General features: G+C 50.5%; 12 protein-coding genes across 22 annotated transcripts; 5 read left to right on the top strand and 7 right to left on the bottom strand.

Moving 5' to 3' along the window:
- Positions 1–10015: 10015 nt before the first annotated feature.
- NUDT2 (nudix hydrolase 2) lies at positions 10016–15646 on the top strand. Of its 2 annotated transcripts, none has more exons than XM_067316208.1 (3): positions 10016–10067; positions 11249–11406; positions 14695–15646. In XM_067316208.1, the coding sequence occupies exons 2-3, from the start codon at positions 11274–11276 to the stop codon at positions 15006–15008; spliced, it is 447 nt and encodes a 148-aa protein (XP_067172309.1). In that variant the 5' UTR covers positions 10016–10067; positions 11249–11273; the 3' UTR covers positions 15009–15646. The 2 variants fall into 2 exon arrangements, with proteins under 2 accessions (XP_067172309.1, XP_013809248.1); XM_013953794.2 differs by lacking the exon at positions 10016–10067 and adding an exon at positions 10504–10632.
- A 29014-nt stretch (positions 15647–44660) lies between these two features.
- Positions 44661–47741, top strand: LOC106496336 (myogenesis-regulating glycosidase-like). Its single transcript, XM_067315734.1, has one exon. The coding sequence runs from the start codon at positions 45372–45374 to the stop codon at positions 47466–47468; it is 2097 nt and encodes a 698-aa protein (XP_067171835.1). The 5' UTR covers positions 44661–45371; the 3' UTR covers positions 47469–47741.
- A 7151-nt stretch (positions 47742–54892) lies between these two features.
- Positions 54893–61106, bottom strand: MYORG (myogenesis regulating glycosidase). Its single transcript, XM_067315743.1, has 2 exons — positions 61031–61106; positions 54893–57596 (listed from the first exon to the last, which is right to left on the bottom strand). Exon 2 carries the CDS (start codon positions 57407–57409, stop codon positions 55373–55375), a length of 2037 nt encoding a protein of 678 aa, XP_067171844.1. The 5' UTR covers positions 57410–57596; positions 61031–61106; the 3' UTR covers positions 54893–55372.
- Positions 61107–67505: 6399 nt separating this feature from the next.
- SPMIP6 (sperm microtubule inner protein 6) lies at positions 67506–70955 on the bottom strand. Its single transcript, XM_067316458.1, has 6 exons — positions 70728–70955; positions 69523–69668; positions 69005–69151; positions 68836–68879; positions 68703–68769; positions 67506–67632 (listed from the first exon to the last, which is right to left on the bottom strand). Exons 1-6 carry the CDS (start codon positions 70950–70952, stop codon positions 67506–67508), a joined length of 756 nt encoding a protein of 251 aa, XP_067172559.1. The 5' UTR covers positions 70953–70955.
- A 3956-nt stretch (positions 70956–74911) lies between these two features.
- Positions 74912–177420, bottom strand: FAM219A (family with sequence similarity 219 member A). Of its 4 annotated transcripts, XR_010886823.1 has the most exons (7): positions 177312–177420; positions 122694–122793; positions 90601–90703; positions 86043–86123; positions 85616–85670; positions 82648–84390; positions 74912–80075 (listed from the first exon to the last, which is right to left on the bottom strand). XR_010886823.1 is itself a non-coding variant. In XM_067315251.1 (6 exons), exons 1-6 carry the CDS (start codon positions 177369–177371, stop codon positions 84232–84234), a joined length of 558 nt encoding a protein of 185 aa, XP_067171352.1. In that variant the 5' UTR covers positions 177372–177420; the 3' UTR covers positions 74912–84231. The 4 variants fall into 4 exon arrangements, 3 of the variants coding, with proteins under 3 accessions (XP_067171352.1, XP_067171353.1, XP_067171354.1); XM_067315251.1 differs by having other exon boundaries at positions 74912–84390; XM_067315252.1 differs by having other exon boundaries at positions 74912–84387.
- A 9917-nt stretch (positions 177421–187337) lies between these two features.
- DNAI1 (dynein axonemal intermediate chain 1) lies at positions 187338–335205 on the top strand. The gene is made up of 21 exons (XM_067316457.1): positions 187338–187405; positions 190151–190219; positions 191803–191818; positions 192237–192335; positions 193236–193316; positions 194887–195013; positions 196431–196510; positions 197082–197240; positions 199013–199072; positions 200848–200982; positions 209302–209386; positions 210534–210651; positions 212762–212805; positions 245392–245639; positions 273300–273389; positions 277976–278063; positions 280884–280963; positions 287523–287671; positions 288590–288689; positions 304216–304401; positions 334903–335205. Exons 1-21 carry the CDS (start codon positions 187338–187340, stop codon positions 335005–335007), a joined length of 2187 nt encoding a protein of 728 aa, XP_067172558.1. The 3' UTR covers positions 335008–335205.
- A 9118-nt stretch (positions 335206–344323) lies between these two features.
- On the bottom strand, positions 344324–347537 carry RPP25L (ribonuclease P/MRP subunit p25 like). Of its 4 annotated transcripts, XM_067316271.1 has the most exons (3): positions 347494–347529; positions 346814–346950; positions 344324–345713 (listed from the first exon to the last, which is right to left on the bottom strand). In XM_067316271.1, exon 3 carries the CDS (start codon positions 345702–345704, stop codon positions 345147–345149), a length of 558 nt encoding a protein of 185 aa, XP_067172372.1. In that variant the 5' UTR covers positions 345705–345713; positions 346814–346950; positions 347494–347529; the 3' UTR covers positions 344324–345146. The 4 variants fall into 4 exon arrangements, with proteins under 4 accessions (XP_067172372.1, XP_067172371.1, XP_013809232.1 ...); XM_067316270.1 differs by lacking the exon at positions 346814–346950 and having other exon boundaries at positions 347494–347537; XM_013953778.2 differs by lacking the exons at positions 346814–346950; positions 347494–347529 and adding an exon at positions 346481–346786.
- A 410-nt stretch (positions 347538–347947) lies between these two features.
- LOC136995435 (collagen alpha-1(I) chain-like) lies at positions 347948–354202 on the top strand. The gene is made up of 3 exons (XM_067316456.1): positions 347948–348082; positions 348678–350948; positions 354140–354202. Exons 1-3 carry the CDS (start codon positions 347948–347950, stop codon positions 354200–354202), a joined length of 2469 nt encoding a protein of 822 aa, XP_067172557.1.
- A 682-nt stretch (positions 354203–354884) lies between these two features.
- Positions 354885–359944, bottom strand: DCTN3 (dynactin subunit 3). The gene is made up of 7 exons (XM_067316059.1): positions 359841–359944; positions 359609–359693; positions 358470–358556; positions 357575–357658; positions 356743–356801; positions 355920–355979; positions 354885–355325 (listed from the first exon to the last, which is right to left on the bottom strand). The coding sequence occupies exons 1-7, from the start codon at positions 359937–359939 to the stop codon at positions 355236–355238; spliced, it is 564 nt and encodes a 187-aa protein (XP_067172160.1). The 5' UTR covers positions 359940–359944; the 3' UTR covers positions 354885–355235.
- A 5861-nt stretch (positions 359945–365805) lies between these two features.
- On the bottom strand, positions 365806–386054 carry ARID3C (AT-rich interaction domain 3C). The gene is made up of 7 exons (XM_067316210.1): positions 385725–386054; positions 374989–375061; positions 369816–369999; positions 369267–369511; positions 368595–368864; positions 368110–368199; positions 365806–367007 (listed from the first exon to the last, which is right to left on the bottom strand). Exons 1-7 carry the CDS (start codon positions 386037–386039, stop codon positions 366856–366858), a joined length of 1329 nt encoding a protein of 442 aa, XP_067172311.1. The 5' UTR covers positions 386040–386054; the 3' UTR covers positions 365806–366855.
- Positions 386055–394866: 8812 nt separating this feature from the next.
- Positions 394867–398068, bottom strand: SIGMAR1 (sigma non-opioid intracellular receptor 1). Its single transcript, XM_067316207.1, has 4 exons — positions 397912–398068; positions 396815–397015; positions 395562–395654; positions 394867–395180 (listed from the first exon to the last, which is right to left on the bottom strand). The coding sequence occupies exons 1-4, from the start codon at positions 398057–398059 to the stop codon at positions 394954–394956; spliced, it is 669 nt and encodes a 222-aa protein (XP_067172308.1). The 5' UTR covers positions 398060–398068; the 3' UTR covers positions 394867–394953.
- A 520-nt stretch (positions 398069–398588) lies between these two features.
- On the top strand, positions 398589–404870 carry GALT (galactose-1-phosphate uridylyltransferase). 4 transcript variants are annotated; one of them, XR_010886953.1, is made up of 12 exons: positions 398589–398631; positions 398934–399103; positions 399180–399255; positions 399366–399414; positions 399531–399660; positions 399889–399945; positions 400673–400795; positions 400989–401121; positions 401530–401613; positions 402136–402290; positions 402413–402542; positions 403182–404870. XR_010886953.1 is itself a non-coding variant. In XM_067316085.1 (11 exons), the coding sequence occupies exons 1-11, from the start codon at positions 398601–398603 to the stop codon at positions 402476–402478; spliced, it is 1074 nt and encodes a 357-aa protein (XP_067172186.1). In that variant the 5' UTR covers positions 398589–398600; the 3' UTR covers positions 402479–404869. The 4 variants fall into 4 exon arrangements, 1 of the variants encoding a protein (XP_067172186.1); XR_010886955.1 differs by having other exon boundaries at positions 404361–404866; XR_010886954.1 differs by having other exon boundaries at positions 404356–404866.
- The last annotated feature ends 89133 nt before the right edge of the window (positions 404871–494003 follow it).

Raw genomic sequence — 494003 nt, 5'->3', positions numbered from 1 at the left:
ACGTTTACCTATAACAATTTGGTGCCGTGACTCGGATGCAGGCTTCCCTGGTTTCGGGACTCTGACTCGGGGGGGGCGCCCCATCCCGTTTTCGGATGGCCCCTGAGTGGGTGGTTCCCCTACCATAACCTGTATTTCCGAACCCTAAATCAGGACAAGTAAGCAAAAGAACTGCAGTATCCCGTAAACTTTGTGCACGAAGATCCGAACGAAGACTCAGGACTGAGTGAGTATATGTATGCGGTTCCGTTCGGTTGGGGTGGGATACCCGGAGCACGTGAGACGTCCCCAGGGAACGGAGTGAGTGCGGACCCTCCAGGAGAGGGGGTCCTTAGTGCGGACCCTCCAGGAGAGGGGGTCCTTAGTGCGGACCCTCCAGGAGAGGGGGTCCTTGTGTAACTGGGGACGGTGTGAGTGCGGACCCTCCAGGAGAGGGGGTCCTTGGTGCGGACCCTCCAGGAGAGGGGGTCCTTGGTGCGGATCCTCCAGGAGAGGGGATCCTTATGTAGCGGGGGACCGAAAAGGGGCACCCGACGGCCGACTAGGCGGCCCTCCGCGAAGGGACAACCGTCCTAGCAGTAGAGACTCGGGTGGTGTGAGTGCGGTCCCCTGCGGAGAGAAAGAGAGTTGTAAAAGAGAGTGACTGAGGTGGGTGCTCCGGAAGATGGGACAGAAAAAGAGCAAGTCTTCTGATCCCATAGAGGGCTTTACGGTACGGTTACCGGATATACCACCCGATAGCCCTTTAGGATTAATGATTAAATATTGGAACGATTGGCCCTCCCGAGAAGGCAAAAGCCGAGAAAAAATGGTATATTACTGCATGCAAGTATGGGGTGGGAAGCAGATTAGAAGAGACCACCTTTATTGGCCAGTATACGGGTCTTTTGAAAATTGGATATGTCAGACTCTAAATATATATGTGAATTCAAAGGAGCCCTTTAGTCCAGAAGAAAGTGAGTATGCTAGTTTATGGATAAGACCAGATACTCGGACCATGATATTTACCCTGAAAGAGAAAGGTCCGAGGAAGAAAAGCAAAATACTGGAGGAACTTCTCGTTTCTCCTCCCCCCTGTATTCCCTCAGCTCCGGCTCAAAACCCAACACCAGCCCCTCCTCGTAGCCCCTCTCCAACGACCCCAGACCGGGATCTAGACCCTCCTAGTTCCCCAGAAGAAACCCGAAGGGTCACGAGGAGTCAAACGAGGGGAGGTGGGCGATCTGATCAGCTGTACCCCTTGCGAGAACTCCCCATGGGAGGACCGCAGCCGGGGATGGGATTTGTGTCTATGCCCCTGAGTTCAGGGGACGTACGGGATTTTAAGAAAGAAATGGGGAATTTATTAGAAGATCCTTTAGGGGTGGCTGAAAAATTAGATCAGTTTTTAGGTCCTAGCCTTTACACATGGGAGGAATTACAATCCATCTTAAGCATATTATTTACAGTGGAAGAAAGGGAAATGATCCGTAGGGCTGGGATGCGGATTTGGGATCAACAACACCAACAAGGTCCCGCGGCAGATATTAAATGGCCCACCCAACGGCCGGACTGGGACAATCAAAATGCTGAGCATCGGACACATATGTCCGATTTGAGAACCATAATAGTTCAGGGAATCAGGGAATCTGTTCCCAGGGGGCAAAATATTAATAAGGCCTTCATGGAACAACAAAAGAAGGATGAGACACCAACAGAATGGCTCGAAAGACTTAGAAAAAATCTGCAACTTTATTCCGGGGTAGACCCCAGTACCCCTGTGGGACAGGCTCTATTGAAAACACAGTTTGTAGCAAAGGCCTTTCCAGATATCAGAAAAAAGCTAGAGAAATTAGATAATTGGCAGGATAGGGGGCTGGACGAGTTGCTGAGGGAAGCTCAGAAAGTGCATGTGCGGAGGGAAGAGGAAACCCATCGGCGGCAGGCAAAGATTCTGGTGGCAGCAGTCCGAGAAGGGCAGAGAGGAATTCAGGCGCAACCCCCTAGGTCGTATAACAGACCTAAGAGAAAGTCACTTCACCAAGAAGGACAACCCAGAGAAGTTGTGACGGGGGACTTGAGGCAGGTTGAGTGTTTTTATTGCCAGAAAAAAGGGCATCTGAAGAGGAATTGTAAGAAGCGAATGCAGGATGAGCAAATGTTCCAAGAAGAGTAGGGGGGGGGTCAGGGGCTCTATCTGCTGGGGACTCATAAAGGAACCGAGCCCTTGATAAAACTGAAATTGGGTCCCCAGCGACAAGAAGTAGAATTCCTTGTGGATTCTGGGGCAGAAAGATCTACTGTCCAAACGGTACCCTGGGGGTGTAAACCATCCCCAGAGAAATTACAAGTGATAGGAGCTAAGGGAGAACCCTTTAAGGTCCCAGTAATTAAAAATGTGGAAATAGAATCAGACTCTCGACTAAGTGTTGGATCCTTTTTATTAGTTCCCGAAGCTGAATATAATTTACTGGGCCGAGATATGATGGTTGAATTAGGAGTCAATTTAGAAGTAGAGAATCAAGAATTAGTTATAAAATTATGCACCCTTACTATTGAAGATGAGGCCAAAATTAACCCTGAAGTTTGGTATACCCCAGAATCAGTAGGAAGACTAGATATTGCTCCCTTTGAAGTGAGTATACGAAATCCAGAAATCCCTGTTAGAGTCAAACAATATCCAATGTCACAGGAAGGGAGGCAAGGACTCCGACCAGTAATTCAGAGGCTAATAAATCAAAGGTTACTGGAGCCTTGTATGTCTCCCCATAATACCCCCATACTACCCATAAAGAAATCAGACGGGACTTATAGGTTGGTACAAGATTTAAGAGAAATAAACAAAAGAACAATTACCAGGTTCCCAATTGTAGCTAACCCCTATACCATACTTAGTCAGCTATCACCTGAGGCTAAATGGTATACGGTTATAGACCTGAAAGATGCATTCTGGGCATGCCCCCTTAAGGAAGAATGTAGAGACTTTTTTGCCTTCGAGTGGGAAGACCCAGATACCCATAGGAAACAGCAACTCCGATGGACTGTTTTGCCACAAGGGTTTACAGAATCCCCTAATTTGTTTGGGCAAGCCCTGGAGCAGGTTTTAAGTACTTACGAAACTAATCCGCAAATTACTTTAACACAATATGTGGATGATTTGCTTTTAGCAGGAAAAACCCAGGAGGAAGTTAGATGTGAGAGTATTAAGTTGTTAAATTTCTTAAGTTTAAAGGGATTGAAAGTATCGAAATCAAAGTTACAATTTACAGAAGAAGAGGTGAAGTATTTGGGACATTGGCTTAGCAAGGGCACAAAAAAATTGGACCCTGAAAGGGTAAATGGTATACTGTCAATAAGACCCCCGAAGAGCAAAAGACAGGTCCGACAATTGCTGGGGCTATTAGGGTATTGTAGACAATGGATTGAAAATTATAGCAATAAAGTAAAATTTTTATATCAAAAACTAACTGCAGACGGGCTAATAAAATGGACTAAAACCGATGATCAAAGCCTCGAAGATTTGAAGGCTGACTTGGTGAATGCGCCTGTTTTGAGTTTACCAGATATTAAGAGACCGTTCTACATGTTTATCAATGCACAGGAAGGGACAGCCTTTGGAGTTCTAACACAGGAATGGGCAGGGAAAAAGAAACCTATAGGGTATTTGTCAAAATTGTTAGACCCCGTTAGTCGGGGATGGCCCACTTGCCTACAAGCCATTGTAGCTACAGCCTTATTAGTAGAAGAGGCTAAAAAGATAACCTTTGGAGGAGAATTAAAAGTATATACACCTCATAATATACGAGGAGTACTACAACAAAAAGCTGAAAAATGGATAACCGATGCCAGGCTATTAAAATATGAGGGCATTTTAATCCATTCTCCAAAGTTGGAAATTGAGACTACAAGCTTGCAGAATCCAGCCCAGTTCCTGTATGGGGAACCCAGTGGTCAATTAAGACATGATTGTATACGTCTAATAGAATACCAAACTAAAATAAGGGAAGATTTAGAAGAAGAAGAGTTGCCAGAGGGGACTAAATTCTTTGTGGACGGATCCTCTCGCGTAGTTGAAGGAAAACGCAGATCAGGGTATGCTATTGTAGATGGGAAGTCTCTAGAGTTAATAGAATCAGGGCCCCTAGACAAAACTTGGTCGGCCCAGGCTTGTGAATTGTATGCGGTTTTTAGAGCCTTAGAAATTTTAAAAGGCAAAATAGGGACTATATATACTGACTCTAAATACGCTTATGGAGTGGTACATACATTTGGGAAAATATGGGAAGAAAGAGGACTGGTTAATTCACAAGGGAAGAATTTAGTGCACGAAAAATTAATTAGAAAAACTTTAGAAGCTCTGAGGGGACCTCGGAAAATCGCGGTAGTACACGTTAGGGGCCATCAAAAGGGCACATCTTACCACATAAGGGGAAATAATCTGGCAGATGAAGAAGCAAGAAAGGCAGCTTTACACCTGTTGTCTGAAGGAAAAGAGGGCCACGATAAGCTAGATACCAGGATGAGTTTTACTAAACAGGAAATAGATAAATTACGACAGATAGGAGCCATAGAAAAAGAAGGTAAATGGGTGCTGCCCGATGATAGAGAAATTGTATCCAAAGGCGTAGCTTGGAGAATCATGAAAGAATTCCACCGACAGACTCATTGGGGAGTGCAAGCATTAGTAGATCAGTTTGGGACCAAGTATATGTGCATTGGAATATATGACATAGCAAAAAAACTAGTAGAAGAATGTTTGACCTGTCAGAAGGTTAACAAGCAGCACCTCAGAGAAAAGGTCCCAGGGGGACGATCAATAGCCAGGAGGCCGTTTGAGAAAATACAGGTTGACTTTACAGAACTCCCGAAAGTGGGCAGGTATAAATACCTATTAGTTATAGTAGATCATTTAACTCACTTTGTAGAAGCCTTCCCCGTAGCCCGAGCAACTGCGAAATCGGTAGCCAAGATATTGTTAGAAAATATCATACCCCGGTATGGGAATGTGTTGGTCATAGACTCAGACAGGGGGCCACATTTTACATCCAAAGTCATTAAAGAAACATTAGATCCTTTAGGAATCAGGTGGGAGTATCACACTCCTTGGCATCCTCAAAGTTCGGGAAAGGTAGAAAGGATGAATGGGGAAATAAAAAAACAGTTAACGAAGCTAATGATGGAAACCCAGATGAATTGGATCAAGTGTTTACCCTTAGCTTTATTGAATATACGAACTCAGCCCAGAACTGACACAGGAGTCTCCCCTTTTGAAATGTTATATGGGATGCCATACGATTTAGAAATACCGAAAGAACATCCTAAAGTAGAAGAGAGATTATTACAGAAATATATTACAGAGCTTATGAAGAGAAGACAAGAATTGATAAAGAAAGGACTAATAGTACAGAGACCTCCACTAGATGTAGCTATTCACCGAGTTAACCCTGGAGACAAGGTTTTAATTAAAACCTGGAAAGACTCGTCCTTGACTCCCCGCTGGGAGGGACCTTTCCTTGTTTTGCTTACCACAGACACTGCTATTCGCACCGCAGAGCGAGGATGGACACACGCTAGCAGAATTAAAGGACCGATTTCGGAATCATCGTGGGAAGCCTTTGGAAACCCGGACAATTTAAAAGTAACCTTTAAGAAGAAACCTGGAATCCTCGATAAGTGAGACCACCTTTTGTAAAACCTAACATAGTATTTGTTATAACCCCACATTGTATTTGTTATCCATTTGTGTGTTATGCATGTAGGGTTTGTGAAGGGAAGTAGTGGACTCATTGTTAGTACGGGTATCTCCCTAGCGGCATCTGCCGCCTTTGTTACGACAAAATTGACTTATTGGACATTAAAAGATCATAAGAAAAGATTGGTAGAATGGTGGGAAGCCTTTGTTAAAAGGCCAATATTAAAAACACCAATTGTAGGTGGACCGTGCCGTATGTTGGGTGTCTCTCTTGAAAAAAACTGGGAAGCCTTTCAAATCAGAAAGGCACATAAAGGAGGTTCCCCTGAAGAATACGGCTGCTGTCGAGAAGACGGTACACCCTGCTGCTCTGAGCAAAAGAGTAGGCAGAGGAGACAGAGACGTACAGAAACTGTGGGGATCGAGGCCGACAAGCCACCTCCTAAGCAGGAATACCTAAAATTATAAGACCCAGACTTTTTAAAGTCCCAGAGACACCTGGCATCACGGATCGCCCCTCCAAGGCATTAAGAGTTTGTAAAGTATCCGTTAAACCAAGCCATGGGTCCACTACTCCTCTGGAAGATGATTGTGCTGGGCTTATTAGGAAGACGAATCAAAGGGGAACATAACGTACACCAACCCTTTAAATGGTCATTAATAAGGTGGGAAGATCAAAAAGTGATCCAAGTGCGAAGTGTACCCGGGAGCCCTACATTCACACCTACCTTGTGTGAATTGGTACCCACTGAGCCATGTTTGAGTCGAAGAGAGTTCGGGAAACCGTTTTACTTTTGTCCTAGTTCTAATCCTGGGCGAGGATACTGTAACTACCCAAACTCTTATTATTGTGCTTATTGGGGATGTGAAACTATAGCCTCTGATTGGGCCCCAGGAGCAGGGTCAGATAAGTTTTTATCAGTAAAATGGGGGCCTTCTGGGTGTACCCCCCCCAAAGAGGATTTCCAGCTGGGGTATCGGGGAAATCCCCACTATACCCCCCCGGGAACTTGTAAACATTTAGTGATAAATATCACCCGTCCAGAGGATCCGGGATGGTTTTTGGGAAAGACCTGGGGAGTCCGGTTCTGGGAGTCCGGGACCGATAGAGGTGGATTAATTTTCATAAAGAAAGAAAGTGTGCGACCCACTCCTCAAGCAATAGGGCCGAATCTAGTTGTTAAAGGGGTGGAATCAAGAATCAAACCCACGAGTATGATCATGAATTCGACAAGTATTCCTATGAACCACCCCACCCTGAAAGATACTGTTGTAATCTCGGAAAGTAAAGCCACAGAGAGGGTAGACAATCCTCTGTGGAAGGTTGTGCAAGCAACCTACAAAGTATTAAATGCTACAACCCCTAGTATAACTACCCATTGCTGGTTATGCTACGATATAAGACCCCCTTTTTATGAAGCAATAGGAGTAAATATGACATATACTTTAAGCAGGGATTCCGACTCACATTGTCAATGGGAAGATAAGAAGAAGGGGTTAACCATGGAACAGGTTACGGGAATGGGAATGTGTATTGGCAAGGTACCAAAATCAAAAAGAAAGTTGTGTGGATCTATAACATTGCAAACCTACACCTCCGAAATTGGATGGATTATTCCCACCAAAGGAACTAGATGGATATGCTCAAAAACGGGCCTAACTCCCTGTGTCTCCCTAAAGGTACTCAGTAGGTCCCCAGAATATTGTATACAAGTGGAAGTAGTTCCAAGGATCTTGTACCATCCAGAAAATGTGATGTACGATCATTGGGACGCCCCTCACCCAGTCCGAGTAAAGAGGGAACCATTCACCGCAATTACTATAGCCACCTTACTGGGTCTTGGGGCAGTGGGAGCGGGAACCGGAATTTCCTCCTTAGTGATGCAACAGCAGAGCCTTAGCACTCTACGGGCAGCTGTGGATGAGGACTTAGAACGAATAGAAAAATCCATTACAGCTTTAGAAAAGTCGTTGACATCGCTATCAGAAGTAGTGTTACAGAACAGAAGAGGGATGGACCTCTTATTTTTGCAACAGGGAGGATTGTGTGCAGCCTTAGGAGAAGAATGTTGTTTTTACGCGGATCATACAGGAGTTGTCAGGGATACTATGGCAAAATTGAGAGAAGGCCTTGAAAAACGTAAAAAGGAAAGAGAAGCCCAGCAAGGGTGGTATGAATCATGGTTCAGTCGTTCTCCTTGGCTAACAACCTTATTGTCTGCAATAGCGGGTCCATTAACTTTACTAGTACTCGTGTTGACCTTTGGGCCGTGTATAGTAAATAAAATAATTAACTTAGCAAAAAGCAGACTCGAAGCTGCCCACCTACTGTTGATAAAAAGTCAATATGAACAACTTAATGAAGATGAGAGTAAGCATAACCCTATGCTCTCCCTGGCACAGGAGGCTGTTGCTCGATTTGATGAACAAATTAGAGGGGACCAAAACAAAAAGGGGGGATTGTGATATGTGCTAATTTGTTGCATCAAAGTGAGAAACAGCCTTGGGAACATCTTGTATTGTGGTATGTACTAATTCGTTACATCAGTGAGAAACAGCCTTGGGAACATCTGTGGGAACATCCTACAGCCTGTGGTGGGGGGGCATGTACTCCGCCTGAGAAAATTGAGCTGAGCTAGCGAAGTAGCAATGTTAGTTTAGATAGCCTAATATGGCACACAATGCAGAGGAAGACTCCAGCCTTCATCCCCACGACCACCAGAGGGCTGAAGAAGACCCCCTAGCAACAGCCGGCGCAACCGCAGAAGTTACAGGAGGTACCCCGTATACCCGGAACTGGAATCGCATATAAGGAGACTGTGAGGGGGGGTTGTGCGCGCCGTTGCTGGTGGAGCAGGAGACTCCCCCCCGGCCGCCCAGCGCTGTTTTGCTTACTTGTGACTTGCTCAATTATTAAATTGGAATTTATGCAACCCGGCCCGAGTGGTTGTCAATTTGTCACGTTTACCTATAACAATCTCATACTAATTATAGTCTGATGACCTCAGCAGAAGAGACTCCATCCTACAGCTGATACCCGACAACTGCTTAAAACAACAGCTGCATGGAAATGGAAGTGTCTAATATTCAACCACAGCTAAGAAAATAATCTGTGAGTTATATTAGGATGCTGATTATTTGAAAATTGTGCCTGAGCGCCTCTTGCAAGTAACATTTACCGAATGGCTTTCAGTATTTATTTAGTTTTGTAACTACATCAAGGCAAACTGCTGCGCATCTGCAAGTATACTTTCAGGCTCAGAAGGGACATGCTTACGGAATTTAGCCCCATAATGAGCAATGTATTTATAATTTCCCCAGCTTGAATTTAGTCCCAGAGTGATGAACATTGTATTTATAGTTTCCCCCACTGGAAGAAGCCCCCACATTTCACCAACTGTTTAGATATTCCAGTTCGGGGAGGGGGGGGGGGATCAGAATCACTCTGAGCTGTGGTGCTGCGTTGCTCGTGGTTACACAACTACAAACAAGCCGTCTGTTGTACGATGCATCTGCATCGGGAACGGAAAAAAATAAAAATAAAAGAGGCACATAGTTTCCAGACCGACACACGAGCGGTATCACATAACTACCGCGGCTGCGACCACAGGGCCACGCAGGTAGGCAGCGGCTGTGCCGGCAAACTTCCCGGTGACACGGAAGAACGAGCCGGTCGGTCGCAAACGCCCAGCCCGAGCCGGGGCGTCCCCGCGCCAGCTGCTCGGCCGCTCCCGGGCCGCCCGCATTGCGGCGATGCCTGGGAGCGCCCCGCCGCCGCCGTCGCCGCGCCTTGCCGCCTCCGACCCCTTCCCCCCCCCCCAGTTCCGCCCCAGGTTTGTTTTATTTATTTTTTTCCCTCTCTCCTGCACGTATCGCGGCACACAGGCGACCGGAGGCAGCTCCGGGTCCCCAGCGGACCGGACCGGGCCGGGCCGGGTGAGGGCAGCCGCCGCCCGGAGGAGGCTGCCGCGGCCTGCGGGGCCCCCGAGCCCGCCCGCCCCCTCCCTCCCGCCCCGCGCCGCCCCGCGCCGGCCCCGGCGCCACTCACCGGCTGCGGCGCCGCTGGAGCGGAGGGCGCCGGCCCCTCGCGCAGGCTGCGGCAGCGGCGCCTAGGCCGCGTCCCCATGGCAACGGCGCCTTTCCCGCTTCAAACGCTCGCGCCCGCAGCCAGCGAATGGGGCGAGGGAGAGGCGGGGAGGGGGCACGGCCACGTGGGGCGGAACCAATCGGAGGGCTCCGAGGAGGCAGAGGGGGGCGGGGGCGGGGAGAGAGCCGGGAATAGGAGGACGGAAGGAGGGGGTGGTGCAGCCCGCGGGTCGCTCTGCCCGCTGTGATTGGCCGAGGCTGCTGCCAGTCGGGCGCCGAGCACCGCCTACTGCCGGTCCCGGAAGTGAAGGTGAGGGTCGGGGGTTACAACGGTGGGTGGATGGGTGGGTTTGTCCGTGTTGGGGTCTCGTTATTCCGCGTCGCGGCGGCCTCGTGGCGCCGCTGGTGCCTCCCCGCGGTTCCGCTGGGGCCGGCCCGCGGGGCCTCGCTCCCTGGTGCTGGCGGGGGTGAGCGGCCCCGGGGGCCGGGCCGGGCCCTGCTGGCGGCGCTGCCTCCCCGCGTGTCCCGGGGCCGCGCCCGGCTTCGGGCTCCGCGGCTCCCGGTGCGGGAGGGAGGGAGGGAGGGGGTGCTGGTGCCCTGCGCTGTTTCGGCGTGGTCGCCCTGGGCTTTGGGGCTGGAGGGAGGCACGGTCCGTGCTCCGGTTCCCCGAGTGGGAAAATGGATCGTCACCGTGTCCCGTGGAACAGCCACGTGGAAAAAAAATAGTTTTATAAAAATGTTTTATTTATTTAAATGTGCAGCGCTATCAAAATACGAAGCTTGGCTCACAACTGGCAATTGCTATATTCTTTAAATAGTTTTCTGATCTCCATTGCTTTTTAATATATGCATACAGAGCCACTTGTCCTGCCTAGGTAGGTTATTAATTACAATACTTGTTGTTTAAGAGGTGCGCTCTTTACTGCTCACAAGCTAGAGCTTCATCTGCTTGCGTGCCAGGGATCTCTTAGTTTTGCGTTGCGGCCTCCCGTCTAGCCCGGGAAGCAGAGCGCCTGCCCCTCTGGCGTGAAGGAGCTCTCTGTGCAGCAGGAGCGCTGTGCTGGGCAGTCGTTTCTGTGTGCCAGTTCCCAGGGATGCCGAGGCGTTATCTTTGCACGGGGCCTTTGGATTTTTGCGGTGAAAGACTTTAGAGTCCTGATCACAGCCTTTTCTTCTGCTTTATCCTTTCCCATCCCTACAGCGTACTTGTTAATACATCAACTGCAAAGAAACGTTGTGCAAATTGTATTTCAAGCTTCTTGAGAACGCTTTTGCATCAGGGCTTTTATGAATGCTCTTGCTTTCTCTTAAGAGGAAAAGGCTCTATTTTTACCTTCTTAGGGTGGTTGTTAAGATGTAGTTTAATTATGCAATAATTGCAAGAGAATGGATGATTTTTAATCCATACTGAAAAACATTTTCTGGATAAATGTGGCTTGTCTGTTTGAGCTCCCCTGTTGTTCACGCTTGATCCTCTGCGCTCTTCCACAGTTTTTGTTGCAGTTAACAGAGGGGCATGGCTGTGAGAGCATGTGGCTTGATAATCTACAGGAGGCTGCAGTCAGCACCCCCTTCTAAGGTCACTGACAATATTGAATACCTCCTTCTTCAGACATCCTATGGGACCCATCACTGGACCCCACCCAAAGGTGATGTTTGTTCTGATAATATGCTTCAGTGTTGTTTGTGTTAGAGAGATTACAGACTGACCTTTGGCTGAACGCTGCTGTGGTCAGCTTCGTAGGGCAGTTTAATCAGTTAACTATAGCGGGTCTAGACTTTTTCAGCAGCAGAGTGGGGAGTTTTGTGGCCCAAATTCCTTACAAATAGTAGTTGTATAAACTATTGGGCATGACAGTTTGAGAGGGGGAGGTCACTCAGTCCTGCTCCTTCAGATGTCTGAAGTTTTTGGCAGCCATTCAGCAGCTAACCAGAAGTGGGTAGCTAGACAAGTTATTGCCTTCCCTCTCAGATTTGACCCTCTGGCAGATATCGCTGTTGTTGATGCAGGGGTGTTTGATCCACTTATGATTAGAATGGTCACGGCTTGAAGCGCAACATTAGAAGACAAACTGAAATCGGTGACCCTGTGAGATTTCTTCCTGCTTTTTGACTAGTTTTTACTTCTTGTTTTGTAAAATGGAGTGCCGTTAAAGCATGGCACATGGACAGTGTTTCAGCAGGAATTTGAAAATTGGCAAAAAAGCTAGTAATAGTATCAACTATGCTCTGCTATTAAAGGAAAGAACAAAGTTTTCCAAACCTCTCCCTCTGTCCTCTTCACCAAAAGGCTAAAGGAGTAGTTTGCAGGCTACTGGAAAGCCAAAAAAACCTTGGACTGGGACATGATTATTTGTTGTGAGAGGAGAGTTCCATATGGAAAGATTTACTGGGAATACTGTAGTTGTGGACAAGCCATCGCACTTGTGAGCAAAATGGCTCATAGACTTACATCTCAGGCAGTCACAATTGTATCTTTTAAGGTTTTTAGGTCAAAAATAATACAAAAGCCATAATCTGATGACGGATGTAATAGTTGCTTGATACATGTGTTGGGGTAGTAAATGAATGAGCCATTGCATTTCTATATTCGGTGTAGTATGAGTGGCCTTCAAAGGCAGCCCCAGCAAAAATATAATTTCTACGTGATGTAGACACGGTTTTTAGTGTGTCAGGAGCCAGAATGATAAGAAGTTATCACATCTGTGAGATCACACAGGAGATGAGTCCACTTATAGCTACAGCTCTTTGATACTTTAAAAGTCCCTTAAGCAGCTGCAACTCTTATAGGATTAAACTGTACCTGCTTGCATCCCCCTAAATGAATTTCATCAGCCTCATCTCAGCTCCTAAAACAGTGACCTTGCACTAATTGAGCCTGATGGGAAGGGGATGTAGGGTTCATTTTCTTCCTCAGCATATTGGAAGTTCATCAGTGCAAATTAGTGCTTTGAGGATCTGGAAGGTGCCGTGTGATGTGCTGTCAGCAGTTCTTTTCTCCCACGAAGTAGGGCATGTTGCACAAAGCTGGAAACTTACTGACCTTAGGCTTGTGGTTAGCAAGGGTGGGATGAAGTGCTTGCCTTTCCCTCTGCTAGTGGGCAGGAGGATGCGTTTGTATCCTTTGAGTTGGAGCAGAATCTCGGCCCTTCAGCTTTTTTGCTATCTCAGCTCATCAGATGCTTGATGACTATGGGTCATAGTTATCATTAAAAAGTGGTCATTTACTGTTCATGAATGTTCTGTGGGTGTTTCCTATCAATGCTGTAAAAGTAATCCAGCTGGGCAAGGCTGAGTGGATTCCGTTTCTCAACTGTTAGTAAAAATCCCATCTATGGAAATACTGACCTTGTTAAAAAGAAGGTGACAGCTTGACTTGCAGTATTGAGAATCAGGGAAAAATGTTTTTACTTAAAGCCTCAGTGTATTTGATCCCATATCTGAGGCATCAGTATGCAACATCAGATGCTGTTTTCTGTACAGCTGCCTTTTGGAATAGAGCTGTATTTTACATTTGAGATGATGTCACGTTGTTGAGGTCCTGATACACAGGCAAACAAGTGAGTGGGACCTGTTGGCAATGGAATATGGGGTTCCCATGTACCCCAGTTCTAGTACTAAAGGGTGGCTTTGGATACCTGGGACCTGAGGAAAGATTCATCTCTATGCTGAAATCGGGGTCATTTGCAGACACCTACATAGAAAACGGAGTTAAAACCAGGAAAAAGTGAAGCCTAACTTTTTTTTTTCTTCTTTTGAAACTTCCCAACTCCGTGTACGTTGCTTTTTTGAGATCTTTCCTGGCTTGTTCTATTTCTGTTTGTCTGAAGCTTTCATGAGAAAACCAAATCTGGCTTTTCTCAACAAAAGTATGAACAGCTGGGGATATGTTATATTTATCCATTGTTTGTAATGGCACCTCTCACTAAGTAATACAAGAGAAAAGGAGAGCCCTGAAGAATTACACAGCTGGTGGAAGGACTGGATTTTAGGCTTGCTGTATTTCAGAGGGGATTATGGGAGAAAAATGAAAGTACCAGTCTGCTATGTACCCCAACGCAGGAGAAAGTATTGGTGGTTTTGGTCTCTTTAATGTCATAATTTTGTATCCAAAGGTTTCTAAGATGGCTCAGAGCACATAACTGTTTGATCTACCATTGAAATACAGCCACGTCAGAGACAGTTCCTCCTTCCACTTACATGAGTGATTCAATTTGCCTCTCCAGTTGAAGTTATTCCCTCTCCATGATTAACTTCTTATTAGCTTAGGATGTGTTGAAATAAGGCAGGCATGTGGGAAGCCTAGTTTTGTTCTCTGACAACGTTCACTTTTTGGTTATAAAGCAGTGTTCAAACTGTTGCTCTAGGGCTCATGTCCTCTGGTGTGAATCCAGTGGTTGAAGGCTTTTTTATGAGATCTGCTTTTTAAATGGCATTTGTCTGTGTTGGGACTCATTGTTTCTGGGCTGTCGATGTAAGAGTTTTGCAGGACTGGGTCTTAAGCTTCTGTGGGAGGGAAGGGTTGAGAGAGGACTAGGACTTTTGTAGGTCAGCAGTATCCCCTTTAGCTGGCTAAAGAAAAGCATTCATGAGGCTCACAGTCCTTGGCCTGAAATGGGATCTCTAAGGTGGAGCATTATGGGTGCAGAGTACTCCAGAAAAGAAGAGGAGGACTGGGAAAATAAGTTTTCTACTGCTGACAGGCCACTGGTAATTTCAGATGATGCAGGATAAACAGAGATCCTAAAAGCCACAAGAGAGAGGAAATCAAGATGTAAAATTGCTTGAAATGCAATCTCTGTTCTTCAGTTTCAGTTTGGGGGACAGAGATGAGCGGGCACAGTAGTTAATACAAAACCAATATTTCCTCATTGCCAACTGAAAGAAAAAAAAAAATGCTTCCGACGTGGAGACTTATTTTTTCACCTTCTTGGCAGGCCATGTGGATCCAGGAGAGGATGACCTTCAGACAGCCTTGCGGGAAACGCAGGAAGAGGCTGGCCTCCAGGCCACTCAGCTCACCCTCATAGAGGGGTATAAGAAAGAACTGCACTACCCTGTCAATGGCAAACCCAAGACCGTCGTTTACTGGCTGGCAGAAATGAAGGACTACAACACAGAAATCAAGCTTTCAGAGGAGCATCAGGCTTTCCAGTGGCTGAAGCTGGAGGATGCCTGCAAATTTGCAGAATATGAGGACATGCAAGCAACGCTGAAAGATGTGCATCAGTTTCTTTGCTCCAGAAAATAAATGCTTTGTGAAGGATAAGGGAAATTTTAAAAGAAACACGGCCTGACTTTTTTTTTTTTTAACAAATAGAATTGGATGGCTGCAGAAATGTAGATTCCTTTTTTTTTTTTTTTTTTTTTTTTAATCTATACAAATTCAGTGAAAATACTTGGAGCTTTCAGAGAACTTGTGCTTTTGTGTCCCCTAGCTTCTTCTAGCTCATGCGGAAAAGCGTGATCTAATTCAACGTTAAGCCAGAGATGTCTGATTTGAAACCACAGCTAACAAAGACTTCTTGTGTCCTTTATTTTTTTCAAAGTGCTGAGCAACGATGGGTCTCTTTTGAAAATCAAACACTTGACATCTCCTGAGCTGCTGCTGTTAGATCTACAGAGTTGTGAAAATGAGCATATGGAGATAATTAATAACAAAATGTTTACTGCAAAAGTTGCACGTTGCATTTCAAATAGGGCAGCAGTAGTTCTGTTCCCAGTTCCTCCACTGATTTGCTGTGATAACTTGTCCTGTCATTTCAGGTCTTGTTTGTTTGTATCATGAATGTATGTACATCACTAATCTACTGTTATAAAAGCAGTTTCCATCCAAAGAAACTCAGTAAACAGTTGACATACAGTATTTAAAAGGTAAATTTGAAGTTATCTTCTTTCTTTGCTTTTTATTTTTGCCTCTTTGCTCTCTAACAGTAATGTTGGCCATACATTATTCTGTCAGGAGAGTGAACTCTCTTGCTGCCTAGAGCCCAGCTTCTGCACAGAATACGTAAGCTAACGTGCAATCTTGCATCAGTTTGATAGTATCAGGGTTTCAGTGGCTGCAGGCTGTACCCGCATGTGAGCAGCATGGTCATGTGCAGCGCTGTAGATGATCACGCTGGATGATTACAGCAGCCCGTGATGGTACCAGTGAGCTCGCCTGCATCTGATCCCCTCTGAATATCTTAATTTCCTTGATATCAGATGTTATTACATTTTTGGATGAGCAATCAGGTTTTTTGAGTTTGGGGAAATTTTCTGGGGAAAAGAAGTGTCCCCTCTCCCCCCGGTCTCCATGAGCCATTGCTGCCTAGGCACTTGGACCTTTCAAGGGAACTAAATATATGAGAAAGTGGGTTCCCCGTCTGTCTTCCTCCTTACTGCTGGAGTGAAGAGACAGGGTCATCAGCATCACACCAGCTCTGGAAAAGAACCCAGGGCAGCGGGATGCCAGAGATGCAGCAGAACTGGGCTGAGAAATGTAGGTTGCAGTTCAGCATTGTGTAACTCTCTGGATGTGCAGCACCGATCGTTTGATGCAGCATGTGGTGTTAATGTCAGTGCCGCTGTGGCAGTGGTGTCTTGCGCGGTACTGTGTTATCCTCCTATAGAGTAACTTATAAAAGCCCACTTGTGCATCCTGTTTTGTATTAAAAAAAAAAAAATTATTCCAGTGCTCCTCCACTTTAAAGACAGGTTTTATTGTGATTTATGAACACTGTTTAAAAACATTGCATTCAGGTGATGGCAGACAGTGAAGAGCACGCAGGCTGTGTGAGTGCAGTGAACATTTCTCAACTGGTTGTTAGTAGAGGATGAAAGGCGCCTCCCACTGTCATCTGGTCCATCCACTGCCCCAAGGGAGAATCGGCTGTTCCAGGGTCTTTCCTGATGGGCACTTGGCTAATGTGCTCTTTAAGACCTCTAGTGATGAAGAGTCACACCCTCACCTCCTCTATCCATGCCCTGGTGAGTTTTGTCTCTAGTATCTAATCTAAATAAACCAGTGAGAATTTATTAAAAAATAACAACCAGTTAAAAGAGGGGGAGAAAATAGTTAAAAACCCATGCTGCTTCACAGTCTTATTTTCTATTATTATTTAACCTATCATTTAACCAATGCTTTGTAAACAGTGGTGTTACTGGCTTTGTGTTTGAGCAAGATTTGCAAATTAAGTATGAATTAGAGTTATTATCAAGTCATCTGTTCTGCCTATTCAGCAGTAATGAACATAAGCACTTGCTGTTTTCACAGCATTAGCTGAACTCCAAGTGAGTATTTGCATTTTAATGGCACTGCATAAATAGTGTTCCCAAAATGCATCAAGATTTGGGAGGGTAATGTGCTCCATGGACAAAATTTCAAGGTTGGGCGTCTAAACTGTGATAGAAGAAGGTAAGAGGGATGTAACTGTGATGGCTGGTGAGGCACGGCGTGTGCATTTTGAGGGATTTATGTACAGAATGTATTTCCACCAATTTTGTGGGCAAAGTGATGCTTAGACTTTTGGAGACTTGACCTGACAGTATACACAAAGTCTTCAGATTTGTTTTAAAGGTGGAAACATTGGAAAGTCAGAATTCAATTCTGAATGATATTTGTGTGTCAGTCACTGGTGAAGGAGTTCTTCCTCTGCCTATGTCTAGTGCTAAAATATGTTCCCAAGGAAGGTCTGTGGGGAAACCCTCCAGTGAATAATTATGGAATAATCTGCCTGGGGAAGACATTTATATGTAACTTCTATGAATTTGTCCTGAACCAGTAAGGTTTGTATTTTCTTTCCTGAGACCTACTAAGTTCTTGGTCATAGTGGCAGTTAACTTTTTACTAGGCTGTGGATCTACATTTAAAAAAAATCAGAGTTTAAATTCCCTATACATCTTACTTTTGTCTTAGGTTAAATAAAATCAAACTGTAGAGAAGTCCAACCTTCACTGAAACTGCATAACAGGTTCATTTAGGTAAAATGAAAAGTGTCGTCCAAGTTTGAGCTAAGAGACAAGTCAGGATATAGTTTCCCTTGCAGTTTTGAACATATATATTGATGTAGCTCATACTAGTAATTTCCTGATATTAGTGTTGCTTTCTCCAAGTAATTCTTGATTTATAGCCCAGCTTATGGTTTATAGTGTCACAAGATCAGAGAGAAGGAAAGCATAAATTCATGAATATTAGGAAGGAACTAAGATGTTGCTAATTTCACTGAGAAAAGATCAGGACTGAGTGTGATGGGTGGTAGATAATTATGCTCATACAAGAGGAAGTGTAAAGGCTGAAAATAGCGCGTTACTCCTTTCCAGAAATAACGATCCTATCTTGCTGCTCTAGATGCAGGGCAGTATATCTGTTCACTGAATATTGCATATGGCCATAGGAAATATGAATCTGGTGTAAAATGGCCAGATAATGTCACTGCCAGGTATCACTGACATAAGGGGGGTGGGGACTATGATAAGGTTTAGTACACCCTAAATATAAAAATATTTTGTGAAACAGATACTCTCAGCAGCAGTCTTGCTGTGTTGCAGAGAGGAAAGAGTGCAACTTCTTAATGTAGAAAAATGACCTTTCTATTTCTTAACTGATAACTTGGGGGGGGGGGTTGCAGATATCTAGAGGAGACTCCCCCACCTTTGAGTCCTGAAGGCAGTGCTTATTAGTTACATTCTCTCATGGACGAAGTAACTGACGGCTTTCTGTGTCTGTTGGCAGCTAGTTTCAAGCTTAAAAAGGATTTAAGATTCAGCAGGATTTGTGCTTTCACCTTATTCCTTGTCTCGGAGGAATTGCTTTCTTGCATGCTCAGTAAAACTAGAATTTCAGGCCAGCAGACAGTTGCAGCTGACAAGATACTCAGCTTCATTTAGCTAAATCTGGGTCTTGTCATGGGTTAAACTAGCTCTGGAAGAGCTAAGCAGTGTATGCCTATGCAAGCAAAACAATCTGTTCTGCTTGCTTCAGCTTTTGTGCTGCACAAGGAGATTGTTCTCGAGTGTTAAAAAAACAAACGGCCCTTGCAACTCCCTGTCAAAAATGGTAGGGCAAGGGAGAAAATCCTCTAAGGAGGCACTTTTCCTGTTGATAAGAATGGCGGGTAACACAGTATGAAACAACAGCTCAGAGCTAGTCCATTTGATAATTGGCATTGTCAAAAAGAGGAGTGACAGTCCCGTCTTTCCACTCGATAAGGATCTCCCCATGCCTCAAGGAAGGGGAGCGAGACGGTGGAGTGTATGGCTGGGGGCCTCTTGGTAATGGGGACTGCTTCTGTAAGTCAGCTCTGCTGCTGCTCTCTGGGGAGCTCTTCAAAGCAGAGAGGATTTTCTTCTTCCTAGGAGAGCAGAGAAGAGACTATGTAACTGCATCTGCTTGATGCTTCTGCACGTGAACTGGGTCAGCAGCCATAGTGCCCAAATTCCCTTAACCAAATTACGAGAGTGGTGTAGAGCAGAAGGAGCCAACATTAGCAGCTGCTTTTGGATGGGGTGGTAAGTGGGAGGGAGAAACAGGATGACAGAGAGGAGAAATTAAGGGGAGAGATGACCAGAGCCATCTGGTCAGAATCAAACATTTCAGGTGTGGGAGGGAGGAGGATACCCAGATCAGGATTTTATTCTGGGATGCCAGACAGGGAGGTGACAAATCAAAAGAACCTTCATCTTCACTTACTTGTTGTAATGAACATTCAGCGTCAGTATTATTAATCCCAGTATGAATGCCAAGGGGCTGAGGACTAGCATGGCTGTCTTCCAGTTGGTGCCTGAAAGGATATCTCATAAAACAATCATGCGTTTGCCATACCCGTTCTAATTCAGTACCTACTACTGTCGCAAAAAGCACCTCTAATATCGCCGCAGAGCAGCGGTAACAGCCCCGTCAGTAGAGCAGGAAAATTGCTTTGTTTAAATTCAACACATTACAGTTGCTCTATTCCACCCGGCATCCATCTATTGAAAATGGCCATGTGAGGGTTTTCTTTCTTGCTCAGAAGACAACTGTTCATACTTCTCCACTCTGCCACTCTTTGATAGGCAATGGAAAGGCAGGGGGAAGGCACCGGTGATAGGTGATATCACTGTTTCTCCTGGTGAACTGGGATAAAGCATTTGCATGTTCTCGCTCACTTCTGTACCCCAGGCCCAGGGAGATCTGTTTGATCGTTAAAAGGAATTTCTCAGGTAATTTGGCGCCCTTGTTCCCTGTTGAGCACTATGCATCCTCAGCTGGACCCGCGGGAATGTAACCCTGCAGTTGGTGTGTTAGGGATGCTGATGAACCTTCATCCACCTGGTCTCTTCCTCCTCTGGTTAATCTTTAGACCTACCTGCAAGCTTGGCCCCAGAGCTTTTCCCTCGATTTCCATGGTGCTTTTTAGAATGAATATGGGATGGATCTGGGGGAAAGACAGAGACACTCAGATTAGCGGGTTCCACTGTCAAACTGGAGGAAAATCTAGCTTCCTCTTGGATGCACAGTAACCACAGAGCCCCTTGGTATCGAGGTGGAAGGAGAAGGGGAACCTCCTTGTTCCTCAGTGTCATCCAGCCACAAAAATTTTTTATTCCTAGAATTTCTGGCAGCTGCGCCTCCAGGCTAAGACTATTGCCATATAACCAAATTGCTTCCCAGGGCAAATATCTCAACTAGTTATGTGAGAGTGGCCTCCAAGCACCCAGAAGTGGGTGTGGAAGTACTTCAGAAGTACTTGGGTACTTACCACCACTGGAAAAGAATTGAGTAATCCTTAAATGTTCCCCACACTTTCCCTCTTGCTGCTGTTACATATGTGTTCAGAAAAGTGCTCACCCTCGTTTGCTGGGAGGTGTGCCTGTTTAGTCTTCACTGGAGATGCTGTGCTGTTCAATTCGTTAGTCAGAGGTGGGTCAGTCAAGCCCATGGAAGGCTCCCTGTCCACAGCATGGGTCTTTGATGAATCGATGGTTTTAGCTTGGAAGGGAACAAAGCGAAGATGTGTGTGATTATCATCTACTTTTTGTACAGAATCCTGGGTACGCAAGGGATGGGAACCCAGCCCTGCCGTGTTAGTCCTGTACCCTGCAAGGCAAACAGGACTTAGTGTAGTACCAGTCACCTCCTGCATGCCAAGGGCCTTGCATTCTCACCGATTTCAAAGATGATAAAGTGAACCTCTCAAGACTGAACCCACAGCCAGACAAGAGCTTGTTTTTCGTGGTAGGTAAGGTCAATTATGGTCTAAAAAATATGAATGCAATATCAGCTGTTAAAGGATGAGGTATGAGGAAGAGGCAAGCAGAACTATAGCTAAGCATCACAGATGTTACCAATACAGTAGATAAAGAAATGTGATCAAATGGGTGGTAAATAGTTCAGATCTCTTGCAAGTGAGTGAGGTAAATATGGTTTAATGTAACAGCTGTTGTTGATGGAGTATCTGAGAAATTTAGATTTCAAACAGTCATTTATGCTGGTTGAGAAGGTCATGGCTGGCACGGTGTCATTAGTCTTCAGAAGACGTTCACTCCAGTAGACTCTGAACCGTGGGGCTGATAGGAAAGCTATCGGTGTGCACAACACACGGTAACTGGCAGAACCTGGTTCGAAGCCTGCTCTGTGTTTTTACACTTGCAGCCCTATTTGTGGAGCCTGGCTCCAAGGGAGCACTGGCATGCCAGGAACATTGCCTTGGGGAATGCAAATGCCCTTTTCACATGCCTTTTCCCCGTATCTTAAAAGTTCCAAGTATTTCCTAGTCTATATTTAACTAGCCTATTACAGTATCTAATTTTTATTGGCTTTATTTACCTTTATGTTAAACAAACACTAACATTTGTGACTACTGGTCTGTGATAATTACATGTTAACCTTCTAGTTGACTAATTAAAAACCTGAGTAAAAAGGCCATCTTGTCTGCACATTGCAGCCAAAAAAGCTATTGTAGCTCTTTCTATTTCCAGTTAGGTATAACCTCTTTGTGTCAAAAGGTTATACTCATAATCCATCTGCTTATGCCAACCAGATTCATCACATTTTCTCTTTACTCATTTCTGCAACGCTTAAAATCTCATTGGGGCCGTCAGGCCTTAATGTAAGGAGTAGCGTCATGTAAAGGAAATAATTTCCCTTCAGGAAGGCTGGGAACCTCGTCACCTACAGAATGTGCAAACAGAGAAAAATCATTACAAATGCCAGCTCTTTTCTGATCCCTGGAGTGGAAGAAGGGAGGAGAGGGGAGGATGGGGGTAGGAATTGAATGTGATCTTTCAGGTCTTAGTTCTGCACACAACTTCATGAGAAAAGTCCTGAAACCACCTCCCAGTTTGTAAGTCATAAGGGAGCAAATGAAAGAAGGAATCAGACTGGATCATGAATTATCAGTTATCTGCAGGGGGCTTCAGTGGCTGTCTTACAAATGATGACAGTCTCATCTTGGTGCAGTGACTATGCCTGATGTCTGTTGTTAGGAGTTAGCCTGGTGTCAAATGCCTAAGTCTATGATAGGGCCAGGATTTCTGCCTCTCTTTGCATTCAGTTTAGGCAGAGGATAGGGAACATTCACAAAGGCAGAGCTTTGATTATTTTTAGCAGATGAGGCCATAATGTTGATGAAATAAGCCCCACAATTTATGAACTTTCGATGTCATGTTTTGGGCTTTCTCAATGTGAAGAGAGGGCAACACTTAAACCACCTCCCACCACTTGCTGCAGTCACTTGTCTCTTTGCAGTTACATCAGGGATCAGGAACAACACTCACTTTTGAGGATCATGAGAACATGGGGTGAAGGTTAGAACTGCGGTTTAGTTAGTGATGAGAGCACTGTTTGGATCTGGTAGGAGATAACTCTAATATGTTGCTCAAACTGAAGCAAGAATTTCTCATTTCAATATGGCAGCTCCTCAATAATTCATATTAATTTTAAAAAGGTTCTCAGCTGCCTGTAGTTTTCTTGTTTCTTTGAATAACATCCAGAGGCACAAAGTATGAAAAGGCCCCTTCAAAGTCTAGATGCCTAACCATGAGACTTCCACCTTGGCTGTTTTGGAGTTAGGACTCTCAAGCAATTCAAACAATTCTTAGCTTTGGGCACTGATTCAGACCAGCTTTCCAAAATATGTGAGTTTTGCCTATCATCAGACTCGCGGCTGAGTTTTAGAAGCCTGACCCAGTAAGATGCTGCATGCTTTCTGCAAAACACTGAACAGCAACTACCGGAAACTGGTGGTACAGAAGTGTAGTCAGGCTGGCTTTGAGCCATTCAGTATCTCTCCAGACTTGGCCAAAGTGATCATGAGTTAGGATGATGAAAGCAAGCCTGGTGTTAGGTGGCTTCTAGATGATGATGACACCTAAGGTTAGATGTTATCAGTTGCTAAATCTACCTCATCTTACTTTCATATATCCAGACCAGTCTGTCTACAGCTTCTTGCGTTGGTTCACCAGGCCTCAGAGCTGCTGTCCGGGCAGCAGCACAGATGGTTTCATCCGCTAAAGTCTCCCACTTACTGAACTTGTCCTTCTCCTTTGAGACAAAGACCTTGTGGCCTCCTTCCTTGGTGCTGAGATGGAAGCCCAGGCTTTGTAAAGTCAAATGTCCCTTCTTGCTGCAGGCCCACGCTTGGCGTTCCCAGTCCCCACAGGGCTCCAGCTTGGCCAGCGCATACTCGCGTGTCTTGTGGGCTGACAAGCACTGCTTTGTTTTAAGGCTGACGATGGTCCTGGTGGCGGGGTCCCAGCTCCACTGCTGCTGCTGGGAGTGCATCTTGCAGTCGGTCAGGCCAATGCCGTCAGTCTCGTGGTGGAAGACGTGAATGCACTTTTCCAGCCGGGTGTTCTTTATGAGGAAGCCTTGTCCCTCTGATACTACGGTGCAATCAGAGCACAGTTTAGTACTGTACATGTCTAAGGCAAACACATCTTCTGAGCCCAAGATATTGTAAATGCCCAGGGGAAGGGGAGACTTATCCCACCAGTCCTTTGTGGGATCATGCCTAGGCAGCATTTCCCACATCCTCCCAATTTCCCAGAATTGCATCTTTTTATAATACATAGTGTACAAATACCAGGAACAATACTAGAGAGAAATAGCTATGACTAACTAACTCATATGACTAATGGGGAAAAATTCACTGTCTGTGGAAGACTGTACTTTCGTGATATTTCTGTCTATAGTATTTAATACAATATTTCAACTAGCTAAAGCTTTAAATAAGTACTCATCCTTCCCTCCCTCCAAAATAATTGGATGGTTTGTTCCCCCCCAACCGCAATCTGGATCAAATCTTTCTTATGAAAAATAATTGAAATTCTTGAAATCCCCAAATGCTTATCTAGGTCACCAAGTAGGCCACCTTAGGCTACTGTTTACATTAGGTGTCTTCTTGTGATGTTACAGCAACATTAGGGATAAAACCATACTCCTTCAAAAGTCTGGAAGTACTTGACTGATTTGACTTGCATAACTATTGAAGTAAACTTGGATTTAGTACATCTGACCGTGGTCTGTACCCTGTAGACATGAAGGTATCATATTTAAGGAATCCCTTGTGAGAGAGACCCTATACTCATCCCACAACGGACGCACAGTTTGAAGCAATTTCTTAATTGCTTGTTGCTTTGGATAGCAATGGGGCCCATCTGAGCCTTTGAGGACTTGGGATGGATATCATCCTGTTAGCTGGAAAACTGCATCCATTTTCTTTGCAAAATCAACGGGTGTGGCCTGTGAACATCCTGAACAAAATATTAAATGCTAAACCATATGTCATTGACAGAGACGTAGCATCTGTTGTATATTTTGTGCCTAATTTAAACACAGAGGAATGGAAATAAATGATTCAAGTTTCTACCATATTCTGAGAAACCTTCCAGTTTTAATTACGGTTAAAACATGACAATTTTCATCTGTTGTAGTGAAATTCTTTCCTCTTTTCCTCAAGAGTCACATTTTGAAGATCACCATCAGCATACCATGTCGAGTGCAGTGAGTAAGAGAAGCCTGAAAAACGACGTTAGACAAGAACAGTGATGCTTATCTAAACATCTATTTCTGCAGAATTTCCCCTCCCAAAGCAAAGAACAATACTTTCCCCTGGCAGCGTATATTTGGCTCGGTACCCGAAGAAACTAATGATAGTGTAAACAGAAGCCAGGATACGAACAATAGCTTAAAAGAGCTCCCATGTTTTCTCTCAGGAAATCCTAGGGGTCTGCTAGACTAATAGTGCCTGGTGGCTGTTAGATGAGAATTCACGGTGCAACTCCTATGCTGGATGGAGATGAGGTGAGGATGGATGTGTCAGTGCAGGGATACTGTGCTACGTGGACCTGTGGATCTGATGGCCCAGGCAATTGCTGCCAAGCCTGTGTGCCAGAAACAAAATTTCTGCGGGATCTGTGAGCAGCTTGTGAGTCCAGTCCTCTTTACCACGTAGTAAAAGCTGTATGAATTGATGCTTAATGCACTTTAGGACAGAGTTTCTGTCCCAAAGCTGTGTTACTGCCCAGTTCCACAAACAGGAAAATTGTCTCTTCTCCTACATAATCTCACATAATCTCTAAATAATCCAAAGGCACAAATACAATTTCGTAGCCCTCCTGCCTAATTTTTTCTTTTTTAGGACCCAGAATCCAGGATTTGCAGAAACACTTTGCTTCATCTTAATTGGGTGACATACATTTCAGAAGTAATTAATTGAGCACTGCATAAAAACATAAGAAACATAAGGAACAGGAGAACTATACTGAGTCAGACAAAATACCTGCTGAGCCCAATATCCTATCTCCAGTACTGGACATTAGCAAATATGTAAGGGAAGAAGATAAAAATCAGGCAAGGAAAGAGCTCACTCAAGACAGTTATCCACAAGGACTCCCAGACCTCCTTCCTAAGCAGTATGAGTTGGTTAAGAGAGCATCCCTGGGTATTTATGGTTAGAAGTGTTTTTCCTATGTACATTACATTGTATTTTTCACCACAGAAGTTCATTAACCATTTTAGTGCTCAATTAGTGTCATGAGCTCCTTCTGCAGCTCTGCACAGTCAACTTTTGTTTTGATTGTTCTGAATGATTTTGTGCCATGAGCAAGCTTTCATACTTCATTGTTCACACCTTTTTTCAAGATCACTGTCAAGTAGCACCGATCTTCATAGGCACCTGCTGATACCTTTCTGCTGTTTTGACCGTTGTCTATTTATTCCATCTCTTTGTTTTTCATCTTTAACCACTTATCTGCCCACAGGAGAAATCTCTCTCTTATTCCATGAGAACTGATATTAAGGGCTGTGGTGGATGAATCTTATCAAAAGCCTTCTGCAAATCCAAGCACAAGATCCAGATCAGCTCACCACATATATGAACTGATTTATGCCATTACAGATGAGTCTGGTGTTCCCTCTACAAAAGCTGTACATCTGCTAATTTTGTTTTCTGTTGTAGTTTCTATTGACTTGCTTGATGCCAAAATCAAATTTAGTGACCTGTATTTCCCCAGATTTTGCAAGGATCCCTTTGAAAGATTGACATAGTTGCCATAATCCTTCTTTTCTTTTTTTTTTTTTTTTTTTGGTGCTGAAACCACTTTAAGCAATAGCTTACATTTCTCTTAGAAGTTCAAAAAATGTCATATTTAATTTCCTTTAACTTTAAAATATTTCTATTAGTATGTTTTTATGCTTCCTCTAACTTGCTTCTCCACAATTGTTTTTTCGGATGCTTTAATTTGGGTCAACATTAAACATGTCAGAATTTATGCTGCTTTTTCTTTTCTGTGCTTGGACATGACTGTTCATTTTGGAATTTTTTTTTTTTTAATTTTGAAGAGCTCTACTCTTTAATGCAGTGGCCAAGCTTGTGTTTTGCTCTCTGTGTATAGTCTGTGGTGTTACATGTTCCTCCTTAAAGAGTCCCTATATCGCCTGCGTGTTACCTGCAATCATTGCACATCCACATGTTACCTGCGAGCATTTTACCCTTTCGGGCTGCCCCTTTCTACTAGGCTTCTTGGTTTTATGCAGGTCTCAGTTTTTAGAGATTCATCCCACCGAAAATCCAAAGCAGCCTCTCTGTGATGGAAATCCCTGTGAGCTGAGGAAGCTCAACACTGCAACACAAGTGCTTTTCTTTGAGATTTGTATCACTCCTCAGTAGCATGTGACACCAAATTATTAATAGAATTTTATCTTCACACCGTGTGGCAGGTCCGGAAGTATAACCACCGTTTTAAGGATTGGAAGCAGAGGTCTAGCTAAACTTTGCTTGGTTCAACGTTACGCGGGAGGCTGGCAGCAAAGCTGGGGCTATAACCCTCCACCTCTGAGCTTTTAGCCCAGTCTCTTCCCTACTGACTGCTCTTGTGACGTTGATCTGTGCGTAAGGCCTGCTGTCAACGGGGGGAATTTCCCGGTGATGCCGTTGTCTTGTGCGCCACTTGCCAAGACGCGAGCCTGTGTCTGTGATACGAATTCACCATCCCCGACCCGTACATTATTGCTCTCTCGAGATTGAGAGGTTACTATCTAAATGGGTCAGTTAGGCGTAGATACAGATAACTGACAGCAACCACTGTGCATGCCCCACGCAGCCATAGGTGGGTACAGCCACAAAGAAAGCCGAGGCAGAGGTACCTTGGGATACACATCAGGCACCGAGAATCCATATTCATGAAGCTAAAGGACCTTTCTTCCCAGCACTGCCAAGCATCCCCGGTGCCAACGCTCAGTACCCCTGCAAATATGGCCGTCAGCCCTAACATTTGGGAAATATTAACCTGGAGCAAGCAGAGCATGGTATCCAACTTCGTATAAGAGAGTGAGGTGGAAAGAAAACCCACTGTAGGCTTGTGGATGTGGGCTCAGCGTCTCTGAAAAATGCCAGCCTTACCCTCAGAGCCTGAATAGATGACTGCTTTTAGCTGCACATGCTGAACAGTTTGGCCTCCTCGTATTTTTAGGAACAAAATAAATAATTTCTAGCAAAGGCCCTTGATGCCAGCTGGCTTGTCCTATGATGCTGCCACTCTGTCTGGTTATGAGAAAGGAAAACAAGCAAATATAGTCCCCTGCCTGTCTGTGGCATGAGCACCCCTGGGACATGCTGTTCCTTGCAGGATTAGGAGCAGAACTCATGCAACGTTCCTAATTAAGGTAATGTCACCAGGAAAGCCTTGGTTACCAGTAAGCCCAGTCCGGCTGGGAATGTTTCTGCCGTTTCTAAGCAGTGCCTGTGATGACTTGGTCAAGGCCATTTGGCGAGCTGTTTGGGGTTGGGTCGCTCCCTTTAAAGGCTCTGCAGAAGGAAGGGGTAAGTCAGAGCTGAGCGAGTACAGGTTCCCAAAACACGTCACCCAGGAACCTCACTGTTGGCTTTGGCATCTTTTGCCCTCCCCCCAGGTCTTCACAAAATAATTAGCTCAATGTCTCTTGCCAAGTGGCTTTTTTTTCTGCAGAGTGAACATGACTGCTGAGTCACAGTCAGGGATTTACCCTTTCCTGCCTCTACCTGTGCTCAAAGGCAGGTGCCCATCCGGGGCAGCTAGGGCACCTCCCAGACAGATTGCTTCGTGGGGGATCTCCTGAACCCAGGAGAGCTCCCAAAGGTGGTTCTTGGATGCCATTGTCCTGGCAGCTTCTTGCTCTGCGTTCCTCTGCCTCGACTCTCCCTTCTTTCTAAATCCTCCCACCAACCGCTTACATGCCCTTGCCTGCCTCCACCCTTGTCTTGCACATTGCCTGCAGGGAGGCCATGGTCCATATAACCTGACCTTCCTACCCTGCACTCCAAGCCTGGGGCTCTCCGCCATGCCCCTTTTACACTCCCTGTTCTTCCATTTTTCCCTTCCCCACTGGATTCCCAATCCCATCCCCTCACTTGCCCAGAGCACGTGCCTCAGCAGCAGCCCCCTTCTCGGTACCATCTTGCCTTGGCCCTGCTCATGCTTCTGGAGGCAGATGTGCAGGGGCTGATTTCCCACTGCTGTGGAGCTGGGAGCAGGTGTCAGAGCCAGGATCTCCAGCAGATCCTCATGAGCTCCTGGGCAGCAATAAGAGCAGCTCAGAGAAATGTCTCCAAGCTGTCTCTGCTGCTTCCACCCCAAATGAGAATAGCACTAGTGATACATGCACCACAGCAGGGAAACCTCTGAACCAGCAATATCATACCCTGGGTTATCAAGACAAGCTGAAGAGCTGCTTGTTCAGGTTAATCCAGATTCGCTGTCTGCAGCTGCAGTAGACTCATAGCTTCTCTATGGAGGAGAATGACCCACACCATTCTGGTAAACATTACATATGTTTGCCTCCTTGCAAAGCTCACCCTTGGATATCAGATCTCCCAGGCTATAGGTGTCTCCTGTCAGGTTGGGCTACAGCTGCAGTTCAAGGAGCATCGGGTGGGAAGAGGGTTTGGAAGGCTCCTGTCCTTTTAAGTGACCCTGCCAGCAATTTTGATCTCTGTCCTGGCTCTAACAGCAGCCATGAGAGAGTCCAACTCATATCAGAAATGGCCCCAGCCCGAAAGAAGTAAACTGGAGAATCTGGGGAATGCCATCTCCAGCTGCTTGGACATTAGGGCGATGTGGAAGACACTGCTACCTATTTTGCTATGGATGATCTGACCCTCTTCCTTTCAGGCAAACACAGCATTTAACCGCATCCACCCTCCTGTTCTCATTACTAGTATTGCAGAGCTACCACCCTTTTCTTTCCAAATCCCTCAGCAGGATTCACATTCAGGACTAAATTTAGAGTGGGGCTTTCCTAGTGATTTACATGCACATCTACAACATCAGGCAGTCTAGAAAGATGTTGGATGAAGCAGAAGGGAATTTTATGTGACTAACTGTAGCAGCAGGAGCAATTTTCTGCAATGGCTTGAAGTTACCATATCCCTCTATGAGCAAAAATGCAGCCAAATGTTTCTTCTGAACAGGAGGAAGTCGTTTCTGTGCACCCAGGGGTCTGGCAGGGTGTTTTCACCTCCTGCAGAGGGTCAGGACCAGATAGAAACTAGGAGATGTTGGGGCAGAAGGAGAGAAGCTGTCCAATTAAAGTAGGAGGATTCCCTGTGCAGAGGGAACTCGGTGCAATATGTTGCTCCAGTAAGATCACTCATAGGACATTGCATTTAATTTAACTCAAGTGAGCAGTCTGAGACCCTGTCAGTTATGGACAAACAAAGCCTTAAGTTAGAGAGCAGGAGCAACTCTGAATGCTGTCCAGCAATAACTGCTTCTTAGGAAGGCAATCTGTGCTCGTTGGACTAAAAAGATCTCCTTCCATCCAGTGGCCATTGCAACAAGCAGGCAGCAAGCCCCTCTCTGCACAGGGGACCAGCCCAGGGCCATGGGATAAGGAATTTAAAAGCAGATGGAAAGACACTTGCTGTCATGAGAGGTTTGTGCCAAGCAGATGCTTTTGGTCGAATGCAGGAAGTCCAGATGTGCACAGTGAAGCAACACTCCTTTGAATCTGGCACTCTTTTTGTTTAGCATTTCTAGTTTATGAGGAAGCCTGCTTAGGACTGTGATTAAGTTGCAGTGGTAGTCAGAACAGTGGACACATGCCAAACATGATTTCTTCCTCAGCAGTTTCCTCGTCAAACTGGATCCTTCCACAATGTCAGTGGAAGGTTTACTAAGGCCGTCTCCTAAATTTTGCAAACTGACTTGGTTTGATTTATTGTCACCCTAGCAACAACCACGTGAGCTTAGCTGGGGCAAAGGGGAGCTAAGGTGGGTATAATTCTCCCATCTCTCCTTTTCCAGCCACTGAGCTGGCCTTGTACCACCTTTGCAGCAAAACAGGGTGCAGAAGCAATCCCACCGCAGAGATAGATGGGAGGAAGGGGGAAGAGGGACAGCCACAGTGGTGGCCATCACGCGAAGTGCAGACATCTGCAAAGCCTCCATCATTCCAGGTGTGAGCTGTGGAGCCATGTGAGGGTCCCTGAAGTCCCAAAGGTGGCTACAAACTCCCTGTGTCCTAACACAAGAGTGACTTTACCCTTTTGTCCTCTTTGCCTCTTACATTTCCCCTGCTCCCACGCCAATAAAAGTATCACGGCTGAACGTCCATGGTGGCACCAGGCATGATGCATGAGGCACAATGAGCCCAGCCCCCTTTTCTAGAAATGCCTCCTTTTCTTGCTATAGTATTGGGGTGTAGAAAAAACTGTGAGTAATTACTGTCTAAGTCTGGAGGTTGTTCAAATCATCATAGGTCCATTGAAATCCTGCATGTTTACGCAGGTGGAGGTCTGACTCATAGCAGTCAGCAAAGCATGAATTAAGAACTCAACTCAAGAAGAGCTTGGTAAGTTGATAGTTTTACAGTATGGCTCGTTGTTCTCGTAACTACTTTTGGGAACTTCCTGAAATTCGGGCATAAAGAGAGGTCTGAACAGTCGAAGGCTGTTTGCCAAGTAAGCAGAGCAGGGTCAGGCATCCCAAAAGGAGAGTTTGTTTTGCTTTTAAAGTATTTTGTCTGAGAAAATTGTCCTATCGGATAGAATTATAATTTGGGCCTTCAGCAAACAAGCTGCACTGTGATGTGGTAAAGAGGGGAAAGTAACAGAACCTCCTTTCTCCTTTTGTATGGCAATTTGAAAATCAACCTTGCAGATTAGTTTCCAGATTTGTCCTCCGCTTTATGACTTCCACTAACAAAGGACAAATCAGGACTGTTCCTCTTTAGGGGACTCTCAGAAATCTCTGCAAATTGCGGGATGTTTCATGATGTGGATTTCTTCTCCAGAGCTGCAGATTGACCTATCTTTCATTATCTATTTGAGTAGTAGGCCACTGCAATTTCCACATAGGATTCAGACGTTGTTTGTGTTTTCCCTGTTTTATCTGAACTTGCCAAACCAGATAGTTAATTTGTAGAGCTGGTGATTAGATGTTCATTTCCACCATTGATTTTTCACCCACAGTCCCTCCTGTTTGTCTTATGGTGACAACCCCAAAGTTTTGAGAACTTTTGGCCTCTGAGTAATAGGAAGTTTCCTGGTGGAAATCAGCAATTTGGGAAGTTCTGGAAACCTCTGTCATTAGTTAAGTCTGGGATCATTACTGTGCAGACATACTCTTATATTCACCTTTTCATGAGATGGAGGTAAAATATGTCAAAGAATGGAAAATACACAGCCACCATGACTGTGGTCCTCCTGGGATGGCTTGCATTGCAATACTGCATACGAGCACGCCTGTTGCCTATCAACTTTCACTTGCAACATTTGATCAATAAAACCTGAGGATAAACATATGCTTCTATTGCACCAACCCTATGCAAGGATAAAGAAGGCAGTTGCCTAAGGCAGTGGACTGCTGGGGATGCCAGCATGGCCAAGAAAATATCTATTTTGCCTGATTTTTTGCCCAAGACCAGCATGGCAGGAGGTGATAATAGGTATTTCTTTGCACAACAGGATGTTGAACGGAATCAACTTTAGTTTTATTTTGCCCCAATCCTCCTTGAGGCTATGACCATGCTTACTTGGATGTTACATATGTGGACACATATTTCCATGTCAGGTCAGTAGATGTGGCCAATCTACATATGGTGTTAGATGGAGCCTGGTGAGTTCCTGTTGTTTAGCAAACAAGCATCTACCAATCTGGTCCATCAGAATAAGCAGAACTAGAGTTGGGTGAGCAGCTATCTGGCAACTGGCTGCTGCTGTTTTATGGTCCACTATTTCCATCACTTTGGACAGAAGATTGGCTCTCAGCAAGCTGTGTCATTTGTTGCAGAGAAGTCAACAAAACCTACTGGTAACTGCCAGTAACTACTTTGTGAAAGGCTTGTCAGTGCAAGTACTTGATTGCAAATACTTTTTGGTCTGCACTCAGATTACTTTTCAGTAACATGGCTCTGTGAGAGGAATTGTTCCCAGATGTTGCTTCTGGCAACCACATTGGCCTTTGTTTTTTTCTGGTCATTGCTGTTTCCTTGAGGCATATCTTGCTTTCAGTTGACCAGCAAGACTTCATAGCTTTCCCTGTTACTGTGAGACATGCTCTCGTTGGCAGGGAGTCCACTTTTGACCAGGTCTCTCAGCAAAGGCCTTGAAGGGAGCAGAGCAACCATAGGAAAAGAAGGAAGATTTTGGCATGGGTAAACACCTTGGTAATTGATGAAAAGCAGAAGGGGAGAGGGGCCAGTCAGCTCTTGCAGTGCGGGAGGTCCAAGGGATGGCCCTGCTCTGCAGCTGCCTCATTAGTGACTGGGGCAAGGGCTGCGCGGTCGCATGGGGGAGCGGCCGACACTGTGGTGCTCTGTGGGGTGGCAGGGATGGGGAAGAGTTGCAGAAGTGCCTCATAAGCCTGAGCGATGGGGCGATAAATGTGCAGAGGAGGTCAGTGCAGATCACCACAAACCTGATGCACATGGGGAAAACCAGTCCCAGGCTCTCATAGCAAACACCTGGCTCTGAGCTGCCCATCACATCTCAGGAAGGGGAACTGGGGGCTGTCAGAGACTATCCCGGAAAAACAGTGGCTCAGGGCTCAGCAGTCGTCGAAAAGCAACTCAGTCGCTAGGAGAAGAGCAAAGCAGAAAGCATCGCTCTGCCTCGGATGCGCTGGCGTGGGAAAAAGATAACTGGGGGATGCAGGTCTACAAAAGCCGGAGAGGATGAGCAGGGACTGACTGCTCAGAGGCTTCCCAGAGAGGACACGAGGCACCAAGGAGAGGCTCACAACAAGCAGGAGGAGGTGGCTCTGCACCCAACAGGCAGTCCTGGAAGTCCTTGCCACCGGCTGCCGCAGATGCTCCCACCTGCATGCGTGCAGGGGAGCCTACACAAGGAGAGCAAGCAGATCTGCTGAGACACTGAAGAGTTAAACATGCCAACACCAGGAAATCCCCGGAGCTGAAAATCGTTGGAGGCTGGGAGTGTGTACAGGGGAAGGGGAAGTATCAGCTGTGCTTGGCATTTCTGCCTCTTCCACGCGTGATGCTTTGGGTGACCTCTGAAGTGTGGGGACCAAGGGGTCGGGAAGGGGGAGAGCAGCTCGCCTGGGGTATGGGGTCCAGGCTGGGCAGCCAAGCAGAGCCGGCGCCAGCCTTGTGCTCAGTGCGTGAGGATCAAGAGGTCCTTTCTGTGTGTCCGCTGCATTCGGCTTCCTTGGCGGGTCGTCTCATACACTAAGCTTACATGTGGTATTATTTCAGCGGTCTCCTATCTGCTTGACCATGCACAGATCCTGCTCATGCCTGAAGCTTGGTTCCCAGAGCACATTATACCTTACTGCTTCTTTAGAAGGCACCTCAGTCCCCTCCCTGCTGGCTGGGGATTTCCAAAGAAACCACTGTCAGAATCGGCTTAGGCAATTCCAGGATTTTATGCCAGCAGGAAACTGAACCCTCCAAGGCCTGGGAAGAGCAAACACTTCTGTCCTGCCTGCAGCAGGGCAGCCCCCCGCAGGACGGGACAGGGGAGAGGGGGCTGGGGAGGGGGCGTCAGCCGTGGGGCAAAGCGTGTGTTTGCTCTCTGCCCTTCCAGCTTGTCTGGAGCATCGCCAGATATTGGGGAGATGATAAATTATTTTCTGGCAAAACAGCTGTGGTTTTATCACTGTCCTAGCTGAAACGCAGTGGCTGATTGTGCGATTGCTCCAAGGCCGTTTCATTGTGAAGGAAAAGAAGTTTGCTGGGGAATGGTCCTTGGCACTACTTAATTTACTAGTGTGGTAACAGTGAAGAGCCACTTTTTTCTAACACTGGACAAAGATCTTTATTAGAGCAAAAAGAAAGAGCACGATCTCCATGGCTGTCCTGCTCTTGTGGCATCCCACCACGGTGCCATCATCTCCAGTTCCTAACCTGGCCAACGGGGTCTTTTACAAGATGTGCACCTATCCTCACCTCCCACCAGCACAGGGAAATACATACACTGAGTCCGGAGCTTTTAGGAAGAGAGATCTAATTCACTGCATTTATTTTAATCAATCAGTGAGATCTGGGGCACAGAAAAACAACACTAGAAGGAGCAGAAGTGAAATCTATGTGAGTGCAAACCTCTCCTTTGACCTGGCTGCAGAGCAAACTGTGGGCTAGTTGAACAGGGAACAAGCACTTAGTGGCTGCTGGGAGCAGGGAACGGAAAGTAAAAGGCTTTACAGTCAGAGCTGCCAGTCTGCGCTTTATCTTTAGGGAATAAACATCCCAGCTGTGTAGCCAAAATAGGTATAGTCCTTTGGTCTAGGGAGCTTGCTGAAAACCTCCGAGCTGCTAACCTGCAAAACTGCAGATCTGCTGTCCTTGCAGCTTCAGGGACTGGATGAGCCTTGAAGCACTTCAGGGGGCTGTTTCAGCGAGTCCCTTTCATGAACCGGTAATCTCAGCTATTGCAACAAAATAAAAAAGGGAATTGTTTATTATCTTGGGGGCTTTGCTCTTTTTTAAAGCAGAGATACTGCCCGCTGTCTGTGATGGGACGGGTGGGACCACGGGGCTGGTGCTAGGACCATGGTGCTAGGCAGGACTTCTGCTTTCCACCCATGGGTATTAAACACAGGGCTGCTTGCACTCAAAATCCTCCTGTGTACGGCCAGAGTATAGGAGTTGATCTGTCTCAGCACACAGCGCTGCAATGTACTCAAAGATTAAAATGAGCCACTTGGAAGTTTGCTCCGCCACGACGGATAGGGCAGGCTTACACCTCCCCAGCGCATCCCGCTTCTACCGATAACGTTTTCCGCACTGGAAGTCCGAAGCACGCGGGGAAGCCATCCGCCAGGCGCAGGATTAAAGCAAGGGGTCCAGTCCTCCATTTCCCACCGCCCTCCCTCGGCAGAAACCCCTCTTCCAGCATCTGCTGGTGGGGTCGCACCACCATCGGCAGGCTGGGCGCCCATGCACCTCTGCCCGCGACCGCCTGGGAAGGAGCCGCTGGGAAGCTGCTTTGCACATGCCTCTCCCACAGAGCAGATTTATTTACCCGCTGCTGGTTTTTTAAAACCAGCTGTGAGGACACCACTGTTTCCCTGGATAAGCTCCTCCGGTGCCCCGCTAGCCTGTCCCTCACTCCTCTATTAAATGCTGCCTTGAAATGCACCTGCAGGCTTGGTTCACAGTGAGCGGGTGCAGAGCTTTGCGGTCAGACAACCGCTTCAGCAGGAAAACGGGTTAAAATCCAGGAGGCAGATAGCTGCCCACTTTTTGGCTGCCACAAAGGAAGAAAAACTTACCCTCAAGCCAAGGAAGGAGGCAAATGCAACTCAGACTCAACTTGAAAAGCTCCATTGTGTCCCAGCACACGGCGGGGGGAAAGGAGCCTCCGAAACGTCTCGCTGGCAAGGAGTGCCGGGCGGTTTGCTTTTCCCCCTTTCTCTGTCATTCAAAGCAGAAAATCCTGCTGGGAAGGGAAAACTCTTTTGTCTTCACGCTGGAGACTCGGCACCAGGCGTATCAGCAAAGGACCCACTTGGAGACCCAGTCCCAGCCAGCGGTTATCCCTTAGGAGAAATCAGATGACGGTCCGGGATGAGGGGGAACGCTGGACCAACATACTCGCAGCCACCGCGTTTGGCTCCTCGGCAGCTGCAATTGCTCCCGAGCAATGAGTGCCGAATGCTAAAAAGGCTGGCCGGCTGCCTCCGCGAGCGCCGGGGGTGGAGGAGGATGTCGGGCTTGCCTGGGAGGGAAAGGAAAAGTGCAGCGGGAGCGCCGGGAGGGGCGTGGGATGAGTGCTAAAACCGTGCCCCGCGCGATGGCTGGAGCTGGCGTGGATGCGTTTTCTCCTTAGGGAGAACTATCCCTGCGGAGCTGAGTTTAAGTCACGCTACGTGCGGGGATGAAACCCCGCAGAGCGGCTGCTTGGGGCATTTTTTCCAAGCAGAGCATGTCCCGTGGTCGGAGCCGGAGAAGGGGCAAGAAGGGGGAGCATCGCACCCGGCCCGGGAGCAGCCTGGTGCAGGGGACCTGCCTGCGGGGCCCCTCCGACACTTGAGTCGCTCGGGGCAAGTTTGTCTTTTCACGTAGCAGTTTGTGCTCTGCATGGTGGGAAAACCACGCTTCCCTCCCTGAGGGACAGCGGCAAAGGCTGCCGAGCGAAACAGCAGCAGGGGAGGCCAGAGAAATGATTTTACCAGAGAGGTGCTCTCATTCAGCCACGTGGTTGCGTGCATTTGGCTGTCCCACCTGCTTGCTGGGATCATCCTCACCTGGATAGATCCTTAATCCAGGAGATGCCTTTTGCATAAAAACACATAAAAATGATGGGTTTCCTTTTACTTGTGGGATGCAATCCTGGATGGCACCAATATCATCTTTCCTGTGTTGTGCTGGAGCTATGTTCATGGGACCAGGAGTCACTCAAAGAGTTGGGAGCTGCTTCATTTAGGGTCTGAGCTGTCAAATTAAAACAGCACGGCATTAGCATCAGCGTAATGTCGCAGCAGCATAGGAATGGCTCTGACCAGACACTTGTAGAGGTGCAGTTCCCCAAAGCCCCTTATCCTCCATGCCCAGCCCTGGGCTGACAGCTCACAACTTTCCTACTCTCAGGTGGGGTATCCGGCTTCAACCCAAAACTGTTTCTTCCCAGCTGGATGCAGAGGTGGTAGGGATATCCTACACCCAAACAAAAGGGAAACTTGGGGTAAGTTCTGGCCCTGGCAAGGTTGCTCCTGCCTGGCTGCAGCGCTGCCTTTATTATTGGTTTCTTTTCCACATGGGAATATGTCAAGTCACACTAAATACCAGGCATTTTTAATTAAAAAGTGCACATATCTTAAGGTAAGCTCTCCTCCGCATTATTGCTTTGCTTCTAGGGCTGAAAATTCTTTCCACCACGTTTGCTGAGCAAGCAAGTCTCCCCCATAGGAGAGGAGGACAGTGAAGAAGACCTTGGTTTCCTTCCTGGGGATGGAGGTGTGTCCCAGGCAAACGAAGGGTGTTACAGCAAATATCCCACTGGAAAGGTCACTGTGCTCTTCTACCACGGATGCTGCTACTGTCCTACCCCTTTACTGCCATTTTCAGCTCAGGATGTTCCAGTTCTGGTGTGTTTTATTCAGTGTCTTGACAGATCTCCTCCCCTTGAGTGATGGGCAGCCCAGAGCCTGTGACCTCCTCCACTGTAAGAACGGACCATTTCCCCATCCTCTCCACTTCCCATCATTTAACCAGGTATGTAACCTTGCCAGGACCTGCTCTCTTATTCTGAGTCTGCTCTGCTCCCTTCAGGGCCTCTTTGACTCTGTCAGAAGCCTTTAGGAAATCAAAGTGGACTATTTCAGCTGGACCATCCTTATTCCCACGCTCACTGACTCTTTCAAAGAAGTCCAAGAGGTTTTTAAGGCAAGGCCTGCTGACTCTTCCTAAAGAGCTCATATTCATCCAAACACCCACTAATCCTGGTTTTTGTTACGTTGTCTACTAATTTGCAGGTTCACAGGCCTGTGTTCCCCACCTCTCCCCTGCAATCTATCGGCCTCCCTTGTTGAGCATTTGCAGTTGGTCTGCCAGCGTAGGTGGGCCTTTCTGTTTTCTTCACCAGGGTGTGATTTCAGCTTTTTGAAGGGTGTTTTCTTGCTTCTAATAATCTCTCCCACCTGCTGTTTGGTCACTGTCACTTCCTTTGCCCTTTCTCTAACTTTTCTTATAGATGGTGTTTATTGGCCCTGTGCTTCCAACGTGGTGTCCTTGAACAGCCTCTGGGAAGGCCTTAATTTCCTGAGCTTCCCCTTTTACCTTCCTTTGAACAAGCTTCCTCTTTTTTGTACAATTCTTCTTTCTGAATTTGAGTGCAAATGTAGTAGTTTTTTGGTGTTTGTTGCTCCTGTAGGGAATTACGCTGTCGTGTCGTACAGTGGTCATTCAGCTGTAAGAGCACGTAAGTCCTTTGCCTTCACTGATGTCGCTGTCACAGTTTGTCCTTGTCCAAAAGTGCAGCCCAAACCTTTGCAAATGAGGTTGTGCACAGAGAAACGTTAGTGTCATAGGGAAAAAAGGGACTCAGTCTTTAAAATTTTGCTCCCTCTGGCTCTGCAGCAGTTACTGATGCTCAAAGCAGTTTTGCAGCTCAGCTCAGCTTATCCGTTGGGTAAGGTGAGCCGCCTCCTCCACCAGTGTCAAGGGTGCCGATGGCTGCGAAGCGCCGAGCCCCGCTTCCCTCCTTGCTGCCTGCCATGCCATGCTCCCTCCAGTTCCGGACCACGCATCGGCTCCAGCTGGATGTGCAACGTAACGCAACGTCCAGAGCCTCAAGGGCAGATCGTTCTGGTGGCATTTGGGCAACTGCAAGCTGGAGTTACTGATTAAAGGTGTTGTTTCAGGAAACCAAGGCCAGGGCAGCTCTGCAGGGCTGGATCTGGATGTTTTCCCAGCTACACACCCACACCAGGCACATTCATCGCAGTGCTGATTTTAGGGCACTGTAAGAAAAGGCTTTGCCCTTTGAGTGCAAATCCCATTTTTTTCTGGCTTTGGCAATTCCTAATGAGCTATAAGACATTCAGGCTGACACTGAACTCACCCACACTAGCACTGGATTGAGGAGAGCCTGAACCAGCGACTGATGACATTTTTAAGCCCCGCAGAAAAGTGGTCGGTCTGAAAGTGCAAGTGTCAGCAAAACCAAAAGAAACCAGCTTAACATCAGCTACTGATATTTTTAGTTTTCAAGAATGCGTATCATTCTGCTCCCTGTCCGACAGGCTCACGTGGAGAACAGCATCATTCTGCTCCACTGCGTTTTAAAAGCCAGCGTACTTTTACAAAGCCCAGACACAACTGCTGTCTTATTTCTTACACATGCAGGACAGTATTTGCATATAAAATTGTTCTGTAGCCATTAGAGCCCATTTTTTTGCAGTACATTCACTTGTTTGTGGCATGGCTTAGCCTGGTACGTAGGGATACTTTTGCCGAATCCTTTGCGCAGCTTTTCCTGGGCTGCCCATAGGCGAGGGCAAGCTGCTCTCCAGCCGTGGTATCTCCCATGCTGAGCAGGATAGTCCCATAACTGCTGGTTAGTCCTTGGCTAGTCCTTGCCCACCCCAGGCCCCTGAAACAGCCTTGGTTTTGGCTGTATCAGCAGTTTGATGGTGACTTTGCTTTTTCTCTTCATTTTGCAGCTCGTGGTGAATATGCTCAGACTGAAATTATACGAAAGTGAAAATATTAGGGTACCAGGTCTCATGACTAGTAGGTGGTATTGTCAGCCCAGCTCTTAAACTACTGGGACCGTTCACTAATCACCAAAATGCAGCCTCAGCCGGTGTGGGACAGGCATTGCTTGCCAGCACGCAGCAGCATTGCATGGGAGCTTGGGAGAGCGAGCAGAGGTCGGTGTTACGTCAGTCTAAAACCAGAGGGAAATTCAGGGAAAGGAAAACAAAAGCAATCAAAGTTAGGGTTTCACCCCAGCCTAGGGACTAGCAATGCTGTGTATGACCCTGCGGGTGTCAGTGAGCTAAGTCGCAGTTTAAAATCTGGGCGCAGCTCTGCAGCCCCTGGCGTTGTCCCAGGGGAGGGATGGCAAATTGCCCCATGGCCGGATGGGGGGGACTTGTCCCAGCAAACAAGGACAGCCTGGCCCAAGCAGGCATAGACCTTCTCCCCTTTCTGCCTGGCCTCCCAGCAGGAATATCTGCATCTCTCCTCTTGTTCAGAAGGATAACATTCCAGAGATGAAATCTTTCTCCATGGGCAAGCCCCTTTGGGCAGAGACGCAAGTATTCATTAGCTTTCTTTCCAGCCATCAGACCTTCTGCAGTTTTTCTGTTTCCTCTCTGGGTGCCTGGCTCCAAGTGCTTTTGCAAGGATCAGATTCAGCCATGCTGGGAAATTTCTGATAAACTCAGGGAAGTTGCTCTTACTTATGAGCGGGCTGAATTTAGGTAGCAATGCCCCTAGCATGTCCCTTCTTCTGCTGGCTGACACTGAACGTGAGTCATTCCTCCATCCGCATCCACTTCAAAGACAGGTTGTCATTGCCCTGCTCCAAGCTGGGTAAATAGATATCAAGGCAAGCCAAGGTGCCTGGCCATCTCTGCAGTCAAACCTTTGATCACTTACAAGCCTTTGGCATCAAATGTGTTGGAAAACCACCACGACAAAGATCCTGTATCTCCAAAAAGAGATGCAGGGAACAAAATATTTTTACATCTCAAAACTCTCTCATTCCCGGGAAGCTGACTCAGTTTGGGATGAAGCAGCATCTCCAGAGGTATGGTCCCTCCATCCCTGGGGTCACCCAGGAGCAGCAGGCTGAGGCTGGAGCCAACCCCCCCCAGCCTTCCCGAGAGCCTCGTCCCTGTGCTGGCTGCCTCGGTGCCCACGAGAAGTCCCACGGGAGGAGGATGTGAGACAACCTGCCCCGGGAGCTTTCACCCTGATGCTAGCGGTTGGCTTAAACCATGGAGTAAGAGAGTCTGAAGCATCCCCGAGGACCTCACCTGCAGCGCTTCATGCTCACATTACATCTCTGGCTCATCCTCACAAGATAATAGCAAATGAGAGCGGTTTTCCCCTCCTCTGTGAAGGTTTTTGAGCTGTTGAGCCTCTTTCTCTCGCTGTTGCGGCAGGCGGCTCCCAAGGGCTCCCCCTGCAAGCAGAGCCTCTGACTGAGCCTGTGTCCAAGTGGCCGAAAGCTCACGTCGGACCACGTCACCCCCAGCCCTTATTTCTTCACCCAGCACAGGACGAGGTCACTGACTTGAATTCGGGGCAGCCTGAAACGAGAGCACCTTTCCCCCCTCCCTCTTCTCCCAGCCCGTTCAGCACGAGTCCGGCTGCGGCACAAAGCAGCCCGTCCTCCCCACCCCGGCTGCGCTTTGCTCGTCGCTCTCTGCTCATCTGGGCTCGTCATCAGCTTAGGGCATCTCCAAAGCCCAAGTTCGCTCACGGGGGCCTCTCGCGACGGCAGAGCTGGACACGGCGGGACCCGACGGGCTCCGCACCCACCCGGCAGGTGCCCGAGCGGCAGCGACGGAGGCGGCAGCGGCTCTCGGCGGTGCTGCCTGAGTTTCCAGCCTGTGCCGTCGGCTCGGCAGATGGAGCTGCTTCCCCAGGCCGTGGCCGCGGGCTGCGGAGCTGGTGGAAAGAGCAGTTTCTCTTCTGTCCGCTTGGGAAGAAGGAGTTTGTTCATATACGAGGACGCGAGCGGGACTTTCTGCTCCCAGCTCCTACAGCAGTTAGGACCAAAAGACCTATGGAGGAAACTGCTTTACTCACAGCAGGGAGGGTGTGGGATTCTCTGGGTAAGGAAAACCCCAGGCACCTGCTGTAATAAGATCCCCTGCAGCCGAGGATGGAGGCCAGCAATAGCCTGCTCCAGGCCTTTCTCCTCGCTGGAGGCACCGGGAGTCACCCCAAACTCGGTGCCGGGAGCACACAGCGCGGCGGCCAATATCATCCCTGCTTCAGGACACCATATTCAATATTTTCCCAGTTTACCCTGAGATGGGATGTGGACTGAGACCTAACAAACTCGTGCCATGTGTGCCAGGTGATCGGCAGAGCTGCTAGGGACGGCTCTGACCTGGGGGGGGGGCTCTTGGGGGAGGCTCGCCAAAGGGCATGGGTGCACAGCGCGCCCTTCCCGCTGGCTGCCTCCTTCCTGCCTTTCAAGCCTTGCAAAGCCGTTTAAGGGAGTCTAAAGTCCTGGCCCCGTTTTCTGCACGCGAAGGTCAATGTTTAATCTGCGCGTGCCGAAGGCTGCTTGGCTCCCCGGGGCGAGGAACGCCGGCTCTGCTCGGAGCCAGGCCTGCTCATCTCCTGGGGGACGGATGGGGCAGGAATACGCGCGGGGCCGGCACCAGAGCTGCCCCCCCCTTGTAAATAGGTAAAACACATAAGCACAGCGGTGGATGAAGCCCAGCAGCGCCCGCGTCGCTGGGGGACCTCGCGGTGCTGCCGGGGCACCCGGGGCGCATCCAGCCCCCCCTCGCTTTGCAGCAGATGCGCTCTGCGGGGGTTCAGGCAATATGCGCCGGAGCAGAGAGCCTTCGCAAGGACCCGTTAAATATTCATGGGAAAGAGACACCGAGACGCCATCTGCCAGGGGACGGAGCGTGAGGCTCGGGGACGAGGAAAAGGGCTGGAGCCAGTCGTTGGGTCCCCAACGCAGCCCCCCGCGCGCGCGCCCCATGGGCAGGGATCCCTCTCCGTGGCTGGGCTCACGCTCCCTCTGGCTCCGTCTCCCGCCGTCCCTCCCTGCCCAGGACCTTCCTCTCGCAGAGGTTCAGGCTGGGAGGAGGAGGAGGAGGAGGAGGAGGCAGGGCCGACGTGGGCATGTGCGGGGTGGGGGTGGGGGGTGCATAGAAAGCAGGGAAACTTTCCACAGAGCCTTTATTCTGCAGGTATTTTGGAGTTCTGATTTCCCAGTGGGTTTTTTGTTTAATAATAATAATAATAATAATAAAAGAAAATGGTGACATTTTGTACTGAAAGCCTCTTTCCTATGGCTTTTCTCCTCCTTTTTTTTCCACTCCTGAAAACGGTGAGGTTCATCTCAAAGGACGTTCGTGCTTTCGGTTCGGCTGGGCAGGCGAGAGAAGGCAGGCGGCCGAAGCAGGAAAGCTGCGAGCCGCGGACAAACCCAGCGCACCGAAACCTCTTCCACCCGGAGAGGCTGTTTTTCGAAAACACCAGGGTTTCGCTGGGAACAGCGCGAGCGGCTGGAGCCGCAGCGGCACGTCAGGAGCCCGGCCAGCACCGGCGAGGCTGCCAGCTCCCGGCACATCCCCGCTGGCAGGCGGCCCGGAGAGCGTGTGTGACCCAGCCGGCTCCCCAGCGCTTCCCCCGTCCGACACCTACGAGCAATCCCCGGCTCACCGGCTCTTCGGGGATGCAGCGGCGGCTTTTCTCCTCCCTAAGCCTGGCATCCGGCACGCCGAGTCCCCCGTCCAGGGCTCCCCACCGCCCAACCGGATGCTGCAAAACAGCTGAAACAAGGTTCGCCCGGGAATGCTTTTATCCATTCCAGCTCTTTTTTTTGCAGCAAAGCCTTGCTCACCCTGAGAGCTCCTTAAAAAACACGAGCGGGCGGCTCATTTTGGTCATTGGGAAGCCGTTGCGATCGATGCCAATCGCCGTGACCTCTGGTATTTTTAGTGGCTCCCTGGGCAGCTTATCATTCCATATACTTAGCTCCTGATGTCACGGCGGCTCGGGTACGTACCGCGAGGCATGCACTGCCCGGCAGGGCTCGGCGGGACGCGCCGCCTTGTTTGCGTCCTCTCTCCGCGCACGCTATTCCTGCAAGCTGCCGCCCCGTCAGCTCACGCAGAAGCTGCCCGCGGGGGAGCCTGGGGGTTCCCGCCGCCGCCTACGTTTGACAAGAGAGCGATAACATTGATTTCTTTTTTTTTTTTTTTTTTTTCTTTTTTAACCCAGAGGAAGCGCAAGGCTCGGTTGAAGACGCCCGCGGTCCGGTGAGGGCGAGGAGGAGGAGGGCTTAACCGTGCCGCCTGCCCCGGTTTCCCGCGCCAGCCTTCGTCCGTCGTTGCTGCTGGTGCTCGAAGCTCGCAGGCTGCACGGGGCCGGCTGCCTGGGCGCCCCTTGACGCCGCCGCCATGAGGATCGCGTCGTCGCACCTTTGTCAGGAGTATCAGGTTTTTCGTTTTAATATGGTCCCTGCTGGGCGGCAATCGCAGTTTAACCTCCCCCCCAGCCCCAGCCCGTCGCCCAGCCCCATGGGGTCGCGGCTCTGTAGCCTCTCGACTCCGACGTTAGCCAGACGTGGGGCCTGCGCGTTACGGGAACTGAATTAGCGCATCAAATGCAGAACGGCAGCCAGATCGGATGCAGAGCAACAGCCTCTTCCTCCGTAGCCGGGATAGGATGGGCTGTCCCAAGCCGACCGGCTCCGGACACGCAGCTGACAGGCAGCCGAAGGGCTCTGCCGAGCCTCCCCGAAGCGGAGCGGCCGCAGACGGCTGCCTGCCCCGGCGCGCGCGTGTCCCTGCGTCACCGCTGCGGCTCGATGAAGGAGCAAAGTGCAGGGAGATAAAACCTCGGCTCCCCTTGCTGCAGCACCGAGGGAGGGTGGTGGGGAACCGGCCAGTGCGAGCCAAACAGCTCAACACAGCGTTTCCCTGTCTGGATACGATGCAGAGAAGTGGAGGACAAGTCGGAAAAATCTGGCAGGGCATACACTTAACATAAAAAACATTTAAATCCAGAGCAGCTCTCGGCTTGCAGACCGAATGCTCCGGTGCCAGCCCCTCTCCCTGCTTAGAAACCCCCGTTCTCCTCCGAACTCTGGCCTGACTTTCATCCCCTTGCCCTTGCTCAGTGGGACACAGCGAGGCTGCGGCCAGGAGAAGCTCACGGGAATCCTGGCATAGCCCAGCTCCAAAACAGCTCAGCTCAGCTCAGCTTCCAGTGACCAGGCTGTAATAGCACATAGCAAACAGCAAAGCAAGCCAGAGCTGCAGAGCCAGGGAGGTTTCAGGGCTCCAAAAAAGACGTGAGGAGGAAAGACTGTTAAGAAGATTAAATTTTTATTTCAGTGCATATAATTCTCCGTTTCATAAACCAACACCGCAGGTGTGAGAGGCTGGGCTTTGGAGAAGAGGCCGTGACTGCCTTCCTACAGGATTTTGGTTTTTCTTTTCACCATTTGGAGAAAAAAATTAAGCAGCGAAGTTTCTAACCACCAGGTGACACTTCCTGGGTGTCATGGAAAATCAGATTACTCACCGTGTAGGAAAATGGGGAGCTGCTCAAAGGGGGAATGTCAAGGAAACCCGTCTGCCCGAAAACTTCACCCCGGTGAAGCAGAAGCCCTCCAAGGAGCTGAAGCCCATGCTCGGGGCCATCGTGCTCGGCCTCATCCTCCTCATTGCCGCCGTGGTGGCCTGGTGCTACTACATGGTGTCCCTGCGGAAGGCGGAGCGGCTGAAGACAGAGCTGATGGACCTGCGGCCGGACGGGTTTGTCATCAAGAACCAGAACGGGGAGGTGGTTTTCCGTCTGGCCTTCCGGTCGGGGAGCCTCGACCTGGAGTCGTGCTCCAAGGAGGGAGAGATTTTGAGCTGCACGCGGTCGGACTGGGGGCCGCTGAACTTCTTCATCCAGACGGTGAAGCCCAAGGACACGGTGATGTGCTACCGCGTGCGCTGGGAGGAGTTTGCGGCCGGCCCGGCGGTGGAGCACACCATGTTCTGGGAGGACGCCCACTGGTACGGGGGCTCGGAGATGAGCACGCAGCACTGGCCCATCCGCCTCGCGGGCTACCAGGAGCCCGTGCCCTACGTGACGAGCGACGTCTACTCCTTCCGGGACAGCTTTGGGGGCATCCTGGAGCGCTACTGGCTCTCGTCCAAAGCGGCAGCCATCAAGATCAACGACTCCGTGCCCTTCCACCTGGGCTTCAACGCCACGGAGCGCACCCTCTTCTTCCAGGCCCGCTACAAGGATTCTCCCTACAAGCCCCCGCCGGGGCAGCAGCCCTTCCCCGAGCTGAGCTACCGGGTGTGCGTGGGCTCGGACGTCACCTCCATCCACAAGTACATGGTGCGCCGGTACTTCAACAAGCCCTCCAAGATCCCCTCCGAAAATGCCTTCCGCTACCCCATCTGGTCCACCTGGGCCCTGTACAAAAATGATGTTGACCAAGATAAAGTTCTGGATTTTGCACAAAAGATTAAGAAGTACCGTTTTAACTGCAGTCATATTGAAATCGATGACACGTACACACAAGCGTACGGGGACTTTGACTTCGACCCAATCAAGTTCCCCAACGTGACAGAGATGTTCACAAAACTGAGAGAGGATGGGTTTAAGGTGACTCTGTGGATTCATCCCTTCATACACACAGATTCCTCCAATTTTGGGGTGGGGATCGAGCGCCAGCTGTTCATCAAGGAGGCATCAGGGCAGTTGCCAGCCATGGTGGAGTGGTGGAACGGCATCGGGGCCATCCTGGACTTCACCAACCCGGCAGCCCGGGACTGGTTCCAGAGCCACCTGCGACAGCTCCGCCACAAGTACGGCATCTCGTCCTTCAAGTTTGATGCCGGTGAGACCAGCTACCTGCCCAAGCAGTTCAGCACCTTCCGGCCACTGTCGGACCCCAGCATCTGGTCCAGGCGCTACACGGAGATGGCCATCCCCTTCTACGAGCTGGCCGAGGTACGGGTGGGCTACCAGTCCCAGAACATCTCCTGCTTCTTCCGCATCATTGACCGTGACTCCGTGTGGGGCTATGAGCTTGGCCTCAAGTCCCTCATCCCCACCGTGCTCACCATCAGCATGCTGGGTTACCCTTTCGTACTGCCGGATATGATCGGGGGAAACTTCCTCCCCAACAAGACGGAGGGTGCAGTGGAGATCCCAGACCGGGAGCTCTATGTCCGGTGGCTGGAGCTGTCGGCCTTCATGCCCTCCATGCAGTTCTCCATCCCACCCTGGCTCTACGACAAGGAGGTGGTGGAGATTGCGCAGAAGTTCACGGAGCTGCACGAGTCACTGGTGGCCCCGCTGCTGCTGGAGCTGGCCGGGGAAGTGACAGACACGGGTGACCCCATCATCCGGCCCATCTGGTGGATCTCTCCCCGCGATGAGGCTGCTCACAAAATCGACTCCCAGTTCCTCATTGGGGACACCCTCATGGTGGCCCCCGTGCTGGAGATGGGCAAGCAGGAGCGCGACGTCTACCTGCCGGCGGGCAAATGGCGCAGCTACAAGGGGGAGCTGTTTGAGAAGACCCCGGTGCTGCTCACAGACTATCCCGTTGACCTGGACGAAGTTGCCTATTTCCTCTGGGTTTCATAACAGACTCCTCCATCAGCTTTGCAATAGGCTCAAGGATTTATGAACCAAAATATTTAATGAACTGTGAGTTTTGATAGTTTTGAAAATAAAAATACTGTAGTATCAAATTAGAAGTAGTCATTGTGACCTCTATTTTGTGTGACAATGGCTGCAGAATAACTTAGTCACTAAAATATATTGGATGGACGTCTTGGCCATGGCAGTATGATAAATACAACATATAGAAACATAGTCTCTGCCTGTAATTGTTTCCCGGCAAGAAATGGCATGTACATTTTTGTTTTGTAAAGGCAATTGAATGGGCTCTATTGTTATCCAGTTGTACAGCTGATCCCCTGAGATATTTATAACTTTTCATTTATTTAGCAAAGGAAGTACTTGGAGCAGGGTACTTAAAAAAGAAAAAAAAAGAAAAAAAAAACAGTCTGTGATTAACCTAAAGCGAGAGGGACCAAATTTTCAGACCGCACTTCTGATGCATGCTGATGCAGTAGCAAAGGGAGTCTGCATTTCCCATGGACTGAGCAAGCAGAAATAAGCTTTAGTGCTCAGTAACAGTGTGACAACCATTTTTCCTCCTTCACTGGGAGAAATTATGGAGAAACATGTCTCTGGTGTAGATTCACTAAAGCCTGTAAGTATATGCTGAAATAAATATTACTGGCATCTGAGCTTAATCCAGAGTGAGCCCACCCTGCTGAGCCACTGACTCATGAAACCTCTCTGCTTATTACTTCTCACCTCCCAGTAGCATCACTGCCACTGCTGCGGGGAAAAGAAAAATTCCCTTGACAAAAAAAATAAATCTTGATGTGACTGAGTGTCCTATGAGAGGCCTGGTGTCTCCGGGCAGTGATGGCCCTTCCCAAAATGAGAGACCCATTCCTTCTCCAGTCCCAGCCACCCCACAGACACGGCTGCTTTCTCCTTCACTTACTCAGCTCCTTTGGCCGTGCACAGCCTCGCTGCCAGCGTTGGAAATGGCTCATGAGGTCCGACAGATAAATAAGCCTGTGTGGAGAAAAACCCCACGGCATAGAAGGGAGTGGGCGATGCTGGCCACAGCCTGACCCCCCCCTCCCGCTGCTGGGTGCTGGCGGCGCTGGGGAGGGGGTCGGCAGCTGTGGGGTAGAGCTGTGCACGGCCCCAGGGCAGGAGAGAGCCCCTTTCCTTAGGGGCACCTCGTGCACCCGTCCCCTCCCTGTCCCTGCCCTGCACCCCCTCGGGGCTCGGAGGCACGGGGTGCGTAGCCGGCACACCGGCTGCTCCCGGCCCCCCGCACAGCGATGATGCCCCGTCCCTGTCCCTCCCTAATGCCAGGCTCGGATGTCCCCAGCAGCGTGGACCCATCAGAGCATCCGTCCAGTTCGGTGCTTGGGCTAGGCAGTCCCAAAACTGGCTTGGATCCAGGTGCCAATCGATGGCTCCGTTATGCTGCAAGGACCCGGCATGGTTGTCGCTGCAAAAAGACGTTGTCAAGTGACCGGCTGGGGATGAGCCAAAATATTTTCTAGATGTCCCTAGGGGCAAGGTGAAAAATTAACCCGCACCACCGTAACGCTGTTGCAGGCATGGCTATGGGGAGGGAAAACCCACCAAACCCTCCCATCTGGGAACGTGAAAGGCAAAGCAGTGCTGTATCTGACAGCGGTGTGCGGGGCTAAACAGACTTGCTTTGGGTCATTACCGTGGGCTTCCTCCCACCCCAGCAAAGTGGTTTCCACCAGCGTCTCCTCGCCCCGAGGATGACACCCACTTTCCCGAGCGCTTCCACTCTCGGCTGCTGGTTTGGGCATCGGCAGCTGGGCTCCAGGAACCAGAGGGTCCCGGCAGGCGTCAGCCCTCCTCCCAGACCCCAACCCTTTCTGTTTTTCTGCCTTTGCTCGCTGCCGTGTACGCGGTGCGGCGGGGGCTGAGCGGGGGCGCGGGCTCCCGGGGACCTGCAGCCCTGTGCCGGGGCTCGCGCTGCCAGGAGACCGGTGCGTTTGCATTGCTGAGCCTCAGCCCCGGCTCGCTTTTTTGCGCTCGTTTTTTGTGCTCCTAGCTCCAAACAAGCTCTGCGGTTGCCAGCCCGTCTCCCCCAGCGCACCGCTAGCCCCCGGCTGCCTGTTTCCTTATTGCCCTTAATCTTTGGCAATCACTTAGCTAAAAATCACCCAACCCCCCACTGGCTAAAACAACAACAACAACAACAACAAAATCACTGCCTTTCTCTAGCTGGCCTCTGGGTTTTTGCATCAGCTGAGACCATCTTCAAGGCTCTCCCGGGGAGCGAGGGACCTGCAAGCTGGCAGCTCTCGCGTGGTTCAAGCCTAGCTGCGACTGAAGAAGATTTTTTTTTTCCTAAGGTTGCCAGCCTGGCTGGGCGCCCGGAGGGAATCTGTTGTTGTCAGCTTGTCCTTTTACCGTGTTTCTCCCCAGATTTGGTCTGTGTCTATACGCCTGCTTTTTTTTCTTACTTTTTAATAAAAGCTGTGATTTCCAGTGGGAATGGACACATCCCTGGTGGTGCTCTTGCAGGTTGGCAGTTGCCGCCCTGCTCTAACCCCCAGGAACCTCTCTGAAATCGGGTTTAAAATGAATTGGTTTTACGCTGTAGCTTCCTGTACTTTGCCAATAACACGTCTCCCTGCGCCAGATGCAGCTGCGGAGCGCGTTTTGCAGCACTGCATAACGCACGATTTGGCATCTCCCCGTGGGCGGCAGGAGCCCCCTCTGAGCTAGCCGGACCCAGTGCAGAGCGGAGCCCTGTTCCCGGAGGGACTTGCGCGCCCTCCCTGGGCACAGCCCCAGTTTTTAGGGGACGCAAAATAAAAAGGCAGGCTCTCAGATGAGTTTTGTGAGCTCTGTTTCCTCCTCCCGTGTAGCTCCAAGGCGTCACTTTAGTGCAAACCCCGACTTGGTGTCTGGCTCCTGTAACTGCAAATATCCAAACTGGCCTCCTCCCGGCATCCTGATTTTCTGGGGTATCATCAGAGAGGTGCCTCCTCTTCATCAGTGCTTGCAAGCAGTCTCAAACCGTACGTCCCCAGTGAGTAACGTGGAGAGGCATCCCCAGGACCCACCCAGTGTCAATGCCAACAGGCCCTTTTGGGCTGCGATGCCCTGGGGTGGGAGCAGGTACCTCCGAGGCGTTAGCCTCCGTTTCCCAGCAGAAATAGGAGCAGAGCTGCCTGGTCCTTCCCAGGGGCTGATGCAGCAGCAGGATCCGCCTGGGCAAGGTCTTTTCCAGGCCAGCCCCAAGACACAGCTATTCCCTTTGCTTTAGGGATCCATGGGAGGGTGATTCCTGATGCAAAGCAGTCTGTGCTGGAGGATGGGGAATTTTTATCCCAGTCCCCTGCTACTTCTGCAAGCAGGGGCTGGGGAGCAGCCAGTTCCCCTCTTTAAAACACCTATCATCAAAGCTTCAAAATGCAAGCTTTAAATAAACCAACAACGTCAACTCTAATTTCAGTGAAGGCTGGGGCGACAACAGTCCCAAATGTGTTACTCACTGCCTGAACAACTGGCCCCCCTCACTTGGCATAGATGGACATAGTTAAACTTCCTTTTGTTTTTCCAAGTTTTATATCAATCAAGGCAATTAATGTTACAGTTTGTTTTCATAACAATTATGAATTAGAAAAGTGGTTAAAAACAAATGCAGCAACATTACAGTCTGACTTAAGAAGGCAAGTGCAAACACAAGCATCCATTAAACCCAACATGACAGTGCAAGCTTCAAAATTCAATCACATCAACACGTTGACCTGCTGCTCAGCCATGATCAGACACGGGCAGGGGTATGAGCTGTATGGACTGGAAAAGGTTGAACCAATCCACCAAACCTGTCCCTGGGCATTTCCTTGGCTGAGTTGAACAAACCCTGTTTTGGATGGTGACCCATGGTGCAAACTGGGGAAATGATCTGAGGCTAGCAGTTCCCAAAGCTTTTGTGCACAGACCACTTGTGGTCTGTAAGGCCCCATGGATATTATAGCTGGGCTGCAGAACTACAGTAAAGTAGTGTTTTAAATAGTGTTTTTAATAAAAAGTTTAATGGAAAGGGTACCTAGAGGCCTGCAAAACATCTCGAGGCAGCATTTCTGAGCTATCACCCTCAGCAAAACCCCTGCTGAAGACAGGCTGCCAAAGAATATGTCCCCAAAATGTGCGAAAGCCTTGGTTCCACAGACCCTTGGTCAGCCATCCACTCTTCAGCTTCATCCCTTATGTCCTTGTAACAGCAAGTTTACTTTGTCTCCTAGCTGGAGCTTTGAACAGCCATAGGCACTTACGCCCTAACTACAGCACCTAGAAAAGGACAGTCTATAATTGTACCGATTTATGAAGATAGTTAAAAAAAAACCCAACAACCCTTTGAGAATACAATTCTTTCTTTTGAGAGGAGGGGAAAGAGGACAGAGTGTCTATGGGGAATTTCCTCCTGCACCTTCCTGACAGAGCTCAGTTGAACTTCAGTGCTTCCATGGCACAGCTTCTAGGATCCAGCTGCCTTAGACAGACTATAATCTCATAACTCACACGAAATGTCCTAGCTTGCCACCACAACCAAAGGGAAACTGGAAAGCACAGCTGGAATTCCAGTTTCTTGTTCATCCGGGATGGTATACATTTTGGAGTAACTCACAGCAATTCAGAGACCCAGAGATATGAGGAACATCTGTCTACTCCAAATGGTCAGTGTGTTGGTTCAGTCAGGCTGTGCGAATGGAGAGCCAAGTTGATCTTTGTCTTTTGACCTCTCTGTGGTATGTTCACACTTTCCAGGTTCCCTTGAAGTCCTGAAAGTCTTTGCCGTAGAGAGGGACCAACATCTCTAAGAACACACTGGAAAATTTATTTCTGTGATGCCTTTTCTTGACCTTACTTGTGATGTCCTTGTCCTCCCTTTCTGCACTGGTGACAGCAGGGCTGTAGTGACACGGCCATTTCAGTCACAGACAGGGCCAGGCAAGTGTCTGCGAGCCATGTTAAATGGTGTGAGAAGTTATCTCCTGCAAAGAGAGATAGAAGCAGCACGTGCGAGCTCTCCTCACCTGCTTCAACGCAAAGCACAACAGGTTTTCTTAACCCTTGAAACCACTGTGGGGAGATCTAAGGCACTCATCCCATTACTCCCAGTATTTTGATACAAAAGGATGCTAAAGGGAACGCTGGTTTGCTCTTCACCAGCTGACATAGCCTGACCCCCTACTAGTGAGGCGTGCAGCAAGTGACACAGTGGAGGAGGGGAGGAGGAGATGTGCAACATCCACGGGTTGTGGTGGGCTCCTTTACATGCAGTCCAGTGTTTGGGGCCATAGAGTGTCACTAGCAGCCTGACTGTGCAGCAAAGCACAGAGCCGCTCCCAAGCCAAGGGAGAACAAGCTATTTCGCAAGGCAAGGTCGAAAGTGAAGAACTGGATCTACAGCCTTTATGTTTTTCTGGGGCTGGAAACGGATTAGTGAGGACTACTCCTCTACTGACTACGTCAGGAGGAAATTGTGCAATGGACAGGGCTCAAGACCTCTGTCTACCCTAACGCAGCACATGAAGCTGGGGAAGAGCGGAAGGCCTTCTCCACGCCTCACCTTCCCAGAGGCGGCAGTTAGACTCATGTCCATGAGCTCCTCACCTTCATCTCCTTCCTCCAGCCCGAGGGCGAAACCCTGCCAGTGCCCTGGTCACCTATGTCAGGGTCCAGAATTAACTCCCTGCCAGAGGGGGTCTGTAAGTGGTACAAGGAGTAATGTCAGGGAGCAAACTCAAGACCTTCATATCTAAAACCAGAAAAAGCAGACTTTGGAGCTGAGCCTAGGACACTTTTGTGTTCCTGGAAGACAGGGACCCATAGGGCTCTCCTACATCTGGTTTTGAGGCCAAAACACCAAGTTTTGCAGGGCAGATCCATTCAGACCTCAGAAGCTGCTCCAAACAGTCCTTCAAATTATGCATCTCCAAAACGTTCCTCAGTTCCCCCCCTAATTATACAAGCACTTTAGATTTTTCCCTCAGACATCTACACTTCTGTTCCTGGATGCCACCACGATCCACAAATTTGGCATATCACCTTTTCTGCCCCCTGCAAAGCCCAGTGCAAGAGACGGATTTTGAGAAAGACCATCACTGGTATTGAGTGGTGTGCAGCACACTCATGCCGGACCCATGCTCAGCTCACAGGCAATCACCTGCAAAGCCCTGCATGTGCTAAGCTCTCCTCAGCTGGCCGCAGTCTGGGCAGGGTACTCCGAACCTTCCCAGTGAGAGCAGTTCAGTTCTGCACAGATTCATTAAAAATTCATGGGCCATTTCCATCCAGGGCAGAGCAGGGAAAGTCCTGCCCTGGGGAGGAGGGCTGCCAGACTTTGATACTATTAGCTGTTTCTCAGAGCAGAGATTGCCAATGTCTCTCTGTAAATATATCTTCCCGTACAAAACCGAATGGCTTTAATGGGAAAGACTGAGAGAGAGAGAGAGAGAGAGAGAGAGAGAGAGGGACGTCTGCAGGCTCACACTGCAGCATCCAGAGAGAGAGGGGAAAGAAGTGCAAGGGTAAATCCCTCCTAGAGCAGGGGAGGGACCTGAACCAGGATCTCGCCAGTCCTGGCTGCAGAAGATTTGGGCGGAAGTACACGTCACCCCATGTGCCCCCCAGAAGGCTCTTACACCAGCCCCAACTCCAGGGCTGCAAATGCTGCCTGAAGGAGATCCCTAAATCTCCAACAGAGCAAAGGGCTGCTTCAGAAAAACCCTGAACAAAATCATCATCTAACTCCAACCTGAGATGGAGACGGATATTAGCTTAATTTTTATGGCACATGAGAACATTTCCTCGGATGCAGTATGAACACCCACTGGCGCAAAACCATCAGTGCAAAAGCTAGTATTTTCCACCCACCGGCAAGCCGGCTAGCAGCAAATGTTACCATCAGGGCTCATCAATCCAAGACACGTGCGACTTGTGAGAACCTGCTGTTCCCCGGGAAAAGTCACACATACCTTTTGAGAACTGCTTTGCTTCAGGCAGTTCTTCTGCCAGGAACAAACCTGAAAGCCTATCTTTCCTTAAAAACAAAAGGATGCTATCTGCAGGATAATCATGTCATAAAGCAGGATGCTAAACGCTTTAAAAAGACTATTTGGACACACCAATATGAATGGCACTGCTCTAGGAAAGGCAACGTTGACTCTGAAGGCAAACCACAAAAGCAAGAGCCCTACAGCAGGCATTAGGTGGGCGAGGAGGTGGGACGCAGGTGCCCCAGGAAGCAATACGCAGCGTGTACAGTCAAAATACCTGCATGTTGATTGAGTAACCTGGCCCGCCTGGTACCCGAGAAAGCAGGAGTATAGGGCAAGTGTTAGTCCAGTCCCACACTAGACTAAAGGAAAAAATATATATATATGTGTATATATATATATGCATATATCTCTAGATAGTTTTTTCCACTTAAAAAAGTCCTTTTAAATATGTTTGCCATATTATAAAACTTAAGGCAGGTTGTGCTACAGCAACCCTCCCAAGTCAAATGTCCCCTTTCCCACCGCTGGGCACTCCCAGAGGAGAAAAAACATTCCCACTGGGCAGTAATCAACCTTCACTTCTCAAAATCCTTGGGAACTGAAAAGGTATTAGGTTCAACTATGTGTTTACAGACAGCTTCACAATTCTTTCCTCACATACACACAGTAAATTCTGGCTATTGTAACTGATCTCACATCTCCTACCTGCCCCAAATTAAAAAAAAAAATCACCCCATTCCAAATAAGAAAGGAACCCCAAAGACAATGAAGTCTATTTAATTCCCCTCCTCAATCCCAGTCCCAAATGAAATGTGCAATTAGAATTATTATTTGTCATAAAGTCCTAGTATAAGGCATGGTTATTCCCAAGCTTAAATCTGGTGGAGGAGTCTGTTATGAAACCCAGAGGAAATAGGCAACTTCGTCCAGGTCAACGGGATAGTCTGTGAGCAGCACCGGGGTCTTCTCAAACAGCTCCCCCTTGTAGCTGCGCCATTTGCCCGCCGGCAGGTAGACGTCGCGCTCCTGCTTGCCCATCTCCAGCACGGGGGCCACCATGAGGGTGTCCCCAATGAGGAACTGGGAGTCGATTTTGTGAGCAGCCTCGTCGCGGGGAGAGATCCACCAGATGGGCCGGATGATGGGGTCACCCGTGTCCGTCACTTCCCCGGCCAGCTCCAGCAGCAGCGGGGCCACCAGCGACTCGTGCAGCTCCGTGAACTTCTGCGCAATCTCCACCACCTCCTTGTCGTAGAGCCAGGGTGGGATGGAGAACTGCATGGAGGGCATGAAGGCCGACAGCTCCAGCCACCGGACATAGAGCTCCCGGTCTGGGATCTCCACTGCACCCTCCGTCTTGTTGGGGAAAAAATTCCCACCGATCATGTCAGCAGAAATGAATGGGTAACCCAGCATGCTGATGGTGAGCACGGTGGGGATGAGGGACTTGAGGCCAAGCTCATAGCCCCACACGGAGTCACGGTCAATGATGCGGAAGAAGCAGGAGATGTTCTGGGACTGGTAGCCCACCCGTACCTCGGCCAGCTCGTAGAAGGGGATGGCCATCTCCGTGTAGCGCCTGGACCAGATGCTGGGGTCCGACAGTGGCCGGAAGGTGCTGAACTGCTTGGGCAGGTAGCTAGTCTCACCGGCATCAAACTTGAAGGACGAGATGCCGTACTTGTGGCGGAGCTGTCGCAGGTGGCTCTGGAACCAGTCCCGGGCTGCCGGGTTGGTGAAGTCCAGGATGGCCCCGATGCCGTTCCACCACTCCACCATGGCTGGCAGCCGTCCCGATGGCTCCTTGATGAATAGCTGGCGCTCAATCCCCACCCCAAAATTTGAAGAATTGTAGTTTATGAAGGGATGAGTCCACAGGGTCACCTTAAACCCATCCTCTCTCAGTTTTGTGAACATCTCTGTCACATTGGGGAACTTGATTGGGTCGAAGTCAAAGTCCCCGTACGCTTGTGTGTACGTGTCATCGATTTCAATATGACTGCAGTTAAAACGGTACTTCTTAATCTTTTCTGCAAATCTCAAGAGTTTATCCTGGTCGATATCATTTTTGTACAGGGCCCAGGTGGACCAGATGGGGTAGCGGAAGGCATTTTCGGAGGGGATCTTGGAGGGCTTGTTGAAGTACCGGCGCACCATGTACTTGTGGATGGAGGTGACGTCCGAGCCCACGCACACCCGGTAGCTCAGCTCGGGGAAGGGCTGCTGCCCCGGCGGGGGCTTGTAGGGAGAATCCTTGTAGCGGGCCTGGAAGAAGAGGGTGCGCTCCGTGGCGTTGAAGCCCAGGTGGAAGGGCACGGAGTCGTTGATCTTGATGGCTGCCGCTTTGGACGAGAGCCAGTAGCGCTCCAGGATGCCCCCAAAGCTGTCCCGGAAGGAGTAGACGTCGCTCGTCACGTAGGGCACGGGCTCCTGGTAGCCCGCGAGGCGGATGGGCCAGTGCTGCGTGCTCATCTCCGAGCCCCCGTACCAGTGGGCCTCCTCCCAGAACATGGTGTGCTCCACCGCCGGGCCGGCCGCAAACTCCTCCCAGCGCACGCGGTAGCACATCACCGTGTCCTTGGGCTTCACCGTCTGGATGAAGAAGTTCAGCGGCCCCCGGTCCGACCGCGTGCAGCTCAAAATCTCTCCCTCCTTGGAGCACGACTCCAGGTCGAGGCTCCCCGACCGGAAGGCCAGACGGAAAACCACCTCCCCGTTCTGGTTCTTGATGACAAACCCGTCCGGCCGCAGGTCCATCAGCTCTGTCTTCAGCCGCTCCGCCTTCCGCAGGGACACCGTGTAGTAGCACCAGGCCACCACGGCGGCAATGAGGAGGATGAGGCCGAGCACGATGGCCCCGAGCATGGGCTTCAGCTCCTTGGAGGGCTTCTGCTTCACCGGGGTGAAGTTTTCGGGCAGGAAGGTGTACATGATGCTGTTTTCCTCTAGCACTTAGTGCAAAGGAGCAGGAAGAAAGACGTCTTTGCAGGAAGTCCTGTAGTTCAGAGACTGGCAGTTGTCTACTCTGTCTATGGAGTTGATGTTACTAGGCTCTCAAGAGAAGAAAATGGGCCATAAAGAGTGTTCCCACCTCCACTGTGTCCCAGAGCACCAGTCTCTGAAAAAGAAGAAGGATATATATAGTCTCTGAAGAGTCTCAGAATCAAAGGATCACTTGTCATCTCCTTCCTACCTCAATTTCAGTAGCTCTGCAAGGCTCCCAACCATCGGGACGCAACGTGCCAGGTGCTGTACACATAACAGCAAACACTGCCTCAACATACTCCCAGGGAGACAACTTGTGTGGACAACAGCCAGGGAGACAACTCGTGTGGACAACAGCCTGACCCCCCCATGCACAGAAGAACCCTAAGGCCGTAAATGCCAAATCATTGCCTTAACTATTTGGGGGGAGGAGGAACGAGATCCAGCAAGGCGGGAATCATTAGTGGATGGACAGAGAGGGGAGACAGGGCAGGGGCAGGAGGTGGGAGGTGGCAAGGCGAAGGGGCTGGTGCACAGACAAGTGTCTTTTAACAGACAGGGCTAGTTAACAGCCATAAGAGATACTGTGTAATGAAATCCAGCAGCTGATCCTAATTTTAATCAATTTGTCTCCTTGGCAGATTTAACTCAGATCATCTACTGTGCTGTTCCCTCCCTGTCCCCCGCCTGCTCCAGCTCAGACTTGCACCCCAGGACATTTTGCACCAAAGGTGAATGAATCCCAGTTTCTCCACATCCCCCGATTGCCAAACAGAGCTGGGACGTACAGGCAACTTGTGGCCGGCCCCGGGGCATGCAGGGGTGGTGTCGTGCAGCAAAGCGGGGACGCGGGAAGTATCTCAGCCCCGGCACCAACAGCCCCGCACTGCAGGAGAGCAGCTCGCTCCTGCCACGCATGCAAATCCCTGCGACGGCTCCCTGCGGGCAGGCGATAGAGTAATTTTGTTGGGGAGGGGGGGGCCTCCAAAGGGCTTTTCCTACAGGACAGCCGAGCCCCAGCCGGCTGCGGTTTGGCTCCAGCCCGCGCCCTCCCGCACGGACCCCGGGAACAAGGATGCTTACAAAGCCAGCGCGCATACGCCAAGACCCTAATGGATTTCTCTTGGCTGCGGGCTCGCTCGGCCCGGCCAAGCGCAGCGCTGGGATGGAGAGAGGCGAAAAGTAACGTAAGGACACGGGAGAGCGAGAAGCAAAACCCCGCGGAGGAGGAGCAGAGGGAAGGCGAGACGCTGCAGAGGAGCGGGCGGCCCAGCCGCGGGCCGCGGGAGGAGCAGGCCCCCGTCACCTGCGTCACGCCAGGCAAACCGGAGGGAAAAACCCTCTTTTCAGGCAAAAGCAAAGCTGGTCGCGGTGACTTCCTCTAAGGGGTCAGCTTGTTTTCAGAAGAAGAAAAAAGCATCCTAGAGCAAAAACAGGATTTCTCCCTGTGCCTCGTCAAAACCGAACGCTCCCCCCGCTGCACTCATTGCGAGAGCACATCTCCCTCTGCCCCTTGAACAGATCTTTTCCCCCAAGAAAACAAACAAACAACAAAAAAAAAGGTGGGCAAAGTCCAAATCTGTTCCTTCCACCGCCTTCGGGGAAACCTATTTATTTCCTCCCTCAGCTCGACGGAGCGTACGAGCACGACGCGCAGCAGCCGCGATGCGCCGGGGTAGGGAGCGAGCGAGCGAGCGAGCCCCCGTTATGCCGGGGGGCGGCAGCCCGCTAGCGAACGGCGCCGCGGAGGCTGCGCAACGCGGGGGGGTGCTCGCCCCCCTTCAGCGCCGCCGTCGGAGCCAGCCCCCCCCCCCCCCCCTCCCTGGGAGCCTCCAGCCGGGTCGTAGGTGAAACAACCGCGCGGGCGCCAGCGGCATCCCGAGGATGCGCGGGCGGAAAGCCCAACGGCTGGGCTGCGGCGCCTGGGCACAGACTCGGGAGAGTAACGCTGCCTTTTGCCTTCGTCCGGAAGCGGATACGGGGCCAGACGTTGCAGCTGGAGGGACCTTCTCATCGCCAGGAGCCGACCTGGTGGGAAAAGCCCGGGAGCAGGCGAGGCTGCCTGCATCCCGTCGGCACGAGAGCCGCTGCCAGGCCTGGGGCTCTGCCCTCGGCAGGATAGTCGTCCCCGGCCCCCGCCTGTCTCTTTTTAAGCCTTTCGCAGCGTTTCCAACCAGAAGTTAAACCAGGCATCGGAGCAGCCCCCACGGCCAAGCCTGGCCGCCCCACTGCAAGAGGGGAGGGACCAGCTGGAGCATCCCCAAGCCCCGCTCCCCGGGGACCGACGCAGCTCCTCGGGCAGGACCGAAGCTCCCTGCGGCTCTTCCTTCCTCACTTAGGAGAGCGCTGCCTGCAGGGAGGGGGGCACCGCGGCCGCCTCCCTCGGACGCAGCCCCGTTCCCCGGCTGAGCGGGCGCCGGGAGCTCGGCAACGCGCGGCACCGGCCGGACGCCGGCAGCCAGCAGGGATGGAGCGAGCCGAGCAGCGACGGGAGGGAAATTTGGGCTGTAGGGAAGCGGAGGTGGGGCAGGGATGCAGCCGGGGACCGGGCGAGACGAAGGCACCAGCTCGGCCTGGGCTGGTCATTTTGACTGTCTGCCGGGGGCTGCAACCTCGCAGCCTGCCAGCTGCTTTAAATGGGATTAGGGGGGAATTAGGATGCGATTAGCCTGAACAAGGCCACCGGCACGGAAACGACGCGCTCGGGTTTGGCGCCTGCTTCCAGGAATAGAAATACGTATACGTTTAAGCAAAACGAGGTGCCTCCCTCGCTGCGCTGCAAATTCCTGGGATGCCGGCGGGAGCGAGGGGCGAATAGCCGCGGCCGTCGGAGACAGGGCGCCAGCGCCGGCTATCTTGGCCCCGGGTAGAAGAAAATATAGCGCAACCGTCTACCCCGCCGATCTTTCCGCTTGGGAAAAGACTTTTTACAAGCTCCCTCCCCTTCTGAGGAAAAGGAGAGGAACGGGGCTCTCTCCCTGCGCTCTCGTTTGGGGATTGAAGCCCGGAGCCGGCCACCTCCTCGCCTCCATGCGATGCCAAGAGCCGCAGAGCGATTCTCCGGGGCGCCAGGGCCTTCCTGGGTTTGGCGCTCCCTTCCCGGAGACTGGTTTATTATTTATGAGCGACTTTGAAGCTGATCTATTTTTAGGCTGCTGCTTCGCTCTCCCCCCCCCCGCCACGGGCTGGCATCGGTGACGCAGGAGAAAGGGCTGCGCCCGTCGCTGCCGTTCGGCAGGGAAATAACACGTTTTGTGGGAACGGTTTTCCCGGCGCTGCCGGGGACGCAAATGGGGGGGGGGCAGAGCGCCCGGATTTAGCTCCGGAGCCGGCGTCCTTAGGTCGGGATGCATCCGCGAGCTGATGCATCCTTTGCCCGTGGGGTTCCCTCTTCCCGACGGATGGGGGAAGGCTCCAGCAGTGCAAGGGGATCGCCCGGCTCCGCAGCCCACGGGCCGCCTCTGCCCCTGCGATAACGCCCCTCGCCGCCGAGCCAGGGCCCGGGGAGGGATCCGTTCCCGCAGAGCCGGGGAGGGCCTCTTTCGGCATTTTTTTTGGCAGGCAAACCTGTTATTTCGCTCCGAGGTGACTTTGCGGTGACCTCTCGCTCATCCCAAAGCAGAAAATCGGAAGCGGCGGGCGTCACAGCCGAAGAGCGCGCTCGCGGCTCGCCGCGGGGCCGCTTCCCAGCTGTCCCCAAAGGAAGCTTTTTCTGCCCGTTCCGCGGAAGAGGCCGGTCTGTCTGTCTTAAAGCAAAACAGAGTTGGGATGCGCTTTAGGGAGTAAAAATAAAAATCCCGTTTCGGGCCCGCTCTATTTTTACCAGGACCGCTGCTAAGCGCGGGCTGCGAGACCCACAGCACCACTAACCCCAGCACCTTCGAAACCAGGTCATTCGTTTAAAGAGGGTCGGTAACGTTGGGCTGGTCTTTCTTGCCCGGGCCGGCTCAGCTCTGAACCGCTCCGGCATCCGAGCTCTCGCCCAGACCCTGGGGAAGCTCACGAGCTTCCACGCCACGATGCTGAGAAACCGTCCCCCGCGGCGCCAGGCGCGGCCGCCTCCTCCCGAATATTTTGGCAGGAGTCGAGCTAACGAAACACCGCGGCCTTCGCTGCCGGGCATCGCCAAGCCCGTAAAAGAGCAAGGAATTAGGCCGGCAAATTGAGGGGGAAACGGCAACTCCGCCAAAGCCCTGCAGGAAGGAAACCCTCCGAGCCGGGCTCGCGCTGTCCCCCGTGCGGAGGCAGCGCCTCCGGCAGAGTCCCTCCGCGGACGGGCTCCGGTCGGGATGCCGCCTTCGCGCCCCCAACACGGCAGCACATTCCTCCTAACGCCCCGCTGCCGGCTGCCCCGCGCGGCCGGTCGGGACCTGCCTCCCGTCGCCTCCCAGGGATCCCTCCCGAATTCAGCAGGGAGGTATTTTAAGCATCGGAAAAATAATCCCGCACCCTGGGCAGGCAGCCTCGTCTTTCCCGCCGGCGGCAAGCGGGGGCGTACGAGCGCTAGGAGCTGGCACCGTCCCCAGCGCGGCTCCGCCAGCCGCCCGCGCCGCCCGGCGGGTTTTCTCGGCGCCGGGACGGAAAGCCGGCAGAGGCAGAGCAACCCGGCTGCCCGGCGCAGCGAGCGACCCCCTCGCTGCCGGCCCCTTCAGGAAGTCAGGATTACACAGCAGCGCTGGGCACGCGGGGGCTAAAATCCCAAACTCCCTGGGGGTCCCGGCCGAATATACGGCTCCTGGGGAAAACGCAGAAACGCTGCCGGGACCTCATTTGGCCTGCAAGGATCGAGAAGAGATGTGAAACTGCAGCATTGCCTCCGCTGCATCTTAAATACGCCGGCTATACTCTAGAAATCGGCACTTTTTCACAGGCCAATTACGTTCCTTGGAGTCAGCTAGTGTCAAGAGATGCCCCAAACGCATTTAAATACCTGATCGAGTGGTCAACCATGTCTGTGATACAAAAAAAAATAAAGCCGTGAGTCGATTCTGGCAGCTGATGACTGAATATCCAACGCAGCCGACAATTCCCCCTTTAAAGCACGGGCTTTCTTTGCTCTCCGCAGCGGGCTAATCAGTGAAACGAAGTTTTGATACGCTGGTTTTTCGCTTTAACCGGGCACGCCGCTGCTCTCACAGCTCAGCCGCGAGGTGAGCTCTGCTGCTACGGCGCTACACCAGGCGTGTGAACAGGAGGGAGAGCAAGCTCCGGTCGCCTGCCTTCGGGCTCCCGGCAGGGATGCCCACGGCTTCTGCTCGCCGGTTCAGCCCAGTGTCACCCCACGCAGAGCTTCCCCAAACACCGTAGCTCCCGGTCGCCTGAACCTCAGCTACTGCCGCGCCGGCGACTCTTGTAGAGCCCTTCCCTAAAAGCACTCAGCTTATGCCCGACAGGAGCGGAGGCTAAACGTCAAATAAAACTGGCAGTCGGGTACCCGTGCCACGACCCCTGGACTAGGGAAATCTCTGCTAGCAAAGCAAACGGCAGCGATATCCGGCACCTCGTTCCTCTCTCCCGCTGACAGACGCGGCACCTGGCCAGGGCCGTGTCCTCGTTCAGCTGGTACGGCCTGGAGCTGTGCTAAACCCCACTAAAAGCTTATTGCATTTGCTGCGTCCATGCAATATAACATATATAGTTAGCCAGCAAAGATTACGGCGTCTTTGCTGCTGTGACAAGGTTTGCTTCCCGGCCTCGCTTTCCCTTCTTCTTTTTTTTTTTTCAATTTGTTATTGTGTCGCTTTATAAACGTGCCGCCACCCGCCCAAGAAGCGGCTGCGCTTGGAGAGCGCCCCTTTCCCCCCCCCGTGCCAAGCGGCGACTCTTTCCCGCGGGAGAGCAAGGACAAAACCCCATCCCCGCACCCCCCCACCTCCCCATCACCCGGCCTCTCCCTGCCAGCCCTCCCGCGGGCTCTTACCCTTTCTCCTGCTCCTCATCTTCTCCGTCTTCCAAGACAAACTGCCCCACGGCCGGGGCCCTGCAGGACGCCAGATCCAACCCACGTCCCGCAGTCTTGACCCCACGGCTCCTGGCCCAAATTCTCCCTCTGGCGTTTCACTTGCTGGGAGGCGTTTTGCTCCCCGCCGCCTGCGAGCGTGTCGGAAGCCTCAGGAGGGCTCAGCCCACCAAGCAGCGCTCAGCTCGCCAGCACGGCCGAGTCCCCGTCCAAGCATGTAAGTAAAAAGCCCTGATTCAGGTTTTTGCAGAGCTCAGCGCTGTGGGCGCTGAGGCTCTCTGAAACCTGAGCCCATCTGAACACCAGAGCACGATAACGTGATACAGGAAGAAAAAGAAACCTAAGCACGGCCCGTCGGTGCTGCAGTTTGCAATTTTCCAGCCACTGAGTCACCAAAAAATTCCAGGTCCTTCTAGCTCCAGAGAGCAGCCGGTGCCTCGAGGAGCCAGGCTGGCGGCTCGGTACCCCGAGTTTCCACCTGCACCCACTGGTGCCCGGGACGCGAGACACCTTGGGGCCAAATACAATAATCGGCCTGTTAAAATCCTCCCTGGCAGCTATTCCTCACGCAGACCCGACTCCCTGACTCCCACCCTCTGCGGGGCCACGGATGCCCGCGGGGCTGTGCGCTCGCCCTGCGGATCCCCGGGGATCGCAAGCCACCTCCGAGCAGCGCAACAGGCAGCGGGAAGAGGGGATCTGGGCTCTCCCGGACAGCGCTAGCCGCTCTCCACCGCTGGCAACGCTTGCTGGCACAGGGGCTGTCCCGAAAACCGCGGCGAGCCCAGAGCAGCACATTGCACGACCTGCCGCGCAGCCCCATCCGTGGGTGAAGTTTTCACCACCAAACCTCTGCCCAGCGGCCCGAGCCGCCGCCCCCCGTCGCAGCGGGGCCAGGGGCTCTCGCCGGGCGCCGTTAATCCTCTTGGGACGGTCAAGCTCCTACGGGCCACGGCCGCAGGGGCGAGCGAGCGCGGCGCCCGCCTCCGGGAGCGCGGCCGGGCTGCACCCCAAGGTCACGGCGCGGCCACGCACAGACACCCGCGGCTCCCCGATCCCGCGCCCCCCGGGCTGGACACCCCCCCCCCCCGCTCCCCTTCGGCTTCTGCCCGCCGGGAGCTGCCCAGCGCCGTGACACCGGGGCCCCCGAAAGCCGCCGCGCACCGCAGCGGGCGCCCAGACCGCCGGGCCCGGGGGCACCCCGCGCCCCCCCCCCCCCCCGGGCAGGGGCGGCTCCATCCCGCCCCCCGCCAGCAGCCGGCAAAACCGCGACTTACCGGCGGCGCCGGGACCCGGCGGGGCTGCCCGCGGCTGCGGGCCCCGGGTGCGGGCATGGGGCGGGCGGCGGCGGCGCCCCCGGCACCGGCACCGGGCTGCGCGCACCGGGCTCCGCGCTCCGGCACCGGGCTGCGCGCAGCGGCCCAGCCCCAGCCCGGCCCCGGCCCCGGCCCGGCCCCCCGGCCCGCCCCGGCCCGCCCCGGCGCGGCGCTCCCCGCTGGGAGATGTAGTCCGGGCCGGGCCGCCGCCGCCACAGCGGCCGGGGGGGCCGAGCCAGCCCGGCCAGGCTGCCCGGGGGCACCGGGGGCTGGTGCTCATGGGGCTGTGCTGGGGGCACCGGGGGCTGGCACCGATGGGGCTGTGCTGGGGGCACCGGGGGCTGGCACCGATGGGGCTGTGCTGGGGGCACCGGGGCTGGCACCGATGGGGCTGTGCTGGGGACACTGGGGCTGGCACCGATGGGGCTGTGCTGGGGGCACCAGGACTGGCACCGATGGGGCTGTGCTGGGGACACTGGGGCTGGCACCGATGGGGCTGTGCTGGGGACACTGGGGCTGTGCTGGGGGCACGGGGGGCTGGTACCCATGGGGCTGTGCTGGGGTCACTGGGGCATTGGCATCGATGGGGCTGTGCTGGGGGCACTGGGGCATTGGCATCGATGGGGCTGTGCTGGGGGCAGTGGGGGGCTGTCATCGATGGGGCTGTGCTGGGGGCACTGGGGCTGGCACTGATGGGGCTGTGCTGGGGACACTGGGGCTGGCACCAATGGGGCTGTGCTGGGGACACTGGGGCATTGGCACCGATGGGGCTGTGCTGGGGGCACCAGGGCTGGCATCGATGGGGCTGTGCTGGGGGCACCGGGGCTGGCACCGATGGGGCTGTGCTGGGGACACTGGGGCTGGCACCAATGGGGCTGTGCTGGGGACACTGGGGCATTGGCACCGATGGGGCTGTGCTGGGGGCACCAGGGCTGGCATCGATGGGGCTGTGCTGGGGGCACTGGGGCTGGCACCGATGGGGCTGTGCTGGGGGCACTGGGGCTGGCATCGATGGGGCTGTGCTGGGGGCACCAGGGCTGGCATCGATGGGGCTGTGCCGGGGGCACCGGGGCTGGCACCGATGGGGCTGTGCTGGGGACACTGGGGCTGGCACCAATGGGGCTGTGCTGGGGACACTGGGGCATTGGCACCGATGGGGCTGTGCTGGGGGCACCAGGGCTGGCATCGATGGGGCTGTGCTGGGGGCACTGGGGCTGGCACCGATGGGGCTGTGCTGGGGGCACCAGGACTGGCACCGATGGGGCTGTGCTGGGGGCACTGGGGCTGGCACTGATGGGGCTGTGCTGGGGGCACTGGGGCTGGCACCGATGGGGCTGTGCTGGGGGCACTGGGGCATTGGCACCGATGGGGCTGTGCTGGGGGCACTGGGGCTGGCACCGATGGGGCTGTGCTGGGGGCACTGGGGCATTGGCACCGATGGGGCTGGCCAGGGCCACGGCAAGGTTTCATACTGCTGTGGCTGCCTGGGGCCGTTTGGGGGGTTGGCACTGATGGGGCGCTGCGGGGATGCTCTGGGCCCCGGCCACAGTCAGCAGACGGGGCTTTTCCCTGCCCCCCGCTCCCCACCGTCCCGGCAGGCGCAGCCCCTGGAGCGGGGTCAGGTGCCCCCGGGATGAGCGTCCCACCGGCTGAGGCCATCGCGGCGTGGTGGTGCTGCCCCGCGGGGACACGCAGCCCCGGGCGGCTCTGTGCTGGGGTCTCCCCCCTCGGGGACTGCGGTCCTGCCCACCCGGCTGAGCTGGAAAACCCCCCTTTGCCGCAGGCACCGGGCAGGTTCCCTGCACCCTGGCTCTCCAGTGAAAGGATCATCTAAATCTTCCCATGGGGTTTTGCCTTGGGCCATGCCAGGGCTGGTGGGTCGGGGGCACCTGCATCGCACCCGGTGCGGGAGCCGGCCGCGCGAGTTCCCTCCGCGGCACTTCTGCCTTAGCCGAGCCTTTGGGGGGGATTTACCCTCCCCAGCATGGGCAGAAAGCCCTTTGCTGCCTTGCTCGCCGAGGCTGGGCTTCCGGATCTTAGTTTTAGAAGAGCATTTCATGCTGTTCATTAATTACATGCTGCTTTCACCCCCCTCCTTATTTAGGCTGTTTCAGCGCTCGCCATCCCAGATGGGCGGCAGTTCTTCCTGGGTAACTTGGCAAAAGAAAGCTCGCCGTAAACAGCCCAGAGCAAAGCGGACGGCTTGGGCATCGCTGAGTCCTGCTATTTCTGGCTGTACTATTAGGCTCTGAAAGCTTTTTCTCGCGTGCTTTCATGGTCCCTGGCTTGCAGATGGTGGCAGGGTACCAACCCCCCGGATCTGCTACAGATGCAGACTGAGCCAGCGGTTGCTGAATTTTACCGCCTCCTCCCCCGGGGCTTTGCAGGCCAGTGGGAAAGGATCTGCTGGGTTTTCTTGCCGTGGGGAAGAGGCGTTTGCTCGGTCAAACCAGCCCCTGCAAGCAGCATCCTCTCAGCAGGCAAAGCACCGTGCTGAGCTTATGCCTAGCTTGGGTGATGCCGCAGGCGGGTCTCCTCGCCTGGCCCAAAGCGGCACCGTGAGGGTGTTGGGAGCTTTGGGAAGACACCGTGGGAGGGTGCTGCCGAGCTGCAGGTGTCAGGGTGACTGGCGGCTCCCCATCCCTCCCTGTTCGCGCGTCAGCCCCTGCCCAGCCGGGCGAGGAGGGGACGTTTCGCAGCCGTGGCGCGGCGAGCCCAGGAAGGGTTGCCCTGAGCGGTTTTACTGAAAGCCGGTCTCTGCTCTTCGCTAGCACAACGGAGCAGAGCAGGACTCGGACACGAATTCGGGGTGGATGGTGTAGCTGCCTCTCCGGGCTCCTCCAGCCTTCCTGAAGTGGCTCGTGTCCCACCTAGGAGAGGAGATAAATATGGTGCTTTCGGCATGCGGAGGAAGAAACTCCAGTGAGGAAGAAGAGTGGAAAATCTGTTCCTGGCTGCCGGCACCCAGGGGCAGGCAGCGAACGCTGCCTCCCACGGCCGCTTTGGCGTGTGCCTTTCTCGGGCGCAGAGGCCACCGCGAAGCCCGGGCAGGTGACCTGGCGCTTGGTCTCCCCAGCACTGCAGTGTCACCTAGCAGGTCTCTCACCCTGCGAACGCCCACCTCCCTGTCTGTCACCGTCGTTCGGTTTCAGTTCCCGGTCTCGTGAATGTAAAGCCAATCGCGTGTTTTCTGCAAACTCCTAATTTCGGACCGCGCGGGGCTGACGCTACAGCAAAGCTGCTGGCGACGGAGCCGAGGAGCCTGCCCTCCGCCCTTGCGGCCTCCCGCGGCGCGGGGCAGGGAAGAGCTGCCTCTGCGGCGGAGACATCCCGAGGGTAAACACGCCGGGATTAAAAAGCGCCGCCGGGCCGGCGGGTGAAGGACGGGCCTGACGGCCGGGTAAAGAGCAGCGTGGCGAGGAGACGGGGTCCTTGGGCGAGAGGAGCAGGCGACGCCGCCCGGAGCTGCCGCAGGGAATGCGAGAGCAGCCCAGGAGCCGCCGCTGTGGCCCCGAGAGCGGGCAGCTGCTCGCCGGGCTTCGGAGGAGGAACGAGCACGGCTTTTCTCCCCGCCAGGCGCCCTGCTGTCGCCCAGAGCGGGCTCAGTCCCCGCCGGAGCGGCGCGTACTTAGGGCTCGTGTACAGGCAGGATGGCTGCGGGCTGCCCCAAAGCGCACAGCACGGCGCTCCGGGGCTGGACCTGCAGTAGGGGATAGTCCTGGAAGAGAGAGCCGGAGGCAGGGTGAGCGCGAGACGCGGGCCGCGCTCTGCCCCACGGGGCGGCCCCGAGGAGGAGGAGGAGGGTTGTGTTGTTCCCGGCACCCCCCCCCCAACCTTACAGCGGGGGGTGCCGGCGGGTGGCGAGGCCCCCGTGGGCGCAGCAGTCCCTCGCGCGCAGGCGGTCGCGGCGCCCGGAGCAGGGGCCGCGGTAGCCCTGGAGGGGGGGGGGGGGTCTCCTCCCCGCCGCGGCTGCAGCGAGGGCAGCTGGCGCCCCGAGACGCTGTCGAGCACGGCGGCGACCACGTCCCTCTCTGCAAGCGGGGCGAGGGTGAGGGGCGAGGGGCGGCGGGCATGGCCGGGCCGCGGGGGCTGCTCACCGCGGCGGTCGAGCTGCTCGGGCTTCGGCGGGCACTGGCAGCATCTCCATCTTCGCCTCCTGCCCGGGGGGAGCGTTGCGGCCCCTTCGCCGCGGCCTCCGGAGCCACCGGCGCCGGCGGATGGCACGCTTTGGGCGGCTTTGGGGACGGGTGCGCCCGGGGGCCCGGCGCGGGGAGGCCGTGGGGGGCGGCGGGTCCCACCTGGGGCAGGCGGGGGAGGCGGGTGGTGCATTTATTCCCGGCTGCGCTGTCGTAGGGGGCAGTTCGCCAGGTGACGTGTCTGTCCTCGGTGACGAAAAGCGGGTTGTACCTCTCTGCAAGGCAGAGGGCACGGGCAGGGCACGCTGCGGGGCGGCCGGGGCATCCCTGTGCCGCCGCTGCGAGAGCCGGCACCGCAGTTTTGGGCCCTTCCCCGCCGTTTTCGCGGCAGCTCGGCAGGAAGGCGCGGGCCGGGAGGCTGAAATTCGGGGCCTCGGCCATCCCGACCGCCCTCCGGCTCCTGCGCTCTCCGGTTTCCTCGCTGTACCAGGGGCGCGAGGAAGGTCTTCCTCCAGCATCATCCACCACCTCGGCTCTGCCTGGTGTTATTTAGGGGCCACCAGCGGCGGAGGGAGCCCAGGGCACCCGGAGAGGCCCCGGGATGGGGAGGGGGATGGGGATGTGCATGGGACCCCTCAGCTGCTCCCTTCCTGCCTGGTCACCCAGTACTTCTGGGGCGGGTAGGCGGTGGGGTCGATGGCGTTCCTGTAGGTGTACTCCCGCACCGCGGCCTTCATCAGCTTCTCCTGCTGACCTTGGCTCGCCGGGTTTTGCGCTGGCGGCATCGCTAATCCCTGGAGGCAGCAGAGAGCGGGGAGAGGAGCCAGGCGTGCGGCAGCGCCCGCCCGTGCGGCCGGCCCGGTAAAGCCGATTACCGGCCAGGCTCCGACCCGGGAGGTGCCTCGAGCTGCCCTTCTCCGCGTCCGGGTCGCCGCAGCACCGCGATTCACCCCCCCGACCTTCCCGTCCGCCCGCACCGCCAGCGGGACCCCCGTCCCCCCGTTAAAATGCACGTGCTAACGGGTCCGCGAAGGCTGCGGTGGGCTTCGCTGCCTGCTCGGCAGTGTGCGTGGGAAGAGCCGCGCTCTTGCAGCACGCACGTGACGGCCGGGGACCCGCCGCGGCTCCGGGGACTGCCGGGCCCGGGGAGGGGACGAAGCGGGCGGACGTTTGTCCTGAGGGCACCCGCGTGCGTTTTTGCGAGCCGACAGATGTTTCTGAGCAAACGGCCCCGGCTGCTGCGTCGCCCCGCTCTGCCCCGCCGCCGGCCATGTCGGGGCATCGGGGGATTTCCGCGCGTGCGGCTCCCAGGCCTGCCCTGCCGGCTCGGCTCGCAGGCTGGGTCTGGGGGAGGTTTCACAGTGCTCAGACCCCGTCCAGGCCCTCCGCGGGGTCCCACCGGCACATAGGGCCCCCCCAGCAGAGCCCGGCCTCGGGGCAGCACGTTGGAGCAGCTCTCGGGGCAGCCAGGTCTGTCACCATCCTGCCACCCAGCGAGCCCGGGCTGAGCTTCAGCACTGCCTCAGTTTCCCCTTCCTTTGTGGCTATGCCCTCTCAGTACTCTGAAACCTACTGATGGACGGGGCTGACGTGCAAGAGCTCACACTGGTGACTGGCTGCCCCACAAGCCCCAAGCGACACCACTCTGCTGCCGCGGGCGCAGCCAGAGGAGATGCCAAACCCGGAGGGAAGAGAGATATGGGAGTACCAAAGCGCTGCGAAAGCCGAAATCAGGCACGACCGGGAGGCAGCAGATGAGCCACGCACAGCGACATGGCACCGCGTGCCGGGTCAGGGGGGAAAGCCCCGGGGCCGCGGCGGGCTGAGGACGCTGCCTCCTCCCGGGCATTTACCTTGGTCACAAACTTGTTTTCTTTCCAGAGCAGCGATGGAGGCTCTTGGAAAGTCTTCTTCACGGAGCCGGGTGGCCGGTAGGAGTCCGTGCAGGTGCTGATGGGGGTCTGGGTCCCTTGGGCGAAGAGGAACATGGTGCCGCGGCCGCTGGGGCGGGATGCGGGGCGGGAGTCCCGGCGGGGACCGGGCACGCGGCGCCTGCCGAGGTGCTGCCTCAGCCGCATGGGGCCGGGATCGCCCGTCGGGGGGGCTCCGGGGGGGGTGGTGGTGCTTACGTCACCGGTGATGTCATAGTGCGGGAGCCGGGGGATTTGGTCACTTCCTGCCCTGCTGCCGGTCGGAGCCACGGCTGCATTTTGGGGGACAGACCGCCGCGTGGTCTCGCGGCAACAACCACGCACCCGAGTTTCGGGCGCTGCTGCATCCTCCCCGGCCGGGTCCTGCCTCCGGGCTTCCTCCCGTCCTGCAGGACAATTAGGTTGACAGTGACGCAAGGCAGTTTCAGCCCGTCCTGGTAAAAGATGGCTTTATTTGGGGAGGTGCTGCCTTGCTGGGAACTGGTTTCCCCCTTCCCAGGGCTTGGTGCCTCGCTGGACGGAGGGATGCTGCCTCCTGGGGTTCGGCACGGCACAGGGCACCGCCGGCCCGTCTCGCTGCCCCCGATCTGCAGCCAGGATGTGGCACTGCTCTGTGATTTTGGGGTATCCGGGGCAGCTGCTCTGGGAAGCCGTCTCCCCTTCTTATGCAGGCAAAGCTGGATTTTGGTGCTCCTGCTCAGCTCGTGTGCTCTCCACTCCGAGCGTGTGCTGAGCCGGGCGCGGCAGGACTGGTCAGAGCGAGCGATCCTCATCTGTCTCAGGGCAAAGTCAGCCAGCTTCTGCCTTGGGAGGGCTTTATGTGGACGGGGTTTGCTTTGCTCGGCTGGCAATGAGTCCTGTGGCTGTGGGTACGGTGACAGCGGTGCCGGGGTGCTGATGCCGCTGGGGCAGGGCTCTTTAAGTCCCTCCAGCTGGATCTACGGGAGCATCCCTGCCTGCGTCTGCGTCATCTCACCTACCTTAGTCCCATCAGGATGTCCAGGCAGTGAAATCAGGGCCAGGGCAAAAACAAGGAACCGAATGGTGGCCAAAGGCTGGGAACCAGAGCTGCGATGCGCCACTAGAGGGGTGTCTGGGATTCTTTCGGATTCCAGGGTTAGTTGCACCGAACTTGAGAGATCATCATTTGTCAAGTGTGAGAATTTATTAAAGATAAGAGGTTATAACAAAGCTAAAAGTATAGTATAGCTAGAAACATAACAGAACTGAAAATATCATCAGCAGGTGACCTCGTGCTCAGCCCACAGCCCCGCTTGGTGGTAGCAGTGCGCCCAGTAACGGGTCGTTCTGTGGGGAACGGCTCCACAGCCCCGAGATGTCTACGGCGTGGGTCTGCGGTGCCACTTCTCCTTTGTCTGGACTTGTCAATCATGGGGTCGTTGGAGAGCGTGCCCCTAGGCTACAGCAACCCCACAGCGTGGTGGTCCTGGCCATGATGCACCTGGGGTTTGTTAACTCTTGGGGAGCAGCCCCAGAGCAAACCCCTCTTCGATGGGCTGCACCATCCGGAGTCCCACGCTTGCCTGTGTGGCGCCTGTCATGAGCCAGGACACAGAATATGGGCTGGGGGACAGCAGCAGGCATGGGTCACCCCCCAGCCGAGATCCTGCTGCACGCATTGGCTTGGATGAGGCTACTGCCCCAGGAGCCACAGTAGCTGCAGTCGGCCGGGGAGCACAAGCTCGCCTGAGCTGGGGAGCCGAGCAGAACCCCCACGCCTGGACGATGGGGACGCTTGGTGATGGAGGGCAGGGCCCAGCTGGCCCCAAGGGTTTATGTTCTGATGCTTTGTGTTTCCTGAGGTTTGGATTTGTAACCAGTGGGGCCACCATTACACTGTGCTATCTCAGAGCCCCCTTCTGCTCCTGGGCTCTGGCCCCATGAGGGCTCTCAGCAGCTCAACCCGGCTGTTGTCACGTTTTTGGGGAAGGCTGAGGTGGACCCATGTCCATCTCCGGGGGGTGGATGCCAAACTGCCCCCCAAATGAGCTGCTGAGCCCTGCCTGTTTGCTAGGGACACCAGGCTGCCACCGGCACTGGGCTCCCTTGGGGTGACAGCTGGGCTGGGCAGCCCGGGACACCCAGATGCCTCCAGCCAAATGTGACTAATGTGCCATTAGAGAAGAAATGAAGAAAACAAGCTGCTATTGATTTTCACACCCTGCTGGCCTCTAGCAATGCAGGCTCAGATCTCTGTCAGCCCAGTCTGCTCTTGGAAGCCTTTCCCAGCCTGCGGCAGTCATTCCTACCGCCTGCACCCCCATGTCCTCGGCAGCGTGATGACAGCACCTTGGGGCACAGGAAAGGGGGGTCTGAGCAGGTACTGCCCCGCTCTCCCTCCTTCACCCCCCAGCCAGCTGCAGCAGCACCTCCGCATCGCATGGCCCCATTGGGACATCTCCAGTACCAGCAGTCCCCACTGCCACCTTCCCCTTCAGGCAGTGCGAGAGCGGTAGAGAGACCCAGTGATTTGCCCTTACGCAGGGGTTTGCTTTAGTTAACTAGAAAGCAAGCAGAAGTTGAGGGTATTGAGACATTCATGGCACTGCTGCAGCTCCCTCTGGGGTCCTGGGACCACTGCCCAACTCCTCCATTTGCCACTGGTGGCCCTAAGTCATCCATGGATGAGCTGAAGGAAATGTAGCAAAGCAACAGTGTGGGAGGAGAGCCGAGGGGAGATGCAGCAGTACTGACCCTTTTCCGTGCTACTCTCCCCAGCTGTCAGGCAAATCCATGCAAAGGTAGCTCACGCTCACTAATGCAGATGGATGACATTTTTCACACATGCTTGGGCTGAGTTTTATCCTAAAAATGTTTTTGCTTGAGGAAAGCACCCAGCAGGAGAGATCCGCTGATCCTGCCCAGCTGAGACACTGTCTGGCCTCTCCCTCCAGGCTGCTGCACTGCAGGGAGAGCTGTTCGCCTGCGCTGGGGGTGCCAGCAGTCCTGAGCCTCAACTGAAGCTGCTTACGGGGGGCTGCCACTGGCCTCCAAAAGGGACTGACATCTCCCGGTTTGTTTTCACAGAAGGCTCCCAAACCAGCCAGGGCTGGCAGGAGCCCCAAACCAGGGCTTTCCGGCTGTGTTCCCTTGCTAAAACTCATCCTCTGCTTCAGACACAGGGCTTAACACAGTACAGTCTTGATTTAGTTAAACAGTAAGGGATTGGATTGCAGAATCAGCGCTCAGTTCTTGTACCAATGGCTTTGAGGGTCAGAAATGGCTGCAAAGCAGAACAGGTTAATTTACCTGTTAGCATCATATAGATCTATCGCTTCTTGCTGCCGCTGTTACTCTTTGGAGGAAAGATGCAGCCCAGTTCAAGGACCGAGTCCAATACCATGTGCATTCCCACTGCCTTGGGGAGGATTTGTTCCCTAATGCCAGGGGTAGCCACGGCAGCTTTAACTGTGCCACATGGAGCAGGTCCACACGAGTTGCTTTTACTGGGCCCAGATAGGCTGGTTTTGACCACGGCGTGAAGATTGGCCAAGCCGAGCCCTGTTTCTTCCCCATATAATAAGAGAGCCCCCTCCCAGCTTTAGCATATGTAACCTGCCACTTCATTGCTTAAGTGCAGGCAGCAGACCGTGACTGCCCCTGCAAACACACCACATCAGCCAAGGGTGTCGCTGGGAAAGCATTTTTCTTCTGCAATATTTCCCCATGCAGAGAGGTCCTGCCCGTGTGAGGGCAGGGCTCGGTCTCTAAGTCCCCTCTTCCTCCAAGAGGGCTCCAGGGATCACCCCACTGACAGACCATCCCTCTGCTCCCCATCGGCCCCAGGACCTCCTCCAGGAGAGGTCTTGTCTTCCTTGAGTTGGAGCTGGGGGTCAAGTGAAGGACATCGGTGGAAAACCTTGTGCTTACGTGTCTCCTTGGATTCTGCTCTTGCTGTTTGCTCTGCCAGGGCTTCCCAGGGTGGGGACAGCCACAGCAGTGTCTGATCCGCAGCTCTCCCCGTCTCTTCTTCCACTCCCTGATTTCAGTATCAGCGACTGCTGGGGCCTCACATGAAAAGCTGCAGTTTGTATCCTCTCATCCCTCCTTTCGGTCCGCTCCAATGACAAAGGCTGGCAGGCCAGTTTTCATATGTATGCTTTTTAATATCATTAGTTCTGTTACACTACACACAACCAGTAACAATGATAAATACTGCAATGGAAATGTTAAAAAAAATATTATACATGTTTCATGTTTTTCAAAAAAACACATTTTTAAATAAATTAATGCATAAAACTGATGGTAGAAAAAAAACAACCCAAAACAAACCACAACACAACTGATCTGTTTAAGGCAATACTCTACGCGGACGGGAACAGAAGTACAACAGTGTGCTACATGTTCTGAATGGGAAAGAAAAACTAAAACCTTTACCAGATGCAAATTGATGCTTCAGGAGTGAAAAAACACCCCCAAACCAGATAATAAAACCAATGGCCAAGTTAAGTGCGGCATTAATACACTCTGCATGTCAAATGATTAGCAGGTTCCTAACATGGACTAAGGTCAAGCTACAACAAATTTATCTTCCTAATTAAAAGGTTATTCAGGTCAAATCCTATGTTTAACTCTACTTTGCATTTGGCTGTTTCAGCTATGTTTCACTATATGCAAGGACAGCCAAAAACACATCTCCTGCTCTGAGATTTACGCAAAGGTTGGGAGGTCTCTCCACCTGAAAGGCATTTTCATTAAATACAACCAAAAAGGATCTCGCTTCCAGTGACCCACAAATGCCTCCTGCCATCCCCTCCCCTGAGGCACCACATACCGCATGGTGAAAGGAGACCTTGGAAACATTTACTTGGGTTTCGTTTTCTTCAAGCTGAGGACACAAAACGGAAGTTCAAATTTGATCCAGACCTGTCTGCCAGTAATTGTGAACTGGGGCCAGTGACACTGCTGAAAGCACAGCCAGCTCTTTGCAGTAAGGGAGAAACCCAATCTGCATCCAGGCTCTGGATACAGCCATGGCATTAGCTGTGAAAGTTAGTGTGAAGCTCCATGACTGCCTGGACAGCCAGTCAACCCCAAATATTAATGCAGCCCATAACTTGGCCACTGGGAGGTGGACAATAATCGTAATGCTAAAAAAAATCCTCCTCTCCCTCCAAAAAGAAAAGAAAAGGGATAGTAACCACTTCCTGCCAGTTTCCCCTGGTGGATTCCCATCAGCTGCCACATACGCAAGACGGGCAGTGCCAGATCTCACCAACATTGACCCAGTACATTCCCAGTAAGGTGCATGTCTGCAAGGTGCTGCCAGGGGGCAAAGAAGCTTCTTGGGACACGACAAAAGCCTCCCGTACTGCCCTGCTAGAGTATTCGTGGAGGAAGCTATGGTACACAAGGAAAGAAATCCAAGTGGAGTTACTAAAAATTACGACTTGCGATGGCCAACAATTGTCCGTACTGGCTTGGGTTTGGGTGGGAGAGAGGGATGCAGAACTGGGCTGAGAGCCATTTTGGTGCAACTGCCTCTGCTGCTCATCCTTAGTTCACGGGGGAAAAAAGACAGACAATGGCTGCTTTGAGAAAAGAGGAGTGAAAGGAGGACGTGTGCAATATAACAAGGCTTGCGATTCTAGAACTAACCACTGGACACGGATACCGAAGTTTACCTGTGACAACTAGTTATACTTTTATTGTTGCTGCTGCTGCTTTCCCCCCTTCTCTGTCTGATTCTTCTTTTGGTTTTGCTTGGAAAGCTGTAGCTGTTTGGCATGATGGTCAGCGTTGATTCTCCCACCCCAGTCCCCGCACAGCACACAAGGTGACTCATCTATGGGATGCAAAATGAGGTCTGGAAGTAGCGTGTTAGACACAGACCGTCTCTGCATGCAAGTGGCGCCTGCTTTCAGAAACCTTTAGAAAGCTATTTAATGGTGATTCATTTCCTTCTTTATTAAACTGAGGCTTCAATAACCCCAGTGAAAGGAGTAAAAATGGTTAAAAATGTGCAAAAAGGGGAAAAAAATCTTTCTGAATTTTCTCTCCTGCAAAGACTTCATCATCGGCAAGATTCTTTCTGCAGAACTACAGTCCTACCAATGCTTCTGCTTGCCTTACAGTGTGCTGCCCTGTGCAGCAAAGGGACGGCCGACAGACCTCCCACCCCACCTCTGCCACGGGTCTCGGACCCATGAAGGTAGCACCTGGACTACTGAGAGGCAGGCCTTGGATCCCTGAGCATGGATCTGGATTCAGACCTCCTGCAATGTTGACCCTGGAAAGGTGAAGCTGGTCAGCTCGGCTTGCTGGATCAGAGACAGAGGTTTTATACTAGTCTGGCTAACCTCCAACCACACAACCTTCCCCAGCACCCTTGGGCCACTGAGGTGTTTGAAGAGAAATCCAGGTCTGCTCTGTAGCTAACCCACTGTCATGTTTGTTGGATCTCCTGCTGGTCTGATGTTTGCCTTTGATTTGTTTCTGGACAGAGGTGGCTAGAAGCCGGACATATCTGCTGTCACTGGCAGCTTTTCCATGCAGGAAACTGAGCAGAGAAATCTATGAGCTCGGGAAGGAGAGCAAGATGATAGAAACCAGAAGGGCTGTTGTGAAGACAGCTTGCCCAATTTTTCCAGCTCTGTCTGTGGATCTGTATTACATCTCTCAACAAACTTTGTGCCTCCCAAATCACGCGGGTTTCAGGAGGACAGGTAACAAATGGAGTCCCAGCTTTTTTGGAAGCTGCCCAACCCAGATGTGAGAGGGTAGCCAGGGTGGATAGCTGTGTTTCCAGGTGAACTCACTCCGGGCAGCTGAGTGGGCAACTAGGGGAGAAATGCTGCTCCAGGGGGCAAACATTTCCACAGGTATTGGGACTTATCTCAGCATGGCTTTTTTGTGGCCTTTTCTTTTCCTGGTACCTACTGGGCTGGCATCCAGTTATGCGTTTGAGGCAGTCACATTCTAATGAGGCCTTCTTTGTATCTTCCCCTCCCTGATGTAATCCCACTGCTTATATCACAACTTGCTACTATGGAAATAGCTGCTTCCTGGACCAGGCACAATCAGCGAGACACACTTCTACCAATGGCAAAGTCATCTTTTGCTGAAGCAGCTTTTTTGAGGGAAAGAAAGGCTCAGACCCATCACCAGTTTCTGCTGGCAGTTGGGTCTGGGAAGCAGTGGGAAGAGCTGCTCTCTGTGGCTGCAGGGGAAAGCTGCAAGCAGTGCTGCCAGTGTCAGTGCAGCTCCGCGATGTGGTTTCCCACGCGATTTCTGAGCTCACTGCTTGCATGGGCCACTGTGCTCTGCTCTGGGTAACCTCAATTAGCCCTTGGCCTTTGCCTTCCCAGCAAACTGTCAGAGGAGCACTCAGCCAGACTGCATTTAGCTGCTGTGATCTTAGCACTGCTACCGGTGCCAAGGGGGCCGAAGGAGGGGATGTGGCTGTAATTTTTTGGAGGCTTCCCTCAATGCAACAGCTCAGCTGTACAAGATAGGGAGTTAAAATGCGGGTGCCAGCTCCCGTGAGAATCCTGCACCCTATCAGTCTGGCATTAATCTCTTGTAGCTGATCCCAGGTCACAACTCTTCCTTTATGCTAAGCTGCTGGGCCTTCTGCTTCAGGGTGTGTGTGGCTCTGTAACACAGGCAGGTTTGTCTGAGAAGATGCAGTTCAAAGTTTGGAGCAATCCCTTGCACAGGAAAGCCTTAAAAGGAAGTGACAAGGATGCCACTTTCTCCTAGAAGCTGAAAAGCACCTTAAAATGAACATCTTCCCATGCCTTCCCAGTAGCCTCAGTACTGCAATCCAGCTGCGCTTCTGCTGTGTGCTTTCCCATCTATGCAGATGTTTCTTTTAAGACATGAAAGTCGACAGGAAGGGTGCTGTGAAGAGTCAGCTCTAAAGGGCAATCAAGGTCAAGGCCAGGGTAAATTCATGATGGCTTGTGCTTGCTGAGCCAAGCAGCGATCAGATCACAAAGCCTATCTCATTCTAGGTAAGAGTGGCCATATCCCAGGTGCGCTTGAAGGAAGAAAGGAAAGTAAAAGAAGAGCCCAGGGAAAACTGCTTGTTTATACTATCAAATCACTACATAGATGTTAAAAAATAAGAGCGTGAAACTGCCCTGGAAATATCACAAATGAGTCCTTTAATGCTCTCCTCCTTCCCATTAGTACCGACTATCCCAATTGTAAATCCACTTGCACTCTTAAGTTCCTTAACTCTGCTAGCAGGGGATGGTGCTATTGGGCCACCAAATCTTCTTTACATGTTCCTTCTGGCAGCGTGCAGATTGGGAAGCCAGCTGTGCAAAAGCCAGCTGCCAAATAATTGGGAAACAAATCCTTGCCAAACATCTGCCCCCAAAGCTGTTAAATCTCTTTATCAACCTCCACCCTGCAGCCTTCTGGCACATGCAAGAAACATCAGAAGTGAGTAAACAGAGGGAGGGAGGGCTGTGTTGCTGTTCTTTGTAGTACTTTGAAAATATCTGTCACACTTTTACAGGATCCTTTTTGCATCTTGCTTGCAGAGCTATCTTACCAATGGTGCCTGCCACACACTTAGCAACATCCATGCAGGGTGGTGTTAGCATTCTGGGAAGGCAGGTTTCTCCCTCACGCTGCAGAAGGGAATGGATATGGAGCAGGGATGTGACTTGCCTGAGGTTACAGCAAATGTACCATGTACCAATAGCAGAAAGGGACCCCAGATCGCATTTCTGTGCTCTAACAGTCCAGCAGACTCTGCAGTAGTATTCTGGCTGTGGTGCAAGCTTGGGAACACTGTTTCTGGTGTGTCCATCTGAAAGCGAGCTTTGCTCTCTGCTGGTATCAGCATTGTACTGAGATAGATTAACTTGGACAACTGGGATCTGCCCTAGGCCAAGGCAGCACTTGGCAGCCTTTCCAGTTACTGCTTGTTTTTCTCTTTCTGTCATCCCATCTGGTGCCCAGCTGGGTCCTTCCTTTCTTTAAAAGCATCTTCTTGTTTCTGTTCAGTCACAAACAGGGTGCTGTACTTTCCAAGCCTCCTGCACTCCTTTGTACAGCTTGCAGGCCAGTCTAAGGACAGTCTGTATGGAGAGGGAAGGATTCTGCTCAGGATTTCACACAAATGTGTCAGCCAACACAACTGAGCAGAGCAGGCGCCTCTTTCCGGGAAAGGAGCTGGAGAGCCAAACTAGAAGCAGCCCAGTCCATCCTGTCCGTGGGGGAGCACAGCTTCCTGAAGTCCCTTCTGAAGTCCAGCAGCAGGCTTGGCCACCTGCTTTTGCAGCTGCAAAGCATCTGCAGGCAAGACAACCAAACAAGCATAGCTGACCCAACGGCCAAACATACACGTTGGGTGCAGGCATGCAGAAATGTCAGAAACGATCCAGTGCTCTTCCAAAGATTGGCATCAAGATACATTTGATAAGATATCTTATCGGATGAGCCTTTAGGATAGCTGTCTGGACATCAGCCTTCTTCCAGACAAATCCTATAATAAAACCATCAGAAAAGCAGACTAGACCATGCTACCTAGAGACCTCCCTCAACACCAAGATATTCACCCTCAGCCTTCTTTGAGTACAGGTATCTGGAAATGGGGAGTTTACAGACTGACAGGAGAGGCAAGAGTTGAGTGCTGAGACCTTGCAGTCCAAAGCCAGCTCACGTTCAAGGGCAGAATTAACATGTGATAAAAGGAAAGGATTTGCTTACACTCAGGCAATTTGGTGACTAAAATTATACACGTCTTAACAAAAACACAGCCTGGCTTTAGGGGGCATCAAATGCAAATTCTTTTGTGGAGGTGCTGGTGTCAATATAAGAAGTTATCCTATTTGCACTGTAATTTAGATGGATGGTGATGCAGCCTTTCATGCTCTGTTGTGCTCCTCCCCTTGGTATTCTGCAGGGCTTTGAACTGAAAATGGGGTCTGAGAAGATCATCTGGTTTAGTGCAAAGACTGGAACAAGGAATGATTTGATTTCTTGCAAGCAATCTGCAGCCAGAAGAATGCCCAGAAGCTCTGCAGACTTCAGGGCTTTATAATACTAAGACAGACAGACAGGGCTGCGCTCTTCACTCTTGCCTTCTCTGGGCCATGGCAGCACAGACTGGTCTAAGGAGAGCAGTGACAGAATGGCGACGTATCTAGACACCTTCCCAGGGAGAGTCACCACAGCTTAACCTCCACTGAGGGCACAAGAAAAACTTTCCAGCTGAAGTAAAGGTCTGAACATGAGACCAGACAGGGAAAGTCAACCCAATTTGCAGTTAATACGTCCTGCCGGGTTGTCCATCGTATTCCACAGTGAGCCAACAAACATCCCCCATGGTCACAACCTGCTTAAGGGGCTACAGTTCAGAAGGGTTAGTGGTCAATTTTCTGTGATAGCCACATGTGCATTGCCTTAATTCATTCAGCCTTCCTGATAACAACCCTACACAGGTAACTACTTTTCCCCACCCTTTCTACTTTATTCCCCTAGTAAAATATATGAACACAAAGCATAGAGAGGAGAAGCCAAAAAATTGCCATTTTATGGTCCTGTACTATCATGCCAAACCAGCTATTTGTGCAACCAACTCCTTCTGTGAGCAGGAAAAAACACTTGGCTTGTGCTTCTGTCTGTATTTGGGGGAAGCACTGGGTGTAGCTAATACTTAAACTCATCTCTTTCAGTCCTATAAGCAAAAGCATAGTTTTCTCCCAGGGACCCTAAAGGGTTATGCTGAAAGCAGGTGCTTATCACACAGTGCAAAGGGTTGGGGGCAACTGCAGGGTTGTAGGGTTGCTTCAGGGCACGTGGCAGGCAAAAACCAGAACCAGCAATAGGGGCAATAAAAGGACTTCGTAGTGCTGCACTGGGCAAAGGTTATTAGGGGAGGTCTGTCCTTCAAAGGGGAGATGTAGCCTTGGAAGACTCAGTCTCAGCATGTCTCGCTCCATCTTTGCCTGAACACAGAGATAGTGTGACGGAGACCTGTGGGACCTGCAATCTGCCAAGGTTCACCCTTGTAAGCAAGATGCCTCATTGCTCTAGCAGGTACGCCAAAATGCTCTAAGCTCTGGGGCAAAGGCTCTGGGGAAGGTCGAGTTTGTGCAGCCTGGCTGGAAGGGACAAACACTGACCCAGGAGGATAAATATGACAAGAAAGTTGCGTGATACCAATGCTGAATTGCACAACCCTGCTTTAGGACAATGAACATTTAAAGAGACTTGGCCATGTCCTGTAGGATTTGATTTGACCATGGGATTTCTGTTAAGTTTTGACCAGATTCCACACTTAAGAAAAAGACTCCTTAAGGAAGGTTTTTTCCCCTTTTATCTTTTCTCCCTAGCCTGTGTTGCGAGACCTCTTCTCCTCCCTCCAGTCAACTTGCTAATCTCACACCTGAGCCAGCATTGGAGAGAAAAGCAGGCACACAAAGGAAGAAGCAAAGAATTGGGAACCTGATGGTTTGTGCTGCTTAAGAAACATTTTGGAAATATTCCCTCTCAGCGTTACCATGTGATTACGAAGGGGGAGAAATTCAGCTAAGGAGCATTCTCTTCCTACAGGAGTTGGCAAATTAACTAGCCCTCTTGCATGGGGAGGCAGATATGCTTAGTAAACAACACTGCCCAATCCTCTCTGTTCCCTGGGAGACAGCAAGGCCCCCGTTTTATGGAGGGGGGCAAACGCAGCTTTAGCAGTTGGCCACAGCCAACTACTGAGTAATAAAGCCCACGGGTTCCTGTATGCCTGATCTTTTAATCATGCCATGGACAATACCATGCCTTGCATTGCACAGAATTAAAAACCCATGATGTTTAAAAATAAGTGTTCTCCTAATCACTAAGAGGACTTCTTAAAGACTCAACTCACTATGTGCAAATTTCAAATAGAGGAGCTGCACTTCAGGGGTGGAATTCAGGCTCTTTCTTGTGATGCAGAGGAATTTTGAGAGGAAATTTGCATGGGAAACTTAGAATTGTCCTCACTTCTTGCCTTCAACAGGATCTAAAGCAAGCACAGAAGCAAGGTGGGCAGTCCTTCTTCCTGAAAGAGCAAGAAAACACACAGTTGTGTCTGTGTCAAAGGATTTCATGTCAGGGAAAAATGCCAGCCCAACCATAACCTGAGTCCTAGGTATTCTGAAGCCAACAGTTAAAGACTGACCAGAGAGAGAACACATTTCCTAATTCCAGAAATGAATTTGCATTAAAAGCAAATGGTTGATGAACTGGCAATTCAGTCCAGCAACCTATTTTACCACCAGGTTTCTTGATTATTCCAGCACCAAATAAACACAATCGTTCCCTACATAGGACAGTTCTAACACAAACAAAACTTGGTTCAGAAGAGGGCAGAGGTGGGATAAACAGCAGTTTCCTCTCATGGCTTTTTTTGAGCTGAATCTGTTCATAATCCCTTTGTTGCTGAAAACTCTGCTAATGTCTGACACCACCACACAGATGCCTTCAGTGTTAACGAATCTCTTCTGTAGGCACGAAAAGACTCAGTGTCAAGAGAATATCAACGGCTGAGTCCCATAAAAATGTGCTTTCTTCAACTAGCTTTTTCCATATTGACCTTCAGAGTATACAGGTCTTGTCCTGTTTCGGTGCAGGGCTCATTTTTTCTTATTTGAACAAAGTTTAACATTTTTGGAAGCATATGGGTTTCACAGGAATTAAGTATAGGCTGAAATCAGTAAATGTGACTGGACTGAACTCATGAGTATGGTATTCTCAGGCAAGGACTGAATCCCAGAAGAGCATGGATGGATTGCAGATTGAATCTGATCTGATTGATGATAATTTAACATGGAACTAAGGGTAGATTGCATTGGTATGCAACATGACAGCTCTAGCTAGTACTGACTCGGAGTGAAATGCCACCTACTTGTTCTCTTTGCAAGTGAAAGAATTGTGTTATGTTAGTCCTGGCTAGACCTGCCATAATATTGGATGCCCTGCTCCGTTCCCATTCCTGTGCCTTGATTATGGAATAATTTTGGTTGACACAAACTGATCAGGTTTAGTGAATGAATTAAGAACTGACCTCCTCCCATGGTTAAAAATCCCTGGAATCTCAGATTCAACCCTGATCTTGCAAACGGTTTGGTTTTTTTGGGTAGGATTAACTGGAGCCCCATCTGATCCTTCCCATTCTGGAACAGACACCTTACAAACCATCTCCAGTGCCTACCAAGGAGGTATCTTTGGGCCCTTCTGCATTCATTCTCCAGACCAGTCAGTTCTGCTAGGCACTGCCTGTCACTTTGAGCAACTTCTGCTTTGTTCAACCATAGCTTAAAATAACTTATCAACCAATCATAAAATGGATTTTTTGGTTTCTCCTGGCTCCATGAACACAAAGAGGTGCACGTCCTACCATAGGAGGAAGCAATGGCTGTTAAGTTTTACAGTTATAGTGGAAAGCACTGATCACAGCCTGCCGGCCTCACTACTGGATGTGACAGGCGGTGGAGGAGGTGGCTTGGCAACACATGCAGGTAGGGTTGACCGATTTAGGGGGGATTAGGTCGAGGTCCTCATCGTCTGGGATCTCATCTAACCGGTACCCATCCTTTAGCAGCTGGATGTTCAAGTCTTGGTTGATCTGCTACAGACAAAGAGACAAACAGTCAAATACTTGAGACTTCTTCCTTCTGACAGGTCAGAAGTGCAGGGAGCTCACTTATTCTGGAATACTTTTCCCTATCATTAGCAACTGTCCCACTGACAAGAAAGTCCCAGGTTTTGAACACAGATGAGGACTGCCTTCTGTTGTTCTCACTTCTTCCAGAATAGGAACATCTACAGAGTGAGACATTCCAGAGCAGCTGCAGTTCTTGAAGTTAATATGCTATTTTATTTTGGAACACTGTTTCCATGAAGATGAGTCCTCATTTAAAGTAATGTAATAGTACTGATAATAAACAGACTTGCAGCAGGACAGCCCCTCCCACCAGTCTAGGGCACTGTAGTAGCTGAAAGGGGGTAAAGTCACTGCTGGTAGTACTTGGTTCTTTGTAGATTCAGATTCAAGTGCTGTTTAGCACAACGCTTTGTGTGAGGGCCCAGAGATGGCCAGATCATTTGATCTGGTCTCTGCTCTTGGCTGTTTCTCAAAGTTTCAAAGGTGTTTTGCCCAAAGAAGGGATGCAAGGGGGAAGAGTTCCCAGTGGCTTGTGTGCAGAATGGCTGCTCAGCATCCTGGATGTAAAATCAGATCCTGTAGAAACAGCAGCCAGAGGCTGAGCAACTAATTCGCTAAAGGGCTTGGGAATATATTCAGAGACAATACAGAGGGATTAACAAGCCTTAACTTCCTGCCTTTTCTCCTTGAAAGGGTAAGAGGTCATGATCGCAAGTCCTCTCTGAAATTTCTGTCTGCTCCAAGTAAACATACATTGGGTGACCCTGATCCCCACAGGAACTGGAAACAACAGCATGCCCACAGAGCCCCTGTTTGTGTCCTTGGCAGGTAGACGGTTGCTGAGCTGCCATGACAGGCAAGTTGATGCTTTTGCACATCATGGGCCAACACTGCAGGCCTGAGCAGAATTGGGAAAAGCTCGAGCAAAGCTAAAGGTAGCCGTGAAAACAGACAGCGGGCAAACTTGTGCCTGTGCTACAGCAGTGAGGGAAGGGAGCCAACTAGATCACTGAGGAAGAAAGAAACATGACACAGTTTCTGCCACAACCCCTTCCAGATTCACATAGTTTACACCACTGCCAAATTGCCTGTGCAGCCATTTCTGGCTGCACAAGGCTACTCTAAGCCATTTCTGTCTGCTCTAATATTAGCATCCGTGGCAAGCATGGCAGGAGAGAGTATAACTCACCTCAGCTGATGAGTATCCCGAAGAGGAATATCTGGACATGTCAAAGTCATCATCACTGCAGGGAAGAACAACATACAGCGAAGAAGGAAACAATTAAAGAGATTTGTATTCCTTGGTTAGTCCTATCTTGTGCCATGAAGCTGTCCTTCAGGCACAGATAAGTTATACCAAGGCGGTTTGGATAGCAACTTTCATCTGTGAACCTCACACCTTTTCATAAAAGTGCTCTTAACTTACATCTCTTCCTCCTTGTTACACACAGAGACCAGTTAGAGTGTATGCCCAAGGGCACAGCAAGGAAGAGTGCGAGTGGTCTGCAAGAATGGTTTCAGCAGAAGTCCGAGGAGGAGTTAGCTTCAATGTTACACTCTAGCACAAAAACCTGCTTGCACTGTAACATATATCATCTTATTAACACTTTACATACCTGTCCGTATCCAGGGCTACCAGTGGCTTTTCATCTGGACTTTGATCTAATGATGAATAGCCTTTATTGGGAACGACGAGCCTGAAATAATTAAATGTTGCCCATTAACCACACAATAAAGCTCAGTACCATACATAGTCTAGGGCAGAGTCACATGAGAGTGAGGCTTTCCCTGTTTCATTTTTTCACAAGTCCACCCTCACTGGTGAAGACTTTAAATTGGTACAATTCAGAGGAAGTAAGTTGTGTCTCTGGCTAGCTCAGGGCAACTTCACAAGAATGAATGCTGAACATGCCTTGGGAACACATTCTTTTCTGGAAGACAAAACAGTTGGGACACTGTGCTTCATTCTTGTGAACCTGCTCAGCTAGCATTGCTTGTCATACCAGATTGCTCATTTTTGTTTTGTGTTTTCTAGCAATGAGTAAGTGACACTAGTCAATAAGTAAATGGGAGAGGGAGGCTAGGGGAAGGTAGTGGCTTGGTACTCCTGCTATTCAAAATCAGGGATTTGGCCATTTGGTCTGAGATCCTACCCAGCCCCCACAACAGAACACTTCTGAGCTGTTACTCCTAAATTTAGTAATATGAGAAATATGAGCTGGCGGGTGCAGCATAAGAGCCCAGTCAGATTAGCACTTTTTAAATCCCATTATTTTATAATGACTTTCAGTTCATCAGAAGCATTACAAAGGCTAACTATAAGTTTGCACCTTTAATTGCCTGAGAGAGTAATGTAATGGAATATAGACCTGAGAGCTTCTAGGAAAAGAAAAATACATTAATACAATGGTATCCAGTTCACAACACAGAACTCTTCTTTCATGTACAAAACTGCACAAGGACTTTGGTTCATATTTAAAATAAGATCAAACAAAATGGGAAAATGGAGCAAGAGTCTGTGTTCAGGGGGTGGGAACAATAAGAGTAGGATGAATATCTCCTTGTTCAGTGGATTAACTCAGATTTTCTTCTAAATGAAGAACTGGTCTTTAATGACACACAACAGTGCAGAAGGGCTTCACTAAGAGTTTGGGAAATATAAGCCTGAAGATGTTAATTCATCCCATCCATGCTCCAACCACTCTCTAATCAGCTGCAATGCTCTTCAGCTTCTGCCCAGAAAATTTTAGGAAGCTGTTTGTTACAATTTATATAAAGGCATGCCAGGCACTGAAGACTGGCAAAGCTCAAGGAGAGTAGAATATACCAAAAGTTACATCAAAGCAGGCATACAGGCTCATGCCTGGTTGCATTTTCTTACTGTGCTCATTGAAACTGAAGATTAAAAGTTTAATTTTAAAGCTGATACATAATTTCCAACCTCCAGCACCAGAGAACTGTAGAAAATGGGATCCCCTTACAAAATTCAATACCATTCCCACCGCATTCAGAGAATCCTTCTAAGCCTAAAGCAATTAGGAAGGAAGTCAAGAAGCAAAGATGTCTGGAACCAGCAATTGAAGCTGCGATCTGGCAGAGGCAGCCTGCCTGGAGAGATGTCAGAGGTACTGACTTCCATGCTCACTCTCTGGTTTTTAAGTCACACCTCCAAATATGTTCACTGGCAGTTGTTACTGTGTCTTGAATAAACAAATCAGTATCAGGAAATCTGGGAGAGGAGCCCTTTTTGGTGCAATTCACTTGATTAAAAAAATCACTGTATCTTTTTGTTGAGAAATGACTTTTTTCTTAACCATGCAGAACTCTAATTTTTCTGCAACAGACAGAAAGTGTGATACTATCTTTGTCCCTGATCCAAGTCTTTCCCTTACATCCTAACTGTCCTTATTTTTGCTTCCCACTGTCCTTACAACAAAGCTGGGTTTCAGTCATACCTGCTTTCATCTGCAGGTGATTTAGTATGAGCTTCTTGTCTTGATGTTTTCAGTTACCTAACATGAAATATGTTATGACAAAATCCGAGTTTAGCTTATGCTCAGAGTGAACTACAGAGAGAAGATGACAGTCAATCAATTGTAATAGAAAAACATGGGTCAGAGTCCGGAACGTGATCTGATAGAGGCAAAGGGATGAACGCTACCAGTTAGCTACAGGAGAGACTGTTGATCACTTAACAACATCCCGTTGCTGGTCTACATGAAATGAGCTGTTCTCCCAGATCAGTTCCTAGTGGGCAGATGCCAAGCTTGCAAAGGGCTATACCGATGCTAGTATTTCTGTCAGCAGTCTAATATCTGGCTGCGTGGAAGTGGTGCGGATGGTGTCGTGGGCTCTGCCTGGGCTCGTAGTGAGTGTGCCAGCATCACACCAGTCTTGTTCACATTTAATTCGGTCTTAGGAGGGCTGGGCACATTATGCATCCAGATCCTTTCAACCTTGAGGCTGGCTGTGCCCTCACACCAGGAGGAGACAGAATGGTGAAGGCAACCTGGTACTAGAGGCCAGATGTCAGGAGTTCAGACAGATAATACAGAGGAACCAAAACTCAGGAAAGGAGGAGGGGGTGGAGTGGGGGCAAGGAGAGGCAATGCGGATTGCCTGAATAAAAGAAAAGATACTTGATGAGAAAGACAGACCATTAAAAAGTTAAAAATGGTTTTGGCTTTTTTTCCTCCTGCAGAGACTAGAGGAAGCCAACAGATCAGACTTAAAAAGCAACTACAAGCCTGGACATGTTGCACTTCCATTGGAGTATTTCCCATTGGACTGTAACCTTTGTGTTGTGAAAACAAGCTATTTGAACAAGTTTGTAGGCATTTCTGTCTTCCTGGGGTTGGGGTGTCCATGGCAAGTCAGACCAAACCATTCTGTGGTACTGCTAGGGCTCTGCCCATGGTGCTGCTTGGCTCACAGAAAGCCAAGGGAGCTGGGGGGTGAAGAGACAGACCAGCGAGGCACTGTGCCAGACATCTCCCAGCCGCATGGGAACAACGGAGCTTGGCTACATCTGCTACTAAAGCAACGCCTGCAAACATCTGCTTTGGGATCCCAAGGGACGCTTCTAAAAGCTCTGTGAAGAGTAACTAAGAAAAACAAGTCTATTGACAGCAGACTTAACTCAGTTGTGGAGGGGTCCACAAGTCCCTTCAACAGTGTTCAGGTATTCACAAATGCAATAAAATTGAACTGGCTGTTCTAAAGCTTTTGTCTGTGGGCGTCACTGCTTTGCCTCTCCCCATCCAAATCACTCTTCTTTCTATCTGCAGCTCTTAAACAGCAGCCTCTCCTGAGAGAAGTCATGAATTTTACAGGTAGGCCCTGTATTCATCTCACCTTCTTCCCCTTACCACCTCTGTCTGCTAATTTCAGTGTTTCTAAATCTCTCAAGCAGCAAATCTGCCATCATTCCTCTTGGGAAGCTAGTGTGCAGCCTACAGCCAAAAGAATCCAAGTCTTTGTCCTGTATCCAGCTTGTATTTGGAAGACAATGAGGAGCAGTGGGCATGGAAAACCCAGCTGTGAGTTGCTTGCATTTGCTGAATTTCTTACTGCCAGTAAGGGCCTGGCTCCTTTATATGGCCTCAACTTCCAAACACAGAGCAGTGTGCAATGTGGCATATTCCACCAACATCACAGGGACTTACAAATAAAACTTGACAAAGTCTTGGCATGATTTATAACTGCTACTGTGGGTTTTGGGAATTATTTTGAACAAGGAACCTCATCTGTTGGATGTGTTGCATACAGAGAGGCTCTGACCTGCAGCTCCAGTTCTACTTAATGTATGGTAAACCATGCAACTTTCTCATTCATCAATAAACATCCAGCTTTCACGCAGATTCTGCTGTCATTTTAAGTGAGGACCTCTATCAAAAATTGCCACCTTTCCTATAGCGTGCAAAGTGTGCCCTCCTGTGGACTCAGGGGGGTTCCTGCCTCTTGAATGCAGGTAAGTGATATGCTGTTGTACTGAAGCTTGCTTGGAAAAAAATCGAAACAGGCTAATTTCAGCCAAGAACTTTTTTGTTTCCAGTGGTTTGTAGCACAGTCTGATACTGTCAAACAGAGATGTGCCAAAGCAGCTCCAGCAAAGTATGACCACGCTGTTCAAAGTGCAGGGGAGGGAGATGTACAGCAAAGCACACAGAGATGTATTATTCACAAGCCTTCGTTAAGTCAGTCAGTATGGGGAAGGGGTCATTTTCAAAACAGAACAGAAGAACTACTGGGATAAAAGCAGCCAAGTCAGAACTAAGCTCTAAAGCAGTTTGCTGTTACATGAAGAAGTACTGCACATTCTCCTGCTGGTAGGATTATGTGGGATGTGAGACTACTCAAAACATGCAAGACAACCAGATCGAACCCCTGCCTAGGTCCTGGCTGGGCTGCCTCTGTCTCCCTGCAGGCTGTATTGTCACTGGTCCTTTATTTATCCTTGGACTGGTCCTGAGCCCAGCTGTCCCTGCCTCTTCCTGGGGACGACATGCAGCACAGCACAGAGCATTTGGGCCCGCCAGCTCTGGGAAGGGCCATCGCTGCACTTGCAGTGTGTTTGGCGACTGGCGAATGGCAGTGAACATCGTCCTTGCCTCATCGTAAGGCCACTAGGGATGGCAGCGTAGAGCACAGCGGAGTGCTCTTCCAGTTCTTTACCTTGTTCGTGCCATCACGTTGTTCTTCTTGGGCTGCTGATTAACTGGGCTTCCCATGTTGCCGTTCTTCAGAGAGCCTTTCCGAGCCAACTCCCTCTGTTTCTCTGCATACGGGATACAAAGGGGAAAAGCAGAATTAGGGCAACAGCCTGACTGGCCACCATACAGCTGCAGAAACCCCGATTTGACAGAGCTGAAAGGCATGGCAGAATTAATAGCCAGGGACCAGAGCTTTCCATCTCCCAGGCAGGGACACCGCAAAGGCTGGCTGAGCTGTGCCCCATTCCCTCCAAGGTGACTAGGGGCATGTGAACATGGGTGGATGCACACAGACCCGAGAGCTCTCTGTCTAGCTGGACACGAGCCATGATGGGTCCAGAAGTCCTGCAGCAACATAAGCCTGGCACCAGGCTCAGGCTAACATACCCTGACCCTGTACCCTATAGCAGAAAATGTTGTTGCCTTCCCTGTTTCTCCTCCTGGCAGCCTGTGATGTCCCCAGCATATCTTCCTTTTTTATCTCACATTGAATCTTGGGGGCTTTATTTCTTACTTTAAAAAAAAGGAGTGAAACATTTTGCAGCTGTATTTTCAAACAGCGTATAATTTGTTTAATTTTCAGAGCATGTTCTAGTTGCCAGTGAGATGTACCCTTAAAACTGACAGTATGTGGAGGTTTTTTTGGTGTTCACTGCAAGAAGGGATTTAAATTAGCTTTTCATTGAGGAGAGACTATTTCTTCTTAATAACTTCTCGTCCCAGGAACACAACTAGAATTCAGGTCTGAGAGCCCCAAAGCCTATGCCTTTTGTGGATTTGCAGTCTTTGTGTTGTACTAACACAACCCTGCCTCCAGCAGGGATGGGAGCCCATGTACGATGGGCTACCATTAAAAAGCCCTGCGCCCGGGAAATCTTACACAATAGAGACCGAATGATGTACAGGGTGTTTTTTCTCCTGCGGTTTACAGAGCTTACCCTGAGTGCAAGACAGCTGCATGGGAGATGGGTAGAATATGAAGGATGACCTCCTTGTATCTTCACCTTTTTTTCTGTCTGTTTTGATATTCAATTTTCTTGTTCAATTTCCTTCCTTATTTCTTTGGGGAAATTAGTTGGGTTGAGTTAGCAGCTAGCCACAGAAGCTGAGCTAATTGCCCCAGCCTCATCCTGCAATGCCAGGTGAGGCCTGCAGGGCAAAGCAGTGTGAGACCAATGAGGAAGGAAAGGGCCCAGTTAAATACAGTTCTCCAGAGTGTGACAAAATGTTGGAAACTATTCTTGTGCCATGCCTGAATAACAGGGATTTACCAGACTGCTGCCTGGGGAACCTGAATAGTGAATTTGTTTTGATTCTGCTTCCCCTGTGGTGTGTGAAATGTGTTTATATATATATATATATATATATTTTTTTTTTTCCTCCTGCAGAATTTTTTATTTCCCTTTGAGGGAAAAGCACTTGTTACTTGTCTTAGGAAAGCTGCAAGCTTGCAAGACCAAGGTGGGCAAACTCTGTCCTTTCCACAAAGATAAGGGCAGGGGGACACATGTTCAAAGCCTTCTTTTTTTTGAGAGACAAATAACCAGCGGAGATGCTTAGATGCTGTGGTGATGAGCATGGCTGAGGAACCTGCAGAGAAGAGTACATACTCATACGAGCCATGCCCAGTCCTGCTTCTGCTGACAGCAGGGGCGAATAAATGCTCATTGACATTGGCAGGAAAAGGATCAGGCTAATAATTCTCTCTGGCATGAGCTACAAAGAGACTGATACAGGTCAAAACCTTAAATCAAGGTAATTTCTCATGACTGTAACTTGCAAATGCATTGGTTATCTTTGTCTCCAGAATAAAAGCCTGGTATTTTGCAGGCCACATGAATTTTGCTATTCAGACCTAGCAGGATAAAGCAGGGTTTTATGGAAGTAAATGTTTACAACCCTAAATGCAAAAAGACTTCCACCCATCTATACCAAAAGCTCTAGCCCTGACCACAAATACACATCCTTGAGACAAGCTGCCAATACTTTAAGAGACTGTATAATTCACAAAAGCACCTGACTCAAAAACAAGGTTACGGGTCTCATTTTCTGTCAAGACAGTTAGGCCTGCCTGAGCCCTTTAAATGGACTGGCACTCTCTGCCTTCTATTGATTACTCAGTACAAGCACTAATGCTGTTTTCCAATTCAGATTACTCATTCGGTTGATGAATCTGGACATTAGCTAAGTGTCTCTTTTCTCCAACAGGTCTTCCTGTGACGACTACTTCCATGTTCTTATGGAGTGCTATCGCAGTGTGTGGATCTGAATGACATGATGTTACCTATTTAACCCCTTCTTTTGCTTATTTAGTGGCTTGGAGTGAACATTTCCAAAGCAATGTAAACACTGTAGGAACATAATGCCATTGTCACATCCATGCCTGTGTCCCCAGACAAATTTCTTAAGCCTGAGACAACAGTTCAGCTCCCTCTTGGATGCTATGAATGCTGAGCCCAAAAGTGAGGAGCTGCAGGAGGGAGTGGGAGGTGTACCCAGCCCTGGGGTATTAGGACAAGCTCTGGGAAGGTGATGGAGATAGGTATGGGTCACTTCAGGCATTGAGGCTACCTGAGTCTTCTGAGTATTATGAACAACTACTGCTGCCACCATTTGCCTGCACCCAAGGGACTGTTTAGGTGTCTATCTCCTGAAGTAACTCTGGGTTATAAATTCCAGCCTCATAACATGAAAAATCAGGTGCATCAGAATGGGGCCCATTTTCTGTTTGGTGCTTCCTACTGCTTCACAGGTGGAGTTTGTGAACCCCATTTCTAGGCAGTGAACTCTTTCCCAGGCTTCAAAGTCTTTTGGTTTTGGCCCCCAGACTTTTGTTTGAAGGCCAGGACCCCAAACTCTAAGTACCTGAGTCCCTTTTAGAAATGTGACTGATTTAGGCATTTCTGAAAATGTTACTTTCAGGGCCCAGCATTTTAACAAAAAACTGTCAATTCACAAATTAAAGTAGTTTCATAGAAGCTGCAATCAAACACATAAACAAACACAGTCAAGAGAAGGTGAGAGAAGGGACCACAATCTAATCATGACAAGTAAACAGCATCTTTCTTTTAAGTCTGCCTCATGGTGGCTGATGGTATGCCCAAATGAGCATGAATACCAACATCACAACCCTTCACTGAGCCAGCTCCACTAAACCTTGTGTGAAATCAGGAAACTAAATGTCTAGGCAATTCTCATTGTTAGGACTTTCCTTCTGAGTCGTCCTAGACTGTCCGATATAGTAGGAAGGTATTCCCCATTGGACTTGGAAGAGATCTCTGTTCCCACAGGTTTCCTGCAGCCTCAAGGCCACTGCTTAGCTTGAGACATTGAGCAGATGGTATAGGCATAGCTTGTCCTCAGCACCTGGGAATTGCTGGCATTGGTTATGACAAGGCTCTCCATGTCCGGGACTGTCTGTGCTGCCCGCTATGTTCCAGTACATGCAACGAGCTTCCAAAAAGGCAATGCAGCTTGTTGGAAAATCAATTCCAACTCTATAAAACTGTCTAATTCTGGGCAACTCTCAAGCACCAGAAGAATGAGGAAGGGTTGTTAACAGGCACTCCTGCCAAATTCAGAGAAAATGCGACATACAAGAACAAATGAAGGAATGGAAGTCAGTAATTTTCAGAGGCTGGTTATGTCATGTCTTGTGAGTTTGCTCTCTGACAATCAGTAAAAAGCTGATATAGCAGACATACAAGGTGAATGACAGAGACTTAGAGATATGGAAACCAGAATGAAACAAGGCTGTTTGTTCTCCAGCTATTTCAGAGAAATCACTAAGTGCTGGCAGTAAAAGGGCAGTATAATAGCAGAGCTCCGCTAATGCTCCTTACATTCCATTTGCAAGTGTTTGAAATGAGTTGTTCAGCTTCCATTTCACTTAGCTGAAATACTTTTTATTATGATAGCATTTAGCTAAAAATTCACACCTATGTGGTTTGTCATCCCCTTCCCATGAAGCAGTTATGGGTGACTGAGCACACTGTGAGTACAGACGTGATGGCTCGCAGAGCCAACAGGCAGGCATTAGCAATATTGGCAGGGCTGGTATAGTTGGGGGAGAGACAGTTTTACCCAAATCCAGGTTCCTCGCAGCTTTTTACTGATTTTATAGCCAGGCACTTCCTCAAAGAAGCCCGATAGAGCAGAGGAAGTTGGGAGGGTATGAAGCAGCCTGCATGCGCTTCTGACATTAAGAAGTATGCTCAATTAGGAGTTGAAGTTCCTGCCTGATCATTAGCAGGGTAGCTGTGTTCAGGTAATCTACCTGGCTCCACACTTGAGTGGAGCCAAGCACCATTAGCTTCTGTTTCAGTGGAAGGATCGGAGAACAGAAACAGAGACAGTGCTTTCAGCCTGATGCACTGGGGGATTTGTCTGCACCAGTTCCACTTACACTAATTGTGGACATTGTGTCAGAAGGGGAACACATGGAGCAGCATGTGTGTGCATGTGTGCATGCATGAATGTGTGTGTGTGTGTGTGTGTGTCCAGGATCATTCTGGCACCACCGCACTGTTCTGAACAGTACGAGGGGCAGCCCTTCTGCAGGGCCTGTCAACCGCCCCATTACATCTCACCTCCCCTTTCCTGCCCACCTTGTCACTCCATCTTTGAGGCACTTTGTCCCCTTACAACTCTAAAAGCTTTAAAGAAAGAAGATGAATCCACTTGACGAATAAGCTGCTGCCTTTGTGCTAGCCTCACGCTTCTTCATCAATTCTTCACCAATGACCTGGATGAAGGTACAGAGTGCACACTCAGCAAGTTTGCTGATGATACAAAACTGGGAGGAGTGGCTGATACACCAGAGGGCTGTGCTGCCATTCAAAGAGACTTGGACAGGCTGGAGAGGTGGGCAGAGAGGAACCTCATGAAATTCAACAAAGGGAAGTGCAGGGTCCTGCACCTGGGGAGGAATAACCCCATGCAGCAGTACAGGTTGGGGGTTGACCTGCTGGAAAGCAGCTCTGCGGAGAAGGACCTGGGAGTGCTGGTGGACACCAAGCTAAGCATGAGGCAGCAATGTGCCCTTGTGGCCAAGAAGGCCAATGGTATCCTGGGCTGCATCAGGAAGAGTGTTGCCAGCAGGTCGAGGGAGGTGATTCTCCCCCTCTACTCAGCCCTGGTGAGGCCACATCTGGAGTACTGCGTCCAGTTCTGGGCTCCCCAGTACAAGAGGGACGTGGCACTACTGGAGCAAGTCCAGCGAAGGGCCACGAAGATGATTAGGGGACTGGAGCATCTCTCTTATGAGGAAAGGCTGAGAGAGCTTGGCCTGTTTAGCTTGGAGAAGAGAAGGCTGAGAGGAGATCTTATCAATGTGTACAAGTATCTGAAGGGAGGGTGTCAAGAGGATGGGGCCAGACTCTTTTCAGTGGTGCCCAGCGACAGGACGCGAGGCAACGGGCACAAACTGAAACACAGATGCTTCCATCTGAACATGAGGAAAAACTTTTTCACTGTGAGGGTGACAGAGCACTGGAACAGGTTGCCCAGAGAGGTTGTGGAGTCTCCTTCTCTGGAGATATTCAAAAGCCGCCTGGACGCAATCCTGTGCAATGTGCTCTAGGTGACCCTGCTTGAGCAGGGGGGTTGGACTAGATGATCTCCAGAGGTCCCTTCCAACCTCAGTGATTCTGTGATTCTGATTCTGTGAAAATAGCCTGTTCTCTCCCTGACCCCAGCTGTCCCATTCAGCATCTGCTCCAAGTGCTCTTCAAGGCAAGCTCTACTGGTGACAGGAAAACAACCAGGAAAGCCCAAGGAGCTTTCAATAAGACAGGAATAACTCCTAAATATAAAGGAGCAAAGGAAATAGATGCTTCAGACATGATCAGGCACGTAATTTGTCCAGCCCTGCATCCTGTTTGGCCATGGTCTCATGCTACAACAGCATGCAAAGGTCTCAAATAAGATGGTGCCCCAGCATGCTAAGCACTTGGCAAATGGTTCCTGCCCTTGGGTGCTTTCACCTGGCTAATTTGGGATGTGTCAGAGAATAGGCAATAACTGCCTGGTGACAAATGGAGAGCACCTCCCGCAGAAAAACTCAGTTAGAGGAACTCATATCTAAGAGGACAGAGGTTGAATTCCCCCTCTTATTGCCACGGGGGAAGATCAGCTTATTGCTGGGTGTTAGATACTGACCTAACCAAGCCCCAAAGAATGAGTTCAAGCAATACTGTATTACTCAACGTAATTTAAAATGGTTACCTGTTGAGTTGGCTGGATGTCTCTAGTTACTTTATGATGAGGGACGATAAGTAATGGAGAATATGATGCAGAATGCACTTATGTGAATGTGCCTATGTAAAAAATTGGACTTGAATAAATCCTTACAATTAATCCTCTTGGTTTCAGTCTTTAAAGAAATCATAACCAGTTTTAACAACATTTTCCTGTCTTTTAAAAATGAAATGCTGAACAGTTTCTTTTGTGCATGTTGCTATGTGTGGCGTTGGTTTTGTCTACATTCTGCCCAAAAGCAGAAATGGCAAGGATGGCGATATGCTTCAGTCTCCTGCAGAGCTGCTTATTTTGCAAATACTAAGTAGACAACTCAGAAGCATGGTAAACATTAGTCTGTGTATTGTTGAAGAGCTATGCTGAGGCCAGACGTGTCCCCCCCCCAAATCTGTGCTTACCATTTGTCCCTAGATACTGGCTCTAGCTATGGTCAGACGGTTGTGAGTGGAGGCAGCACTGTGGTGTAGGATGCCATTGCCTCTTAGCTGAGCCATGGTGCTCAACTGCACGCATCCTCCTCGTTTGCAGCCGCCTGACGACAAAAGCCGTTCAGAGTCAGATTTGGCTGATTTGCTTCCTTTGCACTGTGGGCTGGAAGCACGCAGGCACTGGCTGCTCCTGTCTGTCTGCTGAGAGCCGCGAGCTGAACCTCGCTAACTCAATTGCTTTTGAGCCTGCCTGACTAGAAGGAGACAGAGCTTCCTGCTACGGGGACGGTATGGTGTTGGTCCATGGGATTTCATGCGGTGGGAAGACAAAGAGAAATGAATCCTATGTGACAGAACTGTATTTTTCCAACTTCAAGATCTATGAAATGAGATGAGATTTTTGGAGTTATTTGCCCCTGTGTCCCCCACTGCCAGCCAAGACCATTTCAGAGTTTGAGGACTGCAGCAATTCCCTGATGAATTCTACCTTCTCAAGCAAGCCAAGAATTTAAATTACACAGTAAATAAAATTAATCTGTCAGTTCACATCCTGCTGAATGATCAACAGAGTCGTGAGCAAAAGGTGGGAGAAAGAACGAAATGCTGACTACAACTTCCACTTCAAACCCAAGTCCCAGTTTCAGCTCACCGCATCATTTAGCTCCAGGACATTAGCATGCATCCAGTCAACACTGAAACCCTCACTAACTTTCACCTCTGACAGAGAGTATTTGTCAGCTAGGACTGTGTCACTTCTTGGAGAGGTTTCAGGGTACACTTCCCCCTGAATGCGCCCATCAATAGGAGCTTTGCATGCACACTGAGGAGGGCTGTATAGAAAGGAAAGTAAAAGAATCCTGTGTACTGTGGCTACGCTGATCCCGATGAGGGCTGCGCTCCCTGCAGAGATTTGGAGAGAGCATTTGGGACTACATGGGTAATATTAGCACAGCTGATGGCTCTGCCTCCCTGCATCAGAAGGCAAAAGAAAGTGATTTTTACTGAATAGGAGTAGCAGGAATGAAAAGGATCTGCCTGTGGCCAGCTCCCTGCTCTGAATACAGGGAATCCAGTTTAAAGATTATATGCACTGAGCCCCAGTGTTAATTATTCAGAACAGACTATTGGAAATATGATTGTTTTACCCAGCTTCAGAAAAGAGTCTTCAGATAAGCAAGGGTTAGATTACTAAGTCATTCAGCTACCAACTTGGGTCAGTTCTGTAAGCCACAGTATTTTTAGCTGAAGTACCTCATTTTTGCTGACCCAGACACACTTGGGTAAATTAGTGAACTATGTCTAATTGTGAGAATTGATTAGCAAGAGCATGCATACAAATCTGTGTTCAAAGGTCCCTCTTGGACCAGTGTTTTAAGCACCCAGTAGCTGCATTTCTTTATGTTTTGCTGATCTGGCTGCTATTCTGTCCCCTTGGCACAGCTGAGAGCTGGCACAAACACAGATGGGTTTTGAGTAGTTTTAAGCTACCCTGAAGGTCTGACCAGACATAGAACTGGTATAAGATCCACGGAATACAAAGGCTATGTTTGCATCCTTCTGGCAGCAAATGAGGCTGCAGCTCTTAACTTCTAATATAGAAAATAGAATATATTCTCTCTCTCTATATATATAAGGTACTGCAACAAGAAGTCAGTGCATTACGTGCACAGCAATGTGGGCCTAATTCTCGGGAAGACAAGGGGCTGGAAACGCTCTCATCTCAAATGCTGGCTGCACAAGTTCCAGAGAGGTTTCTTTATGGCCAGGCTGATCTTACTACTCATGCTGCCCTTCAGAAAGCAGCCGCTGAACTACAGTGTCACGGTATTCCTTAGCACAGAGGAGCAAAGGAAAATGATTGCTCCAGACCTGATCAAAACTGTAATCTACCTACTCCACAACTGCCTCCAGACGTGGCTTTATGTTCCAGCAGCACGCTAACGCCCCGGATGACAGCAGGCCCCCGGGCCCTAGGCACACTGCTCCAGCCCCAAAACTCATACATCTGACCTTCATATAATCATTGGAAGAAACGATTTTTCTATTTAGATCCATGACAGGGCTTTGACATGTAGGAGAGCAGGGCATCCAGTGCGATTAGCTACCTAGCACAGAAAATTTCAGCAAAAGAATTTACTGTTACTATTACTATTTACAAAGAGCATTTTACTTGGTGGCATGGTATAAGCATGAACCATCTCTGTGAAACAAGAAGCTATGTTTTAGTGATGGGAGAAACCAGTTAACTGATTTACCTTAAAGCTACCTAAAGTATCTATAGCAGCAGGGAAGTAAAGAACTGAGATTCTTGGCTCCCAGTCCCCTGCCTGATCTCATCCACCACTGTCAAAACTGAAAGGTACAAATTGCACCAGTTTTATTTAAATGTATTTTTTTCTTCTTTAACATCTACCTTCTGAAAGGGATTTATTTGGTATTTTAAAGTACTTTTGAAAGAATATGCTTCCTACCAGCCAGAATAGCAAAGCTGGATACCTGGGGGAGTGTTTGTAACCTGGCAAGACTAGCTGAAAAATTTCAGTTTATAAATTGAACTCTACAAAATATAATACTTAAATCAGAGCTACTCTCTCCCTTGACATATTTTAAAGGGACAGAGAAAATTAAGTTATTTCATCTGGAAAGAACAACTGCAGATGCACACTCACCATTTCTACTCAACTGAACACAGGTTTAAGACAAACTCATATGCTTGGCCTGAGTCTGCTGTACGGTGTATCAGATAAAAAAGAAGAAGAAGAAGAAGAAAAAAAAAAAGAAAGTAGCCCATTAAATGAAATTTAACTCTATCAATAACAGCTCCCTTCATTTAAAGTGTCTCCTGTGCCAACAGCACAGTAATAATCTACCAGATAAACAGATTTAATATTAGTGCACATCAGATTTGTTATGTGATGAGACCTGATGTTCTACAAAGAAGCATTAAAGTAACCAGTGCATGTAGTAAGCATGGTGTGCATTAAGAGTGTAACACATAAACAGTAAAAACTTGCTTAGTCAAAAGATTTTAGGAAATATTCATGGCCTCCAGTTACAGAGGAGATCAATGTATAGAGTACATTTATATTAAAAACACTTGAATGGAGCCTGACATAAGTAGGCTTGAACTGCATACACACTTAACCAAATTTACATGCTCACATGAGTCTAAAATACATAATAAATGATGGGTCTATAGCAGAGAGCATGCATTTTATAGCCTATAAAAATTATAGATTTAATTTGTTTTTAAAACGTAGCTGGGGAAGCTCTTACTGGCTGGCAGATACCACTGCTTGGAATGACTTGTTGCATCCCCATAGCAGCCAAAACAAACAAGGACAGAAGTGCTAATGCTGCAGGCAGCATGCAGGCTTGGAAGGGATCTCACAGGGTGCTGACTCCAGCATCCTGCTTGGAAGGGACCTTTGGACTTTTCCTGTTCCCAGCACTGGACGGTAGCTTACAGCTGCTGCCGCATTTTTGGCCTCGATTTAATAACAAAATATCAAATATTTGATTCATTCAGTTTTATCATCTGCTGCATAGGGTTTCTACAACCCTATGCACTGCAAACAAACTTCTATGTTTTCTACCTAATAAAATGAAGGCAGATGGTATAATCCAACCAGGCCAGCTAACATACTGAATGGATGCTCCTCATTTCCTCATGTTTTCACAAATCCCTGCTCTGCAGTATGGCACTTGCTACTTTCTTCCCTGGGAAAGGGAAAGAAAGAGTTATCTTCACCGTGCAGTCCTACAGATATTTTACTAGCTAAAAGAAGGCTTTTAGGCCTTGTTTCACTAGATGGATTGCCTGTTTACTAGGCAGCTTTGTGGGAGTACAGGATATGCACTGCCCAGGGTGCCTCTTCCTGCTATTCAGTTTATCAGCCTGAGTCCCTGGTACTTGGAAAAGCAGCAGCTCAGCCAGAGAGCCTTCCTGCACGGCTGGCCTGCTCCTGTAACAGGATTACTGACCTGATCTCTCTGTTAGCGAGATTTCCATTGTCTGGGAATTTGACAAACAGCCTTAGAGCTCAATTAGTTATTTAATAAGTTTATGATTAACCAATCTGCTGATTAAGCTTCTGTTAATTAGGTTGGCAGGAATTCTATTTCAGAGGGATACTGGCCCCTAATTTAGTACATTTGCTCTTGGAGCAGGGTGTGGGATCTCTGTGGGAGCCCTTCTGTGTGGCATGCCACGATGCTTCTCTCTCTTGCTGCGGAAGTGCCTGTGAAAGCTGTTTGGGTGGCATGTGGGGCTGCTGCCAGATCACTGGGGCATGGTGGCCCATGGGGACCGCTCAGGATAACAGCCTGGTGTTTATACTTGGTGCAGCTAAAATACGCCCGTTCCTCTCTTTTGATCTCTTGCCAGACAGTGTGGAGGGAGGCAGCCACAGTTTATCTAGGGCAGCTGCAAACCTCACAAGTACGTTTTCAAAGAGTCTAGCTTGTCATTTTGACATCCGCGTTGCTCTCATACGGATTTCGGTAGCTGGCTCTCCTCAAGGGAGAAGCGGGAACTCCTTTCTATTTTCTCTTTGCAGAGGGCTCAGAGTAAGCTCTTGGCTTCACCTCTGGCTTTCCACCCTTTGCTGCATGCTCTGAAGGACAGAGCCAGCCGGGTGCTGCGATCTACTCTGCGTGCAGTGCCCTGGCAAAGGGGGCCAGGACTCTATGGCCTTCCCCTTCCAGCTCTGACCGTGTTGGAGGGGAAAACAGAACTGGGCTCAGGAATTTGTCCCAAACTATCATAAATGATTAAACCTTTTCCCATCCTCAAGGGATGTATCCTGTATCCTTTCTCAGGCAGGGCTGTTATCTGGCAGCGTTAGGGAGTAGATAGGCCTATGACCTCCCAGGAGTCTGATGATGCTTTCTGTTACCTAGAAAGACTTGCTGGCCAGAAGAGGAAGGAAAGGGTTTTGGAGCAACAGCCCCTCACCGTAGCTTTGGTGTCAGTTGCCTTGGCCATCGCAGCACCCCTCTTCTGCAGCTTGGGAAAGGATGGGTAGGGAGGACTCTATTCCATTGTCCTCAGTGTCCTCCTCCTCCCAGAGATGGGATGAAGACCCAAGGGTTTGGGAGCTGCCTTTTCCTTCCACCTCTCAAGGGGACTGGTGGCAAAACACAGCCGTACCTTGGATGGTGGAGGGAAACAGGACCGTCCAGAGAAAGCTGATGTCCCTGTGAAACCCCCAAGAACGGGGTTTGAAAGACAGGATAAAAGGAGCCTCCTGGGCCCACGCTTGCTGACTGCAGCTGTTTTGAGTACTGCATGAGGGGAAGCGGAGCTGGGGGATGAGGGATGTCATCCCAAAACACAGAGCCCCATGGCTGGAAATCAGACAGGTATGCTGTTGAGCTGAAGCCCTTGTCAGAGATGCTGCAATGCTGGTGGCAGAGAGAGTTCAAAGGGGCTCAAGCATGAACCTGACCAGTGCTGAAGATAACAATACTGTACAGGTAAAGATGATGATAGCTCCTGTAATATAACTCTGATGTAAATGAATTTAGGATTTTAGGAGTATTTTAATTCTGATGCATTTTAAATCTTTCTTTATCAGGATAGTGCATGAGGGAGTGATGCTTGGAAGTGGTTTGCTGACACAAGCTGGCAGCGGCTGGAGTGCTGGCTCAGGGCTGTGGTTATGGCAGTACCCTCCCAGGGTCACTCACTGCTGGTCGCCGCAGTGTGGCTGCCGTTCACGGCCACGCACCGCAGACACCCTGACCAACAGAGAAGGAGAGCTAAAGCAGAGCTAACCTGAGCAAGGTTTAACATTGCTCTGGGGACTGTAAAAGGGAGTCTGAGGAAAGGGGAGGAAGATATAAACTAGACTCCGAATGTCGGACCCTTTGTCTCACTCCCCATGTTTCTAATCTTATCGCACAGATTCAGCTTCTTTACCTGTTTTAGGAAGAATATCTCACCTCTGCCAAAGGCCTGATGAGATCCCATTGATTGGCAAATGAGTCCACCTCCTCCAAACAGCAGGCAGGGAAGGTGTCTGACGATGCCTCCCAGCTGTGTGCTCTCTCCAGGACAGCACTAAATGAGATTGCTCCTAACGCTGCAGCTGCAGAGTGCCTGCTACCTGACCCGCTCTGCTAAATGACCCAGTGAGGCAGAAATTCTGGCAGACTGACATTTTTACCTCCCTCCCTGATGGCCAGCCATATTCACTGAAGGGAGGAAAAATACCAACTTGGATTTGCTTATCAAAAGATCACTAGCTAGGAATTTTCTCCAATATTTTTTAGACAAAAAGGAGGAGGCAAACAAAAGCAATACTGAGATTACTGTAATTTCTGTGTCCCTTAAATGCTGTGGTCAGGTTTGCATTGGGTCACGGTGCACGCGTATTCAGTCTCGCTTGGCACAATTCATGAGCTAAAATTGCCAACTGCAAATAAACATAAAGTTTATTATGATATAGCTACACATTTGGCTGCCTGACTGGAGTTGGAGGTGAAATGAGAGGAATGTAAGAGTAGAAGAAAAGAGGAGAGAAACAGCCTGAGTGCCTCAGCAAGCAAGGTTTTATTGAAGTAGCACTAAGGAACTAATAAGTGTGTGTATAAGACAGAGCTCCTTGCCTGAGGAAATTAAGACAGAAAACAGACTGTGCGTAAGCAGCACAGGCAGCTAAAATCATAGCTGTTTCAGTGATGTACAGTTCTTGTTGATTCCAGCTTCAGTTTGAATTATGTTTCAATAATTAAGATTTACAACAGGTTTTAACTTTTACATACAGCTACTTAAGCACAGAGAAAGCAGGTAGAATTTAATGATGAAAGAGTGGAATGATGAAGGTCAGCTTTTCTTTTCTGATAAAAAACATTCAATTATGCCAGAGTCTGTGCTAATTCCAAACCCTTTTAAAGGACTTTACAGCAAATGACCTGCCTGCCCTTCAGCCAGGTGGTGCTGCCGGATGGACAGGCAGAGGTGACGGGAAGGGAAGGGGAGGGGAGGGAGGAGGACTCAGCAGTGGAGAGAAGCTGGCTGGGTACCACACATCTGCAGGTGGACTGGGCAGCAGGATATGCAAGGAACAAAACTGCAGACTGTAATTTAGAGTAGAAGAAATGAGGAGCTGAGGACTGTCATCTTAAGGCACGGTGGTATTTGAGAGAGCCTTTGCTGAGATACAAGCCTGGTTTTTTTGGTAAACTTTTTTTTTAAAGAATACTAATTTGCTTGCTCATAATTTGGTTTGAATCAAGAACAGAGATTTCCATTACCAACTAACTGCATGCTGGGCTAATAATATCAACTATCATCTTTTTGTCTCATTATTTCTTTCTATACAAGTATCAGCAACCTTAAGTAATACTGCTCCTCAAATTACCCTGGGGACAGAAAGTAAGAGTAACGGGATTATCTATCTTGGAGAGAACTTCAGTGTGAAGCAACATCAGAAATTCTCTCTGAACGCACAGGCTGGAGCATCTGCAGGAGATGGTGCAGGGGAACAAGGTACCAGTTCCCCTGGGGGAAGGAGTCCAAGGAAGTGCAGGGAGGATGAAGCAGCCACACACACACCACACATACACACTGTTCAATAACTCTCTAAAGCCTAGAATCTCTTTCTCACACACTATATGCTGGAGAGAGCCTGGCTTTTGCCAAGATCCAAATAGAAATAGCCTTAACATCCAGATTTCCTGACAGTCTCTTCACCCCAGTGATTCTGGCTCACGCAGCGCTCAGAGAGGACTGGGAAAAGCTGTGAGCAGAGGGAAAGGGTGGAAGAAAATACTCTCTGTTTTCAACAGGCCTTTGTGGCTGCTAACAGCTGCACTTGCGAGGTGAACGGAAGGGCAATGCCAGGCTTTGGGGAATAAAACAGCCTTAAATTCTCTCCAATTCAGCACCATCAGAGATGTGGAGGAAGCCCAGGGACTGACAGCCTTGTCCTTTCTGGGGATGACACTGGAGCAAAAATTTTGGAGCACTAGGATCTGCTGGGGCAGTGCGTGTTTGGGGAAGGGGAGAGGAAGAATCATGATTTCCCAATCACCCAATACGTAACGCAGCAAAGCCAGCTGAGTGAGGAGATGCTCCCTGACTTGTAGCACACAGAGATAAAAAAAATGAGAGCAAGAAAAACAACTCTAGCTGGCATTTTGCTGTCCTCTGCATCCGTTCCCCAGGCACCTTAAGTCACGTTGGCTCAGTCCAATGACAGTAACAAGGTTTCCTTCTACCAGTTCTGCAGGGACCAGTAATCTAGACGGGAGAGCGAGCTGCAGCTCCTCTCCTGGCCACGCTGACAGCGCTGTCAGAGCAGTTCTGAGGGTGTCATCTCTGCGAGAACCTCCGGGGGGAAAGGCACAGACAGTCTTTGCTCTTCCACATCCTTCTGGAGAGCACAGTATCGGAAACTGGGGACAGAAAGTCTTTTCTTCTGTAAATTGAATCAATTTGATGCTTAAAGCCAGTGGACTGGAATAAACGTGAGCCCCAACAAAGTGCCTCTGTTCTGTCTGTGCTGGTGATGGTGCTTTGCAGCAGCGTGTGGCCTGCTGCTCTGGGCTGATTCTCTTCTGTGGTAGGGTGACAGCTTTAGATTTATTGCTCAGATGCTAATAATGAAATTTTTCTCTTTGCAAATAGAAATTCCAGTAACACAGAGAGGTACAATTTGGGGCTAAAACCTATCAAACTTTGTGCATGCCAAAGGCCTCAGTGCTTGGAACAGCGCCTATCTTTACTTCAAATGCACTCTGCTTACTTTAGTTGACCTTGCAGAAAATCATACTTAGAATTCACTACTTGCTCCATAATCTGGTCAACTGCACAGACCACAAAAGCACGGATGCTTAGGAAAGACGACAGATGTCCACCGATGACAGTGTAAGGTGTTTGGGACCTGGTGAGACATTATCCTGAGAGAGTTCACATTTACCAGGTATATCTGACAGTCTCCAAGTGAAGCCACCAACTAGGATTGACCAGCTAACATGATCTCCCTAACTTGCTGTCTCAGAGAAGGTTTTGGTAACTAAAAATGTCTCAAAACACTGTTGGGCCAAAGGAACAAAGTGAAAGTCAGTATCTGGACAGATGGTTCCCATGGGTCACTCTCTGCCTCTGGAAATCTCTGAGGACCAAGGGCACCAGACTTGGATGACTATAGTGTTCAGCACTGCTGGACAGGTAGAGGGATCTCTATGTAGCAAGCCCTAGAAGTCTTCAAGGACTTCCCCAAAGAGCAGTTTTAATGAGAAAGGCTTTACAATGGTGGCCATTTACAAATCAGAACATCCCAACCCTTACCTTTTTCTTCTACCTGACATACTGTGTTTCCTCCATAGATCAACACTCAAAGCACTCAGCCTTTCAGCAACCATGTTTGATAACTACTGCTAAAGTGCCCACTTGAGTGCTAACTACATGATGAGTAGTCATGAAGCAAGAGTAAATAGATCTGTTGAAATGAAGAAGCACAAGAAATGTAATTGGGAATCTTGATTTTTAGATCTCCAAAAATTCTCTGCTTAATTTCTCACAATTCTGTGATTCTCCCTCTGGATTACAGAACTGGTCTACGAGGTCTGGAAAGTTGCTTTTTTAATTTTATCTTGTGTTTGAAAAGTTTCAGCGTTATTCTACAATCTTGTTAGATATAACAATCGGTTTGTCATAAGCATCTCTTTGTTCCAAACTCCAAGACCATGGAAGAGACTTTTTCTTCTGGGCTATACACAAGATATCCAAGTTTGCTCCAGACCAGCATTCCTTTTTTCCCAAGGGAACCTCTGCATCTCTAACAGTTTTGATTATCCGCCCACTGCCTCCACTCCTGCCCTAAATTCCTCATCTGAAGACCAAAACAGTGTTTGTCAAGTTATTAAAGTAGTAGATCTCATTTGTGAGGATGGGTTTTAACTTTCTTTGCTTAAAAATAGTTCCATAGAAAAAAATGCATAGGATGCAAATGGAAAAAAGCATGGGATGGGAGGATTCACTCACTTTTTTTCTTCTTTCCTTTCTCATAATTATTTGTGCCATGGAGTAGGTAAGGTTCTGTGTGTGATGGCCAGCCTCTTTTCTTGCAAAGTCCCCCTAAAAATCCAAATTACAGCAGCAAAAAATCCCTCTGCTGATATCAGACTGACCTGCCATGTGAAACATGGCTGCCTGAGTCATCACTAATGCCCAGAAGAGGTCAAATTCTACACCCCACATGAACACTTGCAAACCATCTTGAATTTGTTGCTGCTTTGTAGTATTCCCTCGCTACACTTTGTGAAGGCCCTTTTTTGGCTAGGACATAGTGGGTACAAGAAATTAGCTGCCTGCTTGTATTAAAAGATTGCTCAGCATTGAGAACCATGGATAAAATGCAACTCAGGAAATACATATGTAAAAGAACAAATTTCTCTGTCTGTGCACTGGAGTCAGGATAAGGTACAAGCAAAGGAGAAAATTAGTTTTAATATGTTCTCGAATTCAATCACTGTACAATCAAGGATGTTTGATGAATTGAAGAGAAAGACCAGAAAGCAATAATTACAATTAGAAAAGAAAAACATTTATAACAGTGAAAATGAAGTAGCAATTGGGTTTCTCTTGTTTATCACTGGACCTGGTGCTTAGGGAAGAGGACTGCTCTGTGCCCGTGCAGGCAAGTTACCCAAGTCAAAATCTGCAAATCTTACCAGGTTTGTGTTGGGATACCAGGAAAATAACTAGATAGGACTTAGTCAGGGTTTTTCAAGTAGTGATTAGAAAGCATATGGCATCTGAAAAAATTGCAGGAGACCTAACCAGGAATAGGATCATAGGATAATTCAGGTTGGAAGGGACCTCAGGAGGCCTCTGGCCCAAAGTCATGCTCCAAGCAGGGTCAACTATGGGATCAGATTCGGTTGCTCAGTTTTATCCAGTCAGGTTTTGAAAATCTCTAAGGATGAGACAGCACAACCTCTCTGGGAAACATGATCCAGCGCTTGACTGTCCTCATGGTGAAGAAGTTATTCCTTAAGGTGATTAAAGTGAGAAAAGAAACAGGCTGGGAATGAAGTATGTGCTAGATGCTGCAGGCAATTCATTGCCAACTCAGCCAACTCCTCATACAACTCTCCAGGTTATGCTGGTCCTCTCCCATTTGATGGTCATGATGAGGTAAATGCAGACAGCTGGTACAGTCCTGTCCCCCTTTATTCCTGCCCTTTTCCCTTTCTCTCTCTCACCTTGCGCAGCAAGGTCTGTTCTGGAGACCTCTCAGAGCTGCTCCAATTCATGTAGTTAATGAGACCCAAAGCAACTGTAGACTTTCTCATGTGGCTGTGATGCTGCTTTCTAGGGAGGTAGAAACTCCTGGTTTCCATGAATATTTAATTGCTGATACATAGAAGAACATGGTCAAAAAGGGAGCTGAGATCACCTCCTTATATTACTGATCATCCCCTTTCAATGAAAGACAGCAGAACCTTTTGGAAAAACAAATGCAAGGAGTGTCTTGTATCACAGCTTCTCTGCACACAGGCAGGAGTGAGCCAGTTAGTTATCTGAGCTGGCAGGCAATAAAACAGAATGACTACCTGTACAGAAACATATATGCCAAGGTTTTGTTTTCACATTTTGCAATTGCTTCATTCCCTGCCCACAGATCAGAGGCTGAGTAAAGCCACATTTCAGCCTAGTAGTTGAAGCATTCAGGCAGAGAAAAGAGTTGAACTTGAATCTTCCCTATTCTGGCTGAAAGTCTGCATTACTAGCTAAAGAAGGCACAACTGTTTTGTGACTTGAGCATCTCAAACTTTTCTAGCCAGAAAAGCCAGGTTAATTAGACCTGAGTCTGTGAATAGTTTTGGAATCACCAAAACCATATTCTTTTAGTGAAATTACTAAAAAAATTAACGCTAGGCTTTAGTGGCGACACTTTAACCCTGATATATCTGCTTTCATTAAAAGTTTTAAGCAAAACCTGAATCTTAATTTTAAAAAACAGCCTCTGTTCTGGACACAGACTACCCATGCCTGACAGCATCACTTTAAATATTGAATATGCTGGCCTTGTTCAAAATATATTTTTAGCTCACTGTCATTCAATATGTTAAACATTGCTCCTCACATAAACTTATACAAAGTACAATTGTCTTACTTGTACTGTTCATCTCTTCCCACAAATTCCTAGTTCTACAACCAATATTTAAAATAAATCAAAGCAAATCTTTCTATTTTGAAAATGTGCTCTTATTTTTGGACTCAGTAGTGAAGGGAGACAGAGAAGGGCTGTTTTCTAACATGGAGAGTGGCTGGTGTCACATGTGAGCTCCCTTGTAGCAAAGTAGCCGCCAGCAGCCTGCAGCTCTGAAACACCCGGTGTGATTAAACTCTCTTTTCCTATCCAGCTCACAGTTTATTCATGGCAGAAAGCACTTTTTAGCTCTCGAACTTCAGATTACTGAGCTAGAGGGGAGAACTGCATCATTCCTTCAAGAGACATCAACACCTGCTGACTTGACTGTACCAGCTGCATACCAGTGGGCAAAAACAAAGGTAGAGGCAAGAGGGTATGTAGGTTGTTCGGAAAAAGCAGGGATTGTTTTCCATTTAGAGGAGAAGGCAGAAAATTTCAAAGTTAAAGCAAACATAACATGATGGTTTCAGGTTTACAGCAGAAGTGCCTTAAGAGCCTGTAGAGGATTTATTTTATTGTGCTATAAACAGTGATACTTTACAAGACAGAAAGTTGAAACACTTCCCCAACCAGAGAGGTTTATTCTGATTCTGTTCAGGCTCTTCTCAGGGTAAGCAGCAACAGCAAAAAAAGGCGCACAGTTAAGAACAGGAGCAGAGGACACAGGTGACAGAAAAAGATTTGGGCAGAGTTCACAGTCAAAAAGGGCAAGAAGAGGAAAGCAGGAGCCAGAGAGAGGAAATGGCTGAGCTGTGCAGGGTCTTAAAAGGTAAGGATGAATGATTTCACTGATGTGGAAATCAGGAGGAGCCTGGGAAAGGAGCAGTTTGCAAAACTGTAGTTTGCAAAAAGCAGAGTGGAGAGAGCAGGAGTCTACTGCTGGAGGGTGGAGGCAGGGAGGAACGACTTGCAGTGGTTACAGGACAAGCTGGAGATGACTCTTTGAGCAGCTTGAAGAGGCAAGGGATGGGCTCTAAAGCTGCTAGGTCCATTTTTCTTTAAATGGATCTTTCTGCCAAAAATGCACTTCTCATCCCTCCTTTCCCCTCTTATCCAGACTTGGAGAAAGGAACACAAATGTTGTCTATGGGGCACGCTTTTTCTCTATGTTAACTTACAAAGAGGGTTTATGAAATGTTATCTCACTATAAAGAAGCTCCATCTTTTTTTCTTCCTAAAGAAATGGTTAAGATGCTGCTAACAGCAGAGAAGAGTGTTGACCCTGGAAAACTATTTAATCTAGTAGAGAAAGGCAGAGTTAGTAGCTGGAAGCTGAAGTTACAGTCAAGTTGGAAATGAGTCACGTTCTTCTAACTGTGAAAGTACAGGCGCCTTCTAGAGACTAGGCTTGTGGCATAAACACAATACCTTGGTACCAGAACAATACTCCTCCAGTCTATACTTTGCATAAGATTTTGGCATATGAGGAATTGGTCCCAACAAAACAAAACTGAAGTCCCAGCACGAGCCTGGTGCATGATCATATATAATGCAACCGGTAGTAGTGAGCCCATAAACCAGGGATTTAAAGTTATCTTTTAGTAGACTAAGAATAAGGATAGATGCCACAAGTAACTAAGTCACCCCCTGTTGCCCGAAATGCAGTAACTCACTGCGTGCACCCTCTTTGCTTATACCAAATGTGGAAGAGAAAGCCTTAACTTAAGCTATGTGTAAGGCAAATCTCTTCTTGGATCCCACCACAGGAAGCTAATACATTTGATTTTGTAGCTGGGGCAGGCCCAGAGTATACATGTGGCTGGTAGTCCCAGATAGTTGAGTGGGAATGTACACCCTTGTAACTCAACTATCTAAAATCATCTGTTTGCTTCACTGGCTTGTAGAGCAATGGGTTATGACAAGACATTCAAAGCCTTCTTTTAGGACTGTGTTTGAAAATCTGATGAACAGTTCAAGATTTTCCTTCTGGAAGAAGTTTCATAAAGAGGAATACAGCTAATTTGCACAGTACCAGACTGTGATGTCTCATTTCCATGAACGATGCAATAAATGCCTACCCTCAGCACAAGCTATTCAGCCATGATTCAGGCAGTAATTAAAGCTCTTTGAACGATAGCTGTGTTTAACAACTGGAGAAATGGAATCAGACTGTCCAATTACTGCTGCGTCTTTACAACTTTTTAAATAAAATCTCATCTTGGTAAATATGTAGCATGTGTAAAAGTGGCTTTATTTTCCTTCAGTGAGACTTGCTTTAGAGAGAATGACTGCCAACTGGAACAAGAAGAGAGCTGTGCCAAAAGCTTGAGGTTTGAAAGAAAAGGAGGAGAGGTGCCAGAAGGCTTGCTGCACGCAGCAGAGCAGGACTGTAACAGGTTCAGACTGCAGTCACTCCTGAAGAGGCCACCTGCCTAGTTACTGCCAAAGGTGAAGTGACTGTCAGGGAACGGGCAGAGCTCCTTCTTAGTCCCAGCCATGATTTGCAAGATCCAGAAGCCTCTTTGTACAACTGACCCCACCATCTGCACTGCTGTTTCATTCCTGCTGCTGAAACTTCTCCATAAAGCAGTGGTGTTGGTGTAAGAGGTGGTTGTATATTTGACCCCAACCTCAATTCCTGAGAATAGTTGAAGCAAAGTTGCTTCTGCCAGTCTGCTGACATAAGCAACAGCCTCTTTTGCATGTGTCCAGCATAGGCCTGGATTGCTCCATAGCCTGCTTCAATCATCTCTCCCTCCATGAAAAACCATGGAAGAAACCCCCATGGTTCCTTCTGCGCAGCCTCCTACTTCTGGGAATTGTTTCTCCCCAGACCTTTAAACTGAAACTGATGAACACGGTGAAGTCTGACAGTTTTGGGCAAAAAAAAAATGCTTATTTTGTTGCTGCTGCCTCTATCTACCTCTTCTCCACCATTTCATTTGGTACATCTCACTGACTGACACAGTAAGCACTTGGGCACACAGGCGGTCTTTTAGCTGCCTCACTGTACTGTGCTTGGCACACTGGGGCTCTGTTGTGCCCAGCTTAGTGTACTTGGAGCCAAGAAAGACCACCCCCCAAGTTAGTGTAGAGGAGAAGGGCTCCTTGAATGTTCCTCTGTTCATGCTCAGCTGAGGTGTGCTTCGAAGACCACCAGGGCATCCTCACCCTACAAGGACCCAGCTGTTGCCAGGACCCACAATACTGATGACATTCTCACCTATCATGCTCTCTGGCTGTGGCATGCCAAGTTTGTAGATTTTTCTGAGCTCTCAGTCTCTGAAGGAGCTTTTAAGATCTCAGAAAAGTTTTCAGGGTGCTGACAGCATCATCTGTGCTTAATGACAGCAGTCAAAAAACAAGAATTGAAGTAAACTTCTTATACTAGCACAAATTCTTTCTCTTTGACAAGCGTGTGTTTTTTCTACTTAATACAGAGCCCTGATCTGCTGACATAGCATTTCAGCCCCAACACTCAATAAGCAGACAGTAACCTTTCCCGGTTAAGAGCTGAGTGTGCAGCACAGAGAAGACAAAGGGGGAGCCCACATCACTGAATAGTCAGAACAAATTCCATTAACTGTCAGGTACAGTTTAAGGCTCATCATTAATAAATCAAACAGAAAAAAAATGCATCAAACAATATTATCTGCGGATGCTGTGGTCTGTTCTAGAGACAGTTTACATTAATTACACTTAGTTCTACTTGCTTCCCTTGAGTGCTACACAGAAAGTCATTTACCTAAGGAGACATTAAAAGGAATTATAGAAATGATATCACCTGGGTAATTCAGAGCTGGGGAAACGTTCCCCTGAGATGACCTAGAAGAGCTGATAGAACCTGTGTTTGAGGATATAGGGCTCTAAGAAGCCAAAAAAAATAGCATTATTGCCACTTTTCTGTGTTGATTTTGTCACAAGTGCCAGCACCTGAACAGGCTGCCTTGTCAGCTCAGCTGGATTTGGTCTTTTTAATGGCAGTGTTAAGGTACAAATCACCTTTGCGGAGATCTCTCTTTTTTACACCAACCCTCTACTTACTGCATGGAAAACAGTGGTGAGAGTAATACACACCATGTAACAACATCTCTGAACTGTCCACCAGTTCATCACTTCTGTGATGCCGCCTACTGTATTTAGGCTTTCCTAGACCAGGTGATTTTCATTTTGATCACTACTTCAATTACTGTATTTTTCCCTCCTTCTATCAGAGAATCTCAGTAATTTGCCTAATTTGTTTTGGCTCACAACCTTCTAGTGAAATAAGCAGTACATGATTTGAGCTGCTTCTCATATTTGAGATGATAGACTATGGTGGGTCAGGGCAGGAGGAGAAGCTATAATTTGCAGCCCTGGTCTTCTACTTCAAGCACAAAACCTCCATTCAGATTACAGATACTTTGGCCAATTCTAATTGCATAGTAAGATAATTTGTATAAAAGTGAATCTTCAGGATTAGCTCCCTCTCCTTGTCTACAGAGGCTGTAAAAATTCAGAGTGGTTAAAGCATGGCCAAAAAACGGCCATGAACGTTACTCAGCTACCTCATAGCCTGCTCCTTCATGACTTCATATCTGAAGGCATATTAGCTGAGAGTACTATGTGCAATACATGATGTCAGTGGTGCATGTACATCGGGTTGTGAGGTGTGTGTGGATACCCAGTAACTTGTCACAGGAGATGTGCACATATGATGGAGGAGGGCTGGGATGGCAAGTAAGGCCCTGGTGGGGTGGCATAACAAATCCAGAAGATTGCAGTTCCAGAAAGACCAGGATCCCCTGGTGTAAATAATTTGGCACATCATGCTAACTAACGTTCATTTACTAGTGCTTTGCTCCAGGGGTTTGCTGACTGGTACCTCCCTTCTCTCTATCTTACCCACCTACATGTTCTCTCCTGCCCAGAGCTCTCTGCTGAACTCCAGTGAGTTGCTCTTTTCCAGTCTCTTAATGGCTTAACTGTTTACTGGAGCCTGTGTCAGCTACAGTGTCTTACCCACCTCCTCCTTTCTGCCCCATTTCTTCTTGTCTAACAAATCTGCAATAATACGCCTGTCACAACTGTTTTTCTGCCCTCCTCTTCGCTGCTCTGTCTGCAGACAGCCTTACTGTCCTTAACATGATGCAGCTGTTTGCTCATCCCCTTCAAAGGAGCCTGGAGATATCCTACAGGAAGGATGCTGCAATAAATCTGTGTACGCAATTTCTCTTACAAATGGAAAGAGTAATAACATATGAAATAATGTTTAAATAAATTCCTCCCAGCCTCAGGAGACCTCCGAGTGGTAGGCTGCACTTCTATCTTCATGAAGAAAATCAATAGCAGTGCTATATTGCCACTGCGCTCTGGCTTCCACATTATTCATTCTCCCAGTACAAAGTACAGCCTGTGTTCAAGGAAATGGGCACTCCCAGGGGAGGAAAATGGCTTTGTGCACTTAAGGTAATGATGTCACTTGAGGTCGCCATGCAAACAGTTATGGATATGGAGATCTGCAGTTTTGTCAATAGAGCTGGAACCTGGGGACCTAGCTAAAGAGTTACAGATTCTTTTATAAAATGTTTCCCTAATTTACCTACAGAGCTTCTTCCCAGAAACAACAGCTGCTGCACCTAATTAGCATTAATCGCCTTGTTACAGAAGAACAACTGGGAATAGTGTAGTACTTGAGGTACTGACAAAAGGATACGCTAATGGCATTGATTTGTCCAGTCTACTACAACCTTCCCTTATTATTCTGTTTTCTGTATGAAACACTTAGAAGTCACAAGCTGTGAAGCAGACGAGGAAGCGATGATGCAGAAAAGGAGCCAAGGATGCAGGCAGGTACCGAGCAATCCAGTTCTACACAAGAAGCTTGTCTCCCACTTTGTTTGGGACTACATCTCACAGCACCCAGTTTTTCATCTTGATCTGTGGCAAAAGCAGCCCTGGAAGGGGGCCTGCCCAAGTGAGGTAGCCTTCTGAACAGCACTGGGATAGGTTACTCTGTTGTGCACTTTTGGGCTCTTTGATGGAGCTGCTCTAAAACAAACTCAGAGTCCACACACAACCTTAGGAGAAGGGGTTAACTAACTACAGAAATTGAAAAATCATAGCTTCAGGAGCAACATGGAGAGAAAAAGGCAGTCGATCCTTTACTAGGATTACAGACTATCTGTAAAGTTTCAACCAGAAATGCACCAATTTTGTTATGCTGAACCCTCGGGGCTTTGTAGTTCTCAACTCATTGACTGATATTCCCAGTACTACTCCTTCCTGACAGTAAGGCAATTTAATATCTGCCATAAATGCATGGCAGCAGGCTGGAAGGCAGGAGCTAACACCACAGCTTGCATTGTCAGCCTCTGTCCCCAAATGGATTATTTCCTCTATTCATTCTGATCTCCACCAAGTTGCGGCCCAGAATCTAAGCCAAGCTATAAATCAGATCCTCAGTTTTGTCCAAGTCAAGCACATCAGGGAGCAACATGCTATATTTCTTTGGGACAGGGGTTCTTTTGCTGTTTCACCAGAGTTGCTTGCTCTAATTGAATATCTGTTCTAGACTAGATAGTTTCTCGAGGTTTTTGAGAATCTTTTTTGCTAATGAGCAGGAATTAATCCAATAGAACAAGTAAAGTAATTTGGTGCTTGGAAGTGAACACACCTAATTGGCAGCTTCACACAGAATCCCCATCCCCAGTTAGACACTGTGGAAACCAGAGATACGAACTCCTTAGCTGCCATCAGGTAAAATTTTAGGATGTTCATACTCGGAGGAACACAGTGATGGAGTGATGAGCAAGAGGTTGGGGTTGGGTCCATTCCCTCAGGGCATGGATTTATGCTGCCACTTTTCATGTATTCATATCCTACAACCCAGCCCTGGGTATCAAAGAGTCACCTTTCATTGATGAGCAGCAAGTGTCTTAGCATAAGCAGGAACAGGAAAAGCCTCTTGAAAAATTCAAGTTTAATCCTTGTCAACATCTCATGTGGAAAGGTGGGACTGATATAGAAGGAAGTAGAAGCAGACAAGAACCCTTGGCGGTCTAACTCAAGATCTCTCTTTGGAGGGTGAGCACTAATGCTATTTGCCAGAGAACAGCTTTTTCTATCAAGACTTCCTTCACCTCTCCCTGAGCTGTTTGCATAGCTCAGGCCCCACTTTCACATCATAATCTGTTCCCTATGGCCATTCAGTTGCTCTCATCTCTTTATTGTCATACTGAAAGCCAAAAGGCCAGGCTAGGGTGACTCAAGAGGCTTTTATGCCCACCCTAGCAATAGGTCCAGGTTCCAGGTGAGAACTTCCTTCCCAGTAGCTCGGCTGTGACTGACCCGCTCTAAGAGTGATCTCTACAGCAACATCCTACAATGCAGCTGCCAGGAGGAAAGTGTTAGCACCCTATTTATTCATGAAATAGCTCTGCTGTATGAGTGTTATGACTGCTTCCTGCTTCTTGAAGCAAGGAAAGTTTCTGGTTAGGCTGGTGGAGTATATAATTGAACTACAGTAGTTTACATCAAAGGCAACTTTGTAAAACTTGCTTCTTCTTATGGGGCTGACTCGTATCAGCCACTATACTTCTTGGTATTAAGATTTATGTCAGAATGAGATCTAAACTGGGAGGGAAATGAAACTGCATCTAGGAAAGCAGAAAAATGAACTGTTACATCTGCATTTCAAGCCACTTTTTACAAGAAGTTTTGCAATGAAAATCTAGACAAAAAACAAACACTTTCAAGTCGGCATCAATATGAACTAGGCTTCCTCTTGGGTCATACAACAGAAGACCTCATCTGGATGTAGCTCACTGAATCTTAGGGTGGGATCCAGTTTGCCTAGCTTAGGCATTCACTTTTCACATACATTTAGGCAACCCATTGGGCAGTCTTCCAAAAGTAGTGCCTTATTTCTCTAACTAGTCAAAACAGAGGACATGCTCACATCTAAGCAGACAAGATCCTCCCAGAGCCCTCCAAAAATACCCACCTCTCCCCATTGGCTGAATGGGAACTTTATAAACAGGCACTGCTCTAGTACCTTTTCTAAAATAAAGATGCTAAGAAGGGCTGTTGTTAGGTGGGCTGGATCCCTGATGGGTGTCTAGGTGAAAGAGTCCACAGAGAATTACTCAGAGGTCAAAAAGCTGGGGAGAAAGGTATTGACTACACCATTCAAGTCTCGTCTGGATCTGGTCTAGACAGCATGTATTTTCACAACTAGAGAAGATTTACTCTTTTTCTAGAACCCACAGCTAAGGAGAGCCTCTCTAGTTTTCCACAAAACAAACAAAACTCCCTGGTGGCAGCTTGATTTTAGATATCCATCATCACCACTTGCCATTTGGTTTTCCTGAAGCCAGTTACAGTCAGGGACCTCCTTCTGTGGGAGGAATATCTCCCTCAAGCCCATTAATTGTCATGGCTGTGTGTTACAGTCTGGGCACTCCAGTTTTGCTTCCCCATACACTGGTTGAAATCACACAAAAGCCAGCATGGAAGCCAGCCTGCATGCCAATCATAGCCACTGAGTAAGGGAAGGAAACAGAGATGTCTTGGAGGGATAAAGGCTGTTATGAGTCTCTCTCTTGCTCTCTTTTATGTTCACCTGCTGATGGGGAAAGGGGGGGATTTACTGCCCTTGTCCCAAGTGTGGTGGATGCTCTGGATGAAGATGCCACTGCCACAGTCCCTCATCACCACTGTGACCTGTCCTGCAACAGTCCAATCAATTGCCACATTGCCAATTTTGTTTTAACAAAAACTGTCTCATCATTGACTGCTAGGTAGGACAGACTGTCTGGGGGGGATTTCAATGCAGAGAAGTGAAATTAAAAATGCAAAGTAGAAAAACAGGTGGCACAAGCTTCATTAAAATAATACATCAGCTGCTGGGGATCCCATAGGGATCTGCTGCTTTCCAGTGGATATGGAGTCTCTGAGATTAACACTTCCGGATTTTTCTGTTTCTCCCTCTTTCCTTATCACAACTCTCTTCTGTTTCCAAAAGCCTTGTGGTATGCATTCCATTTGGATATGTCTCCTAATAACGATGTGTTGGAGATATGTCACAAGCACTAATGGACACCTAGTCCCTCACGGCTCTGGCCAGATCCTTATCCAGTGATTTGCAAGTAAGAAAGAAGCATGGTCAAGCCCAGAAGAGTTTCTGATAGAAAGACAAAGTGGGAGTGTTAGAAAAGCAGGAAATATATAATTAATATGGATATAATTCCAGTAAGGGCTTGAGATGATGAACTATATGAACCCCAAGGAGATATTATTTGCCCTTGATGCAAGGTTCTTTTCCATGTGCCCCCAGCAGCAAGCTAAATGTTTTACTATTCCACTCACAAACCAGGTCTAATTTTTAGGAAGACACTAGAAATAGAGTGCACCTGTGAAGTTTTTCTTGTATCAAACTGACTCCCAAGCAAACATATGGCGGTGAAATGTATTAATGACAGAGGGAAAGAAACAAACATAGAAAGGACTTTTAAACAGCAGGATAAGTCTGTGCCCAGTGCATGTAGCACAGCACACTCTTTCTGTCACACTTCAATCACTGCGGGCTCTGGAAGCAAAAGTTGTATTCATGCTGGGTTGGTATTTAATTGAGCTCACTTGAACCAAGCTTCCAGCAAGCACATATGACAGATTTATATATGAATTTTCACAGAGAAAAAAAATGACATTTATCAACCTTCCATCGGAGCATTTGACATTTGAACAATTGATTCTGATTTAACAGTGAAAAATGCCACTATCCATACAGAAAACTTGCAATAGGATTAGAATCCTAGTTGCTAACAACCGCAACAATGGCTCTGCCAGTTAAGCTATTAAACATTTATGTAGTACCTTAACTTTGTCTGGCTTAAAGAGATTAAAAGACAATCCACGTCCTGATGAGTTTAATGAAGAAGAGACAAAAGATGAGTTGGATGAATAGGAGCAAGAACAGAGAGATGCGAGCCATTAAACTGCTTGAAAATTCTATAGGTTGGGCAGATTTTAAGAATAAAAGCAGCAGGAACTGATGTGGATTAAAGACATGTTCCACTGGCTGGAGACAATACAATTAGTCTCACTTTGCCCCAGGTAACCTAGAGCTCACCTTGATATGCCTAAGAGTAGAAAGTCGATCCAAATGCCACTGGATATGTGTTCACATAATTAAAGAGGTACACTATATCCTCTGGCTGAGTGAGGTGTTTGACTTCCCTCTGGAGTTAGGGCAGGAACATGCTCATCAGCCTTGTCGGACAATTGCCCTTAAGCAGGCCGCTATTGCTTTCGTAAATATATTGTTGTCAGCACTGAATATTCGCTGGGTATAAGCACTAGCTAGAAAGGAAGTCCTGGCAGGCAGCAAGATCACAGCCTCCCTTTTATATTCCTATGGAGCTCTAAGTCAACAGGAGTTTTGGGGATTTTCTAGATTTGTTATTCCCCAAAGAAGCCTGCCCAGGCTGTCCCTGCTTTCATGGTTAAGAATATTTCCAGATTAAATGTATTCCTTACCAATTTATGACCAACTGTTCCTGTGCTGACATTGTCTGTTAGCTCAAATATTTCTTTTTTTGTCCCTGGTGTTTACTCCTGATGGATTTATATAGGATAAGCAGATCCCTTCTCAGTCTTGCTTTACCAGCCTCAACAAGCCAACCTGTTTTAGTTTTCATATGACAGTCTTTCCACTTCCCTGGTCATCTGCAGCCCTTTTCTAAATCTAGTTCACTTTGAATTTCTCTTGGTGGAACTCAAGAGAGGGAATTGTTACACACCATTGCAAATATCCTACCCTGGCCTTTCACAATGGCAATGATGCATCTTTATCTGATGGAAAAACTGATTCTTACACCTCCCTTTGCCTCTTTACTGGTGGATAACAGCATGCAGCAGTGGCCAAATGGAATTAAAATTTCCCTATGTGGGTATGCAGAAGTTCTGGCAGAAAGAGTAATCGTTCTGTTATATCTGATGTTTGGAAAAAAGCTGGTAAACTCTGCAGAAGTGTGACTATGGCATATTTTCTTGTATTAGTTCGTTTTAATAATTAGTTATTCTACGATCAACTAAGGTATCAGGTCTTCCTCCTCCTTAGTCTTTTCCAAATGATAAAATCCCAGTTTACAACAGATTCATTTTCTCCTATCTAATTTTTCTCACTTCTATTATTACAGATTTAATGTTCTTTCTCTACAGTATTTCTGATTCTTTGTTGCACTGAGGCCTCCCAAATATGTTATGAGTAAATTTTCTTAGCCAACTCCTGTTTTTTGTGCCAAAGTTAATGAACACATAAATAAGATTAGTCACAAGAGTGACTGCTGGGGAACTTCATTAGTAATCTCCTTTCATCTTTCTCCTTCAACACTGCCTGATGCGTTTGAGTTCCCGGGCTCCTCAATTCACTTGTCTTTGCTTAAGCAGTTGGTTTACAAAAGTTTTCCTTCTGAAATTTGTTGCAGATCTACTTTAAATTATCTTTTCATTTAATTTACATGAAATGAATTTGTTATCCGTGAACCTAAAGCTGTTTCCTATTATCAGTTCTGCTACAATGTCGTCATGACTTACCAAAGCCAAGTCTAAAACAGCACCATTTCCTATCACTCCAGTGAATCTCTGCTGGATATTTTTATTGACCAGAAATGCAGAAATATCTCAGATGTACCAATAACAGTATCAGTTGTTCTCCAGCCCGCTTCCTGACATTAAACTATCCCATAACAACTACTGCAGTAGTAAATATTTTTCTAATAACATTACAGAACTCTCTGGGCAGCAGAATAGGATTCTGGTGGTATATGGCATGCTGGCAGTGGTAATCTTTTACCAAACTCTGAGTTGTGCCATCATCAAAACACATTGCTACACCCTGCCTTTTCCTGAACAGCAGCTACTGGCTTTAGAGTACCCATGACTGCTACTGCAGGACAGATACACTGTTCTAATTCACTCATTCATATCCTGGATCAGTAGTTCAAGCTCCTCCACTTTGCTGCGTAATCTTGCTGCATTTGCATATCCAACTTTTTGTTTTTTCCTCCCTAGTCACTCTTTCACCAATACCTTATTCAGCTAATGCTTTCTTTTCCTTTGCTGACTATGGGCCTGCTCTGTGATATTCCTTTATGCACCGCCATGTCCAGATTTGTCTGACTATTCTACTCTCATGTACTCAGGCAAAGCTTTAAGATTACACAAGTGCTTCCTAGCCTTTTCCTGGAGTTTCTTTAAGGCTTCTCTTATCAATGAGGCCAACACCAGTGTTTGCAGTAGTGCTGCAGGTCCTTGGGTAAAACTTGTCTACTGAGAAAATCTCTTCATTATCATATGCCAGTGCTCAGACTTCCTCAAATCTTGCTCTAACATTAGCTGTCTGCTGACCTTCACTGTCACTTATTCTGTAGGGGCTAGAGCTATTCCACTGAACATCTGAACATCCACTTCTTTCAGAGCCTTCCCCAACACAGCATAGTCACCCTCAATCAGTTCCAGCAGTGTCCTATCAATGTCCTTTGTTCTGATGTGAAGGACAACTAGGGAACTGCTTCCTGCTCCTATTCAGAAATTTTCCAGGCTTAGATTCCCATCTTTTATCCATGATCTGAGCAAAAACCACACTATTCCTTTGATCTGTTTTTTGTCAGGTTCTTGAGTCTGTGTGGTACAACATTGGCTCAAGTTTTGGAAGCAGAATAGTGTGGATTGCTGCCCCTCTGGAAGCATTAGCCTTGCGAGAAAGTGGTGTATTGTGCTAATGTGATTCCACTTACAGAAAATACTGCTCAGAAAGAGCATGAGTATTTCTGTGTGAACCTCTACAAACCTAAAACACTCCACCTCACGGTAAAACAGCTCTATCTTTTCCTGGTCATGGTCTGAGCCTCTGATCCTTTCCCTTTTGCTCGCAGTCATCCTGTCTTCTCTTCTTTTTTACAGTCCCTCTACATTATCTTCATTCTTTTTCTTGGCCAAGCCTTGATCTTACCTTGATAAAAGTCCGTAGAGGTGAAAAACTATGCCTTCCTTTCAAAAGAGAGTCTCCACCCCATCCCAAAATACAAGGCCCTTGAACGTTTGTAGGTTGGTTTTCTGAGCAGCAGGGTCACACTGATAAATTGTTCTGAGAGCTGTCTGAGCTGAGCTGGCATGCTCAACCATAAATACGGAGATCTGCATATGATTGCACCAGCACTATACCATACTTCAAGCCCTGGATACAGCATTTTCATTTTCCATCAACAAAGACTCACCTAATTTTACTTGAAGTGGGGACGGCTTATAGTTCATGGCTACGGTCTCTCCCTCTCTTGTATCACAATCTCTGTCCGAAATTGATGCAGCTGTTGGATCCTGTTAAGAAAGAAAACGAAACAAAACAGAAGGGTTTAGCTGAAAGAGTTAAGCACTCATTTTTCTAACTGGCTGTTAGGGGAGTCCCCACCCGCATTTGGAGGGAACAGAGAATATGTTTGTGTTTCAAATGACTGAAATGTAGGGGCAAAAGACAGAATTTTGGAAGCATGTTGAGTATGCTCAAAAGACCTCTGGAAATGTCAGCTTTCAGCATCAAACTTACATGATGGATGATACTGGGAATATAATATGGAGGGGAGGGTCATCAGTTCAAATTTAACCTGGGCTGGCAGTAGTCCAAAACCATTTTCATGCAGTGACTATTTGGTCTGTTGGTATGAAACGCATTTACAGTTTCAGCCCAGTTCCAAGTGGACCAACCAACCTTATGATTAAAACTAAAAAGCTCTTGACTAGCTGTGTGAAAGTCCAGCTCAGAAGGAACAAAGACTGAGCGAGTAGGAGAATTCAAACTCCGGTCCCTGTGGGGGAAGACTGAGGAAGTCTCCACTTCCTGTGCTGGACCAATTTTGTGGCTAACTGAGAAGATTAATTTCAGCATCTGTCAACACAGCACCTTACACCACCACTGAAATCCTCCCTAAAACAAAAGCTCCCAAGACACAAAGTCTGCTCCAGCAGGCCAACTTGCAGCCAGTCTAATCCAAGTAGTGTTGTGCTCTATAGTACAGTCTCTCTCTGAATCCTCTAATGCACAAACTACCAATTCAGGCAGTTCCACCACTGATAAAAATATTAAAGTCCTTCCACTGGAAGCTTCAAACACATTAGAATTGCCTATATTTAGCACCATAGTGTAAATTAAAATTGGTTGTCAAATGCATCCACTTCTTCCCACCTAGAAGCTAGAAACTAAACTGAAGATAAGTATATATGCATGTATATATATATATAAATCTCATTTATAATAGGTAGCTGTACAGGGAAAACACATATCCAATATTAGGTCCAAATATCCGAAGAAACCATCACTACAGAAGAAATGGAATGAACTTTCAGAAACTATATACTAGAAAACACCATTCCAAGTTGGCTAATTAAGATTTTCCACCTCTCAGTTTCTAGAGTTTGCATTTACAAATTTTCTTATCAAAATGCACCCCGTGATTCAGCACTGACACCTGTACGCAAGAAGCCAGAGTTTCAAAGCAAGGGACCATCCCTCTCTACTCTCAGTAAAAAAATCACTCAGTGAACTACCGTCCCTTCCTCCCCAGTGCCTTCTCTTTGCAGTGCACATTAGCTCTTTATAATACACTGGACTTATGAAATAAAATACGATTTTCAAATTAGGCTCTCTTTTCATAGAAACTGGTCAAATAACACGTGTAGGGTGATAATGTTTTACCACAACTCTGCTCCTTTGAATTCTCCAGATGACTTTTTTTGACAGTACTTAAAAAGGACGGTGCTTACAAGACTTTACATTCAACGACCCAAAACAAGTAACTTTTAACCACACAGGATTTCTTCCCTTAATGCAGCCACTGCTGTGAGGAATGTGGCAGTTGTTTAACAACATGGAGAAAAAGGTTAGAGCAGGTTGCAAACAAATGAGGTAGTCTTCACGAGCACGCAGTTAGGCACAAATAATGAATCACATGAATTTTAAGTTAAAAGTTCTACTTTTATGAAGAGGAATATCAGATCATTAATAACACTGAACGACTAAACAATAATACAGCAGTTGAAATTAAATGAAGATAAAAGTGAAGTGTGGCACACACACACAAAAAAAAAACAATCACAACTTTACATATGAAAATGAGGAGCTCTACTAGCTACTATCGCTTAAAGAAGAGATTTGGATTATGGCAGATAATTCTACGAAAACGTCAGCTCAGCGCTCAACAGCAGTGAAACATGTCAGAAATCAGGAAAGGAGCAGAGGTCGTGCAGAAAACCTCGTACCAGCACTGCATATACAGGGGTGTGCCTCCATCTTCAATACTTCCCATCCTCCTGCCAGCCCTGGAGCAATATACTTTTTTATACATTTTGTTTCAGAACAGGGGGCCCAGGTAATCAAAGCTGTGCAGTGTCTTCCATCAGATGACCAACTAAGACTAGGACCCTTCAGCTGGGAAGAGACAGTTGATGGGGGATCTGAGAGAAGTCTAAATAATCCTGAGGGGGATGCCGGCGTGAATAAGGATCAGCTCGCCTTTCTTCTCTGCAACACAAGACCGAGATGGCATTATCAAGTGGCAATTAACACAGCAGCAGCTGGAAGCCAACACTGTACTTCTCCCTACAGCAGATGACGTAATACTGTGGATGCTAAAAGGGCCTCAGGAAAGGGTGAGATAAATGAGTGGAAGAAATATCCATCAAGGGCTATTAAACACGAAAGTACCGCTTCTGGCACAGGCAGCCCCTGAGCCACCCATCCCTGGAGGCTGGAGAGTGAACTGGGGGGCAGTGCTACAGCTTCACCCTGTTCTTGACCTCTTGGAGCCAGGACACTGAGGTTGGCGAGACCTTTAATCTGAGCTCAAATGGCCATTTTTATTTTTGGTGTCAACCTCTTTTATGATCTCAGTTGAAGACTGGTTCTCTCAGTATCTTTGTAACATGGGATCGGTCTCTCAAATACACCCGGTTGAAGGGGCTGTACCAGAATCCAGGCTGCATGAAAGGATGTTCCTGGGAACGGCCAAATCGTAGGAAGGACAGTGGTTTCTCAGCCATGCCAGAACTTCACTGAAAGGGATGTGTAAGGTGGTCTAACTGGCAGCCCATGAACTGAGTCCAGGCTTCTAGCATGAGTACCTTTTCTCTGGTGCTTTGGGAAACAGCAGGATACAGCTGTTTTTAAAGAGCATGACTCCAAGAGCTGGATGCCTCCTCACAAGCTCTTGGAGTCACAATCTGCTGTAAGCAGGCTGCAGGAGGGCATGGGAGTAGAGATATTATGGTAAAGGACATGGTGCGGTGGCTGCATACTGCCTTCCTCGCCTGCGTGGTCAGGCACTCCGACCTGTGAACTCCCCCATGGAGGGAGCCCACAGCCAGCATTTCACACGGCAAGGAGGAGGCCTGGCCTCCTGGACTAGCTCACATTTAAACTGTTTATGCTTAAATCCCTTTAAATTGAAAACAGACCCTGCTTTACTCAGAAACTGATCTGCTGACAGAGTAGTATCCCCTTGTGGGTAACCTGCCAGATATATTAGACATCAGTTTGCATGGAAAATGGGAGTGGGGAAATGTTCTTAAGTGCCTCTGAGGATCTGGACTCTGGTCTTGGACTTGCTCTACTCAACTGGAGCCATCCCTCAACTACAGAGGCCTAACAACTGGCTGAGGCTGCACCCCTGACTCAGACATCAGGGAAGGCTGGAGTGACGAAGGAAACACCAGCAGAGCCCATAACAAAGCCAGTTTACACTGGGAATTCATTTCTAAGGTTTGGAATGACACTTCTCCACCTCAGCTCTGTGAACTGCACCTCCGTAGCAGACTCGGGTGCAAACACATTCCTGCCTCGCAGCAGACGCTTCACCAACGCAAAGGGATCACAAAGGAACGGCAGAGTCTGAGCCACCACCACGGCCGTGCACAGGGCAGGCCCTCTCCCTCTAAAGCTTAAAATGGAAGTAAAAGGAAAACTGAGCTGGGCCAGAGACAGCTTCCCTAATGCTAGAGTGCATTTACCCCGGCCTGTGAGCGCTGAGGCCCTGTCATATTTCCAATCCCTCACTTCCTATACGTTCTGCAGCAATGCACAAGACTCCATAGTAAAAACCCTGACTGCGAGAACGACAGAATTCCCACGGTAGTTCGGTTGGAATTGCCTCTTTGAACAAACACACTTTGCTTTTGGGCCTACTGAACGCATGCATTTCGCTGTATATATCCGATCTACCCAGAGAAAAATTGACTTGACTAATTAGCCTTTTGCTTGCGAACACCTATGAGCACACTGAGATTTCACCAAGTGCTTTTGCTATTAGAATTTACTTTGTGGTTTTATTTTATTTTATTTTATTTTACAAGCCTCCCTAGACTGAAGCATTCAGCTGAGACCCCAATATCAAAATCATAGCTATGCGGTGTGACCAGTCCCAGGCCAGATGATGTGATTTCTCTCTGCTCACTAGGTGGAACACAACACTCCCAATCAAAAGGCAACTGCCGAGCTGCAGCTGCAGGGGCTCTAAATGGCTCTGGGAGTTTGATACATTTTAGGTTTTTCTGCTCCTGAGCTCTCCTTATGTCTTCGTTCCTAGGGAAAAAATACGTTCAATCAGGCCATGGCAAAAACGTTTGGCTGGGGCCAGAGTTTAATCAAAGTTTTCTCCCTACAGGCTCACAGCTTAACTGGGCACAGACAACCACAGCATCCAAATGGCAGGGTAGTTCCTGATTAGTTTGGCTCATTCTACAGGCTTGACACAATGGACCTTGAAAACTCTGCCCTGCTGCTAGGTACAGCGGTGTCCTCCCGTGTGTCCAATATGCCATTTCTGAACATCAGAAATTAGTTCCAGCGAGCCTTCATGGAGCAGAAGCAGTGTGAACCCCTGGTATGGAGGGGCACTGAGAAAAGCCAAAACCACTTTAAACTTAAATCAGGAGTTTAAGGAATATGGGACACTCAGTGAGTTTTTTCTTCTTTTCCTGTTTTTTCCCCTTCTCTTTTTGCAGTACTTATCAAGAAACACAAGCTTTGCTGTAATGCACCAGGCCAATAGTCTTTTTACTCTTATCGCCATCTGCCTTTCCCCAAAGCCCACGCTGACTGTGGCGGGACATAACCCCAAACAACTGGCAAACTGGGCAGGGTTTTAACCCGAGCAATGGAGCTGGGCTCTAGGTACAACCACATCCTTTCAGCACCTTTGAAAATGCAACTTTTTTACCTTTCCTTCACAGCCTTCTGCCTTCCACCCTGTAACTGCCCCAGGACTCCTGTGCATGAGGAAGAGAATTGGCACATGCAGTTTCTGTGGCTTTCAGCTGCTCCTTAAGTATAGCTGAAAACAGATGTCTCTATCTGCCCACTCTTCCCAATCCCCAAGATCAGTCATGTTTATGGCCACAGGAAAATGCTCACTACTCTCCTCTCTATGAGAAATTCTGTGACCATCAAAGTAGCTCTGTTTTTTGATAAGGCAGGAGAAGATTGCCCTGAAACTCAAATCTCAAGGAAAGACCTAATATATAGGGCTTTACCCGTCACTTCTCTACACAGTTCAGATGCATTGGCTCGATTATCAGGAGCTGAATCATTACAAGCCGAATGCTCATTACTTTGTCTTCCCCCAGTACCAGCTGATGATGTGCTTGTTCTCCTCTGCCGCTCAGCTTAAAGACCCTGGGAGCCTTGGTGCCATTGCCTGTGCGACAGCCCACAGCGAGTGCTCACAGCTCAGCAGGCTCCTGCTTTCCAAAGCTGCCCATGTGGGTCACACGCTGCAGATAAATGCTAACAAGAAAGGACAGGTTCAAGTGTTTTGCTTATTTTTCAAGTCAAACACAGAGTTTGAAAATTTGATAAATGTTCCGTGCATGAGAGACTGACTCAGTGAACAGAATAACAAGTGAGAAACCACGTGTACCCCAAATACCGGGGGTACATTCAGGTCCACCGAGGGGTTTGTCATTCCTGTGTTGTCATACCAGACTCCTGGGGTAGGAAATTGTTCTTGCTAATAAATATTTATGCCTTCAGTCTCTTTGCCCCAAGAACAGAAGAATGATATGCCATTTACACATTCACTCTGCCTCAAGCTGTAAGGCAGCTTTAGACAGCAGGCTTTCTGGGGAAGGGACCTTGATATGCATAGGCGGGTACGTATAAGCACAGTTACACAGGGCGTTGGACAACAGGCCTCTGCAGCCTCTAAGTATCACTGCAGTATAAACATTAAATGTCTATAAGCACGGAGCGTTCAAAAAAACATTGGGAACCAAGACATACATAGTCGATGTGAAAAACAGCATAAAACGGAGAGGCACAAAGGATGAGAGATTTATAGTGCATCAAGTTGAACAGTGGTCAGTAACAGCACGTTTTGCAAGAGAAAGGAAAGTGTCAGAGGGGGATGTCAGGCAGGAACTAACCTGCAAACCTCGCAAAAGGTTCTCCCATACTCTACTCCGCATCCCCCAGGCTCCAGCTTAAACATTCAGTTTTGGAGCCCATATTTCAAGAACGATGTGATCCCCTCAGCTCCCCTATGGATAAAAGCTGGAAGTTATGACCATCAGGGAACTAAGGAGGAATGTAACAGCTGTCTTCAGATATAGAAAAGGCTACCACCAAGAAAAAAAGGAGTAATTTTCTTTTCACCTTTCTGATTAAGAGAACAAGAAATGAGTACCTTAAATTGCATCAAGGTTGCATGGAAATATTAGGGAAAACTACAGAGGTAAGCCTGAGAAACTGCTCATTTGCCTGATGATGCTGTGGAATCCCTATTCCCGGAGGATTTAAAGCCCTGGTCAGGAACAGACTTGTCAGGTAGAAAGTCAATAGAGGTGATCTGCTTTTGGGGCAAGGTGATCTGGTTTTGGAGCAAGGTGATAGGGTCCATGATCTTGCTAGGCCCTATTCAGCCCCCCTTCCTATCCTCCTCTATTTGTTAGTCTTACTCAACTTCTTCATCCTTTTCCTTCTGGATGTAGATTCATCTCATTGCCAGCTAACTATGGTCCAGCACTTAGTTCTTATGTATTTGAAGACAAGGATTTGTTTTTGGTTTGGATTTTTTTTGTTTGTTTGTTTTCTTATGGAACATTAAATAGGTGTGGAGCAATGATCTAATGGAGTCTTAATGAAACAGGTTTAAATAACAGGAAAAGGTTCAAGAGCTCATACTACTTTTGTGAATTCAGATTCAGGGCTTTGGAAAAATTCTCAAATTCTAGAGAAATTTCACATGTATATGAAATATGAAACAAACAAGGACATACGAATTGTCTTATTAAGTCAGACCAGAGGTCCAGTAAGCTCAGTACAAAATTGTAGAAGAGCTCATAAACCAAATGCTTGGTTAGGAAGGAGTGGAACAGCATGGCAGGGGTAGGTTTCAAAAGCCCTGACACCTCCAAGTGACAACATAAGCAAAGGCAGACCTTGTATCTATGCAAAAGGAGATCTGGGAAGAGAAACGACTTAGGGGTAAGAAGACATGCCTGCACACTTAAGATAGTCAACTAGTAGGCCAGAAGTGAGTGCAAACAGTCATCTATAGTGGCTATGAGGTAACATATGTTCTGTAATTTATCTGGTTTACAGCCGACAACACTCAGGTGACAAAGCGACTGATGCTCCCCTGACCTAGGAGTCAGCAGTGCTATGTTTCTGAACAACCCTCAAAGACAAAACATCCCTTTCATGCTCCAGCACTGTTTTTCAGAGAATCAGAGCTATGGCATGCAAATGCACACACTGAGTCTGTCCTGAGCACAGGGAAAGGACGTCGGTACTCAGAGCTAGGTCTAGAAAGACTGCAAACTCTTTCAAATAGTGAAGGGGGACACTGATGCCAGGACACTGTGCTAAGCCTACAGTCTCCTACCGCTAATCCATTCAGGCTGGAGAAAGCCATTCTGCAATACCCTGCAGGCTGCTGCCCTGACAGCCTTCCTAGGACCCACCCCAGATGGGATGACAGAGGTCATACACACTCAGGCTCCAATCTTTTCTCTCCAACCTGCCCTCAGGATGATCTGCAGTGCCCCTAGCCACTCTCTTCCCCCATCCATCTTCAGAGGAGAGGACTCTGCTTCATTTATGCAGAACACCAGTTTATCCTGGGAATAAGAGGTTTTCCAAACTTCCCTGTCCACCTTCAAGGACCGTGACTGGCCTTCACTTCTGTCTTGGTGAGCTGAGGTAGGAAGGAAGCATCATTTTTGAGTCTCACGTGTTCAGGAAGTGCCAGAATCACAAGGTGACCGAAGGAGAAGGCTCCCAGGAAGCCACAGTCTGCGCTTTGCATCAACATGTGTACACTGCTGGATTCAAAACACTAACCGCTTATCTCAGCATCGCCACTCTCCTACCTGAGTGAAAATAAGTGGCATTTTGGTGACACAGCGAATGATGCACTGAAATACATGGAGAGCTACTGACTCAGTTTTAAAAAGCAATAAAAAATTGTTTATTGACTTTCCACTAGCTCTGCCAACGCACCAGTTACAACATTGTTTTCTTTTCTGTTCTGAGCAGCTGCTGAACAGATCTCATTTAACGGTAAAAAATTAGGCCTGCAATATCCACTACAGGATCCAGGTTTTGAACCAGATCCGTTTATAATTGTAAGTCAAATCAGCATCTGAAGTCATTGTTTTTCAGCAACTGAAAAGCCAGCAGTGTTAACATTGCGGTACGGTTAAAACCTCAAGTCTTCTTAATTAAATTGCAGCAGAATTGAAGAGCATATTCAAAAGCATTGAAATTACATTCCAGCACGCATACCTGTAAGGTGCAGCTTAATTCACTGGAAGGTAGTGAGGACATCAGCTCTTTGCTTTGTTTAAAGCGGGTACACGACACAAGCGTTGGCCTGCACTGCTGTGCTGCAGTGCTCGGGCTGAACGGCTCCCTCGAAACCCTGGCAGTGAAGAGACCGCCGGACTTCCCTCTCGAGCTGAACAAAATGCAACAAACCGAAAGGCGCAAGCAGTGGAAAGTGAACAAGAAGTTTTAGACATCTGTTTTCCTAATCAAAATGGTATTTGCGGCGCTGGGGAGAGAGTCTCTTTTTTTTTTTTTTTTTGGATGATCATGTATGTCTAATCCTGGGAGTCTAATATAACAGAGGAAGTGCCAAGTCAGTAAGCACATAAATAGTTTGGGAAAGCAACTGAGGGACAAGGGAGAAAAATGGGAGTAATTACATGATTCCTGTTAGATTTCCCTCAGAGAAACCAACTGCACAAGCAGCCCCTGGTCCTTTCCTTTCAATCATGATAGAGTATATTTAACACTGTATTTCCCTCCAGGCTCTTCTCATGCACATAAGCGCCATCACTATTATCACAGTCGTTTATAGTTTGGTATCTTGTGCTAACTTTACAAGACTTAAATTGGATCATTAACATTGCAAATCAGAGAAATGCCACGTTGCACTCCCCACTGCCTGCAGCCCAGTGGCTGGCATGCAATAACTATTTAAAAGCAGCCATTAACTGCTGGTATGTTTTCAGGATGCTTCAATACCAAAACATTTTCTGCCTTGTGAAGGATGCACATAAGTGAGGGCATTATGCCTTTCCTTTTGCCCCTCTGATCATACAGCCATAGCTCTGAGGTCAAACATGAGCCATATGGGTCTTCAAGGCAATAAAGCATCACAGAGAAATTCCTTAGTAGCTGTAGTAAGAGCCAGTTTAGCAACTGGCATGTGTTCAAACCAGGATCCCTCTCAAAACCTCCCAAATAACTTTAAAACTGCTCTTTAAACCTCAACTCATGAGGAAGGAGATCCTAAAAATGATTAAAAGTTTAGGTGTGTGTCAGCCCAAGGTCACAGTGTGGAGGGTGCAGGCAGGAACAGGAGTCTGGGCTCTTGGCTACATGCTCTGGCCATATCCTATGGAAAGCACCAGTGCTCTGCACGGCCCTAGGGCTGCCCAAGAGAGACCACAGCAGGATCTGCTAGTGACTGAATTCATGCTCCTTGGTTAGTGTTTAGAGCTTCTTTCAAATGCACGTGCCAACTTTACTACTCCAAGGCCTAAAAGGAGCATCACCAAGAACAAAACTATTTTAAAAGAGCATATTTTCCACCTGAAACAAAGACAACCAGAGACTCTTCTGCATGGCAGAGAGGAGCTGTGATTCCTTCCCATGGATGGTTAACACCCAGAGAAACAGGCCGGGAAAGTGCAAGACAAGTGGTGCCATCACTGCTGAAATGCTACGTTCATGAGCAATGCAGAACTGGTGTACTGAGCGTCTCTTGCCTCAGGCCTCCCTGCGTAAAGCTAGGCTATTCCAGCCGTACGTGATAGATGAGATCAAAGCTTGCCTGAAGGAAACACTAAAAATGTCGTCTGGCTCTGGCAGGTCCTGCAGAGATGATGTATTCTGACAAAAATGTCCCAGCACAATACAAATGACAGTAGAAAAGTCTAGCTCCAGTGATATAAGTTCCATCCAGTGCCCTGGAGATTGGATAACCACTTTCAGAGGTCATGCACTGGATCCAACACGGCAAATCCTACGTCGCTAAGCTTTCAGTGTGTCTGGCGGTGAGAACAATAGCAGGAAAAGGCCAGGATGGTCCCACATCCATACCTTTCAACAGACCAACAGCTCCAATCAGTGCGGGAATGGCACAGTCATTACTAGCACACCTCTGGGGCCACCTATTCTTTTCCAGGTAACATTTAGGACCTTTTTTTTTTTCTTTCTTTTTTTTTTTTTTTTTTTTATGAAAGGCAGCTGATTTTTGACATGTTCAACTCCTATACATGTAAGATGAATGAGGCCTTGCCTTTTGCACCTGGAATATTCTGGCCTTTTTTATCCATTCCCTCAGATCCTTTTCTGAGCTGTTTGATTGCTTCTCATGTTCACTCCTTTTCCAGTAATCAGTCTTTAGCCTTCCTTTCTCTAGTAAATCCCTGCCTTTCTGAGAGTGCAGGTGTGTCTGGCTCTGCATGTACTCTGACTGATGTCTCAAGTCAATGGGGAGACCTACGCAACTAAAAATGCTGTCTGTCAACTGTCAACTTGATGTCGGACACTTCTGGAATGAAAACGAAATACACGTAAAGTGCAAAACCTTTCTTTAGCCTCTGGATTCATGTCCAAACCATAGAGTTTCTTCTCCACTGCACACCTATTTTTCATTCAGCAGGGAATCACCATGCCTTCCTTCAACCACTTGCATAGAACTGTCTCAAGAAAAAAGAGAAGTCACCAGCATGGCAATCTCAAGGATTCAGTGCCCTGGGAAGGCTGCGCAGCAAATGCAAACAGTCAGGAAGCTGAAGGGAAGAGCAAATACATGTGTATTTGTCCAACACCAAAGCCACCTCTGCCCCAGGAAGACACTGAGAAAACAGAAGAAAAGAGACAGATTGTAAAGCAGGATCTAAACAAAGTCCTGAAGGAGCAGTGTGGAAATCCATCACTCTGGGATGGAGATTTCAAGAGTCTTCTCAGGAATAATGGATGCCCAGTGGAATTCAAAGCTGTTTAACAAAACTAAAACCACAGACTCTTGCAATATAACCCAAAGGAGGAACAGTTGGCCAAGGCTCGCACACCAACCATGTTTGTCACCCTGTAGACAGGTGGAGATCTCAGAGGCGGAGACCATATTAGGCTGGACAGAGTGGGGCGCTCCACCATGGAGAGTGAGAAAGCTATGTGGTGCTGGCTTGCTCTGCTGGGAACAACATAACTGTCTGCTACTATCTGGCCAAGCCACCCATGTATATATATCTATTTTCAAGGCCACAGCCCATGTTTTTCCCCAAGCTTTTGTTTCTTTGCAGCACTGCCTCCCGACCCCTCATTCAGGCTGAAGAGTTCAGAGAGAGGTTTGGCTGGTAACGCTAACAGCCTTTGAGAGGACAGCACGATGCAGGCAGCAATGCTCTCCACTCTTCTCCTTACCTTGCTGTGCTTAGCTTGGGCTCTAGTTCAAGGTCTTCAGCACATTGCCCTGAACATGGCCTGAGAGGTTGTTCGCCCATTCTGCAGAGATGGATTCCAGTAATAATATGTTACCGGTTTCTCTCCCTGAATACAGAAAATAAAGCCGCCAAGCAGAGTGCTCAGCAGCCTCTTCCTCTTCAGCACAACGCTTTGAACTTATCCCAAGAGACGAGAGCTCAATCATCCGATTTCCATATTTATAAGGAGAGAGTTTCTGTTTAGCCAAGCTTGTGACAGAAATAACCTCGCAAATAGCAGCAGAATCAGCAGCAAGGCAAACACATCTGAGGGGCAGGGAACGCGAAGGCTGGGGGCGAGCTCAAATCGCACTCCACCTTGGCAAGGCTTTTGAGCCATGTGTAAGAAATTCTGAGGGCACAAAGCATTTCGGCTTTTAAAAAAATCACAGCTCGCCTCATGCCTCCCCCCGCTCCAAGTCTGCGTCTCGGTGACTAATTAGCATGCAAGGGGATACAGATTCTCCTCTGATAAAATGCTGTTTGGCTCAGTTCTCCCTTGATACGTTTGTATTAGAAATATCCTCATTATGTGACTAATCAGGGAAGCCAAGACGAAGGCACAGGAGCTGGCTTAAAGGGAAATCGCTGATTTCATAAATGCAGCTTATGAATTAGTTTGTCTCCAAAGACCAGACGTGATTCTCCCCCGCCCAGTACTGAAAGAAAGCGCAAAATGAAGATCCCTGAAGAAAAACTGTTTTTATTTCCAGAAGCAGCAGCTTTTTTCTTCTCCCCTATTGAAAGCAGGGAAGCTAAGCTTGCTCCTCTGTTTCCCTCAGTTATCGCAGGGTTTTGGTTTTGGTTTATTAGCCTCAGAGGGCCAGGAGACGATGGCAGCCCTATGCAGCCAGCTGGGGCTCAGCTCGGCAAGGTGTTCGGCAGTCACGGCGCTGCCAGACGCTGCGGATAGGAAGCGACAAGCGCAGCTAGTATTTAACCACGTTCGGGTTAAGCCCAGTGGTACACACAATATCCGCCACACTCCTGGGTGGCCCCTGAGAAGACAGTTCAGTGCTGTTATCTTTCACACAACGCAGCAAACGGGGCAAAGAGCAGAATATGCCTCAAATACTGAGATAAACTTGGCTGTGAGGAAATTGTTTGAAATGCAGGCAGCCAGATCCCATCTAACGGTATGAAGAGAGCATTTTTAAAGAAGAATTTGTCTCCCTCCTGCAGTGGAGCTGGTCTCCATCTGGCTGCATTCGGGTGCAGCCTGTCTGCTCAGCCTCCCGTGGGCAGCACCAGAAAGAGGTATCAGGCCAAACAGCTTCCGCCTCAGTTCTCCTTCGAAGGCAGCCCCTTCATCAGCCTAAATCAAGCCATCTGGCCCCGGCCCCTTTTGAGGAGATGCACCAGATTGCTGAGCACAAGAGGAAACTCCCCCCGAGGTGGGAACGGGAGGTCAAGGAAGCTCATTGCATGCACAAAAAGCCTAATTGGATCACCTTCACCCTGCACGTGGGGAAAGCCGCTTACGTGGGTAGAGACGAAAGGGTGACTGCAACGATCCGAGCTCCCAGGGACAGGCTCAGACACGTGCTCTCTCTGGCTCTTGCTGTTTATTCAGGTCCCTCTGGGCCACTCCTCCTTCTGTCACAGAGACATGAACCAAGCCCAAAGCCCTGCGCTTGGGCTCCCGAAGGCCCTGCCGTAAGGCAGACTGCTATGAGCGATAGAGGGTTTGTTTTGCCTGCTTTGCTCTCTGATCAAATCTGCTCATTTTGATAGGTTTTTTCATTTGCCAAATGTCAACTCTTTGGGCTCAAATCTTCTACTCTGGACATTTCTCTCAGTCTGATCTAAAATATACATACATTTATATATTTTATATTTTTATACACACACACAGGGCCAGAAAAAGGCATATGGGACTGTAAGCACTATAGGACATAGCTGTCAGCAGATGTCTGTGATCCCATGCATCTCCATGCTCTTCCAGGGCTCATGCACACAAAAGACAATAACCTACTGTTGCTGTTACTTCCCCAATTAGCCCCTGACTGACTTGGTATTAAACTCCTAGGAGATCCCTTGCAATCAACGAAAATCAGCGGGATTTAGGAATCTAGTTGTCTCTGGGGCCTGGCCTTAGCTAAGGTCTGCAGCACAGAGCTGAGCGCTCTCAGACTATGCCCCGAGCCATGCCGGTGCTTCTCTGCCAGGGCATGTAAGAATTTGTTTTTATTCCATTTTCCTCTGTTAAAACGGCAGGGAACTGACCTTAGAAAGAACGAGCAGGACTGGTTAGCCCAGCTCTCAAATACAGCCACTGCAGTCTAATTTGAGCCCCTTCAACCTATGTGCTACGAAACAGTCTTTAATGACATACTCATGTAGTCCCTTTTCCTTGGATAATTCAGGGGACAGGATGGACCTATGCCAGAGATGAATGAAGTAACAGAAGCCCAAGTACTCGATTTCTTGCAGAAGTTGCAAGTCGTGTAGGGAACAGGGGAGCAGAGCACACGGGAGGAAAGACGATCTCCTGGTTATGCAACTCAGGGCTGTCCTAGAGAACTGGGACCTTCGCTTTGGAGTTATATGAAATGTGTCAAGCCTCTTCAACCAGATATCCCCCAAAGGGTCACTACTAAGGTCTCCCTCCTTTGCCGGGTTCCTGGCTCATAGCCCCGGGGTGTGATTTGCTGAGTGCTCGCAACTGCTACCAAAGTCAGCGGGAACTGTGCTTTGAAAAGGCAAAAAGCTATGAACCAGGAAGGAAAAAAACAAAAAGTCATCAGACCATAGGTATGTTACACTGAAAATCCAAACGATGTTCTGGACTTAAGCACTGTCTCAGCCCTTTTTATCTGTCCAGCCACACGATCACATGAAAGGCTGTTGGAAGGGATCTTGAGAGGGCTGGGAGGATCTTGAGAGGCTCTCATCCATCCTCTCACCTAGCAGGAGGGCTGCAGAGATAACCCAAGAGTTTGTAAAGTACTCAGACACTATCTGTAGTGCCAAACCCTACAGAACAGCCCACAGAATGATTTGTTTGGCTTGCAGATGGAATTTTGACTAGTGCGCAGTAAATGAGACCTAGACACCCAACAGGAGCAATGAGGCTACAGTAAAATACAGCTATGGTGCTGTGAAATGAACCCTGATCATCTGAAGAGCGAAATGGTCTTGGATTACATGACCATGCACTACTTGTAGCACATTAAGTCCAAATCAGGCTGTAAAGACTTTTTGGAGGCTTAACTTCACAGTTTTTATGCATCTTTTCATCCTGCATGTGCTACTGCCACGTCCTTCTGTAGCCAGTAGGCTTCTCCTTCCCCAGCTGGTGTACTGATATTTATTAGTGTACTGCCTTGTAACCCTGTTAGATTGTCTGCCAGTATCAGCCCTGCTGCACATACAGCCATTCTGTGTTGATAGCCAAGAGAGTGGGAACATTAAGTGAAATAAGAGCAAAGGAACTACCATAACAAATCAGACCAGCAGCCTCATCGCGCTTTACCTCAACCTTACCAAAGGCCTGCTCATTCACCCAAAACAAAGTAAGAAATCTCTTTCAGGATGACCCAGTATTTGGGAAAGTTTCCTTTTAAGCCCTGATAATTAGAGGGCTGCCAGAAGTGCTGAAACACAAATGTCTGTATCCCTTCCAGACTGTTTATTTTTACTTTAATGTAGATCTGGGTATTCTTCCTATCCATTAACTCTCCTGTTCTGGTAAATGGTACCTTGTGCCAGTGGGTCCATAAGCTGCAGGGATGGTTCTCATTCCAGCCTCTCTCAGTCACCCCACTAAATCAGCTTTGCGATCTGCGTCTTTCAGTCTTCTTGAGTGTTCTTAATATCTTGTGTTTTGGAGTAGGAGTCAGGACGTCCACTAGACCCTTATCTTCTTTTTTTATCTCCTTTATTATTTTCCTCCTTTTAGCATGCCTACTCTTATTTGCTTCTTCAAAGAGAAACAAATGCAGTATTTTCACTGTCCCTTGCTTTCTTGTTGCAGATCCCCAAACTCTTCCCAATTCTGCAATCCTTTTTAGGATGGGTGATCAAAACCACACCCAATGTACCAGGCAATGTAATATTGGACTAAAATGGCTTCACAGTATTTTGTCTACTCTCTACTGCATTTTAATGTCCCTGAACTTTTGTTTGCCTTTTAGCCTCCGTCGCCACACTGCACAGATGGCTCCTCTGTGTTCCCTGCCGTGCTGCTAAGTTCTTTTCCGTGTCTCAGCTTTTCTATCTTCCTTTTCATCTTTCAAAGTGTTTTGCAAGAGAGGCCTGAATCATTAGCCTCTATTCTGTAGCTGGGAAAACTGAGATCCAAAGAGGTGAAGCTGCTGAACACAACAGCAGCGGCAGAGTTGGGTCCTCCTCCAGGGTTCTATCCCCCCCCCCCCCCCCCCCCAGATAAGAGCATTTTCATAAACGCATTTCTACTGAACACATTGACAGCATGCACCAGAAAGCAATAACTACCAATATTATACTTCAAACTGCACTGCAGAGGAATGAAAGCGGTCAGGAGCAGCAGCTCCAGGACTATATTACAGTGCTGAAAGGTGATCCCTTCCTGCAAGTATTTGATATTAAGCATAAAATTGCATAAACAAATCAAGTCTCACAGGTCAGAACTGTTCCCCAGACATTTTAAAGATTGGGTTCAGCATACAGGCTTGTTTCTTTTTCCTGTCACTTTCCTTTTCCAGCCAAATGTTTTTCTGGAATTGCCTTATGAATTGCTTCATGCTCTTCACGCAGTTAATTTTCTCAGGAACTTACTCCTTTCTCATTATCATCCAAACCACTGTAATTCGGACAGAGCTCCCCAATGTTTCAATTATGTCACACATCCCCAATCAATGTAAAGCATCCTGTCTCTACTAATCTGTCACATCTGACAATTTCTTCCCCCCGTGAGTCTCATTTCTATGAGGAGCTCACAATTAAAAGAATAAGACCAACACATGATCTTCAAAAGCAAATAAAAATGCACGACTTTCCTGCAGGTCCCTTCTCAGTTGTAAATTCTGAGGCTAGGTCATGTTTGTGTCCATTTCTTTTGCTGTGCTTAGCATGTATGGAAAAGCAGAGACCAGCACAGAGTCAACATAACATATAAACAGGATCTTTACAAGGCTTTCAATGTAATTTTTAAGTTGCCTGTAGAATTAATACAAGGGGGAGAATTAAAAGACCTCTCATTACCACTGAAGCCTCTCAGTTTAACGAGGATGACTTAGAAAATATATCCAAATGCAGGAGAGATGGGTCACACAAAGTTTCCATAAGAAAGGTCCCTTGAGTCTAGTTCTACCTCTTTGTCTTCATGGTCTTCAATTAACACTGCAGGTGGGCACAGAAACACTTTCAGCTCATTATTCTCTTTTCAAATACTGGTGAACATGAGATATTTAGTTGAAATAGCCCTTTGTAGATATTTTAATTGCCATTAGCATTAAGATGACAGACATGGGGAAGAGATACTGTTTTTCTTACCTATTAGTTCCATCTTTCACAGGGTAGAAGTAGCTTTGTGCATTAATTTAAGGTTTGCAACATCTGTGCTACCGGAAAAAGCTATTTGAAAGTTTAAATCTTGAAAGCCATGATAGATTTAAGTTGAACTCGGGCACTTGACTTATTGAGGCACAAATCAGGAATGTTACTGGCTCGAATATCCAGAAGTCTTCCAATGAAATAAAAAATGGTAAATAAATTTGAGTCTCTCTAGATGATCATCCTCATTATCTGGCTATACAAGATAACGAGAGAAGCACTGAAGAAAGCTTGTCATTAGCTGTTAATTGAAGGCACTTTCAGAAAGTGCTGCTTAAACCTTGAAAGATAGACTATCTTTCCAACCGCAACCTAATATGTATGTTAGAGCTGCATTAAAGCAGTCTCATTAGGTCCCTGCCCCCAGCACCACAGCTCAGAGAGAGCTTCTGAGGCTTTAGATGAAATTCGCTTTTTAAAAAGCTCATCTACATATAGCCTAACCCTTGGGCATATCTTCAGCATACTTCACTGCATACAGATCTATCTAAACTGACGCTCATGTTGTACAAATACAAAAGATACCTAAATGCGTTGTAATGACCTTCAGAAAAGGCAGCAGAGTCCTGGCCCATTACGATGTATAATCACATAATGTACTGATGACACATCATAACGATTAGCCTGTAAGCTAAGTGCAGCTATCTCAGGACATGATTTTAGGTTCCCTTGCTCTTTACTGCTCTTTCACACTCTCTCTTTTCCTCTTACCAGCTCCCACTCCTTATTCCCAGACCTTTTATCTTCACTCTTAAGTAGCTCACTGTCCATAGCTGGGAGCCCATCAGTCTTGAAGAGGATCCCCTGTTGAGATAATCATTCCCATGTGAGACACCTCACTTGCCACAAACAGCCAGCACTCTAACCCACCTGTAACCTACCCTCTAACATATCACAGCCTGGAGGCTTTCAATTTACTTTGAACTGGTTACACTTCCATTTAAACTCTTTTCTGTCTACAATCATTGCACTGAAATAAAAATCCACCTCATAACTATTTTTTTTCCCAAAGCAACATTTTCAATCTAAGTTATGGGATTGGTGTCATATCTGGAAATTGGGCACCATCCACAAGAGCTTGTATGAAGTGCCTGCAGAGCCCTGGCTTTTAACTGAGGGGTGTGATGGGGGGTGAAGCCAAGTCAGCACAAAGAGGTGGCCTAAGCCCAGCAGAATACGACGCACAAACAAAAATAGAGTCACAGCCAGAAAACACCAGGAACAACTGCTGTGTTTTTTCTATGCCACTGGGACCAACAATTTAATTGTAATCTGTATTTCATCCAGTTGGTACAGCCACTAGGAAAATATTATATATGCTAAGAATGACATTAAGACTGTGTAACATGTAATCATGGGACAGTTGGTGTACATCTGTCTTGTCTCTGATTTTTATGTCTGTAGTTCTGCAGTATTTGCAAACATTTGAAGCAAAGCAATGTACTCCACACTGAATATACACCTGTGCTTACAGAGAAGTGTAACTCACTTGATTTTCCCACCTCAGTCATCTCTGAGTTATCAAGAAGCTGTGAACTATTTCCTGTTTGCAGGAGAGCTAATAGACTTTAACATAACAGAATGAAATTATTCTGCTCTTACTGTATGTAAAGTCCCTGCAGAATTGCTTTGAGCAGAAATAGATATTAAATTGCACAAACAGTACAGTTTAGGGCCATTTACTTCAACTGCTTCAAGGGCTTTTCAGATATAACTACTCCCCTAACTGTAATGGGGTAGGACTCACAGAATTTGTGACTGCTTTTTAAGTTTCCAAAAACATCTGTATGGCTGGTCTGAACTCCGGTTTGAGTTGCCAGTCCTTAGCTCCAGCTTTTATATCAAGCAAATTATGCAGGTAGCTGCCTGCTACAGTTATGCCCATGATAATACTGAGGTGCTGACAATGACCCACGCACAAAGAGACAACGTGTGGCATCTTAATTGCATCGGAGCCATGCCAAACAGTTCTTCATTTACAACCGTGCCCAGCACCTTGAACTCATATGTTCCTGCTCATCCTGCATAAACATTTTAGTAATTGTTCTATATTTCCAGCACACCTGTGGGTATCCATTTGCATTAACACGCCGTATTTTAAATTCAGAATTAAAAACTACACCAAGTAGGCCAGGAGCTAGTATTGTGGTTTATACACAGCCAAGACACATCTCACAACAGTGTGGCCACACGAGAACAGAGATGCTGAAGTTGCATTCTCCCCCCACTTCAGTTTAACTCCAGTTAGTCTCCAGTTCCTGCCACATCTGGCAACTGCTGTACTGTATGGCTTCTCCTGAAGAACATCAATCCACAAAGGTCTCCAGAAATAGCATAAGTCTGGTACCACCAGTACAGACTACAGGAGACAACTAGTATCGTGAAGGTGTTTTCTTATGGGAGAAGAATTCAGCCCAGTAATGACCAACTAGTAGAGTTTCTTATTTAGCCACTGTAAAAACAACACTCTCTTTCTTCTGTCAGTTCGGCTCCTTGAGACTTCTACTTGGAGAAGATCAGTAAAAGGTGTAGTTTGCAAAATCACTAACCAGCCACATCCGCACAGAAAGCACGAACCAGCAGAGGCAGGTTAACACAAAACAATCAATAATGACAACCTGAATAAAGCTCTCAGCTATTCAGATGAGTCTCTTCCTTCAGATGCAATGCCTTCTTCCTTCAACTGCAACCAACTGCTAGACCGACACCACCCACAAATCATGACATTTGCTTGCAATATGTTTTGTATTTCTTTCACCACATCCAATGGCGCAGCTCAGCTGGCAGCTCAGGGACCCAGGTTGGCACGCTGCTTTTTCCTTGAAAAAGCAAGGCTGCCCCAACATCTGATCGTCCCCTCAAACTTGCCATACTGACAAGCACTGGCAGTCTGAGCAGCTGCTGCACTCCCCCAGAGGAAGGAGCGAGGCTGGGCTCGCGCCTCTCCTTGCACATGCAGGCAGCCCAGTAAGTGTTGCTGGAGCCACTACTGTATCACCTTGCCCTCAAAGCCAGGGTCTGCCCCGCTGAAGCCATCAGGGTTGGGCCGTGCTGATTGATGGATTCTGCTATCACAGCAAAGGGAGGGTGTTGGTGTATTTTGTGCCATATTCAGGATGACTGTCACAAAAACACTGCAGGTGAAAAAAAATAGACTCTCTTAGCAAGAGACTCCTACATCTGTTAAAATCTGTGAGGTGAGTAAGACTCCACACATCTCTGCAGTGTGAGGATTCATCCCCGCTTCAGAAGGGAGAGATTAAATGTTACCTGAGCAGGCTTGGCATTTCATATGCAAACTATTACATGACCCAAACCTCTTGCCTTTTTAAATAAACTTACCTCACTTGAGGCAACGGAGGGAAGAAAGTTTCAAGTTCTAAAACGAGCGTCTTTGACATAACCAAGTTCAATACAACCCTTGTAAAACAATTTCCAGCTGGAGGAGTTTTACATTTCCATTCAGATCTCTCACTGAACATGTTCTACCAGAGCTGATTTTAAAAAAAGGCCAATGCTTTTGTTCCCTCGTTTTGATAGAAAATTAAAAGAGGGAGACAAGACTTAAATACAAAATTACTGCAGCAATACTATACTTAAGAGTGCAATGAAAACAGCAGAAACATTCCAGCCCTGTCAAGATAGCTGGATTTAAGAACAACAAACAAGCCGAAGTAGGATGGAAGAGGCTGCTTTTGTCCCAGCCAGTGCAAGAGCCATCTGTTAAGAGATTCACTTGTGTTCTTGGAGCAACAATTCCACAGCTGTTCTCCACAAATTAAAAAGTACGTACAAATCTAAAGGAATAGCGTGTGTTTCAGAAGATGGTCAAAGAGAATCTTTTCGCTGTATTTCAAAAAAATGCAAGGAAGATGCCACTGACAAACTCCTCTCCCTTCTCAAGGGAAAACAGGAAAGCACATCACTAACTCAAAACACAACCAGCGGTCTTCTACATCTTATAATCCAAGCAATTTCGTTTAACACATTATATTGTGTAACAGCTCATTTGAGAGCCATATTAAGCTATTGATCCATGTCTGTTAAGAACACCTCCAAAACAATCCGTGAATACGTTCAGAGCTAAAGACTCTGAATATTATGTGCTACTTGCAAACAGAGGCCAAAGTAAGAGAGATGAAGCAGAAGGAGAATCTCCCACCCCTTTCGCCAGTTGAAGGGCTGCTTCCCTAGAGCTCTTCTTTTTAGTCACATAAAGTGAAAGCTCCTCTCCTGTTTCTGTTTATTTCAGCAACTATGGCAAGTCTCATGCAAATTGGCATCTAATCAAATCCCAAACTGTAGGAGGACAAAATGTTAGTTTTAACGTCCTGTGCCCAAGCCAACTAACATAAAGGCTGGAGACCCTATTCAAACCACCTCCTATGGCATTTGAGATGCCCTTGGCTAAGGTTAACAGATGAGGAAGGGGTTGTATGCAGGCTGCTGGCTCCAGATGTCAGTCTTAGCCACTGCGATGACTTCTTTTCAGGAGCTAGGACATGACAGCTCTAGAGCGAGTACTCTGAATTGTTCAATGCTCCTCTGAACCTAAATGCACGTGGTCCCACGCCCTAACCATTCCTCCATAGCTGTAGCTCTTTTCTTCCTGTGCTGCTCCGTGCCGTTGCCACTCTCTTTCACCAGGAGCACTGCCACAAATCAGCGATGGTTGAACGTGTGCCCCACAGCCTTTAATCAGTACAGTCAGTTTAGCCTTTCAGTAAAGCACAGAGCTACGCAGCAAACCTGGACCATCAGCACACAACTCTGATTAGGCAAAGGTCACATGAAGATCCAAGCACTACTGTGGAACACAAAGACTCCAAATTGCAATTACTGTTATTCTTCCCTGTAGGGAAATCTACATATCATATTTTTTTTTCAACCTGCAGGTACCAAAGTTATGACTGAAACTAATTAATTGTAGCCCTTTCAGGAACATTGCCTAATGTATCTTGGTAAGGCAGAGATAACTTACTTTCCATTTAAACCAGACTAATGTGGAAAAGCCTGGGAATGTTACAAAATAATAAAGAAACGTAAAAGCATGTAATAATAACTTTTTTTTTTTTAAAACTAAACTGCTCTGCTTTTAAGAGACTGTCCTCTCAACTTTATGGACTCACAGAACATTACTAGATGTGTAGGCTGTGCAGCACCATAAACTGTAAAGATTAGGGCTACTGCTCCAGGCTAATAGTGTAATTTTCCACTGGATGGGTTACATTTACAATTCACCTATTGTATCTGGAATTCTAATTGTAGCCAAGTACATTTTTAGGCTGTTCAAGACACAATAAAGAACCAAATAGCTTAGAAAGGCAGCTTTAACTTTATAATTGGAAACATTTGCTATTTCAGTTGACTACCCCCCCACATGTTTATAAGTTCCCTATTATACCTTTCAGTGTGCTGTAAAAAATAAATGATGAGAGGCTGCAGAGTGATTCACAGATACAATAAGAAAAAGGGAAGAGAGAAACTGTGCAGGAGGAGTCTGGAAAAACCTGAGAGATGGGAGAGTATCTGGATGTTCAGAACCAAAGTGTTTTCTTGTAGGAAAAAGGATAGAACAGGAGCCCGCCCAGGCGAGTCTGCATTCGATTCCTAGGTGACTAAACACAGGGTGGCAATGGAAATCCGTCCTCTTTCCCTTCATAGGAAGTGGGAATAGGTTTTTATCAGTAGATTTTCGGGGTGCATAGAAATGCTGCGCATTTGTAGCCATCATGCCAAGGTAGCCTCGCAGAGCTACTATCTGCTGGAACACCTAGAGATGCTCCTCCAGCCACTCCACAGCCCCAGTGAATCCTAACTCTCCGGACCCTTTAGTGCTGCCAGCAGCAATCCAGTCTCTCCTCGGAGAAGTGACTGATAGCAGCCTGAAGCGCTCAGGGGGCAAGGCAGGCCATCCTGAAGAGCCACGCAGCCCCTCCAAGTTAAACGCTAACAAGTGAAAACAGATCTATTGCTAGTAAGGAATGACCAGTTTACCAACCTGGAGGATGGCCAAACCTGCTTTTCTTTGCAGTTATTTGTCTGGTGAGATCAAGAAAGAGATTAGTACAAAGTGTGTTTCATAAATTGTTTTTTTTAATATAGGCTCCTGTATAGCAGAGTTTGGCCTTCATGAAAGTCTGTGGTTTTCTGTCCAAATAACTACATATTGCATTGTAATGACTCTTGGTTATTGCCTTGGCTGCCCTGGAACTGGCAGTTCAAATGTGAAAGGTTTTTTATCATCTCATGGATTCTCAATCACTTGCTGCCTTGAGGAGTATTTTGAAAACCATGCTAGGGAAGACAGAGAAAATGGAAGCCTGAACTAAAAAGGGCCAAGAGGGTCAGTTGTGCCAAGATTAGTGAAAGGGGCATAAATAGGTGGTTGAATGGAAGGATTAGGTATGTTTAGCTTTACAGATTTTAAGACTTAACCTTTTGCTACTGCTGCCCCCAAACTGGATGTTACGGAGCAGTGCTGAGCAGCAAGCAGTTCAGATTGCTGTATTTTCTGCCATGTGTCAGTGTGGGGTTTTTTTTTTTGGTGGTTTACAAGGCCATGAATGCCATTCCAGAATATCCAAACAAGCACTCTTCTAAAGACCATCTCTCCCTCTTCCTCTGTTAGCACAGTTTGCACGTTACTACAAGCATCCTGAGCGACAGAGATAGCACATACCTAACCCCATCCTTAAGGCCCCATTCCACACCTATGAAAAGGAGGTCAGACATCTATTAAAAAAAAAGAAACCAAAGCTAAACATAAACACAAGATTTGACACTGCCTCTTCTAAGGACGCCTGCGTGGCTGCAAAATCCCCGTGCTGCATCGCTGCTAGCCGCGCTGACAACCGGCACGCTCCCCCCACCCACCCCACGCACGCACGGCTGCCAGCCAGCCGCACACCAGCAGCGCTGGGAGTACAACGCTGGATGACAGCGATACGCAGGCCATGCGAGTTCGGTGAGAGTAGAGCACGAGGACATGGTTTGGGAGGGGTTTCCTTCCCTTCCGCTGCTGCCGTTTGGATGTTCTGTGTAAGTGGACACATCCCTAACGGCTGGTTCTCCTGCTGTGTTATCTACAATTGACACACAGATATTCCACGCTTAAAACACAATACAAGGCTGCAGACCACATTCTGCTCGCAGTCCACCATGGAAATCTGAAGAGAACCCTTCTCTTCTCTCATAATGGCATTGCTTGAGATTCACATTAGCATAACAGAGTTTCTGCAGCCTCCACTGCCTTGTTAAGCACTCCGTTGTAACGAAACTGTGAGAGATGAGAGAATGTAACACCTAGGATGATGTTCACTCTTTCAGTATATAGAAAGACGAACATCTCCATACAATTATCATTAAAATATGTTTACATTTAATATCTTCTGTACTATATTCCCATTAGGCTGACTAGCCAGGAGATCTGTTCAAACATGCAGAATACTGAAGAGAAGACAGGAGTCAGTAATTTTGACTATTATGCCTAAAAAGTGAGAAATCCCAAATCCTAAAACAGAAATATTTAGACTGATTACAGAGAAGAAAGGAAACATGCGATTCTGTAACCTGAGAAAATATTAGCTCTAGCCAAAAGAAGCAACCTAAGAATTACGTAATTTGTAAATTCTAGGATGCTGATGCTTGGTAATTTTTAACAAGAGATTAAAATTGAAATTATTCCAGGTTTAAACATAAATAAGAGGATCAGAGAAGCTACCAAACATATTGTTGCCTGTCCCATTAAAGAGGCTGCAGAGGATGTGCAGGCTGGAGAAGAAGGAGAGATGTCCGAGACCTCTGCACGGAAAGATGCCATTAGCTCTCCCTAGCTAAGTGCAATGTCCACTGCACTGCTCTGATATGAGGCATTCCAGATCACATTTTGCCATCTACAGGGGCTTCCAGAAAATGAGAGGAACTTCACTGGTTATAAGGTACCCTCTTGTTTTGACATGACTAGCAACATGATGAAAACTATGTCCAATATGCCTTGCTGTGTGCGGATCTGCTTTAATACAGCTCTAACCACAGCAGGCACCAGTAGTGTAAGCAGAGACACAAGATCCATCTACAGAAGGCGGGAGTGTAGATGTCGCCTTCAGGGCAGATACACAACACACACACTCAGGACAGCAGCTGGCTGGCCATCCATTACCTGTGACACACGTATCAGACTAACTAGCTTCCCCAGTAATAGTCTGCAGAGAAAAGGCGCACCGCTCACCAGCACAAGGAAATTGAGGATATTCTGAGTTATTCAGGTTCTCCCTGAGCTTATCTCTGAGTCCAAGAGATAAAAAAAGAAAACTTAAAAAAAACCCAACAAACAACAATGTAAAATGGCTGCAGATAACATGGTTTTGCTAGCAGACTCCAGCCAACGGGGAGGAAGAGATAACTCTAAGCCATTTGAGAGTCAAAGTCATGCCATGGAGTTTGAGAGTCAAAGTCATGAGCCCGTGGAAAGTGTTTCAGGGTTATAATATCCTGGCCATAATGGCAGGCAAAAGACTCCCAGCTATCTCAACTGCAACAGTTTAGAGATGCTTACAGAGGAAAAAAACCCAGAGTGAATTTTCTTTCGAGCCTACAATACCTTTAATAGGATTCTCAGGCCTAAGGTAGAGAACAAGAAGTGCAGGGAAGAGAAAATGGAAATGCTAGGGACTAATTTTAGAATCAACCACATGCTGTTTGCCTGCAGCTGGTGAGTGACCTTTGCATTATTCTCAGCTAGCAGGAAATTCCAATCTACATTAATAAGCAGAATATTGTTCACTCTTCCAACTGAGCCTGCTTTAAAGGTTTTCCTGCACTCACAGTCCACAGTCATTTTATATTCACTTTTTCCCTTTGTTTCTGCTCATTTCAGTGCATCTGAACCAGTGCAGTGTGCGCAACAGCAACAACTGTCATGTGGCTGCTCCCTCAAAGCAACACCCTATTTCAGAGTTTTATAAGGGAATGGAGAAAGAGGGGTTCTTCACCCTTCATACCTACGCCACCATAGGCATTTCCATGTGGCCATTGCTACAAGACAGTTACTTTCCATCAGAGATTCACCCCAAATTTGCTGAGATAGTTTTAACAGTGGGAGATTTCATGGATAATTAGATGAAGACAAACGGGGTCCCATTTATTGCAGACGCACAGTTCTCACAAAACTCAATAATGCCTGTACACAGACGTGACTGGATTTCCAGATTTTTGACTGAAGCCTGCCAAAATGCGAATTCAAGCTTCTGACTGTTTTCAACCGCAACCGATCATTTAAAAAGGAAGCTGCAGTGCAGTTACAAATCATTGTCTTCAAAATATAATTGGACAGAGGCTCTATATTATTCTTAGAGAAATGTTCCCCTCATCTTCTTTAGTATTGCAGAAAGCATGCCCATGCGAGGTATTAAAGAATTCTCCTCTTGAGTAGGAGAGCCCTATCCCAACCAACTGAAAGTGAAGGCAATGATCCTACCCACACAGCACCTTTGCTCCCACTGTGCCCCACATGCTCAAGGGGTACCGCTGCTAAGAGGTGGCTGCATTTCTGCTGCAGCTGTAAGAAGCTTTGTTAGTTTCAGCAGTTTCTCCAAACTATCTAACCAAGGTTTAATGAGTATTTAACTGCAGTAGAACTGGAATTTAGCCCAGCATCCAGTAACTCAAGGGGATTTTTAGCAGCTAGTGAGGAACATTGGTTTGGACCCTCAAGCTGCCAGCATTTTGGTTCCACACACAATCTCTCGTCACCTCTATCTCACTGGAGAATGGTGAGCTTCATCTTTCATGACCTGACCATCCCTCTTCCAAACACAGCCTGGTGGCTATAAATGCCCAGCTGCACCTCTCTGGACTGCTGCACCTCTGCTAACTGCTTTTTCACAGCATGCCTTACTCTCCAGGATCATGAGTGTGCATCCCTCCCCTCCCTCATTTCCTGGCTGAGAAGAGAGGGTTTTCTGTTGCCCACATTGTCTGCATTCATCTCTAAGGTAAGAGCAAACTGAGACTGGCAGGCGAGTGCTTGCTCTGTTGCTCTGAAGTAGAGAGTTGCCCTGCAGAGACTACATGTGAAAGTTTCTGCTGCAGTGTTAAGCCCTAGTTCACGCTAGGTCTAAGGCATTCAAATCCCAAATCCCTTTTCTAGTGAGGAAACATTTAGCTAGCTAGGGAAAACTGCCAATTAAATGCTTCCCTACAGGTCACAACCATAACTAGGAATTCTTAATTAACAAGTCAAAACTCATTTACAAAAGGCTTATTAACATTTTTAGGACTAGTATATTCAGTTTGCCAATCAAAATAGCTTGAAACGCTGCACTGGAGAATGACCAGATTAGAAGAACTCCAGCAGATTTACCTCCCTTGCATTTGACTTCTTTTCCTCATCATGTAATGATGCTCTTACTCTAACAAGTTTCAGACGGAAACATCTAACTTGCTGAAGGTGAATGCATTATATATATTTTAATAACTAAAGAGTGCATAAAACTGTAGTCTATCATTGTGTTTGGATACTGTGTCAAGGTGCTTACTGCCCAAGACAATGATTTGAAGGTTTTGACCCATTTAAGGGTCTGTGGCTCCAACTGATTATCAAACTGCAAGGGCAATTAGATTAAAAATTGACTCGTCCATTTGCCAATTTCTTTCATAAGATTGACCCTAGTGCCTCAATGTTGTAAGGCACTGATGAAAGATGACAGAGCTTTTCGCCTAGATGCCCTGGTTTAAATTGTAGATTTTATTAGTAGTCACTTATACAGGCTGGTGTAAAAAGAAACAGCAGTTCAGGATTCAGCTCTTAACAGACACGACTATGCTGGCTGGAAAAGCTAACATGCCATTTGAAAGCAGTGAAGCCCTGAGCCCTCTGCTTTTGCGTGTAAGGCAACGCAATGCTGTTTAAGCTGGTAGATGGACAGTCTCTCTGCAGCTGCTTGTGTTCTACCCAACAGTAGCACAGTGAAAACGGACATTGTGGGAACTTCTTCCATTAGGTTTGGGAACAGGATAGTGAGCAGTAAAACTTAACAGAATTAGCTCCATTTTACTCCGCTGCTTTTGGAACAGCGTGATAGCAGCTATCAGGTGCTGAAAAAGACAAGACCTAAAAGATACGGAGGAAACAGAAAAAGTCTCTTGTTCATCACCCCAACAACTTGGCTTCAAAGAGATAACACTCCTCCTTTCCAGCAATAAAAACAAACTGGAAGATCCAATTCAGATACCTTCTTGTTCTTCAGGCACTGACTAAATGGGACTCCAGCGTGCTGGAGAACAGGACCATTTTAGCAGGAATCTTGGCAACTTTTAATTCCAGCAGAAGCCGCGGCAGACAATGCATTGTCTGTCCCCCAACTTTTTGTCTGACCTCTGGGGTATCGGAGTATGTTTGTTGAGCCCTATATGGCATCCAGAGCAACTATAGTACTCTACCTACTCCAGCAGTCAGTTTGTGAGTTGTCCCAAGCTTGCTTCTTTTCTTGAAGGTCAGACAGGTGTACAGTCTTGGAGTATGGGGAAACAGAGGTTTCTAGGAGAAAGAACCGGTTCTGTTCTCAAGCATCACCTCCCCTCTCCTCCTCCCACCATCCTCAGCCAGCTCAGATGATGCTGCTGCCCCACAGCACACAGCTGCCTGCAAGAGGAATGGCAGGAGGACGAGGGTTTACAGATACATCTTCCATTCCATAGCGCCACCTGAACAGCATCAGATGAGCCTGCACAGCACCACAGTGTTACAGAGAACAGAACTGAAATCTAAAATAATGGGTAAAAAGCCACACAGCCCAAACCCCTACCTTCCCCATTTGAATGAAAGAAGCAATTAGCAAAACTACCCTTAAAGCTGAAACCTGATGGCAGAGGCAGGAGAAGGCTGAGAAACTCTGGGCTGTGCAGAGACAACAGTTTGTCTCCACAGGGATAAACACAGTGCAGTGAACTGCCTTCCCTTCACAAGCGGCTGAGCAAGCCCCGCTCAGCCTGCCAGAGCTCGATCTGTCAGGCTGCTGTAGAAGCAGCGTGTGCGCGACGCAGCGACTCTGGTTGTGGCATTATCACCTCTGCCGGCCGCCGACCCCCCCTGCTTTGGCTACTGCTTTTACAGCTGCTTTGTAGGTTGGAAACATTTCGGGCTTCCTTGTCATCCACCATCTGAAAGTGTGTTTGCACAAAGTTCCCAGGGCGTGAAACGCACCGAGACTGTTACACAACACTGCCGTGCAGAAGCAGATGGTTTGCTCCGAATTTGGCTGCTGGCTGATAGTTGCACCCTTCCTTGCCTACTCCTCGTGCGGGGCCTGAGCAGGGACAGCGCTCTCAAGATCCAGGTACCAAGGCTCTACTTTCCCACGGGACATACACGCATAGCAAAGGAGGTGACAGATGACTTTGTGCAAGGGCATTTTATAATTGTTACACTTGGCCCCAGAACGTCACAGCTGCAAACAGGAATGAATTTTTACTTTGACTTTGATTTTGAAAGGAGCCTGTATGAGCAAGAGATTGAACTCTGCACAGCAGGACTTGAGTTGCTGTACTCTTATCCAGAGACAGTAATTACGTGGTGGACAGCTAAATCATTTAAAGGATCTGAAACAATAGTGCAGGTTTTTCCAATATGTTTTTTCTCCCAAACAACAGTTTCCATTCAATCTAAATCTGTGTGGGAGAGGGAAATGCCAGCACCATTGTAACTGAGGCTTTCACAGAGCAATTTAATCTGTTGCTTAGATTTTTTTTTTCTTCATCTTCAGCCACAAAGAAATCAAAATTTATCATTTAAAGCAAGAAAAAAAAAGTATACAGAGGAACATTGGGCTTCTGGGGACAATAGAAGATGCATCAAAGAACCAGGAACACAACTACTGAAACACAGGGTGGAAGGAGTAAGCCTACAGTCTCAAAACAAGATGAAAGTTAAGTGATGTTCAGATCAGCCTTCCTGAAGACACTGAGCTGTCTCATCCAGTTCAGGCTCCAAGCGTCATTACAACACGGTCAAAGTTTGCCCTTCGTTACAGTGCTTTCTTTGTCCATTACAGGTTGTCACTCTGGTGACTCATGGATTACCCTGGTCTGTAGCCAGATGTTTCTCTAAAATCAACCCTTCTGATTTTCTTATAAAAAAGTAACAGGCTGTTACCTAAGCAGCAGAAAAACTGAATCTTGGTTCCTCAAAGATACATATTTTGTCCTCTAAACTGCCTCTGCCAGCGCAATAATGTCAGCTCTCCCCAATATCCTTCCTAGATCATCACTGTCAGGAAGCAAAAATCAGTGCCTTGGACAGGCTAGGGGCAGGAGCGCGTTCGCCCAGTCCGCGGGCAGCAGCTGAGCACAGAGGCTGAGCCGTCTGTCCTTCGCACAGCAGGGCACTCATTTGGGTCTCTCTCCTCCACCCTAACACTGCTTTTCAGTGAACCCGAAATACGAGATCCTAATTATCTTTGGAAAAGAGGTTTTAAAATCGGCTGATGTCAGCCAACCAAAAACATATGCTGGGGAAAATGGATGGACAGCCCCATCATATGAGCCTTCTGTCCTTCCAAAAGGAAACTAGCATTATGGATGTAGGATCTGCACTGTAAGAATTATCTTGTAACACATCTCTGTATTTCCATGCACTGCTGAAATAGGCCTTAACCTACATTTTAAACAAGATGAAACGCGTAACAGCATTTATCTCTAGAGAGCTGAACAATATTTAAAGAGTGAAAATAACTGGGCTTTTCACACACCCCTCAAAAACTGGAAGAAATTAGGGAGAGGTTCCCCTTGGTCAGCCTTCCTGTTTTCCATCATGCAGATGCAGTGCTCATATAAAGATATAGCCTCTTTGTTAGAAGCATTTTTCCACACCCCAAGCTGTAGAAATTAGTTTCTCATCTCTAATTAGATTCATTAGACACAGATGTGCTTCTTCCAAACCCGCTCAAGCATTTACAAGGGTCAGTCACCACGGCATTTCAGTCCTGCATAGAAATTAAAGTGTGGCTCCACATTTGAAAACCAGTTCTAAAAATATCATTACAGAATTCAAAGCTAGTGAATCTCAGTGGCCCCAGATCAAACACGCTCCACTTAAGTTCTCTAGGAATATTTTCCTGGTGAACAGTGTGCAATGTAACCCTGTGGCAGGATCCTTTCCCTCACCTATAAATAAAGCACTGAATGCTTTTAAAGACTCACAACCTTACCTTGCTGAATGGAAGATCATTATTGTGAGAGAAGGCATGATTTGGCCTGTACAGTTTCCATTACAAATGATGCTGCATGAAGCAGAAAGCCTCGTGTGACCATCTAGTCCTAGACTGAGCTGATCTTACAAACAGCATCTTCCCACCAAGACAGGTGAGGGGTAACTGGAGAGACTGGAGGTCTCTAGTGCAACCTCCTCCTCAAAGCAGGACTTTCACCAGCCCTAGATCAGGTTGGCTGCAGCTTTGTCCAGCTAAGTCTTGAAAACCTCCAAGGGTGGGGAACCTCCACTTCTTTAGGGACCTGTTCCAGGGCAGCACCAGACTCCTGGAGAAGTTTTCCCCTAATGCTTCAACTTGTGGCCATTGCCCCTTGTTACACTGTCTGCCACCAACAAGAAGTTTAGCTCCATTACCTTTGTGACTCCCCTTCAAGTACCTGTAGGCTGTGATTAGGTCCTTCCCTTCTCCTCCAGAATAAAGTAGTCCAGCTCTCTCAGTCATTTCCCATAGGTCAGATGCCCCATCAATCTTGGTTGCATCTGCTGTGAGACCAGGTCCTCTTCAGAAAAACTGCTATTCAGACAGTCAGTTACTCAGCACCAATGCATTTAGTTGCATTCCCAGGTGCAGGATTTGACCATTCTTGTTGAATTTCATTAGGTTTCTGTTGGTATACTCCTCAAGTTGATCTATGTCCCTCTGGATTGAAGCTTTGCCACCAGTTGTGTCAGCCACTCTCCTAAATTTACTATCACCTGCAAATTTGTTGAGTCACTAAGGGACAGAGAGGGGTGGGACGCTTCTGAGCACAACACGCCTGCCCTCCACACAAGTGTCTCTCAACACATGTAGTAGAACAAGAAAGAGTAACTGGGCACTGGCAGAGGCAGAGTTTTAGGGAAGAGGGAGAGGGGAAAAAGAGAAAGGGAAGTAGGACAAGCTACACTACAACCCCTTCCCCCCAGTTCCACATAGTATGCTATATTGTGTTTATGATGATGCTAGTGGAAGGTTTTTCAGCCCCGTGCTCCCTAGAAAAAACAGCCTATCCTCCCTAAATGGCACTAAACCAGGACTGACTGATACTGTAGCATCCTATGCCTTGAGATTAGAACACGGGTTCTTGAATGAAGACTGACTGTGCAGCACAATGACTGTTAGTCCATGAGTAGCTATTTCTAGAAGGGAAGTTTGTTTTCCTTTTTGCAGCGATTTCCTGAACAGGCTTTTTTTTTTTTTTTTTTTTTTTTAAATGGTTACAGAACATGCAACTTTATGAGAACAGGTGAATCTCTAGCATGAGAGCAGCAAGTAGTGCGAACAAACATTAACCAAAACAATGGAGACTAAGTCAACAGAACATGTTGAATCATGAGGCTCTATAAAGTTTTACAGAACGTTAGAGTGGAGACATAGCTGTGCTGTACTGATCACAAGTGCGTGAAGGCACCAGGTTTCAGCAGGTTAGCGTGACCTGGTACACAGAATGGACAAGGCAAAAGCCATCTTTGCTCCTGCTAGTACATCCTCTCCAATGCTAATTGTTTTCATTGCCTTAAAGTGCAACGTAAAGAGAAATCAATTCATCCTGCTAAGTGATTTAAATCTTTTTTAACATCAGTGACTTAAAAAAAATAAAAAAATCAGTAAGCATGGCACATTGATTTAAGGCAATGACTTATTTTGCATTTATGTATTAGTTACTATTCTGATGACTGGCCTCTCCTCATTTTTCAGACAAATTTAACTTTCAGTATGGAACTAAATCTAGTCTTACAGAGTCGCTATTTTTGCTACAAACAGGCTGCATACAGAAGCAATCATCTGCCTTTGTTTATCCAGTCCCTGGTGTCATGACTTTTTTTTTTTAAACTCAATTTCTACTCTGCTGCTGAAACTTTGTTTCAATAGAAATTGGAGCTTAAGTGTGCAAACCCAGCTTTTTAAAAGTAGTGAAGGCCATCTTAAAAACACTGCACATTTGAGGTTATAAATGCATATTTTGAATCAGTATGTCCTACAAGATTTCAGAAAGAACAGGTCTCTGCCTCAGACCTCCTTCACAGCTTGAGGAAAAGTAAGTTTTCTTCCCTTTTTCCCCTCCAACTCCCAATTGATTTCTCAGATGCGAAATTATTATTCAACTAGTTCTGTTTAATAACCTGAAAGTCTTCTGTGTGCCCCTGAAGAGACTATTACCAAAAAAGCTGGGGGGGGGGGGGGTTATACATCAAACCTTGGCTCCCAGCGTTCAGATATTGACTTTTCCAGTTTGCTGGTTTGACCGTGAAGCGTTCATACCATGTATTCTTCTGAATGTCTTATTTACACAGGAGCAAGTTTAGCTTTCACACAGATTCATTCTGAAATATATATTGGCCTCAAATCTTTAAAATAACCTAATAACAGGGAAATGCCAGGGATGTTCCAAATGGTTATCTTTCACCATCTGAATGACATCACTGGGTTGATATTGCAATGATGAGCAAGAATCTCATAATTGAGATTTCTCCAAGAAAGCAGTCTTTCTGCACGTCTTAGTCATTTTCCTTCCACTACACCCTGAAGCATCTCCCCCTTTCTCTTCTTACCTTTTTACTACCATCGTTACGTTCCCCGACATTTAATCTCCTGACAAGGATATTTAACAGCTGCTCTGAACTCGATAGCACTTGCAGGCTGTGGCAGGCAGAACAGCAGCTAAAGGCTAAGAAATGAAGAACAGAGCATGTAGTAACCTCTGCACTCCCTGCTTTTGGAGTAATGGTCCGAGATACTTTTTAAATTTGGATATAAGAATCTCTCTGCTTGTCTCTTTCACACAAGACCTCTGTAAGCACTCTGTAAGGGAAAAGGGAAAGTTTAAGAGCAGCACAGAACAGGTTCATAACTGAACAGACGCCTCTGAAGCCTTGCCATTCGTCTCCAGGGTGCAGAAATGTATCTTGTTCAGATTGGTCTAGGACAAGCATGCATACCTAACCAGAATGCTGCTCTCCTCCAGCAGCAGGAAGCAGTACTGTTTATTCATAGAGGTGATCGAAAACGATGTGTAGGCTTGAGTATTTGTAGGGAAAAGAACAACCCTCTCCGCTTTTGAGCTCTGTTCTGCTGCCAGGCAGGTGTCGAGAAGTGCACTGCAAAACAAGCAGGTGTCTGCAGCAATTGTCTCAAACCCAAAGCTCTCAATGCTTTGAGTGATTAACCGAGTGCCGGACCCCGCTATGAATGCATTGACAAGAATTTCTCAAAGTGCCATTTAAACTAAGGTGGCCAAAAAAAAGCTGGACACTGCTTAACTAAAGCAAATAATTTTTAATGTTGCTATTACTTTTGCTCTCTGTTGCACTGATTCCTATACCTGCATTGTGAAGGGGTTTGGCCTTGCTGTGCAACCCACTTTCCTGGGGCAGGGAGGAAAGAAGGGTCCAGCAGAAGGCAGAGGGGTCTTCCGCTGCGGACTCTGAAGAGGGAGGTAATTTAGCTGGTATCATCTGGAAAAGAGGCTAGTGCTGAGAGTACCACTAAGATCACAGGACCCCAACATAGAGTACACCCCTTATGCATACACCCAAGTGTTATATCTAATATTCCCTGGAGAAGCTCCCCCCCATCCCACCAGGTTTCAGTGGCATGTTTGTGTCTGCCAACATTTCAGAGAATCCCTGACTTCAGAGAAGACTGACTTCCAAGGGCAGCTCCTCCTAAACACCACTGGCCTCTGGCAGTTCATTAACACCACCACCACAGCCTAATTGCTGCTTCCTTGGCAGAAATCCCATCCCACTCAGACAGCTCTGTATTGACAGGGGTGCTGACAAGCCCGTCGCTCCCTCTTTTGTGAGCGGAGGGCTGACAAGTGGGTTTTTTGAAGTTCTCCAGGGGCTCTTTTCCTCTGCTGCACTGCAACTTGTCCTGGATGTGACAGCCTCTGTCTTGTCTCAGGTGTTCCCATAACCTGGTGTGCTGGTGCCTGCTGCCACCCTTCAGGTGACTGAGTTGCAGCCCATCACACAGAAAGGCCCTTACAAACCTCTGCTGGGAGCTTGTGAGACCTCCTTCCTCAATTTTTTAATTTGCAGTCTCTTTGTACGTGCACATGAAGCTCAGTGGCTTTTCTATAAAGGACAGAACTGTGCAATTGCACACAAGCATACTCAGCTGTGACCCACTATTTAAAGTCAGATCTGACCCTGCGGTAATCTGAAGTGGGACAGTAGTGGGAGGGTTGGCAGCAAGGGAGACGGTTTAAGAAAATAAGAAAAGGCATGTTTAGTGATGTCTTTGAAAGCAGACTAGCTAATTTGCAAAATGGTGTCATGTGAAATACAGACATCTTAATCAAGAAAGTCACAGCCAAAACAGCTCCCCCTCTGAGCACAACTGTGTGGATATTTGCAAATACAAAGCCTGTCTCAAGAGGCCTGCTTAGGGCCCTGAGGGCCTTCAAGTCACCAGGAACATCACATGTTGAGTCCTTTGGGGCTACTTGCCCTCAAGAGACAACATCTTGCACAGCAGCTCAAAGTCAGAGCTCGAGCCATAGCAATGCTACAATCAACCTGTACTGACTTTTTACATCAATTTTTTTTCCCACGCACCGCACTGACCCAGCAATAGTCTATTAGGAATTTCCGCTTTAACACACACATTTACTGTTTTTGATATTGTTGTCACAAATATGACTCTCCGTAAACAAATACACATAAAAAAAAGGAGCTCTGTGAAATTGCTCCTTTAAACATAGCCCTCCAAAAGCATCTGGAGACTGGCTTCTTCATGCAAGTCTCCATATTTCCCACCCACTTACTTTACAGGCTCAGCCCAGGCCTACAGATAACTCAAAACTGTCATCAGACAGCTTTCACGGGGGCAGTTTAGAGGTTTTCCACTGGTTTCCAGTTGCCTTTGGTGCCTAGTGCACCATGACAGCATTGGAGTCACCTCACCAGACATCAGAAACCCCTGACTACAGGGTCCCCTTCACTCTCAGCACCAGGCAGCAAACTGCTCGGAAAGCCAGGCTGCCTACCCAAGCATGGGGAGACAGCCCACGCTCCCCCAACTGTTTGTGTGGCATCTGCAGGCTTCCGAGTCACATCAACATCTTTGAGACTTTCTGCTCCATTCATTATTTGGGGCACAAGTGACCACTACATAGGTTGTGGTACCTCTGTTCTGTAAGCCTCTGGGCTTATCGCCCAAAGTACTGCAGGAAGCATCCAACAGTGGGGACACCTGACTGCTCATCAGCTGCTTCTACATCAAGAGACATCTGTCTTAAAAATAAATGTCAAAACACTGGGAATTGGCAACATGAAAATTGTTACTTGTATGATTCCCTGTACAATAAGTCTCACTATTTAACTTACCTTTAATTTCTTGCCCTTTGTACGAGTGGCCCCATTTTCTATCACTCTTAGATTTTTCTTTTTCTTTGTGTTTTTGAAGCTACAAGATCACACACACACACACACACAAAAACAGCAGAGCTATTTAAAAAAAAGTTTGCTCAGTAAAATTCAATCAAGCAAGAGCAGAACAAGACATCACAGGCCAATCCATACAACTCACTCTGTTCTTAAACACTTTCCCAATAGCAGCAGGATGCAAAAGTCCTTCTACCAGAAGATTTTCCAGCTTCCAGACAACCTTATAGGAGGGAAGATGGCACTGTTGAGAATAGGGGGGGCCAGTCCCCTGTTACATGGCAAGAGCTCTAGAGACTGCCCTCAGTACTTATTGCCCTGCACAAGCACAAAAGATATAAAACTCTAAGATATTCTATAGAACTCAGAAATTGCTTGAAAATTTAGTTACAGTTCAGTTCAACAAATGACTGCAAGAGAAACCAAGTTTTCTTCTTCATTTTTTAGGCAAGGACACCTATGCTCAGCTTTCCACTCTGCCTCCCCTGCAATGTTACCTACAAAACACATCCTTTAGGAACCATAAAACTCATTCCAATAAGTACACAACAAACTATTCGAACTCTTCCCTCCTGACTCACTCTTAGCAGATAACCTGGTTAGAAGTGGCTTGAATATGGTGGTAAGTGAAGGACATACAACCAAGAAGCAATACAACCCATGCATGACCAGCACCTTGCATAGGTTGGAGGCACATCTCTTCTATGTAGCAAGATAATAATAATAAATAAAATATCAGTGCTCTGCGGGGGTTGGCTACCTTTGGAGTTACTACAGTGCAGCAGAAAGACAACTCCACTTGCTTTAAGCAAGTTGCCTAAGGTATATGTTACCACACAATCAGAAAAAGCACGAAGCTCACTGCAGGCTAATTTACCTGCTTCTGGGACAGACCTTGCAGGCCCACTGGGCTCCATGCTGGCATGCCTAGATGCAGATGCTTCGTTTAAAGTTAATTCGGATATCCGAACACTACATTGCAGTTGCTGCTGGAGCTGCGGCACAGATGCACGCTCGGATGTTCTTGGGAGGGGAGAGCAGTACCAGAGACCCATCCATTTTCCTGGTTAGAACAGCCATCACTGTAACAAAGCCAAAGACAGGCTATATAATATCCTATCCCATACTGGACATTAGTAGGTGTCTTTCATGGAAGAGACCTAAGAGACCCATTAGAAAATAATGACAACTTGCTCATAATAAAAGAGAGATAGTTACATCCCATGTCAATTAGTCAAATTACTGAGGAGTGAGCAATAGAAACTGTTACAGAAATATTTTTGTTTCTGGTACAGGCAAGTTCATATACTTCCAGCCTACATACAGACAAAACTGTTTCCCAACTGTAGGTCCTATATTAAGCCAGCTTGTAACACCCTGTCTGCTGGAGCAAGAAGAGTGGTGGCTGTTCAGAGAGAACAGGGGATGTGGGCATCACACCGATATCCAGGAGGGCTGTCTCTGGCCCAAGATGGCTGCTGGCTACCATCTCATTTCAATGAGAACTACCAGAGGATATAAAGACAAAAATCAAAGCTGCAAGATCACATCTGTGAAACGCAAGCATCTCCCACTCAGGAGCCATAAGGTTCCCGACACTGTTTATTTAAATTACATTGCCAGGATAGGATTAATTTTTGTTTTCAGTGTTTTTGTTGGAGAATTCCCACTACCTCAGGGAGATATATGAGTTGCCGGGCTCCAAATGAAAGCCGACATGAACGATATATTCATTTAGCCTTGTTTTGTCCTCACCTGCCTTACTGACTTCTCAAGAAGTCAGCTATTACCTCAACCTAGGGGGCCAACCAGAATCTCAAAGGCATTGCTGAAGTGTAAACTTAAAATTTAACTTTTAAAATAAAGATACAGGCTGAACATCACATAGTTCTACTCTGTTTGCCCCTTACCACCCAGGAAGCAAAGGAACATAAAGAGAAAACCTATTCCACAGTGGAAACGCATTAAAAAATAATCAATTGAGAACAGAAATCTAAATCCCTGATCTTGTTAGCATGGTTTCTGTGTACTTGCAAGGCTGTCAGAGCAGTGTTCATCTATGGAAAGAAACCTTGTTTCTAACAGAAACACAGTGGAAACATTACATACAAATCTAATATTCAGTAAGTCTGCAACACATTGGTTGCCTATAGCAACACAAGGGCACTATCACCAGACTGCTTAACTGACACTGTAATTTTAATCAATATTAACTGAGTGCACATCTAATCAAAGGTTTTTGTTGACATGGAGCTGACATTTTAGTACAACTATCTGGTTCAAGAGCTTTTTTTCCTAACACCTAGACCTGGTTATTTAGACAAGAATACATAAAGATACAGCACCACCAAATTATCTTGTTCTTAATTAACATTGCTTGTAGAAAGTTTAAACCTTCTGAAGAGTGATCTTTTGCTCTGGAGAAAGGACTTAAAATTTGGATCATCTACCACGGACCACCTCTTCCCCAGAAAATGGAAGTCACTACTTAGTTTCTTATATAGCGCTCCTTTGAGAGGCAGGAGGAGCCACAGAATCCCACCCAAGAGGGCTACAGCAGGGCTTTTGCAGCAGTCTCAACAGGATCACAGTTTTCATGGTGGGAAGCACATCAACTGTTAGCAAGTCCCCTCCAATGGTCAGTGTCTAGAAACAGACTGGCACAATATGTTATCTTGCATCTTTACAGTGTCTTGCCCCCAGAGAGTTCACCAAATTTGATTAGGGCCCCTTGGTGGCGTTGCAGTTTCCAACATGCAACTGTACCATGTTTTATTTACACATGGATGTTGCCTACTAATTGCATGCAATTATCTCTGAAGCTAGAGCTATAACAAGGTAAGACAAGACAGATACAGATTAATTTTAATTGCACAACAGCTTTTACACTATTGTAGCAACTTGAGAAAAAAATGCAGCACTCAATTTCAAAATAGTCTGATTTTAACCCATCCTTTCTACAGAGCTCTCAGGGAGCAGACCTAAGCTGCCATCTCCCTTGCTCCACTGTAGCAAGAAAGACAGTATCGAGAGTTGTGGCATTTAACCAGCACTCCCTACTCAGATTGCAAAGCTACAAGACTCCCCATTTTCAAAAGAAACCTCCAATTGCCATTATTAAAGGCAATTATGCATAGCAATACTATTTTGCTCCTTTAAGGATATGAAAGTATGGCTGAAGTGACAGCTGGAGCTATTGATTTATTTCAGCTAGTGTGAAAATAAATTTTTCCTAAACAAAAAGTTGCGTCAGTACAGCACTGATGGTGCACCACTTTTTAAAGCCTTTTCAAAGACTGAAAACAGGACTTAAGAGTTTGATGATACTTGTACTAAGATCCACAGAATGGTCTCCTGGCACACGACAGATTCAAACACGTTAAGCCCTCTGCCTTACCTCTTAATTATATTCACCACTTACTGCTGCAGTGGTCTCTTCCAAGAGGACTGTATATGCATTTGTTTTCCGTCCAGTTTCTCCTTCCAGCCCCCTCTCCCCTTGCATGTCCTTTCAGTTTCCCCACTTTCACTTTTAGCATTTCCCCATCTCCCGGCTCTAGTCTCTCACTGTGCTCATACCATCCTATACCCCAGAAAAATTGGCCACTTCAATGTTTGCAGGCTCTTCCTTTGTTCTTTTTAAGGGAGTTTTCTAACAGCTATTCTGTTCCTGAGGTATCAGCCACCCAGACGGTCTCCCCTATTACTCAGTTTCTTAAGCTCTTTACAGTGCACAGCCTACTGATGCGAGACAGGACAGATACCCATCTCAGTAACAAATAAAATGCTTCCCAGCTACTGACTCTGAGGTATGACCTCTTCAAGGATGTAGCCCTTTATACACCTAAAGAGAAGCGCAGCTATTTAAGAGACTGTATGGATCTTCTAAATGCTGGGGGATGCAGAGCCTCTATCAAAGTCCTCAAGCTTTGTCCATTTAAAGATCCTACTGCTTTTCAGCCAAGTCTGAAGGCTGCCCAGTGCCTGCAACAGAGTAAGAAAACATAAGGCATCCGCCAATGTGGAGGCACATCTGGGCATACAGCCCCATAAGATGTTATTCTGCTTCCCTCTGTAGCCTCATGTTAAAGCCCATCATTGCGCAGTGGGTGCTGAGGTCTCGGGGATCAACCCTTCCATGCCAGAAGACATCTCTGCTTTCCATTTAGAGCTTTGTAATGCACATTCATTGCTCAGCACTCCTCACTGCCCTAAATAAAGTTTTTGCTCTTTCCTGGTACAAACCCAGGTTGGGCTTCAGAGCAGCAAATCAAGTCACGAGACATTAATTAGGCAGAAACATTCACTGGACATGGTGAGTAGGTTTCCAGGTGCTCTGCCAAATTGAAAGGAGGACAGATTTACAGAATGGCATACCACGCTTCAGCAAGCAGCAAAACAAATTTTAATAAACCCTAGTGGTTTATTAGTCTTTTCTCCTTCCTACTGCAGAGGAATTACCAAGACACCTGTAAATGTCTTCCAAACAGGTAGAAGCAGGACACATTCAGACAGAAACACTAAATAATCTGTTAAAATACAGCAAAACCAACTCCTCTTTTTAAGATTTCATGTTTCCAGTTACAAAAAGTTTCTGCAAAATAAAAGCAGAGTGGCTTTTAAATAACTTCAGAAGTCATAAGGACATCCCTCTGGTCCCTTTATCCCTTTAAAAAAGTGTGTATGTGTATATAAATGGCAAGTGACACTGCTATTAGCAGATGGTTTGAGCAAAGGATGATATTTCCACATGTGCAATACTATTTTGAAGTCTGAGTTTGGGAGGATTCTGGCAGCAGTGGTAGATATCTAATGGCATCGCTGCAATACAGAATGTGTAACACTACAACCTGCCTGGGAAGCAGACCTGTTTTGAAGGGCAGGCAGACATCCAGCTAAAAATTACTATTAAGAAACATCTTTGTAGTTATTCCACAAGGAAAGGCGGGATGAAAACTACTGCAGTTTCCAAAATACTCTTTTGGGAATAATGCTTACTGAATTGGCGCCGATTTACCAGTGAGGCTGAAGTTGCTTAACAGCATCAGCAGTCCACTGAGTTAGAAATCCCATGGACCAGTAATGGCCAAGGAAAAGCACTTCTGCCTTTACATAATGAAAAGGATGAACTGGTTTCAGCCTTGAAAAGTTAAAGGATTTGCCACGTTTATCAATTAATACCATAGCCTGAAGTACAAGATCAGACTATTACGAGCAACCCTCAACCCTGTTAAACCAAAGGAACAAGTTCCTGATAGCAAGGGGATAAAATCCCAGCAAGGGTCTAATACACTTCAGAAGGTCGAGCTTGGAGTGGTATTTAATAGGCCTGCTTCAACTATGCCTCCTGGCTTCTCTGCATGTCAGCATGAAAACCTTATCACCATTGCAACCAACTGCTAGTAATTCCCTGTGATGTTAATGAGTTTTGAATTTATGCAAAGTTTCCTGGTGGGTTCTTCCGCAATATCTACCAACTTCCATACCAATGGGGAATACCTGCAGTAAAAGCATCTAGCTTTCTCCCAGTTATTCATTAAAAAAGCAAGCCAGACTTCAGTGGTCATTTGAAAATCTCTCAAAACATGAAACCAACTAGCCTGGAAATAAGAAGCAGAGAGAGAAATGTGTTAGGACTTGGTTTTGAGTTACTACGTATCTTAAAAAAGAGTTCTTATAACTGACTGCTTTTCCACAAGAGAAAAGTCAGAAACCAGAATTAACTAACCAAAATTTGACCATAAAATACAGATAAGAAACATCAAACAGCATCAAATATGCACCTCATATGTCAGTACAAGTACCTCGTGTCTCTCTAACCAGGCTTTTGCTAAGATATTAGCCACCAGGTGCTCAAATCAGCACCACTATACAGGCACACAGTATTAAATATTGCCTCAGTGGTTAATCAAGTGGCCAAGAAAGGGAGAACTTCGGCACTGTTAGATTCTACATCCTGGACTACTGTTCTCAAGCAGAGTTGGAAAGAGAGCTTGTGTCTTGGCAATGCACACACATACTTCTTCCATTTCATACCCAGATGGATCAACAATTAGATTTTTAATCACTGAAAAGAGGTTAAGTACGCAACTAGTTCATATATTCTCCATTTGTCAAACTAAACGTGGTGTACAGCCACCAACAAAGCAACAAGCACTGCAAACTTCACACCTCAAAGTCAACACACAGCCACCTGCAGATTTCATATGTGCACTATCACTGAATCTGGTGAGGAAAATGGGGTTTTTTTTGCTGATCTGGTCTTCACCTAAAGTAAGGAAGAAAAAGCATTTCCCTGAATTCAGAGATTAATCTTTAAGAATTTAATGCTGCAAATACAGAAACTGAAGTGTTAATAAAAGCACATATCTGACATTTCCCACTGCAGCAGAGGAAGCTTTTTTCTGCAGAAGGCATGGAATCTAAATTATTGAATTATATGTAGCCATATAACCCAAATGAAGCATTCTCCCATATTCAGATAACCGCATTATAATAATTCTTACATGCACAGCATGGATCATCTCAGTTATTTTCACAATCACTTTGCCATGAAGGGTTTGGTTCTGCTGGAAGAGATGAAGACAAGGAGCAATGCGACCTTCTGCTCTATTAGAGCAGCAGAGGAATCGCTAGGGCTGTGCAGAATTCTAGACTACAGCACAGGGCTTTACATTTACATCCCAAAGCGGCTATTCCTATCAGTTAAACTGCAGTATGGATGTCTCATAACATGTTTCCCTGGAGTGCTGGACTTCCTGTAACTCCTTTACCATATTCCTTTCCCTTAATCCTAGTGTAGTGATCAGAACTGGAACCAAAATCCAACTTCTGACATGCACAGCTTTACAGAAATTGAATCACACTAGCTAACAGTTTCTCCTAGGCTTATCAACTGCCAACAACCCAATGTGAAGTGCAGCTTTTACATGCTCCAGTGAGCTAGGTGACCTCCATTTTTAAAGCCTGCGAACATGCTGTTCCTACAACTATTCTCTGGACTGTTATTCAGAATATACTTTTTTCTTATATATGGGGAAGATTACAGAGATCTAGATAGACCTAGAGACCCAGGAAAGGGAAGGGGAAGATGGACGGTTAAATCTGTCCCTGAACTACACCACAATCATTCTGCAGGATTGTTTGGAGATTAGGAAATCTTATATATTTAAAAAAAGAAAAGCAGGAGTGTTTTACCTGCTTCTTCCATATCACATGTTCACTACCTGCATGACCAACTGAAAGCCTCATTTCCAGTATTAATCCACATGGAACAAGTTCTGAGGTCTTGTGATTTACAAATCCGAGTTTGCCTGCCATCAGCCCCATAGCTCGTCTCAAAGGAGATTATGCTTAGCTGTCTCTTCCTCCGTGTGTATTCCAAGGCCAGCCGTTATAAGAACCAAGGTTAGGCACTGTGTATTTCCTTCTGCTTTCAAAAAGAATCTATATTTGAAACCACTACAGCTCAATGCTACAACTAAAAAGACACTACGGCATTTTGATCACCGAGGCTATACTTGTACTAAATCTATTTTGCCGCTGGAACAAAGCAGTCCCACGCACAATACCAAGAGTGTTTTTCGTTTGTTCCATCAGTGTGATCAGCAGCGGAGATCCCTTCCCATACCCCAACTGACAGAGCTGTGCCTGCAAAAGCCTTATGTCTATGCAGTGTTCGACCAGAGGGGCAGTTCCAACTGTCAGAGACCAAATACATTTTCCATTTGCATCACATGCGTGTCGATGAGAAGAAAATCATGCTTTCACACAAAAGAGCATATTGTTTTCACAAGTGTCAGTCACAAGATCCTGCCAGACAAAAGCTTTACAATGCAATCTCTGGCCAGGAACATTGCTATTTGTTTTTTAATTTCGATTAACAATATGCACCCTGTGCAATGCAGACAGCTCTTCCTCCTTCTCCTGCCTCTCAGGAGGAGAATCCGTTGAGGCAGTGAACATTCAAGTTCTGCAGGCTTCAGAAACCACTTTGAAATTTGGCCTTTAACTCATCTGAAGCTGCTTGCCACAACTGACAACAAAACTAGTTTCAGATCAAAAGTTAACCCCTACAATTAAGTGACTACCACCGAGGATAAGCAATTACTACATCCCTTTACTTGCATTAACAACTGCAGATGAAAATCTGCATATACAAACAGACCACTGGCAACATTTAGATGTTTCTAACCAAGGCCATGAACCCAAGTACTTGACTTATGGACTGCTCTACTCATGTGAATTCAAACATTTTCTGAATAACATGAACATCAGCACTATGACTCTGGGCATTTTGTTTGACAGTCTCTCAATATCAAGAAAGCTTCAAGCATCAAACTGGAATCACTGGACTCTCGTATCTATTTCAGTAACTTGTTTTTTTGATACTGTGACCTTAAAGAACATGTGACATCACTTCAGAACAAGACAGTAATAATCATTTCACAGGAAGCATCAGGAAACTCAGCTAGCAGTTCAGCAGGACCGGGAGGCTGAGCAAGAATGGATTTGAAACTACTTACACGCCAGCCTCTAATAGAAATAAGATCTGCATGCTCTGACATGCTCTAAGAAGCTTCTTTCCTAGAACTATCTTGGCTCAAAATATGAGAAATTCCATCTGCTTTCCCCCGTCCTGTCAAAGTCTGCAGTCAGACAGGTACATCAGCCAAAGAGTCAAATCAACGTAGTTTACTGTTTGGGGACATGATTTAAGCAACACTAGCAAGAGAACTTGGACAAACAAACGAATCTCCTCAGGTTTGACAAGTAGGGCTCCAGCCAGCAAATCCTTTTAAATACTGCAGTGCACTGCCAATGGGTTCTTCTGTGAGGACTGCACTGCCTTCACACTTTAAGGGAAAAAATAGAAGCAGCAGTACCTTAAGTCTGAGAATACACCACAGAAATCAGGCAAGCACACGAAAAAGAAAAACCTCAAGTTACAGTAGGCAACTGTGTGTAGGCACAAAATGAAGAACTCATGATTACACAAAAGTGTATCACATTTAAGGAAGCTAAAGACACTTGTATGCGACCACCAGGAAGAGAGATCTGTTTAGAAGCAAGAATCAGGAGAGGACACCACCAAAGCAGGCCAGCTCATGCCAGCTCAAAGGCTCTTCCAGCACTTGTAGCAAACTCTGAGAACAAACATGAAGCCCCTCCAAACTTTACACGGAGTTTTGGGGGGGGGGGGGGAATACAGTAATTAATGTGATAGGGGCTTTTGCTGTCCTGAGGTTTCTTTTTTTTTTTCTCTCCCTGGGGCCACATACAAAAAAAAACCCTGAAACAAGTCATAACATAAGTAACCAGTTTCTTTGAATATGTCCTAAATCACTAACCTGCTTCCCTACATAATTAGTAAAATGCACAAGACAGAAACCATCATCATTAAAACACCAACATTGTGCTTGGGTTCTTATGAAAAGAGACTGTGTACAGAACTTATTAGACTGAACTCTGTAAAGCCTAAAAGGTTAGCTGCTCATACTAATGAATCTTAGTTCAGGAAGGACACTGAAAAGCTATTGAAAAAAGCAGTGACAGATAAGCATGAGACAAGAGACTATGCCATATCCAGGGATAAAGGTTTCATGTTTGATGGTCTCGGACCCAGAAGGAAACACAAGTTTGGCAGAAGAGACCTCACAATCTATTTTGAAATCAAGCTTTCTGGGAAGCGTGTAGGGGAAAATCCTCAAATAGTTGATGAGAAAGGGCGATCCCATCTACTTCAGCTTGGTCCAGTAGACAGAAAAAGTACTGGGTTACAGGAGTTTTCAATACCAGTAATTCAGTGGCTAGTTATTTGATAGCCTGATCTATACTGCAGTTTTGCTGACATATTTTATCCACTAACTCCAGACAGACAACAACAGCTGTAATAAAGATGCAGTTACACAGTAGAACTTCAGGGAAGCTTTTTAAAAATATTCCAGCAAAATGACTTGTTTGCCAGCAGAAGCCGCATCTTCACAAGACAGTTTGCTAGTATAGCTGAAATAGCTTTTTAAAACTTAACAAATAATGCCCTCCTTTTTTCTTTTGGTATAGGAAAAAAGATCTTGCATAGTAGGATGAAGAAATTTCATTTCAATAACCCATCTTTAGACGGCCAATTATGTTCTCTACAAGTTAATTGTCCGCTACCATCACCCCTACTACTGAAAACCCATGAGCCCTTTTCTTGATCCATAACCAAGAGGACTTAGCAACCCACCTAGTAAAACTAGTTTAGATATAGCCAGTATACTCTGCAGGTATTCAAGAGAGCATTCCTTCCCAAAGAAGTGAAAAGCCTTGATACCCTGTGAATTGAAGGTGAATATGTCCAGAAGCTGAGCAGAGACCCTCCCTAGTACCTGCTATTCAAAACTGAACAAAGTTTCGACCTACAGCTTCATTCACTCCAACTCACTACCTTCAGGGTCAAAGCAGAGAAGCAAATGCTTGCTATTTATTGCATGCTCAAAAGTGGACACTGATCCATTGAACAAGATTAGATTTTAAACCTCAGAAGGAAGAATAATGGTCAAGAAGACTAAACAGAGTTAGAGCTGGAATTGACGGATTTACTAGTTGCAAGTCGCTTCATCACCAAGATGTCAATTTTATAGTGACAGACACAGAATAATCGCATGGGGACCTTACATTCAAAATGGCATGAGACTTCACAGAAGATGCACAGTGTGTGCGAGTGCAGGGGGAGAGTGAAGACACATTTCTAGAAACTGTCTGTAGAAAGTGACAGATAATTGATCTGTGTAGAAGCAGAAAGACAATTACTCTAGCCAAGGTCTTAAAATGTCTGGTAAAAAAACAGGCACATCATCATCCTGACAGATTCCCACTTCTGCCTTTAGCCAGCCACCCTCACTTCTGAATCTCATAACCAACAGATAAAAACAGTGGCAGGGTCCTCTCCTCTGTTTTATTGGGTTCAAGTTTCAATTCCACAGCAAGGAAGACGCAATTCCCGAGAGGTCACATATGCTGTATAGCCCTACGGGTAAGCTGAAGCCATTCTTTGAATGAAAGCTTGCAGAATTAGAGGCACATGTTATTTCCTCTCTTGCCCCAGCATTTTGCTCATCTTGTTTGGTTCCTTATGGACCTGCCACTACCTATTGGCTGAGAGAGTACACAGCAATTTTCATACAAGAAGTCGGTGTCTGAGGAGATACTAATATCAAGCTACAGATAATGAACTCCTGGGAGTTATGGAAAAGTCCAAAAAGGAGATCGTGCAGGTTTAATTCTTTGCAAGTTCACAGCGACCCTTTCTAAATACTTTCCTTTACTTGAGATTTCAAAACATGACTGACATAACAACTATGAGTAAGAGTTTGTGCAATAAAAGTGGAAAAGAAGAAATTGTGTGCCAGCCAGACCATGCTCCTATGTCCTGGCAGGTCATCCTCTAACAACAGCAGCCATATCCCTCCCCACAGCTGTTTGAGAGCCTGTGCTAAAATAATTGTTTGAGTTTTTCCATGGCTTGTTGAGAAATATAAAGGCTTGGGGGGGGGGGGCGGTAAGGGGGTGGGAGCTCCAGTCCCTCTGAACCAAAGCCCTAATACAGAGGAAAACGGCAGGAAAGGAGGGGAGAGAGAACCAAGTATTCGGGGAGGTAGTTTTTAGACTATTGCTCTAAATGACACCGTTGCACTTCAAAACGGGTTGTGTAAGTAAAAGAAGCTTCTATTTCAGCACTCATAGTATTGGGCCATCATAATTCTGATACACTGTAGGCGTTTATACAACATAGCTATGTAACCCTAGGGCTACATTACAATGAATATAAGGATGACATTTTCATTTTAGCTTTTTCCTTCTAGAAAGACAAGTTTCTTGTGTATTTGCACTAGAGACCTCATGTTACATTAACATACTATTTCTAAGCCCTACAGGTATAACCTCTTTACTTATTAGTTACTATTGCTTTTCTATTTTCAGGTTTTCCCCTGTTTTAGGGATGCGCGAAACATATCTGAACACACAGCACTTCTCTGGTATGAGATATAGTCAATATTTTCTAAAAATAGAGAACACAGATTTCTAACTGCATTGAACACTTCATACTGACTGCTAAAATTATAATTCATTTTTGAAGACGTATCTGACATTTCCATTTAGGTTTTTTGTTTTCAGTTTTTAGTTTCTAATTTTCAAAAAAGACTGTATAGAAATGCATCTTTTCTATCTTCAAGGTTTCTGGAAATTTTACACCTCCAGGATCAGTGTAAATTTGGCATCTCAGCTAGAAAAGCAAACAGCTTCATTGTAGGATGTGGCTAAACAAAATCGTTAAGTCTGCCTTAGTCATCACAACTAGAACTACCAGCCTGAGGTACCACAGCCTTGCAGACATTTGCTAGAAACCAATTTGGCAACAACACTTCAGAACTAGACATAGGAACCATTAGCACAATTTCTCTGAAAAGAATTCCAATTTTTCATGGGGATGGAGAAGTGGGAAACTGAAAAATTATGTTCCAGCTGCCAGTTTCAGGAAGTAAGCCAAAGTCTCAGGAGTTGGTGGAAAAGCTTCTCTGAAGCTGCTACAGTACTTCAAAAGGTGCTTTTTCATATGAAAGGTAGTATTGGTGCCAGTGTGCAACTGCACTTTTACTCTAGTTGCATTTTTGTGCAAACAACTGAAACTGCCTGTGTTAGTGCACAGGAGTGATGTGTGATCCAACATTTTCATCTGACAGTTTGCTGTTGTATACCAACCAGTGCTTGGTGCGTGCTAGAGACAGAGATTCAAGAGGGTTTCAAGTACCAGCAGAATCCATACTCGCATTATGTTCGGTACATTTTGTTTTAAACAAAGATAATCAAGGATTTTGCAAAAGTTCAGCTGACAAACACCACAGACGTAGGCTTATAAGTCACGGGGAGAACAAGTAGTGAGGCTCCAGTGCTGAAGAGGGTCCATATCTTAATACAGGCCCCTCTTACTGCTATTTCACAGAATGTTTTAATAATCTTTCTCTGCAGCATCCTCACTGTGCAAACATCCCTTTATCTCTCCCTCCATCTAATATCTACCCCTGTAACAAGAATTATACATTAGTCAAACCTCCCGACTAAGAAAACTTAAGGGAAAACGAACCAACACAACAACAACAACAGACTGGGAAGACTAGTCTAGTTGTAAGAGTACACATCAAATACCAAAAACCATCAACAAGGATAGTTACCTACAAAGTATAACCGTCTCAGAAGTGCTGGCTCTCAGGCCTCATCATACCAAGCATCCCAGCAGTGCAGGGAAATGGCTTTATCTGAAACTAGCCCACTTGCCGGGAGCCAATGTGGCAAGGCCCTTCTGCGAGTAGGGAAAGATCATGACCAGATGAATCAGAGATCAGGGAGAAACGAAGAGGAACAGTTTCCTCAGTTGAACTTGCATTATATGGATAGGGAAGATATCAGAGTTAGGAGCAAACAAGACTCCAGGTAAAATTAATTTATGTGAATTTGAGAAGGCAGCCATTTCTGAGAGGAAAGCCAAGAGCCACCAATATCCAAGATAAGAATGGGATGCTTTTGATCCCTGTTTCCTATGGGATGTGTTCACATGAACATGACCAAGTGCAGGCTGTCAGTCATTCTTTCCTTCCACAATGAATACACACAAAACTGTGCCAAAATATCAAAACACACAGAGTAACATCTTGCGGAGACATGGAACACTGGGCCCCATCCCGCAACCTGCTCATTTTTAACCAGGGTTTGTATGCCACCCTCTCCATCTCTCTACAGCATCTCGCTCCCATTGAGCCCTGCACTGAGCCTTTCCTTGGGTTTGCATTAGTATTCGGCAGTTCTCTTCTTATAATGCACGTTTGTAGAGGAGGTCAGGCAGAGTCAAGAGAACTGACTCCTGTGATGCTTATCCAAACAGGCTGGAGGGAGAAGGAAATGACTGCCTGCTCTCTCAACTTTACATCACTGTCTCTGAACCGCAGGGGATCCTGTATGAAAGAGCTGGCCAACGTACAGCCTGCAGACCAAGAGCTCCTCGGTTCTGCAGCACAAACCCTACCCAACCTTGTCATTAGCAGAGTGCAACTTGTAGCAACTAGAGATCCCGGTAAGCTTTCTCAGAGCAAGCAGTGCTCCACGTGCCTCCAGTTTACGTCAGTTAGGTGCTGCCCTCAGCCTTGCAACAAGATGCCAACGCAGCCCTTGGCTGGGCAAGTTTTGATCACGCACCTACAAACAAAAAGCAAGACCAGCAAAGAGAGAGGGTTCCCCCCGTCACCCTCCAGACACATCTGAGCTTTAAAGGAGTTACTTTTGCAAAAAGCCATGGATGTGTTAGGTTGTCTGTTCCTGCTCAGTAAATACAACACTGCTTATTGTCAGGATATATTCTCAGTAGGCACTAGACATTAGTGTACTATCACCCCGACAGACAGGTGATCAATAGTGCCAGTATCAGTGGTTTGGAGGCTGAGGGGCTTGCAAAGGCTTCAGACTACTTTCTAAGAACAGCTTTCCTTAAGCACCTTACAGCTGTACCTATGTCAAATTTGAACAATACCAGATCAGCAGGCCAGACTCTCAGGCAGTTTCTAGGCATATCTCTGACAGTTATCCTGGAGTTCAGCAGGAAAACATCAAAAAGTCAAGACGACACTTTATCCACGCAGATGAACAGGACATTCAGAAGTGTGCATGCTGGTGAAGAAAGCAGCAGCATTTTTAAAGATTTTGAGAAGAGCTTGGAGATAAGCGACACTTCAGGACCCTCGTGACACTGCCAGGTACTGGCCAGTGTGAGAGCGGACAACGCTCTCCTAGCACACTGTCCAGCCTAAACAGGATGGAAACACATTTCATACAGGATATGCACTTCAGACCAAGCAAGGAATTTTTCATTCTTTATTTGCTTTCAGCAGGGGATTATGTTAAAAAACATTTCTTTTTTAATAGCTTCAGCAGCAGTTCACAGTGGCTCGCAGTTCATACTTGAGAAACAAATCTCTACCTCAGTCCTTTGAATGGGGACAGCTATACCAGGCTCCTTTGGCCTTCAGCATTGAATGACCCATCTCTGAGGCCAGGTGGCACAAAAACCTCTTACACTAGAAAGAGAAAACAAGTCCTGAGAGGTAAGGTTATTCTGTACATTAAAATATAGGAGACAGGAAGGAAGGGGAGGGAAAAAAGGTAACTGTAATAGAACAAAGCAGCAGTATTGGGCAGAATTGTGTTTCCCAAGCAAATACTTTGCTAAAACCCCCAGCCAGCTGCTGAGCTGCATCACCAGTCCGTACTTGCAGTGTACAAACCAGGAGCTGCAAAGCATACCAAGCCACACAACTTTAAGGCACTGGAAGCGCTGTACCAGACTTGTTCTGTCCCACATCTGAGACCAGCGCCAGCATTTCAAAGCACGTGGAAGAATCCCACACATCTGCTCACTGCAACAGTCTCTCACACATGCAAGGTCTCATTATGATCTCCATTATTTAAAAATCAACTTAAGCCCTGAAGCAGAGGAAAAGAAAAAAAAACCCTCTTTGAAGTGGTGTTCAGAGTATTTTTTTTTTTTAATGCCAGTGTGAAGTTGAAGTCCCTTTGTGAAAATTTCTTAGTTGTTGAGCTGTTGAAGAGGGAAAGGAAACAAGCTACTCCCTAAACTTGCTACCACTGCTGCATGATATACCAGCCCACCCTGAGACAGCAGGGCTGCCTGAGACGACAACCTCAGGCTCTGTTCACCCCATGTACATGCAACCATGCATGTAACATGCCACTTCCACTCCTCTACTATTATGACAGGTTTTGTTGGGAACCAGAAATCCTAACTCTTCTAGTGAATATGGAAGATTTTTTTTTTGTCTGCCAACAGCTTTTCCAAACTTGCTAATCTCACTGCTATACCCACTGCCCTCAACAACATGAGCAAGACTGACCTTTGCTACATCCACTGCCTCTCCTTGGCAAAACCACACAAAAAAAATATGGCATGCGACAACCCAACATCAGTTTGTGTGGATGTTTTTTTTCCTCCTTCAAACATAAAGGTTAGAAGCTAAAGAACCAAACAATCTTAAAAATATATTTTTTTTTCCAAGATGCGCAGAATTTGTCAACTCTCCCACCATAAAAGCATTTTTCTCGTCACTGAGGAGCAATTAGAATTTGTAAAGCTTCACAGGACCATCTCTGTCCACAAGGCAATTATTTTGTTCTCAACTTTTTAATCAACACTAGCAACAAGAAAACAAGGAATAGAGAGGCACATCAACTCTAAATAACATATAGTTTGATGCACTAGAAATCTTGAGTGCTAACGTGAACCTGCCAATACCCTGCTCTCACCCGTTATAAAGAGGATCTGTAGAAGTATTTCATTAAAGTTCTTTCCACCTCTCCAAACATTTCATATCACTATCTCACACAATCAGATGCTGAGATGAAATCTGCTTACTCTAGGTGCCAAAGGGAATCAACATCTTGAGTGAGTCAGCCTGTTATCCGGCTTTCATTTTAATACAGAGATGTATTTCAACAGGTCTCCAGTTACCCATAACAAAGTACCTTCAAAGCAGAGAGTGAGGCAGGCAGGAAAAGGGGGAGAGTAGCACATGAGGGAATCTTTCCCAAACCAGAAAGAAAAAATGGATGAACGCATTCAGGTGTTCTGCAGCGTGCAGCTAGGGCACAACACAAGCAAGACAGCCTTCGTTATCAGAGCAAAGCAGCTACATGCTTCTAAGAAAGAAGTCTTGGACTACTTGGTGGTGAGCTAGTGTCTCCCATGGCTGCCAGCCAGCTGGCCTTCCTTCTTAAGTGGTAGCTTCTGCAATGACAAAAGCCTGGGACCACTCCACTCGCCCATTTAAGCGGCCACAAAGTCCCGGGAGCCTGTACACTTCCTTCCCTGGAAAGATTCCCCGGGGACCCATGTAGTAGCGTAACCATTATTTCAACCTCTTCAGTGCTCATTAATTGGGCATAATTGCATCTACAAAGCAAAAAACATCCTTTATCTCCTGGCATAGGATAAAAAACCTCACAGATTTAAAAATGAATAAGTAAATAAAAAAATTTTTTTTTTTTGCGCAAGACAGCAGTTTGGCAGAAGTGTTTCTTTGCAAAACACCTGGATTCCTCACACAATGACCACTAGCAGGGTCACACCGAGAGCAGTCCGACTGCTGCACAGACGAGACGGGGAGCGCCCTGGGCGGCTTCACCCAGCCGCCGGCGCGGACACGCGGCTTCGGACCCCCCGTGAGCACCGGTGGGAGCTGTCCCTCCCCGGGAGGGCGCGCAGCCCCCGAGCAGGCCCCGGACGAGCACCGGGCAGCCGCCGCGCGACCCTCCCCCGGTTTCGCACCCGCTGGAGGAGCCCACCGCCGCGGCGGCAGGCAGGAGCCGGCGGGACGAGAGGGCCCGGAGGCGGCTGCGAGCCCCGAGATGACACAGCAGCGGCGGCCCCGGCCCCCAGCCCGGCCCCGCCGGCGGCGGCAGCGCCCGCGCCGCGCACAGCCGTTACATAACGGTCGCGGCGCGCGGGCCCCGCCCGCCGCAGCGCGAGCGGCGCCCCCGGGGGACCCCCCGCCCCGCCCCGCCCCTCCCCCCTCGCCCCAGCGAGGCGGCGGCGGCGGCTCCCGGCGGCGGCGCGGCCCCGCCCGCCCCTCACCAGCGGCTGCATCTCGGCGCGCACGGCGGGCACCTGGAACCGGTCTATCTCCTCCATCATGGTGCCGGCGGGGCTGCAGCGCGGCGCGGGGGCGCGGCGGGAAGAAAGGCGGGCGGGCGGGCGGGCGCGCGCGGGAGCTCCTCAGCCGCCGAAGGACGCCGCCCGCCGCGGCTGCTGCTGCCTCATCGCCGCCGCCGCTCTCCGCTGAGGTGACTCAGCCGCGCCGCTTCCGGGTCCGGCGGCCGCCGCCCAGCCCCCTTCTTGCATATTCATGAGCGGGGCGGGGCTGCTGGAATAATTCGGGCGGTCGCGCCGGAGCCCGCATGCGCGGTTCCCCGCGGCCCCCCCCGCCCCGCCGCTGCGTGGGACGTACCATTCCTTCCCCGTGAGGGGAGCGGGGAGACCGTCGGTGGTGGGGGGAAAGAGTGGGTAGTGTCAAAGCGCCGAGCCTCCCCCGCGGCCAGATCGGCCGCGCGCGGCTTCCGGCGCGTTGCCATGGTTGCCACCATCAACTTCCGGTCGCCGGTTGGGCGCGGAGGAGACGCGGGGGCCCTGCGGGGGCCGGTCGGCGGCGGGGAGCCGCGGGGCGGGCAGCATGCCAGCGAAGGCGGGCGACAGGCACCAGCAGGTAAGGGCCTGCCCCGGGTGGGCATCGCAGCAGGGCGGCGCCGCGCTCCCGCGTGACAGCGCCGCGGTGACGTCACCACCGGCGCCATGACGTAGCCCCCAGCACGGCGTCGCTGCAGTGCCACGTGCTGTGGGGGAGTCGCGGCTCACTCGAGGCAGCGTTGCTCGGCGGCCTCGCTCTGGCTCCGCCGCCCTCAGCTCCTGCCCCATGTGGGTGACATGATGTCACTGGTGCGGTGCCAGGCTTGGGATGACGTCACTGGTTCCAGCCACTGCGTGTTACATCATCATGGCAGGCCCTGGGATGGCGTCACTGTGGCAGCCCTCCTTTCCCTCCGGGGTGCCCCTCTGAGCTGTAATCCCGCAGTGCGGGGTGGGAGCCACACCTTGACGCTGCCAGCTGAGTGACTGCATCACATCACGCCGCGCCGGTCCGTCCCCGCCCGGAGGAGTTTCATCACCCTGGCAGCGAGGCCCGGCGTGCTCTGTGGCCCTGCTGCGCGTCGCCACCCTGTTCTGTCAAACCGCTGTGTCCCAAAGCAGCGCCACGCGCTGTGGCACTGCTCTGCTGCCTCCTTGGGAGACCACAGCAGTCCTCAGGCATCGTTATGTCATAGCATTTCAGCAGCATTACAGCATGTTGCACTTTCCTTCCAGGACAGGCTTTAATGTGCTTGAGATGTCCCCAGTAGTCTGGGCACCTTTCAGGGACATTGAATTGGCAAGTTCAAATACCTGTTTTAGTTTTTTTTTTAATTTCTTTCAATTATACTTAGTTGCACCTAATATCAGTTTCCTTTTGTTTTACTGTTTGGTCTTCTCCCAGTTCCGACAATGAAATGAGGCTGTCTGCCAACCTTTAAGGCCCTACTCTGGGATCAGTAGTGGGTGGATGGATGTGCATCTGTGAAGCTTCGCTGGCTGTATTAGGGCTCTGCAAGGGCACAGTAGCCTGTCTGCATGGATCACTTTGCAGGAAGAAGGGCCAAGTCAGGTTCGCTCCTGCATCTTAGGTGCTACTGGCGTATCAAAATGTTTGATTTAAAAGTAGAAGGTGAACTGGGGGATAAAGGATTTCATAACAGGTTTTGGTTAATTCCAACTTATTTGATCTTTGGGAGGATGAGCGTAGGTGGGCCAGAGATGACCCAGAAAGAGAGACCTGCTTCCTTAATCCAGAATGTATGCCAGAAAACCATAAATGGCCAAGAAAAGTTGAAAGGAAAAAAAAAAAAAAGGACAGACATGAAGGTTCAGAGCAGTGAGACGGTAGTTGAGATGGTCTGTGGACCGTCCATAGGTGCTGGAAGGGCAGTTCTGTCAGGATGCCTGCAACAGGGGAACAGAAACCCTTGCTGACCTTTTCCTCTCTGGACTGGTTTGTGGTCAAGTAACTTCTAGTTATCTAAGGGTGACTGATCTGGATTGTGGCTTACCCATACCATGGGTAACCCAGAAGTGCTCAAGTGGTTCTCTCTGGGCCTTATGTCTGATGGACGTCATTTGGTTGTTTCTGCACACGCGGTAAGAGGGCTTCTTGGCTTTAGAGTAGCGAAGACAAGAGAGAGGGGATCTCTGTGACTTTCCTAATGCTTCTGCTATGAAGAACTAGCAATTTTCAAGTTACAAAGGGCTTTATTGCCACAAATTCAGAACCAAAGACCACATTCAGTCCTAGGTAATGGAGATGTTTATGCTGAAATGGTATAACCCATTAATAGCAATAATGATATGCACTAAGCTTAGGTTGAAATGCTTGCTTTGAATTTAAATTTCTTTTATTTTTACAGTTTCCACATAAATATATTAAATCATTTTCAGGACCATTATCTTAAATAGTCACGTTATTTGAAAAACTTAATTAATTTTCTGTAAAGGCATTCATTTTTTCTTAAAGTTCTTGAAAAATCATAAACCATTTAAACTCTTTGGATTTTTTGACTTTTCACGTAACTTTTATTAAAATTATTATCTCTCAAGTTATTGCAGCTCATGCTATATCGCCTTTCCTATATTTGCCTTGTGCTTGTAAAATCTGATTGTTGTTTCATGTAGTTTTGTCTATTGGAATATTTTTGCAGTGGAGGAATCGTGTGTGTTTCCGGTAGCTGGTTCTGGCGTCCAGGAGCTTTTGCCTCATTGTCACTGACTCAAAATATGGATCACTTCACAGGTGCTGTGAGAGCCACAGCGCTGAACGGCTGTGCCTGTACACTCCTCATGTCATAATCAGGGCCTGACATTTGTTATTTACTGAGGCCTGATGGCCAGTATAAAACCAATTGGTGAGTCAAGGTCTAGATTCCAATTCTTGCCAAGAAAATCTCTTTTGAAAATAAATGAGTAAGGTCCATACATGTTTTTCCTCGCCGTCAGTGATCCTAATGAGGCAGGAAACAAGCCTGCTACTAGTCTGTGAGCCCATTTTTTCTACTGAGCATTATTTCCGTGGACTATTTTCCTTGTCCCTTTCATTGCAAATTCTCGTCTATCACTATGTTCTTCTCATCTGTCCCTGTGCTCTTCATTCCTCTGTTCTATATCCCGCATATTTCTTTTGTTCTGCTCTGCCTCCTAGGTTTTTCATTGTTGACCGCTCTCTTTGAAATTTTTCTTCCTAAGATGGTTCTCACAGCCGAGATAGTTACCTGACCATTATCAAGTTCTTCCCTTTTACCGCATCATTTATAGTCCCTCTTTCACTTTCATGGCTGTGTGTTCTTCAAGTGGTTTTGATCAATTCTTTTTCTTTTTCTTTCCCTCCAGGTGGTGGTTGTCTGCTCTTCTTCTGTGCCCTTCTTGTCTCTGCCTTCTCCTCTGATATCAGCTTCTGGCTTTTGTTTCGCTCTTTATCTCTTCATCCTGGTGACTTCATCTCTAGTTCAACCTCTGCCACGTGATGTCTTTTTATTTTTCTTTGAATGGAATCTCCCAAGCTCTTGTATCAAAATATGTCAAAAGCTCATTTGTCATCAGGCATAAAGGCAGTGCCCTTCAAGGTGAATCATTTGACTTGTTCTGATCCTTAATGAGAAGTGTCTTTAGGCCGTTCCTGCTCTATGTTTGTGTTCATTAATAAGGAATGTGCTTCAGTGTTCAAAGTCTGTTAAATTAAATACACCTAGATCTTTGTGTGCATGATGCAGCTTTGTAAATAATAAAACTTATGTATGCTCTGTACTTCAGTAACATCCTTCCTTTCACATCTGAAATGTGTTACAAGCAATCAAGCCCAGCAGTATCTTGGGCAGATGCAGAGTTATGGAAAGGTTTAAGCCAACGTCCCCAAATCTAACTGAAGTCAACAGAGGGATTAGATTCTCAGCTCCTCTGAAAATTAGGTCTTGAGTATGACAAATGACACTCAGAAGTATAGTATTCTTCAGAAACACTGATGCGTGTGACACATACAAGGACATGCAAAAAGTCGTTGGTAGGGCAGGGCACAGCACTGTGTAAACCGTGTGTCCGTTCTGCACGTTGCCCTGGGTGGCAAGAGGAAGTGGCCAACAATTCTGAGATTTATAAAAGCAATTATTTTAAATGTGGTTATCAAACGTGCTGTTGGAGGTGTTGGGTATGCTGAATCCAGAGATCCATTTCTGCGCTGTGTGGCTCAAGGAAAAGCCTTGTCTGAGCATTGGCATGCGCTCTGTGCTGCTACGTATGTCTGCGGCTGAACCCACCCAAGGAAAAGCACGATTTGGCTGTGATTGTTAACCAACATTGCATACGCTTCTTTGTCTGCGTTTGCAGCATGGCTGCGCGTAGAGCCAGGCTGGCTGGACTTACCACTTAGGATCAACCCCTACTTTTAGCAACAGGTAACTTTCACAGTGTAAGCAAAGCGTCTGTGTTTGGACAGCGAGGCATTTCTCGTTGCACTTGACACGTGGGCTTGGGCCCACTGACATGTAAACAGTTTCTTTCCTATTCTGCAAGTTGTCAAAGCAAAACGAAGAGATCTCTCCCCAGTGCGGTCAACAATCAGTCACATTTTACTCTTTTGCCAGCAAAGGCTTTAAGGTTAGTTCTTAAAAATGCGTTAAACCATCTATGTAATGTAAAATAAACAATTAGTTTAGTGTCTCTCAGAAAGCAGATTAAAAAATGTGTTGGCAGATAGCCCTTAAATTGGCATCCCTAGCGTGTGTAAGTGGTTGTCTGCTGCAGGGCAGGCTAGAAGTCGTTTTGCTTCCTTTGGTTTTGTTTCCATGCCGTGCTTCTCTGCTCATTGTGTCAAGCCATGGTTTACTATGGAGACTGCTCATATTCCAAACAAGAGTGAAAAGCTAGCAGGAAATTATTAAATAGTTTTACGGAAATGTTAAGCCTAGCTCTTATAACTGACTCTCCCTCTTCCCCTCAGAATCCTATAAGCAGCTTTGTTCTTCTGGTTTTTTTCAGATTACATGTTAACCTTTGTGCTGTGCTCTAGGGGAAGAAGGAATGATAATGTCTCTGCTCAGGAAGATAAAGTAAACTTAGCAGGAGTGTTCTTTGATTACTCAGCCTTGCAGTCTGATTGTCTTATGCTGAGAGCTTGTATGGGGAGCAAAGAGGCTGTAGGAATGTCTCTTTAGTGATCTTAAAAAAAAAAAACATAGTCTGGGTTTGTCATTGCCCTGAGATGAGTGTTTCATTAATACGTAATCGATTTTCAGCCCTTGGAAAATTTGCTTAATATGAACTGACAGTTCTCCTTTGAAAAGTAATCAGCCTGCCTCATCCCTGCCTCTGAATTATTTGGTGTTTTAGGCTGGATCTGCAAACCCAGGCAGCTCAGCCCTCCTTATGCTTTAAGTACAGGGAGAAATTTCACCTTGCTCAAGGAGATATTGTATAGTGGGGTATCTGGCTCCTCACCTTGTAGTGTGTATGCGGTGACCAGTCACAAGAGCTAGTCAGGAAGGGATAATCTAGTCTGACAGCACAGGAGAAGGATGCGCTGCCCAGCAAAGGCTACAGGGAGGGATCTCATCCTGGCTGGCAGAACAGCACACATGGTACCGTCATTGCGTCTCCTACTTGATTAGTCTGGGCAGGCCTTGGATCTGAACATGAAGGATGGACGCATTTTTTTCTGAAGGATTTCTGCAGTCATGAATTGAAGATTTGACCTGGTTCTTGAATGAATACTTGCTCTTGGGAGTAAATCTCTGCTTCCTAGATGATTTACTTACCATCAGCATTGCCACTGACAACTCAGAAGTCATCTGTAGCAGAGGGTAAATAGTTGAAAAGTAAGACTATACAAAATATCTGTTCAAAAACAAGTGGGCAGGCTTGTTTCAGGACTTGGAAAAAGCTTCAGAGCTTTTGCTATTTATTCAGGAAGGCAAGGACTGATAGTTCTGTCTATTTTGTGTGAATTAGTTAATGAGTCTCAGATCAGCAATTAGTAGGTTGTCACATCAACGAAAAGAGAGAGTAGTAATCACTGTTGATAGAGTTAGCAAGAAGACCAAGGCTTGGATGGATGGTGAAGTGTGATTCTTTATTTTCCTCCCTTCAGGCCAAGCTGGAAGCATATTGGTAGGGTGTAATGGGCAAAACTCTCACCAGACAGTGAATCTCTCTGATGCTTGCCCTCCGCTTACATGTTTCTTCAGAAACATGGATGCAGAAACAGGATAGCTCTTCCCAAATGCCAACCTGGTAATGTCCCTCTGATGTACAACAATGTCCTTTGGAAGGTGGCCAGGAATTCCTTCTTATTTTAAATTTCCAATTTTATGGTTAAAAACTATTTAGAGGAATTTAATTTGCAGACAGCCCAAGCATGCTACCGAAAAATACATTAGAAATGAATGTTGGACAGCTCAAGCACAGCAACAGGAAAACTTCCAGCTGAAGGACTTGATTTTGCAGCTATTTGTATCTCCTGGTGGCTTATCTGCTTTAGGGGGAGTAGCGGGGAGGGAAAGGAGAGTTAAACAGAACTTAAAACATCACTTTTCATCTATTTCTTCTCTTCATCTGTGCTGCCCTGTTAGATTACTGTATCTTTGCTCTAGGGGCTATTTTCTAGCAAAGTCAGTGTCTGGCTCAGGTAGGAATTTCTAGGCACTACTATCGTAAATATGTCCTGGAAGAAAGATACAGAAGAGGCAAATCATTTGAGCTTTATAGATCCTTAATTTAGATATTATGACCGTTACAGAGTTCTAATTTCTTTTTACTGTGGGAATTATGCTAAGTCTGTTCATTTATTCCATGTAAGATGCAAATGGTCATCAGAGAAAACCATTTTTAGCATGCATAAATTCTTGCTTTGGCATTTTTTGCTGTAGCACCTCTCAGTGTAGTCTGAGTTATAGTGATGACCTGGAAGTGAGAAACTCCTATAACTCTTTTATGCGTTCTACCTCTTCCTTAGTTCCCTAGCAACAACGGCTCTTTTTTTAATATAAATCTCCCATAATTATTCACTCTCATATTCTTGTTAATTATTATTATTGCAGACAGATATAGTAGCACCATTTCTTAGGAAGATTTATGAAGACTGTTGATGGTTTCTGCAGTAAGACCATCTTCAGTTTATATAGAATTTGCCAAAATTTAACTGTTTGGTTTGAACTGTTGTTTGCTGGGTGTCTGACACAGGCTACATTAAAAACCGATTCTCCCAGATGCTCAACCATATAAACCAAAATTCTAGTAGTAACTTATTATGTGAACTCTGTCCATGCTAGTAAGCCTGGGAGAGCTCCAGAGAGGCAGGGAGCCTACAAAAAAAGTGTGTGATTATGTAATTAGTCAATGTATCATAATGTCTGTGCCCAATGGGATGAAATGAAGGTTGCCACAGCAACCTTAATTCTCATGTTTTCTAACTTCTGACTGCTTCTCTTTGTGATCCTAATAATAGTCTGTTAAGTTAAGAGTCTTTGTCTAGCTAATTATATAACAGCAAAAATGTGCTTGAGTTTTAGAGATGCGTATGAAGTCAGGTCCTTGTCGTGAGGATCTTGCTAGTCAACCTACAATCATTATCTTGATTTGCAGTTATAGTTTAGTATTGTGGATGCGTTTGCGACCTGTTGTACAAACGCTGTATAAATATGGAACAAAGAAATAGTTCATACTGCAAAAGGATTACAACTTAAATAGTGCTCTCTGGACAGCACATCCATATAGTAAAGAAAAGAATGCGGAGACGGTGACCGTCATGCCAGCAATGCAAGCAATGGTGTCAGGACACTGACTACCTGGATGCTATTGAGGACTTTTTCCAGCTAAGGTGGAAAAGAGGAGTGTTAAGGAAAGATATGAAGAAGGACAATGTGGCTTTGGAAGGGTTCACAGGGAGCTGCTCCCTTGCAGAAGACGAGGAAAGAGGACAAAGAGCACAGCGATACCCCCAAAAAGGAACGTCCAGACTGCCTTTTTCAGCAGACACCACAGCGGTAGACACTGTGGTATTATTTGAATGAGGAGACAGCATAAAAGGTTTTGTATTCTTGAGTGACCCATGTTTGCCCTCTGTCTTGCCTCTTCTGTAGGTTTTAAACAGAGCTGCTAGTTTGAGAGAGCGTTCCCTCGTGCTAATATTGCAGCATTTGGTGCAGGCTGTAGCCGTGGCTGTTGCAGTGCGTTGCAGCGGGAGTGGTGCTTGCTAGCGAAGGCTGCCTTCTGCTTTTTACCCTGGTTTCTGTGCAATATTGAGTCAAGCAGAGTTGCAGTCTTTACCTTCAGCGGCCAGGGGGGTCCAGGCTAACACACAAATACTATCGTCAGCTTTACTCATCGTCAAAGTAGTACTGTGACGGATGGTTTGTCCAAGCAGGTGAGAGAGGACCAAAGGACTGTGGAATGAGCTAAGGACCAACGTCCTCCCAGGGCCTCCTCCTGCCTGCCAGACAAACCAGCTCTCAGCTGGTCCAGCTACCTCTGTCCTGCCTGCGTAGACTACACAAGGGAGAGATCTGTGTGATACGCAGATAGCCCCAAGGCATAACTGGTAGGGTTTTAAAGGGGTTGGCTTTCTTTTTTTAGTTCAAAATGAGAGCGTACAGTCCAACTGTAGCCTGTCTGATGCAGATCCTGGAGCAAACTGTCCCGCCAGTTGTGTCCTTGCTCCCTCCTGTGGGGAACTCGTTAGCTTTGCTCCCAGGGGAGCCTCGAGCAAGCTGGCAGGAGCACCACGTGGGCAGGCAGGGAGCCGGGTCTGGCAGTGAGCTGAGAGCAAGACAAACTGAGCAAGTGGGCAAATCCCACCAACTGGTGCAGTGAGACCCCTCCCTTGCACACCGTCTCCCAGTTGCACACGACTGGATGTAGCGCTTGCATCTATTTTGCCAGTTGATGAAGCATAATAACATGCATGGAATAAAATTGAAGGCTTTCAGAGCCTGGTTCGCTGTTGCGATGGTCTGTAAACTTTGTTACACTCAGTTATCTTGTTTGTGGCCAAAGAGCAAGCACTCTTTATATATATATATATATATATATATATATATATATATATTTGTATCCAAGAATTTATTGTTAGAATAATAGAAATCTTAACAGTCTAAACATTATTTGCCCAGATCTAATTAATTTAGAAAAAGGAGGAATACTTCTATGCGGAAAAAGTTTCAATAATAATAATAATAATACAGTTAAAATTGTTATACACGCACATCTGAGTTTCTGCTTCTTCTCCCAGTGTTGTTCTTACCCTTCTTCTGCTCCTCTAGATCCCAAGGTGGGTGGTTTAATTTTAATGCTGGTGGGGATGTAATGGTGAGTTGTCAGCATTTAGAGTCCTTCACCAGCAAGAATAAGATGTTCATATTGATGTTTTCTTCTTCCTTACCCTAAGATCCACTTGGGTTTTCTTTAGTATGTTTGGTAACCTGCTTTTCCACCTTGCTCTTTCTTCCTTGGTTTGGATTCCACATTACATCCAAATTTACTATTTATGGTGCTTTTAAAGTATGCTAAATACTATTTCCTTCTTCTCTTTGTTACCACTAAAACCAATTTTATCCAGCTCCAGCTCTGCATTTCTTCAGCTGACCATTGGTGAGTTGTTTATAGCTATGGGGGGTCCCGTGTGAAGCCTGTGCCCCATCTCTATCACCCCATGCTTGTAGTCCTCTGCACCACATCCCGTGTCTCCATTTCTCAGGGCCACTTTTATCATACCAGGCCTATATTTCTCTGCACCATATCATTGTGTTACAGTCATAAAATGGTGGTGGTACCATACAAAGGTAAACAAAAGTAAAACAATTAGCCATAGTCAATTAGAAAAGTCAACACCTAGTCCATTAGAAAAACTGCTGTTCAACTAAACCAAGCGAAACAAAACTACAGGCAGGTCAAGAAAAGTTCGGACAGAGCAAGCCTGGAAGCCTCAGTCCTGAGGCCTTGCAAACTCAGTGCAAAGCCTGTGGCCTGTTACTAGCGATGGCAATAGCGCCTTACAGGGCTACACGGTTACAAGCTGTGAGAAGTCTTGGGGACAGGCTGGACAGGTGAGTTATAAGCGTGAGAGGCCAAGTAGGAAGAACATTCCAGAGCCGAGAAATTCAGGGAGGTGAGAGTGGGAGAAGGGCAGCACGACGCTGAGACCTGACCGCTTCCCTGTGACAGCGGTGCCTTGTGCCGTGTTCACGTTGCTCTGGGTTTCATTAGCGTTCGGGCCAGACCGTTGCTCGCTTCCTAGGCTGCGCCAAATTATTGCTGCCTTTCCGACACCTGGGCTCGCTCTCTATCCCGCAAACCCCTTGTGGTGGGGGGGCTAGGGCAGGGTTTGCGCGGCTTCCTTCCAGGGGAGTCACGCTCGAGCTTCTTCAGTGTCGCGTTTGGATTTTAATAGAGTTGCAGATATTTATTCACTGGTGGTTCTTTAGATTATGTTAATTGAAATGTGTGCAACTGCCAAAACCGATTACCCTCAGATTGCCTTTACTGCTGGAAAAGTGCTTTTATAGACTCATTTGCAGAGGCTAATAGTAAGGAGGTTGTTTTGTGTTTAAAATTAGCAGTTTGGTTTTGATTTGGGTCTAAATTAAATTCTGCTCTGAAAAATCTATCTTAAATTTTGTTGCTCAAATCAGGTTTAATTCATGTGTATCACGTTCCTTGTAGGATAGGGTGCCGTGCTGCCTGCTGCCAAGCAATTGCCCTGGGGGAACAGGGCAGCAGCGTCAGCCGGTGGTGTGAGGAGCGGCTGTGACGCCAGGGCTCGTGGGTGCTCTGCTCTGCTCTGCTCTGCTCTGCTGCCAGCCCACGGTGGGGTTTTAAGGAAATGTCATAACTCTTTATTTTCTCCAAGAGTAATAGCACATTTTATTTCAAAGTGAGGCACATTTTTTGAGCGCAGAGATGTATGTCTGCTCATTTCTCATTCATTGCTTTTAATACGCCTTTTTCAGAATAATAACCCCCCCCCGACACCTTGTTAATATCAGCAATCTTACATGGCTTAACTTGTGCAAAGGGAAACAACATTGAAACTCTCAGTCTCTCATCATCTTAAAATATTTTTCTTTTGAATTCTTATTGCCAAGTCTCAACAAGTAATAGGGTTGTAGAAATAAGACTTGGGGAAGTTGGGTCAAAGTCATTATGGCTACATGACTGCTTAATACATAGAAAGCAGATGGTAGAAGTGGAAATTTAATTTTCATAATAAAGGGGAATCATGAGGGGAGAGTCTAGGAATTTGTGTAGAGACCCATGCTCCATAAGATATTCATAAGATATATGGAAAAGGGGATGAATAATAGATAATGAGATAAAGCTAGGCTTTCCAGTAGAAAAACTAGGAAAATCAGATGAAAATAGCAAGTGGCAGACTTAAATAGCAAGCAGTGGTTCTTTGCATTAGCATGTAGCTGTACTGTAGGAGTCCTTGCCGCGGGAAGTTGTGCATGCTAAAAATGTACATGGATTCAAAAATGACTGAATAAGTTTGTGGAGAAAGAGGTCCACTGATATGAAATAAAAATAAAAAGGATAGCATTTCTGGTTCAAGAAGTCCCTGCTGGAGGCCGAAAGGGCATCCTGGGGTAGATACCTGCTTTTGAATGCTGTTGGAGAGCGATACTTGTCTAGATGGACCGTTCATCTGAGCTGAAAGGTGCAGTCTTATGTTCTTCTAAAGAAAACTGAAAAACACACGAGAGCTTCCCCCACCCCTTTGTTTTCATTCCCACTTCTCCTTTTGCAAATCCTTCTGCCCTCTTGCAAAGTCAAGAGCTTCTCCATGTAAATTCCTCTGTTTTTACCATCCATCCCATCTGATCTCCTAATCACCTTTGTACCCATTCCTGTACCTTCTTCTCTCATAATGTCCATAACATCTTTCGTTTCTGGCTTTTCCCCCTAACACCAGAAGGTTTAAATAAAAATCTCCACACTGTTGATCCCACTTGCATCATCAGCTACCAGCCTACTTTTATCCTTACATTTTATCTTCAACCTCATAGAATATGTTGATGTAAATTTTCTCTGAAACTGTTCTTACGAAGTTCTCTAATGTCTTCTCCTTTCCTTGATTTATCGGTTTTCTTTGATGCAGATAGCCAGGCTCCTCTTGAAATAAGGTACTTTCACTCGCTATCTTCTCGGTTCTCTTATTTGTTCCTCAGTGTCCTCTCGAAAGGATCCTCGTTGTTTCCTCTCCTACTTTCTGTAGAGCTTTCATAAGACTTTGTCACTGGTGCCCTTCTCTTATTCCTTGACCCTGTATAACCTCTCCTAGAAATACACTGTAAGACTCCCTGTACCTTTTTCATTGTTTTCTTTAAAGCCTATCTTAAAACCTTTTTTTTTCTCTCTGATGCGCTCAGGGAGATTGGCAGGGGTTAACTTCCCAGCTGTTCATCAGTGTTTCAGCACTTGTTACTCCCTAGGTATTAATCTGCTGTCCCTTGCCTCACCGTGACATGCAAGCATTTGGGGCAAAACCAGTCTTTCTGATGTGTTTGAATGGGACATTAGAATGCAGTGTGCAGAACAGTTAGGTTTATAACAGATTAGCAGTAACAAGGGTAGAGCACAGTGCTGCTTCATGCAGGTAAACTGTTGTCTTATATTACGACGGTGACTGCTTTTCATTCAAGTGATTTATTGGCAAAGCACTGGAATATTTTGGCTTTTGAAACGTACCATTGCGGGAAATGTTAGTGAACACATTGAAGTTCTGTTCTGCTTTGGTTAAATTAGGAAACAAAATGTTTTAAAGGTTTACATTGGATGTGTTCTTTTTCCAGGGCCAAACTGGACCTTCAGGAGGAAAGGCAGTACCACCAAGGCCTGCTAAAGCTGTATCCAAAAAACGGGTAAGATCCACGCATCCAAGAGTTTTTAAAATCTTTTTTTTTCCTCCTCATCTGTGAGATACAAACTAAGGCGTGTCTGAATAATGTCATATTTTATAGAATTGGTAACATTACAGTATATTTAACACTAAGGGATTGCTCTAGCTTTCCAATGAGGAGGGAATTCACTAGCAAATTAGAATAAAAAATGGAAATTAAAACAAAGACACAATTTAGGTAAACTGCAAAATGAAAGGATTAAAAAAAGTTTGTGATGTAAATTCCAAAGTATACGCTGACATGGACTATGAAAAAAATCTTTCTTCTCTGGTTAGAAAATTCAAAACATAGCCCAGATTCCTATAATTAACATACAAGTACAGCATTAGAGAGAACAGTATAACTTTTTGACTGTTAGACTAATTGTAATGCTTTTCATTGCCAGGCAAATAAATGCGTAGGGGGACACCCTTATTTAATCTACCTTCCTCTTATACAGGGCCAAATCATGAGCTGATGTAAATTCGCTTAGCTCCACTTGACATGGATGGAGGAAGGCAAATTAACATCAACCCAGTATTCTTTAAGCAGGCATGGTTTGCAAACAGCTTTTCACTTCTTAAGACAAATCACAGTCTTGTTAAACATTCTTCTTTTGATCCTTTAAAAAAGGTATTTACCTTTAAATAAAAAAGATAAATAAAAAATGTTTACATGTTTAAAACCTAACAGTATTTTAATCAGTGTCTCAGGGGAAACAGCACTGAACTAACTGGCTTTGAAATATAAGATAAATGTCCTACAAGCAGGTGTTCCTGTGGGTAACACTGCATCATGAACGACTGTTCTGCTGTTGTAGTCTCTTGAGAATGAGAGAGCCTGACCTTCTTCCAGTTTGCCTTATTTCAGTTCCCTTTTCCCAGGTGGAAACTAGATTGCAGCCTGCAAGTTTCCTTGGGTGCTTGGCATATGCAGAATTCTCTGTTGCTTTCAGCCTCTGCACATTTGTACACGGCACTGTGCTTTTTACCTCTGTGGTGCTCTGCAGATAGCAAAGCTTTGCTGGGGCAGCAGCACTAACCAAAAATAATGAGAATGTTCTTTCTCCCCCTTCCCACTCAAGCCTCTTCATGGGCTTATCCTGGAGTGTTCCTGCGATCTGTACTCCAGGCTCTACACCTGCAAACAGCCTTCACTTACACCCTGAACTCATTGACAGCTGCATATGGCTATAAAGTTTAATAGACCTGAGAGAACGGTATTTAAAGGAATGATTGATTTATTTTAAATCAACTCATTACGCATTTCAAACTGAGGGAGAAATTTTGCCTTGAGCAGCTAAACTCTTTAATCAGCAACTTGGTGTTCTGGCAGTTTATCTGTAATGACAAGTAATTGAAATTCATCCCTGCAGTGATCCCTTTCCTATTAAAGATATCGTATGATGACACCAAGCCAAGCCCAGCCAAAGGAGACGAGCTCTCTGTGTTGTGGGAGTGCAGACTGGCTGGCCTTTGCAAGAAAATGCTTAATGTTTCTCCAGAAGTCTCATCCCTACAGTTTTGTATCTTGAACTAGTTTCTAAGTGTATCTTTATATAATAGAACTTTAGAAGTAATCGTGAGTCCCTGAATTGTGTCTTTGATCAGTTCTGAACTATAGCCCATTTGGGCTTAATATGGCCAAAAGAAACAGAATTGTCAACTGAAACGCAAGTGGAGTTACTTGAGTTTTGTTACTGGAGTTACTCCAGTTCTGTTACAGGCCAGGAGTTGTCTTCAATCAGCAGCTCCTCGAACTGAGGGCAGATTCTCGGTTGTCCTGCTCACACCCACTGAACTCTTGCTGGCAGCTGTAGACATTCAACAATCTTCAAATCTGGGCCTGCCGTTTGGGGCTATCTGGTCTGGTCAAAGCACAGGTGGACAGGGAAGTGCAGTTTCCTCTTCCTCACTCCACATCTGGAGAAGTGCTGCTTGGGAGCAAGTGAAGTGATCACAGTCTTGGTGCACTAATGGGCTTGCTCTTCCTATGCTAGGATGAAGATGTGTCCACTGAAGTGGGAGAGGGGCTCGATGAATGGGCAGCAGGAAAGATTCTTGTCAAACCCCCAGATCAACTGGAGTTGACAGAAGCTGTGAGTAAAACTGTTCCTGAAGTTGGCATGAGATGTATACAAAACTCCCCCAAACAAAGCGTGCCTCCTACCTCTTTTTTTTGAAGGACATTCTGCTAAAGTGAAAAGCCCCAGTACTTGCTAGTATACAATATCTGCAGTTTAAACCAAAATGTCTTTCAGCAGGAAAACTGGGAGTGTGTGCTTTGAAACGTGGCCCTGGGCTGAAGGCAGAGTAACTCCGTATGGAAAGTTCTTCCTTCTTGTTCTGACGGGGGAACGTGGCCAGGATTTCCCCATGCTGAGAAGGGCCCTGCAGCCAACCTTGAGCCCTTCAGGGGCCAGCGGGAGTCTGGGAGGAATCCTGTAGCTATATGGCTATTTCTTTTCAGCTTGGTTCAGTGGCATTGCAGAGTCATTCATTCACTCTTCTGACTGCAGCTGTTTCCCTATTCTCCACTGCTGTATAAAGCTCAAAGGGTAGTTACACATACTTCCCCCTGGTCAGGGAGTGAAGACAGTTGACGCTAGTACAGCTTTTTCTAAGCAGTGGCCAATCCTGCAAGCATTGCTACTAAGCTTACTTTTTATTGTATTTTTGGATTGCATAGCTTCAGGGATTGTCTTTCTTGCTGTGTAGAAAACATCTAGCAATTTGTAAGTGCTACCTCAGCCTAGCTAAAAATTTACATGACAGCTAAAGAATTCAAGATAGGAAGCAGGATGACTCTGTTCTTGGTCTTCTCTGAGCTAGCTGTGCTCCAGCCATTGCTCTCATGGAGATCTCAGCTGTAAGTCAGATATCTGCAGCAAACTGAACATCATAGAAATGAGCATAAAGGACCTGGTGATCTTCTTATGCTGTATGTCACATTAACAGTGGAATTTTATTTATGATACTATTTTGTTTTCATTCTGCAGGAATTAAAAGAGGAATTTACACGCATCCTGACAGCCAATAATCCCCATGCTCCCCAGAATATTGTCAGATACAGCTTTAAAGTAAGCGTGGCATGATCTGTAAATCCAGGATGAGATTTTTTTGTCATTAGCTGCTTTTGTGTTTGGTTTTTATTTATAAACAAGTAAATTTCTTTTTAATGTGGCTTCCTCTTGTTACATATTTACTGCCAATGGTTCCTAAAGTGTTTTTGCAGAGGGTGAGAGTCTGAAATCATTGACATACATATTTATTCAGAAAAAGCCGATAAAAATTACTCACCAGGTTCTGGCAGTGAACATAATTAGTGCAGCTAATCTCAGGCAATAAGTTTTTCCATTCAGTGGTGGTTAGAGGAGAAAAGGCGACGCTTTATGCAAGGTGTAAGACATTTATGCCTCAGTGTCCTCACATCAAGATTCGATTGTTTGAATTATAGGAGAGTTCAGGAATGTGCTCTGTGAAATCAGTGGCAAGAGCTCTATTCGTGATGAGTAGATGTGGGCAAGGGAGGGTGCATCAATGGCTGCCAGGAAGTCACACCTTCCGAGTCACACCTTCACATTTCTATGTGCAGAGCATATGCTGTGTTACCCTGGAGCAGTCTTCCCCAGCTAGTTTGTACAGCTAGCAACATAGGCTGCTGCAGGGGGGGAGTGGAGGGGTGGCCCTGCCTCCCATACTTTTCTTGAAAGGGTTGCACCCCGTGAAAGAAATGAGAGCATGTGGGGACAGTTCCTCCAGCTCTGGTATTGGATTATCTCCAAATTTAGGCAGGGAGTAGACAACCATCCTGAGCCTGTCTCATCTCTGTGCTACTGTAACAAATGTGGCTAATTGTTATGCTAGATCAGGAGGGAAAAGAATCTGTGGAAGCAGATGGGGTCAGTTTCTCTTCTCCTTGCAGTTGGAGTTTTCAATATTTATGAGATGGAAATAGGTGATGAATGATCCATATCTTCAAATCCTTCTCAGTGACTGAAGTGGGCTTGATGCTACATTGTGATTGGTACAGAAAATGGTGGTATTTTTAATAGAGAACGAATTAGTGAAGCATCTGGGGTCTGCAGTGGCTTCTGATTGCGTTTAGGTGAAACTCAAAGTCTTAATACGTGGTTTGAGCCTAGGTTCATGTCTGCACTGTATAGTGGTCTACAAGCAAGTGCCAATCAAGCTAACTTCAAATAGCTGAATTAGTGCAGTGCTCATTACCCTGGGCACGAAGCTAAGAGCCCATACTGTCTGCAGGTCAGAGCTGCTATCTCTGAATGGTTCTGCTCTTGTATGACAGCTCATTTGGGGATCTCAGCACAGCGTGACATTGGAGTCTTTTAGTGATTACCGTGTAGTAAGAGATGCACCAAAACTAGATTTAAACTCGCTTGCTGTGGTACTGGTGGAGAACTAGAGGTTTCCTGTTCTTGCTTTTTTTCCTTGTGTTTTAAACTCTGGCTCTCAGTGTCATGAGATATCAATAGCTGTTCGAAGAAATTCAGTGTAAATATGTCAGTCACAAATACATATTTATCAGTGTGGAACTTACTTGACTTTAGCAATTGAGGCTACACAGTATTTTTGGCTTAAAATCATGTATTTCTCCCCACTGATTTTGTTGTTTTTTCCTCTCTGTAGGAACGAACATACAAGCCAATAAGCTATGTGGATCAAATGGCCATTCACTTCTCTTTGAATGGTAACATGATACTCAAAGATTCAGATGAAGGCAGACGGCAGAATGCCAGATTAAGCATTGAAGCAGGTAAGTTTGTTATCTGAAACCGCAGTCATTTTTAGTTAGCAACTGGTATCATTTATTCAACATGATGGAGTGATCATGCTTCATGACTAGAGAATGGAATAGCTTTTATTTTGGCTTGTATCCTTCTTGTGAAAGAAAAAAGTAAAAACAGTCAGATGTTTGCCACAGTGCAAAAAACAGTGCGTGCTTTCAGGGCCAGGTGAACACTAACATTAACACCATCAACTGAAATTTTCAGAGCTATTTAGTGGCTTTTAAATAGCTTGCACTACAGTTAGTTGGATATTCATGTTTAAATCATGGCCAAAACTTTCAAAGCAGCATAAGGAGTTTAAAGTTTAAGGTATTCTTAAAGCAGAAATGGTTGGAGGCTGGGTGAGCATTCATAAAAATATCGTATACTTGTTCTATTCTTATGCTCTCTCCAGAGCATCTACTTCTCGACAATGTGAGATATAAGATATTGGGCCAGTTGGAGCTTTGACCTGAGCTAGTATGGCCATTTTTAGGTTCTTAGTTAAGAAAGATGCCTTAATTCAGAGGCTCAAAAGCTGTTTCAGTAATTAGTTCTAGGTTGAATTTTCATCAGGGAGAGATGTACTCTTTAGAGATTTTTCTCATATTCCCACTGTTTGTGAAAGGAGAAGCTGTGTCACAAATACTGCCTTTTCAAGGTGGTAACTTTCAGGCACAATGGTACCACTGCATAAGCTCCTGAGAATAGTTATTACTTGTGGCCTCTGAGGGTCAATGCCTCTTTTGATTTACACTTAACAAAGTGTGTATGAAGATTTGAAGTAGGACAAAGTGCTAAGTGGGATCTTCAGTGCCACAAAAGCATGGGTTGTTGTTGCTGGCAGTGCACATTTTCATAGATTCCAAACTAGCTAGTTTAAAGCAAGCTTATAGCTTGCTGCTAGCATGACTATGCACTCAGGGCTGTGATTGGAATGTAGACATCCATCATTCTCTAACATAGCTAGTATATTCATTTTTATCCATATAAATAAGAACAAACCACATTACCACTCTTTTGTACCAGTCATTCTTCATGGTTGTATGTAATTACAGCCATTTTTGCAGGGCAGAAAGGTCCAGAACTGAAGGCAAAGTCAGAAACAATGCTACTCAGGTCAGTAGTGGATTTCAGAGATTTGACCTGAGTGGAAATCAGAGTTTTTATTCCAGGCCAGCCAGAATTACTGCAGTATCATTATAGTAATAATCCTGTCTCCTTGTGTGGCTTTGAGCAAACCATTACCCTGCAAAATGAGAATGGGTCACAGTGTTAACTAATGAGATAGCGTTTGAAAAAGATGCATCTGTAGTAATGCTTTAGAAGATAGAAGTGTCTGCAAAACGTGGGATAATACGTCCTATTATCTAGGGCTTATACACTTATCTCTTCTGTTGTCAGAAAAGCCCCCTGTTGAGGATTCTATGATAATATCTGAAGAAACAGAGATTAAAGATGAAGAAAGCACAGAAGATATACAGGTAATTCTCCATAGTTAGCTGAGGGCTGCCCATCTTATTTTTAATATTAGATTTGAAATTCACTTTATTATAAAATGGACTGACTCAGAAGCTTCTGTAATTGATTTCTTTATGCCTGAGATGTTTCTGCTGAGATCCTGCAGATTCTACCAAATAGCTGGGATCCTCCTGTTGTTTGGCTTGGAGGAGCTGCACGGGGGATGGCAGGTCCCCGCATACCAGGTCTGTCTTCATCCAGAGATTCCATCAAGATGGACTGTAATTTTCTGGGAGCTGGAAACTTCCTGGACAACCTGTCCATCCCTGAAAGGCAAATTGGGCAAAAGCAAGATGTGGAGAGGTGAAAGCAGCAGGTATAGCTATCTGAATTAAGTAGTGGCCTGACTTGTCACTGTCTCACTTGCTGTGAGAAGTTTGTTTTTACCCAAACTGTGTCAGGCCCTGGAATCAAGATCTGACTAATTTCTCTGCTAGAGAGCAGAAATCCGGCAGGCTGAGATAAAGCCCTTCTGAAGAAGGAAAGAGATGTCTGTTTCTTTCAGTGTAGAGTTTCTGCTCTACTCTCTTGCAGGCTGCAGGGGAGGAAGAGGCAGAGGAGGCAGGAACAGCAGAAGTAGCTGAAGCAGCAGAGGCAGAAGAGCCTCCTCCCCTGAGACCAAGGGAGCGCAAGCTCGCGAACCAGTTCAACTTCATCGAGAGAGCTTCTAAGACGCTCAACAACCCCTTGCGGGTACGCTGCTTCTGCCATTTCCTTTAGTGATAAGGAAGAGCTTTCCTTTGGGAGGATATGTAGAGCATCTGTTTTTATGTTATATCCTGTAATCCCTGCAGATACTGTTGGGAGGAAAAAACTGTGACTAATTATGATAAAACATTTGGGGTGGTGAAAATGGTGACAAAAAATTCTTGCCTCACGGACTCTTGGGCAGCCTGCAGGAGGTTTTGGTGCCACTGTAAATCTTTACACCTCTACTTGGATATAGCATTTTTCATGTCTATTTTCTTATCTGAAAAAGAAGGATAGACCAATGGTTAGGGTGGTAGCTGAAGGCTTGGAATCCCTGGGTTCATTTTTCTTTTGCCACAGACTCCCTGGACAGCCTTGTACTTCAATTCTTATTTGCAGAGCAGGGATATAAGCACCTATTTATCGCAAGAGGACTGTAAGGATAAAGGTGTTAAAGTGTGTGTTGAGCTCAGGTGCTACAATCAGGCTTGTGTAAGAATGACAGATGTTCACTGCTGCTACACAGTACATCTCCCTTTCTGCTCCATGCCTGTGCTTTGTGGTCAGTACAGACCCAAGACCTTATGTTCCCCACACCTCTTGCTGAGCCCGTGGCCATTCCAAGGGAGCGTGTCTTCACAGCGGCCCCCGACAGAACAGTACCGGTGATGTTTGCCCCCAGCTGAGAGGTCAGGCAGCAGCTTCCTCTGAGTCTGAGATACATGTTTCAGAGAGAAAATTCTCCTGTTTTCCCTGCTGCCATGGAGTCCAAATCTATACAGCTTCCCCAGAGAGCCTGCCTGCCTGCTTTGCAGCCATTTCACCTACGGTGAGAGCCTGTAGGACTGGTGAGCTTGGAGAAATCTAAGAGTTACTGTGTTGCTGGAGCTACTGTCTCCTAGAAGAGGAGTCACCAGTAGAGATGGAGGATGTAAGGAGAGTTTGTACAGTTGCGAAGTGCTTACTCCAAATTCTGCATCTTTTAAAATCCCTGTAGAGGACACAGAATTTGTTATTTCTCTTTCCCTAGTTCTGCGTATTCCTTTCCCATCCCTATTACTGAAAAATGCTTGAGTGTCTTTGAAAGCAGAATCTAGCTCTTAAATAGCTGTGAAGTACTGTTGTGCGCTGTGAAGGATGTGCAATTTCCACCTCTGACTGCTGCATTTCAGAGGCCAGTGAAGTGCTACAGGCAGCTTCTTAAAAATATCCTGACACAACAGTTTTCTGAAGGAAAATACTGTTCCATGAAATGAAAGTGTTTCACAGAGATATATTAATTTCATTCCAATATTTGATGAAAGGCTGATGGAAATATTATTTCAGTGAGATCAAATGATTTGTTTAAAGGTTATCATTCTGTTCAACTCTTTTGTTTTGACTCTGCTGTATCCAAGTGGGATTTTAATATATAGGTCAAAACTTTTTAAGTCTGATAGCATACTATAACAGGTAGCAGAATGTTTCAAATGGTAGAGCTGACACAAACCGTTTTAACACCTTCAAAATGAAATATTGAAGTTAAATATTTTAATAATGTTGGAAAAAATCAGCCTCTTTTGGTCCGTAAGAAAATCTATTTGCAGTTATACAACCCCTAATAACATTTGTGCAGTGCTTTAGGAGCCGTTTGGATGCTGAATTAATGCAAGATCAGTATTATTCTAACTAAATGCTATGAGGAGTTAGCTTCCACAGCTAGGACTATGTCACTGCAAAGAGTTTCAGCATGTTAACGGTATGATTACACTTCTTTTTGCTTTTTCTTTATTCAGGACAGAGCGTGTCAATCAGAGCCTACACCTTGTAAAAATTTTTCAGCCACTGCTAACCAGGTATCTGTTTTTGACTTTATAAGCTCTTTTGGCGTATACTTAGGAGAATGAGAGGAGAGAAAGGAGAAACTAAATTGTCGTGTTTGTATTCCTTGCACTGGATTGTGCTCAGGTACTGGGGCTTTGATCTCTGGTTTAAATCTGGGAACAAACTAGTGTGGCCCTCTTACCTGCCTTGGTGGAAGGCCCACTCTCAGCTTGCAGAATTAGGCTTAGCTCCATTTTAGGGAGTGGGAATGTGCCTGTTTATTCATGATGAAGAACTGTTCCAAAATTGTTATGAGCTATTTTATCCATCTCTTAAAAATGTTAAAAAAATATGTATTTTGCACGACATTTTACACATGAAATATGTAGCTTTTACTGGAAAGGAAATCCAGCCAATTCTGCTGCTTCTCACAGATACTCACAAAATGTATTTGTGTTTGCCACTGATATGAACATTGGCTCAAACTTTATTGTCTGTTTGTTGTACCAATTTACCACAGAAACACCCATGAGAAAGGATTAACTGGGTGTTCCTGTGGTAAACTGATACAACCTCTTTAAAAATGACATTGCCAGAGAGTGATAGGAAAGGAGGGGGGGGAGTGTCACTGGTAAGCTGAAAACTGTAATCCATTCTATTTCCGAACTTGAAATCACAGAGTAATTGGCCTAAGATCTTCCCTCCATCCAGCTGGAGTTTCCTTTAGTTTCTTTCTGATACTAAGATGACCTGAAAGCTTGAGACAATAGAACTATTAAGATAAGAAGCCATTGCTGAAATTTTGCATGAAAATGTCTGAAAACTAAGAGGAAAACTTTCTTTGTTTTCTTTTTATTCTCTTGAATATTTGAATGAATATAAATTAATATTTTAACATAAGCTGTTTTTTTCCTCAACTCTTCTTCCTTCTTGTTCTTCCTTATGCTTGCATATTCCTCTTCCGAAGCTGTCTGTTCTGCTCCTTCTCCCACTCTTCTCATCACATCTTCTTTGTCCTTTCTGTGATGCTTGGAACATCCTTCCTTCCCATTTCCACCTGTAAATTTATAACACAATACGGTTGGGTTTTTTTGATGACTATTTCTGCTATCTTTCTTTATGCCAGTGTTTTAGTCTTCCTTTTGTGTTTGAATCATACTCCCTCTCTGAAGCTGATGTGTCAGAATTAGATTGTCTTTTCTTTGTTCTGAAAGTAACATATCTGTTTCATATCATATTAGTGCTCCAGTACAAATGAATAATTCTTAAGTGGAAAAATTACTTACAGATCTGCTCAAGTAAGACATTCCTGGCAGAGCAGAAGATGTAAAACTGCTCTCAGTTTCCATTTGATCATATGTTGCAGAGTTAGAGTCCAAGATTTAAACTGTGTTAAGCAGCTACAATATAATTTTCCAACACCACATGAGAAATGTCATAAAGCAGGTGTTTAATGCATGTTTCCTATTAAACACTGGTAAAATAGCCAAACAGGGCTGACAGAATGTCCTACGGAAAGGATGTAAATGCGAAGCACCAAGAAGGGAATTGGGGTAAGGAAATAGTTAAGAATGCAATACTGTCTTCTCAAAAAATAAGGCATGCCCCATGAAGCTTTAAAAATACTGGGGTGCAATCCTTCACTTTTTGTGCAAGTAACAAGCCCACTGTCTTCTGACTGATTCCAGACTGATTCCAGGGGGAGCGTTACTGTTGTGAACATTGCCATGTTTTTGTGATGGTGCAGACATTTGTTTTCTGGAGCATAATCAGGTCCCTGTAAGCCTTGCCTCTGTCTGTCTTTCAGTGGGAGATCTATGATGCCTATGTGGAGGAGCTTCAGAAAATGGAAAAGTCCAAAGAGAAAGAAAAACCAAGAGCCCATATAGCAAAGAAGGAAGAGAAGAGGAGGGGGAGAAAGTCAACCTCCCTGGAGTCACAGGTACTGCCATGTGTGCATTTCATAATGCTGGGAGAAGCTCACTGAGGCTGATGGTGGATGCATCCATAGTGCAAGTCAGGTGAAATTTAGCAGCTCATGTGGGTTGTGTAGCTAGTTTTCTCAGCTGGCACGTAACAGCCCTAAGAAATGCAGAAATTATTTTCTGCCAGGAACTGTATTTCCCAAACAGGATTTCCTTTTTTGAGTTGCTGTATTTTTTATGAGAATGCAAAACAGTGTGACACTGTAATCTTGACTTCAAATTTGATTTCTAAATGAGGTTCGTGGCTTTTTTGTGGTGTGCATTATCAATTTTGTGTTCCATTTTTGACTAGCATGTGAGGGATAAAAGAATGAAATAAGTAGAAACACTGTCTGATTTTTCAAGGAGTTCTAAGGGATTTAGCTGCTAGCTATAATTTTCCATTTGAAAGTCAAAGAAAGAAATTTGTGATCCTTTCAGAATGTTACTAAAGCAACATAACACATTTGACTATTTTTAGTATAATGTTGTATAATTATCATTTATGATTATATGCCTATAATATAGATAATATATACTTCATATAAAAGTTATTAATAATTACTTTTTAATTATTGAAGTCTAAGCCTACATACACAAAATTGAATAGTGATTCTGGGAGGCTTGACCGGGGGAGGAGAGGCCGGATCTTTGAAAAATCATTTATTCATTTGGTTGGACAGTGTCAGAAACATCTCTGCCCAACGTTCAAAGTGCTGTAATTCGGTAGTTACACAGCAAGACGGTATCTCAGCCATGGTAATGTGATCATCGCCAGAGAAGGTCAGTCACCCTGAACCCTCCGGAGTGGCAGGGTGAATGGCAGGGCAGCAGCCCCCACTAGTCTGGCTTTTCTGAGCAGCAGGTATCATAACTCATGCTCGGCTCGTAACTCAGCTGCTGTTGTGAGCTTACTGCTAGGCTGATACTGGTTTCTAATCCAGGTTACTCCATCAGAGTGACCTAGGAGTGCCCTGCAGTCATGCCACAGTCCATTCCCCAAAGTGGCAATGATCCCATCTTAAAAATGTCATCCCACTTGAAGCACTGGGAAAACAATACAGCAACCTCTAATTATTTGCTTCATGTTCCAGAATGTTTTCAGCAGGTTCAGGAAGTTTTCATCACGGTTTGATCTGTACAGAACTGTGGGTGGTTCTTTTCTTCCTCTCAGTCTAAGTTAAACCAGTTAGAAGACAAACTGAAGTAGTTTTTGTAATGATTGGAGCTAAATGCAATGAAAACTATAATATAAAAACATGGAAGTCAGATGTTAGCTTGCCGCTTGAATAGGTGTAGTTATATCCCTGTAACTATGATGTACCTCTGTAATGTATGCTGGCTCCTGAAAATGGCTCTAGCTGTAGGAATATAAGCACTTTTATACCAATACAGCTGAGTTGGCAGTAGAAGATTTTGCTGGTTTAGCTACCCCACTATTGCTCTGCCATCAAAAGCCTCTTAGTGTAAACAAACCAGGAACATATTCTGACAGGCTTCTTTGTGTGAATTGTGCCATTGAAATTCGCAGTTCCTTCTAAAACTAATAAATCTTTCACCTGAGTAAGCATTGGAGAATTAAGCCTGAAGTCAGCAATATAATTATGAACCTAATGGATGGATTGCTAAAAGCTGATCGTTAAAATGAAATAAGGATTCTACCGGTGAAACTACATTGTAACAGGCTACTGCATGCTCCATTGACAACAGTGGGAAGCTGCAAACCATGCACCCATGATCCCCCCTTTGGTGCTTTTCCCTCTTAGCACTTTCCCAGGAGGATTGCAGGGAAGCTAAGAAGTCAGTACACTGGAAAAGTGAAAGGAAAAGCTTCTTTATGCAGAGCCAGTCTCCAGAATTGAGACCGATTGTGAGAAGTGTGTGAAAAGCCTGCTGAATTTCCCAGTCATTAACACTGGAGACATGCAACTTGATGTAATCCAAGACTAGAATCTGACTTACAGCAGGTATTACATCTGCTCATGTGTAAGCCTATGGAAATAAAGGTCATGGTGTCAAAATCTGTACTTCTGGTCTCAAGTCAGCAAATGGGGAAACGGGTTTTGTGGAACTGCCAACACATAGCTTACATATTTTGGGCTACACATAGCAATTGTAACAGAGATATCCCAGCTAAACATTTGCTGAGGGCATCCTGCCTTTGGTCATTGCTGAAGGGGAACTGTGGAACATCAAGCAGGAGATGTGGCTGGTCTGTGCAAAAGGCTGAAATCAGGGATGCAGTGGCTAGAGACAGCAATCAACATCCAAAGAGCTTAAAGCACTTACATTGGTGCAGACCAGCTCCTCTTACCCTGAGATTACAGGAAGTGAAATCATAAGTCTGATAGCATGGATCTTTAACAAATCTATCAAAAGAGGAGTGGAACTATGCAACTGGAGAATAACAAAGATAGAGTATATGTAGAAAGGGTAAAAATGGTTCCATTAATGTGACCTTTAGTATTAGAATTAATTTGGAGGGAAAAAATAATTAGAGACTTGAGAGTAAATCTGAAATGAAATAAAATAGCACATGAGTTTACCAAAGGTGGGCTGTGTCTGAATAATGTCATCTCTCTGATTAGAGAACAGTTGTGGTTTTCCATGATAAGGAAAGTATAGTAAAGCTAATCCACCTGAAGTTCTGTAAAGCTGTTGCTAAAATATCTTTTGGGAAATAATTAGATAAATGGGAAAGGTGGTTATTAGTACAGATTGGAAGGGACTACTGGAGAGGAAGACTGTGCATTTTGGGATTGATTAAAAAACCTTTGATGAGGTGAGGGCTTACTGTTTGAAGTGACAGCGAGAAACATGACTGTATCAGTGAGTTGTGACATGGCTATGAAAAAGGCAAGTGCGTTGGTAGAATATGTTCTGTGAGGGATGGCAGAGAAGTGTTATTTCTGTTATGCAAGGCACTGGGAGAACTCAGCTAGAATAGTGCAGGGAAGTATAATTTTGGTCACCACTTTTCAAAGGAGATAGATTACAAACCTTGACAGGTATGGAAAAGAATATAACAAATTGAAAGCTTGAACACAAGAAGCCACTAAAAATGCTTGGTTTGTTTTACTGGTAGTGCAAAGGTGGAGAAGGAATCTGAGATTCCAGAGAGGGACAAGAATTATTAAGGCTGAGGGCAGTGTGACAGAAGTACAAATAGATATGAAGCATTTAAGAATATGTTAAATCTGGAACTTACTGTACTGGGGCAGGGACAAAATCTTCTAAGTCCCAAGAGGGAGTTCAGGGAGGCTGTGAAGGAGAGAAAATGTGCCTCATCTGCCTGTGCTAGGGAGGATCTGGAACCAGTAACCCAATGTCACCCTAGAAGTTTCTTCCAGCCTTCTTTCGAATGTGCTCTTTCACAGTGGTGTGCCAGAAGTAGCATCTTCTCTCGACTCCTCTGAAGCAGAACTGGTTGAACGATTTCTTTCAAAGTCCAAACAAAACTTAGATTTAACACAGAAATGCTCATTCCTGAATCATGAGATTGGTGGTGATCTCGGGACCTGCCTGACTTGTGCATCCCACTGTAGCAGTACAGTTAACTCTGAGATATGCCCACTGAGATAACCCAGCCCACAGAGTTGTAATTATCATTTGGAAGCTCCTGGATGACCACCAGTTATTTTTGAAATAACACCTGAAATCTGAATGCAATTAATCTTCACATAATTGTTCAGCTGGAAGTTCATCTTTGGGAGTGGATAAGTTGTTACCAATTCCCATATCTTCATTCTGCTGTTTACAGAGTATCACTATTAAGAGCAAACAGTGAAAATGAACAGATGAGAACAATTCTGAAAATGATCAACTGCTTGACAGGATTCAACCTGGGGGACATTATTTGGCATTTACAGTGGATGTTTGCAGTGTATGAAGGTGTTGGCTGTCCTACAGATGACAATACAGTTATACCATGCTTTTTTCTTTGAAAGCGGGGACTTCTCCTAATAACAGTATACTTTTTGCCAGAGGTACAAGCAGTTATTGCATTGGTTTTAGGATGGATTTGTCTTCTGGATGTGCAGTTATACATCAGCAGAAATCTTGTTTCATGCTCCAGTCTATCAGAGTTACACATTGCAACTGTCCAGCTGCTGAGAGGCAAATGTGAAGCAATTAGTGTTAATGAATAGTAGAGCAAGACCAAGACATTTATTTTCAAAGTACTAGCCCATTATCCGTATTAACATATGATTCCATTAACATTATTGCTGTTCTAAAAATAACTTATGCACAGAAATAAACGAAAAATTTGTTAGCTGATGAGCTCTCATTACATTTGGCTAGCTAGCCCAGAGTTGGCTTACAAAGAAAAAATCAGTTTCAAACAAATCTTAAAAAAGATAAATTAGGCCTATCTCTTCCACTGAAGATTTATTTCAGTAAAACACAGAATAAATCAAACCAGAAATAGCACATGATCCAATGAGAAAATAACTTACTCTGATCTAGTTTGATGCCAGCAATGTAGTTATTCATGGCTGCATTGCTAGCAGCCCAGCTAGCTAATAAGAAAGCTGACTTAAAGCTCTTTCAATTTATCTGGACAGTTTCCTGCATTGCAGGAAAAAGTCCATTGAATAATATATTGTTCCTGTACTTACTTTTTTTTTTTTTAAGGTAAGAGTGTTTCCCACTGGCCAAAAAGAAAAAAAAAAGAAAGACTATTACAGATGATGCAGGCTATAGAATTCATCTTTGAGAACACAATAAAGTAAGCCTTGTCTTCTGATCTTCACTCCAGAATGATGTCTCTGGTTGAAAATTCAGAATATTTGGAGTGCAAGTTTCCTTGGACATGTAAGAGCTACAGCTGCTCATGTCTGTAGGGGAGAGCATTGCCATTCTTCCACAGCTCCTTCCAGTAATACATGCATGTTAAAAGGAGGAGAAAATTTTGCCTACAAAGTGGTAAATAGTAGGTGAATGGAAGGCAGCTTAGCTAACTAACACACCTGATGAACCAGTAGGACTCCAGGTATCTTGTAACTATACCTTGTAACTATGACTTTTACCCTGTTGGAGAGGAAAGTATCTATTGCTCTTCTCTTTTTTTGAGTCATATTGTAACCTTTCCAACATTTAACCTCTGTCAATTAAGCTTACTCAGAGTAATATACTGGTAGCAGCCAATGACATTTTTATAGTCGTGATGCCAATATTGCTGGACAAGTGTTAGCGCAGGTGAGTTGTTTTTTTAGGAAGTGTTTTAGAGAATGACAGTTCCTATCATGGCAGAAGCAATAATGGCAACCTAAAAGTCAAAAGAGTGAAATTCCGGGAACTGAGAGTATTGATTTCTACTTGGGATGTTTCAAATATCCTTTTTGTCTCCCTCTTTCATTTCTCTTAATACTTATGAGGTCCTAATGTCTAAGGAACATTTTGAAGAAAAGCAAACTGGATTAAAATTTGAAAACCTTTCTCCCTGAGCTTTCTTAAATTCTGAACATGATAGCAAATTCTGTGTCGTTCTCAAGAATTCCTCCCAGAAACCCAGGGAAAACCTGAAGAACATGAGAATGGCCGTGCTGGTTCAGATCAAAGCTCAAACCCAGTAGTCTGTCTCTAGCAGTGACCACAAGTGAAAATGCAGGGAAGGATAAGAACACAGCAAGTGTATATCATACCCCCCTCACCTCCCTGCCCCTGCCAAATATTCTTCCAGCCTTGAACTATTTTCAGTGATGTCCCAAGCCTGATGTGGTTTGCTGCATGGATGGAAGTACTTGTTCAGTCTCCCTTGAACCTCTGTAATTCTTGTGTCTGCAACACCCTTTGGAATAAGTTCCACCAGTCTGTCATTCTTCTTTAAGAGTCACCTCCTTTTGTTTGTTTTGAACATGACCTCCACTATCTCCACTTATTGCCCCAACTTTCTGTATTGGAAGAGTGGACCAGTCAGTCCCTGTCCATCCTCGCTGGGCCACTTAGGATTTCATAGATCTTTCTCATATCTTTCCAAGCCATCTCTTCTTCACACTGGCAAGTCTCAGCTTACTCAGTTCTTCCTGATACAGAAACTGTTCCAGACTTTGGATCTTCCTTGCTGCCCTTCTCTGAACTTTTCCAAGTTCTACTTTATCCTTTCTGAGATGAGGAAGCAAAACTGCATGCAGTATTGAAGATGTGGGCAAACTGTGGATTTATAAAAGGTGTTGTAGTTCATAGAATTGAAGTTTTTTTCTTCTATGTCTTGTCCTTTTTATGTGGTCCCTTGGGTTTCATGCTCTTTGAAGTAGGACTGTTTGTCTCCCTTGAGTCTGTGCAGAGCCCCCATAGGGCTGGGATACATGTGATCCAGAGTCATGTTCTTGGTTCTGACTGGGACTGTGTAGTGTAGTCTTTGGCAAGTCATTTCATAGTTTCTTTCCACATTCAGGACACTCTCTGGACCCTGCCAAGGATAATATTTCTTTTCAGTGTCCCCAAGTTTCTTTTCAGGAGGAAAGCGTGTTGTGCTGGCAGCCATGAGGCCCTAGGAGTAGTTTGAAGATGGAAGGCTTTGAGACCCTGATGGGGCTTTGGGGCAGTGGTAGTAGATGGGGACTGAGGTCCTTGGAGCAGCACGCTATCAGTGCACTGTGCATGCACTTGGCATTCTCACATCATTGTGTGAGCTGAGCTGGTGTCATCCTCATGGCCCAGCACAGTTTGGGAGCTTTTTAAACAGGTCAGAGCCACAGAGCTTGGAGTGCTCCAGAAAGGGTAATGTTCTTAAGGAGCAAGGCTGAGCATGTACTCCAAATATGCAGATATACACATGCAGACAACAGTAACATGGCCAGTGACACAGATCAACCCAGACGGAGAGCAGTGCCTATACCAGAATCTATGTAAGCGCAAACAGCACTCACATAACCACGACCAACATAAATAGCTGCATCCTGTTCCTTCTGTTCAGCTGCTCAGGACAGAAGTTCACTAGTGTCACATATGCAGAGAGATCCCTCCAGTAGCTGGCCTGGACACTTGGTCTATCCAGTGGCTGTCTCCCAGGTCCTGGTCCCTCCAGTTGCTGGTACCCAGACCTCTTGTTCTAATTGCTGGCTAGTCCAGCTTGGAGTTTACCTGTGATCACACATACACACACATAGAATAGAGACTATACCCACACAGAAAATAGTTAGGAATAGACTTTAATAAGAAGATAAGACTGGGGTGATCAGGCACGCAGCTCAGTCAGGCAAGCATACTGTCCAGCCACCTGCTTACACTCGAACAGCCCCTTTTATACCCCTTCTCTCCACTTCCCCATGCTTGTTTTTCTCCCATCCACCTGGATCATTCCCTTTCTCCACTCTTGTCTCCTTCCAAATAAACAACCTATCCCTCATTACTTTTTCCCTCTTGATCCCATTTTTGTTACACCCATACTCAAATTTGGTATTTCTGACATGGTTACCTAGACAGTCTTGGCCTTACGTGGTGTTACAGATACAGTTACCTAGGCACTGCCGTCCTTGCAAGATGCCACCCCCCAAAAGGTTCCCAGTACTTCCCTTCAATTATTTTTGAAGTTTGGGTATTTCTCACATAACTGCCCCTTAACAGTCTGTGAAATCTGGCCTACATATCTTCACATATGCAAATTTGCCACTTGTAGTGGCCCCAGGCCAGGAGAATGGGATTTTCCACAGTACTTAAAGCAAGCAGGAGCTGAATTCTTCTTGACTTTCCACAAGAGCTGGACAACACACTGCCTTTTGCATGTTTATTATATATTGTATGATCTTATTGATCTGCATGTATGCATCAAGTTGGAATTACCAGTGATTAACTGAAGGACTCCTAAATCCTTTGATCTTTACTTAACATGTGAGACCCTGAAGCTCTTCAGACAGAGACCAGAGAATACTGATACATGATTAAATATGATTATGTCACCAAAGCTAATGAACTATTACCAAGTGAGATGGGGGAGGGATCATGTGTGTGCTTTTAGCTCATTCCACCAGGAGGTAGATGCGATGGGCTGAGGAAGACAGACTCAAACAGTTTTCACTGAGGTTTAGACAAACACTTTGCAATTGTGATAAATCAGGAGCAAATACTGAAGTTACTGCAGTTCAACTGAAGGATGGTAGCTTGCTAAACCTATCATAAAGCAATTGCCTTAATTCAAGTGCCCTTACCATTAGGTGCTGGTGTGAGGAGCTTCAGGTTATCCTGTATTCAAGTAAAGATCAAAGTACTCAAGAGTTTTTCAGTCAGACAAGGCCTGAAGGCCTTGTAAACATGTGGGATATACATTTTCTCTTCCCTGTTTTTCTTTTCAACAGAGTGATGATATAACCAAGGTCTCAAAGGCTGCCAAAATAATGGAGCGGATGGTGAATCAGAACACATTCGATGACATTGCACAAGGTATGGCCCTGCTGGGAGACGTTTGCACTCAAGCCAGTACTCCTGCAGATGAGTGGCCACAGCTGTAGCAAGGGTCACAACAGCTCCTTTGGGGAAGTTGGCTCGTAGTAAAGGAAGCAGGCCAAGGATTTCAGCAAATTATGCCCAGGCAGAGGTTAGCAGTGGAAGATTAGGGCACAGCTAGTACCTTTATGCAAGCAACTGGTTTGTTACCTTACAGCGTGTTGGTGTCTCAGATGTCCTGCCTCTGCTGAACGGTTGGAAAACAGAGCTTAAATGAGCAGGGCTCGCAACCTGTTGACTTACACAAGGCAAAAAGAACAGCAGACCGCAGTCATTTAAAGGGCATGCCACACGAGCCCTGCTCCCAGCAGGCTGGGGCCAGCAGAGACAGCTGATAGGTACCAGCTCAGCATAGCTCCCAGGGGCACGTTCCACGCAGCCAGCACAGAGCAGCCCCCTGGCTGGCATACAGCTCGCGGTCAGGGGACACTCTCATGTCTATGCCATTTTGCAAGGGTGCTGCTACCTTTGTTCAGCTCCCTCCCGAAAGGCCGCATTCAGTGTGTGCTCATGCTGGCCTCTGTACTCAGAGTACAAGGACACAGGTAGCCAGGTCTGCTCACCTGACCAGAGCGTTTTTCTCTACTCTGCTTTTCTGTGTCCACAGCTTTGTCGTTCTTCCAGATAAGAATCCCTCGTCCTTTGGTATTTATACGGCAAACTGTGCCTTGGTGACATGCACAAACAGAGAAACTAATACTCAGATTATTCCAGGTGTCCCCAGAAGAATGAGATCTTTTGACTCAGTGTCCTGTCCTCTGGTCTCTGGACCGTGTTTTGGGAGACCTGGCTTATAGTCTTAGCCCTCCCACAGCCCCACTGGCCTTGGACAGGTTACTCCTCTGCTTTTGGACCATAAGCTTTTTGGTGCAACGACTAAGTGCTTGGTAAAGTGCATTTACAGGGCTTAGGTGCTGTTTTGAGATTAAGACTTCAGGATCAAAGCAGTCATTATACAAATAATTGGGTTGTAGAGAAGCTGTCACGTATGACAGAGCCCTTTCTAAAGCTTCCCTGGCAGTGCACCATGCTATTTTGTTTCAGATTTATTCACCAGGGCTTATTCTTTGATTTTTGTTTTTAGATTTTAAATATTTTGAGGATGCCTCTGATGAATACAGAGACCAGCAGGGAACCCTCCTCCCACTCTGGAAGTTCCAGTATGACAAAACCAAGAGACTTGCAGTTACTGCCATCTCCTGGTAAGTCTTTTTATTGCAAACTTGCCCTCAGCTTGTTTGCAGAGGAATGGGATTAAATGTCATACCACCTTACAAGGCAGCACTTGTTTCTCTGAGAACACTGTTTTAAATAATTACAGTCAGCTACTTTTGGCGGCGCCTAAGCATGCCAGGTGCTTCTGGATGGAAAGCACCTTCTGTGAGACTGAATGTGCCAGGCTTGCACCTTTCAGCAGAAGGTGAAGACAAAGCAGGCTCTGTGTGCAGTGTTAGGGCAAAGCAAGTGCAGTTAGCAGAGCAAATAAGAATCCCTTCTTGAGCAAGCTGAGAGAGACATGTCATACCTTTGGAGAATATTCAGTAGGAATCAATCCTCACAGCCTAGGACAGGAGAAGGGACAGTGATTGCATTTTTGACAAGTACCATCACAGGAGAAAAAGTAAAGCAGCAGAATGGGAAATGCAAACATTGCATGCTCCGATCAGGTATCACTGTAGGCTATAAGATGCTGAGACACTCATACCAAGCAAGACCTTTATGTGTGACTGTGACACATTTAAAGTGCTGCTCCAAGAAGGATAACCTGTTTACTCATGGTCTTATGAAGGTATTTGTGCAGACAACAGTAGTAATTGTGTATTGTGATCTTACACAGTTCAGTGTAGTTGCAGTAGCCATTTGCCCTACAGTCTGCTTTTGTATCTTTGTTCCTAGTCGGTCCAGAAACTATCACTATTTCAAATCAACTCTCTCTTTCTGAAGCCTTAGTTATTACCATGAAAAAACTCTCAGCACCATGAATGGGTCCTTTTACTTTTTAAAAGGCTTGATCCTCTCCAGAACTGGCCTGGTTCATGCACTGAGCATGAGATTGATATAGTTGTCTCCTACCTTCTGCTCCCCTGCAGCCAGGCCTCCTCTCACTTGTTTACGGCTCAGTGTCTTGCCAAACAAGATCTGTGGAGAGGCAGAGCATGACTGAAGTCTCACGTCCATTCAAGCCATTGCAGTAATTGTACTTTAAGAAAGGAGGATGCAGTTGCATAAGAATTACAAAATAATACTAAAATGAGATATAAAATTGGGAGAAAAGGCATGTTTTGTAGGTACTTTGTGCTACTGTTGTTCTTACCTCCAGGAAATAACAGAAAGATGGCCCTGGACTTGGAAAACTAATCCCAAATTAAGTTATGCAATAAGGTTTCCGATTTTACTTTTTTTCACACGTTGTTATTAGTGACAGTGCTCCTAATGGATAGAAAAAGGACATTTGAAAGGACAAAGTGAAAAAGGAGAAATGAAAAGAGAAGTGGTTTTACTTTATCAATTCAGAATAGAAAGTTGGAGAAAACATTCATTAGATAAGTTTGACATACATGTATGTCAGAGAATTTTTATCCATTGCGTGCTGTGTGAGTTCAAGGGCAGCAACATTATTGACCTTTGTCCCATGGAAACCCTACAGTAGCTGTCCACACATAGCAGGAGTGGTAAAGAAGGTAGATGTCTTTTAATAAAGGGACTGTAGAAGGCATCGTAGATAGCTAAATGCTCATAGTCATTATGCTTCGGCAAATAGACTGGTCACCAACTGGGTCAGAAGGGAATTTCCCTTCCTGCTCTGTGGTAGTGGTCATGAATTATTGAACTGATAGCTGTCTCTTGAACATCCATCATTACTTAGTGACCGGTTAGGGAAAGTGAGTATGTTGGATATTATGCTGTTGTGGTTTAGAAGCTCCTTTATTCTTGCCTCCAGTGATGGAAACTGACACATCTCTGCCTTTTCCCCTTCCCTGAAGACTCATCTTTAAAAGTAACTTTTCAGTGATTATGAAAAATACAAGTCAAACAGTGCTGGAGTTTGACATCCTATCTCCATCTGTGCCCTTTTTATCCTTTTCTTGTACTGCTGTGGCCTTCTGATGTTCTATTTCTTTTATGAGTCTCGAGTCCAGAAAAATTATTCACGCAAACTTTACTTGTGCATATGTTCTCAGGGTCAAGCCCTTAGACTGTACGCAGTCCTGTGAGAAGGGACTCCGATGTTAATGTGTGAAACGCTTTGCAGTTCTGTTGAGCTATGTGGTTAATAATGAATGCAATCTTATATTAATTCTCTCATTACAGGAATCCAAAGTACAAGGACCTTTTTGCAGTGGGGTATGGCTCTTGTAAGTAACAAATATGAAAGTATTATTGAGAAATTTAAAATATTACAGTGGCGCCTTGAGATTAAATCATATAATACTCTGGGCATGGATTGCATCTCATAGGTGATCTCAAGTGATTTTGTAGCACTTGACTGAGATTTAACTCAAGATAGGGACTGGGCCTTTACATGATATAAACATCCGGAAAGCATAGACAGTGTTAGCCAGAGCTTTTGGCTTATGACAGTGCTGAGTTTCCCTTTGGTCAAGGACTGGCTTCTAGAAGCACCACTCGGTCCTTTTTATCTTTCCTCCTGGGCTCTGACTGGCATTTTCCTGCTCCTGCCCTTCTGACTGCTGAAGGACCAGATCTGTCATGTTTTGCCAGAAGCCAATCCTGAGAGACTTCTCTATGTGTAAACTCATTGCTTTCTTGTTAGATGATATCTTCTTTCAGGGTGTCTCAAAGGATAAACTCTCCAGTAGGGCACATCAGGCCTAAGTGTTGCAAAAAGACTATCTCAGATTGGACATAGGATAATTATGAGCAGCTATGAACATCTGCTTCAGGGGTTCCTTTGTTTCTCCATATTAATGTGTATCTAGTATTACTGCTCTCACATTCAGAAAATGGAAAAGAATTTTAACAAACTGATATTTTCTTACCATTTTGTTGCTGTTTTGTTGTGTATGTTACACCTAACTGCTCAGTTTCTCTCTTCTTTTAACAACATATTCAATCTGTTCCCCTGTATGGCTTCCCTGCAGCAGGTGTTGAAAGCACAGCAAGGGAAAGTTTTTTTTTAAAAGGCCATGGGCAGTGAAGCCATGGAATAGTGCCTTAGGACAATACCATTGCCGTCTAATGTCATCTTCTGTTGCCTTCCCTGAATGCAACTCTCCTAAACCTGGGATCTGTATCAATAGCCTTGCTTTCCTCCTGTTTGGTAACTCTTATTGCTTACAGACAAACTGACTGCTGTATTTTGAATTCTTGCCTTCGCTTCTGCCCCTTTACTCCTGTCTAGACAAGATAGTAAGGTCACTGCACATAAACATTATCTTTTGCATTCCCCACTCTCTTCTACTTTCCAGCTGTAACTGAAGTGCTGACTGCAGTGAATAGCTTTTTAGTCCAGGGACAACATTCTGGTAGTTTCCCCCTAGGTTCACTGCCTCCCAGGGAAATTCCTGTAGGAAGGAGTCCTGATTGGAGACAGGATTCCATCAAGTTTTCCTGGGGTTTCCTCACCAAGGTAGCGTTTGCTTTTCACTGTTATCATGTCAGCAGGCTACTCCATAATTTATCAGGACCCCTGAAAGTGCTTCTGGGACTCACTAAGACTCTGCTTTTCTCCACTATTGGTAGAATGAGTAGAGTCACATTGCTGGCATTCTCGTATAGGGGATGTAGACCTTGAAACCTCACCTTTACTTGGAATGGGTGTTGTTAGCAAAACGGAATACAGAAGAATCACCAGAAGCTCAAACTGGATTGCAGAATGGTACTCATTATATCTGCAATAGGCCAGGTGTGTTGACCCAGTCTCCCCATCCTCTCTACCAGGATAGTTGTCCTTCTTCCTTGACTGTTATTTATTCATTTATTTAAATAAAAGATGACTCTAGAGTAAGGCACTAAGGATTTTATGTCTAGCTTGGAATAGGTAAAAACTGAAATGAAAATCAGTCATGTTGCTACAGGTAACAGTATTTGAGAATGGCAAATAGCAGTATGAAACTTTTACCCCAAACACTGCAACCGCAGGAATTCTTTGTGGAGGACAGAGAGTGGGAAAGCCGAAGAAGGGGCCCTACCAATAGGAACATCTTTGCCCACCAGCCATTTCAGTTGCTCTACATGTACTTGAAAATTACAGCTGAACATTTTTGCTAGTGTTATGTGGGCTGAAAAAGTTAGAATCTGTTGTGAATGTTCTGAACTAACAAGGGAAATAGTTTGGTGTTTGTTTTAAGGGAACACTTTTTTTTTTTCTTTTTTGAAAGGATGCTGAAGGATCTCAGCTGTAATAGAATGGCTAATGAAATTCTTTGTTGAGAAATGCAATGCCTGTGGGATAAAAAAACTCAGCACTGGCCTCCAAGGAAATTGCTATTATTCAGGAAAGTGATCTGGAAGTCACTGTGGGTTTTTCTTTTCAAACACTCAGTGGTGCTCAGTGATAGTCAAAAAGGCAGAACAAATATTGATGGGAATTACTATGAAAGAAAAAGTAAACAGAACTTCTGGATACAATAGAAACAAAATAGAAAGCAATGTATGAAACACCAATAGAAACAGCAATAGACAACAAGTTCCGTGATAAACTGACATCTTGATTACTATGTGCAGTTCTAGTTCTGAACTCTGAAGAAGAATATATTAAGCTACGGAAGAATTGGAAAAGATCCAGAAAAGGGCAAAAAGGATGAGCAGAAATATGTATAACAACTTCTGTATCAGAGAGAATAAATGGACCAGACTAGGACTCTTAAAATAGACAAGGAAGAGGGGATGTGATACGGGTCTGTAGAAACCTGAGAGGTATGGAGAAAGTGAAAAGGGGTCAAATATTCACTATTTTCTGTAACACCAGAATGAGTGAGACTTTATGAAATTGTTGAGCAACAGGACCAAGGCAAATTTAAAATACAATAATGTGATACATAATGACATTGTGGAACTTTTGTGCCAGTTCTCCATGCTCTGGAGGACAAAGGTGTACATGGATTCAAAAGGGATTAGACAAATTCATGGCAGGCCGGTTTGCTGATGACCATTGGAAAGGACAAATCATCTGATTCACTAAGTTCATAACTGCAAGTTGCTGGAAGCTCTGAGAATGTACATATTTTCCTTGATTCTTATGCTCTTTCTTTAAGCAGTTGCTGCTAAGTACTCTCGGAGACAGTATCGTGGGCTGTAGGGGCCTTCAGTGTGGCCCAGAATAGTTATTCTTATGTATTTCTCTCTACTCTCACAATAAAAACAGATGAGTTGCCTTCATTTGTACTTGTGAGGATTGTATTCTGCTTGCAATATTGCAACATTACATTTTTGTCTTAAAATGACATTTTTCTCTTAAAGCTCACTCCATCTGAGCCCTGGAAATGTTCCTTTTAGTTTGCCAAGAAGCCTAAATTGGCCTGACGATCTCTTTAATTCAGCAGGCAGCAGCTATTCTAAAGGGCAGATTAGGATCAGCTTTTGCAAAGGAAAGTGTAGGGAGGAACGCTCAGGATAGTCCTTGCCTTGTGCAGCGGAGCAAAATCTTATTGTGCTCACAGTTCCTGTGCTCAGAGGAGTGTAGGAATTAGGCAGAGCCTTTTCACTGCCCTGCTACCCAGGGACATAACTTATGCCAGGGTCAAGTGCAACACACATATGTAGAGAGAGGCGGATCCTAAGTCAGTGGCTTGTCATCTAAGTGTGCAAGATATTCAGATGACTACTTATCCCAGTTTTATAGCAGACAGAGAGGGCAGAGTTCATCTCACCTAGCTGTAGCCAGCTAACAGGAGCTGAGTCTCTGCTGTAGGCTTCCCCTTTAGTCAGTCGCAAGAGGTCAGCACATCCAGAGGCCATCTGTCCTGTCCTAAGAGTGGTGTCAAAGAAAAGGAGCTAAAAAACCCTCTGGAAGTGGTGGTCTCCCCCCAGACAGTGAGCCCAGGCAGAGCACCTAGACTAGATGCCTATCTCTTGGATGGCTGAAATGAGGAGAGATGAATCCAGGCCAGAGTGAATAGTCCTAGAGACACATAGGGGCTGGGGTAGAACCAGGAGCAGAACCCAGATCTTTGGAGTCTGCATGCAGTGGCCATAACTACATCAGCAGTTTTTTGTGCAACATGGATTCGGCAGCACTGCCAGGATATAAGCAACACATTTTTCCTCCTGCCCAAAGTATAGTTTTTGAAACAAAAGGTCCCTGTTTACTGTGGGTCCACTTCACTCCAGTATGGGGAGTTCTGAACAAAGAAGCCCTAGCCTCTCCCCTGCATTTTTGGAGTTCTCACCAATGATCTGTTTGGATAAGTACCACATTGCTGATGCTAATGGCACTTTGCTGGCATAAGAGTCTCCTCTGAACACGGAAATATTGTCATTGTAATTTGCAATTCAGTGTCTTTGCTTTTTGGCTAGAATTAATTTTTATTCCCATCAGGAGGAGCTGTCTTTCTGTTTTGTTTTTGCATAAATGAGATTGCTGGGTTTATGGCTACATTGGCAGCCTGCAGTGTAGGGTTCGGAGAAGCTCTAATGGATGTTGGACTTGTATTCTGCCTTGCTGACAAGAGCACCACCAACACAAATGCAGGGCTTAGCAGTCACCTTCATTCATGTTCCAGAAGTAAATGTGCTGGTGGCAGCATTCAGAGATGGCTTTTTGTGTGCAACTCCATCTGCCAGCACAAGAGGTGAGTAGGGAAAAGCAGTATCTGCATTTTTTTCTGTTGTTTCTTTGCATTGTGCAGATATAACTTGCCCATCATAAGGATGGGTGAGGAGTACAGGCTCACACCCAGAGCACTGGCAATCTGAGGTATTTGAAAAAGGTATCTACTCCCAGTTGTACTGGATCTGAAATGGCTCTGGTTAGTGGGGCCTAATTGTGGATGGAACTAGGCCATGTAAAGACATCTATACTGATCTACCTTTCTTGTAAAATCAGGAGGATGAGCTATGCTGGTACAGGGCCCTTTTCTACTGGTGTGACTGCATCCAAAGTGAGAGTTGTTATGACTCTGTGACTGAATTAAATTGGTGTAAAATCTGGGCCAGACCTTTGACAGAGATGAGCTGATATTTGATAGGACATGTCTTGACACTCCCAGGTGCTGAGGAGTCATGCTTGAACACTGAGACCACAGGAGGGCTCCTGCGGCACTGATCTAGGGCGTAGTGGCAACAAAGCACAGGGGACCTGGGGGTACCTACTGGACAGTCTTGGTTTTTTCCTATTTTCAAATACACTGCCCAAATGAACATGGATGTTCTTTCATTTATTGCCCTCCACTGATTGAGGCGGACAGAAAGGCATTACAAAAAGGATATTTCCCAATGGGACATACTCAGGGTGCTTCAGAGGGAACAGGGAGAGGAGAAAATGAGCCAGGTGGCTTTCACAACAATGTACTGCGGCTTCCTGTTCACTTCTGTGTTTCAAAGGTATTGCTCACTCTGCTGGAGGTCTGCTGGAGGTCCCGCAGCATATCTGTCACTCTTCAAGTCAATTGAATCTGTTCATTCTCAGTGCTCCATGAGCACTTACTGCTAAGGGATGAAGTACAGCTCCTCAAGGAGCTGGCTCCTCAGTAACACAGAGAAACTTTCTCTCCAGGAGGGGTAGTGAAGACAAGATAGCAAGATGAATGTGCAATCAAATTGGCACGGTCAAGGAAGTTGCTTCTCTTCCCTTGCAGACAGTTTCTCTGGAAGGATCTGATCCTGAACAGACAACTGAAGGGAGGGTTCATCACTACACACCACTGGCCATGAATATTTGAGGAATCAGGCCTTTAAACTGGAGTTTAGAATAAAGAAAATGACTGTTAACAAAACTTGCTCACTCCAGAAGGGAAAGAGTCACCCTCCAGGGACTGATGGAGTATATTTGGAGGCGTGCCTTTTCTCTCTCTCTTTTTGTGCAAGAAGCCTGGATCCCTCCATCTAGGAAGCAAAGAGTAGAAAAAATAATTAGTAGAGAATTCCCAATACACTCTTCACTCCAAAGATTTCCTAAAAATTAAGATCAGCTCCATATTACAAACCATTTCAGCTTGTATGCAGCCTGTTGCAAGGCCAAAGAATTTTGTTAGGCCAAATACTTAGTTTTCTGGAAATAGCCAAATATAAAGTGTGGAATAGGAGAGGCTGAAGTACCCTGTACCCAGGTTCTTCCAAAGGAAGGAAATTCATTAGGTACCCTTTACCCTGATGGTTTCAGAGGGTGGTTCATACTTCATGCTGTAGAAAGACATTGAAACCTTAAAGTGTTTGGCAATCTGAGTTAGGGCAAATTCTTTCTAACACAGAGTGCAGGATCCTGAGCATGAAAGCAAGACATTTGGGCCAGGCATCAGAAAGGACTCTTGGTATCACTGCGTAATCGTGCCCTGCCCTACAAAGTGGAGGACTTCAGCCATTGGCAGTCTTTGTTGATTAAGACAAATGTGCAAAACCTGCAAATCCAGGAGCCAGGTTAGGCATCAGGAAAAGATTCTTTCCTGATCCCCATAGATGAACAATTGAAGCATAAGTTCTGATGATAACTCTCTTAAGGCAAACTTTCTGAACATGGGGAAGGCAATGTTCTTCTTGTGGTCAAGGGAGAAAGTAATGGACAGCAGGGCTGGATCCCATCCCACCACCGCACGTTGACTGGAGGACTTTTCTTGAAAGCTGGGTCAAAGCGTACCTTTTAGAATGATACTCAGTTTCTTTGTCAAAACTCCATCAGATGGTGAGTCCTTCAGCACCCCTAGTGCCCCCCCCCCATTCAACCTTGCTATTTCAACTTTGAATTGATCTTCCTGATGGTAAATGGTATGTCATTTCAAGATTGAATTTATCTAACTTAAATTTTCAGCCATTGAAACTCATTATTCTATTGTCAGCAAACTCAAAAAACCCTTTCAGCAAGTCCCTTCTCCCTGGGTAAGTGCCCATATGCATCAATGAAGACATCTTTCATTCTTCTCTTCTTTAGGCTGAACTCATTAAGCCATACTCAAGAAGGTTTGTTTTCCACCTGCCATGTCATTTCAATGGGCTTTCTCTGACCTCTCTCCAACACATCCACATTCTTCTTGAGTGCAGATACCATAACCAGACACACTGATCTAGTTGCCATCTTGTGTGCTTCATATAGAGACACAGTTGCATCTCTGATGGTCCTCTCACTTTTATACCAAGCCACTGTGTACCAACAGCTCATGGTAATGGGATTAGCCACAGTAACTGGAACACAACTTTGAGTTTGTGCTTTCCAAACTGTAGCCTTCCATCCTCAATGTGACCTTCATTCCTGGTTCCCAGGAAATCGGACATGCGATGGTGCCCATTTAACCATGAGGTTCAGAGCATACTGTAAGAGCAGCTGTCTTCATTATACTTTCTGTGCCACCCACTGTTGTGTCATCTTCAGGCTCTATCAGCAAACATTTTATATCATTATCTAGATCAAAATAAAAACATTGTGCAGCATTGGACTAAACTGATGCCTGGGAATCTGCACTAGAAACTAGCTCTTTTCATTTCTCTCTCTGTTTACAGCTTCACTTTAGGGTCTGGCAATGAGCCAGTTTTTAATCCCTCTAGTATGTGCTCTGCTAATTCCGTGTCATAAAAGCTTTTAAATCAAATATGATGTACGCAACTGAAAGCCTAGGGAATACACAGATATATTCTGTCAGCAGAGTTACTTCATCAATCATCCTGACAAAAAGGACAGCAGCTTTGACAAGACATTTACCCTCTGTATAGGTCTTTGTGACCTAAGCATGTGGGGAGATAATTCAGCAGGAGACCTGGGATCCTTACACTGAAGGAATCTCGTCACACACAGATGAGGAGGATGAATATTAATTCACATTTACTACTTATTAGAAGCTATAATGCTTTATCTGATCTTGAAATGTAGATAACTGAATTATTCCGCAAGATCTTGGTCAAATTATGTGAATATCAATGAGTCATGAAGTCCAGCTCTCTCAAACTCACAGATACATTAGAAAGTCATGAAAAATAGAACTGAAAAGGATTTCAAAAAGTCATTAGTCCATTCCTATGCAAGACAGGACTTTTATTTAAAACATGGGTTGGAGAACTAGCCTTAGTCAAACTTAATCAAGATCGCATGCAGTGTAATTCCTGGCACGGTTGAGAGAAAAAGCCCTATAGCTCACAGGGAATCCTTATGACAAGGAGGGAAGTGTGTGTTTGAGATGGAGAACCCTACAGGTCTGTGAAAACTCCGATTTGAAGATGTAGCCTGTGGGATAAAGGAGAGGCAGTGTTAGAAACTGTACCAGGTGTTTGTTTGTGGATAATTTTCTTCTCTGTAGTGGCAGATTTAAGGGCTGTGATGTGGCATGTGGATTTACATAACAACCTGCTATTAAATTTTCTAGTTTCTTACGAGTGACTGAAGAGCTTTAGAAAGTAAAGGCACTAAGAGGACTGAGTGCTGGCTAAGAAATTCTCTGAAGATCTCTGAATCAGCTCATGGAAAGTCTCTTCCAGGTGGCTTTGGAGATGTATAACTATTTAATTATGTTCCCAGAATGGGCAAAGAACGCTACTGGGAGCTGAGTTCCCTTTTTCCAAGCTTCATGAGTTTATTTTTGTATTGAGAATATGAGATTGAAGACCTTGTCAGAGAGAGAAAAAGCATTTTAGATTGGTTAAATGAAATTCCTTGTCTTGTATAAGGCTGTGTGCACATGTGATTCAGGTGAGGGGATTGCGCTACAGCAAGGTCCTGGCAGCTCCCCAGTCACGCAGGTGGTCCAGCAAGGAGCCATGGCCTTTTAAGACCCCACAGTAATGCTACTGCATTTTTCTAAGCACAATACCACAGAAAACTAATAGAAATTCACGTGGCCCACAGTTGCATGTGCACACCTCAAAGGGAGATTCATGTTGTAATCTGTATTCAATTTCCTATTTGGCATATATTTGTATAAAGCACGAAAACAACATAACAGATCCCAGCTTTGGGAAAATGCGTCAGTTCAGAGGCTTGTGCCTAGCATTGATTTGATGCTGCTAAAATTAAATATGTCTTCAATGCTAACAGACCCAGGAGGATCACTCTGACTTTTTGGTAACAATATTGAGAATTGTGTTGTGCCATTATGATGGCTGAATATTTCTTTTTAGCTGTGAATGTATTGTTTATTGACATTTTGGGGCATTTGTATATAAATTGTAGGACTGTCACTGTTTGCCAATACTGATGATGCCAGTTATTAATGGTAGTTATTTAACAGTTAGTGTTATATTAGAATTTATCTTGAGAAAGAAAAATGAAACAGTCACAGAATTAAAACTTAATGTTTGCTTAGTTGCCAGTGATTTTACTTGATTATATTTGTTATAGCAGGCAGACTGAAGCCCCTCTAAGTAATACACCAAGTTGCTACTCTAAGGGTGTTCCTATTACAATGCAGAAAATATGCGTCAGCCAAATAAGCAAAGAGAAAAAATTAAAAGGGAAAATGTGAGTTTTATGTGTGAATAATTTAAGAACATTTTTATGTACACTCAGTGTCCCCAGAATCAAAAAGAAAACCCTGGAGGACGTGGGCATGCTCTGTATTAATTTATAAATACTGTGTATGCTATGTGACTTTTTAATAGCTGTAAGGAGTATTTCTTGACTACATTGTATTAATTAAAAGAGGCTATTGGGGAAAAAAAGGCAGGAAATCAAACCCAGTGATAAGATGCCCCCAGGGCAAACATATCAAAAGTCATTAAAAACTAGACCTAATGCTAGTCTATGTTTTCATCCATGAGGAAGAAGTAAATGGAAAATCATTGCCAAGAAAATGTTTTGATGAGATAAATAATCTAGGAAGTGGTAAGAAACGGAACAATCAAATCAAAGACATAAAGTGATTTAAATCCCTTTGGTAGCTGAATACAAGAATTCACTATGTCCAAGCATATGCTCATACTTCTAAGAAAAGAAATTCAAGCCGCACATCCATGGTGGAGCCTTATTTTGAGGAGCAGTTATTTTTGAAAAAAATAGAAAACTGCAGGGGATACCATTTCCAGACACGTAAAGGACAACAAAGTGATGGGGAGTAGTCAGCATGGATTTACGAAGGAGAAATTACTTAACCAACCTGATAGCCTTCTACGATGAGATGACTGCCTTGGTGGATGAGGGGAGAGCAATAGATGTTGTTTATCTCGACTGTAGTAAGGCTTTTGACACTGTCTCCCATAACATTCTCATAGACAAGCTGATGAAGTATGGGCTAGATAAGTGGACAGTGAGTAGGCTTGAAAACTGGCTGAACTGCCAGACTCAGAGAGTTGTGATCAGTGGCACAAAGTTCAGCTGGAGGCCAGTCACTAGTTGTGTACCTCAGGAGTTGATACTGAGTCCAGTAGTGTTTAACATCTTCATTAATGATCTGGACAACAGGGCAAAGTGCAGCCTCAGCAAGTTTGTGGACAATACAGAACGGAGAGAAGTGGCTGACAGATCAGATGGTTGTGCTGTCATTCAGACGGACCTAGACAGACTGGAGAAACAAAGGGAAGTGCAAAGTCCTGCACCTGGGGAGGAATAACCCCCTGCACCAATACAGACTGGGGGCCCAGTGTCTGGAGAGCAGCTTTGCAGAAAAGGACGTAGGGGTCCTGATGGACAAGAAGCTGACCATGAACCAGCAAAGTGCCCTGATGGCAAAGAAGGCAAATGATATCCTGGGCTACATTAGCAAGAGTGTTGCCAGCAGGTCGAGGGAGGTGATCCTTCCCTTTTACTCAGCACTGGTGTGGTCACATCTGGAGTATTATGTCCGGTTCCGGGATCTCCTATACAAGAAAGACGTGGACCTACTGGAGCAAGTCCGGCAAAGGCCACAAAGATGATGAAGGGACAGAAGCATCTGTCATATGAGGAGAGGCTGTGAGAGCTGGGACTGTTTAGCCTGGAGGAGGCTCAGGGGGGATTTTACCAATGTTTATAAATATCTGATGGGAGGGGTAGAAAAGATGGAGCCAGACTTTTCTCCATGGTGCCCAGCAACAGGACAAGAGGCAATGGGCACAAACTGAAACACAGAAAATTTCATCTGAACATAAGGGTACACTTTTTATCTTTGAGGGTGGTTGAGCACTGGGACAGGTTGCCAAGAGCGGTTCTGAAGTCTCCATCCTTGGAGATATTCAGAACTGGATTAGACATGGTCCTGGGCAACCTGCTCTAGTTGACCTTGCTTAAGCCTGGGGGTTGGACCAGACGATCTTCAGAGGTCTATTCCAACCCCAACTAGTCTGTGATTCTGCAGTGGTGAAACCCCAAGGGTATACTGCAGTTAAGAAAGGCCTCTGAGATCCTTGGCTCTATATAGAGGGGAATTTCGGAAAGGAACTGAGAGGCTCTTTTACCCTGGTATTTAGTGTGCTGGAGTGATCAACCTGGAATGGTGTGCTCACTTCTGGTTTTGACATGCCAAGGAGTAGGGTCTTAAACTGAAGAGGGTTCAAAAAAGAATGAAAGAAGAATCTTAGAACTGGAGGACTGACCTTAGAAATAAATTTAAGGAACTCAGTCTGTTAGCTTGTCAGTGAGAAGCTTATTAGGTAGTTGGATCACGGTCTACTAACTCCCTATATCAGGAAGACAGATCATGTAACAAGGGGATCTTTAATCTGCCAGAAAAATGCTGTAGTGAGATCTAAGAAAAGCTGGAGCTGCATGAATTCAGAGCAAACGAAGTGTGGCTTTTTAATAGCAGTTGGGTAATTGAGAACAGTTAACTTTGGAGTGTGGTAAACTCCCAACTTCTGGAAATTTTCAAATGTGTATATTTTAAAGATATGATATTTGTCTGTAATTTCTGCTCTTTGGCAGCTATGTTTGTTTGATTTAAAACAAGAATTAATGTAGAAAAATCTTATGTTCTTCCTAGCTTATGTTCTTCAAGAGTCTAATATATTAGTCTTCCCTTTTTGGGGGCTGTTCTCTGCACTGTCTAGTGTTAGAGAGTTTAAAGTTCACTTGCAGAATATCTGTATCCTCCTCCATGGTCTGGAGGTCTCTGAAAACCTTTCTAGTGTAATCAGTGTTAGAAATTTAAGCCATCATACATTTGGTTTATTGAGATAAGTAATTAATTGTGGTCAATTGAACATAATTACATTGAAAATTACAACACTTTTATATCTATTTTCCAAATACCAAATATCTCTTACTACTCATACAGGCTCTGGGAGTATACCAGTGGCAGTACCTATTATACTGTCAACTCTGTTAGTAAATATAACCTAATAAGTACAATACTTTGAATGAATCACATGAAAGATTAATTCCAGTTGGTGGCTTAATTACTGATTTGTAATTTAAATTCTCTAAGCTTTGCCTAATTTTCCTAGCCTTAACCTTCTGATTCATTTAATTTTAAATCAACTCATAATGTAGTCTTTTGTTGTAGCATTTTGTTAACCATGAAATAATAAAGAGCTCTGTTGATGTGTTTGGGGGAAAAGACATATTAAGAGGTTTTGTACAGCCTGGGGATCAAAGGAACCGCTCAGCCATCCTGTCATGTCTCTGGTGCATTGCAGGCCATTAACTTCTATCCACCTACCTCTGTGTCTAGCCCAGTTAGTTTGATTAATGCATCTTGATCCTCAGGAGGCTAAACATTTGTATGCCATGGAGTCTTACCTGTCTGATAAAGCCAGTCTGACTCCTTCCCTTTCTTAGCTTTGTCCCTGAAAACAGCTACAGCTAAGTTACTGTGGGAATTCTTTTTTCGTATTTGCACAACAGAAACCAAGCAGAGATGTGTTAGCTGTTTTTGTTATTGATGTCAAGGCAATGGTCTGATAATGAAAACCTACTAAAAGACTTTCCTCCGTTCTATACCGAGAGACCCCTTGAATTGGCAGGACAAGATGATCAAAAGATATTGAGGACAGACAAAATAGCTCTATACACTCTCTCTTAAAAGTGTCATTTTATACTCCTATCTATTTTAAAGATTTATTTTCTAAAATGTAGATGTTCTTATATCCATATTCTGTTAGCTGAACAGTATTTGTTTATTTTTGCATTTGGGCCCCCACCCCAATACTAAGATTATGTTATTATTGTAGCTTGATTTTTCAGTATCAAAAGTCTGGAATCCAGTTGACTAAAATCCTGGAATCAAGTCTACTACGCACACTGTAATCTAGTGAGCAATTATATGGTCAGGGCCCTGAGGGCACTATCAGGCCTTACTGTCCCTGCCCACCTCCCCTGGGGCCTCCCGCTGCCGTGCCCAGGCCCAGGACCCTATTTCAGCCCAGCCTGGGGCCATTGGTCCCTGCCCAGCAATGCTATGGTGGTGCCAGGCTCCAGCCCCACCATGACCCTGCCGCTGCCTGGCCATGGCCCTGCTGATACCAACCATGCAGCCCAGCTTCAGCCTGCCCTGTCACCACAAACTCCTTTGATGATCTCAACTCTTGGCTGAACCTTGCCATGATCTCTGGGCCTGCCCTGCTCACCTCGCTTGGGGCCGGTGGGATGGGCCCTGGCTGGTGAGGACCCTGCCCTGCTGACTGTGTTATTGTGGTCGGGTATCAGCTCCCTATCCCTTAAGGAGCAGTCAGCCCTTGCTAGGCCCTGACACATATTCTGTTCCTCAGATAACCCAACGTTTAGGTAGATAAATAGCAAAGTAAAATCTGGATAGAAAACAACCCAACATAACTTGGCCATAATTATTTACTTATGCCAGTTACTTAATTATTTTTTCCAAATTAACTTGTACTTTGAAGGACTTGGGTTTTCTTCTGCTTGCATTATTTTTCACTGCTAAAACCTTGATATGGTCCCTGAAGCAGATTACTTAATCCCGAGTGGTTCTAGTTCTGTCTAAGAGATAACAGTAGCAAGATTATGAATCTGTATCAAAGATTTGATCTTGATTTACCTCTTTTCATTAGGACTTCAAGAGGGAAGTTCCTTAACGTGGGTAGATTCACAAAGGCTGGGAATTTTATAAAATCCTTTTACCTTAACAATAAACCAGACTTATACAGCACTTTCTTCAGGGGAATTCCAATGTGATACAGTAGTGGCTTCCGGCCATTAAGCTGAAGGGTGTAGGATTGCACCTGAAGGAGAATATGGTAACTGGTTAGGCAGACTTTGAAGAAAATTTAGCAGGGTTTATTGTGATTGCTTAGGCAGGAGTCAGGATAAAATGAAACTGTTTTTTTTGTTTGTTTGTTTTTTGTTTTTTTTAATGTTTAGCAGTACTAAACTGAGATTTTTAGAGATCCCGAGAAGAAGGACTGGATTTACATCTCATGGGAAAGCTAATACTGGAGTACTGCACCCTCCATGGCTCTGGTTATTAATTCATTGCTAACCCAAAATGGCTATTACCCCTTTCTAAGGCATTAGCACCACTTACATGACTCATGTTATTGTCCATTCCACCCAAATATTTTCTCATCCTGATCATACTTCACTTTTAAATCAGTAGTGAGAGAATAGCAAACTTCTTGGGAAGTGGTGTCATTGATCAGTGTTAGAAATAGAGTCTGAAAGTACCATTACTGGGATGAACAGCAGCGCAGAAAGTGATGGCTTAAAGACAAACAAAACATGGGGGAAATCTGTCTTCTGTATGATGGTAATCCTGGGAGATGAGCAGAAATGAAGCATGCAGTGAAATTTCAAAGGTCTCAGTCATCTCAGAAGACTTTAAATAGGAGATGGCAGAAACTGGTGGTGCGTTCTGATGGTGGCAGGAACTCTCATTTTAAATGGATTACGCTTGCATAACTCCTTGTTTCGGTCTCTGCATAAAATATGCAACTCCCCCCCCCCCTTTCATCTGAGTTACTGGCTTTTGCCAGTTTGAATTGCTGCTTATTCTGCATTAATAGCTATGGGCTGTTGTGCAGCTGTTCTAGGCTGAGTCAGGTGAAGTATTTCCAGTACAAATAGTGTCTTGTTCTGCAGCATTCATGTTCTATGATGATATCTCAGATGGAGCACAACACAATTTCCAGGGTCACCTGTGCTGAGGAAACATAAATTCAAACTAGAACAAGCAAAGAGAAGGGTTGTAGGGATCAGAGGGGAATGAGAATAGCCTCCATACAAGAGAAGACTAAGACAATTAGTTTGTTGAGCCTCGTAGCTCTCCATAAATATATCAGAAGTGATGAATGCCTGGAAGGCATAAGAGCTACTTAAGGCCAGTGCAGGCACAAATATTAGTTTAAGGGAGAGTTTAGTACGCTGTGGATTTGCTATGGTTGCCTACCAAGGAAAATTTCTGGACCCAGTGACCTGAGAGGTTTCTCCATATCTTCTGTTTCCTAAACGCAACTTTGGTTGTGAAATCAGCCACATGGATAAGGAACTTCACTGAGTGAATAAGTTTTATTTAATGCCTAGTGCATAGTTTACAGTAGTTAATCAGCTCAGTATTATTAAAGCTCAAAAGTTCTAAAATCCTTGGTAAGAAGGTAGAGCTATTAATCTTTCATGGTTATGAGAGTACAGCTTTTGTAGTTAAGAGTTGGCTTTGAAAAACTTGATGATCATATAAATCGTTTGTACTGAGTTCCATTATGATTTTTTTCACATTAACTGTTGTAGGCATAGATACAATCAGGTGATCTGCACCTTTCAATTGCATACTGAGCCTTTCAAGCTCACTTTAATGATGAGTCCTTTTGTGGAGTCTGTAATTTGGCAAGCAGTTCCCTAGAGGGAAAAGAGGGTGGTTTGGGGGCTTTTTTTCTTTTTTTTTTTCTTTTTGCTATAGAAAACGTCTCTGTTTCAGTCCTGTAATAGGGAAGGTGTTGCAGGAATTCTTAATAAGCACACTGCTGTGTGACTGAGATCTAGAGGATGTACCAGCTTGAAATGAATTTTGATATCTTTCAGCTGTAATGCTTTACTACCCTCGAACATGCTGCTCCAATCAGTTTGTTTGTGTTAGATTACTTCGTATTGTGACAATACTTTCTTATCTGTGCACTGAGATGAAATCGTCTTCTAATTCATCTGGGGAAAAGATAAATCACTACACGTGAGGTCTGCAGAGCTCATGATCAGGCTTTCTATACAGACGTTATTAGCAGTGGTGTAACTGTTGGTGCTACGCTGGCCAAAAGGGCCCACTTATGGACCTAACTGATATTTTCCTTGCTTTATTTGTTAAGCTTTGTTACTCTCATACCAAAATACTGGGCACTGTAGAAGAATCTACCCAGAGAAGGTGAGTTATACAGCATGGCTGTATGAATCAGCATGAGCAGCATGCGTGTCAGTTAAACCCTGGAGTGAAATTATAATACAGAAAACTATTGACATGAAAACATAACATGAAGTAGGCAAAATTCCCTCTGTGTAACTTCTCTCTGTGGCTTAATTTGCCTCCTGCTATGCTGCATGCAGTAATCACCCTTAAATGCAAGGCCATATATGTAAATAATGCTACCAACCTCTACAAGCACAAATTTCTCTCTGTTATGTAGTCTCTTGACGCATATATTAACTAATATTTGTTTCTTTTAATAGCTGCCCTTAAAGCAAAATTACTTAGATTACTAAAGCAGTCTGTGGGCTAGAATTTAAGGGAGTGGGGAGTGATGGAATATATGTCTCTGTATTTGATAAAAACAACATGTTTTAAATCATTTTGTGTGCAGTGTAAGGATTTATCATGTCTTCAGCAAAAAAGCATTTGATATATAAAAGCGAGAGAACAGGAAAAATTAGAAGTGGGAAGAATAATACTAATAAGCGTTAGGAGTTCACATTTCACGGAATAAGGAAAACTTCTTTGGCGGTTAGGAAAATTTTCCCAGAGGCTGATACAGTATTGCCAAGTCTCATCATTCAGAGATCATGAAGCAGGCTCTCAAAATTGTGACATTATTACGAGTGATAAGATAAGACCTGACTTCTTTTTATTTGCCTCCTGTGCTTTCAGGGTGGAACTTGTTTGGTGTTTTAAAACCTTCCTTTACTGCCATGAGGGCTGGGAATGTTTTGTTCTGAAGCAAAGTGGAAGCTGAGCTTGTGTTTAAATAGTGAAGCTGAGGCTTGGAAAAAACCTCCTGCTATTGCCGCACTCCTGATAAAATTGGCAGCCCTGTTGTGGCTCCTGTCTGTAGGATGCCTTGCACAGCTCTCTAAGCAGTTGTCCCCTGATGGAGGTAGTGGCAGTGGTCCCCAACTGAATGGACTTTTGTGACCTGAGAGAAATCCCAATGGGTTTGCGGCTGTGCAGACCTAATGACTTGCAACTTTTGCCAATTCGCATGGCTTGTCAGGTGAGCTTGCAGCTCCACTCTGATCCCTGGAGTACAGTTAGGAAATCACTGGTAAGTCATGGGTCTGATCCAGCTTTGCTAGTCTGATGCTCCTTGCTGTTCATGCGCTTCCTCTGAACTGTTTTAGTTGACCTGTGATGATTAGATTGCTGTTGTGGCTCAATTATTTTTGAATTTTTAATGAAATTTTCTGAATTTGGACTCCCATTGAGAAGCATGAGTTAAGTTTTGTGAAGGAAGGTTGAACTATATTTTCAGATTTGCAAAAATGTTTTCAAGTTTTCTAGCCAAATGCTTGGCCCCATTGGGATTTCCCATACTTTAAAGACATCAGAGCTTAGCTTCTTCCTATATGTCTCTTGTACTGCAGAATTTCTGACAGCCTCTAATCCTTCCAGACTTCACAGTATGCTCTGAAAATTGCAATTGCCTTCTCTTCTTTGAAACAAATTCTTATCATTTCTTGCATATGGTATTACAGCTGACAGTATGTAGTCCCAGCCTGAATACTAAGACTGTAATGCTGTTTCTGAGTTCTGCTGCAGTGTATAAATGACTTCAACTGGACTCTCAAGGTAGGTGCCACCAACAGAAAATCTCAATTAATTTCCAAATGACAGTCAGTTGGAACCATGTTCTATGTTGGTCATTGCCACCAGCTGATTCATATTTTAACAAGCTATTGCCTTTCCCATTTTAATTCTCTTATTTCTTGAATCCTCAGCTTTCTCCAAGCCTCAATGGGTGGCATTTCACTATTAATCATGCATTTTTTTCTTTTACTTAGCACATGTTTCTGCATATTTGCGGAGTTAGTTAAGAGAAAGGGGAGAATGTTATTTCCAGCTGAAGTGGAAAAAAATTGTCAGTTTGGGCAAACAGTTACAGAGCAGGAATTCTAAAAATTAAATGAAATGATTGAGATAATTGGGCAATGAAAGCTTACTACCAGTAAGGATGATTATCACACCTTACTGGTATTTTCTGTGGTCATGACACTCCCTGCCGTGTTGAGTAGGACAGGATGGTCAGACAATATCTAAAATAGTCCTGGACTGAGTTCTGATTTCCTGTCTAGGCTTACGATCTTATCTGGTTATAATGGAATTATGTCTAATTTCTGTTCACATAAACAAGATCAGAATCAGCTTATTGTTTTCACTGGGAAGGTATTTGGCAACATCTACCTTCTGCATTACAGCATAGGACTTTTTCTTGTTTGTTGGAAGGAACTAAATTAGTATATTGGTTTGATTTTGATCTTTGCGTATTGCAGTGCTTCTTTCATACAAAAGTCAAAGTATGAAGTTAAAGGATGATATAAAATCTGGCTGGAATGGGCCTCCAGAAATCATCTTCCCTATGCCAGGACAGGCTTAATTCTGCCTAAATGGCTTCTGTCAGATGTGTGTTCTTAAAAGTTCGAGAGGATGGGGACTCTGTTTCCTCTTAAGCAGCCTGTCTCAGCACTGTCAGACTAAGTTGCTGGAGAAAAAAAAACTTGCAAGAGGGCACCTAACACTCCTTGCCACAGTGTTTGTTACTTCTCCAAAGCTGAAATTCAAAAGTGAAGGAAGAGAGCTTGGACTGGTAACCCGCAGAGGAATTTCCCACTTCAGCCAGGTGGGAGAGCAAGAACCCATCCTTTGTAGAGAAGAGTCTCCTTTCCTTTGGCAGTGCTGCCCATCCTAGCCCCATGGCAGCAGGGACCTGTTAACTCCTTGGGCAGACATGTACACAGAGTGCTTTTAAATTCATCACAGTCCTACCTAGGTCCCACTGTTCAGAGAGAGGGTCTTCCAAGGAAACACTTCCCCAAAGCAGGGTCCTGTTGCATGAAAGCATGCACGAAGGGATATGCCTGGGTTAATGACTGCTCATGTAGTTTGCTCCTGGTTGGGAGATTTTCAAAGAGTGCTTAGGCCAGAGGAAGCAGGGAGCATTCCCCTCCTTAGCCCCATTCCTGGTGTACACACAGGCTTTAAGGATGCTCCTGTGCCGTCCTCTGTGTGCTGTGCGAGGACATGAACGTAACACCCAATATGTCCCCTGGAAACTATGTCAGCTCCTGTCAATCAGCTACTTACAGACCGGATCTGTGGAAATGCTGACGTTGTCAGGGCAGAGTTGCTGGTGAAGGGATTTAGTGTGGTACCACATATGTTATGTTGGCTGGCGTCACCCCCCCCTCTGTCCTATAAATATCCTATAAATATCGAATAGTGGCACAGCATTAATTCCTGCATGTTTTCATGCCAATTTTACTTGCTTTTTCTAATCAGATATTTACAAACAAACTTGCCTTGCTTTCTGGCATCATGAGGCAGCTCTCAGAAGGAAACCATTCATTTTCCACTGTACAGCGTTGGCTGATTAGATGCTTTGTGGAGGAAGAACTGATATGAAAGCACAGAAATGAAAACAGCAATGCTCCTGCCAAGCGCTGTAGCCTGTTGCTGTATGTTGCTTTCATTAGTTAGCTGGTTATATTCATTTGTCCCACAGTGGTGTTAGTGAATGAAGCTTATCAGAGAATTATTCAGACTTTAAAGCAGAGTCCAGCAGTACAGGAGCATGGCTTCCTTGCTGTCTCCTCTCTATACCCCTGCTCCTGACACCAGAGGTCAGCTTTCTACCATTCATTTAAAGCACTTTCTACTCCAGCTGTGGCATCTGGCCCGTACAGACTAGGAGGAGGCAAACCCGATCCAGCCCTTCTCCAGGCCAAACATGGCTTGTCAGGATGTTTCTAGCATTGCAAGAAGGGTTAAGACAGAAATAGCTGGAGGATGGGATAACTCGTATTGCACTTCTCCCAGCAGAGCTAATTTCTAATTGCCTTTGCCTTCCAGCCTGGTGCTGCACTTATCCATGTTTGTTGCTTTGACTGACTTCAGAGCCTGTGGGCATGAGAGCTCCTTTGTGGTGACTTGGGATTAGAGAGTGGGCAGGATCTCTGTCTGCCTGTTTTAGTTACTTAAATGGTCTCCATTGCTTTGACATCTGAGTTCCTTTCTGTCTTGACTGTCTTTTTTTTCTTTCCAAAAAAGGTTGGGCAATGCTGATTTTATTCTTACTGACGAGAAAGTCAAGCTCATGTGCCAAGGGACCTGCAGAAGACAATATGTGTCCAGAGCTCTGTTCATCTCAGATCTGGTAGAGCAGTCCCAGAAACAGAAGGCTTTATTCCAGCAATTCTCATTAAGAGACAGTGACTCTGGGGACTTTTTTCAGAGAGATTATCCAACCTGGGCTTCTAATTCTCCAGACCAGTCCGCTCACCCCGTGCTTCTGTTTTGGAGAGTTCTTACTTGTCCCAGCCATCCTCTACTCCTGCGAAGAGCAGGAAGCTTGTTAAGTCAGCTCTCTTTGCTGGCTAGCATCCAGTCTGAGAGCTGGGTCACAGGGCAGCTTTAGAGACCTGCTTCTCTTTAGTTCTCATTTAAGAACTACTAAATACATGGATTGAAAGTTACATTGGTGCAATATCACCATCAGTGCCCTAAGATTTATGTTTGAAAACCCTGCTTTACAGTGAAATACTAAAACAGCTAAACTTACTAAAGCTTATCAAAAAGAAGTTTAAGCAGTGATTTCATTACTGCCTATTAGTTATTTCTAGGGGAAGGAGATACCTGACAGAAGAGAACTCTTTCATCTTACTTTTTCATCTAGGATAGAATCTAGTGACTGAAAGAAGAGTTCAGAGATCTCAGAAGGCTGGAAGTAAATTGAAGTTTTAATGGTGGAAGTAATTAAGCATAGGAACAAATACAGGATTTATTCATCACAGTGATCTCCTTTGGCTTTAGAATTTATGAATTTACATTGGTCTCATTCCATCATTAATCCTAGCAGTATATAAGTTACTTTGTAAGCTCTGAAGTTAGATGGCTTGCCATTATTCCTGGGGCAGAATTGTACAAAGAAATTGTATAAAGCCCCATTAAAGACTTTTTCTTCAAAGACTTTTCTCTTCTGTCTTTTGTTCTGAAGGTGAGTGAGAATCATTTTTCAACAGAGAGAATTTGTAAAATCTTGAAGGAAATCTATGTGAAGTAATGTTTTCAGCAGAGTTGAAACTCATGAGACATCCAGACTCTTCTTAGCTTACTGTTGCTTTTTTGTCACTGCACAACAAAAATACATATTCCCCAGCACAACATTTTTCTCAGCTGATCCCCACTTAGGGAACTCAGTCATGGTTCTCCATTCTTCACTTCATGTTTGCTAGTACTCACTAGGCTTCCTGACTGTCAGAATGTAGTCAGAAATGTCTGAATTTTAACCTCCACTGACTCTTATTATAGGCCACTTTAGGTTAAGAGCCTGTCAAGAATGCTTCAAAAATTCTGGTCTTTGAAAAATAAGTACAGCCCAAATTTTCAGTCTATAAGAACTTGCAAAGCCGGAAGAGTATAAAAACCACTGTACCATTTTTTGTTGTTGTTTTTTCTCTGAGTGCTGCATGTTTTGTCCTCAGGGATATCACTTTGCTGAAATTCAGGTGAGAGATGAAAAAAGTGAGTTTTAGGATGTTGTGGGGTGACGTCAACTACAGATGGTAGAAAGGGGATTAGGGATGCTTAGATCTCATCAGTGAGGAATCTAAGCTGTGAATCATGCTTTGGGTTGTGTCTTCAGCAGCTCCTCTTCACTTCAGTTTCCCCAGCCATAAGATAAGAAGAATACTGCTTTCCCTGCAGGCAATTTGAGGCTTACTCTTTGTGAAGTACTGACTAATCTATGCATCCAGCTTGCTATGAAGATAATGATTTTTGCAACATTATCACACTGGATTTAGATCATTGCTAAATTTTTAGTAAGTGGCTGCCATCAGAAAGAGTCTCATCTGCAATAAAAGAAAGGTGTAGTGTATTTGCTCCAAGAGCTTTTTCCAGTGCAGTTAGCTCTGAGTTATTCTCAGCTGATTCCTCCACATATAAGAGAGCTGACTCTGATAGTGATGGGGGTCCTAATCCAAATGGAACTCACTGACATGCTGCAGCTCCTCTCATCAGATGGTGCCTAATGAAGTGGTTTCCGGCACTGCATGAGACATCCCTCTAGAGGGACAGTTGTATCATCATTTTTATTATGCAGTGAGGATTCAAAAGAGAAGACAGCACAGTAGATTCTCAGGATGCTGTTGTATGGCCAGATGGTGGATGCCAAGAGCTCTGAAGTTTGGAGATGTTTGGCTAAGTGCAGAGCCTTCCTGGGCAGCCTTGGTGTGTTAGATTGTATGTTTGTATCCAAGCTGTCAGACTGTAGTCAGAAGAACAGGATCACCCCTGCAAAATGCTGCGAGCTGATTTTCACATTGCAACATCTTATTTTTTCAGTGAAGTGTCTGAGTGTTTTGTTTCCCAGGCATGTTAGCTTCATCTTGCCCAGGTCCTGGTGCAGGCCCTTCACGGACATTGGGGATGCCCAGCTGTGTTCTTTTCCCCACCTCGCACAGGGTAGGAGAGTGAGGCTCTGGAGCAACACGTGGTTCCTAAATGCTATACATTCCCAGGCCTCTTCCTCTGCTGCAGAGAAGGTGGAGGGAAGCCAGATTGCCCAGGAGCAGGAGATAATGGGGAGCTAACCTTCCACTTTAACTCCCACAATTAATCAATGGTCTTGTTCAGACTTGTAGTTTGGTTTGGTTACATAGTAGTTGGCTTCCCAGAGTGGGAGCCCGCTAAATTGGCTGTCACAGAAGAAAGGGGAAAGTTTATTCTTATGTATATGAATACCTGATGGGAGGGAGTAAAGAAGATGGAGCCAAACTGTTTTCAGTGGTATCAAGTGAAAGGACAAGAGGCAATGGGCCCAAAGTGAAATACAGAAAATTCCATTTAAATATAAGACAAAACGCTTTTACTCTGAGGGTGGTCAAATGCTGGAACAGGTTGCCAAGAGAGGCTGTGAAGTCTCCATCCGTGGAGATATTCAAAACCGGATTAGATATGGTCCTGGGCAACCTGCTCTGGTTGTCCCTGCTTTGAGCAGGGGGATTGGGCCAGATGATCTCCAGAGGTCCTTCCAACCTCAGCTATTCTGTGATTCTGTAATTCTGTAATTCTTTCCTTTTTTTTTCTTTTCAACCTTTTCCCATCACATCCAAATACAAGCCAAAATTTGGCCCTTGGTTTGCACAGATATTTGAAGTAAATGCTTTTTGTGAGACTTTTGGACCAGTTGCATTAGTTGCTGTTTGGAGATTTCTCTCTGAATGATCCTCTCTATTCTTCCCATCATTATCTTTTCTTCCCTGCTTTTGTTATCTGATCAAAGGATTGCAACCTGTTGCTTTGTTCCCATATACTTAGCCAACTGGCTTTATTTCTGACTAACACAAATAGAAGTACTTTCATTTTAATTCAGCTTTTTAGAAAATTAATAGTTTTACTCTGAAATCTACTTTTAGAAGCTCTTAAAAACCATTTAGACTAACCACCAATCATCTGCTTCACAGATCTGCTTCAGTCACAAAACATTTCATGCACTAAAAATAAAACAATCCAAAAATAAGGAATTACTATGAGAAGGACTGATTATCATCTGGTGTATATACTAGCCATATACAAAGAGAAGTGCGGAAAAGTACAGTCCTGACATAATGGTCTGTGGCTGGCTGCTGCACACAGGAATGAGGAGAGGACCATTTGGGACCTGGGAGATGCTTAACCACAAACTGATAGGCATCTAGACAGTATTCTGGAAAGATATCACTGTTTTTATGCCCTGTTTTTATTCTCTTCCCTAAGCATCTGATGTCAACCACTGCTGGGAACAGGATAGGGGCAGATGTCTGAGCTATAAGGACAACTCTTATATTCACTGTTGCTTGAAGTACATACCTGTGCAAAGCTGACTGCAGGTTGGCCTGAACGTATAACATGTGTTACTCAGCTCCCTCTTTGCCCCTCAGTCAAATCTGGCTCTTCTGCCAAATGTTTTCAGAAAAGTTCTCTAAGCAGCCGTATCGTTTCTGATTGGCTCCTCCATGGTCTAGGCTGTCCATGTCCACCTCATCAGGCATCCATCTGCTTTCAAGAGGCTGCGGCACTGTCATAAAACACTAATGTTTCTTTCCTTTAATTATGGAATACATAAGCATCTCCTGCAGGGCCCACATCCCCCTCAGAGCTTGTCAGGTCAGAAATACTTAGATACAGGCAGTCTGGCTTGTTTGCAGTAACAGCAGGCTGGTGTGATTATCCAAAGGAGGCATATTTATAGATGTCCATTTGTTGCCTGATCCTGGAGATTTCAGAACAGCATTTGGCTGTCGGAAGCCACTCACCGCTAACAAGCATTTGGCCACTTGATGGCACTCTTAAATATTTTGTTGGTTGCAAATGCTATTCAAGTATGTCAATTTTTCAGGACAGCGCTAGAGGAAACAGACCCTCAGGCATTAAATGGTGAAACACTATCAAGACTGCAGCCTCAGCTGACCAAAACAAGAGAGGCAGGAATAAGAGTTCAGTTGCTTGTGCTGATTGCTGCCAAACATGTAACAGTAGGGTTAGCACTTGTCTGCTTTCCCAACTCCAGAGCACTCTGCAGAGATGAGCATGTCCTTCCAGGTGCTGGGACTGGGAAGTATCCTTCACTCCCTAGTTTCTGAGGAACTAAGGGTCATGGAGGGTGAGTTACCTGCCAGTGCCCACTCTCTTTGAGTCAGTATCTGATGTCCTCTCTAAGATGTGAGAGAAGGGAGTCATGGTGGACATGATGAAGCAGCAAAAGATCAGAACTCTAAGGAGCAAACCTCTGAGAAAGACCTGGAAGAGGAGGTTGAAGTGCTGAAGCTCTTACCTCTAGGAAAAAGCTCTGAGCAAAAAATATTTGGCAGTATTTGGGAGTGAGGTACAGGACTTGAGCAAAGTGCCTCAGGGTACTAAGTGTGAAGCTAAAAGGTCACCAAGTCTTGGAGGCATTCTGGGAAGTAGAGCTTGGGTCTTGCTATTCTGTGATTGCACTGGCTTTTCTCCATATTATTGTGAGTGCATTATGTGAAATTATTAGTCTATCTGTCTCAGGGATAAAACATAAATGCAATCCTGGAAACAGTAGGAGTGTTCTTCTTGATGTTATTGATATATGGAACTTTTATAGCCCCATCTGTCACTCCCTTTTCCTCCCCCATCTGTGATGTGTATCCTCAGAAGTGCTGTGAAGTGAAGCACAGAGAGGAAAGGACTGAGACCACATTAGCCAGTCTTGGCAGACCTAGGTCTGGAGTACAAATCTCCAGTTCCTCAGCTTGCCCCTTCATCATATGGACCATCTCTTGCTATTATATGAATATCTTCAGGGTGTAAGTTAGCATTCATAACATAGGGGCAGTTGCACTCTTAGTATTTGCATTGTGAAATCAAACCTTTGTAAGTACCTTATTTAAAGGAGCAGATTTAAAAAGAGAACTCTGGTGCCTACTAGACCTATCACGCAAAACCCTGTCTGATCAGAATGAGAAAAGTCTGATTTTACATACAGCACTGCAAACTCAGCGCTGGTCGTATTCCTTCTCTTTTTCTAATGCTCACCTGCTCTCCTTTGCGTGAACCCGGGGAGAGCTGAGCTGCAAGTCAAACGCTCCTGCTGTTTTCAGGGAGGCACTGCGTCTTTTCGTCCCTTTCTCCCCTGTTCTTGTCTGCTTCTGAACCTCTGCTCTCCAATGCAATGACAAAGAGCGCATCGTTCCAGGCATTTCCTAGAGCTCACATTTCTGCTGGCCCAGCTGACTGTAGTGTCTCTTGTGTTACTTTGCCAGGCAGTATTTTGGAGTAAGATACACACGCGCCTGACAGCTTGTTTCCTTAAAGGTTGTTTTTATCTATCGATCTGTGTTTCTTAGGTGTGTGGTTTGCCTCTGACGGGTGTGAAGCCCACAGCAGTTATTAGGACTGTGACACGGCCTCAGGATGTGTATAAATTACAGCCTGCCTTGACATCTGTCGATTTTGTCTTTTCTGAAATGTCCAAAAGACTTAGAAAATCCATTTTTCTCTCTCCTATCTGAACGGCAAGTTCTGTACTTCCTAAGCAGACCCACAGCTAATAACATTAACTTGATCAGAAATACCAGGAATTAGTACAATGATTGGTGAAAGGTGTCAGGCAGGATGTTAAATGATGACATTTGTGTTGCTGACTGCAGGATGTGTGTATTTTCCTTGGGGGTGGGAAATGTCTCTGCTCACTGAGTTCAGCCAAACGCAGGTGCTCTTACCAGTGGGATTCAACTTCCACTGATAGATGTCACAAAATAAATGTTGGTCAAGTTACCATCTGATACAGTTTCTCTGAGGGGGTGCTGTGCAGATCAGCAGCAGGCCTGGAGCTAAGCATTATTTTCTTTGGTCCTCTGGATGGAAATATGAACTCACAACCGAGGAAATGTGTGGCTGATGAAAAAGCAGGTGGAGTTGTAAATCATGCTGGGAACAGGGCTGTTGTACACAGTGATTAATCTCTTGGTAAACTGGAATTATTCAAACCAAATGCTTTTTAATGCAGACAAATATAACATTATACCTCTATAAACAAGCAGGAGTGCCATGTCCTGGAGAGCAGCAGCTCTAAAAAAGATAGACTTTTGTGGGCAAACAATAAATTTGAGTTCTCAGTGTGATATTTTGGCAAGGAAGGCTAGCATGGTCTTGGAATGCAAACTGGGAGTTTTGAGTGGCAGCAGAGATATGATTTAAGCGTTAGTGAGACTGATGCTGGAATACTATGTATGGTTCTGGAGTCAACATTTTTTGGAGGATGCAGAAAAATTGAAAATAGTTCAACAAAGAGCCTCAAGCTGATTCAAGGGCTGCAGAAGATGGCTTAAGGGTGAACAGAGGACAATATCCAGCTGAAATCCAGACTGCAAGTGAATTTTACCCACCCTTAACACAAATCCCAGTCATGTGATGTCCTCCACATTTCTGTGGAAAGTCCCTTTTTTCCTACTCTTCTGCTTCTCTGTTAAAAAGACGCTTTCTCTTCACAGCTGTGAAGACAGTGCCTTGGTCTGGTGTGACAAGGCTCATGTTGGCTCCCTGCTTCTTGCCAAGCAGGTCTCTGTACACAGAACTGGTAGAAGTGAGACTGTTGAGGAGTTCAGTCTGTGAAGGTTATCAAAAATAGGCTGAAAGGTGACAAGAGTTCAGTTTTTAAGTATCTTAAGGAAGAGAGAACACCAGATAAGAAAGAAGTCATTAATCCAGCAGAGAAAGGCATAATAAGAATTAGCAGTGGGGAGGGAAAGCCAGATAAGTCAAATAAGAAATTAGCTGCAACTTTTAATCACTGAAAGTGATTAAGCATTGAAACAAACTTCCAAATGACACAATGCCTTCTCTGACTCTTGAGGTCTTCCAATGAAGAATGCATGTACTAGCCAAAAACAAGTTATAGGACTCAAAACAGGACATACCAGTGATGTTTGTGGGCTGTGATATGAAGAAGGCCAGGCTTTTCTGGTGTAAAGTTACAAATTAATGAATTCTCAAACCTTTTTCTTTTCTAGGAAGGGGCAGTTTTGAAAGTTCTATGTCTTTTTCTGGACCACAGTGTGGTTCAGAGCCAAAGCCACAGGGATCTGGGCTTGTATCAACACAGCAATATACGTGAGTACTTCTGGGCATTCACAGGGAATAGAAACAGAGCAGGCATCAGCAATTCCTGTTGGAGTTTCTCAGGGATCCCGGGACGGGGCCACCTTGAGCAGACCCCTGTGAAGTCCTAAGTTCTGCTCCCTGTTCCTCCAGCTTGCTGACATGCCTTTGGCAGTCTACTCCACAGGCCTTTCTCACTCCCTTGGCGATAAAAAGGAGATACATGATTTTTCTGAACTCTTCCTGATTTTTCTAAACTGTTGGCATACAGTGGAGCTCAAAGTGCCAGCCACTTCTTTTCTTTCGGAATGTCCCTTTTGCAACTACAGTGTAGTGTGGAGCTGGCTGAGCTATTTAAATAAGCTAGGAGAGAGTCTTGCTGAAGCACCACAAGCTAACTCATCATGCTTTGCAGCAGGGTAGATTAGCCAGTGCTCAGTGCCGCGCTACCCAGGTTTTACTCACTGATAGAAAAAAAGATGCTTTGAGAATTCATTAATTTGTGGCTTGCTCAGTCATCTCTCTGTGCCATATAGGCTGCAGCACAGGCTTACGCTTAGGCTGTGCACAGGGTTTTACAGATCTCTGTTTGCTTGGGAAAAATTTGCTGGCCTGCAGTAAACCTCTTCTGTCCTTTAAAGGTTTTAAAGGCATGTAAGCAGCTGTACCACTTCTCTGGGTACCACAACTTTTGTCTTTGAAACCGATCTCTTCTCTGCAGAAGAGATCGTATTACCAGTGCTCTGGTGTAAAGCACAGCCAGCCCATTCCTTTGACTTCTCAGAAATTCGAGCCCAGAGGAGGCCCAGCCAGCAAGCTCATCAAAGCGTGTATATATCTAGGAAAGGAAAATAGATGAGCTTGTGCAGCTGTGATGCTCAGAAACAAGCAGCTGCTTACAAGTGTGCTTCCCCATGTTGCTTTTTCGTTTAGACGGGATCTCGGAGGAGAAAGGACAGATTTTAAGCGGCAGTGTTTACTTTTAGCGTGGTGATTTCTTGGCTTAAGTCATATCAGCTAGACAGCTTGCACTCTTGGTTTATAAAAAGCTGTGTATCATAGGATCTAAGATGTAAGGTTGCAGTATTTTGGGCTTCAGATCCTCCAAAGAGAGAGTGATTTACCAGTTTATCAAACAAGAAACTGTAGCACTGGCTTCTTGTGCAGTAAAAATCTCTGCTTTCATTGACGGTGATTGAGGGTCCCCACTTTGAGATTTACTGTGCAGGATTTACCCCAAGCATTATGGTTTCTAACTTGAAGATACTGTTGTGTCAAGCTGACTGGTTCCACCCACCAAGCATTTCTTAGAAAATGGAGAAAATCCATGTGTGCCTGATGGTCTTTGGTGAACCAAAAGGGAAAGGGTTTTTCGTCCAACAAACAAAATATTTTGATCTGATGTTCAGCATTTATTGATGCTTTTAAATTCAACTCAAGGAAAAATATAAATGAAAAATCTGATAAAATGGATATTTAGCAAATGTCAGAACGAAACATTTAGATGTTTTTTCAGAATTTTTATTTTTTCATGAATTAATTGCTGATGCCACAATTATATCCCGAATCATATTGCTGTAACTGAATCTGCATTTTTCTGTAAAAGGGTTTGGGCTGAATCTGCCCAACTCTAAATGCAAATGCAGATGAATATTTTATACAGCAGTAACAGTTGGTTTGAAAGCTATTTTGATTGCGTGTAATGCTTACAGGCTCAGCTCTCCAGGTTGAGCCCGGTATTAATGCTATCTGCTGCTTTCATTAGCAAAGCTTTTCTTCCAACATACCCTTGTTCTGTGTCAGGATCTGAAATTTAACCTCCACTCAGATGGACATTTAGGATCCTCATCACATACAGCTCTTCCTCATTATGGCAACAGTCTGTTTGCTGTCCTCTTATTGCTGTGCTGCCCTGTGTCTTCCTGTAAGTGGAAGAACAACTCCTGCCGGTATGTTTTTCAGAGCAACCATCTAGTATCTCAGTTATTTCCAGGCCTTATATCTTGGAAGAAGAGTCACATTTTAATTTGCACTTGGAGAGTCTGCATGGGGCAGATACCTTCTGCTTTTTCAGTTCATGCTGCTGCATTCGTAATAGTGCAGAGCAGCACCGAGCAGAGAAGCTGTCTCAGGTCTCCAGCTGCTGCTAACTCTCGGGTCTGCACCCTTTGCTCCACTGCATGCTCTACGCTCTTTTAATGTTGTTTCCATAAGTAACCTTCATCTTGAGAGTTCGACTACACAGGATTTGGGGCACGCTGCAGTGTTCTTCTAGGTTTTACTGAAACACACAAACCTTCCTCTTGAAAAGCCCATGCATTAAATTATAACTCGTATATTCTGCTTTGTTTACGTGCTTTCTGGAATATTAAATGTTGCTAATGAAATCAGCTTATATTTTTTATTTATGAGAGAGAATGTTGTATGTCACATCTTAGGACTCTGGATGAGAATTCACCCTTCAGTGAAATGGATTTATATGCCTATTCTCTGGAGCTTATTGTTTTACTGGGATTTATATGCCATGCTTCAATGTTAATTGTGGATTATTCTCATCACTTTGCCTTTCGTCAGAAATAGGCTCTACATTACCAAACGTATTATCTAGACTTATCTGAAATATTCACATATCTATGATTTAACCCATATCCAGTGTATTTCATAACACAAAGGAGAGAATGGGTGGAAGTCAGGTCTTTGCCCTTACAGTTGGTGGAGCCTGGAGAGTAAGTCAGCAGACCAAATATAGGGATCTTCTTTAAGGTGAGTTTTCTACACTCAGTGAAGTGGATTGATTGATCTCTTCTGATCGCAGTGGGAGCTTAGGCTCTGAGCAAACTGTCAGACAGCTACCAGTAGACCTGCATTTAGGTGTCTTAATCTGCAAATTCAATCCTGTGTTTCACCTCTGTTAGACTTCTTCCAAGGCCTTGCTTTCCCCTTTGAGGCTAATGTTCTCCAGGTGGATTTACTGATGCTACTGAGTTATTTTACCCAATAAAGGCCTTGCTCTGTCTCATCTAATTGAGGAATGGGGCTGGCCTATGATCCTGCCAGATCAACAAAGAAAGAGGCATCTCCAGAAAACAGTTCAGGTTTTTGGTGGGCTGACTCAGTCCGTGGCAATGTGTCTCTGCTGTCTGTGCACAGCATGGGGGGACAGCATTCCTATGCCCCTCAGCTTAGTGCCTACAGGCAGAGAATGAATGTGCGCCGTAGACTTTTTAGAAATATGTCTTGTTGTTTAGCACAGTCCAGGAGAAATTAGAGCAAGAAATGAGTTGAGCTCAAAGGCCAGCTAGCAGATTTGACTTCCTAGTTCCTTCTTCTGTGAGTCGCTCGTGGTAGGTCGCCTGCACAGCCTTTCTGAGTGTTTCTCCTGCTGAGGAGAGGAGGGATTCTTCTTTATCAGGACTTACATCCCAGGACCTGGACCTAGACTTAGTAACAGTTTGATGACATTAGTTGGCTAAGAACAAAGGCAGTTCTATGAATTCTGAGAAGGATGGTGCAGATGTCTGACAGAGAAAGCAAGTTTATTTTCTTTTCAGCTAGAATTCTAGGAATAAGCTCCTCCCTTTTCCAAATAATATGTTTAAAAATATTGTTTGGGTTCAGGTACTTCTAAAATGATGCCAGTATTGGTATCTCACACTTCTGCAAAATAAGGAAACCCTTTCCCCTGCCTGGCCCTGGTCTACAGAGGGTCCCACGAAAAGCAGCGCTGCATACTTCAAAAGTTAGAATATGTCTGCAGTCCAAATAAAGAGCAGCATTAATAGTTTTGTTGATGTGTGGATTGCTTTACTAATTCTTCAGATGTTCTTTATGTGGCCTCGATAAGTTTGAGGAAATCAACATCTGTACCTGCAGGCTGATTTGGGAACAGCTCACTGCCAAGGAGAGTTCTCTGAAATTAATGTTATCTCTGGGTATGCACTTACCAAGTCCTTATCCTGCAGACCGGTCAAAATGTTAGGCAAGGTAGGAAGTACTTTTAAAAGAAGGTGACTATTCTGGATATATGACATATAGTAGGTAGCTGAAGCACAAAAAAGTGGTAAAATTGTTTCCCGTATACTACATGCCAAAGCAAAAAATAGCATTTGGAAGGATGTCTAGGATTCCCTCAGAGAGAGCACTGTTTTGATAGTTTAGGAAAGCTCCTTCTTTACTTCTGGGGAGCTTATCTGCATCAACAACTTTTCTACCCCTTTAAAAGACTTTGGAAATTGTTTTTTAGACAAGCAAAAAACCTAGAACTGCAGAGGACAGTCAGGACATGATAAAAATGAAAGAAAATTGGTCCTATTGAGAATAGGGAAAGCTAATTGCAGACTGCAGAAAGGAAAGGTAAAAATAAGTGGAAAAGAAAATGGAAATTTTCAGCAAAAGAGAACTTTTATGCAAAACGAGGAGATGTTGGCTATAAACTGAAAATAAAGCTGCAGTGAGTTGTGCATTGCACAGTTACATGTAATGGCAGTGGGTGTGATTCTGTATATGTACTTAAATGGCATGTTTTTCTCTGAAGAAGCAGAAGAGGCTGTAATATCAAACAGTCAATACAGAAATTGAAATGCATCTATCCGTGGTTCTGTCTGCGTGTGTGCAATGTTAATGAAATCCAAACCCAAAGAAGTAAGTGTCCAGGAGTTCCAAATACCTTTGTCCTCCAAGGTCTCTCAACTTTCCCTTATAGAAACAACCTGCTAAAATAGGAGTTTTTCTGCATAAGCACATTGTCCCCACGTCCTGGGGCTGGCATATCAATAGAGGAAAGGCTGTTCAGATCTAGGCACCCCAACATGACTGTTCAGTCCTGTGTTTGAAGTCTTTCCCACATGACCTTGTGTTCAGATTGTTTTTAGGCATAGGTCAGTGCTGTCAGACCATATGTCTCAATAGTAGAAAATCTGGGAAACTGATTTGACAGTGAAACTCCTCTTTGCTTAGATGACTTCATGAAGCAGAGCCGGGGCATGCTCCTGCTGTACACCATGAAGAACCCCTCCTTCCCCGAGTATATCTTCAGCAGTGAGAGTGGCATCATGTGTCTGGACATCCACAATGCCCACCCCCACCTCGTGGCAGTGGGCTTTTATGATGGCAACGTGGCAATCTACAATCTGAAGAAGCCAAGCTCCCAGCCCAGCTACAAGAGTAGTGCTAAGTCAGGAAAGCACACGGATCCAGTGTGGCAGGTGAGCGTGCTTTTCCTTTCCTCTAACCTGTCCTTTAATTGTGCTGAGTTTGGGCACATCAGGGAAAAGTGCTGTAGGGGCAGATGTCTTGATTTAATACATGCATTAGTGATTGATTGATTCAAATGTGATATTTAAAACTACTTTGGAACTATACAGAAATGCAAAGAAATTGGATGAATCCTTGGTCCTCAACAGAAACTAAACATGTGAGCAAACTTCTGCTTTAAATAATTATTTCTCATTAGTTTTCATTATTATAAATGACTTCTGTTTGGGGAGGAACTGGTCCCTTCTGTATATACTAGCATTCAATGCTGTTTATTTTCCAAATACAAACTCAAAGGGCCGTCACTAATGAGCAGAGTCTAAAACACATAATTGGCCCTAAAAGAGACCTGTGTTGGGACACAGTTGGCCTAGGGACAGCTCCTCTTGAAACTTGCTGCTATTGGGATTCAAAATGCACTACTCTGTCATTGACCTTGAAGATTTTTAGTGGATTAAGGATTGTGACGTGCAGATGATGCTCTTAAACTAATGCCTCTTAAAATGCGTCCCTGGCATCTGTTACAAAGACTCTCCAGACAGATGGTATTGTAAAGGGCTGGGGTGAATATATTGTTACATCCGACTGGCTTTATAGCTATATCTATACTGTAACCTGAGTTAAAATTGGCACACTGGAAGGAGTATGTGCTTCTGATCTCTTTCACAGCAGTACAAGTGTGCCAGCACAGATTTCAACATGACCTCTATGAGCCTGCTGAGGTCCGGGGGTGTGTTTTTAGTTCACTGGCCGGGGCTACTGATGTTGCCACCAAAACTATTGCTGTCACCCACATTAGGCTTTCCTGCCTAAAGCAGTCATGCCTCCAGGCACACTGTTGATGTTCCTTGTACTTTGACACTGCCATGCATAGGTTGTCCCCCCACCATGGCCCTTTTTATTGCATTTTCCAATAAAAGTCCAAGAAATGAAGGGATCTTGATGGACCTGCAGGTGAATGTGGGACTTGCTGAGAGCAAGACTGGTGCTTGCTGTAAACAGGGAGGTTATGGGCAAATGCAACATTTCCAAGAAGGCTTGAATTTTATAATTGCTCCTTATCTGGTCAAAATTTTTCTTTTAGGAAGCATCTTTAGCTCTTCTTTCAGGTTTACTTGGGATCCCCAGCCATGGTTGTCATTATCATGCAATGTGTCACATGCACACACACACTCGCACATTCACATTACAGAGGGCAAAGAACTGCAAGCTCCTCCCATTGCCATAGAAATAAGGCGATTGCACAGCAATCAGAAGAACTTGTACCTCTGTTGGAAAGATCTGAACTGTAGGCATTTGTCAACATCAGCCAAAAAGGTTAGAAAGGGTTTTTGAATTTCATTGCATGGGAGAAAAACGAGCCTGAAGGATGGTTTGTTTGGCTGAGACACTGGATTGTTATTCCTCATTCTGCACGAAAAGATTCTAGAACGTGATGACTTCTCAGATTTACTTCGAAGATGCTCTCTTTCTCCCCACACAAATATCCCAGCTAATCTGAATGCCTCTTCTTTGTCTAGACCACCTTGTGCAGCTCTCACTTTTGTAGCGACTGCAAGCCCATGACTTTAAAGACCGATTAGAAAAGGTAACAAAGGTCTCCCAAAAATTTAAGAGTCTTGTTCTTTGGCCTGCTTCGTTCGTTCTTTTTGAAACAATACAGTCCCTTTCACAATAGAAGCAAAATGGGAAGTGAGTAAAGCAGCCTGACAGTTCTTTTCTTTTGCCATTTCATCTTCAATGACTTAGTAATATCTCAGTAACTTTGCATAAGACAAAGGCAATGTAAGATAGCCTATTATTAACACCAAAATAATAAAGTACAAAATTTCTAATTCTGTTACCTAAGAATGAGGTTGTCTGCCTGATACTGGCCCCCATTTCATAAAGTGCATAGCAATGGCTTCTTATAGATTTGGCAAGAGTTTTCTATATATAAAGTCCTACTGCAGTGTAAATAATAGAAAATTCTGGCTTGTTTTAAATTATATACTTCTAATTCCTTACTACCAATTGATTAAATTCCCAAACCGGAAAGGAATAAACACATACGTAGACACATGAATACATATGTATGCAGTGCAGTGTGGCTAATATAGTTACTGAAACCTTCAGTCTTAAAGGAAAATAAAACTGGAAATGATCTCCCAGGTCAGTGAGTTCAGGCCTCTGCCTTTGACTGCATGGTACAAACTGATTGAACGCCAGCTTAAAAGGAGTGAGCTCCTGGGAAACTGTGCCAAACCTGTGGCATTCTGCTGGGTTAAACACAGACGATAGCCCACTTCAATTAAAATAATGATCCAAACAGTTAGCAAAAGCCTCAGCCCTCCATCATCTCCAGCCCTGAGTACTCCTAGAAAGCAAGTCCCTGGACAAGGCATCTGTTCATAACAGTGGCTAAATCCCACAGTTTGGCTCTGGATGTAAATCAGGGTGACCAAAGTGGTACAACTTGACTAGACTCTGCCACACACCTTGGCAGAGCCCACCAGAGCAGTCTCCTCTGGGGAGGATAATCCAGGAAATAAATAATCCAGATAGACCTTTTCATCTGAGAAAGTTTGAAGATTTTGGAAGCTTGAGCATTTCAGAAACAGGGATTGATAAATGAAACTATCTGCTGTGTCAAAGTTTATTTCTGCTGCTCTGCTGTCTCTTAAAACACATCTTATTCAACAGGTTTGTTTCCACTGTGTGTTTCTAGTTCATAGTTGCACATCAAAATAAGGACTTTATTTCTGCTTGCCACTGGGATTGGTACAGAGCCAGTACTGCTGCAGGGGATTGGAATGTTTTTTTTCTTTACTTGCTCACTATGAGAATTACTGACGAAATTCCCACTGCACAGTATTGATCTGCAAAGGGAACATTTCTTTCGGCTGTGCTTAGAACAAATCTCAGCTGTGGCAAGCTTACCCATGAGCACAATTTGGCCTGGGATTTCTATAGAGAGATCACTGGTTAGAAAAACAACTTTGTTCATTGTTAATTTACTAAATCTGATCTGACCTGCCTGAGGAGCTGACAACATGGCGCTTCAGATGGCATCTTGAAAGAGTTATTTTCTGCCTTATATTTGTGCATGGGAGGAGAAGGGACTGGCCACTGCTTGCTAACTCCTTGCCAAATGCCGTTCAGGTTAAATGGGATGCTCATTGTTAGCATGAAAAGGACACAGCAGCATTCTGATAGTCTGCAGTCTGCCAAAGGAAACTAGAGAAAGTATCAGCTTGCATAAGAGCTTCCCAGTAGAATTTGTGGAACTCCCATCTCAGGTGTAAATCAAACAAAACACACCTGAGACTCTCTCACTGGAAGTTTTCCCATAAATGTGTGATCTCTTCTGCGTCTCTGCTTTCTGTGTTCTTATCTAAGGCCTTAAATAACTCTTCAGTGAGTCTTAGCAATGCATAATGTCACCTCAGACTCACCTAGCAAGATCTTATTTTGCTGATGGAAGTAAATGAGTTCAGTTACAGAATACCTTTACAGTCAGCATGACCTGCTGTTCTTCACCCTACTCCATGCTACTGGGCACAGCTCCACAAAGAAGGCCTTTCCAGGGAGCTGACTGTATTCCCTGCACTTAAGAGAAGAAAAAACATTTTGTCGTAATCCACTGTCATACCAGCACAGTGCCTCCTTTCTGATGACTGTCAGTCTTGTAAATCTGTCATCCACAGTCAGACAAACAGCTTCTGCAGCATACTTTGCTTCTGAGATGTTACTGCTTCACATAATGTTGTGTTTCTTTGGCTTCAGGCAAACAAAGGGTTTGATGCAAAGAAAATAAAAAAGAGAGACAGAAGGTTGCTATCAAGGTCAGAATAAAAATCAGCTTTCTCAGAACAGGCTCAACTCCCATCCTGTTGCCTTCACTGCTAAGAAGCACAAAATGGGTGTTTTCTGGGGGCAGTTCAGAGGTAAAACCTTGTTCAACTTTATGAGATTCCTGTTATGGAAGAAATCCAGAGGAGAAACAGAAATTTGGAGAAGAAAAGAGAGCAAGGGAGACCTGAAACCAGTAAGGCTGGACAGGAGATGGGGATGAAGATAGTCAGGATGGCTTGCCTTGAGAGCTGGCAAGTGGGAGAACGTAAACTGGAGGGGTAACAGAACAGAAACCAGACAGCGAGGTTCATTTAGCACAAAGCATGTAGGATGACACAAGCAAACCGCATCTCTCACTCTGGCTCAGTGCAATGTCTACACAGCAGACCTTTCTCTCCAGTCCTCCAGTACCTTTCTCCTACTTTGCTCTTTCTACCAGCCCTGCCTTACATACCTGGCCCAGTGCAAGCAGGGCAAAAAGCTTGGTTAACCTCTTATGTCCCAGAAATAAGGGAGGCCACTGTATTCTCACCAGAGAGTCGTTCAGCATGTGCACAGAAGTGCTGAGGTGTGGGAAGAGCTTCCATACGCTGATCATTGTGGGTTTGGGGCCCAGAGACCTTGGTCTGGCAGAGGCTCCCTTGCTGGGGCAATCATTAGCTGCAGTCCTGCTCCCTGCAGTGAACTCTGCATCCAGTAACAGGTTGTTGCAGCATCAGCTGCTCCAGACTGTCCGGGGCCTTGCACTGCACTCATTGCTGCAGCACCAGGAGGCATTTGGTGGCTGACAACCATCTGTCATCTGTTTGCTCCCTTGTCCTCTCCTGGAGGGAAATGTAGGCAGGAAGGGCTGTGTTTGGGAAGGGTTGCCATATGCTTGCTGTAGAAAGCAGGATAAAGAACCACAGCTTTCCAGTTGTCCTTAATACCTGGGAGAGTTCACTGCAGAACCACAGTGGTGCTGGAGGAAATCTTTCTCCCACACATCATGTTTCACCATTATTAGGGAAAGCTTTCTTGAGCCAGGGAGGTCCATCCTGAAGCCTGAGGCTCACTTCGACATCCTGAGCCCTGGCCTTTGTATTGGCAAGAAGACTGGAGGACTTGAGAGTGTGTATATGAGAACCACGTGCAGAGAATGAGGAGAGAGATGTGACGTGCTGTGAACCAGTGGAAACTGCAGTTTCCCAAGTGCTGCCAGCTTCATGTTTGAGTGATTTGTACTGTTTTAGACCAGCCAAAAGAGGAAGGAGGTATGAACTGCCATAGCAGTTCTGGAATGGAGAGGACTTCTGTAGTCAGCTGGAGGTGGCTGAGGCAGGACACAGTGCTGTGGCAGAACTGCTTGATAAAATCTTTTGCAGCATCTTTGTTCAAAACTTTTTGGACCACTTCTTGGAGCCACTTTAAGGTTAGACAAGGTAAGTGTCCAAATGCTTCTTCCTAAGTATCTTTGACATTAATGGACAAAATCACTGATCTTGTAACATCGATGTTTTATTTTTTGAGATAGTATCAGAGTATACCTTCTGGAGATTCAGTTTCTGTAGCTGGTTATTTTTAAACTGCACCTTGGGTCTGGATTCTTGCAGGTTAGAAATTCTCTTGCAAAGCACTGAAACCCTCCCTTGCAGTTCATGTAAGGTTTGTCTGAAAAGGAGTTTTTTCCCTTTGATGCTGCTTTTCCCTCTGTACTTCATGCAGATGCTGAACTTTCTTTCTGCCTTCTGCTGTCACTGCTGCTTGCTAAATAGATTTTTCTCTAGCACTGTGTTGTTGTTCTCCCTCCCTATCCTTTTACTTAAGATCTGAACCATCTTATCATGGCTTTTCAGGCTGTTTATTTCTTTTTGAGTGCCTACAAACAAAGTATGTATAATATTCTGCTTGTTAGTTGTAGTTGCGCTGGTTCATGGAGAAAACTTCACTCTTAAAATTTAAGAGTCCCTAAAGGCCTTGAGATGTTGGAAAATGTTAGCCTGAAGTTTCAAATGGCAGAGAAGCTGTAATGCATTTGTTTGGCTGCTTGGATCTTTGAATCCTATTCTATTAATTTATAGCAATTGCAAAAGTTAACTAAACATTTAACAGGAATAAGTTACGTTGGATCTTTGTGGAAAAAAGTATTTCTATGCTGATCTATAAAATGTGACCACCCTGGTCTAAAATGCTGACTGCTAGATCCTGAAAATAGATGGAGAAAGCACGCAGACTGGATGGGTCTTAATAGCATTGACCCAGCCTGTGAAAGACGGAGTGCTTCGCTGAAGAAGAGGAAATAGAGATAAGAGATAAGAGCAGAGCTAGATGCAAGCTGGGCAGGGACTTTGTAAGCAAAGCCATACTGATTTATAGCAAGGTGCGGGAATCGGTCGCTCGCCACGGCTGATACATTGGGACCTTTTGCAGCCTCTTGCCACCCCACAGGGCTGGGGTGAGCTGCGGTCTAGGAGACGCACAGCACCTGGCATGCCCAGGAGCTGGCTCTCCCCTTCCCTGCTGCAAGTCTGCTCGATTCTGCGATGACGGGAACCTTCTGTCAGGCATCTTGCAGATGCTGTCTCTGATTTAGCAGCATCAGACAGCTTGGGGATTTGGATGTGAGCCTGCCTGCCGTGTGTATCTGCTTTCCCTACACATGGAGCAGGGAACTTCATATTTTGTCTGTAAATTGGAAATCTTGCTCGATGAGCACAGTCAGAATTGAAACCATGAGCTGTGAATTGCAATAGGTTGAATACCCCAGAGCTTTGCTGGCCTCTGGCACCCATCATTCAGCTACGTGTTGTGTCTGACACGGGAACACGACCACTGACAGGACAAACAGGAAGAGTCTAATGTCTGGTTCCTTGCTCCTCAGCTGTTAACATACCAGCCTAATAAATACAGCAGGAAGCACTGTGAGGGGAATAAGCAAGCGGATTCCTGGTGAAACACTGTACCAAGCAGAGCATCCAAATCCCAGCAGGAAGAAAAGAAACTGAAAGTAGGGCCAGCCTTATCCAGTTCTATTTATAACCGGGCTGTGCTTCTTCACATAAATCTGAGTCTCTGAAGCATGAATGATGCACAGGCCTCAGGCTGGGCCTTTGCCCTGCATGAATGTCACTCTCATGGCCATACGCTCTCGCCAGCTCAGTGCTGGAGTCACTCCCAACATCACTGAACATGTTTTTTGGTAGGAGATGTTTCACTACCCTCTTTTTGCCTCTCAAACAGGCATGTGGTGTGTGAACGCACTGGTGCAGTGGGCCTGATTCTTCTCTCCTGTCCGCTGGTCTTGCACTCTTGAGTTCATTGGTGTCCAAGAGATGGTGCTTGGGGCTGTGAGCCCCAAGAGGAAGCTGTCAGGGTGGAAGGTACTTGATCTACTTGTAGGAGACAGGTGATTTTCAGAAGAGGAGTGTTTATGAGGCTAAATATGACATGGGAGTTTATTTTACATGAAATCCTCAGTGGTGGTGAGCACTTCTACTGAAAGCTTCCCTTGGTGGTGATCGTGCTGGCTACTCCACTGCCTCTCCTGTTTGGCAGAGGAAACTTTTGAGGAGGAGCAAACACGAGGAAGGACTGTAGTAAGGCTTGCAAGTTGCCATATGCTGCTAGAATGAGAGGAGGCATTTGTAAATTATTAGGCAGGAAGTTCATGCTATTGCCTGCAGCAGGAGCAGCCATCTCACACCGGATGAGCCTAGTGTTTCCTTATACCCATCAATAAAGCCATCAGCCAGCTTCCTGCCTGTGAGCAGGTAACTGATGGCCTGCAGAAGAGTGCTGCTCCAGGAACATCCAGGCTCTTGGGGACCTGACCTCCTTATCAGCTCCTGTGCTGTGCCTTCCCTTCCAGGGTTCTTTGAGATGCTTTGGGTTATTGTAGCAGTAGGCTGAGGAGTTCTGCCTCCTGGATATTTGCTTGGTGAATTATTGTCCTGCCAAGCTGGCTGTCTTGGATGCTGTAACATCTTTGTAGATGAAGAAACTGTCTTCATTTCAGTACCTATCAACTGTAACCAAATCTGTGAGCCATCCTGACTCTCCTAACTAGCATGTTTATTGTCAAGAAAGCTGTGTACAGAAAAAGGCAGTAGATAAAGTCAGGAGATGTCAGAGTAAGTCCCTAATTCTGCTTCAGATGATAGGATGGCAGGGAGTACTTTGGGCTAAAGTTGTTCATTAGAGATGTAGGAGCAATAAAGGAAGCACAAACTAGACTAGAAGCTATTGGGATCTTTGAACAGTTTGACATTTGTCAGCCATCTAAACCATCTCCTCTCTAATGCAAACAGTACAGCCAAGCATTTAAATATTACTGGCTCACCTTCAGGAAGATGTACTCATTGTAGACCTTACCTCTTTAATGGTTTCTATCATGGGGCAAGTTTACTTCCTAAGCACGTTGAGTTGATGCATTCTGTCATGTTGCATGATTTTATGGTAAATCATCAACGTATTTTTCTACAAAGGACAAAATAGCACTGAGAACTCTGCTCTGCTTATCTTTTCCCTTATCTGTAGATTGCTGTCATAGCTGAAACATTTGCATTTAAAAGAAAATCCAGATTTTCAGATTAGGAACGTTTTTCAGTAGATTTATTTTTAAATGTTTTTTATATATATGTAAATCAAAGTATTTATTTATATCTCTCTATCATCTTTTACTCACTCTCATAAGATTTGTCTGTTACACAAAGGAATCTCATCTGTTGCAGTGAATGAAGCCGTCACAGCATGGTTGAACTTGACATGCAGTAAGCTCATGAGACGTGAGACTGAATTTAAAATCAGACAGAACCTTCATTTCTGGAACTGGAGAACTGTTCCTGAATCACAGAAATGAGAACTGGCAGAGTCTGTGAGAGGAGAGTCCCCTTCCTCCCAGCCAGGGCATCACAGGTCTTGCGATATCATTCCTGAAGTGCTTTTTTCAAAATGAGACTGAATAATCTAGCTGTCTTCACCAGTACTGAATAGACTGAGGTCATTACCTAGTCAGTCTTACATGGTACACACCTCTTAATGCATGTGAAAAGGATTTCTGTATTTTTCTCCAGCAGTATCACTTTGCTGATTCCCTCACCAGCCTCTGATCTTTTTCTGTACTACTGCCACTTAACCAGAAATTCCCTAATTTGTACTCATTTATGCGCTTTCTTCTTCCTGTCTGTGGCACTTTGTACTTGTCTTTACTGAATTTCACCTTGTTGTTTTAAGACTGTCTGCAGTTTGTCAGGATAAGTTTGAGTTCTGATTCTGACAAAATCCTCTTCCTCTAAACTAGTGTCATCTGCAAATATCCCATACGTTTTGCAATCCATTTTGCAAGTTACTAATGAAAATACTGAATAGAGCTGGACCCAGGACAGTCTCTTGTGGGACCCATCTGCAGATGTTTTCCCAGGTGGTCAGGAAATTGCTGATTATTACTCTTGAAGATTCATTTTTCAATTACTCATTCACTTCACAGTAATTACATCTAGACCTTACTTTCTTAGCTTGCTTCTGAAAACATCACAGGGAGTATGTCCAAAGCCTTACTAAATTAAGGTAAATCACATCTGCTGCTTCCCTCTAATTCTTTAGACCCATTACCCTGTCAAGGAAGGAAATCAATTTTGTTTGACAAGATCTTTCCTTGACAAACCATATTCACTGTTTCTTATCTTCTTATCCTGTAGATACTTACGTATTGATGACTTAATAGTTTGTTCCAGTTCTCAGATTCAGAGTTAGGCTGACTGGTCCTGACTTAGTCCTGTAACCTATGTTTCAAGACAGGTTTTGTTTTGGGTTTCCTGGGGAGTTATTTGCTCTTTTCCAGTCCTTTAGGACCTCTCCTGTCTTCTGTTTCTCATAGATAATTGCAAATGATTCAGAGATTGCTTCAGCTGCTGCCTGAAGCACCCTAGGGTGAATTTCATCAGGCCTTGCTAAGCTGAATATATCTGTCTTATCTCAGCATTCTGGCCTTAAAGTTAATTTTATTAAATGTCTAGTCACAATTCATCTTTTTATACAGGACTGAAACAAAGAAGGCCTTGAATACTTCTTCCTTACATGTGGTTCACAGTGGGACCTACTTTCTTCTATGTAAAAGGTGAATGGGGGTCTGACAGTCAGAGGCTCAGATGAACCTTTCTGGGACATCTGATTTTGGCTCCACACAGGCACCCCTGTCCTGGCCCAAAAGGTCACAACCCCCTCAGAAGCGAGTCTCCAATTTCTTCCCCCCGCATGCATCTTAGGCAGTGGCCGAGTTTCAAGACACGCAATGACTCTTGAGGCCGACAGTGGGGCAGGCAGCCCAGTTCTCCCCATGCGGCAGGCCTGATTCTTCCTTTCTGGGGCAGCTGCTCCTCTTTAGTTATGACTGGATTCTTCTATCCTGTATGTTTTTACCAGCACCTTGTCTAGAGCTCAAGGATGTGGACAGGGACAGGGGACAAGGCGTTCATTGCTGGGCTCCTGAGAACAAAGTCAAGTGTGCTTTCATGGCTTGTGTTTTCTGTAGCAGTGTTGACTGAAACTGTTATTTTGTCTGAGATTTTTCATTCTTACTACATGTACCACAGCACGAATGCTGTCTGCTTCCCAATGTAATGATTGGGAATGATAACAAGTCCTGATACAACCCAGCAACCTCTTTTGCTGAGCAGGCATTACAGGGCAGGAGCCCTGTATGCTATATCGTGCCATGCAGGCTCCAAGATGGGCATGCTGTCTGCCCCATAGTTCTGGTCCTCCTCATTAGGGGACCTACTGGAGCTTACCATGGCTCCTTCCTTTCTGCTTCCCGGATTTATACTGGGCAGGAAGTTCAGGCCAACAAGCAGCCAGGGCACAGTCAAATCTTCTTCTGCCATATGGCCTGTTGGACAGTCAAGGTGCAATCAGGACCCAGGAGCTCCCTTGCCCCAAAGTATGGACTCAGCCAAAGAAGTTGACTGGGCTGCTTTGACCTAAAACTTGGAGCAAGCAGTCTGCCCTCAATTGTCACAGCACCATAAGATCTTCATTCTTGCCTCTAGTCAAGGTGAGTTATCTGGATTTAGCTCAGTCTTGCCTTCATTCCAACTAACCATGGTGAGGAGTGAGGCTTTCTGTCTTCCTTCTTTCAACCTACACGTAGGACAACTTGTACTGCTAAGTTAGCGTGGGGGACCCCACACACTGCCCTGCTCCTCACCCCTAAAACTTGCTCTGCCTGTCACTTGGGATGTATAACCACTGACACTGGTGTTACTTTGCATGTGAGTGAAGTAACCTGTGCTTTCGAGGTGACTGACTGAGCTGGTGTTTTAGGGTCTCTTGTGACTGATTTCAGGAGAGCAGCCTTGCTTTTCGTGTGTTCTCCCCCAGGTGAAGGTCTTGGCATCGCTTTTGATAGCTGGCTGATGATCCTCAGTGAGGCAGCAGGGCCCACTTACAGGGCCGGGCTGATGAGCCTGATGAGGAGCAAAGAATAGCTGGCAGTGTGCTTAATGCAGGGCATTTGGGGACTTTGTTATAGAGGCATTACTTTGTCACAGGAGCAAGGAGGGACAAGCTATTTGCTCCAGCAAAACAGAAAGTCAGCGGACTGAGGATCAGCTGACTGTCCTAGGGGACTTTCACCACAGTGGATCCCTTGGGCAAACAGCCGAGGCGAGTGATAAGGAGAGGGGAGTAAACAAAAAGCTGACATTTTGTCATTGACAGAAGGAAAAGAATGTGAAAGATTTCTTCTCTGCTGGTAATGACTTGATGCTTCCAGATGCTGTTCAGCTGAGAATAGCTGGCAGGAACGAACAAGAAACACATTTGGAAGTGAGAGAGGGAAGAGATGAGAACTGTTTCTTAGCTCAAATCGAAGACAGCAGTAGGGGAGTTCAGGAGAACATTTGATCCAGGAACACAGGAGGGGATGGCCCAGCTCCAAAAGAAGTGACTTATAAGGCAATATATCGTGGATCACCACGTCAGCACAAGCCCTCAGCATGATGCTGAGGCAGCCTACCACATCTGTAGATGTATAAAAACAGGATATCAGCAAAATGGAGAAAGTATCCTTGTCTCTTTACACAGAGCAAAGGTGACCAGTGTTCAAATAGCATGCCCAGGACTGGTGTTTCTGCTTTAAGAAGGATGGATACTGCTGGATAGAGTTTGGTCTCTGGCTCTCTGAGCATCCACACTGTGTTCATCTGTCAGCTGGTGCCCTGGGACATCATGTGACTGATGCAGCCGAACTGTATGTATGAGAGCTTGCACCCTCACTAAATCACAGAGCTGTTCAGCTCTCCTACCTTGAGAGAGCCCCAGAGCTCTGCTGGCACTTCACTTTGGTCCAAGCTTGTGCATAAAGAGCATGCAGAGGTGTGGACTTGAGAGTGGGTTTATATCTGTGCTTTGCTGCTAGGGCAAGTACAGCCAGAGACAGCTGAGGGGTGATTCACTTGCTGTGTTTGGGTGCCTGCTCAAGAAGCAGATGTTTGCTAGTGGGAGGCCTTGATCTAGGTCTTGGGTAAAAGTCTTTGGCCGCTGTGAGTGTAACAGAGAAGTGTCTGAATCTCCCTGTCTACCTCGTGTGCTCACAACTAGGGTTCTTGCTGCAAAACATTGTCCGGCTCTCTGGAGGGGCTGGGAAGCACTTGTATTCCCGTGATTCACAGATGGGCTCCTGCGCGAGACTGTGACGCAATACAGATATGAAGCCAGATGGGCGAACACCCTGAACTGTTGTGCTAAGCAGAATGGCAAGCTATCCCAGAGCAAAGGAAAGGCAGGAAGTGCAGAGAGAGCCCAGTGCAGCTGTATCTAGAGCTCTTCAGTGAATTACAAAGGAACTCTGAAGTGTGGAAACAAAGACACGTGTCTAAAGCTGAGTATTAGAGAAAAGCGTGAAGACATAGGAACAAAACTAGAAGGGGTGAAGGTGCAAAATGAGCTATGTTTATCATGGGTCGTAAAAGGGAAGAGGAAATATTTGGGAACTACATTAGAAGTTAAGGGAATGACGAGTATAGGCCTGTGCTAAAGCAAGCTTTCAGTTAATACTGAGTGGTATGAAGAAGGATAAAATATTTGATGCCATATTGTTTAATCTTACAATAAGGATCTGAGACTGGCTGCTTAATACAGTTAATGCAACAAGGGGATGAGAGCAAAGGCCAGAATAGGGAAAGAGCATGTTAAAGAGTATTTAGATGAGACAGGTGTGTGCTCATCAGCATGACCTACTTAAAAATACCTTGGAGCACTTAAAGAATTAGCCAGAGCAATCTCAGACTATTAGCAAGCATCTTAAGAAGTTTTTGGGCTACATCCATCCTGAATTGTAAACATAGGCTAGTGTTTTTTGTGTAAGCAAGCCCGAATGCAGCATCCAGACTGATTAAGTACAAGTCCCTACTCAGATGCAGGGCTGGGGTGTGCTCTGAGGCATGGGTGCAAGGAAGCATCACTCTGCTGCTTCCAGTGGATGAACATACCTGTGACGTGGTCGGATTGGAATAGGGATACCTGTCAAGTCTGCTGTTATCAATCCCCAAACTCTTTTCATTGATGTCAGGGAGCCAATACCTGAAAAAAGATGTTCCTGCAGGTGCTTTCCCTGAAGGGTCTGTCCTTTCATGCAGGAGAGACCATGGCATGGAAAGGGTACAGGGCCCAGAAGCCAGCATGAGGACAATTTACCCAGACTGGAGGCATCCTAAACCAGCCATGGGGACTCAAAGTGTGGGTGATGGAGCATTCAGTGCATCAGGCTACACTCAGACCTGTAGTACAAGCATAGCCATGGAAAGGAGGAAAGGTCCCAAAGGAACAGAAAAGTGAAAAAATGTCTTGGGAAAAATGGTACAAATGGACCCAGGGTATTACTGACCAACCAGACCAATTTCGATGACTGGAAAAGCACTGGAACAAATGACAAAACCATCTGTAAATGTCTAGATAACAAGGTGATTCAGAGAAGCCAAGATGGATTTGTCCAGAATAAATTGTCAAGCCGGTATAATTTCTTTTCTTTCTTTTGTTTCAGAGAAATGGGCATCATGAGGAAGGGGGGGGTGCACTCGAGGTTATCACCTCTATCCATCTTGCCTCGACTAAAGCTTTTGATCCAGGCTCACACAGTGACATTCTTATAAGCAAAGTAGAGAAATATGGATTAGATAAAATCACCATAAAGAGGCTGCTCAGGTGGCTCAGGCAGTGTGCTCAAAGAACAGTTATCCAGGGCTTGCTGTCAGACTGTGAAGATGCTTCAGGTGAGACCCTCCAGTTGGCAGTCCAGGCTCTTCTTTTGATCAATACTTTCATTAACAACTCCAATTACAGAATAAGGAAACCCTATTGGGAGGACAAGGCACTTTGCAGGACAAGATTATGTTCAAAATGATCTTGCTAAATTGGAAGAAAGGTCCACAATCAATGTGATGAAATTCAATAAAGACAAGAGCAAATACTACATTTAGAAAGGAGAAATTAAATGTATGGGTACGAAACAGGGGATGACTGGTTAGGCAGCAGGGTGCCAGAAGGAGGATTATAGCAGATTACAGCCAATGGTCAGCAGTGCAATATTGTTGAGAAACACATGCCATTCTGCTGTGTTAGCAGGAATCTAAGATACAGGAGGTTGCAGCTCCTGTCTGCTAATGCCTAGGTGAGACCCAGTAGAGCATGTTTACAGCTGCAGAGAAGGGCTGAAGGAGAGGAACAGGAATGATGAAGGCTTAGAGAGCAGGACCTGGAAGGAACACTGAAGTAATAGGTTTTGTCTGATTGAGAAAGAAGAGAAAGGAGCAGTGACACTATAACCTTTTCTTGTCCCTTTGAAGACTGTTTTAAGTGGGGAATAAACAGCCTCTGTGTCCACTGGAGAGATGGCAAGGAGTAATTGGCTTGATTTGCAGTAAAGGAAATTTCCCTTATACAGCCAATAATATAATAATATAACAATAATAATATAATAAAGGCCAAACACTGATAGTCGTCACATGGGAGGTGCCCATCACTGGAGGCTTGTGAGAACAGGCCAGATGAATTGTCAGCAATGGTAGGGGTGTATCTGATCCTGCCTCAGAGCAGGATAGAGGTCCTCTTTGGTCCCCTCCAAATCCTACCCTGCCATGATGGCTTTGCTGAGGGCTGCGCTGATTACCAGGTTGTCACTGGAAGGAATTTGTCTCCAGGTCACATTGGCAGGGACCTTCTTCAGCAGCCCAGGGAGTTTGTCACCTGCTGGAGTCAACTGAGCATGTCTTACCCAAACAGTTCCTGTAAGGGGGACCTGAGGATTCAGTAATGCTTTCATCTCTCCTCTTCTTTACCGGTGTCAGACCTTACTCTTTTTTAAGTGCTAAATGACCAGAACTCCTTTATTTGACTTAGGACAGGAGTCAGTGGAGCCCTGGTACGCCAACTCCAGCAAAGGGCTCCATGAAAGATAATTAATAAGAACAGAAGGAATTGCTGCATCTGTCGTGTGTTGCATCCCACAGTCGGGCTTTGTCCGAGAGCCAGCCGGAGGGATTTGTGTTTGCAATAGCAGGTGTCACCTTATGAGAAAGCAGTCAAGTCAGCCTCATGGCAGGGATTATTTTGACCAATTGTATTTTGCCAATGTGAGTGACTAACAGCCTCCACACCATGAAAACTGATCTAACATTATTTGTTTTATAGAAGTGACATCAGAAACATGGGAATTTTCAAATCAGATTGGATAAATGGTCTAATCTCCTGCCTTGGACAGGAGCCACTACCAGCTGCTATAGACAAAGATGATAGTATTCTCTTGCTAAGAATTAGTGGATTATTGCCCTGCTAACCCTCTGTATGTAGCAGTGAACATGCAGATTTCTACCTTTATTTTTCTATGAACAAATACAGTTTTGTATAGTATTACTTCAAAAAAACCAGGCTTCATAAAATAAAAATAAAAAAGTGCTAGGCTCTTCTTATGGTTACCTCATAGCAATGAGTTTCACAGGCTAATTTTGCACTGCAAAAAACAGTCAGGTTAAAGATCATATTCAAAAAAAAGAGCAGTTTTCCTTGATTTTCTTACAGATCCCACAATGATCAGTCAAAGGAAATGACTTACAGCATTATGTTTACTTGTCTCCATTCCACTGTTTACACACTTTTCTTTATCATGTGATTCTTTACTTTCACCATATCATAACTGAATTTTTGCTTTTAATCGTATCATGCAGCCAAAATCCCAGGATCATTATCACAAGCTTCAGAAAAGAAATAACTTCTTCCTACCATACACACAATTGCCTAGTGCTCTTGTCAAATGTCCCACCCCACACAGCATGGATATTGCTAATGACGGGAGGTTGTGCTGTGTTCACAGGCCTTTGGGAGTAGAGAAAAGGCCAATTCTGAGCAGATGCCCAATTTTATTGCAGTATCGTGAAGGTTAATTACTCTAATAAGCGTTCATGGGATTCAGAGATCAGGAGAAAAAAATCACAAACACTATTAAGATGTCAGGTGTTAAAGGCAAATTGAAAGAATCAAGTGCCAATTTCTGTTTTCTGAAATTCAAGCTAATGTCACTGATGGCTGCTGACAAGCATCTCAGAACAGATCTTGCTGCCCTTGAGGGACTGTGTTCAGATTGCCTACCCTATGTACCTAACTTAGCTACTGTTGACTGATTTTAATCTAGGAGCAGGAGTACACCAAGCAAATCAGCCCACTTGGCTGTCTGGGGCAGTCGACCCCAGCTGTCTGTGCAATGGATGAGGAGAAGTGGTTTGTAACACCTAACTGAGCACTGATGGTAGAAGACTTGAACAGATCCCCATCAGGGAGAGGGTCTTTGGAGTGTGCAAATGCTGGGGAGAAGATCTTCACTTGGGGAATGCTGGAAGGAAGTTGGCTTGGAAAAAAGGACATGAGCTTACAGCAGCATTTGCTTTGTTGGTCATCTCCAAACTAGTTTGCTGCAACAAGTTGTGTTAGTGTAGACACGAGGACTCTGGGCAACATTCACACAGTGGAATCAAGGACAGACTCCAACAGCTGGGCCTTCATCTACATGTTTTCCATCAGTATGATGGGCTGTCACTTGGCCCCCAACTTGGTTGGGTGCAAAATTTCTGCATTGTGCTTAGCAAGAGCAGAGCCAGTGAAATCAGCTTCAGCTGCCCCTGCCCAGCTTGAGCACATCTCACTAATGAGAGCCTGTATGTGTGCTTTGATAGTGAGCAAGCTGGGACTCTCCCTTCAGAGAGGGCCTGGACCAGCTGTGATCCTAGCACATACATTGTGTAAGTGGTGTGGATGGTGACTCTAGACTTAAGGACAGGCTCAGACTCATGCTGACCACAGCACAGATGTGTGTGACCCGCAGTTCTCTTTCATGTGTAGCTCAAGGTATTGTTGGGTTCAATCTGCAGGTTTCAGATACTGGGGATCCCCTTTGCTTCTGGTGTGGTCCTGGCACGGTAAAGGATATTTGAGGCACTTGTGCTAACTGCTCCCAGGCTTAAATGGCAAAATCCTTGCATTGTCTTTTCGCAGAAGATACTGCCTTGAGAATTTGCTTCCCCTACTGTCGCGGTCCGCGGGAGTAGCGGGAAAGAATCATACGCAGTCACAGAATGCAGATTCAATTCCAACTTTATTCGGCAATTTACCCATATTATAGGTGCAGGCACGCGGCGCCTTGGTCACTTTGATTGGTGGTTCATACAGGTTATGTCACAGGTAGCCAATCACGGCACCGATCACGCACGCAGCGGTCATGCCTTGTACCTTGCTACTTGTTTAGCAAAGCTGTCTTGCCCATAACCTTGGTTCCCACTGGCTTCTGCTAGTTTATCTATGCTTTCTCAGGATGTATCATTCCCAGCTGCACCAGTGTCCTTGGGTACATTTGTCTGAGGTTCCTGTTGCTTGCTGCTTGCAACTTTCCACCAGTTTAACCCTGTCATGACCAGTTTAACCCTGTCATGACCCTCCACATCTCCCCCTTCTTTTACTAATTGAAGGGCTAAGGCTGTATGGATCTGCAGGGTCATGACTTGCTTCATACTCCGGTCAATCATTCTTCGCAGACAGCTCAACAAGCATGGTACACAGATTAGTATTGCAACAAACATAAAAAGTACAATAAGTCCTAGAATCAGTATGCGTTTTAACCAAGGCCCTACAGCAAGCATACCTGAGTGGTTGGCTACCTTAAAGCACGCAGCAGTGGCTATGATATACTTGGCTACCTATGGGGAACAAAGGTTGGCTCTTTCTACTGTCCATGCAACTTAGCTACTAATGCTAGGCAAGTTATGCTAAGCAATTAATCCTAAACAGCTTCAGTTCAATATTCTCTCATATAGATTATGGTTCTGAAGCACCGCAAGGGCCCCAACACCTCCCCCTCGTCGGTCAAATAATAGACCAACCATTTTTTGTACCCGAGCTAGGATGCATTGCAGTATGCAGGGCCCACAAATCAATAGGAGCATACCCACGACACCTACGGTAACCAGCTGTTTTAGTCCCACCGCCAACCAGGGCCCGATCCCCAGCCCCCGAAGCCACCCGTCAATCCCAAGGCCATTCTCCTGCTTCAGCTCATGTAGTCCATTCTGAATGTTCCTTATACGCTCATGGATTGATTGCGAGTGGTCTGTAAGATTTAGACAGCACATTCCTTCAAATCCTTCACACCCATGACCGTGAGCTAAGAGTAAGAAGTCTATGGCGGCCCTATTTTGTAGCACAGCGTGGTTTACGCTCAGCACATCCTGGGACATCTCATCTAGCACTCGTGATGTAATATTTAACTCATTTTTGGTCCAACAGGCCAGTTGCTCCGCCAATTTCATCGCCTTAAGCCCAGCGGCTCCTGGCAGTAGCGTAGCGGTTACCAGCTGCCGGAAGTCTGACCAAAATACGGGATCGCCAATATCCTTACACTCTAGCTCATGCACACTCCTTCTGCCCCGCCCACGCTTCGTCAAGTTCTGCAGTTGGGTGAGATTGGGGTGGAACAGACTCAATCTCCCCAAGTAGCACGGGCCTCCTCGCAGGATGCGTGGCACGCCGTTCCAGGCCCTATCCCCGCACACCAGGAATATACCAGGCGGCAGCGCTTTCGCTGTTGTGTGGCTTGTTGCGTTGCAGTTTGTATACACCTGGCCGTGCACATCACCGCTATTTAAGGCGGAATTCAAGGTTGCCCATTTTGATGACCGCTCAGTGAGCATCCCCTCAGGGGGAAGGAAGCTGACATACCCGCCCATATTATCTTTCGAGGTGTTGGCGGCCATACAGCCGAAGAGATCCAACTCCTCAGGGTCTGAGTTTAGGGTTTCGTTCAGGGCCAGGATCATATGACACTGCCACCCCCCATCACGTTGCCACTTGTTTAACCCTGAGGCCGTTATCGTCTTATTAACAGCTGTGAAGTTCAAGGTTGTCTCGTTTCTAACATATGCCTTGAATTCCTCTGCCCTCCAGGTGGGGACACCGATTAAACATGTCCTGAAAGGGTCGCCCACCTTGCCCATAGACAGGCAGAACGATGTCTGGCCGGTCCTGTTTGTGATCGTAAGCCACACATTCTTCCTTGGATTGTGAAGTGTGGGTATTGCCGCGCTCAGGCTGCTCAAACTGATTATGCTGCCTATAAGTATGGCTAGGGCCGCCCTTCCACCAACCCCCCCAACACTCTTTTGTTCGTGCCCAGTCATTGCAGCACGATCACAAACACAATCCCGTTCGTTCCAGGTAAGGATGGTGCTTATTTGTTTTCGTCCTCTGTCAAGAGCCCCCAGTTCCTGCCGTGGGTCTTCAAGCGCAGGTAGCAGCTGACTCGCGGGCTGTCTCCGGTGAGCAGTTGTCCGCAGGCCCAGCGTTACTCTTCTTCAACCTCGGTCGGACCCACTTTGCGGGTATCCACTCCGTACCAGTACCTGCAATGACACAAGCATACCCTCGGCCCCAAGGTAGTAACTCCACAGGCCCCTGCCATGAGTGTGTTTGTGGTACCCATCGGGACACGAGCGTCTTGATGGGCCTCGTGGTCTGCACATGGCGTGCCCCCGGGCTGATCAACTCCCCTTGGTCTATTTCAATAAGGTTGCGCCAATTTAACACATAGCAGCCTTTTGCTACGATGTCGTGGACGGGGAGAGGTACCTCCCCCTCTTTTTTCAAAATAGCAAAAAGGCGTTTTAAATCCTGATGTCGGCGCTCCACTATGGCCTGGCCAGTGGAATTGTAGGGGACCCCCGTGGAATGCGTAATGTCCCAAGCCCGCATAAACTCAGCACACGCGGCGCTCGTATAGGCGGGCCCGTTGTCGGTTTTTATCTGAGCCGGCTTCCCCAGCGCGGCAAAAGCCTGCATCCAATGCAAGCGGCAGGCAGTGAAGCGCGTGGAGGTTGCGGCAGTAGCCCAGGTCATTTTACTGAACGTATCGACCGATACATGGACAAAGCGTAGTCGCCCGAAGGCGGGGACTTCCGTGACATCGGTCTGCCATAGCTGGCGAGGTTCCAGCCCGCGTGGGTTTGTCCCTGTTTCCTGCAGCGGGGGAATACGCGCACAATCAGGGCATGCGGCCACTATGGCCCTGCTTTCTGCCCGGGATAAGTTGAACTCCTTTTGCAGAGATCTAGCCGGCTGGTGGAAAAATGCATGGGATCGTTGCGCCTGCTGTATCTTAGTTTTTTCTTCACCGGCGGCCGAGACTTGGGCATCAATTCGCTGGTTGCCCTCCGCCATTATTCCCGGCAGCCCTGAATGGCTGCAGATGTGCGTGCACCAGAATGGCTGAACGCGAGAATTTAAATGGCCGCCTGCTTGTATTAACAACGCCTGAATCTTGGGGTTAGCGGTCTGCCCGATAAGAGCAGAGTGCAGTCTTTGCAGCACACCCGCCACATATAGTGAGTCAACTATAAGGTTAATAGGTTCCTCTGCAAAGTCCTTCAACGCGAGTACAGCTGCCATGAGTTCTAAAACTTGCACGGAGTGCTCGGTGGCACCTTGCACGATCTTTCGAGCCCACTCTCCTCGCACGTTTACGTATGCATATCTGTACTTCTTTGTTCGACCGCTAGCATCTGTAAAAACGGACTTCGCGTTTCGGAGGGGGCCATCTGCCATTATTTTCCTTTCCTCGAGCATCAGCTGCGTGTGCAGCAGTGGGTGCTTTGGATAGTGATTGTCGAGGGGAACCCCGCACGTCGCCAGGGCGAACGAAACGCTCTGTTGGGCCCACTCGGATACGAGATCCAAGGAAACCAGGGGCAGAATGATTCGTGAGGGCTCCTTCCCTGATATGATGCGGACGCGCTGTCTTGTCTTTAGTAGCAGTTCTCCCACAGCGTCTTTCCTGGGCATAATCACTGTGCGTGGCCGGACTGGCGAAAACACCCACTCCAGGATCATGAGCTGATTTGTCTCGTTTGTTTGACTAATTATGCCAACCACCTCCTGTTGTTTATTGTAGCACACTATGTCAATGGGTTTCATGGGGTCATAGCGATAGGCTTGCACATTTCCAAGCTTTCTTTCGATGTTAGTCATGGCTTCCTGCGCCGGAGGGGACAACGTTCTTGCTTCTCCGGGGTTCTTGCTATCCTTAAGTAAATTCACCAGCGGTTGAATTTCCTCATTGGTAATGCCGCAGTAAGTGCGGATCCATTGAATGTCCCCAAGAAGTTTCTGTACATCGTTCACGGTTGCGACCTCTCGCGTGATCGAGGTTTTCATTGGATAAACTCGGGTCTCGGTTACGACCATACCAAGATAGTTCCAAGGTGCGTGTTGCTGGACCTTCTCAGGGGCAACGGTAAGACCCCAGGTCTGGAGCTGTTGACTCAATTCCCATTGACTCTCTTCCAGCAGAGGGGTTTCTGTTGCGACTAATATATCGTCCATGTAGTGGTATACTATAGCCTCGGGATGTCTCCTCTTCCAGGGTTCTAAGGCTCGGGCTACATACCATTGACATATCGTGGGGGAGTTTTTCATACCCTGGGGTAGAACTACCCACTGATAGCGTCTCGAAGGGCCAGATCGATTTATTGTTGGCACTGAGAAGGCAAAGCGTTTGGAGTCTTCCGGATGTAGGGGGATGCTAAAGAAACAGTCTTTCAGGTCAATTACCAGCAGACTCCATTCCCGCGGGAGCATGGTAGGTGATGGCAGTCCTGGTTGCAACGCTCCCATGTCTTCCATTGTCGCGTTCACAGCTCGCAGATCGTGTAGCAGTCTCCATTTTCCTGACTTTTTCTGTATGGTGAAGATAGGTGCGTTCCATGGGCTGGTTGAAGGTTGAATATGCCCCAACTGTAGCTGTTCTTCTACCAATTTGTCAAGTTCCCTTAGCTTCTCCTCTTGCAGCGGCCACTGCTCGACCCACACCGGTTCGTCATTTTTCCATGTGATTTGCAGCGTGGGCGGAGAAGTGTCAGCAGCGGCCATCACTAAAAAGGGCACGAGAGGACTAGCCCCCACTGGGACAAGAGGTCCCGGCCCAAGATCCAGAGAGGGGTATCCATTACGTATGGTGCTACCACGCCTGAATGACCTTCCTCGTCGCAGATCTCCACGAGTCTCGCACTTCTCCAGGTAGGGGCTGAACCGCCAATGCCCTGTACCGCAGTGGTGCTATCTACTAGCGCCCAAGCGGCCGGCCAGGAGTTGCGAGGTATTATGGTGACATCGGAACCTGTATCCATCATCATCTCGGCTCTCAGATGATTTGTTCTGTCCGGGGAGGTAATGATGACCTTTCGAGTGGGTCTAGCCGAGGACACGGCGGTCGAGAACAGGGCCAGGGGCGTCCCTGTAGAGCCGAAACCTCCCCTTCTATCATCTTCGCCGGCCAGGGGGACCGCAGACTTGAAGGGGATCAGCTGGGCAATTTTGCTTTTCGCTGGTATTGTAACTGGGGGACAGAAGACCTTCAGCATAATTTTTATAGGTCCACGGTAGTCGGCGTCGATGCATCCAGGGAGAACGAAAATACCCTGTCTAGAGGCAGATGATCGTCCTATCAGCAAGGCCGACAGCCCCCCTCCCAAGGGGCCACAAACGTCCGAATCCACCAAGTGGACCTGCTCAGTGGCGATGCTTACTGGTTCTGCCAGGGCCAGATCGATTCCGGCGCTCCCTCTTGTGGCTGCGTGGCGTTCGAAGAGGCAACCGTGGGATATTTCTTCGCCGCGTCCCAGGCGCGGCTGTTCCAGTTTCCCGACAACGGGGTGCCGTTTTTCTTGAATTTTGACCAGCACTCGCTTGCCCGGTGCCCAAGCTTGTCACATCGCTGGCAGGGAACTCCCCCAGGGTTGCCCTTAGCCAGCCGTCTGTGGGGGCAATGTCTCTTCCAATGTCCAGGTTGGCCGCAGGTGTAGCAGTTCTCTGTCCTGCGGCCGCCCCCTCCTTGTGTAGGGCCCTGTTTTAGAGCCACAGCCAACGCGGTAGCATGGATCTTTGCTCTTTGTTTTTCTACCTCCATGGGTGCTCGGGAGCAAATCTCCACCATTTGGAGCAATGTCGCTCCCGGAGGCAATGTGGCGAGCAGTTTTTTGCAGGTTGGATTGGCGTTCTGCGTGGCGATCTCCTTGACCATGATTGCTTTCATGTCCTGTGGTACGTTCGGGGCCGCATCAACGGCTTCCTTAAGTTTGTCCACGAACTGCAGGAGCGGTTGGTCTTCCACCTGCCTTATTGACAGGTAAGGCGGGTTGGCCTTCTCTATTTGGGGCAGTGCGGCAAATGCCTCCAAGGCAGCGTTTTTTGACTGCATTAGGACTCGGGGATGCAGTGCCGCCTGTCGAGCGGGGTCCCTAAAAGCCCCGTTGCCCATCAGCATGTCCAGAGACGTCATATGTAACGGGTCGTCTGCCGATAAGTCCAAATTGGATAGTTGGCACTGATCAAGCAGTTCCTGCCACTTATTCAAAAACACCAGCAAAGAGGTGGGCCCCAGAATCAGTTCGGCAAGGGCGCGGATGTCGCTCGGCACCAGGTTTTGATATTTCACCAGGGCTCTCAGCTGCGCTTGCACTTGGTGGTTGTTTATCCCGTACTGCATTACCAACTGTTGTAGCTTTGTTACCGCATGCCAATCCAGAGGCTCCCACCTCGTCTGTCCCTGACCCGTGGTCACCACCGGGGCTACTATAGGGAAAAACTGCATGTCCCCAACCAGTTCAGCGTTCTGAATGATCCCGCGCCACCTTTTTGCCATGTCAAAGTCAGGGTCCTTAGGTGGCGGGGCTTTCTCCGGTGCTTTCGGTAAATGGTCCAAAATCATTCGATACTCCTTTCGTGTTAAAGGGGGGTTGTTCCAGGCTTGCAGATGCTGCTCTGCCTGCTCAAGGGACCACGTCCCGTTGAGCACATTGGTAATCACCCAGTCTCTGGGGACGATCTCTTGGTTCTCCTGGGGTCCGCTGGCAGGAGCCCCGGAGAACCGTTCCTCAACCGCTTTCAGGCCGTCCACAATGGCCTGATGCGCCTTCTTATACGCCTCCCTCACATGCGCCTTTTTCGACCCCCTATCCAACCTCCTCATCTCCTCCAACAGTTCCTCCATTTTTTTTGAATATTCAGTCAGATCAACGCTTTCCTCCTCAGGTAATGGCACAGCGGCCGGATCCACTCCCATGGGGGGAGCGGACGGCTCAGGGGGGGCGGCAAAGGCGTCAGCAACGTCCCCTTTCTTGTACGGTGGCAAGTCCTCATAACCTGTGCCAGTCCCCCAAGCCTCCCGCTCTAGCTTAGAGAGAGGTGCCGCAAATGGCGGGGAGGGCTCATCTATCAACGCGGGCCCCCCCAAAGATGGTGTGTCAGAGACGGGCACCGCGTACTCCCCCTCCTCGGGCACCGCGTACTCATTCCCCGGCGAAGGTGCCGCCGCCGGGGGCTCCTCCTGTAGCGCCCTCCGTGTCGCGGCGACCGTCTGTGCCTCCCCGTGCAGCTGCTCGATCATGAGCCGCACCTCTCGATATGTTTTGGCCAGACGCCTGGCCTCTTTTTCTCCGTCCTGGATGGATTCCCACAGTTCCTTCCCGACCTTCTTCCAGGCTTCCACGCTAAAGACCTGGCTGGACTCCCGTAACAAACCGCGCCGCCTTCCCCACCACGGCAAGTCCACCAGCGCCTGGCACTCCACCTGTCGCTCTGTTTGTGCCGCCACTTGTAACAGTTTCTCCAACGTGGCCTTTTCTACCGCTGATACAGCGTTTCCCACACCGCCCGCCGCCTCACAAGGGCGCCTGACTCACCCGTCAGATGGGATGCGTATACGACTTTTCCTTTTCTCCCGTCTTTCTTCGGACGGCCAGGCTCGTTTTTCTTTCCCCGGGGACGAGCCCACCGGGCGGTATCCACTCCCGTCGCTCGGACTCTTAGCAAAGCTGGCTTCTTCTTCTCGGCATCACGTCGGGGTCACCAGATGTCGCGGTCCGCGGGAGTAGCGGGAAAGAATCATACGCAGTCACAGAATGCAGATTCAATTCCAACTTTATTCGGCAATTTACCCATATTATAGGTGCAGGCACGCGGCGCCTTGGTCACTTTGATTGGTGGTTCATACAGGTTATGTCACAGGTAGCCAATCACGGCACCGATCACGCACGCAGCGGTCATGCCTTGTACCTTGCTACTTGTTTAGCAAAGCTGTCTTGCCCATAACCTTGGTTCCCACTGGCTTCTGCTAGTTTATCTATGCTTTCTCAGGATGTATCATTCCCAGCTGCACCAGTGTCCTTGGGTACATTTGTCTGAGGTTCCTGTTGCTTGCTGCTTGCAACTTTCCACCAGTTTAACCCTGTCATGACCAGTTTAACCCTGTCATGACCCTCCACACCCTACCTCAAGCCAATTTTTTTGCAAACACTTGGGAAAGTAGATTGAAGAGGAGGAACATGAATTAAGGGAGAGATATGTTGGATGTATGAATAAAAAGTTCTTATTGTCAGACAGGTTTAGAGTGGCATTTAGAAAATCTTCAAATTTGAAACATACATACTGTTTTTTATATGCCCCACATGTTACACCTGGGGCCTGTGTTTGTAACCAGTTCTCCTAAACACCACATTTCTCACTTTGAATTAAAAATCCTCACTACACTGACCCCTTCATCTGAAGCACCCACTGGTGACCATCATTGTCAGTGCTGTGTCGTGATCCCAGGAACACATTTGTGGAATAGATACCCAGCACATTTTATGCATTACGGCATGATTCCAGCCTTGGAAATCACTGTTCCTTATATGCACCATTGAACCTGTTCTTGCATCATTAGCCATTTTATTCTGGGCTGTATTGTACTATGCCACTCTTCTAATGCAAGATAGCAGAAGGAACCACTGAGAACTTTATTATTTCTCTGGTGCAAGGATGTTCAAAGCTATCTGCTTCTTGAAACTCTTCAGTTGTATCTCATGGCCATGTTACTGGCGTTTCAATTTATTTTCTGATAGATTCCCTTAAAATTTTATTTTTCCTTCCTCAGAACAGTGTGTTCTAGGTAGGAAACCTGTTCACTAGAGGATTAATTACTCTTTGGTGAGTCTCTTGCTGAATTTTCATGCTCCACAGAACTTCATAGTATAAACAATTTTCTAAAATAGAATTAAAACTGTTTCTCCCAAGGAAGTAATATGAGAATAACCAATCTGTATAATTAAAGTATACGAATGCTGCTTATTTTCTGGAAATAGGTTCCAGATAAATAACTAGTCATAGATGGAGTATTTGGTAAGCACTAGGATAATCATGTCTGTTTATCATGGGTGATATTTAGGTAAATGTATCTCCTGCAATGCTTGGACAGGAACAAATACACCTTTGAAAACCTCAGCAGAGTCTGTGGAAGTGCTTGTCCCCATCCTAAACTGACAGATGCCGACAGGAGCGTATGCTGACAGGCCCAGTGACAAGTCATCCTTTTCCCTTCAGTCTGATTGAATTCCTAGATCTGAAAATCGAGCATTCTTAATGCTTTTGGTCTAACTGAAATGTCCCTTCTAAACTATAAGCCATTTATCTGGATTCTAATCTCTCCTGCTGAGCTGTCACAGTCAAAAGGCAAATCTCCTTACCAGGCAGACAGATGCTCTGAAGGTGTAGAAAGGATTTCAGCTTTAATGGGGACATTTTGATCCCCCTTAAACAGGAGGGCCCTACAGACCCCTGTCATATATTACCTGCAAGGGCTTGTCTGCCCCCCACATAGGGATGGAAAGCTAATTTGAAGTGGGCTGGCTGAAGGGTAACCACGTGGCACTGTGCTTGGAGTAATTAGCCAGATGGGATGGGGTTAGTTTGCAGAAGGCAATGATTTACTTGTATGAATGTCCTGCTCTGGGGACCCTTGCATGGCACTACCACTATTGTTTGGAGCTGGCTTAGGGATCTCTGAGATGGTGCTGTGCTGTAGCATCTAGTGCCGTGTATCTCAGACACCTCAGAAGACCTGTCTTTGATAGCAGTGCTCCCATCGATGCCAGGGGAGATGGTCCTGGGTTAGATGCAGAGTCCTCAGGTGTGGGACTCTGCCCTCTCACCAGCATCCCTGCAGTAAAGGTGCAGTCCCACATCTGAGTGATGGGAGTCCTGGGGGCACTTGCAACACTGCCTGTGAAGAGCAGGGAGTGTGGATGCTATGAGATGCCCAGCATCAGCCTTCTTGGGTGAAAACCACACCCTGTTTAGGAAGGATGTGAGAGGACACTGCTGAATGTCCAGGACTCTGCTCTGTTCTGCTAATGCTGAGTGCTCTGTGTTGACTGGGACTGTTTGCTTGTTTTAAGGTCAAGTGGCAGAAGGATGACATGGACAACAATTTGAACTTCTTCTCTGTCTCCTCGGATGGGCGGATAGTGTCATGGACTTTAGTTAAGGTAAGCACTAGGTGGCAATTTCCTTTCCCAGTCAAATTAATGCCAATTGCCTCTGAAATTCAATGATGCTCTAGATTTATTATTATTTATGAGTCAGGTTTGAAAAGAAGTGGCAGCAACAGATTGCAGGTGCAGTCACAGCTTGCTGCTGCTGGCCTCCAGCTGGTCTGGGGCTCCATGTTAAACTTTGTAATAAGCAGATCCAGCCAACTCCTTGCTCTGAGCCTACCCTTCATCCTGCCTGCAGCTGCAGACTGCAGAACAGAGATCCATGGGCCTGGAGATGAGAGATCATTTTCCTGCTTTGCAGCTGCAGGAATTCAAGATTGATCCTTGCTCTGAAGCCCTCCTTGTCCTGGGAGAATCACCCAGCAACAGGGCAGAACAATACGCTTTCTTCTCCACCTTCAAGACTTCCGCTCCCAAAATGCTCCCTTACAGATTTCAATTCAGAATGGGAGTGGGAAGGTACAGCCTCCTCCCTAGCTCCAGTACGACATTTCATGCTCTGTCTTTGATCAGTTTTTCTTTTGGAGCACATGCATTGATAGAGACTTAACCTTAATGTCCCTAAATGACCCTTAGATTTATGTCTCTGAATCTCACTCTGTTTTTCTCTACTGGCTAGCTGATTTTACACTTGAAGATTTCAAATCTTGTACCTCACAAATAGTTGAATTACCCTAAAATACATGGAGTTCGAAACAGCTGTGCCATTATTCCCCAGCAAGCAAAGAAATTTTTTTACATCCTTGGGTGCTCATTTTTTCAACCATTTATGCCAAGCTGCCCAAAGCTTGTCTGTTCTGAGCATTTTAGGCCTTGCCACCATGAGCAGGGATTCATGTCTAACACTCTATATATTTAGTCCCATGGTTACACTAGGAGAGAGAGCCCCTTCCAATGAACACAGCAAGAGAGTGTGTTGATTATTAGTTCCTTTGCAAACTCCTCCAGGTTCATATATGCAACTTTAGGTACAAAAATCTCTCTTAAATCGGTCCCAAATCCCTCTCCTACATGAGCTCTCAGAGCTTCATAGACAGGGAAAGGTAAACATTGTCCCAGTGCTTAGCTTCTGTTTTAATCCCCTGTATAGAAATGCTGAAAAGATTTGTGATCAAGTGGGTAATACAAACCTTTGGGTGGAGGTCATACAGTTAAATACATCCAGTTAAGGTGATTTAGCATTTACCACCTATCAGCTGAGTCTCAATAGCAGAGTGTGCTCAGCCTGGTGTCGCACTTTGGAGTAAGGCTCTTGTATTTTAAATTTCAGAGAAATGCCACAGTTGGGACAACCTAACAGTGTGCAGATGGACTCTGATGGCAGTTCACCTGGTAGAGAGCCTTTTGCTACATTTCTGTAATTCATCTATGCTTAACTGTGTTCCCACATCATAAGGTGTTTATTTCTAGTCCCCCTCAGCATGTTCTATACCTACTTTACCATCCCTGGTGTGAATTTTGAGATCTGCTTAGCACAATGTCATTTCTACTCATTCCTTGCACTTTTGTTATAAGCTTGGCCACAGCTTGACCAGGTGGAAAGCTCTGTTTTATTAAGGTTTTGATTTTTTTAAGGCAAAGTTAGCAGAGCTGTTGTGTACTTAGCAGGCAAGGGTTGAAAACAGTACATTTTTACATGTTGTCAGGTTTCTTTGCTTGGACTGAGATTGACAGGGAAAGCGAGAGAGAGAACCAAGAGGGCATTTTGTTACCTGTGGTTTTGTACCCAACAAGGGGGAATGGACAACCAGCTTGAACTCCTGATAGTTTTACAGAAGAACAATCTCTGAGTTTTATTTAGAATAAAACTAAAGAAACTCCAAATCTTCTGTTTGGAAATCCATAGTGCAAATATGGAATAAATGAAGGACAGCTTCATTAATCTTTTTGAAAGGACTATCCAGAAGTAAAGCTTCTTCAAACACTGATAACACTTCCAACACTGAGAGCACAAATCAAATAAATTCATTCTTACTTCCAGCTGGAAATTGGCAAGCGCCACTCAAAATTTTCATAGAAGAGTTGTCAAATGCTAGCTAGGAACGGCCAGTCAGCCCTGACCATGGTGGCTGTCTCTTTTAGGAACTGACATGATCACTTTGGACAAACTTCAAGAAGCATTAGTGCATGAGCTTTGTGTGCTAAGACTGTAGTCTTGGCTTGTTTCTGGGATGACCTATCATGACGGTGTAAAACTGCAAAGAAGGATGCAGGACTTCTGCAGCTGGGTGACTCTGTTCTCCCACCCTGGATCCACACATTGCATATCAAAAAGGAGAGCTGTCAGAACGACATCAAGAAATCAATTGGTCGGGATGCAGGCTAGTACTGCTTCTCAGGCAGCTTGTCAGCACTCCCAGATTTGATTACTAGTCATAACTCACCCTTCCTACGTGACCTAGAGCTAAATTACTGAGCAGCTCTGGGCTCCTCCGTTACTTGAGAATAATAACGACTAAAGGGAAATGGGCAGCTGCAATGCCTAATTCACTAATGCTTACAAAGTGCTTTATAATTCTTGGGCAGGGGCAACATGTTATTGTTCAGTATTCCTGGAAGGCCAGACTGCCGACAGTCTGTTTACCCAGAGGAATATGTGAATGGCTCAGGCGATAAGCAGCCCCAGGAGCAGATGCGTTTTCCAGATTGCCGTGCTGGGCATGAAATAAAAACAGCACAATAGTCTGTACAAGCATGATCCCTCTCTGAGGTGAGAGGCTACAGAAGCTGTCCACAGAGGAGGCCTAGGCCAGGTGGAGGTGCTGCAAGGGATCTTCAAAGAAAGGCCCCAGGGAGGTGCGTGCTTAGAGTGGCAGCCTCACGTGGTTTATGTTTCTACTTGAACAGATATTGACTGTGCTAGCACATCTCTGTGCTGCTCAGAGCACGTCTGACCAGTACAGGCTCTACTAGACACTCTGGGTGTATCAACATGGTCAGCTGTGGGCAGCTCCAAAGTCGCTCTTCAGACAGGGCTCACGTGGCCACCAGATACGGCTTGGATGCAGGCAGGTGCCCTCCGGAGAGCAGGCAGACCTCAGTGCCTGAGCAGAGGCAAGTCCCTGCTCAGCGTGTCCTGCCTGTGCTCACAGAAGCCAAAGCAGGTCTGTTCGGATGGGCAGTGAGTGGCATGTGAGGTGTGCTCTGCTCCTGGACACACTGGGCACTGCTCTTTCCAACTCTCACATATGCCAGCTTATATGACCCCTTTCTTACACATCACTTCTGAATTTAACCCACACTCTGCACGAAGAGTCACTCACAGAAGGAGGACTCTGCAGGCTGCAGGGATCTGGCCTGCTTCTCACTTCTCTCGCAGATATAAGTTACTCCCACAAAAGTGGGCAAGGGCACAGGGGTATGCAGCAGTGCAAAATAATGAGAAGGTAAATTATTTTACAGGTTTTGAACTTTCTTGAAGCTTCTTTGAATTTGTCCCCCCAAAATACAGTAAAAGTGCCTTACAGAGCGTTGTCTCCTCTGAATTGCAGTACCGAGCAGATGTTCACAAGGTCTTTTACTACCTTCCCTAACACAAAATTCCCTGGGATTGACTTTCCCAAGCAGAATCTCCTTATCCACCTGAGTCCTGATCTGGGCTTAGGGAAGTTCCAACCAAAGCCTGATTCACTGAGCTAAAAAGTTATGTTTTGTTCTCACAGTGCTCCAGTGGGAAATATGCAGATTCATGAAAACATCCAGTCCTCAGCCCACACTGTTCACTAATTTAATCTTTAGTTCTTTGTTCTTTTTATCAGCCCCAGGATATTCTTATATTCACAACCAACTCCATTCTGCAGAGGTATTCTAATTCCCAAAGCTAGTCTAAGAATGGATCTTTGCCCTCTCATTGTTTCTTCATACTCACCCACATTGTGTCTATTTTCATCTGTCTTTTTTCTCCTGCCTAGACTGTAAACTCTTTGAGACACAGTCTTTTTGCTCTGTGTTTGTATAGCACCCGGCACAGCAGTGTCCTGGCCTGTGCTGAGAGCTCTTTAGAGCTCTGGTGATAACAACGATATGGGGCACGTTTCCCTTGGGGGAGCTGCTTGCTAGAGATGTAGTTATCATTTGAATCCCAGAGCCTGTGAATAATGGGACATTCTGCTGCTCTGGTAATAATAGGGAGTTGGTAAGAAGCAAGGACCAGCAAGGTGGTAAGTTACTATCCCTTAGCAGAGGAAGAGTGTGGTTTTAGTTAGCCCCATGATGATACGCAATACCCATCTTACAGCATGCAGGGTGATTTCACTTACCACCGTGATTTAAGCTAACGGTAGCAACCCACACTTGAAAATGTTGACCCAAAAACTCAAAGCTGTCTGTGTCAGCTTCATGTGCCTGCATGATGTGCTGCAGCGGCCCTCAGCACCAGTGTGTCAAAGCATCAGGTTCCTGGAGATCTTATGTAAAATAGCGCGTTATTAGGCTGCCAACTGCAAGCGTGAAAAATTAAACAACTTATGGACAGCTTTTTAAAATTCCTCCATAAAATCTGCCATTTTGAAGTACTGAATATCTCTGTGTTGTTGCTGTAAAGCCTGTTATTCATGTGGAATCTCCTCTGCCTGCAGAATGAGCTGGTTCATACAGATGTCATCAAGCTGTCAGTAGAGGGAACAACGATGCAGGGGCCAGAGGGGCTACAGCTGCAAACGCTTGGTAGGAACCCAAGTCCTTGCCATGCTGATTAATTACAGACACAAAGTCTCTAATCAGTCATTTGGGGGAATTAAATTGGGAATGGGGTGGTGAGTTGCAAAGGAGCTAAAGAAAGGTTACTTCTCCTCGCTTTGATCATGTGGTAGGGCAAAATCTGTCTGGAGCAGCGGCCACTAATTGAGGTCAAGGTTTGCTGCTTAAATCTTGTCTTTGCTTGCAGAAAAGATGAACATTCACTCCAAAAATGGCTGGTTTTGCTGTGAAATCCTAGTATGGACAAGACATAGGGTTTTACCTGTATTTGTCAAAACTAAATGAACTCTTTTCCTTCTACCAGACATTGATCTAGACTGGCCAAATCAAGACAAAAAGCTACCTCTGCTCTCTCGTGTACACTGCTTGTCTGGTCTGTGGTGGGATACAGCTTATCTGGCTTTTGCTCTTTAGAGTTCAGCATCTATTCTGAGCCAGTCGGCTAGACTCCCTTTGTAGAAAGTGGAGACAGTGCAGTACTTCCAGGCTGATTCCCCTCATCCTGACCCTCTTGTGTCTGATATAGGATGGGATGAGTCAGCTCTGGAGGCCTTAGACTACACAAGGAGCCTTGAGAAATCCCTTATGTCCTGTAGAAAGTACCTGTTTTTGGCAGTGAAGCTATGGCCTGAGTTTGCAGAAGGCACTTGCTCTGCATTTAAGGATCACCCTCTTTCTAGGCTAATTGATGGAAAATGTATGTTTGTGAGAAGCCTTTGCTCAGTTTGGAAGAGACCAGCTAAAGCAGTACACTTCAGAACTCCCAGGGGCTTTGGGATTATTGGTTAATGTTACTGGGAAATGGATTTTCAAAGACTTGCCTTGAATATTTGTCAATCTATTTAAATGTTAAAAATGCAGACAGTATTACAGGGTCGAAGTGACCTTAACAATTCCTTTGAGGTTTATGTGTGGTTTTTTTTAGACATTTAAGACATAAGGCTGTTTTCGACTGCCTTTGCAGAAAGTTTTCTGCTTCTAAGCCTTGTCAACTTGTCCCTGTCCCCTACTGGTCAACAGCCCCAAATTATTGCAGCACTCCTCAGACATCCCATCTTCTGCTCGGGGACCTGCCTGAACTTTTCTTTCACTATCATGTCTGCTCCTGCACAGAGTGTCTTTAGACACAACAGCTCCTCTTCCTCTGTGCCCAGTACCTTCTCCGTTACTGATTAACACCCACTTACCAGCTAATATCTGCATGCACGCTGCCACTGGAGCTGCAAGTGTGTGGCTCCACCTCTTCATTGCATTTGTCCTTGGCTGGCAGAGTGTGCTGAAGGCTCTGACCTCTCCCATTAGGTGTCAACCTCACTACTGAGCCGGGGGCTCCTGAGGGCTCTCGTTGCTTAGTGCCCATCATGGAATGTCTCTTTCAATTCTGTCTTCCACTTTCTGCAGCTTTTCTTTTAAAATGTAAATGAGACCGCAAGTTGGCTTTCTTGGATGATGTTGCGTCTGCTGAGGGAGCAGAACCCAACAGATCTCACAGAATCACATTCTATTGTGACTGATGCCTGTATAAAACTGAAGTCATAATGTTGTTCAATTCAGGGCTTTTGAAATCAGGAGGAGGCTTCAGTGCCCAGTGAAAGATTTGTTCCTGAATCACGTTCTTTGCTATTGGTTTTACTGAAACGAGCCTGCTAAATGGCTTCTGAGCTAAGAGTGAAAAGGACACAGGGAGGCATCACATGACATTTCTTCTCTGGACCCTCTTAGGCATAGGAAGCTATTTATACTTTTGTGAAAAGCAAGCAAAAAGATTTGCTTTTCACTAATATTCTATTAGGAGGCAGGCCTAGTCCTGATGACTCTTACATTTGTACCAGAGTGAATCCCAGTTTTGAGCCAATCCATGAGAAAACACTGTTAACATTCACTGCTTCCACTGTTGCACTGGAGAACGCTGTTGTTCTGGAGCTCCGCAAAGGTGTCAAGAGCAGCTGGAGTCTTGGAGACCTTAGGGACTTTTGGAATCAAGGACAGATACTAAAACCTGGTGGGAGGTTTGGTGGGAACATAGTTGAGAATGGGAATAATAATAGTGTCTGAGGGCAGAGTGCAACACTGATGTGTTTTCCGTACCTAGCAGCATCCTTGAAGTTTTATAGGAGAGAGAAGGCTGGATTTGAACCAGAACCTGGTGTCTCTGGGACTGTGGGAGATGTTTTCGAAAAGAAATTGTGCTTCTAAACAGTTTTCTTATCTGCCTGGGTGCCTGAGGCTGACCCCAGGGAGAAAGATACAGCCTTCCTCGGGTACCATTGCCTACAGAGGCCACTTGGCAGGCACTTCTAATCACAGATCCGTGTCAGTTCTTCGCGGAGCTCAGTGTAACATTTTGTATAGTCTGAACTCTCAGAGGCAGCCTCAGGGTACTCATTGCTTTAGAAAGCAAGTTACGTCCTGTGGGTGTTGTTACATAGGCTTCAGATCTCCTCACCAACTGATCTTTGTCACCAGCTGGAGAGGCAGCTTAGACTAAATGGGTATGGTATGGGGCAGGGACTCAGAGAGCTCCATTCTGCTCCTGACCTGCCGTGCGACTTTCTCTAAGTCAGTTCACCCTTCTTCTAGTTCCCTTTTGCCCTTTGTCTGTGTTGTCTTGGGGACAGGGGCAGCTTGGGAAGTATTTCAGAAATTATGGCTCTAATTTTTTCTGGGGGCTTCAGGCTAATAAATCACTTCTGAAAACCTTGGCAGCGTGCGTGTGCCATAGGCAGGGAATATGTGCTGGGCAGATGAACCAAATCTCTGTCTGACAGTCCTTTCTTCTGTTAATAGGCTGCGGGACATCATTTGATTTTCACAAAAAGATAGACTATTTGTTTCTCGTTGGTACTGAAGAAGGGAAGATCTATAAGGTAAGAATGGTTTCTTTGTCTTTTGTTTTACATCCCCTTGCCATTGCTCATCTTTTAGGCTCATCATCTTAACTATTTGCTCAGACAGTGACAAAGTACAACTTCAGAGCCCAGTCCTGCCCTCAGATCCCTGTGGTGAGCCCGATAACACGTACAGCCCCAGAGGACTGCGAGGAGCTGTCTGCACAGACCCAATTAAGACCTTCTTTTGCAGAAATGTTTTTCATGCAGACTGCATCCCAGAATGCTTTGCAGATTGCAGCTGTGCAAGTGAGGTGCTAACTGATCAGAGTAGACGTTAAAAGGCATTGATCCTCTGTCCTTATGGCTGTGGGGAAATGGCAGGAAAAAATCTCCTCTCTTTTCTTTTTTAGACCTGTTATCCCATGAGCAGTGAGGCTAATGAAACCTTATTTCCTATGAATTGGTGTCCTGCAGCTCTCCCCTTCCACAGTTACAGCCTTGGTCCTGCTCTGAGTCCTACATTCCCCTTGGCCTCATACCTCCAGCTTTTTGTCAAGTTCTCTAATCCTTCCTCCCTCTGGTCACCCCCATGCTCCCCCCGTTTCAGTGCTCGCAATACCATGCTGTAGCCCTCGATTCGCTCAGACAGCGTCAGCTACCTCCCTTCCAGTGTCCACCTGCAGCCTGATGCCGTGGTACCCATTGCCTGCTGGGAGTGCTGCTTGGCCAGCCAGCTCCTGTCAGGTGGAGAGGGCAGCGGTTGAGTTTTGCTTGTCCTTGTCTGGGTTAGGGCCTGCCTGGGTGTTTGCACTCTTCAGGGCCACCTCTTTTTATGAAATATGTAAGACCTTAATATAGCCAAGGCCCCTGTGCAGCCAGCTTTGGCTGAAATTGCCAGTAAGGACAAAAGTTGTTTGGGAGGAGAGACAAGCAGACAGCAGGTCACAGCCTTTGTGGTTTCTTAAGAAACCAAGCTAAAAATAGGAAGTTTTGAGCTCTGTTGTATGTAGCCTTGCAAATAAAGCCAGTAACAGCTCATGTTACTCATATAACTTTTGTTTGCACAGAATTCCTCTGAGCTGACTTTTGGGCTCTGTTAGTATTGTAGCCACAGCCTGTCGGTGAGGGGGGGAGCGTCCCATCAGCAGGAGGCTGACTCACAGAGCAGAACCGTCCAGTCCTCTCTAGAGGTTGCTGTAAGCTCCCTCCCCATGTTCCACCTGCAAAACAGAGGGGAAAAAAACAGAGAAAAAGAACCCAAAGGAAATCGTATTCTGAAATCAATATCAATCATTTAGGCAAGACAAACTTAGCAGATATGTATCCCTTCCAGAGGGACAACGCTGATTGAAATCCCTCCTTCTGGCAGGCCGTCCCTAGGGAGGCTTTCTGAGTTGTGCTCACTTGCCTTTGACAAGACAGAAACAGAAAGGAGATGGGAGAAATGGGGGTCCTGGGGTGACGGGCGATGGGGAAGGTGAGATGGCTTTTTGTTGATGCTCTCAGGATACAAAGCAGCTGTTTAGTTATGGACAGATGTTTTCAGTTGGCAGATCACCCATGGTAGTTGGCACCTTGGGTATTGCACTCCAAGTTGTTTGGGTACTGTTGTATCTCGTCCTGACAAGAGGCAGTAATGAACCACATGTTCAACTTTCTCTGTGCTTAGGCACATGACGGACGTCAGTGTATGTGACAGTGTATGTCAGTCTTAGGTGGGGGCAATCAGTAAACCTTCAGGAGAAATGTTCAGGCTGATATCCAGGCTGAGTTACACAACAAGGAAAATCCTCGGAGGAGCAAGATTGAGTAGGAATAGTTTGGCAGGGTTTGTATAGGCAAGGCTGTAGGTCTCCCTGCCTTGGATCATCTGCAGTGAAACTATATTTAGGGTGGGGTTTTAGCATAAGCAGTGAGCCCAGCCGTGAAGCCACAGAGGCATTTTAGCTACTTCTTGGGTGGACAACTGAACAGGCTAACACAGGGAAGAGAGATCTTCAGTGCCTAGCACAAGCAGCCTCCACAGTATCCGCAAAAACAGGGGGAAGGGTGCCTGGGCCTTCAGTGGACTCCAAGAGCTTGTTACAAGCAGTTTCAAAAGTTTCAGGATCAACAGGTCACTGCTGCTCCAGACATTTTTCATGGACTGCCACACACCTTCCTCATCACTCCTTTTATTGAAACACTGCACATTTTAACCCTTTCCTGGAACTAGCTGTGGTTTGCCTCCCAAAGCCTTGCCCAACTCTGATGCTGAGGGCAGTGACAGTCCTGCAGCCGTTCAGGCAGCTCTCAGGTCGTACGGCTGCTCTGAGCTGGAGTGAGCTGCTCGGGTCTCTGTGCTGCACTTGCCTGTTGCTACGCATATTGAGTAAGAGGGACAGACTCCTTATATGCTGTATGAGTCAAGGATCAAGCATAGGCCAAATTATAGATTATTTGTTAAATAAATTGAAAAGTGAATTTCAGAAAGGCATTTTTTTCAGAGACAGAGCTTGCCAACAAATAGCATGATAATAAGTTAATTCTTTAGCTGTGGAACAATTACGGTGAATTTTTCAAAATGGCTTAGTTAATAGTGTTTCTGACGCCAAGTAATCGTTATTTTAATTACACACAGGCCTATCCATTGCCCTTTTACATAGAGGACAAACTGTTTCTGCATTAATATGATTCTGTAATGCAAAGCTGCCTCTTTACATATCTCATTTGCTGTTTAGGAACTGTTCAGCTCTGTTGTAAGAAATGATGGTCCCTGATATTCAGACTGAAACATTGTTGTGACTTCAACTCTTTGATCAGAATTCTTCTTAGTCAGCAGGACTTGAACAGAAAAACTGTGAGGAGATTTGGCATGAGAGATATATCTTCTTTAGTCTTAGGGAGCATGCCTGAGAATGTAAAAAACTAATGTAATAAAACTCAATGCAAAACTGTATAGAAGGGAAAGATGATTTTTATTTTAAGCAAAACTGATTTCAGTCACACTCATTCTCTCAGATTTCACTCACTTATTCTCTTGCACCAAGCACCAAAGACATTTGTATCTGAGGTCCAGCCAGGGTTTCTTGTGGTTATACAGAAGACAAAGGATGGCAGTTTTTGAGTCCTCATCACCTCATCTTGGGTTTTCCTTAACTGATGATGACAAACTGGGTTTTGGACATGCTCTGACTTCCAGTGCCCCTTTAGGAACAGAGAGCTATTGTCATCTTTTGCCTCAGTATCTTTTCTCGCCCTGTCTGAGTCTTAGGCAAAGGTGTTTTCCTTCTAATCCTCATCTTCTCACTGCCTTATCTTTGTTCAGTTTGTTCTCTGTCTTGTTATCTGGTCACTTGAGTGACTACATTTGCTATCAGTTAACACTACAATTAACACAGGGTCATTCTTTTACCATTTCCTGCTGTTTCTGCCAATGCATTCACCTACATCTGTATCCGCTCATATGCCATTGTACAAATCTTAGTACTTCTGTTACAAATCTCTACAGGAAGGCACTAAGGGAAAACCAAGGCAACACCTTGGGTGTTGCTTGTAAGAGCTGTCATCAACAACACCAAACACATCTGTGTCAGCGGTTTGTAATGAGCTGTCAGCTGTGTGTCCCGATCTGCCTGCGAGCGCCAGCGTTGTGCAGTACTCTTTCTGCTGCCTGTTACAAACCTCCTTTGAAAAAGATTATTTATTAGGTTTGTGTGTTACCTAGCATCACGATATTTCTGTTAGTGAACCAGTGAAACTCTTCACCTTATGAAGATACTAATAACCACCCATTCACCATGGATGTAGAGGAGTTTTGTGTGAGGCTAGTGTTATCTTGTATAAACTGAAGTGCTGTAAATGAAGATGATGAGTAAGTTTTGTGTCTTTGGAATTTTTTTTTCCTCCCACGTATTCCTCTCTCACGTTTTGTAATCCTGTCACAGTTATCTTGTTAGTGATTTCTTGTATTCCTGTAGTAGACACATTCCTGCTTTACTGTCCCATCAAAAAATACTGTTTACTATTCACACACATCTACTATTATTCAAATAGGAGAAAAACTCTCTCAGCAAATCTGGGCAGTGCTCTAGAAGATCAGACCAGCTGCACAAATGCCTGGTCCCTGAGACTACTCTTCATCTTCAAAGCTGTCCTGGAAGTTAGGCGTCACATTTTCCAGGTGGTTTCTTTTTAATCCTGACATGTGTCTAATAACTGCAGTTTTTAAAGAGACCGGTAGTGGAAGACTTTGCCAGTGGTTCTAGTCGGTGCAGAAGCTCTTTTAGTAGTTAAAATCACACTTTGCTCTGAACTTTTTCTCAGGTTAATGGCATTTCTTCAAAATAGATCTTGGGAAGAACAAGTCCCTGTCTCACACATCAGAGAAGACACCAAAGAGGTCGGGATGAACGTGATGTCAGGCTGGCAGGCAGCTCTGGGGCATGGCGTATGGCTCTACATTAGAGCCAGCAGGCATGGTTCATTTTCCACCAAGGACACCAGCCAGGCATCTGCCCCACATAACCCATTTTGCTGCTGATTTCAAATTGGTGGCTGAAGTTTTTATGGGAAAATTGCCTTTCCCTTTCCTGTGTGCTGGGTCTCAGCTCTAGGCCACGCTTGCTCACTGCAAATCCCATCCTGGGGATCAGCCCATCCCAGAGTGTTGCTGACCGCCCATCCCAGTGCCCAGAGCACTGCACTGATCAAGGGCACAGACCCAAAAAGGCCTTCAAAACATAGCCTTGAATGTTACAGTTCTGTTGGATGCAGACAGATTTGGTAAGGATCTTACTGATAAAAAGTCCTCAGGTATTAGGGATTCCTAGTGCAAGTACTTGGAATGACAGCGAAAAAAGCACCCTCTCTCTTGTGTCAAATTACTCGTGACCCATTCTGTCTGCTCCCAGCAAAGTGACTTTCAAAACAAGCGAAGTACCAATTTCCCTGGTGGCTGAACATTAAGAATTATGAAGTAAAGCTATGAAACATGCCATTAAAGGAGATTTCACTACCATAATTACATAGAAGCACAGTAGCTCAGTGACAGAGTATGCACCAAACTATTAGCAAGCTACAGACACCACCTCCTCCTGCCAGTAAATCTCAGTGGGGCACGAGCCATGTTCTTGTTTCCAGTTCCCACTGTAGCGGGCCTCCCAGGGACCTCAGTTCAGCATCCTGAATTCAGTATCTGTCCCAGTGCACAAGGGCATTGGAAATAAAAAAGGTCCAAGTACACAGACAGTGAATGTAATAAACAGTAATGTGTAATAAACAATTAAGCCTCATGATTAGTTAGAGTCTGTGCAGTCAAGCTTTGGTGTGCAAGAATTAAAATCACGTAACACTTCAGCAATCCTGCTGCTCTGGCAGATGATGTGTTGCTGCATTCATTAGGGAATAAAGAAAGGTCCTGAACAGTCCTTACAGTGGCCGTACTGAGGCAGAGTGAACCAAACACGCACTTGCTGCATGGGTACGGCTCACGTGCCAGCACACAGCCAAGAGGACTTTCCTTATCAGAGAAGGATCCTTGCTGCTGATGAAAGAAGCCTCCAGTCCCCTCTGCGGGGAGGAGAGTTGGGGACGATTTCTCTCATTTCTCTGTGAACACAGAACTGACAGGGGATCTGGATCAGGTCCCACCTCCTGCTAGTGCAGACAAGCAGATTGTAGTTTCTCCCCCCGCTGCATTAACTCATACAGCAAGTGACTTTTCCAAGGATCCCAAATGTTTTCTGATTCTTGCTCACGTCCTCTGTTTTGCCATTCGCTAGCACCCTCAGCTGTGGTAGTGCTGGGCTGACGCTTGCATGCATACTGGTGTTTGCCCCATTCGCAGGCTGCTGTCGGCTGCCTTATGGGGTGGCCCAACATGCTGGCACAAGAGGAAAGGTTACAGGGAAGAGCTGTGTGACGAGGCAGGCTCCTGGCACAGGCTGTCACAGGATGATGGCCGGGAAAGGGCTTGTGGCATGTTCCCAAAATCCCTCAGAGGGTCTGACAGTTCATTCCTCTGGCTTATGCTCTGAGAGCAGCATTTTTGCAAGTGTTAAATGCAACAGTCCAGATGCAGGTTCCCACTCGGCATACCCTGAACTGCTGACCCGCAGGATTGGGGGCTTATGGCTGGAGGAGGAAACACTCCGTCCCTGCCCCATTCCTTAGGCTTGTCCTTGAGCATCTTCTACCAACTGCTGTTGGAGATAAGAAATGATCTAGATTGGGCTGTGTGCTCCTGTGCAACACAACAGCTGTTTTTCCCTGCCTCTCCTGAGATGCCTCAGGAGCCCAGGCTGGCAGGAAGGTGATGGAGTTTCTGCAGTGGAGAATGGGCTCTGCAGCATGGCTCCAGCTGTAAATCCAACACATCTTCGGTTCCAGTCCTCATGCCCGGCAGAGAAGTGCTCTGTTTTTCCTGCCAGTGGGGTGAAACAGGATGTGCTAAATGACTTGGTTTCTGTAGCACCTCTGGGTACTACCCACGTCTCCCCAGCTAGCCCAGAAGAGCCTGGCAGGCCTCATAAGTATTCACAAACATTTTTATCGAGGAATACCAGCTCCAGAGGAAGGTCTAGCTCTGATTACTGACTAGTTTTTTCCATTGCAGTGTTCCAAATGCTATTCAAGCCAGTTTCTGGATGTGTTTGAAGCCCATCACATGGCTGTGGATGCGGTCAGCTGGAATCCCTACCATATGAAGGTCTTCATTTCCTGCAGCTCTGACTGGACAGTCAAGATCTGGGATCACACCATCAAGTAGGTCCTGCTGGGTCCTGGTGTGGGAAGGGAGGCCGTCGTCATCCAGGCTGAGATGCAGGCTGCAGATGTTCACTCTGACTGGATCTCAGTCACAGTTTCCCTGTTCACTGGACATATTGCTAATTGCTTTCTTACCTGCTTTGTTTGGGACTGAAGAATCAGATTTGCGCTCCTTGAGTAATAGGTATAAAGTTCAGCATAGGCTGCCTCAGGGGCTGGCCAAGCGGCACAGCTCAGCACAGAATTTGACTGCTTTGCTTTGGACCTGACTTTCTTCAGACAGCACCTACTGTGGCAGGATTATTCCTCTGCAGCAATGACACAAAGAAATGTCATGCACTGGCATATGCCCTCAGGGGCCAGAAACCTCCTGAGAGCCAGAGAGGGGGAAAAAAAAAATTGGAACATTTAAAAATACATAATGAAATTCAGGGTTAGTGGTTGAGGAATGTCTGGTTTCAATCAGGAAATTGATTTTGTTGTAAATCAGTCAGAGTCAAATATTTCCTGCTGCCAATACTGCTCTAATATTCAGTGGTGTTGTCAAAGGTCCAGAGAGGGAAATCACTTTTTCCCGTATGATTATTAACCAGAGAGGCTCCATCTAGCTGTGTGTGCAGAGGAAGCTTTCAAAGTGCTTTCAGAAAGAAAGAAGTGGGCTGCCTTTCTGCTCATCACGCTGGGACCAGTCCAGGCCCTGTTGGGTGAATACTCAGCTTTGCTTTGCCTTCTGGGGCCTTTTGCTCAAGTGCTGGTTGATAGCTGACATAGGGAAATATCCCATCTCCCACTTCTGCAGTCATCTTTGAACAGCACAGCCCACCAGGCTGCAGCGTCAAAGTGTTTATATCTGTGTTTCACTTCCAGAGCAGCATGTGTTTAAATGAGCTCTTCTCTCTGGGTCTCTCTTTCCAGGACTCCAATGTTTATTTATGACCTGAATTCTGCTGTTGGAGATGTTGCCTGGTCCCCTTACTCCTCCACTGTCTTTGCTGCAGTCACCACTGATGGCAAGGTGAGAGGCTGGGAGCAACACTGCTCTGATTCAATCTGGGAGAAAGTCAAGGGAGTTTAGGGTTGTGCATGGGGAACAGGTGAGCCCAAACCTGGCCAAGCACCTTGGGGAGCTGAGGATCTCCTGCCGGCAGGAATCTGTCTCAGTGACTGAGGCTGAATTGTCTGAAGTGTGGGTCGCTTGCCTAGAGAGATCAGGGCTATTTTGGGAGTTGCAGGTCCTAAACACTATCAGTTCATTTTTGCTGAACGTGATTTCATAGGACACAGAAAGTCATAAAGCAACAGAGGTGAGGAAACCTAGGCAACAGCATTTCTTATTCCTTCTTCCCTAAGGCCTACCACACTTGTACAAGCTACAAGGCCAGAAATCTCTCAACTGCAGCCCAATGGTGCAAACTCTATAGTTTGTGCTAAATCACAAGTTGGAGGGCTTTTAGGAAATGCTAAGGATCAGCTGCACATCTCACTGCAGCCTTGATAAACCCTTCATGGATGCATGTTTCCCCTGTCCTCTAAGCACGGGTGCTTTTTGGTGACCAAACACAACCCCTAGCATAAGCAAGTCAAGCCTCCCTGCAGTCCTGGTTTGTTCCTCTTGTTCCTTTGTTCCTCCAGTCCAGGGATTGGAGATACTCAGAGAACAGAGTGGAAAGCAGGACAGGGAACAGGCTGCTTTTTCCTATGCTTTCCTGTCCTTGACATGTATATCCCTGGGCATGTATTGCTCATTCCTTCTCTGTACTGCTCCCCCTGCGCTGAGGCAAGCATTGCAAACTCACACAACTACCCGCTTGTTCTCGCGTTGACCACAGCAGTGCACATGTGCAGCTTGCAGTGGGTAAGTGCCAAGAGAGAAAACACCTCCCTCTATGTGAAATTGGCTCATTAACCAATGCGTCCATAAGGGTGGAGAGATGATGCTCCAGAGCAGAGCACCCCTAGCACCAGCTGACATCAGAGCATTGTTCCCAAACCTCCAAGGCATAGGGAAGACACAGACTAAAGTGAATACATATTTATATTGATATTAAAAAATCAATTATAGTAATAGGCTCAGGGTCAGCCAAGAGAACTTTGTTCCAATTAAATAAAATGAGATCAGCATTTTTCCCATTGTGAGAGGCTGTCTCCAAGAGTAATGACTTGGTAATGAAGTACTTAGAACAATCCTAATGTTGAGATGATGGCAGGTATATTTTTGCCCCTAGCCATCCATCCTAGTAGCTCAGATGGTTAATTCAGGTCTGGCAAGCAGCCAGAACACGTAGCTATCCGTCAACACTGTTTTTGTACTGTAAGACCACATTGCTCTGTCACCATGGGCTGCATGTTCTGCTGGTGTAAATTGGAAAGTCTGCATGGCTTGGCCAAATTACTATAGCAAAAAGATGGCCTTTATATATCTGTATCAGTGAATTGGTGCCTCAGCAACTTTATTGCAGTTTAACCTTTTTGTTATAGCAAAAAATTCATTTCACTGATATAGTGGCTCAGACTGTGAATTTGTCTCTCCCAAGCTAAGCAATGGAAATATCATCTGTACTGGAGCACATTGTCTCCCTGGGAAGTTCAGGATGCTGCAACCTGCAGAAAACAGTGTTGTTGCTTTTCCCTCTGCTGCCAAACTGTGATCATAATTTGACACTTTGTTCATGGATCTGTCTGTCCCCCTTTTCCCATATACCAAATGAAGGGCCTAAACATCCAGTGTTGCACGTCCTCTGACTCGTTCCCCACAGGAGACCTTCCCAAACCTGGCAAGGGTCCTGCTGAGGTTGACAGCTTTGATTAAGTGCTGGAGTGAGCAGCAGAGAGAGCTGTGGGCACCTCAGTTGTGGCCTGGTGTCTAACTGTGGGAAAGAAGATGGGGCTGTCTGCAGGTGGTGGTACACCCTGGACAGCGTGAGCAGATGTAGTGTGAATGCTAGCTGTACTTGGATGTCTTATTCACGCAGTCAAGGTTCTGCAGCGACAGCTCATCTCCAGGGAGGTTTCAGGCTGCTCACTTGGGCCAGGTTCTTTGTCAGGGCTTTACCAACTGCACAGAAGCTCCTTCAGACTTGGCAAGAGTTTTTGTCATGAGATCTTTCCATCCCATCCCTAGCTTGTCTTAGCCACTGCTGCCATGACTCGAGCTGTGTTGCTGCAGAGTCACATTAGCTGCATCATCCACTGGCCTGGAGTTCATATGAGAATGAGGCAGGGATAAGACAGAAGAGTAACTGGTTTGGGAGCACTACATCCATGATGTCCTAATCGGGATCACATTTAATCCCGCACTCTTAAAAGAGTGATCCTCAGCCAGGAGCAGCCCAGCATTGGGTTGCCTGGCAGGAAAGGTCCAGGCAAGAGCTGCCTTCCCATTGCAGTAGATTGGCCAGGACTGATGCTGATAGAAATCTTGGTCCCCTCCTCTAGCCAATAACCGTGTCGGTTGCAGCAGGGTAAGCCTGAGATATGGTTTAATTTCTTTTTTAAACATAACCTTTTAGATCTGCAGTGGAAGTGGGATAAATAGTTGTTTACAGCCTTTTGATTCCTGGATACACTCCACTTTGTAGCAGAACTAACTTCTGGGGAATAATTCAGTGCCTAGCAAAGGGCAGGCTCCATTAATGCTGGGAAAAAGTCTATGGTAAGAGGCTACAGAAAACTACAGGACGTGCAGCCAGGGAATGAAACATTAAAGGTCTCTTGTTCAGAAACAGTCACTAGCTTTGTATCCACACGTAATTATGTCTGCAAAATTTGACGGTTGCCTGGAGGTGGTTTTAAAACTCAGGCCCTAACTGCAATCTTAAAGGGGTACCTGACATGTTTTGAAAAATGCATTTTCTTACTTAAGCTGATCCTATGTGTCCAAAATGTGCGAATGAGCCCCTCAACTCATAAGACTGGCTTGAGAATCAGGGCATTTTAGAATCTAAAAAGCTCACAATCCCGTGACTCTAGGAGGTGAGGATTTAAGGAAAAGTATAATTATCATGGAAATCATGATAAATCATGAACATTGCCAGCAGGGCATCTGCTCTGGACAGCACCATCTCTTCATAAATAACCTGAGTGTACACGTGCGGCAGCTGGTGCAGTGGACACTGACTGCCACTGTTCCCCTTTATCATGTTCTAGGTAATTTCCTTAGTATCCTGCTCTGCCTGATGGCAGTTTTATTTCAGAATGAGCATAAATGATTTGCAATGAAAATTGAGATAAAATGAAATGATCCCTGAGACGTACGCATCCATGCTAACACTGTCTGAACAAACTCCTAAATCTATACCTAGGTGCCTAAATAAGTGGCCTGATTTTAAAGGGACTGGACGGCCAGCTGCTTTTATGGAAGCTAGTCTCCACTGGATACACTCTGAGTGGTTGTTAATGAGCATTCAGCTTTGGTTTCAGTCAGTTGGCTAAGTCTGCTGCAGTTTTGCTCTGTGACTGCATCTCAGATGACACTTATTTTCCTTGAAGACTCCACAGTGGTTCCTAAAACAGACAGGTGGAGAGACCTTGTGTTTCTAAACATGAGTCCTGCAGCTCAGTTGACTGGCAGCAGTTCTGCCGGTCCCGCCAGGCTGCCTGCTGCTGCAAGGGCCTGGGTGCAGATGCTGATGTGATGGCGCTGAAATAAAATGAGGTTGGAGAACACCATGTTTTAGTGGCTTTTGGTTGTAGATGGCAAAACCCTGACATGGAGAAAAAGGCTAGCTGGGATGAAAGACCTGCTTTGCATGTAAAAAATTGTGGAGGTGGATTTGGATGCCTGGACTTCCACATTTAGGGCACAGGAAGGGGAGATCTGGGGACACTGGTCAGCTCATAGCAAGGACAGAGGGCATGGAAATGGAGAGGGGAGGAATTCTGTCCCTGCAGGATTCATTTTGAGAGTTTGCTTTGGCCCCATCTCACTTACACTTAAAGCAGAAGTAGGCAATGATGAAACATGTAAAAGTGGGAATCAGATACCTGAAATTTCCCACCTGGGAATTTTTTTACTTACTTTCCTTAAGTAAGGAAACGGTGTTGGCAGGTTGTGCCCTACAAGGCCGATTTCACAGACCTCCAAATCTGGCTTACTCTGGGCATGTGGATGCTTTCTCATGCTGAATTCAGGATAATTGTTACAACTGCTAACAAGGCCAAAGGCACCCATGTCACAAGTGTCCCCAGATGGCTGTGGGCCACAGCTGCCCCCTGCAATGGCCGTAACGGCAGCCTCACTTCAGAGGGTGACGGGAAGGCTGCAGCGTGATCTGTGGGCAACACTGAAGGCTGCTAGCGCTCCATGACCTGGGAGGTTTCAGGGCAAGACAGGTGATATTCTCCCTCCTTGCTGAAAGTTGAATCACAAAAGAAGGTACAGATAGACTTGTCAGTCTCCCCAGTTGAAGATTAGGAAGGAAACTAAGTGGAAAATAATGATATGCTTTTTTAAAAGACTCACTTTCTCACAGCATATATGGTCTAGATAGCTTTGGGATATGGTAGTGAAGGCTCCACCACTCCTCTGCCTGGAAGCCACAGTTCTTTAAAGTCTCTGTATTGCTGACCCTGATTTTGTGAGGGACTTCAACCTCCCTGACATATGCTGGAAGGGCAACACAGCAGGCAGCAAGCAGTCAACAGTTCTGAAGGGTGTCAGGGAGCCTGTGCTATCTCTGTTGCTTGGAGGTTTCAAGACCAGACTGGGTAGAGCCCTGAGCAACCACATCTGACCTCAGTGCTGACCCTGTTTTGAGAAGGAGCTTGGACTAGAGACTTCTGGAGATCCCTTCCAACCTGTGATCCTGAAACACTATGAAACATTCTTGTGGGAGAAGAGGACCCCGGGGGTTTTAGAGCAGGTGACTCAGGAGTATGTATTAAGTTCAAGTCCATTTACTCTCATGTTTTTGTGAAATAGTGGCTGCATCCTTCATGACTAATGCCGTGAAAGCAGGGTGATGTTATAGCTGCCCTTAGTAAATATTGATAGCCTCAAGATAAATGCCATCCAAGTGTACACTCTGCAGAGAAAGCTGCTCAGACATACGTTCCTGGGCTTTTCCCCCTTTACTGAAGCTGTTGACCTTTCAAGATATGAAATACTTGAAATGACCCAAACCTTCAGGAAATTAGCTAATGTTTTGTGTTGCTCAGGAAGCAAGTATGCCCTTTCCTGCTTATATAAACATATTTTACTGAACAAATGTTTTGTTTGAGAAATCTTGAAGACCAGGCTCCTGTTGTATCTCACTTAAAATATAAGATGCTGAAGAAATGCCTGTCATCTCGGTACCCATCCTTTTCGCGCTAGGAGAGAAATATTTGTTTAGTACTGGCATCTGTGTCTGTTTTTAGAGCAATTCTCAGAGACTTGCTGCCCATTTAACACTGACCAGAGGGAAAAAATAGTCTCTGTCTTTAAAAGGTTGAAAGATTTTGCAGATAAAAGGTTTGCTGAATCTTCCAGCTTTGCAAATATTTCCCTGGGTATTTTGGACCCAATCCTGCCCTCCCCATGGGGCATGAATCAGGCCTGCCAGCAGATCTCTCAGCATTAGTGCTTGTGCCCAAGGGAGCTCTGATCATGAACCCCTCACCATTGCAAATGTCCCCGCCATGTCTGAGCCTTTCGTCCTACCTGCCTGCAGCAGTGCCCTTTCCCCGGGTGTCTCCAGCCGTGCTGCCTGCACCCCCATTCCCGCTGCAGCCCGGCAGGGCCTCGTGGGGCTGCCGCTAGCTCTGCTGGCCTGGGAGCGGGGCCTCTCGCTGCTCTGTGCAGTGGCCAGGGCAATAGCTGGGGTGCGAAAACACTACACGAGTGCAGGTCCCTTTTGCCATCTCCTGGAAGGGCCTCCGAGTAGTCTGAAGTGGGCAGGGACTTTCTTAAAATGGCTTCTAAATAGCATTTGCAGCAAAGTGGTTGTTTTCTAGTAAAACTGCTCATTTTCTTCTGCCACGAAACCTAAAAGGCTCCCTCTTATTCCCCGCTGAATTCTTGAGATTAATGTGAGCTGCTGGGGAGAGTCATGTCTGCTTTAAAACAAGGGGCTGGTGGCACGTCAGAGCTGAATGGAGTAGATGAGCAGTGTCCCTAGGCTTAACGCTGCCCTCCACTTGCTCCGTGCTGGCCGGGCTTTCTTGCCATTGGGGCTCCCTTCTTGTCCCCCAGCCATCAGGCTCTCGACGCTGTGATTCCTCTCCCTCGGCGGCTGCTCTGGGGAAAGAAAGGAGGCCCGGAAGACCTTGGTGTGTCCCTGCAGGACCTGAGCCCTCACCTCTATCCTGCTGCACCTCCTGTTGCTTTACAGGGTGTTCTGGAGGACTCTGGAGCTGAAGCTGTGCATGAGGCAGCTCAGGGCACTGCTCTTCACTGCCTCATGCCTGTTAGTTACCAAGTTGCGGGTAAGGTGGCTTTGTGAGAGCTGTAGTGGGGTTCAGTGCAAAATCAAACCAGTGAGTTTCAACCTCTTTCATCAGTGGCTTTGCAGGGATTGTTTCTTACAGAGATCCTCCTGAGCCAGTTTTTCATTACTAGAGCTACTGCTCTTTCAGGATGTGAAATAATGTCATTTTAACCAAAACAGCCTGCTGCGATTAGGCATTCAGCCACACAGGAACCACATTTGACTCTTCTACTTGTACGAACATATGTGAGTGAACAAATGGTTTGTACAGCATCTCCAAAGATTTCTTTGATTAACCTGCTTGACTTTACATGAAAACCTACCAGGGGCACAGAGCCCATCAGGAGTAACTGAGACAGTTTAGAAAGCTGCTCCTAGCTGCTTCTCTGCTCTTACCTATCAGATCCTCTCTTAGGTTTGAACTTGCAAGTGGGGATGATTGGCATTAGGACCATTACCATGCTGAGAGCCCCCAGCTGTCTGCCCTGGTCCTGCTGTACAGGGACAGCAGCTCCTTAACCTTAACTGTTTGCATTTTATAATGACCTGAAATTAGCGTTGGTTTGTTTTAAATGACAGTCTCAAAATGTGACAATTCGATAGTTGCTTTATCAGCAGTTCTTCTGGCCTGCTGCTGGGGTTGCAACAGGCAGAGCAGCAGGGCAGAGATTAGCGACTGCTCCCAGCATCGGACTCTGAGCTGCTCCTGCTTGTGCAACTCTGCCTGCCTTCGCATGCACCCCAGCCTTCAGCGGCAGCTCTCTGCAGGTTTTAGCCAGGATGCTGCAAATGTGAAGAGATGAAGATTGATCCTGATCTATGGGGACATAGATTTAGCCTGACACCAGAAGCTGGACCATTGGCCACAATAGGGAGAGAGCAGGGGGACTGGCACAACTGGGATGTATTCATGCAGCAGAGCCTTGGGAGATTTGCCCCAAGCCCCATAAGGAACTGGCTGAAACAGACTCCCTGTTGTTCACTGGGTCTTTGGGATGGGATGGCAGAGTAGGGAAGTGTCAGAGGACTGAAGGAAAGACTCTTTGCTCAGTATTCAAGAGGATGAAGTTCTGGGAGAAATTAGGCAACTTAAATATGATCCTGGAACAAATCATTGAACAATCTATTTGTAAGTCCTGGCAGATCAAGGAGCAGCCAGTTCAGTAAGCCTTTAATAATGCCATATGATATAAAACTGGTCTAATTTAGTTTTTGACAGTAACAGGCCAGGTAGATCAGAGGAAGGAGTAGACGTAATAGAGGTTGACTTCAAGAACGCTGTTGCCATGCTGCAGGTGAGAAAACCACGATGCAGGTGAGAAGGTGAATGTGACACTGTGGAAACCCATCCTCAGCAGAGTGTGCAGTGCAGCTAGGGGTGCTTCAGGGATCTGGGCTGGTGCTGAAACCCAGCAGCTGTTTGGATGGGACTAAGCGGACAGGACTTACAAGTGCTTTGGAGGCAGAACTGGGATTGTAAATGAGCTTGACAACCTCAGCAGCAATTTGCAATCAGTGAGATGAAATTCAATAAAGACAGAAACCAAATGTGCAATATGAAATGAGCACTAATTGGGGAAGCAGCAGGACTGCAAGGCTGGCTGGGGCTGGGGATTGCCTGTGTTGCCACGCTCTCACAAACACGGCAGCTGTGCTTTTGAGTCACAGCTGTGGAGACAAATCCGGGGAGACGCGGTGGGGAATTACCCCATGAGTGCAAGTGGGGCTTGAGCTGGGCTGTGGATGCCAGTCTCAAAGGAAGAGTCATCTCTGCTGTTACAGAAGAGATTGCAGCGTAGCACAGAGGTACCGAGTGCTATTAGCAGCCTAGTTATCTCAGGACTTCAGCACAGATTAATTTCTCTGTTTGGCTTACACCTTTCAGAACTGGTTTGGAAAGTAACAAATTAAATTTAGTACAAAGCTGAAGAGCAAAAGGAGGCTTTGTGAGGAGGTGTAAGAAACATTAGCTCAATTTGTGATTCATTCCAAAGCATGCTATTAAAGAGTAAAAAAAATGTCACAGGCAACATGATAGAATCAGATTAAACTGAAGAACATCAGCTCTGGGATAGGATGCAGCAGCTGTTTAGTACTAGACAGCAGCATTCAGGAGCAGAACAGAGACATGAAGGAGATTATTCTAATCACTAAGACTGTCAGAGCAGAGTCAGGATGGCAAAAAGTAGTAACTGGCATAGAAATTAGCTAGAATAAACAAGCACATTCTTGTAAAACAACATAACTGTGTTTTCTGATGAGGTTAAATGGTCAAATCTCTGGTCCTCAGCCTGGCTGAATGAATAACAGTTCTCCTATATGCTGAAGCTTTGGCCTCTTACTGGCTTGTGGGAGCTGAGTCAAATCAGCTGAGGCTGATGCTGTTTTCCTGCTGTGTCAAATCAGGAGCAGCCCAGTTCCTGTTGAATGAGAAAAAGCTGAGAGATGCAGCCCTAAAGTGGGGCCCTCCCCAAGATATTAAGCCTGAGGACCCAGGCCTGTTGTTCCTGGCTGCATCACCCCTGGCAGCAGGCTGAAGTGCTGCAGCTGAGAAGGGTGTATTGGGCCCTCTCTCTGTACCCCTATCTGGTGCTGGTATTGGGGCAGTATTACTGCATCCTCCTTGCAGAAGCAGGGAGCTGATGAACATTTCTTTCCTGAGTCAGGTCTCCTTTGCTCCTGCTGAGCCCCTGATGGCCCCGTGCATTGGAGGGACCAAGGAATGTCTTAAAAACCTTATGTATAACCTGGAAATGTCCTCTAGAGAAGATTAATATGTTGAAGCTGCTCCACAGCCTGTCCTGGTGGTAGTGGGAGTATAACAAGCACATAAAAAAGGCCTCCTCTGCATGGCAGCTTGGTCTCGGCGCAAACTGGGGCTGCTTTGCTCGCCATGTATCTTTGGGATGCTCTGGCAGGCATCCTGGTGCTAGGTGACGGCTCGGGGTAACCTGCCAATTTGTTAAATATATTACCCAAGAGTTTGAAACAAATCAGCCATGGGGTTTGGCCATGGAAGAGGTATCATGATTTTCAGTCAAGAAAATGAGAGAAATCCATCACAAAGACAGTGAAAGCCAAGCAGTGAGGGAGATGTCAACTGATAAAGGGCAGCGTGATATTAAATCATCCCTCACCTTTCACTCTTGCACTGATTTTATTCTTTGTTGCCAAGTTACCAGGTATCTGCCTTGTTCACATATATATTCCCTCACCCCACTCACCCTGTCTCGATTCTGGTTGCCGTCAGGTTGTTTCTGAGCAGGCTACCAGTGCCTGGACCATAGCTGTGAGCTGAAAGCTTGTGAGCCCTGGAGAAAAGGACTGCAAAGACTGCAGCCACTGCAGACCCAACCGGTATTCGAGGCATGCCGTGAAGGCAGGATAGGTCAAGATAGCTCTCAGGTTCCTGTCTTAGCGGGCCACAAAAGTCAAGTAGTTTGTTCTGCTGTCAGAGAGGTTGATTGCCTTTGATTAGTGCTGTTCAGAGGGTTCGGCTCTCCACCAGATCTCTCTCTGGGCTTGCCAGGCTGTTGTCCTGCCTCTGCTCAGGTCTCTTGAGCTGCAGGGCCAGCCTGGCCAAGGGCAGGATCCATCTGATCCCTTTCTGTGCCTCCATAAGTGAGTCGCTGGCGTTTCAAGTGGCTCCAGCATGCAATGGGCCTCTAATGGTAGTGCTGAGGCTGTAGGGCTGTGGGTGACAGCACAATATAAAAACTACAGGGTCCGAGTCACCAAAAAGCTCCTGAGCAGATTAGAGACTGGTCTGACTTTCAGGCTGTAAGCAGAGTTTGCAGAGCTGGTGGGGAAAAGTGAGTCGTTTAAAACTCTGAGCATGTTTGATGCTGGACTGTGCTATGTTTGATACTGTGCTATGCTTATAGAGTGGCCATGCGGAGCCTCAGCTGGGAGCCGCTGTTTTTGAAAAGTGGAATATATTTGCATGATTCATAGATGGAGGAGCTATAGGTTTGAATGCGACTGAGCTGGATTCCTCCTCTGGCCGTTCAAGAGTCAGGCATCAAAGCAGCTCATTTATGCCAAATATTTTCTGCAGTTGTAACACAGCAGACTTATATCCATTATTGCCTATACATCAAGCATTGAGGCCCTGTTGTTACCTTGACAGTAATTTAGGTATGTTCTTACTGAATAGAAAGTATCTGACAGAGGTTGCAGGGTTCATCTGATCCCAGCTCAGAGATAACTGGGCTTCTGCTTAACTTGAGTGCTCCTCTCCAGGGGGTACTGACTTATCAAAATTACTGTCCGTGCACCATGGAGAAGTTTGCTTTGAACATCTGCCTGTCATATCTACCATCAGACTGTCTGTCACTTCAGTGCTGGGAGTCCAGGTTTCCTGTGATGGTTATTGATGGCAGCTCATAAATCCCCACGCTACGAGGAATTGCTTCACTGAGAAGCTGGGGCTTCATTTGGAGGGTTGTGTATGTCCTCTTGCACTTCTTTGGGGTGAGCATGCAGGTTTACAGGGACCATAAGTAGAACAGCCGTTAGGATCATTGGTTACTGCCCAGCTCTCTATTCTCCCCAGGGATCTGCAGCTGAGCTGAGGGGAGTGAAGGAGGGTTCTTAAATTTTCCTCATTTCAGCCATTTTCAGCTTTCCTTTTTTTCCCCTGTCTGTGCCCCTCCCTTCCCAGGTTTCCTGCTCTCAGACCCTGATTTATGTCCCTTTAAGAAAGCAGCTACATCTTGTTCTTTGGGACTGTGTATCAAGAGAACTGAAATGCCCTTTCTCATTATCTGAATGCTTATTAGCAGCAAGGATGAAGGTGTCTGCCGGGATTTGCAAGCAGCAAAGACCCTGCAGGTCCCTGATTTGTTTCTAAGTGACCTGCAGAAGGTATCTTAGAGAAGCAAGTTTATTGTCAGGAGGCTCCAATCCCTCACTGAGATCATGCCCCACAGTGGAAACTCTTTTTGAGGGCTGCAAATCAGTGGTTTGAAACCCCTGCTCCATGGTTCTGAACTGCTCAGGGATGAATGTGGCGGGGAGGCAAACAAGGGGTACTACCATGCTACAGCCTGGCCCCCCGGGGCACCTCAAAGAAGGGAGGGGAGTGCTGGGGCCAGCCTAGGCAGCATGAGAAGTGGCATCTGGGGCTGGCAGGAAAGAGGGGGCTATCCACAGTGGGGCCCTCACTGGTTTCTAAGCACAAACAAGAATATTTCTTTGATCTGCTTTTTGTTCCTAGGCAGTTCTTGATGCCATAACAAACCCAAGCAGGTGTCCCAGCACAGAGCACTGCACTGGCGTTGTGTTATATGCTCTTTAGTGGGGTTCCCATTATGGGTTAGGTGGGTTCCCATCAAAGCTCCACTTTCTGCTTTCAGGACCATGAGCAAGTTGCTGTATTTCCTGTGGATTCATTGAATTGTGAGGTGTCACGTTCTGGAAAGTGCCACTGCCTTGCTGTGTTGCTGGAGATAAAAGCAGGGGTGCTGCTATGGTTTTGAGTGAGGAATCAGGGGCCAGAGGCATAGCAACAGGCTTGCTCTGTGAGCTGTGGGAGCCCAGCATGTCCTGACACCCTGTATGTCAGTGAGCATCTAATAACACTTGTCTGTCACATGAAGAATATTAAGCCGGTATCAGCCCCATCAAAAACACCAGTTTGCACCAGCTGCCTGACAGTGTCAGGGTGGTAGCTTCCATCCGGGTGCTGCTGGATGAACACATGCCCTGAGAAGAAAGGTGGCACCTGCTCTCCACAGAGGGGGCTTGGCTGTGTCCTCATGAGTGTCAGTGCAGGCAGCGCTGGCCTCCCACTCCAGTGCTGACCTAAGGCCATGTCATGGGCCGCCAAGGATGCTGCAGCTTTGTGGCACACTGATGCTCGAGACACGCATGGAGTCAGGTGGCAGCTCTCTGGGTCTGGGCTGGTGGGCTGATGGCCTTAGGCAGGGAGGTGACTTCTCACAGTACATTCAGCTGGAGGTAGCACAGGGCCACACTTGCTCTTGCTCCAAGTTTCTGGGGTCTGTCACCAGGCTGCCCATGGCACCAGGCATCCCTGAGCAGGACTGGGACAGTGGTGTCAGGCTGCAACTGCAGGCGGTAGAAGGAAAGAGGCAAGCAGGGAGAGCAACTCAGATGCTCAGCTTGTGAGACCTATGAGGCTGTCTTTGCCTGTAAACAACAATCTGTAGGCTGGTGGGATGAGGGCCACCTGGGCTGCGGGGTGGAGAGAAGCTGTGTGCTGCTGGTGAGTCTCTGGGATGGGAGATGCAGCTGGAGCCTGCTCTGTAATCCTTACCCCCTAGGACCTGAACCAGCAGGATAACTCATGGGACTAGGAGCCTCAAGGAGATGTGGGATTTCAGTCATCCATTCCTTGGGCAGAAAGTCCTGCCCCAAACTCCAGGCAGATCTGCAGCCAGTGCTGATTGCATGCCGTTCTGCTACTTTACAGCACCATGAAGCTGCCCCAAGTGTTGTGGGAAGCCCTGTACCTATTTTAGGATTCTCCCAAAGCATCAATAACAGTGCTGGTCTGACCCCATTTTTCCCTCCCCTAAGAGTGTAAAACTCTAAATCAAAACCTCTAAAGTCCTTCCTAGCACTCACGGCCCACCCCTCCATCTGGAGCATCTGCCAGCTGATATGAGGCTGCTGTTTCCAGCTGAAAAACTGAAATAGCTTGTTCTTTTCCATGATTCCCTTGGCAGAGGAAAACAAGCCCATTTGTTTAGAAGCTCATAAAAGAGAAGCTTAATAGTGGAACATTCATAAACTAGTTTGTGTTTGACCTTCTCCACATTACTGATGGTCTCAAGTTCTTGTCCAGGCATTGTGCTTGTCTGGGCTGTCAGTGGCATTTTTGAAAAACAGCCTCACCCAGAGTAATTTGCATTGCTCGGCACTCCTAAACTGATCGTTCAGACAATGTCATCTTTGCTACACTGCAGCCCTGGCTATGGTGTAAAGGTGTGATGCATTGACAGCCTTGTAAAACAGCAATTGCTCCTAAAAAGAAACCTGGCTACTAATTCCATGTTGCCTTTTTTCCCTAGATTAATTGATGCTGCTCAAGAAATGGGCATTTCCCAGGCTCTTAGGTTACTATGTATTGATCTTGTGTCAGTGGGGAGAAGAATCATGCCCCTAAATTAAGGCAAATATATTCTATGAAGCCAGGCAATTAAATCTTCAGTGAGTGTGGGTCATGGAGGGCTGATACACTTAAAAGAGAGATTGTTCTTTTTCAGAGACAGTAACATCTCAGGCACAATGTGCAAGCTAGGATAGCTGCCTTTATTTATGCCTAGAGGTAGGAAATTGGGAATACCTTGGCTGGAGAGTGGGACCTCAAGTTTCAGGTGTAGATTCAGAATTTGTTCCTGGCAACTGATATTTTGAATGGATCAAACTGAAATCTTGTTTTTCACTTATGCTTTTGACAACTGGAGAAGGGAAGGGTTCTCCAAACTGTGGCTGTGGCTGAGGCTTTGAATTCCAGTCTTGAATTACAAGTTGTCATGGATGTCTGTCCATTTCCCAAGCTCTCCCCTGTCTTGAAGTCTCTTATTTTGCTTCAGTCTGAAGGCATTCTTCCTCATCTTGTTTTTTACATCTGTAAAACTTCTGCATGGTTCCCCAGTCCAGACCAAGGATATCACAAACTGCTGGACGTTGAGTCCTACAGAGATATGCCAGCATGTGAGACCACCTGCGACACGTGCATTTGCAGACTGCCCAGCTCTCCATTATGTGCAGCTTCAGATAAAATCCACCAATTCGTTGGTGTGTGATAAGAAAGTACATGTAGCCAGTTGTTACAAAACCTTCCATGCTCTTTGAAATACATTTTTATAGGGTACTGCTGTCCGATTTAAACTAATTCCTAGATTCATATTGTGAGCATGGCACAATGTTGAAATAATATGTCTCATCCGGCTCCTAAGTGGTGGTAAACAAGACACAGCTGGCAGGAGATAGGCAACTAGTTTGGTCCTAATTTTCCCCATATTCCCACTGTACCTGTTAGCATAAAATGTTCCCTTTCTCTGTTTTTTTGCTGAAGACAAAAAAAGGGAAAAGAAACATAAGGCTGAAAGTCTCCGTGGTGGATTCAATGTGGGAGTCCAGGGTGCCAGAGACTGCTCACTTCAGCACCAGAGAAGACAGGAACGTCATGTTTTATTAGCCTTTGCAAGCTGTAGCAATGACGAGAGTTAATTGCAATTATTGGGAGATAATGTTAAGTTAACACATTTACTTGAGTAACTACCATTGTTCCCACTGGAGTCAGATGAAATGTGCATTATCATGCAATGAGTGATGTGGCAGGTCTGTGTCACTACTGCTTTAGTGCCACAGGTCTGCACACTGCTCCAGTGGGAATCCTCCTGAACAAGGCCTAGGGTCTGCCTCCCTCCATGCTTGCCTTTCCCATTTAGCCAGCCTTTGCCTGGCATTTGTGTCAACACTCCAGGACAAGGAGGTCTGTGTAGGCACAGCGTCCAAAGCAGCTGGACTGGAGTGGGCTGCCCACACCAAGCTGTTTTGTGCTGCACATTTCATTTCCCTGTGTTTCTCTTGCTTTACCCTCGTGGTACGCTCCTCATCGTATTGTCTGTGTTCCCATCATTTCCTTTTTGATTACTGATTTGACTCTGTTATATTATTATTAAAGCCCAAAATGTTGGAAAGCTCTGCAATGAAGTGTAATTGGTATTTTTGACAGCATTCCTAGCTTTGTGCATCAGTCTGCGTTAGACTGTGATTTAACACCTGATTGTCTCATTATTTGCAATATGGGGAAGGGGAATTAAGGCTTCTGAGATGAGCAGTGCTGGCTCTGAGCCCTTTCTGGTCCAGGTCAGCTGGAGCCTTGCCAGGCCCTTGGGAAGAACTCGCACCCACAATGGGAGACAGGCTCTCACCCCATGAGCCTCTGCAGGACGGGGAGAGTCCCTCAAAACAGCAGACAGCTTCTGCCCATCCCTTACTTAAAAGGACAAAGCCACTGACTGCAGATGGTAATTCTGTGCTGAGGCTGGCTTTCTACAGGACCTTTTCTTTCTGTGATTTCTCCAAGCATTGTTCTTCTGCTGAGAGCATGTTCTCGCCTGATTAATCCCCTTTGTGTTCTTTGCCTTTGTTTCCCAGGCCCATGTGTTTGATCTGAGTGTTAATAAGTATGAAGCTATATGCACCCAAGTAGTGGTGGCCAAGAAGAAAAACAAAATAACCCATGTCCAGTTTAACCCTGTCTACCCTGTTGTCATCATTGGAGATGACCGAGGCCACGTTACCTGCCTGAAGCTCTCTCCCAACCTGCGCAGGATGCCCAAGGTAAGGACAATCAGCATACCCCTGACTGAGGCACTTAATCACAGCAGGTCTCGTAGTGCCTCTTCAGTGTCCCTTCTTCTGTACAACAAGGCTGGCAAAGCTCCCCTCACTTGCAAGCCACTTAAGATTACCCCAAGCATTTTAAGTAGGATATCTGGGATGTCAGATCCCTGCCCTCTGTTCGTCTCTGGAGGCTCAGTTCCCTCCTAGGCAGGAGCAGGGAGTGGCGGGAAAGGGGTTTGCTGTTTGTGGGATAATTGTAAGTGAGAAGGTACTTTCTCACTGTGCTCCAGGCAAGCCCATAAGCTCTGCAGAAGTTCACATCTTTCCAAAGCTCACATCTTTTATGAGCTTTGAGTTTTATTTGCAAAACTCCTTGGAACCAAGTGAAAGAGGTCCTAACCCCTCCCAAGTCCTCCTACAGAGTCCATGCTGCATGTCCTCTTGTGCTCCTGGATCATCAGTTTGTCCTCTGACCACTGTACATCACCCCTTCTGTAAATAAGCAAGTACTGTCTTTCATTAATGAGAAGATATGGGATCCTTGTCTCAAATGACAGGAATGAGATGCACAAGCCCCTTTCCCTTTTTGCAGCTGGCCATAAAGGCCAGTCATGCAGGATGCTGACCTCCCCCACCAGATTCCTTTATTAGACTTTCTTTCTGGGCTTCAGCCATCCATGAGCTGTATTGCTGTAAAAGGCAACCCCCTTTCTAAGCCCGTATAATTCCCATACCCGGTTGTTGCATTTAATGGAGCATTTTCAGTTTCAGGCTTTTTAGAATTGATCCAAGAAAGCAATCTCTCAGGATGATCGTATTTTATTTGTATATCCCCAAAGGCTTTATATACTCTGCTAACCCTCTGTATTAAGCATGGTCTTTGGCCACAAACTGATCACCCTGGTGTCAGTCCAGAATGTTTTGACTGATTTTAAACAAATTCCTTCAGCTGGACACTGCCGGAAAAGAGAATCTACCCTGTGCTAAGAGAATATAGAAAACACAGCAGCATGGCAGTCTGTTTGGGGACGGGGTGAGGGAGCCGTGGAGGAGAATGTCTCATACACTTCAGGCTTTTTTATTTCCATCAAAACCACAGTCCAAGACCATCAGAGCTCTCAGGGCTGCCATCACTCTGGCTCAGGTCAAGTTTCCTCGTTGATTTATGTGTCCTTCCTGGTCATGTGTCAGCCACTGTGTCTGTCACTGGCCCTGGTTTCACAAGGGTTCACCAGTGGAGACTGGTCACACACACGAGCATGGCTGCTCTCCTCTACGCTGAAAGCAGCCAGCTGTGCAGTTAGCAGCACCCAACAAAGTGCTCCACGATGGGTCAGAAGGAATTTGAATGTCTCCTTAAAATTCTGATGGCCAACAGCAGCACTGCATGCAGGTATGAATGTTGTTATCTCTTAAAATCCTGTCCCTTTGCAAACTTTCTTCAGAGTTGAATTGCATGTTGTTGACAAGGCCATTTAAGGTGTGAGTTCAGGAAAAGCACTATCACTGCCGACCTTAAACGAAAGGGTACCATATCCCAGGCAATGTATAAATGGGATGGAAATGATGGAGTTTACTTCTCTGATGTTATTAAGCTGTCTTCTACTTGCTTGGTTAGGTTTGAAGGGACATTGAACACTGAATTAAATGTTTCCTCCACATGTAGAGAAGGAGGAGGGATCTTTAGACATGGCTGCTGATGTGTGCAGGTCCCCTGGCTAAAGCCAGCTTTTGTGTAAAAGTGATGAAAAACCTAAAGACAGGTGACATGCAGTGGCAGTGGCAGAGTGGTGGAGGCAGACTGGGCCCAGCCAGCCCAGCTGCCTTTTTGTGTCATGAGCGGACAGGTGAGTGGGGTCACTGATCCCATCCTATGTGGCTGATGTGGCACCTGCAGAGCCAAATGATGGTGTCAGGGACACTGCGGTGTGGAGATTAGCTGCTGTGAGAGGGCATCTTAATAGAGGGCAATCAAGCCTGGGCAGAACAGGCAGTGCCATCCACTGAAATACAACTCTGTGTGTTTGGGCCATGGCAGGCATCCTCCTGTTCCCCTCCTCCCTGTGCCAGTGCCTGCTTCCATGTCCTTAGCAGCAACCCTCCCAGCCATGACTGTGAGGGTATCGTCTCACTGTGGGGATCCAGGTGTGCTTTCAGAGTATCGATCCCAGCTCCTTTGGAGGTCAGATCAGTGCACTCTTTAAACCCTTGCGCTGCGCAGCCAGTTTTCCTCCGTAAAATGGCTTAACTCCTCTGTCTTGTTTGGCAGTGCCCAGAGCTGGATTAACATGAGCAGAATATCCATAGACACTTTTTAAAAGTGCAGAGGGTCCAAAACTGTGCAGAGGACAACCTGGCTATTTCCTTGCAGATAGAGAAGCCTGTTTGTGCCTGGGTTGGTACTGGGTACCACAGTCTGGCCTCTCTGGTACTTGATCCCTGCAGAGGCCTTGGGAGAAACCTGTTTGAACCCCAGGAGGAGAAGCTGCAGCCGGTGCTTCCAGAGGTAGCAGCCTTCTCCACCCACCCTGCTGTCTGTGCTGTCTGGTGACGTTTCTGGTGGCTCTTTTGGAAAGGGGAAGGTGCCTTTTGCTGAGGGTTTGGCAGAATTCAGCATGCTGATGGGACATGGCAGCCGGGTGCCTCATCTGGGTCTCATGTCCCTCTGTTTCCTGCCAGTGTCAAAGGGTTTGGCTGTGAAATTTCTCTGCCAGCTTCCCACACAGCTGGGACAGCTGCTCTTGACAGGTATGACTAGCAGACTAATCACCCTGGTGAGAGAGAGCTCTTAATAGCCACATGTCACTCCAAACCTGCTTTCTTCCCCTAAAAATAGATGTGGTGCTGTCTGCTCCATGTTCTGCAGATTCCTTGGCAGTAGGTGGGATTCCCAGATAGGGCTCACCAAGAAGAGACTGAGCTAACTTCATCCCACTGGGATTTCAGCCGTTCTGAATTTATTTTGGTTTGTCTACTAGTTAAAGCCGGTGAGGTGGATTAGTAGAAATGGGGAGGATGGATTTGTTCCTCTGTTTGTGTCCTTGAGAGATAGCAGGGGAGGTTCAGCAGCTCTTAAAATAATTCACAGGGTTGATCTGCAGCTTAATTAATTCATGTTTGTAAAACACTTTGGGATCTTTCAGAAGTTTTAGTTAATACTTCAAGTTTTGCAGTCAGTAGCATTGGTGCAGCTCAATTTATGAGCACTTGGCAGAAAAATAAGCCAAGGGGGAACCTTTTTGAAAGCACTCAGGTTGCGTTTTCAGAAGTGACTTTCACCAGGACAGATAGTAAAAGCTTCAAAAACAGCCTAAGGTCCCATCAACTCCTCATGAGTTTTGGCCTCCTAATTCATTCAGTGGCACATGGGAAAAGGTGCCCTTGATGAGCACCCCAGTCTTCAGAGGCAGCTGGGGACAGAGACTCTGCCGCCTATTAGACACTGGGGTTGAGGGCACATCTGTGTGCAGGGAGCATACAGAGATCCCTCTGCTCGTGCCAGGCGTCGGGCTTCCTTGCTCCACACTGTCGTGCCAAGCCGTGCCCAGGTGCCAGATGCGGCACGCTATGTAACTCCGGCTCTGCACTGGTGCTACACCGCGCTGCCTTGCCGTGAGGCCCGTTGCCTCTGGGACTGTGCAGTGCTGATGGGGTGAATCTGGAGTCCCATGGCAGAGGATTTGCAGTCTAAGTGCCACCAGCCCAGTCCTGCATTGGAAGTGCTGCCCGTCTCCCCGAGCACACAGCCAGCCCCGCTCAGGCAGCAGGTATTTTCCCCTGTGGGGAGCACTGGTGAAACTGGTTTGGATCCTTCTGCTTGGAGCTCAGAACTTGGGTAGAAATGCTTGCATTATTTTTAGATGGAGCAGTAAGAACAAGTGGCTCTCTGCTGTCATGCCGGCCACTTTTGGACTCCACATTCTCCTTAAATACTGTTGGGCAGGAATTGTTTAACTAATAAAATACTGTTCTTAATTTGTAATGACCTTGGTGGTTGAGTTCACCTGAGAGAAGCATTGCTATAAGAAAAATGAGTTTGGGGCAGAGCTGTTTAATTAGTAAACCTTTCTGGCTTCTTTTCATTTGGGGGTTGGAGGAAATTAAAGCTTTTTGTCATCGCAGTCAGAAGAATGTAGCTGCTCATGAACTTTGGTTTGGTTTTTAAAAGCTGCTAGAATAGCCTGGCACAAACTCTGTCAGTGCCAAAGGCAAACAGGAGAGAATCAAAATAATGTAAAGAGTTTTTAGAAATGTAACAGTTGGGAGGGCACAGCTGAAGAAGAAAAGAAAGCAGGTCAGAGAAAGGTTATAATGAAGCATTTGTTGAGTCTAAGAAAAATTCCTTGGCCCATATCCAGGCTCACAGCCAGGGAGGTAGCTGGCCTCTTGGTCTGATGATTATCTTGGAGGGTCTCTGTTCCTGCCACTTGCTTCTTCATATGCAAGTCACTTCTTTCACTGTCCCTCAGGGACAATCAAGTTACTTCCCAGAGAGTAAATCTTTAGTGACAGGATCTAGCTGTGGTTCAGACTCTTTGTGGCTGGGAGTGAGGATCTGGGAGGGATCAGTCAGGATTCAAGGGGGCTGAGAGTGGGAAGATGCTGAGGTTTTCAGGAGGGTAAGATGAGAAGGGTGTTTGGGGAAGATTGATAGAAGTGTGGGAAGATTTAGGGAGGCATTAGGAGAGGGGCTGAAGGCTCTTCTCCAGCCTACCCCCCCAGCACTGCCTTCTTCGCAATCTCCTGGGCCCAAGGCGCCCCCTCCTCCTACGCCCCAGCAGGGCCCACAGTACACAGTGCTTTTTGGACAGGTGACCCTGTTTTTGTCCCTGTCTCTACCCTGCTTCAGGGGGGATGCAGCTCAGGTCCAGAGCTGGCACTGAGCTAGGACAGTGTGAACACAGGATCTGGTGTGATCAGCTTGCTGTATGCCTGGTCCTGAACCTCACTGCTTTGTAGCCGTGTGTTGCCATGATTTAGAGTGACAGGGAGAAACTAGGAAGAGTTAAGGACCATGAGTTTCTGTTCTTCGTGTTTTCCTGTATTTGTGCAAGCTGTTTCAGTAACTGTGTGGGATGAACCAACTAGCAGTGGGAGAGGGACCTAAGCTCTATCACTTCTGTCCTGTGAGGTGCAGTCCATTCTCACACGGGACTGTCTGTATTTGCAGGAGGAAGTGATAGATTAGATAGGCTCTACAAGGTCATATCAGTCTTGGACTAGTGAGTGGTTTAGCACCGGGAGAAGTACATTTTATCTTCAAACTTTTTATTTTAACAGCTCTCAGGTATTATCATTCTCTCTGAGAGAAAAGTGCTCATCTCTCCTTTCCGAACCGCTCAAAAACCTTGCTCCTCTGGTGGTGTTATTCCCAATCTCTCTGTTTTCATGCAAACTGTTCCTCTATAGTTGAGATTCACACAGTCACTTCTGTGTAGCTTGAGTGATGCCTGGGTTTCCTTGCGTCTCTTCAGGGTGGGCTAATTGTGCAGTGACCCAAATGCACAGAGCACAAGCAGTGCTGGAGGAATTTGGCCTTGAATGCTGCTGTGCATCATGTGCCTCGCGTACAGCAGGATTGCTGCCTCCAGATGTGTCTTGGCCCCCTGATAGGGAGACGCATACAAATAGGCTTGGGTCTTGTAAAAACTGACCCCCAGCTTGACAGCTTTGCTTCTTCTGAGATTTGCAAATGCTTTCTGATTTCCTTTCAGTCACTCCCCTGTTATTTAGGCTACTTGCATATCGCTGCTCCCTGTACTATTATGAGAACAATCGAGCACTGTGGGGTGGATCCGGGACTCATGAAACCCTGCTTCTGCCCTTTCACAGCTTTCACGTGTCACCTGTATAGGCCATTTAAGGGCAGATGTTTTAAATAGTCAGACACTACACCTCACTGATTGGAATGAGAGAGTAGGTACCGGTTTGCTTTAACTCTGGAGCTTGCTCCCTCAAAATCTTCATCTTCTGGTGGCTCCCCTGAGTGATATGGAGATGCTAACACTGCCCCAGGTCTTTGGGTACCCTGCAGGCTGTGGGGAACTCAGGTGCTGTAGCCATGAGCTGCATGTGCACTATCCCAGCATGCCGCTTCCCTGCGAAAGGGCCAGGACTCTCCTGCAAGTCCATGTCTTGGCCTGGAGTTAGGATCATGTGAACTCTTGGTGATTACCTCAATTCAGCACTTGCCCATTCAGGTTTATATTTGGGTCTGGGCAGAACTGTCCCTGGATATCAGACAGCATGTCTGGAGGGCAGCATTTTGCACCACAGGGAGAGGAACTCGTGAAACGTGCTTGCTCAACGGCCTCATTGGGTTCTTTCCACACTTGTCCTGGCTTGATTTGGACCTTGACACACGAAGAAGAGGTCCTGACTCCTTCTTAGCAGCAGTGCTGGTGTCTGTGAGCACATGCTTTCTGTCTCCTCTCCCAGGGTTGACCATGCAGGTCAAGTTCAAGTTCCAAGTTCTCTCAGCTGGAACAAGCTATGAACCCTGCAGACCTCAGGAGAAAGCTCCTTTGGGGTGTCCTCGTCACAGCGGGTGATGCTTTCCACTCTGCCTACAGAGACAGTGTTCAGCTTATTAAAGCAGCATTTGGTCCGTCTTGTATCTTTTGAGTCCTGGATATTTGTTGTCTGTGGTCTTCACCCTCTGCTGGTATCTCATGCCGTAACCTTCCATCCAGACTAGGGGAACATAAACTGTTGCTGCAAAGAGGAAGGAATAGTTTGATCTCCTCATTTATGGTGATTAGGACATTGGTTATGAGCAGTAAGAAAGACTGAGGTCAGAGAGTTGGGGAGAGGGATGAACTGGGAGGATAGCTATGCCCTAGCATTGACTCCTTGGTATGGGAAGGAAACCCAGCACTGGAGATCTTTAAGAGCAGGTTAGAGGCACATCTGTAGAGACAGGCTTAGGTTGCTCTGAGCCTGCCTTGGAGCAGGAAGGTCCTGAGATGGTTACTGTGACAGTCCCCGCTGTCTGCGCATGCTGGTCCTAGCACACACTGAAGCCAGCAAGAGGCAGTACCACTTGTGTACAGCTTGTGAGTGCATGAGCGACATTACTGTGTCCTGCAGCCATTTTGCTAGGTAGATCTGTGACTCATAACTATAAGTCAACATCTGTTGAAGGGAATGCTGATATTCATTGACAAAACAGACTCTCCTCCCCCTTCTGCCCTGCTCCTTCCCCTCAGTCCCTCACTGCCCTGCCACTGCGCTGGGAACCCCACTGCCAGGTAGAGCTTCACAGCCCCCCCAGAGTCCTCCTTCCTCCACTATCCCAGATCAGGATATTTCCGAATCTGAAGACTTTGGTTATTTGTCTGGAGATCCTGGACGTATCCACTGTGCACAGAAGAGTGGCTCTACAGCACAAATCCAAATATCTGAGAGTGTCACACCGCAGGTACGAAGAGTTCTGGATCTGGACAAAGATGTGGCAACCTTAGACACCAATGCTGCTTAGAGAGCTAACACAAACCAGCCATCAGTAGATCTAAAGGGCTTGAATCTTCTCTCATGAAATCAGTTTTCTTTGTTTCCAGTGAAATTACTTCTGTTTTGCATCAGAGTATGTAAAAGGAGAAAAGAGTCCTATGTATCTGCAGTGTTTAGCTGGACCTCAAGGTCAAAGAGCCAGGGGGAGGGGGATCTTCTTTTCTCTATTCCTAGTCATGTGTCTCCAACCTTGTTTTTGTTGTGTAATGTGCCTTTCACTGATCTCTCTCTTTGGCAGTTGGTAGAGAGACAACATCAGCGTATTTGCAGGTTATTTTAAGCTGAAGTCAATTCTCAGTGGTCAGGATGAAGTGCATTTAGTATGTGAAGTAGAAACACTGGTAATTTGAACAAGAGAAGGTCCCATTTTGGGAGAATTCAATAGTACTTATAAATTATTTCTCAAGTGCAAGGCTCATCCTGTGAGATGCTGAGTGCTGTCTGTGGGGTACTGAGTTCTATAGCCTGGGGCTGACTTTGACTTAATTGTTTCCTTTTTGAAGATCTGTACAATAAAAGGGTTTCCCAAGTTGGAAAGTGAAGGAAGACTGTTCCACATTGCAGTGCTAGGGGCTTGGAGAGAGGTTTGGGGAAAAAGCTTGGGGGATTTGTTTTTGTGATCAATGATAGTCAAGTCACTGAGCTAAACATCCCTTTTCTGAACTAAATCTAATGTGTTTCCGTCAAATTTGCAGTTCTCTGAGTATTCAAAGGTAACTGGAATCTGAATTTGGCCCTGTAGAATAGTTTTGGCGAGGTTCTTATTTTACTCCTTCCTTTGTATTTCTCCATGCTGGTACAGTTATGTTGATATAAGAGGTGCTTTGTGTGAAGGCTTTGCATCCTCTTCCTTGTGAACAGGTGTGCGTACTTCAGTGCCCACCACCTCAGGGCTTTGTGGAGCCGGGGCTGACATGCTCCCAGGGCCCTAGCAGGTCGGACTTTGCTCCTCCACAGCTTGGGCCGTCGCTCGCTGCCCTGGGAAATGCCTCGTATACGAGACTAAGGAGCCCTGCTTCGCGTCTTCAGAGGACTTGCTGTGGGCTAGATCTGAACACCTGTGATTGCCTGAATGTGTCCTTTCAGCTTGCACAGCTCGTCCTGAAAGCTGAAGTCTCTGCTTTCTCCAGAGCCTTGGCAGGAAGCTATTTGGCAGCAGAGAAGTGGGCACAGTGTAGCATTACGGCAAGAGAGGCACTGCCCTGCCTTGCAGTCTGTCTGGCTTGCCTTTCCTCTTCCTCCCTGTTTCTTTGTTGTAGCCATCCTCTGTGGATTCATTTCTATGCGCATGACTTAAATCCTCTCCAGAAAATTGAAGGTGCCTTAGAAATCCCTGCTTTTTGCTCAAAGAATAGCCACAGAACAAAGGCAGAGCCAGTGTGCATCAAACTGAGCCCCGTGGGAACGGGCTGCTTTCAAAGCATGCCTCGGCAGAGCCAGTGAGGCAGACTTTTTGGGACACTCATTCACCGAGTAATGTCTGGATACATTTATGCTGCCCTGAGAGCAGGTTTGCCAGCCTGCAGCCTCTTCTGCAGAGGCTGTTCAGTGCTCAGCCCCCTGCCATAACTGATTAGGGCTCCTTGCTGGCAGAGGTAATGTGGATGCTTATCCTGCAGGTCGTCTGAGGATGAGCTGCTCTTTCAGCAGAGATCCCTGGACAGCTATGAGGAGTGCAGCTATTACTGAGAGCTGGCTCTGCCCCAGGGGTGTGGATGAGAAAAGCTTGTTAGCTTGGCCCCTGAGCCACAGGTGCATTTGAAGGGCAAGGTGATGCTTTTCATGAGGACGCAGTGTAAAGCAGCGGCTGGAGCCCAGGAGACCCAGCCCTGGTCCTGAACTTGGCCTCTAAGTCTCCTTGGACGAGCTGCAGCTCCTCTCCACGCTTGGCACCTGTGTTGGTGAAGTGGGATGATGACATCCATCTCCCTGGGAGCTGCTGCGGTTGAGCAAGGTGTCCATTATCACCATGGACCTGCTCCCCTACGACCTCTCTTCTCTGTCCTTCACTCTAGCTGAACTGCTGAGCGCTTTGGGGACATGTCTGTCGCATTCATACCTCAGGCCACCAGCTGGACCAAGCAGGCTCTGTGGAGGAGAGGAGGAGAGTAGCCGAAGTTCAGGGTGTGCTGGTGCCCCTGTCCCTTCAGGGCCCAGTACCTGGCAGGGTCTCCTGCCTCCCTGCTGTTGTCCATCACAGGACAGTTGGATGTCACAGGCCATCAAGCCCAAAATTTCAGATCAGGACAGCCAGATCCCTGGGGAACTGGTAAAAATAAGAAAGTGGAATGGGGCACTGAGAGATCCTTTGCTTTGAGCCTGCAGACACAGCGCTGAAGTGCATGCTGTTGTGACTCCAGCTGTACTGGCCCTGTGTGACCCCTCAGGGCAGTTTGTCCAGGCAGGCAGAGGGGTGAGAAGGGGAGGATGAGAGTGCGGGTCCTGGCATGGGGCAGAGAGAAGAGGTAGCAGTAGTATGGGTGAAAGGACGGGATGACTGTAGAGCTGGATCTCTGGGGAAGCAAAGAAAAGCAGGGACCCATGGGTGTCCAAGACAGCAAAGCATGCAAAATCCTGGGACACAGGTGAGCAGCTCTCCATCAGCTCTGCACCTTCACAGGGATGGATTTGGCCTCCATTTGTCCTGGTCATGCAACTTAGGTGGAAAAAGGTAACTAATTCTCTCCAGCCCCTGGCTGTGCGGTGGCCTGGGCACCTTTCCCTGCAGATTCGCTCAGCAGGGGTGGTAAATGGGACATTCTCCTTAATTTACAAGACCCTTCCCAGTCATGCTTTGCTTTGCCCCAGTGACCCCAGCAACTCCCCAGGCAAGTGCAGAGCTCAGAGAAGGTGGCTGTGCTGGGATTTTACTCTTCTTCAAGCTCTTTGGCTTTTCTTTCCTTGTAATATTTGCATAACTTTTCCCTAGGCATCATCTGGGTGCTTTGGGGCACTGCCTGTCACTGCAGAGCCTGGTGGCATCTGCCATGGTGACAAAGGCAGCAAGTTAGACAGGACCTGGAGTGGGAGGGGATGGGCTACACGAGCCAGAGGACCGGCTTGAGATTTGGCATATCCCTGTAACTCCTCCTGAGCTCCTGCCAGAGCCTAACACAGCCTTCCCCAAACAGCCGGCCGGGGTTCGAAAGGGCTGAGGCTGCTGGGGAGAACACAGAGGGCAGCTCCCTTCTGGGGCAGTGTGTTTCTCCCGCTGTACAACACATCCCCAATACTTATGTGTAAAATGCCCTTCGCATCCAGACTTGCCCTGCATTTGCTGACACCGGGTGCCTAGATTCACAGTCGTCCCTGCCCCTGCGCACCCTGATGAAAGCGCTCACGCTGAGTTTATCACCCAGCCCCTGCCAAGCCTCTCCCCCCCTACACGCTCGTGCCATCTACCAGCCTCCTCTGAAAGAAAAGAAAGGGAGACACCTGTGCTGGCAGGCAGGCCAAATAAATGTTTCTTGCTCAAATTAATTTGAGAGGCTCAGTGGGGAATTGTTTAAATGAGAGAAGGGAAGGAATCGTAGATGAATAAAAAGTCTCGCTGCTCACGGTGATGGAGCTGACGCAAAAGGATTATTTTTATCCTATGGAGAAAAGGAAGAAAAGAAGAGTCTTCCAAAGCAGACGAGAAGAGAGGCTGCGTTACAGTCCTGCTGGCTTCAGGAGCTGCAGCATCCTCTGCAATCAAAGCACGTCAGCAGCTCCAAGCCTTTCCCAGAGGGAAACTGTTACACTCTCATTCATGGACTGTTTCCTTGGGATGGGGCGCAAGGCTCCAGACATGCAGGACAGCCTTGTGGCGAACTTTCCCTGCTCTCCCCTGCTCTCCCTTCCCATCTCCCAGCAGGGAGCTGCCCCCCCATCCCGCTGCTCCTGGTGTGAGGTTAGTCTGAGCTCCTCACTGCCCGTGGGGTGCTGGTAAGTCCTTTTTGTTGTTATCCTCCGGACTGTGTCCCATGAGCTGTGTCCTTGCCGCGTGGTGCCCCGTCGGTGCAGCTTTCCCACCACCCTTCCTGGCGCCGAGCAGAGCACAAGGATTGTTCCATGCATCTGGCCTTGATGCTCCCATTTCTTGTGGTGGGACAGCATGGGCTGTTTCACAGCAGCACAGGAGTGCCAGATCCCAGCCAGATGGGAATCCCTCTCACCCCAGTCCTTTTGGGAGAACGCTCTCTCCCCACCATCCGGTGTTTGTGCAGGGAACTGTCCCTGCTCACACACAGTATCTTGCATTTATCCCTTTTAAAATCACTTCCTGGTTTTCCAGTCCATCCAGTCTGCAGTCCATCAAGGTCATTTCAAATTCCCATCCTGCCTTCCTGAACACCTGCAGCCTTCCCATCTGTCGCAGTGCCCCAGCATTAGCAGAAACACTGACCAAAACGAGTCCAGACCATGGAACCTGTGCACCGCACACAGCACGTCCCTCTGGGCTGACAGCTCTGGGTATGGCTATCCAGCTGGGTCTTATGAGCTTGTACCCATTTTATCTAGGCCTTTTGCCTCACTTGAAGATAAGTACATCAAGGCTGGCAGTGGCAAAGTCTTCCTAAAGTCAAGATAAATGACATCATTGGCTTCTTCTCTACCCACAAGGTCTATTATCTTGTAGCAGAAAGAAATCAGATTGTTCAGCATGACTTTTCTGGTACAAATTGTGTTAGCTGGGATGCATCTCCTTGCAGTCACTTACAAACAGGTTGTTGGTTTGTTCCACTCGTTTTCTGCAAAGTGAGGTTACACTGAGAGGCTAGCATTTTCCTTTTTTAGGATAGTTACCACATTTGCCTTTTTCACCTTTCCAGTCCCTATTGTCCTCTGATATCCTCCAAGATCAGTGCTTGGGTTTAAGTCCATTAGGTTGAGCCAATTTGAAGACAGCTGACTTACCGAGGGACTGGGGCTGTTGTAGCCAGGACATTCTAACACTGTAAGCAAAGCAAGGCCTGTGGGCAGAGATAACATCTTTTATTAGACAAATACACCTGGGAAGAAAAGACAAGTGTGTGCCCTAAAGCTGGTGTTTTATTTTCTAGATATATATTAGTTGAGCTAGTAAAAGGCATTGGTTTGCCCCGCCAGCCTGTGCTGCCTGAGTACACTCTAACCCACAGCTTGCTCAGTGGGAGCAGAGATCTCCCCACTTTATTTCTGGTATCAGCTGTGATATCCCGGGGATTGGGAACTGCAGGAAAGGGGAATGGATCCCCACTGAAGGATCCTATTGAGCCAGAAAAAGGCACTCAAAAACTCTCATTTTATCTGGCCTGGGCAAACCATAGGGCATCCAGCAGGAGTGAAAGAAATATTAATTATTTAGTGTCTTTCATGTCATTTTAAAAAAAAGGAGAGCTGAGGGTGCTGCACAGTTAGAGTTCATAACAGAGCAGAGCCAGGGAGCAAAAGCCTGACGAACTGGGTTTCAATTACAACTGCTTATTCAAGGAGAAAAGCTGCACTGTTAAAGCTCTGCAGCCCAAACAGCTCCTGCAACCTGGGGTCTGGGAAACTTGGGCTGCAGAAGGAAAGGCAGGTCCAGCATGAGAAACCTCTGCTCATCTGCTGGCCACTGCCCAGGCCCCCGCAGCGAGGAGAGCTTGTGGGAGCTCCAGCCTGAAGTAGGGTTTCTCAGGATGGAAATCCTGGGAAGGCCTTAGGGGACAAAACCTCCCAGAGGGACCTGTAGTCTCAGCGGCCAGGCTCTGGCTGCCTTTGGTGGGAGAAGCTGCAAGTCACATCCCACTTCCCTGCGTAGGGAAGTTTGGTTCTTCAAGGTATTCGTGCCCTGCTCATATCCAGGGAAGCATTGACAGGCCATGATTTCTCTGAGGCCGGTGCTTTAGAAGAAGTCTTCTGCAAACAGACGGATCTTCATTTTGAGTCCAGGTTAGCCTGAGGTATAACTCCCAAGGAGTTTGCCGAGAGTCCTGAAAAATCACATTTACACAGTGGAGACCTTGTGGACAGGCTCACACATGCCGTCTGGGCACTTGCGCATGGCTGGAAGCATTACAGAGGCCAGAGAGGGAGGCAGGAGGGCTTGGCAAGGCAGGAGAGGCCGAGAGCGTGCACCCCCACACCAACTCCTGGGGCAGGGATGAGGGCTGGAGGGTCAGATGTTGTAGGTACCCGCTGGACCACGTGGGGAGAAAAGCAACAAGACAAGCATGAGACCACCATTGCCTACCTAGGAAGGAAGGGAGAGGACTTAGAGAAGGGTTTGGCGGCCCCCTTAATTGCTCCAGCCCTTGGTTCCCTCATCTCTGAACTAGCTGTAACAGTTGTCTCGGGCTGAGCAGGGGTTTCCCAGGAGCAGGACAACTGACTTCTCCCCTCCATCCCTGCTCCTCGCCCAGGCTGGATTTGCTGGCTGGGGTTTGTTGGAGGAGGCGCAGTCCTGTGCCCCCAGCCCTGGGCTCCCCGCGGGCTTTGCAGGGGCCGTGTTTGCCTTGTGGGTGAAGCCACTCACTATAAATTGTCCCTGCTCTGCCCTGAGAGCGAATAAGCCCCGAGTCAGTAAACAGCTTGGGCAGCCGGGTTTGAAAGGTGCCGCAGAAGTGCCAGACATTTGTATGGTGTGGTTAAGGGAATTAGAGGAAACTTAAACACTGCGACTGAGCGATTTCCCCTGCTTAGGAAAGAATTGTTTGTCTGTCAACATGAGGCCTCTTGAACATCATCACGCTCCCCACGCACTTATTGCTCACTTCATAAGCTTTCAGCCTTGCTTTGCAAGTGGTGTTGAACTCGCTCCTGTGATAGACACCGTGTCCTGGTGCTGGGCATTATTTACAATCTGAAAGAATAAGGGCCCGACATGGCCGTTCTTTTAAAAATAAGCACCCGGTTTAAAATAAAAAGCACTGCACAACGCCTGCATGGCTTCAGCTAAAGGGAGCTGGGGCTGGCAGAGCTCAAAAGGAAACTGTGGGCCGGGATCTCAGCCCTCTGGAGCTGGGCCTGACGAGGTTCAGCAGGGTATGTTCGCCACCAGCTCCTGTCGATAGTTTTGTCAGTGCTCAGAGGGACAGGGAGCTGTCTGCAGTCACATCTGCAGATGATGTGAGCGTTGGTGCCAGGTAAATAGTGCTGGGGATAAGGCAGTCTCAGAGGCCAACCCAAATCCCTCGGTACCATGGTTTTGTTTAGCAGTGCGCATCAGAGCGCAGCCAGAGGCCAGGTGGTGGGGCTAGGATGTAAATCCCATGCAAATCATCCTTCTGGATCTGTGTCCGGAACTGGTGATGCTGAAGGAGGCTTCAGGGTCACAGAGGAAACTGAGAACTTGCAGCCTGACACTGAAATCCCCAGCAAAACACAGGCTCTAGCTGCCTTCTTGGGGTTATTTGGAGCAGGATTGACACCAGGGCCCCACGTTTGGGGGTGACATTACTAAATCCATTGCTGGCTGCAGTTCACACATATGAGTTTGACGCTTCAGTGGAGGTGATGAAAAATGCAAACTGAATCTAGAAAGAGCAACAGATCTTAGGTCTGGAAAATGTAACTTCAAGGAGCTCTTCAGGGCTTCACAAACAAATTAAGCAGTAATTTGGTCTCAGCCTAAAAGCACCTGCAAGGGAAAGGGATTTCCAACAGCAAAAGGCTCTTTAAATTAGCAGAAAGAGGCATAATGGGATGTGGCAGTTAAATAGCAGCTAAGCAAATTCAGACAAGGATCAAGGCACGTGCTGTTAGAGTGGCATGAGCTTCTCTGCATCCTTCAGACTCCTGCAAGTCAAAGCTCCCTGTCTCTTTCTAAAAGGTATGCTCTAGCTCCAAGAGGAGTCACTGGTGTGATGAGTTTACTGACTGAGGCTGTGTGGATCTTAAAGATTCCTTCTGGGCTTAAAATCTATTCAATCTATTTCTGCCTTTGATCTTCCTGGAAAGATCTGGGATAGACTGACGGCATTATAGAGAGAGATTCACAACTTTTATAGCGAGATATTCACCACTTGGCACACACCAGGCAGTTTTATATGAAGAGATTTACAGACTCCTAAACTCTTCACTTCTTTTGATTCTGCCTTATTTATTAGCTCATGTGTTAAACAGTCAAACTGTAAGCACTCAGAGATAACAAGGTGCTGTAATAACAACGAGCATCGGTGTGTCAAGGACAAGACATATCAAATCAATGTTATTCCTAGTCTGACATTGAAATTAGCCTAGTGGGGAAAGAGTCACTGCTGCATGTGCCCCACCGCCTGCAGACTGCACAAGCTCCACTCTTGCTTATCTTAGGCTGGAGCTTTCCCAGTTGTCACTGGGAAAGTTCTTGCTTTCTGATCCCTGGGATGTCAGCTCTCAAATACTCATAGTCCAGGTTCCCTCTTGGTCCTCCGCCCACCTGCCTCTGTCTCCAGCCCTCCAGAGGTTCCAGCTCCGGTTTCCCTTTCGGTGCCCTCCAGGTGCACATCAGCTCTGCCGGAGCATTAGCTCTGGCACAGCTCAGCCCAACCTGGTCACCCTCCCAGCCTGCCGCAGGAAGCCCGCCCTTCTCCTGGGGGTTGACTGCACAGACTGATACGGCACAAGTCCTTTGTGCAACTCCTGTATTCTTTCTGCTACTGTTTTTCTTGAGATGAACAGGAAACAAAACCCCCCAAACCTCTGAAGCCAAAATAGCAAAAATATAACTACTACATCTCATCTCCCACATAGTCCTGAGGAGCGAAATGACACCTTCCTGGGCAGCGACCCCTGGGTAGAGCAGCGGCTGGCTGCACTCTTCTACAAGAAGATCGTATCTTTACACAGGTAAATCATGTCCCCAGGCATCACTGCATTTGAGGACTGGTGACACCTTGTCCTACCTCCCAGTCAGCAGGATACACAAGGACACACTGCCACCCTCACAAATTCAGAAGCATTCAGGTCGGGAGGGACCTCAGGAGGTCTCCAGTCCAACCTCCAGCTCCTAGGAGGGTCAGGCATGAGATCAGACCAGAGTGCTCAGGGCTTTATCCAGTCTCATCTAGAAAACCTCCAAGACTGGAGATCCCACAACCTCTCTGAGCCCCTGTTCCAGTGTCTGACTGTCCTTGTGGAGGAGAACAACTTCTTTATGTCAAGTTGGAACCTCCCCTGTTTCTCTTTATGATTGTTGTCTCTCATACTCCTGCTGCATAGCCCTGTAAAGAGCCCAGCTCCATCTTCCCAATAACCTCCTCTTAGGAGCTTGAAGGCTGGTGGCAGGTCCCACTGAAGCTGTCCCTTCTCCAGGCTAAACAAGCCCAGCTCCTTCAACCTCTCCCCACAGGGCAGGTGCTCCAGCCCTTGACTATCTTGGTGGCCTCTGCTGGACTCAGTACAATTTCTCAACATCTCAGTTCAGCCCTTGAACTGCCTTCTGCCTTTCTTCTATTAGGTCAAACTGGAACTCTCCCACACATTAACTGTGAGTGAAGACTTTTTACAATCTGTTTTTTATCACCTGGGGCAGCGAACAGAAGAGCTGATGCTCCTCTGAGCCAGCACCAGCCGTCATGTCCTTATCTTACTTATTATTTACTCCTTGAGAAGTTCCTTTCCTGTTTCCAGTCCACTGAAGTGTGTGGCATCACATAGCACCAGGGACTGGAGGTGAGAGGGCTTCACCCTCTTTATTTCCTCCTGCCTCCCAAAGCTTCTGTCACTAACACTTGCCTTGTGTTTCTTAATTAGCACATTCTGGCTTTGAGCTGCCTGCCTGTGTTGCAGCCTTCTGGAGAAAATCTGCTAAAGCTGTATCCATTGTATGACAGGAAATACTGAACATTTAGGCCTCTTACTAGACTGACAGGTACTCTTACTCCATGGCATTACACAGAGTTTGAGTGTGATTAACACCCTAAGCCCCTGTAGCCATCCTTGGCTTTACGGATCTCTCCTGAGGGAACCTACACATGGTTGCCTTTCTTCAGACTTTTGTTGCAGATCTACATGACAAGTTCATGGCTGAGCTAAGCCAGGGGTTGTAAAGGTACTCCATGAGTGGGATGAGCACCAGGCTAAAAAATCACCCCAAAAGAGCAGTTATCAGTGGTTCATGGTCAGCTTCAGATGGCATTTCAGAGAAGCCTGTGGATCTCTCTTGGGGGGATTAATTTTTGCTCTCATTGGCATTTCAACTTCTGCATTCATTGCTTGGATGAGCTAGCAGAGGGTTCACTATAAAGTCTTGAGAGGGTCTGGTGGTATGGGGCATCATGAGATCTTTGAAAGACTTTGGATCAGATTCCCACGTGACCTTGAAACATTGGAGAGGTGGATTGAAATCAAGGAGGTGAATTCAGTAAAGACCTGCACAAAGTACTGAAAACATCTGTCGGGGCTGATTTTGGCTATCCTTGATCCTGCCTTGGTGCAGAGCTCGGATTAGATTCCTACAGTCCAGGGACTCAACATTACATTAATAATTCCCTCCCTGCCCTTGGTGCCTGACAAATAGTCCTAGGGCCCTCAGCTGTCTTACATGTGTTTGTGCATTGGCCATGCTAGTGTCACACAACTCCCAGACCTGGTCCAGGGCCTGCTGGAGCAACTCATCAAGGACTCCAGTGCAGTGTGATTTCAGCTGGAAGAGGAGCGAGAGTTTGACTTGTATTGTATTAGCAACAACAGCATCAAACCAGCTGGCCACATAGGAAACATTGCATTTGTCTATAGTTAAATCAGGGGATGCTGGAATAAATCAGCTCTGTTTCAGGTTCTCTGCTGCTCTTGCTGGATTTCTGGCTGTCTGGCTCATTTACAGATTGTTGCTGGGGAATCTAAATTACAAGCAATAACTGTTCACAGTGATCCAGACTACTTATGGATTTTATAGTGTAGGGAAAAACTGGCAGTGTTTCCCCAATTACCTTCTTCTCACCTTTGGAGCAAATGCATTTCTCACTTGGGGATTTTATGCATCTTTATGGCAAATAGGGTGTTAATGACAGTATAATTACTGGAATTAAATTTGGATTTAATTTTCTGAACACAAATGGCTTCTTTCTGTCTTCTGTTTCCTACTTGGTTGCCAGCTGTGAAAACATCTCTCTTCAGGATGTTTCCTGGTGCACAGGTGCTTGTGCAGTGCTGGACATGCAGTAACACATGAGTACAGCCACTTCTGGGCTGTGTTTCACCCTACTCTTGAATGATGCTGACTGTTCCCCCCAGGTGAAGGGGAAGAACATGATCAGCAAAGCCTGGTGAAAGAATCGTGTCTCCTTGGCATTTGTGGTGTCTACATCTCAGGACACTTTACAAACAGGATCCACTCTGTTAACTGTTTTACAGGAGAAGCGGTGGGTTATGTGTAAGTGCTGAGACTTCCCTAAGGTCAGGAGTGCTCTATGGACTAGATCATCATGTCTTGGAAGAAGAGGTCCTGAGCTGCCCTACCTGTTCAAACTCCCTTCTAACAGAGCGCTCTCATTCCAGCCCCTGTGATTTTTTCTGCCTGTTCATCCTGTTCCCTTCTTTGTTTCTCTCCGTTGTGGAACAAAAGCAGATGACAGCTGATTTAGTCCAAACGACTGTTTAAAGTGCTTTTATTTCTATCAAGCAATTGTTTCCACTATTCCTCTAGATCAGTTTAGGCATCTCCTCAGCGCTGATGCAAAAGAACAGTTTTGGTTATCATCCTGAGGGCTCCTGAAATATCATCAGATTCTTTTTCAGTCTTTATTGCTTCCTCCCAGACTTGCAGCCTGATGACATCCCTGTGGGTTTCAGGCAGTTCCTCACACCTGGACAATACCAAGAAGATCCATGCATGGACTCAGATTCAGAATGGAAACAGGAGAGCCTGGGAAGAAGTCATCCCTCCTGAGATGATGATCTGACCGTACTGGGGACATCTGCAGCCAGAACTGGTGCCCAGATGTGGCAAGATCTCCGCTATCTCCACCAAGGAGATTTCTCCTCCAAGGGCAAACCAGGATGATCTCTGGCTGCTTGCCTGGCAGCTGCAGTGCATCGATGCCCTAACCACTTCCATCTGTTCCACCTCCAGCAGCACAAAGAGTGGGGCAAGGATCAGGCCATGTTTGTTGGTGTGTGGAAGGGCAAGTTAAGCAGGCTATTTTCACCCTTCTGGGGCTGTATCTTGCTGTAAGCCTCAGTAAGGAGACAGGCTTTGTACCACAGTTGTTTTAATGTAGCTTATTAGCCCTCATTGTGTTAGGCATGTGCCCAGCTTCAGTTAACCTCTGCTAATAGGATCCTTCTAGTCCTTAAGTCTAACAATTAATTATCGAGTATCTGCTCCTGCCAGCTTGGCCACTATCTTGCTGAAGCTGTAGATTGCTGGTTCACCTCGTTCTGTTGGTGGTACTGGTGGGACTTGCTGAGTGATGGAGAGATTACTTTGGGAAGTGCTCACCTTAAGGAGCTTAATGGCTTCTATGTTGTTTTCTTCACAGCTTGCCTTTATTTTGCTATACTCTATTGCAGAGAAACTCCATTAGCTTCAGCAGCCAGCTGAGCAGATGGATTTAGCTGGTCTATGGCACTGAAGTAATTATGTTTCGGTACAACAGAGAGACAGCAAACACATAAAATTAGTTCAGATGCAGCATCCTGGTCAGTGACTCAAAGCAAAGAGCAGTTCATGGAGGCCACCCTGGCTGCACTGTGACCGTGCTGTTGGCAGCATGGGTAGTCACTAGGAATATATCCCCTGGTTTCAGCAGATGATGTTGGATTGGCTTTTCCCATGTCCAGTTCCTTCTTTGGGTGTGTATTATCATCAGAGAGACTGATTACTGTTCGCATCTCTCTTCTGCTTCTGTTATAATTAAAACAGCAATATATGCATGAAGCAATTAGATTTTAATAATACTTTTCTAAACAGGATGTCAAGGAGCTTAGTAAAAGGACTTGGACTGGAGCCAGATCAGCATCTTAAGACTGGATTGTCATTAAAATGACTGCCTCCCGCCTGGACAGCTTAGCCTGAGCACAGGCTCTAAATCTGCTTTTTTAGTCAGGCTGCACCTCATCTTCTTCTGCAGACAGTACCCACGAGACCCCCGTGCTCCTGGGAGTTGCAGGAGCAGAGTGGGACATTGTTAGGGACAGCTCGGACAGCTCTGTGGCACCTGTGGACTCTGGGTCTGCTGGTGGGACAGGAGCATCCCCATGCCCATGCCCATGCTCATCCTCATCCCCATTGCCATCGCTGTGTGCCAGGGAGCCAATATTCAGGTCTGCCTGTTCTGGGTTGTTTCCCATAGAGGAGGCAGTTGCTAACCAGGTTGGGGTTTCCCAGAAGAAAGCGAGGTGCTGCACGAGCGTCTGCGCTCTAGAAGAGCATCTCTGAGCTCCCTCCCCAGCCCCGCTCTCCAGCACATCACTGGCTTTCTCCTGCCTTGGTTTATCCTGTATCCTGCAGCCCTCGGGCCTGCATTGCAGTCACTCCAAGGCAAATCCTTTTCTTCTCCAAATATCTCTTACTCAGACCCTTATGTGGAGCTATTGGGTGCCTGTTGAACATGAATGGGGAGGGCGTAAGACAGCCCCAACATCACTGCAGGCTGCATGGACATGCCAACAGGCAGCAATGAGCATCTTCCACCGAACAGCACCATGCCCAGGATATCTTCAGGAAAGGATTGATGCCAGCATAGCTGCTAACCAGGAGCTTACAGAGCAAAGGGGCACCGCGGTGGGCTACAGCAGAGCCTTGCCTCTCTCTGGGTCAGGACGTGATTTCTCAGCTGCTGTAAGAGGGTCAGATCCTGGGGAAAAGCAGCCCTTCTAGCTGCAGGATTTCCCATGCTCTTGTCTTGTGGTCAGCTTCTTGCTGATCCTTTTTAAGCCTTGATTTGCATGCTGCATCATAACTCAGTCCTTGATTAAGTGATTTAGCACGACTTCCCACATAGTCCAGAGTAATAGTGTATCTAGTTTTCAGGCCTGGGAGGATTTGTGTGGCATTTGTAATTTGCCTGGCTGTTTCCTGTGCAGCAGGCAAAGAGATTCTGTGCAAGCCATTTAATTTGTGGCAAATTGGATGCACGGTCTGAAATAAACAGGATGCACTTCAATGAGGGCAGAGGCAAAGTACGAGAGGAAGAAAAGGAAATGGGAATAATTGGCTAGAGAGGCTTGCAGAAGATCTCAAACACTAGCCAGCAGTGCCCTGCCATAGCAGAAGAACCAGGTGTTAGATCGGGATTGTGAATGAGAGGTGTAAGTAGGATGCATGAGCTGATCCTTCTGCACTGCTGAGCGGCGCGAAGGCCTCAGCTCCAATTTGGGGCACCGCACTGAAAGATGTGACGAGCAGGAGAGCAGCGAGGACAACACGGCCAGCCGAGAGGCTGGAAGCAGCAAGGTGCAGAGAGACATGAGCCCCGGCTCTAGGGAGGTGCCAGGCTGGTGGGGTGAGGAAGGCAGCGCCTTGAGGTTGTAAGACAGCAGTGTGAGGCTTAGGGCAAAGGTTTTAGCAGGGGTGAGGGAGAAGCGCTGGTAGCCATCAGGGGGTGGGCTGGCATCACGGAAGGTTTTTTAAAGAGATGGCCATGCAGGTGATGGGAGTGGAGCGTGAAAATCCACTGCTCAGGGCATGTTGTGCCAGGCACCCCAAGGACCAGGTCAAGCACTAGACAAGCATCTGTCAGAAGCAATTTAAAACTGGCTCCTGCCATGGACCAGGGCAGAGTAATGGATGCTTGAGGGCCTCTCCTAGCTGTGCTTTAAATGACGCTGTGATTTAAATGAAACCTACACACTAGAATGTGTTGTTCATGCAGTTGAAATATCTAGTGATATTTCTGGAGCATCCCTGAGTTCAAGTGCAGTCATAGAGAACAGGAGAGCGCGAGTACTGTGGCCTGACGTTAAATTGCAAACTGAACTCTTTCAGTAAGCACAACAGTATCATCAATTGTAATACATCTTTCATGCCATTGGCATTTAGTGTTATTAACTATATGGCATCTAGGAGCATAGACTTTTATTTTCACTTCTATTCATAGCAAAACTCTGCTTCCTGTATGCTTGTATTTACCCGAAGAGAAGTATATTCTCACACTTCCATGTCAGTAGCAAAAAAGAAGTGTTCTACGCAAATGTTTTTATATTTAAAACCTGGTATGGCAAAAGTTTTAAAGAAAATGCAGTGTTAAGAAAGACACAACAGTTGAACTTTCTTAAGGCAGTTAAAAGGTGATCAGAGGTGATATATGGTGGTTCAAGAAAGAAGTATTGCAAAACAAAGTACAACTTTTTAAAATATACTGCTCATTCCACTGTGAAGGATTTCTCATGAGATGTTACTCCATGTGAGATACGGTAGCACTAAAGTATTGCTGGAGCTGCATTTCCAAGTCCACGTTTAGTTGCTTTTATTAAACTCTAATCCGTAACGGCTTACTGAGCTGTCATACAATGAAACTGATGTAAACCTACAATAAGAAAAAAATAAGAGATGCTGAGCGATAAAGAAATGGTGCCTGAAAGCTGACGGTGCTGCCTGCCACCTGGCAGGCAGGGCTGCAGCTCAAGACCGCCGCGGTTCCTCTGCGCCGTGGGGCAGGCTCCGTGACTTCGTCCCTTTGGAGGGGACTGATGTTCGTGAGCGCGGGTGCTGTGCCTGCCCGAGCCGCTCGCTGCGGGGGGTCGCAGCCCTAGCCAACGTGCCGCAGGTGTGGCTCCTCTTGGGAGGCCCAAGAGCCAGGGGAGCCTGCGCCGCTGCTGCCTTCCTGCCTCCCTGCTGCTTGTGTTTGGGAGGTCCCACGGCTAAAACGACAGGGACTAATGCTCCCACCGGATTTTACATTTTATGCCGTTATAGTATGCAACATGTGGGCAGGCTTTTGGTAAGAGGGCTTTCCACTAATAGCTAATTGAAGTAATCGATCCCACCCAGAAGAGACACACTACACTGCAGTTTGGCAGGTCTGAACCCAGCAGGGCTGGATCCGGGGTCTGAGGGCGGTGGGTGATGCACTGCCTGTCCCCCCCCAGGCAAAAAGCATCCCTTCCCTCTGCCATTCATCGAGCGAGGCAACCCTAAGCAAAGGGGTGGACGAGCTGTGCTTAGTGGGGAAGCACACACGTGCACGCGCACACACCGCCACCGGGTCTCCCTGGGCTGGAAGCAAAACCTTTAGGGCTTTCTACTCCCCTCCAGCCCTTTTACGCAGCCTGAAGAGCTCAGGGGAGGGTAGTTATGCTGCGCACAGAGCACACAATGAATTTTCTCAGCGCTTACTGCTAAATGTGTGAACTGATATGACTGATAATCAATTCCATGAGCCTTGTGAGTGTTATTGTCTCACCCAGCTGCCCTCTTCGAAGCGGCTGCTGTTGGCTATTCTCAGTGACAGAGGGTAATGATGCCCGGAGGCAATGCTGGATTTTATGAAAATCCCCTCTCCGCACACACACACATATACACGCTGCTTGCAGTTAGAGTGCAGCCAAAGTGTCCCCAGGGCTGGCAAAACCCAGCCTGGTTTAATCCGGGAGAAGAGAGCCTGTTGCTCAGCCTTCCTAATCACAGTTGCTCGCAATGTCAGTGCAGGGCAGAGTTAAGGTTATTTGCTCAGCTGGTCCATTCCAGACTTTAATGTCTTTGAATAACTTTCACATGCAGCCTTAACTTTAAAGGCTGTGGTTTGGACATATTTGAACTGAGGGTCGCTACCACATCCCCGTTTTGAGCCCTTAAGTGACTGATGCGGAAAAGGCAGAAGAGGGAGGTTTCACACCCAGGTGACTCAAGGACACAGCTTAATCCTCATGGTGCGTGTCCGGCTTGGCCGGGCTGGAGCAGCGCACGCACAGGCGGTGCAGCATGCCCCATCTCTGCGTTTGCTGCAGGGGGGCTTCCTGGACAGATTAAGCAGCTCGAGACACATTTCCGACTCTCTTTAGGGACTGTTTCAAATATGTTTGGTGTTTTTTTTGCTGTTGGCAGTGGTGATAAATTCAGATTGAATTAAAGTGTCATTATAATGCCCAGCCAGGAGGAGCTGCATGAACCGCCCCAGGCGCTGTCTGTGCTTGGTTTCGCCATGCTCACTCAAGTTTTCATGCACGACTGCTAAATTTGGACTTCTTACGGCTATATTTAGGTGCCTAAATTAGTGGTGTGTAAGAGACATTGCTCAAGGCTCTGAAGTTAGCCAGAGGAGAGAGCATTCAGCGTGGCTGGAAGCCAAACCTCTTCTTCAGCTGCCCGAATAGAGAAGTTCAGTGCTAAGCCTTTATTAGACATGAGGTAACCGTGGTCTTGCCCGTCCTGTGCCTTGCAGTGCCCACCGGCACGATCCCCGCGTTCCCCATGCTGGGGGCCACTGCAGCCAGGCTATGCACTGTATCCGGTGTGGGACAGGCTAAGCAGGTAGCATTAAGTGTTTAGCAGATACACGCGCTCAGCCAGGGTGTACAGCTGGATCAGGCCAGCTAGCAAGTGCCTTTTGAGGGCAGGCCCTTCACCAGAGATCCTCGTTGGGCTGCGTCTTGAGCGAGCAGAACCGCAGCAGCTGTACCGGCGTTTTCCCACCCCGTGTCTAATGCTCCTAATCTTGTTACAGCTGGCAGCTCTTCTTCCACCAGAATCTGGCGCTGCTGACGGTTCATTAAATCCTGCTAGCACAACTTGCCACATCATGCTTTGGCTGCTCACTGCTTAATATTTCCCAAGCGCCTTGCTAAGGGTCAGTACAGATCATGCCGCGGCCCTGAGTAAAAAAGCAAGAGCTCCTAGGTTGGCTGAACCAAACTCCTCCTTGACCTGGCTTTGCTGGTGCCAGAAGAAACACATGGGGAAGGGTTTGGCTTCTCCTGTGTGAATATTTTTGCATGGACAAAAAACACTGTAAAGGAGGTGAGCATGGATATGGGATCCCAGCCTGTCTCTGGCAAAGAGCAGACATGGATCTGTGGCAACGGCTTTCTTTCCGTACGACCATGGGTGAGGATTTGACCTTTCTGTGGGCTATCAGCTGCTGTTGGAGCCTGGCCTTTCCAGCAAATGATCTCTCCCCTCTCGCATGGGTGTTTCTAAGCCAGTCCGCGCTGCGGCACACCGCACACGAGTACCTGCTGTTTAGATAGAGGAAACATCTGCCCAGACCTCCTGGGTTTCAGTGGTCTATACACTTCTGATAGTCCCAGCGCCTGCCAGGTCTGATCCGATTTTTATGCACCTCCTGACGGTCGGATGTCACCGATCCTTGCTCCCATGCTTTATTGGCACAGTGTGTGCTGCCAAGCTAGAGCGAGCAGGCTGGCCCATTGGGGTGTCTTTGCTGGTTCCAGTGGCTTTACTGGGAGCCTCCAGTGAGCAACAGCAGGTCACACAGGAAGTCTGCTTAGACCTGGGACCATGAGACCTGTCTCTCCAGCCTGTGCCCTGACACAGCCTGATACAGATGCTAGTAGAGGTCTGAGCCAAATATGTGAGCTACAGTAAGGAGAGGTATTTTCCCTGAATAGCACCAGCTTTAGCTGGAGATAGACAAACAAGCATCCATGGAGTCAGTGTCTGGCTTATCCAGTGCCTCGGCGTGGAAAGTGGAAAGCCCCAAGATCCTGTGTGGTTGCTGATGCCTGAATGACCCAACCATCCCCTGGGCTTTTCTGCAGGTTTCATTCCCTGCCAGCAGAACATTTCCTGCGTCATTTATTTCCAAACAGTAGCAAAATACGCCTAAATCCTTATCTCTAGTCTGTCAGCTAATTCTTCTGTGGGCCAGGAGCAACACTGTCAAATCAGGCTGTGAGTGTAACTCCAGGCTCTTGGTGGCTGATAAGCTCATTGCTGCTGTATGTAAATAGGCTTCTTGAGAGCCCGAAAGTGGTCCTAGTACAGACATCATTTCCAGCTTAGCATTCAGCTGGCCTCGGCTCCTCTGCGGGGTGTCAAGGCTCAGAGCATGCTCCAGGTTCACCCGCAATGTAACAGCATTGGGTTGCAATAGGAATGGGGGGGGGGGGGGTAGGTTTTGGAAGGCTTCAGAGCTGCAGGTCATGTTGCACCTACTTGATTCGTATTTGTTTGGTGGTCCACGGAGTCGGTGTGAAAAATCTTATTGTATTCACAGCAAAGTTTGGGTCTGTTCGGTCTTTCCATCAGAAATGACCCAGGGAAGTCTCGTCTTTGCCTTCATTCATTGAATTCCCTGGTCCCGTCACTGGTGTGTTTTGCTAATGGAGGAGCCCTCACTCTCGGGGTCTTCACCTTGACCAGCCTTGGTCCTGAGCAGGGTAGGAAGGAAGAAGGTGAGGTCTTCTCCAGCCTCAGCTATTGCTGGGCACCAGGCACAGCCCCGCTCTCAGAAATGGCTAGGAGCCTCCCTCTTACTGAAAGAAGGGGACAGGGGGCTAGCCTCCGGTGTGCTGGGTTTACCAAGGGATTTAGGCAACTAAAAAAGCAAAGAACCTGTGAAGTCCTGGCAACTGGATGCCTCTTCCCATTGAATATAATAAGGAGACATCTGGGAGTTTTAGACAGCTATGTTGGTGTCTTCTTGAAGCTCCTCATCCTCTTCTAAATTGGCCTGTAAAAGCTTAAACCCCCTTTGCATGGGAAGCCGGCATCCTAAGTCACTGGGATGCTTTGTAAAGGGGGTCAGATCATGCAGCTGTGCCTAGAAATCGCATCCTGCTGGGAACAGCAGGCTCTGGGAGTGTCCTCGGCATGAGGGAGTCCCTCAGGGCAGAGCCAGGCCTGTGCCCCTCGGCCAGGACTCGGCAGGAGAGAAAGGGCCCAGTCCTCCTCCCGGGAAGTTAGGGGGAATTTTCCATCAATATCCTTGCCAGCATGGTTGATACTCTTGCTGCTTTAAAGCATAAACATGTTTTGTTTTGTTTAATCCAAACCTTACAGCAGATGTTTTATGATTATTCCACCAACAGGGAAAAAAATGGGTTGCTGAAAAGTGTCAGCATCATGGGTTTTATGGGAAGGTTTTATTCACTTGGCATTTTACTGCTCAGCAAGGGGGGGGGGGGGGGGAAGGCATCAGCCAAGAAGCAGTGAATCCAGTTTAAATGACTCCCATATTACGGATGTGGAGATCCTTATCTGCCAGTTTGTGGAGCGCTGGGCTGGGGCTCTCAGGGCAGCGGATCCGGGGTCTTCAAACAGCCCGTCCTCCTCCTTCCCTGTGGCTCCAGCTCGGTCGTCCTCTGCCTGCCACTTTGCTTTCAGCGTCAGTACTCGCACTGGGTCTGAGGTGGCAGTCAAGGGTCCTGCAGCAGCTGTGCCCACACTGCCTATAGGGCCAGGAGCCAGTGGTTCCCCCCCACCCCCCCACCCCGTGCCTCAGTTTCCCTGCCCGAGCCTGAGCGTGGGGCAATTCAAGGCAGCGGGGGGGGTTGGCTGGAGGGCCAGCCCTGGGCCGATGTGCGTAGGGAGTCTCGGCCCCCTCTCGCCTCCCCTGGGTCCTGCCCCGTCAGCGGGGCAGAGTCTGTCCCCGTGCGGAGCTGGTGATGCCCCGGCCGTCCCCAGCCAGGCGCTTTCCTGACACTTTCCTCCTCGCTGCTTCAGCTGAGAGCGTTTCGCCCTCTCGCTGGGAACGCTTAGAGAGCAAAATCGATGCGAATGTTGCTGCGAGTAGCTCCGGTACCTGTTCGATCACCTCCTCGGGGACAGTCCTTCCGCGTAAGCTCAGCTCTGCATCTGTCAGCGCCGTTTGGGGGGGCAGGGGGGATGCTTTGCACCGGCTCCCTTTCGCCTCCCGACCAGCCCACGTGGATGGGGCGTGAGCGGGGAGGCAGGCAGAGGAAGGGCTCTGCTCCACCCCGCGCGGCAGCGCCCGGCGAGCGCGATTTCGGCTCCGCCGCTGGGTGCCTGGCGGCGGTGGCCAACAGCCGGGAGAGTGGCGAGGAGGCCGCGCGCGGGGCCGAGGCTGCCCTGCACCCCGAGCAACCTGGGGAATTGCAGACAGCAGGGAGATTGCCTCCTCGGAGGCCCGGCGCGGCTGAATCCCGTTGGTTTGTGTGAAGCCCCGGCGTGCGCTGAAGCAGGCGCCGAGGGGCCGTGTCCGCCTTGCCGCCAGCCGGCGCGCATCGGCCCTGCCGGCTCGGCTCGGCCCCAGCACGCTCGCCCCGGTGAAAGCAGATGCAGAAAGGGAGGGAAACAGCTCTCTGCTCCCGTGCCCCCCCCCCCCCCCCCAAGGATGTTACAGTTTTCCTTCTCTGTGTCATGCTGCTGCTAAATTGGAGGCTCCGGGTTGATTACGGCTCATTACCTCCTTGTGCGTGACTTTGTTCCGGGATGCTCAGAGGCAGCGAAGGAGCCGAGCTGGGAAGGTCGGGGGTTTAGGGCAGCTGGGGGGCTCGGAGCTGAGCCTGACTTGCGGCCAGTAACCTCGGAAAGGCTCGGGCATGGCCTGGCGTTGATACCTGGAGGCTCAGCCGGGACCCTCGCTGCCGCTACCCATGGAGGGAGCTAAGGGCATGGGACCAAGGCCGGTGGGGGGGAGGGAGCGGGGGGAGGGACCCCTTCGGCATCTTCCCTTTCCCGGGAGAGAGCAGCACGGCAGAGCAGTCGCCTCCTTAGCGTACCCTGTGCCCGATGCTGTGGGCGACGCAGGGCGACACAGGGAGGGTTTCGAATGCTGTCAGACAGCGAAGCAGCTCTCCCGGAGAAATAGCTGGGTCCTGAAATACCCCAAGCAGCTGTGTTTATCTGAACGCGCTCGTTGAGGGAGATGCTCAGCTGTGACGTGGGCCGTTAGTATAAACATCGCTCCTCGGGCCCAGCCCGGAGCCACCAAGGGCATTGCTCGGTTAACGGAGTCGACGCAAGCCGGCACCTTCCCCGTGTGTAACCTGTGGGCTTGGGAAGTAAAAGCAACCCTGGTCCGTGCCAGGGCTATCATTTCAAATTGGAGGTGTTTCCAAACAGCGCAGCTCAAACCAGGGCTGCTCTCGCCCCCAGACCCGTCCTCCACAGCTGCGGGAAACCTCTGCTCTGTCGGGGCCGTGCTGGGGCAGGGGAGCAGCCGGCGCCACGTGTCCGTTCGCTTCCACCTACCCGTGCCGGCTCCCAGCATTGCCATAGCTGGAAGGGGGGGGGGGGGGGGCTGAACTCCTGCTGACTTCAGCGCACCCCAGCTTTGCTAGAGAAACCTAGAGGAATCTCCGCAGCTCAGTGCGCAACTTTCTCTTTGTCGTGCCCTGGTGGTTTTTTTCCAGCGCCAGAGGAAGAAGCACATTTGTAATTGCTGCACCCCGAGGCTGTTAGAGGATCTGGTGCAGTGAGAGGGGAACCGATGTTTTCCAGGCAGGGAGAGTAAAAGGGCAGCAGCCTCCTTGCTCAGGCGCCGTGTGCCCCGCTCCCTCAGCCTCCCGAGAGCGTCTCCCGCGCAGAGGCCGGGCTCCTGCGGTGCACTGCCGCGGGGATGCCGAGGGGCAGCAGGCAGAGCGGCTCTCCGCGGGCTGCAGCTGAGCCGGTTTGGTGATGCTCCCCCCTGCTGCGCCCTGGGGCTCAGGGACCCGCTGCTGCCTCTCCAGAGGCGGCGTCCCCAACTGCCCGGCTCCCCCAGGGCGCTGGCCCTCCCGCTCGCCTGTGCACAGGCGGCACCTGCTTTCTGCGGTGCTCGCACCCAGTCCCCAAGCTCAGATCAGAGCGATGTGCTGGTGCTGCAGCCACCCGGCAGGCGGGACATGCTCTTCCCAAAGCACTAGGTGGGATGGGCACCCTTCACTGCCCCCCCCCCCCCAGGCCTGTGAGCATCGCTCCCGCAGCTCCTAAGCAAGCAAGGACCGAGCTGGACAGGCGTATTTCCCCTGTGCCAAGTGATTTCTCCTAAGACAGCCGGCAGTTTGCTCTAGCACCCTGGGAAGGAGCCCCTGGGAGGGGGCACTTTGGGCACAGGCAGATGCCTCCCCCTCCGGATCTGCCCTCAAGGAGGGCCGTGAGCCAGGACACGGCATCCTCCGGCATCCTTCCCCCACGCGGGCCCTGTGCCAGGCTCCCCCCGCCCCTGCCTGCGGTCCTCCCCGCTAACCGCTCTGCCTCGCTTGCTCTCTCCGCAGGAGAAGAAAGGCCAGGAGGTTAAGAAGGGCCCCGAGGTGGAAATCGCAAAGCTGGACAAGCTGCTTAACCTGGTGCGAGAGCCGGCCGGCCAGGCGGGGAAGTGAGCGGCGGGAGGCGGGCAGCTCCTGCGGCCGAGCGGGACGCCTGGCCCCGCCGGGCCGGGCAAACAAGCCCTCCTTTGACCAGCGCCTGCTTGTCATGCGAGCCGCGGCCCCCCCCCCCCCCCCCCCCACCGCCTGCGCTTTGCATAGCGCCAACGCTTCGCCTCCGTGCCCAGACGAATAAACAGCGCTGCTGAAGGGCCCACAGTGCGCCGAGCCGTCTCTGGGGACAGCCGGCAGCTCGCCGCGCCAGGCTCTTCCCCGCTCTCGGCCGGCCTCGCACGGAGCGAGAGCCCTGGTGAGGGCAGGGATGGCTTCGGCTGCCCCCCCCCCCCCGCCCTGGTGAAACCTCACGGCTGCAGCGGTGGCCGGCAGGGCCCGATGCCCCGGGTGGCACCGTCCCAGTGCAGAGCAGGGTGCCCCGAGCTGGAGCTCTGCCCCGTCGCAAGTGGTGGCCGGAGCCACCAGCCGCCGAATGAACAGGAGCCCGCAGCCACATGTGGGGTCACATACGCATGGTCCCCTCTATTTTGGGGTGGGAGCCCAGGCTAGAGGATGCGTGGGGACCTAGCCTGGAGAGGGACATGCCATTGCTTAAGCCGGGCTATCAGAGCAGCTGCCTGCCGCCAGCTTCGGTCAGCTCGCACCTCCCCTCTCCCCAGAGGGGGCTTGGCCCGGGTTCGGCTGCCTCTGCCCAGCCGACGGCTGCAGCAGCAGCCGGCTGCTCCGGTTTGCAGCGCCTGCTCGCCGCTCGGTGCTTTGCAGCAGAGGGATTAGCTGCCGCGTGGCTGCGGTGGCAGTAGGAGCCGCGGTGGCCTCGCTGCATGCTGATGAGCCGGCATCGGCCATCGCCGCCGGAGCAGGGCACACAGCAGCTGGGGCCGGGGACCAGCGGCGCTCGTGACACCGGGGCACAGGGCAGAGCTCGGAGACGCCGCCTGGGTCCTACGATTGGTTTATTAGTCTAGTAAAAACACCATAGCAAAGGGACATGTTAGCTACACCCGATGGCGGGGCACCGATGTGGGACGGGCCATGCCTGCGGGGGGCTGCGGCTCTCACCCCCCCCCCCCGGTGCAGCCCACCCCTCCAGCCCCTTATTGCAGCGGCTGCGCCCGTGGGGAGCGGCTGCCCCGGAGCGCCCTGCTCTGGCTATTGCTGGGCAGCGAGGCGGCAGCCAGTGGGGCTGGAGGATGGGGCAGACCTGCCCCCCGGCATTGGCACCCGCTGGCGGGCCCCAAGCGATGGGGCTGGGAGACCCTTCAGCGCTGTTTGCGGGGGTACCCGCAGCTCATCCCGTGACTCCCTCCTCCCCGCAGCTTCCAAATATCCCTGCCCCAGCTCTCCACCCCTGCCGGGCTTGCTTGCATGGCAGGGTTGGTGCTCATGCTGGAGGAGACTAACAGGCCGAGCAGCCGTCCGCACCCTCCTGGCTGCCCAGCACCCCCTGCTCTCCCAGGGCCTCCCCAGCACCCGCTGCCCGAAGACGCTGGGGACCAGTAAGGCCCAGCTCCAGCCGCTGGGGCTGCTTGGGCCCCGCTGGCTGCGTGCCACCGCGGGGCAGCCAGACGGGCCCCGTGCCAGCCCCGCTGCGAGCCCCCCACCTGCCCCGCTCAGGTCCGCGACGCGCCGAGCTGCTGGCAGCCGTCCGCAAGCAAAGGGCAGAGCGTGGCCGCGGGGCCCGGCTGCCAGGGCCGCAGAGGAGCCCCCCGGCTAGTCCCGAACGCGGGGCTTGCCCGAGGGCAGAGCCACCGCCGCGCTGGCCGGCTCCCGGGAGAGCACAAGGGCAGCGCTCGCTGGCTCTCCTCCATCCCCATGGGCACCACAGGAGTCCGCGGAGATTTTGAGCACCAAAACCACACGCAGGAAGGGCTCTGCCCAGCTTCCCAGCGCCCGCGAGCGGCTCAGCGTCCCCTCGGCTCTCATCCCGGCACCCCAGCTAGCCCGGTCCCAGGGCGGATGCGGTGGCCAGACTCGCGCAGCTCCGTCGGCACAGCCAGGCAGCCACCAAGTCCCAGCGCCCTCGGCAGACCCGGTCCGGGCGGAGGGCAGCAACAAGAGATTAAGGACTCGGCTGCCGACCCTTCCCGCGAGCACTCAGCACCGCCTGCCCGCTCGCCACGCGGCTCACGGCTGCAGCAGATACTTCTCTTCGTTCCTTGTCTCGTCCGTGTCGGAGGACGGGCTCTTCTTCGGGCAGGACGGGGTCCTGCAGGCCTTGCAGAGGATGAGGAACAGGATGAGGATGAGCAACGCGATGATGCAGTTAAAAGAAATAGCGACGACTGCTCCGGTGGAGAGAGCCGCCCCCATCGCCGCTGCCCGGCGGGGCAGCCCCGCTCCACGGGCAAACGCCGGGCCCCCAGCCAGCCCCCGGCCTCAGCCCGATACTCCGGATGCCGGCGCAGCGATGGAGCGCGCAGCGTCCGCCCGCAGGCATTGGCGGGGGGCGATGGGGACAGCCGCAGCTCCTGCCGGCCCCGGCTGTGGTCCCGGCAGCAGGGCAGCCCCCCAGCGCTCCTGCCTCCAGCCTGGGCCCCCGCTCCGGGGAGGGGAAGGCAGAATGGCTCTTCGGCACGTGCCGCCCAGATCGCAGCCCAGCGGATGAGCAGGGCCACGCTGGCAGCAGGGCGGCGGTGGCCAAATCGCGGCTTAGCCGTGCAGAGCTGCCACCTCGGCTGTCACCTCCCAGCGATGCTTGCAGCTGAAAAGGACCCAACGGCCAGGCCTCAGCGTTCCCTCCTCCGGCAGCGCCGCGGGGACGTCGGGATGCTGCTCCTCCCTCATGCACCTGGAAGGGAGAAAGTCACTGTCACCACCGGGATGGGGGGGGCAGGTGCCCAAGCCCCTCGGGGCAGCCCGCAGACGGAGCTGCCAGCAGCCTTTTCTCCTGCCTCCGGAGCAGGGAGCTGCCAACTGCCCGCAAACCCCCCATCGAGGGGTTCGGAGTCCCCGAAGAGACGCTCCCGCTTGCTTTCCAGCTTGGCACCGGGCAGGCGCTGCGGAGCCACGGCACTCACTCGGCTCCTGCTGCCGTTGGCCTGGCGTTAACCGAGTTGGTCGGGTCTCAGCTTTATTCCTGCAGGAGGCCTTCGCCACATGCCCCTCCCCAGAGCCAGCTGGCACGACACGGACCCCACTGCTCTCCTGTCCCTCAAAGCAGGGGCTGCGCAGCACCAGCAGGGCCAGAGGAGAGGGAAGCTAGCGCTCGCCAGGCAGAGCCGCTGAGCCCGGTGCTCCGCTGCCCTCGGCTCTCGCACCTTCCTCCGAGGTGGCTGCCTGGGCACGGGATGGAGACGGGACCGCGAGAACCCGGTTTGGCCCCAGCAGCCGGTTCTGGAGTTGCCTGGCTCCCAGCAGACGGGAGGATGCTGGGACCCACTGCGGGGACACGGAGCTGCTCCCCTCCGAGGCCGCGGCCCCCGGGGCTCAAGGGGCTCCGCAGAGGTTTGTGAGGCTGGAGCAGCTCCCACCTGCCGTTCACGGGGAGCCTTCCCGGTTACCCTGGGAGCTCCACACTCCACTCCACACCCCGCTCGCCGGCCCCTGCGGTCCCACGTGGGGCCAGAGCCAGCCACCGTCTCCCAGTCGCCAGCTCGGCACACGCGGGACTGGAGGCGCACACAGGGGGACGCGGCCCGGCGACGCTCCAGCGCCCCGTCCCAACCCGCACCTCCCTCTCGCGCCGCCGGCACATCTCCGGATGACTCAAAGCGCGCTTGGCCCGGCTCAAGCCTCCTCTCCACCCTCCATGTGGTTTTCCTTTCCGTCCCTGCCGTGCCATCTGGACGGCGTTGGGAGGCCGCCCGGGCCACGGCTCCCCGTCCCCCGCGGCCGGCGGACGCCCGGCAAGCGGGGCCAGCGGGCAACGGGATTTGGGGTGGGGAGCGTTTAACCCCCCCTCGCACGCACTCGCTGGGGTGAAGCGCACCCTGCACGGGGGCAGCGACGGCGCCCTCGACCCTCCGCGCCGCACCGGTGGGGCAGGCCCGGGGGCGCGGCACCCCCGGGCTCCCCAGCCCCGAGGGGCCCCGGGAGCGGGGGGCCCCTTCCCCCGGGGCAGCGCTCGCGGCTCCGCCGACGATGCCCGGCAGCGGGGAGCCGGGCCGAGGGGGCCGCCGGGCCCCGCGCCCTCCCCGCCCGCGGGGGCCGCTCCGCTGCCGGCAGCGGGACCGCCGGAGCCGCCGCCCCCCCCGGCCCGGGACCCCGCGTTACCTGGCTCCGCTCGGCGGCGGCAGCCGCGCCGCCCCGCCGGGGCCGCCCCGGGAGGCGGCGGGACCCCGGCCGGCGGGGCGGGGAGCGGGCGGCGGGGCCGGAGCGGGGCCCGGGCCGGGCCGGGTCGGGCCGCCCCGTCGGTGCCGCAGCCCGGCGGCTGCCCGCTCCCTCCCGCCGGCACCGGGCGGGCGGGGCCCGGCGGCGCCCCGCCCCCGCCCCGCCCCCGGCCATTGGCTGACGCCCCCCGCCGGCCGCGCTCCATTGGGCGAGCCCGCCGCCGCGGCCACGCCCCCTCCGCCCCGTTCCCACGTGAGCGGCGGTGAGCGCCGCCGGGGCAGGGGGGCGCTGCGGGCTCGGCCCGGCCCGCGCTGCCTCCCCTGCCCTGCCCTGCCTGCCCTGCCTGTGCCGTCTGTCCTGTCCTGTCCTGTCCTGTCCTGTCTTGTCTTGTCCTGCCCTGTCCTGCCCGTTCCGTCTGTCCTGCTTACCCTGTCCTGTCCTGCCCTTCCCTGCCTGTGCCGTCTGTCCTGTCCTGTCCTGTCCTGCCTGCCCTGTCCTGCCCGTGCTGTTTGTCCTGCCTGCCCTGCCTATGCTGCCCTGCCTGCTCTGCCCAGCCCTTAACGGCCCCGTCCTGCCCTAACACACGCATGCACACACACATATGAAGACATACACACGCACATGCATGCACACACATGCAGGCACGTGCACGCACGGCCCCGCGCCAGCCTCTCTCGGCCACGACGGCTCCCGGGGAGCCGATTCCCTCTGGAGCGTGGGGTCAGGCCGCGACTCACCCCAGCACTCATCCCTCCCGCCCTCGGGAGCAGGGTCCCCCCGCAGCCTCCGCGCTCCCCAGCGTTTCCTGGGCTGGTGCAAGGAAGGGGAGCAGGCTGGCGCAGCGGGCGCGCGGGGAAGCTGTGTGGAGCGCCGCGCTCCCAAGCCCAGATGACTCTTGCTGGCGTGGGGACACTCGCTGGCTTGTTGTCCCCTGCTCATCCCCTCCAGCCACCCCCTCGGGCCGTGGCGGCAGAGCCCCTGAGGCCTGCCACAGCCCCCACGCACCCCAGCACCTGAGGGCCAACGGAGGGCACAGGGGCTCTCCCCATGGCAGCGCAAGCCTGCAGGGCCGTGCGAGCCCCACTTTTGGGGGTTGCCAGAAGGGGCACACAGGATGCTCTGGCCACTCAGCCAAGGCTCGTGGCCGGCCAATGGCCCAAGCCGCTGCCCAGCTGCTGAGTCCCAGTGGTGAGGTCCCACATTCGTCCCAGGTGCTGCTCTGCCCCAGCTTAGTTAGAGCAGTGCCAGGCCACGAGATGAGGCTGGAGAGGGGTGACGTGTCCTAGCACAGCGTACCAACCCCGTTGGTACCCCTCATGCCCATGTCCTGCCTCCTCGGAGGGGCTTGGTGCCACCCAGACCCAGCAGGGAGCCCGGAGCCCAGCCAGCCTGGCTGTCAGGGCTGTTTCACCCATCCATCCTCCTCCTCTTCTTCACATGGGACCTGAAGGTTCTCCAAAAAGCCATGCCTGGAATGCGAGCCATGGGATGGCACAGAGGGTCCTTGCATAGTAAAGCCAAACGCCCTGCAAGCCTGCGAGATCAGAGTCATCATCTGAGCTGCCCGGGGCCAAGCTGCAGGGAAACTCCTCATCTGAGCATCATCAGAGGGCACCGCAGGCTTCATCCCCGGAGGAACCACTTGTCACCTGATGAGAGCCAAGGGACCGGGACTGGACATGTCGCAAGGCACAAAGCTCAGTGGGGCTGAGTTGTGCTCCTCACACCCCTGTCCACCTCCAAACCTGCCCTCCATCCTTGCCTGGTCCATGCCACTGCAGACATCCAGGCGGGTGCAGGCGCCCAAGGATGAGGGGAGTGGATTTGCTTCAGGGAAGAGCACCAGGCAAAGCAAACAGGGTTCAGAGCCCATCTCCTACACAGTCAATCCTCTCCAGCACCCTGCTTCACCGGCAAGGCTGTCGGGTGTGAGAGCCAGCCTTATCCTTGCAGGATGGGGTGGACCACATGGTCCCGGGGAGCTGCCGTGAGCATGGTGCAAAACGGGGCCCCGGCTGTGGCAAGCGTGCAGGGGATGGGAGCAACTGTCCTCTGAGATCGGTCAGGTCCTGGATCCTGCCTCAGGGCGAGGAGGGCTCGGCCGCTTCCCCAGAGGGGTCCCACCTGTCTGGTCCCATGAGAAGGCTTCTCACGCCAGGGTTGTCCTGACCATAGGGGCAGCCCCAAGCCTCTCCTTGGAGAAGCCTGAGAGCAAACAGGGCACAGCCCCGTACCCAAGCAGGCTCTGCCTCCCAGCGAGGGACGCTGCAGCCCCACAGGACCCAGCAGCAGGACTGGTGGTGCCACTTGTGTCACCAGCATCTTCACAGAGAGCTTTGCCCCTTGATTCATGTTTCTCCACAACGGTGGCACTCCTCACCTTCGATCACCCATCTCACCACGCTGGATGGGGAGAGGAGGTGCCCCAAACCCTCCTCCCTCCCTGCCTGCAGGAGTTTTACGGCACAGGGCAGCCTGTCTGGCTCCTCACAGATCAGCACAGACCTGTCACACCAGGGGAAAGACGAAGCTGGATGTGAACGACACATTGGCCAGTGAGCTAGGGACCTCTCCTGGCTGATGGGAGCAAACCTGACAGGCTGCGTGGGGGGTCAACGCGTGCCGCAGGCCGCCAGACCCGCTCCCAGACGCCTTGGGATGCCATGATCCTTGGGTTTCGTGCTTCCTTCACTGCGTACTGCCATCGCAGGGTGAGGTGGGTCCCTGGGGCCTTCAGACTTGAGATCCTGGTGTGGCAATTCGAGCTCCCAAAGAGTCCCAGGCAGCCCCTGCCCCTTCCCCGCCAGGGGAAAGGCAACAAGTGCCCAAAAGCAGAGGCAAACGCAGTGCGCGACCCCATGGAAGGACTGCTCCGTCTCCAGCCTGGCCCCCCGCCGGCACCGGGGGAAGGAAAGCGCCGTGGCTGCCAGCTGCCCTAACACCCGGAAGGCAGAACCACCGCAGGAGTCTGACGGTAATTTTCAAACTGTAAATAAAATTATAATTAAAAAAAAATCATTTTGCAGTTTTGATTAGAAGGCTTTAAAAGCATCACTGCCATTAGGGAGGATTTACACAGGTTATTTTAGGAGCTGACTTTCCTTTAAAAGGGTGTTTTTAACAGTAAACACAGTTTTGAGCTCATTGCAATGGAAGCAGTAGAGACAGTCAAATCAGACACTTGAGCATTGTTCCTTGGCATTTATCACTAAACGGCTGATTATTTAATAAAAGCAGCCTCCTCCTTAGATGTAAGGGAACAACAGCTGGGAACAGCAGGGCTCTGGCAAGGATAAATAACCTCAGCTTAACTCTGCTCCATCTCCAGGTTTCATCTGCTTTGGCACCACAGAGAGGTTTGGGCATTTACTGAAACGCCTCATCTGCTCTCACAGGTACCTCGTGCAGCCGGGCGAGGAGAGCGGGGCCGGGACGAGGCCAACCGAACAGCCTGCGCGCTGGGGCAAGGCTGCAGCGGGGCCTCAGTTTGTAGCTGTGCCGTTGAGGTTCCTCAGCAGCCGCTCCAGAACGTTTCCACGAGACTACCAAAAATAGCTTATTTTCCAGTGTATGAAAACAACAGGAACCTTTTCACAAGCTCCGAAGCTGCATCTCATCACGCGCGCCCACATTAGGGTGCTGCTCATGCCAGCCACGTCAGGCAGCCTGTGCGACGCACTTCGTGTGGCATGATCTCCCATTTTAAATTTTCATTTTGGGATGAAGTGAGACAACATATGTGAAATCAGGAATGTTTAATTCCAGACCAGCATGAGCTCAACACAGACACTTGCACCTAACGCTACAAAATTGGAGCATTAGAATACAGCCAGGATCTCGTGTTCACAACTTTACGAGGTGTAACGCTGCCCCATCGTTTCTATCCATCTGGCAGGCAAGCACGTCTGAACAGCAGCTGTGCTTTACTGAGCTCTAAACGCAGACTACCTGCAGCCAAAGCATCCTCAGAAGAAAATGCTGTTTACTAGCCCTGAAAACAACTCAGATTGTTATCACATCTTCAACTTTTTCTAACTGAAGACGACAAATTAATTCCCTTTCCGTTACTTCTTGTTTTTATATGTCATTGTTTAGACTCCAAAGATGACCCCTTTTGCTGTGTGGCCCTCAGCCACCGAAGCTGCTGACAGCCAGAAGGGCACCATTTAAATCCTCAGAAAACATGTTTTCATTCAGCTTCTGTAGTCTGGGGAAACACGTTAAGAGGCAAAAGAATGAAATGAGTCACCCACAAGTCAGAATAAGCAGCAGACAAAAATAAATGGTGCAAGGGTCTGGCACTGTTCTGGCTTGCTCTGGGAGCCCTGCCTGTGTGAAAGCATGCCCCGATGCAAGTCAGAAACCTCACACACTATGCAGGTGGGTGAAGTCTTGGGCTTGGCTCTGAAGGTGTCATGCCACACAGCTAAGGCACCACCTCGCCCCTTTCACCCTTTCTCTAAATGTTTGTTTCCCATGGATTTGAAAGCATCCCTCAAAGTAGAGCGGCTGTGGCAGTTCTGCACAGGCCGACAGACACCCAGGTATTGAGAAAGAAGAGTCGAGAGGACAGGCAGTGGTTTAAATCATGATGTGGTTTAAGCAGGTGGTGTTCTGGCAAGCGTTCAGGCTTTCAAAGTAACAGCACTTTCTTCCTGCCCTGTGTTTACTTACCTCAGCTGCTCCAGAAGTAAAACTGTGAAGCAAGAAGAGGAGCTCTGTCCTTCGCTTCATTTAGCAAAGTTTGGATGAAGTACTTGAGCCTGCAATTCTAGGCAGTTAAAAAAAAACCTGCGAAAAGCCTCCCAGAAAAAACAAGAAATGTTGACCTTTCTTTGGATATTAAAGGTGAACCGCAAAGGAAGGAAAGAACCTCCCCACCCGTCCATACACACCAGGGCCCATTTACAGTTCCTTTATGAGAGAAAACTTTCCGTATGCAGGTTCCCTTCCTCCTCAGGAACAGGTCAAAGCACCAGTCACAGCCGTAGTTCTATCAGTAACGTTTAGAGAATGACCTCCAGCACGATGAGGAAGACATTACAAATTTCACATTAAATAAAGAGGAAACTTTATTTTAAACCCATTTCTATGTATCATAAAGGAGCAGAAAGGGGAAACAGTGTGCTTTGGAGCTTACCACTACCACCGCCCCAAGGGCACTCGCACAGCTTAGGGATCTTGGGCTGATTATTACATTAGTCAACTCCTGACACCTTGGCAGATAGAGGTCTAATCTGCCAACTCCACAGAGGAGGTCAAAGGAGGACAGAAAGGGTGCAACTCTCGCAAAATCACAGATTGAGTCATATCTGAGGAGAGACTGCAGCCCTACAATCAAACCACCAGGTTGCCCCAAGGGATTAGCAGGAGACGGACTTTCAGGCACAGATTAAGTGGCTGATCCAGCCCAATACCGTGTTTTCTGCATACATGAGCTCTGGCGATGCAGGCAACAGCCAGAAATCCAAGTCAGGTCACACCTCCTATCTGCGCCACAGCAAGAGCCACCTCCACCTTGAGCAGGTGGTGTACTGCGCCCGCTGCATCTCCCCCGAGCAGCTTAAACCCAGCTCTGTGAACAGCCACTAATTTGGCCCCCTTGACAAGATGCCAATAGTCCATGCTCGGTTCCCATCTTTCTGTTTCATCCCTGAGCCACAAGCTACAGAGTACAGCCTGGCAGCCTTTGACAAGGAAACTTGTCAAAACACAATTTCAGACAGCTACAATCATGTCTATTTTGAAACAGCAACTTCTCCTTCCCTCCCCTAACAGCTCTGCAAGCCCATGTGTTCAGCAGCTTTCCAGCTACAGTAGCTGGCTTTTTTCCTTAAATCCCCCAAGTTACACGCAAACATGTCTTTGTCTCAGGACTTTTCGCAGGACTCCTCATGTCCTCCAACAGACCGAGGGTGCTTTCCTGTGTTGCCAGCTCCCCTTCCTCCACCCTGCTTCCTCTTCATTTGGCCCTGGGACTCCGCTTTGAGTGTCTCAATCCAGAAGGCTTCAAAAGAGCCTGGAGCCTGATATCCAGGCTCTTGGGGATCGAGGGCATCTTTGCTGAGCAAGACACATATGGCAGGAATGTTTCTCTTCACTGTCAAGGCATCGAGGCCTGCCTCAGGCACAATGGGTTCCCAGATCTCTTCGATCTGTTTGAAGAGCACTTTGGTGATCTGGTGGAGTTCTTTGAGCCTTCGTTTCATGATTTCCACACAGGTTATGGTCTTGCTGACAGCCTTGCCTGAGCCAGTGAAAAGGATCTGCCTCACTGAGTCCAGCTCCATCTTGCCAATGGCATATCCCATCAGGTTTCTGATTTTGCTCCCATCCTTCACTTTCATTTCAATAATATCAGGGGGCAGGTCAGTAAAAGGAAGAGGACAAGGTTTCTCCACAATCTTGGTCTTCTTATAGTTCTCCATTCTGCAGTGCTGAAAGGGAAAACAGATCCATTAATATTTGTAATTATGGCTCACAAAACCAGTCTCTGTAAGTTCACCCATGCAGGTCAGAGGAAGAAGTACAGTGGGATCCACGACTTTTCAACAACCTGCGCCAACCTCACAGAACTCGGTAACTGAAGCAGCAGCTTCATTTACTCCTCCTAATGTGGTAAAATCCAAGAACCTCCTCATGCTGCACCCAGCACAGTTGTAGGAAAGGCAGCATCTATCTGGAAGTTATTTCTGCAGCTTAAATTACAGAAAATCAGTGTGATCTCAGGTATCTTCAAGCCATGTGAAAAAGCTCAGAGTGGGTCTAGACAAACACCTGCACTTGACAAACATCTATTGTAACTGTTTCTCAAACGAGTTAGCTACGATCTGTCCCCAAAAGGGTACTTTGGGCTATCAGAATCAAGAGATCCTAAAAGGCCATATACAAAATATCAATAAGAAAGTCATAACCAATCCTGCTGCAGAGTCATTTGGATCCTGCTCTTCCTCTGCATATACCTACAGCATAAACTTTGCCACAGGACAGCCTGGCCCTGAAAGACAGCTGGTAGAAAGAACAGGTCTAGTTTTGTGAGTCTAAGCAGGATGAAATGAAAAACACAAGCAGCACCACAATGAAAACCAGAGAACACACAGGTGAGCTTGAGTTATCAGGAATACAAAGTAATGGGATATTCACCATTGCTGCATCCCATCATCAGTACCAGAATATGCACACTATGAACCCAGGCATATCTCACCTTCAGCAACCCAAGCGTGTTATAGAAACAGACTCATGGGAAGGAGGGAAGGCACCTAAGCAGTAAGGACCTGGTCCCCATGACTGTCCAGTCTAGGTATAAGGCCAGGAATCAGATACTTGATGAAACAGGTAACAGAGGAAGACTGTGAACCATGGGCTGGGGACAGGTTGCATGTGGCCAGTAAGAAGCAGGTGAGCTGACTGGCACAACATGAACTGGTAAGGGGCTTTCAGAAAGCGAATAAAGACAGAAAGGCCCAGTCATGTAGCACACCCTTCTGCCAAGGCAGGGTCCTTCCACCTACGCTTTCCTGGCTGATGCCTCACTAACCTTTCAAGAGCCATCCTGCGAGGAAAACCAAAACTGCCTAAGCACGCAGTGCTAACGCTTCGTCAGCCTTGGTTTGGAGGCTCACGCAACAGCCCGGCTCATCCGCTCTGCTGCGGCCAGAGCCAGCCCCTCGGGTCCTGCCCCAGCGGAGAGGGGAGAGGTCAGCACCCCCCTCTGCATTTCGGAAGCACGTGCCCTGCCTGCAGGCCCTCCCCCGCAGCCTGGCCGCCGGCCTCCACCTGCTCTGCGCGGCCTGGCCCGTGCCTGGCCCTGCTGGGGAGGGGGAGGAGGAGGGCCAGGCCCCGCAACAGGGGCGCCGCTGCTACAGGGGAAGGGGGATCCCGGCTGCCACCGTGTGGGGGGTGGGGGCGGGGGCTGATCAAGCCATCGCTATAGGGGAGGTGCGGGGGGACAGCAGGGGCCTGGGAACGGGAAGCGGCCGGGCGCCCGCAACGGGGCCCGCGGGGTTGGGGCGCTGCGGGAGGGGGCAGGGGGAGGCCGGGCCCCGCCCGGGGAGCCCGAGGGGGGAAGGGCCGCAGGGGAGGCCGGGCCGCTGCTGCGGGGAGAGGGGGAGCCCAGAGCCCCGCCGCAGGGTTGCGCGGAGAGCCCGGGCCCCGCCGAGGGGACCCGCGGGGCGGCCGGGCCCGGCGCAGGGTGCGGGAGCGCGGGGCGCCTCTCACCTGCGGCCGCCTCAGCGCGACCCGCGCCGCTCGCCACAAGATGGCGGCCGGGGGGCGGGGCGCGCGCAGGCGCGGGGCGACGCCGCCGGGGGCGGGGCGGGGCGGGGCGGGGCGGCGAGCGGCCGTCCCCGCGCTGTGTCGCGAGAGGGCGCCGCCGTGTCGCGACCCGCGGCGCGTGCTGGCCACGCGGGGGAAGGGCGCGGAGACCCGCCTTTTCCGGGGGCACCGCAGCCGCCGCCTGCACGACGGTCCCCGCCCCCGGGCAGCGCGGTCTCGGCAGCAGGCGGCAGCCCCCTGCCCCGCTCACCCGTCACCCCCCGCCGCCCGCGCGCTGTCGCACGGCGCTGCGAAGCCGCGGCTCGGTGACGTCACAGCGGCGGTTTGTGACCTCACAGTCGCGCGCTCCCTCCGCCGCCGAGCAGCGCCCGCCCGGCCCGGCCCGGCCCGGCCCGCCATGCTGGGCGCCCTGGGGCCGGCGCTGCGCCGCGGGCTGGCCCTGCTCGGCGGCGGCGGCGGCGCCCTGCTCGGCCCCGGCCTCCTGCTGCTGGCGGCCGCGGCCGCCCTGCTCGTCGCCGCCCGGCGCCGCCAGGTAGGGGGCGGGCCCGTCCCATCCCGTCCAGTCCCGTCCCGTTGCACCGTGTCCCGCCCCGTCCCGTCCCGTCGCGCCCCGTCCCGTCACGGCGCTCCTGTGCCTGCAGGGCGGCGGCCGCGGCTGGTGCCCAGGTAAGGCGGCGGCGGCGGCCCGGGGGGGCGGGTGCCCGGCTCGGGGGGGGCGAGTCCCGCCCCTGCCGCCGCCGCCGCCGCCGCCGCTCAGCGCCCGTCCCGCTCCCGCTCCCGCAGGTGGCGAGCGGCGGGCGGGCGGCGCCGGCGACGCCCCCCCGCCCGGCCCCCGCGGCAGCGCCCGGGCCGAGCCGCGGTGCCGCCGCCCCGGCTGCGCCCGCTGCGCCGCGGCCGCCCGCGAGCTGCGGCGGCGGGTGCTGGCGGCGCGGGCCGGGCCCGCGGCCTCGCCGGGGCCGGGCTCGGTGGCCTCGTGGGGCTCCAGCGCCTGGCGGGCGGCGTGGTGGGACCTGGAGGAGCTGGGGCGGGCGGGCGGCCTCTCCCGGGGCTCCTCCAGCGACGGCGGGGCCGGCTCGGCCCGGCGGGTGGGGGGCTCGGGGCACCGCTGCCCCTTCTGCCCCCCGCAGCCGCGGCCGAGCCCCCCGCGGAGCCGCCGCCGCGACGCCTCCCCGGCCCTGGAGGGACCGGCCACCGCTGCTGCCACCGCTGCGCTCGGAGCCGCCTGCCCGGCCGGGCCCCTGCGGGACGGCGGCGCCTTTCCGTCCCTCCGGAGCCACCTGGCTCGGAAGGGCCTGGAGATCTGGCTGGGGGCCCTGCCCTGGCCCGTGCGGCGGTCGCAGCAGCGCGCCGCCCTGCGGCGGGGCCGCCCCGGGCTGCCCAGGCCCATCCGCCCGGGGCAGGCCCGGCCCCTGGCCCGCCGGCGCCTCTGCCCCTCGCTGCAGGGCAGGGCCGACGCCATCGCCGCCAACCTGCTGCAGAAGCACCTCCAGGGGCTCTGGGGGGTCCCCAACCCCACCGAGGAGTCCCTGGCCCGCCTGGTGCCGTGCCCTCCGCCGCTGCTCGCCCCCCTGGACCCGGGGACACCCCAGGAATATGGCACGTGGGCATCCAGCACCCCGGCTCCGGGCTGGGCCAGGGTGCCGCAGTGCCCCGGGCTGCCGGCGCAGACCCACCTGCCCTGGTGCCCACTGGCGCCCTCCTCCGTGCCGGCCACCTCGACCTCCTCTGCCAGCGGCCAGCTCGCGGGCTCTTCCCTCGGCGCCGGGACAGTGGCCGGGGGCGGCGAGCCCCACAGCGGAGCCGAAGATGAAGATCTCCCCGCTGGAGTCAGCTCCTCCATCCAGCGAGCACCAGGGAGCCGGGATGGGGGGCTGCCCCCGGGCGCGGAGGAGCCCCTGGGGCCGCCCGGTCCGAGCACAGCCGCCTCCAGCCCTGAGCTTCCCAGCCCTGACGAGGCGGCAGGACCAGCCGTGCCAAAGGCGGACGTCACCCTTGAGGCCAATTTTGCCGCCGCCCCAGGCTCGCGCGTGGCCAACGTCGAGGATGGGAGCCGGCCCGATGCCGCGGGGCCCGTTGGTGTGCCGAGGCTGGAGCTGAGCCGGGACGCCCACAGCAAGCTGTGGATGCACACGGCAAGGAAGTGCCTGGAGACACGGCTGCGAATCCTCCCCGCCGTGGTGCGGCGGTCTCTGGAAACGCCGCGTCCGGCGCTGCCCCAGCTCCTGCCGGAGGGAGCCTGCCGTCCCGGCACGCGGCCGGAGCGCCTGGCGTGGCCCCAGCTCGGGGCGTCCGCGGGGGAGCAGCGGCCGCGCTCCCGCCCGGTGCCCGCGCACATCGCGGTGCCCGAGGCCCTGTTCCTGCCCGAGGAGCAGCGCGAGGCCCTGGAGCTGCATGTCCGCGCCAAGCGGCTGCAGAGCCGCGGGGGCCTGCTGGGCCCGTGCCCCGGCCCGGCGCCACCGTCCCCGCAGGCAGCACCCGGCGAGGAGGGCGCCTGGGCGGCCCCCGGGGCCGGCTCCCTGCCCGGGGCGCTCGGCGGCAGCGGCGATGAGGCAGCCGTGACAAGCGAAGCCCCGGGGAAGCGCCGGGGGACGCCGAAGCCCTGGGCAGGGCCGGCAGTCGCGGTGGTCTCCCCGGTCCTCGCCCCCGCGGCTGCCGGCTCGGCCAGGGGGAACGTGGCGGCGGTGCCGCTTCTGGAGAAGGCGGCGAGAGCGAGCGCGGAGGCGAGGAGCCGGCCGGAGACACCCTCCGGGCAGAGGGGCCGGGTGACGGAGGCAGAGGCAGGGGAGGATGAGGAGGCGCCAGCTGCTGCCCCCCAACAGCCGCAGCCCGATGCGAACACCCGGGGCCAGGAGCCGCGGCCCCCCCGGGGCCTCCCCGTGTCACCGGAGGAGCCGCGGGCCGGGATGGAGGAGGGACCCAACGCAGCCGCACCAGCACCCCTCGCCGCGGCACAGGAGCACCCAGCCGCCGGCGAGAGGCCAGCCCGGCGCCAGGGTGTCCACGCACCGCGCCGTGCCCCCCGGCAGGTAGCCCTGCACGGGGGGGACCGCAGCCCCCCGCAGCGGGGTCGGGGCTGCTCACCGCCGGCCTCCGTGGCCACGCTGCGCTGGAGCAGGGGACAGATCCTGCGGGCGCTCGAGTCCGGCCTGCAGGAAATGGCCCAGAGCTGGAGCCAGCCGGACGGGATGGAGACACCCAGCCCCAAGCAACCTCCTTCCCCTCCGTTGCACCGAGGGGTCCAGCCCCGGATGGCGGAGGGGCCTGTGGGGGCCCCTGACCCTGCATCGGGGGAGCCCGCGCCCTGGGGGCCCCCCCGAGCCTGGCTGCAGGTCTCGGTGCCCTGGCTGGAGCAGCACGTGGTGCAGCGGGCGCTGGGCACCTTCCTGCTGCCCCCCTGCGTCAGGGACTCCCAGGCTGCCCACGAGGCCCCGCGGCCCAGGCGGGGCTGTGGGTGCCGAGCTCCAGGGCAGGGGGGGCCCCGGGGCACGGCAGCCCCCAGGAGCCAGCGGGGGGGTCCACGGCCAGGCTGCCAGGAGCCTGCGGAGACCCTGCACCCGGCCCAGCCACCCGACCCGGCGTTTGCCCCTGTGGAGAAGGGTCCTGCAGGGCTGCGCCCACCCGCCGGGCCCCCGCAGGGCCCCGGGTCTGAGCGCCAGAGCAGGGCCCCCCCATGCTGTGCTCCCCAGCCCCGAATGGCAGCGCCGTGGGCCCCCCTGCACCCCCGCAGCCCCTCCTGGCCACGCCAGCATCCTCCTCCTCCTCCTCCAGCGGGGCAGACAGGCAGGGGGTCCACGGCTGCCTGGCACCCGGGGCGCTCTCCGTCCCCGCCGGGGCCCCGGGGGCGGGTGGCGCTCAGCAGCCCTGCTCCGGGCTGGGCGCCCAGGCTGGGCACGGACCCCTGCAGCAGAAAGCAAGCCCCGAGCGCGGCCGGGGGCGCAGGAGGCAGCCCCGCGGGGCAGCGGCCCGGTGCCGCGCTGAGGAGCGTCCTGCTGAGGCTCCTGCGGGGCCTCGCGCCCTGGGCATCAGGCAGGGACCGCCCAGCCCCAAGGAGCCCCGCTGCAGGCCCAGGGCGCAAGTCAGGGGCGCAGGGGCCCCAGGAGCCGCGTGGGAAGCGCGAGGCGCGAAGGGACCCCCGACCCAACGCGCCTGCAGCAGGACGCCCGTCCAGCGACGACGAGCCTTGGCCGCGTGGCCGCTTCGGGGGAACAGCCCCAGGAGCCCTGCGAAGCCATCGGGGCGGCAGCAAGGCCAGGGCCAGAAGTCCTGACAGCAGCTCTCCCCTGGCTGCTGCAATCCCTCCGGAGGCGTCCACCAGCACAGAGGGGACCACAGCGTCCTCGGGCCCCCACGAGGGTGGTGGTGCCCCCTGCCACGGTCCCCAAAAGCAGCAGGCACCCCAGGCAGGTGCCACATCGTTCGGTGGTGGTGCCCCGCTCCCAGGAACACGCAGCAGAGACCTGCCTGGCAAGGAGAGGAGATGCAGGCTGAGGAGGCAGCCGCCCCGCAGGGCTGGGGCAGGCCACGGAGGGCAAAGGCAGTGGTCCGGGCTTGGGGGGCAGCGCCCTGCCAGCCCCAAGAGCTCCCAGGGCTCCAGGGCACGGTCCCGCAGTACCCACAGACACATCAGCTTCAAGGGGACACGGGCGCGCAGCAGCAGCCCGCAGGGGATGCCGAGCCAGGCAGCCTTGCCACGTCGCGCCTTTAAACCATCCAGTGAGGACGACGCCTCCGACACGGACAGCTCGGCCTCCCTGGAGCACTGTGATGCCCCTGCCACCAGGCACGTGTGCCCGTGCCACCTGCACCAAGCCCACAGCCGCAGGGCCCAGGGGACTCTGCCAGGCCCGCACAGCAATATCCTCTGCTCAGCGCAGCACACGGTGCGCTCACGGCCAAGCAAGCTGTCACCATCCCTGGAGAGCTCTAGCACTGAGCACAGTTGCCATCCAGCCTCCCAGGAGAGGCAATGCCAGACTCTGTGGGGTATTTGGTCTAAAAAACCCCTATTTTCTCAATAAACTACTTATTTTCTTATCGAGAGAGCTCTGTGGAGACCTCATTCTGCCAGAGTGGCAGGGTGTGTTAGGGATGGGAAAGGGGAGATGGGCTCTGGAGCCCCAGGGAAGCTGTGCTGTCCTGGCAGGAGGACGAAGAGGAGGATGAGCCAGGGCATAGCCTGACTATTCCTTTTGGAGCTTATCCTCAGCCCTGGCCACGGTGAGGGAACAGCCTCGGGCTCTCTGTGATCCTAGTCTGGGGACGCAGCATCGCCCCCCGCACAGATGGGACTGCCAGCTGTGGCAGCAATAGGAGCAGGCTGACAGCTCCTCCTGCAGCAAGTCAGGCTTTTCACACTGGCAAGGACAAGTCCTTTGGCTCAACTTAACCTATGATCCATGAGCTGGCTCTGCCCTCTGTACGGGGTGGAAGAGCCAGAGTAAGGCCACGGGGCTGTGTTGCACCTGGGGACATGCCCCCAGCCCTGCAGGAAGATCCCTTGCCCAGCCGTGGCCTCAGGAATAGCCCTTGCCCTCACAAAGCCATCTCTTGCGCCGGCCACACCAGGGTACATCGTGTGCGTCTAGGCGCGCCCAGGCCAGGGCACTCGCAGGCGAGTGCAGCTGCATGTGAATGATTTGTTTTTCATGTTGCTTCTGAAGCAGCCTCAAGTTACTCCCAGTTGTCTAACAGCAATTTTTATTCCCTTCGGGACTATTACTTCGCCTGTAGTTGCGCGCAGACACAAGTGTTCACCCCACCACCACCCCAATACATAAAAATGCACATCTCCTCTAGGGACAAGGAACGATTTGTCTAGGGGGCTGCTGTCATTAAGGCTGATGAACATTGACGCACGACTGCTGGAAAGATCTTCCCCCTTGCTGGTCCTACACACCACTGAACATCACCCCTCCACCTTCACACCTCCTGCAAGCCTTCCTCCACAGCATGTGCCAACCCCAGCACGATGAGGGCACAGCCTGGCAGCATGCATCAGGTCCTGACACAGAAGAAACATTAAGTCCTTGCTGGATGCCGGGGCTAGCAGGGCCTCCTAGGCCACTTTAGGGACATGATGACTTGCTGCCGGCCTGGAGCCCCCTCTCGTGGGCAGCTCTGGAGTGGTTTGCCCAGATGTGAGCTCGCTAAAACTGTTAGAGAGCACCAGGCACCACAGAGCTTCTGCCAGCCCCGCAGCAGCACTCCAGTGCCGCCTCACTCAGGAGGGAGCAGAGCTATCCAAGCCCCTACAGCAGTTCCCAGCTGGGATCCTGCCTAGCACCTGCTGGGCAGTCCCAATTCCTTTGAGATTCTGGAGGTTTTGCTCAGGGGATTTGGTATGACAGCAGCAACCACTCAAGTCTCTGGAAACCATTACAGGTCTTAGAGGGAAAGCTTCCTCTGGCTTTCAAACCAGGCTATGAGACTGCCTGTCCGACGCACACTGGAGACCAGACAGCTCTGGAACTACAGTCAGTACCAGTTCTGCCCAGAGCAGCACCAGGTTCATGTTTGGTGAGGGACATTTCAGCAAGGGATTGGTGCAGGACTTGAATTGCTCATTGCTATCACCCTTTGCCCCTTGCAGATCGGCCAGAACTTGTGTCCCTTCCCGCTGGGAGAAACTCCAGGCTCTACCCAGACCCGATGAGGCACAGCTAATGCCCCTCTCTGAATGAGAGAGGGGAGGCCAGGAGCCCTAACTGAAGCAGCCATGCCAGTAAGCAGTGGCAGGATGAAGGCAATAGTCACACACTTCTCAGTGCAGGGCTGGGAGAACTTCCTTGGGAGAAAAAGCCTTGTCCGGCCCAGGTCCTCTGGGGTAGGAGCCCACCATGCCGCTGCTAACAGGACGTGGGCAGCCCAAGTAAATGGGAAGAGGCGGGTTACCCACATACCTCAACCCAGGTACGCCTGCGTGGGGGTTTACCTGCCCTCAGGCACAGACCTGCCAGGCTGGAACTGCTGCACCAGGAGACAGCGGGATTCTCCTACACAGTTTGCAGAGAGCCCTCTACGGCTCGCTGCTGGGGAAAAACACCAGACAGGCTAGTCTTCAGGGGGATTAGCACTCGCGCTACTGCGCAAGGCTGGGAGCCCAGCACCCATCCCAGGCACAGGCATTTGCTATTTCTCCCTACATTTATCATGCACAGGACCCTGCACAAGGGCATCGCCCAACTTCACCTGACCTCTGGCTGCTTCCAGTTCACGCTAGGGATAACATTTCCTCATGGCATACCAGCTGCAGGCTGCATCAGCACCACGCACAGCTGCAGTTCTGAGCTTGGCCCCAGTCAGTCTTTGCCATGGCTACACCAAGAACAAGCCAGTGAGTGTTCTGAGACTTTACTATGGTCCACAGTAACAGCAGAAAGGGACTTTTAAATAAGTTACAAACCAAAAGATATTCCGTGGAAGTGCAAGATTTGCAGACAGTGGCATATTAAGAGAACACCAAGAGTGTGGCTTTGATTCAGGGCGGACAAAGTGCAGCCACAAAGCAAGGGTGCCCCCAAGAGCCTGCGCCATCACTTGCAGCACGCTCACGCGGAGCAGAAAGACACGCTCTGCTGAGACGACAGGTCCCTGGGCGCGAGCTGTGCTGCAGCCTCTCCCGAGATTCCCAAGGCCAGCACCGCCAGGGCCCCCGCCTGCGGCTCTCCTCGCTCCCAGCACTGCCATCACTCTGCCGCAGGTTTCACTTTCTTGGCCATTTCCAGCTGTGTCAGCATTTCGTCCCACTGGACAAACTGCTTGGAGAGAAGCAGGGTCTAGACATGGCTCTTAAGGAAAACATGGAAACTTCAGGGAAGGAAACTGAGCTCAAGCACCATCCGAGAACACCCGGCAGCCTGACAGCACCATTGCAACCCTGACGGACGAAGAGGCCTGGGGCATCAGCACGTGGAAAGCCCACAATGACTCAAACCGCCAAAGCCCCGAGCCAGCGCACAGCGCCAAACACCGACTCGCATGCAGGAAGCGCTTCTGAACACTGACGCAGCACAGCATTGCAAGGGGCTCGATCCCGAACAAGCCAAAGCTCCCTACACATCCCAGCGCTCCTGCATGCCAAACTGCACTGTGAGCAGATCTGGCACAGGCTCTGGCTTGCAGGCGACACCCCACGCTTCCCGTCTCGGCAAGGTGGGCAGTTCTGGCTCTCAGGTAGCACTGTGACACAGCTCTGCTCCTGATGGGGGGAATGACAGGGACACAGACATCACAGCATCAAAACGGGCACTGCTATTAAACCTGGCACTGGGGGCTGTCTGCTGCCAACAGTATGTGACTGGACAAGCAGGCACAGGAGACAAACGAGTGGTTCTGCTGTGTCACGCCCAAGGCACCAGCTAAAAGGATACCATTTTGTTGTAGTCTTCAAGGAGCATCTTGACAGCGTCAGTGACAGCTTCACACTGCTCCTGCAAAGAAGGGAGCCTCAGTGAGTGAGCGATAACCTCCAGGACATTTGTCTTCCCAGTCCCTGACAGCGGAGAGGGGAAACTCATCCAAAGCCAGTACTGAGATAAGAGCTCGTTGTAGCTGGAGGTGTTTTGACAGCCAAGAGAAATGAAAGGTTACAGAGAAACACCAGTGCACGCAAAGTGCCCAAGCACACGGGCTCGCACCACAGCCTGCCCCTCCTCAAGCTGCACCTCGCTCGGCCCAGAAGGAAAGCACGCTGCGGCACGCGCCTGGCCCCCAGGCCATTAAAACACTCAGCAGAACTGCTGGAAGGGGGCATTAGGTGCCGCCCAGGATGTTCATCACCAGCTCAAGGAGTGCGCACATGGGGAAGGGAAGGGAGAAGGGACAAGGTGACAGTATCAACAGCCTTCCAGAGACTGGGACACTGGCTGAGTGCAGTGCCTTACCTCAGTGTCCCAGTCAAAGCAGGAAACCCATAGCAGTTTATGAATCGCACCCAAACCTCTGGGACAGGCTTATGCTAGGCAGAGCACTAATTGCACAGAACTAATTACTCAGTTCTCAGAAATCCTGGCTAGTCCCCCAGTAAGGTGCCTAAGTTTCTCTAGAACAGCAGGATAAATATCCTGGACAAGATGAAAAAAACTAGTATAAATGAGCAATTCAGACTATTGCAAACCCAGGTGTGGCAGTACACCCACTAACAAAAGGTCCCTTCTCTTTGCTAGCCCAGGCTGCCCCGAATATTCACATTACCTGCTGCTGTATGTGGATTTGAGAGAGTCGCTGTAGTTTGGCTGCGTGATCAGGAACAGCTGAAAGCACAGAAGAGACATCTGTTTGGTTTGTTTTACATCATGTGGGATTAGTTACCAGAATAAAGACAGTTACTTCTCCAAGGGCAAATCACAGCACAACTCTGCTCTCCAAATGCAAACGCCACATGCCGGAAACACACTCTTTATACCATAAAATGTGCCTAGCTATGCTATACATTAAATATCAATATTTGAATTCATTTTGCTTACTGCTTCAGGATGGCATGAGTTAGGTGATGCCTGTGCTGAGGGTTACTCAAGAGCTACACCAGAGTAGCTGGAACATTACAGCAGGCAATTAAAAGGGAATCTCTGCCTATGCCAGGAGCAGGGAAGTTCTGGCAATAAGATAGCTTATAAGCAGCAGGCAGGAGCGGCTCTGTGTCAGTCTGGTGATCGCACACAGCACGTAGCCACTGGTCTCTGCAAAAGTGCCGTCTCTAACCTGCTTCTCAGCCTACTCAATCACCTCCTCAATCTGATGAAGCAGCCCCATTCCCCACTGACGTCTGCTGGTGACACCGATGACACTCAGCTACACTCCGCACGATGCCACGTGCTTTCAGACAGAGGTCTTCCTTGGGACACGAGTGCAGCATGAAGGACGAGCAGACAAAACAGTAAGTTTACACCTACTTTACTCACACTAGGTTGTGTGTTTAGGTCTCCTTTCCTCAAGTCTGAGGCTTGAGGAAAAAAAGTGGCACAGGCTACAGCTAGCTGGGGAACAGTACTGCAGCTCAGCAAACCTGCAGAAGAACACACAGTACCTTGGAAACAGGAGCTGTCCAAGATGGGCTGGAGGTTCTTCACCTGCTCCAGAAGGGCTGCCTGGGAAGGGATAAACTGCTCCTCTGATTGAAGAGGGATGAGAAGGAACATCAGTGAATGCAAGACACTGCTTTGGCTTTTCACAAATGGTTGAAAAGCAACTTTGGAGTAATGAGTATGGATCAGTTTTTTAAACTGCTCACATCTAACAGAGCAAAGAGCAACTTGGCAAATATAAAGTATCTTGCAGCCAAAAATAGAAGAAAGGTGTGGAAATCTCTGGTTGAAGACTCCAAAGCCTCTGAGGAGTATGTCAGAGGCTTTAGAGTCTTCAGTCAGATATTGTTCTTAAACAGTCAACTGTAGCCCCCCAAGCTATACACAAAAGGACTTTTTTGTGCTGCTCACCACTGGATTCTCATTCACCCTAACATAAGGCAGGAGAATCTCCACCAAGCTTCATTCATAGACTATACAAAAAAAAAAAAAAACAAAAAAAAAGCTGAACCACATTCTTTGGGAAAAATAGGGTAAGGGTAGAAAGTGTTCAACATACATCCAAAGATCTACATTTTTTGTCACAGTCCAGTGAATATTAGGACTGGGATGTGAAAGACTGTCTTAGTTCCAGTTTTTCTTCTCATTCTTTTATCAGTTCAGGGTTAAACTACTGCAACACTAAAGAGTTTGGAACTGATAAAGCCGTGGCATGAACATGTGCAGGGAAGCACCAACAGTGACACATATCCTTATTCTAATCACATCCCTGATCAGATCCAAAAAGGGTGTCTTTCCAGACCTTTTAAACTAATAAATAATCAACTCCTTTCCAGCCTATTTAAAAGAAAATTTTTGCAGTGTTAAAGAACTGTCTCCTCTCATTTCATGCCATACCTGCCAAGATGAACTGCAGCTTCATGGCATCCGGAACGGCCATTCTATCAATGTACTGAGGATCTAGGTATTTTATTACATCTTCAACTAGAATGAAAAATAAGTTTGGAAACAAGAAGTAGAAGAAATATTATAATCTCTGCAAGTACAGTTCTCCACTGTGCTGTACACCTAAAGGTTACTTTGTAAATAAAGTCCATTTAGGGGTTCTTTTTGTCCAGAATCATGAATTGAGACAGCACTTTAAAATGGGTGACTTTGGAACACTGTAACCAAGAGCTTACAAAATGACTCAAGCCCCACAGCTACCTAGTTACAGAAGCGCAGTCTGTGTGATGCCTATAACATTTGCTTTTTATTTGGCTAACAATGCTAGAGGTGCAACAGATCTGCTCCTTCCTGCCCTTAAAGCAAAACTAGTAAATAACCAGGTCCCATTTTACTGCTGAACAGAAGCAAGTTTAGAATCAGCTAAAAACATACAATTAATGTTTTTATACCAAATAGGCACCATAGTCTTGGATCACGATAACACTCACTACCCTGCCTGCTACTACTGCAACACCAGTGACCATAGATGTAAAATTGGTTAAGAGGTGGCTTAGCAGTGCGAAGCATCACTCCTGCGTCCACTTCAGGTACGCCTCAGTTCAGAGGTGGCTTCCCAGAGGCCACCTCCAGTGGCTGCACATGATCCTTCTTGTTCTGACTACACATGAAGACAACGAGGGCTCTAAAACGCGTCAAAAATCTGAGCCCCCGAACATGCAAGAAGCCATGCTGGAAGCTCCTGCTCTAACAATACTGAAGGGTTGCATTTCACGTGGAGCTAACTGTTGTGCATTGTTTTGACACAAGCAGATATAAAGCAAGTAACAGCAAGTTTAAGCAGGCCCTTTCCCACCCTCAACCCCTCAATGGAAGAAGCGTGAGAACAAAGACTCCCTATTCAGTTATTCTCTTACTTCTAAACCAAATACAGAAAACAAGAAGCCAAAAGCAAAGGTGTTCACCGGGGGCGGGGGGGACTTTTGATTACAGAAGCGAAGCCTCCAAGACAAGCCGTTTTGGTCCCCCTTCTACTTCTTTTTACACAGAATCCCACCCCATCCGCCCCCAAGCACGGGAAGGCCACTCACTCTTCTTATACAGGATTTTGATCCTCTCCCTCTTGCTTGCGATATTGGCCAGCGCCACCTGCACCTTCACCAGCCCGTCCGCTACCTGGAGGGGGAACAAACGCAGGGGGCCGAGCCCGTCACCACCCCGGGCGCGGAGAGGCCCTGGGGGCAAGGCGCCCCCCGGCCCGGCCCCGGGGGAGGCCAGTCCCCCCGCCTGGCGCTGTGGACCCCCCCGGAGGCGCCCCGGCACCTTTCGCGGCCCGCGGGCCCCGCCGCCGCCGTAGACGCGCTGCTCCAGCTCCTCCACCCGCCGCTGCAGCCGCTGCAGCTCCACCGCCCCCGCCGCCATCTTGCCGACGGCCGGAAGGAGAAGGGCGGGACTTCCTCCCCCCCACCCAAAGCTGCCCGGAAGCCGCTCGCAGGGAGGCGAGGCCCCGCCCCCGCGTTGCCATGGCGGCGCGTTGCTGGGGGCGGTGCTGCGCGGGCGCCGCAGGGCCCCGCCGTTGCCGTGGAGACGGCGCCCCCCCCCCCCCCGCGCGCTCCGCGTTACCACGGAGACCACCCGCCGCGGCCTGCGCCCTGCGCCCCGCGGCCCGCGCGCGGCCCTGTCGCCGACGCAGCGCCCTGTCGCGACAGCACGACCCTTCCCGCCGGCGGGCGGCTCCCCCGGCGTCGCCGGGCCCCTCTCCGGCCGGGGAGCGCTGCCGCGAGGCCCCCGCGGCGTCCCGAGGGGCGACGCCGGAGTTAGGAGCCACCGGGGGCGGTTTGAGTAACGCTCGTTTGGCCCCAAAATGGCGCTTCCGGGGGCGGCGGCGGCGCGGGAGCGCAGGCCCCGGTCTGCGCCTGGCCTTGGCCAGAGGGACAGGCCGCGGTGGGGCCGGGGGCCTGCACGGCAAGCAGGGACGGTGCTGGGGCGGCTCCAGGCCGGGAGCACCACCGGCACCTTCGCCCCAAACTCCGGGGTTGTGAGCCTCGGCCAGGGCCTCCACACCGGCGAGGTGTGGAGACAAGGGACGCGTCCCGGAGGAGGAGGAGGGCATGGCCATCAAGGTGGGGATGCAGACGGGAGCACCAAACCCCTTTGGGATGCTCCTCCCACCTCCCCCCACCTCCACCCTGTCTCCCCAGGCCCCGGCAGAGCCGGCAGTGGGTGCTGTGGCTTGGGGCCCAGCACCATTTCTGCAGGCTCAGTGCTCGCTGCCTGGGAAGTCAGGAGACCTTCGTTCTTGAAGGACACATGCATCTCCTCCGATGCATCCCTCCTCGCCAAGTGAAAAACCCCAGCCTGCGCCTCCCCTCCCCAGGTCCTTCTTCAGAAGAGGTAATGAGACTGGGACCCTGGGAAGGGGGAGGTGTGCAGGAGGTAGGCAATGGAAATCGGCTTTTGGGGAGCTGAGCGGGAGATGTGAAGCCGATCTCAAAGCCAAAGAGGAGATGTTAAAGCCAATCAATGCTGATTTGCACTGTAGAAGGAGGTGCCCTCCTGTGTGCAGGCTTCACACCACCCGGCTGGTCGATAGCTACTTCATTCCGGTGTGGTCCTTCAGGAAGGAGGCACTCAAATGTATTAAAAAAAATAGATATAGTGATCGGGGCTGCATGGAATCAGGGCCTTTGAAATCCAGGAGGCTGCCGCGGGCTTTTCCCCAGGCCTCAGGCTGCCTGGGTTCACCTTTCTCCTATCGATCAAAGCAGGTGACACTTACTAAAAAGCAAGACACTAATGAATGCAACAGCCACCCTGAGCCCCATTGCTGCCTTTAACTGGCACTCGCAATTACGGAGATCCCTAAAAAGGATGAGATGACTTGGCTTCATGGCAGTAGCATCCATTGCATCCAAACTGCAGAGAGAGAAGTTTGGGAGCTCCCAAAGCATCTCACAAAGTCCCCTGTGCCCCAGGGCTCAGGCGACCACTGCCCCATCATGTCCCTGTGGTTTCAGCGGTGGCAGAGCTGCTCCAGGTTGGTTCCTGCCCCTCTTGGGCTGCGGCTCATGGCTGGGCTTTGCACCGCTGTGCTCTGGGCACCAGGGAGTCCCTAGCCAGATTCAGATAATCTCAGGCCAGGCTCTTGGGTCAAAACCATCCACTAATAGCAAGTGCTTCGTTAGCCTGGCAGATAACTGTGGTTGACGGGCTTTGAGGACCCCCCCGGTGCTCCTTGCAGAGAGCAAAACCCACCATGCCCTGAAATGGCGTCACCCGTCTGGATGTTTTACTGCAGCTCTCAGCTGCGCTGGAAGGGGCAGTTGTACGGGGTTGCTGGGCTGTAGGAGGGAGCTGTGGGGTGGCCCAGGGACCCAGCAACCCCTCTGGCCCCCCAAATCTCCCTGGAGGAGCTGTGCAGAGCACTCGGGCAGGAGGCAGCAGGCTGAGGCCCCGTGTGCTCTGCCTTTTCTTCCTAGGGATCGATAGCGGGGCTGCGAGAGAGGCGCCTTTGGAGGGAAGGAGCCAAGCTTTGTTCCGCAAAGGCGACAACTGAAAACGGCTTCGTTGGCAGAAGCAGCCGGGGGCTGCAGCAGGAGCCGGGGGCTGCAGCGGGAGCCAGGGGCTGCAGCGGGAGCCGGGGGCTGAGCGCACGCTGCTGGTCTGTGTTTAGAGGGGGCCGGCTCTGCCGTGGCCTGCGCCCAGTGTGATGGGGGGATGCCCATGAACACCCCAATCCCTGTGCTGGAGGGTCAGAAATCAACCCACCCCCCCACGCTGAGAAATTCAGGCAGTCCCAGGACTCTGGGAACTGGGGCTTTGGGGGCAGAGGACAAATCCCATCCGGCGCGGAGCCTGGGAGCAGGGGGGAGCTGTAGTACTGGGCCTCCGGGTGTTCCCGTGGGACCCCCCAGCAGGCGACTGAGCCTGGGGCTGCTCCCCAGGCCTTGCCCCGAGCAGGGTCTCCCCGTGCCCCACCACAGGCCTTGCCCTGCTGCCACCCCGCACCGGCGTGTCTGCCTGGGCTGGTGCCACCCCGGGAAGCCCAGTGTCCCCAACAGCCGGGTCCTGGGCAGCACTCCTGCACCCCACCGCACAGTGTGGACTGGGGTAAGTGACCCCCTCAGGGGTGAGATCCCCCCCTGCCCCTGGGTGCTGCGGGTTGGGTGCGCGGACGCCCCATGGGCTTTGCCTGAAGGCATCTGGGAATGCCCAAATGTGGGTCGATCCCCTAAGCACGTATCCACAGATCAGGACCCAGAGCTGCTGCACCCTGGGGACCCGCTGGCGAGGGAGCCCCAGCCCTCGGAGGCCCCCAGCACAAGATTTAGGGAGCGGAGGAGCCAGGCACCCCCTGCAAGGCGGCAGGACCAGGGCCCGGCTCGGGCAGGATACCCACAGGGCCCGGGGGAGGGTGGAGGGGCCAGATCCTGCACCCAGCACCCTCCTGGCCCAGCCCAGCCACCCAGTGGGAGCCCTGTCCCTCCCCTGCCCTGGGTGCTGCGTCTACCCTGGGATCCCCCAGCCCCACAAAGGGGGAGCCAGTGCTAAAAGAGGGTCCCGGGGTGCCCAGCACCACCCCAAGTAGGCGTTGGGGTGGACCCGTTGTGCAGGATCAGTGCCAGGCCGCAGCATCCCCGACAGGGCTGGCGTGTCCCCGCGCAGAGGGTGAGGGGTCTCACGGGGATGCAGCGATGTCCGCAGGGGATCAGAGGTGCCCCCGCGTGGCATGTGCGCTTCGCCGTGCCCCATCGGGCCAGCAGAGTCCAGGCCTTCGCACATGCGTGTGCACACGCACCCACACGCGCACACATGTGCATGCTCTCGGGTTGGAGAGGGGGACCCTGATCCTGTCCCCAGGGAGGGGGAGGCCGGGGCCTGCGCTGGCACAGCCCGCGCGGCCCACGCCAGTGCCGTGCCCCCCTGCCCACCGCCCGGCGCTGAGGCCCTGATCCGGCGCTCCTCCGGCTAGGCTGGATGGTCCCCGCGGCCCCTCGCCCTCCAGCTCCTCCCTCCCGCTCAATTACAGGCCCTGCGGGATGCGGGAAGCAGGCATCGATCGGGGCTGGTTACTCCGGTGACAGCAGCCGTGTCCCCGAGCCCCCCGGGGAGCGTCGCCTCGCACATCGCCCCCTGAGCCGCCTGATGAGGGGGGCGGCGGCGCCCTCCCGGCCCCCCGGGGCCCTCGGCGCTCGATGAGCCGCGGCCGGCGCTGCCTGGCAGTGACAGGGGACGCGAGACCCCAATTACGGCCGGATCGATCCCGCTCCGGCCCCCCGCTCGCCCTGCCGTGCCGTGCCGTGCCGTGCCGTGCCGTGCCGTGCCGTGCCGTGCCGTGCCGGGGGGCTGCGGGAGCGCTGCCCGTGGGGGCACCGCCCGGCCCCCCGCTGGCACCCAGAGCCTGCCGCAAACGCCCTCGGGCCCCCCTGCGGCCTGGTGCGCACACTCACAACCCCCCCCCCCCCCACATACACACACACTTGGACCCTCCTGCACCCCCCGCCCCCCCCCGGGACGCCTGGGCCCCGTCCCCGCGCCCCGCCCGGGCAGCGCGGGCGCTGCAGCACCCTGGACAGCGCCGGCACCGCCGCGATGGGGGAGCGGGGCTGCCTGGCCCCGGGGGTGCCCGGGTCTGTCCCCAGGGGTAACGGGGTCTGTCCCCATCGGTGCCTTTGTTCCAGGAGGGTCTGTCCCCAGGGGTAACGGGGTCTGTCCCCATCGGTGCCTTTGTTCCAGGAGGGTCTGTCCCCAGGGGTAACGGGGTCTGTCCCCATCGGTGCCTTTGTTCCAGGAGGGTCTGTCCCCAGGGGTAACGGGGTCTGTCCCCATCGGTGCCTTTGTTCCAGGAGGGTCTGTCCCCAGGGGTAACGGGGTCTGTCCCCATCGGTGCCTTTGTTCCAGGAGGGTCTGTCCCCAGGGGCGCTGCCGTCTGACCCCATCTGCGCTCTCTGTGCCGGGGGTCTGTCCCCACGGTTGCTGAGGGGGGGCGGTGTCTGTCCCCATGGATGCCCTCTGTGCCCGGGTGTGTTCCCATGGGTGCTAGGGGGGGTCTGCTCACGTGTAGGCGGCTGTGAGCGGGTGCAAGCCCCTGTGTCCGTGTGAGTGCCAGCATGGGTGCGCTCACCCAAGCGTTTGTGTGCGAGTGCGGCCGTGTGGGCATGCACAAGTGAGTGTGCGTGCCAGTGAGTTTGTGCGTGTGAATGTGAGTGTGCTGAGCTGTGTGTGAGTGTGGGAATTCGGCTGCCTGCGTGCCTCCATGCTCGCCTGTGTGTACCTATCTATGCACCCACCAGCACCCGTTTGTGTACCTGTGTCCCTTTCGGCTCACCCATGCCCCCCACAGGCACTGCCCGGGTACCAGGCTGGCCCGGCACGGTCCACACCTCACCTGGCCACAACCTCACAGCCCCATGGCCATGGCCTTCGCAACCCCACGGCTGTGCCCCCTGTCTCTTGCCTGGCACAGGCAGCCTCAGGGGGCCACCAAGCTGTGGGTAAGCTACTGCGGGGCACCTTGTGGGGCCAGGCAGCCCCACGGTTTGGCTGGCACATCTGGAGCTCGGTGCCCTGTCTGCTGCTGCCTGCACTCGAGGGCACAGGGGCATCTCTGGTGGGCACAGGGCATCTGACTGCACCCCAGAGCCAGCTGCATTTCCCCCGCGGAGCTGGGGCAACCCTGTGCTGGAGGCAAAGGTCAGGGGACTGCGGCCCTTGGGCACTGCAGCCACCACCTCAGAGTGTCCCAAAAGGGGCTGAGGGGGGGTCCTGCATGCCCTGAGTTGTCCCCAGCCTGGGCGCTGGAGCGGGGTGGGCAGCACCATGTCGCGGACATCACCCTGGACGCCAGTTTGGTTCATCAGTTCATTTTCTTTAATAGATACAGAGAGTTGCGTTGCCGCAGCGGGAGCGCCCGCGGGAGCCTGGCCAGCCGCCCCGGTGGCACCGAGCAGCAGCCCAGCCCGCCGCACGCTGAGGTAGAGGTGAGCGTCGCCCCGCGCTCGGCCTGCTTTGGCACCCAAGGGTGAGAGCGGACGGGAGGAGGCGCCCGCCCGCCCCAACGAGGTAGTTCGGCGTGCCCGACGCAGCGCCCTCCATCCTCCCCGGGCCAGGGACCCCGGCGTCCGGGCGGTCTTTGGTGGGGGCACTGCTGGGCCTCACTGCCCTGCGACGTGCCCCTCTGTGCCACCGCCTCCCAGTCCTGCACCCAATAAGCTCCTCCCAGTGCATAAAGCCCCACCCCAGACATTAAGCCCCACCCCATGCCCCACCCCCACACATGAGGCTCCGCCTCCCCCAGTCCCACCAGTTTCCCCAGTATCTGCCCCCTAGGTGACCTGTGAGGTTCCCCCGGCACAGCCCCGCGCCTGGACCAGGGCCGAGCTGGGGCGTTGGGGCCCGAGCTGTCCCCACCATGGGGACACCACCACCCTGGGGCTGGGGGGCCACCCAGGGGTGGGGGGGGCCGTGCGGGGACACAGTGCCTGGGCGTGACGAGGGTGAGTGGCGCAGGGCCAGCGAGCGCAGGCAGTGCGGGAGGGAGGCGTGCGGGGGGGGCACGGTGAGGGTGGTGGGGGCTGCGGCGTGGGCACCGAGGGTGTGCCCGGGGGATGCGGCGTGTGCGCTGAGTGCGCGTGAGGTGGGTGCAGCGTGTAGGGGACACGTGTGCGTGAAGGGTGTGTACAGCGGATGCAGCGTTTGCGTGTGCATCGAGGCCGCGGCGTGGAAGGGAAGCGGCGTGCGGGCGCAGCAAGGGTGGCCGCAGGGGCTGCAGCGCGCGGGGGACACGGGCTGCGGGGCTCTGAGGTGCGCCAGGCCAGCAGGGCGAGGGGGGGCTGTGCTGGGGAGGCACCCGGGGGCACTGCCTGGCAGAGAAGGTGCCTGTGCAGGAGGGCACGGGTGGGTAAAGGGGGGCCTGAGCGTGGCAAGAGGACTCTCGTGGGTGCTCACAGCCCTGCACTGAAACACAGCGCAGTATTGCAGCCAGAGGCACCCTTGGGTCCCCCCTCCCGCCTTGGTGGCCCTGCTGGGTCCCCCCATACCCCCACCAGCTGCCTCACGAAGTCACGTCCAGGGAGAACAGGAGCAGCCAGGGCCAGCCCCACAGCCGGATCCCAGCGGGCACAGCCCTGCCCCAAACCAGCCCCTGCTGGGACTTGCCCCACAGCCAGGCCACATCCTCCCCCACGGCCAAGGGCACAGCCCCCCGTGCCCCCCAGGCAGAGGGCAGACCAGTCTGGCTTGCCTCCGGGGCTGGGGGGCCCACGGTGTCCGTGTGCGGGGGCTTCCTGTGAGCTGGCACGGCCCCGGGGACTCCCGGCTGCTTCGGGGGGCATCGCCGCTATGGCGAGGCGCTGGCGGGAGTGTGGCTGTGCGAGGGGGCCGGGAGCAGCGGGTTCGGGGTGGGCATGGGGCTCGGCTGGCTCTGGGCACTCCCTCCGCCGGGGCCACTGGGCGCTGGGGGGGCTGCGGGCCGGCGGGCAAACAGGACGCCTGAGGAGCGAGAGAAACGGCGTTAGGGCAGCCCAGGGCTGCCTGCTAATGCAGGCGGGATTGGGACTCTGTGCCCCCAGGCCCTGTCCCTTCCCCTCGGTGGGTCTGTGTCCCGTGACCCCCCTATCCAGGCTCCCCGGGATGTCCTTGCCCATGTGGGACAGCCCCTGGGGGGGGGCCTGGGACAATTTGGCTGGCAGGCCCACCTGTTTCTTAGGCCTGACCTTTCCAGCTCGTTAAATATTTATTTGCTGATGGAAAAGACTTCTATTTTAATTAGGGGTGTCTCGGCGGGGCAGGCAGGGTGCTGGGGGGCACGGGGCGACCTGCTTAGCCAATGCGGGGCACGTGCGTGCCCATGCCCACGCTGCGCAGTGCCTGGCGGTGGTCCCTGCCCTGCCTGGCCCAGCGGGGCTGCATGGTGGCACACGTGGACCCCCCCCGGGGCCCCTCAGCGGGGTGCCAGCAGGGCTGGCATTGGTGCATCCTCCCCGGGCACCCACAAACCCTCCAGGCTCCTCATGCCAGTCCCAGCCCAGGGCCGCTGGGCTCTCGGGGTAGGTGCCTGTTGGTACCCTGACGCGGCCTCTGCTCCAGCAAAGCGTCCCAGCATCGTCCCCCCGAGCTCAACATCTCCTCCGGCATCCGAGTGCCCTTTTCTCTGCATCCGCCACCCCTGCCTCTATCCTCCAAGCCTCCTTGCACCCAACACCCTTTGCTGCACCCCGAGGGGTCCGGCTAAGGAGGCAGAGACCCCTGGGCACTCCAGCATCAGGGTGGCCCCAAATCCCAGCACTCTCTGTGGGGCTCAGGCTCTCCATGGTTGGGATTGCCCAAGGGCCTTTCTGCACCTCTCAGCCTGAGTCCATCTGTCCATCCATCCCTCCTGGCCCTTTGTTGCTGGCCCCTCCTGGGGGACAATTTCCAGCCTTGCTGTCCCCCTCCTTCACCTGCCCCCTCTCCCCAGGCCCTGCCACTTCATTACAATGGATTTTATAGTAAAGACATCAGATTGAAGGAAGGACTTGCTGGCCAGGCAGTGGCTATAAGTTATTGGATTTCCCGGCCGCAATTACACGGGCCAAGCGGCCCTTCTATTTACCTGTGTAGACAACTCCATTTATTTCTATTGACATGTTGATACTGCTAATGCCGTTGGTGGACAGGTTCAATGCGGTCTCCTGTCTGTCATCTGGGGAGAGGAAATACCAATATGAGCATTAAGAGAAACAGAAACAAGAACCTACCGGAGAGAGAAATGGGGCCTTGTCTTCTCCAGGCAGCTCGGCTCTCCAGGCCTGGCAGATACTTGCTCATCTCTGGCTGGGGCACTGGCCATGGCAGGGCTTTCTGAGGGTTGGGAGAACCACGGGGCCATGGCAATTCCTTCCTGGGGTGACCACAGTGCTCGGTGCCAGGGGATGGCTGGCAGAGGCTGGGGAGTTGCCTCCCCATGCCGGGCTGTGCCTCCCATGGTGTGCACCCGTCCCTGAGCTTGCCCTGGGGCCCCGAGGCCATTTGGCTACTCCCTCCAGGCTCTGCACCCAGGGTGTCCCCCCAGCAGGTGATGCCCACCATGCTTGCTACCTCGGTTGGAGATCTTGATGTTCATGGGGAACTGGGAGGCCATGGCCAGGAGGTTGTGCTGCAGCGCGTGCTGCATGAGCCGCTGCTGCTCCTCCGCCGTCAGGGCCACTTTCTTCTCCGGAGGCTCCCCCGTCTCCAGCTTCTCCCGCAGCTGCTCCAGCACTGCTGCCTGCGACGCAGCCGCCGCCTGGGCCGCCGCGAGGTGGTGGCCGGCCAGTCCCACGGGTATGGCGATGCGGCCAGGCACTGCTGCTGACAGCACGCCGTCTTCTGCAACGATGGGGAGAGCTCAGCGAGTACTGCTCAGCCCTGGGGGTGGCGGAGAGCCGGAGACAGCACCCATCTCACCATCCCCAGCCAGGCATGCACCCAGGTCTTGGCCCACTGGCTGCCTGCTCCTGTTGAGCACCAGTGGGCAAAGGGGACACAGAGAGGGGGGCACCACCGGGAGCATCTGGGTTTTGTTCCCCTCCAGAGCTGGGTAAGGTAGGAAAAAATAAAGCTTGTTCAGTCCCAAGGAGAACAAATGACCAAAATTGCTCCTTTTTTCCCTGAAAGCAGGGCAAGAGCAGCTGGGGAGATATTCCTGCTGTCAGAGTGGTTCCCATCTCTGGGAGAGATGCCCGGTGCTGGGGAGATGCCCAGTGTGGGGCAGACGCGGCCCTCACCCACCTTTCTTAACAGTGTGCACTTGGCTGATCTGGCTGCAGCTGTGCGTGGAGATGCTGAGGGCCGGCAGGGGCATTTTGGGGGAGCCCAGCAGGGTCGGGGTGCCAGCGGGTGAGTAGTTGAAGAGCGCCGTCCCAAAAGTCTGCCTCCGCCCCTCTCGCCGGTTGCTGTCGATGGCGGCCTGCAGCTCCCCGGGAGAGCTGAGCGCCCGCTTCTCACATTCATAGGGGTACAGGTACTTCATGTATCTGCGTGGGAGAGAGCCAGGATGAGAGCCATCACCATGCGGCTCCTGGCCACCCCTGGGCTGAGCAGCGACCGGGATGGGGATGGCACCCATGCTGGGAAGGGGCAGAGCCCTCCGTCTCCCTATGGGACACCCCAGCTGCAATGCAGCACCTGGGTGCAAGCAGAACCCCGGCTGGGTGCTGCAGGCACTGTTGGGACTCTGGGGCCCCTGAGCCAGCAGGATGCCCCGCAGCTCATAGCGTGGGTAGGAAGGGCCACCCTTGGGTGCCGGCATGGGGAAAAACCCCGCTCCCGGGCGCTCACTGCGTGCGGAGGGTAAAGGCAGCGCTGGTGATGGAGGTAGGTAGGTTGAGGCCCTTGGTGATCTCCCGCCAGATCTTCTTGTTGATGACTTCGACCAGGCCCCCCTTGTCCGTCACCAGCCGGTACAGCGTGTACAGGTCCAGCACCTGCTTGGCCATGATGGGGATGCGGTTCACGGGTGTCCCTTCCAGCCGCACACGGGAGAGAGAAAGGGATGCAGGGTGAGGCCACGGGGATGGAGACCCTCGATCCCTGGGGATGCGGCCTCTCCTCGCCCAGCTGTGCTGGGACGATGGCAGTCTTGTCCCCACCGCCACGGCTGCATGCTGCGTCCCCCAGCCCTGCTCTGCCCCAGAGCTGCCTACACGAGCGGGGCTCAACCTGGGCTGCAAACCCTGCCCAAGACACGGGGTAAAGGCCTGGTTTGGCTACTTAAAAGCCTTTCTTAGTGCTGGCTGGCCAGAGACACTGGCAGCCCTAAATGATCCCTGGGGTGGCGGTTCCTCACCTCGGCTCTTGCAGTGTCCTGCCAGCATCCCCTGGTGATGCCCTCAGGCCATGTCCCCTCTCACCTTGCGCCCCAGGACCCTCTGCTCCCCTAGGTGCTCTCTAGGGGCTGGAGCGCGTCAGCCCGGTGCTGCCCCTGCAGTGGGGGGCAGACCCCAAGCAAGCACTGTGGGGGATCAGCCCTGGTGCTGCGGGTACTGGCTGTCCCCTGGCATGTCCGAGGGGAGGCCGGTCTCTCCGTGCCCAGCGCTGCTGCAGGCAGCAGGCAGGGTGAACACCCACACGGGTGAGGGGTGCAGGTGGGACCGCCGGGGTGCCCACGAGCGGGGCGGACACCGCCACGCTGGTACCGAGTTCCCATCGACGGAGACCCCGCGGAGCTGTCGGTGTGGCAGGGGGGCGGGCACGCTGCCAGCTGGGATGTGCGGGCGTGGCGGGAGGGGAAAGACCTTCCCTCGGAGCCCCTTATAGAAGATCTCCCTCCGCAATGCTCTAAGAGCTCCCTACGGAGCATCTCCCCCCGCAATCTCTCAGAGGTCTCTCCCTCTTACGCCCCTCAGAGCCTCGCAAAAAGGGACCCCCATAAACCTTATAGAGGGAGTCACCCTATAAACACCCTCAGAAACTGCCGCGGAGGGACTCCCCCATAAGCTTTATATAGGAGCTCACCCTATAGCTTCCCTCAGTGCCCCCGGCGGAGATTCCCCCTTGTAAAGCCCCCTCAGAGCCTCACGTAGAGGGACCCTCTGCACGAATCCACCCCCAGATCCCTCCAGCAGCCCCGACTGCTTAAACGCCTTCAGCACATCCCGCCAAGAGACCTGACCCCAAGTCCCCCCAAACACGGACCCTGACCCTTACGCCGTGAGAGCCCGTCCCCAGTCGCCCCAAGCCCTGAAGTTCCCCTGCCCTCCCTCTGGGCTCTGACCCGCCATCGTTAACCCGCGCTTTGCTCTTCCAGCTTTACGGGGCCGTCCCGATTTACGGCCAGAGCCCTCGATAGGCAGCAAGAATTACAGCCGCCGCCCCGCCGTAACTCTGCGGGAAGGGGCCAGCGGCAGGACACTGTCTCAGGGTGTCACCCATCACGCTGGGGCACGGCAGCCTCCGGGGCGGCCCCGGGGCAGGGGGGGACGTGGGGTCCCCCACACCCCCTAGGGATGCCCAGCACCCCTAGGCTCTGCAAGACTCCATGGCCAAACGCCATCGCCACGGCCACTGGGTCTGCATACGTCGCCCTCCCCAGTCTCCAAACACTCCCCAAATAGCCCCGAAGCCCCACGGCCGCTCGCTGCAGCGGGCCGGACACGGCAGGCACGCAGCGTGGCGGCGGGGGCTGCGGCAGGGCCAAGGAGGGGCGAGTGTCCCCTATTTATTCCTTCCTCCCAGGCGGCGGGGAGCGGGCGGTATCGGAAAGCCATCCATTTCGCCGGGGGAGGCTGTCAGGGCCGCGCTTCGCCCCTCAAACGAAGCCGTCACTCACCGCCATCCTCCAGCATCCCTAATTTATGGCCCCGATATTGGCTTGGCTTCTTCGCATAAGCCTGAAAAATGAGCTCTTTTTATTCTTCCACTGACTTCATTTAACTTTTTTTTTTCTTTTTTCTTTTTTTTTTGTCTGTGTTGTTTGCCCTGGTCGGGGAGGGGGGAGAGGAGCTTCTCCTCCGAGAAAAAGGCAGAGAAACCCCGGCTCCCTCCACCCCGGGGCTCAGGGGCTCCAGGCATCGGCCCCGTCGCCTCCTCCCTGCGGCTGAACACCAGACACCGATCTGAGGATTTCCCATCACCCCGGCGGCTGCCAGTGAGTTTGTGGGGTCTCAGCCCAGAGCCTCCCCCCCCTCCGGAGGAGGGACTGGGGCAGCTGTCCCTTGCCCGCAGGTTGTCCCCACGCCCGCAGGGTGCCGAGATGGCACCTGGAGAGGGGACGCCAGCAACTACAGTCCCACGCAGGTCCTGGGGGTGCTGGGGACGCCGGCGGCACCGGCGAGAACCGCTTGCACGGCGCTGTGCCCCGTCCCAAATCCCCGTCCCTCGCCCGCCTCCGACCCCGCGCGCCTCCGCGGCGGCCGGCCCCGAGCCAACACAGCCCGTTTACCCAGATCGATGGCTCCGGACTTCTCCTTCCCTCTCCCCCCCCCCCCCGGCCCCAGGGGGGCGGTTAATGGAAAGGGCTCGCCATTAATCTCGGGGCCGGCCGGGGCGGGCGGCCGGTGCCCGTCCCGCTGACAAAGGGACCTGTCTGCTCCGCCGCAGAGCGATGGCCCCGGCCCGGCTCGGGCGCGCGAGCCGCACAAAAGCCCATTGAGGCGGCGCTGCAATTAGCTCCCCGATTGATTAACGGCGCCGCCTTATCGGCAGGGCCCTCCGCTCCGCGGCGGCGGGGGCACGCAGCCGGGCAGAGCCCCGGCCCCCGGGAGCGGGGCCCCGCCGCCCCCCTTCCCCCCCCCGCCCTCCATGGGCACTGCACCCCCTGCCCTGCCCTTCGCCCCCCATCCCAGCCTGGATCCCCCGGCCCCCTTTCGGCAGCGGCCACGGCACCCCGACGCGTCTCCGGGGCCGGGCGTGGGGCATGCCGTGGGGTGCCCGGTGCCGCCCCCGGCCCATTTTTCAGCCCTGCCGGTTTTCCGTCCCACTGACAAATGCCGGTGCCTTAATTGCCCTGACAGGCGGCGGGGGGACGCGCGGCCCCCTTCGTTAGGGCTCGCCGCCGAGGCATCGATCCCCCCGGCCCGCTGCCAACGCGGGGCTGAGGTGTGGGACCACAGCCCTCGGCGCCTCTGCCCACGCGCCCCGGGGGGCCCGCGGGGGCCCGAGAGGCGCCCGTGCTGCTGGGGGCGTTCGCGGGCCGCGGGTACGCCGGCGCGCTGGGGCCACCAGCTTCCCACGCGCCCCGCCACCCTGAGGACCCTGTGCCACCCCCGAGGACCCTGTGCAACCCCCAATGAACCTGTGCCACCTCCAGCGACCCTGTGCCACCTTCAACGACCCTCTGCCATCCCTAATGACCCTCTGCCATCCCCAATGAACTTGTGCCACCTCCAACAACCCTCTGCCATCCCCAATGAACCTGTGCCACCTTCAACGACCCTCTGCCATCCCTAAGGACCCTCTGCCATCCCCAATGAACCTGTGCCACCTCCAACGACCCTGTGCCACCTTCAACGACCCTCTGCCATCCCTAATGACCCTCTGCCATCCCCAATGAACTTGTGCCACCTCCAACAACCCTCTGCCATCTCCAATGAACCTGTGCCACCTTCAACGACCCTCTGCCATCCCTAAGGACCCTCTGCCATCCCCAATGAACCTGTGCCACCTTCAACGACCCTCTGCCATCCCTAAGGACCCTCTGCCATCCCCAATGAACCTGTGCCACCTCCAACAACCCTCTGCCATCCCCAACGACCCTGTGCCACCCCCGAGGACCCTGTGCCAGCCTGCACAGCCCCCGACAGATCCCAGCTCCTGTCCCCGCTGTGGGTAGCTCCCATCCCCTTTCCATGTGCTGCCTGCCAGGCGCCAGCGCGCCCGGGGCGGGCACCGCCTGCCCCTCACACGCACCTCGGCTCCAAAATCCGCAGGCGGGCGACAGCGGGGCCGCCCCGGCACGCCCGCCCGCCCGCAGCCACAGGCAGGGCCCTGGGAACCGGCCGTAAAACCTCTGAAGGTAAACAGCGAAATTCCTCTGCCCGCTGTCCGCCGTCCCCCCCCCCGGCAATGCCCCAGGGTTCGGCTGCAGCCGGGCCGCTCCGCGCCCTGCCGGCCCCAAAAACGCCGCCGGCGGCGGGGCCGTGCCGAGGGGCCGCCCACCCCGCGCGTCCCCCAGAGCTGGGGCGCCCCGGGGAGCAGCGGGGCGAGAGCAGCCCCCGGCTGCCCCCCTCCCTCCCTCCCTCCTCCCCCCCGCGCGGCCGGGCGCTCGCTTTATTAGCCGGGGCCCCCACCGGCGAGGGACTTAATTAGCTCTGGAGAGAGAGATAACGAAGGCGCGGAGCAGCCCATGAATCTCGCGGCCCCGCTCAGCCCCGCGGCCGGGCGACACGAGTTTGGGGGGTCTCAGCCCCACCTCCCCCCCCCCCCCCCGCCCAAAGCTGCTCCCTGCTGCCCCACGTCATTCCCGAGGGCAAGGCTCGGGGGGGAGAGGGGGGCAACCGCCCCTTTCTGCCGGCTCTCGCCCCGCGCGCCGCCAGCCCCGCTGCTCCCCACGCCCCCCCCTCCCGGCCGTCCCCCGTTAATTAGCTCGGCATTAACCTCTGCCGGGGGTTTACTGGCTATCGAGCGGCGTGTTCATTAATCCACACACCGGCAAAAGGCTCTAATTAATACGGCCGGCCGCACGCCCGCGCTCGGCAACTTTTAATTGTCGCAGGCCCAGCCGGGGAGGGCGAAGGTTAAAGCATTTATCGAGTCCCCGGGAGCTGGCTCGGCCCCCCGCGCCGATAGCAAAGATTTCCGATGCGGCCGGGCCGGCTGGCGGGGCCCTTAACCCCTGGGCGCCCGGCGCTGCCCGCGGCGCTGGCCCTGCTCCCCGGGCACCGCTAACGAGCATCGGCTCGCAGAGACCTGGGGCAGCTCGGTGCCCGAGCGGGACACGGCACGAGCGCCCGCAGGTAGCCGCGCGCAGGGGCCGGGTGCCAGCCAGCGCCCACCCCAAGCCACCCACCTTTACCTCTCTTCTGCATGAAGCCAAAGAGGTCGTCCAGGAACTCCTTGCGTTTCGGGTCCTCGTCCAGTTCGTAGAGCTGCGGGCGGCAGAGGGAGAGGGGTCAGCGCCGCCGGCAGGTCCCGACGCGCCCACGCGTGCAAGGGGCAGCACGGGGATCGCCGGGTGCCGGGGGCTCCCCACCCCGCCAGAGCCCACGCTCTGCGGCCTCGCTGCCGACAGGCTGCTTGGGTGCCTCGGTTTCCCTGCTGCTCGCCGGCGTTTCTGGGAGCAAGATGATGCCAATGCAGGCAGAGCCGCAGCGAAGGCCAGAGCCACGTGGCAAGTGGGTCCCCGGGGCCGGGGGCAAGAGGGTGGGTGAAGCAGCAGGTTTCCAAAGAGGGTGAGGAGCCCTTCTGGGAGAGAAGAGTCTCTTCCCCACGCCCGGGGCACCTCCGGGGCTGCCTGGCCCCGCTGCACCCCGGCCAAGTGTGCGAGCGTGTGAGCGGGGCTGCAGACGTGCGCGCAGGAGCTTGCGCGCCCGCTGCTGCGTGCGTGCCGGTACGGCTGCCTGTACGTCCCGGCGGGTTTGTGCGCACACCGCTCCGGTGAGCGTGCATGCGACTGTGCAAAGACACGCGTGTGGTTGTGCACGTGTATGCGTTTGATGGACTCAGCTCTGCACCCATGGACGCAACCCCCAGGCCGATCCGGAGTCCCAGACCTGCAGCTGGAGGAAGGAGCTGGGGAGACAAGGGGACTCCCGAAACCAGGGGCACGATGCCATAACACCGGCACCGCGTAACACCCGGGACCCGCCTGATTCCAGCACAGGCCCTCGGTGACCATGACAAATTGGAGCCCACCAGATCGATGGCCCAGCAGTAAAAGTCAGAGCACATGAAGGAAAAATTAGCACCAATCGAAGGCGCTATAGACACCAATTCCTCCCAGCGAGCCAGGCAAGAATTTAAAGCCATTGAAAAGAAACAAAACTCAGCAGTCCGGAATGGATTTCCAAAACATATACAAAGAAATGCAAGCTGGAAAACAAAGTCAGGCGCAAAATAGAGTCGTTTAAAAAACAATTGTGCTGGGAAAGGCCGTTAAAAACCAATAGGCGCATCGCCCCCTCTGCACAGCACATCATTCACCGGGCAGATAAAGGCAGCCGGGCCGGCAGAGGTGTCAGCAGCCAGGCGCCGGGCCCGGCGCGCTCCGAACGATGTCCCGCGATCCCGTCGCCCAAGGCACCCTCGGCATCGACGCCAGGACCCGCGGTGCCCTGCACGCCTCGCCCTGCGCCCTGCCTCCTGCAAGCTCCCCTCTCCCATGGGTGCTAACTGCCTGTCCCTCACCTAATCCATGGGTGCTAAGGACCTGGTCCTAACGTTACCTATGGGTGCTACCTGCCTGTCCCTAACGTTATCCATGGGTGCTAACTGCCTGTCCCTCACCTAATCCATGGGTGCTAAGGACCTGGTCCTAATGTTATCCATGGGTGCTACCTGCCTGTCCCTAACATTATCCATGGGTGCTACCTGCCTGTCCCTAACGTTATCCATGGGTGCTAACAGCCTGTCCCTCACCTAATCCACAAGTGCTAAGGACCTGGTCCTAACATTATCCGTGGGTGCTACCTGCCTGTCCCTAATGTTATCTGTGGGTGCTACCTGCCTGTCCCTAACATTATCCATGGGTGCTAAGGGCCTGGTGCTAACGTTACCTATGGGTGCTACCAGCCTGTCCCTCACCTAATCCATGGGTGCCAACTCCCTGCCTCTACCCCAGTCCGTGGGCGCTAACGGCCTGTCCCTAAGCAACCCCATGGGTGCTCACCACCTGGTTCACAACCAGCGCAGAGCGCTAAAGCCCCGTCCCGTCCTCGGTCCGCGGGTGCCAGCTGCCTGCCCCCTCCCTACGCCACGGTACCCCGGGTCCCTACGCCGACCCGCACTGCCCCTGCCCTGCTCCAGCTCCTCGCCGAGGCCTTTTTGCCCTTGGGGCCTGGGATGGCGGAGCAACCCCCCCCCCCCAAAAAACGGCACCTGCTCCCCTTCCCTGCCTCCGCGGGCTGGGCCGGTGCCGCTCGCCACTGCGGTGCGCTCGAGCCCCGCCGGGCGCCCGCCGCCTCCGCGCCCCAGAAACAGGTGTGACCTCCCGGTGCCGGTATCTAGTTTTCCACCATTTATTAACCTCTAACCTTTTATCTGCGGGGCACCCAGATGCAAAAACACATTACATCAAACGGGGAGCAAAGGTCGCCCGTCGAGCGGAGCCGAGCTCGGCGTGAAATTACAGGGGCCGCGGCGGCAGGGCCCTCGGGGGCCGCGCCGGCCGTGCTCGGGGACGTCTCCGTCTCCTGGGGGGACGCCGCCAAGGGGGGGACGCACCGGCTGGGCCCGCGACGAGGCAGGATACGTCCCCGCCGCTGCCCCCTGCCCCGCACCCTTTGGGGAGGGGACACCTACGTGGCGCAGCGCGGCCCCACACGGTGACGCACAGCCCCGTGCAGGTGTGCACAGCCCCCCACGGGCGCTCACAGCTCCCTGCACAAGTGTGCCCGGCCCCGCACGGCTGGGCACAGCCTTGTGCAGACACACGCTTCCCTGCCTGGGCGCACGCGACCCCGCGCAACACTGCACCGGCACGCACGACCCCACGCGGGCTCACGTACACCCGCCTGGGCGCACACAACCCCGCACAACACTGCACCGGCACGCACAACCCCACGCGGGCTCACGTACACCCGCCTGGGCGCACACATCCCCCCGTGGGCTCACACTGCCCCACACGAGTGTACACAACTCCGTATGGGCAAACACAACCCTGCATGAGCCTGCGCAACCCCACACGAGCATTCACAACCCCGTACGGGCTTGCACAGCCCCGCACAAGCATGCACTACCTGCACAGGCACACGTACCCCCGTACAGGGGCACAGAACCACGCAGAGGCATGCACAACCCCACAGGGCTGTGCACAACCCCATATGGGCAAGCACAACTGTGTGTGAGCACGCACAACTCCACACAAGCATGCACAACCCCACAAGGGCATGCACAACCCCTCATGGGTGCGCACAACTCCACATGAGCACGCACACCCCTGCACAGGCATGCACAACCCCATACAGGCACACACAACCCTGCATGAACACGCACAACCCTGTACGGGCACACACAACCCCACACATGCATGCACAACCCTGCATGGCCATGCACAACCCCATACAGGCATGCACAACCCTGCATGAATACGCACAACCCTGCATGAGCATACATAACTGTGTACGCATACGCACAACCCCACGCAGAAGCAAACAACCCTGCACTGACACACACAACCCCGTATGCATATGCACAACCCCACACCGGTGCACACAACCCCATATGCATATGCACAACCCTGCACCGGTGCACACAACCCCGTATGCACATGCACAACCCTGCACCGGTGCACACAACCCCGTATGCACATGCACAACCCTGCACCGGTGCACACAACCCCGTATGCACATGCACAACCCTGCACCGGTGCACACAACCCCGTATGCACATGCACAACCCCGCACCGGTGCACACAACCCCGTATGCACATGCACAACCCCGCACCGGTGCACACAACCCCGTATGCACATGCACAACCCCGCACCGGTGCACACAATCCCGTATGCACATGCACAACCCTGCACCGGTGCACACAACCCCGTATGCATATGCACAACCCCGCACCGGTGCACACAACCCCGGCCAGGCACGCATGACCCTGAGCAGCGCACACAACCGCGCACGGGCATGCACGACCCTGCACGGGCGCGCAGGCCCCCGCGAGCCCCCGGCGCAGCCCGGCAGGCCTTGCCCGGGGCAATTGTGCAACACCGGCAGCAGCTCCTGCTTGCAGTGACCTATGAGCAAGGACCCTTTTAATCGTGTTTGTATTGATATAATTAGTAACTCATTTAACGCCATCGATGTAACTATATTCCTCTATAAACAGAAGTATTAAACTGTCAAGCCCGGGGATCAATAGCCCGGCGGCGCGCAGCTCCGCTCCGCTCGGCGGACCTCGCCGGCTGTGGGCAGCCCCAAAAGCCGCGGCACCCCAAGCGCCAGCCCCTCTCCGCCCGGCACGGCCGGGAGCCCGCCGGCGCGCAGACGCAGCCCCGGAGCGGCGGCACCCTGCGGGATGGGGTGCACAAGGCCAGGACCCACGTCCGGCCGCTTTCCGAGGCCCCCCCGCTGCTGCCCCTCATCCCGTTGCCGTGGCGACGCCTTTCGGCCTTAAAGGCTGGGGATAACGGGGGCTTGCGGGGCGGGTTAAAGGTCAGCGGGTCGAAGGCGGTTTATTAAAGGGAGGAGAACGGCCCCCCGTGCCTCCCCCGCCTCCGCCAGCGATTAAATAACATCGTTAGCACCTCTCCTTCGTGGGGGGGGGGGGGGGGGGGGATGCGGGATGCGGGATGTGGGATGGGGCCCTCTCCCAGCTGCCGGCGGGGTGGGAGATGGGGTCCCAGCCACCTCCCTGGAGGGGTGTGACACTTTTTTTTGGGGGGGGGGGACAAACCCATCAGCCCCCCCTCCTGGGAGCTAAGCAGCTCGGCCGCAGGCGTGCGGCGGGACCCCGAGCCGCCCCCTCCCGCTGGCAGCCAGGGCACCCACCGGCAACCGGCATTTAATCCACTTAATAGGGGCCGTATCGACCGCCAGGCCTGCTCGGCTCCCCCCTCCACACCCCGACCCGGCCCCCCGCCTCGTGTCCCCCCCCCCCCCGGCCCCCCTTAAGCCGCTTAATATGCACCGCATTGATTAGCCCCGCTGCTAATTTTTCCAGCTGGCCGCTGTTCACGCAGCGAGCTCGGTCGATGCTCTTCACCCGGCCGCGGGGAGGGGGGCGACCGCCCGGCACCGAGCCTCCGAGCCCCTTGCCCGGGACCCCTGGGGCCCCCAGCGGCCGCCTCGCTTTACCCGTCCTCCCACGCGCGGCTTAGGCCGGCTGCCACGGGGATGGGCTCCCGCAGCCCCTCGCGCCCCGGCGCGGCTCCCACGGGCTCCGCGAGCAGCAGCAGCGGCGCCGCCGGAGCCGCTATTAAGTTAATGGTTACGGGACGGCTCTGCCCGGGCGCTGGCTGTGTTCAGAGGTGTCACCGGCCGCCCCGGGCACGGGGGGGGGGGGGGGACCCGCTCCCAAGGGCACCGCCGCCTGCTCCCGCATCCCCGCCGCGGCTGGCCGCCCTCCGGCCCCGAGCTCCCGGCGCCACGGCCTCGCCGCCAGCCCTTGGGCGCGCTTAATATTTAACGGCGCTTTGTGGAGCAGCGGGTTTAATCGGCGCCGATAATGCGGCGGATCCGGCGGGTCACGCACCACCCCCCCCCCCCCCCGGTGCGGGCGGCAGGGCGGGCACCGGCGCTCCCGGGAGAGCTGCCCGCTGCAAACATTAACCCGGCTCGGGGCAAGGTGAGGGACTGTTTGCTGGCGGCGCCGGCCTTGGGGACAGCAGCCCCCGGCCCTGCCACAGGGCTCCCAGCGGACCCATTTCACAGGAGGGGAAACTGAGGCGCGGGGGCGCATCTGCAGCCACCGCGCTGCGCCGGGTCGGGCCGCCGTCCCCGAAGCGCTGCCCCGGCGAGCCCTGCGGGGAGCAGCCTGGGAACGCCGGCGCGGTGGGCTCCGGCTCCCGCCACCCTCCCGCGTCCGCCCGGCCCAGCAGGGCGGGTCGTGCCCGGCAGCGAGCCCCCGGCGCCCCCGCGCTCGGCCCCTCGTGCTTAGCCCGCGGCCGAGCAGGCAGGCAGTCGATGCGGGGATTTGTCCGGGTTAACCTCGCTGACCTGCCGGCAGCCTCCCTCCCTCCTCCTCCTCCTCCTCCCCCCCCCCGGCTGGGCGCACAGCCGGTGCACGGGTGGGTGTATACGTGTGCATACAGCAGGCGTGTGCACCCCCCCCCCCCGCACACTGCCTGTGCCCACGTGCCCACGCTCGTGCACACCTGGGGGGGGGGGGGTTGCGCATATCGAAACCTGGTATGTATGCGTTTTTTTGGGGGGGGGACACGTGGATGGGGGGGTGTCTGCGTGCCGCAGGGCTTGTGCCGGAGGTGCTAAGCAGCCCCCCGGGGCTGTCGGCTGCAGTGCACGGCCCCTCCGTCCCCTCCGGAGCGGCGCAGGAAGCAGAGGTGGCGGGCGGGGGGGGGCTCGGCCCTCGTGCCCCCGCGGGAAGGCGATCCCGGCCCCGGCAGGTGCTCCCCGCCGCCGCTGCATGGCCGGAAAAGCCACCGGCCGCCCGCGCCTTCCTCCCCGACACGGCCCGGCGCTCCCAGGGCGGAAACGGCACGGAGAGGGCGAGCTCGGGCACTGAGGCATCCTCGGCGGGTGCCCCGACGCCTCCCGGAGACGCCGTGCGTGCCGGTGCCTGCAGCAGTCCCGACCCCCTGCACAGCCCCCTTCTTCGCCTGCGCGCACCCCCAGCAACACCCCTGCGGAGGCAGCGCGGAGGCAGCGCGGAGGCAGCGCGGACGCTCACGGTGCACCGCAGCGGCGGTCGCACACAGGCACTTGCTCAGCGTGCCGGCCGGCACACGTTTCACAGATCCCCTTTGCACACGCGCGCGCTCCTGCGCACGCTCACCCCTATATGCCCACGCACACCCCCGTGCACGCTCACACCCCCCCACACACACATGCTCTCCCTGTGCATGCTTGTGCATCTGCTGTACACACACTCCCCCTGTGCACGCTCTCCCTGTGCACACGCCTCTTGCACGCTCACATCCCCCCTATATGTTCTCTCCCTGTGCACACACACACCCCTGCATGCACACGTGCACTTACAGCACTCTCCACGTGCACTTATGCAGTCTCTATACGTGCTCTCCCTGTGCACCCGGGCACACTCATGCACCCCCACACGTGCACCCTCTGCACACACACACACACACGTATCCATGTGCATGCTCATGTATCCCCTGTCCGTGCCCTCCCTTTGCACCCCCCGGGCACACTCACGCCCCCCCCCCCCCCCCCGCATGCTCTCCCTGTGCATCCCTGTGCACACTCGCCCCCTGCACACACCTCCGAGCTCAGGGTCCCCCCGGGGGGGGGGGGGGATTTGCTCCTCCGATGACCAAGCTGCTCTCCGGGAGCCATGCGGGCACCCAGGGCTGCTCCCGTCGCCTCTGCAGCCTCCCTGTGACCCCCCCGCGGGCGCACGCGCCCCCGCCACCCCGGCTGCCCGCCGGCCCTCTCCCCAGCACAGGGCCTCTTTTTTCATGCCCTTCATTACTTTTTTGCACCTCCTCTTTGGACCCCCCCCCTCCCCCCAGGCCCTGGCGAGCGCCGTGGGGGCAGACGGTGTCTTGGCGGCCACGGAGCCTCCCGGCACCCCCAGGCACCCCAGGGGTGCTGCGACCCCGGGGGGGGGCATGGGTGGGCAGGGGGCCGGCCCCAAACACCCTTTAGAAACGTCACGGAAGAGGGCTGAAACCCCGAACCCTGCTCAAAACGCCTGCTGGGTCCCTATGGCCACCTATAGACACCGGTGCAGACCCACGCAGGAGCGGCCGCACACGCAGGGGCACCATACGTGTCCCCACAGCCCTGTGCGAGGCTCATTCGGACACCTATGGGCGCAGCATACGCGCGTGGGCACCTCCGTCCACACCTGGGTGCTCATATCGGTCTATACACGCATGGGCACAGCGGCACGCACAGGGGCGCTTATACGGAGCCATACGTGCTCACGCGGGGCCGTACACGTACATCGGCCCCCACGCAGGTCCCTAAGCACACGAGCGTGCCCATACGCGCGTGAGCACTTATACGATCCGTACGCCCACCCGGGCGCTCGGAGGGACCCAGGCACCCACGGGCACCCGTGCAAGCCCGTAAGCGCGGGTGCGAGCCCAAGCCCGGAGCAGCCCCCGTGCAGCCCCCGAGCGCCCCCGACGCACCCCCCGGCCACGGAGGTTCGGTCATCGATCCGGGAAGCCGAACGCGGAGGTGTCCGGGGAGGGTTACGGCCGGCTTTCCCCCCGCCTGCGAGCCACGAGCGTGCCTGCTCTCATCCCGCTGGCAGCCAGCGAGCCCCTTTCTGCCCCTTTTCTGTGCCTTTCCCACAGGAAAGGGTTGTCGTCCCCCCCCCCCCCCCGCACGGCCCCAGCTGCCTGACCTGGGCCGAGCGCCACGTGCACTTGCAGCCAGCACGCTCCGGGGGGGGGGGGGGGGTCCTGCTCCCCCAGACCCCGACCAGCCCTGTCCGAATGTGCCAGGATGGCAGAGCGGGGCCCCGGCGCGGGGGCGTCCTCCCCCCCCCCCAAACGCTCAGTTACGCAGAGGGCCGGCGCGAGCAGCCCCTTCCCGGGGACGTCCCGGGGTGCCACCTCCGGCAAGTGCCGGGGCTTGGAGGAGAAAGTCTCAGCACCGCTCGGCCGCCTGCCGGGATTTTTCCCTGGAAAAGCCATCCCGCTCCCAGCTTTCGGTGCTGCAGACATCGCCGCTTCCCGAGCGCCCCGTGGGGCTACGGGCGGCACTCAGAGCCGCCCGGCCCCGTGCGGGGACGGAGGAGGCACCGTTTGGGGAAGCCGGGCGAAATCCTTCGCTTCGCTTTGGCTGTAAAATAAAGCGAGAAGCACGAGGCGAAGCGACGACCCGCTGACGTTTCGGAGGGGACCTCCCGGACCTTGGCCCGGGTCCCTGCCCACGTGCCGTTATCGCATGCACGGGTCGCCGGGGGCTGATGCAAGAGGCGGGGGGCTCTCCTAGACCTGCAACGTCGGAGCCGCGGCCCCGGCTCGGAGCAAAGGTCCCTCCAGCCCCCAAAACCGGCACCTCGGGAAATGTGTGAGCAGACGTAGGATATTTCCCCCAAATACTCCTCTTGCCTCCTGACTCCCGCAGGGTTTCGCTGCCCTGAGCCCTCCCGCTGCCCCCGGCTTTAGCGCGGCGGCTGCCCCGCAGGGAAACCTCCCTGCTTCGCCCGCTTCCAGCTCGGCCCGTCCCCGGAGCCGGGAACCTGTTCTCCAGGCTGGGCGAGACCCAGCCCCGCAGCCGGGGAAGGGCCGGGGGCAGCCGGGGCCGCGGCCCCGCGCCGAGGACGTGCGGCCTGACGTCGCGAGCGTCTGGGGGTATAAACGGCAGCAGAGAGAGGTTCCCCCTCTGCCTCCCCGGGAAGGAAGCAAAGAGCCTAACGCAGGGCCCACGTTGATCCCTTTACGCCGGTGGGGAAACTGAGGCAGGGGCCGGCGCCGGTGGCGGAGCAGCAGGGACCTGGGGCTGCAGCCCTACGGCAGACGCCGCAGCGGGGCCGCGGACCCTGCCGGCATCAGCCCTGCACCCGTCTCCCCTCTCCGAAACCGACCCTGGCGCCCCGGCACGGCCACCGAGTCCTCTCTGGGAGGAACGGCCGCGGCGTGCTGGCCGTCTCCGAGAGGCCAGGGCGCGAGGCGGAAGGAGGAATGCCGCGGACGCTTCCTCGCCGCGAGCCTCTCCCCTGACCCCCAGAACCGGACCGTCCGCCTTTTCCGGCGCGCCGCCGGCCGCGTAACCCAGCGCTCGCCCGGCCGAGCTATTCGGCCTATGCAGCCCGGGGCTGCTCCTGCTCCGGCGGCGCCGCTGCGGGAAGCGCTCCAAAGGGCGGTCTGCCACGGGCCGCGGGGCCGGCGCCGCCGGCTCGCATACCTGGCGCGTCCCAGGCGGGCGCCGAGCGCGGCCGGTTCCCGCTCGGCCAGTTCCCGGCCTCCGAAGGAGCTCCGCGTTGTGCAACCGCCGGGCGGGAAGGGCGGCCCCGCAACGCCCCCCCAACCCCGCGCGCCCGGCGGCACCCCGAAGTCGGGTCCCCGCTGCCGTCCCCCGCCGGGCGCCAACCTCGCCGCCAGCTCCGTCCCTTCGCTGCGTGCCCCACGAGCGTCGCCCCTCTGCCCCGGGTGCCCCCGTGCCCGGGCCGGGGCAGAGCCCAGGGGTGGCTGGGGCGTCCCGTCGTGCCCCGGGGGGGCTTCCCAGCCCGGGGAGGGGGGCATCGAAATCCTCTGCCGGCGGCTCTGGAGGCCAGCGCAGGGGGCCCTGGGGCCAGGCAGCGGGGAGGTGGGGGACACCCGGCAGTGGCAAGCTGCGGTGGCATGGGGTGAGGTGGGGGGGCCATCTGGGGTGGGGCAGGGACAGGGTTTGGGGGGAGGGAAAAGGGGGGGCGCAAGTGATGCCCGTCAGGGTGGGACGGGGCTTGGGGACGGGGGCAGCAGGAGGTGCCCATTGGAGAGGGGACATGGATGAAGCTTGGGGGCAGTGGGGGGTGTTTGGAGGTGCCCGTTTGCTGTGGGATGGGGCTCGGGGGTGGGGTGGGGGGTGCACGAAGGGTGCTTGCTTGGCTTTGGGGCGTTAGGGGTGCTCACTTGGGGGGGGATGGAAACAGGGTTTGGGGACAGTGGGGGGCACTGGAGATGCCCATGTGGGGTGGGATGAGGCTTGGGGACAGGCTTGGTTGGATATACTAGGGGTTACTTTTGGGGGGTGAGATTCGGGGGCAGCGGGGGCACCAGAGACGGCAATTTGGGGTGGGCCGACGCTGGGGTTTGGGAGCGGCGCGTGGAGAGCACTGGCGACGCCTCTTTGGGGGGCAACAGGGCCGGGGCTGGGGCGCAGCGGGGGGGGGGGGTGCCCAATTGGGGGTGGCGGGGGGCTCAGGGCCGGGGCGGTGGGGTGCACTGGGGGCTGCTGGCTGGGGACGAGATTCGGGGGGGGGCAGCGGGGACGCCCGGTGGGGCCGGTGCCTCCTACCTGCTTGAACTGCTCCTCGTAGGTCCACTCGTGGTGCTGGGGCGGCGGCGGGTCGCGGGGCTCCCCTTCCTCCCCCTCCTCCTCCTCCTCCTCTTCCTCCTCCTCCTCCTGCTGCTGCTGCTGCTGCTCGGCGGCGGCGGGCGGCGGGCGCGGGCCGGGGCCCGGGCGGCGGCGGGCGGCGGCGGCGGCGGCGGCGGCGGGGGGGGGCGGCGGGCTGGGGCCGGGCGCGGGGCCGGGCGCCGCCGGGGGCCGTCGGGGCGCGGCGTCGGGGCCGCGGGCCAGGCGGGCCGCCTGCTGCCGCTGCAGGCTCTCCATCACCGCCGCCAGGCGCAGCCCCCCCGCCGCCCCCGGCCCCCGCGGCGGGGCGGCCGGCTGCGGGCACAGGGCACGGCCTCAGCCGCCGCGGGGCGGGAGGAGGAGGAGGAGGGAGGGGAGGAAGCACCCCCGCAGCCTACCCCCCCGTCCCTTCTTCTCCTTGCCCCCGGGGGCCCTGCCCAAAGTTTGCCGCGGACCTGCCGCACCCGCGCTGGCGGAGGGACCCCCCCCCCCCTCCACCGGGACCCCCCCGTCGGTCCCACCGGGGACCCTGCCCGGCCGGCGACCCCGTCCCGGTCCTGCAGGGGAGAACCCCACCTCGGTCCCACGGGGGACCGTGTCCTCCTGTTATCCTCCTGCCCGCCCCCACGGGGGACCCTGTCCGGCGGGGGCCCTCGTCCCGGTCCCACGGGGGTCCCTGCCCTACTGGGGACCCCCATCCCGGTCCCACGAGGGATCCTGCCCTGCCGGAGACCCCCGTCCCGGCCCCACGAGGGACCTCCTCCTCCGTCCCACGGGGGAACGTGTCCTCCTGGGATCCTCCTGCCCGCCCCCACGGGGGACCCCGTCCCACCGCCGACCCTGCGCCACCGGCACCTCCGTGGCGACCCCCCCCCCCGGCCCGGCCCGGCCCGGCCCGGCCCGACCGGGACGGGGCTCCCCGGCCCCCCCGCTCCCCTTACCAGGGCCGCCCGGGCCGCCAGGCTGGGGGTTTCCGCCGTGCCGCCGGCTCCGACGGCGCCGCCCGGGGTCGCCCCGCCGTCCCGGGGCACGGCCGCCTGCTCCGCCCGGTGCCGGCCCGCCGCTCACATGGCGCCGCGGCCGCCGATATTTCTTTTATTCCGCAGCAGATGAGGGTGGGTGGGATTTTTTTCCCCCCTCTTTTCTTTCTTTCTCTCTTTCTTCCTTTCTTTTTTTTTTTTTTTTTTTTTTTTGCAACAAGTGGCAGGCGGGCGAGCAACACCCCTCCCCGCTCCCATTTGCTAGCGCACGTCAAGGGAGGCAGCCGGGGAGGGCCGGGCTTGCGGCAGCCCCGGGGGAGCGCCCCGGCCCCGGCCCCGGCCCCGGCCCCGGCCCGGAGCCCCCGGGGCCGCCCGTGTGCGTGTGGTGCGTGTGTGTGTGTGTGTGTGTGTGTGTGTGTGTGTGTGTGTGCGGGGGGGGGGGGCTGTGCATGCATGCACACGTGTGCCCTGGGAGAGGTGAGTGTAAATCGTGTGTGAGCGGCTGCAGGGAGTCTGCGCACGCATGTGTGTGCAGGGAGAGGGGGGTGCGCTGCGTGTGTGTGTGTGTGTGTGCGTGTGTGTGTGCGTGCAGGGAGGCTCTGGGCTTACATGCGTGTGTGCGTGCGCCCCGCGAGAGGTGCGCGCCTATTGCACGTGTGGGCGCGCAGGGGGCCTGTGCATGTCTGCCCGTACGTGCACTGGGAGAGCGGGGCGTCGCAGCGTGTGTGTGCGCAGTGTGAGTGTGCGTGCATACGTGCATGCGTGTGCGCAGGGAAAGCTAAGTGTGCTCTGCGTGTGTGCCCATGCGTGCACGTGTGCAAGGGGAGAGCCGAACGCGCATCGTGTGTGCACGATGCCTGCCCACAGGTAAGCACGTGTGTGCACCCTGGCAGAGCTGAACGTGTGTGTGCATGGTGTCCCTGCACATGTTTGCATGTGGGCACACCTGAGGGCTCAGTGTGCATTGCATGCATGTGGGTGCATGCAGACGGCTTAAGGGTGGGTGCATGTGTGTGTACGCCCTGGGGGGAGTGCATACATTGTGGGGAGTTGTGTGGGCAAACGGGCATAAATGCAATTGTGTGTATATGCATATTATTGGAGGGGGCTGAGCGTGTGCATTGTGTGTGTGTGTGCATATGTACCTGTATACATTGCTGGGGAGCAGCAGTAAGTGCATATACGTGTATGTTGGGAGCTGGGTGTGTGCATTTTTCCCTGTTTAGCTGTGCGAAGTCTGTGTTGGGAGAGGTGAGTGTGCGCTGTGTGTGCGCAGGCAGGTGTGTGGGCGTACCCGCACTGCCTGGCTGCGTGCGGGCTGCTGAGGGGCATTTCAGGCGAGCTGCAAGTGCTGAGCCCTGACCTGCCGGAGCAGGGGAGCCTCCGAGCACGCCCAGGGGTTTGTTGCCGCTCTTGCATTTGCTCTAGTCGTGTTCTTCGAGCAAGACTAGCCCAGCTGGCACACGCATGCACACCTACGTGTGCACATGTACACAGGCATGCAAACGTGCAGGCGTGCACACACACTTGCATGCCTTCCCGTGCACACACGCGCAACACATGTGCGCACGCACACACACACACACACACACACACACACAAGTGTGTGGTTGCCCCCTCTCCCTCCAGCACCCGTTTGTCCCTGGGGGGACTCAGACAATACTTCCAGGTGCCCCAGCGGCACTGGCACCCACCTCGGGGCACGCACATATCCTCAGGGGGTGCCCAGCTGGGGCCTGATCCTGGTCCTGAGGCCTATCGCCAGTCCCTGGGGTTACACTTTTCTGCAGGGCCGGCAGCCCGACTGCATCGCAGCATGGCCTGGACCCCCAAGCAGGCTCGCAGAGCCCCGGCCCCTTGTCGGTGTGGGCAGGATGAGGCCACACATCACTCCATCACAGGAGGGGCTCAGTGCTGCCGGCTTGCCCCATGTCCCTGCTTACAGTGGGGTAAACTGAGGCACCGGGTGGGACTGGCCCCATCAGGCGGGTCTCCGGACATTGGGCAAAGCCGCAAGCTGGGGCGAGCACCCAGCACCCTGGCCTCGCTGCCACCCGCACCACCCCGGTGCCTCGCTGCTCTGGGGGGGCCAGGTCCCACGGCAAACGCAGGGCTCTCCCCTGCCAGGAGCTTCCCCACGGTGTCCCCGCACTCCCTCTCTGCTGACAAGAGGACAAGCCCCTTCTTCCTTCCTCTCCCCTCTCCGGGGGCCGTGTTGGCAGGAGAGGAAGGAGCTGCCTGCTCTTCCTTGGGCTCCTTTGGTTGGGGGCAGCCGAATGGTTTGCACGGGTCGCCGGCATCCCGCGGCTCTGGGCAGCATCCTCAACACCGGGATGCGGGCGAGCACGGCTTTTCCCCCATCTCACCCTGTGTGGTCCGCAAAGAGTTTTGCTGGGAGCGTCTGCGGCTGCTGCGGATGGGAACTGCTTCGCTCCCGGACGTGGCACGCTGCCTCTCGCCGCCCGCCCGCTTCTCCGAGGCCCTTGGCAGGGAAGAGCAGCTGCTCCTGGGCTCCGCGGCCGCCTCGGAGCCACCTGCGGGGAAACTGCCCCTGGTCCTGCCCGCGGCCCGCGCCGCAGCGCTGGGGGTGGCCCGGCTCCTTGGCGCAGCATCCTTGCGCAGGCTCTTCTCGAAAGTGCGCCCGTCCCTGGCTCGTCCCTAACCGCCGCCGGGAGAGCAGGGCGGCTCCGGAGCCGGCAGGGCCCCCGGGCGCTGTTTATCTTTGCACAGGAGATAAAGCAGCTGTCGGCCATCCCATTTCAGGTCTGGGCAGCTGGAGCTCGCCCCGGCCCATCCTCTCCCGCCGCAGTGCGGCTGGGGACCTCCTGGTGCGTGCCAGCCCCGGAGCGAGGGCTCCCGCGTGCTCCCACGCTGCCAGACCGAAGGGCTCCGGGCCGTTTCCTTCGGCCCAGGCTGCCCCGAGGTCAGGCGATGGGGTCAGCGCAGGCTGAGCGCGGCCGCTTCTCCGTGCCTCAGTTTCCCCGCGGCAGGCTGGGCTGGGGGTGCTGCCGACCCTGCTGCACTGCCCCGAGGACCGTAGGGCTCAGCCCCATGTCAGGGGAGCAGCGGGGACCCACGGGGCCAGCTGCCCCCGGGGGCTCGTTGCCCAGCACCCCTTCCCCAGGTCCTCCAGCCTCCGCTCCCAGCGGCAGCATGCTACGGCCCAAGGGTGCTGGCACCCTCCGTGCCGGGCACCGTGACGGTGCCGGGGCTGCTCCATGGCCCGTGGGAACCCGGCAGCCGGGGGAGCTCCCCCCGCGCAGGGCGAGGGCTCGGGGTGCTGCCGGCTGGTTTCTCCAGCACGGCTCGGTTCCTCCTTTAAACCTCCATGGTGGTGGTGGCAGCGGCAGCTCTGGGGCTCTGCACACGTGTCATGAAGTGTGTCCGTGCTCGGGGCCCCCGCGGCGGTGAGGAGGGCCATGTCCCCGCCACCATCCCACTCAGCAGCCTCTTTGCACCGCCAGGCTCTGGTGCTGCTCCCGGCTGGCGAGAAAGAGAGATCCCCCAGACGAACAGGTATTGACGGCTGCGGCGGAGGCCGCCGCAGATAGATACTGTAGGTATAGACGGGCACGGCAGACAGCGGAGCAGATGGAGAGATACTCTTAACAGAGAGATACTGCAGGAGGAATCGGGAGATAGATCCTGTGGGCTGATCAATACCCACCGCATGCGCAAGGACAGCAAGATAGAGCGAGCCGCAGGGGGAAGGTGTTCGGCGGGCAGCGATGTGCATTTGTCCTCGCGATGGCTCCGGAGACGGCTCCGGGGCCCGGGGAGCTGGAGCCCGTCTGGGAGGAGAGCTGAGCAGTGCTTCGGCAAGGGAACGGAGTTGGAGCCCTCAGTCACCTCCAGCCACCCCGCAGGGGTTTTGTGTCCTTTGAGGTGCCCTGAGGTCCCACCTGGCCTCCAGGTACCTGAGCCTGCAGATCTGTCCTGGTCACATCCACCAGCCCTGTGGGGATGTCCCCGTTGGCATCTCAGAGGGTGCTGGGCACCTGCGTGTGGGCAACCGGATGGGAGCTGCTCCCGTCCCCAAGGACCCGGCAGGAGCTCTGGAGCAAGGAGAAGTCACGCCAGAGCCACGGTGGCACAGGGCAGCGGGGCTGTGCTCAGCACCACGGGGGCAGCTTTGGGGACACCCATCCAGCAGCGGGGCGATTTGGGGGGTTTGCTATGGGTGCAGCCCTGCCGGCTGTGGTGGCAGAGATGTGCAGGGATGAAGGGACCTGGCCAGAGCAGCAGGGTGTGAGTGGCACGTGGGATGGGGAGAGCTGCTTGCATAAGGGTGCTCTAACTCCCCAGGCACTAGATCTGGCTCCCTGTTGCGTCTCCGAAGGGGGCAAGGGGCACCCTGATTGCGAGCTCCGGCCCGGGGTGACTGCAGTGAGTTTTCCCCCACCCCGTGCCTCAGTTTCCCAACCTGAATCAGATGATCGCAAGCCTCAGGGAGACGGGTCAGTCCAGCATGAATATGGGCATGGACGGGTCTGGAGGAGGAGGAGGAGTGGGGAGGAAGAGGCAGAGCCTGCAGGTGGGCACGGACCTGCAGGACACGCTGCGTCTGGGACTGATCCCTCATCCGCTGGTCACCGGGGACATTGAGCTGCTCCATAACAGGCTGCAAACGCCTGCCCCGAAGGGAAGGGCTGCTTCTCGGGACCCTCGCGCGCCTGGCACTGCAGGACGGGGCAGCCACCCATCCTGCTCAGCATGGGGACGGGGGGACACGCATGCAGCCGCAGCAGCAGCCAGGACTCCGGGGTCCCAGCCCAGCCCCACCACGGCAGCACGAGCCTAAGGCATGCCAGGCTGCCGGGTTTTGCCGCCGGGCACGTCGCAGCCCGGCCGGGGGGTGCCAAGCAGGGCTGCGAGGCTGTGCCCTCGCCATGGAAGGACAGGGATGGCGGGGACGGCAGCAGCAGAGCAGCCCTTAGCCCAGCCGGGGGCTGGGATCCCCCCACCCGCAAGGGGCTTATTGACACGGCCGCTCTGGAAAACACTGCTGAGATTGTTCACACTAATGTTATTTAGCAGCAATATTTCCGTAATAAAAGAAATCAATGGGCAAGAGAAAAGACCTGTCCAGAGCTTTGATTTTCTCATTTTAATGGCATACTTATTTACTCCCACCACCGTGCCCATCGGATTTTCATTACGCGGCCTTCGCTGTAAGTGGAGCGGTATTGATACGAGCTGCTGAGTTAGCGCCTTCCTGCACACGCCGACGCAGGATTACTCATATTCCTCGACAGGCCTCCCGCTAAACCCGCGGGGCCGGGCACGGGCTGCGGCGGGGCAAGGGCCGGCGGCCCCGCTGGGCTGCCTACGGGCGGCCCCGCACACCCACACGCACACCCACGCGCACACCCTGCCCACGCGCCCTGCGCTTACCGCCTGTGCCCTTTTCGCGCGGGGGTGCACGGCTCTGCAGGGGTCCCCGCGCACTGCCTGTGTGCACGCGTGCTTGGGGTGCGCGCGCGTGCGCGTGTGTCTCCACGCCTGGTTAACCTGCAGTCAGCAGCCTGGGCTGACCCCCGTGACGGCACCGACACCAGCGCGGCACAGCCGTCGGCATCAGCCGCGGGGCAGATGGGGCAGGCGGTGACAGCCACGTCGCCGTGGGGCTGCAGTCACTGCAGACGGGGGGAGTCGGTGGCTCAGGCTGAAGGTTTGGGGTCCAGCCCAGCCAGAACGGCTCAGCTCTGCCGTTCGGGTCCGTTTCCCCCTCCTTGAGTCTGCCCCTTCCTCAGGGTCAGTTCGGACACGTGCCGAAGCGGCAGGACCTGGGAAACACCACGTGCCTCTGAACTCATCCCCGAGGAGCCCCTCAAGTCCCCTCGCACGCGCAGATGTTTTCCAGCGCGCTTTTCCCAAAAGGCCTCGTCACACGGCAAGGCTGCTCAGAACGAACAGCTCGCTACACCCGCTCTGCCACAAATGCAGCCAGAGCATCGCCCAGGGGTGCACACCAGGGGGAGGCCCCAAACGGGACCCCCAACCAGGCACATCCACGCTGCGAACTGGCATCGGCCGTTTTGCCATGGGCACTGTCCCCCGAAGGAAAGAGCTTCCCAGACTCCTGGGTCCCCAGCGGAAACGCAGCCGTGGTGGCTAGCTAAGGCTTTCAGTCCCGAGCAACTGCGGTGGAAAGAGGAGTAACAGCACCATCTCCTGCCGGCTTGTGGGAGCGGAGACGGACCTGATCCTGCCCAGCACCCAACCCCCGGGATCCTATGGCCCAGAGCAGGACCCACTGCGGGGGCTCAGCCTGGCACCGGGCAGGGCTGGTGGGGGACGCTGAGCTCTTCCCAGCCACCAAGGGCACCCTCTGCTCCAATGCTGAGCCAGGAGCACCCGGACAGAGCCTGACCTAACGCCGTTCCCGCACCGCAGGGGGCCCAGCACGCTCCAGAGACTCTCCCAAGAACTCAGACTGGTCGGATGAACATGTTTATTACTGACATCTTTTTTTGAGTGGCAAGTTTAGAAGTAGCCCATGTGCGGGGCTGCTGGTTGGTGGGACGAGGACAGTCTGAGGAGCAGGAGGAGGGACATGCTACAGGCCTGGTGGCCAGGGTGGACACGTTAGTTTGGGAACTGCGCTGAGGTTAAAGCCCTCCACCAAGCAGTGAGCCCGGGACGTGGCACCCTGCGTGGGTCAGGCACGAGGACTGCGAGTGGGGCGCCTGTACCCCCCGGCTCGGCCGAGGGAGCGCGGCCAGCTCGGAGCAAGGCCAGGCTCCTCCATCAGGAGGGGATGCTCAGAGCGGCTCTCACAGGGGGCCCAGCACCTCTTCCTGCCGTGGCAGCCACTACGGACAGACCACGGGGCTGGAGAAGGGATCAGCCCCTGCAAGCAGCCTAGCGGTGAGCGGAGCTGGGGTGCAGCCAAGGGGGGCCCGGCGTTCCCGGTTGCCTGCCCTGCTCGCTCCCTTCGTGCCAGCTCCCTCCACGGCCAGGACCCTGGTGCTCTGTGGGGCCGTTCCCGGGCTGCTCGGGCCAAGCAGGGAGCTGATCCAGGCTCTCCGCTCCTGCGGGGAGCAGGGCTGCCGTTCCCCCTGGCAGGCCTCCAGCCAGCGCCTCCTTCAACCCTTTAGTTAGGGACGGAGGCAGCAGGGGCGGGAGGTTTGGGGACTTGGGGGCCGGGGTATCTCAGCCAGGGGAAGCGTTCAGAGGGGTGAGGTCCTGTCCTGAGCTAATATAGAGGTCTGGGTGCCCCCAGCACTTCCCGGCTGGCGCTCCCCAGCACCCGCAGACACTATACACGTGCATAGCCTGGAGGCCACCGCAGAATGGGCTCTCGGTTAAGGCGACAGGCGGTGGCGCTCCCCTTTTGGGGGAAGGGATGGGGGGGGGGACCAGGGGAACGGGACCCTCTTCCAGCCTCTGCCCCCCAGGGCAACTCACCCACTGGGAGCAGGTACCTGAACTGGGACAGACCTCCAGCACAGAGGCCGGGCATCCCGACTGTCTGGGGGTCCCAGCACAGAGCAGCCTCTGGCCTGTGCCAGGGGGACACTGTGTGCTGCCAAAACACATCAGCCGGGATCTGAGCCACCGAGAGGAGCTGCCAGCTGGATACGTTGCTCTCTGCGCTGACCGCAGCCTGGGGCAGCCTGCCAGCCCAGGAGGGAGACGGGGAACCTCGCAGCATCCCTGTACGTTGGGTGCTGCCCACAGAGACGTGTCTCTGGACGGCTTTCCCCACGCTCCCTGCCCTGAGAGGGATGGTGCAGCCTGGCTTACACCAGCATCGTCTTCCTTACATCTTGGGAGCTGCAGAAATTTTGTGGAGCCGGGGACAGCCAGCCCCAGCTCCTCTGAGAGCACACAGGGGTCTTTATATCTTGCAAGGCCACTCTAGTGCAAGGCAGCTGTCCCCGGAGGATGGAAAAGCAGGATAAGGCTCTGCACTAAGAGGGGACGGGCAAGTAGGAAAGAGAACTCGTGATCTGCATTGCTGTGACTCTGCCATGGTCCATCTGTCCTGGCACCCACTGGCACAGGGTGCAAGATGGGCTCGGTGCTCAGCCGAGCTGGCACATGGGGAAGGACAGAGAGACAGGGCAGAGGCACAGGGGATCTGCTGCCTCTGCTAGAGCCTGGTCCCAGGGAGGAGGAGGAGGAGGGAGGAAGGCTGGGAGAAGAGGAGCCAGCTCTGCCTTGCAGAGCACCCCGGCGAGCCGGGCTCAGCAAGCCATGGTGCTGAAGAAGGCATTGGCTTCCAAGAGCAGGCCCTTGGCGTAGACCCGCAGGGTGTAAAAGAGGGTGACGAAGTCCTGAGTGCTGAAGAGGGTGTCAGCCAGGGCAAAGGCGAGCGTGGAGGGGATGAAGCCCCGGCCATACTCCACCATCCAGGTGCCCGCACTCCACTGCACGGACGTGGCCTCTCCCGCCTGGTGCACGATGGTGTCCCCTGCCAACACACAGGCACGGCGTTGCTCCCAGTGGCGGGTGGTGCTCCCGGATCGTGCCCAAAGAGGGGATGTGCGGGCCCCGAAAGTACAGTGCTGAGCACCCTGAACTATGTGCCCCATGCCAGGCAGGCCTCTAAATCCTCTCCAGCCTTGCTCGCTGGGGTAACCAGCCACTTCTCTATTCCTGGCACCCGCTAAGATGCTGGGATGTGCTCAGGGGTTATGAATCCCCCCATCCCAAGCTCTTGGCTTCTGCCAGCTGGAAGGAGGAGGCTCTGCACCACAGCAGAGGATCAGGCCGCAGAGCAGCTGTGCCCCGGCGACGTGGATACAGATAGGCACGTGCGCAGCCCGCAGGGCACTGCTGCTCCTGTGCTTACCTGGATAGTAGATCTCGCTTTTGGTGGTTCCCTCTTTCCACTGCCGGAAGGTCCCCGAGATGACGGTGTCAGAGATATCCGCCCAGTACCGACCTGAGAGAGGACAGACGGCATCAGCTCAGCGCATGCCTGCCCAGGGCCCTGAGGGTACAGGGACAACTTGGTGGCTGAGATCAGAGCCAAGGAGCAGCCCTCCAGTGGGGAAGGACACCAGCCCCATGGCATCAGCGAAGCCTGGGCAAGCACCGAAGAGAGTGGACCAGGCCTGGTGGTACCCAGGCTCCCTGCGTAACCGGCCACGTCCCGACAGCCTGAGCTGCTCAGTATCTTTATGCCCCCTTCGTTCCCAGAGTGTCTTGGCATCGGCTCCCTCACGAAGCGGTGGGGAGATGCGATGCCTGCCTCCGCCTGCCAGTTGGACGTGGAGAGTCCTGGCTGCCCAGAACACCATGAACCGGGACCTGGCTCAGCTGCTGCTGAGGCAGCAGCTGCAGGATGGCATCGCGCGGCACGAGCGAGGCTGCTGCAGGGGCTGCCCCCCCACGGCTGCCCACGGCGGAGGGGTGCCCGAGCCCCAGCCTGCTGGAGGTGGGGAAAGGCTCTACTGCTTGTTTAACAACAGCATCTTAGGTAAAAACACTCTTGTCAAGGCTCTGCCCGGGGGGGCTGGCCGCGAGCAGAACCTGCCAGGCACCTGGGACAAATGACACCCACATGCCACCACTGAATCGGGGGCTACCTTCAACTGCTCTACTGCCCATTTCCCACGAACAGGGTTGAAACGCCGGCAGCTGCCCAGGCTGCGTGAAGGCACCGAGTCTCGGCAGACACGGACTCCGTCCAGCAAAGCCCTGGCGGCCAACCCACACGTCCCTGTCTGCAGCAGCTCCGTGCCACGTCAGGCACGGCCGGCGAGAGGGGCTCCTTCGCTACAGCGAACCCAGCGTCCCTGACGGTCACCCCCTGGCTGCAGCTTGGCGGTGACAATCGCTCAACGCAGCCACCGTGACGCTGTCAACGGGGGCCCTGCGCAAACGAGCCTGAGCAGCTTTGGGCTGGCCATAGCCGTGCTGCTGAGCACTTTGACTCTCGGGCCACGTTACGGCGGCTGAGCTGCGACCAGCAGCACAGGGGACAGCACAGCTCTGCTCTGCCAAGGTTTCATGGTGCTGCCTGCAGGCGCGGGGCAGAAAGACCTCCGATACCCCCCTCCCCGCCAGCCCCGTGGGGCCAGGCCCCCCGAGCCCGCTTACCCGAGTGGCCCCCCGTGTCGACGGCAGTGCCGAAGAGCAGCACGTACTCGGTGAGCGAGGCATGCAGGAGGCACATGGAGCCCATCCATCCGCCCGCGTTCACGAACACCCACTGCAGGTCCTCGTCCGGCAGGATGTGGCCCGGGTGCTTCTTCCGCAGCTCCACGATGATCTTGGAGAAAGCCAGCTCGTGGTCCAGCCCTGCAGCACCCAAGGGTCGCCGTGAGGCCCTGCCAGCCCCCCCGAACCTCCCTCCCCACATCTCCATCCTTCAGCCAGGAGGCCCCAGCACTTCCTCCAAGGGGTCTCCCCCTCGGGAGGGGGGGATTTCGGCTCTCTGCAGCCTTCAGACACGGTGGCGCCTGGACCCAGATGGTGGAGGAGGACGTGCAGCACCGGGCGCTCCAGCCCCATAGCCCACCCCGGGGCTGGGTGCCGGCCCGGGCCAGGCCCCGGTGTCCTGCCCTGGGGACACGCAGCCCCCGGCAGCCCTGCCAGGGCCCCGTCCAGCCTGCCCCGACCCACCTGCGGCTCTGCCCAGCCCAGCCCCAGCGCTGGGGGGCTCAGCCCCACGGGACCGGGCTGGATGCTCCCGCTCCCCCTTCCCTCCTCCGCCGCGGTCCCATCCCGCTCCTCGCGGTCCCACCTTGAGCCCCCTCCGGTGCCCTGGATGCCCCCGGTCCTGGCTCCCTGGTCCCTCCTTGATCCTGGTCCCGGTTCCCCGCTCCCAGTCAACTCCCCCAGTCCCAGTCCCCCTGTGATCCCGGTCCCACCTTGATCCCAGTCCCAGTCCCCCCCCCGTTCCCCGTTTCCTCCTCGGTCCCGGTCCCATTCTCCCCCGGTTCCGCGGTCCCGGTCCCCCCTGGATCCCGGTCCCCCCCCGACGGGTCCCAGTTCCCGGGTTCCCCCTCGGTCCCGGTTCCCCGCTCCCCCCTTGCCCCAGTCCCGGCCCCGGCCCCCTCCCTCGATCCCGGTCCCGGTCCCGGCTCCCCGCCACCCCGGCCCTCACCCCCTCCCCGCACTCGGCCCCGACCCCCGGCCCGTGCCCGCCGGGCCCGGCGCCCGCTCGGGCCTGCCCCGGGCCGGCGGCCGCGTACCCGCGTGGTGCCGGGCGAGCTGGGCGATCTCGGCCGCCTGGAACTCGTAGCGCTTGGCGGCGAGCCAGGCCCGCAGCCCCTGGAGCAGCAGCGCCAGGGCGCCGAGCGCCAGCCCGGCCCGCAGCGCCCGCGGCCCCGGCACCCCCATGCCGCCCGCCCGCCGCCGCCCCGCCCCGCCGCCCCGCCCCCGCCGCGCCCGCGCCCGCGCCCACGCCATGCCCGCGCGCCGCGCGCCCACGCCCGCGAGCGCGCGCCCGCCGCGCGGGCCGCCGCCGCCGCGGGGGCGGGGCGGGGCGGACGAGGGGCGGGGCTTTCAGGGCCGGGGCGGGGCGGAAGGAGGGACTGGCAGGGCAGGAGCGGGCGCCCCCGCGGCAGGAGGCGGGGAGGGGCGGGGCTTCCAGGGCCGGGGCGGGGCGGGGGCGGGACTGGCAGGGCCGCGGCGGGCGCCGCCGCTGCAGGGGGCGGGGAGGGGAGGCGGGGCTGGCAGGGTCGGGGCGGGCACCGCTGCTTCAGGGGGCGGGGCTGGCGGGGCTGGGCGGGTACCGCCGCCTAGGGGGCGGGGAGAGGGGGCGGGGCGAGGGCGGGGCTGACAGAAGAGGGGCGGGCACCGCCGCTTAGGGGGCGGGGCGAGGGGTAGGGGGCGGAGCATGGGCGGGGCTGGCGGGGGCAGGGCGGGGCCGCGCAGCGCCATGGAGGCGGCCGGGCCCTTCCGGGCCAGCGGTACGGCTGGGGGCGCCGGGCCTGCGGGTCCCTCCTGCCTCGAGTGGGGCGAGGCGGAAAAGGGGGGAGCGGGGCCGGGGGCAGCGCCCCGGGGCGGCCTGCACCCCCCTCCCCTGCCCCCCATTGCTTCGCATCGGCCCCCGGCTAGCGAGTCTGGCCCGTGGGCTAGCGAATCTGGCCCGTGGGCTAGCAGGAGTTTGCCCCGTCCCCGAGCCGCGCTCCGCGGGAGGGTGCGTGGCGGCGGTGGCGGTGCTGTTGCGGTGCTCCTTCCGCCGTGACACCTCGGCCCCGTCTCCCCGCAGAGCACCAGCACGCTCGCTACAACCCGCTGCGGGCCGACTGGGTGCTGGTGTCGGCCCACCGCGTCAAGCGCCCCTGGCAGGGGCAGGTGGAGAAGCCGCCCCCCGAGGACGTGCCCCGCTGGGACCCCAGCAACCCCCTGTGCCCCGGGGCCAGGCGGGCCAACGGCCAGGTACCCGCTGGCATCCCCGGCGTCCCCCCCCCAGTGTCCGTGTCCCCCCTTGACCCCCGCCTCCGGCCCCGCGCAGGTGAACCCCCCGTACGAGAGCACGTTCGTCTTCCCCAATGACTTCCCCGCGCTGCAGCCGGACGCCCCCGAGCCCGGTAAGGTCTCGCGCGCGAGCGGGCGCCCGGCGGCCCTGGGGCTGGGGGCCGCTGGCCGGGCTGGAGCGGGCGTCCGCGGCTCGGCCACCTCGTCCCCTGTCCTCCCCCAGGTGGCGGCGACCACCCCTTGTTCCGCGCGGCGGCCGCCCGAGGAGTGTGGTAAGTCCAGCCGGCGGCTCCAGGCGTTCGGTCGAGGTGAGGATGTCGGCCGAGGTCCGCGGGTGAGCCCAGGCGCCCCGCGTGTCCCCAGCCCCGCGCGCCTCTCTCCTCCGCAGCAAGGTGATGTGCTTCCACCCCTGGTCGGATCTGACGCTGCCCCTCATGTCTCTGGCCGAGATCCGGGCTGTCGTTGACAAGTGGGTCGAGCTCGCGGTGGAGCTGGGTGCCGCGTACCCCTGGGTGCAGGTGCGTCCACACCACGGGGCACAGGGGTGCTGTGCTGGGGCCCCGGAGTGGTCCCGGGTGGGACCCTGGAGGCTCTGCCCTCCTATGGGCTCCGTTGCAGCGGGGACACCGAGGCAGTCGGAGGGGGCTGGGCTGAGCCCCGGCGCTTTCACAAAGCCGAGGTGGGACCCAGGTGTCCGGCGCTGGCCGGGCACTCTGACCTGCTCTCCTGCACGTCTTGCTCCTCAGATCTTCGAGAACAAGGGAGCCATGATGGGCTGCTCCAACCCTCACCCCCACTGCCAGGTGAGGGCCGAGCCCGGCTGTCCCACGGGCGACCTGCTTCAACTGGGAGTCCCCCCGGGTGACCCTACAACAGCAAACCCTCGCGGAAGAAGCAAATGCCGAACCCTCCCCTGAGCTGAGTGCCTGGGCCCAAAGCGACCCCAGCCCTTCCTGCAGGGACGACCCCCTCCCCGATGCCTGTCCAGCCACCTCTCCTCTTGGGGACTGTCCCTTGCGGCTGCCACGTGTCAGGCTATCCGCCTGGTGGCAGCACGGGCCTGCAAATGGGGAGCCAGGCTCGGGCATCCCTGTGTACCAGGGGGTGTCAGAGCTCCTTGCTGGGGAGGGAGCATGGCCAGATGCCCCCCAGCTTGACCAGGTTTTAGTGAGGGGGCTGTGACATGAGCCCAGAGTGGCTGGGAAGGGACAGTGAGGGTCTGCAGAGCTCCCCGTTCGTCCCGGTGTTCCCAGCCCTGCCTCAGGTTGTCCTTTTTGCTTCAGGGCCTGTCCCTGGAGGGTCAGGAAGGCTTTCTGCTCCATGTATTTGGTGGTGCCCCCTGCCCCTGCCGCTGTCCCCAGCAGTGGGAGAGCGAGGGGGTCCTGAACTGGGGATGGATTGGGGGTCTCTGTAGGCTGGGAGGTAGGGCAGGCTCCGTAGGGTGGGCACAGGTGGGCAAGATCTCACCCAAGGGAGGGAGAACGGGGAGGCAGGTAACCGTGTCCTCATGCCCTGCTTCCCTCCTCACAGATCTGGGCCAGCAGTTTCCTCCCGAATGAGGCCCAGCTGGAAGAGCGGACCCAACGGGAGTACCTGGGCCAGCACGGCGTGCCCATGCTGCTGGAGTACGCCGAGCAGGAGGCTTGCAGAAAGGTGAGGACGGGTCTGTTGTGCTTTCCCTTGAGAGCTGGGAGCATGGATGTGTGCTGGGGGGACAGGACGGGGCCCCCACCCCTTCCAGCCCCCAACAGCGGGGCCCGTGGGAGCTGGGAGCACGTGAGCCCGGGGCTGGGGTCCCTGGGGTGATGGGCCTGCGCGCGGCTCCATCGAGTGGTGTGTCTTGCAGGAGCGGCTGGTGGTGGAGAACGCGGACTGGCTGGTCGTGGTGCCCTACTGGGCCACGTGGCCTTTCCAGACCCTGCTGCTGCCCCGCCGTCACGTCTGCCGCCTGCAGGACCTCCGCGAGGGCGAGAGGGACAGTGAGTGGCTCTGCACCCCGTAGCTCTCGCTCGGTCTGGCTGGGTGGTGCGTGCTCCCCTCTGTTGTTAGGAGGAAGCTCTCCCAGCAGCCTGGCAGTGCGGGAGAGTCCTGCGTCCCCGTGGGGAGCAGGGCTGGGTGTGGGATGGGCAGGGGTCAGCTCGGTGGGAGATGGGCTCCCTGCTTGTTATCCTCTGGACTGGCAGGTGAGTCCGTCCTGTCCAACCTTCCCGGCGTGGCGCAGGTGGGGACAGAACCCAGGTGTGTGGGATCTGACCATACCAGTGGGGGACCGAGATCCTTTTCTGGGGTGATGAAGCGCATGGTGCCCAATACTCTAGCCCTCTGGGCTGTGAGGAGGGGCAGGCCAGCCAGCTCAAGGTGCAACTACCCTAGCGCTTCCGTTGCAGGCCTGGCGTCCATCATGCAGAGGCTTCTCATCAAGTATGACAACCTCTTCGAAGTCTCCTTCCCTTACTCCATGGGCTGGCATGGTGAGTGGCTGGATTGGGGGAGCTGGATGGACCCCTGGGACCGTCTCATTCACCCCATGGTACCTGTTTGCTCCTGGCAGGGGATCAGACCTGCTGCTTGGGCCAGGCTTGGTTTGCTCAGGCACATGGAGCTGGCGCGGAAAGCCAGGACTCCTGGGTTCCCTCTGTAGCATGGGGAGGGGAGAGGACGTGATGGCTAGCGGGGAGGCTGAGTACCCAGCAGCGCTGGGGAGTGGGATACAGCTGTGGGGAGGGCGTACAGACCACCCTGCCTCAGTTTCCCCTACTCATGTTGTTGATCGCTTGGGGGCCTTTGAGCACCAGGGTTATGGGGGCAAAGGAGCTGTGTGCTCCCGCCTTCTGCCTGTTTTCCTCAGTGCCCTGAAGGCTGTGACGCTTGTGCCCTTTGGGTTTTCAGCACAGGGCTGGAGTGCCGTGTCCTCTGTGTCCCTGTCCCCTCCCCAGTGGGGCAGGGAGCCTGGCAGGGCCTGGTCTCACGCGCAGCGCTTGCCCCCCTGGCAGGAGCCCCCACAGGCCCTCACCTGGAGGAGGACTGCGGGCACTGGCAGCTCCATGCCCACTATTACCCACCCCTGCTCCGCTCCGCCACCGTCCGCAAGTTCATGGTCGGCTACGAGATGCTCGCCCAGGCGCAGAGAGACCTCACCCCGGAGCAGGTGAGCGCGGGCAGGGCCGGCGGAGCGGGTGGGAAGGGCACCACGTTCCCAGGAGCCGCAGCGACCCGCGCCGGAGCCGTCGCTGGGATCTGCCTGCCTGACCCTCGTGCTCTGCCCCGCAGGCTGCTGAGCGCCTGAGGAACCTCCCCGAGGTGCACTACAAGCAGCGGCCCAAGGAGGCATCGTGACGAGGAGCGGTGGAGTCGGACCCCGGCTTTGCTCGGCGGGGCCAGGGAGAGGAGTCGCTGGGTGGTGAGGAGGGCTAGGCTGAGGCCTCTCTCGCGTCGCTTGTGAGCCCTCTCGTTTCCTTGCCAAGGCACCTTCTCCTGAGCCTTGTCACGGCTGGGCCTGGCTTGTGGGCCAGTTTTGCCTGCTGGAGTACAGGTAACCCCAGCCCTAATCCTGCTGCATCCATGTGCAGGCGATACCGTTTCTGTTGGCTCCTTCCTCATCCCAGGCTGCGTCTTCCTGCCTCCGCAGAGCGCTGTTATCAGCACTAAAGGGCTTACCCTCCTCCCAAACCAGTCTCTTACTGGTGGAGCTGGGAATGGTGCTGGCGGGTTTGCCTGCCCCGTGGAGGGGCCCAGCCCCTCTGTCCAATAAAACCCATGAGCAAAGCGCTTCTGCCTGCGGCCTGGTGGCTCTTGGCCCCGGATGGGAGGGTACAGGCGTGCGGAGGGGCCTCTTCCGTAACTGCTGTGGGGGGAATAACGTTGGGGACTGCAAAGGTGCCAGGGAGTCCTGTGCCTCCTGCTGCTGTCTCTGGCTCTGCACTGCCTCCTCTTCCTCCCTGGGGGGAGCTCTGAGCCCGTCCCTGAGAGCGGCAGGCTCGGGAAGGAGCTGACAGCGGGGAGGTGTTTGTGCCGCTCAGGACTTACCCGTGCCTCCTAGGAGAGGGCTGAGGCCTGGCAAACTTGCTGCATGGAGACTCCTGCCTGCGGCTCCCTGGCCTCAGGCAGAGGCTGAGCACACAGAGCCCTTGCTCCGGGGCAGGGCTGAGCCACGGGGCTGCTCCTCTTCTCCCTCTGCTCGGGGCCGTGGGTTGGCCGTGGCCCTCCTCCTGCCTGCTGCACGCCAGCAGGTCCCGGCGGTGCTGTGTGGGGCTGATGGGATGCAGCGAGCGGCTGGATCTTCACTGGAGCTGAGTCCAGAGGGGAGCCAGGTGGGTCCAGCTCAGCTCACCGTGCTGCCAGCCCCTCCGTGCCCACCCCGTGGGGCAGGGGGGGGGAAGCAGCCTGGCCGCTGGGCTGGAGGGGTGCTGCAAACAGCTCTGTGGTCTCTGCTTCCCCCTTGCAGCCCCTTCCCCTTGCTCCTGGGGCTGGGGAAACCCTGGGGCCTTGCAGGGGTCGGTCCCGGGCAGTGATGCAGGGCTGGCTCCGGGGCCGATTTGGAGGGTGCAGGTAGGTAGCCTTGGGGGTGTGCCCTGATGGGGATGCTCGTCGCGTGGTGCTGGGTGCTGAGCACCGTCTGCTGTCGTGTCCTAATGCAATTTTTTTTTAATTGTTACCAAAGATCCATATTCTTAACTCCGTAACGAGGCCTGTATTATTACAAAGTCTGTAATTGGTCTCCTGGGGACTAGAAATATCTTGCAAGGAGGTAAACGTTCTCCTCCTCAGGACTCATTTGCCACCTGCTAAACAACCATTCCTGGCAAGCGCTGTTTCCCCCTCCCCAGCTCTGTGCGTTGCTCCCATATCGCTGCCCCGCGAGGCTGGGGTTGGAGAAGGGCTGGGATGGCATGCAGCTCCAGGGGAGCTCGGAGCCGGGCTGGATGCAGGTGCTGAGCCCCCTCCTCCCGTGCTTGTGATCACCCCATCCCAGAGCCAGTCCCATCACGCAGGCTCAGGCCTCCACCTGGCCTGCAGGTGTCCAAGTGCTTTTCCAGCATCGCTGGGAAGCTGCAGTCCCACGAGATGGTGGTGGGCAGCAGCGCACGGACCTGCATAGGTGACCCTCGAGGTGACCCTCAAGCTCAGAGCCATCGTTCAGCACGGGGGCAGGAGGAAGGGAGATACCTCGGCTCAGAGCCCGGCCTTTTGCAAAGTTTTTTATTGTTTCCCAGGACAGCCGGTGCCTGTGCAGGGTTCGAGCGCTGGGAAGCGAAGGGCTGCGGCAGGGCTCTGCCACCATCTCGTTTGCAGTCGCCGTCCCTTCGTGAGCACATTCGCGACAACCCGGCTTCAAATTTGCCTGGCTTTCCCCAGGGCCTGGAAAAGCGTCAGCGAATTGGCTTAAATATGTGAATCCAGATTGGGGTAATTAACCACTGAACCGGTTGTAACGAAGCTAGTCATCTCTTGCTGCACGCGTAGTTAGCTCTGATTTAATAGGCCACCGGCTCCGTGCCTGGTCCGCATCGCGTCAGCCCAGAGCTGTAAATGAAACTCGCAATAAGTCAAGCGGTATTAAACTTTACAGTCGCCGTCTTTAAAAACGAGACACTTTCTTTAATAAATCAGAACAAGTGGGATTGTAAATATCAAGGCAGGATCCATATTGCTTAATTAAACAGTGCCTAATGAACAGCCTGTTTGCTGCGTTGTGATTTAGGATGAAACCTAGGGAGACGGTGTGCGCTGAGGAGCACGGGTGCCCACGCGGGGCTGCCCTTCCTGCCAGGTAGCGGCTGCTGGAAATGAGCTGCTGCTGGAATAGCTCCGAGCTGGGCTAAGTGGTGTGTGGGCTCTCTTTTGTTTTTATTTTGTTTCCAAAAACGTTTCCTGCTGTGGAAAACTTCAGAGGTGAGGTCACCTGTGGCCTCAGGCCTGGGAGGAGGAGAAGCACAGGGATATGGCCTGGCTCTGCTGGGAGCCGGCAACGGCTGTGAGATCCGGGCTGCACCGAGCTCCCCCCGTTCCCTGCAACAGGCGGCAGATCCACCTCCGCTCGCTCGGGTATTTTTAACTTGTGTGTGAGGGGGTGGGAAAGCCCAGGAGGGAGAGGCAGAGCGGTTTCTCTAGGCATGGGAAGGTGAGGGCGGCTCGCGTCTGCAGGAGCGGAGACCAAGCCGGTGCAGACGAAGCAGCCAGCGACTGCGGCTCTGTGCGGCTGGGATGCAAATGCATTGCAATGCACAGGAACCGTCACTGCCTTGCTGTAAAGCCCTGAAGCCTTTTACGTTTTGGTAGTTAAAATGCAGCTGTACTCCAAAAAAAAAAAAAAAAAAAAAAGTGGGGGAGTGTTGTTGGATTTACGGGGAAGAGATTAAAAGCGTCTAGACCAGTGCAGGTTAGTGGAGCGGCTGGAAGGGAGCCGTCCCCTTGCTTTTGGCCTGGCAGCGACGGAGGGAAACAGGCTGTCAGAGCTTGATGCCCCTACGAGGGGAACTGCCTGCATGTCCCCTGCCCTGTGCTGTGACAGCAAGGTCACCCCTGTCCTGAACCCTAGGAGCCACCTTCCCCCAGCAAGGCCTTTGGGGAAGCCAAAAGCCACCCAGCCGCTTAGTTGTGGAGAGCTTGTTCAGGGTCTTTAACATTCACACCAGTGTGTTGGGCTGGGATTTCAGCCCGGGGAGCAATTACGCGTTGGGTATTGCTGCTTGGCACTACCCAATACCTAATTCCCAGCCTCATCGTCTCAGCTGGGAGACCTCTCCTGCACCGGTTCCCCCGAGTGGGGCAGTGTCCCAGCCCGGAGCCAGCTGCGTGGAAAACTGCTGAATTCAGTCCAGAAAAGCCATCGCCCTTCTTCCACCCTCTGTTTTCCGCCCACCATCACCAAGTATTGACGGTGGAGAGCTGAGGTCGGGTCTCCCACGTGCACTCCCTTCCCGGCAGCACCGCCAGGCCGGGGAGGAGGGATGGGGGCGCGGGGACGGTGTGCGGCGTGAACCCGGCAGCGAGCGCGCAGGCAGCGCGATGGAAATGCCGCGGCTGTGCTCCAAGCGCGGCTCCTCTGGGGTCCAGCTGGTGCAGCTCTGCTCCTGGCCGCACATCAAACTGTGTTTTGCCTGGGCAAATCTGTCCTCTGAAGTCCCTGCGCTGGACTGCTCCAGGAGGGAAAGACGAGGGCGACCTGGGAAGATGACAGGGAGAACAAGAGGGGACTGAGCAAAAGAGCAAAGTGAGAGATGAAGCTTTTTGGTGGCTGCCCTCGGGCACGGAGTTAATGCATTAAAAACACATCAAGATCCCACAGAGGCGTTTGCTCTCGCCGTGGCATGTTAATAGAGCTGTGAGGGATTAGGAAAGGGCGGTGGTGCCACCGTGCTGCTTTCCAGAGCTGAGTCGGCATGTTGGCATGTCCCACGCTCTGCAAGGAGCAAGGTATTAGCCCAGTGGGAATGTGGAGATTTAGAGCCACTTGAGGAGGGATGGCCAGAAATTTAGTCTCATTTTCATCTGTTTTTCTGATGCCACTGAGACAAATGTGTCGGGCTATGAAGGGAAGTGGTTTTCTCAGAGCTGCTGGAGCCTTGCATCGAGGAAAAAATGAAGCGTTCACCCTGGGCTGCGGGACTGCCCATTTCCATCGTCTCCCGTGTCGGGCAGGAGGATGCTTGTGCCGCGGGTGGGTGTCAAGTGATAAAGCCAAGCGGCAAGGTCAGACTGCTTCGTTCTCAGCCCAGTCCCTTCTGCGGGAACCATTTACCAGCCAGACGCCAGAGGACTCTGACCGAGCGTGTGGGAACCGGTCCCTCCCGGGAGGAGAAACCTCTCGTCTGGGGGAGAGCAAAGTCTAGTAAAGCACCATTGGCAAAGGCAGCCCTGCCGAGTGAGGCCTGCTGCCCTAGCAGGTCGGGGTGGGATGTGTGGGCTGGTGGAGGAAGTTTTGGGGCGTGTGGGGTGCCAGGACACAGCACTGAGAGCGGCAAGGCTCAGTTGGGGCTCAGGATGTGGTCCCGATACGGACCAGGCATTGCGCAGCCAGTCTGGCTGGAGACCTGCTTTTGGGACCTGCCGGGGACTGGATGCCTTCGGCGAGGAGCTCTGGCAGGACAGACGGCACTGGGCTTTGCTGAGCCCAGCGGACGGATGCGTGTGCCACGTCAGACAACGAGCATCACCCCCAAAGTCTTGCTCCTGTGTGTTGGGAGACCCGGAGCAGCGCTGGCTCCAACACTGACTCTGCCTGCGGCCATGGGTGAGTCTCGCAGCCCCTGGGGGAGACGAAGCTCCCAGCCCGGCACGTTCGTCACCTTCAGCTACATGTGCATGTCCTCAGCACCCACCGAAGAGTGTCTGGGAAGCAGCAGGAGAGCTGCAGCCCTGGCACGGACCCCTCAAGCCCGAAACCCGAGCCACCGCCGCCTGCCCCCTTCCCTTGCTCCCCGCAGCAGCCGCCGTCGTGGCTCAGAGCCGCAGCTGAAGCCGAGGACGCTCGCCGCTGTGCCGCTGCGCCTCAGGCTCCCGGCACCGAAACGCCGGCGGGACCCCTTCCCGGGCAGGTGAAACAATAAATATTGAGCAAAGGGAGTTAATTTGTAACGAGAGCGTTTTAATAAGAAAAGAAAGGAATTAGCGTAGGCCTGCTGGCTGCTGCCAAACTGTGGTTTTACTGTCCCTCCCGGTACTGGGTTTATGGCTGTCATTTCATTCCAGTTTTACTGTTGCTTTTGCCCTTATCTTCTAGTTTCTCCTTGGCTCCTGCTGCCTGTGATTGAATGAGCCTTTTAGGGTCATAATCACTGAATTACCCCTGTCCTGGCTCCAATGTGCTAGCCCCAGATAAGTCGCCTTCTTTCCACATCCCCAAGTTTCCCTTCCGGCTTGCACTACGAACTGATCCCCATTTTTATTCTTCCTCCTGAACTGGAGTGGCTTCGGCTCCTCCAGATCTTGGTGTAGCCTCTGCAGCTCCGGGCTTTCTCCTTTCCCTTTCAGACCCGCCAAGTTTCAGGCGTGAGCCCCCCCAGGGCTCAGTTCATGGTGGGCGACGTGCAAGGGAGCCTCCTGCGCTGAGCACGGTGGCCCGGCCCGGCAGGGGATGGAGGCCTCAGCGGTGGGCAGAGGACAACCACGGGGCTCGGAGCTGGCCATGTTGCTCTGGCTTCTATCTGAAAGATGCGGCCGGGTGCTTAAGGCAAGAAGCAATTAACAATTTTAAGCAGATGCGAAACACTCTTGTGCCCTGCAGCAGGTGGCTCCGTGTTGCGGGGGGATCTGCTGTTCCAGGAGAATAATGGAAAAGAAACCTTTCGGATCTTGGCGTAGGGAGACGGGACCATGTGAGCACCCGCCGGGCCAGAGCGCAGCATCCCCCCTCGCCCTGGGCTAGCTGGAGCATCGCCTCGGGCTTGGCAGCTGGCCTGGCAGGAGGGTTTCCAAGGGCCGAGACTGGTGGGGAGGTGGGAACAGTTTTGGAGATGTCTTGCCCATGCCTCAGCCGGCTGGTATCTTCTCTGCTGACTGTCTCGGAGCCATCCCTGCAAGGGATTTTTCCCAGAGGCTCCCTCCCGGCAGAGCATGCGGGAGGGGGACAGACCCACGTCTCCCACCTCCCTTGCCCTGACCCCCATTCCTTGGAGACCCCACATCGGGGGGGATGCGACGGGGTGTCCGGCTGCAGCCGCCGGTGCCGAGGGAGAGGGCTGCTGCAGCGAAGATGCTGCTCGCCGGTGGCAGAGGGCCGGCGGCTCTGCATGGGGCACTAGGAGAGAAGCGCTCGGGCTGTAAGCTAATATATTAAGATGGGCAGCGAGTAAATAGCGTCACGCTGCAGCGGCAGTGCGGTTGCTTGCACTGAGAAGTGAAAGCCCCTGTTTTCCCCCCAAATTTCCTGCAGGCCCCCAGGCGGGGAGGCACCTCCGTGCTCAGCTCGCGGCGATACGGCCGTGCAATAACCCGGGGTTTCGAGCTTCTCTGCCCAGCCGGCACCACCACCGCGGGGCTGACCGGGGTTTTGGCGTCCCTCTCCAGGTCAGCGCCGTTCGGCTGGCGGAGGGACTGGCCCCGGCAGTTTGTCCAAACCGCTGCGTAGGAAACGCCCGCAGTTTTGGGGTCCAGGCGGGCGGAGGGAGTGAGCGGAAAGGGGGGATCTGGCAGGTCCCGTCCTCAGCGTCTGAACACACTTGTCGCTGCCGGTGGAAAACCCCCACCCGGGGTTCGCCTGGGCGATAGGTGACTCCCGGCCGATGCGGAGCCCCGTGGAGAGCGGCGGAGGTTGGTGACATGCTAATTAGATGCTAATGAGACCTGGCACCGATGGGGCGGCGGGTGAGACCCACGTGCTGAACTGCCTGTGGGCGCAGCCCGGGGCCCGGCCGAGGGTCCTCGCAGGCAGGCAGGCAGCTGCCGGCCGGCCGGCCAGCCGGAGGGCAGCGCCGCGGCACGCCGCCCACCCCGCCACGCTTGCACGCCGTAAAACGTCCTCGTAAACAACCCTGCTAAGCCAAACGTGACAAACAAAAGCCGAAAGTGCGTTTGCAGCCTGTTTGCTTTCGGCGTTCGATCCCTTCCTCAGTTTGCCTGCAATTGTCCCTAATTCACGGCCGATCTCCCCCCTCCCTGCCAGCCGAGCGCTTGGGCTGGGCTTCCCGGGGCTCCTCCGTGGGCTGCTCGAGCGCTGCCCTTTGCCGTGCCTCAGTTTCCCCTTGGCCGAGACGGGGTCACTAGCACCGAGGCCCGACCCCATGGGTCTCGGCCGGCCAGGGCCCCCCTGGATGAAGCCTCCAGCTTGGACCCCGGCTCTGTCCCCGCTGCAGGAGCATCGCGGAGGCGAGGGCACCCTGGGGCCGCGTCCTGCCCCAAAACGCCGCTGCCTGCTGCCACGTTTTCGAATGCCCCCAGGGCTCAGAGGCGCTCGAGAAGTAACTGGCCGTTTCCAGCGGCTTCCGCCGCGTTTCGGGAACAGCAGGACCCCTGCTCTGTCAGAGCGTGGCAGGCCCTGCTGGAAGCGGCTGAAATTTTGGCCCTGGAGGAAAGAAATGGCCCCCAGCCTCCGTCGGTGGATAACACCTCCGCCCGCCGGGACCAGTCGATACATCGGGGACTTGGAATGATTACGATAAAACCTGCGGGACGCCGAGGGCATCTCTATGATTTGTGCTGTCTAAATGTTAATCAGAATAATAATGCCTATTGAGACAGCTGTTTTAAAAGGCTGTGATGTCGGCGTAAAAATTCCAATAAAACTCTATTAGCCCTTCCTCGTTACGCTAATGGTGCCTGCTGCTAAAAGCCCCCTGCTATAGACACCCGTATTAATGGGCTTATTACAGGAAATAAAATCCAAGGCTGAACATTACAGTGAAGCCTGATTAATTCAGCAAGGTAAATTTTTTTTTTCCCCTCCTCGCTCCTCTTTTTTTCTCCTTTATTTAATGAATGCACTCCTCGAAGTGCCAACTTCTGAGCTCTGCTTGGAGTTGGGTGACAATTTTAAACTTATTTCGTTCAAAAGGAGATTAATCTTCACACAGGCTTCCAGTTTAAATGGGAGGAAAGGCTTCTTATGGGCATCCATCAAACCTGGGAAGAGAGGAGCAAGGGCCAGGCCAGGAGCAAGGAGGTGGCCGGGCCGGGGAGGGAGACAGCGAGTGTCCTGACCGTAGTCCTGCTCGGTGGCTCTTGGGCTGAGGCGGCCAAGTGCAGTGACGTTGGCCAAGGCCAAGCTCCTGGGGACGAGCAGCCGCCCTGCACTGCTCTTTTCCTTCCTTCTTTCCCCCGATTTCTCCTCTTTTTCCCTCCCGCGCCACCCCGCTCTCCGCCAAAAGGGCGTATCCAGGTGCTCCTAGCCCAAATCCAGCGCGACCCCAGCCCCGTGCGTGGTGTCCGTGCCCCGTGCCCCAGCCCGGCAGGGACCGTGCCAGCCCGCGGCACCCGCGCGGCACCCGCACGGGCCGGGCCGGCTCGCTGAGCCCCGCTCCCCCAGCCTCAGCAAGCACCGAGAGGAAGAAACCCGCTGACGGACACACCTCTGTTAATCAAGGCTATAAATAACAGCCGTAAAAATCCTCTTCCCAGCCCTTTTGTGCTCAGCCAAACCCTGCCAATGGGAGAGGAGACGGCATCTATTTTATGGGCGGCTGGAAGCCGGCTTTACATTTTTCTGGCTCGCGTAATCCCACAGGTACTCTCGTTTCTTTTTTTTTTTAACAGCCCTTTGATTCACATTCCTCCGAGCCAAGTTTAACTACAGCTTGGGCTCCCACTGCCCGAGGATGGAGAGGGGAGAGAGCAGCCCGCTGCACACGGAGGGGCGGCAAAGTGCAAAGAGAGCGCGAGAGAAAGGAAGGAGGGATGGAGGGCAGGAGGGAAGGAAAAGGGAGGGAGGGAGGAAGGAAGGATGGAAGGAAAAGGAAGGAAGGGAGGAAGGGAGGAAGACAGGGAGGGAGGAAAAAGAAAGAAGGAAGGAAAAGAAAAGAAGGAAAGAAAAGGAGGGAAAGAAGGAAGAAAAAGAAAAGAAGGGAGGAAGTAAAGGAAGGAAAAGGAGAGAAAGAAGGAAGGAAGAAAAGAAAAAGAAGGAAGGAAAAGGAAGGAACAAAGGCAGGAAGGAAAGGAGGAAGGGAGGAAAAAGGAAGGAAGGAAAGAAAAGGAAAAGAAAGAAGGAAAAGGAAAGAAGGAAGGGAGGGAGGAAGAAAGGAAGGAAAAAGGAAGGAAGGAAGGAAAGAAAAAAAGAAGGAAGAAAGTAAAAAGAAGGAAAGAAGTAAAAGGAAGGAAGGAAGTAAAAGGAAGTAAGTAAGGAAAGAAGGAAGAAAGGAAAAGGAAGGAAGGGAAGAAGAGGAAAAGAAAGAAGGAAGGAAAAGGATGGAAGAAGGAAAGGAAGGGAGGGAGATAGGAAGGAAAGAAAAGGAAGGAAGGAAAGAAGGAAATAAAATGAAGGAAGAAAGGAAAGCAGGGAGGAAGGAAGGAGAAGGAAGAAAGGGAAGAAGAGGAAGGAAACTGCTGTAGGAGCTGGTGCCGCTCTGCCGGCTGCTTCCGCGGCTCTGCGCTGCCCCGCAGGCGTCTGCCGGCTGCCGGTTCCTCTCGAGGTCGGAGGCGAGCGAAGCTGCTGCCCAGGAGGCTGCGAATCGCGGGCCAAGTCGGGGCGAAAGCGGCGGCTGCTGGAGCCGGCGGGGCGAGTGGCTGGACCAGCCCCAGCTCCGCATCCCGCCTCCGGTTGACATTTCCACTCGGCCTTTCCAGAAAAACCCGCGTGGCGAGCAGGGCAGCCCGGAGAAACACCTTGGTTCCCAGCCGGGGTCATGACGGCATTAACCGGCTACTGCCGCCGTCCCCGGCCACGCCGCAGGGTGGCCCAGGCAAATCTGTTCTTCCTTAGCCTCCGCGGCAAGGAATTCCTCCCGGATCCGCCGCAGCCGCAGCCTTCGAGCTAACCACGCGATGCGCGGGGCCAAAACACTGCAGGCTGGTAACAATTTAATAATAACGCGGGGAAACTGCGCTGCACTGGGAGCGGCGAGGCGCCGGGACTGCGAACACCCTGCCAAGCAAGCCGAAGGGGTCTCCAGGCGCCGTCGGAGCTGCGATTCCCCGCTGGGGACCCACGGCCTCGCTGCGCTGGGAAAGGAGATATCCTTGGATGGGGATGGCCGGCGCTGTGCAGCGTTGGCGCTACGCGTGCAGCGCGGTGCGACGGTCCACGGCGCGTCGAGGGACCCCCGGCACGGCGGACGCAGCCATCCTCCCCGGCCGGCGCAGGGAAACCCTGCGGCGAGGGGCGACAGCTCGGTGAGCAGCACGGGGGAAAAGCACAGGAGAAAGAGTGAGAAGGAAAAAAAAAAAAAAGAAACGAAAGGAGAAGAAATCAATTTAGTTGCAATAAAGTCTCTCACTGTATTAACTGCTAATCCACAAACACACAAACACTCAGAGGGAGTCCGCGGAATAAAGACGTTTAATTAAGCTATTTGCTCAGCGCCGGCTCGGCAGGGTCTGGCACAGCGCAGCCGCCCCGGGGACCCACCGGGGACCGTCCCCTCCCGGCCGGAGGCGGCGGAGCAGCCCCGTCCCTTCTCCGGGCACTGGGCCCCGCTCCAGCTTGGTCCGGGCATCCCGGGGCTCCCCTTTCCCAAGGCGCTGGGAATGCCGGGGGCCCCGCGGCCAGGCCAGGAGCCACTCGGCGGTGCCGTTGGCATCGCAGCACGCCGGGGCCCTTTCACCTTCCCCCCCACCCCCCGTTTTCGCTTCCTCGCAGGGAGGGGGGCCGCGGCGTGGATTCGTCTCCTCTTTCGTTTGATCTGCCAGCGGGCTCGGCGGGGGGAAGACCCCGTCTCGGCAGGCTGCCCACGAGATAAAAGGCAACGAGGGCCCAGCCAAGACATTTTTTCCAGCGTTCCCCCCGCCCAGTCGCCCCTTCCTCCATCCCCCCCGTTTTCTTGGCAAAGGACGAAACGGGAAAATGAGCGTACTTCTTTCAAAGCCCTTCTTCTTTCAATATTGCGCTGGGCCTGGATTCCCTTCTGGATGCCTGATTGCTGGCATTCCCGCTCCCCGCACGGCCTAAACTGTAACAGCTGAGGGCTCGGGATGACGTCCGGGAGCTGCGAGCCCGGGCGGACGCTCTGCAGCGGCAATACCGGCCCCGGCCTCGGCCGTGCTCCTCGGCCCCGCCGGCGAGACCTGCTCCCGCCGGTGTTTCCTCGCCCCCGTCTTCACCTCCGGCTATTAAAGCCCTGTGGCGCTGATGTGTGATGAGTTGTGGGACCTCTGCCCTGGCCGTGGGGTGACGTGACGGGCGCACGGCCCCACCGTGGGATGCAATGTCCTGGGAGGCATCCCCGCAATTTCGGCTGCTCCAGTCCGGGCTGCGGGTCCCTTCGCTCCCAGCCGCGGCAAAGCCGGCGCCGGCAGCAGCTATCGCCCAGGCCCCGATGCTGGGTGCCGCCGTTGGAAGGGCTCAAGCCGTCCCGCGGAGGAGCCTGGCGCCCGCGCAGAGCCTGTCCCCGGGCTGCTTCGCCGCGGCCGTCACGGAGCGCTGGGCCGTGCCCGACTGCCGCTGATTCCCAGCCCTTTCTGAGCTGCTCCAGGGCAAGAGCAGGCGGGAAGGGGCTGCCCACAGGCGCTGCCCTGGCAGTGACAAATGGCTCATATTCAGCCGAAGGTGATGGGTTTTCTCCAACTTTTTTCACAAACCCCCCCCCAAAACCAGGGAGAATAGGAGAAATACTATGCAATATTTTAAAGCCAAAGGCCGTGTTTTTGCCAGAGAGCAATGAGGTCAAATGCAAGGTTTGAAAGATACTTGGCCGTGTCCTTCTCCCCGGCGGTGAAAGGTCTGGTCCAGGATGGAGAGCGTGGGAAAGAGCTCAGCTATCCCAGGAAGCTTGTCAAGATTTGGGAATCTCATCTTGCCCCGAGCTGGGATGAAAGCTGCACTTGGGAACGTGGCAGAGAATGGCCCAGCTCCCGCTTGCTGTTTTGGTCTCGGCAGACTGTTTCACTTCAATGTTTTCCAGATATTTTCTTTTGATTTTACCCTTTTCTATTTGATTTTTTTTGTTTTTGAATTTGATAATGATCTTCCATTTCCAAATGAAAAGTCATTTGGCACCCGTGGGGAGAAAAAAAAAAAAAAGATTTATTTTTCATTTAAAGCTGTTGAAACAGGATAGTTAAACCATTGCATATCCTTCTCCCCCCCCCCCCCCCCAAGGTTTCTGGAAAAAGAAATTCCTCCAAAGTGACCTTTTCTTAGGAAGCAGTTTGACAAAGTGGCATTTTCTGATGAAAAAGCATTTCTGTCCAAGTGTCTGTCTGATCCCAAAGCAAAGGGCAGTGGCAGCAGGGATGGCTGGTGAGGGCGGGAGCCTCATTTGGGATTTCTCCCGCGGTCTCAGGAGGGTCTTGGGGGACCCAGGACCTTGGGGACCAGCATGACTGCGGTGGTGGGAATGGTCCTGTGGTGCCCGGGCTCTCCCGGTTCAGGGGGGACAGAGCATCTGGCCAAGGTCCTGGAGAATGGCCGGTATCCCGTGGGATCTACCTGTTGGAGAGAGCACCGCAAGCTCACGATGTGCATGAGCAAGAGCTGCCCCTGCCTGCCAGCTTCCAACCCCAGTCCCGGTGGTTTTGGCTCTGCTCCTCTCTGCCTTGGCTGCGCTGGGAGCGAGCTATTCCTCTTCCGGAAGCCGTGTTATCCGTCCTTCTCCAGCCCCAGAGGTGTGTTTGCCCATGGGCTGAGCACAGCGCTGGGAGCCACCTACGGAGGAGCGGTGAGACAGGAACGGCATGGGAACAGCACCGCTCTCCAGCACCTCCCTCCCCAGTCACTTCTCGTTACCAGGTCTTTAGCATCTCTAATGCCTTTATGGCAATCTGAATAATTCTCCAAGGAACGAGGCCAGCCTGCTTGTGAGACAGCCGTACGAATGTGCGTCCTGCTGGGGTCTGGTATAAAACTTCAAGAGCGGCTGCTTCAAATTAATGCTGGAGACCCTCTGTGGTGGGAGGATTTGGGTTGGCAAAGGGGGAGCAGCGCTGCTCGGTGCAAGCCACCCCTCGGGGGCTGGCGGCCCCCCTGGGGGAGTCTCGCATCAGCACCAACTGGGTACCCTCCAAAAACCACCGTCCTGGCAACCCCAGCGGTGGTTTCCTCATCCCTGCCAGGCTGCCAGGAGCGCGAGCCCGGCTCGGCGGGGTGCCCTGGGAAACGCTCCCTCGGAGGCGGCTCCCCGCTCTTTAATCGCATCTGGGAGTCCTCATTTGCCGCCTTTCCGGGCATTTCGTGCGCCATGCTGATCTGCTGTTGCGCCAATTTATTAATCAGGATGTCAGGCAGGGGCAGATCAAATGGCTTGCAAGGGTCTGAGCACATTAGAGCGACGCTATTATCTCTCTGCACCAAATTTGTAATCTCCACAAAAAACTAGAGCAAGCTAGTCCGACAAGCCCTGCTCTCCATATGCCCCACGAGCGGGGCCCTAATTATTTTACCTCTTATTTTAACTCTTCATTAATCCCATCCTCCACCAGCCGTTCCATTATTGTGCCTGGGATTGATGCTGCTAACGAAAAGGGTTGGCTCTGCAAATGCTTTTAAAATCCTGGCGCCTGCAGGCTCCCGATCGGGAACGTGTCTCCTTGCGTTGCTTTACCTGTCTGACAGGTAGGCAGCTGCTTTTGGGGGGTCCCGCACGCTTTTCGGGGCGACCCTGTCTCGCCGGGTGGCGGAGGCCCTGCAATCCTTCCCCCCGCACCCAGCAGGTGGTGGTGATGTATAACCGATTCCTCCTGGGCTTTTCTTATCGGAGGCTTTTAATGTTTTATTCTGCTGCAGGTTGGTATTATCCATCGCTTGGGCTTTCGGTGGGGGCCCAGCCCGTCGTAAGACCTTTCTTCTCATGTTTCCCGAGCTAGGCGGCTGGCTAGAGGGACGGCTGACGCTTTTCGATATTCGCTTCCCTTCTCGCGCTCTCCGGTCTGTGCCATTTCTAGACAGCGGCAATCATCTGGAGGGAAAACAGGCAAAACCTCTTATCACTCCCGCGAGCCGAGCTGACGCAGCCTGCACATTCTTTGATTGTATTTAATACCTTTCATTTCACATCTTTCAACACTTACAATAGGACCAAAAAAATATATATATCTATATCTTTAATAATACTTGTTTTGAAGGGACAAGACGAGGTCCAGCTCGCTGAGATGGGCTCGCTGCATCCCCTGGTCTGGGCTCACATGACGTTTGGGAGCACGGATGCAGGCGGTGAATGGCAAGGACGTGGCAAGAGAGAGCAGCGAGGAGGGCGTAGAGGTGCCTTGCCCTGAGAAGCATCTGCATCTCCCCCGAGCTTTGAGTCACTGCAAAGCCCCGTCACCTCGGGCCGAGCCGTCCCCCGGGCTGGAGGCAGCGTGGGGCAGTTTGGCTGCTCCCGGGGAGCGATCTGCACCGGGGAGGTGGCAATATGGGCTGCATCCGCCGGGGTGAGGGATGTGTCGGGGCAAGAGAGGGTGCCAGCAGAAACCACTGCTGCGAGCCGCTGGTACCGCTTTGGGATGCCCCAAAAGCTGGGGCAGGGGCGAACTGAGGGCGCTGGGCTGGCCCTGCTGGGCGCCGGCGCGGGGGCTTTGCCCTGGGACCCCCCTCGGTGCAGAAACACCCACAGATCCCCAGGGGATTTAATCCAGGAGCCAGCCGCCTCTCCTGGAGAAGCCAGAGAAAGCCCCAAATGCAGCATCCAGAGGCTCGGCTCTGCTGCCAGTGCTTTGCATGGGGAGCAACTGCTTCCTCTCTGCTTTTTACTCCTTGCGAGCTGCATTTATGTCCAGGTGTTTAACTCTGACCTTGGATCAATTTCTTGTTTGAAGTTATCCATTTTCCATGACAAGGGCCTCTGAGACGATGAAAAATTGACATCGTGTAATAGCAGAGAAGTGCCTTTGGATCCGCAGCCAATCTCTCCTGCGGCGTGGAAATAAAATGCTCTGAACACTGCAGAATTTCTGAACAAATCCAATTTAATATAGGTATATATAAATGGGTGTGTATATGCGTGTAGCTTTATACATATGCGTATTAATATTCTCCCCCCATTTCGTTGCAGCAGCTGGCTATCGGAAGTACACCTCCCAGTGCCAGAGGCTAATGGGAGATGTTTTTATTTGTCCTTGTTATAAAATAGGTATTCCCATATTAACTTTGCAGGACATTATATTGATGTAATGCAGTAAACTTTATGGCAGATTTCACAATCCTGTTAAGTGCATCTTCTTAGACTGTAATATCAGGCCGAGAAGAAAATGAAACCCTTGTGAGCGATACCTGCCCATGCCGGTGGCGCGAGCCCGGGGGGATCAGAGGAGGGGTGACTCGGGTAGCGCCAGGTGCTCCCCGTGTCCCAGGGAGAGGGTTTTGCTCTCCGTCCTTTGGCAGCTCCCCAAGTCACTGGGAGTCACATCCTTTGGCTGGAGAAAGCCTCCAGCTCTCAGGGCTTCCCCGGCGCTCACAGCACCTTTTCCATGTGTTGCAAAAGCTTATTTACAGCAGCGTGGCCATTTTGGGGGACACCCCCTTGCCCGCCTCAGTCCTGCGTGCTGGTGGCAATGGCATCGCTTGGGTTTCTGGCCGGCCGCTCCGGCGGCTGTTTGCTCTCCCATCCCTCTGCCTTCCAAGTCCCCGATAAATCGAACGTAATGCACACTGTGTCCGCTGGTCACAGATAACTGCTTAGCTTAAATCCTGCTTAAATTCCCTAGGCTTATCTGTTAAATGGGATCTCGGTTATAAATAGAGTGCTGTGGACACAGAGCTCTATTTGGGCAGCGGCTTGTTTGGCAAGGAGTTTTATAGAAGTTAGAGCAAATTGCTGGAGAGAAGCTGAGAGATAATAACAGGGAAAATGTTATTAAACTGACTTCTCTGTTTGCCCCTCATCCTCGGAAATCCATCTGGAGGAGCACAGTTTTCAAGCAAACAAAACAGGTTGCAGGTAGGTCTCTGCAGCTCCCTGGCCAACGGGGGTGATCTGCCTCCCACACTGGTCACCTCGGTGAAACCATATCAGCTCCAAACTGTGCCTGGAGAGACTGGATTAAAATCCCATTGCTCTGGTGGCGTTTGGACCTGCAGCAAGGACCCGGCTTGGCAATGGGTTAGCAAGGCTGGGTCAGCAACGGTCAGTGGGATTAGGAAAAGGCTCTGGGAGATGAGTCCTGGATCTGCAAAAGGCAACCAGACAGAGGGGCCATGTGGGACCATAGGCGCACGTGGGAGAAAAGCCCTGTTGGATGCTCTGGCTCCCAAGGGTTGCACAGACACTCAGACAGCATTAAAGGAAAAAGAGAAACTCATTTACTGGGATCTTGGAATAGGATAACACTTGCATGGAGAATAAGATCTCCTGGATAGGCTGGTCAGTCACTGTCAGGTGGTGACAGAAGTCTGCATTGCAAGGGTCCTTGCTGTGGCATCTTCAGCTGGATTGGGAGAGATTGAGAAACACTGTTTTGCTCAGTTCTTACAATCCGGCTGGCCATGATCCTATGTGACAACCCAGCACATGCATAAAGCGTTGCTGTTGACATGCCTTAACTACATACAAAACATCTCTTACATGCCTTAACTGCATACAAAAGACTGTCCTACGTGAGCCTTTCTGCAGGAGCAGTTCCTACTGATGATCTACAATGTCTTATCTAAGCCCCATGCAGTCACTTCTGCAGCAGGGACACTTTGGGATGCTGGACCCAGGATGGCAGCCAGCGCATTTTGGCACACAGGTTGGACTGGACACCACAGGAGACACCTCGGGGGAATTTCTAGGACCATCCAAAATCCCCACCTGGAGGATTCCCATAATAGTTGGTCAGATACTCAACTGGGAGGGTGCTGAGGTGGTTGTTTGTAGGTGCTGCTGGTTGTATGGTGTCTCCCCATCCCTTCTTTTGCACCTCAGCTGCCCGACACTGGCTGAGCCTCCGCTGCTCCCCATGGATTGCAACGGGGTCATGTCACTTCTCTCCTCCCTGGCGCTGGTGAAGGCGTCGACAAGCCCGGTGGGAAGGCAGGACCATCCGAGGGCTTGGGCACGCAGGTGGCTCCGGAGATGTGTGCGCCATCCCTCTATCACATCCAACAGGGACTCCCCTTGCAACGCTTTTTTTTCTTCCCCTGGTTTTCACCTTGGCAACAAGACCCTGGGAGGAATGAGGCAGGTTTTTCCTGGAGACATGGAGCTTTGGGGCGCTGGGGGGGAAAGGACATTTGAACAGATGTTGCTGTGGCTGGAGGTTGGCCACGAGCCACTTCCCCATCGGGCAACACTCGGTCTTGGGCTTGGTAGCCAAATGAGCCCAGGCTAAGGACGATTTTTCCCCAAAGCCCTTGGGGGCGGATGGGAGAGGTGGCCTTGGAGGCATCTGTGGGGCAGGCAAGCACAAGCCCAAGTCGGTGCCAGCTCTGCTGGTGGTCACCTTGGCCACCAGCTTGTCCCTGGGACACGGCGTGGTGCGAATGGGAAATGCAAGCGGCTGTTTGACAGCGGGCAATTTGGGTAAAACAGCGTCAGGAATGTCAAAGTAGATTTGTTTCCAGTGTGGAAAACACCTCCGCTGGGAGTGTGGGGGAGACTTAGGAGTTGTTACTTTTGGACGGGAGAGACATTGAATTAGATCTGCGAACAAACAGGAACTGGCAAAGCTGACAGCTTTTGCTCTGATTGCTTTGCTTTCTTTGTGTAGAGCTGTGTCTTTTTTTTCCTTCTCCTCTAATTTTTTTTCTTTTAATTTACAGAAATGCTCTGGATCCTGATTCACTTTCTTTGCTCTCTATTTCTCATTGCTTTGGCTGAAACATTAAATCCCAAGCATCACTGGGATCATGGCACAAATAAAAATAGCCCGTGGAAAACCAAACCAAACCAACGAAGAGTTGCAAATGAGCCGCAGCATTTCTGATGCTCGATTTTGGTAGCAGTGGGTAGGTGACTCCCACGAGCCAGCCCAGGAGAGAGGCAAATGACATGAAGGACTGCATGGCGGGATGACCAAAATGAATTGGTTCCTCATCTAGCCTATCTTGTGGTCCCTAACGAGCTGGGCATCTGCTGAAACTGGCCTCCTTACCTGGTGGGCAGGATAAGGTAAAATCTCCCTGCCAAGGGGTGAGACCAGAGTTTTTTCCTGCAGTTTAGAAAGTGCCAGGAGGAAGCTTTGTCTTGTAACATCTCCGTGGAGAGCTGTAGGACCATAGAAAACTGGCTGTCAAGTGACCTTCCAGGTGGACCATGCCTTGTTGCAAATGAGCATCATTTGCCACTTGGGGAAACTGAGGCCCAGGGCAACAACTTGGCAGCAGCAGGCGAGGGAAGACGTGGAGCAGCACCCTGCAGTCCTAAGCGTCAGCTGTTTTCTCTCCGTGCAGACAGTTTATGCAGTCAATAACTCACATTACCCCCCTTTCATCAGCCTGAAATTACCATTTGAAAAAACAGGACAGGAAACGAAATCTTCAAGAAGCTGCTCGGGCTGTTGTCTGAGGCTTGTTTTCTAAAAAAATCAAAGAAACAGATGTTTCTTTTTGATATTAAAAGAGCTGCAGGGCTGGATCCTGCTCTTGCTCACAGTTCTGTGACGCAGAGCGAAGCACCGGTCCTGCCGACAGAGCCAAGCGCTCCCGTTCCCGCAGCCTGGTGGCGGACAGAGCGCGTCCCCCGAAGTTCAGGGAAAGGGGTCTGCCCCCCTCGGTGACACCTTGCTGTTAATGAGACTAGTAACAGATGCGTTTGCAGCCTGCCTGCTGCGATGCTGCTCCGGGAATATTTCTCCCTCCCGATTCCTGCCTTGTCTACCTTGAAATGGGACCAGCCCTCCATAGAGCAGCATCCGGTTATGTTGCGTCCAGCATCCCGCCTCTTCGAGAAGCAGCATCTTGGGAGTAACTGCTGAGTTTCAGCCATGAAGTTTAGCCTCTAATCTGGGAGAGAAGAACCCTAATTTGGGAGAGATGCACCTCCCCTTGAGCCCTGCGCCTGCTCACACTGCAAACTGCGCTCCCTGACACTCCAGTGCCAAAGACACCGTAATGAAGCAAGAGCAACTCCATGAAGATGCCACGTACTTTTCAGTAAAAGTTTTACACTCCCTGATCAATACTGAACCTCGTGCTGCTCCACATCGAGGCTGAGGTACAAGGACCGTGGCTGATGAGGTGCAGAAGAAAGCTCTGGGCTGGATCACAGGCATCCAGCATGTCAGATCCTTTTTAACCATCCAAATACAAAAGCAAGAATCTAACCTGGCTGCTTGGCTGTGCTGAAATAATAGCTCACTCAGGACATGAAATTTAAGCCTAAAAGCTAAAATTTGTGGCGTGCATTTATAATAGCAGGCACAGAGAACCTACCCACACTGCATTTAATTTCCTTTGCAGGCTCCTTTGATCCAGGCACTATTGCGCGGGCAAAATTGGCACGGATTTCACTGCAGGCATCACCAGCCGTGCTGCTGCGCGCTGCCCAGCATTGAGGCTGAGAGCAACCGCGTTATAACTCATTTTGATGGAGCACTCGGACTGGCCGTGCTGGACAGCTCTTCTGCTTCAGCTTGTCACAACGAGCTTAATACCTCCAGGCCCGGGAGAGTTTCCCACCTTGCTGAGCAGGACGTGGGGAAACCGGTGCATTTGCCAGCAGCTTGCAGCCCAATGCAATTACTGTGCTTTGGGCGATGCACGGACAGGCAGGGAGCTCTGGGCTGGCTGGGATAGACACCCGCAGGGGTATTTATGGAGGCTGCTGGATGCTGGGAGGTGCTGCAAAAGCACCGTGCTGTGCTTACCCCCACCAGCAGGTGCAGCCCCAGGAGTCCAGCCTGGATGTGAGAGCACCAGTTTGAGCCCCTCTGCTTCTGCCTCCAGCCAGCAGCCTCTGAAATCCCTTGGAGCTGCTTGCAAAGAGGGGTCTGGCCAAGGGCTGCCAGTTCATTTCCCTCTACGTCTTCCCAACAGACCCTTCATACCTGTTGTCAGAGCAGCCAGGCAGTGCTGAGCAGAAGTACATGTTGCCCTGGGAAAATGCAGAGCGGTACCACCATTTGCAGTGATTTCCTTGTTGCCTTCGGGGCACCTCTTCCCATCCTGCCCAGGCAGCTCCTCTGCAGCTGAGCCATTCCAGCATGCAGTGGTGCTTGTTTTGGACATAATCAGAGCCTTGTTGAACCAGAGAGCCAGCGAGGAGAAAAGAGAAGACCCGTATCTGGGCTCCTCCAGCAGCCAACAGCACATGCCTAGGAAAGCCTTTTCCTTCTTACAGATAACACCCCAGCCTGCCACAAGCTCTGGGCTAGCAGGAGCATTGACCTTGGTCTGCAGCACATTTTAGAAATCTTAATAATTTGCATCTCAGGGAGTCTGAACTATGCATGCTTCATTTTCTGTCCGCTGCCTTTTGATGGAGTTTTTTTCCATGAGTTCATCTACTCATTTTCTGAACCCAGTCACAAAATCCTGTGTCAGAGAGTCATAGCTAAACCAGCATGAAGGAACATTTTTGGGCATGCCACCTGACAAATTCACAACTTCACTTCTCTCCTTCTTGTATTAAGAGGCAGTGAAGAATATACTTACTTCCTCCATGCCTTCTCTTTGTCTTTATAGATTTTTTCCCCTCTGGCCCATGTGATCTCTTTTCCAGACTGCAGAGTCCCAGCCTACTCAGTCATCCCTGACATAGAAGCCACCCCAGGCCTTGGGTCATCGCTATTTGATCCCTTCTGAGCTGGCCAAGCAGAAGCATGCACTCTGTTCAAGGTGTGTGGATTTACGCGATGACATGGTGACGTTTGCTGCTTTGGTCTCATTTCCTAACAACTGCCACTGTTTTTATGCTGCTCCTTGTTGCAGTCCAAGAGCTCTCTGCTGAGCAGCAGCATCCAGCTCATGAGCTTGACAGTGCCCAGGTCAGTTTATTATTTCCACTGTATTCATTGACACTGTGTTTCATTTGTCACGTCATTGCTGAGTAGTTTTGCAAGATCCTCCGGGAGATTTCAAAATCAGTTCTCTTTTTGATCACCCTAAATATGTGATATTGGCAGATGTTGTCACCTCACAGTCCACATCCTTCCCCGGTTCATTTATGAACAGACCAAACAGCCTGGGTCCTCCCACACCTTCTTTGTAGGGCTCTGCTCCCCCACTGAGAAACCAGCCCTGCCTCCTGGCCTCTTTGCCAGTTTCTAACCTGCTCTTTGGCTGTCACCTCAATTCCTTTAATGGTCACTTAGCTACATGTCTTCAGGTTCATTTTGAGACGAGCTATAAAGAAAGCTTCTAGGATGGGAAACTTTCCAAACCTGCTTGCAGTGTGCTTGAATGAAGGTGGTTCTCTCTATGGGTCCTACTGTGGCCTTGTCTTCATCTGATCATCTCTTGGTCCTGCAGATTCCTGTTGCTCATGTGGCTGAAGGAGGGACCATTAATTTTTATGCCTTTGGCAAAATGATTTTCAAATTATTTTCTGACCACCTTAGTGTGTTTTTACATTTACTCTGCCAGAGCCTGTGCTCTTCTTTAATTCCTCATTTGGACATGTTTTCAACTTGTGAAGATTGTCTCTGTTGCTTTGCAGCCCCCCCCTTGCCCTGCAGTTTAATCACGCCGGCCTTCCAAATGTCTTTTTCTGTGAGGAGGAACGTGTCTGTGCTGAGTGTCCAAAAGGGCATGTTTAAACAGTTCCCATGCTGACTGCACACGTTTCATCTTGTTGGCGCTTTATCTCATTTAGATCCTTTTTAATGAGTGTCTTTGTTGTGATGTCCTCCTCCCTTTCTCAAAACAACACTGGAGGAATTGACTTTAGCTGTCCCTGCACGTATATGACAGTCAGGTTACTGGTGGTTCTCGGGCAGTGCTGGTTCGGAGGAGACAGGGTTACTGCTTCTCCCATGGGCTCAGGGACCAACAGCTCTGTGTAAAATCCTCTCTGGTGGCAAAAACCTAATCTCAGCATCCCATGGGAAAATGCATGCTAATTTGGTTTCATAAAGCCCCAGGAGCCATGTTGGTAAGGGACGCTGGAGTTGTCCTTCAAGCTGGAAGTGGGCAGCGGTGTTGTCCTCATCACCTCCCACCGCTCCTCCTTCCCCAAGAGAGGTCTCTCGCTCTCCCTTCTGATCTAACAGCCCTGAGCGCTGGCTGTTTCCACACCAAAACGGAGCACAATGATTACACCTGTCTGCCTCGCTCTGCCTGGTCTGTCAGAAGAAGGAGGGTGTATCCAGCTGGATCCATAAGATCATCTTCCACAGTCATTTTGGGGAGAAATGGCTCTCCAGCTGGCAAAAATGGCCAAATTGGGGAGGAAATACGCATTAGACCTTCTTTTAATTTTCTTGCTATCAACTTTCGCTTGCACAAGAGCCAAGCTGTCCTCTCAATTAGTAGCTTTGCAGCTCTCAACTGCAGCAGTCCATGCTTGTGCCTCTTCTTCTCCTCTGAGTGGTCTCCCAAAACCAGCCAAGCTGTGCCAGGAGTTGTCTTCCCACACGGATGTGTTACATTAGGGCTGTAGCAGACCCACAGCTCAAAGGGAAGATGTTTCCATGGCAAGCAGCAGCACAGCTGGCAGGATTTACCAGGCTGCTCTGTAGGCCAGTGCTGGTTTGCTCTGCGGGGATATTTTCTGCATGTTGTCAGTCCTCATGGCTCCTCTGGAGACCAAACCAAGCGTGAGAAGTTCTAGCAAGTGGGGATGGGATGGGAGCCTCCCGAGGACCGGGTCTGGCCCTGCTGCAGCTCCCTTTTGATCTGAGTGTCTGTCTCACCTCTCTCCCATCAGGCAAAGACATCAAGGACCCAAATCAGGCAGGAGGAAGGCCAATGGGAAGAAATCCAAGCCCGGCAGCTCACTAGCTGCCTCCATCCTGTTGCAGAGCTGAGCTGATGCCGAGCTGGGGAGCCTTTCACACTGGAGTCTGCCAGATGAGCAGGGTCCTGCAGTATTAATTAAACATCTGGAGAAGCTGGCAGGGAGCCCACTTCATTATCCCGGGTGCTCACGAGTGCTTTCAGGAGTTCTTCCCCTCCTGTTCCTCCTCTCACTGCTTCCTTTTTTCAGCATGTCACCATTTGCACATCCAGGAGAGGCCTTCCTTGGTCCAGGTGGGAAAACCACTCCTCTGAGCTGGGGGGCTCCTCCAGCCCTCAGACACGCTGCTGGCAGCACGGGATGGTGGGGAGGGCAAGAAGGGGCAGCAAAGGGAGGCTGAGTGCATCGCCCCCCCCTCTGTTGTCCAGAGTCGTGGGGTGCATCGCTCTGTTGTCCAGAGCTGTACTTTGGGGTGTCCCAGAGCAAAGCTCCATGACTCTGGCCAGCACTGCAAAGTGTGGGGTTTGCAGTGCTTTTTCTCTGGTGTGAGGCACAGCAAGGGCAGCTGGGTGAAACATCTCCTAGGGTTTCCCTTCCAGCATGTTCCAGTCTCAGAAAGCAGCTGGGGCGCCTTTCTAGCCCGATGTCACCAGGCTGCATCCCAAACCAGTGCAAACAGCTCTCGCTGGGGCAAGGCCTCCGCCTACCTTGTCCTTTGCTGTAGCCTGCAAGTGGCTGGGCAAGGAGGCCCTTGCTCCCCTCATTGACTGCTTGGTGTCTGGGTCCTGGCAAGGGATGCTCGTAGCCTGGAGCCCTTTAGCTCTGTCCCCAGGCCCCAGAGCCTGGCTTCACAGCCAGGTTCCTCGGTCCCCCAAAGAGATGGTGGCAACATCCCTAAACCTGAGGCAGAGGTGGGTACGGAGAGGTCCCCAAGATCCCCCCAAGGAGGATGTATTTCCAGTGACATGCTAAATGTTTTACAATGCTAGATTTTTTTAGAGGTCTTTGGGGGTTAAAGAATGATTTTCTGATGGAAAAGAAAAAGGAAAAGACTAAGTCACTTGACCATTTCATCCAGATAACTCCAGTTATCTGTGGAGGAGCCTAGCAGGGGGGCTTCCTTGGGGACCCCAGCCTGGGTGGCTGCTGTGTCTGGTCTGAGTGCTGTGTGGTCCATGCAGACGCCGGTGTGACACGACCCTGCAGGCACTGACTGAGCCCTGGCGGCTCGGCTCCATGCTCCTGTCGCTGCACATGAGAGACAAGAGGGAGTTCAGGTAACTCCCAAACCTGTTGTTGGTGCTTCCAGCTTGGATACTCGCTTGGAGAAGCTGGATAGCTGAGTTCCTCTCTGCATTGCTATTGCCATTAACAAAAACAGGGAAGGCCAGTACCTTGATATTGCAATTGTAACTCAGAAAATATGTACAGAGGCATGAATAGGACAGGAAAAATACATTTGCTGCCTGGATCATTCCTAATATTTAAATGATACTGGTAGGATATGAGAAAGAGTTAGTTTACAGTTAATACATGGGAGGCACAATGAGATTATTAGCCAACAGTTAACAGGGTGAATGTGATGACTGCATTCCCTTCTTATTGATGTTTGGCTAATTTGCCATTGGCTGCCTTATTAAATGGTTATGAACTACATGGGTGATGCAACGAGTCGGAACATGTTAACAAGGGTGCAATTATGTGTGGCTTGCGCTAGTGACATTTATTGCTCTGTGGGGTGACTGCCCCCATGCCATATGTTTGTCCCAGCTCTTGGCTGCCCCTGTTACCCAGCTGCTGCAATGGCCCTGCCAGGGCTCTCCATGGGCCTTGCCCCAGCAGGAAGGGAAGGCAGAGACCTGGGCTTGGCCCCAGGCCTGGGCATCCTCCTGGACCCCTGTGCCCAGCTTGGCAAGACCACTGTGCCATCCTCTCCTTCGTTTGACCGGGAGCCATAGGTCTGGGGAAAGGAAGTGTCATGCGAGGCAGAGGGAGATGGCAGGGGATGTGACCCTCAGCATGGTGGGGATCAGGAGGCCTGGAAAGATTCACTGGGTCCTGTCTCGTACAAGAAACTGGCCTTTGCAGTCCAAGAAGAAGCCTAACAAGGAACGAGCAAGTCTCCAGTGAGTGGTGCAAAAGAGGAACTGGATACCACCGAGCTGAGGCTGAAGAGTGGAGAGCAGAGAGGAGGGGAAACCTTTGCAATGGCGCAAAGGGAGTCAATGGGATGGAGCTGGCAAGGCAGGGAAGTTGCAAGCTCCCTCCTGGCCCCAAGGGACTCTTGGAGGCATCACTACACTACTGTCCTAGAGAGGGGATGGTGAAGAGACGTCAAGAGGGCCCTTGAAAACTTGGAGTGTTTTTGGCCTCTACCTGAGTGTTACAACCTCTCTATGCCAAGTGATGTCTTGGTTGGGCTGGGGCCCATCTGGGACCTCTTTATTTGGGCATGGAGAGGCAATGAGGAAGGGAGGGAAGCGGGTGATGCTCAGTTAGTGTCTGTCCAAGCTTTAAGGCAAGTGGATGCAGATGTGTCTGTGGAGGAAGCCCTGTGGCTGGGTCAATGCAGTGCCGGACTTGAGTCAGCTCACCCTGCTGGGAGATGGAGCTAATTAGCTTAAGCCCAGCATGATGCTGATGGTACTTTTGGATGACACTGACTGAGTTATTTCAAGGGCAGAGAGCTAAGCAACCTGTTAAATGCTCTTACAAAGCTAACAAGATAACCAGCCACCTGGGAAGCTGAACAAACAGTTGTATTTCCACCCGGAGGAGGTGCCTGACCTCTGCAAGCATCACACTAGTCACTAGGAGACTTCAGGGCAATGTGGGAGGAACCACTGGGGACCACAAAATGGAAATGAAAACTTTCACAAGCAGCTTGTCTTCAGCAATTGTCTCTTTTCTTCCTAGCTCAAACAAGAACCTGCAGAGACAGCATGAATATGAAATATAACCGAGAGGAATACTCCGTTTCAGTTCTCCTGCATCTCTTACTGCTCCCTCCGGTCCCTGACACTCATCTGCAGAAGTCCAAGACAAGGCGCTGTCGAGCTACTGGATCTGATTTAATTTTTTCATATACCTGAATGGCAGCAGTGACTGAAGCGCTGCTTTGAACAAGAGAGGAAATTGTTAGCCAGTTGGCAGACCTAGTCCTTGCAAGACACACGCAAAGCCTTGCCTGGGCTGCTGAGGGACCAGGTAGCATGGCCACCTCTCTGCTTCTATGCAGGACACGATACAGATATTTGGAGCAGGGAGGGGGCCTCGGGTTAAACCAGCCTCGATAACACACTCAGATAGCAGTTACATTCCCCAAGCACCTTCTCCTGGACGCCCTAGAAATAGGGCTTTGTTCAGAGCTCAGCACTCAAACCAGCCCGACTGCATGAATAGTCCCTGGCTCACCAAAGTGAAGCAGTCTGTATCTCCTTGCTCACACATAACTTCTCCCCTACAAACAGCCTGTGCCCCCAGCTCCTTTTTGGAGAGGATCTCTCTGCCATTCCATTGCTGTGATCCTGTTGATGGGACTTGGTGGGCTGTAGACACAACCCTGGGATCAAACCTTGCTGGTAAATGAACCTCCCCTGCCTGGTTTGAATGTCTGGCTTGGAACTTCTGGGCTTTGACATGGTTCTGAGCTGTTCACCTCCTGGTAAGTCCTGGAGAGCTATCTACCTCCCTGGGGGGCGGTGAGACACAACCCATGTCTTTAAAGAGGGGACTGGGCCCCCTAAGTCCTGTAACAAATCAATGGATGAGCACGGTCTCAGATTTGTTGACAGGATGATGAATTGTCCTTCCTCTGTAGCCTGCAGTGCAGGGACACGGTAGGCAGCTCCCCTCCAGCTCTGTCACAGGGTGGCGAAATGGGGAAGGCAGCATCTCAAAGGACGCTCAGATTCTTAAGGGACCTTGCTCTCCTGAAAGCCCTAGGCTGTGGATGGCCACTGCACTGGTTGGGGGAGTTTGGCTGGGGACGCAAGGCTGCTGGGATCCAGGAGGTGAGAACAAAGCTGTTGTTGCTCTCCACTGTGCTTCGTTAGAGGCTGTTGTCTTCCAGCTCTGCTGGAGGAAGGGTTGGCAGAGGAATCAGCCCTACTTTTCAGTGTGCTCTGCCACACCCTGGACTCAGTGCACCTTGCCTGGTGCAGTTCAGGAAGCGAGAACACAGTCCCTTCCCCAACTCTGCTGAGGGCTCCCAAACCTTTGGGATGGGGGAAGAAACATTGTGAGCTTTTGCAGCTGTTAGCAGAGCGCAAGTCCATCCGTGACTATGGGCTTACGGTCATGTTCAACAAGCCAGCTGAGCTGTGGTCTTCAGGCCCCTCCCTCTCCAGGGGGTCCCATCCACCCCTATGTGGGTTTCTGCTGGATGATGCTGCCCAGTGGTCCATGCACAGCAGGGATGTCCAAATGGAGTGTGCATCTGCTCCCAAGCCAACACTGCTCAAGCCTGGCATGGAGATAGCCCCACCACTGACTTTGGTGGCAGCAGGCTGAGCTGCAAACTGAGCTGGCTTGGGAGCACACTTATTTCTTGATCTGCTAGCCCTGCCAAATGGAGGAGCAGAGTCCTGGCTGTGGGACTTGCTTCCAGCTCCCTAGTGCTGTCCATGGGGGGAAAAAGCCCAGGTCATCAGAGTGAGGATGATGCATGCATTGAGATGAGATGGGCAAGGAGACTGGCAGTGAGACTGACCAGAGCATTTAGGAGCTGAGCTGTGACAAAACACCCTGAAGGGTAGCAGCAGCTTGTATGTTCTCCTCCCCGTTCCTTGGGAGCAGAGGGAGCCTTCGGCTCCACATTTCTGTGGTTTCTTTGCTCATTATAGGAAAAACGAGGGGTGAAGACAGGTCAATGAATCATTACTGTTTGGTTTGGCTGCACCACCACACCATGTTCAGGAATGGCTGATCCTTTTTCTTCTTGCAAGCCGTTCTCTCTTCCCCCGCTCCTTCGGGTTTTGGGGTTGTTTTGTGTTTTTTTCCCTAGATTGTCATGAATTATTGCAAGATGGTAAAACAGCAGAGTTCCTCCTTTACTTGGGTTGGCTTCCCTTGCAGCAGATGTCAAATAAAAGAGTCCGGCTTTTGGATAGCTCATCCCAAAAGGGGGTTGGTGCATCCTGGATCTTTCCCCCATCCCATGCTGAGACATTGCAGGGAGCCATTGGCACGATCTTCAGGCCCACGACAGCACTTTCCAGGGAAAAAAACAAAGTAAAAAGGAACAGAATTCCTCTATCTATTTCTTAATTATGTATTTTTATGGATTGTTGCTGGAACATCTGTTCTGCATTTGCTCAAGACGTTAATATCTCTAGATTTGTTCATTCCTTTGCTGCTGGGACGCTGAGGTTGTTCGGTGACAAGGGTGTGTACACAATCGCACATGTGTACCTGGACATGCACCTCTCTCCAGGTGTGGGCACGATGGAGGTCGTATCAGCAGGATGCTCTGCTGGACTACCGTGCCCTTGCGCATCACGGGCTGCATGAGAAGCAGGGTCTGCTCCATTCCCGTCCTCCTGCTGCACCTCAGGGACAGCCGTGGCCCAGTGGGTGCGCTTCTCCTCTGTGGAAGGGGGCTGTCTGTGGCTCTTCAGGCTGCCGCATTTCACTCTCTGCTTCTACATGCTTTTGGCATGCACACACTCAGCCCCAAGCTTATAGCATGTGGTGGGTATACGTGCCTTGGGGCCATGCCGGATGATGGTGTTCGCAGATCCAGCTCCCTTTTGCTGTTACACACTCAGACTAGGAGGGAAGGCAGATCTCCCGTGGTTGTGATGACAGGGGCCCTGGAGAGGCAGAGGGAAATTTTCCTGTCTGAATCAGTGCTGGGTTATAATCTTTCCTAATTCCTCACCTGCCATGACACAGGAACTAGGAATTAGAGCTTCCTCTTGCATGTCGCTGCTTGATTACATGGTGTCAGAAGAGTTTTCAAAAATTATACTGTGTAGGTTGCACAGTCTGGAAGGGGACTGGCCAGAGAGACAAGCTCAGTGGTTACAATCTTTGTAGGTCTCCCAGCAATGAGTGACGCTGATGAGGCTATGAGGTTGAGATCCTGCTCCTTGGCATAGCCCAATACTCTCAGAAGTCAAAACCAATTTTAGGAGCAGCTGGATGGGAAAAGGCAAAGCTCACATGGAAATCCAAGTGCAGAAGTCATCCTGATGACGTTGTTACTTGGTAAGGCCTGTTTCCTCTTCCTCTGTCCCCTGGGGCTGGGAAGGGATGATGAACGGATTTGCAGCAGACCAACATATTGATGGACATCAGGCTGGAGAGCTGTTAAACACCCACAACTCTGCAACAGGATTGTCCTGGAGGTTGCAGCAGGTAACTAGTGGTCTAATCAGAGAGCAAATTGCTTGTCATATAACCAAATTAGGGAGAGGATGCTGTGAGGATTGGACATGACATTGAAAAGGGCAGATGTTTGCAAAGCGAACGATGTTCTCCATGAAGGTAAGCACGTTGCCAAAGAATAGAAGTGAGGCTGGCTAATAAAGTCCAGACAAAAGACATGTCATGGGTAGATTTCAAGACTTTTCTTCCAAAATTTTCTGCCATAGTAAACACTTTCATGGGCTCTTTAGGAAAAACAGGTTTCTGTTCTTTCATAAAGACGACTTTATTGACACAGTGTCCTGCAGAGGTGGTATAGATTCATTGAAATACAGCACCAACATCAGCTGCAGGAAGCAATGCCATAGCAGCATAAATTGAGTGTGGGTTGCTGTGTACTGCCCTGCTGCCTGTTCCCCAAATGCAGCGCTGTCCCTATACATACTCCATCACCAGTGCTCTTGTGACTGCATGGAGAGCCAACTAATGGTATTGAGCTGGCTGGAAAAACAGCTTTTCTTTTCTTTGGGGGTGGCACAATCCCCCCATTTCAGGCCCAACCTGGGGCACAGTTCAGTGGAGCTCTCTGATCTATGTGCTGACCACGTCCAGCTCCAAGCTGTGCCCAGGGCAACTGGCAGGGCAGGACTTGAACGGTTGCAGATGAGAAGTATGGAGTCCCAGGAGCAGGAGCTGGTCCAGTTCAGGGTGAGTGAAAGCCACAGATGACTATTCAGTGGCCTGAAGTGAGGTGGTGCTTTCAGCATGGTTCTTGGGGAGGAGGTGCCCAGACCCAATCCCAGCAGATAACCCCTTTCATCTCGTCTGTGTGAGATTTGGATGCATTAGGGCCATGCTGGGCAGGATGCTGCAGATCCCAGTGAGAGAGGCCCAAGAGCTCACAACCTGCATGCTCGGAGGAGGCAGGATCCTACCGTACACACTGGAAAAATGAGGTGTGGAGGGGACTTGGCCAAAGCCAAGAACTGGGCTCCCATCTCCTGACTCCGTGCCTGTGTTGCCATGTTGCCATGTTGCCATGTCTCCCGAGAGAGAGAGACTGGTGGGATCCTCAGCCACTGTCATGCCCAGGGGGAAGGTGTGCTGAAAGCAGCTCTGGCCCCAGTCTACAGTCCCTGCAAGCCCCTCTTCTTTGGACACTGTACCTGAGTCTGCTGCTCCAATCCCTCCCGTGCAGGTCCAGTGAGGGCCAGGACACACGCACACCCCTCACGCAGAGGATGCCCCTTTGCAGCAATGGGTTTTCATCTCTCTCGTGCATCATGCTGAGCGCATGGGCTGGAAGCACAGCTTTCCCGAGGGCTTCTGCTGTGGCAGCCTCCTCTAGAAGTTTGTGGACATTGCAAAAAACACTCCCATCCTCCTCCTGGCATTTCCAGCATTACAGAGAGCCAACAAACTCTGCTCGGGGGTGCAATGAATGACACGACCCTTTAGTGACTACATTCTAGGGAGAACCCCAATTACCCCAACTATAACCCCAATTTCATTTGACCTCCAGCTCTTCTCCTTGCATATGCTGTAATAGTTTCACTTGAAGTGCTTCAGGCTCTTTCGTGGGGGTTAGCCTCATTTGCTCCACTTTGGCACAGGAAGCGCAGTGTTGTGCTTGAGCTGCTTGAAGCAGCAAAGGAGATTTAGCTGGTCCTGAATCAGGCAGAGAGGGGTGTTTAATGATCCCCGTAGTCTGCTCTGGCCATCGAGCCCCTCCTCCTGACTGGCAAGGACTAGAGGCAGTATGATGATGGATGTGGTATGAGAGCATGAATAGATAACAAAGCAGATCAGGAATAAATTAGTAAAAATCAGCAATGGGTGTTTCACCCAGCTCCCTCTAGCCCAACTCCTCTGCAGTGCAAGCGTGTTCCCTGGTCTATGTCTCTGGATCCACTGTCTAATCAAGTTTTAAATGTCCCAGACTTTCCTTGGGAGAAGCTTCTCTATAGTCTCATAAATCTTCTTGTCAGGAAGCTTTTTTCTTGCTACGGACCTGAATTTTTCCCTTTCTTAATTTCATGCTGTTTATCTTCTCCTCTCCATGCTGAGCAATCCCCTTGGCAGATAGGTGTTCGAGCAAGACAGGAGCACCAAACGTGAGCAGGTGGGTTTCAAATGCTGTGAAACGGCATTGCCCAACCTGAGCTGCGGTTGGTGCATCGTTAAAGCAAACGTACTCCAGGTGCTGACAACCTTTGCTGGGCAAACGCTCTGTGCTCAGCATCCTGAGCAGAGCACGCTCCCCCCAGCTGGCCTCTCCCAGCCCTGAAGAAGGACCAGCATTGGCAGATGCTCTCCCCAGGGGATGCTGAAGCAGATGCTCCTTGACCTCTAACTTTATGCTCTGTTACGAGGTTATTTCTCACTCTGCATTAGCTTCCTCCTCATGACTGGTCCTTCTGCTCTGAAGCAACAGCAGCAAAAGCCCTGGGCTGCGCTGGTTGTGGTGGGAGCGCGGGATGGACCTGACAGGGAGGCAGAGGAGCGGGATGGCTCTTGGGGCTCCTCCAACTCTCCCAAGCCTGTACCTGGTTGCCCTGCATCCAGCCTCTTCCTAAAATCCCCCCACTCCACAGTCAGGAATGATCTTTGCTTCCCTCTTTTCTGATGTTCAGCCTAAATTTCCTTTGCTGCAGTTTCAGTCCCTTGCTGTTTCACTTTGTCCAGCATAGGCATGGAGAAGAGTTTATTGCCTTGCTCTTTGCTGCAGCCTTCCCTGCACGCGAAGCCTGCTAGCTTCATACTTATGCCAGTGTTGGAGGGGACAAGAAAAGTTGGGTCTGAAAGCCCTGTGGACTTTCCTGGGAAAGGACGTCAGGCTGCTGCCTTCGCTGCTCATGTACTGCAAACAGATGAGCCCCTAGGAGCACCTTGCAGGTTAATCTCGAGGCTCTAAATGTGGCCAGGTTGGGTTGCAGATGTTATTGCCAGAGTGTATTTATTCATTTCACAGTTCTGCTTATTTATCAGATCCTGTGATCATTAAATTGTGCATTACCATTTGGCATGTGGCAGGTTTTAATTCCTATAGCGGTTTATGCCCTCTGCAGGTATTAGCCTAAATGCATTTCCTGACAAATGATGGATGCTCCGAAAAGCTGTGGCAACATATTTATTGATCAGAGCTCTCCATAACCCCGGCTCACTAATGCAAGCTCTCACAGCGCCAGGAACTATTGTCTCCTCAGACTGTTTCATTAACTCAGATGTGAGGGTTTGGACTTTCCTTCCACAGGGGATGGAGTAAATCTTAAGCGGTGTCAGCTCTGACAACAGCTCCAGCTCACTAAGTGGGGTGGGCCTGGCTCACACTTGGCAAGGGGACCTCTGAGGAATATTTGGGAATAGAGAAGCCCTCCAAGGACCTTCTGGTGAGCATGGAGGTGAACGTCTCATGCATCTCTGCAATTCCCTCTCTTGCAGGTATGCCCGAGCTGGCTTTGAACTTGGTGGCTCAGATATTGCATAGCAGTGAGTAGTAGCAGTTTGGAGCACAGCATCTGGGTGCTGCTATAGCTTCTCCCTAGCATGGACTGAGTTTGCTAGCAAAGAGCCAGCATGAGGCTCCGTGCAGGGGCTGCAGTGCAGAGCCACTTTGGTGCTGCAGGGAATGGGATTTGCATGCTACCTCCAGTGTTATGACTCCCTAGAAAATGAGATCTGGCAGGGAAAGTTCCGCTATAGGAAGCTCTGGTTTTCTAGAGAAAAGTTTCTGCTAACCCTTGAAGAGATGGAGGAGGATGCGTGGTACCTTGCATTACCCCAAGTTCATGGAGATGTGCATGGACTCCTGTGGGCTTGGAAACCTAAGAAAGGACCAGCATGGCAATAAGAGAAGAGAAGCAACTGATGATGTGGTCAAGCATGTTAGAGAACAGTGCTACAGGCCAGCAAGCAATTTCAGCCCAAAGGTGAGTTATGGAGGCTCAAAAGATTGCCTGAGTGGTGGTAATGGAGCCACTGTGTGCTCCTTGCCTCTCCGAGCACACAATAAAGTGCGTTGTTGAAACTCTTTCCCTCTCCACAGCTGCAAAGCCCTGTTCCTGCCTGCTTGTCCCAAACACAGCCTGTACGAGTCTAAGGTCTTCTGGGGAGAGGACCAGAAGCCTTGAAAATTTCCACATTTCTCTGGGAGACAGTAGGGGAGACAAATGCAGGATGTCCTGCCCCATCCAGGCTCCTACAAGAGCAGGGACTTCATGAGATGAAATCTGCTTGGGAGCAGATTGTGCCCAGGACTGGGGAGGAGGCACCACTGTCCTCACTGATGCTACAACAGACAGATCATCCTGTTGGCTTCCCAAATCACATCTTGAGCCTCCCCTCGCCAAAACTGCCTCTTGGGTCCATCAGCACTCCCCTAGAGCCATGCTGCAGCCCCTGAAACCTCAGTCCTGAGTTGTCATCTTACCTCCTCTGAAAGCAGCAGGGATGGACAGCATTGCCCAGTGGGCTCATTGCAGCTCAGCCCTGTGCCAGGTGAAGAGGAGAGTACGTGCTATATGAGAGCAGCTCTGCAGGGCCATGACTGTGAGGTACCAGGGATGTACTGCCAGCAGATGCCGGAGAAGATGCCATTCTCATGGCTTTCTCTCCTCTTCTGAGCTTTACCATTTCAAAGCAGCAAAGAGCTGGAGGGAAAGCAGAGCCTAGGAGAGGGGAAATGAAGGCAGCAGGGTAGGTGAGAAGCAGGATGAAGACAGGACCCCTCTCTCCTTATCCCCCTTCTTGTCTCCTGTCCCTTCTGGTTCAACAGCAGATGTTGCAGTTGCCCCTCCAGGGCACTCAAGACAGGGGATTTGGTGGACCAAACACTCCATCTCTCCCACCACAGTCCCAGCTGGTATGAGGAGCTGGGCTACCAGACACATGTGCCAGAGACCAGTGCACGTCCCGGTCCTGGACCACAGATCCAAGATCCAAGGGCTGGGAAGCCCACTGCTGGCCGCAATGCCCTAGTACAGTGAAGTCCCGCTGCAGCCGACTTGTCTGTCCAGCAGCTGCACTCTTGCCAGCTCCAGGAAGAGGTAAGTGCGCGTGGATGGCACACGGGAGGGTGGTGTGTGACCCTGTCGATCCTCTGTTATGGGAAAAAACAGCTGATTCAACTGTGCTGGCAGGGCTGTCGTCAGTTGCTGGAAAAGCTGTGTTCTGCTTGCACTGGAGCAAAGAGACAGCCCACATGTTGCAAATATTTCAGGAAACCAGCTCCTCACCCCTTCTCCTGCGGTTTGTATAGTCCAAACGCCCACAGTAATAGATGAGGCTGTTGGGAGAGACAGCTCCTCGCCTCCCACCTTGGGGTGACACTGGTGTGCTCCAGAAGGCTGCCCAGCCGCACTCCCTATGGCTGGCATGGCTGCGGCTCTGCTTGGCTTTGCCACTGAAAGCCAGACAGCTGGATTTGGATGTTGTCTCCCAGAAAGTGGCTGAGCCTCTTTGGGGCAAAGAGAGGCAGCCCCCAGGCTAGGGACACAGGCAGAAAGCCATGAGTTCTCCAGAAAATGAACCAGGGCCAGTGTTCACAGCTGCTTGGCACGAGCATCTTTGGGGCTGAATTGGCTACCAAGGTGGCAAGTCCACCACACTGCTGAACCATGCAGCGAAATGGGAATAGTTTCCCCCCAGTCCTGTGCAATCTCTCCCCAAATGCCAGAAACATCAGGGGTGGCCCATCCAGGTGCCCACCACTTGGAGGGAGAGACCCATTTGTCTGACCACGCGAGCATCCCTGCCTCTCCTTAGCCAACAATCTCTGTGTCTTTTATTAGCAGCCCATTAAGTTTTAAAGCCCTCTGTTGTCCCCACCACTTAATCCAAAATGTTAACGGAGTTTTGCAGGAGCTGGTAGCTCTCTCTGGGGAACCCCTTCTCAGAAGTAAGTCTTGAGCTATAAATGAGTAATGCATTTATGACCACCTGTGGCTTCATGGAGACAACTCCAGTCCTGCAGAGCTGTGTAGGCGAGAGCTGGCACCCGGGGCTGGAAAGCGCAGATCTCCATCACCCTGAGGAAGCCTTCGCCGGAACAGGAGCTATAAATCTAGTAGGAGGCTACACATTTTGTATTTGCTCGTAATACACCACTCCACCATATTCCACCAATGGAGGCTTTGCCAGGGTGTCTTCAGAAGGCAGCGGCAGGGCAGTGAGCTGGAGCCAGGGATGTGGCTGAGGGTGCCTGGTACGAGTGGGTGCAAGAGACCTTTGGGAAGAGTAGAGTTAACCCTCCTGCCATCTCACGGGCAGGCAAATGCCTGGGCAACAAGGGAGCAAGTTTTCATACAGAGAAAGTAGCAAGATGGGGACATTTCTATCTGGAAAGGCACAGACGACAGGACTCTTTCTGCATGGGCTTTCCCCTGCAGGAGGCCAGTAAAGAGAAGGAAGTATTTTATAGAAAGAAATTTGGTCTTATATTAATAGAGGGAGATTACAGCTTAATGCAAGATAAAGAAAGAAGCTAAATGAGGTGCTGATGCAGCAAGGGGAGGATCTTTATTGTTAAGCAGAGTATTATTAAAGCTGTTTCGCTTGTCTTTTTGTAACTTTATTCCACCATTGCAAATCTGTGTTTTAAGTGATCCCATTATTTCAGCCATAACTCTTGTTTAGAGTTGGCCTGGCTGAGCCATCTGCCAGCCAAGACAAATTCCTCACACTTCCTCTCCTCACACCAAATGCTGGGAAATGCCCAGTTCCACCAGATATTGCTCCAGGACATCTGAAGGGGCAGTGCTGCATCCAGCGTGAGGTATCTCACGGTGCAGCCGCAGGGAGAGCATCATGGTGGCTGGGTGAAGAAGGGCCTTCCAGGCACTTGCAGCAGGGAAGAAAACTCTGGCATCCAGCAGGAGAGCAGAAAGTCAGGCGGAGAGAAATCCTGGAGGGACTGGAGATGCAATCGAATAGGAAAACTCCTAATAACGCCAACTCCGTGCTTGCACTTGGAGGGGCTGTACATTTTGCAGAGACTCTCCAAACACTTGCAAAAGCACTTCCGTGAGAGAGAAAAAACATCCTAAGGGTCTTTTGCTTCGCTTTGGAAATTGCCAAAACGAGACAACACATGACAGGTCTCCTTCTGGATCCCATCAGCGCCCATGTCCCTTTGCTACACCTGTGTGCCCAGGGACAGACTTCCCCAGCCACTCTTGAACTCACCCAGCTGTGCAAAGCCCAGCCCTGAGCTTTAATTAACAGAAAGTGGCACCCGTTCTGCTCAGCACAGCAATCTCCAACATCAATTGCCGATTGAGACGAGGGCCATTTCTCACCAGGTAGAGGAAATAAGGCTTGCGTTGGAACATAAAAGATTGTTTTAATTAAACCTGGTATTTCTAAGCCTGCTGCTGGCTGCAGCCAAACGGAGGAGGTGGCTGGAGTCTGGCAGACAATTCCCTGCACACTGGAAAAGAAATAAAGGCATTCCCTTCACTTTGGAGGCTGGAAACAGAGCAGGGTAGAGCTGAGACAAGGTGTTTCCTTGGTCCAGAAGGACACTTCACCTCCCAGGGTAGAGATGTCGTGTCAGTCATTGTGGAAATGCAGCTACTTCTGGGCCCTTGCAGAGCTGGAACAGCCCAGAATGGCACCGTGCACGGCTCCTGGGGGCTGCGTTCCCATGGCTAGGGCCGATGGCTGCGTTGAGGTGGCCAGATGAGACCAAAGTTGGCACTGCCTTGCACGTTGTCTTCTGTCTGTGTGCCATGGTCCTGCTCTCCCTTCTCTGACTCCTCTATGTCTGCAATAGCCTTTGGATGAGGGTGACCAGTTGGTATCCAGGTGGTTATAAGTCTCAAACCACTCTGCACCCCAGCTCCAAGGCTTTTTTGCTCAGCAGCCACACATCAAGCCAACATTTCTCCCCACTGGTGGCCACTGGCCCAATTTTCAGGTTGTTTTAGCTAATTTAGTGCTGTAGCACAGGAGCAAAACAAAGCAGACAACAAGCCCCCAGCTCATCAAACCTAGAGAGGAGATTGAAGAACATATCCCAGCCTTAGCTCTTGGCTGGATTTTCTAAATCTGCCATGATTTTGAAATCCTCCAAAGGAAAAAATAAATCCCTTGAGCTATTCCTAGCCTGGGCACGGCTTACGCTGATGATCGAGTTCCTTCTCCAGTCTGCATCAACCAGTCCCTGAACAAAACATGCAATTCAGGCAAAAGCACATTTTAAAGTACATATAGGCTCAGGTTTTTCCCAGCATAACAAGGTAAAAATCAAAACTCCCAAATACCATGGCTGGCCCAGGAATCAAGTTGGATTTGGACTTGGCCTTCATAACACGATCAGGTAAGGGACCATGAAAGCCAAATAAACTCAGACAGACAGACCGACCCAGTGTGATGGCAAGGACCTCCCACATGGGCCCCTGAAGTGAAGCCAATGGACACATGTTCTTCTGCAGCTGCAGGCCATTTCCCACACATGCACATGAGCAGGGTAAAAAACAGAAGTCCTTCCCATCACTGGAGTTGCTGGCAGGATTTGCTCAGGTGTTGTCGTGTCAAGTGCAGCAGTCCCCTTTTCTCCATCCATTTTTCTAATTTTTTATGACCATCATATCAGCCAAGGGGCTCATTCTCCAAGAGCACCACACTGGTCATGCCTCAGACGGGGGTTGGGTGATGTGACCAGTGCTCTGGGCTGTGACTGGGAAAATAGGCCCTTTGGAGGGTCTCAGGGGGTCCAGCATTTCCCAGACCACGACTACGAGCCAGGAGAAAGCCTGAGCCATGGTGGTGAGAGCGTGGGATATTTAGCAGTACAACTAAGCCAAAATAAAAACTTCCCAGCTTGTTTTGTGCAACCGGTTGATATTAAATCCTCACTTTCTTGCCTAAAATAAACACAGTCGAGTGAAGACATAAAAATATGCATGTGTCCACAGTCAAGGATACACTTATGCGCCACATATCTGGAGCTTCAAACATTATGTTCTCCCAGAATGCTGGTTCAGCAAAACCAAAACTATTTGCAGAACAGAGTCAGTTACAAAAAAACTTCCCAGCTCAGAAATTTTTGGGGGCAAAAGTAACAATAACTATAAAGTGAAACTGTCTGCCAAGGTATTTTCAAGCCAGAAAGCTGCAGATGAATCAAATTGGGCCTGTCTCAAAATTGGAGTAATTTTAAACAAACAAACAAAAAAATTGAGACTAGCATGAGACTACTTGAAATGATCAAACCAAGCTACATCAGTCGCCTTCCTTCTGCTCTTGAACTGCCAGTTTGCAAGAAAATAAAAGATTTTGCATTCTTTTCTCAGTATGAGATAGGAAACGTTCCTGAAATCTCAAATGTTTCTAGGTATGAGAACAGACATTTTCCCTGCAAGACGAGCATACAGTCTCTCATGTGCTCACATGGGTTAATAGGTGCTTCTGAAATATCTCCTGCCAATGGGTGATCTAAAATAACTACATTGGATTGAGCAGAGGAACCAAGAGGTTTTTGTGGTGCGACAGTTAACGTTTGTCAGCTGTCTGGGTTCTCTTGGCAGCCGTAGCCAGCTGATTTCAACCACATATGCAAATCTTAATTAATCAGCAATTAGGAATGGCAGCTCGTCAGATTGCAAAGTCTGGCACCAAAAGCTGCTATTGACTCTGGCCACGTACTTTCAGAGCATCAGCCCCAAAGCAGGGCATCATTAAAACCTTCTCAACAAGGATGCGCTGCTAAGCCACTGGCTTTGGAAACATCCAGCTCAGTTTCAAGGAGTGGAAAATTGACACTAATGTATTGGAGAGACTCTCTCACACATTGCCCTGCGTGGGAGGATAAGGTGAACTTGGGTTTGGAGTTTCTTACCCCTTCTTGCAGGCTACGTCTGCATTAGCAGCTCTTGAGTGAGCTGTCCTCCTGGGTGTCCCTGGGGTACTGGGCAGACATCCCAGCTTGCAATGGTCAGGTCTCTCAAAAGATCTCATTAGCCCATGGCAGAGCCCCACTTATGTCTGTGCTGCCGCAGGGACTAGCTCCATTTGTGCCAGCAGCAGGATTTCTGCTAGAGGCAACTTGGATAACTGGTTCACCTGGGACCGGGCTCTCTCATGACTTCTGGCTTGCAGGGGCTGGTCCCCACCACGGGTGCCTGGCTCAGCCACTGCATAGCATTGTGTGCCCAACAGAACCTTTAAAAGCCAGTTCATCTGAAGCCTGGCCCATTTCCCTCTGGACTGGGACTCCAGTCTGGCTGGAGTGTTCACATGGAAACCCCGTAAGGAAATATATCAGGAGAGGGGAAGGTGGACAGCCTGAGAGAGAGCTCAACAACTGCACTGAGAAACAGGGCTTTGCCTTGCCTGCTGGGGCACCTGGCTCTGAGCCTTGTATCAGGCTTACAGGTCCCTGAGGTCTTTAACCAAACAGCTCTTCAAGGCAGCCGCTGGAACAACGTGGGGAGGCACCATCCATAGGTATGAACAGGGAAGGGCACATTTTCCACCACAGCCCCTTCAACCCTGCAGGAGGAAATGCTCATCTGTGCTGTTGCAGCCGCATGCTGTCCAGATCCAGCTGTTTTGCAGCTGGGGCCAGTTTCATGGCTCCCACCATTTCCAGCATCCCCACATGTGTAGGATGCACTGGGCAGAGAAGAAACGACAGCGGGGCAACCAGAGCCTGTGTAGCCCTCCTGGGAGAGCCACGTCTGCTAGAAGCCCCCTCTGAATGTTTCGCTCTGATTGCCAGCTTGCAGCTCATGTCCCACGTCCTGTTGCTGCCATTAGCCAGTCTGAGCGGATCAGGCACTCCTTTCCCACACCACCTGCAGAACCTCACTCCAAACTATCTTGGTTTGGGGGCCTCTACACATTATCCAGCAGAGATGCAGAACTCTAGTGTATTAAAGCCCCCTGACCATTGCCTTGGTCTCTTTTGTGGACCTCTGCAAGATGCCCATGTGTGCCCCAGAGCTCCTGGAGAACACGCTGAAAAATAATGATCTACAGATTCCCCACAAAACATCCAAAGTACCATGCAGGAGTGAGACCACAGCTTTGTGCTATTGAGCCAAATGGCCAGAACGGGTGTATCACACTCACCCATGTTTAAAGCTTTCACCATCAATATGGGTCTAGGAGCAAGGATGAGAGCCAGCCAGGCTACTGAGACCCCCACAGGAATGCTGTTGTGTTGCTGTGATTTTAGTATCCTTAAACAGGAGATAACCTATCTCCACAGACAAAAACAGGAACCCAAACATGAAAAATGTAGACATTATGTAACTAGACACATTTTCATCACCTCCAGGAAGCTCTGAGTGGAAGTAAATGCACACAGGACAAATTTCAGTCTGCTCCAATTTCCTTCTGGGGCCATAGCTAGGTGGAGGGAAAGAAAAAGATTTACCTCTTTCAGAAGAGGCTCAAATCTCTTTACGTATCATGAGGTGTCTAGTGCAGCATGGTGACCAGGTCCATGCATTTCATCTCATCTTGTTAGAGCTTTAATCACGCTAATGACAGTTCTAACATTTTGGAATGGCTCTGGATCAGTGGCTGAGCTCTGAGTGCTTTGCTGTGAAGGAAAGGATGCCAGAAGTTAGACATCGCTCCCAGACATCCTGGCATCCCCTCTGCTCTGCACCAGCGTGCTGGAAGTATCTCCAGTGGCGACAGAGACCTAACGCCCAACAGCAGCAGAAATCCCCTGGTGGGAGCCATCCCTCCAGCTCCCTCCTGCTGGCTCTCTGCCATGTTTTCTGTACAAACTTTGGGTCTTGGTGTGTTGAGCAGGACATCACGGAAGACTCCTTTGGGGGTTCATGCTTTTCACAAGATATTACCCCAAACCAGTGGATTAACTGGTCTATGGCTACTGCCGTGAGCACCTGGGAACTGTGACCAGCCCTTTCCCCAGCCGTGCTCAGAGCAGCTCTGCAGGACACAGCGGCTGAAGTGCCACCCTCCACCTCCACGTTACTGTCACTGCCACCCCCAGAGCTGGGGGTATTTGGCAAATAGGTCTGGCCAAAACCACAGAACCACCAGCTCCCTCTCTTCCCCCTCTCTCCTCCCTAGCACTTTCTCCAGCCCAAGCGCTTTCTTCTTTGAGCTCTTCCTCTAGGTTTTATTTAAGGACACAACAAAACCAGCAGCAGCCCCTTTTTTCCTGAACATTAGAACTGTCCCAGTTCCAGAGACTTTCGTAAGTCTTTCAAGGGTGAAAAAACTCTTGGCCTAGGAGGAAAGATTGCAAGAATAAAGACAACTTAATCCAGAGCAGGGGGAAGCAGAGGGGGGATGAGAGCAGCCTCCAGACACATAAAAGGGAGCTGCAAAAAGGACTGGAATAGACAGATCTCACTTCTACTGGGCACAGGAAAAAAACAATCAGAGGTGCTCAGCAGGAAAGATTTAGGTAAGGCGTTAGGGGACTTTTTCCGACGATGCAGATAGCTTAGCACAGGAATCAATTGCTGGGGAATAGGTGGAAGCTATTGTCAGTCGTTTTAAAGAACGGGTTAGACCCAGGCCTGGCCAGGCTGAGGCTTGGCGCGGGAGCATGGGCTCACTGGCTGCCTGAGACCCGTCCCAGCACGATGATCGCCCCGCGGGAACGTGCAGCTTGAGACACGCAGCAGGGAGGAGACCCTCGGCCCTGCCACGGCTCCTGTGGTTCAGAGCGGGTGGGGAGACGGCGGTGTTGTGTTTGCCACGGCATCCTACAGGTTGCCTTAATGACAATGAAATAATCAAGCCGGGGGAGTCAAATGCATTAACCGCTAATTGCAGGCACCACTAACCCTTCAAGCACTCTGTGTTGCTGGCATGAGGCTCAGCCCAAAGGGAGGGAGTCCAGCACTGCAAAGGGGATGCGACAGCTCAGAGCATGGCACACCGGCCTCCTCCAAAGCCCCCTCCTTCCTTGCTCAAGGGTCCTTGCAGTGTGTCAGACCCACTCATTTCAGGGGTGGAAAGGGGCAGTTTTCCCCAGAATATGGGGTTCAGGAAGAGCTCAGCTCCCATAGGAAAGGGGGGTCCTGCAGGCAGTGACAGCCATCATCTTTAGTCAGTGGGGCAATGCAAGGGACTCACAGGATGAAGATGGATGATTTTTCCTATTAAAAGCCAGCAACTTCCCACACTCCTTGCATCCCCCCTGCCCAGGACTGAGCAAACTCTGCTGCAGCCACACAATAATGTACATAACCCAGCACCCAAGCACGACCTTGGCATTGCTCCCTGCAAGGCTTACAGTCCCCCTCACCCCCTTCAGTACCACAACTCATCTCCAAGAGACATATCCCCTCAGCCTAGCACAGACCCCCAAACATTACCATGCTTGCTGCCTCCTCTCCCCTAATTAAGCAGAAGCCCTAACAAGCCCAGATGTAAGTGGTCCCCCTAATTGGCAAGCCTGCTGGCAAGGGGAAGGCCTTTAGTGGTCCTGCAGGGTGCTCATCCCTTGTGACTGTCCCCTGTTGCTTAGGCTCTCACTGACTCCCTGCATAACCTCGGGCAACTTTCTTAATCTGTCCTCTGCCACAGCTCCTGTGCATGCAAAATCAGAGCAATCTCTCCCTTGGGGCAGGGCCAGGAGATGCTGGCTGGTGCCTGGTACAGAGTAGGAGGGAGGCTAGAGCCAGAGCTCCAGCACCCTGATCCCACAGGGCATCGCACATACAGGGGTTTGGAAACTGGTGAAAAGCTCAAATCCTGCAGGCATTTCACCTCTGTCTGCCTGTTTCAGTGCTGCCCCTCTCCTCTCTGGGCTCTGAGCACTGCAGCAGGTGCAATCTCAAAATTATAGGACAGTATTTAGCACGATCAGAAGCTGTAATGACATGAGATGAAATGCTGCAAATCAGATCTTTGAGATGCACCAAACACCTCTTCAGATGCAAAGCGTCCCGAGTAAGGAAAAGCTTGCAGGAATGTGAAAACGCATGTCGAAGCAGCAACTGTAACTGTGTGCATCTCATCCCTGCAGCTGAATCTCCCAGGCACCTAGTTCACAGGCAGTTACCCACTGCAAACACATTCCACAATAACCAACCAGATCTTGTGTCAACCAGTAGGCCTCAAACAGGTACTTCATTGCCTGGTGTTCATCTCTTTATGAATTGCTAACTACTGTGATTTTATTTGCATTTTCATTTATACCACTACACAGATGCCCAGACAGCATCATGTTCACTCTGTTGCAGTACTTGCCAGGACTTTTCTTGAACAGGGGCTGAATATCTTCTGCTCTAAGTGAATTTTGTCCCTTGCATTTTCTTGGTTTTACAGGCAACGAATTGAGCATGGACTATATTAACTCATTAGCCTCAAATAATTTGGTGACCAAAGCAGGACTAGAAGCTCTGGTCCTGGCCATTTTCTGTCCTTCTGCAGGTCTCACACCCCAACATGCCAGGGAAGTCCCCTGCCCTGGCTGTCTCCCGAGAACTTTTTATGTTTCTTGCCAACATGGCTCTGCAGACATCCCTGGCAGGTCTCCTCTTTTGCAGACAGCTCCAAACCAAGCTGCCCACTTGCAGGCTGGCAAGGACAGGAGCACAGCCCATGGCCTGCTGCCTCCCTCCTGACCCCTGGCAAGGGCTCTGCACAGGCTTTTACAACTCTTGCCGCTGCACTCAGCTTTGATGGTGCCTGATCAAAATGCACATGGCTAGCTTTGATAATCACTGATGATCAGGAGCTTTTAGGAGGCAAGTGATGGGGCCGGTGCTAGCTTGATGGATTGGGTCATTAGGGGCAGCTGTCTCCCTCCTTGGCTTGCCTTTTAAAGAGCACTTGCTTCCCTTGCTTCCTTGGGAAGCTGTGTGAGGATGTTTTGGGGGTCCCTGGGCATTGCATCCTCTTGAAAGCATGAAGGTGTTGGTCAGTACAAGGAGGAAGGTTAGCGTGGCCCTGCTGCGTCCCAGCACAGCGGTGCCTTTGAACAGCAGCTTCTGCATAAGTTGGCTGCTGGCTCTGCGGGTGCTCGAGGCACTCTCCCGGCTGCGAGCAGAGCATCTCTGTCCTTGCAGCCCCCAGGCACAAGGGGGTTACACACGGTCTCCAGTGCAGGAATCGTGTTCCCAAGCTCTGCCCCCGTACCTGGGGCGGGCTGGAGGTGCGAAGGGTCCCTCTGGGTGCTTCCCCCGCTGCGAGCATTGCTCAGGGAGTGTGGGGCTGCAGTCACCACCCAGCAAGGTAAGAGAGTATAAACACACCCTTGTAAGTACCCCCTTGCCCCGGAGGAATGCAGCAATTAATTAGTGAGTTCATTACGAGCCCGGCAACATGTTTCCAGCCTGTCTCTGGCCACCTTGCCCTGTTACCAGATCTCCTTGGCGCTGATCTCTGGCTGAGATTTGGCAGCCCCAGGTTAGAGGCAAGCTCAACGGTTTTAAGTGAGCACGGTAGGTATCTGCGCCCTGGTAGGGCTGGACATGCCCTTGGAGCTGTTCATCCTCGGATGCCTTGCTGGTCTCTGGGGCTGGGGGTGCAGAAGGGGTTAATCATAGGTGCAGGGAAGTGCTGCCCATCTTGGCTCTCTGAGGATGTCTTGCTCAGCCTCTTCTGCTCTGCCGAGACGCCATCAGGTGAGGAAATAATTATAAATGTGAATAGGAAAAATAATCTTTGTTTTATTAAATAAAAAAAAAGAGAGAAGGAGAGGAAAATTTGCCAAAGCCGTACATTAAAAACAAATTATGCTCAGCAGGCAGGTGAGCCAAGGCCCGCCGGGCAATTGGGAAGGCAGCGTGCAGGCGGTAATTGAAAAAAAAGAAAAAATAAAGTGAGACACGAGCGAACGGCTTGCACGTCAGCATAATAACTCCTGACACACGCGGGCGATAACAACACTAAGCAATTGGCTGCAGTCGGTGGTGGGGAGGAGAGCGGCCCCGCACAGCCTCCCGGGGTCCCCACTGCCCCCAGGGATGCACTGGGGTGCCCGCATGCCTGGCACCGGGCGAGCATCCTCGCCGTGCTCCTCTGCTGCTGGCCGTGACGAACCTCGGCCGCTCCCAAGGTTACATTTTCGTTACATGTCCATGAATTAGTGCCAGGGTCTCCCTTTATAGCCAGAAATTATGGGCTTTTCCAGAGCGCGAGTGTTCAACACCTGCCACAGGAGAGATGTTGCTGTTCCTCTAGAGTCGCCTGCTTCCCTTCCCAGCTCGGCACCTCCTGCCCCAGGGATAGCCGGGGCATCCCGTCCCTCTGCTCCTCTGGACATCCCTGCTGGGTCCAACCCAGGAGGGACTGTGTCCCGGGGGGTGTTTGGGGACATGAGGGAGACTTTCGGCCTCCTCCTCTTCCCCTCCCAATCCCCAGGCAGGCCTAAGGAGTGGGGAAGGCGAATGAAGTGGTCTGGGGCGATGGGTGCATGGTCACGTCCCTGCAGCTCCCTGGTTTGGAGCAGGGTGCAGGGCGATGGGTGCACAGTCATGTCCCTGCAGCTCCCTGGTTTGGAGCAGGGTGCGGGGCGATGGGTGCATGGTCACGTCCCTGCAGCTCCCTGGTTTGGAGCAGGGTGCGGGGCGATGGGTGCACAGTCATGTCCCTGCAGCTCCCTGGTTTGGAGCAGGGTGCTGGGCGATGGGTGCGTGGTCACGTCTCTGCAGCTCCTTGTGTTGGAGCAGGGTGCAGGGCGATGGGTGCATGGTCATGTCCCTGCAGCTCCCTGGTTTGGAGCAGGGTGCGGGGCGATGGGTGCATGGTCACATCTCTGCGGCTCCCCAGTCTGCAGCAGGGAGCACCGCAGTGTGCCAGCAGCCGGCTCCCCTGCCGACTGGTTACTCTGGCCCCATTCCCCTCCTAGCCCCTCTCTCCATGGTGCTCTGCCCACAGGAGAGGTTATGTTTAACCCCAGCCACTGTCTGTAACCCCTCATCTAACCTCATTCCCACTTTTTCACCTCACTCCCTTTCCCACGGTTCCCCTGTGACCGTTTCACAGCTCCTTCACCTTTTGGGCTCTGTTACTTCGATTGCTTTGCATCCAGCAGGTCAAGCAAGATCACGACTCTTGTGTGCCAGATACTGTACGTGCAGAGATCGTCCTTGCCCTGGGAGCCTGCAGCTAGCTAGGCAAGTGGCGGTTTATCCTGGGGGGGGGGGAAGACACCCAGCGAAGGGCAACAACTTGCCCCCGTCACACAGAGAGGAGCCTGTGTTAAGAGCGGTCCCAGCCCAGGTGTAACCACGGCCCCATGTAAGCCATGTGGAGTGCTAAAAACAAGACAAACTAAGCGCAGCTGGCACAAAATCCATGCAGTACATTGAACTGTAATGATTCTGACAATAAAGCAACCCAATAAATATTATGAAATGAAAACAGCCCTCCGGGAGCGTTTGCTATCGATCGCTGAGAGCTGGCATTTGTGCAGCAGATTACGTGCAAGACGGGTTGGTCTGGCTTTTCTTCTTTCCCTTTTAAATGCAGAATGAAAAGAGCTCTCTCGAATGCGTGTTCGGGGGAGACGTCCTCCCCCTTGCGCTGGGGCACTGTCAGAAAGGGAAGAAAAGAAGCGAGTGAGCCGGAGGGGGCTGAGCAGCGAGCGGAAGAGAAATACAGGCACGTGCTGCGTGGGGATGCATCCTGCATCAGTGCAAGCGGTGACAGCTCTGCAGGTGTCCCTCCGGCCTGGCCTGCAGAATTGGGGCTCCCCCCAGTCCCAAAGCATTTGTATCCCCGTGGCTGATGCATGGCATAGGTCTCTTGCCCCACCATGGGACGGGGGGAGAGAGGGGACTGCCAGCACCGAGGTGCCTGGCTCCGCAGCCACTCTGTGTCCCCCACTCTGGCTCCCTGGCTGATGCTGACCACTTGCCTGGGCGTCCTGCATGGTCAAGCCGGGCTCTGACCTCCCGTATACACAACCCCTGCTCTGGGTGACACTCTCTCCTTGTTTCCCTGGCTCCTACCTACTCCTTGAATGCCCTCCTTCGTCTGGCTAATTAACTCTATTTCCAATAAGACCTCTCTACTGCCACTCATTTCAGGAGCAGCAGCCTGCAAGATAGGAGTGCAAGTGTGATGGGCTGGTCCTCACCAGTAGTTTATAGCAAGGATGGGCAAACTTGCAGCAGGTGAAAGGGGGTAAGAGAATTCCTCATAAATTTGAGATACACTTTGGGTGGGCAGGATGTCTCTTCTGCTATGAGAAATATGGACCACTGGATGAAGCTGGGAGGAGCCAGGTTTTGAAGCAAACAGTAGTTCTTCCTGCAACAGGCAGCGGATGCTTAGCATCCTTGCCACAAATGCTAAAACCTCAGCTGGACTGAAGGGAAGACTGGACAATTTCATAGAAAAAAGAGCTACTGAGAGTTTGTAGTTACGCAGAAATTGCATCTTGCTTAGGAAGCCCCTGAGCTGAAAACGGCTATGGGCTGGGAATGCGCTGGAGGGTGCATGGTGCCTGTGCTCCTCCTGGGCAGGAGGGAAGGGCAGGGAGAGGCGGAGCGCGGTGCGAGCGGCTCCTCACCGGCCCCTGTGCTCCAGCACGGCAGTGAAGCCTGTGTCCTGCAAGGCTGGCGAAGCCGAGCTCCACGAAGAGGAGGCTGAAAAGGCCCAGAAACGGGGCAGCTCTGAGACCACGGCTCCAGCTGTGCAGCACAGCTGGAGCAGAGCCTCTCTCTGCCTTCCGGTATCCCCAGTTCTGCAAACTCTCTCCCCTGCAGCCTCGAAGTAGGGCACCAAGCACTGAGAGATTCCTTACTCTGGCACTGCTGGCATGTTTACCATGAAAAGTTCTATATTAATAAAAGAAATACATTTAAAAGCTAGCTGCCGCAACATAAAATAGATGTCCTAGAGCATGTGTTATCTCATCAAGTGCAGCCAGACTGAGCTTGGCTCTTTCGCCAGGCTCGTTTTTCTGAGCAGTAGCCGATTGCGATTTACCAAGTGACATCTCCAGAGCGCTCTGCTTTTTTTTTTTTTTTTTTTTTTTTGCTGTTGTTTTGTTTTTCATTTCTGAGATCTTTTCTGCAAACAGCTTGGATGGAAAAAAAAAGAAAGAAGAAAGAATAGCTATCTCTCACTGGAGAGAGAGAACAAAATAGCTCCATCTATTGTGGGCATTTCGTAGACTGATGTTACGACTGACTGCTGGGTGCCAGACAAGAGGCGGCCTGAATCTGCTCTCAGATTTACAGGTATAAATTTGAAGTATCTGTACTAGAGTCAGCAGTTATTACTCTGGATTTTTATCAGTGCAAGTGATAGCAATTGAAGGGTTTTTTTAAGACATATCCAAAAAAGATTCCTGCTGGCTGAAGAGATACAATTCTTTGCTAACTGGAAATAATCATATGCATTTTGATATCAGCATCTGCTAAATAAGTCCAAGGCTGTGTATTAATGAGGGCGCTGTGAGAACTTTGGAGGACGGCCTCAGAATCCGAAATGACAGGGATGAATCGGAGAGCATCTGGAGTCAGCCAGCCGAGATTGAGCATGGCGAGCACAGGGTGCCGCATTTGGGAGGGACAGATGAATGCATAAATGTAGAGGCAGGGGAGCCCGGAGAGGCGGCAGGACAGCAGGAAAGGATCCGGGGGTTAAGATGGATCACTAACTTAGCATGAGTCAATAGTGTGACGGTTTAGCAAAAAGGGCAGCTCGCCTCCTGGGATGCATTAATGTTGGAGGTTGGATGTGAGCCACGGAAAGCTGCAGCCCTGCTCTGTCTGCGCCGTGTCCAGGTCCGGGCACTGCAGCGGAGGGCACCTGCGGACAAACCGCAGGAGAACAGCAGTGTGTTTGAACTGGTAGATGCTAAAGTGAGCCGGAAACCAGCATTTCCTTTCTGTGAAAATACTTGTGTTTTTCAGGGGGAGAAAACAAAGGGCATTGCTTTCTTAAGGGCCCAACCCGTTTCTGAAAGGGGAATTCAGGCTCCTTTGAGTTTGAGTCCATAGGAAACTGTATCCTGCTTCTTGCTTTTTCTGTGCCTCACGTTTCCTCTCAGGTTGTTAGACCCTGTCCCAATGGGATCCAGTCCTCTGGCTCGTCTGGTTTCTTCTGGATACGTCTTGCCGAGGAGAGCAAAGCATCCTCGGCTCCTTCTCCACGGGGTATCTCCGTTCCCACTTGGGTTCGCTCAGGATGCCCGGTGGGAAGTTTGAGCTCCTTGTTTGACTTTCGGACAGGGAGCCTGGCTTTTGGGTTCATGCTCCAGGCTTTCTTTCTGCTTTATTTCCTTTTAAAGGCTTAGGGATTTGTAAAGGGGGCACGCACAGAGTTCAGAGGCCGGCAGCCTGGCTCATCTCGGAGACCTGTGCTATTAGTCTGAGCAATATTTGGGAAATGGGTAACCTGGGTGCAGACACAGCCCCTCTCCAACAGCCAGAGACCCGTGTTCCAGCTCCCAAGGAGAACCAGCTGGCGGTTAATTCATTAAAGCAGACAACGAACGACTCCCTCTATATACATGGAAGAGGAACTGCTGTGTGGCTGCCCCTGCCCCATGCCAGCCCCAAGCTCTGATCCCTGCTTCTGCAGAACGACCAGCTCCCGAGCTGCAGAAAACCCCAAGAAATCGCCCGGAGCCTGGTGAAAGGGTTCATTATCTGCTGCCTGACGGAAGCAAGAGGCAGACCTTTCTGCACCGATTTCTTCCTGTTTGCAATGCGCTGTGCATACTGGCTTCTGGGTGACATTAGCGTTTAAGAGTGTGTGTGTACACCGGAGGAATACGCTAATGCCAAATGTATCCCGGAGTGGCAATACATCCTATGGATTAAGCTCTTCCTGCAGTGATATTAGGACAAACCTGCAGGAGGTCTCTCGAAATCAGGGGGGTAGGTTATCTTGATAATAAAAGCAATCAGAATCTGCCCTGCCCAGGATATTTAAATGACACCGCTGACTGCCTGAATTTCAGGGACGTGCAATCAGGGATGTGCCTGCGGGAATGGTGTGGATGGTGTTTTCCGCAGGACTTGCGGTAGGGCCCTGGGATCGGGCTGTGGGGAAGGAGGGAGGCTGGGCAGGACAACAACGCCTCTAGCCTGGGGAGAGGAGGCTGGAATTGGGGGGACAGAGCCAATGACCGCCCTGACTGGTCACTAATACCCTCTCTCGGCCGCGCAGGCTGGCAGGACGCAGCGCTCGCGCTCCTGCATGCGACAGGAGCTGATATAAATCAGCCCTCGCCCAAGCGGACGCCTCGCTCAGACGCCTGTCGCTTAATGAGGCTTGCGAGCAGCGTCTCAAGTGCTCGGGTTCAGATGAGACGCGTCCTCTTCAGAGGGCTGCGTTTCCCCATCTGTCCTCTTCTCTTCTCTTCTCTTCTCTTCTCTTCTCTTCTCTTCTCTTCTCTTCTCTTCTCTTCTCTTCTCTTCTCTTCTCTTCTCTTCTCTTCTTTGCAGAGGTTTAGAAACGAGGCCCATGCAGAAGCATGATGCGCCACTTACCAGCTTGTTTTTAAGGAACAGTTTTGCAGCAGACCCAGAGACGCTCGTTTGAACGGTGATGATTTTGGGGTGCCCCATCCTGTTTGCCAGGATGGTGCACCAGCCCACGAGCCCCTCATCCTCCCCTGCAGCAACCCTGCCTTGTCCTCTCTTGTCCCCTCCAGCTCTGCCAGAATTAGGTACCAACCTCCCCCGGCTGCTCCCCATCCCTTGCACTGCCCTAACCAGAGGCGGTGCAGCCTTAAACACTGGGTGCAGCAGAGAAGGGAGCCCCGTAACCAGGTGGAGCATAAACAGCGCTTTTCAGTGGTTTGGTTGTTGCTGTTTCCTTTTTTTTCCTCTTCTTCTCGAAGCAAAGGGACCCCTGACATCAGCACTGTGTTATATATCAGCCTCTGGTTCCCGGGATCAGGGATGCAGCTGGCTCCGTACACAGGTTTGCCGGTGGGTGGCTTTCAGGGTGCAACTCCGGGCTGCACTGCATGCGCTTGCGGTTCAATCATCTCCTCCGTGTGGCGCCTCACCAGGGCTGGCACGCTGCGAGATACCTTCCCAGCACGCGACATGGTGTTTCCCATGGTTTTGCACGCCCATAAGATGGGTGTTTTCTGGCAGCGGGGAGAAATGTACACCGGCTTATCTCTGTTTCTCGACGCACGAAGCAGCTCTGATGTGGTTTGGGCATTGCTCTTCTGCCAACGAGAGGAGAAAGCAGAGCCAGGATGCCGCATTCCCAGCTGGGGCAATGACAGCGCAGCTGAGAGGTTGGGACTGTGGCTGGCGAATGGCTTTTTCTTTAAAAGAGACCACCCTGAAGCCCACCAGTACCTCCTCAGGAGGGGAGCAGGTGAGACCCAACACGTAGCCTTTGGGCATGATCCGTGGGGGTGTCACGTAGCTGCACACCAGCCCCAGGGCTGGCCTGATCCTGGGCCCAAGCACCATCTCCTGCCAGAAGGGTGCAACATCCCTTAGGATTGCAGCTGCTTCTGGAGCGGAGCAGGGCAGCTGGCCAGGCTGGGCTGGAGGAGCAGAGGACACGGTACCCACTGGAATCGCCCTTTTTAGGAGTTTTAGGCCACCTGGGAGCCAGGCTGGAGCCGGGCCGGGCAGCCAGGGAGGGAGGGAGGAGACGGGGCAGGAGGAGGAAGCAGGCGTGCCGGGGAGGGAGGGAGAGCATGCCAAGGGAGCGCTGAGAGACGGAAAAGGCAATTAAGACCCAAAGAAACAAGAAGCGAGACCTAAAAGGTAACTGACTAGAAAATTAAAATTATTCAGCTACAGAAAATAGATTTAATGGTTTCAACACAGCGCAGTCCCTGGTGGATCAGCACAAACGGAGGACGCGGGGAGGGGTTTCCTTAAAGGTGCCCGGGCAGAGGCCCCGGGGCGCTCCCTCCATCTCAGCCTTCCCGTGGTTCCCAGAGCATCGCTGGCAGCCAGCTCTCGCCTGCTCTTGCAGCTCTCCCCAGCTGACCCATGGCTGCTCTTCCTACCCCCAGCCTTAGCCAGGCTCTCCTAATCCTTATCCACAAGCTCCTGCTGTCACCTGGTCACCCTGTCCCAAGAGGGTTGGTGGGCATCTCGCTGTAACCCTTGAGTCCTTTGCTGCAGACCTGTCTTCCCCGTGGAGGCTTGGCTGCAGGATATGGTCTCCCTTGGAGCCTGGCCCCATGGATTTAGCCCCAGACCGTGGCTACTGGCTTCAGCACGTGATGGCTGGGCTGCGCCGGGGTGGGAGGCCCTGCAGGTTCTTCTTCTACAGCACAAAACACCTCCCCCATCACTTTTATTCTTTCTGAATTGCACCCTATCTTTTTTCAGTTGGTTCCTCCAATTTGTTCAGATGGTTTCACACACCAGTCCCATCCTCCCCTGCACTTGCTGCTCCTCCCGGCTTGCTGGTGCCTGTGGATGGGAGAAGTACCCTCTGCTTTCCATCACCTGGGTCGTTACTGAAAGCATGACCTGAGCCAGGACAGCTCACCACTCTCCAATGCTGCCGCCGGTCCCCGTCATGCCGTCGGTAACCATTCCCTGGGCACAGCTGGCTCAGACAGTGCAGAGTCATGTCACTTCCCATCTTGCTAGTCCACAGCAAAATTAAGTGCTGGGCTCCCTAAATACCCTGGAGCACAGGCCCTGGGCTGGCATGGACTTGGGGCTGGGATGGGCTCCCCGATGCCGGAGGCTTTTCTGGCTGCAGCAGCAACACCGCAGTTGCCCCAGGCGGCTCTCAGCAGCCAGTTCACCTGTGGAAGATGAATTGTGTTGACCAGTGCCTGGAGGCTCACTTCCTCTCTGCAAAGTAGGTGGATGGTGCTGCTGTGCCACGCAGAGAAGGGGGATTTGCAAGAGGTCCTTGGGGACCCTGGAGCTCACCCTGCCTTTCTGCATGTCAGGCTTTGCAGATCACTGGAAGACACCTGCGATACCAGCTGCTCTAAGGATATATATAAGGGTAGCCTTTCCTCCTGGTAGGGTGCATGTCACGGGCCACCATGCAGTGGCCATGGGGGGTCACTGTACTTTCCCCCTCCCCAGCATTTCTGGCCCAAAAACTTGTTCTGTACCTTTTTCATTCAATCTGGGCTCCCAGCTGCTTGTCTCTTTTACAGTCTCCTGAAGGCACACTGAGAAAACATTACGTATTATAGGCTGAGAAAGGGTAAACACAGGTTTCCTGCTAGTTTTCCACTTGTTTTTCATTCTGTGAGCATCAGACAAAGCCATAGAGAGGGGGTATTTAATTAGACTACTGTCTTCCACCTGCCCGCAGGCCCTGCAGGGTCTTTTCTGGGGGCATCTTGTCCCAGTGAGGTTCAGGAATGGTTTCGTTGGGCAGCAGTGGGTCATCTCCCTAGCGTGTCTGGACCCTGCCTGGCACAGCATGGCCCTTGGGGTTACAATTTAGGGGGGACACAGCCCTATTCCTCTGCCACCTCTACCCCCGGTTCCTGCGATGCATGGATGCCAGGCAGGGGACAGAGCAATACCAGACTTGTCCCAGGGCTGTTTCTGGGCAGGACCCAGATCTTGGGCTAGATCCTGGCAGGGGTAGGTCTGAGCCCAGTGTATTCCCCCCTCTGAGACTATATTGCCACATAATTCTGGCCATCTGGACCCTCATGTCCCTGAAAAAATGCCTGTGATTTGCACTCAGTGCATTGTAGCATCTTCCCCAGGCTCTAATTAATAGTGGTCTTCCTTAGCATTACGGTAATCTGTTTATTCAGCCCCAAGGGGCAAGGCATGCTGCCTTGCAGACAAAAAGACCCCTGCGCCCTTTTGGTAGCACTGGTGGAAGCTGGAAGACTTGCTTTGAAGCCAAAACCCTGGCCCACAGCCTGTGCAGTGAGTCCAGCCTGCTGTCTCGGCAGAGCAAGTGGTGCCTGGGACACGATCCCTCCTTTGGGATGGATGAATAGTGGGCTAAAAGCTAGCTGAGGCAAATCCCACTTGCTTGAGCAAGACATCGTCCGTGAATCCACCTGAACCCCTGCAACGTCCCCCCACTTGCTGTGTACCCCAAGGTGTCCGGGAGGGGATGAGGGATGCATGCAGCTCCGTGGGGTGGCCTCTCTCTAACCGAGTGGCAAATCCTGTTGGAAAGCAAATGCCCTGATTGCAATCCCGTTCCTGCAGCTTTTTCCCTTGGTGTGACTCTGCTTGGGAGAGGGAGGGTGGCTGTGTGACTGCAGGCGGTGTCCCAGGCCTTTTAACCCCACCGTGCCCAGGGCAGCGATGAGAATGCCCAGATCTACCTCCAACGCGGCTGCAAAGCAGCGGCTCGACCCTTCCAGGCCGCTTGGGAACAGGGGTAGAAGCAGGGCAGCCGATAAGCCGAGAGGTGCAGAGTGCCCAGTAAGATTTATTGTGTTGTGTTTTCAATTTGCACATCGACACAAGACAAACAGATGAGGTTTCAGTGCAGGGAGCCCAATTAATCAGGGCCCTGACAGCTGTGAAGCTGGACATTATTAATCCCTTTTGCAGACGGGCCAAAGGGGTAATAATTACATTTCCCCCCAAAAATAATAAGAAAGGGCATTCCTCCTGCTGCTCGCTGCCCTGACAAGAAGGTTTCCTAATTGCAGTCCCTAATGCTGTTACGGTAACTGCAAAAACATTTCAGCTCACCCATGGCTTGCAAAATGGAAAACAAAATGCAGAAGCATCGAATCCTGATGCTCTGGGATGCACGGTGGGGAGGTGGGCAGTTCGCCCGGCCATGGCTGCTGTGCTGTGCAGCGCCGGCTCTCACGGGTTGCACAGCCCTGTCTGAAAAGGGGTGCGCCAGCCTGCGGCAGGGGCGAACGGCCCCAGCGACAGGAGCCTGACTTGTCTTTCCCTATCGGATGCCCTCCGAGGAAGGGGGATGCAGCCCGGCAAGCGCCAGGTATGGGCAGGGTGAGCGAGGAAGGACTGCTCCCCGCCTCCTCCTCTCCGAGGACCTGGGAAGGGGGGACAGCCTGATGCCCAGCTTGGACCCAGCTTCCTACGGCCATCCTGCAAAAGCCGCTCAGCCCCAGCCCTCCCAGCGCCCGCTGCTGCCCGCCGCCGCCAGAGACACTAAAAACCCGGAGAGCCCCCTTGTTTTCCCACGCCGAGTTGCGTGCACACCACCCCGACCCACCCGCCTCCAGACAATGTCATCTTCCAAGCGGGAGACATTTAAACGGTGAAATGCCAAAGGAGCGGCGTGGTATTTAAAGGCAAAGATGCAATTACCGAAGTCCTCGGGAGAGCGAGCACGCAAACGGAGGCGGCGCGGCGCGGGGTTGTTTATCCTGCTCCCAACGCCGCGGCGGCGCCACACGTTCGGTGGGACGGGGCTGTGCAAGCACGAGGCTGAGCGGAGCGTCTCCGGAGGCGACGGGTTTGTTTGACGGTTTGCCGTTAGAGCATGGGAAAAACCTGACGTTGCCGCCAGCTGCAGGGAAGCTGGCAAACAAGCTGCGGCTCCCGCAATATTGCGCCTAACTGAAGCCTCGCTGCGGTCTTTAGCGGTGGCGGCAGCGTCAAGGGCTCCGCACCCGGCAGGCGAGAGGTGAGGCCGGGATGAAAACAGCCAGGCAAAAGGAATTAGTGTTAGGGTAGATTCTGGGCTGGGGTTCAGCTCCCGTCCCAAATCCTCTGCCTGCTGCTCTCTTCCCTTCCCCAAATCTCTTCCCATCACATTTTGGATCCCTGCCCTCCTCTATCACTGGCAATAGGAGCTAATAACCCAGGGGTGCCGCAGGGGCTTGTTTCGGCATGGAGACAGTCCCAGGGCCACGTCGGTGAGTTTGGTGACTGATGCCGCAGGGAATCTGCAGCGTGGGTCCGAGCCTGGGAGTCTCTGGCTTTACAGTGGCCCCCAGGGAAGGCGACGCCAGGGTCTCCGGCTCGCCTCCTCCCATGCGTCAGGACTGGAAGTGTTACCAAGCTTTCTCCTGACCTGCAGCCCAAATCTTTGTTCTTGTGCTTCTGTCAGGTGCCTTTGGTGCTGGGTAATGCTAAATAATGCTAATTTTATTCCAGCTGCCTTGCCTGTGCTTAAGAACACTGTTGCAGAGGAAGAAAAATCAACATCAGCTGGAAGTGCTGTCTTTGAGAGAGAAATGTCAGGGAAGCAGTGGGGGGCGAGATTGAAAAGCTGAGGGAGATTTCAGGCAAGGGAGGAGAAGACGGAGGTGTCTGCACGAGGCTGGACGAGGAGAGAGGATGTTGGGGCTCAGCCCTGCTGCGGCGCCCTGCTCTCAGCATCTCCGGCTGAAGCAGAAAATCTGCCGCTTTCTGGCCCTGCTGAAGTTCCCTGTGATTGAAGGTGGTGGTTTGACAGCCCAGAAAATGCAGGTATAGGCCGAGAGGAGGTTGCAGTCGCAGGAGGAAAGCGTTTGGCCTCGCTGAAGCCCGTGTTTCCGTGCCGGGCAGTTAGGAGCCCGCATGAGGGGGGACAGGGTTTTCCTCCCTGCCCCAGACGCCTCTGGATGCTGGTGGGGAGTTTCCACCTCAGCTTTAGGTCAGCCCAGGGTGTTATTATATTCAGCTCTATTCTTCTTTTCTTTTAAGAGCTGAACTGAGTGGAGGGGAGGGTAAAAGCATTTCCCCTCTCTCCTGCCCTCCTTGCTAGAAGGTGAACACATTGGCCATTTCCTGCCTGCGCAGAGGGGATGTGCCTGGACTTTGTCAACTCAAGTTCAAATTAATTCCCAATTCGGTGGCTCTGTGTGGGGCCCGGGGGGCAGGCAGGGTGAGCAGCGGCTACAGATGTGGACGGGCACAGGGAAAAGCTGTCCCTGCCCCAGGGAGAGAGCAGAGGTGCCAGCCGCCCCCAGGCAACTCCTCCTTACTGGCCCTGAACCTTGGGGAGGTGTGTGCTGGGGCCAGGGGTCATGTCCAGGCTTTGGGAAAGAAAGAAAATAAAGGCAAGAAGGAAAAGAAAGGAAGGAAAGAAAAGAAAGAAGGGAAAGAAAGGAAAGGATCAAAGAACAAAGGAATGAAGGAGAGAGAGAAAGAGAGATGGGGATAAAGAGGGAAGGAAAGAAAAGGGAAGAAGGAAAGGAAGGAAGAAAGGAAGGCAAGAAGGAAGGAAGAAAAAGAAAGAAAGAAAAAATGAAAAAGTAACAGAACAGAAGAAGAGAAGAGAAGAGAAGAGAAGAGAAGAGAAGAGAAGAGAAGAGAAGAGAAGAGAAGAGAAGAAAACCCTAGGCTAGAAGGAGCTATTTTGAGGAACTAATATGACCTTCCACATGTTCAAAATCATTGAAATAGAATGAGCAAACACAGGGGGAAAAAAAGTCCCCTGACTATTTGCTTGTCTAGAAGAATGAATTTGCTCGGTCTGGGTTGTGCCCTCTTCTGTGTTTGCTTTCTGCAAATATCCAGCCCTTGGGCTTTACCTGCGCAGAGATTCAGGGAGAGCAAGCCATAATCATGTGCACGCAAATTAGTGCCGAGATGAATTGGCTGTTTCTGACGCCAGTCGCGGAGCAGGACATGAGAAACCACGCTGAGCAGCCATGTCCTGGTGCAACAGGCCTGGCCTCACAGATACCGGCTGTTTTTAGAAAAATCACAGATTTTAACAGCATGTTTCAATAATTGTTCTCACCATCTGCATCTGAGGAGTTTGAAGTCCGCTTCCAGACATATCCTAGCAGAAAAATGGGACAATGGTTTCTTTGTGCAAACTTTTGTCTCTGCTCCTCCACGGAGGGTATGAAAAATGCTTGGCACAGGCTGAGCACGTGTTTGCATACAGACGCGTCTGGAGGGTGTGAGTCCGTAGGGCTGTCTGCGTGTGCGACCCCACGTAGGGTTTTATAATCTCGTGGTTCCTCGTGGAGCCCTCCAAGCTGCTCTGGAGGGAAATATCCACCCAGCTGTGGCCAGATGTGGGTGCCAGGGGCCTGTCTTTGCTCAGCCGTTCTGCTCTGCTCCCAAAATACCATTGCTGAACACATTCACACCCACCCAATGCTGCAAAATCCCTGCCCAGTTGGCCCAGTCAGGCTCCTTGCTCGAGCCTGGCTCAGTGCAGACGTCGTGGTGCGATGCTGGCGTGCAAAACAGGAGCTGCCGCTTACGCTGGCACGGTGGGCACTGGCACGTTGGTGACATGGGACGGGGCCCTGCCACCCGCTGCGGCACTGCCGTCCCCCCTTGTTCCTGGTGACCCCCGACCGCTGCAGGGGCGCATGGGGGGTCTCTCTCCCTGGCAGTACTTCTCGCGGCTCCCCATAGATGGGAGCAGAGGTCTCCTTTTCCTCCCGCTCCGGCTTGGTGGGACAGAGCAGACCCTCTCTGAGCAGGGTGTTTCTGCCCGAGTCTGAAGAGGAGAAACGACTCTTCCCAGTCTCTGTTTTTTCACCCACTAGTTTTGGGGTCTGTGAAGAGGCCACAAATGGCCAGGCTGGACCACCAGCCCCACTGCAGTGGGGGATGCTGCGGAGGGAAGGGACCGCTTGGGGGGACGTGGCTGTCTGCGCGCATCGGAGGGCCACTCTGCGGTCTCTCCCCAAAGCCCAGGGCAGCCCGCAGAGGAGGGGGATCATCACCTCTGGCTGAGGGACAGCTGCCAAGTCATGCCCAGGCATTCCCGAGTTGTCTCTGCAGGGTGGGATGACACCTGCGGGCTCCCGTGCCTCACCAACTTCACGCCAATGTATCATCAGGAGCGAAGGCGTGCTGAGTGCTAGGGGGACGTGCCCATTCCTGCTGGCCTCCCCCAAAAACCCCTTCTGTGGGTGCAAAGCCCATGGCCTGGGGACACCCACTGCCGCTCGCTGCGGCCACGGCTGGCGGTGCAGCCGGTGGGGAACTCACGCCCAGCTGCGTCGGCAGTAGCGCGGCGGGGTCAGGATGACCTGTACCCATCCCTTGCACCCCATCAAAGCTACGGGGTGATTTATTTCTCCCGCTCGCTGCCCCCTCACATTTTCTGCAATTCTTTTATGTAAGTCATGACACTGATTAATAACGCTTAGCTCTTTCCAGCGCCGGAGCACATTGCAAGTATTTCCTAATTAATCCTCGCAACACCCTTGTCAGAGAAGGCAATGTGCCACCGTCCTAACTTCCCAGGCTCGCGGCCTGCTGGCGGACAGAGGTGGAAGTGCTCATCTGCATGTTGTTAGCCCCGCGCTGCTGGCACTTAATGAGTTTCCTGCAGCAGAAGGGAGGGCTGTGCAGTGCCACTCGGGGCAGATGGAGCCTGCTTGCCTTCCATGCACCGAGAGGATGGAGACCATTGCAATTTCCAGACTTACCCTCTTTTTGCTGGGCTTGTGGCAGGAGGCAGAGGGACCATGCCTCTGTGGTGCTCTCCCATCTGTGCAAGCTGGTTTTTGTGCAGCTCCTGCATGGCTGCAACTGGTCTGGGTTAGGGAGATGTAAAGAAGTGACTTCTTCTGCCTCCAAACTGGGAGCAGTCTGCAAGTGAGAAGTAGAAACCGTATGGGCATGAACAGCTAGTTGGGAGAGGGTTAACAGCCTTCTTGTGGAGACATCATCCTCTGAATTGTCCCTTCCTGACAGATATTGTAATGGTCCAAACCGTGGGAGTTGCCTTATATTCTGGAAGATAAAGCCTGAGAAGGGGTTAAAATGGGAATATCTGGGGCTGCAAGTTAGGAGCAAGAAATGGATCATTTTTAACCAAAGCAATTTCCCTGGTAGACCATTTTCCCACCTTGCCTCTGCTATTATGGCAGGTAATTGCAGCTGGATGACAAGTTCTCTGCTTCCTTCTCGGTTCTCTTTTTCTTCTGGCTCTGCCTTGTGGCCAAGTCACAAGACCCCTTTGCTCAAGACGTCAAGTCTCAAGGTGCAGCCCTAGGCCTCCTCACAGAGAGCAGTAGATATTGAAGGCAGTGCGGATGGCTGTATGGGGCCCTGGCCTGGGCCCCTGCACACCTGAGGGCTCCTCATATCCCCTGCACAAAGCAGGAGCCTTGCCCATCATCTCCCACCATGTGCTGCCCTGCATTTGTTGACCTAGTCCTGTGTCATCCTGGGCTCCACGTCCAACGAAAGGATCAAGGAGCGTCTTAAAATGAATCTGGATGTTTGACTGTGGCTGTTCCCATGTGTCCCCACACTGCCAGAGCAGTCTCATGGTCACTGGGACAGAGTCTTCCAGCTTGCCTTCGCTGGGAGACTTCATGTAACCAGAAAATCCCAGCAACCCTCATGTGATTTCCTTTCAGAAGGAAAGAAACACAGGTCAAATCAGACTGCTCACTCCCACAGGCTCTGCAGGGCTTCAATGTGAAGTGGCACCGAACCCAGCAGCCCCGCCGAGCTCAGGATAAGGCTACCGGGGTGGATTCTTCCAGCCCGTAAGCTTCACACTTGCCTCCTGCAGCCTTAGGTCCTCAGCCAGGCAGGGGCCCTTTAGCTCCATCCTTTAGGGAAAAGCAGGGCTGGACCATGGCTCTTCTCATCCGTACAGGGGAACTCAGCGGGAACCCAGGGGTGCCTCCACCCTGGCAGCCTGGCTTCCTCCTGCCGTCTCGCCCCTCCTGGTCCCTCTCTCCCTTCGCAGAGCCAGCCGGGGGGCACCGTCCCCTCGGCAGCCCCGGCTCCGCGTTTCCTTCCAGCACTTCCCGGGGAGGTGGAGCAGCTCTCCTGGCCCCTGCCCCTTGCACTCATTAAAGCAGCTCGCACGGTGCCCTCTTGACACTTGTAACACGGGAGCACATGCCTGCGGAAAGCCAGGCCCTGGCGATATCCCCTGAGCCCGCTCCTGGCTTTCCTTCCCTGCCTCTCACAGCCCTCCCCAGGACGGCTATAAATTCGGCAGGAGCTGCGTGCTTTCCAGACCAACCGCGTCTCACATTTCCCCTGCCGCTAGCTTAAGTGTCACCCCTTCCCGCTGGCCCCCACCGCTTCTCCCCTCTCCCAACAGCCCCGTTTGCTGCCTGCTGCCCTCCCTCTGCTCTCTCCTCCGGTCTGGCAGCGATTCCCGCTGCTGCAGCTGGGGAAAGGCTGGGAAAGCTGCTGCTGGGCTCTGCCAAGCCCAGGTCAATGGGCAGGGGGCAGGTGGGTGAGTGGGAAACGTGGCCGGGAGGCATCCCGTGGATCCGCAGCAGCCCCAGAGCCCTGCTCCGGCACCCCGAGCATGCCTGGCTGCTGCTCTGTGCAATGGGCTGGGAACATACCCTGTTGGGAGCATCAACCCATCGAGGGGTTGCTCGTGGGGTTTAAACAAGACCCCCTCGCCATCCTGCAAGGGGCTGGGTGAGGGGGGTGAAGGCACCATGCCCAGACCCTGGGGTGGGTTCAAGGCGGGGGGGGGGGGGGGCTTTCTCTTGGGGAAGCCGGGAGCTCTGCAGCCATCCCCCTCCGAGCTCAGTGTCTAGGCAGCAATGCCTCCTCCCCGCGGGCTAGGCTTGAGTTAAAACATTTTTGCAGGATTTGGAACACTTTGGTGCCAGAGTTGGAAATCACATTACTCTTGGGGCTGGAAAGCCACTCACAAGCCCCATCAGCATGAGCTTCAGTCCTGCTCCATGAGCAGGGACCTCAGCTTCAGGCTGCCACGTGCCGGGCTGGGATCCTGGGAAATCTCTGTGCCGTGCTGCCTCGTCTCTCCCCACGCCGACAGGGAGGCCCGGGGGCTGCCTGGGGCAGAGCTGGCGGCATGCTCCCTCTCCGGAAGCCTGTGGCTGGAAAAATCACTGCCGCTCAGTTCCCAGGGAGTGACTTGAAACACCGAGCCTCCCCATACAGGCGTCCCGCTGTGTCCCTCGCCTGTGTCACCCAGACCCGTAGGACCGGGGTCTCTGGGCTGCAAAGCCGCCGGGGTTCACTCCTGGGTACCCTGTCCTCGCCATCGCGGCGTGGGAACCAGCGCGCCTGCCCCCAAGCTGCGTTTGTGCGCCCATGGGTGGCTTGCCAGCAGTGTGGAGATGGCCCGGCTGGCCCAAGACACAGGAGGCCCCCGAGCTCCTCAGAGGATTTTTCCATCATGTCCCCTTTTGGGGAGCTTTTTGGCAGAGGGAAGAAAAGATGCTTCCTCCTCACGCCCACTGGGTCCTCGGTCTCTGAGTAACGTTACCCTTGAGTGGAGGAACTCAAAGGCTCATTATTCATTAACCCCGCCAGAGAGTTTCCTGGCAATTAATTTTTAATGGGTTGAAAAATTTTCCACCTAACCCCGGTTTCTTCAGAACAGGCCTCCAAAGCGTCTCTCACCCTCTTGATGTTGCTAATCATTATCTCCTACACTCCTGTAGCTGTTTCAGAAACCAAAGCTGGGGAATAGATTGGAAAGTGTTATTATTTCGTTCGGGTTAAACCGTATCACTTCAAGTTTCCTTCCCCCTGGGCATGATCATCAGCATATCTGATCAGCAAACATCTGCCTAAGCCACCCGCTCGCGCCTCGCGGGGAGCTTGCGGGAGAACAACAGCCGGGGAAGAGACGATGCTGCTGACGTCACCCGCTGTCTTTTGCCACCCCCCTCCCTCCCCTCCCCCCCCCCCGGGTTTTGTTTCTGAGGGACATTTGCATAGAAAGAGGATCTTTGTTTCTGAAGATTTTGCCGGCTCCCGCTGCCGATTCCCCACCTGGAAGCTCCCTCCTTCCTCCGCGCTTTGCCGCGGCAATCGGAGCTCGCAAAGCGGCCCCGCGCCTTTCCACCACCCAGATTTGCCGGCGGGCTCGGCCTCGGCCCACGCTAATGCCCAGGCGGCCGCAGAGCCGCTAGCAACCGTGTGAGACGCCCAGATTTGAAACGGGTCCTGGCGCTTTCCATCTGCGGCCCTGACACGCCGGGCCGCCTCCGTGCCTCAGTTTCCCTGAGCAGGGCTACGCGGATATATTTCACCTTGGGAGAGCGTTTGTGTGGATTAATTACTGCCCATAAAGTTCTTTGAACATACGAGGAGTGACACAAATGCATAAACAATGAGTGTAATTTGTACAGTGCTCGAAGGGAATGAGGTGCTAAATTAGTAATACAGCAAACACAACCATAACAATACATCAAGAGCTGCTGGCGCGGAGACAAGCACACAGCTATAACAACTAGCCGGGGCGCGCAGCCCGCCGCCGGAAAGCCCCCGGAAACCCAGCCACCCTTTCACGGGTCTGCTGTGCCTCAGACCTGCTGACCTTACTGCCTAAAAGGAGATTTTTGACTACTCAGCCGCTTAAAAGATGCCCTTTTTTTCTTTTTGGTGGATGTTTTCCCCTTCTTCCAAATTAGGTACGAATTTCTTCTTCTTCTTTTTTTTTTTTTCCAGATGAAAAATGGAGGAAACAGGGGACAGACTATACTTACTTTGGAAGAACACCCTTTGGTAAAAAAAAAATATATATTTTTCCAGATAAAAAATAAGGCTTTTTATTTTTCCTCCAACAGAAAATTTTAAATAACAGAAAATTTCCCAGGGAGATGATCTCTTTTTCTCAGTTGTCAACAACACTCATTTTATCCCCTCTGCCCCTCAAAAAAATACTGGTACTGCAAACCTCTCGTGGAGTTGCAAGAGCTCTTAACCTCGGTTGCCAGCACGGGGCTGCTTCAAGGGAAGGAGCACAAGCATCTTCCCTCGTGGGTCCCGTGCCACCGGGGCCGAGCCTGCTTTTGCGGTGAGTTTGGCTCCCTGCAGCTGCGAGGCCGAAGGGCGACGGCTGGGTTTTGTCATGGTTCTGGGGACTGTAACATCATCTTGGGGCTGCACCATGCAAACTCATGCAGCCACCTCCAAAACTCGTCCTCTGGACGTCAGGAAGGATGCTCTGGCCCCAGGCACTGGCGCTACTGCCGAGGAAGGAAAATCCCCTCTGCTCTTGACCCCTGCTCAAGCCTCCAGAATGGGTAGCCAGGAAGAAGAACACAATTCCTTTATAGGATTTTATAACTGATCTGGAGTCACTGGGAAGCAATTAATGCGGAGCCCCCTGCTACTGCTTCAAAGCAAGGCTGGATTTTCAACCTCATAGCAACTCTAGCCAAGAAAAGGGATCCAGTGGAAATTGCATTTTGAACGAATGACTCTCCTCCCGCAGCATTTGCAAGTGCAGCTGGTTTTCAGACAGATTTTTTTTTTTTTCTGTTGAAAATGCCAAACTGTTGAAAGCAAAACAGCTTGTGGAAATGCACGGATTGTGAGGAAACTCCATTCTCACAGAAAAAAAAAGGGGAGGAAGCGGTCAGAACATCAAAATGCTTGTGCATAATATACTGTAATGTATATAAAATAATTCAATAGTAATGGGTAATTAAAATCAGGACAAAACATTTTGATTTTATCCAACTGCGCTGACTGGAGTGACTCAAAATGATTAAATTCCAGTTCACAGGGAAAACGCCGCCTTTGCTTTGTTCCGTTTTGGAATGAGGATTGTTTGGAAACGCTGGCTTCTCCCGAGGAGCAAACTCCGAATTTCTTCCCTGTCGTAGGTGCCCGGGAGGAGACCTGGGGGGAGACCCAGCTGGGGAGCTGCACAGCAGCTTGGGGCGATCCCGCAGGGAAACCAGACGTGGGACCGGCCAGCAGCACACGAGAAACCCATCCTGGGGGGCAGAGGGGTGGGCAGCCGAGGTGCCCTTGGCTCCGGGGGCGGTTTAGCGGCATGCATTGAAAATGCATCGAAAACGTATCCTCCTGGGAGCCGTGCAAGGCGGCTGGGACCAGGGACACCCCGAGGAGGAGCAGTTCCCACTGGGACCCTGCTCGGCTGAAAGCCAGGCTGTGATTTGGGGGGACAGACCCCGCCAGGGCATCGCGCTCAGGGTGCACTTGTGGGGCGCTGCCGCCTCCTTCCCGTGCTCCTCCATCCTCTCGGATGCACCGCTGCGAAGCCACGGGTAAATCCGGAGGCCCTGAGCGGCTATCTTTCTCCGAGCACAGCCACGGGAAGACAGGCCTGCTTTTTGTGATTAATCACTCATTAATTCACTTGACATTCAAAGAAATACTAGGATTTCCTCGTCGCGGGCTTTTTTTCTGTTTGTTGTTTGAGAACGGCCATGAGCACATTCAGGCAAATGGGCTTTCAAAGTGTCATTGTGGAATGGAAACTTGAGCCTCGGAAATGTGACTTTCATTTTGTATTTTGCTCCCCCCCCCCCCCCCCCGCCTGAAACGATTTGCCATCCTTGGCACAAATTCATGAATAGTTTCAGTTGTCTCAAAACTGCATTTTTTGGCAAGTAAACTCTCCATCTGAAAGAAAACGTTCACACGGTCCTATAAATAACCCCACCTGCCCTAGGGCTGGCCAGTGGCTTCCTTGAGGGCTTCCTAGGACAGGCTGATGAAGAGGATGGACATGAGCACGGAAAGACTTGCTGCCTCACAGGCTGCTTCATGGATGGGGCATAGGAAACTTCATACCGTGCTGCCTGGGGTAATTTTTTATGGCATGCCAGGTGACAAGGGAGGCCTGTTCCTCAGCAAAGAAAAGACCTCCCACACCTGTTTTAAGAGCAGTTCTGAGATCCTTTTATCCCTTCCAGCCCCCCAGAAGGAGGGGAGCCTTCTCTGCACTAGGCAGTTAGAAACTTCTGCAAACTCTGCAGATCACAATCTCATTTAGAGTAGCTAAACAAGTATTTAGAGGACAGAAGCGCACTGTTTCGGGGGATTATTCTGGACTTCCCTTATTGCCCGTCAGATGAAACTGGGCTTCGTGAGAGCAAGGCCTCTCTCCTGCTCCACCTGCAAAACGCTGCAGCATCCAAAGGGAGACAAACTCTCCCTGGGGCTCATGGGACGATGAGGCAGGACTGCCCTGGTGCAAGTGGGGTCCCCAGGCGTGAAGCTGGGGACATGGAGCAGCTGGTGTCACCGCAAGCTCCTGACTCCCTCCCCTCCGTCCCAGCCTCCCTCCGCACCAGCCACACCTTGTGCCCCCCGCCAGGTGTCCCTTTGCTGCGTTCTCCGGTTCCCTTTTATTGCACTTTGTATCCACCGAAATTTATTTGGGTCTGAATGTGATAAACTCCACATTTGGGCTTTTTTTTAAAGCCAAATGTTTGTGGAAAGGAATACTTAGCCCGGCTCATATTCCATCCTTTACACAAATCTAATCCAGACACAAGCCAACCAGCAGGACTACAACTGCTCTTAATACTCACCGTGTTCCTAGCTTCACAGTTGTCATTAAAGAGAGAAGATGTCAGCGTTTTAATTGCTTCAAGGACTCCTCATACCTGCTGCAGCCCACCCTGGGCTCCCCAGCCCGCCTGCCCCCGCGGTGGCGCCGGCTGTCCTCGCGGGGCCTCCCCTCGCCCACGTGACTCTGACCCCTCCAAGCTCCAATCCTTTCCCCTCGCTGCTCCAGACTGGCTTTCCTTAGCCCAGGCAGTCGAAAAAGCCAAGACGTCTGTCTCTGTGGCAGTGCACGAAGACGATCAGCCCAGGAGGTGACTGTGTGTTCAGAGAGGATTTAGTCTATTAATTGAATTTAGTCTATTAATTAATTTTGATTTCCTCTATTAATTTTCAGGCTTGGCACTGATAAGCTCTTTGTTATCCTCCTTGTTCTCTCCAAAGGTTTCTTTTTACATCTGTCTGCCGAGCTTCGGCGATGCTCCTGGGCTAAGCGGTGCAAACTGCAATTTGCGGCTTCCAAGCGCTTCCCAGTGCAGCTCGTAAACCGGTGCTAATCCACGGAGACACTTAATAAAGCAGCTCTGGTTCAGCGAGGGGTTAGAAGGCCAGGGGTGAATGAGCGACTCCCGCATCCTGCCTGGGTCTCCTAGCCCAGCCCAAACCGTGGAGAGGGCAGGGGTCGGAGAAGATGGGTTAACCAGCACCCCAACCAGAGTGGGGTAACATGGGGTCCCTGCCCTCCAGCGGGGACGAGGACAAAGGTTACAAAGGTGTTGCAATGCCAAGACACTTCCCTGCTTCCCCTCAAACCTCCCAGACAGGCTACCATGAGCTGAGCCCTGATTTTTTCCAAGCGTGCCAAGAACCGCTGCTTGTGGGGGAGCTGAGCTGGGAGGGCTGCTGGTGCTGGGCTCCAGCACCACCATCCCTCTCATACCTGTCCATGCAGGCTGCACGGACAGGACCTGGCCCTTTGCAAAGGCACAGACCCTTGGGGACCATCCCCTGCGGAAGATCTCCTGGGTGGGGTCACAGCATGGGCAGAGGGTGCAGCCCGCTGTGGGCTCATGTGCAGGTGTGGGTTTGGGTGCTGCAAGGGGACATGTCCTCGTTACAGCGTATCTGCCTTGGATCTGCTCTGGAGTGCCTGTCCGTGGGCTGCAGAATGGCATGCTGTTGTGTCTGCAAGCTGCATTTTGGAAGGGTGGGGGAGAAGGAAAGGCAATCTCACCTGCCTATTTCCTGCACAATTTTCCCAGCCTGAGGTTTTGTGGGTTCAGTCTCTCCAACGGACCATGGCCTCTCCCAGGCTCACCTCCTCCCACACCTTTTCCCTGGAAACACCTTCCTCTCATGCCTGTGCTTTCCAGGCAGTGTCTTACAACCCTTCCTTCCTTTGCATCCTGCATCTTCCTTCATTAGCAGCCTCCTGAGTGATTCAATTTAGCCACCACTAAGCATTTGAACATTGCTGTGCTCGGTGATTTACAAAGCATGCTGCCTCCGGTGAATTCCTTGCCTGATGTTTTCAGAGACCTGCTGGGGAGCAAAGCAGCTAAACGTTATGGAACAGCTGCTTTTTTCTCCTCCTTTTTAGGTCTCAGAGGATCAAGTGATTTGCTGAGAGCTCCTGGAAACAGCTACAAGTGTTTAGAGCTGAGAAGAAGAGTTGGACTCAGAGCCCTGGACATGAAGTCTCTGCAAACTTGTAGGAGACATTAAATCCCAGCCCTACAGGCCTTTCTTGGGTGGCTAAGTAAGTGATGAGCTAGTACAGAATAGGGTGGTGGGATCTATTGCCCTGAGCTGGAGAAAACCATGCAGTCATCTGTGTGTGCCCAGAAACCCACTGGGGAGCATGCAGACCTCTTCCTGGGAGTCTGCAGGAGCTTCCTGGAGCAAGCAGGTGCTCAGCATATGCTTGCAGGCAGCCATCCTGCAACAGCTCCTTGGCTGAGACCTGGCACACTCCTTTCACCTGGATAAACACAAGCAGCTCATGCGCTGCTGATCCTGCAGCTGTGGCGGGAATGGGGCTGGTGCTGCCCAACAGCAAAAGGACAATTGAGCAAATGCCTGTCTTTTCTTGGGGGTTTTCCTGTCCCTGTTGCTCTGGACACGACGGTTGGGGCAGAAGGGGAGAACCAGCAGCCAGAGATGCTGCAGCCTGGAAGAGATCTCTGCGTCAGGCTTTGGTTACCTTCTTCCCCCAGGACAGACTACTTGTTGGTCTCTGCCTGAGCTTGGAGGAAGATAAAGACAGCATTTTCCTGGTTTCTCAGGGTCTGGTTGGGGAAGCCAGAGAGCACAGCTCTTCGCTGCGCAGGAAAGCCCATGTGCTGGAAAAGGCCAGGTGCTGGAGGAGAAGGCTGGCTTTCATTCAAATCGGTCCCTGTTTCTCCCTCACACTGGACAGGAAGGATGGAAGCTTTGCTCTAACCCACAGCTCTGCCTTCCCTCGTGCCCTGGAGCTGGCTGCAGGTGAAGTGCATGAGCAGAGGGAAAGCCAGGCTGGCTGATGCAGGGGGATTTGCTGCAGGTCTGTAGGACCAGGCGGACCCTTACAAGTGGCTCAAATCTCAGCACGCAGACAAAGTTCGGAGAGGGAGAGCTGTGCAGGCATGGCACACTTTAGCCCGCCAGGCCTTGCATGGCAGGAAGCATAACACATCCCTCTGGGGCGGTGAGCTGAAGACTTGGCAGCTGGTGCTGCCGGGGAGATGCTGATTCTCCCATCCACCTTGACATCCAGATGGGGATGCCTCAGCGCCTACCTGCACCCCCTCCCTGTGGGGATGCCCTTGCGGGAGCCGTCCCTCCCTGGCCCCGCCACGGCTCTGCTGAAGCGTGTCAGACACAGCGCACAGCCCTGAGCTCTCCATACATGTGGCAGAGATCCTGCGGAGGAGGGAAAAGGCTGGAAGGTTGTGCTTGTCATATTCATTTCCGAGGGCTTGTTCAGCTGGATGCAAAACCAGGAGGCTCCGATGCAGCGTGTCTGGATGTCTAAATGCTCTCGGTGCCTGGAGGGGTCCAGAAGCCGGAGGCTGGAGGCACCCTGGAGCTGACACTGGAGCAGCTGCAGAAGCAAAGGGGAGCATGGCACACTGAAGAGGGCTGGTGACAATTAGTTCCAACCACAGCAAACTGTAATCACCGAATTGTTCAGGAATAATTATGCCTTGATAACAACATTACACTTTCTATTTCCTTTATTGCTGTTCTTGTTAAATATAATTACCATGTAAATTGCACAGCGTAAGCAAGCCCAGGTGATTAACAGGGCCGTGGGGGCCTTGGGAGCAGACTGAGGTGACTGCAAGTACATATCTGTCTGCTTGCTTAGTTATCTCTCCAGGTTTGCTCTTGCGAGATGTTCTCAGATGATCAGGGATTGTCAGGTGAGCCCAGCTCAGAGAAGCAAGGAAGGACTGTCATAGGAACACCAAGAGAGATGGCTCCAAACTTATTAGCTCTCTGCCAGTGGGTCTGGAGCAGGCTCTGCCGTGAACATCAGCATCTGACTTCCCACGTGTGTCCTTTGGGGACTGCCCTATGCAGGGCTTCCCCAGGCTGAGAGGTTTCTCTACCGTCCAGTATCCCTGGCTTTGCCAGCACCCATCTCATGCCCTTCATTGCGGTGTCTGGGCACCCACTAACTGTTGCTGCTCCTGCAGCATGTGGTTCATCAGCGCCACTCCTCCCGCTCTTGCTGTGCAACTACCTGCAACGGTAGGAATGAGAAGACACTCTTTTCTTTCTTCCTTCACCTCCCACCAGCACATTGGTATCTGAAGGATGTGAATGGGAAGGCAGAGGAGGATCTGTTAAGTGTAAAGGATTATGACAGAAACTGCTGAACAGGGAAAGGCTGGCAGCATCATCACCTAAGTCAGAGAAAAGGCTGCTGAGCAAACCCAAAGCATGGAAGGATGATTTTGCAGCAGCCCTGTGGCACGAGGATGGGTCCAGGTGGCTCAGCCCTGGGGACCTGTGCAGTGTCATCCCACCAAGTGATCTCTTACCTTACCTTATCTTTGCCCTTTTCTGAGGCTAATGAAGATAATTGCTTGCCCTCGCCCCATGCCCAGAGTGAAGGCAGTTCCCTGGATACAGAGCACAGGAGGGACCTGGCCTACTCATCACGGTGTCTCCACTACGTCTTGCATTTGCGGTGACACAAGTGTCTCAAACCCTTGCTGGTGAGTGTCACCTTCATCTCATGGCAGCAGAACGGTCTCTGCACTCAGGCCAGCACATCTGCGACAGAGCAGCATGTGGCAGTGGCTAGAGAGGGGCCTTGGTCTCCTTGGCTGTGCTACCAAACTCTACCGGGACTGAAAATTGGAGCCCAGCTGTTGCCTCAGGACTGCAGCTGGGGCAAAGACAGACTGGGAGGCAGCCTGCTCTTCCCTGTCTCCTCTGGCTGTCACACAAACCCTGGACAACCTCTTTTCTTGGTGGCTGCCTCTATCAAGCTGAAAAAGGTGAGCCAAGATCACTTACCTGTTGTGTGTCCCAGCAAGGTTGGGAGACCTGGCTAATTATGGGCTCTCAGCTCTTCAGATGAAGTTTTCTCTCTATATGTACATACATACATACATATGTGCACCGAGTTTATTATTATTACCATGCCAGACAATCCTTCTTCATTAGGGCTTGGAATTTGCTTTTGATGCTTTCAGTCAGATCATTATTTAAACACAGTGGGTTTGGGAGAGTTTTTTGTTATTTTTAATGCAGACCAGATTTTGCTGGGATAAGAGAATAAAATTGTTCTTCATCCCCAGCAACTAGCTGACTCCCTGGCTGCAGGAACCAGGAGGGTCCACATTGCTGAATTCAGCCTGCAGCCCCTTTGAAATTGCAGCCCAGTTGCTAGAGAGGGGAGAGCAAGGATGAATCCTTCTTTCCTCCTTGTGCTGCAGCTTCAGAGGTGGTGTGGACGGTGGTGACATGCTGAGGGCTCCTCCGTTGCTTTCCAGTCCAGGCGAGCATCAAGCGGGCGCCTGCAGATCCCTCCACTTTCTTGTGCGTCAAAGCACAAGACGTCAGGGAATACATCTGGCACATCGGGGTGCGTGATGGGGAGGGAGTCCCGGTGCTTGGCACGGCTGGGGCTCTGGGTCTGCGAGCAGGCGCCTTTGAACAGGCAGCTCTGCTCTGCGCTGTGTCCACTTTCTCTCCAGGATCCCATACGTCAGCGGCAACGTGTCTCGTTGGCAGATAAAAGGATCCCCCCAACTGGGTCTGGTATGTGGGTCCGGGAGGAGGGAGAGGCCACAGTCCTTCACTGGGAGCATGGGGGATCCTGGCGAAGGAAGGAGTGACTTGTCTGAGGTTCACACGCCACAGGGACAGGGCTACAGCCAAGTGGTCTGGGCGGTGCAATTGCAGGAAAGACAGCACAGCCAGATTTCGTGATCCCACAGTCCCAGTGCAAAGCTGGTCACATTTCTACCACCTCAAATGAGTTCTGTAGAAAAAAAATTACCCTGATTGATGCAGATGTTCCTCTGGACAGTGTTTCTTTTTAATATCTTTTGGGGGGGAAAGAAAGGAAGGAAAGAAGGGAGGAGGGAAGGAGGGAAGGAGAGAAGAAAAGGTCTTCACATTCTCTTTAGCAGCTGCTAAGCAGACACAAGTCAAGTAGCAGAATGACATGCTGCTCCAAGGAAGTGAAAAAAATATATTCCAAAGAAAAAATGTTCCTTAAAAGTCTTCTCTGCTGTAGAACCATTTGGTAGAAGACACAGGAACAAACCACCATCTTGCAGAGATGCCCAAGGAAGATCTGCTGAAGCTGAAATAAAATATCATCACAAGGACAAATATGTATGAATAGGCTATGAATAAATATAAGCTGCAGATGAGAAGAAAATACCTAACCAACAAGAGTCCTGAAACTGCCGTTTGCAAAGCAGTGATGGGGAGAGATTAAAGACAATGCAGAGAGGGATTGAAGACTAAATGAACACTTTGCCTCATTTTTTGATAAGACTAGTGCTGTTGCCCATGGGAGAAAAGGCATGAAGTGTAATTAGAATGAGAGGATGGAAATTATCACAGTCAGTCTGGAGGTGAAGCTTGAAGAGCTCGATGTGTTGAGCTTGGTGGGACTAGACAATCTCCGTCCTAGGGAGCCAGCACATCAGCTAGCGGGAATTTAAGCATCTTCCGCAGCAGGTGGAGCATGTTTTGGTGTGATGGGGCAAGCAGAGAAAGGGGCACACATGACATGGAGGTAAGCAGCAGATAGGATAAAATGCCGTGTGGGCTGGCAAAGGCAGGTTGCCCCAACTGAGCCACGTTCCTTGTTGGGGAGGTTTGGTGAAGAAGAGGCATACTCATCCCTGAGGCCATCCCCAGTGTCTGATCTAACTGAGGGCTGAGAGAGTGCATGGTAAGCACACAGGAAGAACAAATAAGTGGGATTTAACTGGTTATAAATAAGCTGATGCTGGAAACTCAAAGCTGTTTCCTGCCCAACAGTGCAGGAGGCTCCCAGGGTGCCAGTACCTCGCAGGAGAGGTGGAGAGAGGTGCAGGATAGGGGCTGCTGGCAGGGATGGAGGCATGGAGCTGGAAAGCTGGCAGGGCTCCTGGACAGGTTTTTTGCAGCATAACCAGGTCGGCATTAGACCTCAGAGCCAGCAGAGCAGGAGGTGCCGTCAGCAGCCCCCCGCAGTGCAGTGGAGGGGAGATGCTCCTCCACCTTTGCTTTCCAAACCAGTGGCATCATCAGTCGAGTGAGCTGCCATCCACTTGAGGCTCTCTCTCCTTCTTCTTGTCCTGATTATTATGATCATTACTGTCTCATTTCGAGCTGTAAATCAGAAATATTGTGCCTCGTATTTTTCCTCCCCGGGGAATGCGTAACTAGGGGTGAGATTGGCTCTGAAGTTCAGCGCTGTTCCATTGAAAAACTGCCTCGGCAAATCGAAACTGTCTCACTTTTTAGAAGAAGTTTTGATTGGAATCAATCTTTCTTTTTTTTATGAGCATAAAAAGGGAGTAGTTAAAAGTAAGATTTATTCCAAATTCATCTTATCAGCTCTGAGACATTCAATTTTGTAATCAATTCCCACAGGGGCTCCACCAAGAAGCCTATATTCAGAATCAATCTTGTATTTCATTAGGTTATTTCTGGTGTTAAAAAATAAGATTGATTCTTACTTTATGTTATAGCACTACAGCAATTTATTTTTTAATGATATGAGGTAAGAATCAATCTCTGGCTTCTTCTTCCTTTTTTCTTTTCCTTTTTTTTCCTGCTTTTCCTGCATTGGTTTTGTTAGAGCTGAGAGAATTTAGCAAGTTTTGAAAGATTTTCAAATTATTCTTGTACAATTTAGACTCTGTATGCTGCCAATGGGATCCATGGAGCAACAAGAGGCCTGATGAAGGGCATGATCTTCCCTACACTGGGATTTCGGTAGCGCACTCCTGAAAGCTACTGCAAGCATAATTTCCCATTGGCCCAAAGTCATTTACGCCAGAGTGCAAAGTGCAGATTTTTTTGCTTGATTTGCAGTGGTGTGAAGATTCCAGATTTGAGACTGCTGGAGCCCCGTAGGGCAGCCCCGTTTCTGTGGGAGGACTTTAGCTGGGATTCCTGTCCCGTCTAGAAACGGCCCCCTTCTAAACCATCCCTGTTGTAGCAGACAGGGCGTGCAGACTGCCCAACCATCTTCTCACCTGCACGCTGCTCTCCAGTCCCACGGCAGCGGGTATCCCAGCCACCTCAGACTCCCACATCACATCCAGCATCCACAGGAGCAGGCGTCTTACCTTCTTCCCCCAGGTGGTCCTCTCGCTGCTGTCCTGGAACGGACAAGCCTCGGAGATGCCCAGCCCTTCACCGGGGCAGCACCCAGCAAGGGCAGAGGGAAGTGGCCTCTCACGTCCTTGTTTCTCGCTCTGGGAGGCAAAGGGAGAACTCGTCTCTGCTCACTCCCTGCCTGCCTTATTTTGCCAGCTGGAGCAGTGGTCTATATCTCAGCCCACTCTCCGATGCTGACATGCTGCTGCTGCTGTCTTCTGGGAGAGGAGCTGGGAGAGGTCTTCTGGCCAGCACAGACCTCCTGCAGGGCTCTGCCACCTGCCTCATGCTGGTGGCAACATATGTTAGACCGGTTTTGCGCCCTGTCTGCTCCCAGCACCCTGCTCTCTGCCCAACAGCACTGATCGTTAGCCATTCCTGTAATTACAATGACAATAATTATCCATAGCTAAATTAGTCATTAACAATTTGTAATGAGTTGTGATTTATCACAAGTGATTCAGAAGTCATTCAAGCAAGCAGAGGTGTTTTTCATAGCTTGCTGGGCAATTGTCTGGCTCACAGTGCCAGGACTTGGCCATACTGTGGGATTTTACTGTGCTGGGATTTGCCTCACTATTCTCTAGAGATTTTGATTTAGGTAGTGGGAAGGTCCGAAGGTTCAACCTTGTCTTTTCTTCTTCAGTTTCCCTTTGTGCCTAGGAACAATCCACAGGTTTCCAGAAGTGAGGGAAATAAACCACTGGAGTAACAGACCTGGAAGGTGGGTGATTTGCCGTCCCACAGAGCCTTTGTGCCAGGGCTGGCTGCTGCCTTCTGAAGGACTTGCCATCATTTGAATGTGAACTGTGAGTGCAGGACCTGGATGATGGGGTGGCTTCTGGGTCCGGCTGATGTTAGAGGCTGAGGCTGAGTGGTTGCGGTGGTCTCCCCGCACCTCCAGCTCCATGAGCCCAGAAATCGAAGCTTCCTAAAGCTCAAGAAAAATAAACTCAGAGAGTCTTGCTGGCCCTGCTGGTGCAAGGCGAGCAACCCTTTGCCCTCTAGGGGTGCAGAATCTGGGACTGCGTTCTGCAGATAGGAAAGAAGGAGCAGAGAGCATGGGCCTGGCTCACTCCCTGGGCACATGGGAGATCCTGGGGCTGGGTCTCCAAATTTTGCTCAGAGTGGAGGGGTCCTTGCTTCTCTTTAATGTACCACCGGCCGAGTGGGCCTGGAAGAATGACATTCCCAGGGCCCAGCTCTGTGCTTGCAATGAGGGTGCAGGTTTTGGAGGGGAAGGCCGCTGAAGAGTGGCAGGGAGAGCAGCAAATCTTTTCCTGTCCCTCCTCCACCGGAGCACTCTGAAATCCCTGCCAGAGCTCTCTTTAGCAGCACATGGCCTAAATATCAGCATTCAGCAGAAGTGCAAGGTTGTCTCGGTCTGCCTTAACCCCAGCAGCAGAAGAGCTCCTGCTCCCCGGCCCCAGGCAGGCAGGCAGGCAGGTTGGTGGTGGGTCTCCAGGATTGCCCTTATGTCCCAGGCTCAGTCTTGACCTCAGTGGAGGGCTGAACCCTTTTGCCCACAAGCAGGTGCCTGGGAAGCAGCAGTTTATTGGGGGGTCTTGCCAGGGATGTCTCCCCCTTCCTGTCTCCCAGGGCAAATGGCCCCTGAGTGAGGACACGTGATGGACACACACATCTGATGTGACGACCTCCATGGGATCCCTCCAGGATCCCTCACACACTGCATTGCTGTGCACGTTGTGGGTGCACAGCTCCCATTTTCTCTCTCTCTGTCTGCCTGTTTCTCCAGCTGTCTCCTCATGCGTGTCTCACTTGTCTCTCTCTGTCACCATGTACACACCTGTCTGTCTGTGGCTCTTTTAGTCTTCAAAAGCCCTGAGTTCATTTGATTTCATTATCATTTTCCATCTCTTGAGCTCTATCTCATTGTTTTTTCTCTTTTTCTCATTATAATTTACATGCGGCTTGGGTGCATGCTGGAAATGAAATGCGAATTTGATAAAACAGCCGTGGCTCTCACTCCCAGCCATGGCCTGAAAGCCCTGGACCCCTTGGAGAAAAGCAGGCTCTTTTTTTTTTTTTTTCATAAAGGTGGGGGGAAAATTGATTTTTTTCCATTGCACTGGCACAGAATGAAATCCTTCCAGCAATTACCAGGAGATAATGGCCTGAAATTAAACAGCCCTATCTCACTCTCTAACTATAGGACTTTTTATTTTTTCAGACTATTGAATACCAAGTGAATAATAATCAGGCAGGCATTAGGCATTCACACTCGTGCTACCTGGGACATGAAAGCACAAACACGTGGCAGAACTCCTTTCACTGTTATTAACAGCAAACCGCCAAGGTATGCAGTGCTATACGCAAATGGAGAGAGACATTAACCTTGTGCCCAGTGTCTCGTTGCCAAACCAGGCACAGGCCTGAAGGCTGTCTGGCTTGGGGGAACGTCTGACTAATGGAGAGCTAACTCCGGACCAAAGCGGGCTGGAGGACGGTCTTCTTGGAGGTATCCGGCGCCAAGCACACCTCCTCTCTGGCCCATCTGCGCCCTCTGCGTTCACCGCAGTGTAAATGCACATGTGGCATGTCCTGACTTCGCAAGGCAGTGCCTGGAAGAGGCGGGTGTAAAGAGAGGGTTTGTAGGAGGATGGAGAGCAAGTCGGGACCCTGGGGCAGTTCTGGAACGCGTGGAATTTTTCTGGACTTTCCCACAGTCCCAGACACTCCTGTAGGTGCTCACATCATTTTTTCCAGCTCGCCTGACCTCCTGGCGGTGAGCTGCAGCGCTCTGTCGCGGCTGTGGGGGTGGCATGCAGCAGCTGACCAGCCTGGCAGAGCCAGAGCCAGCACATCACTTCCTGCTGAGCCGATCTCCGTCAAATTACCCAGGAGAGCTCAGCAAAAATGTAATTGAGCTGCCTTGATTTAGACACTGCTTGAAATACAAGGGGATGGGAGGAAATCCAGGAGGAGGGAGCATGATTTCTAAAACTGCCAGGAGGTGGCAGGAGGTGAGGAGGCGGCTGGGTCTGAGCATCCTGCTCCCAAGGCTGTTGAACACCCCAGGCGCGACCTCCACAAAAGCTTTGCAAAGGTAAAGTGCGGTGGAGGGGGCAGTGACAGGGAAATGTGAGGGGAGCCTGGGACTTTCAGGAGCCGTGCTATGCATCTGCTCAATCTGCAAGGGGCATTTCGAAGCCAGGTACCAAGTTTCAGGAAAAGCTGGAAGCAGAGAGACATCCTGTTGGCAGGGAATGTTCCCCACCACGCATTGTCCAAGAGGTTACCTGGAGAAGCAGGGGATGGGGATGGTCTGCTCCAAACAGAGCATAGCAATGACCTGACCTCCCTACCACTCACAGGAAAAGGTGTGATGCTCAAACACTTCCCTGTCTTGTAAGCAAGCTGCAACCACTATGCCTGGGAGCATCGCCCACCGCCTATCCCAGAAGCAGAGATGTCTCCTTCACCTGTGGCTTGTTTTGAGCTAAAGCTGGAGCAGAACATGCTGCTTGAAAAGGCTTTTTCACCAGAGACCTGGATTCATCGCAACTAGAATCCTTCTGCTTCAAAATTACTTCTAAAAAGACCTTTCAAAATTGTTGATATGTCCTCTTTCAATATTTGCTGGCAGTTTTTAATGAAACAGGATCTTTTCTTTGCTTGCAAATGTCTTTGCTGCATAATACTTGTCAATTTATAGTCACAATTGCAAATCAAAATTAAAAGGGAAATGAAATCAAATACTTTCAAATTCAACCAGCAAAGTGATGTTTTTTTGGGTGAAGGTGATCAATGGGTGTTTTTTCAGTTCACAGATTTGCTTTTTCTCCTGCGGTGGGGCAGGGAAATTTGCCACCATCTCAAGAAGTCTTCCTGGGCCAGGAGGGAAGCTGGGGAGGGCCACAGCACCTTTCTGTGCTGCGGGCCCAGCATGGGCAGGGGCTCTACCTCCCTAACCTCAGCCGGGAATCCTCCAGAAGGGTTAGCAAGGTAACAGGGAATGGTGGAGTGGTGCCTGTAATTTATTTAAGCTTTCAAAAGGCTTTTGATAGAGTCCCTCACAGGAGGCTGCTAAGGAAACTCGGTAACTACAGGATGAGAGGAAAAGCCAAGGCATGGATTAAAACTGAGATAAGACAGGGAGGGAAGGGAAGGAGCAAATGGCCGATTCTCAGCAGGCAGAAAGGTTAATAGTGGAGAGCCCCGAGGTCACCCCAGGGCTTGAACGGTTCGATGTATTTATTAACGCAAACACGGAGGGGAAGGGACAAGCGCGGCTGCGGGGCTCGCTGGTGCTGGAGCGTGGCTTCAGCGGCCCAGGTGAGGGTGAATTGGGACAAGATCCAACAATATGGGGCCGAGGCAGCTGGGCGAGAGGGGCTGTGGCCGGGCGGTGGGCGCTGGCGCACGTGGCAAATACTCAGAGCACATACACTGTCGCCATCCTTTCAGGTCAGTGGGACCGATTCACATCAGCCAAAGTGCCCCAGCAGCTCTGCTGCAAAGAGCTGCTGATACCCACCGATGCAGACTGCGTTTTTCAGTTTTCATGTTGGAAACAGAGCCAGCCTTTCCTTCTTCCCAGCGAGGCTGGACCGCAGCCCTCCAGACTCAAGTGGTGAGTGCTGTGCACAAGACGACGACTTCATGAATTTAAACATTCATTCAAGGGGTGAGCAGGGTCCAAAAGAGAGGTCTGAAAGAACTAACTAATGAGCCAAAAAAAGAGAGAAATATTGACTATTTACTCAGTGAATATTATCCATCCTGTGCACACAGCCCTGTGGAGCAAACAGTCTGTGGACACCTGATTAAACAGTGGTTATGATAACTGGCTGAGAATGTCTTCTTAATCATTTGTGGGGAGAGAGCGCAGATTTATGAAAGTTTTTTTTTTTTATTTTTCATGGCGCAGCCAGCTTGAGAAACTGCCTAACTTGGGAAATAACTACAAAGAAGTTGGAAATGGAGGAAAGCTTTTGCTCTTTTCCAAAAGAGAAAAAGAATATTACTGGCTTCGAAATGGCTCTTCATTCTGAAGCACGAACTATTTGGAGATTAATAAGAAACCAAAGAAAAAAGCCCAAACTAACATAAATCATTTTGAAATGAATAAAATACAAAATAATTAAAATGAAACATTTCCAAGTATTTTCATCAACACAAATCATTTTTTGTTAATTTTACATTCACAAATTTGGTCTTTTTTCTTTAGAAAAGGAAAACTAAAAAAAAAATTCTGAAACTTTTGGTGAGAAAGTTTTAGGGAGAAAATTGCTCTCATTTCAAATCTGTGTAGAGATGACCCGTGTAAAGAGGAATTAAATCTCAGCAGTAATCTCAGTCCTGGGGTTTCCTAATTGTGGGCTTGACGTCTCGAACATCCGCACCCTTTTAATGGATTTTCCTAGGTTGATTATACCATTATTTTGCCGTGCATATATAAAACTGGCTGTTCAAAGTCAACTGTAAATGAAAATTGCAGCTGTTAAATCACTGGGGTGGCTAACTTGCTGGCTGCAAAACAAAACCGGCACCCACTAATTGGCCTTTAAATGAGGATAGCGGGGAAATGCTGAGACATGTCTCTGGCATCTGTCGGGCACCTTTGCAGCAAACGGAGCATTAGGAAAGCAAAAGTCACTTGAAAGACCCTCTGGCAGCCAAGGTTAGCAAACTGCCCAAACTGCCGCGCAGCAGCCCAGAGGGACCGTCTGGGAGCCTGCGCTGTTTGCAAGCTTCCTCTCCTCTCCCAGGTCATTTACTGCCTGCAATGTTAATTATCCTTTAGGAAAACAAACCGGCAAACCCGTTTCCCCACCCAAGGTGACCCCAGAGAGTAGGAGGAGGCTTGGGGAGCCCTCCCTGCCCTGCTCTGCTGAGTCTGGAGGAAAGAGACGTAAACCTGACCCATGTCCGTATCATTACTGACGGCAATTACACAATAAAATCAAATATATGAGCAGTAATAATCCAGGTGACGAACTTTCTAGCTCTGCTGCTCATCGAGCTTAAGGCGGGACAGTCTGAGATTTCCCAACCTTCCTGGTTGCTTCTGTCTCTCTGCTTTTGTGCCCTTTATCTTAATCCTCATTTGAGCCAGGCAGGAAAATAAGATACTAACAAAACATCCTTCAGCCATATTTGCCACCTTGTGGATGTCAAAGCATTTTGCAGAGATGCCTCCATCATGGTAGAGGTGCAGCGGGAGGCCGGCAGGCTGCGTCTGCTGGGACCTTCCCCAGGGCGTTGCCACCTGCCTTTCCGCAGGACTGTGACGGCCTGGGGACCTGAAGCCCAGGCAGGTTGACGTCACTTCAGACCTCCACAGCCTTTTGGCACTTGTGGGCTGCCAGGCCAAATGGGCTGCCCCAGACTCCATCCCCCGTTCCCTGAAGAATTCCCACATAGTTGTTTCTTCTTCTGAAACAGAACATTTTCAAAGCATCAAAATCCTCCATTGAGCAGCGTTTTCCTCCTCCAAGAAAGCGTTATTTTAAGAAGAAATCGGTGTTGTGGCTATATTTAAATATATTTCCATAACTTATGATGGCACTCCCAAAGAAACCTGACTGAAGACCAGGGCATCTTTGTCCTTGGGGTGCAGAGAACAGCTCCTCCAGCAAGTGAGGCAAAGGCAAAACAATGAGCAAAAGCAGGTAACACTGATTGCAGTTCTCCTGGCTGATCCTGGAAGGACAGGTTTGTGGACGTCCCATAACCGGAGAGCTGAAGGGCATCTTCAGGGGCTCTTTGGTCTGTTCCCTGCGCTGGGGCAGAATCGCCTCTGCCTAAACCAACTGCGAGTTTCTGATACTGTCCTTATGGACCTCAGGCAACAGAGACTTAACTCTCCTCACCACCATAGCAAAAAAAAAAAAAAAAAAAAAAAAAAAAGTATAAGCTTTTCCTTATGTCCCACCAAAATCTCCCTTGGTGGCACAGGTAAGTTTTAGAGAGAAATTTAAAAGAAGCTAAAGAGATTAAGTTTACCAGCAAACAGCCTTTCTAACTTGTCTGCCTTGATCTCCTCTGTAGCTACTCTTCTGTAATAAATGTGTATCTTTGGCAAAGAAAGGCCAGGAGAGCTATAGAACCCCCCCCCCCCCCCCCTCCAGATTAGTGGTAATAAAGTTTGGGACATGAGGTGTTCAATAATAATACTAGTGCTTGATGGTGCTTTGGTGTCCCATGGATGGGGTGTTGTAAGAGTACTCCATGAATGGGAAATTAGCTCTGTAGTGAAATCACAAGTCTGGTGTCAACAGGGAACACTGGTAATGGGAAGGAATGGTGTCCTGTGTTTTCCAGTGTCTCGGTCCAAGCTGGACACCTGGGAAGAGATGTTACACCCTCTGAGGACCTTGGTTATGGAGAGAAAACAATGAGAAGGGATGTGCATTGTGTGCAACAGCCCAAACTGGACCTTCTCATGATGCTTTTTGGAGGGGATCCTAGTCATCCTCTTTGGAAACCTCTTCAGAAAGAAACTGATCCTGAGGCCCATGGAAGAAGTGTTTATTTCTTATGCCTGTCCTGGTTCCAGATTCTCCATGAAGACCAGCAGGATCTGCCTCATTACCACCCACTGGACTTCTAACTCTCTGAAATCCCTGATCTGTTCATGGTCCCCATTGCCCTGTGGCTTCCTTCAGGTAGGGCTGGTTGATAAACGCTGCAAGGTCCTTCAGACAGGACTGCCTGCTCTACTGCACAGATATAAGTTTGCACCTTGAATCTCTGCCAGTCCACCTAGAGGGGACAGCTCAGATCCGTTTCCATCTGAGCACCCCAGACTGACCCTTATTCCCCACACCTTTGCTCAAATGAGCAACTCATGACTAGTGGCAATATAAGAGCAAGATTTTGCGCATGTCTCTTTTTCCTCATCATTTAATCTGCACTCAGATGAATTGAGTTGCTTTGACTGTTAATTTGCCCTATGGAGATGTATATGCCTTGCTAGTCCTCCCATGCATCTCCTGCTAGGACATGAGTTGTGACTGGTGCAGATGGGTCCCAGTGCCCCCGTGCAAAGGCGACTGAGCTGACTTACAACTCCTATGCTTCCTTCAGCCATCTACTTTGGTGTCTTATCATCAAGTTTATGACAGCTGATGTAAAGGACCGCACATGTGCCAGGGTGAGGGGAAATTAATTTCAGTTCAGCTGCCCGGGCAGAAGGGCATCCGCTCTGCTGGAGTCTCATTGGCACCAGCCTGGGTTGAAAAAGGCAAAAAGTTGAAAGAGAGCTACGTGCCTCGTCGGGTTTGTGCATTGCTTGGCAAGGTAGAGGTCTCATTTAACATATTTATTAATGATCTGGAAGGAGAGGTAAACAGCTTGTTAATTACATTCTCCTGCCTCAACCGGGAGGCGTTGCGAATGCCAGCGCAGATTGGGTAATAATAGAAAGAGACACCAGAGATGTTAGAAAGACAGGAAGGAAAGAAAATAAAATCCCTCTTGGGCTCAGGCAAGTCACAAAACAATCCAGGACTTGGATATTTAGCAGGAGCGGTGAACCAGTGGCCAGCACAGAGGAGGTGGGTTTTAGAGCTGCCAAACCTGTTACGGTGCTCCTAAGAGGTGCAACCCATGGACGAGCTGAGCGTGAGTGAGCGGGGAGATGATCCTCCCCCGTCTCCCAGCCTGCACGCGCCGGCTGCTGCGTGCCTCGCTGTATTATCAGAGCAACAATGACGAACCGACGCTGTCTCAAAGAAGAGCTACAAACATGATCAGGGGCCCTGGGGAGGAGGGAATTGCTTCATGAGGAAAGATTAAAAGTGCTTAAATACGTCAAGCTCAGTTAAATGATGTGCAGGGGAGATGGGATAACAGCTGACAAATATTTGAAGAGCATAAATCTAGCAGTGATAGTGGGCTATAAATATGAGAAAGGCACTCATGTGGGGTGCAGGTGGCAAGGATGTAATTTTGGGTACATATAACATCAGTCATGTTGCAGGTTGGGGAAGCAATAGTGCCTGCATGGCTGTTCCTCAGCACCAGGATTTGAGATACTGAAAGGGAGGGTGGAAGGTGAAATATCCACGTTTATCACCATGACGTACCACTTTTACAGAATAGCACCCATCCAGCTGCAAGTAGAGCTGCTGGCACAGGGGCTGTAGCCTGCTCCTTCTTGGAAACTGCACTAGGTGCTTATAAAGTCATGGCAAGTGGGGAAGTGTTTCTGATTCCTTTAGCAGCTGTGGGATCTCAGGAAGCCTGGGAAGGAGGGAGGAGCCCTAGAAGGTGTTGGCAGGCTGCAACTTCAGATACTGAAATGCCTTAATAAGCCTCTGATGACCCCAAAACTGGTGCCGGTGTGACTGAGAGCAGAATCTGGCCCAAGGCTCCAGCCTCGAGGAACTGAAGTTGTGAAAGTCAATGCATGACTGCAAACGTGGATTGAGCCAATGGGTCAGTTACGCACAGACCTGGCTGATGCCCCCCTCTCTTTCAGATTTATGTTTTTAATTTGAGGGTGAAAAAGGGTAGCCTGGGGACAAAAAAAAAGGCTCTGACACAGGGGCTGGAAGGACTGAGGTGTGAGCAAAGATCTCCGCAAAATCCCAAACAAAGGCCGAGAAGAGGAACGTGCCACCTCCTTGTTGGAGAGAGTGGCAAGCAGTGGGGGAGCAAGAACACGTCCATAGCTGGGGGGCTGTGTTATATGCCAGCAATACCTGTCCACAGCCTCTGCTGGCCCTTAGGTCTTTCTGTTTCAACAAAGATGGCTCAAAAAGCTCCCCAGGGTTGTCAGTGAGAACACTGCAGCTGTATTTGTGGATTTACTAGAAAAATTGCTCTTGGCTTTAGTCCATCGACCAGCATAGGTGGAGGAAGGCTCTGGAGTTGGTGGGACCTTAGTGATGTAATGAGCAGCTTCATCTTGGCTCTATTTGGAAACCACTGCCCTGGTGAAGCAATAGTATCAAAAATAAAGTGTCTAGAACCAAGATCTTGGCTCCAAGCCATGGGCATAGCTTATCAGCAGCTTGAGACCCTGTGGCTCAGCTGGTGTATGTCAGAAGTGCTGGACCTACCTGAGGCTCTCCAGTGCTGCCCACCTTACCCTCCCCTGGTCAGGATCTTCCCTCCATCAAAGAGAGAAAGTCTCCCAAACAGTACAGCGGAAGTCATTTGTCCAGGAGCCTTTTGAAGAAAGATTCATTAAAACATGTGCCTTGCAGAGAACGTTCCTGCACTAGGTCCAGAGAAACAGGCCAGCTAATCGGATATTTTTTTTCCATATTGAAAATGATAAGTGGCTTCTTTTTTAGTGCATAGCACAGTAGCCCTCCTTGCACCCTGGTTCATACGCCCTCCTCGTGCCAGCTTTTGAGCAACTCGCCTGCCACTTCAGGCTGCATCTGACTGCAGGATCCTCTCAGAAAAGCAAGCTCTCTGTGCACTGATAACTCAGAAGTGTTCTTTCAGACTTAAGTTCCTCTTCTGCAGTTCCCACTAAATACGGCACTTAGAGCTCTCATGGTGCTTTTCATTTTCAAAGTGCTTTACAAACATTAATAATATAACACACATGAACTCCAGTGACGCAGTAATACCCTAAATCCTTTCCCTTATCTCCTCTTTGGGCTCAGAACTTCCAGTCCTACAGAAGTCTGCAAGCTCTGGAATTCTCCAGCAAATAAACACCATTAAAAATAATCTCTCGTCTTTCTCTTCTTCCTCTCTTAAAAGCACCTCTCTGCAGCACTCCACGCCAATAACCCATTAACCCTGTCAGCTGCAGGATTATGCACTACATATGGTAATTAGCTCAAAGACAGCTGTATTTTCTGGGGTACAGCTCTCTGGACTACCTTTGCAGCAGCTTTATAGAGATATTCCACACAAGGATGTGATCCTGAGGCACTGAATTTTCTACCCTTGGAGGTAAACCCAGACCAACTCCAAATGTTAGTGATTGTGGCAGGCTAAGAGCCGGCAAGTTCTTTTCTGCGAGCCCTTTTCTGCAAGCCCTGAGTGGAGCAAGTTGTCCTTGTGCATCTCACTCAGAAACAGTGAGGATGTGCTCCCTAGCTCTGCTGCCTGCTCTGTGCATGCCATAAGGAGGTGGGGAAGCAGGACTGATCCGCTGCAAAATGATCCTGTCATATGTAATGGAAAAATGAAATTGGGGGGCAAATTGTCCAAAGGTGCCAGGCTGGAAACTGCAGCAGTTCAATGGCTGTTTCATGAACACCTTGAAGACCCCAGCAGCACAACTGGTAGCCCCCAGGAATCTCCTGGGACAGGGATTAGTCATTTCGTTTGTCCCAAGATTTGCTGCCCCTGCATGAGCCAAAGCCCATGCAGTTGTCTGTCCCAGTGGGATTTCATACTTGTCCCTTCAAGATGATGCTTTGGCTTGGCTTGTATTTCATACAAGATCCCTGCCTGTTGCTCTGGGCGCTGTATGGATACACAGTGAGTGATTTCGGTTTAAATCTGCAAAACAGACAGCCAAAGAAGTGTCAGCCACGGTTTGCAGGTAAGGCGTGACCAGGCTAAGGAATCAGCATTGGTCTGGCTCTCCTCCCTTTACAGCCGCTTCATGGCCCTTGTGCCTCCACCAGAGACAAAACTGGGTCATTGCTAAGAGCTTTGAAGAAACTGTGGGTCAAATGGGAGGTCCATGTCAGCAACATGGCTTGATGCCAGCTCAGCACCAGTCCAGCAACCTCACCACAAGACTGTCCTTTTCTGGGTCATGCCTTGCTTTCAGTTTGCTGTGGTTAGCAGTGATCCTTGCAGACATCTATACAGCATTTGTCTCTAATGCGTCTTTGTACTTTTTTTTTTTTTCATTTGCCCCTGCTCAGATTTCACCAACCTTAAAACACAATTTCCATTTCTTCCCTTGATTTTGTATTCAGATTTAGCACAACCTGCATCTCAAATTCATGCCTAATAATTCTCCTTATCAAGCCATCAAGTAATTTTCCTCCCTCAAATTACCACCTCCCCCACCCTCTCTGCAACCCCTCCTCCTCTTTCTCCCTCTCTCTTTTGTATCTGGCAATATTTCAGACTCCTTCTGTAATTTGCTTGACTGTGTAATTGATCAGAATAACTCAGTTTTACTACAATTTGCTTGAAATCCCTTTGTTAGCAATTAGAACACTTTGTTTAAAGACAAATAAGATTTAATGCGACTCTCTCCCTTCCTTGGCAGCCTCCCAGTCTGGTGTTTCCATGCCTCCTTGCGGCTGTCTGCTCCCTGCTACCCTGCTCAACAGCTGGCGACGACACCCTCTGCCTCTTGCTTTGGGGATTCTGCCCTCTGCCTCTCCCTGCTGCCTCTGGAGCTGCCTGGTCCGCTTTACTCACTGATTTGCCAAGGTTTATATTGGCATGGAGCACATGGCATCCCTTCCCTCCCTTCTCCCTGGAGATCCTCAGGTTCCCGCTGCAGGAGCCATCAGGACACTGAGATGGTTTTGATTATGGAAGGGGTGCAGGAATGGGTAGGAGACGTGCATGCTTCTGTGTTTAAAGTTTCATCCATAGTTGCACGAGATAGCAGTGGCCTGGATTGTGTCTTGGGTATCTTTTAACTCCTGTACTCCAGAACACCTTCGGCATCCTTGGCTTGCTGCAAATGCTCCACATGTGACAAATCCCAGAGAATAGCATCATCCCCTCTGGAAAAGGGCTCTCCAGCCATCTGAACTACCGCAGCCCTGATGCTGCAAAAGCTCAAGGCATCCCTGGCACTCCCTTGGTTCATGCAGCCATTTCTGTTGTTAGTGGCTGGTGCTGGAGGTGACATGCAGCTGCAGCCTGCTACTGCTACTGTCAGGAGGTCCATTCCTCTACCCTGGAGTGGACCGGTGTTGAGAGTGGGGTAGCAAATAATGCTGCAGGACCTGGGTTTTTGTCTAAGTCTTTTGCAGTGATCTTAGCTTCGCTTAGCCCTGGACTTGTTGTAGAATAGAATAGTTGGACAAGGATTTGGATATGCAAAGAGATATGAGTTGATAGTTGACACATGGCGTGTAGGGTAGATGGGACCATGACAAGGAGATTTGCATCCAAACAATCAGCTAAATCCCTCCCAGTGTACGCCCAATGCTCCTTGTTTTCTCCAGGCTCCCTCTCAGCATCCTCCTGGCCATCAGCAGAGCCCTGTCTTCTTGATTCATGTGCCACATCCCCCGCCACATCACATGACAGAGGGCAACAGGTCCCTGGACAGAGGCTGGGAATGTGGACTTCCCTCCAGGAAGGTCTCCTCTCCCATCTCACGGATGATCTCTCCAGATGGGGCTGGCCAGCTGAGAGGTGGTCAGGCTACCTGATGCACCTGGTGTGTGGGGCCCAGCGCAGGAGAGATCTTCAGTGCCACACCACTAGTACCTGAGATCCAGACCGGGAAGGAGGCACTGTCTGATACCTGGGAGCTGCTGAGCTAGCGGTGCATCACTAAACCACAGCAACGCCAGTGTCTTGAGTCAGCTTAGGAGAAAACTCCTTTTGGTGATGGCAAGCGAAATGATGCCAAGAGTGGAGCAAAACTATTTGCCCCCTCTGGAATAGCCCTCTCAGAAGGATCATATTCAGTGTCTGCCTTGACTTAGGAAACTGCATACGCGTCTGTCTGGGAGGATGCAGCCGTGCAGGCTCCAGAACAGTGGTTATTTCTCCCAGTAGATTTTGGACTCTAGCAATGTACTTTCAATAGGCTGCTGCTTTGTGTGCAAGGAGGGGGGAGGCAGGGGGAAAAGCTCATCCAGAGACTCCTTTCTGCCTGAGTGGGTAGCAGTGTCAGTCAAAGCAGCGAAGGAAATCCATGCGGTTAACGCAGTGTGTCATGGAATATCAAAACATGCCACAGAATTTCCGGCCAAAATGTCAAGTAGGGTCTCATGAAAATATCTGACACCGGAATTACCTGATGCCAAAGCTCGGTGGAATTGCATTGCGGTTGGACAGCGAGAGCCTGTTATTTGCGATCAACTCAGAACTGCTTTGTTAGCACTGGGATTTGGGCCGCTGGGCTCCTTCCAAGCACACTTTATAAACCTGGGTTTAGCTCCTTGCTCTGAGAGCAGTTTCTGCAGAGCAGTTTGGATTCTGCAGCAGGCCCCATGCCCTTTAGCACTCCACATTTTGAACAGAGAAGTGCAATGCTTTAAATATCTCAAATTGTGTTCAGAAGGTGCTGCGGGTAGCAAATGTAGGTGGCTGGGGACTTAGAGTCCCAGGCTGCATGGGACCTGTGACTAACTCCCTTAGCTGTTTTAAAACCCCGGTTTAAATCAATATGAGTTTGAGAGTTAAATGCTCTCTGAAGAAGAGGAAAGGGATATTGAATGACTGCATACAGAATGGCTTGTTACAGGTTGACTATGAGTTTCTTTCTTGATATGAGTTCTGTTGGTCTCCAGTCTCAGTGCAAGATGTCTGGTCTAGATGTGAACTTGAATGTCTCTTAGCTTGTATTGGACTTCCACACCCTGGCCTGGCATACCTTCAGACTCCTATCACGGTGTGGAAACCTGCTTGGCCTCGGTTTCCTTCTCTCTCCACCTCTATCAGGCCACAAGGTGAGCAGGGGACAAAAAACTGCTTCAATTTGCCACACTCTTCCCTACAGATCCTTGAGACCCTACAGCATGAATCTTGCCTGGTGTGTAACATCTCGCATGCAGAGCTCCTGGCTGGTCAGGACGAACTTGATGCAAACTCAGCCAGGGGAGCCTGGACAGCAAAAAGGCATAGGGGCAGACCAAGCAATTTATGCTATGGTTACAGCAGCCCCAATCCTTGCAAAACATGCAAATGAAATTCAAACTCACCCCCCTTTGCAGTCTGAGGAATCATCACATGTGCTCTTCTTCCCTCTGCTCCTCAGTGGGTCCAGAGGCCACTTATAAAATGTTCCTATTCCTGCTCCCATCCTGATGACTCCCGACATAACACCACATTCCTTCTGCCCGCGGCCCATGCTCCTCTGGCTCGGGGGACGGGAATCCGGAAGGCTGATGCGTGTCTGTGTTTATTTTTTACACACTCTTGCTGTTTTATGGTGTTTTTTGTGGTCCAGGGGTCAGCTGGGAGCAGAAATAATTTGTCTGCCTTGGGAAAAGAAATGTATCCATTAGCGTTCTTGGCTCCGGTTAGAAATGCTCTGCTCCTCCCTCCTCCCTGCTGGAGAGACATAACATCTCCAAACAGCCCTGGGGACAGTGAAATGCTTGCTGCATCCAAGTCGTTTCTGGAAGAATCATACACTATCTCTGGGTTGTGCTGTCAGAGCAGTTCTTGATGGATCACCAGTAGCCATGAGCCTGGGAACCCCAGGCTTGGAAATTGGATAGCGCTACCCTGATAGGCAAGGGTTCTGTCCCAAAAGTTAGGATGGGGACCTGAGAACTGTGGGATAGGGGATGTTTGTCCCAGTGTCGTGGTCTCTTTTCTGGGGGTTGTGCTGAAAGTGGATTTGCTGGTCAATGCCTCATACTGTGCTGGGCGCAGACAAAAATGGCATGACTACATGAAGCCCCCCTCTGTTTTTTGCAAATGGAAATCTTGCCAGACATTGCCTTTCCATACAGTCCTCCAAAACCCTTTTGGCCTCTCCTTTCTCTCCATTACAACTCTTTCCAGCCCTTGAGACCATACATGGAGACAACATTGGGACCATAAGACAGAGGAGACTCCAGGATCTGCTTCACTGGGTTCAGCACCCTACAAGGGACTGTGAGCCAGACATTTGGCCCATAAAGGTCCACACAACTTCTCTGTCACCCTTCACAAGCTCCAGAGCAGCCCCACGACCTTGTAGTGCAAAAGACACTTCCACACCTCCCAACCCAACAAGGAACCTGAGTCCTGCACCAGGACTTGGCTTAGATACTTCATAGGCCCTCAGCATCCCCATCTGTTTGTCTGGCAGCCACAGAGTAAAAAAAAGGAAAAGCTGAGATTGCTCTGCAGCGTCGGCACGGGGCAGAGGAGATCCAGTTCTGAGCTGATTCCTGAAGGAGTTTTACTCCAGGCCAGCTGCCAAGGGTTTCTTTCTGATCCACTGCATGTGTGTTGTACTGCCTCCACACTCACCTGCTCTCAGGATTACTTGCCTGATCACCAGGCAGAGGAGCTGATAAGCTGCAAAACCACAGGAGATGGAGAGAGAAGCTGTATGAAGAAGTCAGAGCAGAGATAAAGCTGAATCCTCTCCATGACATGACATAGCTCTTTCCCTGCGACTGCAAGCATCATGCTGACAGCTGCTTTACCACCATCACCCTACTCCCCTCTATTAGAGTGAATTTTATGTCAGTGGATGGTCCTGGTCTGATAATCCTAGAGATTGAAGTCCTCTGTCTTGTGCTGCAGAGGAGGTGGATGGAGAACAACTGCTGATCCCAACATACTTCAGCCATGCCCAGGAAGGGGGAAACAGGGGTGTGAGAGCAGTGGATCAGAGTCCAGGCTCCAGGTCACATTCAGTGATGGGAAGAGTTGCAGGGCCCGCTGCAAGCTGGTGGCTTTCTCAGAGTGGTCCCTATCCCTAGTGAGCTCTTCCACATATCTGAGGACAGTGCTGAGATGAATGTCTACCCAGACTCCAAGAGCTAAAACTTGGAGCGGCCTTCTGGTGTCCATCTGCTTTGGTGCTCCATGGCTGTGTCCAGGTTGCTTTTGGGAACACAGGTCAGCTCTGGGGTCCTGCTGTCCCAAGTGTTCAGTTCAGGGATCCTTTGGACCAAACCATGCCACAGACAACTGTAACACCTGAGCAGTGTGAACAAACCCAGAGCAATGCCAGGATGTTCACTTACTAGTGTGTGCACAGTCCTGTGTGACAGCTGAGATGTCTGGGGTGTCACTGAGGAAACACTGAAGAAGCTGTGAAGAAGCAGGGACTTTCACCGTGGGCCTGGGAACTGGTTATTTGCTCCCAAGCAGGTCTGTGCTTCCATCACACCTAGGTGCTTCCAAAAGCCTGGGGCACATCCCTTCTCCACTATCCTGTGAGATGGAATAAAAAGTCTCCAAAGCACAGGGAACAGGGCTCTTCTCCTGATTTTTTCAATCTAACAGTCATGTGACTAGTCATGTAATCAGATCACTCTATGTTCAACAGAAAGAGACAGGTGTTTGCAGGGAATGATGGTAACTTAACATCGGTTGCAAGGTCACTTTCTGATGTGCTGTTCCCTGCTGGAAAAGGGCCCTGGTGGCTCATGTCTGCAGCCAGGAATTCTGGGGGACTTGATTGCCTATGTTTCATGGGAGATGAGTTTTAGGCAGAGCAGAGCAACTTCCATAATTGCCACACGGTCTTTCCTGTGCCAGAGTACGGGGTTCCCTTAAATCTGATGTCCCCAGCATACCCAAAATGGGCACTACTGTCATGTATGGCAGCTCTGAATCCAGCCAACAGTG

This window comes from Apteryx mantelli, chromosome Z (assembly GCF_036417845.1).
Source record: "Apteryx mantelli isolate bAptMan1 chromosome Z, bAptMan1.hap1, whole genome shotgun sequence".
NCBI lineage: Eukaryota > Metazoa > Chordata > Aves > Apterygiformes > Apterygidae > Apteryx > Apteryx mantelli.
The sequence above is the reverse complement of the archived record's forward strand: the minus strand, read 5'-3'. Positions and strand labels throughout refer to the sequence as shown.

Coding starts and splice junctions, on each gene's coding strand:
- NUDT2 (XM_067316208.1), top strand. CDS start 11,274: ATGGCTGTGAGAGCATGTGGCTTGATAATCTACAGGAGGCTGCAGTCA. Junction 11,407..14,694: donor TCACTGGACCCCACCCAAAG/GTGATGTTTGTT, acceptor CCTTCTTGGCAG/GCCATGTGGATCCAGGAGAG.
- LOC106496336 (XM_067315734.1), top strand. CDS start 45,372: ATGGAAAATCAGATTACTCACCGTGTAGGAAAATGGGGAGCTGCTCAA.
- MYORG (XM_067315743.1), bottom strand. CDS start 57,409: ATGTACACCTTCCTGCCCGAAAACTTCACCCCGGTGAAGCAGAAGCCC.
- SPMIP6 (XM_067316458.1), bottom strand. CDS start 70,952: ATGCGGCTGAGGCAGCACCTCGGCAGGCGCCGCGTGCCCGGTCCCCGC. Junction 69,152..69,522: donor TACTGGGTGACCAGGCAGGA/AGGGAGCAGCTG, acceptor CCTCTGCCTTGC/AGAGAGGTACAACCCGCTTT. Junction 68,880..69,004: donor GCCCCCCACGGCCTCCCCGC/GCCGGGCCCCCG, acceptor GCGAAGATGGAG/ATGCTGCCAGTGCCCGCCGA.
- FAM219A (XM_067315251.1), bottom strand. CDS start 177,371: ATGATGGAGGAGATAGACCGGTTCCAGGTGCCCGCCGTGCGCGCCGAG. Junction 90,704..122,693: donor CCCACTTCAAGTAAAATTAG/GTGAGTCTTTGT, acceptor TCCCGTATGCAG/AGAAACAGAGGGAGTTGGCT. Junction 85,671..86,042: donor GTAGCCCTGGATACGGACAG/GTATGTAAAGTG, acceptor TCTTCCCTGCAG/TGATGATGACTTTGACATGT.
- DNAI1 (XM_067316457.1), top strand. CDS start 187,338: ATGGCAATAGCGCCTTACAGGGCTACACGGTTACAAGCTGTGAGAAGT. Junction 187,406..190,150: donor CTTGGGGACAGGCTGGACAG/GTGAGTTATAAG, acceptor TTCTTTTTCCAG/GGCCAAACTGGACCTTCAGG. Junction 304,402..334,902: donor ACCTGCGCAGGATGCCCAAG/GTAAGGACAATC, acceptor CTCTCTCCGCAG/GAGAAGAAAGGCCAGGAGGT.
- LOC136995435 (XM_067316456.1), top strand. CDS start 347,948: ATGCTGGGCGCCCTGGGGCCGGCGCTGCGCCGCGGGCTGGCCCTGCTC. Junction 348,083..348,677: donor TCGCCGCCCGGCGCCGCCAG/GTAGGGGGCGGG, acceptor TGCCCCCCGCAG/CCGCGGCCGAGCCCCCCGCG. Junction 350,949..354,139: donor CCTTCCTGCTGCCCCCCTGC/GTCAGGGACTCC, acceptor TGCCCCTTGCAG/ATCGGCCAGAACTTGTGTCC.
- DCTN3 (XM_067316059.1), bottom strand. CDS start 359,939: ATGGCGGCGGGGGCGGTGGAGCTGCAGCGGCTGCAGCGGCGGGTGGAG. Junction 359,694..359,840: donor GGGCCCGCGGGCCGCGAAAG/GTGCCGGGGCGC, acceptor TTCCCCCTCCAG/GTAGCGGACGGGCTGGTGAA. Junction 358,557..359,608: donor CAAAATCCTGTATAAGAAGA/GTGAGTGGCCTT, acceptor TTTTCATTCTAG/TTGAAGATGTAATAAAATAC.
- ARID3C (XM_067316210.1), bottom strand. CDS start 386,039: ATGGAGAGCCTGCAGCGGCAGCAGGCGGCCCGCCTGGCCCGCGGCCCC. Junction 370,000..374,988: donor TGGCTTCATGCAGAAGAGAG/GTAAAGGTGGGT, acceptor TGCGGCTGGAAG/GGACACCCGTGAACCGCATC. Junction 368,865..369,266: donor AGTGCACACTGTTAAGAAAG/GTGGGTGAGGGC, acceptor CCATCGTTGCAG/AAGACGGCGTGCTGTCAGCA.
- SIGMAR1 (XM_067316207.1), bottom strand. CDS start 398,059: ATGGGGGTGCCGGGGCCGCGGGCGCTGCGGGCCGGGCTGGCGCTCGGC. Junction 395,655..396,814: donor CGACACGGGGGGCCACTCGG/GTAAGCGGGCTC, acceptor GTCCTCTCTCAG/GTCGGTACTGGGCGGATATC. Junction 395,181..395,561: donor AAGCGAGATCTACTATCCAG/GTAAGCACAGGA, acceptor GTGTGTTGGCAG/GGGACACCATCGTGCACCAG.
- GALT (XM_067316085.1), top strand. CDS start 398,601: ATGGAGGCGGCCGGGCCCTTCCGGGCCAGCG. Junction 398,632..398,933: donor CGGGCCCTTCCGGGCCAGCG/GTACGGCTGGGG, acceptor GTCTCCCCGCAG/AGCACCAGCACGCTCGCTAC. Junction 399,256..399,365: donor GCCGGACGCCCCCGAGCCCG/GTAAGGTCTCGC, acceptor GTCCTCCCCCAG/GTGGCGGCGACCACCCCTTG.